This window comes from Labrus bergylta, chromosome 11, assembly GCF_963930695.1.
Source record: "Labrus bergylta chromosome 11, fLabBer1.1, whole genome shotgun sequence".
Classification (NCBI taxonomy): domain Eukaryota; kingdom Metazoa; phylum Chordata; class Actinopteri; order Labriformes; family Labridae; genus Labrus; species Labrus bergylta.
The window spans coordinates 10,262,718-10,834,485 of record NC_089205.1 but is presented as its reverse complement, the minus strand read 5'-3'; the positions used below and the strand labels follow the sequence as shown (position 1 = coordinate 10,834,485).

At 41.9% G+C, this 571,768-nt stretch overlaps 28 protein-coding genes, 3 long non-coding RNA genes and 2 pseudogenes across 75 annotated transcripts in view; 22 read left to right on the top strand and 11 right to left on the bottom strand.

Annotated features, from left to right (window-relative positions):
• The window catches only part of LOC109990689 (cell adhesion molecule DSCAM-like), a 107,444-nt gene extending 90,221 nt beyond the window's left edge, over positions 1 to 17,223 (top strand). The window contains exons 16-34 of one of the 2 annotated variants that reach the window (XM_065960244.1): positions 322 to 392; positions 928 to 1,171; positions 1,938 to 2,084; positions 2,840 to 2,995; positions 3,220 to 3,353; positions 3,614 to 3,767; positions 4,174 to 4,291; positions 4,481 to 4,647; positions 4,938 to 5,036; positions 6,120 to 6,308; positions 6,731 to 7,021; positions 8,417 to 8,593; positions 8,748 to 8,778; positions 9,018 to 9,133; positions 9,288 to 9,452; positions 10,711 to 10,911; positions 11,260 to 11,562; positions 15,838 to 15,981; positions 16,021 to 17,223. In XM_065960244.1, the coding sequence (XP_065816316.1) occupies positions 322 to 392; positions 928 to 1,171; positions 1,938 to 2,084; positions 2,840 to 2,995; positions 3,220 to 3,353; positions 3,614 to 3,767; positions 4,174 to 4,291; positions 4,481 to 4,647; positions 4,938 to 5,036; positions 6,120 to 6,308; positions 6,731 to 7,021; positions 8,417 to 8,593; positions 8,748 to 8,778; positions 9,018 to 9,133; positions 9,288 to 9,452; positions 10,711 to 10,911; positions 11,260 to 11,562; positions 15,838 to 15,981; positions 16,021 to 16,379 (3,266 nt within the window). In that variant the 3' untranslated portion in view covers positions 16,380 to 17,223. Of the gene's footprint in view, positions 1 to 321; positions 393 to 927; positions 1,172 to 1,937; positions 2,085 to 2,839; positions 2,996 to 3,219; positions 3,354 to 3,613; positions 3,768 to 4,173; positions 4,292 to 4,480; positions 4,648 to 4,937; positions 5,037 to 6,119; positions 6,309 to 6,730; positions 7,022 to 8,416; positions 8,594 to 8,747; positions 8,779 to 9,017; positions 9,134 to 9,287; positions 9,453 to 10,710; positions 10,912 to 11,259; positions 11,563 to 15,837 lie in introns of both variants that reach the window. The other variant, XM_020642872.3, reaches the window with a different exon arrangement.
• A 9,302-nt stretch (positions 17,224 to 26,525) lies between these two features.
• Positions 26,526 to 50,273, bottom strand: LOC109990710 (calmodulin regulator protein PCP4). Its single transcript, XM_020642896.3, has 3 exons — positions 50,083 to 50,273; positions 35,133 to 35,184; positions 26,526 to 27,217 (listed from the first exon to the last, which is right to left on the bottom strand). Exons 1-3 carry the CDS (start codon positions 50,089 to 50,091, stop codon positions 27,087 to 27,089), a joined length of 192 nt encoding a protein of 63 aa, XP_020498552.1. The 5' UTR covers positions 50,092 to 50,273; the 3' UTR covers positions 26,526 to 27,086.
• A 5,139-nt stretch (positions 50,274 to 55,412) lies between these two features.
• On the bottom strand, positions 55,413 to 68,827 carry igsf5b (immunoglobulin superfamily, member 5b). 3 transcript variants are annotated; one of them, XM_065960617.1, is made up of 10 exons: positions 68,691 to 68,826; positions 67,587 to 67,665; positions 66,477 to 66,791; positions 63,164 to 63,288; positions 61,093 to 61,258; positions 60,451 to 60,582; positions 58,081 to 58,105; positions 57,004 to 57,120; positions 56,807 to 56,871; positions 55,413 to 56,297 (listed from the first exon to the last, which is right to left on the bottom strand). In XM_065960617.1, the coding sequence occupies exons 2-9, from the start codon at positions 67,633 to 67,635 to the stop codon at positions 56,856 to 56,858; spliced, it is 945 nt and encodes a 314-aa protein (XP_065816689.1). In that variant the 5' UTR covers positions 67,636 to 67,665; positions 68,691 to 68,826; the 3' UTR covers positions 55,413 to 56,297; positions 56,807 to 56,855. The 3 variants fall into 3 exon arrangements, with proteins under 3 accessions (XP_065816689.1, XP_020498554.2, XP_020498555.2); XM_020642898.3 differs by having other exon boundaries at positions 57,032 to 57,120; positions 68,691 to 68,824; XM_020642899.3 differs by lacking the exon at positions 67,587 to 67,665 and having other exon boundaries at positions 57,032 to 57,120; positions 68,691 to 68,827.
• A 2,729-nt stretch (positions 68,828 to 71,556) lies between these two features.
• On the bottom strand, positions 71,557 to 88,986 carry sh3bgr (SH3 domain binding glutamate-rich protein). Of its 6 annotated transcripts, XM_065960145.1 has the most exons (14): positions 88,829 to 88,986; positions 87,277 to 87,442; positions 86,791 to 86,858; positions 81,430 to 81,615; positions 81,245 to 81,325; positions 79,769 to 79,858; positions 79,036 to 79,242; positions 77,775 to 77,804; positions 76,455 to 76,478; positions 76,006 to 76,032; positions 74,782 to 74,808; positions 73,680 to 73,709; positions 73,095 to 73,156; positions 71,557 to 72,186 (listed from the first exon to the last, which is right to left on the bottom strand). In XM_065960145.1, the coding sequence occupies exons 1-13, from the start codon at positions 88,916 to 88,918 to the stop codon at positions 73,139 to 73,141; spliced, it is 1,044 nt and encodes a 347-aa protein (XP_065816217.1). In that variant the 5' UTR covers positions 88,919 to 88,986; the 3' UTR covers positions 71,557 to 72,186; positions 73,095 to 73,138. The 6 variants fall into 6 exon arrangements, with proteins under 6 accessions (XP_065816217.1, XP_065816212.1, XP_065816213.1 ...); XM_065960140.1 differs by lacking the exons at positions 86,791 to 86,858; positions 87,277 to 87,442; positions 88,829 to 88,986 and adding an exon at positions 83,903 to 84,077; XM_065960141.1 differs by lacking the exons at positions 86,791 to 86,858; positions 87,277 to 87,442; positions 88,829 to 88,986 and adding an exon at positions 83,903 to 84,077 and having other exon boundaries at positions 77,775 to 77,801.
• A 498-nt stretch (positions 88,987 to 89,484) lies between these two features.
• Positions 89,485 to 92,744, top strand: LOC136180462 (phosphatidylglycerol--prolipoprotein diacylglyceryl transferase-like). Of its 2 annotated transcripts, none has more exons than XM_065960148.1 (5): positions 89,485 to 89,661; positions 90,643 to 90,672; positions 91,320 to 91,349; positions 91,731 to 91,880; positions 91,979 to 92,744. In XM_065960148.1, exons 1-5 carry the CDS (start codon positions 89,647 to 89,649, stop codon positions 92,051 to 92,053), a joined length of 300 nt encoding a protein of 99 aa, XP_065816220.1. In that variant the 5' UTR covers positions 89,485 to 89,646; the 3' UTR covers positions 92,054 to 92,744. The 2 variants fall into 2 exon arrangements, with proteins under 2 accessions (XP_065816220.1, XP_065816219.1); XM_065960147.1 differs by lacking the exon at positions 89,485 to 89,661 and adding an exon at positions 89,784 to 90,440.
• Positions 92,745 to 93,532: 788 nt separating this feature from the next.
• On the top strand, positions 93,533 to 120,803 carry brwd1 (bromodomain and WD repeat domain containing 1). 5 transcript variants are annotated; one of them, XM_065960369.1, is made up of 44 exons: positions 93,533 to 93,718; positions 93,830 to 93,888; positions 94,000 to 94,029; positions 94,227 to 94,286; positions 95,537 to 95,687; positions 95,869 to 95,967; positions 97,302 to 97,462; positions 97,590 to 97,811; positions 98,582 to 98,682; positions 99,438 to 99,508; positions 99,636 to 99,736; positions 99,876 to 99,916; positions 100,008 to 100,109; positions 101,811 to 101,964; positions 102,073 to 102,207; positions 103,201 to 103,329; positions 103,596 to 103,744; positions 104,017 to 104,093; positions 104,656 to 104,886; positions 105,316 to 105,499; positions 106,883 to 106,970; positions 107,292 to 107,414; positions 107,523 to 107,593; positions 108,271 to 108,499; positions 108,697 to 108,816; positions 109,063 to 109,170; positions 109,476 to 109,600; positions 109,962 to 110,044; positions 110,210 to 110,321; positions 112,773 to 112,834; positions 112,948 to 113,103; positions 113,271 to 113,391; positions 113,566 to 113,691; positions 113,793 to 113,856; positions 114,146 to 114,196; positions 114,383 to 114,508; positions 114,636 to 114,788; positions 115,003 to 115,163; positions 115,786 to 115,949; positions 116,713 to 116,838; positions 117,380 to 117,544; positions 117,628 to 117,909; positions 118,027 to 118,149; positions 118,248 to 120,803. In XM_065960369.1, exons 1-44 carry the CDS (start codon positions 93,682 to 93,684, stop codon positions 119,642 to 119,644), a joined length of 6,630 nt encoding a protein of 2,209 aa, XP_065816441.1. In that variant the 5' UTR covers positions 93,533 to 93,681; the 3' UTR covers positions 119,645 to 120,803. The 5 variants fall into 5 exon arrangements, with proteins under 5 accessions (XP_065816441.1, XP_065816443.1, XP_065816442.1 ...); XM_065960371.1 differs by having other exon boundaries at positions 93,534 to 93,718; positions 107,292 to 107,402; positions 108,700 to 108,816; positions 117,374 to 117,544; XM_065960370.1 differs by having other exon boundaries at positions 93,534 to 93,718; positions 107,292 to 107,402; positions 117,374 to 117,544.
• Positions 120,804 to 121,606: 803 nt separating this feature from the next.
• LOC109990668 (mitochondrial intermediate peptidase) lies at positions 121,607 to 138,800 on the top strand. Its single transcript, XM_020642846.2, has 19 exons — positions 121,607 to 122,152; positions 122,263 to 122,436; positions 122,901 to 122,989; positions 123,188 to 123,274; positions 123,370 to 123,433; positions 123,577 to 123,759; positions 124,604 to 124,760; positions 124,969 to 125,017; positions 125,500 to 125,560; positions 126,122 to 126,174; positions 127,585 to 127,738; positions 127,967 to 128,044; positions 129,114 to 129,321; positions 131,782 to 131,891; positions 132,161 to 132,235; positions 132,551 to 132,667; positions 133,127 to 133,248; positions 134,573 to 134,646; positions 137,925 to 138,800. Exons 1-19 carry the CDS (start codon positions 122,006 to 122,008, stop codon positions 138,023 to 138,025), a joined length of 2,103 nt encoding a protein of 700 aa, XP_020498502.2. The 5' UTR covers positions 121,607 to 122,005; the 3' UTR covers positions 138,026 to 138,800.
• A 2,622-nt stretch (positions 138,801 to 141,422) lies between these two features.
• Positions 141,423 to 174,681, top strand: sacs (sacsin molecular chaperone). Of its 4 annotated transcripts, none has more exons than XM_065960367.1 (11): positions 141,423 to 141,932; positions 146,776 to 146,899; positions 147,044 to 147,150; positions 149,022 to 149,172; positions 151,279 to 151,369; positions 151,448 to 151,533; positions 151,877 to 151,988; positions 152,256 to 152,402; positions 153,102 to 154,587; positions 154,720 to 154,811; positions 161,128 to 174,681. In XM_065960367.1, the coding sequence occupies exons 3-11, from the start codon at positions 147,128 to 147,130 to the stop codon at positions 172,677 to 172,679; spliced, it is 13,740 nt and encodes a 4,579-aa protein (XP_065816439.1). In that variant the 5' UTR covers positions 141,423 to 141,932; positions 146,776 to 146,899; positions 147,044 to 147,127; the 3' UTR covers positions 172,680 to 174,681. The 4 variants fall into 4 exon arrangements, with proteins under 4 accessions (XP_065816439.1, XP_065816437.1, XP_065816438.1 ...); XM_065960365.1 differs by lacking the exon at positions 141,423 to 141,932 and adding an exon at positions 146,452 to 146,668; XM_065960366.1 differs by lacking the exon at positions 141,423 to 141,932 and adding an exon at positions 146,452 to 146,668 and having other exon boundaries at positions 147,004 to 147,150.
• Positions 174,682 to 175,049: 368 nt separating this feature from the next.
• sgcg (sarcoglycan, gamma) lies at positions 175,050 to 191,633 on the bottom strand. The gene is made up of 8 exons (XM_020642854.3): positions 191,475 to 191,633; positions 185,437 to 185,645; positions 184,608 to 184,712; positions 183,548 to 183,635; positions 182,265 to 182,384; positions 177,354 to 177,426; positions 176,904 to 177,027; positions 175,050 to 176,227 (listed from the first exon to the last, which is right to left on the bottom strand). Exons 2-8 carry the CDS (start codon positions 185,629 to 185,631, stop codon positions 176,060 to 176,062), a joined length of 873 nt encoding a protein of 290 aa, XP_020498510.2. The 5' UTR covers positions 185,632 to 185,645; positions 191,475 to 191,633; the 3' UTR covers positions 175,050 to 176,059.
• A 3,967-nt stretch (positions 191,634 to 195,600) lies between these two features.
• On the top strand, positions 195,601 to 198,191 carry rps25 (ribosomal protein S25). The gene is made up of 5 exons (XM_020642851.3): positions 195,601 to 195,662; positions 196,488 to 196,577; positions 196,663 to 196,846; positions 197,937 to 198,038; positions 198,125 to 198,191. Exons 1-4 carry the CDS (start codon positions 195,660 to 195,662, stop codon positions 198,032 to 198,034), a joined length of 375 nt encoding a protein of 124 aa, XP_020498507.1. The 5' UTR covers positions 195,601 to 195,659; the 3' UTR covers positions 198,035 to 198,038; positions 198,125 to 198,191.
• A 2,488-nt stretch (positions 198,192 to 200,679) lies between these two features.
• Positions 200,680 to 203,232, top strand: trappc4 (trafficking protein particle complex subunit 4). Its single transcript, XM_020642867.3, has 5 exons — positions 200,680 to 200,879; positions 201,140 to 201,314; positions 202,318 to 202,421; positions 202,675 to 202,801; positions 202,969 to 203,232. The coding sequence occupies exons 1-5, from the start codon at positions 200,705 to 200,707 to the stop codon at positions 203,045 to 203,047; spliced, it is 660 nt and encodes a 219-aa protein (XP_020498523.1). The 5' UTR covers positions 200,680 to 200,704; the 3' UTR covers positions 203,048 to 203,232.
• On the bottom strand, positions 203,065 to 208,324 carry LOC109990683 (glucose-6-phosphate exchanger SLC37A4). Of its 3 annotated transcripts, none has more exons than XM_020642866.3 (8): positions 208,185 to 208,324; positions 206,446 to 206,678; positions 205,749 to 205,992; positions 205,120 to 205,278; positions 204,942 to 205,027; positions 204,366 to 204,479; positions 204,118 to 204,256; positions 203,065 to 203,865 (listed from the first exon to the last, which is right to left on the bottom strand). In XM_020642866.3, the coding sequence occupies exons 2-8, from the start codon at positions 206,674 to 206,676 to the stop codon at positions 203,699 to 203,701; spliced, it is 1,140 nt and encodes a 379-aa protein (XP_020498522.2). In that variant the 5' UTR covers positions 206,677 to 206,678; positions 208,185 to 208,324; the 3' UTR covers positions 203,065 to 203,698. The 3 variants fall into 3 exon arrangements, with proteins under 3 accessions (XP_020498522.2, XP_065816184.1, XP_020498521.2); XM_020642865.3 differs by lacking the exon at positions 208,185 to 208,324 and adding an exon at positions 206,850 to 207,790 and having other exon boundaries at positions 203,558 to 203,865; XM_065960112.1 differs by lacking the exons at positions 205,120 to 205,278; positions 208,185 to 208,324 and adding an exon at positions 206,850 to 207,790.
• Positions 208,191 to 213,374, bottom strand: LOC109990682 (glucose-6-phosphate exchanger SLC37A4). The gene is made up of 8 exons (XM_020642864.3): positions 213,114 to 213,374; positions 212,710 to 212,942; positions 210,289 to 210,532; positions 209,658 to 209,816; positions 209,480 to 209,565; positions 208,903 to 209,016; positions 208,655 to 208,793; positions 208,191 to 208,402 (listed from the first exon to the last, which is right to left on the bottom strand). The coding sequence occupies exons 1-8, from the start codon at positions 213,259 to 213,261 to the stop codon at positions 208,236 to 208,238; spliced, it is 1,290 nt and encodes a 429-aa protein (XP_020498520.1). The 5' UTR covers positions 213,262 to 213,374; the 3' UTR covers positions 208,191 to 208,235.
• A 22,427-nt stretch (positions 213,375 to 235,801) lies between these two features.
• LOC109990698 (tubulin beta-1 chain-like) lies at positions 235,802 to 239,142 on the top strand (annotated as a pseudogene).
• Positions 239,143 to 242,245: 3,103 nt separating this feature from the next.
• Positions 242,246 to 250,268, bottom strand: LOC109990693 (uncharacterized). 14 transcript variants are annotated; one of them, XM_065960349.1, is made up of 11 exons: positions 250,025 to 250,267; positions 249,891 to 249,925; positions 249,575 to 249,646; positions 249,193 to 249,472; positions 248,889 to 248,982; positions 248,171 to 248,296; positions 247,796 to 247,951; positions 245,181 to 245,268; positions 244,925 to 245,109; positions 244,809 to 244,840; positions 242,246 to 244,481 (listed from the first exon to the last, which is right to left on the bottom strand). In XM_065960349.1, the coding sequence occupies exons 4-11, from the start codon at positions 249,220 to 249,222 to the stop codon at positions 242,379 to 242,381; spliced, it is 2,814 nt and encodes a 937-aa protein (XP_065816421.1). In that variant the 5' UTR covers positions 249,223 to 249,472; positions 249,575 to 249,646; positions 249,891 to 249,925; positions 250,025 to 250,267; the 3' UTR covers positions 242,246 to 242,378. The 14 variants fall into 14 exon arrangements, with proteins under 14 accessions (XP_065816421.1, XP_065816420.1, XP_065816422.1 ...); XM_065960348.1 differs by having other exon boundaries at positions 249,193 to 249,350; XM_065960350.1 differs by having other exon boundaries at positions 242,246 to 243,600; positions 243,634 to 244,481; positions 249,193 to 249,646; positions 249,891 to 250,267.
• Positions 250,269 to 257,080: 6,812 nt separating this feature from the next.
• LOC114919354 (cilia- and flagella-associated protein 206-like) lies at positions 257,081 to 258,659 on the top strand. Its single transcript, XM_029276309.2, has 2 exons — positions 257,081 to 257,502; positions 258,414 to 258,659. The coding sequence occupies exons 1-2, from the start codon at positions 257,359 to 257,361 to the stop codon at positions 258,657 to 258,659; spliced, it is 390 nt and encodes a 129-aa protein (XP_029132142.1). The 5' UTR covers positions 257,081 to 257,358.
• Positions 258,660 to 259,539: 880 nt separating this feature from the next.
• Positions 259,540 to 264,248, top strand: LOC114920748 (uncharacterized). Its single transcript, XR_010667177.1, has 3 exons — positions 259,540 to 259,835; positions 260,854 to 260,987; positions 262,224 to 264,248. It is a non-coding gene; the product is annotated as an uncharacterized lncRNA (long non-coding RNA).
• Positions 264,249 to 265,072: 824 nt separating this feature from the next.
• Positions 265,073 to 268,381, top strand: LOC109990699 (tubulin beta-1 chain-like; annotated as a pseudogene).
• A 2,496-nt stretch (positions 268,382 to 270,877) lies between these two features.
• LOC136180513 (uncharacterized) lies at positions 270,878 to 274,379 on the top strand. Its single transcript, XR_010667140.1, has 4 exons — positions 270,878 to 271,045; positions 271,391 to 271,467; positions 272,407 to 272,464; positions 272,894 to 274,379. It is a non-coding gene; the product is annotated as an uncharacterized lncRNA (long non-coding RNA).
• Positions 274,380 to 287,248: 12,869 nt separating this feature from the next.
• gal3st2 (galactose-3-O-sulfotransferase 2) lies at positions 287,249 to 300,955 on the top strand. Of its 2 annotated transcripts, XM_020642900.3 has the most exons (4): positions 287,251 to 287,411; positions 292,629 to 292,733; positions 297,066 to 297,720; positions 298,677 to 300,955. In XM_020642900.3, the coding sequence occupies exons 1-4, from the start codon at positions 287,356 to 287,358 to the stop codon at positions 299,475 to 299,477; spliced, it is 1,617 nt and encodes a 538-aa protein (XP_020498556.1). In that variant the 5' UTR covers positions 287,251 to 287,355; the 3' UTR covers positions 299,478 to 300,955. The 2 variants fall into 2 exon arrangements, with proteins under 2 accessions (XP_065816770.1, XP_020498556.1); XM_065960698.1 differs by lacking the exon at positions 292,629 to 292,733 and having other exon boundaries at positions 287,249 to 287,411.
• A 4,369-nt stretch (positions 300,956 to 305,324) lies between these two features.
• kcnj13 (potassium inwardly rectifying channel subfamily J member 13) lies at positions 305,325 to 316,064 on the top strand. Its single transcript, XM_020661127.2, has 3 exons — positions 305,325 to 305,856; positions 309,882 to 310,444; positions 312,668 to 316,064. Exons 2-3 carry the CDS (start codon positions 309,928 to 309,930, stop codon positions 313,240 to 313,242), a joined length of 1,092 nt encoding a protein of 363 aa, XP_020516783.2. The 5' UTR covers positions 305,325 to 305,856; positions 309,882 to 309,927; the 3' UTR covers positions 313,243 to 316,064.
• Positions 316,065 to 318,246: 2,182 nt separating this feature from the next.
• efhd1 (EF-hand domain family, member D1) lies at positions 318,247 to 332,024 on the bottom strand. The gene is made up of 4 exons (XM_020642902.3): positions 331,551 to 332,024; positions 324,272 to 324,419; positions 321,942 to 322,076; positions 318,247 to 321,303 (listed from the first exon to the last, which is right to left on the bottom strand). Exons 1-4 carry the CDS (start codon positions 331,835 to 331,837, stop codon positions 321,169 to 321,171), a joined length of 705 nt encoding a protein of 234 aa, XP_020498558.1. The 5' UTR covers positions 331,838 to 332,024; the 3' UTR covers positions 318,247 to 321,168.
• Positions 332,025 to 336,790: 4,766 nt separating this feature from the next.
• Positions 336,791 to 347,880, top strand: nlrx1 (NLR family member X1). 2 transcript variants are annotated; one of them, XM_020642881.3, is made up of 12 exons: positions 336,792 to 336,993; positions 338,060 to 338,110; positions 339,106 to 339,221; positions 340,252 to 340,645; positions 340,815 to 341,046; positions 342,491 to 343,658; positions 344,039 to 344,222; positions 344,472 to 344,567; positions 345,094 to 345,180; positions 346,272 to 346,523; positions 346,622 to 346,832; positions 347,522 to 347,880. In XM_020642881.3, exons 2-12 carry the CDS (start codon positions 338,094 to 338,096, stop codon positions 347,660 to 347,662), a joined length of 2,898 nt encoding a protein of 965 aa, XP_020498537.2. In that variant the 5' UTR covers positions 336,792 to 336,993; positions 338,060 to 338,093; the 3' UTR covers positions 347,663 to 347,880. The 2 variants fall into 2 exon arrangements, with proteins under 2 accessions (XP_065816119.1, XP_020498537.2); XM_065960047.1 differs by lacking the exon at positions 345,094 to 345,180 and having other exon boundaries at positions 336,791 to 336,993.
• Positions 347,881 to 356,406: 8,526 nt separating this feature from the next.
• On the top strand, positions 356,407 to 363,383 carry LOC109990712 (Na(+)/H(+) exchange regulatory cofactor NHE-RF4-like). Of its 5 annotated transcripts, none has more exons than XM_065959908.1 (11): positions 356,412 to 356,564; positions 357,631 to 357,691; positions 358,212 to 358,273; positions 358,348 to 358,577; positions 359,144 to 359,215; positions 359,392 to 359,524; positions 359,818 to 359,954; positions 360,041 to 360,248; positions 360,687 to 360,883; positions 360,963 to 361,102; positions 361,309 to 363,383. In XM_065959908.1, exons 2-11 carry the CDS (start codon positions 357,678 to 357,680, stop codon positions 361,379 to 361,381), a joined length of 1,266 nt encoding a protein of 421 aa, XP_065815980.1. In that variant the 5' UTR covers positions 356,412 to 356,564; positions 357,631 to 357,677; the 3' UTR covers positions 361,382 to 363,383. The 5 variants fall into 5 exon arrangements, 4 of the variants coding, with proteins under 4 accessions (XP_065815980.1, XP_065815983.1, XP_065815982.1 ...); XM_065959911.1 differs by having other exon boundaries at positions 356,414 to 356,564; positions 358,348 to 358,559; XM_065959910.1 differs by having other exon boundaries at positions 356,414 to 356,564; positions 360,963 to 361,133.
• Positions 363,384 to 367,548: 4,165 nt separating this feature from the next.
• On the bottom strand, positions 367,549 to 376,962 carry nlk2 (nemo-like kinase, type 2). Its single transcript, XM_020642897.3, has 11 exons — positions 375,331 to 376,962; positions 372,955 to 373,084; positions 372,411 to 372,466; positions 372,022 to 372,128; positions 371,810 to 371,895; positions 371,348 to 371,557; positions 371,061 to 371,162; positions 370,740 to 370,826; positions 369,921 to 370,119; positions 369,431 to 369,524; positions 367,549 to 368,850 (listed from the first exon to the last, which is right to left on the bottom strand). The coding sequence occupies exons 1-11, from the start codon at positions 375,792 to 375,794 to the stop codon at positions 368,796 to 368,798; spliced, it is 1,590 nt and encodes a 529-aa protein (XP_020498553.1). The 5' UTR covers positions 375,795 to 376,962; the 3' UTR covers positions 367,549 to 368,795.
• A 6,413-nt stretch (positions 376,963 to 383,375) lies between these two features.
• nf1a (neurofibromin 1a) lies at positions 383,376 to 457,456 on the top strand. 3 transcript variants are annotated; one of them, XM_065959906.1, is made up of 57 exons: positions 383,376 to 384,987; positions 391,932 to 392,075; positions 405,223 to 405,306; positions 405,683 to 405,873; positions 405,956 to 406,062; positions 406,191 to 406,258; positions 406,382 to 406,457; positions 407,107 to 407,264; positions 407,347 to 407,520; positions 407,698 to 407,826; positions 407,920 to 407,994; positions 408,101 to 408,232; positions 408,342 to 408,479; positions 408,750 to 408,863; positions 409,019 to 409,098; positions 409,267 to 409,390; positions 409,613 to 409,859; positions 409,941 to 410,014; positions 410,816 to 410,899; positions 411,104 to 411,484; positions 411,673 to 411,812; positions 412,398 to 412,520; positions 412,619 to 412,702; positions 412,836 to 412,952; positions 414,856 to 415,037; positions 415,636 to 415,847; positions 416,603 to 416,764; positions 416,875 to 416,972; positions 417,286 to 417,421; positions 420,591 to 420,653; positions 424,777 to 424,935; positions 427,168 to 427,265; positions 427,341 to 427,487; positions 427,578 to 427,724; positions 428,821 to 428,931; positions 441,438 to 441,870; positions 442,384 to 442,724; positions 443,044 to 443,246; positions 443,453 to 443,646; positions 443,718 to 443,858; positions 445,261 to 445,540; positions 446,185 to 446,399; positions 447,018 to 447,079; positions 447,208 to 447,349; positions 447,648 to 447,749; positions 447,860 to 448,000; positions 448,874 to 449,000; positions 449,163 to 449,294; positions 449,514 to 449,649; positions 449,982 to 450,142; positions 450,223 to 450,345; positions 450,430 to 450,548; positions 450,624 to 450,724; positions 451,968 to 452,110; positions 452,274 to 452,320; positions 452,883 to 453,099; positions 453,537 to 457,456. In XM_065959906.1, the coding sequence occupies exons 1-57, from the start codon at positions 384,928 to 384,930 to the stop codon at positions 453,677 to 453,679; spliced, it is 8,322 nt and encodes a 2,773-aa protein (XP_065815978.1). In that variant the 5' UTR covers positions 383,376 to 384,927; the 3' UTR covers positions 453,680 to 457,456. The 3 variants fall into 3 exon arrangements, with proteins under 3 accessions (XP_065815978.1, XP_065815977.1, XP_065815979.1); XM_065959905.1 differs by having other exon boundaries at positions 411,101 to 411,484; XM_065959907.1 differs by lacking the exon at positions 420,591 to 420,653 and having other exon boundaries at positions 411,101 to 411,484.
• omgb (oligodendrocyte myelin glycoprotein b) lies at positions 429,893 to 434,790 on the bottom strand. The gene is made up of 3 exons (XM_020658791.3): positions 434,448 to 434,790; positions 432,880 to 433,092; positions 429,893 to 431,807 (listed from the first exon to the last, which is right to left on the bottom strand). The coding sequence occupies exons 1-3, from the start codon at positions 434,450 to 434,452 to the stop codon at positions 430,829 to 430,831; spliced, it is 1,197 nt and encodes a 398-aa protein (XP_020514447.1). The 5' UTR covers positions 434,453 to 434,790; the 3' UTR covers positions 429,893 to 430,828.
• Positions 437,379 to 444,743, bottom strand: LOC110003099 (uncharacterized). Its single transcript, XR_002278883.3, has 4 exons — positions 444,364 to 444,743; positions 441,083 to 441,247; positions 438,798 to 440,849; positions 437,379 to 437,905 (listed from the first exon to the last, which is right to left on the bottom strand). It is a non-coding gene; the product is annotated as an uncharacterized lncRNA (long non-coding RNA).
• Positions 457,457 to 484,703: 27,247 nt separating the features above from the next.
• Positions 484,704 to 501,810, top strand: akap1b (A kinase (PRKA) anchor protein 1b). Of its 2 annotated transcripts, none has more exons than XM_020636844.3 (11): positions 484,704 to 484,861; positions 490,815 to 492,220; positions 493,255 to 493,379; positions 493,922 to 494,048; positions 494,131 to 494,258; positions 494,844 to 495,021; positions 495,209 to 495,359; positions 495,920 to 495,987; positions 496,070 to 496,143; positions 497,203 to 497,268; positions 497,725 to 501,810. In XM_020636844.3, the coding sequence occupies exons 2-11, from the start codon at positions 490,840 to 490,842 to the stop codon at positions 497,785 to 497,787; spliced, it is 2,361 nt and encodes a 786-aa protein (XP_020492500.1). In that variant the 5' UTR covers positions 484,704 to 484,861; positions 490,815 to 490,839; the 3' UTR covers positions 497,788 to 501,810. The 2 variants fall into 2 exon arrangements, with proteins under 2 accessions (XP_020492500.1, XP_065816799.1); XM_065960727.1 differs by lacking the exon at positions 484,704 to 484,861 and adding an exon at positions 486,746 to 486,938.
• Positions 501,811 to 502,699: 889 nt separating this feature from the next.
• On the top strand, positions 502,700 to 516,079 carry cuedc1b (CUE domain containing 1b). 2 transcript variants are annotated; one of them, XM_020636863.3, is made up of 11 exons: positions 502,700 to 502,856; positions 507,165 to 507,767; positions 508,010 to 508,137; positions 508,401 to 508,527; positions 509,180 to 509,441; positions 510,711 to 510,776; positions 510,901 to 510,981; positions 511,486 to 511,579; positions 512,260 to 512,318; positions 512,465 to 512,531; positions 513,648 to 516,079. In XM_020636863.3, coding segments are annotated over exons 2-11 (1,182 nt in total). In that variant the 5' UTR covers positions 502,700 to 502,856; positions 507,165 to 507,470; the 3' UTR covers positions 513,649 to 516,079. The 2 variants fall into 2 exon arrangements, with proteins under 2 accessions (XP_020492519.1, XP_020492518.1); XM_020636862.3 differs by having other exon boundaries at positions 512,462 to 512,531.
• Positions 516,080 to 518,887: 2,808 nt separating this feature from the next.
• On the top strand, positions 518,888 to 532,533 carry wsb1 (WD repeat and SOCS box containing 1). The gene is made up of 9 exons (XM_020636838.3): positions 518,888 to 519,244; positions 521,308 to 521,476; positions 523,524 to 523,807; positions 523,894 to 524,025; positions 525,048 to 525,148; positions 526,923 to 527,095; positions 528,271 to 528,384; positions 529,747 to 529,854; positions 530,030 to 532,533. Exons 1-9 carry the CDS (start codon positions 519,205 to 519,207, stop codon positions 530,190 to 530,192), a joined length of 1,284 nt encoding a protein of 427 aa, XP_020492494.2. The 5' UTR covers positions 518,888 to 519,204; the 3' UTR covers positions 530,193 to 532,533.
• A 7,794-nt stretch (positions 532,534 to 540,327) lies between these two features.
• On the top strand, positions 540,328 to 567,904 carry LOC109986281 (kinase suppressor of Ras 1). Of its 4 annotated transcripts, none has more exons than XM_065960160.1 (19): positions 540,328 to 540,568; positions 557,748 to 557,892; positions 558,275 to 558,647; positions 559,794 to 559,957; positions 560,044 to 560,110; positions 560,418 to 560,501; positions 560,582 to 560,643; positions 561,676 to 561,788; positions 561,895 to 562,069; positions 562,782 to 562,839; positions 563,356 to 563,410; positions 563,843 to 564,076; positions 564,165 to 564,361; positions 564,456 to 564,552; positions 564,716 to 564,849; positions 564,939 to 565,070; positions 565,883 to 566,018; positions 566,433 to 566,566; positions 567,126 to 567,904. In XM_065960160.1, the coding sequence occupies exons 2-19, from the start codon at positions 557,784 to 557,786 to the stop codon at positions 567,211 to 567,213; spliced, it is 2,412 nt and encodes an 803-aa protein (XP_065816232.1). In that variant the 5' UTR covers positions 540,328 to 540,568; positions 557,748 to 557,783; the 3' UTR covers positions 567,214 to 567,904. The 4 variants fall into 4 exon arrangements, with proteins under 4 accessions (XP_065816232.1, XP_065816231.1, XP_065816229.1 ...); XM_065960159.1 differs by lacking the exon at positions 540,328 to 540,568 and adding an exon at positions 545,007 to 545,248; XM_065960157.1 differs by lacking the exon at positions 540,328 to 540,568 and adding an exon at positions 550,762 to 551,404.
• A 2,231-nt stretch (positions 567,905 to 570,135) lies between these two features.
• Positions 570,136 to 571,768, top strand: part of lgals9l3 (lectin, galactoside-binding, soluble, 9 (galectin 9)-like 3) — a 6,340-nt gene continuing 4,707 nt past the window's right edge. The window contains exons 1-2 of the mRNA XM_020636811.3: positions 570,136 to 570,294; positions 571,699 to 571,768. The exon at positions 571,699 to 571,768 is cut by the window's right edge and continues 19 nt beyond it. Coding sequence (XP_020492467.2) covers positions 570,259 to 570,294; positions 571,699 to 571,768 — 106 coding nt within the window. The 5' untranslated portion in view covers positions 570,136 to 570,258. The remainder of the gene's footprint in view (positions 570,295 to 571,698) is intronic.

The following is a 571,768-nucleotide window of genomic DNA, read 5'->3' as shown; positions in this document are numbered from 1 at the left end:
TAATGTCCCCCCAAAGGCATACCCACTCATTAAAATTGACCATTTTTCTGGATTCATTGCTAAAATAAAGCCATAAACTTCCTAATTAAAGAAACCTGTATCAATTCTCACATTATTTCAAAGGTTAGAGTTGTTAATGTCTCAAGTCATTTTCTTTTTATTATTGAGTTCAAGAAACTGCAGGGTACTTAAATCAGAGACAGTATGAACCTTACTCAGTATCTCCATCTAGTGATATTAAATGGTATGAATAGTGATTTGCTTTCTAAATGGATTATCATCTCTTTCCTACAGTTATAAAACAATATGCTTTATTTACAGCTCCAGATGGCCCGCCCCAGGATGTCACTCTGGAACCAACTTCCCCACAGAGCATCAAAGTTTCCTGGAAGGTAAAGTCCAAATTGTATGCGTATCAGTGTGAGCCGCGGCACTGACATGGACACCAGCGTGTAGAATGTTCTGCATTTGTAACAGTGGCTACCAAGTAAACATTGAAGAGTCAGAGAAGTCAACTTTTTTCTGATGCCACTGAGGTACATTTAAAGGTACAATCTGTAAATGTAAATGGAACTCAAAGAAACTTGGCATACTTTGTATAGACATATTGATCTAAATAAAGAATTTTAAAAAAGTATATTTCATTAAAGGTTTAGATATAGTTAAAGAAAATGGATTGCATTAGTGACTTGAAGTATTTGTAACTAGTTAGAACTTATTTTATAGTCTGTGGTAGTCTGAAGAATGATTTGGTCCTGAATATCTATAAATACATGCAACTGATAGAAGTGAAGCAATATAAGCAAGAAATAAGTTAAGTAATATTTCACATGTAACACATTTATTCAAGAGACATTGCCTTGCCTTTGTAGTTTAATGTGATATGTATTACATGTTAAAATGGTTCTTCTTATCCTTATCTTGCAGCCTCCCCAGAAGCATCTGCAAAATGGTGTAATACGCGGCTACCAGGTGGGCTACAGGGAGTACAGCCCCGGTGGGAGCCATCAGTTCACCATCATCAGCCTGGACACCACAGGGGACACCACGGAGAGCATCACGCTGGACAACCTAAAGAAATTTACCCAGTACAGTGTTGTGGTGCAGGCTGCTAACAGGGCAGGAACTGGGCCATCATCACAGCAGGTGGTCACCAAAACCTTGGAGGACGGTAAGGCGAACTTGAGTGGACATCTTACATGTTATATATTTTTCTGTAAATGTCATATAAAGGATTATAGAGCTTTACTACACATAAATATAACCTTAAACTGATAAACCAAACTTGATAAAAACATGCCTTTTACCCAGTCATTTTAGATGCAATATCTCTCAAAACAGCTCCGACATTTTCTATTATTGAGAAAAGCCCCCCCTCTACTGGACATTTGTTGCATAACATCAGACAGACAAACGTTCTATAATCAGCACAGTTTTGTGTCTGATTAACAAGTCCTCTTACTGAAGATTTTTTTCATCATTTAATAAAACACTGCCTGTATTTAAAATAAATTAATAGATTTTAATATGTACTAATGTTTTAGTACTAGTAATGTACTAATCAGTTTGCACATAGTATAGTTGTTGTGTTATGTAGTCAATTTGCGACTACCTGCATTTCTGTCAATAATATACCTCTACTTGTAATATCTTTTTCACTTTAAATAACTGAAAGAGTTCAATGCTACTTATAAGTTTGTATCATAATAAATGTCAGTAAAGAGAAAAAAATATACATATGCTGTGTCATTGTTACCATGTATTTAATGGTTCAGATCTCACCTAAGGTGTCATCTGTTTTTTAAATTCATGTTAAGTATAATTTAATTGCAAGTGTGAAATGTGTTGCAAAGACATTTGCTGATGCTGCCAGGATGCTTTTTAAAGTTCTATTTTCTTCCTCTCCCTCACTTTTTCTCACCTTCTGTCCCTGGTAGTACCATCTCGGTCTCCTGAAAATGTTCTGGCTGTGGCAAAGTCCCCTGAAGTCATCTCTCTGTCCTGGATGCCTTTGCCCCGAGAGGCTCTCAATGGAAACCTACAGGGATACAGAGTCATCTACTGGGCCAACCTGCCTGACGGAGGTATTTCAACCAACACATCTAAAAACAGACTTATCATTGTCAACACTTTTGTTCCAAAATGAACCATCTGTTCAAGGTTTTTTTTTTTTCCATTGCTCTTGCGTCTTGTCATGGTTTTTCCACCAGGGGAAGCTGTGGTATCATTATACTATTACTGAGTAAGCTGGTTTGAGTTGAAGGGGTGTCATTTGTGTGTGATATTTTTAATAAAGTTGTGCTCAAAGAAAGATAATCATTCAGTAATGTATCTACATAATTATTTTTGTAATGTAGACCAACATTACACTGACTGCATTACATAGACCACTGTGCAGTCTGCACTGCTCAGTATTAGCCATCTTTATGTGTTTCTGTTGAACGTAAACCAGCTGTATCCATCCTGCAGTCTGGCTGGTCTACATCAATAATTCACAATGCAATAACTTAGTCAGAACAATTGACTCAGCTATGAGTGATGGGACATAAGGGGATGAGAGGAGTAAAGAGAGGTATAAGAAAAGTCAAACTCCTTTACAGCCGTTATTTAGTGTGATATGAAGTCATTATTCAAAGGATTTTATTTCCACACATAATTCTTACTGGACTGTGTTGTTGTAAATAAATATATAAATAAATGACTGGATTAATGTTGCAGCTTTTATTACAGGTAACTAATATTTTTACATTTTAATTGTCAACAAAATGGTCAGCAGAACTGTCCCTCTGTATTGTGTAACACTTTTTAACCCAGGTTTTTATATCATTTGTCTTGTTAGAACTTGGAGAAATCAGAAATGTGACCACCAATCAGCCATCTCTCGAGCTCGACAGTTTGGAGAAGTACACTAACTACAGCATCCAGGTGTTAGCCTTCACCAACGCTGGAGATGGCGTCCGCAGTGAACAGATCTATGTCCGCACCAAAGAGGATGGTATGACACCTTACCACTAATGCTTACTTTTTACCAAACATTTTCAGAGCCTTTCTGAGATTATAAAGTTGTTGTTTTTTTCTGTTTGTGTCAACATCAATATAATATATTGCATACAATGCTTCAGTCTTATTCAAAAGGATAGCAATACATCAAAAAAAGTTTTATATCATGCTGATCAGTATGTTAATCCTGGCCCATCTCTCTCCTATCCTCCTCCACAGTTCCTGGTCCACCAGCGGGTGTTAAGGCTGCAGGCTCCATTAGCTCTGTGGTGTTTGTCTCCTGGCTGCCTCCGCTCAAACTCAATGGCATCATCAGGAAATACATTGTTTTCTGCTCTAACCTTCATCCGATGGTAATAGCATTTGTATGCCAAAAAATGTGGGATATTCATTTAAAACTTGCCACTCGGTTTGTCTCTTTGAACCCAGGGATTTATGGTCTTGAGTAACTCACTGATCACAAGTACGACAGTAAAGATACAATCTACTTGTACTCACACTGAGCAAGGGCACATCTTTGCAGATTTGTTTTAGTAAAACAAACTCTCTGGCTTTACAGTAACTGCTACTGCACAGTTATACATAATCGTCCCCTTCTTTCTTTATTTTACAGGTGATGAGCGAATTTGAAGCATCTCCAGATGACTATTTTTACAGGATCCCAAATCTGGCTCGAAACAGACAGTACAGTATCTGGGTGGTCGCTGTGACAGCTGCTGGTCATGGCAACAACAGCGAGAAGATAACTGTTGAACCTCTGGTTAAAGGTACTCGATCATTACTAAATGTGCAAACAATTAGATTTGATATAGTTGTGATTTGTACAGCATTTTGATCTCAAGCCTAATAAGAGCACTAATAGGAGCACTGTTGAAGATTAATTTGGTTTTGGTTAAATTAATTCATACAACAAAAACTAATTAAAAGTGTGTTGTTGAATTTTTTTCTTTTTTTTCTATATATATGTATATATAAAAAAACATATACACATCTTTCAAAAGTGAAGTTTAATGTGTTAGGAAAATATAATTGATGACAGAGAGCAGTCTGTTGGGTCATGGACACATCAAGAACTTTTTAAATCAGAGGAGACTGTTAAACTGTTTATTGACAGATGATGAATAAGTGTCACCCACACCAACACATTTGTGTATCTGTTTTTGTTGCTTTCAGCACCAGCCAGAATTCTGACATTTAATGGCACAGTAACCACCCCTTGGATGAAAGATATTGTTTTACCATGCAAGGCTGTTGGAGACCCTCCTCCGACCATCAAGTGGCTCAAGGGAAAGTACGTCTCGTATAAAATTAATTATTGTTTACTACAGATATTTTATGCATGTCATTAGAGTACTTGGGTCCCTTGAAGGGCACTGTTTAAATTCAATCTATCGTTATTATGATTATTATAATCATGTAGGCATTGGTCATCACTGCCTACAGAATTCATTTGCCCAGCCTTGTTTCTCTCTTTGTCCAGCACAAATGGAACCCCTACACCTGTCCTTGTGGATGGTCGTCGTAGTGTTCATGGCAATGGCAGCTTTATTATCCGCACAGTGAAGGCAGAGGATTCTGGGAACTACAGCTGTGTAGCCAGCAACAACTGGGGGTCAGATGAGATCACACTCAACCTGCAGGTCCAAGGTGAGCGGAAACCGAAATCACAGTAATGTTCATACTGTTTCAATGGTTTATTTCTTTATCAGGATGAACATAGCAAGTTTGAAAGAAATTAAAGGGTACATGGGCTTAGGGCTTGAACAGCTGCTAGGTTATATAACTTTTCTCATCCCCTCAGATCTCAAAGTACAACACTGTCTGCTCTCTCCTCAATCTTGGCCAGTGGAATCTCCAATAGGGGGCACCATATGTTTATAAGCAGAGACAAAGCTGTTGTAGACACTAACCATGCAATTATTATTTATTGCCCTCAGTCCCTCCTGACCAGCCACGCCTCACAGTAACCAAGACAACCACCACATCAATCACATTGTCATGGATACCTGGGGACAATGGAGGGAGCTCCATAAGAGGTGAGAGCACTGCAATGGCAGAAGCACTTACAACAAATGTATTTGAATCAGAACAGCTTAAAGTGTCATGATGACTAAATGTAATGTGCACAAACACAAAAAGACTTTCACTACATCCGTTATCCTTTGTATAAAAACACTTTTTTTTTTTTTTAAATGTGCTCCTACAATAACCAGTGTCACCTCCTCCTTTTACCAGGTAGAACTCCTTTTTTGCTCCTTTTTCTCCTTATCTGGTTATCAGGCAGAATACTCACGTCCATAAAGGTAGATTTAAGAATCAGTAAGGAAGATTAGGTCTGTTTAAGTAGAAGATTAAAGCCCTCCATCTTTGAGAAAGCAAAATCACAGTGAGATTATTTTTGGTGATTCATCATTGCTCCTGATCATTGGGCTACTGTCTTTGGAGTTGTGTTTACTATAAAAGCTTTCCCCGGGCCCCCCTTTCTTTGGTATTTGTTTTGCTTCTTTGCTCACAGTGTCATCCATCACCAAAATAAACATACCTAAGCTTACAGTCATCTATTTTTAGCCTGGCTTGCAGTGAAGTCAATGTTGACTCCCTCGTCCCTTTGTGACTTTAACCACAACACTCTCCTCCCAATAACTGTAACTTAATAATTTGACAAAAATGGCGAAAAATACAACATTCAAAGCGAACAAACATGCCTGTAGTCCTGTGGAAGGCTGACTACAGTTACAGTTGTGAGATAAGCACACTTTTTGTGTTAAAGCACTTATTCATTTTTATTATATTTATGAATTGGCACTGATCATTTTCCTTTCAAGCAAAAAGAAGAAAAATAATTAAGATTATTTAATGCATTTATTTCTGAATCAGTTGAAAAGGTAATTCATAATTTGAAGTATGCATCTCTCCATTAGGAAAATGAAGAAAATGATTTTTGCACAAACTTGTACAAAGGAACTGAATTTGAATTTTGATTTACAACCTCAGGGTTATACTGTAGATTTTAAATAAGGCTTTCTGTTTCGACTAATTAACTATGGTAATTGCTTTAAAAAATATTTTGTTGCCCATATTTTTCCCTCTCTCATCCTTTCATCGTTGGCTTTCCGCAGGTTACATCCTGCAACACTCAGAGGACAACAGCGAACAATGGGGCAGCTTTCCCATCAGCCCCAGTGAACGTTCATACCGTCTAGAGAACCTGAAATGTGGCACATGGTACAAATTCACTCTAACAGCCCAGAATGCAGTGGGACCTGGGCGCATCAGTGAGATCATTGAAGCTAAGACCCATGGAAAAGGTATCGGGTGCTGCCTGAATGAGCCCTGTTCTCAGATCATTTAAAGCAACAGCTTTTAGTCGTCATGTTGTCCTATATTTATTTACATTCTCCACATATATCTATGGAGGTAGAATAGAAGTACAGAAGGAAATATTTTAATTCCTACAGCTGACATTTGAAGACATGGGATTTTGTTTTTCATTGATTTTAAAAACTCAGAACTCAGAACTCCTGTAATACACAAAAAAATCTATTCAATTACAGGTGCAAAAAGTTCATTTTTGAAACTTTAATTACCTGGTGCTTTCTGACAATAATTCGATATTAACTGACACTTTGTTTGTCCCCATAATTCTTACTTTTGTTTAACTGTCACATTTTTTTTCCTAAAAATGATCTTGAATTGGTATTATCAATGATTTTTTTCTCTTTCTTTTCAGAACCACAATTTGCCAAAGAACATGAACTCTTCACCAGCATTAACTCAACCAGGGCTAGGCTCAACCTGGTTGGCTGGAACAACGGAGGCTGTCCAATCACCTCCTTCATACTTGAGTACAGAGCTGTTGACTCAGCCACCTGGACCACTGCCCAACGCACATCGCTGACCAAGAGCTACATCCTGTATGACTTGCAGGAGGCGACCTGGTATGAACTGCAGATGAAGGTCACCAACAGCGCCGGCTCAGCAGAAAAAAGGGTCACTTTTGCTACTCTCAATGCTGATGGAAGTGAGTTTGGATTATACTGAGTGTCACAGAGTTGCACAAATATAGAGGTTCAATGGATGAGAATGGATTGGAAGCAATGCTAGCAACCCATTGATCCTGTAATAATTTACAGTTTATACTTACAACAAATATGGCCAAATGTATCATTATAATTACCAAACAGACAACATTAACAATGTTGGAGGGAAAAACATGTAAAACAATCAAAAAAGAAATAAGAAGTGTTTCTTCTTTTGTATTGTTTGATGATAGATTCCATCAAGTTAAAGGTATAACTACGCAGTTAAGGTAGCTGAGCACCCAAGCTTGAAAAGGGCATCTTTTTCTGTCACCTCAACATCAACACTGTCAGTACAAGAAGTGTTTAGCACAAAGGGAAGAAGACTTTTTTTAGAATTTCAACATCCAAAACAATGTTTCACCCTTTATTGTGACTGTTAATTGACAGCAGTGTCATTACGGCCCACTCAGGTCTGCCTAATATACAGTACAGTATGTCCTTTAAGAGCATACATGAAAAGACAGTTTTGTCATCCTTTTGAGCAAACTGATATGTATTCTGACGGATAAGCTCAGTGATGACAGTATTCACAAGCTCCACAGACCATTTTGTAGCTTTGTTCGCCTTGTGCCAGAGATTGTGTTGGTATTAAGAATGTATTAGCTGTAAAAAGGGGATAGGAGGTAGTGACAGCTCTGTAAGCACTCAAAACTATTTATTAATTTATGTTTTTGCTGGGATGTGTAAGCTGCCTGTCAGTATGTTTTTGTGTGACAGCTTGTGCATATTGATTTATGCAGTTAGGGAACCATTTCATATGAACACCAAAATATCAAGCAATGTAAACAAAAGTGTTTGAATTCATTACAAATTAGTCTTTTAATTATTTTTTTCTGCCTTTGGCTGTGTGGCATTACCGTACATGTATTACAGCCTTTGCTTTACAGGGAACTTTTTTTTTACATTTTTACTTTGGTGTTGCACAGTAGGGATTTTTTAAAAACAAAGGTATCATGAATAAAAACGTTTTTTAATACCTTAACTTTAAAGGTCACATATTATGACAAATCCACCTCACCATGTTTTTCTACCACTAGTATGTGTGCTCAAACAGGTCATTTGGAGATTTTCCCTTCATGACATCACAAAGGGCAGTTACTCCTCCTCCAGGAGGGTGACAGTTAGGTGTTTGGTATGGTCAGACATAGCTCATTTACATTTAAAGCTACAGACACAGAAACAGTCTGTTTTGAGAGGGGCTGAAAGAGAGAGGTTTATAGACATGATCAAATACAGGATCAGAGTGGATTTAGAACAAGAAACTTCACACACATGTAAGATACAGCTCTTGATGTCTGAACCTCAGTAAATGTTTTTTCATAATTATTTTCAAGGTACCATTCCTCCATTGCTGAAGACAGGGGATCCTGTCTCGGACAACATGTCAGGCAGTGGAGGTCTGAAGATGGTGGTGACCATCACCTCTGTTCTGGTGGTAGCTGTACTGGTCTTTATAATGCTTATGGTGCTAAAGAGGAGAAGGAGGGAGCAGAGGCTCAAGAGACTCAGAGGTATGTTGAAGATCACATAATCATTTGTTTTTTATTTGTAGCAGCTCATACACATCCAATAATCAAGCATAGTGTCAACACATTTCTGCTGTTGTAGTTAATCAACTCTGAAAGTATTATTCTGGTTTTAACTACCCCTTTGCTGACTTCACAGATGCCAAAAGCCTGGCAGAAATGCTGATGAGGTATGTAAGCATAAATTTCATTTACACTTCTCACAAACATAAATCACAGCGATATGCTAGAGTTACAATTCCTATAAACAAAAATCTAATAAAGTGCTCAAAGGATAGGCAATCCGTTTTGCGTTCTTGCGTTCTTACAGCTACTTTTCAACTTTAATAGAATTGGATAAGCATTTATGCAATACAGTGCAAAATCAGGCAGCTGAAAAGTAATGAATATTTCTCATTTATGACCTCAGTAAGAATACTCGGACTCCAGACACAGTGAACAAGCAGCAGCAGACATTGAGAATGCACATCGACATCCCCAGAGCACAGCTCCTTATCGAGGAGAGAGACACCATGGAGACAATCGGTAAGACTTGAAGTTAGGCTTTGTTTTCATCAGTCACCATATCCATGATGTTGATGATTGACTGTCCCCGCATTTTTTCCTCCTGTTTTATTTCCCTTGTCTTCCTTCCTGCTCTTCTGTTATTACCTTTCTCTGTGATGTTTTTTTTCTCTAGATGACAGGTCCACTGTGCTGTTGACAGACAACGACTTTGGGGAGACAAATAAGCAAAAATCATCAACCGTGACCCACACAGTCCACTATCAGTCTCTGTCTCAGGCCACTGGACCACTGGTGGACGTGTCTGATGCCAGGCCAGGAACCAGTGAGTCCCACCACCGTCAGTGCTCAACATTTATTTCCTTTACTACTAATTTTACTGCTGCTTTTCTTGTGTTACTAATCAAACCACAATGTTGAAAAAATGTGTGCTTTTAATAGTTTACTCATCAGCAATGAATCTTTCTCTTCTTAGATTTATTTTGAAACTGCATAGTAATATTTTTGGAGGCTTGTGTCACTTTAAAGGAAATTGTCCTCAGCACCATAAAGTGTAAACACTGCTCATGGCATTTCATTGGACATTAAAGACTAAATGTGCAACATTTTACACATAAATATAGAAGAAATCAAGTATATGCTCTGAAAATAAGTCTGTGAGTCATGACTGTCTACAATGAGTGTGACAATCGAGTCCCGCTGTCTGCATCTACACCGTGTTTACATGGACAAGACGGCCGGCCGGCTCGTCCCCTTGCTTATAAAAGTTGTTTGATTGAGGGACTAGAGAAAAGAAGAATAACATACTGTACTCACTGCTTATTTGAATGTCATGTAAGCGTTTTTAGATCACGGTCATTTCGTGTAAGTTTACATGCGGTGTGAAGCCACGAGCAAACTAAAGAGCGCTAGCATTAGCATGCTAAAGCAAAAGTGCGGCTGGAGTTGTTTTGGTTTCATGCTTGTGCACAAGTGCGACATCTACTGGATCAAAAAGTTGCATAAAAAGTTGCATCCTTTAAGCTAAATTAAATGCAAGGCAAAACATTTTTCATCATGTCTTAGCTTTACTGTAAACTGCCATGAACAACATGTTTAGCCACCTTAAAGAAGTTATAACAAAGCTGTAGAGCAACCTCCAGGCTTCTGCTGTTTGAACTCCGCTGAAGCAGTACTGATGAGGATCAGCAATCTCCCTGCATCTTCTTGACATGTGCTTACCTGATCGCCCTGCTTGAACTGTCCAGTTTGACCTAAGTGCTGACCTGAATACAGGGACAGGCACATTCAGATTAGAGGTGAAATAATTTGATACTGCTGCTCATTCGTTTGTTGACAACATAATAAAGAAGTACAATTTATTTTCAATAGCGAGGTTAAATTATGGAAGGTACGCTTGAAAGAATGCATTTTGCAATTAAGTAATATCCATTTTAAGGCATTCATTGAATTCTTGATTGAACATTTTCTTGGTTTTAACTGGAAAATGATCCAGTTAGAATTAAGTTTTAGTCGATGGTAATTCAAAGCAATCGGCCTAAGTAGATTATTCTTCAAGAATGTAGCAGCTGTTTAACGCTCTATTCTTTTCTCACCAGATCCCACTGCCAGACGCACTGCCAAAGCTGGACCTGCCGCAGCAAGAAGCCGCTATGCTAGCCAGTGGACCCTGAACCGGCCACACCCCACCAGCTCCTCGCACACCCTGACCACTGACTGGAGACTCCCAACACCACGCGCCACTGGATCTGTAGACAAGGAGAGTGACAGCTACAGCGTCAGCCCCTCCCAGGATACAGGTTGAGTACAGCAGCATGGAAAGTTTTACTGTCACACTTTTCCAGGGAGCTTCGTGTAATCGCAATTTGGAGATTGTTACAGAATTCATGTTGCTGATGTGAGAGTGTTAAGACAATCTGTATGGCTTTTACATTGGCATCTTTGAAATCTAAAATATACTGACGGCAGTTTTTCTATTTGAAAACGATGGCACATATTGGCCCGGTTTTAAGAAATACTTATGATATACTATACTATATGAATCTACCCTTTCTTTATCCAGACATTTACTGTAATAAAACAGCGTGCTTAACTGTCTATTTTATTCTTATAACAACACTTCAACTTGTGTAACGGTTATTTGTCAGATCGTGCACGGAGCAGCATGGTATCAACAGAGAGTGCGTCCTCCACCTATGAGGAACTGGCCAGAGCCTACGAGCATGCCAAGATGGAGGAACAGCTTCGCCACGCCAAGTTCACCATCACTGAATGCTTCATCTCCGACACTTCATCAGAACAGATGACAGCAGGGACCAATGACTACACTGACAGCCTGACCTCCAGCACACCGTCTGAGTCAGGCATCTGCCGCTTTACCGCTTCGCCGCCCAAACCTCAGGATGTCAGTCGGGTCATGAACATGGCCGTGCCCAAGGCGCACAGACCTGGTAAGGAAGTGGATCCCACGAAGCCTTTTACCTTGTGTTGCCCTTACAATCACTGAGCCGCCCCTTTGCCTTTCAAAAATCATGATCTACTTCTCTAATTTACCCAGCAAAACCAATTTATGATTCCTGCAGCTATAGTTGTAAAAGATGTTTCTTTAGTTTTCAGAACATTCTGTGGAATATAATTGTCAAAAGAAAAGAGAAACACCATAAAGTTACAGTGAGGCGGTGGTCTTATGTCCTGTTTATTTGAAGGTTTCATTTGACTTTTCTAGAATTGAAGCAGATAGAAATCAAATCTTTTGTTTAAATGTAACCATAGTTCAGTTTGTTTGCAGTCATTTACAACTCTCTCACCTTTGTTTTTACATCAGCAGGTAAAGGATAAAGTTTTTTCATAGTTTTTCGCCTCTTGCTTTTTTATTCTGCCTTTGTAGCAACATCAACATGAACTCAACCGATACATTTCAGTTTTATTCAATTGGTTCCATTAGCGTAATCCAATTGGACTGAATACAGTTTTGTATAACATTACATTTCAGTGAAAGGGGAGAAGTACATGTATTGTAATCATTTGAAAACACTTTTAGTTTAAGCATTTTTATCAAAGAAACAGGATAACAACTCTTTAGATCCTTTTTCTGTAATCCATTAGCAGACTTTAACCTTCTTATCTGTTTTCTCATGGGAATCAAAATGGCAAAGATGAAGTCTATTAATTTGAGTATTTATTTTATAATTAGGTTGCAACTAAGTACCTGACAGATTCATTCATTTGATGGCTGTGGAAGAACTTCAGTTAACTGTTTTCGAAAAAGAAATGTCTATTGTCACCATGAACATTTTCTCTTTTAATTTTGATCATCTCTAACTCAATCTTGACTGCTGTAACATACTGTTAATTCTTGTTACAGCATTTCACAACACATTGTGTTTAAGAGTCAGAAATTCTGTGGCAGTAGACTCTTGTTTTCCTCCATTTTTTCAGCCTTAAATAAATAGTTCAGTCCTTCATTCATCATAATGAAGATATTTGAATGCAATTCTTTCAATTGCAATTGAAAATACCTTTAACGTAATAAAACAGTTTTTGTGTTTTATTTTTAAAAAAAAGAGAATAATTCAAGAATGTAAATAACATGAAGGTTCTTTCTTGATGACTTTACAACATCTACAATTTGAGAAAAGCTGTGCTTCCCTCTGCTTTGCTCTCAGATTGTGTTCTTGCCTTACTTGACCCTCTGCACCTCCACAGCGCTCTGCAGATCGATTACGAGTTCTGGCAGGGTGTGGGATGTGCTGCTGCTCACAGAGAAGCACAGACACTCAAACAGACGCCCTCTTCCTGACTTCTGTACAGTGATCATCCATCATCCCATGAGCTGTCCTGTTAGAGGTGTATGGGAAAGCTGATAATTAGCATTGCTGGAGGTGTGTGTGTGTGTGTGTGTGTGTGTGTGTGTGTGTGTGTGTGTGTGTGTGTGTGTGTGTGTGTGTGTGTGTGTGTGTGTGTGTGTGTGTGTGTGTGTGTGTGTGTGTGTGTTCGTGTGACAGAAGAGTGTAGGCCATCTGATCCACTTCTAAAGTTTCAGCCACTGGATAGCAGACTCATTTTGGTAGTACAGCAGGGGAGAGGGCAACTAAAGGCTATCCGTTAACCTCATCTAGGCCGATGATCACTTATTATAAAACAACACTTCACCTCCACAGTGGAGATTGCTCAGTGAAACACCAGACTCTTAACCTTTAAGGCTGGTGCAGCACCGCTGTGTGCTAGTATCTGGTGTAGTGTGAAGCCTCTAGCTACTTCTACAGTTCACTGACATCGACAATTTGTTACAGTTATTGTATGATATTGCACAATGCAATAATTGTACAACCCTATGAATATTTATTTAAAATCTCTACTGGAGGTTTTATGTTCTTTTTTTTAGATGCGTTCAAATTCTATGTATTCAAATCAATGAACAGATAGGGATACATTAGGGCTGCTCAAACCAATGTTTGTCCTTCATTTAAAAATGTGTTTCTTAAATTGTTTTTCTGTGGTGACAGTACATGGCTGTAACTTCACTTTAGCAGAGAGACATCTGTATGTCAATTTGGCAATATGGCAATTTGGATTGCTGTCCTAGTAGTTTTTCTTCCTTTTTGACACTGATTGGGGATTTGGCATCCAGTTGTTATGGCCTTTGCTGTTAGGTAGCTGAGCTTGTTTTTCTTTACAATAGCTTAGACTTCACATAAACATTTGTGTATAGAGAGTGCTTGGGACTGGGCAAGTAGTGTACTAAAACAGCAGGCTGGTTGCAAGGTCAATGCAAGTGCTGTAACCTAAAGTTGATGCTGTGTATCACAGTGTTCGTTTTTGAAACCCAGACTCAGTGCAGAGGCAACTTTGACTGGCAGCTGGAGAAAGCTATACCCCAACTCTGTCTCTATTTCCCACTGACCTTGACTGACCTCACCTGTCCGTCACAAAAAGGGACAGCTTCTAATGCATCTCTTTCTTTTTACATCATATCTTTTTATGTGACAACCACTAACTGATAAATAGTCATAATAGTAACAGTTTATGTTTTTGAGCTATTCCTCTTTAGCGTCTCATAAAAAGAAATTCAAATGCTCCTATCCAATCAAAGGTTGTTTAACAACACTTTGCTCATAAACTTCTACAGCAGTGTTGATAATTAAAGCACTACAGGGAGCATCAGCTTATTCACACACTGAATTCACATACAGGTCACATAATGTTAAGACATCTCCCTTCACATCTGTGCAGAGTGGAAGATGAAACAGACACTTCATAGACTAATGGGGCAGAATAGTTGCTGTTGTGTTGTGGTTGCAAATTTGGTCACATCACTGTATGTCTGCAATTATTGTCTGATGGGTTCTCAAAATACAATTAGCTCTCATGGAAACAATTGTATCTATATTTAATTCAATTAATACTCTACATCATTTATCATCTCTACTGGCACTAACAGAGCGTATTAATAAACAGTAAATTATTCATTCTCCCTGTGAACACAGAAATCCATTTCCAAAGTTGCATTCTAAACTGAAAGTGCAAGGAGATGTGCGTTCAACCTTTTTTGTGCACATTATCGCTATGAACTTCTGTGTCTGGAGTGTGTGGGAGAGTGTGTTTTTTAGTTATTTTAGCAATGCATTGTACACTTGTTTGTAGATCTCTGGTCCTCTGAAATGTGTGTTCTTTTTTATTGCATTCATCGCATGCCATTTGTCTCTTTAGGCAAAAAATACAAAACTGTGAGATGCCGCGAATCAAGGCATTATATTAATGTTATTACAGACATAAACTAAATAATAACATGTTTTTGATAGAATAGAAATATACATTTACATTTCTTTGATTAAAGCTGGGGAAAAAAGGCAAAGTATGTAAACAAAATTGAACCTATGGATATGAAATTGGCATAAAGGCAGGATAAGATTTTTATTGCCTCTCTCAATTATTTTTTTTCATATTTAAGAGAAAACTTATTATGGATTTCAAAAATAATTTCATGATTACAGTCCTTCCAAAAAATGTACAGACGTAAAGAGCGAACAGATTTCAGCAGAAATAGCATCAAATTAAATGTCATATTCTTTAGGTAAAACAGCAAGGTTACAGTTTTAAATAAACTCTTCCTATTTTAATAAAGGACCCTCTCTGGAAGAGCTGACCCACCAGCAGTATTTATATTGTCAAACCAATTCTGAAAACAAACGATCTCTGTCAACACTCAATCCAATGAGGATTTTAAAACTTGAATATTACAGAAACCCTGGACCTAACAGTGAACAGGAGAAGTTGGGGGTGCTGGTGAACATAGTGAAATATTTAGCAACTAAAAACACAAGTTGGAAGAAAACAGAACTAGAAGGAGGCATGGCAATATTTGAAAGGGAGACCAAGTCTCCGAGTTTATCTTCATGTATGCCAGGTTAATAAATATGCAACTGTCAAAAAAATGTTCACCATCATACCATTATGTAAACATAGAACGACCACAGTAAACTAGTGGTTATTTTTTTCTACTTTCTTCAATAACCATATCATTGAGTTTAATATCACTGTTTTTTAATCTGACAAAATTTCCATGAGGTCATTTTGTGTCATTGCTTTCTTTACAGCCTGTTGTATCGCCATAAAGTGGACAAAAAAATCAGCCAAAATGTATATTTTCCAAGAACATGTCAGATTATCACTGCTCTATAAAACAACCCTAAACACCTGTTTCTCTTCTGTGTGTTACCTCTTAGGAGGAGAGCTGGTTCATCTACCACCCTACCTCCGTATGGATTTCCTGTTGAATCGTGGTGTGCCACTGGCAGCCCGAGGTGGAGGGGTCAGCAGCAGCAGTGGCAGCAGCAACACTGCAGGAGGAGGAGGAGGAGGAGGAGGAGGTGGTGGAGCTGCAGGAGGAGGAGGAGGAGCAAGCGGAGTTAGTGCTGGTGCCACAGGGGAAACAAGAGGAGGGGGAGCAATGGGCCAGACCTGTCTGGAACCCCAGAGGAGCCGTACCCTGAAGAGGCCACCTCCCATGGAGCCCACCCCAATGGAAGTGCCATCACCCAGGGAGGTGCAGCAGTGGCAGCCAGGAACTGCCTCCACCCTGCCCCACAGAGAGGTCCGAGAGAGGGGAGAGGCTCGGGGTGAGGTCCGGGCAGAAGCCCCCTCCTCTGGAGACCTAGCTCAAGCACAGGCTGCCAAGCTCAGCACATCCCAGGAGTCTCTGCTGGACTCAAGAGGACACCTGAAACAGAGCAACAACCCCTATGCCAAGTCTTACACTCTTGTATAACATTGGGACACACAGCAATCTGCTTCAGACAACAGGACTACTGCAGAAACACTGGAGGAAGAAGGACAAGAGACAGATGGACAGTTTCCACAACAGACATTGTTGTATATAGAGCCGTTTCCGACATGCGTCTGAGGTGGATGCTTTTCTTTGAGCCTGTCTTTCTTTCTTTCACTCTTTTCTTTCTTTCCTCTCTCACTGTTCTCTATTGTTTTCACAATTTTCATTCTCTCAAACCTTGCTTCTGTTCTAATAACTTTTGTCTCACAGTTTTTATTTTCTACTTAAGTATTATTTTATTTTAAAGTGACAACATATGAGGATTGCCAAAATGATTTATTTAAAATTTGAGAAAGAAAAACAAACTATTAAATTTATATCATGGACAATTATAGTCCTTATTATTATTACTTTTATTATTATAAAAAAACAGAAAATATCTTTAAAAAAAACAAGAAGGAAAGAGAGAAAGACTTTGGAGCACTCTACAGGAGAACAATGCTTTCTTAATTTATTTTTTATTTTATTGTCGCAGTGTGATGAAATTTGTGATTGGGTAACTGAGGGGGGGTAAGCACTACAAAGAGTATATTGAGAAGAAGATGAAGAGTGACGTTGGACCCGACCGCCAATGCTGACCAATCTCAAAGTTTTTCAACCTTTCTGACTGCATGGCGACTGATCAAATGACAATTAATAGGAATGGCTGGAAAATCCAAAAAAGAGAATTTTGTCTCACTATGAAATTATACAATGTGAATATATATAAAGAGATCACTTTTATTTGTGGATATTATGGGGAAATTGATTTGGTTAATAAAGTCCTTAGTCATGTTTGCACACATCTGACTTTGATTTTTGTTGCTCAAGCCCATTATCCATCCCTGTTCCTGACTGGCCCTCTCTTTCTCCCTCCATCAAAATTTCTATGAACATATATTCCTGTAACATGTCCATTGAGGCGTGTATTTTATAGAAAACTGTACATCTTTTTGAAAAGACTTGAAATGGATGCCTCAAGTACAAAATAGTTGATTAACTGTTTACTTTACTACCAGGAATCAAAATAAAATAAATGCATGTGGTTGATATCACATAATGGTAATGTGATACAATGTAAGTCAGTGGTTTCAAAACATTTAGTCTAAATTCGGCCCATTGCAACAGATTGAGTGCAGTGTATTTGTAGTATCTCACTTCCCACAATGTAAGACATGAGGCAAAACATGTCTACATTGTATATTATATATAAAGTCGTATTAAAAAAGAGAATAAAGACTCAAGATAAGGTGAAATTATTCAATATTTAAGAAAAGGTAAGAACATACACAAAACAGATTTTTGTAGCACAGTCAATTTTATTCCACGCCATGAATCATGTTGTGATAATTCAGACTTGTGTTTGGACTGCTTTATTTGGGAACCTCTTCACAGATTGATCTGAAAAATAACATAACCAAGGCCCAATCTATCTGTTTCCAATTATGAGGGTTATAGCTGAAATAATCCAAAATATGAACTGACATATAATGAAGGCAACTTTTCACTACAATGCCAAGTGTCAAGATTTAAAAAATGTACAACTTCCGATTCAAGAACTACATTAAGTCACGAGGAAGAAGTCTTACCCTTCCTGGGTAGTTTATGATGAAATGTTTTATTTACTGGCAATTGTGAATAGTTAAAAAGTTACTCATCAGATAATGTACTATGTGGGATATAGAGGGACGTGAGGGTTTTATCAGCCTCAGCTTGAAACCCATAAAGTACACATTAGCAACAGACAATAACAAACTAGGCAGGATATACTGGGTGTAAATGGTAAATTGGTAAAAGGACTTGAACTTGTATACTGTAGCGCTTAGCTTTCTGCCTACTCAAAGCGCTTTTCATCCCGAGGCTATACTTACCGATTCGCACCACATTTTCACAACGATGGCTGCGAAGGGAAGTTTCTAATCTTCATACACATTGACGCAGCAGCGGGAGAAATTTAGGGTTCCGTGTCTTGCCCAAGGAAACTTTGACAAGTTACTGCAGGAGCTGGGGATTGAACCCCTCTTCCAGTTGAGAGATCACCAACTCTACCACTGACCCACAGCAAGCACTGAAGACATAATTGGGAAACAGTAGTTAAACTGTTGCATCCAATGTTTGACGTAGAGGGACCAAAATAAGGATTTGGTTCATGAAGTCAGACTACTTGTTTAACAGTATCTCATAAGAGCTGCAACACAATGGACAGTAACTTTACACTTACTAGTAAATACTTGGGAGAAAAGGTTAAGTCAATGAACTTCTAAGATGATAGGTCTTTTTTGTGGTGAGGCTTTTTGCCTTTATTTGATTGGACAGCAGATAGAGTAGGAAACCGGGGAGAGAGAGTGGGGAATGGCACACGGCAATCTATCTGCACCCGAGAAAAGACTATACTTTTTTATTCCTTTACTCAAAGTAAGAAGGGAAATTATTTTCATATCAAAATGAAACTAAAACTGATCTTAAACTCACAGGATTATGTATTTGTTTAATTTGTCTTGCACAACAAAACTTTTTTTAAAGAAAAAGAAAAGTTTCACTGGTTAATATGAACTCTGCTGTGCTCTGTTTTTTTTATCAGCAGATGGCGCTGTGTAGTTATGGTTTGAGTCAATTCACTGTCAACAAGGGTCGAGTTTGTGGATTTTGAACTGGAATAGATGTTTTGGCACAAAACCTTTTAAGACAACCTGAAGAGAGAGACATCAAGGGCAACCCAACAGTCTGTTCAAATGTGTCTGCCATTTGCAGGAGCACACCACCCAGAGCACAAGTGAATTATTCATGAGTACTGATACTATAACCTGGATCTGGATTACACTGTCATGCTGATACAGAAAGTGCTGAAAATGTGAGGGAGAGGCAGGCAATTGTTTGGTATATAAGTTGCATAAGGCTAAACATCCATATGCATTATAATAGTCTTTATGGTCATCCATGCAGCTGATGTAGAATTAAGTATTTCTTTATTTTCCTTATTTGTTCTGTATATGCTGAGTGTCAACGAGGAAGAAACAGCATACACCAGAAAAATATTATTTCATGAAAATGTTCTTTAAGTGACACTTTACTATAGGTGAATAACAATAATTCTATTTTTGTTATCTGATCTATGCACTCTCCTCTAGTGAGTGATAGTATAATTAAGAAAGATGGCACATCTGCACAGGGAGAAGACATTCTGATTGTGCAGTTGGCCTCTTGTGTTGAGAGAAAGCAGAACTGGGTACACCACTCACCCAAACATTAACGAGAAGGAGAGCAACATCTAAGATAGTAAAGTGTCTCGTGATCTTGTTTTGCCAATTAAATTTACTCAGAATTATAATTATTACTATCAACTCAATTAACTAGTGCTATCTGCAACTGATGATAATGTTTTATAAGGTCAAACATTCCATTTGAAACATTTAAACTGAAGAATCAGGCTCTTCCCCTGGGAGTCACTGAGGGATTTGGATTGAAATTTTGGTGACAAGTGTTCCTTGTCTGCAGTATAATATTTTTTATAAGGATCTCTCCTTTAACAGTGCACAGAGGATACCATAGTTTGACGTCCAATGTCAGGGAGAAGGGTAGGAATAGACCAATACCTTCCCAACTGGGTTTTATAATGAGGTGCCTGAGGAGTTGGCAGGAGACAAGGGGTTAATTTAGAAAGCATGAAAAGGAAGGACTTTCCCCCCGTGTTCAGACAACAGTCTCCCTCGCTTCGCTCTGTTGCCTCACATGAACAAACCTGCTATGTTTGTTTCTATTTCAAACCCATTATTTTTCCTCTTCACCCTTGTTTTGACCTCCATCTCTCTCTTATTTCTCAGTGTCTCAGATTACTCTATTGATCCAGGAGCTTAGTCGTCCTTGTCTTCAATGAAGGACTTGTAAAGCACAGGATGTTTCTGACAAGAAAGCATTATTCACCCCCCCCCCCCCCCCCCCCCCCCCAACAATTGATTGTGCTTTGAAATGGATTGTTAAAAAAAACATTCATCTAATTTGTTTGTTGTTATATTCTGACTCAGTGTTAAGAGACAGTCATTATCATTATTTCTGTCTCCTGTCACATTTGTCAGGTGTTTATCTACTCTTCTGCCTCCCAATGTAGTTTTTATCTGCGGCTATGGAAGCAAGGCTTCTTGTTTTGGAAATGCATATCCACACCAAGGAAACAAAAGTATTAGATGCTGTTGCAAGCCTGTCCCCATTAGTCGGTGTGGGACTGTTTAGCTAACTGTGACTATCTACTGGCAGATTCAGATTTGTCCTGCAGGTCAGGTGCAGCACTGCATCCAGCATGAGCGCAAAACGTGTTGACAAACTGAAAATGCTAGATGAAGGAGGCGTAACCTAGCCGATGGTGGACAGCAAGGATCAATCTGAGTAGCATGATACAATGTATGTCACATGCAAGCAATGTTCAGTCACTGCAAAACAAATTTGGACAGAAACTTACAGTATTTGCTGTATTGAATCAGATACCCCTTAAAGGCACCTGACCTCATTTATTTTAATCACCAAATTAGATTTTCAACCCATATTTGTTGAGTGGCGGGTGCTAAGTTTGGACTCTGCTTCCCGGACAGTAAAGGGTAAGTAGTTTATTCCTATCTTCTACCCTTCTTGACATTTCAGGTAATAAGAAATACTCTTTTTCTTATAGAGCCACAGTGATTGCATTGTTTGGACATTATTGATATTTGAAGCACAGACATTCATTGACTATGAAGAAGAACTTTTTCTTAATTTGCCGTCTGCTAATAGCCATAATTAAATCATACAAGGTATTTTTAGGAGAAGGATCATGTCAACTATCCGGTTTATTATACTTGTAATTGGTCATAAATAATTTGACTCAAAGTACAAGAAAATAGAATGCATTGTAACACAGAAGGATCATGCTACATTATCAGTTAATCACTTTTTTAAAAAGGAGTTGTGTTTGGGGCTATGAATCAACACATCCAACCATAAGGGGTTTGAATTTCCCTTTAACTGCTGTTTTTACTCTTGCTTTACTGTGCTTATGATAAGCTTCAACCAATGGGCCTCGCATGTTCTTTTCAGTATGTGATAAGATCCAGTGGTCATTAGTGAGACATGGAGAGTTACATCCTTCATGAAGCTAGTTTCTCAAAGTAAACATCTTTCAATTCAAACACTAAATTCTGAGGTGAATTTTGATTGTTATATGCCAACCAGAAACTAAGCTGCCAACCCACAGAGTTTTGAGAAAGATCTAAACTAGGAAAATATGATTTTTTTTACGAGGATTCTTATAGTTGTGAATGTCCTTATCACTCAGATTTTTGTAGATTCTGAAATAATACATTTTGAAAACCCAATGGAATTTTTAATATCTTAAGTCAATTTTCAAGAGACTTTAAATGATAAATGATGTAACTGGGGTATACAGTATGTCGTGCTTAGATGTGCACCATACCTATAGATGCCATCTATGTGGGATCACTGCAGGAGCCCAAGAAACACATTATTCACTATTATTCAGAATTTTGAATTTTATGACACCATTTGCCCAACAGTGAATCCTTTTACACCTCGCATTGCCATGACGAAGAACTGTGAAATTATACAATATGACACAATATGAAACGATATGATGAGATACAATACACTTGTCTTGGACTTCCAGTGCTGCACACATTTGGTTGCCTCGCAGAAGTTTAAAAAAATGCATTTTAAAAAAGCAAACAACAATCAATTTAAACAAAAAAGGCCGTAACAAAAAGAGGTGAACAAGACAGCACTTGATCACGCATGCTGTTGAACATCACCAGAAAGTGAATAATAATTAGGGCTTCATGAAAATAACAATTTATAAGTAAATATGTCAGAGTCCTCCTATCCATCTTCCAATTCTAAATGTAATAAATGCTCAAGTCTAAATCCAAGTCTTCTCTGCTAAAGTCCAATTTCTGGAATTGAGTACAACACAGCATGATAAAGGAGAGATACAAATCTTAGCTAAATAGTTTAAGGCTGCAGACGTCAAACTATCTTGTGAAAGTTATTTTAGAGGCTAAATTCAGCTTGTACACCACAGAATGAAGAGATCTTTTGCTAAAGTTATAGGCATGAATAAGCTCAACATGTATTGGAGAGCTTTTACAGTAAACATTGGATGAAGTGAAAGTATTTCATCAAGTTTTAGTGCAGTCTTTTTGTACAAACAGTAAGTGGTTTCTTTGTTTTTAATTACTCACAACATGCTTGCATGGTTGATGCACACTAACAAGATTATCAGATAAAATACTGCTTACGCTCAATGTGTCTGGCTACTTATGAATTATATAAATTGAATGAGAGGAAGGCATGTGGAATCATCCATTTCCCCTGTAACATGGACAGGTGAATATACAGTATTACAGAGGGTACTACAAAATAATGCCAATAAACCATCTAAGGAGGGAGATTATTTCATAACACTGTAAAAGTTACTCCATAAAAGATCGATATGATTAGATTTTTTTCAATGTTCAACTCTAAAACGTTTCCATAACCACATTACTGAAATAGAAAGCAAAAATTAGGCTATAAAAACGAAATAGTTCCTTAATTGCATCAGAAGTTTTGCAATGCATTTCATAATCTGATTCTTGGTGCATGTTAAAATGTCTCTTTCTTTTTAATATACAATTATCCCCAGAATTTATGAGCTCTGCCCCAAAAAGTGTATCCCTGCAAAAGTGCCATAGTATGTATGAGTGAAGGTACCTCTGTTTATTCTGCCTTCAAACTTCACTCGTTATTAATCTCAAAATTCTGAAATATATCTCAAATTTTAAGGTGAAAGAACCACACCTTCCGCAATGTTTCAGGGATGATGTGAACACAAAGAAGTGATGACATAAAAAATGCAGCCGCCCCCAGCCCCAGCCCCATCACCATCGGCGACTCCAGGGTGTCTACTGTGTGGGAGCTGAACATCACCTCCCTCATCAAGAAAGGACAGCAGAGGATGTACTTCCTGCGTCAGCTGAAGAAGTTCAACCTGTCAAAGACCATGATGGTTCACTTCTACACTGCCATCATCGAGTCCATCCTCTCCTCTTCCATCACAGTCTGGTATGCTGCAGCCACAGCAAAGGACAAGTGCAGGCTGCAGTGTGTCATCTGCTCTGCAGAGAAGGTGATTGGCTGCAACCTGCCATCTCTCCACGACCTGTACACCTCCAGGACCCTGAGGCGTGCAGGTAAGATTGTGGCCGACCCCTCTCACCCAGCACATGGACTGTTTGAGACTCTCCCCTCTGGTAAGAGACTGCGGTCCATCAAGACCAAAACCTCTCGCCACAAGAACAGTGTCTTCCCCTCTGCTGTCAGCCTCATGAACAATGTCCCTGCCCTCCCCCCTCCTCCCACATAACCCAGACTCTCATCAGCCCCACAGTCAGTTAAACATCAAAGTAATGTGAATGCTGAACTGTTCTTTATGCGTTACATTAACGGCCACTGGACTTTAAATGTATTTTCTTTACATGCACTCTTTGAGTAGGTTACATTCACTGTAAGATTTGTTTTTCTTCTCATAGTCTACTGCACAGCTCCTACATTGCACCTTTTGAACATTTTTTTATTTTTTGTTTACTATTATTATTATTATTATTATTATTTTTTATATTTTATATTTTACATTTTTAAATTCTATTTTATATATTGTAATAGCTTCTTATATTGTATTATTTAAGTTGTTGCTAGTTCTGCGTTATTTCCTTGTTAATTGTTTAGCACCAATACACCAAGTCAAATTCCTTGTATGTGTAAATTTACTTGGCAATAAAATGGTTATTTTGAAGGATCAGAAGAAAATCTCCATATAGAAATATATTATTTAAATTATTTTACCACAGACACACAGACGCACACAGATGCACACACAAACACAGGGAAGAGACTGTGCCTTGGGAGGACGGTTATTCTCTATGGGCCTCTGGATGACTCGCATGGATCCTTTTTAGATGTCATCTGGGTGGAAAATAAAACAAGCTGCCAAACAAACAAGGAACTGCTCTGAGACTCTGTCGCCTTATAGCTAAAGGGTAGGTCACCAACCTTCTTTGCATTTCTTTGTAAACAGGACAATCCGATGTAAGAATTTCACAGTGCTGTCGATAAATGTAACTGTTTTTTATGATGATTTTTGGGGCCTGTCTGCCTGAATTAATAAGAGAGAGAGACAGGGTATAATGGGAGGAGAGAGTGGAGTAGACAGGCATTACAGTAAAGGATCAAATCCATCTGGGATTTAAACCTTCAGCAGGCTTGTCAAGGACTGTAGTCTCTGTATATATAGGGTAGCTGCTCTACCAACTGAGCTAAAACGGCACTTCAGATTCAACAGTTTTAAATAAAAATTGCACTATTAAAATGAAGAGAATGCACCCATTTGACTATGACTATTTCACAATAATGGGTGCGCTTTTCATGGCAGTATAATCCTCTCAGGCTTACAAAGCTTATCTGTTTTGTAGATTAATTCCCTGTGGTGTAAAGGTCATCACAGCCCTTGATATAATACAGTTTAGGGGCCCACCCTTGTGCAGTGCCATGGACCTGATTTTAAGAAAAAAACTGCATGTATTCTACTGGACAGTTTGAATTCCTGACATTCTTGACACTCTTCTGTGGCTTTTTAAGTGTAAAACAAACCTCAATATTTTGTATTGGAGCAGGATTGTTACTAAGAGGGATACTGTGAGAAAACCTTAACCACATGTTTAATTTTAGAAAGGTCCAAGCCAAGTAAAATGTATATGCAAAGCGGGATCCATTATTATTCATGCTTTTGAAGACCACTGGAGCCCACATTGTTATCTATAAGAAATACACTTAATTTTCTTCTTCATTCAGCCAACAACAATGTGAGAACAATATGTGTCTTTCTCTGGCTGTACTTCATCAGATTGCTAAAATCCAGATGTTCATCATCTCCAGCATGTTAAAGTGATTTTTTCTAATCTGCAGTCACAAGATACTGCTGAGGCTGATGAGGGTAACATGAGTGTCGCAAATTTCTAGATAAGCTAGATAGCTTTCCGGGACATTTAACGCAACACCAAAAATGAAAATTTCATGACATAACAAGAGTAATAGATCACCAAAGCCATTAGGGTTCATCATCTTTGATTCATGACGACATAAAAGATTGTGCCACCCTATTTATATTTATGTTGACATATTCCATACTGCTTGTAGTGCTACAATAGATGGACAGTCAACTAACCAGATACAATGTCAAACTTATCCTCTCTCGAACATGATTGTCTGTATGACATTTTACTGCAACACATCGAGTAATGGTGACAATTCTGTCTGGACCACATTGTTGGATGCCTAGTTCAAAAACTAACATGAATGATGGACAGATCTCTTGCTTCAAAACTACCAAACAATGTATTTCCATTTTAAATAGAAAGATTATTTTTTGCCATTCCTTGGAAGTAAATCTTTAGACTATAGCACAACAGTCTCGTTTGTACTTTCAGATATTTTCTTATGCAGACTTATGAGGGACACCACATAATGTGTCTCGACAGTATTCCCTGTAATGAAGGAAGTTTTGTTCTGTTCTATGATGGCAAAGCCAAACTCTTTGCTGCCTAGTCGTTAACACAGAGCAGAAGGAAAGTCAAAGACAGTATTGAGCAGCAGCTGGCTTACTAGTGCCAGAATCAGATGAATCAATGCTCCCTTAAATCATTTTTTTTCCACACATACATGTCCAACTTAAGGAACACAGAAAGAGAACATTCATTCTGAGATTCATGATGAAAAATAAATCTATAAGCAGGAACTGAAACACAGAGTATTTAAAAGGTGTGTTCAATGTGTGTCTTTATCTGCCTAAGGCTATGAACAGCTCAGTGGGAATCAGTCAGTTAGCCTAGCTCTACATGGAAAAGGTCATCAAGCTGGGAAGGGAATATATTCAGCTGGGCTCACTCTGAAGAGGTTTCTATTTATAGTTTGTCAGAGTTTAGGTCCTCCAGCTATTCATCTAGTTTGTGTATAAATGTAAATAATAGACGTACTGTAGCAATATAGCAGCTGAAAGTGTTTGTCAAACTTAGCTACTACAAGCACTCTAGACAAGATTCAAACAGAGTCTTTATTTATTCAATGTAAAATGATACAAGGATGATAGTACCATGCGGGTAAGAAAAAATGCCTTAGGTAAAATGTTCTGTTGAAGATGCTCCAGGCCAAGTTTCCTGAAAACAACCTTCAGTCCAACAACAGTTTTTGCTCTGTCTACTCCCACATATACAGGTTTTTTTGGAGGGATGCATAGTCCTGAGCTATAGAGAAAGAAATGATGCAGGTGTAACTATACAAAACAGAAGCTAGACTGTATGATATAAGGAAATGAACACACAACAGACAATTCTGACAACTCTTCCTTTTAGTTATATATTGATATCATGGTTAAATAATAAATAATGATAACAAAAATAATAATAATAGGATAATGATCATTTACAAGCTTGTCATATGATAAACAGGCTACTGCATTCTTTCCCCTCACACCCCATCACAAACCTTTATAGTTCCAACAGGAATTTGTTTACATGCAAAAGTCACACCATTGTCACTGTGCTGTTTCTTCCACCAGTCGTCTCTACACACAGTGGCAAAGCAACATGGTGCACACTAAGACTTCTCATGATGTTTCTTCTTCTGGAACTTCCTGAACTGAGACTGAATGGCAACGGCTGCCTTTTCAGTCTCAGGGTCATCCATGTCGATGTCAATGTCTTCTGGAACGTCCGTCTTGGAAGCATCTAAAAAAAGAAATGACGAATGTGACTCAAGCGCTTTACAGACTGAACCGTATCACAGGTCACCAACCATAACAATGTAGATCTGTTCAAGATGTATCCAATTCACTCTTTGGACTTCACCAAATGCAGAGTTTGCATTGTGTTTTCAAAGCCATAAACACAACAGCAAATGATTATGAATTCTAATATTAAAGCTGCAATTGCTAGCATGTCAAGCTAACATGCTTCCCCCCTCTTAAATTAAAGAGCAAAATAAATAGTGTTGAAGGTCATAACACTGCATTTTATTTTTCAGTGCAATGTGTCATACTTAGAGGTTTGCCAAATATGTTTTCTGGCCCTCTTGCTTAAAAACATTACACTTAACTCGTAAGCATTTAAGAATGCAAACTTAATACCCAAATAGGGTAAGCTTATACAAAATAGAGTTTCATTTTGACTTTGCCTGGTGACTTTGTGTGTGAAACATAGAGCCTTAGCATCATTTAGCATGCCATTATTTAGCCATATATTACATATTCAGGGCTGCTTTAAAGTGTTTCTTCAAGACAATTCTAAAGTGACAAAATTCAAAAATCTGCCAGACACTTTGGGCCCTATTTTGCAGCGCAGCACAAAGTCATTTGGGTCTTGCCCAACTAGATTTTGCTTGTTACGTGGCAACACAATCTGATGAGCAAAGCACAAAGCGGCTTGATTGGGCAACTTGATTTTACATATATGTGTTTTTTGCGTAACCTGAATCATACATCAGAGTGTCAGCTCTCATTGCCTTTAAGAGCGTTGCCATTTCGCCACGATTTCAGTCTTTATTCTTATAAACACCAATCTCCAACAGTTATATTTTTGCTGAATTATTCCCACAACTTCCAAAAGGATCAGAAAGACACAGTGAATGTTTCGGCATGAGGAAGTGTATCCTCATTAATTATTAAAATCTCAAGAACCCCTGACAGGATCAGCCATGCCAGGACATGTGTTAGGTAGGCTGTAAACACTCATTACTTACTTTGTCTGCAGGAATTCTTGGCTATATTCTGTAATGCGTACATAATTGACACTGGACAGTCTGTATTATAATGTGAGCTATATTGTTGGTGGCACTCAAGAATTAGCCTATTATAAATCCAACTCTCTGTTGCATGAGGGCATGAGTGTGCTTCTGCATGTATTTCTGCGTGTATTATACAGAACACACTGGAGCGAGCACGCACAGAGGAGAGGCTATTCACGACTTTGAGAAGTAGCTACAAGCTAACATTTACCGAAGCAAGTTTACCAAGACTGCAGCGGCTGTCTGAGACTGCTCTTGTCACAAAGAATAAAGATCAAGACAAACATTTATGTGGCCCAGTGAACACTGTGATCCTAGCATCCCTTTTGTAATATACAAGGACAATACAACAGACTTGATCAGAAAACTGAGTCGATAACACACTGTAGGGTTTAAAACATCTTTCTCCATTTACAATGTTCCACTTTCAATGAGTTACCTCATGTTCAGTAAGCTCTTTTTAACCTTTTTATTTTTACTTGTCGTTTTCCTGTGAAGCTCATCATCACAGTTTTTCAATTCACTGCCTTGCAAAACTCCTGCGACAGATTAATCAGCTTGGGTGTAAACGGCAGAACCTACAAAAGCGACACACATTTGACAGCAAGCGAGGGCAGGGTGGGTTGTGCAGAGAACAGTATAGAGGGCTGTAAAGCAGAGGCGACTTATCTTGACTGCTCTTAGGTTCCCATGGGGCTGAGCACCTATATTTTGCTGTTCAAGGAGAAACCACTAACCCCTGTGTGAAGCCGAGCATTGAATCCTACATGAATTGATATTAAACTTCCCATTGCTCTAATGCTTTCTGCTTTCACCCTGGAAAAAATAGCTACTGACATGGGCACTCCACTATGTCCACTTCCTACATGTTCATTATCCTGTAATACAAGGTGTTGACTTTTAAAAAAAAATCTGTCTATATTTTCAGAGTAATGAGGTACAGCATTGTATGAACTGGTGCTGCTTACAAATGCTTAAATAAACTTTGTAATTGTGACAGCTGATAACATGTGAAACTTAATGAAGTAGTAAAAAAGTCAACTTTCCTTTATTTTTGTTGAAGACCCATATGGGAAAGAGTTCACTTTTTTTAACAAATGGTGAATTTGGGGTCAGTATGCTTAAAATACACAACTTGCAACTTATTTTTGAGGGCTGTCAAAAGATAATATACTTTTAATCGCAATTAAATGCTGAAATTCAATAGTTAATTGTGATTAATTGAATTTATGCACATTAATTTTGATTAACGCTGAAAACCCTAGTATTTTTTTCCGAAAATATTCTTACCTTCTAATTTCTTACTTCTATCACCCAATACAGCATATTAAATGTTTTAGTGCAAACACCATTTAATTTATGGTAAATGGTTTAGTCTTCTGACTACTGAAAGAGCTTTTTACACAGCAGGTCATATTCACCAACTCACCCAACATTCACACACTGATGGTAAAGGTTGCTATGTAAAGTGTCCATCAGTATAAGTCATGATTTGGTCTTTAGTTTTGAATTTTCATAGTTTGTATTTTCTTGTTTTAGGTTTTCTTATTCTAACCTTGTGCTGCCTGTTTGTGTACTGTGTACTTTTATTGTGTCCTTAGATTAGTTCTTTATGTTTTATGTTGAAGTTCTTGCCTCTGTGTATCATGTTTATAGTCTTTCTAACTGCCTCTTTGTGTTTCCCTCCAGTTCTGATTGCCCCTATTGTCATCACCTGTGTCTTGTTGATCAACTGTGTTTGATTACCCTGGCACTTTCCGAAAAGCAACAGTTCAGTATGCAGTGCAGACTTTTCAGTAGGGGGTTTCAGTAGACTGAACCCTCGTGGTCATTCAGTTGGCATTTTTTGGGTCCATCTCAGTAGACTGAACATTTTAGCATCGATACTAACTTACAGTATGGTTTGGATGCATCCTTTCAGGAAATTAATTGTATTTTAACACCCACAATGCTGTGTGAAAAATGAAATGTAAAACGTGACTTCACGTGCGCCTCAAAAAAAAAAAAAACAAGGATGAAAAAAAGTGAGGATAGGTGAGGCCGGTTCGGGTAACGCGCCTTTCAAATGTTAAGTTGTTACATTTTTTTCATGCAATGTGAACCTTAGTATTATTTATTGAGCCATCGGGCAGATCACATCTAAGTTGGAGTGTCAATAACATGAAGCGGGCTAATGACACCACTCCCACACTGAATGAATCAGACGAAGTAGGAACAAATATCTGCCTTCTGTGTGCGCCTACTGAACAGTAGGTACTAAAATTATACAGCAGGGACTGTCTGTCAGATTGTGTTGGCACTTGTAGATGCACCCCCTGTCTATTGATATACATTGTTATTATAACATGTATTCAATTATACACAATATATGCAATATCTGGGTTGAATGTGGTCCAATGGTAGATGGCACGTCTGGGGTTCAATCCCCAGCTCCTGCAGTTACATGAAGTGTCCCTGGGCAAGACACTAAACCACAAATTGCTCCCACTGCTGTGTCAGCGAAGTGGGTATGTGTGAATAAATGGCATTAGTTAATACTGATGGACACTTTACATCGCACCCTTTTCATCAATGTGTGAATGTAGTGTGAATGGGTAAGTGTGAACTACAATTCATTAAGCAGAAACTTTCGTCATAAGTGAAAGTGACAGCTGTAATGACTCTCTGCATATGAAGGTTTACACAAAAAGGAAAAACATCTCATCTCATGGACAATACATAGAAATAAGAATTCCTCAACATTTAAATTTAATACATTTGTGGGTGTGAGAGAAAACTGTTTCTGCCAGTGTTTTTGTGTCTAGTTGTAAGTCATTGTGTGCAATTCATAAATGATCACAGCCTTGAGACCTGTAACACTAGAGTGGCAGCAAAGTGTGAGATACAACAGCAATCAGATCAGTACATTAAAACACATAAAGCACTGCTGCTGTGTGCATGGATCTTTTTTAGTGTCACCTTAGTGTTTGCCTTTGGGGGGAGATATATTAGAAGTATGTGCCATGTTTAAATTAAAGCATTAGATGTTTATGTGTTTTTGAGCTCTTTCAGCACTGAAGGCTTGTGAAAAAGAGATCTGATGATAATTTATAAACAATATCTGACAGAATAAGACACAATCATTACAGTTATAATTGAGTACTGTGGAGCTAATTAAAATGTGTTTGGAAGTGGGTCATGTTCACTTTGAGGTTTAATTCAAGCTAATTATAAAAGGATGACTTTGATCTCTAAGGTGAGCCAGTTTGAAATGACGCCTGTGCTGGTTTAAACCAAGCAGGGAAGTGCTATAGCTTAACAGTTTCCACATTGTTCTTTGAATTCCCTGCAAAAGAAATGGTGCAGACTCTGTGGTGTCATGCATGAATAAGCAGATTATTATTTCACATATGATAGCGCCATACAAAAAGGATCACCATGTGCTGCGCTTTATTGTTTCTGTCTGTGTGGTTTGTGTGTACAGTACAGCATCATGTAGAGCCAGTGTCGACCCAGCTGTTCTAACAGGGACAGTTTGTATTGCGCCTGGACTCATAAGGTCACTGAACATATGGAGCATATGGCCCAAGTATGCCACATCTGGACTCCAACTGTGTGGACAATGTCACAGGAGACGAAAATAAACCTTTTTAGGGGCAAAAAACTGAGCCAGTGTAGACTTTTAATCAGTGACATGATGAACACAAGAAAAGGCTACAGAATTTTCTACAAACCCTTGTTTAAATTTATAGAGAAATATTGCACTTAACTGCATTTATTATGGTATTCAGGGTATATGAGCAGATTATCGCTAGTATGCAGGTAATTATGTTGAATACAATTTACCCTAACTGCACCATCAAAACAATTAAAACAAAATGATGTCGATTTTTTAACAAAAGCTGGTATTCAAAAGGTGGCAGGTTCCATAAATCCTATCATAGCAGAATCAAAACATACTGTTCTTCTACTACGATAGCTTGAAAAAAAAGCATTCATTTTACATACTGTATAAGAAACTTGTGATAACTGAGTTGTTGCACTTACAGACCAAGTATTGTGGAATGTACGATTAAAAATAATTTATCAGGTGAACACAAGGTTTTAAGACAGCAGATTATCAAACATATGATCCTTTAACCCAGAAAACCAAAATCTAAGGCCTTTCTCGTAAATGTTTAAAGTAAAGGCCTGCTTGTCTGCGCTATAAAAATAAAGACTACACTTAGGGATGTAAATGATTAATCGATAACCGATTCAAAATGTATTAACCGACAATCTGTTTAAATTTTTACTGGCTGACACATGGCAGTGTTTCTCCTAGGTTTACAGCGTTGGGGGGGTGGGGACAAGCCGACATGCCGACATGCCGACACGGCGACACGACGACACAAACACTTGAAGGAATCTTGGTGTTCATGTGTTATTTTTAATGACAGCTGTCCTTTTCTATCGGAAAGGTATCCTTAAATGACTTCTTTCCCTGATTTCCGACTCTATCCACTATCCTATCCCTACAATAAAGGCACAAAAAGCCCAAAAATAAATCTTTAAAAAAAATGTTTTTAAAAACAAGACCCCCCCCCCCCAATATAATGGTAGGGGAAACACTGACATGTAATACCATTTTATACCAAAAGAGGACATCTGTCACCTTTTCAAGTCAGAAAAACTACTGTTATTACGACTAAAGTAAGAAGCTGTACTGAGAAAAGTGAGGCAAAATTGAAGCGGAGCAGAAGGAGTGTTTCCTGCAGCTGGACTTATAGAGAACAAACCACATGACGTATTTTTGTAGGCCAACCTGGAAGTAGCATCGCCATGGGGTCTAACGAGAATTCGCCCTATGGGATTTTCGCATTGGACTTTAGATGATTGCAGAAAATAAGCTCTGTGGCAAGCGCACGTTTCTGAAGCGTAGGCGTTTTGTTCAGCAGGATAATCTTCACAGATGAACAGCATTTTTATGATGTTTGAAGCGGTAATGCGGCCGACAGAAGTTAAAAAAAAAAAAACTTACGTTACGCTACAAGCTAACTACACCACGGTCGGATGATTTTGACGTCACTACAGTTATGCTTCAGACGATCTCCGATAAACTAATCCACGTAGCTTAATAAATTGTTTACTAACCTAATATTTGTGAGAGAGTTCCCGGCCCCTGTGTCCAGCGTGATGACGTTTAATGTCCCACTTGTTAGCAACCGCCTTTTTAAAGATGCGTAAAAACTTCAAAATTCACAAGTGGGGGTATTACCTAACGTAGTTTATGTGGTCTAACAAAACGCCAACATCTCATTCCTGTGGCGCTCTATTGTGAATGGCCTGTGCACACGACTCAGCCCTGATCACGTAGTTGTGCTCATCTTTCACCACAAGGCCTGACTTGTTTTATAGCAAGTAGAATATTTTATGAGCTCACAACTCACTCCTGAACGTGTAGATATGTTAATTTGCCAACAAAATAGAAGAAAGAAAATGCATTGTGAAGAGGTTCAAATGGTTTTATTTCACTTTTATACAGAACTTTATGCTGATTTTAAAAAGGAGTTTCATGTGGTCAACCCTTGGTAGTCTAGAAATGGCGGTAGAAAGTAGATGTTGTAACAACAACAACAGACAGCGTTGATGCTACAAAGACAATGTGTGTATTGTCTCTGTTACAAGTTATATTTGAGCAAAACATGTGACATACGTGAATTAGCCTATTAAAAAGTATCTTAACATTAACAAAACACATTTTGCCCCCCATGTTGATAACGAATATGTCGGCAACTAGGGCACTTAATTATTTTCTCAATTCTTGTCTTGTTGTTCGGACTTGAGCAGGTGTTTCTGTACATTTTCCAACTCGGAAACTCGTTTTTTTAGATGTGACCGACACCACGTGAATGCAGCTACAGCCCCAACTAGTGACGCGTGGCTACGGTACCCAACATTTGACAGGCTTTGGTGTGCTTGACAGAGTGCAGTCTGAAAGCGAACAGAACCAAATGAAAATGTGTTGTCTCTTAAGACTGTGCTCTGCTCTGTGTGCAGGGTATGCAGAGTGGGCGAGAGTCAATACTGTAGAAGCGTTACACTCTCCCTCCATCCTGATCTTGCGCTACATTAAGAGGCATGCTTCAGACAAGCTGGGAAGGCATTTTTTCAGACATTAAATTAAATTTCAAGGTCAGACAACAATGGAGTCAGTCCTTTGTATGTGTGTGTGTGTGTGTGTGTGTGTGTGTGTGTGTAATTTCTCTACTTTCTCTTTTCGATCAGTGAAAAGAAAGGTAGGCCTGAGTAATGCCAATGCTGAAGTTAAAAAAATGAAACAGTAAACCCTCAACACATGCCTCAAAACTTTTAGCAGATATTATTTGCTTTAAGGCATGATGCTACGTTGGACTGTTCAATATTTTAGTTTTGAAGAGCTCATGCAGTAATGACTTGTGGTTATCACATATGACGGAGGAAGGAAAGTGAATTTAAAAAAATGACAGATTAATTCTGATGCCTGTTATGAAAGATCTTGCGTGTCATGAACTCTAGTGATCATGATGAGCACTGGCACATAGCCCTTAAATCAAATTGTCCTTTGTGTGTGTGTGTGTGTGTGTGTGTGTGTGTATATGTGTAGACTGATGGCTAATTCTCATTTTAGGTACATGTTCTGTAATAAACATGTGGTTCGTTCAAACTTACAGTTATTTTTTTTACTGGACAATTTATTCAACAAAAGTCCAAATATAGAAAGCTTCATTCAAATTTGTCTTGAACCTTTAAATTAACACATCTAAAGTAAGTATTACATTTAAAAAAGGCTAGAGCCTATGACTGTTGAAGGACAAACATAATCTATCTAATAATAAACATACTACAGTATTTCCTTTTTACCTTGTGCTCCAGATGTCTTGTTATTACCAGCAACTGCTCCAGATCCTTGTCTCTGCAATGTAAGAACAACAAAACAGAAAACAGTTAAGTTTAATAATACATTTTTAGTATTCCTAAAATTATTGAATTTGTTCTACTGCTCTGAGTCCTTAGTTTATTAAAACCTTGGCCTGATGATTGTTATCTAATCTACATGTGGGCTTAACAGCCACCTATTCTGCTAGAATGCTCTCCCTGAAGACACTTTACAGTAGGAGGAGGAATCATTAAAGAAAGAGTTGTAACTATATCTACTACGGCATTTTATGAAATGAAAAACATGTGGCGCAGTGTTATACTGTCTAATGCATCACAACATAATTACATTAAAAAAAAGCTTTCCCCTGAAGATATACACAAGACATACACTGCTTGACACATACTGGACCTGTTCACTGATGAAAGCTCAAATTATAGAAGATAAGATTGTTATAATAAGATTAAGGTCAAGAAGTATAAACCATGTCTTTTATGTCATGAAATAAATCCTACAGTGATATGCAGTGAGTATCAATACCAAAATATGTTTCACAAGTGAATATCTGTACATTTGGTCTTAATGAATGGATTAATGTGAACACAATTATGCTAAAAAAAAAACATGTAACTACCAAGCTGTGAGAATTCAAACTGCTTATACAATGTTTAATGTGTGATAAATTGTCTGACTGATGAATGACGATTACCAAAAATCTCTCTACACTGCCAACAGCACAGTCTCAACAGGTACTGTGCACGCTCTTACTAAACATGTCTTGACACATTATTTTCTAGATGTGGCATTAGGGTTAATGGCAAAACTTAGCGGATATGACACAATTAAATACATTTTGACCCACTAATGCAGCTCAATTTTTCTAAATGTCAACTTTCATTATCCTTTACCCATCTACCTGTCACACCTTATTACTGAATGTGTTAAACTCATTAAGTTGCAAATAGGCAGCCGTTTCCAGAGAAGAAACACATACAGTGACTGTTATATTGTTTGTCCAACTCATTTCCTCAAGATTCAGCTTCCGACATGACGCAAGTCTAAAACTGAGTCAATGAAGACATTTGCTGAGTCGATTATTCATCATTTATTCATAGATTTTGACTGTATGTCTGATAAATAAAGAAGTTTAAAATGAATGTATGATGTGCCTCAGAACCTAAAACAGTGAACAATGTTAATAATGATTATTTGCTGGCAGTTAACACTAAAATAATGTAACTGCAGCTTAATGCCCACACATAATATACTGTATACTCAGGTGGCATCATCCACCCATTGAACTCTTCTTATATATTTCTTTAGATACTAAAACATTTTTTTGCAAACTCAATTCCAACTTTACTTTTTTCAAGAAACTAATATTTAAGTGTTTTATAGCGCCTGAGCCCACTTGTTTATTGCTCATCTATATCAGATCATGCTAATTAATTCTGCATTTGTGTCTGAACAGTACCATAACAGTTGGGGAAGTCAAAAATGAGGCAGCGGGAGCAATTTGGTTTCAGTATTTTGAGGACACTGTACACTTCATATATGTCATAAGAGATGTTGGCAAACCACATGATCACACTATGTCTTTCAACTTTGAAAAAAAATCGTGGGGAAGGAAGCTCATCCCCTTTTTACTGTGTTTCTAGGAAGATTTAAACAACTCACTCTACCTGGGGGATTAAGCTCTTTCCATTTTTAATTTTCCTATTTATTCGTAACCCTTTTGCTATGTTTCCTGTTTTTTCAAAGGTTTCCCATTAGGTCATGTCAGAAGGTTTTCCATGCTTTAATAGCTGAGGAATTGAGAAGGCATCGTGCAATGTGTCCTCTTTTCTGAGCTTCTCTTCATTATTTATCCAATGCTTTCAATGAATTTTAAACAGTGTGTGCTGTGCTTTGATGTTGAGGAGAGGCAAGCATGGTGTTGGAGGAAAGGCAGAGGGCTCAGAGCACAACACACTTCTGTCTTTTGAGGGAGGAATCTCTTACTGGAGGCAAGCCTTTGGTACAGTTTCAGGAGGAAAAAAATGTGTGTGTGTGTGTACGAGATATTTGGTATTTGCAGTTTATGTTTATTGTTTACCTGTCAGGCTAATCAAAAAAGTACCTGCTCTCTTTTTTTACTTTACTGACAGGGAAAAAAAATAGTAAAACGCATTATCAAATTTCTTTGTGGTGTGTCAATAGTAATCAAACATTTGAGCTCTCTCAACACCCTGCAGCTCCTTACAAATATTAGATAAGAGCGTATTTTTGTTCTTTACTTAAACTAATCCCAGTTCAAACAAAAGAGTCAAGTCTCTCCATCAGCCTACTGTAATGGCCATGAAATTAATTGTTGCATTGTGTAGAAGCAAAATAGCTGCTCATTTCAAAACGCAAATGTGGCTCAAAAAAAACAAGTATAGCAACAGCTGGTTGGGAAAGAAGAGACCAGTCAGTCCACACTGCATTAGCACTCTGTAAACAAGACTGCCCTCAAGCTCATCTGGTTGAGTTACTCCTGTTTGTGGTTAGTCATACAATGTTGATGTGTCATTCCAACATAGTATTTATATTGAACTACATGATGCAAGAATCAATGGTTGTGTATAAAGATGAATCAAAGGCATGAGAAATCAGCTGGATCCAGATTTGCTAGGCTGACCTTCATTCATTTTTGTTGCCAAATTCCACGTCACATATGTTGTTTAGTGAAAATATCTTTATCTGCCGTATTTATAACAAACATTTTTGCTTATTTTATAGCTTGATATGAGTAATAGAAACTGAACATTTGCCCAAAAATGTTCTTTTATTTATTAAAATAATATGCATACTGATTAAAATAGAGATCATGTGTTGACATTAAGTCAGTAACTAAAGATGTTGATAACATCAGTTGTTTTTAACATAATAATCTCAATTCTCCATTTAGTCATTATTTATATAGTTTAGTCATTTCACAATAAATCAGATCACATCTGGTTTAACTAGATGGCAATTTCATTAAGCCCAAAATTATTTAGTAAAATAACAGTTCAAAGCCTGCGCTATTGTTCATATTCTGATGTATGAAAATTAAAATAGCAAGTTCTTAAAATATAAAAGCTTGAACTAGAATGCTAAAGTTATTTGTTCAAAACATTATTTCAATAATGTTTTTTGTGATGAATGGAATACTCAAGTAAATGTTGTTTAGTTTTAGTGTAAAAATACTTCTTCCAACAATATGTTGTTTACGAGGTAAACTCAATGGCAGTGCTGTTCAGAACCAACAGAAACCTCGCCATGATGATTTAAATGTTACTGTCGGGGAACAGGATATGACTAGGCTTAATGTACGATGTGACTTGAGGTCATTTTGTTTATAGTAACATTGCTCAGTTCAGTGCAGAGGTGATGAGAAACTCTAACACTCCCATGGGTCGAGGAGCATAAAGGCTGAGTGGCTCTGGGGCTGAGCCAAGTGTAAATTGCAAGAACAGCAGTTCAATGAGTGAGATTACTGAGGGGTGAAGGGACAATCCTCACTCTGCAGATACTGTACAGGGTGAGGAGTGTTTGCCAAATAAAAACACATTGGCAAATAAATAAGCACTGTGGACATATTCAAGAAATACAAAAGCACACACACTGTGAGGAGGGAAAACAATAACATAAACAACTATGATGATGTGACATTGACAAGTGAGATAGAGAGCAAATTATTACTCATTGTACATCTCATTATTCATTAACAGACTCAGAGGGATATAAGGTCAACAAATAGTGTTTTGATGTGTGTATTTCTGTGTGCCTTGACGTGAAAATACACCCACACAAGAAGCAGAATCACAGTAGCATACTGCGTGCAAACTCCACAGTGGCTGCATCAGAGTTTGTGCCCCCAGGCTTTCAATTTGGATACTTCAAGGGGAAAATATAAACACACACACAAACATGCAGGCCAGAAAGGCATACACACACTTTCATTACTATAGTATGATTCAAGTGGAATATCGAGCTTCAGTGAGCTTATACTGTAAGCACATTGCAAATTCCGAGAGATGTAAATATGCTGCATCTCTGATAAGGCATTCATCACGAGACGGAGTGAGGATATTTTCACACAGAATCCTTTGAAACATCCATCTCTTTTCATTCTTTCTCAAAGCAAAATTTCCTTTTCTGCCCCGCAGAAGAAAAGGCTGGAGGCATATTTTGGACTCTTTAATGTTTTGGGGATTTTTCAACTTGTTTTAAGTTTGTGTTGTAAAAATGAGCTAGAATGAGGTGATGAATGATGAATTCAAGAAACTCATAAGGTCTGCAATATTTCTATTACCACCTCTTCATCAAATTTGATCTTTGTGTAGTTATGCCTTCATAAAGGAGACGAATGCCACAGTCAGTGGTTCAATCCCTAGCTCCTAAAGTCTACATTTCGTGTCCTTGTGCAGGAGTTGCCCAGAGGCATTGAATTGTGAATTATCAATATTGTTGTCAGGAGACTAGAAAAACACATAAAAGTGAACATTTATCATTTAACATTGATGACACAGCCTTTTACTATTCTTTTGGGGCTTGTAATAATGCTGCAATGGACGACCAAAGTAAGGAATTCATAATTTAACAAGGACAAATGCTTTGACTTATTCTCACGCATGAAAAACCAGTACAACTCCACATGTCTAAATAATGAACATCAAAACACAGCCAGCTGCAAGCTCATTAAGCGAAACTTGAGGACTTTCCTTCCTCTGTTCATAAATTTGAATAACTGTATTTGTCCTGTTAAGACCACAAATACACTCATTCATCTTGATTTTAATTCTTTATTCGCAAACTCTAAGACAATGAGCAATTCTTCTAAAGGGCTTGGTTTGTGTGCAGATAAATGGAAAGAAATATGGTTGAGTTGAGTTGTCCACCAGTTTGCTGTTTGGCAAGTTATGTTACCATCTGCTTTTATTCATTATGCTAAGCTAACCCGCTGCTTGCAAAGCAGACAAATAGGAACACAAGGAAAAGTACATAGTCCTATATATGCTGTACTGACCTTGTGCATCACTGTCGGATGCACTGCACTAGCAACAGGACATTGATTTATCACTGATATGGAGGGATATACTGTAGTATGGGCCAGATTTATGTAAATAGTGACATGTTAGTGTCATTAATAAAAGTGTGTCTGCTTCATTTTATGGAGGACGTTGCTCTGCTGAAAACTCTCTCAGTAAATCACAGTTTGCCTTTTGATCCTCTAACCTCACTCTTCTCCTGCCTCTTCAGCTCCTCACATCTCAGCCTGCTCATCCCCTCGATGAAGCGGTGCAGGCAGTAGGAGTGGAGCAAGTGTGGGTCTGTGTGTGCTCTTAAATACGTGTGTGTGTACGCGCGCATTACAGACCACTCATCTGTATGAGCTCCATTGGCAGTTACATAAACCATACTGTCATGAAGGCTTCAGGGCATACTGAAACATTGCCAAATCAGTGCTGGGTCAATAACTCCCTTCTGCACATTTTTGGATTTTCTTTCCTGTGTCGGGCAGCCAGTACATGTCTGGTTTTAAGAGGAAGAGGGTGGTTTTTCTTACTGTTGCCGTGCAGAACAGAGGTCAGTAATTACCAAGCAGCACAACTGACTTTCCCTCGCCTGCTTTCTTGGTTTGACCACACAAATTAAAACATGGGAAAGTAACAAAAAAGTTTTAACATATCTAAACTGCCAAAATTTACCTCTGCAGCCTTGACACCAAGAAAATTGAGGACTACTTAATCATGAACCACATGTAAAGCACCTGCGGTAGACCTCCCAGTCCAGCTGGGGGCGAGTGTGCATAATTAATTAGTAATTGTTTTCTTCTGTAGGCTTTCTGACCTCACGTGCAAGACATCATTGTCTAGCCAGTGTTGCAAAGATGGCGACTTTAGAGATATATATATATATATATATATATATATATATATATTCCAATCTATAAAGTGCATTGCAGTTTGCTAATCAGTCATCACTTTTTTAGCCATCTGATGCATATTTTTTTCCCCACTCCCATTGTGGAGGGCCCGTACGTTCTCAGGTGCCCCTAGGCACGTGCCTGGATCGCCCATATGGTAGATCCGGGGTTGTCTAAGTTACAGTAGAACAGATTATCAATGTAGGTTCTTCTTTCTTGACCCTCCAACGCTGTACGTATTGCTCTGACCATCCCCTTGCCAGTCAGTATGTCTCTCTCCCTCTCATGATGGTGCAGACCCACTTCCCCATTTGTTTGTCTCTTCCCTTCTCTCTTCCCAAGCCCAACACAGTTTCGGTAGATGGCTGTTCAACTTGAGTCTGGTTGCTCAAGGTTTCTGCCTGTTAAAATAAGTTTTTCCTTGCCACTGTAACTCTGAAAAATGTTACTTAGTGTTCTGCTTATGATCAATGTTGGGTCTTTGTAAATAATATAGACAAAGAGTAAGGTCTAAACATCCTCTTTTGCAAAGTGTCTGCAGATAACATTTGTAAAGGATTAGCTCTATAAAAATAAAGATTTATTCATAGTGTACAAAAGTTTCAATTGTTTTTGCCTTTGAGGTTTTGGCTGGGGGCTTTTGGTAGAATTATTAGCCAAGGCAAAAAGGCAGGCAAGTTGTCATGAAAAGCAAGGAGCTGCTAACATAAAAGATTTGATGAAACCACTCACATTGACACAACCCTTTGTCTTTTCAAATTAAACAATATTTGGAGGATTTTGGCAATGCAGCAGTAAAACTCTCTGCCCAAACAAGGCAGTCAACGCCAAGAATTCAATGGCCTTCTGCTCCACAGAAGTGTGATATCACAGACCACAAATAACCTCTAAAATAAAATAAAAATAAAAAAGGATCGGTTTCATCTTCATCCAGCTGGTTTTTGGCATAGAAAATAAACTTTGACTTACAGCCATTTCCACTAAGAAAAGCATAAAGAGAAGCAGTGCAAGGCGGGGAGAGGGAAGAAAGATAGCTCCTCTAAATTATTCTCTGAAACTGCCGTCTCTTATACAACTTCATGAGCCTTGAATAGGAGAGATTACATTTTTCTCTTTCATTTGTTAGTGTGGGTGTCAACAGTTTAAGAAAATTGGTTTCCTTACTTTGGGATTGTATAGTGGCCTGTCACAGAGCATGCTGCAGAGTAAACATGCTGCAGAGCACTGTGTGGCTGCATATTCCTGAAAAAAGTAGTAATTTCCAGTAAAACCAGTGACACTCTTTCGTCCATGTCACAAAGAGAGCGCTTGCTTTGTAACCAGGCGTCCCAGATAGCTTTCGCGTCTCCCTTTGTGGGCCATGCAGCAGGAGAGCAGATTTGCAAATAAACTGAAAGGAGCAAGGTGGTCAGATTAAGAACCTAATTACGGGGAATGATGTATCTGTCCTGTGCTTGCGCAGATCCACCTGCTACAGACTCATCTCAAAAAACAACTTCCTAGTAGACAGGTTTTTGATGCATTAATATTTTGAGACTTTGGTCTACTTTACAATACAGAGCATAGAATCCATACTAAAAGTGTGCGTTCGCCCAAAACCCGGAAATGGCTTGCGCCCAAAACAATTCAGATTCATAAAAAAACATACGCATGCATACAAACATACGCATTGTTCCACTCCATATTATGCCCTCTGCTCTACGAGCATAATAAAAATCGCTAGCATTAGCATGCTAACACAAGAATGCAGCTAGTTGTTTTGGTTTCATGCTGGTGCTCAAGGGCGACATCTACTGGATCAAAAAAATTGCATATAAAGCCTTTAAAAAAATACCAGTACAATAATTTCTTTCCTTGCATTGAATTTCATGCATACTACTTGAAGTAATGTCAGTCAGCAGCTCTTTCTTCTCTCGTTCAGTGTGTATCAGGCAGTGAGTAACCGTGGTGACTATCTGTCAATCAACATTGTCCTGCCACCTCTATGAATAAAACTCTACTTTCAGTAAAACTTGACCATGTGTCAAAGTATTAACACATTCTGGATTATGTTTGATTAAATATATGTTTGCTAGTCAATAAACAAAACTAAAGTTCAGTCAGGATCACTTTGTCAAGTAAATTCCTTTATTGCAATTATTTATATTTGGCGGTATGGCTGTCTGGGATCTCCCTGCCCTTGCACGCGCTTACGTTGAAAGCTGTAAGATAAGCAGTAAACCCCCTACAGAGTATGCATCAATGACAAGCACGACATTGATTAAGTCAGAAGAGCATAAAAGGAGGAGGTGGGGAGGAGGAGGGACGCAAATACGCTTGCAAATGCAGCTTGCAAAGGGAGCAGCAAAAGTAGGAAGGCTAGCTCAGTTTAAATAAGACGGCCATAAGTACTATTTGGCCAATAGGACGCTTTGAAGCAAATCAACTGGCCATCAGCTGATGTGGCTTGCGTGAGATGAGCTGTTACCAAAACTCTGGCATGATAGTAGTGTGACACCGTGACCTGCCTAAACAAACACTACGCTCCATTTAGTCCAGTAATATCCTAAAAAACAACATTTTAACAAAGGCTTCTTGGTATGAAGCTACAATTGAATTCTGCAGGGCTAAAATAGAACAGAAACACAAGAACTTGAAGTCAATATGTAGTCAAGTTATTGCCTAAAATTGTAACTAATGAACACATAAATAGATTTAAAGACACAGAAGAGGACACAAAACTAATTCATAATTTTTAAGTGGTGCATAAAATGCTCAAATTGCACATAAAGATTGATCAGAATGTAGGGGAAGATATTTTTGGTGCTAAAAATGTTCTGGGGGAGACCTCAAGACCCCCCCCAAGGCATTTTTTTCTAATAGACTACACTTATCAGCATAGTTTTTGTGCATTTAAAACAATATACAGGGAAATAATTATGGTTGAACTGTTTAGTAACTTGCAAATGAGTCTTTAAGATCAGAATTAGAATTCAATTTAGCTAGAATCGTGATATTTTTTTTACTTAGGATGCGCCGAGTAACAAGCAGATAAAATGTGTGCAACACCCATCGTTACTTTGAGCGCTCAGAGCATCGTACAACTCAGTAATATTTATTTATCTAAAATCAGACTTGATGATAAATACACAATATTGGAATGTATTAATAAAAACTGGCGGCGCTAGTTTTTGTATTAATCCACTTCAGATCTCTACATCAGCGATCACTTTTAACAGTTTGGTCCTCTGCGCTCAGGGATAATGAAGTTGAGACAATGCTGATGAAATATGTGGCAGCCTTTTTTTATATATATAATTGTAACAAGTTACATACTGAAAATGGCTTACACATGCGTTCATATTTGAAACTGCTGGTTTGAGTGATTATGATGTCGTGGATCTGAGGTGGAAAGTTTGATATTAAGTGGAATAAAATGTGTGAGGGACATCAATGTACATTCTGGCTTTAATTAACCACCTCGCCATCTGTGTCACCAATTTCCCCTGCCTCCAAACTGTCTGGGGTCAGCGTTTGCGCACATTCGTTCACAAATTACCTGGTGTCTTATTTACAACTGATGTGTACGCACAAAACGGGGCCTCAGACTGGCATAGAAAAGTGTTGTAATAACAAAGCGGAGTAGTTTGGATGAAGATTATTGTTAAATTGGGAAAATAATTTAATAAACCTGTTTTTGAGGTTATTTTAAAACTCAGCAGCTTGCAGAGTCCAAGAGTTCTCTGCCACTTCCAATGGCTATGAAGAACTTAAAAAAGCAGAACTAGGCCACCGACAGTTCAAGCAGAAAGAACATACGGCCTAATCCGTTTCTTCTTTTGCAGCACATAGATAAATGAGACGTTGGTCTACCAGTGTGAGGAAAAACTGTTGGAACTATTGGAGAAACTTATCACTGCTGTGATCTGTTAGGAACGATAGAAAAAGGTCATCATCATGGTGTAAAACAATTGTACTGCTTCTAAATTATTTAGCCCTCTCAGTGAAAAGAATGAAGTGTAAGTGCTTGTATGCACCATGGAAATCCGCTGTAGAAATAGAAAGACAATACAGTCTTTTAAAATGTATTTTTACACAAGTTCATGCTTATTTCAGTGTGCACAGATTCAAACACTGCTTTAAATGTTCTCTGTTTAATCTTATCGTGTCTGTATTAACCATTCAGGTATCAGCTGGTGGCTGCGTATAACATCAACCAGAAAATTAACGTTAATAACATTACATCCAATTTAGACCAAACTCTGTTACATAAAAAAACATGGCTACCGATAATGTTGCTAGGCATGGGCACTTCGGATCACCAGGACATTGAACTCTTCAAGCTTGGGGAAGGGGCTTCTTGGTGGGGATAGTGTCATTGTTTGATGAAAGGGAGTGATATTAAAACTATTTAGCCTAAAGATTAACCAGACCCTGAAGAGGCAGCCCCCCACCGACGTAGCACAGAAAGTTCTTGTGAAACCAACCAAACAATTTTCATTTGTTATTTTCATATTTTTGTTGTACCTTTTTTGTATTGTTATAAGATACTGCCCCTCCCTACTAAACATCCTTGTGTACAAATATTTGCTCTCGGGTAGATCCAGTGTGGTTGGTGGGTATGTCTTTGCATGTGTCTCTATGTGTGTGTGTGTGTGTGTGTGTGCATGCGTGCAGTGAAAATGTGTGTGAATAAAAAATAAAAGTGATCCAGTGATTAGAGAATCACCATTCATTACATCCAATAGACATTTCTGTTTTACAGCATGTAGTTTTTGTTACTTTTGTTACTAACACCTTGAAGATGAGGAGGCGAGCTACGGAGTGTTTTCTTTTACTATCTCACCACTGGATTCACTTGTGGATTTTTTTGAGGTGAGAAGTTGATGTTTGAGAATCAACATATTTACAGTTTTACAGAAAACAAAACATCAAATCAAAAATGTTTTCCGTTTTGGTGGAATTAGAGGAGCTCCATAACTTCTGCTCGGAGCAGCCAGCCAGCAGGCCGGGCAATCACACTCCTTTCCTGCAGTGAGACACAGACCACAGCAGCTCAAACATTTGTGTGACACTTATACTGTTGAAGCGACTGTTTTAACTGAATGTGAAAAGTAGAACTATAAAGGGACACAGTTAGCCTACAGAAATAGTAGTTCATGTGGAATGGTGGCCTGGCTGGAATTAAGTCAAACCCAGACTGAATTATTTTCCCAGTCCATCCATGTCGCAGGTCTCACTTACCCATTCACACTACATTCACACACTGATGGCAGAGGCTACTTTTTTAGGTGTCTTAGGTGTCTAAGTATTCACTTATCCACTTGTACAAATTCACACACACCTTGAGCCAAGACGTGTGTATTTTTTTCACAGAATGATGCTGTTGAATGATTTATAATAAATTCACACATTTTATGGTTGTCAAAAAGTCTCTCATATCCCAATTTGTTATGTTGAAATTTGAACACTGATGCAGAAAATGAATGCTCAACAAAATTGTTTGTATTTAAAATGTGTAATCGTGTGGAATAGAGTTTTTTTTAATACATGTAGTTAAAGCTGAAAGAAACTCATTCATCAGTGGCAGGATGAAAAGAGCTGAGTAAACAGCTTGCAAAGCACTTCACCAAAGCAACAGACTTAATGAAGACGTCTATTTACTTCATTGATTTATTTTTCATTGCAATCCAGTTAAATTATAGAACTAAGGCCCTGGTAACGCAGCTAGTGAATTTATGGCCATTGCATTACAAAAAGGTTTCTATGTCCCAGTCACTTAGTCGCCGGGTCTGTAAAAGTGTCTCTGTTTGTTCAGCTCTAATTCAAGTGATTTATAATGCTAGGGTTGAGTAAATTGCCACTCACACTGTTTATTTGCTGTAACTTAAGATTGTGTTGGTTGATGTAGTGTTTATTGATTCGCCTCAAGAGGGAACCTTGAATCAACGTGACGATATAGAACAGATGAAAGTATTCATTCTGGATGTGGTGATTTACTATGACATTATCAAAATGATCAAACATGTTTAAAGGGGCTGTAAGACATTGGTTCCCAACCTGGGGTCCCATCCATCCAGGCTGTGAGGTTGTCAAAGTTAGAGTTGCACATAATAACTCAAATCAAAAGTCTCATGGTAAGAACTCATGTGTAGGAGTGTGTTAAGTGTTTGGACTATGCATCATTTCACAATATTAAATGGCAATTCATCAAATAGTTGTATAGAAATTGTTGTCTGAACCACAGTAATAGAATAGCAGAAGAGGAAAAAAAACATAATTCCAATACCATCCATAGTGCCATGTAACAAACGACCTTTTTTCTAACGTCCTGTCTTACCTCAGGAGAACCCAAGCCCCCTCCCCACTTGGAGTGCTATAGCTTTCAAACATAGGACACGACCAACTGATAGGCTGTCAGGGCCCCTATGCTGACTATTAATGTGTTCACCTCATAGTCACATTGTCAGGGTTAGTTCAATCCAAGTACAAAGAGAAGTTCCAGACTCTACTATAAGTCGATTGAACTGCTTCTGCTGTCAAATGTATGTTTCCTTTCCATTGGCTGTTGTATTCAGCTCAAATACTAATTAAGAGTATCCTGAATACTCTATATGATTACCCACTGCAGTTGCACATTACCAAAGGTATTTTTAAATCATTAAGAATGCAGAATATCCAAAGAGGTAGGAATTATTGAAGATCACATTAATACATTGATGGCAAATGCTGCTTTGCAAAGTATGCAAAAACCCAACATTACTTTTCTCCTTCCCCCTCCTCATGTCCCACTCTCCCTTGTTTCCTACTGTGTCCACAGTCCTGTCAAATAAAAGGCACAAAGCCGAAAAGAAATCTCTAAAAAAAAAAAAAAAAAAGAAGTTGCCATGCCTATAGAAACAAACTGACCATCTACAGGCAACTGTGAAAACTTAAACTGACTTATGTAAGTCCGTGTTACTGTAACTGGAAATTTTGATCCTGCTGATCCAGCGCCTTTTTGCTGCTTTTTGGGTCCGAGGCCAGTAGGGGGCCCCAAAAGTCTGAAACTTTTAACCACAGCATAGGCTAAAAATGTCAAAGTTCGCAATGACAGTAGGAAACCTATAGCCCCATCTGAAAGCACTCACTTGATGCTGTTTTAAACAGCCCTTACTCCCACACACCCCACACTCGCAGACAAGACAGCTACCACCTTAACTGGAGAATTTCCTGCGGGAAACACTGTATCACTGTTAAGTATTGTTCTTATTCTATGCAGTTTAGAGAAGATAAGGTAGAGAGAAAGGGAGGTGGAGAGAAAAGGCAGTGCGGTGGGGATGAGGGAGGGAGCACTGCAGTGCTGACCACTGCAAGACTCATCCATCCAGAACGTGATGTGCTGCTCTGCCTCACTTACTGGCCAAAAGACAGCGGATAAATTGATGACTTTGATTAAGAACAACTCCACTCTGAATAATCAACTCAGCAGGAAATTCATTACATCCTCTACTGCCACCTTCTCTTCATTACATTCACATTGCGGAAAGGTTTTCCTAAAATTATAACTCTTTAAATAAACAGTAGAGGTTTAGTTTGCACATGATTAACAAGCAAAAAGGCTCAAATGATTTCACTGACGAGATTCAATTATTCAAAGCTGTTAATCTGTGATCACTCTAAATTCATCTTCAATTGAGGCAGCCATGTGTTCATAATGTTATATGTGGTACATCTATTTGGTGGACTGTGTTTGCAGTCTTTTTTCTTTTTTTTTTTTTAACCTGAGCGAGATTTACTGCCCTTTTTACACCTTCTGGAGAGTCAAATAAAACTTAATTGCTCAGGCTTCTTACTTATCCTCTGTGGGCACTTGTATTCCCATGTTTCCCTCGGTTAACATATGAACTGGAATTAAAAGACACACATTTGAGTGTAAGCCCATAAAGATTTAGTCAATGTATACACACATACCTAAATTATGAACAAATAAGAATACCCCTAGAGCTTCGACTTCACGCTCAGGCTTAATATATTCTCTCTGTACTACTGTGCTATGCAGCAGAACATTTTTCACATTGCCTTTTACATTTATTTTTTATTTATGTAAAAGAAGAATTTTGAGGCAGAAAAGAAAGCTCAAAGTAATTCATGTCTGTTAGTTGGTTTTATTAAGGTGATAAAGCTGTAACTTAAATTAATCATTCCACTTATAAGCATTAGAAAAACATTCATGTTGTCGAGAAGTAATAAAGATCAGACATGATTGTCATTCATGAACACTACATAGTCTCTGTCACTATCATTTAAAAAATGCAAATGCATACATTTGATGACATATTTCTCCAATGAGTGAATAAATGTACTGGACTTTAATGTGTTATTTAAACAGAATAGTCCAATGAAATTTAGCTAGAGAGTGAACCTTCACTAAAAAGATTCCATTAAAAAATAATGAGTAAGTGAGAGTGTGACATCAACCTGCACTTGCACAGCTACTTCTCAACCAATCACATTCAATACTCTTCAAAACAAACAATATATTGAGCTTTAAACTACTTTTATCATAATAAGGCATCAAAGACTAAGATAGATCACTTGAGGAATGAAATACTATGGCTACTTTTCCTTTTCATTGACACATTGCATTACTTAAGAGTTTTGTCAAACCGCGCAGACAACTTCAAATTATGACTTGTATGTGAAGTATGTCTGAACCATTGAAGTGAAACCCAAATAACATACTGTCATCAGTCGTAAATCTACTATTCCGCCGCGTCAGGGGGTTGTCCACAGCGCATTGTGCGTCCTGGTGTTTCCTACACTGATCCTGTTCAGCGCTATGATCTAGTAGTTTTGACTACAGACTCTTAAACGATTATGAATCAAATTAGTAAATGTCGGATGAGAAATCTCATCAGATGAAAGGACACCACAAACGGTTCTTAAGTCTCTCATGTGGATATCTGCGCCTTAGAGCGCGGTACGTGCGCTCTTAGGTTAATGCAGACGTTTTTGTATTTGAAAACATAAAACAATCCTACCTCGCTCATGATGGACGGTAATGTTTCGGTTTCTCGGCGGCCTCAGTTCGAAAATTTCGGAACGATAAGTTTCAGCAACAGTAGTGTTGAAGAGAGTGGCTCGCCGCGGACAGAGGCTCTTTATAAAGCGTGAAGCCGAACTCCTCCGTCTCATCACGTCACAAATAAACCAATAGGAATGCCTTGGGCAAATGGGTCTCCTAAGTCACCATGCAGCTCCTTCAAATATTCATACGCCATGATCAGCCATAGATTCTCTCCCTTTTGATGAACATCCGGCCGTACAAATGTCAGCGTTGGAAGGCATTTCAAGCAATACGAATGATGTCATCTATAGGAATGGTTATTTCACTACCACCATTGTGTTATAAAGAGCAAGATGAGATTCCTAGAACTTTAAGCGTTGTTTAAACAGTAAACATGGCATAGGCTACATTTTACTATGATAGGCCGTTTAAGAAATTAATATATTGAATGAAACTTTGAATATATTGAATGAAACTTTGAATATATTGAATGAAATCTGAATATATGGAATGAAACTAATTGAACCCCTGACCTTCTGGTTAAAAGAAGACCGTCTATACGAACTGAGCCACAGCTGCCCAAATATAAATAAGAGCAAGATTTGGAGAATCTGTGTAATAAAATAATATAACTTCACAATTTCCGATAAACCACAAACAGAACTGTGGTTCATCTGGATGCCCTACGAACAATACAAAGCATAATCATTAATAAATAGATGTCACAATTACAAAAATAAAGTATGATCACAAAGAAATAAAATGATATTACAATAACACAAATAAATCACACACTTTGTTTATCTTTCCATCTCAAATAAGTAATGTTAATGTAGTTTTTTGTATTACATAAAACATAATTCTTATAGAGCACATATTATACCCCTTTTCCACCTTTTAAAACAGTCCCCTGTGCTCTAAATGAAACATCTGTGCTGTGCTTTGGTCAAAATATAACATGATTCAAACACCAGAGGAGGTTTGTGACCCTGTATAAACCAGCTCTCTCAGAACGCTCCGTTTTGGTGTGTGTGTCTCTTTAAATGCAATGAGCCCCCCATGAGTTTTCCAGGTAGACATCACTCCTTCGCTAGCGAGAATAAAAATGGCGGACCTGCGCAAAAGCTTTTTTCTAGGCTGGAGGTGGAGTCCATGGGTGGTGATACCAGGGGAGGGGAGGGTTGTTGTTGTTGTTTTTTTACCAGAATCCCACTGTGACATCACAAACTGAGAAAATGTGAAACTGAGCACTTTTCTCTTTGTTGTAAGACTTATGCAGACCACAAACAAAGGACTGGATGGATTTATTTCACATTTTGTGGGTTATTACAAACACACTCAGGTTACCCAAATATATGTTCAAAAACACTGTAAAAAAAGTTTTTTTCATAATATGTCCCCTTTAAGGTCTTTCCAAAATGGGCAACTAAACTAAAAATATATATATGGTTTTCAACTTTACAAAAAGGTAGATTGACTACCACCGTTTACAGAACTTGAGATGAACAATAGGTCTGCTATGTTGCAGCTGGTAGAGTCGGTCATTTGTCAACTGGAAGGTCAGGGGTTCAATCCCCAGCTTTTTGTGTAATCGGAAGACAATAGCAAAATATTTATAGGGAGAGATATTATGGGCAAGTTACGATTTTAATGTGATAAGAGGATGGAGTGATAACTTCCAAGTAAAATACAGCCTGGCACCATGTGTGTACATGTGTGCACAGAGGATTGCTTTAGCCTATATGGCAGTGCAAAATATTGAATTTCTTAAAATTACAGAAAAAACAGATTTCTGTGCTGCAAAAAAGCATCATGACTAAAAGGTTAGGTTCTCTTGATTGGATATATCATGCTTACTTTTGTTGTAGTTGCTTTTAGGTATGCATCCACTAATACTTTCCAGAGTGTGGAAAGATTTGATTTTGTTCTGTTATATTTAAATCATGCATTTGACATTTTCTCAAGTTTAACCTTTTTTCTGTTTTGTTGGGTTGCAGATCCTCTTTACATCCTTACATTGAGGATTGAGAGAGTTGGATACAAACCATTTTTGAACTATGCTTTGTGTGTGTATGTTCATGGAGTATGATGATGTGGTCCCTTTCTATATGTACATAGATGTTTGCTGACCTGGCCTTTAGCAGACATTTACATTTCCAAGATTTAAATTATTTTGTAGTTTGGCCACATACGGCTTTTGCTTTATCTCTGTCTGTCTAAAGAAGTAAACCCTTGCAAGTAGGTTCACAGGCTGACAACATTCTCTATTTATTTATTTATTGTCAAAAAAACCTTGAAAAGCCAGAAAAAGGCAATATGCATTTTTATATGTGTTTTCTTATTTATTGTATTATTTTGTGGCCAGAGTCTGGTTTCACTTATTCCTCAGTGTTAAGCATCTCATCAGTTGTAAAAAGAAAAAAAATGAATTTCTCACAAGCAGGAATTATATTCCATTTCTATTAACTGAATAAGGAAGTTTATTTTGAACTAATCACAACTTCTGCTATAAATACTCCCTTGAGCATCAATATATACTTTTTCATCTCAGTATATTCCCCAGTTTATAAACAATTTACGCCTTTCTGAGTTATAGGCCAGAACTGTAGTGCTCAGCTGTTTAAGGATGTTTTTAACCTTTTGCAGTATACGAGTACAAATATGTGATCTGCTTTTAAAAGATATACTGTTTCAAACTGTTTATTATAAAATACTAAATATGAATACAATTTTGATAACGTTTTTACTGAGTTATAACCATAGTTGTGTGATCAGTTAATTTATGTAATCTGCAAGCACAAGTGAACTACAGTAGAAGAATAATATTTAAGAAAGAAGATGTTCTCTAAAGTGTTAAAAAGAATACAGATGAGATCCATCTTTATACCAATTTCTAATCCTAAGTATAGATAAAAAATAGACTGTAGCACTGCTTCTGATCTGCCCGATTATACGTCATGAGTTTATACTGGACCATGTTATTCCAAATATGTTTTTGAAAAAGTAGGTGTAGGTTTCAGACCTCTTTCCCTTTTATTTGTATGCATTTGGTTTTACATTGAGTAGAACACAGATATTTGTCTGGACAGCTTACAGAGTTTCACAGTAAACACAGTCTGAACATCAGGATCTAAGAGCAAAGTATAATTCACAGTCACTCTGTACTGCAGGGGACATCAGCAATACTATGCAAAGTCACGTACACGGCACAAATCAGTCCAGGCATGCGCATTTGCCCTGCAGTATATGTGAGCTACAATGTGATTGTAACTGCAGAGGTGAGTGATTTATCTTAAGTGTTGTGCTCTTTCAGAATCAACTTAAGAAGGCTGAGCTGCAATTGCAGACTGCTGCTGCCCTACCCCAGCTGTGTGTAACCAATACATAAACAAAAAGAAAACAGTTAGCACAGCTTTCCATGACAAACATGTAGTTAGTAGATTGACCCCTGTATTCTTCATCTACACTTCAGCTGGTCATAATAAATAGTAGTATTTTTAATCTGGTTTTTCATGTTATCATTTACCCCTTTTAAACAGAGAAAAAAAATCTTGTTTTTCTGGTTTGTTAATATAGCTTTAAGGAATGGAACTTGGCATAACCTATTAAGTCACGGATACGCATGTGATTTCAGGCCGATCTAAACAGATTTTTGAGTCGCACAACTGATTTTGATGTTGTGCCAAATGTCACACGTCGTTTGTCTTGCAGTGTACATGACTGATTACATTTTACTTAAATGTCATGCACACAAAGTGCTCAACCCTCATGGGTTTATAAGACACCAGAAATACTGTTGCAGTGGTCCAACAGTTCATACCAAGTCATTAGAAAGTTGCATGCTGCTTTTACAGCTCAGTCTTAAAATGTGTATTCTGCCTTTTCTGTATGTACAGCCTTTATTTAAAACACATTTTAAAATAGTATTCAGGGAAGGTCTATCATTCTCCTTATGGGGATTGGGTGGGCAGCACCCTGGCGCCCTCTATTGACCGGCTTTCACTGCTTAAAAGACAAACTACACTCTTAACAGAAACAGCTCCTATAAGTTCCTTTCCCGTGTTATTTATTAACTGTCATGTATCACTGTTTGAACTACCTTTAGCCGTGCGTTTGTTTTAATACATATCTTTTATTGTCCCTTTCACACATTTGCCACATTTATTAAATTTTTTAAAACTGGATTTGGATTTGGATTTGAGCCTCTGTCCCTCTGAAATCTTCTGCACGACCCTGATCAACTTTAACTCAATGTCAGAGGCTTCACAACACATTGTTTGGGAAACCATCCAGTTGTGTATTCATGAACCTGAACACAGGCAACAGGTGCTTGATAAAGAGCCTTAATAATAGACAAATAAAACTTCCCATAAACCCAAGCATTTAACAACCTACTGTATATTGCAGAAGTTCTGTATTTATCCAGTCAAACATTTCTTCTCCTTAATTCTAGTGCGTATGATTAAGGTGACTACAGATACATGATCAATACATCCTGTGGCTTTTCTGAATCTGTTTTGCTCATCCAAAAGCAAACCCCCAATTTAAAAGCTAAGAATACAATTTAAACATACAACTAATGAGACTAATCAGTGTCCAGAAAACGTATTTCATCCTCACCTGTGATGCTTTTGTTTAGATTTTGTTGGAGGTGTTTTGTGTTTTCCTCTCTCTTTCTCCTGCAGGTATGTGTATGGAATGGGGTGTGGCTGGCTTCTCCTACAGCAGCAGACGAGGCACACCTGTTTCTACTCTGCTTAGCAACCTACTACTCTGCCAGATAATTGGACTCATTCGGTCATGTATTCTTTCCGTAAGTGGTTTTTGAAGTGACTTTGCCTTACCTGTGTTTCTCCGTTTAGATCTGTGTGCCTCACTGCTCCTATGTCTCTGGTGCCTGAGCTTTTCTCTGTGCTCTTAGCCCTAATGTCATCTCAGAGGCCTCCTCCTCTCTTCTCCAGCGATGGCTCTACAGGCCAGTTTGCTCCTGTGTTCACTGCCTGATCTTTTTGTTTGTCAGTGAACTCTTTTTGTGACTTATCTACCAGTGTCAGTTTGACGCCAGCATATATACTATCAAATACAGTAGTAAATACAGACAATACCGCTACAACAGTTGACATCTCGTTATCTTTTATGCCCTGCTTTTTTATAAATGATCTAGCTGCATCACAGATGTCAGCCATGAACTTTTCTGATAATATCCCAACCATTAAAAATTGAACCCAAAGCTGCAAAAACAGGACCCCAGTGGTTATGACTTGTTCACACTGCATTTTTGAGTAGTGTGTCAGAAAAAAAAAATAATACTTTTTTTTTTATTGATCCAATTTTCATGAATATCAACAACAAAAAATTACAATTCCAGCTCTGCAGCTGCATGCTGCCTTTGCAGATTCCACATCAGTGCAGGAATCTCACCAAGGCAGCTTTCATGGTGATGGCTGCAGAGTGGAACTTACGGGCAGTGTGTCTTTCTCCCAACTCTACATCCAAATTTCTAATTCCACAGGCGCCTTCACGTGCGTGTTCATTCTATCCACCTGTTGCCCTCAGACTTTCTTGGCTGCTACATTCTCATTTTCACCTGTTCTCTCTTATCCCATCTCCTTTTTAGTCACCTGCCCACCTCCTCACTTGCATTTTGTGATTTTCTCATGCTTTTGCCCCTCCGAGTCTTAACTAGTCCATTCCTACTCAAACTGTGGTTGTTTAAAATGTGTACTATTGTTTTTTGTTTTTTTTTACATTTTCTAGAGATCTTCTGTTCCATGAATGTTAATCTCTATCTGCACCTGCACTGACATGAATCCTGACTTTCAACGATCTGCATTTTCCTTCCCTCTACAGCCCTTTGACAATCTTCAAAATGCCAAGAACAAAAAATACATTTTTTTCATGTTTTTGTATTGTTGTACAAACACATTCAGTCTAACTTGACATATAGTATGCTTCAAGCTTTAAAAAATCCAATACACAGTGCACACATTATGAGTAGTTTACCTATAAGAACTGTACTGTGTGGCACTTTACATGGTTAACATCTATTTTATATGAATACAGTCTCAACAAATGTAATTAAACTGTGGTTAGCCTCCTGACATTCATTGAGCTTTCTTCTGATAGACACACCTGGGCTTGGCTATCAGTGTGCAGGGCCAAGGTGCTTGAGGACACAACATCAGGGACCTGGGGTAAAGCATGGAATTGGGTTTTAATGGCAGGTAATTTTCTGCAACACTGAACAATCCAAATTCTGAAACCCTGTTCCTTGGAACAACATGTTGAGGGTATAATCACAGGCAGACATGGGAGACAACTGCTGGCCTAAAATGACTGTCTTCCACCTTTAGCACCTATAGATAAAGACCTCATTGTTATAGATTAAAGTACAAATGTAATACTTCAAAGAAAGAGAATCGGAGCTTAACTGATGCGAGAGCTGCATTATTATATCCATAATAAATAATTTATATAACAATCAATTGTTCAATTGAAGGTCAGGCCTGGTGTAGAGGACTTTCTCAGTGTAGCTGTTATGTAGATATACAGATTAAAAGTATTTCCACATCCCTTGTTCCCATCAAAATGGGAGGAGGTGACAGAAACTAATAAAGGTTGCATTGCTTAACCTCCGTCATTTTCTCCTTCTCTCTTTCGGTTTCCCTGCCCCAGTATCTGCTGCTTCTCTGTCTTACCTTGTGTAAGCTATTAACATTCATGTTGCTATGAGTTTCCATGGTGATCTTAGTGTGCTCTGCACCTGGGGGGTAAAAAACAACAGTTTAGCCTGATCTATCCTTCAACCGTTTGTAAGATTATTGTGAAAAAATGAAGTAAAAAGAGTTTCTCTGTCAAGAGTCCTGTTGTGATGATGAAGATATAGGACGATTACCTTAGTAAACTCAAAGTCACTCCCTCACCTGTGGGGCCCTCACTCGAGAAGCCCAGGTTGTCCTTGCCCCCAGTCACCTCAGCAACAAAGCCTCTCTTGTTCCCTGATTGGTCAAACCTGCAAATGACCAAATGAATCACTAAATGATAAAGAAAAACCTCTGGCTAAGATAGGGCAAAGCCACTTTTTTCGAGGCTAGGCTGTCAAATTCAGTCAAAATTATTTTCACACAAAAGCAGTATAGCAGGGGCCTATGTTTTCATCGTGATGGGCTTTGACAGATACAAAAATGAACATTATTTTTCACTAATTTTTTTAGCTAAACCAATGTGTTCAGCTTTCTCTTCAGTGTGTTTATTAGAAAAGTGAGGAAAATCTAACAACAAAAAAATCTCTGACAAATATAATGTTTATATTTATGCTTCTAAAATGAGTTATGATCACATTGAATCTTAATTAAGTTGTCATTAAATGCTAGGAGTTTTTAATGCACTTAACTTCATATGCCGCCCTTCAATTTACTTATGTCAATGATAAACAATAAAACCCAGTCATTTCCATAATTAAGTTGTATGCATGACATTCATGCTGAACCATTGAACGATTATGTGAAGTATAAGAGGAGCTAAATATATGACACGACATTTCTGCTTTCATTGGTAACTGCCAGTCACTTATGGGGCAGCTGTGGCTCAGTTGATAGGGTCGGTTGTCTCTCAACCTGAAGGTCAGGGGTTCAATCCCCAGCTACTGTAGCAACATGTCCCATGTGTGCTTTGGCAATACACTTAACTCACTTAACTTCACTCCTGTTAGTTGGTTGGCAGTGTATGAATGGGATTAGTTACTTTACATAGCAACCTCTACCATCCGAGTGTGAATGTGTGAATGTGACGTGGTGTAAAAGCACTTAGTAGTATTGAATTGTGCGCTAGAAATGCACAATACAAGTTTAAGTCCATTTACCATTTACTTTCACTTAAGACTGCCCAGTTAATGTTGAAGTTGTTTTTGTTTAAAAAGTGAGGATGATCAGGGATTTTGGCAATGTCTAGGAAAAGAGCTCCTAAATCTTACCTTATTCCCTCCTGTTGGCATGGTTCTGAAAAATACAAAATACAAAAAAAAAGCCATTTACTTCACAGAGCTATTATGATCAACCAGCATCTTACCAAAGAAACACTTTCTAACTTTATGATTTCATCACTTCCTGTTGGTTTGCAATTTAACAGTAAAAGCTGAAGCTGAGTGTTAAGTTTTGTTAAATAGCTTCAAGGTTGGTTTTGCAAACTGTATTTCTGACTATGGTGATAACACAAAAAAGAAATATCAGTGGTGCAGATGGTTCTTGCCACAGGAGAGATATAAACTGAATTTGTCTTGGTCATCATGTTTCTGGTTAAAGTCTTTATGTACTATATTTGATGCCTTCTCTTTCTTGATTAATTACAAAGGATACATTTCTACCTATGAGAGTGATTTTCTAAAAAGGGGCTTACAGACTTGAGAGCAGGGCACATTTGCCAACATGTACAACATCCCAACAAAGTTAATTCACTAAACAAAGGAATATTACAATAAAGCTGTAAGACTCAAACAAGGAAAATGGTAAGCGAGTTATCAGAAATTTCAGGTACAGAAACAGTCAACAGGTTATAAAGTGGTAACACTTGACTTGCACTCGCCCCTCAAAGATTTCCCAGTAGTCTTTGATGACAAAATAATCCCAGAATATATGGCAATGGTTTGCATTTTGTTTTCCAGAGATTTGGGTACCTTTCTCATCATATTACCGTCATTTTGCATATGGAGCTATCCATAAAAGTATTGTTTCTCTAACATATGCTTTTCTTTAAGCATCTTAAAACAGAGCTGTTTTCCATCTTCCTTTCCGTGCATAGAGCTGTTGTTCCTGCAGCTGTCAAGTCTCAGTTTATTCAGTGTATAGTCTGAGTCACATGCACACAATTTAAGCATTACAATATCTTTCTTTAGTTTCAGCTCAAAGATTGAATCCACAAAATGTGTATATTACCTAGATTATTTGATCTATATCAGACAAAACCTTCAGAAGTAAACCAAAATCTACCTTCTCAGACTATTATTTAACAAAACAGATGAGAGATATATGTTGGGGCAACCCATCATATAATGCTCAATGGAAAAGTATTGAAGAGAGATTTTTCTCCCGTCCACATACAGACAATCATAGCTGATAACAATTTACATAAATACTCTTAAAGGAAGAATGTGCAACTTTCTTATCCAGTAGATGTCTACCACTGCTGGGTAAGGCAGACCACAACGTGGTGCACCTGCCTCCAACATTTCGAGCTATGGTGAAGTGAGAGAAACCTATGAGCAAGGACATTGAACTGTGGACTGAGTACTATAGTGCCTGTACCTAAGAAACCAAGGGCAAGCCTTTTAAATGACTTTAGACCAATAGCATTTAGTTCTGTTACAGCAAAATATGGAAAGGGTTGTATCCAAGCACCTAACATCAGCTGTGACCTGCCATCTTGATACCCCCCCCAATTTGCATATATAAGGGTGCGGTCACACTGGCAATCCTTTGCGTGCCTAGGCACGCTTCACCTCTAGAGTCCAGTACGTTTGACCAGTGTTACCGCTCCGTACCATGCTCAAGCATGATGCACTTTCTCGCCCTAGCACGCATTTGGAGAGGTGAGCTTCGGCACGGTTCAGTTCATGCACAAGCACAAGCACACAGGTACACAACGTTGACAGCCTTTGTTATGGAGAAATCTGGAGTGTTCTAGCAGTATCTGACTAAAATGACTCAAAATAAAGACAATAATTGCTGTCAAAAAATGTACATTTAAGAAGTAGGCCAGTAAAAGATAACTTTGTTGCTGTTAGGAACAATTTGTTGAAATGGCACTTTCTGTGTAGCAAATGAAGCTGCTGTGATGCAAGACAAATTTCAGGCTTTGTCTAACTATAAAATCCTATCAATCAGTAAATCAATCAAGTGTGATACAATTTAATACATTTATTGTTATTGCAAGACTCAAAGCATATTTACCCATTTACACTTAAATTGTTAAAATGTCATTGTGAAGGGTACATACTGTAGTAGTTGCTTAGAGTAGGTATTACAGTCAGTACTTTCTCCTGCTCAAATTTCTCAAGATGTTCTCGGATTTAAACCATTAACCTCTCTGTAACAATACATACAGTATGATTCGATAACCTTTATGCTGCTGATTTTACAGAGAAGAGAAAGTTTCTGCTGACGACAACTGTTCTTTTGAAACGATTTTGCTTGCCCTTGGTGGAGGCCAGCATGGGGTAGTACAGAGTCACACAGCATGCAACCGCCCATATTCTTAATTATACTTTAATCACACTCTCTGCTGTGGAAAATGTAGGGGGGGTGGTATTTTTCACCTAGGGCAATTTAAGAAAAAGAAAAGTGCTAACTTGCTTGTCTCCTTTGTCTGAACCAGAGGACAATGCAGATGCAGAGCAGGAGAAGCAGCAGAAAAGCAGAGAGGGAGGCTGTCACCGCCAGCGGGACACTGCAGTCATCTCCTTCTTCCACCACCTCGGCAACTGATCAAAGAAGTTCATATCAGGGTTTTTGGTGGAGAAAGAATTTAGCAATATTTTGACTTTGTAAGTCATTTATAGATTAACAGTTTTAAGGTGCAGTTTGTTTGTTTTTTTTGGTGAGGGAAGCTGCTCTGGACTTTTAAAAATGTTAGGAATACAAGTCAAATATAACAAAGATAAAAAGCCAGTATTCATATTTGGAATGTGTGAAAGGGAAGCAATCTCAGTTACTATGATGTAAACTTTTAGAGGGTTCATCTAACAGCTCTGATCCACTCTCTTCTTCAACAATACGGCTCATGAATGATTTGTAGGCTTCCAAAATGACAAAGGGACAAGAAAATATGCTGAACAAATATTTACTGAGAAAACCAGATGGAGAAAAGAGAGAAACAAACAGAAATACAGAGAACTTAACTTGAACATAGCAAAGAGAGGCTCTCACTGTGCATTATGTATGAATATAGTCATATGACATTTTGTGTTTAAATAGATGGTTGCATCTCTCACCCACTGTTAGACGTATTCTGCTCCTTAGTGGTGTGGGCAGGGCCGACACTGAGGCCAGACAATCCACATAAGAGCTCTTTGCTGCAGTCACGCTGAGGTTGCTGTTCACTGTAAAGAGGCTCCTTCCTGACTCTTCACTACTAATGTTGTATTCGGCCTGGCTCACCTCCATGCCAACAACCAGAGAAAAGGAATCAGAATTATTATGTTGTGCTGATAAATTGTGCTGATAAATGTGGTTTATAATCTCAAAAAAAAGGAATGGCTGACCAAAACTCATGTTAGTTTTAACTGAGTAACACTATTCCCTGCTGGGAATGCAATAATGTCAAGGGGCACATAACAACCAGCTAATTGTTCTCCCTTTTAATGGTTGAATGCACAGTTAAGAGGAAAGGGGCAGGGTAACTATATTGTTAGCAGTAGAACAAAGAAGCAGGTACAGTCTGGTTGACACTTACAATCATGTGAAAATCTCCCTTCCCTTGTTAAAATCAGTTTACGACTCTGTGTAGGAATGGCCTAGACTTTCATGTTATGCTGATGCCTGTTAAAACCTGGCACCACTGATCTTTCTTGTGTCATGTCCTGTTTGTCTGAAATAACAACTTTTCTGGAAAAACATGTCAAAACAATCTTGATAACACTGAACAAAAAACACAATTCTAAGCAGGCGTTCAAATAAGGTAAATGTGCACATTAAAAGGTAAACTAACAGAGCATTTCCTTAATTAAAGTTCTAGTGTGTAACAACCTCCAACTTGTGGTAATCATGGCTACTGTTAACATGTAGAATGGATGATGTGCTGTGGTGTTTATTTTGAGAGGGTGGAGATTGAGAATGATGATAAGGAGGGATGAAAGGTTGCAGGACATCATTTTATGTGTTGGCTGATGCAGCTGTGGCAAGGACCAGGAATTAAGGGTGGGTCCGATGGGGGTGTTGTGTTCCAGCGTGGTAAATGGTGAGGAATGAGCTTGGCCAGGAGTGTCCATTATTTGCAGAACCACCTGGTTGGTGGCCTGTTGCTGTGCTTTCATAGACTGAAATCTTCTCTCCTCAGCCTCCTGCTTGAAGTATCTTTTCAAATGCTGCAGCGCCTTGTGCTAACTGTATCTTTTTGACTCTATGTATTTTCTCCAGCATGTTTACTGGCAGTTATATATGCATGGAATTCATCATCAAGTCAGCAGGATTTCACTTTTCTTTTTCAGGCTTGTGCTCCAGGAATGGGCAGACTCCCGTCTCGGGTGCACGCTTCACTGCTACTGGTCTCAGTGGCCCGAGGATTAATCAGTCTGCAACAGCAAAGTTGTTTCTGTCCTCAGTATTATGCATGCACTGCTTAAATCTCCTGTTGATTTGAAATATACAATCTCTGTGTAACTCAGATAATTGCAGAAAAAAACATCTCAAAGCACAATGCTGTGTAAATTGTGTGTGAGAGAGAGAGAAAAGAGAGAGAGGGAGAAAAGAGAGAGAGAGAGAGAGAGAGAAATGTAACTGCAAAAAGTTGAATAAACTTACCATCTCCCTCCGTGTCAGAAGCCAGGTCAGGCGTGTTAGGTTAGTTGGCATCAGTCTCTCCACAACATCCACTGGCTCAAGATCGGATTTTGTCCCCAGTATTCTGTCAAGCTCGTCAAACCACAGCCATGCCAGGGCTTCCAGTTTTATTTTATGCATCACACACTTGATAACTGCTGAAACAGCTTTTTTGCATTAATGATTTTCCCTGAGCCGTTTACTGAATGGCAAGTCGATTTCTTGTGTGTTGTCGAAAGTTGTAAACATTGTTAACTAAAAGTTGTAAACGTCAAACAAACCACAGTGAAATTGACAAATGGACTAGAGTTCATTTTAACTGAGTAAAAAAAGGTTAGGTGTGAAAACGCCCTAACAACCTGGACATGTTGTAAACAGCTTAATATATCATTATATGGGACCTTTAAAGCATTATAAAAATATTTTATCTCACAAAAGGTTATTGTGGATACCTCTTTTCTAATATGAATTGCTTTGCTATGATGTAAACTTGCTTTAGATGCAACTGGTGATGTATGGACTTACCTTTTTGTCATTCACCCACCATTGTAAAGTAGGTTGAGGGTACCATCCTTCAGCATGGCATTCAAACAAGGCCAACTGTCCCATAAAAGCCAACTTATCCCCAGAGACTTTCACACTGCCCTTTTCTGCAATCAGATGAAAGTCCATTAACAAACTTTTTTTTTCAATATTATCTGCATGCTGAAACTTCTGTAGAATCCTGTAATCATCAAGGGTTTGTACGTTTGTAAATATAAATGAATCAGGGTAGGAATCCATGACTTTCATTAACCGACCCCTTTTTTAATTGTATTCAAAAAGCAGAACACGACTGTTAGCATTAAGTCTTTAGTTGGCCTCTTCAAAAGACAGTTTTGATTCTTTATGTCTATAAGCCTTAATTGCCAAACAACTTCATGCTTCTCTTAACCCCCTCATCTCCTTCCATTCAGCCATATCAACGACTTGGTTGGGAGGTTAAGTTTATATGTGAAGTCTATGCCTGGGAGAATGAAAAGTGGCCAATAAAACAGACAATTGCTATAGACAGGAAGATTATTACAGAACCTTTGGTTCATGTCTGAAAAATGACATGTTTAACAAGGCTCCAATCCTCATTTTATCCACAGCTTAGGTTCTCACTTTTTGAGTGGGACTTTTATTTGATGCCTGATGTGGTGTTATTAACATTAAATCATAAATCATAAAAGCAACTGCCTCTGAAAGTGGTTTCCAGCTGCTGTGGGAGTATATAATAGTTAGGGAGAAACCAGTTGCCTCACTTGCACTAACTAATGAGGGGCTCAAGGCGATCATGGAAGATTAATATATCTTAAGAGGGGAGGGCAAAAAGCACTACCTTCAAAAGCTCCAATCTCAGTTATCTCTGAAATTTGGTTTAATAGGTTATTAGACACTGTAGGGAAAAAAAGGATATGGGCTGATTTGGCAGATCTTGTAAGACTTCATTTAATTCAGGGTAGCTGTGCTCAGAAGCAGAGAATGTCAATCCCAAAAAATGGAAGATCAGAGTTTCAATCCACGCTGTCTATGTGTCAAAGTGTCCTTAGGAAAGACACCCCAAATTGCTCCTTAAGGTGTTTGCACAGTCACATACATGTGTGAACATGTGTGATTGGTATCGGCTCCTGATGATCATGCAGCCTGGCCCTCTGTATGGCTGTATGGCTGTAGTTTCTGTTTTTATTTACATTCTGGATTGGCGGGATTGCTCTTGCATGAACAATGTATAAGACATAAACTTTATTTGTGAGTGTAAATGTATTCTAGTAAAAAGTGAACATTATCTCTACAGGCCAGACATCACAGGCATGTTTTCTAGGATTGATTTTTACCTCCTTTTTAGCAGCTCAAACCTTTAATGCTGGGCCCTTTCCTGCTCAAGAGTGCATTACAACCATTTATCTAATGTTAAATGTTTGTTTTGTTGAGAATTTGCTGTATTTGTGTATCAAAACAATACAGAAATAAGCAGAATAGAATAATAGCGAGCAGAATTGTGTGGTCATATTTTCATTGCCGTCATATTGGACGATTAAAGCACAGGGCATGTGTGATAGCATAGAGTTAACAAGCTAGCTGTGGATTTGTGGCTCCGTTCCAGCAACACATTTGGAGCTGCAGTACACAAATCACAGTCAGAGTTGCTGACGGTTAACTGGGCTTGACAGGATGCACATTTCATTTGGAGGCTGTGTCAGGCTTTGGTGTTGCTGTGCATCCAGATCGGGAGGCTTGATTCCCCATACACTACTGATAATGGCTGCATATGTCAGTGGGTATTTATGGCATTAGCAATAATGGAGGCTCTTTTCATAACATATTGGAAGGGATGGGTCTTTTTCTTTTTGCAGTGGTTATTTTTGCACATGTTTTGTTACATATTTCAATCAAGCTCTTAGTCTAGTTTATACAAGCTGTAGACACAAAGCTGAATGATAAGGTCAACAAAAGCATAGGCCCAATCTAAAATTGTCATCTATGTTGAGGTACACTTCATAGCTCAATATTAATCATTCCTTCTTGTCTTATGACATGAAAATAGGAATCACATTTTCTTCTCTTATCTTTGTTTATTGTCTCATTTTTATCTTAGTTATCACTCTTACTCATACTCTGAACATCTAATAAATTCTGATTGTGGGTCAGTGTTGTTAACCACTACTGCAGGCTCCAAACCTATTTTAACCTCTACACTGATATGGGGCTGAAATCATATCTTTTTTATCATTTCTGCTTAAAAAGTAAATCAAACTAATTAAATTTGGGGAAAACAAACCAATGCCTTTCTGTTGTTTAAGTGGTGAAACTGACCAATCGTAATCTTCTATAGGGATGTTTTTTAAGAATGTGAATTGTGTGTGAAATAATCTAAAGTTCTGTGAGCTTCACAGACTCCATGTAAATAAAAAATGTAATCTATGTGTTAATCTTCTCAGTATTATTATGGCAAAGATTGGATACGATTTACAGTATATGACAGGACAAATGTAAAACATAACATAGGTGTTTCCTGTTGTTTAAATTATATTGTGACTCATTCTAAATCTGGCACTAGTCTCATTTTTCTTTAAAAGAAAAATGAGACTCAAAGAACTTGGACTTTGAAACTGAACCTTCATTTTAAGACACATTTGAAAACTCACTGTAGTCGCATTTCTTTTTTAGCTAAGATCTTGGAATGGGACAACTGTAAGACGTATAAGAGATCTCACTCAGTGCTCACACAGGGCTCAGGATTGTCTTTGAGACTAATGAGAAAATGCACAATATCTTCTTTTTGGCCTTAACTAGTGCTCATTTTTGTACAGGAGATATAGATGAGACATTAGATCAGACATACGATCTGACACATAAGATCTTATCCTAAATTAAATTTGACTTTGAGATGACCATTTTTACAGTTTTTTAATAACTTTGCTGCATTAGTAGCACATTTCTTAAAATATATTTTTACAGTTATACATGAAATGTTACTTTCTCTTTAGCTAAAAGGGGAAATTGTATGTCTCCATTTGGTCCTTTTCTCAACCATCTCTAATCAATTTTTCTTTATTCACAGTGACAATTATATATAATTAAATTAAAAAGTATTTCTTGTGTGTGTGTGTTGAGTTTCTTGCCCATCGTCATATCGACATTTTGATGCAGGAGCTGGGGATCGAACCTTCCGGTTCAGAGATGACTGACTCTACCACTGAGCCATAACCGTCCCCATAGATTAGTGAATGAAGATAGCACACACACAAGCACATAGTATCCACTCCAAATCTAACTGACACTCAAAATCATTCTCACATATAAACATACGCACCTTGTACAAACAAGCTTGCTGTTTTCCTATCAATGTCCTGAAGGTCACAAGTCACTTGTCCCTGATTGTACCTCTCTGTGTGTTTCAGGATTAACACCCAGCTGTCTCCCGTAGAGACAAGGCTTTTCTCTGCTGTCACATTAGAGTTGATGGAGGGCAGAACACCATTCTTCTTGGAGATGGTGAGAACAGCTGCACCATTTAGAAGCCAAATCATAACAGTCCATCTGGTGTTGGAGGTGCTGCATGTAAGCCGGGCCTCCTCTCCTCGAAGGATAGTTAGTTTTTCAGGAAACAGCTTCAACTGTGCCCCAACTGTCAAATGTCCAAAGGGAGACGGACATTAAACACATAACAGTAATTCAAACATTCATTAAGTCTGAGATATCTAGGGACATATCTGAAATCAAATCAAAACAAAAGGTACTGCTTTTTTCATGAATGACTGTATAAATTGATTGATAAAGCTGCAAGGATTACATTTTAAGGGACAAATGTAAAGAAAAGCCTTGTGAAGAATCATTCATAACCCTAGAAACTGTAGGGACCCATACTTCAGATACTCTCTAAACATAATTCAGACACATACATAAACACAGATACACATAAACACATAACTAATTATGCATTTCAATGCATACATTCCTACTTCAGGTAATGCATGTCTTTGTGGTATCCTATCAAATTAAAAAAAAAGAGAAAAGGTATTAAGAAACATGAAATAAAAGGTTCACCACAGTACTCTTGGTGGTGTGTGTCTTATTTGTGATTAATTAACTTTACTAACTTCTCCAACCAGCATGCAGTCATAAATAATGCATCCATAAGAGATTAGGTCTCAATAACATCTAGGCCAGTCTATACTGCTATTTCTTTTTTATTGCACTCGGATATAGACAGAGACCACTGACAACATCTTATAGTTACCTAGATAGGCAGACAGGCCCCTTTAATTAGATTGTCTATAATCTGAAGGTTGCTGACATTGAGCACATTTTTTAGACTCTAAATGTGACCACACAACAAAAAATGTTTTAAAAAAAACATTACAGGCTCTATGAAAGATATCCCATCACATAAGGCAATATTAATATTGATCTAAACTCTCACCATGAATACAATAGAAAAGTAGATACACCAACAGAGAAAAGAAGTCCATGTTCAATCCACTGTTCAATAATGAATGGACCTAAAACAAAATAAAAATAATTATTTTTTACATGGATTAAGGTTTTAGCCATAGTAGAAACATGGCCCAAAAGAGGGCTACTTTGGACTGTAGGTCTGATTGAAATATTACGAAGACTATTAGGTAGATCCGCCAACAGCCACAGCCTCCTCAGAATGATTTGTCTTCAGTTTGGTAACCGTTTGGCATTTCATCTTAATCTTCATCTCAGGTTGGATTAAAATGTTCACATTCTCTTGATGTAGAACAAAACTGATGACTTTCCAAACTGACTTTGACTTGACTGACAGTTGTGGTTTCTGTTTAGTTCTTAACAACAAATATTAGCAAACTTACATGCTAGCTATCCTTATTAGGTGAAAATGGTAAACATACTGTATATGCTTACCATCAACATTTAAGTATTGTTACTATAAGAATGTTAACATGATGGAGCCTTAGATGGCTTCACAGAGCTGCTAGCATGACCTCATTCTAATATGAAAAATAAGGGCATTAATATAAATATTTTAAAAAAATATATATATGAATGCCTGACCTCTTCTAAAAAAAGACAGTTAAGCTTGTTGAATTAACAGATAAGAAAACATGTCAGAAGAAATAGCTTATTTAATTAGATTTTGAAATCAAGCTGTCAGAAAAACTAACAGAGCTCATTTCAGTAGAGTTAAGTTAATTTCTATTCTATCTAATCATAGCTTTGTCCATCCTTGTGCAATCATATCCTGCATGTCATTCACGTTAAGGCAGATTTGAGTTCCTTGCTGACACTTATGAGTTGACTCATGCAATGACACAAATTAAATTAAGTTAAATTGTAATAGTTTGTTATATATTATTTAGTTCATAAAATGATTACTTGTTTATAGATACACCATTACCTTGTAAATTCACAGAGATATTATGTGCAACATTGCACCTGTCTGTCAACCGCACACAGCAAGAGGCAGTATAAAGCAGAAGTCAAAATTAGCATACATTGAAAAATCAAAATATTATCAAACATTTTTTTTGGTCTGACTTACCTCAATTGTGTGTCCCTGTGGATCAGTGGAACACAACGTGGGTCAAAGATGCTCCTTCCACTTCATGCTCGTTTCTAAGCTATGTCAACCAAAACTGTCCTGTTAAACATTACCAAGTTTAAACTTTGACCTGTGCAAATGTAAATACAGGCGGCAGAGTGACTCAGACCACAAAAATGCCTCATGCTCCAGTTCCCAGGGGCCATAAAATTGACACAGTGGAAGAAGTCTGGTAAACATGGTACAGCATGTTTCACACAAGGATGGCATGCTTTGATACCAAGCTGTCTGTCCGTTGTAAAAACTTTTGGTTGAAGTGCCATAAAATGTATATCAAAGGGATAGTTTGGTCTTTTTTGAAGTGGAGCTGTATGAGGTACTTGTCAATAATACTTGTATTAGCCACACAAGATGCCAGTCAGCTCAGTTCTTTATTGAGACACTGCTTGGAGTGCCAGCACAGAGACTGGGCTACATTCAGCTGCAGACCTGGCCATTTGTACCACCTAATTTTGATAATTTTAAGAAAAAGCATCAAAAAAGATCAATTACCATGTAGGCTAAGTGTACACTATATTGAGAAATTTTGCAGCTCTATACTTGACCGTCAGCAAGCTAATTTATTTAAGCACTATTTCGTAGCACCTCAGATGTATTTATCAGCCAGGTCATTTTGATTTTTTAGGTGTTTATTTTCTTCAAATCAGCTGTATTATGTGTTAGAAATGGCCCCATCTGCAGCTGTGTTTGGCCTAGCCTCTGTGCTAGCACTCTCTTAACAAGTACCTCATTATTGTGAATAACTGTCATAAACCTCTTGTTCTTTTTAGTACTATGAACAGTATTCTTAATACCCCCCCAATCCTCCTGTCTTGAAGCTTCCCCTGAAACCTGTGAATCATTCTTTCACTTTTTTGTAGACTGCTACTATAAGAGCACACATCTCACCCCCTTCATTGGACCCATCGATTATTGTCACCTGCTCTGCTGTTTTTACTCAGTTTGAACCTGTGTCACTTTCTTTCTTGAAGCAAAAGATTGATCATATGAAACCCTCAGGTTCCCCTGCTGATGTTGTCCCCCCTCACCTTTTTAAAGAAATATGGGGCACCATTGGACCAATTATTCTAATGATAATCAACAGCAGTCTTGCTTTGGGTGTTGTACCATCTTCTTTTAAAGCAGGTAGTGGTGCAGCCGTTGATCAAGAAGCCTAATCTAGATACCTCTGTTTTCTCTAATTTTAGACCTATCTCAAAACTCCCTTTTATTTCAGAAATCTTGGAGGAAGCTGCACAACTACAACCCTACTTAGATGTACACGGTATTCTTGAGGTCTTACAGTCTGGTTTTAAAGCCCTACACAACACAGAATCTACACTTTCAAATGATCTTTTTTTAACAACTGACTTGGGAGATTCTGCCATCCTTATGCTTTTAGACCTTACAGCTACTTTTGACACAATAGACCATGATGCTCTTATCCCCCGCCTGGAGCATTGTGTGGGCATCAATGGTACTGCTCTTGTGTGGTTTAGGTCCTACCTGTCTGATAGAACCTTTTCTGTCAGCCTTGGTGGTTCCTTTCCCTCCCATGCACCTCTCCCATACGGAGTCCCCCAAGGTTCCATTCTTGGGCCTATTCTTTTTTCCCTTTATCTGCTCCCCCTATGTGCTATTATTAAAAAATATGGCATCTCGTTGCACTTTTATGCAAAGCAGCACAAACTCTCTAGAACCACTGTCAGAGTGTCTTAAGGACATCAAAGCCTGGATGGCTTTAAACTTTATAAATTTTAATGACAGTAAAACAGATGTCATAATATTTCGACCCAGTGGTGCCAGTCATGCCACACCAGACCTTGGCCCCCTTGATCCTCTTTTCAAACCCACAATAACCAACCTGGGTGTGAAAATGGACAGTTATTTTAAAATGGACAAACAGATTCATTCTATTGTAAAATCTAGCTTCTTCCAGCTGAAGCAACTGTCTAAGATCAAGCCTTGTCTTTCTTTTAATGACTTCGAGAGTTTTATACATGCTTGTATTTCAACTCGCCTCGACTATTGTGATGCTCTTTAAGTTGGTGTTAACCAGGCCTCCTTGTCTCATCTGCAACTTGTTCAAAAGGCTGCTGCTCAGCTCCTCACAGGGACACGCAAGCGAGAGCACATCACTCCTGTTCTCGCCTCCCTTCATTGGCTCACTGTCAATTTTAGGAGCCATTTTAAGATCATGCTGTTTGCTTACAAAGCATTGACCGGGCTGGCCCCAGCCTACCTCTCTGACCTTTTACAGCCATGCGGCCCATCACAGTCATTGATGTGTGTTGGTCTGGTTGCACCCTAATGCTAGGCTGAAGCATAGGGGAGACCGGGCCTTCTCAGTTATAGCTCCTAAGCTGTGGACCAGTAGGCATCTACATTTTAGTTTTGTTGTGTTCTTTACAGCTGAATTTTGCTCGGAGACTAATGTGCTTTAAATGGCCATGCCAAAATGCTGCTAGCATGGCTGGACACTCTTCAGAACTTTATTGTGTAACACAACATATTGCACATTTTCAGTTAAGGAAAGGAGAACAACAATATCAAAAAGCATCAGTTCAGATTATATATTTTCCATGACCTAACTATCCATTTGAACATGATTTGAAGGTTTAATTCTTTGAATTGTAAATGTATAGCATTGGTCCTTTGTCAATGTCGACCGCTTTTGTATATTTTAAAATATATATCAAAAGATTAGATCTTACATGCTGCTCCACTTTTCACGGGATCAAGGCTGCTGTGACTGAACAGTGGACTTTCTGTCTATTGATGCACCAACCTATTGCTGTTTTACATTAATCAAACTACAACAGCTGAGTTCTTTTTAACCTGTCTACTTTATTGCACGTGTGAGTCCATCTAACACTTAGTAGCTCTACTCATTCAACAAAATGCATTGATAAGCAGGAGTAGTCAGAACAGAGGTGGACCATTTTGCAGCCTTTCAATATTTGCATACTTTTTTTCTCACGTGGCCTTTAGAAGTCTTAATTCCATTTTTACATTAAGTTGATAGCATTAAAGGAACAACATTAGCGAAAGACTACTGTAATAAAACCACAGAGTGGGATATAAAACTTTGAGATATGAACCTCTGAAATACTGACACGCTGAGGTATTTAAAGGTAATATTTTCCTAAAAGGTCACTGTCTCTTGTGTAAGAATACTAAAATATCTTCTACTTAAAACATGAGAAATATGTTTTGATTTTAACAAAATAACTGCACATTTTTATTAAAGCAAGTCTCTACAGGCAAAATATAAAAATTAAGTCAATATAGCAGTCACAAGGGATAGGGGCAGATGTGGGTTAGGAATTTTCAGTCTTTTCAGCAGTTTCCAGTGAAGTCCAGTGTGGCCAAGGGGAGGGTAGAGGGGCTGTTTGACAGGACAGAGGGAGGTCAAGCTTCAGGGGTCAAGGAGAGACAAACAGGAGGCTTCTTCCACCTGAAACACAAGGCCAACATATGAAACAAATGAAAATAGTCACACATTTCCCATTGTCTGTGGTGGTCTAGGCAGCCACCAATCACATGCTATGTGATGGTGCCACCCAGCTTGCCCACTCCTCCAGAGGCACATTTGAAGCTCACTTTGCAGCTTCCTTTAATAAGGCTTGACAGGGGCTTGCAGGGTTTGGGAAACAGCTAAGGGAGAAGAGCATTGCCACCCATCAAGGCCTTCACTGTGGCTTTTCTTATTGGGTCATAGCTGCCTAACATTCAGAGAAGGACTCAAATTTTGGCTTTGAGGATTAGAACCGCTATTATCATCATCACAGTCACCATTAATGCTACTGACTCAGAAAATAAAGAAATTGTGGGACAGTTTTGTTATGGCTCTGAATTATTCCCATGGCATTCTACATGCTCACCATAGCTTTTTGCTAACAGAGGTACATGTAGCAGAGGAGTTCCTTTATAGATAAGCTAATGTTTTATTTTGTAGCCACTAAGTGAAAACCTCAGAGTTCAAGTCAACTTAAAACAAATTATAGGTCCGTACAAACAGGGCTAAAGCCGAGAGGGTATAAGACTTGGTGTCTGAGAGATGTATCTTATACATAAAGAAGTGAACAATTTTAACTTTTTCAAATTACAGTTTACAATGTAGATTCAGAAGGGAGTTTGGGTAATTCATTCATTCTTTAGTCGTAAATTCATAGCAGGGTAAAAGAGACACACACAAAAAACTGTTCTCTGAAATACGTTTTCTTTTTAATTTATCTGGTAAAATACATTAAATATAATGCAACACCTAGGAAGCCTACTCATGTTTTGTTAATGATTTACCGCCCTCTAGTGGCAGGGCAAAAGCACAGAATCTTAGCAGTAGAAAAAAATATAGTGATTTACCTTGACAGAAGTAAGTCAACATCAGGGACGACACCTGCCTTTAACTACTCAGCCTCTTCCTCCTGTTAAAAGAGACTATCATGTGTAAGTAACATATGACAAAGGACAGGGGTAAAAGAAATATAATGAAATATGTGTTAAATGACTGGGTTGCTCTATGTAGGCAATGTTATGTCATCATAAAAAAATAGGCTAGTTCAGTAAAATTTGTTGCAGTCCATACATCTTGCTGTCTGGGCCCCTTCATTTAGGGAACCCGGATAGTTCTAGGGTTAGGAGCTTTGAAAGTGTTTAATCTGCTTAGTTTGGATCTGCTTAGTTTGTTCTGTTGATTAAAAGCAAGGATGTTCCCTCTTACAGATGGGGTATAAAAAATAAAGAGTTTAAAAAAGAATTGCCTTGTCTATTATTTCCCTGAATTAAGACTCATTATTCCAACACAGTTAGTGATTGATAGGTCTAAAATATCAAGACATCCTTATAGATCTATCTTCTTAATAACAAAAGTGGGACACGATTTTCTGCTGGCGTGTCGGGCACAAGCAGCAGATCAGATATCACAAATAGTTTTTTTTTTATTGCTACCTGTGTTTCTTCCAAGTCTTCTTCTTCATCCTTTAAGGTGTTGGGGAAAAAAAGATAGCAAGGGGTCATGTGAAGCCATGGTCCAAATAACAGGTAGATAAGATGAAGACTTCACATGTTAGTGTGAAGATATTAGTGTTTGGAGTGAAAGGGCAAGTTAAAAATGGAAAGTGGTTATTCGAGAGAAGTGCAGTCGTTGGCAATGATGGCAGGGACAAGGAAACCAAGGGGCACTTCCTGGTATTCTGAATTTTCTGATTTGACCTTGTGAGACAGAGTGAAATACAAATTTTCACTCATTTAAGATGTTTTAAAAGAGGGCACTTGTGGCGCAATGGTTAGTGCGCGCGCCCCACGTATGGAGGCTGTAGTCTTCCAAGCAGCCCAGGTTCAAATCCAACCTGTGGCTCCTTTCCTGCATGTCGTTCCCCACTCCTCTCTCCCCCATTTCTGACTCTATCCACTGTCCTATCTGTCAAATAAAAGCCCAAAAAATAAGTCTTTAAAAAAAAGATGTTTTAAAAGTAAAACTACATGTCATTATAAGATTTGTGTTAGCACTATGCATCTGCAGAGACTTATGACTGTTCCTTCTTGGTAAAGTTTTGTGACTGCTCACTTGACAAAATGCATGACTTCTTAAAAAAAGAAAGAAAAAGACACCCCAGAATCACCTCTCCATGCAAACATAACATAGTGAAATCATGTTCAAGCTACGTTCCTTTGGATCAAGGGAAGTTGGAGTTGAACAACAAAAAGACTCCCAGCCATTATTGAGGCATCAAAACAAACAAGTAAAAATGTCCTGACAGACTCACAGGAACTATCTGAATGGTTATTGTTCACTTAACACAGCAAACAAGAAACAAATATTATGCTGCCATCTGTAAAGTAATTATTATCAGTAAAAGTCAGACAGGAGGAAACATTTTCAAACTTGTGCATTGGATCGCATGACACAACTGCCTTTGGGAAGAAACAGCAAACCTGCTTTCATATTCATATACATACAGTCTTTGAATGCAACCAGATCATGCATAAAAATAGCAGAATGATTCACACCATGCTAAAAATGTATCAAACCTCTACAATTTAAATCTACCTCTTGAACTTCAGCCTCTTCTTCTTCCTATGGATGATGAAATCAGAAGAGTAAGTGAAAGAATACTGATGTATGGACTAAGTCGTTATTACAACACTATATATACCAAAGTACAAGTAAAATATTGTCATATTTATCATGCTATCTGGACTCATGGAAAGAATCAATGCAGCATACAGAGGGAGAAAAGGGAAAGAGAAAGGACAGTGAAAGCATAGTTTGAAATACAAGAAACCACAAACAAACCACAGGGACTACCTCACTGCCCTGTTTGTCTTGCTCCTGCAAGAGAGGTGGGCAAACCACAAAATAGATGGAAAGGTAAAGAGGAAAAAGGCAAAGCAAAGCGTAGCAGTGAAGAATACTTGTTTTTATCTACCAAACAACTGTTGTGATTTCTCAAAGCTACAGAGTCCTTATCACAAAGCATTTAGCACAGTAACATTTTTCAGTAGGATTTTGTAGGACTTTAAGCTTCAGTGTGTTGCTTTCTTAAGCAGGAAAATACTGATTTGAGATCATGTTGGGTCTGAACGTGTTGTTGAGGTAACTCTGATTAAAATTGTTGTGAGAAAAGATGCTTAATTGATCACAAACTGGGTCTTGTTGAATTCACCTGCAGCCCTGTCCACAAAGCTTCAGGAGATGTGTAAGAAAGTTGTGAGAGCAAGTGTGTAGGATTGGATTCAGAGGGTGTCTTGGCATAATAAAGTCACAGGTCTATTATATGTATTTTGACAGGTAACCCCAATGTGAAAAAGCACTGCCCAGTAAAACAAGAGTATGTTCTGACAGGGGTATGAAAACATTGTTGAGAGAGATTTTGTGTGTAAATCTAAATTAAATGAGAAATTAGTGGAAAAAAATGAAGTGAAGTAGACATGTTTCCCCTTGTCCCCTGGACAATTACATTCCTATGTGTGACTGGAGACCAAACACTTATTATCAATGTATATGTGAGCCAATAGAAATAATGCACACTGTTAAAAGCAAAACATTTTTGTAAGATCAACATTGCTTTCCTAAATCTTGCACTTTATTTTCACTCATTACTGTGTTCACAGAGACACCAGTCTTCAAAATCTACTAAGTGAGAGGGAAAACTTAGGGAGTGATTCATACATTTTCAAGTGGGAAAAAAATAACTTAGAACACTTGTTTAAAAAACACAAGATGAAATTAGGATGGTTGGGGCAAGTAAAAAAAAAAATCATTTGAATCTACCTCAAGCTGTAGTAGCTCTTCTTCCTCCTAGAGGGAATAACAAATAGCAGGTGAGCAGGCTGTGAGCGGAGAAAAATAGTGCCTTAGGCATGCACAAGGTGAGAACTTTGCAGATTTAAAAAAATGAAACTATATGGATACTTGAGGTTGTCAGGAAGCAGCTACTGAACTAGGAAGAAATGAGGAATAGGATGTTAGCACACAGACGAAAAATGGTTAATAAAGGAAAAAACGTGATGGAGACAGGAGACAAAGAGGGAGAGAGAGGGGTACATTTTTGAAGGGAGCAAATAAAAGAGTATAAAGATGAGTGGGAAAGGCAGACCTTCACCCATCCCAACCCAATATAAACACAGTTGATAACGCTGATCTCTACACCATCAAACCCACATATTTCTGATGGCTATTTGAAGAACCATAGAAAGAGACGATCAGCGACGCACAGTTACCTCTGACTGCAAATCCTCTTCCTCCTGGAGGGAGCAAACCGAGAGATGGACAAAAGATGGGCAAAGAAGGGATCAAATGCCATTAAGTGCACGAGGACCAAAATGAGAATATTCACCAGCAGAAGGATCTCTGAAACTGATTCATCTTAGTCAGCGGTTTCTAACCAGTTTTTCTTTAAGGCCCCCCCACCAGACCCCAAACTCTTAACACTTTTATCTTAGAAAAGCTGAGGACCCACATGGAAAATAAGTAAAACATTATTGATAAAAGGTAACATCAATGTTTTAGTTTTGACAGAAAAGGCATACACACTTATTGTTACCAATATACCTTTGCATAAACTATCCAGTAAGTGTGTATCATGATTTAAGTTGAAATGCGCAAATCTAATTTGAGCTCCCCCAGATCCCCCCCTCCCAAAAAAATATTTGGCACAACCCCAAAGATAAACCAATGACCTAAGTAATGTGAAGTGAGTCAGATGATTTAAATGACTGCAACACAGGATAAAGAAACATACCAATTGTTAAATACATCTACCTGAAGTTGAAGGTGGAGATAGTAATTGAGTGTGACATCAACTAACTATTTTGAAATACATTTTAGCATATGATGCATCATAGCAAATACATTGCTAATATTTCCTCTTATATACTACCTCTCAGCCATGTAAGGCTGATAAATATCTGACAATCACAACATTCATTCTCACCCAAAGAGTAGCTAACAGGGGATGAACAGAAGATGCTAGTTTTGATAAGGTACAAAATAGGAGGACAAGGGTTTCAAGCATTTACATGCGTATGCAAGGTTCAGGATGCAAAAATTGTAATAGTCGTGACTGACTCACTATACTTATCAGAAAATAGCAGACACTTTAAAAAAAATCCACATTATTTAAAGGCTCTTAAAACCAACAGTGAACAAGAACAAATAAGCCCAAGTCCCTTTTTTACAATATATGCCATTTTATAGCATTAACACCAATCCAGCTTTCAAATTAATTTGGCCACACTTATTGGTCAGCACACATATTCTTAACCAGAATGACCAGAAAAATAGAAAGGGCCAATGAACTTCAACTTCATGTATTTCACATGCATTTCATTTTATGCAATTTGTCTGATATTTGCAAGGACCAATGGAAATGAAACATTTTTGATTCTATGAAATGCCATCCTGTCTTAATTTCAGTTCAGCTGACACGTACTGCAATATTTTACCTGACATGTTAACATATGAATATTTTTCATATTAATTGAAACACGTGGCCTTTAAGTGTAGTGCGTGTAATGAGTGTGTTTTTTTGAGAAACGTACCTGTCCTTCTTCCTCCTCTGCATGAGCCTGCTAACAGAAGAAATAAATATTGTTAGACTTGTCAGACTGTGTATTTGGAAAAATTCCCACACGTACTACATACTTTATATTTTTTTAACTGAAACACATCGGCATCCACAGACCAGGCTTATTGAACAAGACAAAGTGTGGTGTGCATGACACACCTTGATTAGGAAAGTTAATGGATATGCAGTGAAATGTGGGGAGGATCATCAAGAACAGTGGTAGCAATTTCATGGGGTCTGCAAAGGCATGAGGAGGTAAGAAAAACAGACAAGAAACCAAAGGCCTAAATGAGGCCCCAACTTGTGTAGGGATGGCCTGAAGTGTGAAGTGTGCAAACACACACACACACACACACACACACACACACACACACACACACACACACACACACACACACACACACACACACACACACACACACACAAACAAACAAACACAATAAATAACTTTTATTTGTCCCTTATAATCCACTAATCACATATTAGGCACCAGTGGCCTAGCTGTTAGTTTGTGTGCGCTATGTGCATAAGTTGTGGTCTTCGAGGCGGGAGAAAATCTCCCTAATTTTTGATGCTATTCATCAACCTGTCTCTCTAATAAAGGCATAAAAAGCCCCAAAAGAAATCTAGAAAATTAAGTAACACAATAGATGAGCAAATTCTTTGAAGACTCAAAACAAATATTTACAGTATGTCCAAAGTACTCATTTAAAGTACGAATAAAAAGAAATGCTGCAAATTTAAATGTAAAGCGAGCCAGCCTGATTCAACAAAGCCCTTATAATTAATTTTAACATAATGCCTGCCTCTTACAGGGCAAACAGCCAAAGTTAAGGATTTTGAGCCAGGGGTTGGCCAGGGCAACCCTAGATTGGCTATCCCCTGACTCAGTCCCTGAAACCCATCAAAAATGTTGCAGAAATACAAAAGTTAGGGGTTATATGTCTAAAATGTGTTGAATAAATGGCGAACAGGAAGAGTTAACAGGAATGTAACGTTTTTGTTAATAGAAGATGCAGTATGAGGGCAACGGGAACTTAAAAAGGAGGCAGAGCCCTTAATATGGGAGAGAAGGAAAACATTAAAGGGCAAGTTTAGATGCTGAGGGGAGAAAAACAGGACATTCCAGGAATGATGGGAAGGTGAAGGAGGAAAACATTAAATTCACAAACATCCAAAGAAGAGAATAGAGAGGAAAAACCATGGGACTTTGGTTCTAGTTAGGAGGCAATTACTATATCTTCTGTGACCTCGTCTGCTTCTTCCACTGCCTCCTCTTCCTCCATAGGGGTTTCGTCTCCTGCTGTTTCTTTATCTGCAGTCTCTCCTTCTGTTATTTCCTCCTCCTCGCCATCCTGAGCTTCCTCCTCCTCATCAGCTGCCTGTTGCAGCTTCTCCTCCTCTCTGTGTGTATTTCCATTACGCTCCTCCACAGGAACCTCCTTTTTGTGAGGTGAAACAACAACTTTTGGTCAGAGCAAACAGATGATGTAATTCAGGAAACCTATTCATATGTATTAAAGGTACTGCTTCAACAGCACTAGAACAGTCGGTTCAGCATTCATAGAGTTGTGAAAAATTAGTAGCAAGGTGATTCTCAATCCTGGCAATAACTTGGAGAAGGAATGTAGTAGAAGTGAAAATGTAGACACAAGAGTTTTAGTAATGTGAATAAAAAATGATGTGGTTTATGAACATGAAGCTTCACAACCCTGAGGCAGGCTGAACCCAGCAATGCAACATCCCACTGTTATGATGAGAACTCAGTATACTTTGCTAAATGTCTTCTTCATGCAAAACACAAAAATATGAGTTAGTGTGATGAATGGGAGACGGCAGCCCAGAGAAGATTCACCAGGTGTGGACAGAAGAAAAAGGGTTCAATCATATTGGATGGAAAGGAAAAGGTTATATAGTGACAACAAAAAGCAAAAAATGAGGAGAAAATGAAAGTAACGACGGCATTACTATTAAGTCATCAAGTTTGCCCACTGTATTAGTTTCTTCGGCGTGGGTCCCATTCTCCACAATGTCTGCCTTGTCAGCCTTTTCTGCTTCCTGTATCAATGAAATGAAATAACAAACACCATGGTCTATACCTGCTCGTTTTGTGAAGTGTCTTGAGATAACATTTGTAATGAACTGGCACTGTAATGATACAAGTGCATACATGGATTGATATACCTGGTAAATGGAATAATTGATTGATTGATTTACCTGTTAAATGGACAGTACTTATAAAGCACTTTTTAGTCTTCTGACCACTCAAAGCACTTTAACAGTACATGTTCCATTCACCTATCACACCACATGTTGCTATGGAAAGTGCTCATCAGTATAAACTAATCCCATTCATACACGTTCACATGTCAATGTTGATGTAATTGGGAGCAACTTGGGGTTCAGTATCTTGCCCAAGTGTCTTGACACTTGCTGGGGATGGAAAACAACAACATTCAAATTTAGAGACGACAGCCTGAACCACAGCCACCCCTGTGCACATGAGTGTATTATACAGACTTAGGGCTTCAAATTAACCTTTTGGGTGGCCAGTCAGTATGTCCTCGGATTATTTTAGTTACAATCACTCTTTATGTTGTCAAAACAAAGTTTCAGTCTATTAAAACCTATTAAATAGTCGAAAGTTGAATAAATTAAAGAAATGGAGAGAATCACGTTTTGGCTAAGAAACAGAGGATTAATTCATGAGCAACTGGAGTAAATGGGTAAAGGAAACAGATGGAGTGGAATAACATGTATATGAATTAAATTAAAGTAAGAGAGTACTGAAGGTATCTCGTCATTCTGTAGGAAACACTGTAATCATCATATAGAAATAAAATGTAATTAAACAGATACATGTCAAGATATACTATATTGACATGTATCAGATTTATTCAGCCTATGGAATTCAATATACAAAAAAGATAGCGTGGTAGTTTGTATTTACAAAATGTTTTATAATCATAATTCTTAGCATTTTCTCAGCATGATCATCTGCTACATTTGCAGACAGTATTAAAAGTATTGTAACCTGTGGAGTCAGAGCAGACTCTGCTGGACAAGCTATATGATTACGTCATCCCTAAATCTTCACAGGCGTTGTTTTCCACGTTTTACATTCTGTAATTATATTTGGTAGATATCTATGTCTTGCCCTGTGTAGGGCTTTAAAGTTTATTCTGCTGATAGCTTAGGTTTAATGATTCCGCTGTGACATTTGCCAAATCTTCTGTAACAGGTGTTGTATTAGTTTATTGTTCAAATCTGTAAGAAATGTCTTTACTGGTAACATATTTCATAAAAAAACAGAGGTATGATATATTTTGAATTTGTCTAAAACAACAGAAATAGTCTGGCATATAGGCGGATAACAAATAGGATTATCTCATTTTAGGGTTTTTAATAGAGAGGAGAGAAGAAAAAAACAGGAAAAGATCTAACCTTTGACCCAGGAGGAGGGGGCAGTCCCAGGAAGGCATAAACTGAGTTGTCCTCCTTGGCATCAAAGAATGTGTCGTAGTCCTGCATCAAAATGAGATAACCCATTCTTTTATCTAGGGCTGCTCCTTTACAGATACATTTAGAATGATTAATGATTTTATGCAGCTTTTTGTGTGTGTATTTACCCCACAGTAGCTCGCTTCATTAAAGATTTGAGGGGGTAGGGGGATGCCGTTCGTAGGCTTCCTATCCTCTGGGACATTCTGCCTCATCCACATGCGATTCTCCTCGTTGCAGGCAATGTCCAGCTGAGTGTAGTCCACTTTGAGAGCCTCCAGAAAGCCCACAACATCTTGCTGCTTTTTTTTTATCTGGGAAGAAGAAAAATACATTAGTACACAAATATGTAACAAAAATCAATGTTGTTTATATTTTTCTAACCCCTCATCTAACCCTTGTTGTGGGGTGTTCATGTTTTTGTTACTCAGCCTATGTTCGAGGGTCTGGTGAACCCACTGCATTATTAGATTCATATATCAATACAGCCATAACAATTTATGTAAAATACTTTACCCCTGTCAAACATGTGAATAAAAGTGCTTGTTTTGTGTGACAAAATGCAATAAATAATAAACATCAATACAATCAAGATATGGTTGGGAAAAACAAAAACAAAGCTGAAACAAGTTGTTTCATCACTGTTGATGTTAATTTCTATGAACTTATTTAGAAACTGAACACAGTCTTCACAGTATGAGTCCCAGTAAACAGATAATATCCACATCTGTTACTATGGTCTGTTCTTGTGGATGGCTGTGGACGGCCTGGTCCTGTAGCTGGATGTGGACAGCATGCTGTGGCTGGCTATGGACAGCTTGTGCGTGTGGCTGGCAGCTGCAGGGATGGATCTGTGTTTCGCTATGGGCGACCTGTTTCGGTGGCTTGCTGTGGGCAGACTGCTGTGGCTGTCTGTGAACGGCCTGGTCTTGTGTCTGGCTGCTGCGGGGCTGGTCCTGACACTAGTGTTGAACGGCCTGGTCCTGTGGCTGTGGCGACTGTGGCTCAGTTGGCAGAGTCATCGTATCTCCACCTGAAGTTTCAGAGTTCGAGCCCAAGCTCCTGCAGCAACATGTCCAATGTGTCCTTGGGCAAGACACTTAACCTTGAATTGCTTCCACTGCTTTGTCTGCTGTGTATGAATGTGTATGAATGGGATGAGTTACTTCTGATGGTCTCACTACATAGCAACCAATGCCATCAGTGTGTGAATGGGCAGGTGTGATTTGTGGTGTAAAAATGCTTTGAGTAGTCAGATGACTAGAAAAGCGCTATACAGTACAAGCTCAAGTCCATATACCATTTACCATTTTGCTGCGACTGGTTATAGACGGTCTTCTGTGGCTTGGATGGCCTGGTCCTGTGACTGACTTCTCCTGACGCTGGCTGTTGACAGGCTTTTTTTTTTTTTTTTTTTAGAGCTAGCTGATGGTCAGTCTCATCTTAATCTTCAAAATCACAAATCTTTGAGTTGACATAGTGAAAACTCTTCTCTTTATCATCTTCCAAAGCTCCTCTCTCTTCAAAAATCATTTCCAAGGCCTTCTGATCAGAGAATCTTTTCACCATCTGCATTGAAGGGTAATATTTCTGCACCATTTAAATTCAAAACTGGTACATGAGACTCACCTCTTATCCTGATGTCTTGTCGAATGACATAAACATACGAAGTGTAAAAACAATTAATTGTCACAATTTCATCACATATGAAGCCATCTTTCTGTTAGTTTGTGGAGTATAAAGTTATTTGTGTTTTTGTTTGGCTCTCCTTTTTGACCAGTTATGGTCAAAACAAATATATTTTTAATCACATAAAAATAATCAGGTAAACTCATAATGAGAATGGAGGTTATTTTCACTAGTTATTTATTCCCTGATACCAAATCAAAAAAAGAAAAAGAAAAGAAAGATAGATTAAGAGTTGAAATACTAGGACTAGTTCAAGATTCTCAGTAAACTAGACTAGTACATTCTGTCAGTTGTTGCAATAATCTAATTTCTGAATACAGTAGGAGTACATGGACTTGCCTCTATCTACATGTATTATAGATAGACACATTTGGAATAGGCTAAATATGCAAAACAGGTCCTTCAGTAATCTTCCTGCTTAGAGTTACCACTGCTGACCAACTGGCCCACCATGGACTGGTCCAAACTACTTATTTAACTGGGCCGACAGTTGATCAGGAGGATTGATTCACCCCTCCCGTTGAAATCACACATTAAACCAGATGAAGAAACATAAAGAAAACGCTTCCTTGGAAGAAAAAGCTCTTGCAACCGCAGTAGGGAGGTGTAGATGTTAAAGACGGCATATAGCCTACTACATGAATAGCATTAGGAGCCCCTTTTCTAGAAAGCTCTGTCTATCACTAAGACTTGTGAGATCAAATAAACACTAGCCTACCTAAAGCATAGGGTAGACTACATCTCAGCGTTGATCTAGTCCTAAAAACATGCAAATATGGTTTGAGGTTTGCAAATGAAAGACACATGATATAACTGTTAAGTGAGTGTGAGAAAGTCCTGTTCGGTAAAAAACAAACAAACAAAAAAACAGTAGACCACAACAAGGAGAAGTGGCTCGGGATGATTGCTTACCGCAGTGGATCCTGATGAAGAGGCGAGGAATACTTTGATAACCATTTTGTTACTTTATTCTTTGAGGACTATATGCTACAAGTGGGCTCTTAAAGGAGCAGACGGCCTCCTCTATTATTAGTTCACACTCGGGACGAAGACATAGCACTGAGATGACTCTCTCTCTCTCTCTCTCTCTCTCTCTCTCTCTCACACACACACACACACACACACACACACGGGGCTATTTTTGTCCAGGCACCACTGGTACGGGATTGGTGGGTTGCCCCAGGGGCGCACAACTTCATAGACTGATTGGTAACTTCAGCTGTCTGTCCACGCAGCTAAGTAAGCTTCCAGACCCTTGCTGAGTGCATATATGGACAGAAATAGTACTGACAAGTAGGCTACCATGGGCTGCAAGTCTTGTTTCAAAACGGCCTACTGAGCTCCAGAAGGCTCAAAACCGCACGGATTTGCAATCTGTAGCCTACACAAAGTTTCGTAAACTGTGCGCACAGTTACGCAAACTGTTGGAACAGGTCTATAATCCCCTATACCTGTAATCCATCTGAAGTCAGCATTTTTAATTAGGGATACAAATATTAGTGTACTATCATCAAAAGCAAGATAATTTAGCCTGTAAGATTATCAAGTTATCATGGTTTTATGTTTATGGTACAGGTGAGGTAGCCTACTGGAAAACTTCCAGGTCAATTTCCAGTTTACAACAAAACGTTAACTGCAGATCTCCCTTCAAGCCCCACTGTTATTTTCATATACTCTTGTTATTTTCATATACTCTTGTTATTTTCATATACTCCAGAGTGTATAAAATGTTAGTTTATTTTCAACATTTCGCAGGGTTGACATAAATGTTACAGTTCCTTTCATTTCAAGTTTGCTCGGCAAAGATACAGTTAACAATAGAGTATGGACAGGCGCTGGGGTTTTTACAACATGATATGTTGATATGTTGACATGATATACCCTTAACCTCAAGGGTTGAAAATTTAAGCCAATGCGTAAGTGCAAATTCCTGCAGTTCGTCGAGGGTCCGCTTGAGTCTGGCTCCAGGAGCCTCGGAAGTCACATACACACCACCCTTAAAAATGCCGGGTTTTACATTAGAAATTAAAATGTTTACAGCCTAGTACAAAGAAACATAATGGTCTGATATATTTACTGTGTATCCTCACGGCCACACACTGTACGGGGAGTGAATCTTTTAATAATGCATCCATTTTTTATTTCTTTAAAAACCATGTGTTATCCATATAGTTAGGAAATACATATATATAGGCTTTGACATATATATATATATATATATATTTCCATGTCACCTCCCACGCTCCATAAGTGTGAGTTAGTTGGCTAATATGTTTAAACATTCAGATCTTTTCATTTTCACATATTGGATAGTCCTCATTATCCTGGTGAGCTTTTGTTCCTCTTCTGTAAAACGAGAAGCCTACGGCAGAATACAAACTACAAACCACCTACACTTTACAGAAATTTGACAGAAACGTGTCTTACATCCAATGCAACAGCACCTTTAAATAATCTATAGACAACCTGCACAGGGGAAGATCCTTGTGAGTATGATTTTTTGTGTCACCTGAGGTATCTGGGAGCGATTTAGTAAAGTGAGAGTAAAGGGAAGTTCACAACAGGAAGAGCAGAATAATGAGAAGCCATTCTCTTGAGTCACATATTTAGTAACTGGACTGAAGGACAAGCTCTTACACTTCTGTGCTTTGCATACACAGAAAGAAAGTAGACAAAGGATATTTGATAGTAGTCACAGGATAGTTATTTTCTCTGAATAAATGCCATTTTGACCAAAGAGCTGTACACAATCTATTGGAATCTCTTAACTTGATTTTATTCAACATGTTTCCTTCAATACATCTGCATGACTTGTTATTGTTACTGAATTATTGAGAATACAACAACAAAAAAACACATTTAATTTGACGATGTTTTCTTTAAAAAGCATTTTGATCCCCCCCCTTCACATAATAAATGTGAAGCACAAACATAACCCCCCAGCAAAACAAAGTTGCAATATGAAACAGCCAATGCCAAAATGCACTGCATTTAAAAACATTTTTTAACTTAAGCAGCTCACAAAAATAGATACAAGACAAAAAAACATTCCTCTCTTTTACAAAATGTTGAGCAAAGATTTCCAAGTCCACCAGATGTTACTCAGTCTCTAACTGAAAGCATGGAGACCCAGTGTAACTACTTTGTTGCAAACCACCAACCAGCATGTTATTCCCACTCCACCTGAAAGAAAGAATATATGTCAATGAATTAAACAGCCAAAGCTTTTTCACAAGCTTCAATACAGGACAGACCACCAAGCGTCCAAAGTCTGTTTAGCCTAATGTCAGTTTCAGTGTAATAAAGCTTTGATGAAATGAAAACAAATATAATCCATCTACATGACAGGAGTAAGGGTTCATTATGAATATGAACCCATTTTCAAAAATGTACAAAAAACACTTAAAACTGTATCCTATAAGAAGAACATTGTTACAGGTAAGTTTTAATGCAGGTGTTGTTTACATTTAATATGAAACAAAGATGAATTACCAGCCACTCCTGTTGGAAAGGCCACAAGGCGTTCCACAGGGGCAATCCATCTACTTGGCACCACAGTAACTGGATCAGTGTAATACTTCCATATCAAGGAGATCATCAGGGCAGCCTGGTAAATATATAAAATATGGCATTTGTATTTTAAAGCAATATTTATTAAAGTGTGAAAAAAAAAAAGTTCAGACATAGCATTAACTGGATGTTTAGTAACAAAGAAATGGTTAACACTTGTGGTACTAAAATAGATAACACTCAATCATATCTACCATCGAATGCCTTTGTGCTTCGAGCTCTACACTTACCTGCAGTATATAAAAGACAATGTTCACAATCCATTTCATCTTGGCTTGCTGTGCTGTTCTGGATTTTACTGTAAAGGTGAGGAAACACAGAATTGTTACAATTATGATGCTATTCAGTGTTAAAGCCTTCTTAAGTAAAACCCCTGTGACTTTTTGCCTGTTTATCAGATTAATTGCAAAAAATACATGATATAATAAACACAAGGTTAATCTTTGATCAGTGTTCTCACCAATATTTTGTGGGGTTCAGGGTTAAAGCACAAAGGCAAAGCATGACTTAAAAATAGCGATGTGGAAGTGGCGGACAAAGCAACAGTCTCCTACATGCCGGCATAATGAGAATATTTGCCTTTTAATCAATGCTATGTGTAGTTTGACAGAATCACATTATCAACAAGTTTAAGAACAGATTTGTGCGTACGCACTGTTTGTGAATGAGGGCCATTGTCTTTCCCATCAGTCACAATCTCTGCTTGTGTCTCTTACCATGGGTTTTCAGCTTGTCTGTCATCTTGTTGAGTTTGCGCTCCAATCTGGCATATCTAGCAAACTCATCCATCATGCTAATTGATGACTGCTCCTTCTTCATCTCTTGGATTTCAATCCTCATCCCACTCTCCTGCTCAGCATCTTTCTGCATCATCTTTGTCAGCTTGAAAAAAAGAAAATACCGGAAAAACATTTTATTATGAAAATCTTGAGACACATTTGGACAACTTTCAAATTAAAACACAGTATTAAATAACCAAACACAACAGCTGATATCAGCGTTGATCTTCTCCCCATCTAACATTATGAAAACGAGGAAGTAAATCCGCATTCCTATCCCACCACAGCGGTGGCTATAAATGTACGACTTTCTATTTTATGTGCTGAATTACAAAACCGTAATTTAAGCTTATTGCCACTCACATGCTAACGGTAAGGAGTGACAGATACAAGAAATCTTTCTTACCGAAGTCCATAACTCTGTACAACAGCTCACCTCATGTGAGCAGAGAACTGTCATCATGATAATATCTGTCTCTCCATACTGTAATCTGTTCTGCACATGTTAAATTTACAAATTATCCCTGCACTTATGTTCACTTCATTTGTCTGTCTACTCGCCGTTATATTGTATAGTTTCTGCTTATAATAAGTCTACACACATGCACTTTAACTTATGTCAATACTGTCCATTTACAACTCTGTTTTTGCACATTTACATTTAATCTTTCATATTTAATTTACAAACATTTACGACTCTGTTCTTGCACATTTACATTTACTCTTCCATATTTAATCTTCCTATTTAAGACTAGTAATGCTTAGTTAAATCCTGGTTGTATATATTCACATTCTTATTTTTGATATTTTTTTAGTACTTATTTACTTTGTATTTAATATTATATTGTGTTTAGATTATTGTGTTTTTTACTCATATTGTGTGTTTGGATAACCTGCTGCTGTATGGCCACAATTTCCCAGTTTGGGATCAATAAAGTAATTATATTATATTCTAATGCTAAAATCAGCTGAATTCAACGAAAGGGTAATCAGATGTACTGCTTAACATGAAATATGGACCGATTTCCCTCTGGATTTCCTTGTGCATTGTTTTCTGTAGCTTATCTTGCAGGAAGTTTTGACATGACAATGGTTTGTCAGATCCTGTAAATGAATATTTAATACCCTGCCCCAAAGCAGAAGACACATAACAGCACCCATGCTGTTCAACCCAGAGCCTCACGTCTCCTGTCGAGTCAGTGATGCAGATACTCAGTCAAACACATGCACAGTAAAATACACTATCAGCTAGCAGCCTAAAATGTAAACATTAAAGATTATGTTTTTGGTACGCATAAGCGGAAACGCTACGTAGAGACAGTGTGTTGATTAACCGTGCAGCACACACACATTTCCCCCTGTGTAAAGGTACGTTGTTTCAAGCTAGCTGGCTACCGTGACAAACAACAAGCTGTTCGTCAGACAAAGGCGACACAACAATGAAACTTAAAGCAGGACCCGTAAGTAAATACAACGCGTCTCTACTTACGAATGACGATATAGACGGAAGAAGTGTTTTCATTAAATTGCAAAGAAAGACCGAGCCCAGGACGAGGAGCCACGCATAGCCAGTCGCCATGTTTGTTCATCACCCGCTGAAGCTGCTCGTTGCGTAGCAGCTGATTCACTGAGGTCCCAGTGACGTCACCCCTTCAATACACAGAAATACTCTGTTTGTTTGAGTCGTCGTGGTATAAAATATCAAAGCTATTTGTTTAATCTTCTTGTTGATTGTGACTTTTAAAGATACATTTTTGCAGGCTTTGATAAAATAGGTGTGCATGGGGAAATTAATGAACAAAAAGTGAAGACCACATTGTCTGAATAAACTATTTTTCTTGATATTTATGTTTATATGATTGCTTTGAGCATAACCTTATTAAATAGGCCTACTTTACTAAATTACATAAATGTCTTGCATTTTTCCAAATCTGACTAGGGAGTCGGGACAGCTTGTGTTTATAAAAACTATGATTCTTGTGTTGACTGATTGGCAAACACACTGCCCATACAGGTGAGATGTTTCCTTCAAAAAATCTGTCGCTTCGACCTCAACGCCAATCACATGAAGAAAGGGGCGGGTAGAAACTCCTCCTGGTAGGTGGGATAGGATAAGGATAAAATATTCTGAACTAATGGATCCAATCCGGTTGGCGCTGGTTATTGTAATGTTCGGACAGTAGCCTAATGTTTAATAACACACAGCTGTGAAGGAGAAGGCAGAGGTGCACTACTGACTCCTTGACTTTTCTACATTGTGAAATTTGTTTCAAGCGGTTTTTCTCTGCTGAATAATTCACTGCAGCAATGGGAAAGAAAAAGGTAAGTGGAAATACATGCACTCTGTGGAATGCATAGGCTACAAATACTTATTCTCCATTATGGTGATGTTATCTCTTTGGTGTGGACGCACACAATAGGGTTGTATGTGTATTCTTAATAAATGCATTGTGCACGGCGTCCATGTGCATTAATTCAGCCCACCTTTGCTGTGCTCAGGCTTGTTTAACCAGTTAATACAGCGATGTGGCGCCAAATACTTTATATCCCACAGTGCACATTCATAGAACCAGTTTTGATGTTTCATGGTCTGGTCTTATGTTGACCTAGTGTTTGGTTTGATATTAATTTGTTAATCCTTCGCTGTGTGCTGACAACATTTAAAAGGGGTGTAACCATCGTCGAGTCACAGGTTGCTTTTTCGAGGGAAAGTCGTTATTGCCTCAGGATGTGTGTACAGTGTGAAGGCATTAGTATTCAGTCATTGCTGTCCACGCAAAAGGATTTGAGATGTATCACTCTGGCTGTATGAGAAAACTCCTGAGCATCCCTTAGAGAAGAGTTTGTTTTTTTTTAGGAGGAGAGGTGGCTGACATACTCCAATAAAGTTAAAGCCGTGGCATTTCATCTGGTATCTTACGATTCCGCCGCCCAGATTTATTAAATAAGCCTGGGCTTTTGATACGTTTCAACACGTTTCAGATTCACCTTTGTGATGATGGAAAAAACATGTGCACGGAAGCGACACCTCCCTCCGACTTAAGAGTCTACATGCGCCTTTAAAACACTCCTGACTCATGCACGATGCTCGACGGTACTTGGTACGATACAACTTACAGCTTGCAGATTGTTTTTGTCTATTTAGATACATGATGGACTCTACTACTTTAAGGTTGTATAATTTCTCTGTGACTTAAGGAGGGAGAAATGCCCATCCCCCCTTTGCATTACACACCCACTTCAGCTCACTCATGAACTAATGTTTATCCTGGTTTTTTCATTTGTTCTCTCTTTCTTGCACAGTCTACCAGTGCTGCAGATGCAAGTACAGAGGTCAGTACTCAGGTCTCGTCTCTAAACTGACAATACACATTCTGTCACCAAAATGAACATTGTGTTCTTCTTTGGGTAAAGACAAAGAAACTATCTTGGTTCATATAAGATGACATTTGCAGAGTCAGTTATCTCCCGGTGTAATTATGCAAGTGAGAAACTGGACCAGGATAAACGGGTCAATAACTTTTTCTGAATGTACAGGTTATTATAAAATTGTTGTTCTGTTTGCTTTGAGGATCTGCACGGCCTCTAGGGGGAGCTGGAATACAGGCATCCCAAATTACTACATTATTTATTCCAAACGAATCTCAAATTTACGTTTTTAAGCTTAACTTGTTATTCAAAATGCGAATTATTTAAAGGAGTTGTGAGAAACGCAACATAAAAAACAAGGAGCCAGATGTTCACAGGAGAGAGCTTGTGTACTTTGTAACAACTTACACATTATTCTGCAATGAGGAAACAATCAGACATGAACTGGTGTCTTGAGTGCTCATAGCAATCTCCTACTGGGTTTACATTTTCTCTATTATCACTTTTATGGATAAGACGGTGTTTTGGGGGACTCTTAAGAATTCTGCATTATTAAAAAAAATGCTCAAATGACTTTACTATTTATACATTTTGTATGTTTTCTTTTTCAGCCTTTAAGAAAGTCTCCACGGTTTCGAAATGTAAGTAGCTAAGTAAAGATACTGACATTCAAGGGGCGGCAGTAGCTCTGTGTAGGGACTCAGGCCGGGAACTGGAGGGTGGTCGGTTCAAGTCCCGGCACTGCTGAGGTGCCCTTGAGCAAGGCGCCCCAAAGAATCTGCTCTGGAGCGCTCGCTGTGGGCAGCCCATTCACTCTGACACCTCTCCATTAATGCATGTCCATAGGATCTTGTTTGTATGTATTCCGGCCAATGTGTGTGTAGCATGTTCATTAAAACCAAATTTCCCCTTGCGGGATTAATAAAGTAAAAATTAATTTTATAAAGACTGGAGTATTTTCTAATATTCTTGTAGAATGTTGTTAGTTGTATGGCTAACATAATTTACTGTATGTGTTGCAGGTACCACAGCTGGAGAAGACACAGGTAAAAGGAGAGGAAACTCCTGCAAGCAAAAAGGGGATAGAACCCAAAATAGAGGACAAGCATGAAGAACCTCATGCAGAGGAAGTAGAGACCCCAACAGAAAACAGGGAGGCTAACATTCAGGAGGTATAACAAGTGTCATCTTCATTATTATCATGTGACATTTGCACTTAGACAATTTTTAGAATAAACTAATGATGAAGCATGTTTTCTCTATTTTCTAGCCAGCTGCAGCAGAAACAGATGACGCCCCAAAAGCGGAGGAGGAGGCTGAAGAGGAGAATGGAGGAGCGGAGTAGTTGTGACATCTTGAAACGTACTCACCACAGTTCTGAGTACCTCTTTTGTTTGATGCAGAGATTATTTTGATCAACGATTGTCCTAGGGCAGTGATGTATTTTGCAAAGTGAAAAATACACCAAAAAAAACATTACAATTTCCACTCAATTTTAAGGCTTCCCTGAAGGGAAAATGTCAGTAACTGTCCTATTTTTGTATTTTTAAGTTTTTTTAAGTTTTTTTCAATTTCCTTCATTTAGGTGGTGGTCTGCAGCATGCTGTGTAGTCATGCCCATATTATGAATTTCCTGATGATCTCAAGGAGTTGACCTGAGATATTCACATTTTGTATCCTGAACAGTTCTGAAATTGAATACAATGTATTTGATAGGTAACAGGATAACCAAATTTTCAAGAGGTGTTTTCTGTGCTTAGTTTTGCTTAGTTAACTTGAACAATGTTCACTACAACTACAATTTGTTGCGACAGCTTACTGCAGTCAGAGACATTATATTTTACACAAGAAAATGATTTGTCATTATCTGTCATTCAAAGGTTACCCTAAAATTCCACAAAATGGTTATGAAACACATGTTGGTTAACGGTATATCCAGTGTGGTTTGAATAATGTTTCTACCAATGTACAGTTTATTTTCTTTTTCTTTTTTTATACATGTTTTAAATGCTGATTAAAGCAGATATTCTCTTAAATGTGTTATTTGTGATCACTTATATATTCTACTCCGCTGTGCATACAGATAATTATCTAAAGCACTGATTTTGGATGATTGCCTCTTACCTAAAATCATTACTTCTTGCTATAAGCCCTTAAGTGAAAACTTTATGAATAAAACGCAGAAACTTCCTACCCCCAAATGTCTAAGATACTAAAATGTCCATTTTATTTGATAGTAATTTATTTGATGATTATTTGATATGGCAATAAAGCGGGGGCACTCTTACCGCTCAGCTTACATTATTTTTTTTGTCTTTTTGTGGCCTGTTATCCAGAGGCAGTTTGTGCTGCTAAACTTTTGATCATCTTTTAAAAATCTTTAAAAGTCCCGAATAAAATGTAAGTTAAAAGTGGTAAAAATTTGGACACTAAAGGGAAACATCCCTTCATTAAACCAAAGCACTCCATCACAACCAAAAATCAAAGCAGTCTGTAAGTGGAACAAAGAATTAGGCGATAAATAAGTAACCGCCCTTTCCTCAGGGAGGAGTTGTCCGAAATACTCATAAAACTATTAAACCTAGAGATATAGTGTAATGGATTTATCTGCTGCACTGTGCAATTAAAACTATTTTAATAAACACATTTTTTACAAATAGTGTTTTGGTATTAACATGTTTGGATATACATGGTTAGGATATAATGTAAATGTTGTCATGAAGCAGACTTGTGTCTTTTGTTGAAGGAGCTCCTCCCCCCCTTTCCTGTGTTACGCCGCTGTGGCGGAAGTAAGTAGTATCGCTGAGGCCTCATCCTTCCAATGGCGACTGCAAACAGGCTGAACAGAAAGCGGGAGCAACTCGGAGGTGCACATATACCGTTGTAATCTGATTCAGTAGAACAAATCATTTCTCTTTTAGTCTTAAAGTAAGACTTACATTTGTTTAATCTCTCAATATCACGGTCGATTCAATGGCCAAAAATCGGAACATTTCGCTCCTCGAGTCGGGTAAGCCGCAAAAGTAAACACATTTGAAAGCTTTAATTCACACCGTATAATTCATCCTAATTGGTGTACTAACTCATTTTCCCGGCGTGTCGCCTCAATGTTTATTTTCAGAGCTCTATTACTTGATTACTCGTTTTTTGACAACGGGTCCATGTCGTAAAGCAGCTGAGGTAAGCTGGTGTGATTTCACTGCCACGGAGGGTTATATTCTCAACTAGCGCGTTAATAATAATGTTATAGAGCCAATCTGATTTAAACTTGACTCTTTTCATCCTCTGAAGGTCCTGGTGAGCGAACTAGAGGAATATCAGGTGGGTTTCGTCTTTCAATATGCTACTTGTAAACTGCTAGGTGCTAACAGTGTGTCTGGACTTAGACCGGGCTTACAACTTCAAATCACTCTTTTAAAAAAAAAAAAAAGCTGCTGCTCGTCTGACTCGTTTTCATGATAACTATACACACTAATGCTTTGTGTGGTGACTCCGCTACACCTCACTGTGTTGTGCAGCTCCTGCCCGGGAGATTGGACTGGCTGGGAAACGAGCACCCGAGAACATATGAAGACATGGTGAGACTGAAACATCTTCTCTCAGTTTTAATGTCAGCTCTTGTTTTCATCCTGTGACAGTGGAACAGTGTGCATGCTGTGGATTTGTTTACGTCCTTTGTTCTTTTTTGTTGTTGTTTGTTTCGTAATGACTTCAACATTTCATTGAGCTGGGATCATCCGCAAGATTAACACTGAAGCCGCCTGTCTTGATGTTACACAAAGTTGTGTTATAGTCGCTTATAAGACAATTTTTGTTACGAACGCTTTCGTGTTATTTAGCCCTGACTGTTGTATTGCAGTATCAAGGGTGGGTTTTTTCGACTTTTTCCTACGTCCGGATAGATCTGTTGGCCAACCAGAGACTGAAATGCGCTGTCTCTGCGCTACTTTGCATGTGACCCGTGCTGTGATTGGACAAAATGAAAAGGAAAAGGTTTGCGTAGGAGATGTCCCGCCTCTCAGGATAGGAGGAGTTGAGAAGCACATGAAACACTAAATACCCTGCCACACTATTATTTTACCCTTATGTTAAAGCAGGTTGTACATAATAAATAGGGTTTGAATATACTTACATATATAAATATATTAAATGTAATAAATATATTACATATAACTAAATATCAATCCCATGATTGATCAAAAGTTTAGACTGCTGTTGTTTACATAACTGGAAACTTTTGCTCACACATCATTTTAATTCATCCCTGGTCGCTTTAACTTGCCATTCACTGCACATAACTTTTATTTGTCCTGTACAGTTCACCTCACTATTTATACTCTCTGTATATACCTCATTGTTATTTTATATTTGTTTTTATCTGATCTATTCTGTGTTTTGTATTACCTACTTCTCTGTCTTGCTGCTGCAACGCCCAAATCCCCCCCCTGGGGATCAATAATGTATTATCCTGTCCTGTCCTAAATGTGTGGGCATGTCTTAATCAAGCAATAGACATGAAGAATGTATTTGTGTCATGGCTGCTAGTTTTAGTAATTTAAATCAACGTCAACATTTGCAATCTTAACAAAAGTAAGAGCTGTTTCCTTAACGATTGTTTCATTAACTTAAATAAGTAAGTGATAAGTCTGTAAAATATCAGAACATCAAAGTATGAAATAAACAACTACAATATTCAACAATCCTGTTAAAAAAATAAGTACAGCAAATCCTTATAGTTAAGAAGGTATGTTTAAGACTTACGATAATTATGGGAACTTTGCTAAGTCGATCAATCTCTCTTTCTTTTTTTTCTTTTTTTATCTATCAGGTTGCAGCCACCAGACATATTGCACCAGATCATTTGCTACAAATTTGTAAGCAGATTGGACCAGTTCTTGATAAAGAGGTGCCATCATGTGTCCCAGGGGTGCACTCTCTCCTTGGGTCTGGAAAGCAGTCAATGCTTCGGACAGCAAAAGGTACACATTTGTGTGGGAATTAAATTTATCAGCTTTCCTCTCTGACAATAAACAAACATGCCCCTGCACTTTTATATCATTGTTTAAATATATTAATCCTTTGTTTACTCACCAGAATTTGTATTATGCTTCAGCTGGTTATCAGCCAAATCTCCTGTTAATTTTTGTTTTTGTTTTTCAGACTGTGTTGACGTAAGGTTGAGAGCTTCGTCATTTGCAGCCCTTCACCGGGGTAGACCACCAGAGAAGCCTTTTAACCATAAAAAACCTCCCCATCTTGGTATGTTTGGTTTGAAACAATAGTTTTCTTCTGTTATGCATTGTAAAGAATGAATAGTGATCGTTAGTTGTCACATGTGCTTGGTACTGTAAGAAGTTATTTTTTCCATTTACCATTTTTTTTAATTATTGCTGCTGGTAGTGAACCACCAATGTATCGATTGAACATCAGTATCAGCTGTTATCAGCCCTGGTGACGGACATGGACCCATCAGCAAATAATGTGGCATGCACCAATGTCAGTAGCTGATGTGTATCTGTAATGCTACATCAATTTATTGCTGGCAAGCTAAAATACATAACTATTGATTTTGAGAAGAGATTTGTTTAAGGTAAAGAAGAAGGAATATGTTGGAGAAACAAATTGGTCAAATGTGAAAGAAAATGTTGGCTGTATGTATCTCCTGGAAAGATCAGTTACACATGCATTTTCCAAGACATGTTCAATGACATTTCAAGAGGATAAACTACTAGCAACAAATCACTATCGGAATCGTCGCTCATTTGTAAATTTAAACGTTGTTGGCCCTGATTTTTACATTCACTGCATCTCTAGTTGCTGCAGATTCAAAAATATAGAAGAATGAAAATGATCCCGGAATTCTTAATGATTGTTGGTGTAAACACGGCAAACTGTGTAATTCACTTTTATTTTAATAATATTTTTCCTGAGTTTAAGATTTTCATTTTGGCATGGCTTTGTTGAGGAAATAACAGTTTGTTGCACTGCAAAGGCTTAGACAGATTTTATCCTCCGTTGCAAAGTAGTTAAAGTGAAATTGCTTATGGTTTCTAATTTCATTGGAATTTTCCATCACGTCATGTAAAAAAATAAAAAATGAATCTCTTTGATTCCTAAATGTTTACAGATATTTGTGTTTGCTGCTAATGTTGATAATTATCTCCAGAAAATATATTATATTTGATATTTTACTGTTTGCTATGGAAAAAGTTACAAACCTGGATTTATTCAACCTTAGAGCACTTTTGATATTGTTATTGTCTACAGATCATTGTTTGATTGGGGATGGGGTTTGTGTCCATAAAGTTTATGTCCAAATCAACTGAATATGTCTGACAGCATTAGACTGAAAAGACGTATAAAGAAAATGATGTGCACGGACCGGCTTTAATGAAACTTAAGTGTGTAGTTGTTGCTGTGGTTAAGGTTTATAAGAAGACACTCCACTTGCATGCTCCATTTAGCACAAGCATAACAACGTTTTGGTATATGTGTTTTATCTGAAGCCCACTGTTTTTCTTTAGATTCTAGTGTTGCTTCAGCCCTATAAATGAATCTCTTAATTCTAATGATTTTAATTATGTCATCAACAGTGAAGGTCCATCGAGGCAGAGAGCTGACAGGAGTGCAACGTTACAGCTCCATCAACCCTGTCAGCAATTATGAGCACATGCGGCTGCACAGGCGCATCCTGGGGCATCTCTCTGCAGTATACTGTATTGCATTTGATCGCACCGGTCTCAGGATCTTCACAGTAAGATAGAACTATTAATATATGTTCCTACCTGAAAATAAACCCCTGTTTGTTTTGCTGTGTAACATATCTTGGGCCACAGACGAGTCTTGTAACTAAAATAACTCAAGTTTTTTTTCTTTTTCAGGGCTCAGATGACTGTTTGGTGAAGATTTGGTCTTCTTTTGATGGAAGTCTTCATTCAACACTGCGAGGACACTCTGCAGAGATCACAGACTTGGCTGTTAATAACGAAAACACACTGATTGCAGCCGGAAGCTGTGACAAGACCATCCGTGTATGGTGCCTTCGTACTTGTGCTCCTGTGGCAGTGCTGCAGGGGCACAGTGGATCTATTACCTCCTTACAGGTAACACAATCTTTACATGATTTGAAAAATGGGCTATCCTGTTATGTTTTCCTTAAAAAAGAGACAGAATTGAGCTGGTTTCTTTTTCTTTTTTTTCTTTTTCCCTTTATTTTGAGAGGAAAGTGGATAGAGTAGGAAATTGGGAGAATGACGTGCGGGAAAGGAGCTGCGGGTCAGACTTTAACCGTTTGTTCTACTGCTCAGAAGTGGTATTAGTTATAATAGGTCTGGGTCTTTCTCGGGCGCCGTAGCTCAGCTGTAGGGGCTTGAGTTGGGAACCGGAGGGTCACCAGTTCCCAAGCCCCAGTAAGGACCATAATATGGTAGTTGGTCTGGTCACTGGAGAGGTGCCAGGACACTTTAGGAGCATTTTCGAGGTGCCCTTGAGCAAAGCACCTATCCCCCAACCGTGTGTAGCAGCCTCACTCTGACATCTCTCCACTGATACATGTCCCCAGGTCCTGTTTTTGCATGTGTGTGATTCGGACCTATGTGTGTGAGAAGCATGTCCCTAAATAACAGTGTAAACCTGAATTTCCCCTCGGGGATAAATAAAGTATATCAAAATCACACAAAAAAAAACAAAGGTATGTCGTATATTGGATGTTTAGGAAGTGTGCAGCAACCCTGACGCTAATCCTAGTACTGTATGTTTTCAGCAAGTTTTGTTAATTTAGTCTTCAATGTAGAATAAATGTCTAGATTTGATTGAGCTATTCAGGTTCTTGATCTGTGAACCTCTTCTTTTTTTTTTTTTCTTTTTTTTTTAGTTCTCACCTTTTGCTAAGGGCTCAAAACGTTTTATGCTGTCTACTGGAACTGATGCTACAGTCTGCTTCTGGCAGTGGGACGTCAACAACATCAACTTTACGTGAGTGCTGCTTTTAACAAACATTAAAAATGTGTTTGAAATGCTGGCAATCACCTATAGAAGATCAAATTATAAAATATTATAAGTGGATAACTTTAAGGAAATGTTGAGTGTTTTACAGTGTATTACGGATTATAACCAAATATACAAGTATTTGAACAAAACACAATTTGTTTTGTGTATGAGTTGAAGGCTATTAGTAAAAAATTGAAGCTGATAACTGTCATGTAAATAGCTGTTCTCCTTCAGCTTGAGACCTACAAGAAAGGAAAACCAGCCAGACTTGGGGGGGGGGGGGGGGGAATAGTTTCTTGTTGCTAATCTGGCTGCTTTATACATCATACTGAAATAGAGCTCCTTTTTAAATACCTGTACTTGCAAGAATCTAGTTGTTAGCAAGAAACCGGGTACAAATATTAAAAAGCCATTTCAGTTACACAGACAGATTTAAACTAAATTTGGTCTGTTTTCCGTTTGTGGAAGAATCTAACCTGAATGCTTTCGCTCGCATCTAAAGTTGAACTCCTGTTTTCTTTTTATTTAACTTAAAACGTTTTGTTAAAGGATGGGTTAACTACTATGTAAGGAAAAAACTGGTACTAAATGTTATACTTTTTGATGAAAGGTGCATGTGCTGGTAAGGAAAATTTGGTACAATTCCTATGCTTTACTTTTTGTATAGTGTAAGCGAATATGATTTAGTGGTCCTATTATGCGGTCCTTCATTAACCTCTCTTCCTCTATTATCTCTCAAGTGATCGGCCACACAAATTTATCGAGAGGCCGAGGCCAGGAGTTCAGACTGTGTGCTCCTCTTTCAGTCCAGGTAATGAGTTCTTTAAGGTAGACTGTTATATGGATACTCGTGCTTTTGCGTGGAATGAAGCTGAATGTATCATCAAGTAACAGCCATAAAATAATAAAAGTTAACTGTCCTGAATTTCGTTTTTCAGGTGGGATTTTCTTAGCAACAGGAAGTACTGATGATGTCATAAGAATTTATTACTTGGGCAGTGGGAGCCCAGAAAAGGTATCAGAGCTTCATGAGCACACGGTGAGAGCATTCTCCAATTCCAAACTTTTTGCATATGCAGGAAAAATATTGAGTCAAACCTTCAGCTGCATGTCTGGTTTAACCCACCCACCAGTGGATGAGCAAATAATGATTAAGATTCATATTGCTGTCTGTTTAGGACAAAGTGGATAGCATCCAATTCTGTCACTCAGGGGAAAGGTAAAGTGACGTCAATCTATGTACTATCATTTTTTAACTATTTATACAGACTTCAGTATTACAGCTCATAACGTGTTACTTTCTATCTAAGGTTTGTGAGTGGAAGTCGAGATGGAACTGCACGTATCTGGAAGCTCCATCAGCGGCAGCAGTGGAGGTGCCTCTTGCTCAACATGTCTGCCACTCTTCCAGGGTAAGGAACACTTTGATAAAATCAGTAGTGTGGATTTGGCCACATTTTCTTCAAGTTCAAACTTGTAATTGCTCTTAACATTCAAGAAGTTTCTATAATTGGCTCAACTGGCCAGGGCCATTTCAAATTCTCACAACACCACTAACACATTTCATTTTCATAGGTATGGGGTTGTATAATTTCAACTATGTGTTTATGTATTAAATGTTAAACTGTGCGTTAATATAGCATCACCTGTGTGGCGACTGTATGAATGCTTCATTTTTATTTTGGCTTGCATGTTCACAGGCTAAAGCTTTCACAAACCAGGGTGGGACAGGTGCGACATGCAGAAAATGCAAGAATAAAAGTCTCACCTGACCACCAGCCGCACACAGTTTTTGGCCAAAATGATCATATGTATTGTATTTATTTAAAAAAAATATATATATATATATATACACACACACACACACACACACACACACACACACACACACACACACACACACACAGGGCCAGTTTGATCTTACATCACCAAATATTTACGTCGTCATTTGTAGTAACTCTGTCATGACATGATAAATAAAGCATGGCCATCCTTCCAGTGAGCTTTTAAATTTAAAAGGCCAGTCTGGCGAGAATCTTCACTGGTTTGTACAGAACGCTTTTATTATGAAATTGTCTCTCTCAAGGCAACCGAGCAGCTCCCCTGCCAAAATAATTTTTGATTTTATAAAATGAGTAGTCATAAAACACACAGAATACACTATGTTCTTTTTTGAAATGCTTTGTCTAACGTTCCAATCAAATGTATCCCAACTTTATGTCAAGCCTTCTCCTTGATTTGATCTCAGTAGGAAATATGTCACGGCACTGCATATAGATACTCTCGAAGTTCTGTTTTATGCGGACTTTCACAGTCGATATTTCTGGTGTGATCCCTCTTTCTCCCCTTTTTTGTCTTCCACCCTCTCTCTCACTCTCTACTTTTACTGATTTGTTTCGTTTTTCTGATAAACCCAGCACCTTAAACTCGTGAAAAGAGACTTGAAACCACCTGTTTATGTGGCACATGGCTTGGAAATGTTAAAAGTGATGAAAAGCGTGTTTACTTGGTCTAAGTGTATTGACTATAATTCCCAGTCGAGCACGCCTATTTGTCCTTTAATGTATGAATGTTAGACATGTATACAGGAAGGCAAGGAACTGAAAGATATATGTAGTTTATTGATTTGATTAAGGCAATATGTATGAAGAAAGACAGTGCTGGCAGCAGGGAGACCCAGACAAGTTGCAGCCTGTATAAATACCATAATGGTGAAATCTGGAGCTATCATGGGCCATAGTAGTCACCACGCAGCCAGTCTGAGAGGGATGTTAGATCACACCAAGATGCACTCTTTCTGTTTGATGTTTAAGACTTCGATTTTGCAGTGCTGCTTTTTTGTGTATACACAAGGCTAGCAACTAAATGATGAACAAAGTGAAAGAGATAATATTATTACAGCAATGGAAGGACAACATAGTAAACAGGAAAAATCATTTTTTGAAGGTATAAAATTGATGAATAGACAACTCAATATACAAGCTTACAGTTATGTTATTGCTATTTGGGCCAGTAATGAATTATCTAAATGATCATTAGACAATGAGTTACAACGTGAATTGTTTTTCTATCTTTTGTAGTTTTTTTTAATTAAATTTGTATTTTCTTTCCAGTGCCGAACATGCGAGTGATGAGGAAACCTACTTCAAACCCAAAGTCACCATGGTAGCGTGGGATCGCCATGATAATACAGTCATCACAGCTGTCAACAACCATCTTCTCAAAGTGTGGAACTCCTACACAGGACAACTGCTACATATCCTGAAAGTAATGTTGCATGTGTTTTCACTTCCTAAATCATAGTGTAATATTGAGATGACAACCCCTATGTATTTTATTTTGAAAACCGATGACTTATCTGAAAATTGTTTTCAGGGCCATGAGGCTGAGGTATTTGTCCTTGAGCCACATCCTTTTGACCCCAGGATCATCCTGTCTGCTGGTCATGATGGGAACATCTTCATATGGGATCTGCTGCGAGGAGAGAACACACAGCATTACTTTAACATGGTACAGTATCACTCTTTGAATATACAGGGATGTGATTCTTCTGGATTAATTAAGAATTACATATTCTCAGACTTGAAAGAGATGTCTTATGTCAGTAAAACAGATTTCTTTTAATTTCAAATGAATTGTTTTGTCAAATAAGTAGAATTTCAGGGCATCTAAAGGCTTGTGTGTGTAATATGTTTCATTGCCAAATATTTATGCTAATGTTTGTGTTAACATGGCTCACCACTGTCTGTTTAAAACAAGTTGAAGCCAAGACTGTTCATTCAACAATACAGCCTCTTGACTCATTTTGAGTTTGTATTTTACCTTTTTTGAAAGTGCACAAAACAAAACTTTGTAATCTCGTTCATGTTATGAAAAACTACATATACTTGTATTCAGCCTACAGCGTAAGAAATATTTGTGCATTTAAAGTGGTTTAAAGCAGAGATCATATTTTCATTGACAGTACCTTTATCAGTAGCCTAGATGTAATTTAAAACATAATATACCGGTACTTGCATGGGTATTTTTCCTGCTTTTTTGTCCAATGCCAGTCACATCCCTGAATATAGCATTAATATAATGGTAGGCACACAATTGTTATTGAATGTTTTTTAAGGTACACCATAATAGAATTAAGCAACATGGTGGAAAGCGATACTTAGTTTAGTATGTATTTGTGTGGAATGCTAACATCAGTTTCCAGGCCTCCCATTGTGTATCTTTCAGTGTTTTTCATCTTGTACCTGTTTCTTATTTCTCCTCAATGTTCTTCTTCAGTCTGTAAAGTCTTTTCTTTCAGAAGTTTAATATCACCTTACGTACATTTCAAAAAGTCTTCCTACTTATTGAAGATATCTTTGTTTTTGGGCACAAGGTCCTGCATTAACCTAAAAGAAATCATGGACACCCATTTTTCTTTTTAAAAGTGAATATATTGTTGCTGTCTCACATGCTAACAACTTTCTGTGCATTGTATGTTTTTCTGTTTTGTTTCTTATTCAGATTGAGGGCCAGGGTCATGGAGCAGTTTTTGACTGCAAATTCACCCCTGATGGTCAGCGGTTTGCCTGCACAGACTCTCATGGCCATCTACTCATCTTTGGTTTTGGCAGTTCCAAGCCGTATGATAAGGCAAGTATTAACATCACATGCAGAGCATATTGTTCATATTTGTTATTGTTGCTATTTTAGGACATCACCTAAAAATGGCATAATTGTTTTAACTTAACAAATACACCTAAGGCCATGTTAATGATTGTGAAAATTAAAGTTCATTGCCTGTATGGATAGACTGTATTTATGGTCTTATTATATAACTGGGCGTCATGAAACGAGTGTATGTCTCAATAATCCCACTTGATATGAATTTAACCCCTCTTCCTGTGAATACTACACAGCTTCCAGATCAGGTGTTCTTCCACACAGACTACCGACCTCTGATCAGGGACTCAAACGGCTTTGTGCTGGATGAACAGACACAGCAGGCACCCCATCTCATGCCCCCACCCTTCCTAGTGGACGTGGATGGAAACCCTCATCCTCCAAGGTCTACATTATAAAACTTCAAATTTATGTTGGAATGTTTTGTAAATCCAGGTTCTCGATGCCTACAGCCATTATGAGAAACAATACTGAGTAAATAAATTAAGTTTTGATGTAGAGTTTGAGTTAACTTACAGTCATACTGTCCCTGTTTCGTATTTCTTATGTGTATAATTCATAGCAAGGCCAGTGTTTGATGACCACAAATTACTAACAGGCTTGATAAACTTTGTTTGTTGATGTTAATTTTCTTCAAATTTCTCACACCATTTTCAGGTACCAGCGTCTTGTCCCAGGGCGGGAAAACATTGCTGCTGAACACCTGGTTCCTCAGCTAGGATACGTAGCCACAAGTAAGAATGGGGCGGCTGTGGGGCAGTTGTAAAGTCAGTAGTCTCTTAAACTGAAGGGGTGGGGTTTGATCCCCAGCTACATGCAGCCCAAGTTGATGTGTCCTTGGTCAAGACACTTTACCCAAAGTTGCTCCGAGTGTATGAATTGGATTAATAAATACAAATGGACATACCTCTTGGATGGCGCTGCCATGAAAAAAAGCTAGAGATGAAGTTTGATTAACAGCAAAGTTAACCCTGGATACAACATCACATGTCAACAGATGGCAAGTCGCCGTTTACACAACCTCGCGAATGGGTCGGAGTGACCTACAGTATAAAAGCGCAATACACAAGTTCAAGTCCATTTACCAACTAACTTACCCCAAACAGGCCTTAAATTAACCAAAACAAGCCTTTTTAAAAATGATACGCTTAGACATCTAAATCACCTTAGTACACCTGAACACTGTCTTTTCTGCTACTATGATTTGTCAAGCGTGTTATTTATTTAAGAAGTCCACTCTTAAGTGTTGATCTAGTTGTCCTCTGATACCATCCTAATAGTGCTCTTTGATTACAGGTGATGGAGAGGTGGTGGAGCAGGTGATCAGCCAACAGACTGCAGAGCATGATGAGGTCGCATTAAGACGTATCAGCCTCCTTGATGAGGCTATACGACATCTCCAGGAGCAACAGGACCGGCAGAATCCGCCTGTGACTGAGGCAGCACCAGGGGCTGGAACAGGGCCAGAAGAGCAGGCTGATGCACAGGGCCCAGCTTTGGTAGCAGCTCCAACCACACCACACAGAGGTATGAATTCATCACTTGTGTTGTTACTGGATGGCTCCAGCGACCTATTTAACCCAGTTAAATGTTGGAGGCTGGCTATATGATATTTACACGATATCCTGAAAATACACCTTAAAGTCCCCATTTAACTGAACTTTGAGAGTATCTAACTGCTGTGTTGTGACTTATTTCCTACTGAAATGGAATAGAACCAATAACAAGATAGGAAATGCGAAAATTTAGTTGAATTTGATTGGATAGTTGGCTTCCACAGGAATGCAGTTATTATGATGTAAAAAAAAAAATAAATAAACCTCAGATAATGCTTTTTAAATCTATTTGGCAGATAATCGCAGATGAATGAACCATTAACCATAGGAATGCTGGATTTACACCAGGACAATGAATTTTTCATTTCATTGGATATTTTTCTTCTTTGCTTCTTGAAAGTGTCTGTGAACGAACGAGCCGATGTGCAGTCACCTCCTAATGTGGGTCTTCGCCGCAGTGGACAGGTGGAGGGTGTTAGGCAGATGCACCAGAATGCCCCTCGGAGCCAAATGGCCACAGAAAGAGACCTGCAGGCCTGGAGGCACAGGGTGGTGGTGCCTGAACTGGCAACCAGCAACTACAGGTAAACACTGGAGATGGAAAATGAGCTCTTTAAATCAAAGCTGGAGACATGTAATGTGTGCCTGGGTGACTGTACCCATTGATAATCTTTAAATTGGATAATTAACACTCTTTACACAATTGATTATATACTTAAATTAGACCATCATCATTATTTCTTTTAAATTTCCCTCTGGATCAATAAAGTATCTATCTATCTATCTATCTATCTCTATCATTTGTCGTAGTATCATTTATCATAGATCAGATAAATATTGGGAAAATATAGCCAAAACACAGGCTTGTGTTTTTTAGAAAATGCCTCATATGGAAAGTATGTTAGGGGAATATGAATGTAACCTGGTTTTCTCAATGATAAAATAAATCTATGTTACTAAAGGTCGTATGTCTAAGGATTCAGTCCATATAAGGCATGGTATCTGCAGAAAAGTGACAGTTGCTTGTGATTCAACATGCCCAAGAAGAGTTTTATTCATGCACCAGGTGTAGTTTTATGAGTACTGTCAGGTGTTTACAAAATAATTAAGTTAATGGCAGATTTTATGATTAATCAATCAATGAATGACATATACATGTTTGTTTGTTTGAGAAGCATTGCATCATAGGTAAACTTCAGTACTCTGCATTACCTGATTGCTAGTTGGTTATTTCCTACTTAATTTACTCTAGTCTTTAAAGTACAAAGTAATCTGAACACATTGCCTACCTTCGTCTCCCCACAAACACAGGCTCGGCTCTCTGTTCACACCTGATTGATTCTCCCCTTACATCTGTTCTTCTCTCCCTGTGCTTTGTTGACTTTCACCACCAGTATGTTTTTGCAACTGTATGAAGTTGCAAAAGTTCATTTTTATTCCCTTCCTGGTTAATTTTCCAAACCATCGGGTGAGCCACATGGAGAAGGCTAGTTGTTCATGACATAAGCCGTTTTCACTTATGCACTCCTGAAAATATCTAGATAATTTCAGGAGGACTGCTCCAGATATTCTCCTGACCTGGCTGTTCACATATGCACCTCACAACGGGAGACTATTCCTGTCAGACAGGAGGGGGGGAGGGGGGGTCTCCTGAGGTAAGACGTGACTTAAAAAGAACAATGGGAGAGTAGCTGACGAAGCAACAGAGTTTGCTATACCACGCTATAATGAGAATATTTGCCTTTATATCAATGCTACGTGTAGTTCAACGGAATCACGCTATCACAAAAGAGCGGAAAACAACATACTGACAAAGAAAAAACCTAATGCAGCCATTTAATTACATGCACAGAGATTGTATTGGTCGGGTGCATACACTCTATGCACTGACTCCAATATTAGCATTATAGAATCTAAGTTCTCCTCTGTTCCTAATGACTTGTTTAACAATAAGATTTTTTTTTCAGGGAGCAGGAGGACAGACGAATAGCCAAAGGAGAAGAGGAGGTTGCTCTGTACAGTGCAAAGAAAAGACGCATTATGTACAGCTGTCGAGTAAGGTTCTTTTCCACTGTTCATGCAAGAAATACTTAATGACAATTTGAAAATAGATTGTGTACCCATTTTATATGAATCTGTAGATAAACCTGTTTACACTTTACACGTGACAGTATCGTCATTAAAGGGATACTTCACTCATTTGCATTAAGCTTTCTACCTTTAGAAAGCTGGTAGTATTTTTGAATGGTCGTGCATACTGCTTTGCCCATGTCAGGATTGTGTTTTTATAATAATAAGCAAGAATAAAAACTCTGTTCACAGCTATTCAGTACAAGGTGTTGCCCTGGTGTTGAAATGGTGCATATGTTCTTTCAGGATGATTCAGATGATGAACTTCCGAACACGAAGAAATCACACAGCCGTGGTGACATGCTGGACTACATTGACTTGTCATGTGAAGAGGGAGAGGAGACCGCAAGCTCAGAGGTACATTCTGAGGTATCCCCTTTCTCCGGAGACTGTTTGGTAAAATTGTCATTTAAAATAATCTCAGGGGTCCTGTTTGGGATTTTAAGCTTTTCCTGTTTATGTTTTTAACCTTTATAGGACAATGAATTGGAAGGCAGTGATTTGGATTCCTCCAATGATGAGGAAGAGTGGAATAGTGACAGCTCAAGGTATAAAGTCTAGAAGGGTGACATACTACTTTTTTGTCATCCTTCAAATTTGTTTGTTCAGTCGTTCCCATGTGTTTTCACATATGCACTCCTGAAAGGGATGTAGGAAATGATGTTATAATAACGAAGCAGAAATGTCTGATGAGGCAACAGAGTCCGATGCTATGATGACAACTTTTGCCTTTTTATCAATGCTTCGTGTAGTTTGACATACTTGCAATATCAACAATAGAGCAGAGAAGAACAACACAGTCCATACACCAGTAACAGGATATATACAGTATGTCATCATCCCCTCTACTCAGTTGCAGAATATTTCTCGACATTTTCTCACATTGGTGCACCTTGACTTTATGCCAATTATTTCCAGGGAGGCTGGCAGGGAAAATTGAAGATAAACTTTAGGTGAAAAATGTGTTCATTTTCATTCTTACATACAGTCCATTGAGAATTATTTCTTGGACATTTTCAGAAATTTGAAAAAGTATAGTGCTTTCACATATACACAGAGTACCAGATGAATGGGTTTCTCCTTTGTGTTGTCTTAAGTGGCAATCCCCTCCAGCCTGTAACCAAAGCAGGATGAGACAAGTAATTGTATTTAGGTTTTATAGGGCCTTTTGTCATATACTGTGCGTAACTTAAAGTTGAAACAATGACTGATTCTAATTGTACAGCCACACATCCAGTGAGTATTCCGACTGGACAGCAGACGCTGGTATCAACCTACAGCCATCCACCCCTCTGTCATCAAGGAAAAGGGGGCAGCGCAGACTCAGCAGTTCTGAAGAGGATGAAGATGACAAGAATGAGGGAGAAGAGGAGAAAACACAGAGTGATGAGGAGGAAAAACCTCTGAAGAAAAACAAAGAGAAGACCAAGAGAGCAAAGAACAATGCAAACAGGGTGAGATATAAATGAAAGTCCAATTAGTCTATCCTACTGCACTCAGGAGATACTGGCCCTGAATCTTAACTGGTGCATCTTTACCCAATAGAGCTTTAAGATCTCTTTCTAAAGAAATAGTGATTCATTGTGTTACAAATATTTTAAAAACAAGTTCACATTTATTAACTTAAATGTTTCTATCATGGTGTTCAAAGCAGCGTCCAAAGGCCCGACCATCAGTCAACAGAGAAGTGTCCAACGAATTTAGACCCTCACCTTGGATCACTGATGTCACTCCCAGGAAGTCTCCTTTTGTTCCTCAAATGGGTGATGAGGTATGCATTTCCTATGTTACAGGAACAAGAGCAGAGTTGGTTGGTTTAGTTAAAGATTTATTGACTAACCTTTAAGGGAAAAATTAAATAGCATTTAAAAAATATACATTAGAAATTGTGTTTAACCATTACAGGCTGCAACGCTGGTACGATTGCTCCTCGATTTAAATCTGCTGCACAGATGTTTTCAAAATATTTTGTTGCCAAATTTTCTGTGATTTAATCATTTTGGATTCTATTTGCCAGGTGATCTACTTTCGGCAGGGACATGAAGCTTATGCAGAAGCAGTGAGTCGTAGTGAACTGTACCCCATCAATTTAGACAAGCTGCCCTGGAAGAAAATGGACCTGCGGGTAAGACCAGACAAATAAGAAGATTGACACATTTTCTTTGTAGAGAACTTTCTAAAATGATACAGTTTTTTAAAGAACAAATAACATTTACACAATCCTTCTGAAGCCATGAAAAACTGAAAATAAAATGATGTACAATATCAAGAAGAACCAGGGATACAAAAGCCATGTGTTTATTTTGTATTTAAACATGGGTAGTTTTGCTTAAACTTTGCAAATATTTATTTTTATTTTGGTGTGACTGTTTTTAAAATGTGGAACTCAACATTTCAGATTAATTAGAAATGTCGTTTTATATTTACAAGGACCAAGAGTTTGTGAAGATAACAGGGATCAAATATGAAGTCATCCCTCCAACTCTTTGCTGTCTGAAGCTGACTCTTATTGACCACGGCACTAAGAAAATCACGGACAAGTCGTTTTCTATCAAGTAAGCATGTTGGTTTCATTAAACGGCTTCCTATTCAGGAACATATTCAATATTGTTGTCATTATTACTTCCATCAGCAACCCACAAAGCTGATAGATTATCTAGTCTACCTCGAACTGCATGTACTTAAATGAAGTTAAGTTCGGATTAAAATGAAGAAATGGTAGTCTCGTTTGAGTGTTTGGTTAATATTATGATAAGGATTGACTCTGCTAGGCTTCATCCTGAGCTTTGACATACTGGCTCAGTTTCTGTTTCTCCAATTTGTTAATGATGTATATGACATATATATATATATTAATATAATTCACTCAATCAATATTGTTCTTCACCAATGAAGTGTTGCTAATTTCTTCTACAGGTATCACGACATGCCTGATGTGATAGATTTTCTCGTGTTGAGGCAGAGTTATGACGAGGCGCTCCGTAGAAACTGGCAACCAAGTAAGTAACTTCTCCATGGAATTCACAGATTACTTTTACCTCTTTTTAGACCAAGTTTGTACTGTAGATGAAACATACTCCACTTAAAATATTCTGGTTTAAACAACTCTCACACAAAATACATACTCCTTTTTAAAAATCTTTTAAACATCTTTAACTGTACAGATGACAGGTTCCGCTCAGTGATTGATGACGCCTGGTGGTTTGGGACTATTGTCTGTCAGGAGCCCTACCAGCCGGAATATCCCGATAGTCTCTTCCAGTGCTTCAAAGTCAGGTGGGAAAGAAATGTTTTCGGGTTACTCAAGTGTGCATGTGCTGACTGTGCAAGCTGACTGTCAAGTTTCTTACCTTCTACGTGTTTGTGTCTTTTTTTTACTAGGTTGGGTTATATTTTAATATTTTGTTTGTGTATATATATTAATTTTGCTTTAATGTCTAACTTATTTTAGTTTGTTTGTTGTTATACCTGGGCAGGCCAATTATATATATGTCTATGTGTGGGAAACACTGGCTCCCCCCCAGGGTGATTCACCTAACCTCCTGCTTTGTGCCTCTTGCAAAAAGGCAGCTTGGGACTTAAAGCACATTCACACAAGGCAATACCTACCATACCCAAGCACAAACTCAGTAAATTTGCAATCAATGTTTCTGTGATATTCTCCGTTGTTAGATCAGAGAAAATCCACCATGCCGTATCTGCTATCATACAGTCTTTAGCCACTGTTCCACGCTACCAGAAATATCAAGGTGGAGTGGACAGTCGTGCTTCATCACGGAACATGGCAACCGGGCCTAGTGTAAGTGCGCATTAAGAAGACTGAGGAGGTGGTCGAAAGAGGCCTATGGCAAACTGCAGGGCTGTTTTGACGGACAATATGAATGTACAATGACGTTATGAAGGCTGAGCTTAGTTACAGCACTTTTTGCGAAGACAGCAGTCTGAAGAGGGCTACCGTGGACCATGTGAGAAGATAGCTGATGAGACTCCACGCAAACAAGGCTGCAGAGTTACCCTTCAGCATGAGTCTGAGTCTTCAGAGGGTCCATGTGCTGTCCAACATCATTCCTGTACTGAATTCGGCGCGCCCCAGCAACCAAGGACTACAGACCTGTGGCACTCCAGTTTGCCTATCAGCCCGACGTTCCTGCTCAACTACGCTCACCATGACAAGCCCGGCAGCACTGTGAGGGTCATGTTTTTTTGACTTCTCCAGTTCTTTGGACACCATCTGGCTGGCAGTACTGGGTGAGAAGATGGCAATGATGGAGATTAATGCTCCTCTTCTGTCCTGGGCTGTTGACTATCTGACTGGCAGACAACAGTATGTGTGAATATCACACTGTGTCTGACAGAGTGGTCAGCAACACTCTGGGGCACCACAGGGGACGGTCTTATCTCAGTTCCTCTTCACCCTCTACACCACGGACTTCAGCTACCACAACGAGTCCTGCCACCTTCGGAAGTTTTCTGACGACTCGGCTCTTGTTGGATGCGCCAACAAGGGTGAGGAGGCTGAGTACAGGGCTGTGGTGGGGGACTTTGTCGCATGTGAGTGGAACCATCTCCAGCTCAACGTGACTAAGATAAAAGTACTGGGAGTGGATCGGAGTAGGAAAAAGGCATCGTTGACCCCTGTTTCTATCCACAGGGTCAGTGTGGACGTTGTAGAGGACTACTACTATTTGTAAATATTGTTCAAATATTGAATTCCCTGTGGTTTGTACGTAACTTATTATTTCTTCAGATACTCTCCGCTTTGGTTCTTATTGATTTATTCTTTATTCTATACATATTTCTATATTTCCTACAAGCCATATTGTGTTAAAGAGCAACTTTAGCAACTGAGTTTTCCCCCCCTGGATTTATAAAGTATTTCTGATTCTGATACACTATGGCTGTGGAGCCAGCTATTTTCTAGGTTTAAGCGAAGCAGGGTCAACATATGAATTATTATAAAGCAGTAATACAAGTGAAAGGGATCTACCTCTCATTCTTTCCACACTGGCAACAAAGTAGTAAATACAAATAGAAAGCTGACTATCTTCCCAAAGCTGGATTTGCTTCCTTTCTTCAGTGTATTAACTAGATCAGGAAGATGATTCTGTGGATACATTTTTCAATCAAGAAAGTGGTGAATGAGCTTTTTTGTGAATGAAGGAGTTTCAATTTCCCTTGGGATCAATAAGACCATGAAGTGTGATGATGCTTTTCATTTCTTGTTATTGATGCTTGTGTTTGAGTAGTTTGATTTAAACCTGTTTTAAAGTTTGTTGTTTGTATTTGCTGGATGTGCGTGTACTCAGTAGGTGGCTAACAGCGTATTGCACTACAAAGAGTGCAGCACACAATGTTGTGTTTATAAAGTATGATGCTGTGTCCTTAAGCACTTTGCAAAGAAGGCTGTAACCAACTTTGATGTCGCCAAGATCCACAAATCTGAGCTGTCTAGCTGTTTAAAAAGAATACTGAGATTGTTTTCCTGGGAGTGATTTGATTTCTTCTTGGATGCCAATCCAATTAAGTTTACAATTTATAGTATGTGCAATTTATGTGTCTGTTTTTTAGTGGCCATTGAGAAGCATGACAGCAATATATAATGTATGCATTTACATTTATAAATTTAACCAAATCAAACTTTTTAAATTACTGTATTTAATGAGCTAGTGAAACTGATAAATGCAAGTGTCAAAATTGACTGTGCAAAATTGTTTGTGTTTTTATCAGTTGGGACAATGGAGAACAAGAGAAATTGAGTCCTTGGGATGTGGAACCCATTTCAGATGATGGTAAATCAAACGTTTAACTGTCTTACTACTGTCAGTTCACGAATAGACTCTTGATCAGTTCACAAAACAGTGTTAAATGAGTTTCAATATATGTGGTTGTCTCTGCTCTGCAGCCCTGCAGCCAGATACAGAAGGAGGTTGTATACCCGTGACACCAGATGAGATGAGTGAGCTGATGTACAAGCCTCAGCAAGGGGAATGGGAGGAGAGGAGCAGGGACGAGGAATGTGAGCGAATCATTGCTGGCATAGATCAGCTCATCACTGTTGGTAAATGTGTAAAAAAAATATACATTTTTTTTAACTCTCTTGTTTGTCCACACTTCAACATTTACTTGTTTCATTGATTCACTTTGGTGAATGATAGGCTCTTTTAACAAGAGATCATTTATTTCCAGATGTACTAATCCAACTCCCCTCTTGTTTTTTTGCTACAGAGATTGCAGCGCCCTTCTCTGGTCCTGTCGACTTAATACAGTATCCTAGTTACTGCACTCTGATCGCCTATCCTACCGACCTGGGAACCATCAGACTCCGTCTCCTCCACAGATTCTACAGGTCAGTCACACCATTCTCCCCCCCCCCCTTTTAACCACCAATTTAGTATTTGTACTTTTTCCCCATTGATCTGGCTCTGTCATTGAATGTCGTCAGCAGTTGAAATTCAAATAACTGATGTGTTACACAGGTTGTTGAGACACTGTGTAATTGTTTCCCTCTTGTAATCCACAGACGCCTCTCAGCATTAATTTGGGACGCAAGGTATATTGCACACAATGCCCGCACATTCAATGAGCCAAGCAGCAAGATTGCCCACTCTGCAAAAATCATCACAAATGTCCTCCAGAAGTTCATCAAGTATGTTGTACTTTGTATTTATTGTCATTAATCAGAGCAACATAAAGTTCAAATAATTTTTTTCTGCGCATTAAATTGACACATATGTCTTACTTTGACAGTAATCAAAGCTGCACTGATATCATGGAGATATACAATGCTGTGGAAGACATGGATGAAGATGAGGTAAATCTGGCTAAACTGAAACTTAAATCATCAGGGTATTTTTTGTTTGAATTACAAGGCACTGCTATCAGCTAACTACATGTATAATTGACTGGCAAATAGAGTAGATCATTACAAAAAAACAGGAATGAGAGGAAACGTTACTTGCCCAAACGCAGTTACAATCGATAGTTTGGGTGTTTGTCTTTTTTTTCAGTTTTGATTGCCTACACCTTTAGAGGAAACGCTATCCAGTTTATGTTTGTATTCAAATAATCCTGTTCATAATAATTATTTTCTATGCCCACAGGAAGAAGAAACAGAAGCACCAGGTACATCTTCTGGACACAGACTACGCCAGGTAAGGCAGTAAATTAAATATTTATCATCAAATGAGGAGCTTTTGTATGCCATGATTTAGGTCATCCATACTGTCACATTAACAGATTGGTATATTTTGGATGTGATGGTAGAGACTATTTATGATTAAAAGTGGTAGCGGAAGTCTGTCTGCAATGATATATTTTTTTCTTCACTATGTTTACAGCGTTCTGTAGAGGTAGCGCCTGACAGGGAAGGCTGGAAGGAACAGTGCAAGAAACTGCTCAACTACATATTCGATTGCGAGGACTCAGAACCATTCAGACAGCCTGTTGATCCTGTTAACTATCCAGTAGGTTAAAATAAACACACACCAGGAGCATGCTGTTAATTACATCAAATCAGCAGGTTATCTTTGAAGATGTGCGCTCCAGTGCTTCAACCGAGATAAAGTGTTGTCAATTTTTGTGTCTGTTTAGGACTACCTTGAAATCATTGATACACCAATGGACTTGTGCACAGTGAAAAGGGCCTTGGAAGTAGATGGCTATGAAAACCCTATAGAGCTGTGCAAAGACACCAGGCTTATATTTGCCAATGCTAAAGCCTACACACCCAATAAACGCTCGAAGGTAAGGGGTTTATTAAAGTTTGTGGAAAAAATGTCAAATGAACTGCTCCCCAGGACAGGATTAAAGAATTTACAGTACATATGTATAATGGTCAGAGTTAATCTAATAACACTCACTTAGGTTCAGGTTTTGGATTGAAATATGTCACGTTATGTATATTTAGGCTTTAGTCTTTGTTATTAAACTCTTGTGACTCATCTTTTTCTCTCTCTAGATTTATAGTATGACTCTGCGGCTCTCTGCGTTCTTTGAGGAGCAAATAAGAACAATCATATCAGAGTACAAAAGTGTCGTCAAGAGCAGTGATAGACTTCGCCGCAGTCAGCGGTTCCGCAAGAAAATGCCGCAGCAGGATCAGGCCTCCACAACAACAAGGTCTGTTTGAGCCACACACCTGCTGTTAAAACGAGTCTTTGGGTGATTTACCACAAGTGGACAGCTTTATGTACATCTTTTGACACATGGCATTAGAATGTTGTCCAGCAGGGCTCTCAAAGAATATTCAAAATGTTGAATATATAATTGCATTTAATAATTAAAAGAACATTCAATGTGGAAATTTATATTTGGGAGAGAGCGTGCACGCATGCGACAGAGTTCTGTGGTATTTCATTTAGGTTTTATGCTGTGATACAGTTTATTTTGTTTTGTGTAAAACAATTTGAAATAAATATACCCTTACCTGTAAGTACTTGCTTGGTTGTGCCCTCCTAAAAAAAAATGGAAAATTGAACGGTTCAAACTGTGTGTTATGTTTTTTTTAAGAATGAACATTCGAAAGACATTTTTGGCCATTTTTGAAAGCACTATTGTCTAGTATCTTTAATGAGGCTGGCAGTAGAGGGTAAGAAGCTGTTGTTTGTGGCTCGAGGTTTAGATCCTGATAGACTGCAGCCTCTTACCAGAGGAGAGGGACTCAAACATGGCAAGTTCTCAAGTTTTACATGTGACAATAACCATTAATATCTGTTAAAATTATTATTGTGTTTTTTTTAAGTCAAAGGAGAGCTGCTTTAAAAACTCAGGAAAAAGTGGAGTTGATGTCGGTGACCAAATCTACCTCAGCCAAAGTGATAGTTTCTGAGAGGACCAGGAGGCGTGAAAGCAGCAGCTCAGGTCACAGCTCCTCAGATGACTCCAAAGGTGCTTTATCAACTCCAGGTAAAAAAAAAAAAAAAGTCATCCTAATTTTGGTTTGCCAAAAAGCGTTCACTTCAACTGTTGTTCTATCATGGCTTCTATAATAGATTTCCATTGTATATTTATATTCAGTGAGTTCATGATGAAGATGGAGACATAGCTGTTAACGTGCAAAGGATGTACAGTTTAATTTTTTTTTTAACATATCACAGATGTTCAGATTGTAAAACTTTGCTCTCCACTCTGGTCAGAGTCACTTTCCTGCATTTCTTTTCAGAGCAGGCTACAAATAAAACTTTTTTAAAGTGGTGGGTGAATTTGCTCAAAACATCTTCTAAAAATCCCATTTTGAAGTAGTAATCTTTATGATTGGGATTACTCTTCAGGTAATCTCACAGACATTTAAAACAATAAATTGATTATCTTGCCTCTCAGTCAAGGTTTATGTTGCAGCTAAATCAGCCTTTGAGGACATGGCTGCAACGGAAACTCTAACAGCCTCAAAATTATAAACTGAAATAACAAAAATGTAGGGAGCATGTCAATATTTGTTCTCATGTGTACGGGCTACTCCACACCAAGTAGGTGTAGGTAGGCAAAGTTCATTTTCAACCCTGGTCTGAACACCATCTGGAACACATCTGGCATCCATCGCATCATTTGCAGTGTAGGCCAATAGTTGTTTTGGGATGTCAAAATTATAATGATGTATTATTTGGTGGCTTGCACTTCTTTCTCTGAGTTAGATTGCTCTTTTTAAATGTAATGTTTAATTTGATTTCAGAATCTGAATGTGAGAGCGAGCTGACTGGATCAGAAGGGTTGAAAAGTCTGGGTTCCTTAAGGTATCATCAAGTCAGACAGAATGCTAGAGTTACAAGAAGCAACCGTGGCAAGCAAGGGAAAAAGGGTGAGTAGTATAATATCAGTTTATTGTTACCTAAACAGACTCATTGAATGTAGATTTTTTTCTCAATGAACTTTATTTATCCGTTAGGAACTTCAGTTGTGTAAAAGAGCATCAGTGCGCACACATCTCAGCACAAAACAAAAACACATACAAGTGGCTGTATTAAAATCGTGATTAATTGGTCATAAGTAATTGTTATGAAATAACATATTAAAAATATATAAACAAATAGATCAGCCATTTTGAGTGGAATGATAATTTGATATACTTTATTTATCAACTTTACACTGTGTTATCGAGACATGCTACTCACACACACAGGCCCGGAATAAACGCATGCACAAACCGGTACTATGGACATGCAATAATGGATGTGCTCCTTAGTTGGTGCGGGTAAGGATTAAGCCCTTAGTTGCTCAAGGGCACCTTGGCAAGTCCTTATAGACTGAGCTACTGCCACCTCTAAAAAAAAAAAAACACTGACATTATATTCTCCAAAAAGGGTTTCTAACTAGACATGTGTAATTGCTGTCAGTTGCAGAGAGTGATAGTGAAGAAGAGGAGGCAGAGGAAGAGGAAGAGTTTGACAGTGAAAGTGAAGATGGAGAGATGTCCTCCCAGTCTTCAGGTCCTCGTTACCACAGTAAAAACAGCAGAAACACACGGCAGACCAGAAACGGCACTGACACAGACAGGAAACATAAAGGTAACCCTACTGACAATTGTCATCAACTAAACCAGTTAATAAAGACCAGAAGCTAAATGTCTTATCCCCCCTCTTGTTTCTAGAAGGCAGAGCCAAGGTGAATGGTTACAGCAGCAGGTCGCCTGGCAGGAAGAGACGTCACTGCCGGGACTTTAAGGAAGATCAAAATGTTAGGAAGTCACTAACGAGAAAAACAGCAAGGGCAGCCGTGAACAAAATCAAACTCCTTGAGGCGTCTGATGAAGACTACGAGGAAGAGGAGAAGCCAAAAAGGAGCAGCCGTGTGCAACACACAGCCCGGGCTAGCAAACGCATGGCGGTGATTCAGAGCACTTCTGATTCTGATGAAGAGACACCATCAAGGGGTGGGCAGATGCTTTTCTTTAAACTTCTTTTACAAAATCCAAAATGTTATTTCATTACATTTTAGAAATATTGTGGAATATACAGTCGTTCATTGTAGCACTCCTTTCACTCTTTAGCTTCGCAAAAAACAAAGCCATCACGAGGCGAATCCAAGGATGAGGAAGATGGCAATCACAACGGAGACACAATGTCCACCAAACACAGAGCATTAAAAGATCATGTCAAGACGAAGGGAAAACGTGAGAAACACTTTCATCTTGATTTCTAGTTGCTACTTGAATTGTCATGAGACGTCTTAATAATTTGGATTTTTTTTTTTCTTCTGTCTATTCCGCAGATACATTGTCTCATGTGAACGGGCACATGGCAAAGCACCGCAAGTCTGACAACAACTCAGTACAACAGGAAGCCACTGACAATAGCTCTGAAGAGGCTGAAGAGGAGGGGGAACAAGAGGCAGTGTCTCAGAAATCCTTTGAAAACAGGAAGAAGAGGATGACAAGTGAGGAGGAAGAGGAGTCAAAGGACACTGAAATCAAGACCGCACGTCAAAAACCCGTAAGCTCAGGCAAAGAGGACAAAGACCACAGGTCTCAAAAACATCCATCCCAAAATGGAAGAAATGTGGAGGATGCCATCATCAAAGACTCTAAGAAAAAGAGAAGAAATTTATTGTCAAAACGCCAAGATGAGCAAAAATCTGCCTCAACTAATAAAATGCATTGTGCAGACTCAGAGGAGCTTAGTGATCGTCAACAGAGACGTACCCCACACAAGAAACGACTGACACAAAATGAAGGATGTGAAGTACTGAGTAATGACTCTTGTGAGGAATCTGAGGCTGAAGCTAAGTTTAAGAGGCCTACAAGAAGAAAAAGTGAGTCAAAACGTCCCCATCATGACAACTCAGTGTCCGATAGCTCTGAGCAGGAATACAAGCCCAAGAGGAAGGTAAGGAAGAAATGCTCTTCTGGCTCATCAGACGAACAGTCGGATAAATCAGACAACACATCAAATAGAAGATGTAGTCTCCGAGCCCTGCCAAAGAAGAAATACATCAGTGAGAACTCTCTTTCTGAGGAGGATTCTGCTTCTTTAAACCAAGGTAAACGGAGAAGCCGCAACAAAGCAACAGCATCTTGGGAAGACAGGAATAATAAAAGAGAGCTTCATAGAACCTCCCCCAATAAACCCAGGTATCCGCTGTCTTCCAAGAGAAAACGTATTTACACCTCAGACTCTGACGATGCAGCTGTGTCCAAGAACAATGAAACTAGCCGGTCAGGCACCTCAACGTGCGTCAAAAAGGAATCCAAACAAGAGGAAAGTAACAGCAACGAGGAGGACACATCTTCCCAATCTGACCCCAGCGATGAGGAAGAGGAGGATGTTAGTAGCTCAAGAAGAATGAAGAAGAACACGAGTAAACAAAAACACAAACAAAAGGAAAGCTTCAGCAGCAGCAATCACAGCTCTGACTCTGAAAGCAAGGAGTCCTCTTCAGCCTCAGAAAACTCATTTGCCTCAGGGTCCAACAGCAGTCCAAAGAGGAGAAGTCACAGACTGTCTGTAATTGGTGAAAGAACTGCCAGCCGCCAGCTGAGGCAGCACCGCAGACATTCTGCCTCAAAGGAGGTAGATACTGATGAGTCCAACAGCAAACCTCATCGAAAGAGACGCGTGAACACCCGAAATAGAGGGAAGCGAACAGTAACTTATCATGACAGTGAATAAAGGAGCGACTAGAACTAAATGCTGTAGAGTAAATAGAGAGGGATTAACTGGAGACCTTGAAGACACTTGATGGCCACGTTATGGTAGTTGCACTGGAGTCCTCGAGAGAAAATGCTGTGAATCCGTTTCATTCAGGGATATTTATATTTTCTATGAAAACATGTTTATAGATGTAAAACCAATTCAAGCATTTGGACTGCTGGTTTTCACAAGAATACAGAGCAAAAACAGCTTCCATACTGCTCATTGTTGTTTTTCCAGCAGATAAACCATTCTGGGGGATCTTATCAGCTTGGGTGCTATCTAATATACCTCTGTTAAATCAAGCATATTGCTGGCTTGCACTATGATACACTGTAACGAGGTATTTCATACGCTAGTTTTGCATTAGAAACTCAGGGGTCAACTAAGTTTACTGTCAGACATGCAGGATTTTTTTTTTTTTTTTTTTTTTTTTTTTATAAAGCTAAGGTAAGGTCAAGAAACAATTCAGGTTGGAAGATGTCCAAGCACACTCACTGGGACAAAATACACCTATGTTCAGACTTTTGCCTTGAGCACTCCTTTGTGAACCCACAGTTTAATGTTTTACTTTGTTTTGAGTTGATGTCAAATGAACAAATATGAATTCTTTTCCTGTGCCATTTCATTTTTAGAAGTAGTTTTTTTTTGTATTCTAATAAATACATGTAAATATATGATTGACAATAGCAATGTCTGAAAGCTTCGGACATCAGTGGGTAGTAAAAAAATATTTAAATTTGAGCTTTTTATTTGTATTCTTTTGTTGTACATTTAAATGCATTGTCTTGCCATATGTCACAAACTGGTACCTTTTTGCCAAGTACAAGTGACCAAAAGTACTTATTGCAAAATGCTGTGATTTCTCATATTGGGAAGACCTTTAATTCTTGTCCGGTATTACCTGCTTTCAGTATTAAATTCTTTTTCAGAGTTGACTTAGAGCATTTAGCCAGTCATATGGTTTCATTTGGTGATGGGGAGTTTTTTTGAATACAGTAATTTGATGACATTTTGCCCAATGTTTTTCGTATACTTAAGTAACAGATTTCACAGAAAACTTTGAAGACAATGTTGTTGTGGAGTGCAATTTATTAGTTAATCCTCCTATTAATAAAGACATCTTTTCAAGCTGTAATCTGTGTTTCAGTTACTCTCGTCCATTGATAGCATCAGCTTTTTGTCACCCTGAAGCAAATAATTATATTTTGCAAAAGATTTCTACTAACTGGGCTTCTGCGAGCACCATAGTTGTTGTGCAGCTGATCCATCACTCAGAATGTGAACAGTGTTTCCTAATGCTTCATCTTAAACCCAACAATGACTCACAGGTCACTGAACCTTTCTAAGTTTATTTGCAGCCACAAATTTGACAGGTCAATTAAAACTTATTTGTGAAGGGGATGTCAAAGATGTTGACCTTTTGAGAAATAGTCAGTTTGGTAAAATGCTGTAAGGGCAAAGGTTGTGTTGACTCCTATTAAAACAAAATGTGTGGATCAATCATGAAAATGAAACAGGATTTATCTGCACCATGTCCAGGGTGTTATCTTCAATACTCACATTTACCTTGAAATGGAAATTGAACATTAAGATATAAAGTTCACATTATGGGACTTCTTTATTAATAGGTTTTGAGTTCATGACTTAAAACTGGGAGAAAGAAAATGGACTCATTAAATTCGTTCGTCTTGATAAAAAGTGTATTCCCTTTAAGGCAACATCTAAAACCGATTACCCTTATACTTTCCGTTATCTTTGATCATCACTTTATTATTTTCACACAGAATTCATTTTTTAAAGCACGCTCAATCTGAGATAAGATTTATCTGCTTTTATTGTGAAGGAATATCAAGTGTCCCGCGTCGCGTGCTTGTGACGACATCATTTGACGTGTGCTCGCACTTTCGAAACATTTGATTTGTACAATTTCTAACTATTGTTACAATTTCAAATGTATATGCTGTTTCAGAGCTCTATACTTTGGTATGCTTTATTTGCTTTGGTGATTACTTTCATGAATACGTAATGATATATATATATATATATATTTGTTTGTCACGAAACAGCCACCTCGCTCAGAATGGACTGATGATAGAGCACCTCTTCACGTGAGTCCAAACCATTATATTTACAGGTGGTAAAAACACTGGCATGCACGCAGCATGGAGAGAAAACAAGATATATAGACCTACTAATGATCTTTACAGAAGGGTTTCTTGTTTTATCTTTTGCAGACAGGCTGTTGTTGAATCTTAAATTGTCATGTCCTCTGTCAGTCACAGAGATCTGCTCTAGCCTCAGTTACATTAGAAGGACAAACTTCAGATTCAGGACAAAATGTCTGCGTTTAAAAGACTGCTTAACATTGTAAAGCACAAAAGACCATGGCATCATGGACGGAAGGGTTTGACAACATGGGCCCCTGTTGGAGCTGCTTTCAATACCAAAACACAGAAGAAGTTCAACCCCTTGGAGAAAAACGGGGTTTGTATACATCACCCTAATATTACAATGGATAAAATGTTTAGTCATTATTAATTTAATCCATTTATTGTGTGTGTGTGTGTGTGTGTGTGTGTGTGTGTGTGTTTCAGGGTTTGTTTGGAGTACCAGAGCTGAGCTGTCCTGCTGGCTTTCAGGTGGCGACTCAAACAGCTCTCATCAACACAGACCGCCTGCTGGAGAGAGTCTGTTCCCTTAGTCCTGGTGTGAAGACTGTCCAGGCTTTTGACCAGCTATCAGATGGTTTGTGTAAAGTGGCTGATCTGGTGGGTTGAAATGCACTTAATAATATATGTTATTCATATATATATCATTGTTATGATTCTAAAAGCAATGCAGATATTTATGCAGTAGATACAACTTAATCACATGCTATCTTACAAAATGATTTTTAAGTGTTCTATTGATGATACGTGAAACTAAATATGCCTTTAACACCGCCTTACACAGAAGACATTGACTTAAGTTCGGAGGAAACAGGAGTTCATAAATAATGTATCAAATTTTCATTCTGGTGGTTTAAAAAAAAAAAAGATTAAAAAAAAAACAAGGCTGCAAATAGGAAATGGTTGGATGTCTGTGTTTTGACATTATATTTCTCTACATTTACATCCTCACTCCTCCATTTACTGTTTCTTAAACTTTGCTGGTACCTTCTGTACGTAATGTGCTTTGCTTGCTCTTCGTGTTCAGTGTAGTAAGTAAACTGTCATCTTTCATTTTACAACAGGCAGACTTTGTAAAAGTGGCCCACCCCGATCCAGCTTTTCGAGAGGCTGCTGAGAAGGCCTGCATGGAGATTGGCACAGTTGTGGAGAAGTAGGAAGCACATTCACAAAAGTCTTTTCAACCACACAGTACAAAAAAAAAAACACACCCGTGTAAATTGAGCAAAAACAAAACATGTTGCATTCATCTCCTTACATCATGATAACACTTGTCATGAAAATGCATTTTGTATGCTTTTGTTAAGAAGGACTTAAGCATAATTTGTTGTTTGTTACTTGCATGTTTCAGGCTGAACACAAATGTAGAGCTATGCAAGAGCCTAAAAACATTGCTGTATAACCCGGACATGGTGTCTCAGCTGGACGCTGATACCAGGTAATTTCAGTATCATCTTATTTAGGAGGGGACCCTTAAGTAGATATTTAGAGTGTTTGGAATATGATTCATTTGGTTTATTTTTTCCGTTCTAGACGAGTTGCAGAGTTGTTCATGTTCGACTTTGAAATAAGTGGAATTCATCTGGATGACAAAGTGGTGAGATAGTCGTCATGAGATACATAAATGTGAACAGAAGTTTTATTGAAAGTATAATGACTCCAGTATCTGGAATGTCATACGTTCTTATACACCTCTTACCAGTGCAGTGTATTGTAATTGTTGTGTTGTTCTCTCTGCAGAGGAAAGAAGCAGTTTCTCTTCACGTCAAGCTGTTGGATCTCAGCAATGAGTTTCTTGTTGGCTCTCACCTTCCAAACAAAATAGCAAGGTCTGCGATTCCTGAGAATTTACACCTGCACTTTGCAAGTGAAGGAAGCTTTGTCCAAGTTGGGGGATTACATGCAGATTCCCCTGATGACTTGGTATGTACTTTATTAAGTAAATGAAGCATTTCTCCCTTCCTAAACATTTTGCAAAATATATAACTTGACTTTAAGGATTTTGAAAATGATTGTATCATATTCAGTACTGATTAGAAATGTAAATTGAATTGAGCTTGTATAGAGCTTTTCTAGTCTCCTGACTACTCAAAGAGCTTTTACACTGCATGTCACACCTACACATTCACACACTGATGGCATTGGTTGCTATGTATTGCACATGTGGCTGCAGAAGCTGGGGATCGAACCCCAAAAAATGTTTGGTTGAGAGGCGACAGACTCCACCAACCGAGCCGCAGTCGCCCTAAAAGTTGACTTCTCTTTTAAAACATTTTTTTTAAATTCTTAGAGCATTTGTGTTATTGAAATTTTAGTTTGAGCCTCATGTCTGCACCTTGAAAGCGGGCAGCACTTTAGTTCTAAATATACACAGTCTTTAAAATGCATACTTTAAAATGTATTATTTCAATATAAATGCAAATTTTCTATTTTTTTATAATACAATTAAAGTGACAGTCACTATTCATTCACAAGAGCATTTCTGTCATACGAATAATACCAATGTTACTATGAATGTGCTCTCATAAGAAGAGATAAGTATAATATGACAGAACATGTTAGCAATGTTAGAGTTCAGTCTAAGTCATATAAAAAAAAACATTTTATACATGTTTATCAAAGCACAAAAATCTTTCAATACAGGTAAGGGTTAAGTAATAACAATTCTCCAATATAGTATTTTCCCAGTTACAACATTGTTGATATGTTGCCCTTCAAATGTAATGTTTTATCTTGTATTTTGCTCTGTCCTCACTTCCCATCATAGGTACGAGAAATTGCATACCGGATTTTTCTCTATCCAAATGCAGATCTAATGGAGTGTCTGGAAGAGCTGCTGAAATGTAGACACAAGCTGGCCAAACTTCTGGGCTATGAGACATATGGGCACAGAGCTCTAAAAGGAACGATGGCCAAAACGCCAGGTAAATGGTAGCACGTCAGCATGGCTAGCTGTTTAAGTTTATACTTTTCATGAAGTAGAAGCAGTTTTAAAAGTCAGTGCGTCTTTCTTTTAGACTTTTAATACATGCTTTAAAAAGTATCTCAAAGCTTCTCACTCTGGGACTTTTGTCAAACACATACACTCAGAAAGTTGACATGTTTCACCTGAATGAAATTGTCCTTTTACAGAGACGGTGATGAGCTTTCTTAAGTTGTTGACAGAGAAGCTGTCAGACAGGTAAAGAAAGAAAGAAAACAATCCAATACTTTGTTTGGTAATTAAGAGTGTAACTGATTTTTTGTTGTAAATTGTCTTTAAAGACTAAATTGGTGTTTTTAACAGCTTGAGGCCGGGGTACCCTACGTATCTTTTGAAATAAGTGACACACAAATGTATTTACTCTCATGGGGAAATATGATATGCTTAGTTCTTATCACATCATATTTTCTACAACTGATTTACAAACAGGAGACTTGTGACTCCCTGTGTTTTCTGCATGTGTGGGATTCATTCAAATTCCAAAGTTGTGCAAATATGACAGACCTTAGACCCAAAATCCTCCTCAGGCATATTTGAGCATGGCGGCCTGTCAAGGTTGTTTGCCAGCTTACAGCCTTATGCATGCTCGATAGGCTCTTGACCCTGAGTAGAATGAGGTGTAAAATCTTGAAGTCCTTTCATAAAATAACAGTTTTTATGTTTTACTTCTAATCTCACAGAACAGCCAAAGACTTTCAGATGATGAGGGACATGAAGAAGAAACTCAACCCTCGTAATTCTGTGAGTGATTTTTTTTTTTTTCCTTGTCCTCAAATTTTTATTCAAATGTATTTTTGTTGCCTGTATCATGACACCTGCAAATATTACTATAGACTGTATAATTAATGGACGTAGTCATCGTGATGTAACCCGTTGGTTTGTCGACTGCCATTTTGACCAATCACATTCTGCCATGCACAGACTTGCTAACTTGAGGTGCATTCCTTCCAAAAGTAAGGGGGGTTTAGGGCTGTCCCACTGTCAAATTGACATGTGCATGTGGACCCTTACTGAATTACTGAATCCCCAGTTTTCATACTTACCCAGAGTTCAAAGTAGGGACATGTGAAATATGGTTGTTCATTTCTTTATGTACCACACTATAAACATGTCCAATGGCTCTGTTTTTGAGCCATCCTGAAGAAACCACTTCAAAAACTGCAGCTTTAGCTTTGGTTTGATTTCCCAGTCCCTGATGTTGGCGCTAGAGTATTTTGAGTAATCTCCTCAATCAGTATTAAGCAATAAATGCTAGAAAGTTGTATTTGTTTGAAGTTTAAGGTGAAATTTATAAATTTATAGGAGCTCATGCCATGGGACCATCCGTTCCTGAGTGGTGTCTTGCGTGCAGAAAGGTGAGCAGTTACTATCTTAAAGACTATATTTTTCAGCCAAGGATTGTTTGAGAAAATCACATTGATTTGTATGTTTGGGTAAGGTTTAGATATGTGTAGATAATATGATTTCATATTCCAGAAAGTTGTAAGTTGCTTTGAGAACCTGAAAAACCTTAGGTTGCAACTTCTTTGATCTTATTTGAAACTTTTGAGTAGAATTTGAATGCTTTTGATCCTGATCCTAGCTGAAGAGGGGATTCATGGAGGCTCTCAGGAAATGGAAAAAAAAAAAGATAAAATATTTTTTAGTAGGCTGAACAATTCAAACACAATAATGTAGTTCATACTTAAGACATTTTTAAATGTTCTTCACACAAATTCCAAATCATGATATTACCGTAACAGAGGCGTTGTAGATTAAGTAGAGGACCTTTAACATTGTGTGAAATATCAAAATGTATTTCCATATAAAGAAGCGTTAATCCAGATGTGTTCATTTTTGAATAGTCTGTAGCCAGATGAGGTGGATCCAGTCAATGAAAACCAGAACAGTAAGATAGGCTTTTTGAAGATGGATAGCAAGGATTTCCAAAACCAGAGCATTCTGATCCAGATTATTCTTTTTAAACTAGTGGGCCCTTGAGTCACATAATGAGCTGTGCAGCCTGTCGTTTTTACTTCTTTCTGTTTCAGAACTATATTATTATCTTCCCTCTCTGACACTCCTTCAACAGTGGACATTTCTAATCTTCTATTTGTGGTTTCTGGCTCTGCAAGCTGGCATGAGATCCCCAAAGAAACCAAAGATTCAATCTTATTTCTATAAAAAGCCACCCCTCAGAGATGCTACTGTTTAATGCTAAATTGTACACAACCATATGGGCCCACAATCTGTTAATCCCTCATGAAAAAACACTAGTTATTTATTAATATTTTATACTTAACATTTATGTGACCTAAAATATTCCTGTTAATATACCCTGATCTGACCAAAAAGCTAGACACTGTTACTTGGCAGCTTTCAGCACAAATAACCGGGTAGGTAGTCATTAATCAGTTTTTTTTATAGCATCCAATGCTAATAAAATGATGACGATGACCAAGATGAAAGCAAAAACAAGATTTTTTTTATAATCAGTCACTCTCACTCAACCTCTTTATGTCTGCATTATCCATTAGTAACCAATTTAAATGGGAAATATTAAGTCAGTATATGGGGATTTTAGTCATATTGCTCACCAGCTCTCAACAAAGCATTTACTAACATATTGTGCCAAATAAAAAACACTTCTTAGTGGTTATCTTGAGTCACTTGATGTTTTAATTTTAATCAAGATGGAGACTCGATAACCTGCTCTCAAGGACTTATCAGTTCAAATGGATTCCCTTTTAATTCCTTTGTTCTTGTCTATGTTTTGCACATGTCAGGTACAACATAGAACCTAGCCTGTACAGTCCCTATTTCTCTTTGGGCGCCTGTATGGAGGGTTTGAACAACCTGTTCTCTCAGCTGTACGGTGTGTCCTTCATGTCCGAGCAACCCACTGCTGGAGAGGTTTGGAGTGATGATGTCCACAAACTGGTAAATGATTAAAATGAAATACCCAGGTTTGTGTTCTTGGCCTTTAAAAAAAAAAAAAAAAAAAAAAAAAAAAAAGGATGAATGATTTTCTGATTGCTTTATGTCGTAGTCTGTTTTCAGAGGTATGTTTCCCACCATGTTATCGCTGTAGTTTATATTTTAAAGCAAAAAGTTTTTAAAAATGAGTGTGTGTTTTATTGTATGTTTATGTCTGTGTGTCCTTCACAGGCTGTTGTGCATGACACAGAAGGATTATTAGGTTACATCTACTGTGACTTTTTCCACCGGCCAGATAAACCTCATCAGGTGAACATACCCACTCTCATCTTCCAAGTTTTTACACCTTCATGTTAGCTTTTTTTCTGAATATTTATTATTATTTAGTGATGCAGAACAATATAGGCAGATGAGAGACATGACAGGAGCATTACTACAAGGGAGATGAGACAATATGTGAATATGTGATTGCTCCACTAAAATTGTGGATCCCCATATTTTATTCAGAAAGATTGTTTTCTTTGTATCATCTCTTTCTATCTGAAAAACACTTTTAATGATTCTTGTCTGCGCATATCGTTAACTCGCGTAACCGCACGTGAAGTCACCTGACCCCACTTAATTCTTCAGAAATACACAAAGGCAACAGCACTAGTAACTAAACCAAATGTAATTTGGATAATTTCCATACTATGACCTGCTGCATTCACACTTCAGGTCAATCCGATTTTGTGTGTGTTTGACAACTGTTGTTATAATTAGAGTAATGATGGGCACTGCTATAATACAATAACAAGTCATAGACATAGAGGAGTAGTGTGTGTGTTCCTTTGTGCTAAATTTGATTCCTGCATCAGTAAATACAATTACAGCCTGACCGATTGATCGGCCGGTATTAGCATATGAAGTGGCTACCAGTATTGGCGAAGTTTATCACAGCTACAATAGTTCTCTTTTACCAGCAGAGTATGCTATACGGATTACAAAAAGTATTATCACTCTCAATGTGTCAAACAGTGACGCTTGTACATGTGCAGTTACTTGCCAGTTGAGTGACTGCGTTATACTTCCACAAATGTTTGAACTGAATAACTGAATCTAAGGGGTCAACGCAATAAATGTGTTTTTCTACATCCATCTATCTCTACAGTATGAACATAGATCTTAGAAAGACATTGGCCGATATATCGGAATCATTTTTCTTTCTCCCCAATATCATTATGTGCATCGGCCCCAAAATCTCATACCGGTCGGGAACTAATAACATTAGCTGACTGCTCAGAAGTTAGGGCTTGATATAATGGTGCTCTAAAGGTTTATTCTTCCAATATTAACTTACCCACTCATTTCTGTTACCACCACCTCCTCTTTCTGCCAGGACTGTCACTTTACCATCCGTGGTGGCCGCTGGTGCGAGGATATGGGTCAGTACCAGCTTCCAGTTGTGGTTCTGATGCTGAGTCTTCCCCATCCAACAAAGAGGGCCCCCACCCTTCTCACCCCTGGCATGATGGAGAACCTCTTCCATGAAATGGGACACGCCATGCACTCCATGCTGGGACGCACTCGCTACCAGCACGTCACAGGTAAGCTTAACTCAGATTGACATCAATAAACAACCAGAAGGTGCCACTTAATAGAGTCTGGATTGTATCATTCAGAAGGTGCTATTTAGACTTTTTATGAGGGACAAACTGGTTACAAGCAATCTACCAATGTTTTGTGAAGTGATGTATGTTGAAATGTAATATGCTCTGTATCTTTAAAAGATGAAGATGCATGTTTTTCATTACAGTGGGGCAAATTTATTGAGCTTACATCCGAAAGCTGTCATTCCCATTTTCTTTTTCACTTTCAAAATAAAAAAATGATGGATAATCTTCTTCAGTATTATGAGATCCCCAAAGTATTTTTACAACCACAATGATGTCCATTTACTCAACATGAGGCTCTTTCTTTATTGAACACTGTTAACATCGGTTTAGATGTGCCATACTAGAAACTTATTGCTACATTTTTTCCATCTCTCTTTTTTATATCAGATGTTATGCTAGAGGATTAAATTAAAAGTTTAAAACGTCATTGCATTTTTAAAATGACATCCTGTTTTCCCTGATCCTTTGCCTTGATGGCATAGGACAGCTGAAGAGAGACAGGTGTTGAAGAGAGAAATTAGGGGCACTAAATGATCAGGAGTTGATCTAACAACCAGCACATAGAGGACTTTTCTTCATATATATATATATATATATATATATATATATATATCCTCCTCAATTGTAGAGCTGAAACAATTTCTAAAATCAATTGAGTAACTTGATTTATAAAATACGCCACTCCCTCTCCTCCCAACATTTGTGTTTCTGTGTCTCTTCATCTCTCCTATCTAATGAAGGCAAAAATGGCCCAAAAAAATACATCTTTAAAAATAACTTTGTGGATGGTGTTGACTAATATGTCCATTTTCCAGCTAGCATCAAGTTAGAGCAACCTAAATATAATTCCCACACATACAGTAGACGATACCTGGGTGAGCCGCCCAAGTATATTTATTTCCGCTGAAGTATTTTTCGGACCTGTTTTTATTTATTTGTTGTTGTTTTTTTTCATAAAATTGCTGCGGCCACGAGACAGAGGGTAAGAGAGAGAGAGAGAGAGAGAGAGAGTGCAGGTGCGCGCAAGGACCTCACTGAGCGTATGAAATTTTAAACTGTGACTGAGCCCTCTGCGCAACATAAAAACAAAATCCCTCTCGGCTCCTGCATAGAGATAAGACGCAGCAAAACCAAGAGACCAGAATCACATCAGCTTCAGAGAGAGAGGGAGAGAGAAGGTCAACTGTCTATACATCCTTCTTGTAAACGCACTGATTGAGATGCCTTGCTTCTATCAAAACTGTAGCTTCTCTGGCTTTGTTTTAATAATGTTAATGTACAGCTACTGGCTGCTCCAATAAATAACGGAATATCAAGTGGAATAATTCTGGCTGATCTAGTATACTGTACATCCGGGTATACCTCCCATACACACAATTGCATACTATGATTTTGGATCATGCTACATACTGAAGCTGATGTTGCATTGAGTATGAATAGTATGAAAGTATTGGTGTAAGCCTTTTATTTACACTGAAGGGAGGGAGAGAGAGAGCGAGAGAGAGATAGAGAGAGCGGTTCATTGTTGATTAGCGTGCCAACAGAAACAGTTTGTGCTTTCAATACAATATACGGGCGATCAGAGTAGGCTGGAACTTTCAGCACTGTCTTGATTGTGATTGTTAGGATTTGTCACTCCCAATAGAAAAAGTTTAACAGCAATGAAATCAGACATGACTCACTCAGCAGACGCATTCACTGCAGAGATCAATGAAGAAAGATAGTAATCCTTGACAAGTTGTCTGACTTTTACCTGATTAAAGTTGAGTCCCTGTCCTGCACTTGGTGCCCCTCTGTCCCATAAACAGAGCCCTTTGCCCTCCTGCTTCTGGAAAAAGTAACATGAAGTTTTTTTACAGCAGTAAAAGCAAAAATACAGCAACAATTGAGATAAGCATGAATAAAAACAATAATAATTATTTAAAAATGTAAAGAAGCTTGAAAACAAGTTGTTTTAAAAAAAAAGAGAAATAAGTTAGCTGTTCTTACTTTTTCTTTTATATAATATTGGTTGAATAAAGCAAGCGATGGTTTCATGGTCAGGTTACTCCATTAATCGCCAGAGTAACTGATAGATAATAAAGAAATATCTCGTTTACTGCAGCCCTATGCTATTGACCGAGCTAAACCAACACCCCAAGAATGACAAACATTTGAGTATCATGAGGTTGTTTTTTGACAGGTGAATTAGCAATTATAGCATGGCTGATGTTTTCCTTTAGGGGAATTTGAAATCCTAATGTTATTGTTGCACTTTTCTCATGAGAATAATTACCAGCATGAATAAGGAGGGAGCATAATGTCTGCACTGAATAAGAATGAGCTCTGCTTACCTTCTTTTACATTATTTATTTTTTATTTGGATGTCAAACTTTTACATTTCTCCTTTAGGAACCAGATGTGCGACTGACTTTGCTGAAGTCCCATCCATCCTCATGGAGTACTTTGCTACTGACTATAGAGTCATCAGTCAGTTTGCACGGCATTATGAAACTGGACAGGTACAAATAAACCCTAGGAATTGAATCCATTGTGATGTCTTTGCTCTTAAAAACATTGATAAGAAATTATAGGTATTCCATTACAATATCAATACATGATTGTAAAATATAACTATTTGCTGTCTATTGTATGATGACAGCAGTTATAATTCATTACTAAACAAATTGTAAAAAAAAAAAACACAATTTAAGAGAATTTGGCTGATTGGATGAGATGATAACAATGTTAAACTGACATGTTTATTTTATTTGTGTGTGCCTTTTCCTAGCCTCTGCCTCAGAGTATGGTGGCTCGCTTGTGTGAGTCAAAGAAGGTTTGTGGGGCCGCAGACACCCAGCTGCAGGTACTGTGACCAACCTTACATCCATCACTTACAATAGTGTCTTAAAGTGTACTTCCCCTTTTTAGGATAATAACAACTGCAGAGGTTTATCATTTTAGGATTTAACTTTTGGTATTAGACTGTTAAAATTTAACAGCATCTGATGATTGAAGTGACTGCACAACCTTTTATTAACCGGGAAGCCAATACTGAGTTTGTCTGCTGTTGAAAGTTAAATAATGCAGCAGATGTTATTTAATAACAATTTACAATTCTTTAGATGTGTAATGGATTAATTCAGTAGAAAATGTGTTAATATTATTTTTGTCTGGGCAGATTTTCTATGCTGTCTTGGACCAGATCTACCACAGCACACCACAGAACCGCTCAACCACGGACCTACTGAAGGAGATGCAGCAGAAATTCTACGGCTTGCCTTATACGCCAAATACAGTAAATCTCTTACTTTCTGTGTAGATACATCTCTTTCACTAATCTACCTTTATAGTATCTCATAATACTGTATTTGTAGATAGGAAAATATTTAAGGTTGAGCATAATAAGTTTAACGCTTGACTCACCTCAGCTGATTACAGCACAGAAAAAACAAATTCTCAAATGAGTCCTTTAGCTTCTCCTTTCATTTTCTCCTCACCCTTAAGCCAAGATAGTCATTTCAAATAAATGGCAAAAAGCAAGACATTCTGCTACCTGAGTTGACATTTATTTTATATGTGACTATTGTCTTGAATACTTTTGGAGAAAGTGGTTGCTTCTCTTTTTAATTAACAATTCAATGAAACTTAACTCATACATTTAGTCTTAAAAAAATGTTTGTTGTAGAAGATTGTTTTAATTTAAGGTTGCCCATGCTCTTTTTGGTGATAATGCTGTATTTTTTATTTTATGAAGGCATGGCAACTGAGATTTAGCCACCTTATTGGCTATGGGGCCAAGTACTACTCATACCTTATGTCCCGAGCTGTCGCCTCAATGGTGTGGAATCAGTGCTTCATTCAGGATCCTTTAAACAGGTAAGAGTCAGTTATTTGTATTAATTTAAGTACATTTTGATTTTTTGATTTTGTTTTGCAATTTAAAAATTTACTGCCAAGAAACCAAATAAATTAGATTAGATAATTCCCAGACGGTTTATTCCTCTTAATTTTTCTTTGGTGACTTTGACAAACTAAGGTTTTCACAGGGATAATGCATGCTAGCTTAACAGGGCAACAAGAGTGATTGTTGTCAGATGGGGCCCTCTTAAGGCCCTGACACACCAAGGAGAGTTGGTGAGCGGTCACCCCCCTTGTTTTTGCTTCGTGTCCAGCTCCGTCGCTACCCGTTGGCCCCGGTTGGCCTTTTTTTGGCCGATTCCACATGTTGAATCGGAGTGGTTGGGGATAGGAATCTCTCAGATTGGCTGTTCAACTAAGCGAAACAGGAGAGCCAGTGCACAAGAAGAAATACGGAAGCGCCTCTTAGATTCTTGTACCACTAATAAAAGACCAAGGGCTGACAACGCCTGCCTTGCCTGTTGACAAGCAGCGCCTCTGTGTGTCACTGAGACCTCCACTATGATGCGGTGTACAGCAGGGTTCAGTCATGGGTCCCTTGTTTCTCTCCCTTTATCTGCTTGCCCTAGGACAAATTATAAACAATTTTATTAGGACATCAACTATAAGCATATGACTTACAAGTTCTCTTCAGAATTAAACCTAGTAAGGCCTCAAGGTTGTCTAAGCTCCTTGACTGCATAAATATAATAAAGCACTTGATGACTGACAAGTATCTACAGCTTAATGCTGATAAAATAGAGGTTTTAGTTGTTGCAAAGGATAAGTTTGGGCCTTCAATCCTACAGAAAATTTGGTCCCTCTCCCATGCTTCCAACGCAAGTCTGCGCAAAATAGGAGTTATATTCTATCAAAGCATCTTTTTAATGCAACGAGTACTTTACTGTTTATTGTATCTGAAAACTGTGTTTTAAATTTGATACACTCTTATGTGGGCTTCATTTTACAGTCTTGCCTTGTCTTTATTGTTGCTGTTGTTATTTCTGTTTTTGTTGTTATATCTATTGTGGATATTGCATTATATATGTTTTTCTGTATGTTTTGTCCTTGTAAAGTAACTTACGTCTGTGAAAAGTGCTATATACATTAACTTACTTGCGTGAATCAAGAATTTAAGGATATCTATTCCCTTTTACCTGACCGCAGTTTAGGAGGCTTGGAGTGGCAGCTATGGTGAGGGAGGGGTTGGCGGAGTATGTTGAGCTTGCAGGGGAGAATATTTTCTGAATCCAAGTATCTAACGGCTCTCCCTTTTCTCTTTCCCTTGCTCTCTTTCTGTTAGAGACATGGGTGAACGTTACCGTCGGGAGATGCTTGCCCATGGAGGAGCCAAGGAGCCAATGCTGATGGTGGAAGGTAGGGTACCATGAATCGCACTTCTCTAGACTTCTGACTTCTCAAAGCCCTTTTTTACACTACATGTCACATTCACCCTTTCTCATACTGATGGCAGAGGCCACTACTTTAAGTGCCAAATCATTTAACAGTACTTCTTAATTCACACGCCACTGGCATAGCTGTTTATGCAATTTGTTGATCAGTGTATAGCCCAAGGACACTTCCAGATGTGACTGTAGCAGCTGGGGATCAAAATTCCAGTTGAAAGACGGCCAACTTTACTAGTGAGAAACAGCTTAGCAACAGGCCTAGAGGCAAACTAAGTAGAAATATCAGGTGACTCTCCCTAAGGATCAGGTCCTACCTTCTCCATGGGATTGTCATTTTGACTGCTGCAACCAGCCCTGCACCCAGCCTCTGAAATTAAAGTCACCAACAGATCAGTGCATTGTCATTATATCTACGTATCATCTAACTGTTATCAATCAGAAATGTTTGTTTTTGTTATTTGTTATTTCCCTTTTTAAGTCCTCTTTTGTGTCCATTATGAATCTCTTTCAGTTCTGTTCATCAGACATCTGATCAGACAAGAATGCATTGATTACTTTAATAAACATGTGGACTGGATAGTTGAAGTAATGGAGTATTAGGGCCATGTTAAAGAACAGAAAATATACAATTTTGAGATCAAAGTCGTACATTTACGACGAACTTCCAAACTCCATTCGATCTGCAGAGTCCATCTGCACCTTTTAAGAAAAAGCTAAAGACCCAGCTCCTTCATTAATACCTACTAACTTAATGATGATGGTCTCCATATTATTGATAATGATGATGATGGTTGTGACGATTGTTTTTGTTTGATAACAATGATTTATAAGATGGTTTCTATACTGATTAGAGCTCTCAAGAACTGCCCTCAATGTTGTGCTTTGCCTCTGTGCAATGCCTGTCAGCACCTGTGTGTCCAATCGGACATACTGACATTGTTTCCTTTTTTCTAGATCCTTGCTTGTGTTGTACTTACTCTCTGATGTACGTCGCTTTGGATAAAGGCATCTGCTAAGTGAATTGTAGAATTTACGAGATTAAAGACGTCAATTTACAAGAATAGAGATGTAAATTTAAGATATTAAAATGAATCCCATTAAATAAGCTATGGTTAGTGTGTCAGAAGAGTAGCTATCCGCCTTCGTGAAAATGATGATAATGTAAACAATTTCCTCCAAGTCAATGTGGTTCTTTCTCTGTAAAAGCACCAGTTTCTTGCAGTATCTTTTCAGGGTTCTGATACTCATGACAATGTGATGCTGATGTGCCAAAAGGATCTGTAGGTTCATATCTACAATCGTAAAGCACCAACACAACTAATCAGATATTTTGTGACCTTAGCAAACTGTTTTTTAAGCAGTTAACAAAACAACAAGCTGCAACCTCCGGCTGGCTGAAGGAACACCGGAAGTCACATACACACAACCGACAAAAAAGCTGTTTTCACAGCATAAATTAACATGTTTACAGCCTGGTACAAAAAACAATTAGGTCTGATTAGTTATTGTCATCACTGGCTCACACTGTACAAGGCTTCCTCCATTAATATTTACAGTCTATGGCTAAGACACAAAAAAAAAACCAAGAGAGTGAAAATCACATCTGCAGCAAGCAGCTGCACAAAAAAAAAGAAACCAAAGTTTTTTGTTTTACCTTCAAAGTATTTGAATCACAGATCTAGCAGTCAGACATGCAACATGTATGGAGGGATACAGAGTGAGGGAGATCAATCACTTACTAGTGCGTTGGTCGGGCGGAGAGTTTACATAGAAGGCGCGCCTAGCATATAGAAATCCCACACGTCCCTCGTGTTGCCCAAACCCGCCCTACTCTGTTTCTGATTAGGTAGTAACTTTGCTTTGGTTAAGAGTGAGAGCTTTGTTACTCACATACCATTGGTAGTATCATTTTGTTGACTCAGACTTAATAAGCCACATCCACCAAAAATTCCCAGCATGTTATGCTAGGTGCACCATCTAGGTACTTTTTCTGCCAATATGATTGGCATTTAAGACCAATGAACTAAGTGATCGATCTCCCTCACTTCTATTTCCATGCAGCATACTGTATCAGCACTCAGTGTACAGGCAGGCAGGTGCCAGTGTGTCTGTCATTGACATTTTCGACCCTTCTTTCAATAACAAACAAATAAAGAACCCAGAAAAGAAAAAATAAGATCACGTCTTCACTGCATAACAGAAATTAATTAAATTCTGGATAATGTTTAAAAATGTTCATGATGAATGTTTTGCCATTCGTACAAGTTCATAAACAAACCAAAATGAAGTCATACTAAATTATATATCAGCTATACATAGACCTTTGTATAAAAAAATGGTATTGTGCAGAAACACTACAACTCTCCAGTCCACATGTTTATTTAGTAGTCAAATGAATGCATTCTTTATTGTCTAAACATGTGTCTAGTGAACACTTAAGATTTGAAAAAGAACAAGAACACTAGATCATAACTATAAAGTTGTGCAGAAAAGACAAGAATTGGTGCATAAAAACAAATCAGAATGCAGGAAAAAAAATGTATTCAAAATTTTCTGCTGAAGACCCCCAGAACCCCATTACCTGATGCTTTCAACAAATAAACAGCAAAAATGACTTTTTAATGGGTTTTTACCAATATACCAAGTCAAACATTGCCTATGTATTCACTATTTTGTTCAGGTGAGGGTGGGAGCTTAGAACCACTGTGTTATAGAGAAGTGAATCTGTGCAGTGTTCCACCAGATACTTGTGTTTGCATGTCAGATCTGCTCCAGTACGGCTTAGTAAATGATTATAAAAATAAACAATTAAATTGTGTTTTAATGTCAAAACAAACAAAAACATACCAATCTGCATGTTAATTGAAACTTAAAAGTTGGATTTAATATCCCTTTCCCTCATTCCCCACTCTCTCTCTCCCTGATTTACAACTCTATCCACTGTCCTGTCTCTAAAATGAAGGCACAAAAGCCCAAAAATAGATTTTAATTTTTTTTTAAATTACATTGGCTTTAAACACATTTTTAAAGATCTGTATCTTAAAATAAAAGTCTTACAATTATTGATACTAGAGATAATCACAATGCTGAGGATTTTGAATTAAAACAGAATAATCAAGAATAGCATGCTTTTTTCTTTATTGCCAATCTCTGTTTTGAATGCACTTTATTGAATTTAGCTTAACGATTTTTCCTCAATAGACACATTTAACCTTCAAGCTGTTGCTTTGTGTTTTTCATTGACAGGAATGCTGCAGAGGCAGCCCACCATTGAGGACTTTGTGGATGCGCTGGTGTCTGAGCTCAACCCAAACTTTGAGACATTCATCATGGACTCTGAAAGTTAAAATATGCAATTTCCAGCACTGAAATGGACTTGAACCTGTCCGAGGCAAAGAAAACAGTAACTGTGCACAATTTGATACTGATTTTGCCTTCAGTAATAAGTTATATTAACAGAATAAAAGCCTCGCTACCAAATCCTGAAAACAAATCGGATTGTTTCCTAGTCTGTGGAAATCGACTTGATTTAAAAGAAAAATACCTCTAACAGTAATTGATTGACTAAAAAACACTCTTGATGACCTGTTAAAAGCCAATGTGATCGCACAGGAAACTGAACCTACTCCGTGGGTAAATAGCCTTGTTTTCACAGCAAATCAAATAAAAGGACTAGATGAAACTACAGGTTTGCTTGGACCCTGCTGATTTAAGTGAAGCAATTACTGAGGCATCACTACTCCATCCCAGCAACAAAGGAAGTGTTGTGTACACTAGCTTGCAAGAAAATATTCACAGTACTGGATGAAAAGGATGAATATTGGGAAGCAAAGCGTGACCTGTGAACGCATCTCAGGGACAACAAACTGGTTTTGGCGGACAACTGACAGGAATGGCAGCATTTTGATTTGCATCCATTACTTAAGTTCAGTGTCCAAAGTAACCAGGACATAGATAGAATAGGAGACAGCTCCACAGAAGACTTTTAATCAATGTGTTTGAAATTAAAAAAATAAATGTAGACTTTTCTTTGTTGAAGTCAAACCACCACATTTTTATTGTCATGAATGAGTTAATAAACTTCAAAAACATCAACTATAAAGGTTTTGATTCCAGAATAGACCTCTGACTGTTTTTGTTTTTTGTTTTTAATACTTTTATTCCTCTGGGGAAAAAAAGCAGTCTTGCAGCTTCACTCTTTTAAACAGAGATTTTCAGCACTGCAGGGGATAAAGGCCCTGCTCCCACAAGGTTCCTGGACCTTTAGAAAGTACTACCCCCCCCCCCCCAGGGTCTTTTTTAGAGGTAGATCTTTTACCCCAGAACTAGATTCTGCTGGTTCCTGTGGTTGAAATGCACATAGATCCTCAAAAAGTCCCTAGTTCCGTGGGGGAAGTTCCTGCAGTCGAAAAGGGGCTATACATGAGCCCCTTTTCGACCAGAGGAACTATCCCGTACTCATGACAGGCAACAGTCTCGGCAGCTTGGCAGCCAACTTTACAGCCAACTCCCTGTCAACCAGACCTCATTTCTCAAAGTTGTGTGAACATGTTATAGAGTCCTGCTTTGCACAATATACAGTGGGGCATCAGAGAAACGCTGCTCCGGTGGTGTTTATCGGTAAGCGATGTGTTTTGAAAGTAAATCCACTTCTCTGTCTCCATCCCGAATCTGTGAAAGTCCATCTGTAGAGACCTAAGCAAGGATTTGGTGAGAGCAGCCCTGATATGTCTGAAGCCAAGCCCGGCACCTCGCTACCGTCCTCCTCACACGTTAGCAGCGTGTTTCCACAGTTGCATTTGTTTCAGGAGTTTGCATTTGCTCTTGAATGTGCAGCGTTTATGAATATGTTACTGAGCTTTCGGCCTTTACCAGCCACCGTAGAAGTTTCTTTTGACAACAAAATACAATATTAAACCATTTAATTAATAGCAGACACAGACCAGCCAAAGTGAATCAAGACACAGCTTTAGGATCATTTGAAAGGTAAAAATAAATGTTTTAATTTGTTCGTACCTTTCAAATGATTCCTAACAAATTAGAACATTTAACTGTTCACCAGTTAGGCTAATACATTCCTTTTTCCTTTTACAAAGCAGACAAACAATAAAAACAACAACAACACAATCACAATAACACCTCTCTTTGATTGTTTTAGGTATCCTGGTCCCATTAGTTGTTTATGTGCTATTATTTTAGTTATACCCATTTGCTGTTTTAGGCTCCGTTTAAAGGAAGAATGTGCGACTTTTTGATCCAGTAGATGTCGCCCTTGAGCCCCAGCATTACACCAAAACAAACTGCTGTTTGGGGACACCTCCTCTATTCTGAAGCCTTCTGCTCCTCCAGCTGCACACCTCCAACCCCTCTCCACTCACGTTCGCCCAAAGGAGTTAACAATTAGAACTCACCATAAAAGCACCATTAAGCACAAGCGGCGGATAAAATTGTCCTGTGCTTGAACTGCAACTTCCTGTGGCCTGCACTGTTGTGTTAGCAGGCTATAGCAAACTTTGGTTAACTCGTAACATCACATTGCACATAAATTGACAAGGAATGACCGGGATCTGAACACACTTATGTGACATCCAAATAACCAGTGAGTAGGCTATGTTATAGACCTTGAGTACAACAGTTTTATACATGATGTAAACACGACTCAGACAACAGTAGAGTTGGTCGAACTCGCGCTTCTCACTCATTGTGGACAGCATGAGAAAGAAAGACATTTACTTGATTTATGTGTAAAATGTTGCACAATCTTCCTTTAAGTTTAAAGCAGTTTACTTTATCTCTGTATATTTAAGTGGATAAAGGGTTTTAAATATTTAAATTTAGTGGGTTAATTAATTAACTATTTTAGGTCTTTTATTTTGGAACCAGGACTTTTGTTTTGAAACCTAACCCTAGATCCTCAAATCACAAAGTGTTCAACAACCATTCAAGACGAAAAGATATATACTTTAAATAAAATAAAATAAAGTCCTTATGCTTGTATAAAAATAAAAATAAATCAAAGTCAATTGTCCTACCACTGCGTAGATATGATAAATAAAATCTTTCCTTTACCTATTTGTGCCCCCAGAGCAGATTCCACTTTTAAATAATTTAGAGCCCTAAATCCTCCTCCCTCTTTTTGGCTTTTTACTTTGTACAATACTACATAAAAAATATAAGGTAAAAACAAAGAAGACTAAGGTTCAGCATAGCAAAAGTTTACATGTCTGGGCATGTGTAATATGATTTAGGAAGATCAGTGTCGATTTAGCTAATTGTGTTGCCTGTTGCTTATTGTATGGCTATTTATATTTCAATACCCTTGTGTTTGTGATGCATGCATAATCATGTAGCCATAATCATTAGAAATATATCTTCTCTCAGCTTTTGTTCTAGTCTATATGTAAAAGTCAGTTCTGCTGGGAACAAACCTGTAGACTGGTTAAGTGTTTCACTACAGAGCTTCTCCCTCACACACAGATTCAAGCTTTGTCCCCATCTACTTGAAGGTCGGTGTCATGGCTTATGGCTGCTGGGATTCTGGTGTTGTATTTGTTTAGTCAGCTGCGGATGTGTCAATATAGCAATTTAGTTATTAAAAAACATACAGGCATTATATATTATAAAGTCACATGTATTATGTGATTCCCTACTCTATCCTGTTCTTTTGTATTAAATTATTATTAACCTATAATATGTTGGCCGTGTTTCTTACAAAGTGGCAAATTGACATGAATTCTATATTATTTTAATTAAAGTGCAGTCTTACCTTTATCTACACTTCTGTAAAATATTTTGAGGACATTAAACCATATGTACATACTTTTCAACAAAAATAGTAAGTCTTCACTCTTGTCTTTTCCCTTTCATTGTATCTTATTCATCAACTGTGCAGTCGTACTCTTAAGTCTATACTTGCTATATCAAAAATGCATACTTCTCATCCTAAAGTCAACTTCATCTGTATTCTAGTCCATTTAATTCTATTGACTTTTGTACTCTTTGCCCATCCCATTTTTGTGATTGTATGTACCCCATTGGATCTTAGTGTATACGGCAGCTGTCGCTTTAAGAGACCGTATGAAACTGTCCGGAGCTCATCACATTGCATAGTTCATCCTAAGGCATATTGTTGCCAAACTGTCACCTCTATAGTCGGTTATTCTGCTACTCATGGATGTAACCTATTTAAAGGAGCCTTCCTGGATAGAAAAGATGCTGCACTGACGCTGCATGCCCTCTTTTTTTTTTTTCAAAGTGAGTATCATCCTCTCTCTCTCTCTCTCGCCAATGCGGCACTAAGAGAAAGGCTACAGCGCACAATTGCATTTTGGCCATACGGTCATTTTAAGATCCCAAGAAAACACATTTTATTTTTAAATTCAAATGAGCCTTATATACAAACCTATTGCATAGCTAAGGATAGCTGATATCATTTTACTCTGGTAAGTTTGGCGTATTTCTGCATACAGTATTCTAGAGCTGAATGTTTTTCACTGCATGGTTGCCGTGATGTTATGATGTGAAGGACGGAGTGAAGTATTCGCTAATCCAACAGGACCCTTCGGAGACCAGTTTATACTTTGAAGTAGGCCCTCCTAGGCCCAGGCTACTTGACTTTGAGTTGATAATTGCACTTTCACGAGTCATGTTGATTTTTGTCAAAAGGCACACTGACAGATTCTTTCAAACAATAATACAGATTTGTTGGTCTATGGTAGTTTATCCAGCAGATAGGTAGAGGTAGACCTGTGCCCATCAAGAGTCGCATTAGCCTGAATCCTCCAAATCAGCCCTAAGCCTACGTATGTAAATAAATGGGATTAATCGGCCGGGTAGGCTATGTCGATCATGTTGACTATAGCAGCATGCAAAGTTTCAATCTTGACGACATGTCCAGTGTGGCGGATCAGGATGGAGGGGGAATACGCCCCTACTTCACTTCCTCCAGTAGTCTACGTGTGCATTGCGTTTCAGCTCCGTGCTCCCTTGTCCCGTCAACACCGTGTTTACAGTCAGCCACACGCTGCGCAGTCTGCAGGCTGCCACAGCTGCTGTCACCTGCAGCGCGGAGCAGCGCGGAGGTCCGCCGGAGTCCCGACAACTGAAGGAGTTCCCACAGTGATTACTTATAAACACAACAACAAACACACATAATGTAGGCTAATTGTTTTCAAACGTCAAAACGGATTGTTTATCCTGGAAATAAACTGGATGTTTAATGTTGTTTCGGTAGGGTAAGGCCCTATATGATTTCCTGTCCCGCTTGGTGTATCCAGTGTCCGTCATAAATAGAAGCCTATCTGAAGCAGATGGCTCCGGAAGTGCAAAATCCTGCAGTTCCTCCAGTGTCAGCTTGGGACTGGCTCCAGGAACACCGGAAGTCTCACATCCATGACTGGCAAAAAAAATCAGTTTTTACAGCATTAATAAACATGTTTACAGCCAGTTACAAAAAAGAAGTTGTGAAGTTACAAACAAGAAATAGTTCTGATTAGATTGTCATCACACATTGTACAGGGGGGGATTTATTATTTATTTATTTATTTTTAAACCGCTCTGTTTTGATTTTGAAAACAATATGTGTTATCCATAGTTAGTTGGATTATAGCTGACATGATTGACAGGTGGCCGCGATGTAACAGTTCGTCAAGAGGCTTTAACCCCGCCTCAACTTTGGCTCTAAGCCTGTCGTTAGGTTGACTAAAAGTTAGGCTGAGATTTCCAGCATGGCGGCGGCTGACGATGAGCCTCCGGAGCCCCCTGCTGTAACAGATGGCTGACGTTACTCAGACTTCATCCATTAATATTTACAGTCTATGAAACACACACATATTGAATAAATTAAAAACCTAGCTCCCCTGCCATGGCGGAGTGGAGACGGACTGAACATGCGTCTGCTGGAATAGGATCTGACTCTTCACAACACAAAAATAAGAAGCCAATACAGGCGTAGTGTTCCTAGCTCTGTAGTCAGTACATGAGCTGCATTTTGAACCAACCAAAGAGTCTTTAGAGATGTACTAAGGGCAGTCTGATAAAAGAGAATTACAAAAATCCAACCTGTAGGTAACAAATGCAGGGACTAGTTTTTCCTCAATGTTCTGTGACAGGATGTCTGGGGCGGCTGTGGCTCAGTTGGTAGAGTTGTCGCCTATCAACCAGAAGGTCAAGGGTTCAATCCCCTTCTGGGCAACGTGTCCTTGGGCAAGACACTGAACCCCAAATTGCTCCCGCTGCTTCGGTGACGGTGTATGAATGGGATTAGTTACTTCTGATGGATGATACTTCATAGTGACCTCTACCACCAGTGTGTGAATGTGTAGGTGTGACATGCAGTGTAAAAGCACTTTGAGTAGTCGGAAGACTAGAAAAGCGCCATATAAGCTCGAGTCCATTTACCATGTCGCCTACTTTAGAGATGTGATGAAGGTTTAGTAATTACAGGACCAAGTAGAACTCCCAGATTTCTAACCGGCTGGATGCCAGGCTGATAATATCTAGTTATGTTATTTAAAAAGGGTTGTTCAGGGCCAACTACAATAACTTCAGTCTTGTCAGAGTTCAGCAGCAAAAAAATGACTGGTCATTCAGATCCTAATGTCCTTAAAGTATGCTTCTAGTTTACATAACTGATTGGTGTCATCCAGCTTAATTGAAATATTTGGGTATCATCTGCCTAAAAATGTAAATATATGGAGAATTTTTCATAATATTACCCAGAGGAAAAATATATATAAAGTGAAGAGAATCAGTCTAAGAACTGAACCTTTGTTGAACTCCATGGCTAACCTTGGTGTGTGTAGAGGATTTGTAAATAATTGTTCTAGTCTCTGCAATAGGATGTGATGGACAATCGTGTCAAATGCAGCACTAAGATCTAACAGGACAAGCACAGAGAGAAGTCCCCTGGTCGAAGCCAGATGTAGATAAGTTGTAACTTCAACCAGTGCAGTCTCAGTACTATCTGAATATCCTGACTGAACATTTTCAAATAAACTGTTGCGATGGAGAAAGTCACACAAAAATTAGCCACCAACCAAAGTGTGAGGAGGAATCTGCACCAGGTAGGGCATGATGTGACTAATTCTATGTCTAATGTTTGGAATCTTATTATCAAAAAAGCTCATGAAATATTTTCTGCTGAGGGTTAAAGGAGTACATGGCTAAATGGAGCTACGACTCTCTGTCAGCCTGGCTCCTGTGCTGAAAAGGTATCTTATTTGGAAATGATCTGTTAAAAGAGGATTTTCTGGCAAAATTGTTAAATTATTGATTTCAAGGCCTTATTCTAGTACAAGGTCCAGGGTGTGGTAAGAATGATGAGTAGGTTTGTTATTCCTGGGTGAAGTCAATAAAGTCTAATAATGACATGAAATCTGTGCTAATAACAACAATTTATCAATTGTATTATGCTAATTTTATTAAGCTCCATATTTCCCTCAAGAGTTGTCTAAAGAACAGTCCAAATAAAAAACTATCTACTACAACTTTAAATGTAGTCAACTAATCTGACCTTGTCAGCATAGTGCTCAATTTAGTAAAATAAATAGATAAATACGCATATACTGTTTATATCCGAATGTTATTTGTATTTGCAGAACAACAAGCCCCCTCCTGCAAGGTGTATTTATTAAAGCATTGACCTTAGATCTATCTTTAAACTCTTATTGCAAACCTTAAGCTGATCCATTTCACATTGACAACTGGCAACCAATCTGCCTCCTTAATAATGCTTATTATATTGGAGAAAAAAAATTTCCAAAAAAATTAGAAACCTGTTGGAGTCCATGTCATCTATTGAACTCAAACTGGTTACATAATAGCATAAGACTTATGCTAGACCTTATTGATTATGCTGGTCTCTTCGTTGAAGATAGTTTCATTTAATTTATAGACATCCACAAGGCATGTGGCCCCCATTGAACTTAACTTCATATTATAGGCATTAGATAAGCTTTGGTAATTACTTTTGTTCAGCTATTGAACCATGAATAAGAATGCAGACAGGCACCTCTCCAAGATTTGATTTAAATTGTGAAGTCAGACAGGACTATTATTTCCCCCAGACGTATTCCTTTTATCCGCTCAGTTGCTATGTCATTTTGTTAAACTCAGTCCCTTGAAAGGCATCACAATAAGTGAAAAATAAATTGTTATTAGTCAACTGGCAGACGATACCACAGACAATATTATAATGAAAATATTAGCTCAGATATATTTGGTTAACCCTAAAATTAACTTATGGTCACCAAAATGCACAGAAATGACAACTTTAATCAACTGATGTTTATTGATATTAGTTGTAAAATAAATTTAACAAACACATTTCAAATCATTATTTATTACTTTATTATCTATTTATTAGAGAATCCTCCAGACCCACCTCAGCTGGTCTCAGCCTAGAAAAAAAACATGTTAAATATCTTAACTCATTGTACTCAGCTAGATATATATTAAACATATAATCAGATCTCTGTTGCATTATGGCATGTCATATAATATGAAAAAATCAAATGCTTTGAACCACCCTTATCTTGGGTTTGTTTTAAATATCTATAATAAAATGTTCCTAATTATCATCATAATCATACGTAAATGTATATAAACCTTTCCCTTGACAATGTCAAAACTATCATCCCATGCCTGTTTGTAAATGTGGGCCCCTGCCCCTCTAAGATCCTCATTACGTCCCTGATATGAACCTCAGCTGGTAGATGGCTGGCTAGCTCCAAATTGTTTGATCCCATAAGTACGCAACAACGCATGCGCGAAATATGATCGGTCCTTGGTAGCCCATATGGTAGAAGTAGTGAAGGCTTGCCAAATATGAAAAAGGGCTCTCTAAGAAATTGAATATCACTTAGTTTCGCGAATAAACACTGACGGCCTAAAGAACATTTAAGACCTGAGTGGATTTAAGACGACGCGGAAGTGGCCGGGAGGGGGAGATAACAAGACTTGTCTCCAGAGTTTTTGATCTGACATGCAGTGTAATCCATTATAGTTACAACATCGCATTTCGCCTTTGCAGTTCTGAGCGTGTTGATCAAAGGGGGGGTATCACGTAACCCTCTATTTCTGCTGATTTTATTTCCAGGAATCACAATCTGTGGTGAAGCGAATCGGCTTTTAGAGATGACTGTTGTCGGTGCGCACTGGACAGAGTCACAACAGGATCATGATACTAAGGAGGTTTAAACCAAACCCCGAGCACTGGCACGGTAAGAGAAAGCCCCCTTTTAAAGTCAATATATAAGCTATCATATTGACTTTGTCTGCTTGTATATTGTGAATGTTATAGATACTGTAGCACCCCGCTGTGCAGGTCTGACAGGTGAGGAAACTAACGGGCTTGTTGTTGACAGCCGTCTTCGGGGTGGAGTTTTCTTCTGCAGAGGATCGTATCAAACTATCAATGTGTGTGTGCCTGGGCACATAGCAGCAACGAGATGGCCAACTGTCCACAATCAAGGTTAGTGTAATATAATGCAAAACATTTCTGGCCACATTAAAAGTATGTTGTTGTAAAGCAACAGATAGATACACAGCATTGTGTCCTCCATACTGTTGTTTACCAATCTGTGTCATTCTACTGTAAGGTCCTACCAGGCCCAGCAAGTAGGCTACTTGTGCTGCTCTAGGCAAAAAGCAAGTTTTGCCCCAGTCATAAAAAATTGCTTAAATTGTCAGCATTACTATTGAGTCAACATGCACTCATTTTGAAACTCTATCAAGAATGGAAGTAAAAAAAAAAAAAAGAAGCAAGAATAGACTACAGCACGATCAGGACAACACATAGGCTCCAGATACTTTTCAAACAACCGTATTTCAAAAACCTCGAAATAAACAATTCCAAAGCACATCTCTCCCATACAACACTTTCTCATCTTGGTCACACACTCACTCACACACACAAAACAATTGAGTTTTATAAAGAGTTTTAACGCCTACCTTTCAGAGGTATACGTGATGAGCTTTCATCGCAGCAAAGATGTGACTTTATGTTGTGTGGAGGTCCTTAACAGTCCATGAAGTCTCTCTTGTTTTGTTGTAGCCTAGCTTAAGACGACTTATCAGAGGAAAAAAAAAGAGGCATTCTTGTGAGGCTGATGAACCGGTGTTACGGCTTAAAGAGTGGCCGTGTTAACTGGTGACATTCAGCTGAATGCGTTTGTGGCTGTCGTAGTGTCGGAAATATTCATCAGAATGCCATGTCTTTAGTGAAAACTGAACAAAGACATACTCGTTAGGATGTTTTCTGTAGACCTAAACAGTGGACTTTGTGCCATCTACATCCTTGTTTAGCTTAGTTGTATTTGCTAACACTCAGGATCTATGTATCTTAAAATTTAAACTCTTTGTTTTCTTATTCCTTTTTTCTAGTCTTTTTGGATCATTTTGGCTGTTAAATCATGCAGCATTATTTACGTATCCTCACATGGCATTTGTTTACACTCTGAGACGTATGTCTTGGAGACTTTAAATCAGTGTCAGTAGAATTTGCTGCCATTTCCTCTTATAGCTTTGAGGGGGAGTTGGGGGTAGGATGCAGCTGTAGGAGCAAATTGATCCACATATTTCTCAACAATTCATTTAGCCTACCGTACTGCCTACAGGATGAACTGCAATTTGTTACTTCACATTTTTTTTCCACCCTCTTTATAGTTAGTATTCCAACCCACTTCGAGAACCACTGCTCTAAAGTATAGGAGGTGGTGTGCTCATGCTCAGGTTGTCTGTGATCCATCTTGGCATGTAGGAGCAGGCTTTGGATGATGGACGATGGAGTATTAAGGGGGAGAGGAAATATGACTTTATTTACGATTATACAGTTTTAAATTTGCGAGAATAAAGTAATAGATTTACGATAATAAAGTCGTTGTTTTAATCTATTGTAAGCCTGTACCAGGAGAGCAGCATCTCCCTATAAGTAAATGAGAAAGTTAGAGCATCTTGTGAAGTTATATATTTACGACAACAAAGATAAATAACGATTAGTAGATTAACAGACGTGTGCCCAGCTCTGTTCATCAATAATGACTGTAAGTAATTCTCTAATGTCCTCTGGTGTCTAGATGCATTTTGAAACTATTGACAATGGTGCCTGGACGGTGTCCTAAGTTATGAATGTGCATAATTATTATTTATTTTTAAATAAATGAACAACAGTGTTCAATAACCATTGTTCTCTGATAGCCTGGTTAGCATGCCATTTGTGTCTGCTGACATGATCAAAATAGGCACAAATGAAAAATACACACGAAATACACTGAAATTCTTCACACTGTATACAATGAAAATGCTTTCAATAATAATTTTTCTACTACTACTTTTTTTTACAAGGTTTCCACGGGTAACAGTTCGTCATGACTACATTGGCCTGAGGTCCTATGAGGTCTCTCCCTTCACATCTGTTCAAGATGTCAAACAGTTGCTCTACGAGGAGACAAACCTGCCTGTCATTGAGCAACGCCTCACTCACAATGGGAGAGTGGTACGTTTTTTTTTAAATAAATACTTTAAATACTTCACAACGTAAAAAAATAGGAAATTGGTAATTTTGCCATTGAGAAAATAGCAAGCCTAATCTGCACCATTAATCAAAAACCTGTAAATTATTCAGAAAATTGTTATTGGTATGTTGTATTTACAAAAGATGTCTGTCCATAGTCTTAAATATTTAGGTTCTTGGTCATTGTTTGTTATCCAGCAGATGCATTTGCCAAACTATTATCAGACACCGGACTTTAAGAGTACATAAAGGTTGCTCAAAGATTTTAGAAAAAAAAGTAGGAAAAGTAGCAATTTTGTCTTTATCTAATTTTGAAATTGGCCTTAAAGAAGTTTGTAGTTTAGTAGAATTCATATCCTAGTCATAATCATAAACCCTTTATTTGGCTCAGTTTCAGTATGTAGTATATTATATTGCATAGATCACATTATTTGTCATTTTACAAAGTAAACTAATTATGTATGGAGTGATGTATTTTTAAAATGATATAGCTTTATTGGTACATTTAACAAATCCATGTTTATAATCTTATAATAATATTATTTAATATTAATCTAATAGTATTAAGTTACCATATTAACAGTGATTACTATAATTTTTATTGCTGACAATGGTCTCTGCTAGATAAATTGTATTTTGGACCAAACAGATGTATCTGTGATGTTTATTTAAGACCTTTCTTTTGGAAGGTAAAATACTAAAGGCCATAGATAGTTTGCAGAGTTCCTGTGAGTGCCTTATATAACTAGAGGTAATCCTATGGTTTTTGGCTTGGCTGATGGAAAACACCAGGTGGTGGTCAGTTCTAGAAGCCCCCCTCTGATCTCATGAGCAAAAATTAGCTGCAAGCCACAGTGCCACACCTACAAACTCAAGTCACATACACTGCATCAAGTACAAAGGGCGTACAAATCAGGACAAAACTCAAGATAAAAAATATTAGTGATGAATTTTGTCCTGAGTATATTATACTGTATGAATATTATCATGGTGCCTTTAGAGTTACATTGTTCTACTGCCTGATTCCATTTAAATTAGAAACAAAGGAGGAGGCACTGTGCAAAACATTATGTAGCTGAGTTGTAGGCTTTTTAGAGGAAACTTAAAGGCAAGTTTTGCCTCTTGTATGTGATTTTTATTTTATTTCTTTATACTAAATGCGTGTGTGTCTGTTCTGTTAGTGCTTTCAATAATATATTATATTGTCATACCGTATATCCAAATATTTTATACTTAAGCACACTAAGCAAAAGGTATGCATTTTAATAATCAATTCATTTATATATGGGCAGTATCAACATTATTTTTTACATGAAATTCAACATGAATTTAATTTAATTTATCTTTAATTCTACAAATAACTATTGCACAGGGCAGTGACTGCAATGAGGATGACTAAGAGTTTTTCATTAAGCAGAGCTCAGTTTGCTGGACAGCGTGTTAATGTACAAAGACTGCAGAGTGGGTCACCTTAAAAAGCCTTACTGTAAGAGCAAGGGCAGCAGTTTCAGGCATAGTACAAATGCTGTCTCCCTGCTGCATCAAAAGATGAAACCTCAAAATAATTTTGAACACACTTATGTCAGCACGTATAGTTGATCAGTCTGATGAGATACTTATTGTATATTTACTTTGATATTTACTTAATAGTTTGCATCAAAATGATTGTCAGTTATTGGCTTTCAAGTTGTTCAATGAGTGTAAAGTAACATTTAAATTAAAGGCAGATGTAGAAGTTTTCATTTTTTGAGATTTGTTCCTCAATGACAATGCAGTTAGTTTCTCACAAACCACTTAATTGGCTATAAAAAAGGCTATAAAAAAAGATATAACTGTGTTGGTTGTATTAAAAGAAAACACAAGCTGTATTGGAGTAGCAGTACAATATCTTATGTAATTCAAAAGTTTCAAGTGACAACTGTGCAGGTTTACAAAAATACAAAATCCATAAGAGAGGCAAACGCTGCGGCTAAACGCATGCAATTGAACATTCCATAAGACAATATCCTCGCATAACATACTAGCATGTTTTTATTCATTTATTTTCCTCATTAATAATATTATTGTCTCCACATCCTTCACTTCTAGCTGGATGACAGTGTGCTGATCAGAACATTGGTGCCTGCCGGAAGCCCAGAAGTATCTGTAATACTGGAGGGAAGAGGCCTTAAAGGGGGAGGTAGGATTTAAACAACCACTTCTCTGTGAAAATACCAATTTTGAATTTGATTAGTCTTACTCAACACTGCTTTTACAGGGAGGTTTGGACAGACTACACCCCCACTTGTTGAGTTTTTGAAAGATATTTTGAGGAGGTACCCTGAGGGTGGACAGATTCTGAAAGTAAGTGTCATGCTACATTATTTTTTTGATTTTTTTTGTGGATCTTGGACCTAAAAACAACAAAAAAATAGTTTTTATTCTTAGAACAATAGATTCTATTTTCTTTGTTGTGTGCTTTTAATGTTAAGATTTCATCCCAGGCAAAGGTTATAGTCTAAAGACTAAAGACTATAGTCAGTAACACGTGACATTTTGACTGCTGCCTTTTGTTTTAATATTATCAGACTTTTGGGATGAAAGCATTCTCTGTACCAGCTAATGTCATCATGTACATTACCTGTCCTAAAACCACAACAAAGGGATTTTCTTTCTAAATGAATGTACTGCTGTGTTTTATTTCAAGGAGTTGATTCAAAATGCAGAAGATGCTGGAGCCACAGAAGTCAAGTTTATGTACGATGAGAGGGAGTATGGAGTGGAGTCACTGTGGTCAGCTGACATGGCTCAGTATCAAGGTCAGTTGTTACGGTACACATATGCACATCAGGATAGACCAATGACAATGCATACTATCCTTCATATGGAGAGAATAGGGTTCAAGCCCTTGTGATGGCAGCAGTTTCCTTAAGCATCATTAAGCAGTTTCTCTGTTGACCTCCCTGTGAACAGAAAATAATTGATAATGGGAGTATTAGCATAATACATAAGTGCACTTTACCTTACTGAATATGTATAATTAGGTTTTCCTAACTTGTTTTTGGTTTTAACTCACTATATTGCAGGTACCGCATTGTATGTCTACAATGATGCCGAGTTCACTTCGGAAGACTGGAAAGGCATTCAGGAAATTGCAAGGAGCAGGAAGCGAGATGACCCTTTGAAAGTTGGAAGATTTGGGATTGGCTTTAATTCCGTTTACCATGTTACAGGTGTGATGTGTATTGAAGAAAGCTATGATTTCTGATATCGAGTGCCAATACATGTTTTTTTTCCTTCATGAATAATCAATCTTGAAAATCTGATAGTATCCTTCGTGAAGAATTATCTTGGCAAAATATTATCTGGGAAACTCTGTTAGTGTTTGCCTATACTTTTTTTTTTCGCCAAGCCTGTAAAAAGATGACAATTTTTAATTGATAATTTGAGCTTTACATCAGAATCAAATCACAGGAGAAAAAATTGCAAATGCAATACCAGGTCTTAACCCCTGGTAATAAATAAGTTATTTGAAAGTCCTTATTGAAAGAAAGTTATTTAATGTATTCATGTGGGGCTGCATTTACCATTATCAACCAATCTGCTGTTGATTTTCTCAATTCATGCATGGTTCATAGTCTATAAGATGTGAAAAAATAATTGTGGCCCTTACTTTTTATGAAAGTCTAGGATTACACCTTCAAATGTCTGTTTTTGTCTCAAAGACAGCCCAAGATATTTTGTTTACAATAACACACAAATGTTCAACTTGGAAAAACTGAAGAAAATGCTTTAATTTATAAATCATGACTTTAATAATAACAAATGTTTCTTTTAATCTCACATTTAAACTTTATTTTAGTACCACTCTGAAATTGACAACAGATTAACGTTTGAATATATAGTGACTGTGTTTTCTTCTCAATAATTAGATGTTCCTGGAATATTCAGTGGAGACCAGATAGCCATGTTGGACCCTCATCAGACCCTATTTGGAGTGCATGAGTCTGGACATTGTTGGAACGTGAAAACAGACCATAAGGAGATCGCAGAAATGGCTGACCAGTTTGCTCCATTCATTGGGATTTTTGGAAGCACTGAGAAAACCATTAAGGATAGCAGTTTTCCTGGAACGTTGTTTCGCTTCCCGCTCCGCATGAAACCCTCCCAGCTAAGCTGCAACATTTACAACAAAGAAAAGGTTTTGGAGCTCTTTGAGTCTTTCAAAGCAGATGCAGACACAGTTCTCCTCTTTCTTACGAGCATTCAAAAGATTTCCTTACATGTACGTGAGTCTGATGGTACAGAGCACATGATGTTTCAGGTTACATCAACCGGGAATACTGATGATAAATTAGAAAGACCTAACGCACTGAAGACAGTGAGTCAGGCTGTAAACAGCTATAGCGATGGTGCTCTCACTTCGAAAATAACATGCGTCACTTATAAGGTCAACATAGAGACACAGGATGAAATGGCCAAAGAGACTCAGAGGATGACATGGCTGGTTTGTAATGGTGTTGGGGGCAGAGGACTGTGTGCAGAGTTAGACTCTCTGGCAGATGAACTGAAGTTCATGCCTACCATTGGCATTGCTCTACCTCTTACTTTGATGAACAAAGAAGACAAAGGTGCCACATCTGGTTTCTCAGGACAAGCTTTTTGCTTCCTTCCTCTTCCTCCCGGAGAAGAGAGTGAGACAGGGCTTCCAGTTCATGTAAGTGGCTTTTTTGGACTCACAGACAACCGTAGGAGTATCAAATGGCGGGAGGTGGACCAGTGGAGGGATCCAGCAGCCTTGTGGAATGAGCTGCTGATAATCACTGTCACCCCTAGAGTTTATTTCACACTCATAACTGACACTATAAAAAGGGTGCAGACAGAAAAGGACCAAGACTTTCCACTATCCCCTACAGGGACGTATAGGGCCTGGCCAGACCCTAAGCAGGTCAAATCTCGCTGGAAACCTATCCTCAAGCCACTTTATGAAAGCTTACTGCAGCAACCAGTAATCTATTCACTCAATATGAGCTGGGTACAGGTAGAGCAGGCTGTGTTTTCAGACCTTGACACAGATAAGGACATTTCAGCGACTGTGATCAACTACCTCCAAGGCACAGGAATGCAGGTGGCAAAAGTATCTATGGTTGTGGACGCTGTCTTAGCTGCCTACATAGCCGAGTCCTCTGAGGTGAAGAAAGTGACTGCATCTTTGTTGCGGCAGGTGATCAGGAAGAACAAACCCAAAGGGTCCTCACAGGAGAAGCTGCTGCTGCTTGAGTTTGCACTAAGTGATGCTAATTACAGTGACCTCATAGGACTGGAGCTCCTTCCACTGCAGGATGGGACATTTACAACCTTTACATCTCCTGTCAGTGAAAAGGATGCCATTTACATTGCATCTGAAGAATACCCCAGGTAGAAAAAAACGGAATTTTATTTATTTATTTACACCTCATTAGGAGGCAAATTGCAGTCTGTATTACAACTGAGTTGATTTTCATGTCAAAATAACACTAAGTTGCCTATTTTCTCTTGCATTTACATTAGGTCTCTGTATCCAGGTCTTCAGGGTCGGTTCATGTTGGAAAACCTCAAACCTTCAGTAATGGGCAGTTTAAAGAAAGCAGTAAAAACGAGAGGTAATGTAACATGACTTATTTATAACAAATAATTACTTACACATAAATGCATGTATGTAAATGTCATTTTTACCTTGCATTCACATAGTGTCATTCAGGGCTGGGTATCACCACTGATTGTCTGAATCGATTAAATTTTCCGATTCATAAGGTCCCGATTCGATTCGATTCGATTCCCGATTTGATTCGATAGCAATTAATTAAGGGATATTTAAGTTACAACACCAATTCTGTTTCAATATGATTAGGATTCTCAAAGAAAACATATTAAAAAGGTTCAGGTTTACATAAAAAAAATGTACTCCAAAGCAGTTACATGAATGTACTTATTAAGTCACCTTAGAAAACAATTAATCTAGATGAATTGCCTTGAGGCTTGCTTGAATTTGCCTTGCCTGAAAAACATGTGACTGAGTCTCCAGTCATTGTCGCTATAATGAGAACAGGGTCCGAAATTAACTTTTTGACTCACCGACCAAGGTGGCTAGATGAAAAAATTCAAGCATATATTTTTTTACCAGCCGAAATAACAAATTTAGTTTTTGTCTCACTTACACATTTGTTACATTACATTTAATTGAGTTAGTAAAGTCATATGTTCTGTTGAATCAAGAGATGTAAATCACGGATTGAATCATTTTACCAGATTAGGAAATTGAGAAATTCAAAAAAATATATTTATACCTTTATTTTCTAAATCCACAAAAACAAGCTTTTCTCTCTATTTTACTTCGATAATGTAAAACACCTAATCTAAGCAGACTGTTTATTGTCGGAGGTGTGTGTTTCTCTGACTGCTCCTGCTGCGCGTGTTGGAAGACAAAAGTGGAGTCTAGTGATGGGAAAAGCAGAAGGTACTGAATCATTAGAATCAGTTCATTAAAAATATTTGTTCAAAAGATTCGTTCACCGAATCTTTCGGTGCTTAACCTGAGCTCTGACTGCGAATCAGATCAGAACGTGCGAATCACCAACACCAGGCCCACAGACTCTGTACTGAAACATGATCAGATTGAGACTGTCGTTAGTGGATGATAAAACAGTCAGGTGAGTTAAATTAAGTTGGATAAATAAGCCGTTTGCAAACTGACAGCAGCTATAAAAAAGCACATACATTTTCACGACACATAATTGTCAAATAAAATATTTGCTACTTCCTCGATTTTCGAGACATGAGAGGGAGATGGAGGGGCGGGCTTGAACAACACAGGGCTCTCGTCCTGTTCCCGTACTGTTCAGTACACAAATCAAATCACTAACTGACCAATGCCTCGGAGGCACCAGTATGAGACATGAAATGGAGAGCGACTCACTCTACTTGGCACGCCACTTGCGATCTAGAGAGAGAGACATGGGACGGGAGAGAGGAGAGTTGAACTGAAGTTGAGAAATGAACGACTCTTTTCAGTAAGTTATTCGGTTCAGTTCGTTCACCCATAAAATTCTGTCTTTTTGAACAAATAGTTCGCGAACGACACATCACTAGTTGAGCCTGCATTTACAAGCTCTACATCTAAAGAGTTTATAACGCAGCGCTGTTTCACAGAGTCTGTGTGGATGACGTTGCTTTTGTTAAGATAGCTACAGACACGGTGAACAGAGAAAAGTCGAACCGACCGTTTGACCGGATCACGTGTTTTCCCGACTCAGTCCTTACGGATCGACTCTGTTCTGTTGAATTTAAAGTAAACAGGAGCGCATGGTGGCTGGTACTCCAGTGTGTGTGTGCCTTTGTGAAGCACGTAGGGGTGTCTGCCCCCTCGATGCACCGTCATGTAGACAGCAGGGAAAAGTTGCTGCAGCTACATCAAACGCGCTTACACATATACTATGTGTATATTCAGTGACTGTCCTAATCCAATCCTCATAAAAATAAATGTAATCCATCCTGCTCACTGTACAGAAATACGTTCGAATTGTCCCTCCTCTTTTCACTATCCTCTTCACCTTAACCCCAGAAGCATTTAAGTGGCGGCCATGATAAGAGCCGATCGAATGATCTAAAAGCTAAGGAAAGGTGGGTCAATGCTTCCTTTATAACCTCCTTTAGCATAGGATACACTGGACTATCCTTTACGAAAGGAGATGAGATTTTGCCGCCCCACAATTCGTTGCAGCCGCAACATTTAAAGCGACTCGCACACCCGACCGTTCATGGAAACTAATGATGACCATAAAGGGACGCAGATCATGTAAGGGACATTTTTAGCCAGATGATGTTTTATTCAGCATATTTAATTCACGTAAGAATGCTTTGTGCAGTTTTAAATGTGTATGCCTAAAACATTATGTGTCTCTTGCATAAATGTAACAATTAATTTCATACAATCATACTTATTTTGGATGAATGTTGGTTTATGAGTGGACAGGAAGGTGCCATGAGCAAACTCTCCCCTTTTGTTACTCTTGCCTAGTATTCTATATTCCTTTTATTTCACTTCCTCGTGGTAATTAGGATTATTTCACCGGTATGAAGGCACAGAAGAAGTTTTTTAGATGCGTTTCACCACAGCAGACCCGACGTCATTCACCTCCGCCATCGCATAATTACGTAGCCTAGTGGCAATGCGGTTGGATTGTCAGAGCAACGAGATCGCCTTTCCCTAAGTCCTTTATGAATTCTCCTAACATCTTTCCTTAACCTCATGACGTTTTCCCCGGGGTTAAGGTAAAGTGGATAGTGAAAGGGGATAGGAGGAACTATTCACCCAAACTGATTCCAATGGATGAGGGGAAATGGAATGGCCTATTAAAGATTGAGCTTTGATTTTATGAATCGATATCAGATCTTTCATATGAGAATCGATTTAAATCAGAAAATCTGATCTAATTTTTCATCTTAACTAAAGTATTTGTATTAAAACCTTCACAGAAATGTGAAGGGGCAACTGAAGGCAGTGTAAAAAAAAAAAGTAAGGTGAGAGATCTCAAACTGCAACTTAAAAATTCATTAATTTCTGTCAAAACTAAGGTTGGGAATTGCAGGGTAATTCCCCGTACAATACCATGGCCTACAATAACAACAATGACATCGTGATACAGTGATTATGCAATTGATGTTATATTGTAAAACAATAATGTAATGTTCTATCAAGATTTAAGATTTACTTAAAAAATATAAAAGGACCAAAATAATCTAAATTCTGTCACTTTCAACTCTTATCACGCTTCATCTATTAATAAATTACTTTTCAGCCAAGTTTTACATTATTTCAAAGGCTTCATCGCCTGTGGCCAGTTAATTTATGTGCACGTTACCCTCATTCATGTCATAAACACCACCATTAGGAGACGGAAGTAGTGATATAGTGTGCCCAAGCAATTTCAATAACTGTATCAAATGAGTCAAGACAATATTTTGCTGTATCGAAATGTTGTTCCACCCCAGTCCCAGCAAGGTGTTAAATTTGTTAGGCTGATAGAAAATTTAGTCGCTAAGGAAATTGATTTAAAGTATGAGTGTTTTCTTTTATAACTGCATTAAACATATTAATAAGGTGATATTCATACCAAGATAGGCTATGAGCAATACATTATTTGGAGTAAACAAGCAAATCTATGTAAAAATAGACCTTAAACACCCCCATGTAGCTTGAACGGGATGATCATTGTGCTCAACTGTGAGACTGTAAGTCAGCTGAGGCTCATGAACGAAATATTGAGTATTCGACTATATGGGGTCACCCATAAAATGTTGCGATTAATTGGGATTCAAATTTGTAACTGTTAGACAACCCTTACAGGTATAGAAATGTTTAGACAGATCCACAAATCTGTACGCAGATCTACAAATGCACACACAAATCTGTACACAGATCATCAAATTCTTACACATATCAATTAATTCATCCTCAGATCCACAAATGCATACAAAGATCAACAAATGCATACACAGATTCACAAATGTGTACAAATTGACTTCAATGAAAAAATTGACCTGAGCTTGTATAACGCTTGTCTAGTCTTTTTCTTTGCAATCCTACTCAAAGCACTTTGCATGTCACATTAACCCATTCACACTACATTCACAAACTGATGGCAGAGGCTGCTATGTAAAGTGTCCATCAGTGTTAACTCATCCCATTGATACACACCCACACATCATTAATGCGGGAACAATTTGGGGTTCAGTGGCTTGCCCAAGGACACTTTGCCATATGACTGAAGGAGCTTGGGATCTATCCTGACCTTCCAGTTAAGGGGGAAGCTGACTCTGTCACTGACCCACGGCCACTTACCCGATCTGCATCTGTACAGAAATTCACAAATGCTGTCACAGATCCAAAAATGCAAACACAGCTCTGTACAGATCCACAAATGTGTACACAGATTTGCAACTTTGCAGAGCAATTTATTTATGGGCACATAATTATCAATGGCTTAAAAGCCAGCATCCCTGCATCCTTGTAAATTAATGACTTCGAGACCAGCCTGTGCGAAAATGATGAAAGGCGGTTTAATTAGCAAAAGGTAGTTTACACACCCTATATCACTTTGTGCAGTGGCTTTAGACAACGCACTTTAAGCCGTCAAAATAGGGACCTGAGTCTTTTTACTCTGGGAAATAAAAATACACACAAGGCATATCTCTTTTTAGATGTTAATAAATATATGCCCATTTACAAGTTCCATATTTTCAGATCTGGTTACACATATGTGGACCTTTGTATGCATATTTGGATCTGTGTACACATTTCTGGATTTGTGAACAGATATGTTGAGGCACTTGTGGATATGTGTATACATTTACTGATCCGTGTATAAATTTGTTAATGCATTTGTGTGTCTGTGAAACCATTTGTGGATTTGTGAAAAGATTTGTGTATGCATTTGTGTGCCTGTGTACAAAATTTGTGAATCTCTGGATGCATTTGTGGATTCTTTTACAGTTCGTGTTTGCATGTGTGGATTTGTTTTTGCAACTACACATACAATATTGCAACACTAATAGCTCCATACAAATACCTAAGCTATTTCTGGACTGATGGGCCAGTTTTTAAAATTTTTCAAAAAGTCAAATCTTCATGAAAGTGAAAACAAGTAGACTTGAAAGTGTCTAAAAGAATTGTCTTTTATTTTAGATGCAAGAGAGAGGCAGCCATGGAGTGCATCATTCATAATGGAAATGTTGAGATTGTAAGATCTCTGCTGGTTTTACAGCCTCTCAGTTAAGGACAGAAACAGTCTGAACAGCATTGTTAAACCTGATTATTGGCGTTAAACAAAGAGATTTGAATTCCTTTTGTAACCAGCAGATCCTCAGAAAGGCTGAAAGTATTTTAGCTTCTTCTGGACATGTGATGTTAAATGCACAGTATGTCAAATCCGCCGCCAGGGGGCTCTCAATCAAAATATTTGAGGTAATGTAAGTACTCAACAAAAAAATATATATAACATAGGCTTAGTCAATTATTAATTAATTTTGATATTTGAATGTAAACATTAGTCATACAATTCTACATACTATACCTTTAAGTGAATTGTCTCTGTTGCCATTAGGACATTGTTATGTTTTGCTAGTAAAACTAATCGTTTTACTAAATCACTCATCCCCTCTGCAATTAGATTACTTAATGCTCCTTAGGTTTTATGTTTTTACTCAACAGACTGATCCTTTTAATTTATTCATTCTAGTTGTTTTAAAAACAGTCTGTTTAATATTGAGTTCTCTTTTAAGGTCATATTAGATATATTTAGCTCTTTTGTATTTTTTTCTGTACATCACTGTTTGTTTTTTAAATTTATTGTGCTTTACTAGTAAAGCACAATAAATTAAGGTCTGAAATTAATGCATACAATTTTTTAACCGTGATTCATCACATGCTGTTTTGTCCCTTTGGATGCACCTTGGATAAGCCTCTGCAGTGTCTCAATGTAGTCACAGTGATGGAAAAGAACGACACAGCTGTGTCTGCTGCAAATTCTAGACAGCTCAGCGTTTTACTTTTCCATTTAGCTGTTTTCATTTATTTTTGTTCTGTAACAAGTTTGTTTTTATGTGGTTAAGTTAATGTTATAACCTTCCATCTGCCAGAAGGTCTTTACTTTATTTCAAAATAAAAGCATGATTGAATTAAATTAAAGTAATCTCAGTTTAAGACCATCAGAACTTCAAATTAAAAGCCTAACAATTTTTATTTACAAAATGAGAATTCATGGAATTTCAAACATGGTATTAAAAATGCGATTGCAATTTCGCAATTAATAAACATTTAATTGTTTGACAGCTATGTTTTTTTAATATACAAGCTGCTCCAAACCAATTGCCCAACTTGTCTAATACTGAATAATAAAATATTCCTTGTGTTTTAAACAGGCCGACCCTGCACTCAACTACAATTACTGAACCCTGAACGATCAGCTCGACTAATCAAGGAGATCCTTTCAACAGCATGGCCAACTAGAGACTTCATTGTCCAATGGGAACCTAGAAATGTACAGATGAAGCAGCCTACAGTTTCCTGGCTTAAGATGATATGGAAGCATCTCTATATACATTTTTCTGATGACCTAAGCACTTTTGAAGACATGCCTTTGATTCCACTTGTGCCACTTGAGGAAAGTATGGACAAGGTAAAGCTTCTTCGCCTCAAAACTCCATCCCCAATAATTGTTGCTGATGAGGAAGAGACACTGCTTTCTGGAAGTCTAATTGATATCATGGAAAAGCTGGGAGTAGTTGTGATAAAAAAGCTTGATTCATGTTTGCAGCATCCTTTGCTTAAAAACTACATTCACCCTTCCTCTCCTGGTATCCTTCTGAAAATTATGGATAGATGGTCAATACAGCGGTTATCCAGCCAAGTCTCTTCTTTGTCTGTCAAAGAGAAGATTGTGCTCAGAGGTTTTCTTGCAGGACTGTCTGATATTTCTGAGAGGGAAAAGCATACCCTGCTTGAGCTTTCCATCTTTGAGAAAGTTGGGACCTGCTCTGAAGGTACCACAACATTTACATCGTTGAGAGGAGCTAGGGCTTTACATCATAGAGCCAAATATCCACCAGATGTGAAATTATCTCTGAATCTTGTCTCTTGCTGTGATGAGGAATCAATTCGCCTTGTCAAGATTCTCAATGTGGAACAAATGAAAACAACGGAATTTTTGAAGATTATCATTCAAGATATTGATAAGGGGTTTTACACAACAGATGAAATAACCCAAATCATGCTTTGGGCACTTGCACATCTAGCTTTTCTAAAAAATGAAAACGTGTCTGTTGTTGGATGGCTTTCTTCACTTAAATTCATTCAGTTGCCTTGTGGAAAGCTAGTCAAAGCCTCAGATCTTTTTGATCCTGAGCTGGAGATTCTGCAAAATCTGTTCTACATGGAAGAGAAAACCAGGTTTCCCACAAGTACATTCAGGTCTTCACCTGATATTCTTTATTCACTTAGACAACTGGGACTTCGAAATGAAGTACAGCTTAGTGAAAAAGATGTGCTCAAAGTGGGATTGAAAATAGAGGAGTTACAAAGTTGCAAGGAACCTGAATGGGACTTGATAATCAAAAAAGCAAAAACACTCCTCCAAATTCTTAACAGACAAACCAAGCTGGTAAAATCAGCAGGTGCACAGGCATCATTGTTTAAACTTAAATGGGTACCTGTCTGCAGAGAAAGACCTCTAACATACCCTAAATCCCTTGCCTGGGTTGGAGATACTGTCAAAATCAGCTCTTTGTCTGAAATGTGTGACATATCCCATGCAGTGCTTGTGGGTTCATCAGTAGCTTTGGTTGAACACACATCTACAGGCATGAAAAAGGCGCTGAAACTATCTGCAGAGCCACAGGTGGATCAAGTTTTACAGCACCTGAAAGCAGTGATTGATTGGCATAAATCTCAAGCATTCACCACTGAGGATTGGTATCAATTCCAGCAGATCTTGTTTGACATTTATGGTTTCATGCAGGCTCATCTTGAGGATGCTAGAGAAGCAATGAAATCATTGCCTTTTGATTGGGTTTGGACAGGAAAGACATTCTCATCACCTGGCAAGACGGTCCTAAAACCCCTCACTGATCTTGACTTGCAGCCCTATCTCTACTCCCTGCCAAAGACAATAAGAAAGTTTCACAAACTTTTCAAGTTTTGTGGTTCAGTTGAAGAGGTTGTCCCAAGCCATGTGTTTGAAGTCATTAGCACAATACAGAAAATATGTGAAGTAGGGATCACCAACCAGGGAAGCAAGCATGATATCCTCCTTTTAATCAACATATTAAGATGGCTATACAACAGTCAGATACCTGTAGACATTAACATGTATGTGCCGATTCTTTCTTACAAAGACACAAGCAAACTAGTGATGAAGCCTATCCATGAATGCACCTACTGTGACATCAAGGTTGATGATTTGAATGACTTACTTGAAGATGCATCAGAGCCCATTATATTAGTCCATGATGACATCCCAATGAAAACTGCAGAGTGGTTGAATGTGCCATGTTTGAGCACCAGGTTAATAAACCCAGAGAATCTTGGTTTTGAACAGTCAGGCCAAAGAGAACCACTAACAGTCAGAATAAAGAACATATTGGAAGAATATCCATCTGTAGCAGACATTTTTAAAGAGCTACTCCAGAATTCTGATGATGCATGTGCAACAGAGTGTAGCTTTCTCATTGACATGAGAAAAAACACTGGAATCAGAGAGAATCTTCTTGATCCTGGTATGGTTATTTGTCATGGGCCCTGCTTATGGTCTTATAACAACTCTGTATTCTCAGACAATGACTTTCTGAACATTACACGGTTGGGTGGATCAGTAAAGAGATGTGAAGCAGACAAGGTTGGCAAGTTTGGATTGGGGTTTAACTCAGTCTATCACATCACTGATATTCCCATCATAATGAGCAGAGAGTTTATGATAATGTTTGATCCAAACATCAATCACATCAGCAAGCACATCAGAGATAAATCTAATCCAGGGATCAAAATCAACTGGAGCAAACAACAGAAGAGGCTGAGGAAATTCCCTAACCAGTTCAAACCTTTCATTAATGTATTTAACTGTCAGCTTCCTCTAGCTCAGGACTCCCCATACAAATACAATGGAACGCTGTTCAGACTTCCATTTAGAACAGAGCAGGAAGCATCAGTGAGTGAAATCAGTTGTCTGTACTACAACACCACAGACATCTATTCCCTGGTTGATGAGTTCAGCATATGTGGCCATAGGTTCATTCTGTTTACACAGCATGTGGGCAGTATGGTCTTAAAATACCTGAAATGTGAGGAACAAAATCCAGCAGGAGCACAAGATGTGGTCACCATCAACAAAAGTGTGTGGTCATCCAAGGCCTCATATGGACCTCTGAGTATCCTTAAATCAGCTGCAAAGGTTATGAAAAAAGTTTCAAGCACCAATAAGGTACCTGCAGATGTTCCCAAGTCTGGCTGTATCATACGCGTGTTGGTGGAGGAGTTTCACAATGTGTTCAAACGTATTGTTGATCTTCACTCTCCACTGTTCAGAGGTTCAGAGGAAGATCCTAACCAGTACTTTGAGATGGCTGCAAAAGGTGTTCAGACAAGAAGACTTACAGATGAAATGCCCCAAAAGGCAGTAGATGTTACCAACTGGCTCATTTGCTCATGCATGGATGTAACTGAGGCCCTAAAGTTTTCCCTCAGTGACAGTGGCGTAAGACTTGGACTTGTGCCTTGTGGAGGAGTTGCTGTTCTGCTTGCAGAGGAAGAGGATCATAAATGGACAGTAAAGACCAGTGCAACACCAATCGGAGAGGTTTTTTGTTACTTACCTCTTAGAATCAAAACAGGTCTTCCAGTCCACATCAATGGCTGTTTTGCAGTGACATCAAACCGAAAAGAAATCTGGAAGACTGACACTAAAGGACAATGGAATTCTGTGTTCATGAGACATGTCATTGTCCAAGCATATTTAGCAGCACTCACAATGCTACGTTCAATGGCTGAAAGTGGAGAACTGCTCAACTACAGTTATTATGCAGCATGGCCAGATCCAAGTCAAGTGCATGATGATTTCACACTGATCAGCCAGGGTGTCTACCAAGAAATAGCAAAAGGGGGTGACAGTGAGCATGCAAAGGTTTTCTCAGACAGCAAACTCTGGGTGTCCATCAAATACGTCAGATTCCTTGATGATGCCTTACTATGTAGGGCAGATATTGGGCCTGCTGCTTTCAAGATATTCTTGAAATACCTCAAGAAGAGTGGCTCACAAAAGCTTTGTGCTGTTGAGCTGCCTGACTGGGTGAAGGATGGGTTTGACGATGCTGGATGTAAAGGGAAGTTAATGGAAAACACTCTCACAGAGAAGCAGTTCTTTTCAGATGTATTTTTCCCTCACATCCAAGAAATAGAGAAAGAGCTCCGTGATCCCCTGATGCATTATGTCTTGAATGAGAAACTTGAAGATTTTGCATCAATTCTCAGGGATACTCCTTGTATCCCATGCTCTGGTCCCACTAAAGATCTGGTTTTGCCTTCCCGGCTCATTCATCCAGAGGGGAGAGTTGCTAAACTCTACAACACTGATGATGGAAGATTTCCTGAAGGGACTTCTAAGGACTATGTCAACCCTGTTTGTTTAGTGAAGCTTGTGGAGTTGGGCATGGTAAAAGATGATCTGTCATGGGAGGACCTTATTGAACGTGCTCAATCTGTTATTGATCTTAATGATAGCGACCACACAGCTGCATGCTTTCGTAGCAGTTTAATACTGAGTCTAATTGATGAGAAACTGAAAATGAGAGATTTAGGAGCAGCTAAACTTTCAGAGAAGCTAAAGGACATCAAGTTCCTTCCTTTCCTGACAAGACCTGCAGGCTTCTCACTGCCATGGCATGGGAATAACTTTTCTCCAACAACATTGTTCTCCTCTGGAGAACTCTTCACAACGGAACACCAGGACACAGTGTGTCTGATGAAGCCAATCTTGAATGAAAATTCCCCATCTTTCAAAGGTTGTGGTTCAATGTCACTGGCTGTGAAAGAATGTCTTGGTCTAATAAGGAAGCCATCAGTTGGACTGGTTATCAGTCAACTTAAGAAACTGTCTAAATCATTTGACGGTATCACACTGTATCAGGAGAACATAACAAATGCCTGTTACAAGTTTCTTCATGAGGAAATGCTACAGGATGAGAAGGCAAAAGGACAAATATCTGAGGAACTAAAAGCGTTCAATTCCATCTTGGTGGAAAACACATATGTCAATCCTCCCAAAGTTGCTTTCCACCTGAATTTTGATGCAGCTCCACATCTTTATCAACTCCCTAACAAATACAGAAACAGCTGCCGTGAACTCTTTGAAAATGTTGGGGTACAGCCAAAGTACACCGTTGAGGATTTCTCTGCAGTTCTTGAGACTGTGAAGCAAGAATGTGGCCAAAACTCACTAAAAGAGGAGAGTTTTCAGTTGTGCCGCAGAATTATAAGTGAAGGAATATGGAGTTTAATACGAGAAAGGAACCAAGAATACTGCAAAGAAAATTATGGTGGGATTCTTTTACCGGACTCCAAACTGACATTGCAGCCATCAAAATCACTATGCTACAATGACTGTCCTTGGATCAAAGTCAAAGACTCGTCTGTTAAATACTGCCATGGAGACATTCCAAGAGAGGTAGCTGTGAAATTAGGAGCTGTCCCAAAACGCCACAAAGCCTTGGAGAGATACGCCTCAAATGTCTGCTTCACTCCGCTTGGGAGTGAGTTTGGACAGAAAGAAAAACTCACGAGCAGGATAAAAAGCATTTTGAATGCTTATCCATCAGAAAAAGAAATGCTAAAAGAGCTGCTGCAAAATGCAGATGATGCAAAAGCAACTGAAATCTACTTTGTTTTTGATTCAAGGACACACCCAACTGACAGAATATTCGATGACAAATGGATCCCAATGCAAGGCCCTGCCCTCTGTGTATACAACAACCAGCCTTTCACAGAGGATGATGTCAGAGGTATACAAAACCTTGGAAGAGGAACAAAAGAGGCCAATCCTGGAAAAACAGGTCAGTATGGCATAGGATTCAACTCTGTTTATCACATCACTGATTGCCCTTCCTTCATTTCAAACAATGACATTCTATGCATCTTTGACCCACATGCACAGTATGCACCTGGAGCTACATCTGTGAGTCCTGGGAGAATGTTTAAAGACTTAGACTCTGACTTCAGATCTCAGTTTTCAGATGTACTAAATCTTTACTTGGGCAGTCATTTCAAGTTAGAACACAGCACAATGTTCCGCTTTCCCATCCGCTCCACAGAGATGGCAAAGACATCAGAGATCAATTCTGTCCCTGCATCAGACAGAATGGTGCAAAACCTTCTGGATAAGTTAAAAAATGATGGGGCAGAGCTTTTAATGTTCCTCAACCACATGGAGAAAATATCAATCTGTGAAATTGATAATGTATCTGGAGAACTAAAAGTACTCTATTCTGTAACAGCCAAAATTACAGATGGTGATCGGCTTAAACGTAAACAGTTTCATGCATCAGTTGTTGATAGTGTGACTAAAAAGAAGCAGCTCACTGCAATCCCAGTCCAACAGATAACCTACACAATGGATATGGAAGACACTGATGGAAATATGACAACATGGATGGTGTGTAACCGATCCGGCTTCCCGAACATTGAAAGCGTCTCAAAAAGTGTGATATCAGCTCACAAAAATTTAGACATAACTCTTTTTCCACGTGGAGGCGTAGCTGCATGTGTAAGCCAAAACTACAAAAAAGCACACAGAGCTTTCTGCTTTTTGCCCCTCTCACTGGAGACGGGTTTACCATTTCACGTAAATGGCCATTTTGCATTAGACTCTGCTAGAAGAAACCTATGGAGAGATGACAATGGAGTGGGAGTCAGGAGTGACTGGAATAACAATTTGATGACATCATTGATAGCCCCTGCCTGTGTGGAATTGCTGATACAGCTTAAGCATAGATACTTCCCAGGTCCTGATTCCACTCTAACCATTCTACAAGGAACACCACTACATGTGGTTAAAGATACATTGCGAAAGTATCTGTTTTTCTTCCCAGTCAACAGACTTGATATACAACCTGATTGGTACTGTCTGGTTAAAGCAGTTTACTACTGTATCCATGCTGACCTGAAGCGCTTACTCCCTGTAGTCAAAGCAGTGCAGTATGACAACTCTGAAATGCACTCTGTTGTTTACATTTCATGGGTGACTACATCGACTGCAAACAAGGACAGAGCCTTTTTTGACAACCTGCTACAAGATGAGCTTCAGCACTTGAAAAACACAGAGTACAACATCACCTCAAGAAAGTCTGTGGCTGAAAATGTTTACAGATTGAAAACCCTGCTTCTGGACATTGGTTTCAACCTGGTTTACAGCTGTGATGAGACAGCAAATCTCTATTTCTGTTTGAAAGATGCAGGGATACCTGTTTGTTTTGTGACACCAGAGGATGTCCGCATCTTTATACAAACCTTCTCATCACCAGACACATCTTGCAATATTGGAAAACTCCCCTGCCGTCTCCAACAGTCAAGCTACAAGCTTGTTCATAACTTGAAACTTCTAGTTGACTATTGCTTTAAAGAAATAGAAGTGGATGAAGTCAAAATTGAGGGGTTGCCTCTGTTGATAACAATGGACAATATGATTCAGGTGTTTGATTCCAAGAGACCAAAGTTCCTGACAATACATCATGAGCTTATCTCATCAAGGAAAGAATTGTTCATGAATACGTTGTACATTAAGTACAGCAACATCCTTTTAAAGGAAGGAATTGCAAAGAACTTTGACATCGGTTGCTTTGGTGATTTACTGGGGTCAGTTCTTCCAAGAGAGTATCGAACAAAGATCCCTGTAAAATGGAGAGACTCCTTTGCAAGTGAATCTTGGTTGAAGAATGTGTGGAACTTCATCAGTGAAAATATTGATGTAAAGGAAGATCAGGCGGACAGCAAGCCCAGTTTTGACACAGTACTTGATATTCTGAAAGACTGGGCTTTGCTACCAGGAATTAAATTCATGACAAGGGAAAGGATAGTTGTCCCTGAGCAAGATGTACTTTTACCTCTGAGTTTGATAAACATAGCCCTTTTTCCTCATGGCCAAAATGACAAAGTTTTTCACACTCTAATGAAAGCAGGGTGCATCCAGCTTGCAGTAAACAAAGTATGTGTCAAAGATAACCCCATTATTCCCTTTCTAGCGCAACGAACTGCAAACATTGAAAATCCATCAAGTGTTCTAAATGCTTTAGACTACATGATTCAAACATCTGCATTCAAAACAGCAAACTTGACTGACAAAGACTTTGAGGCTCTAATGTTGTATTTCAACTGCAATCTAGCTAACCTCACACAAAAGGATACACAGAGGCTGAAACTCCTACCATGCTTTAAATCAGTAAGTGGTAGATACATCAGCATTGCAAACAACGGAGCAAACTATGTCCTCACAAAAAGCATTCCGACTGCAGACATTGAAAAATGGGCTCATACAGTCTCCTCTTCCTTTCTTGCTGACAATCAGCAGCTGAAAGATCTATACACCTTCCTTGGCTGCATTCCAATTGATGACTTGGAAATCTACCTTCGACATCTCCTGCCAAAGTTTGAGAGTTTTTCCTATGATGCTAAAGTTGAACATATTATCTACTTGAAAGAGAGATTTTTGTCAATGGAAGAGTCATGGGAGATGAAGGATCAGCTTTTTGATAAGTTGGAGGGACTGTGTTTCATCTATGACTACTCTAACAGACTCCGGTCAGCCAAGTTTTTCTATGATGAAACAGTGAAGGTGTTTGAAGTAATGCTACCTGCAAAATCATTCATACCAAGTGACTTCTTTAAGAAAGTTGAGCAAGTGTCAAAACCCAAAAATGGGGCATTTTTTCTGACCTCATGGACAACCTTTCTGAGAAGTATTGGTCTTAAGAATGTAGTTTCACAGCAGCAAGTTCTACAGTTTGCAAAAGAGGTCAGCATCAAATCCCAAACAGAGGGCTGGAACAAAGAAAAAGTGCAAACCATTGTAGATGTTCTCTTAAACCACATCTTCAAAGAGAGGTCAGATCTGTTTCAGGGTACTTTTCTTAAAGAGCTCTCAATGATACCATTCCTGTATCCAGAGAGAGCTCCAAAGGAGCTTATAAAGCTTCATTCGCAGTACCAAGACATGAGTGGCACACTTTCTCTGATTCGTTTTAGTGGGTCTCAGGTAAATCCAAAGTTCAAGCAAACAGATGTCATTCATCTCCTTTGGACATCTTGCTCAATTCTACCTGAAAAAGCTACACCATTATGCATTAAGGACCAGGAGGGAAGTGCACTGACAGGACAGGAACAACTTGACCAAGTACTAAACATATTAGGCGTCAACTTGGACCCAATGTTGGAAAAAGTCATAAGCAACTGCAAGAATATCTGCAACATATCAAGTCCAGATGATGAAATGGTGAAAACCAGAAACAAAGTTTTAAGGTCCACCTACGAGTTTCTCAGTGCAGATAAAAGAGATTTCCGTTACCAGCTCCATGGGGTGTCTTTTGTCATGGTGGAAGATGGCTGGAAACTGCTAAAACCTGAGGAGGTTGTCATTAATTTAGACAATGAATCTGACTTCAAACCCTACCTGTATAAATTACCTCTAGAACTTGGTACTTTTCATCAGCTGTTCAAACTTCTTGGTACAGAAGATGTTGTGTCAACTAAACAATATGTCGAAGTACTCTGGAGAATTTACAGAAGTTCAGAGGGCAAGCAGCTGGACCCAAATGAAATGAGAACAGTAAAAAGGGTTGTTTCAGGGTTGTTTAAGTCTCTCCATAATGATCCAGTGGAGATTCGCAAAGATCTCGAAAATGTAAGAGATTTAACATTTTATATGCCAAGTCATGATGGTAGGTTAGCAAAATCTAGTAGCTTGGTATTTGATGATGCCCCACACTACAAGAGTAGAATTCATGGTAACATTGGAGTTCAGATGCTTGTGGATATGAGCCAGTGCTATCTTGGCAAAGATCACTCCTTTCACACAAAGCTAATCATGCTACTTCCACAAAAACTTAGGCCAAGACTGTTAAGTAGCATTCTTGAAGAGCAACTTGATGAGGATTCTCCGAAAATGTGCCAGTTTGGAGCTCTTTGTTCACTTCAAGGACGCCTTCAGCTGTTGCTGTCATCAGAGCAGTTTATCACAGGACTGATCAGAATAATGAAACATGAGAATGACAATGCATACCTTGTGAACGAGGAAAAAGCCATACGTCTCTGTAAAGCACTCTGTGAAGGTTTAAAAGTATCTTGTTTTGAAAAACTCCAAACAACTTTAAGAGTGAAAGGATTTAGTCCAATCCCACACAGCCGCAGTGAAACGCTTGCTTTCTTGAAGAGATATGGGACAGCTGTGATTCACCTTTACATTCAGCATTCAGACAGCAAAGACATTAATTTTCTTTTAGCGCTGGCAATGACACTGAAATCTGCCACAGACAATTTGATATCTGATACATCCTATCTGATTGCCATGCTTGGCTGTAATGACATTTACAGAATCTCTGAGAAGTTGGACAATCTTGGGGTAAAGTACGACTCAACAGAGCCTTCAAAACTTGAGCTTCCCCTCCCTGGAACCCCAATACCAGCTGAGATACATCACACACTCCTCATGGATCCTATGAATGTATTTTATCCAGGAGAATATGTAGGTTACCTTGTGGACTCTGAGGGTGGAGAAATGTATGGGTCCTACCAGCCTACATATACATATGCCATCATTGTTCAAGAAGTAGATAGAGAAGAGGAGGAAAGCACAAGTTTCCTCGGAAAATGCTTCCAGATTGACATTGGTTACAGTGAGTACAAAATAGTCAGTTCCCTTGACTTGTACAAATTCTCCCGACAAGATGACGGTAGCCAAGTCCGTGACTCCAGTGCCCCATCAACTCCTTCAAGTCCAAACAGTTGTTCCTCAAGTCTACAAATGACCCCTCCCCCTTTTACTGGTAAGGAAAATCTGAGACCTCCCCCTCAAAAACAGTCACCAAGAAAGATCAAGCTTCTTGCAGTGCCTGAGATTTTGAAGGAAGTGACCTTAGTGGTTGAACAAGCTTGGAAACTTCCTGAGTTGGAGAGAAAGAAAATAATCCGACGATTGTATCTCAAGTGGCATCCAGACAAAAATGCAGAAAATCTGGACATTGCCACTGAAGTCTTCAAGCACTTACAGATTGAGATCAATAGGATGGAGAAACAATCTGTGGCTGATCAGCAAACTACAGACAGGGCTTCAAGGAGATCCTACTCAACACCATCATCACGCTTCCAGTCAGAGAAGTTTTCATTTCAAAGGTTTTATTCATCATGGAACCAGGAAGCAACGAACCACAAGTCTGAAAGACAGCAGTTTAGGGAACATTATACAGGCTATGCAGGTTCCTCGCACTCTCACCGTTTCTTTGTGCCTCCTACTTTCAGGACAGTTGGTAACCCTGTGGAAGCCCGGAGGTGGCTTAGACAAGCAAGAGCCAACTACTCTGCTGCTCGGAATGATCTTCATAAAAATGCCAATGAGTGGGTTTGTTTTAAATGCTACCTGGCAACAAAGCTTGCCCTGATAGCTGCTGACTATGCAGTCAGAGGAAAGTCAGATAAAGATGTGAAACCAACTGCCCTGGCTCAAAAAGTTGAAGAGTATAACTCCCAGTTAAAAGGCCTTGCCAAAGATGTTCAAATCCTGGAAGGATATGGTGTGGACAGCCTAAGAACTCGCTATCCAGATCTCTTGCCATTTCCACAGATTCCCAATGACAGATACACATCTGAGGTGGCAATGAGAGTGATGGAATGTACCGCACGGATTATCATAAAGCTTGAAACATTTGTGCAGCAAAAAATATAATAATGTCTTGAATCTACAGTATGAATAAATCCTCTGTGTAACAGATGATAATAGAGGATATTCCTTGCTGTGTGCGATACGACAAAAAATTATTTTTTTTAGCTGGCTGCATATGGCATATATGCAGTTTCTACCAGTAATGGTGATTTTGTGGCCAATGTTAATTTATTAATGTATGGCTCACTATATATATATATATATATATATATATATATATATATATATATATATATAATATATATTTTGTTTGTCAAAGTTCAAACACTGATTTTATATTAGCTAAATGTTTTGCCACACAAACACACAGACCCAGTTAAAACAACGTCTAATCAATGTTTAATGTCAAATACTTCAACAGCTGTCATTTTTTAAAATAAAAACTTTTGTCTCTTTTTTTAAGGGGTTATTTCATTTCTGCAAAGACTGTACATTTTCTGTAACGTGAAGTCAATCACTTCTTCATGAAGTGCCATACAGCCTTTTTTAAGTGCTTCAGTCACACCAGCAACTTGGGCCAATCTTTTAGTGATTGAAATGTTTTTTTTTTTTACTTTCAAAACATTTTTTTTCCTCAGGATTTATTTTATATTGTAACTGCTGCATTATAGCATTATAGAGTCATGTGAACACATTTGATTCCTACAGAAATCATTAGGGGTGTATTCAGGTTGTCATGGTTCTGTGCATGCAGGCATACAACAAATGCGTCTGAATTGAGATGAAGGGCTATAACACATGGCAGTATCCACATCCAGGTGGCAATAATGCTTGTAATTGTTTTCTAACCGCTATTTAACAACAACCGCAGAAGAAGAAGCAGATGCGATAAAACCAAAGGGGAAGAAAAGTAATATATCAAAAGAACACAGCATAGCTAGAAGACCTGCTTGTTTTCTGCAAATCAATTGTGTGGGGAAACCTCAGATTCCCATTGCCATATGTCATTGGACACATGTTGAATATACAGATGAATATTAAGACAGCATTACCCATGGGCACCTAACACAGGAGTAAAGCAAAATAAAACATGTCTGCCAATATGTGAATTTACCCAAACCTCGTTAGTATGTCCCATCTTGTGTGCACACAAAAAAATCTGTGGTCCTTGCCATTTACTGGCATATACGAGTGGTGATTGACCACGAGGGGTTCCCTGCACCTTCTGTTGCACTAACTACAGATTGATGGACCCCATGTGTGACTTGAAGCTATCTCAGTCACAGCACACTTGCCTTGTTCTTAAAGGCATTGTTGTTGCATTATTTAGGCTTTAGGCTTTAGGCTTATATTTTTGTGACGATTTATTATTATTTGTCCTATGCCCTGGCTCAAATTCCTGTGAGATGAAAATGAAAAAATGAAAACATTAACACAATAGCATCAGCTTCCCAAGAAATAGGAAAATAATTGGCCAGATAATGGCACTGTAGTTAAGGAAACAAAATAACATGAAAGACCATGCCCCTCACACTGTAAGTCATATTGACACAAGTCCAGCTAATTTTGCTTTACAAAAAAGCCTCTTGGACTCTCGAAGTCAGCCATGATGGATTTTTGGCAACAACATTCTTTTTTCCTGAGTTTCATTCAATCTGTGGACGGGTGGATAAATGGGGGATCATTACGTCAGCAAACACTGAAATGCTGCAGGATTTGTGATGATGAAATGACTGATGGTTCTCACTCTTTTTTTAAACAAATTTAAACCAGCTGAAAGTGACATTTTTCAACATGTTGAGGTTTGAAACCTGCCAGTTGCAGTTAGTGGCATAAAAAGGGCTGGAACTCGTTACGTTTGGCAAGCAACTTCTTTTTTTTGTTTTTTGTTTCATGTTTATTACACCAACCAGGACAACACAGAATCTTGTATATCAAACATGTTGATTTACACTGTGCCATTGTAAGGCCTAATAAATTCCCCTAAAATAAATTGTGTGTTTTTATTGTTTAAAAATGTCTCTTTATAAAGGTTTTAACAGAGTGTAATAAAAATTTAAGTTACTTTTTGGTTGTTATTTTGCATGAGTCTTTAAATATCTTATTTCAAGTGTCTTAAGCAATGCAGTGTCTTGCAATGAAAAAAATACTTTCGGAAAGAACTTAAGAAAAAGTATATTGAATTAAAAATGTGTATTATTGTAATTGACAGCAGTGGCTCTAATGTTTTATTTAAGGGATAAGGTTCATTTTGGTACAGGGACACTTATATCCTCACCACATGGGATCAGGCTTCAATTTAAACCCTGGATTATTCTGTTCATTTCAACAATCTCTGCCCTATTTTAACTGTCACTCTTCAGTCCTATCAAATAAATACACTGGCAAAAAAAAGTGAAATTATATGTAAATAAATACCTAGACACAGAGAAGAACAATGCATAGTTTATTCAACAAATTTATTGATTAATATGTAGTTATGTACTATTGTTTGGCATATTGAAAATGACAGTACAGCATCATGAGATGGTTATTATGCCTAACTTACATACAGAAAGGCCAGAAAATTGTGCTTAACACAAAGTCGGTAGAACCAACACATAACCCTTTGTAATACAGGTCAACTGTGAACATCGATTTTAAAAAGAGGCTAATATAAGTTACTTGTCATGCATATTGTGTTAAATGCACATAGACTCTTGGCCATCAATAAAGATACTAAGCAAACACCGGCCTTTCAAGATTACTTGCAAGAAAAAGCGTCTGTCTTGTTATTTATACATCATTACATGCTTATGCAGTGCAAACTTAATAATCTTACAAACTGAAAAAACAGTCACACACATGATATCACAATAGTAACATGAGGAAATAGTATCTTTGTCCCAAAAAACAAATTAACAAAACAACAAATAAGTCTAGTGTTTTGTCTAAATAAATTGAATCTTTTAACCCTGAATAAACTTTGACACTACAAAGAATATTTGTAAGATTTTCTCTCATTTTTACCCCTAATAATTCTAATAACAAATATGTTAAACAACACTATACCAAAATAACTCTTGAATATTCAAGGGTTATCTTTTACTACATTATTCTTACAAGCCCTTGATATGTGTCAGATTATATACAGCACCGGAGGGTAAAACTGCATTATGTAAACTCTTAAGAGCTCATCATTGCCCATATATGATACTATTTGTGGAAAAATAATTCTCCATAAAGCTTTGAGATGAATTTGGAAGAGATTGCAAATTGGGTCTTGCATGTGACTAAACATCTCTAAAAATGTATACCAGCTGCCTTTTTTTAAGGGATCAGTTGGAGTTAAACACTGAGACCATCACAGATTGTCTGTTGTATTAAAAAAAATACTCATGTATGACGGTATACAGTTGTGCATGTTTCCTTTCAGATGATGGAGCAAGAGAGATTGTCATGTCCTAGCACTGCTGATTCTCGCTGCAGGTGGAAGTGACCCCAGCTTTTGAAAGGAAGAGCTTACCACTCGGACAGACACAGACCTCGTAGAGACCCTGTGTATTTCCAGAAACCCCTCCTTCGCTCAGGGGCAGACTTGGCAAGCGCACAGTTTCAGCATCCAGCACCAGCTGCATAACACAGTGTGGAGAGGAAATACAATTCAACCAGAAATATATCCCTATACACTTCATGGTAAACAGTGTGGCAGGAGATAAACAAAGATGTCCCACATTGCCTAACGTAGTGCCCTGTGAAGAAGACATATTGAATAGAACGTGATATATGAACCAACATTTCTTTGGAAGAATACGAATAAAATCAGATCAGAATATGATCATTAAAATAATCTGCGTAGAATTAACACAGAGTTTTTATTTTATAACGATAACAGCAAATTGCCGGTGACTTTTACCCTGTATCTACCATTTCATAAAAACAGAATAACTGATTAAAAAAAATTATTTTATCAGAATCAACCACTTAACGCTTTTGAAACAGTAACATTTCCCGCCAAAAACTCAGAAGTTTCTTTTACCTGGACAATGAACATATATACATAATTACAACAGTATAAAGCAGAATTGGAGAACTAAAGTAGTAATGAGCCCATGCAATGAAATCTGAGAGCTAATTTTGGAAAAAAAAAACTTAATATATGGAAGCTCCTGAATTTCCCGGATGTAACAGACAGAAGTATAAAGTAGCATGTTGCTAAAAAGCAGCTTTATGCATTCCCTTGGTAATCAAAAGGGAAAAAATCATGAAGAAGTTCAGACTTCTTAAAGTTGTGAGCGGTTTTCTTACCAGTCCTTCACTTGACTGCAGAAACACATCCATGTTAGAAGCAACTTCTATGTTGCCAGCCAGTGCTTTGATATGAACTCCTTTTGGTGCAGCCATACTGAGAGAGCGAGTAGGAGACTCCAACCTAAAGCAAATCAGCTCATTATTACACAAAAACTGCTTTCAACCATTATGGAGCCCATACTGTCAAAGTTTTACCAACAATTCTAATCTTAAACTCTTAAACAAATCTGAGAAATAAGAAGTAGGGTAAAGTTTAAGATGGGAAAATAAATATAGATAGACTTTATATGGCATGGACATCATATTTACATTGGACAAACCAGATGCATTGTTTAAGTGTTTTAGCATATATGCTAGTTCTCAACACCTGGAGGCTTGTGAAAGAAAACAATTAAAGATAGGAAGAAAAGCAATAAGACACCCTCATAAGACAGTTGAAATACTAACCTCAGGTCTTTCAAAGGTTCTGATTTCAGCTGGGGTACCTCCACCGAATTCTGGAACAGCCCACCTTCAGGACCTAACAGAGAGAGGAACACACATTGGTATACTTGACCTTTGGTTACATAAAATCTGTGTGTAATAGAATCTGCTGCTGCCTTAGGGTCTGATTCACATATTATGTCAGAGTGTGTAAAATGTAGTGTTGTACTTGATCGTACCAATTGCAATGCTTGCAGCATATTCCAAGGATTTCTTGTCTATTGTACTACATCAAACTTGCATCAAGTGTTGTCGAGTTGTGACATGCATTATTCCCAGAGTATAAGTACTGACTTTGGGGATCATCTACATAATCTACATTATTTTTTGCATAATTGTAAAGATGACATTTTTGGCTTTTTGGGAAACTTCCTGGCTTTTATTTGACAAAGGTTTCACAAAGGTTCTTCACAATTCGAGAGAGCAAATATGATTTAAGAGGTGTTTGTAAGTTTGTTGTACAAAATGCAAAAAAGTTATTAAAAGCAGATGTGTTTCAGTTGTTGGGGTTAAATTATGGAATGATGCCGACATACATATAAGATTCAAGATAATGAAAAGAACGGGGCTGTGGCTCTGACTTATGGGCAGAGGAGCAGCTGTGAATGCTGTTTCTCCTGACAGTGTTATCGAGAATTACCGCTCAGTGCAGCTCCGCTAATGCTCAGAGTGATTAATACAGTCAATTATGGAAAGTGCTTTACAATCAATGTCCCTTATTGCCATCTATTTGAGGTGCTTTTATTTTGAAGCAGTCCCTCTCATGGGACCTGAACATCAGGATCTTCCTGCTCTTTTGCATTACAACCACCTTTATGTCCAACAGCTGTGTTGGGCTTTGTATGCAAAGCCCAACAGAGACTCTACTTTCTCAGTCAGCTGAGGAAATTTGGGGTTAGCCAGAAAGGTATGACTCATTTCTATCGAGCAGTCATAGAAAGCGTGCTGACCTTCTCTATCCTGTCCTAGTATGGTAACACGACCAGCCAGGATAAACAACAGCTAGAGAAAGTAGTGCCCAGAGCCTCCAAGATCATTGGCTGCAGCCTGCCTACCATAGCCTCAAACTATGACACCAGAAGGGAAAGCTAGAAACATCACCACTGACTCCTCCCACCCAGCACATCACCTGTTCACTCTTTTGCCATCAGGGAAGAGGTTCAGAAGCTTCACCAGCAGAACATCACGCTTCAGAGATAGCACCTACCTCCAAGCCATACGACACTTAAATATGGCTTATCGTTTTCATCTTTTTTTTCTTTCTTTTTTCCCCTGTTACCTACATTATGTGCTGCATTTCTTGTACAGTATGGACTGGACAGACAGTCTGTCACCATTATTATGGTACTATGTACTTTTGGACTGCCTCACTCTGCACTATGGACTGTCCGCCCATGCACTAATGCCCCCCTACACTAGGGACATCCATTCGCCATTTGCACTATGGGCTCCGTAGTTAAGATTAAATAATTCTGATGTTAATGAGATATTGATCTAAATCTGGATTCAAACGGATGCATTTTGTCGCCATTTCCCCAGAACTCACTCCAAACTTTTGGTGAAACTTTATGCCGTTGCGTGTAGCACCATCTGCTGGCGTAACCTGGTAAGAGCACTATTGTGAGGATGTATTGTTTTTTCTTTAATCAGACAAACGGGTGAGTGAGCAGGACACGAAAGTAGTAGATCTTTCTGCCGAAAAACTAACCTAGCCACCCATAAGAGCAGGCTCGGTTCTTGAACAAAATGACTAAGAGTGCATCTGAGATTAAAGGGGGTGCAGCTCTAGTGACCTGCAACAACAATGAAAAATAGCATGGGTGTTACAGGTCCCTCATGTGGTCAGACAGGTCTCGTGAACCAGTCATCATGGATGTGATAAACACGATCTGAATCACTATTGTCATTTTAAAGTCATGATTACATATTTAAAAAAACAATCGTTATTTTTTGCGTTTATTCAAGTGAGTGTGCACAAATGTAAAATGAGGGCGCAATGCAACCTTTTGCACCCACGTAGACATGGATTAAAGACCGAAAAAGATATATAGAGACTTGTAAAAGATTATAATAGCCTAAGCCTAGCCTAAATAAAGATGAGACCGACTGGAATTCATCGCCATCACTGCTGATGAGTTAGCTATTAGTGAAATTTGCATTTTAGCACTGATAGGTTGTTTGCATTTCAGCTAATTAATTTTAGCTTGAATATTGTTTAAAAAAAAAGTTGGGAATAGCGAAAACATGATTCAACTTGGAATGATGTTAAATTAACCTGGTAAAACTTAATGTGGTTAAGTTTTAGTGGGGGCCTAAGGGCAAGATCAAACAGACCCTGGGTGCATCTGCTCCAAAAACGCCTTGGTGCATCTGGGGAAAAGCAGCTGGACGTGCCATTGGAGCAGGTCTGCTTGTGCATATGGGCGACCAGATAAAATAAGTGGTAAAAATTGATTTTAGCAAACGTTGAGATCTCCGTATTGCTTTGCTCACTAGGAGGGAGAAGGAGCGGATTGGGATCTACTGTAACTGTATAATTCTACCAGTGATGTGTTCAGTCTGCCTGTGCTCCGCCATGGCAGCAGAGCTGATAGGTTTCACTTTATGTGTGAGCTTCAACTGGCTTCGCTGAGTCTCAGTTCTGCAGCAGATATGCAATGATTCAATTTTAGCCGGATGCCAGAGCACAACATTAAATACGGTAAATGAATAAAAATAAAACACTGTTTTGACGCTATAGAACATACAGTATTTTACTGTAGGCCTACTACATCAACCAAACGTCATGATACTTATTCATGGTAGTAACTCAACCCAAAAAAAAGTGACAAATCCAAGCAAGTCCACGCTTCTTTAACTCCCTTAGATGGGAACAACTACCTTATGTGTGTTTTTGTTGTGTTTGTACTGGTTTTATACATTCAAGTATCTCGCATTGTCGCACGTGGTTCTGTAATTACTCCTTGGTCTCGCGAGTCCAGATGTACAGCGGTGCTGCTCGTGCTGCAATCTGAAAACCCAACTGTGGGTGTTGATGGATGAGGGAGCACGGAGTCGTACCCGAGCGGAGATGACACTTTACTCAACGCACATGTATCTGGTGGAAGTTCAGGGTAAGCGTGCTAATAGTTGTAAGTTAACTGAGCTTGCAGGTAATATTTCATGATGTTTACTGATATTTGTAGTTGTTTCTGTTAAATTTGAGCTCAACTGTTAAAAAACTGAAATGTTAAATCAAGTTTATATTTCACTGTGTATGGAATTTATGTGAAGTAAGCTATTTAAAAAAATCATGCAGTTAAAAAATTGTACTTTGATCTCTTTAATGTTGAAAACAGTCAACAGTCAATAATTGACATTTAAGTGACTTTTTTTCCACATCTTGTGTAGGCTGTTTTTTTGTTTGAGCTGCTCAGAACCCAGCAGTTGAACCCCCTAAGTCCCCCTCTAATCTACTGCCCCTGGTACCTTTATCCTTCTCCTCCACTGATCCTGCATCAGATTTCGATCCTCATAAACAACCCTAATCTTCATTCCCACGTCACTTGTAAAACATGGATGGACTTTATTTTTTTTCTGATTAATCTTTGTTTAAAAGGTATGTTGCTTAAGGTATGTTGTTATGAATGTGAAAAAAACATAACTTTGGGTAATGATTTAGATAACTAAACACAAAAAAATAATAATAATGAAACAATATTACAGAAAGATAATGTGAAGGAAATCAGTGTTGGTATGAATTAAGAAAGGGAGGCTTAAAGTATAATTAATTACTTCACTACTACATAAGATCTTAGCTCCGCCCACATAAAACTCAGGCAGAGCACCTGAGAGTGTTACATAGTAGTGAAATGGGACATTTCTGTCATCAAACCAAACTACTAATTTCGAGTTCACATCTTTTAATATTGTGTTTTTCAAATAAAATAAAAGATATAAACAGTTTTGATATGTTTCTAATGAAATAGCCGATGACCATGACTGTGTCCGGAACTCAGCACTAACATACTGCCTTCTGCACCATACCAATGTACATTCTGCACTCTCTCCTCCTGCCTCAAACAGGTCGCACCAATTAAAACAAAAACAATCTCCTTCACCCACTCTTCTCCGTGGTTCAATCCAGACATCTGTCATTTTGCTGTTTTTGTTTTGTTTTTCTTGTATTCTTTGTTTACGCGTCTTAATTTAGAAAAGCACTATAAAAGTCTAATTTATTATTATTATTATTATTATTCTCTCCGCATCAAATATAGAATATGGATAATAGGGGTTAGTTTACACACCCAATGAACACAGGCTGTTGTCCACAAAGCGGGCGGCCCAGGTTCAAACAGACCTGTGGCTCCTTTCCCACATGTCATGTCATCCAATTACCCACTCTCCCTGATTTCTGATTATATCAACTGTCCTGTCACTCTAATAAAGCCATTAAAGCATATTATGATGTTAAATCACAAGTCTCCGCCCAATTTGCATTACCATACCAGACTTCCTTGCCACGCCTGTTCAAGCCACACTCCCAACATTAAGACATAAAGGCCTGCCCTCACGCCTCCTACTCCCTCTTTCCCTCCAAACCAAGCCTGACCTGCTAGAGAACAAAGAACACTGCAATATTACCCTTGTATTCACCTTTGTTGAGAGAGTGAAGTAGAACAGAATTGGAAGCATTAATGATGTAAAATCATCCATGTGGTCAAAAAAACATGTTTAAACTCATCGGCATCGGATCCTGTGTTTAAATGTGCACTCAACATGTAATGTTCTATGGACTGGCAGCAATTGTTTTTTCAATGATTTTGGAATATCCTACCAACTCAATGTGGTTTTTAAAGTATGTGTTTTATGACACGCCCATTGACCTTGTTATACCTGTGACTCGTAGTTTGTCTGGTCCAATTACAGTCTGGTTGCCATTTGCGGTGAACAGCATGTTGTCATTATGGGAGTTAATGAGCAGGTTTTCAGCATGTCCATGAGCCTCTTTTGCACCTGCAACCACAAAGACAATGACAGCTGTTTGGCAGGTAATGTACTGACAGAATAAAATATTTTTCACATCTGCAAATACAGATATATTAAACCATAATTCTGAAAATTCCCACCTTTTAAACTTTACAGATGAAGCAATAAACTGAATAAACCACCAACCACTGAAAATTTATTAATTAATTTAGTCATTTAAAATGTGTAAATGGCTAAGACAATTACTGCTCAAACTGAAAAGTAATATAGGTTATTTCCCCATCACTCTGCTACATCAATGCCTACAATCAATGCTGAGGAGTATAGTAGCTAAAGCAGGTAGATCAGCCAGTGAGATATTTAACATACTCACTGTGGAAAGAAGACACAAAAACAAATGATTAAATCTTCTTTAGCAAGAATTTACTTCTATTTACAGAGGATCAATAGGATGCAAGCTTTTTATGTTGAAACACCTATGACACATAGTAGGGCTGTGGCTTTGTTGGCCTTTAAATTATGACAAAATACCCCTACACAGCTGTTGAATTACATACTGTAGCTGTATTGGCAGAGAGATGAAATGTAAACTCGGTGGACTTAAACTGGAAATCTAAGCAATCATACAATTTTTTAATTGTTTCTTGATACTAATAAAGGTAGAATCAGAATAAATGTGTGTTGTAGTTTGTAAACATAACAGTCAAAATGGGGGGGTTGGGTGGGCTGCAGTTGAACAAGCTTTGACCGTGTGGCGTTTCACCTCACTATATTATATGTTCCTTTTTTGCCACTACAACCAGATTCGCAATATTTTGCCGGTTTGAATGGTGTCCAATCACTGAATTGAATCCTCTCCCATACTCACCTGTGTGCTGTCACTGTCTGGGGGACACACAGCGCCCAGTTCTTCCCAAGTAAACCAAAATGTCAAAATACAGGCAGGGGACAGGGTCTCTGCAGACACAGTCCCCACCACACATGTATAGGGGCCCCTAAAATGACGACTGAGTGCCATTACTTTTTTACAAGTTTATATTTTATCTTTAAAGGAAAAGCTACTGATTCTATCTTTAATGTTAGAAAATGCTGCAGGACAATGGCTTTACTGCCTACATCAATGGGATACTTTGCCATGCATGAGTGCTATACGTGTCTGTGTGTGCAAGTGTAATTTTTTAGGCTCTTACCCACAGATATCCTGCCTTTGACATCACCATTTTCACTGCGAGCATTGAGGTAAACTTTTTCCGATGAGTTTGTGAGAAGTATAGAGTCCTGTAAAAATAAAAGAAGCCCTAAATTAGTGCTGTGAAATTCAGAATTCTGCTTGAGTATGTAAGATAGTATGTGTATACACATGATAAACCAAAATCATTTATCTCAGTGGCTTATAACTAACCTATAAACCATTACTAAATGGATAATTAAGCATCTATTAAACCATTATAAACCGTGTCTAAGTCATCGTGGTGCTTTTACAGACACATTTTGGCTGAATTTCTATATTTTTATTTTCAATACATGTCATGCTGTCATAAGATGAATTTTGGCACAGTAATTTAAGGTATATACAGAAAGAAAGTGCTTCTGTTAAAATTTTCTATGGCAAAGTCACAGAGAGAAACAGCCAAACGGGAGGCAGGAGAGTCTTCTTGAGAATGCAATGCAAGCATTTACAGGACCAAATAAACAAGGACATAAGATATATAGCTTTTTCCACAAGTACTGGCAAAGTTGACATAAATTGAAGGTTACTTATACTGCTTTCAATCCCTTAATCCTCAATTTTATTGGCGATCCATATGGTACATTAGAGAACGTGTCTGTCAAACAACACTCAACCCTTTTAAGAGGTCCATAAAGAAGAAAGAATGGTTAAAAAATGTCTGCCATGAGCAAGAAAACCCATAAAATAACAACTTCAGAAAAGTATACCTTCTAGTTCTTGCAGTTCAGCGCCATAAACTAGTTTACACCACTAATATCCTTGTGGCATTAAACAACACTACTAAGAATGCCATATGCTCTATGAAGTTTGCTTTGACAGGTCTCCCAAAAACAATTCTGTCAGAAAATGCATTTCAGAGCTTCATAACACTGCTACAAAATAATTTTGAAAACACAACATTTAATCTGATCTCAATAAATTTTAGCTTGATTTACAATACAATAAATAATTGCCATGCAGGCAAGTAGAGAAAATTTGGTAAGAGATGCAAGAATAATGTATGTTTCTGATTATGTTACTTCTCTTGAGTGGATCTCCATAGCATAGAAGGGGAAAAGAAACTCGGACTCGCCATTCTCCAGCTTGACCCCATCAGAGTGTACTTCTAGTTGTCCCATCCCTTCCTACAAACAAATGAGGAAAATTATTTTTTCATTAAAAAAAAAAAAACAGCAAGAAAAGGTAAATCACAATCTTTGAATGAACAGAAAGGCTCTATCTGAAATGTTAGAATCCAAAATATAGCAGGTTATGTTTTTTTCCCCCTTGTAGGTATTACAGTGAACTGCATGAGAAAGGAGCTTGGGCTTTATTTGAAGGAAAGATGGTGGGAGGAAGCACACAACAGGGTTAATGCTGCCATCCTTGCTCCCATAGTTGGTAGTGGTAGAAGCTAGGAATTTCACACTTGCACAAAACTCCTAAAAAAACTCTGCTATTTTCAGGAGGAGCTTTATGTGTGAATGCAAACAGCCGCAATCCAGCGGAAACTCCTGTGGGCAGGATTTGTTTTTTGTCTATACCAAAAATAATTACAAAGCTATATGTCATTTATTTCAAAGTGTTGAAAAAGTTTAAATAGCATATGAACTCTACCTTAAAATATATTTTCACAAACAAAGTTAGATAAGTATCCTTTAAGGTCCTACATAGATCATTCTTTGATGTGTTCCCAGAAAGACTTCTTTATCTATTCTGGCACTGATACCATACCAAAACTTATGGAAGGACTTGAGCAGATCCATTATTGATGATATTGCTGCTATACTTATTTATTTAATATAAGACAAGCATGGAAAGGAGGTGATCCATCTGAAAATATAAACATCCATGGTGAGAGATGCGTACCGTATTGAACCACATAACCCTGAAGATCCAGATAGTGAGGGCAAAGTTTACTACCAAAATGATGAGAAGCAGAAGGACAAACAAATAGAGGCAACGCTTCCTCCAGCCGTAGATGCCAATTTTGTGGAAGTCGTCGAGCACCAGCCCTGGGGTACTGCTGCCCTGGGTGGTGGTGACATACTGCTCCCTCACCATCTGCTGGCCGGGACCTATACACGGTCAAAAAGGAATACAGAAAAATAAATAATAGTAAATAAATACACACAGAATCAGAAATCAAATTATACTATTCTGTGAAGAGATGAAATATGAAATATAGAATCAGTGGAAACTTTTTCTAATACAAATACACAGAGAGAACTCTTTTGACACATTCAAACATATTATAACTATTTTGAGGGGGCGGTTTGAGGTCATCAAACCCAGCTATGACTGAAACACTGTTGTCATTTTACTTCTGTGCGTTACAACATAGCTCACATAGGAGTAACAACCTCATCTTAAGGCCCTGACACACCAAGGAAATCGTCGGCTGTTGGTCCTAGTTGGACCATCGGTGAGCAGTGATCGCCCTAGTTTTTGCAGCGAGGGGGAACTCTCTGACTGGCTGTTCAGAGGTTTCAGTTATCTCCAGCTCTCGACACAGGTTCAGGAAAGCCCTGTAAGAGCCCGAAATGTAACAACGACCTGAACTGTAACAACGACCCAAAATGTAACAACGACCCGAAATGTAACAACGACCCGAAATGTAACAACAACCTGAAATGTAACAACGACCCAAAATGTAACAACAACCTGAAATGTAACAACAATCCGAAATGTAACAACAACCTGAAATGTAACAACGACCCAAAATGTAACAACGACCCGAAATGTAACAACGACCCGAAATGTAACAACAACCTGAAATGTAACAACAATCCGAAATGTTATTAAAGCATTTTTAATAAAACCTAAAATGTAATAACTGGTCGATAATTCAACAAGATGCTGAGCCCAAAACGTAATAACTTTTTGCCTAAATATTACGGGGGGCATTTGCATATGATACTACACTCTACATTGAAGCAATATGCCCTTTCATCCATAATTTATTGACTCACTCTATGATTTAATAAAATTATTATACTATTAGGAGAAAAATATTTATGCAAAAAGTTGTCAAACAATGTTTCCCTCCCCTCGGCGCAGTATGCAAGCACATATGCTGTGTACCAGTTGATCTTGGAAGTTGGAAATTACGAGTTCCCTGACGGAAGTGTCAACTGGAACGCCCCTTGAAGTTGTAATTACGACTTGGAAACTCGGATAATCTTCAGTAACCTGAGTTCAGATCCAATATAAGACTTAAAAAAGCCCTTTCCTCTCTTTTTTCCAAAGACCAGTGTCTGATGGGAGGGTGGTGAACAGAGTGTCCAGGATGTAATGCGTCCTTCATAATATTTAATACTCTGCAGGGTCATAATACAATTGAATAGAACTTTTTTATCATTTTTTCTGTTTGTGTGTTTTTCCTGTTTTTAAATGAATCACTTAATAATTCACTTTGAGAACAAACAGAGATGAGTTTGAACACATACTGGACTTAATGTATTTTGAAATGCTGCCTCACTGACACAGGTAGATGGTCCCACTGCACAAGGTAAATGGATTTGAGCTTGTATAGCCCTGTATAGCCCTTTTCTAGTCATCTTACTACTCAAAGTGCTTTTACACAGCATGTTACACCTACCCATTCACACACTGATGGCAGATGATTCTAAGTCGTGAGACCATCAGAAGTAACTAATTAATTCATACAGATTCATATGCTGCCGACGAAGAAGCAGGAGCAATTTGGGGTTATTTATGTCTTGCCCAGGGACAAGTTTCTGCAGAAGCTAGGGATTGAACCCTCGAGCTTCCGGTTAAGAGACAATGACTCTACCAACTGAGCCACAGCGGCACACCTCAGGTAAGAAACTCCCTCAATAAGACAAATAGAGCAAAAATACTGAATGATGGTGAGGAATAAAAACATCAAATTAAAATGCACAAGGTAAGCTAATACTATGATAAAAAATATTAAAATAAGACTGATTGCATTTACTGTATATGCTTCACTATAATATTTCAAGAAGGAATTTTGTATGAGATGTGTTTTTCTAAGAAGAGAGTCTTAACTGCAGACTCGGTAAGCATTTTTCTCTGCATTAAATTCACTCTCTTGTTCATCTCTCATCTTAACTGATTAAATTAGCGATTTTAAAAATTATAGGATGTTGAGGAATGAGTTCAATTTATTTATATTCATTAAATGTATTTATGTACATATAAATACATGACTAAAATGTTTATTTTTATATTGAAGTATTTTGCGTGCTGACAGTGGAGGTCTGCAGAGATATGAGCTGACAGTGGAGGTCTGTAGAGGTAGGGGCTGACAGTGGAGGTCTGCAGAGGTAGGAGCTGACAGTGGAGGTCTGTAGCGGTATGAGCTGACAGTGGAGGTCTGTAGAGGTAGGGGCTGACAGTGGAGGTCTGCAGAGGTAGGGGCTGACAGTGGAGGTCTGCAGAGGTAGGAGCTGACAGTGGAGGTCTGTAGCGGTATGAGCTGACAGTGGAGGTCTGTAGAGGTAGGGGCTGACAGTGGAGGTCTGCAGAGGTAGGGGCTGACAGTGGAGGTCTGTAAAGGTATGGGCTGACAGTGGTGGTCTGTAAAGGTAGGGGCTGACAGTGGAGGTCTGTAGAGGTAGGAGCTGACAGTGGAGGTCTGCAGAGGTAGGAGCTGACAGTGGAGGTCTGTAGAGGTAGGGGCTGACAGTGGAGGTCTGCAGAGGTAGGGGCTGACAGTGGAGGTCTGTAGAGGTAGGGGCTGACAGTGGAGGTCTGCAGAGGTAGGGGCTGACAGTGGTGGTCTGTAAAGGTAGGGGCTGACAGTGGAGGTCTGCAGAGGTAGGGGCTGACAGTGGAGGTCTGCAGCGGTAGGGGCTGACAGTGGAGGTCTGCAGCGGTAGGAGCTGACAGTGGAGGTCTGTAGAGGTAGGGGCTGACAGTGGAGGTCTGTAGAGGTTTGAGCTGACAGTGGAGGTCTGCAGAGGTAGGGGCTGACAGTGGAGGTCTGCAGAGGTAGGGGCTGACAGTGGAGGTCTGCAGCCAGACTGTCTTGCAAATAGTTTCTAACATTCTATATGGCTGAGGAGAAATACAATAGTTTTTTCCATTATAGGTACAATTGACTCTTTTCACTCTTGATATCAAAATATTCACTCTGGCAATCAAAGTCCTTACTTTAAAGTAAACTTACTCCAATTGTATTTCCTGCATAGAGTTGCTGCCAGTTCAAAAGGGGTTTATTTTCCCAGTTCATGTTTTTCTTCCTGGATCTTAAAACGATAACTTTTCCATACATTTGTAGCTTTAGGTACACTCTTAAATGCAGGTTTAACAAGTTTGGTAAACTTAAATGAACTAAATATCCTGAATCATGATGAAAAGGTAATGTAAACTATAACTGTTATTGTTAAGTATTCAAGATATTTTATAAGCCATTAGATTTAATTGTGTACATAATCGCTACCCAATTGCACCTCAATTGTTCGAGGTGCAATTGTGCCTTGTTGACAGTGCAAACAGTGAAAAGTTTATGATAAATAGACTGAGCTTGTATAGCGCTTTTCTTGTCTTCAGACTTCTCAAATCACTTTTTACACCCTAAATCAGTCACAGATTTACCCATTAACCCACTGATGGAGGAGGCACTGTTATGTTGGTGAGTCAGGCAAGAGAAACGACGGACTGTTACGGTTGTTTATTCACTGGTTGTCTCTACATGGGTGTCACACTCGAACCTGCATACAACTATTCTTCTTTCCTTTACCTTAATTGTCTCACCTATCCTCCACGGTGTCTCACTGCGCCCCCTAGTAGACTGAAGGTGTAACTACACTCAAAGTATGCAGAAGGAACATTAAAAGCATTGCATTTGTAAACACAACAGGCAGTTAATCCCATCCATAAACATTCCCACACCGCTGATGCAGCAGTAGGAGGAATTTGGGGTTCAGTGTCTTGTCCAAAGATATTTCGCCATGTGACTGCAGGAGCAGGGGATCAAAATCCCTGACCTTCCAGTTGAGAGACAACCAACTCTACGACTGAGCCACAGCTGTCCCATTTATGATGCCTCATAGTACAAAATGTATAATTGAGCCAAGAGCTCCTGCCCAACGCAGTGGATATCTGACTGACTGTGCTCATGGAAAACTTTTTTTCCAGAAGTTGTTGAAGTAGCCAAAGGCAAAGGAAAATACCACTCATTGTGGAGCAGAGGCAGTAATTTCTGGTTACACATCAGCGGCCTATCAGTGGCTAAAACCAAAGGAATGAAGATTTTTAGCTCAGCAAGTACTTATAAGTTGTAAGACCAAGAGTAGTTTTCTGTGTTTCTGCATGAGGGTAGACAGAACTCCAACTACAGGACTGCAGAACCTGCCGATGCCCCCAGAAAGCCCAGTTGGATGATCTGACACACTGACAACAGAGATCAGGTCCAAATTTCACAGCATGGATGGTGTATTTGAGTAGAGCCAAGGACTGCAAAGCCTCATGGGGCTGCAAAGAGAACAGTGCTTTCACATAAAGACTATAATATGAATAATAACTAAACACAGCCCATCATGTTTACATGAACAGTTTTTTTTTTTTAGTCGAGGACTAGAGAAAAGAAGAATAACATAGCCTGCTCGCTGCTTATTTGGATATGATGTGTTTAGATCCCGATCAGCTATGAATTAACCAAAGTGTACTAATATTAGCCTGCTAACAAAACAATGCAGACCACAGGCAATTGCAGCTCGAGCAAAGGACAATTTTTTCCACCGCTTGCGCTTAATAATGCTTTTATGGTTCGTTCTAATTGTTAACTCCTTTGGGCAAACGTGAGTGGAGAGGGGTTGGAGGCGTGCAGCTGGAGGAGCGGAAGGCTTCAGAATAGCGGAGGTGTCACCAAACAGCAGTTTGTTTTGGTTTAATGCTGGTGCTTAAGGGCGACATCTAATGGGTCAAAAAGTTGCACATTCTTCTTTTACAATGTTTTTATAAGGGGGTTCTTCATTGAGACTCAAAAAAGGACTACGAGAACTGCTATAGTGTTAAATTGATCTGTTCCCATATCATCAAACTATATCTTTTAAAGCCATAGGCATAGATAATTTGTTTGTTATCATGTTGAGCAGCATAATCTTCTTTCTTTCTTGAGACTTGAGGATGAAATAACTCTTGATTTGTTTATATTTTTGTCAACCGATTTTTTCCAATGCAATCTAATTCATTTAAATAAGAGCACGAAGAAAGCTCTGTATAGCCGTTTTCACGTATGCAAATATCTAGATAATTTCAGGAGGACTGCTCCGGAGAGTCTCCCGACCTGGCTGTTCAATGAAACGTTAAGGATGGGAACGACTGGTGATGCAAACTAAATCCTCTGGTCAGACTGTCTAATTTAAGTCTTGCCTGAGCAGTTTATGCAGGCTACAAAGGCTGGGTACTTGGTAAGCTGGATCCTTTGTAAGATGCAACCCCTGAATATGGACACAGCTAGGGTCTCTGTAGTAAGTGGCTGGCGTCATGTGTCCAATCTGCTGTGATGCCTTAACTTCTAAAAATAGGACACAACACTGTGAACAAAGTTTGAATACACAGGATACAATCTACAAATGTATAAACAAACAAACACATTTTTTTAAAGATACAGAAGTAGTCCTCATAACAAACAAGAAATGCTATGGAGGACATATTTTAAAAGTTAATCTTGTACTCCATTATTGTTAGCCATGTATGATTAAATGTCTGGCAGCCAAAAATACTTTCTCCAAATACCAAACTACCTATTTTAGGAATTTATGAACATGGAACATGACTCACTAAGACCGAAAACCTATTGAAAAAAATGGAACCGTAGGTCAGCTTGCCACAATGAAACTACTTAAACATTACCTTTAAACAAAGTTGAAAAGAAAACAGATCTGTTTTTGTTCTGAAAGAAAATGTCTACTCACCGTTGTTTGTTGTTTGTGTCTTTTATTATAAACAGAAAGTAGAGCTCAAGCTTGTACGCACAGCTTGTGAAGCAGCACTGTTTGAGCTTCTGACACGTCTGTCAGCCACTCAACAGCTGCGTTCCATAAATCCAACTCTGATTGTGCCATTTGATCACCAGGAGATGGTGCTACAACTCACCATGCATAACCACTAAGGCTTCCTCTGCATATTAGGACTTCTTGCAGATATTTAAAAACCCTAAGAATGCATCTGACAAACAAACAAAAGAAAGAGGGAAGCGGGAAGATAACTAATCTTCATTAAAGAATTGTGTTCTCTCTTTCTTTCTTACACAGAAACTGTCAATAGAAATCAAAGGTAGTTTGTCATGCATACCAGAGTTACTTTCATGGCCCAACCTTAGGACCCACGCAGTCCGATCTAATTTGAGCCTTAAGTCACACTGAGTGTAATAACCTACACTGAGTCTATCTAATGGCTCCAACCAGATATAGTCAGCAGGGCCTTGAAGAGGGCTGTTAGTATGACATGTAGTCAGAGTTTAGAGAAGCCAGGTAACAAACAGAAAGTTTAATAGGCATGAGGGTTGTAGATGTTGAAACTAAACTGTTTGTGTCATAGTTGTTGAATTAAAACAGTTAAACGCTTATTCTAATAACTTAATATATGTATGTTATGTAAACAAATAAATAAACAGTGGTCATCCTTCAATATAACTTGAATATAAGTGATTACTACTGTTAATAAGAGTAATCATACTTCTAAACTTTTTCATGTGTTGATATGAAAGTTGTCAAATTATGGGTCTTTAACTTTTTTGAAAAAAAAAGTGCATAGTTTATGTGTTGACAAATTAAAAAAATCTTACTAGAAAGGAGCCCTATAAGATTTTAGCAAGGCAACTATAATTAAGTGACCTACCTGACAAGAGCTAGCTGCCTGGTTGATACACCTGTCAACAATGAATGCAATTCAGAATCAATACTCAAACTTATTAGTCCCTTTTTCAGCTGCAGGAACTAGGGACCTTTTGAGGAACTCATGTGTATTTCTAATGTAGGATGAACCAGGGTATAAATTTAGTTCGGGGGTGAAAGATCTATCCCTACGAAGGACCCTTCTATGGGTACTTTCTAAAGGTCCAGGAACTTTGGGGGGCAGGGCATGCAGCCCCTGCAGTGCTGAAAGTCTCCAATTGGTCAGGCACAGCAGGGTTTTAAAACAAACACAGTGTTTAAAAGACTGAGGGCGTGGTCACACTGGCCATCCGTACCGTTCCCAACCCTAAAGTCCAGTTCGTTTGGCCAGTGTGACCGCTCCATGTGGAGCCAAACGACAAAAAATAAGATGCAAAGTCAGTAAAGTAGCTGTCATGGGGTGCGTTCAAATTGTCATTTTAGTTTAGGAAGGTTCCTAACTGAGTGAAATGACCCGGAAGCATTTAAGTGGCAGCCATGATAAGGGCGTTTGAATTCTCTAAAAGCTAAGGAAAGGTGGGTCAATGCTTCCTTTATAACCTCCTTTAGCATAGGATACACTGGACCATCCTTTACCAAAGGAGATGAGATATGCCGCCCCACAATTCCTTTCAGCCACAACATTTAAAGCGAGGCCCTTTCCAAATAGCCACAGTTCAGTATGCAGTACGTACTATTCAGTAGGGAGTTTCAGTATACTGAACTTTTGTGGTCCTGCAGTATGCATTTTTTGGGTCCACCTCAGTATACTGAACATTTCAGTATGGATACGGGTTTTATGCAGTATGGATCGGATGCGTGCTTTCAGGAAATGAATTGTATTTTACCCACAATACTGTGCGAAATTACACGTAAATCGTTGCGTCCGCCTCCAAATCAAAACAAACGAGCGTGGATTAATTCAATCAATTTTTAATCTAGAGTTAAAGTCCCGACTGAAATCACTACTTTAAATTAACAACAGAAAATAAAACAAATGTCTGCATTATTATAAAACCTTTCCCCCTCTATTTAAATAATGATTTCACTATTTAAATGCGTCTTTATTGGTTTATTTTATATTCTGTATATTACTGTCTTTCATTTGTACTTTTCTTTATGTACTGTATGTTATTTAGTTATTTAATCTTTTACTTGATTTACATTGTGATATTGTTTTGTTTACCTGACTGTATATGAGCATTACTCTTCTTGAATAAAGCTAAACAAAAGAAAAACAAAAAAAACGGGTGAATGCGGCCGGTTCAGGAAACGTAAATGACGTCACTTCCATACTGAATGAATCAGAAGAAGTAGGAACAAATATCTGCCTACTGAATAGTAGGTACCAGCAGTATACAGCACGGATAGTAGGTACTGCCTACCAGTGGCGGTTCTAGACCATTTTTACTGAGGGGGCCAAACTGGGGCCAGTTGTTTTGTCAGAGGGGAACATTAAACCCAGGTGAAAAATAGACAAAGATGATCGCTTTAAAAAAGATATTATGCCAAATAATAACGCACATCATAAAATACCTCAACATAAAATACCATGATTTATATTTGTTTCAGTAACAGTATTTAAAACCAGATTGTGAGTCCAGTTGTTGAGTCAAATACTGTGTATGTGTTGTAAGGGGGGGGCTCTTCCCTTTGGAGGGGTGGCCACAGGGGGGACCAAGTTCAGAGTTACAGGGGCACTGGCCCCTGTTGGCCCCTGTTGGCCCCTGCCTAGAACCGCCCATGCTGCCTACTGCCTACTGACAGATTGAGTAGGTACTTCGCAATTCGGATACAGCCCGAGTCACACATACGACCGTTGACGGATATGAACGATGATCGTAAAGTGACACAGATCAAGGGATAAAAAGATAAGAGACATTTTTATCCAGATGATGTTTTATGCAACATATTTAATTCACTTAAGAATGCTTTGTGCAGTTGTACATTTGTATGCTTAAAACATTTTGTGTAGGTTATATCTTACATAAATGTAGCAATTAATTTCATACATTAATATTTATTTTGATGTTGATTTCTGAGTGGACAGGAAGCTGATGGTTTCACTGTTTTTACTTGTAGCCTGGTAGTCTATATTTATTTTATTTCAACCCAACCTTGTGGTGATTAGGATTATTTCACCGGTAAGAAGGCACAGGGGAAAGTTTTTTAGATGATCTTTTTGTAGTCCATTTTCGGAAAATTGTAGTTTCACCACGGCAGACTCACGTCATTCACCACCGCCATCGCATAATGACGTAGCCTAGTGGAAATGTGGATTGTCAGAGTAACGAGATCGCCTTTCCCTAAGTCCTTTATGAATTCTCCTAACATCTTTCCTTGACCTCATGACGTTTTCCCCGGGGTTAAGGTAAAGTGGATAGTGAAAGGAGATAGGAGGGACAATTTGAACGCACCCTTCGGAAAGGGCCGGCCCATTCCTTCGTGGAGGAAATGTGCAACAATTAAAAGTTTCCGTCACACAACACGAACCAAAAACATAGTTCCTACATAGCATTAATACAAAATCAGACCGTTACCATATAGACTGTAAATATTACGGCCGTTACACCGAAAATAAATTAAAAATAATATGAACAACAAATAGCCTACAATAAATGACATAGCATTATTTTTTTTATTCCTCTACATGGCACTTTAGGCTGTACATAGTAAAGGTGTACCAAATGTTCTGCCATTCTTTCCTTTTTGATAATTACTTTATCTTGCGATTTACTGACTGAAGTTCCATAATGTTGGAACTCCGGTTTAAAGACCTTTGCTACTTGATCTGCATGTTCGTTTCCTTTAATCCCTCATTAATGTGCTGTTATACATATGAGTGTTAATGATATATGCCTCAGTCTATTTGTTATCTATAGCTATTATTACATTTCATAAATAATATATGTCTACTATCTGATTTCTGATTTTCATTAAAACTGAACGTGAAACCGAATTACAATGTTTGTAAACATTTAAATGACAGAGGATCAAAAGATAAATGTAATCGTGCTCATATCACTTTTGGTTTTGTTAGATCTAGTTGTAAAAGGTGTGGAGCAATGTGCTGGGTGAATAAAATGGTCAAAACCTAGTTTAACGTCGAAATGTGTAAAAACTCAATTTCCCATGAACCCCTATTGCATTTCCGGATAAACGGGTTTTCTAAGGGGCAGTTGCACGGGAGAACTTCCTTTTGCTCCGACATCTTAACGAGGAAACATGGTGAGCTTTCTCATTACACGTTTTGTCCAAACAAAATGTATAAATACCATATCGTAGTCACTTTTATCAAGTCCAAATTATTCAGTTCATATGACACGAGCTATTTGATTCCTCACGATGTGATAAAATGTGAGGATTAATCAAACTCCTTGTTTTTATTACCTGTTACCGACTGGCCGGCTAGCTAGCCATCTTGCTAATATCACCATGCTTGTGTGCTACATTGTTGTTAAAGTGAATAATCCCGTGTTTACTGCTATAATACAATTACTTATGACACGTACGCCTGAGGTATTACTGTTTGCTCTTCACAACGAAGAGAACAATGAATTTTGCCTGTGCATAATAGTAGCACTCTCTTCTGAGGCAAATTAGCATTGAATTACAAGTCAAGCCCGAGTCGGCCCGTCGACTTCAGCTCAGACCGCCGACTCTTTACTTAAGCCTGGACCCCCACCCCCCAACAATCATCTTGTATAACTATCCCTGTAAAATAAGGTTTGTGTCGGTGCCACATGACCTTAACACAATAGTTCTGAAGTGTGAAAGGGGCGATCCCCTTTCTCCCTTCAGAAAAACCAATGTCAAATTTTTTGAAATTTATTTTTCCCACTTATGTAAACGTATGTACAAAAGTACTTACTCAGTGTGTATATTACAGCAACAATGCAGGTGTCTGCCAGTCTTTTACACTTACAGATGTTCACCTGAGTCTGTGATTTCTAATCTCTGGCACCTTAATTTTGGGGTCACAAGCTGAGAAGTTTGGGAGCCTTAACCCGTTCTGGATAAGACAGTGAGAAATTGTTACTTGTTTGTTTCCAGCCTCCTAAGCAAGACAAGAAGAAGGACACTGGGAAGTCCAAAAAGGATAAGGACCCAGTCAACAAGTCCGGAGGCAAGGCCAAGAAGAAGGTACATGTTTCCTAATCACCCAGAATCTGCATTGATCTTTGTGTTGTGGGCCTTTCATGACTAATGTTTTTGTGATTCTGAGCAGAAGTGGTCCAAGGGAAAAGTGAGGGATAAGCTCAACAACCTGGTGCTCTTCGACAAGGCGACCTATGAAAAGCTGTACAAAGAAGTTCCCAACTATAAACTTATCACGCCTGCTGTTGTGTCAGAGAGGCTGAAGATCCGTGGTTCCTTGGCAAGGAATGCCCTCCAGGAATTGCTTGCAAAAGGTGAATAATTCTGCTTGGCAACCCAAAAGACTGCATATAAGATCAATTCAATCAGATATATTTTATTGTAGATTACTGACTAATGTGTTAAAGCTTGAGTATTGTACTCTACTAGACTACTTTCATGCTGCAATAATGTTCAGTTTTGATTTAGATATAATTGGGACGGAGGGCTGAGGTCATGTTTGCAGTAAACTTCAGCGTGAGGCTGTGAGGGGAAAAAAACATAGGAATTTGTTATGGATGCCCTTAATGAATAGAGTCAATGGAGTTCACCTACCAATGTGCAGCGAGTAACAAAGCTCTCAACCTGATGCATGTTCATAGCCAATCAGAATTGGCGATGCAGCGTGATGTGCTAGGTGTGCAGTCTAGGTACATTTTCTGCCCATATGTTTGGCATTTAAGACTAAAGAACTAGCAAGTGATTGATCTCCCTCACTCTGTACCCATCATGCATGTTGCAGTACACTACACTGCAGGTGACCAGAGAGGAGAGATTGCAGCTGTGAGGTCTTTAAAGGAAAAATGTGAAGTGAAACTTTTTAAACCCCTTGTTTTGTTGTTTCACAAACTTGACAAATACATTTAGTTTGATCATAATTATAAAGTTTGCAGAAAAGACACAAATTGGTGCAAGAAAAATAGATTAGAATGCAGGAAAAATAAATCCAAGAAATCTTTTTTGGGGAAAACCCCCAGACCCCCCTCTTACCTGATGGTTCCAGCTGTTAGACAGCAAATAATTACTTTTAAAGTCATCAACCAAGAGGGCAAGTGATACTTGGCCCCTTAAATTACTATTTAGTTTGGATGGGGGTCTCACAAAATTTGAATCCTCTAGGCATGACACAAATAGTTTGACAGCCACTGTGTGGAGTGAATCTGTGCAGTTGTGTTGAAAATTCTTTAAAGTTGCTACACTCTTAATCATCACATACTGCTTAGGATGCTAAACTCTGGACTTGTAACACTTTAAATGGCATGAATACCTACAGGACCACTAAGTTGTGGGACTGATTAACTGAATCATTTTAGTTTAGTGGTTATACTAAGCTGACAGAAAACATTGTCCTGTTATATCTTCAAGGCATGATCAAACTGGTGTCCAAACACCGAGCACAGCTGATTTATACCCGGAACACCAAGGGTGGAGATGAGGAGGCAGCAGCACCAGAGAAAGCATAATCAGGTACAGCATTGTTATTTTTTTATAAATGCATGCATCTTAAATATATTTTTAACTGTATCCACTGACCCTTTGCTTTTGTGTTGCAGGTTCTCCTGTTTCCTTCCTTTTTAATACGCTGTAAGGAAAGGTGAATAAAAAATTGTAGACAAAACACTTGCATTTGTTTTCATGTTAATACTGTTCTGACCAGGTTATGTTCCTAGTTTTGGTTCAAAGGTGCTGTTACAACTGCAAGGATGTTAATGAACTATTGTAGTTAATGTGGTATATCATTTAAGCATTCTTTCAAAGCACCAGGTTAGGGGCCACTCCCACTAGGCAATACTGTGCCTAAGCATGCTGCATGCACCTTCAAAGTCCAGTTCATCTGACTAGTGTGAGCGCTCCAGTTAATGCTTAAGCACGGTACAGTTCATGCACAAGCAAGGACATTAAATGTGGCTCGTCAGACTTGCATTGTCTAGAAATCCTGTAGTGTTGTGGTTGTTTCTTACTAAAATAACGAAAGGCCTCAAGGGGAATTATGAAGTGCTTTTCATTCCACAGCCTTAGCACTACTTTTTAAATTCATTTTTGCATAGACAATTCTCATATTGGCTTAGTGTTCAAAGTTAGTAAAATTAAACATGCATGGTAAATTTGATAAAAACACTGATGTTTACTACATCAAAGTTCTCAGACTAATTGGGCAAAGAAGGAAAGGAAGCACACCAAGGACAAAGATGGCTGAAGGGGAGACACTACAGGTGAATAGGGTAAAATGTTAACTGAAAGATGTTACCCACTTCCCCAGTTGTTTCTTTGCTAATTGTTTCCCCCCACAAATTTCTGAAATACTAATTTAAAATATGCACTATTTTGCATAGATTTCAACCACATAATTTTAAGTGTTGAATAAAGCCACTTTATTTAAAATCCTGTTTAAGTCAAAGGTTCCTGAATCTCAGTTGGGAGAGCAGAGCACTAATAAAGCTGAGGTTTTGGGTTTGATTGTGGTGAAACAAGTAAATGTATTGACTGCTTCACAAAAGAATTGGCAGGGTCCTCTGAGTTCATGGATCCAGAAATCGGAGTACTAGCCAGGATTTCTCAGTCACTATTTTAACTAACCCTTAACCGGGACCACAAGGGTAGACCTGGTCTACAAGATAGACCTGATCAAACAAGGAAACATAATGCTAACATTAAATGTTTAGAATTTAAAATACTTACTGACAGGAACATGTAACCAAGTCATTCACCTTCTACTTAGAAGCTCTAAAAGTTAATAGAACAACCAATTTCCTTACAGTTGAGAAACTATTAATATTACTATTGATGTAAGATGTAGCCTGGCTCTCAACTTGTCTGCTTACATTGTCTCAACAAAAACCACATCACATTGCGATTGTTAGAGTGAAATACTAGCTGGGGAAAATCACAGCTCAGCCTCCTATTCAATTGATCCTGCCTACAACAAAATGATTATCACAAAGTAAATATTCACAGTGAACACACTTGAACCTCTGGACTCTATGCTGGTCATTTGGGGACACTTTCTTTTTGTGACCTCTTTAGCTGTGTTAATGCACACATAGACACAAGGGTCTGATTTCTTTTTTCTGATTTTAAAATTTTCAACTTCAGCTCTTTAAATATATGAATAAACGGTACTGCAGGGTACACTCCTGGCCAATTGAAACCCATGAAAACTATTTTAATAGTTCCTTCATATTTACAGTATAAAATCATACAATTTATGTAAAATAGCTTTCATTCTAGAGTCAACACTAGTTTTGAAGGTTTTCTACCAGGTTGTGTCATTTATTCATTTTTGGCCATGGGAGCAATTACATGTAATATTCTTAGTTATTTTGTATGGTAAATAATTTATTCACAAATATAAATGGAACCAGAAAATACCAAAAATACAACAATTTAAAATAGAAATGGAACACTATCTACAAACACTACATGGACTGAAAGACAAAAAAGAAAAGAAAAGTCTGGATATTTGTGAAAAATTGTTAATGTAACCCTGTTTTTCAGTTCATCAGACGTCCTTTCCTCCACAGTGTGACGTCAAGTGACGTTGACACTCAGCTGTCTGTCGGCCTTAAGAGCTGTTTGTGTCCGCACAAATATGCACTGTATTATTTCCAATAAAATACATACAGTAACAGTGTATCGTTTGTGTACTTTACCTGATAACAAACATCATGAAGAACAACCTGCAGTCTGCTAATAAAGAAAACAAACAGACAATTTCTACCGGCCAAAAGCTTAAATAATAATAATTTATTAATGTTTTGTTTTTACTGATAATCTGATAGTGAACTGAGTATTTTATTTTTTTTTAAATAAGGATGTCTCAGGATTATTGTAAATGTTTTATTACGATGAAAATTTCATCAAAACAGTGGCCTGTACATCACATTTTCAAACCTTGCGATCATTAACGATCATGAGGAATGTAAAACGTGTTAGTGACTGACAGAAAATAGAAAATGCTGAATAAAGAGAGAGGAAAAAAAAGTTAAAGTTATCTGTGGTCGACTCCACATCCCCACACAGTAGGTGGCGGTAATGCACCTGAGAGCTGAGTGTCAAAAAGAAGAAGAAGAAGAAGAAGAAGAAGAAGAAGAAGGTCATATGACACTTTTATCAGCTGACACGATACTGCAAAGATGGTGATCTTCAGTGTGTATGTTGTGAACAAGGCTGGAGGTTTAATTTACCAATATGACAATTATACCCCGAGAGCCGAGGCTGAGAAAACATTCAGCTATCCTTTAGATATAGTACTTAAGCATCACGATGAAAAGGTAGTCGTTTCATTTGGACAGCGAGACGGAATAAGAGGTAATGTTTGAAAGCGTAACACAAGCTAATGGAGCTACTTCAGCTGACGACGTTTCCTACGATATTCAACAACTATAAGTAGACACATATACGCTTTATTGTACCTTTCAGTATAGATAATTATAGAGTTGCTTAGCCCGACTTTTGCTGTCTTAACTAGTTTCGCATGAAGTCGGCCTTGTTGTGCTCTGTATTCACTGCGTCATGTTTCAAAGCTTTCGGATTTGTTGACTTGTTTTTGTTTTTGTGTCCCTCTCCAGTGGGCCATGCAGTGCTGTCTATAAATGGAGCTGATGTGATTGGCAAGAACACGGCAGAAGGAAAAGACATCCTTGAATACTTAAAGGATCCCTCTAATTATCCAGTGTCTATTCGTTTTGGACGAGCACGCCTGAGCTCCAATGAAAAACTGATGCTGGCATCTATGTTCCACTCGTAAGACATACAAATATTTATACATTCACACTTACTTCACCTTGGGGTTGTTGAGCCAAGTACAAGCCATAGTTTTCCCGTGGGGATTAATAAAGTATGTTTAAAAAAATAATAATAATTAACAACCGCACTTTGAGATGTTGTGTGCTCTGTGTGTCAACATGGTAGACTAAGGGAAAAGGTTTCACTTGATTTTAATGACATGCTTTTGCAACAATTTGACTGTGCTAAGCTCCAGGTTTAAAGCTACTTCCTCATCTCGCAGGCTGTTTTCAAAACCGCATACTATACTACTGGTACATACTGATTTGGCCAAAATGCAGTACGCAGTATGTGAACAACTGCGAGACGTGCAGTATGCCAAAAATACCAGGATGTCATACTGATTCGGGAAAATTGTACAGTATGCATCGGAACAGTCTACTTCGCGTACTGTTTCCCACAATGCAAAGTGCCAGGTCAGAGATCAAAATGCCGGAGCGCAGCTGTTTGAACTCGTCAGTGGCGGTGACTGAATATTTTGCCACATTATGAACCAATAACAAGTATGACATGTTCATATATTTATAAGTCTTACCACCTCGGATTTTCCTGCTTTGTAGACTGTACAAGTGCATGTGCCACAGCTGGACAAGCAGCTGCAATTACAGGGTCCTTGGCTCGCTCTATTACTACAAATTATTCACAGCTGAGTAAAACCAGTTTAACCGGGGCCAAGCATACTGCAAAATAACTGACGACTGGCAGTCATACTACATACTACTGTTGAACTCAGTATACAGTATACAGTATATACTGCATACTGATTTAGATAGTAGTATGCGGTTTCAAAAACAGCCACAGTGAAGGACAGACATTTTTTGCAATGCTTTATAAATCAGTCAGGTCTGACCAACGTGGAATCATTTACCCGTTAAAGTTTTGCATATAGTTTTTAAGTTTTATAGATATAAGTGCAGCCCTGATGTAAGAATTATAGTTCCTGTTTTGTGTATGTCTCCAGGCTGTTTGCTATTGGTTCACAGCTGTCTCCTGAAGTTGGCAGTTCAGGGATTGAGATGCTAGAAACTGATGTCTTCAAGCTCCACTGCTTCCAGACTCTAACAGGTCAGTGGTGTGACTGAGGGCGACTATAGGTGACATAAAGACTGGGTGCCATGATGTTGTCAGTCATGAGTTATATTGAGAGAAAAAGTAGAGACAGTAATATTTAGCCCAACTGGCCCATGGCAAATCCCCTTGTGTTTCATCCTTATAAAACACCCCCCTTAAGAATGTCTGCCCTAGTCACTTATCGTGTGTCTGAGTGAAACATTTTTAAACAGGTTACTCTTTAATGGATGATTTCTTGATATTTCAGGGATAAAGTTCATTGTGCTGGCGGACCCTCGACAATCTGGCATTGATGCGCTGTTGAGGAAAATTTACGAAATATATTCCGATTTCGCCCTCAAGAACCCATTCTATTCTCTGGAAATGCCAATAAGGTAGTAGAAAGTATCATGATGATTTGTCCTTCATTCTATTGTTCTTATGTGTTTTAACTTTAGAACCTTAACCTTACATTTTATACATCTCAAGTGTCTAACACACACACACACACACACACATGTAATTGCTTGTCTTTTAAGCCACTTGAATGTTTGATTTTTAGGTGTGAACTCTTTGATCAGAATCTGAAGAGTGCACTGGAGATTGCAGAGAAAGCTGGCAACTTCGGAGCTGGATCTTGAACCAGGGAAGACCAGAGTACATTTTCTATCATTTTAATTTCACAGCAGGTTCAGAGGCATTTTAAGACTGGGATTGCAGTTGGTTAAAACAAATATGACATTTTTATTTCATTTTCCTAGACTGGGATTTCATGCTATGTAAATAACTTTTTTGTAAATATGTGAGAATTAAATTACAACCTGCATTTAAATGTTTTGGCTCCATTTATATAGAATTATGTCTGATCTAACTTCAGTCAGCTGGGCGAGGTACATAACTATGAAAGTAACTGAAAAAGAAAAATCGAAGTATTCAAGGTTCATTCAATCCACTGGCCACACATTTAATTTCAACAAGACAGTAATGTGTTGTATTCTCTCTTTATGAGGTATAGTTTATTTTAATGCACAATTTATAATGTGCAGTAGTTTACATTCCCTTGTTGAGTCTTGATGCCATGTTTACATAATGTAAAAAAAATGTGTAGACAGATTTTTTAAGAAAAGAGATCAACTTCTCAGAACCTCCACTTATGTTTGTCTGGTGTAAGACTGACTGAGAAATTCTTTATTTAAAAAAAAAAACATTGAAGTAATGGAAAATTAAAATACACTGTTCACCCAAAGTATTCGGTTTCCTCTGGGGGATCGAGGATGAGGTGTAGTGACGGTTTATTCAGTCTTCTTTGACACATGACCCATCTTTGTTCGAATGTTGCGCAGCAAAAAAAATCCAATAGTGACAGCAGCACATGTGATCTCTGCTATCCAGAAGGCCATTTCCCAGCCATGGTACTTGGCAATGGTGCTGAACGGCAGGCCAGACAATAATCCCCCAACTGAGAAGATGATAGGGGTCATGGATTGAGTTATTCCAATGATTAGGGATATTAAGTTATTTAAAACCAATCTACTCCAGGAATGTCTTTAGGCATAGAATCTTACAATATATAAACTGAATAAAGACAAAACATGTGACAAATATAGAAACTTTGCCTTGGCATTGCATTATCAAAACAACAGAAGAAAATACTGATGTGTTATTGATGCACAATATGCTTAATCTCAAAAAAGAAAGCCAACAAACTTACTGTTAGCCATCAGGGCAGCAATTGCATGGGATGTTCCACAGTAGTTGGCTGGGGCACTCTCATGGGCTATAACTCCAAACAATGCTATTGGTCCATAGGAAAAGAAACCAAAGGCAGCACCCAGGCTGAGTATCCAGACCTGATGTACAAAAATCCACGAGAAATACAAAGTCTGACATGCAGTATGCTCTGTTCAAGATAATCTAAGTCATTCATTTTGGTCCAATCGGATGTCAGTGTTCAAATACCGTTGAGCTGTGTGGAGTTACTGCGACTCTGAATAGGTACATGGACACATACATTCCAGCCATCATGAAGATCAGGATGAAGTGGCGAGGATTGCCGTAGATTCTCTTGCCTTGCTGTTCAAAATCAGTAAATATATGAAGTAATTAAGAGATTTTTTTTTGCTCTCTATAGGCAGAATTGTATTGGTCTTTAATGTATAAGTTACAAAATGACTAATGTCATGTAATCTTTAGCCTACAACATTTTTCTGCAACATATTTAACATTCGTACCAGGATACTCCCACTGAGATACAACATCTCATTTACAAACAAGTCTTGACAAATTTTCTTATCAAAGAACAAACAGTGAATTACACAAGCAAAAAACAAACAATAAATAAGTAGTTTCCAGCAGCAGGTCATTGACTGGCCTGACAATACAAAAATGATATCCCAATATTATGACATAATCTAGTTAAAGACATGTTAACCCTCTTCTTTCTGAGTAATAGTGAACATGTCAACCTTTTTGCTGCTCCTCTTTCCCTCATCTATACGATTTAAATCATACAAGTGTGTTTAATATATAACTCACTGTGGCCACAGCTTTATCAGAGATGTATCCTGCTGCAAGAGTGCCCAAAAGGCCTCCAACCTCCAGGGCACTCATGTATGAGCTACCTATAAAGAAGAATATAGTGATTACAAAGAATAACTAGCCAATTAACTCTCTCAAATTAATAGAAGGTGTTTTCTGTGCCCCTCCTGTGCACCCATAAGTGTAGATTGCCCCTTGTCTTGAATGAGGAACAGCTGGCCCCAGTCAGTGCAGGCTGTCTTCACCCCAAACACCACCAAGTAGGGGACAGATAGCAGCCACAGGTAAGGTGACAGAAGGAATTCTGACATAGTGCTTTTATCACTGAAGGATCCTGAACGGGAAGCAGGCATAACAATCAGTATTTTTCCCAATTCATTGTTCTGCCCTTTTTGTATATATCTGGAGCATTACTGTCCACATGAAAAAGTTAATTTAACATATCCAAGGTAGGGTCTGAAGGAATGTCATCTTCTAACATACAACTTTAAAATATGATAAATGGTCTTGAGCTTATAAAGCACTTTTCTAGTCTTCTGACTACCCAAAGTGCTTTTACACTGCAAAACACTTTACTTGTGTCTAAACAAGGTGTAGCAGCACACACAGTGGCATGTGAAGGGCACACTGGGTAAAAAAGTCCACTGAGTCACTGACCTTTCGTAACAACACATGAGCACATGCTGTCTGAACACACACACACACACACACATTGGCAAAGCATGTACAATAAACTGTAAATAACCTATAACAAATGCCCTGTGCCTAATGACATTAAAACCGTATAGTAATAAACAATCGCACCTTCTTTGCTATGTATTGCTGCTGCCTCTATGTTGGGCAGCCCCACCTCCTTAGGCTCATTCTTGATGAGCAGCAGACAGACAAAGGAGAATGCCACACAAATCATTCCAGATACAGACAGTATTGTCCTCCAACTGTAACTCTCGGCCAGAACTGTGGCAATAATGGGGCCAAAGCTGCCTGCCAGATTCTTGCTGCAGGAGAGAACTGCCCAATATGTTCCAAACTGAGAAGGTTCAAACCACTGAAAGGAGAGAAGAGGACACAAAGACATGACACCATGATAGAGTTAACAGTTATCTTACACAGAGGTGTAAAATAATCAAATCAGTGTTAAAAACTAAAAGCAGATCATATCCCACTAATGGTCATTTAACAGGTTTCATTTTGTATGATTTGACAGGCTACAAAACAGTCATGTCAAGAAAGAGTGACTTACAGTGCCATCATCAACAAGGTTTTCTCATGATATGTGTTTTCCACAATTAAACATTTTTAACATTCCAATAAGCTGGTGGATAAAATGTTTCCTAATTTTAGGGGGTGTTGCAACACCCTCAGTTGACTGTAACCTATAGTTCACAGGTTCACCTTCGCAGCTTGGTAATGCAGCTGCTTAACTTTATTTGTTGCCTGCCTGCCTGCCTGCCTATATATATATAGAGAGAGATGATATAGTGGTACGTGGTTCAGCTACCTTTCGCAGCACCCTGCCGCAGGGAGGCCAGCCAAGGCCCTGACCCAGGCCGTTGAGAAACCACAAGGCAGAGAAGACAGTGACAGTTGATGACCAGGAGAAAACCACGTTGATACCTCCCACCATGCAGAGGCCAATGGAGAAGAGCCAACGGGCACTGATCTGGTCTGAGAGCACGCCACTGATGAACTTACTGATAGCATAGGACAAAGACTGACTGCTGGTGATCATGCCTAGAAACAGGGAAGGTATGAGAATCTGTGCATTTTATCAAAGCACTTAAAATGTATTGCAAAACATGGTCGGGTCCTTTATATCTCCAGCATACAGCACTGTTCTCTGTATAGTACACTAATAATTAAAGAATGAAAGATAAGGATAGTAAATAAAATACAGTGTCATACCCAGGTCATCCTTATCCAACTCAATTTCTTTCATCAGAGAGGGCATCACAAAAGAGAAAGTCTTTCTGTTGAAGTAGTACAGTGTGTATCCTACAAACATGGCCAGAAATATGGTGCCTCGGTAGTATCCATAACTTTTCGTAGCCATGACTGCAGATGCATACAAAAATGTAAAAGCTGAAAGAATGTCTTGACTCCTGACAGACCTCTGCTGCCTGTGAACTTTGCTTCAGGATCCACCGACCAGAAGCAACTGCTAACATGGGGAGTATCCAACCGGTAAGGATGGTTAATGTTCAACATCTCTTCCCCAAAACTGATTAAATCTATGTTGTCACAAGGTGCTGCAAATGGGTGGAAAATAATCAGTTATTTGGCATCAATGTTGTATGGGATCTTTTGTTTTCTTCAGGCAGCTATTCGCATTCCTTAACTTGAACAACTGCCTTATGGTAACATTCATCTATTTATGCATGTCAATCTGAGGCTGTTATGGATGAAGTCCTCTGATTACTGCAGTTAATGATTAACTGGGGAATCCAATATTGTAGACCAGGAGGAGTCTCCTTACCAAGCTAAGGGATGTGTGACCTGTGTTGAGAGCTGAGTGTCAAAAAGAAGAAGAAGAAGAAGGTCATATGACACTTTTATCAGCTGACACGATACTGCAAAGATGGTGATCTTCAGTGTGTATGTTGTGAACAAGGCTGGAGGTTTAATTTACCAATATGACAATTATACCCCGAGAGCCGAGGCTGTGAAAACATTCAGCTATCCTTTAGATATAGTACTTAAGCATCACGATGAAAAGGTAGTCGTTTCATTTGGACAGCGAGACGGAATAAGAGGTAATGTTTGAAAGCGTAACACAAGCTAATGGAGCTACTTCAGCTGACGACGTTTCCTACGATATTCAACAACTATAAGTAGACACATATACGCTTTATTGTACCTTTCAGTATAGATAATTATAGAGTTGCTTAGCCCGACTTTTGCTGTCTTAACTAGTTTTGCATTAAGTCGGCCTTGTTGTGCTCTGTATTCACTGCGTTTAATTTAATTTCAACAAGACAGCAATGTGTTGTATTCTCTATTTATGAGGTATAGTTTATTTTAATGTACAATTTATAATGTGCAGTAGTTTACATTCCCTTGTTGAGTCTTGATGCCATGTTTACATAATGTAAAAAAGATGTGTAGACAGATTTTTTAAGAAAAGAGATCAACTTCTCAGAACCTCCACTTATGTTTGTCTGGTGTAAGACTGACTGAGAAGTTCTTTATTTAAAAAAAAAAAAACATTCAAGTAATGGAAAATTAAAATACACTGTTCACCCAAAGTATTCGGTTTCCTCTGGGGGATCGAGGATGAGGTGTAGTGATGGTTTATTCAGTCTTCTTTGACACATGACCCATCTTTGTTCGAATGTTGCGCAGCAAAAAAAATCCAATAGTGGCAGCAGCACATGTGATCTCTGCTATCCAGAAGGCCATTTCCCAGCCATGGTACTTGGCAATGGTGCTGAACGGCAGGCCAGACAATAATCCCCCAACTGAGAAGATGATAGGGGTCATGGATTGAGTTATTCCAATGATTAGGGATATTAAGTTATTTAAAACCAATCTACTCCAGGAATGTCTTTAGGCATAGAATCTTACAATATATAAACTGAATAAAGACAAAACATGTGACAAATATAGAAACTTTGCCTTGGCATTGCATTATCAAAACAACAGAAGAAAATACTGATGTGTTATTGATGCACAATATGCTTAATCTCAAAAAAGAAAGCCAACAAACTTACTGTTAGCCATCAGGGCAACAATTGCATGGGATGTTCCACAGTAGTTGGCTGGGGCACTCTCATTGGCTATAACTCCAAACAATGCTATTGGTCCATAGGAAAAGAAACCAAAGGCAGCACCCAGGCTGAGTATCCAGACCTGATGTACAAAAATCCACGAGAAATACAAAGTCTGACATGCAGTATGCTCTGTTCAAGATAATCTAAGTCATTCATTTTGGTCCAATCGGATGTCAGTGTTCAAATACCGTTGAGCTGTGTGGAGTTACTGCGACTCTGAATAGGTACATGGACACATACATTCCAGCCATCATGCAGATCAGGATGAAGTGGCGAGGATTGCCGTAGATTCTCTTGCCTTGCTGTTCAAAATCAGTAAATATATGAAGTAATTAAGAGATTTTTTTTTTGCTCTCTATAGGCAGAATTGTATTGGTCTTTAATGTATAAGTTACAAAATGACTAATGTCATGTAATCTTTAGCCTACAACATTTTTCTGCAACATATTTAACATTCGTACCAGGATACTCCCACTGAGATACAACATCTCATTTACAAACAAGTCTTGACAAAGTTTCTCATCAAAGAACAAACAGTCACTTACACAAGCAAAAAACAAACAATAAATAAGTAGTGTCCAGCAGCAGGTCATTGACTGGCCTGACAATACAAAAATGATATCCCAATATTATGACATAATCTAGTTAAAGACATGTTAACCCTCTTCTTTCTGATTAATAGTGAACATGTCAACCTTTTTGCTGCTCCTCTTTCCCTCATCTATACGATTTAAATCATACAAGTGTGTTTAATATATAACTCACTGTGGCCACAGCTTTATCAGAGATGTATCCTGCTGCAAGACTGCCCATAAGGCCTCCAACCTCCAGGGCACTCATGTATGAGCTACCTATAAAGAAGAATATAGTGATTACAAAGAATAACTAGCCAATTAACTCTCTCAAATTAATAGAAGGTGTTTTCTGTGCCCCTCCTGTGTACCCATAAGTGTAGATTGCCCCTTGTCTTGAACGAGGAACAGCTGGCCCCAGTCAGTGCAGGCTGTCTTCACCCCAAACACCACCAAGTAGGAGACAGATAGCAGCCACAGGTAAGGTGACAGAAGGAATTCTGACATAGTGCTTTTATCACTGAAGGATCCTGAACGGGAAGCAGGCATAACAATCAGTATTTTTCCCAATTCATTGTTCTGCCCTTTTTGTATATATCTGGAGCATTACTGTCCACATGAAAAAGTTAATTTAACATATCCAAGGTAGGGTCTGAAGGAATGTCATCTTCTAACATACAACTTTAAAATATGATAAATGGTCTTGAGCTTATAAAGCACTTTTCTAGTCTTCTGACTACCCAAAGTGCTTTTACACTGCAAAACACTTTACTTGTGTCTAAACAAGGTGTAGCAGCACACATAGTGGCATGTGAAGGGCACACTGGGTACAAAGTCCACTGAGTCACTGACCTTTCGTAACAACACATGAGCACATGCTGTCTGAACACACACACACACACACACACACATTTGCAAAGCATGTACAATAAACTGTAAATAACCTATAACAAATGTCCATTTGACATGACATTAAAACCGTATAGTAATAAACAATCTCACCTTCTTTGCTATGTATTGCTGCTGCCTCTATGTTGGGCAGCCCCACCTCCTTAGGCTCATTCTTGATGAGCAGCAGACAGACAAAGGAGAATGCCACACAAATCATTCCAGATACAGACAGTATTGTCCTCCAACTGTAACTCTCGGCCAGAACTGTGGCAATAATGGGGCCAAAGCTGCCTGCCAGATTCATGCTGCAGGAGAGAACTGCCCAATATGTTCCAAACTGAGAAGGTTCAAACCACTGAAAGGAGAGAAGAGGACACAAAGACATGACACCATGATAGAGTTAACAGTTATCTTACACAGAGGTGTAAAATAATCAAATCAGTGTTAAAAACTAAAAGCAGATCATATCCCACTAATGGTCATTTAACAGGTTTCATTTTGTATGATTTGACAGGCTACAAAACAGTCATGTCAAGAAAGAGTGACTTACAGTGCCATCATCAACAAGGTTTTCTCATGATATGTGTTTTCCACAATTAAACATTTTTAACATTCCAATAAGCTGGTGGATAAAATGTTGCCTGATTTTAGGGGGTGTTGCAACACCCTCAGTTGACTGTAACCTATAGTTCACAGGTTCACCTTCGCAGCTTGGTAATGCAGCTGCTTAACTTTATTTGTTGCCTGCCTGCCTGCCTATATATATATATATATATATATATATATATATATATACACACACACACACACACACACACACACACACACACACACACACACACACACACACACACACACACACACACACATACATACAGTTGCAGGAAAAAGTATGTGAACCCTTTGGAATTTCCTAGTTTTCTGATTAAATTGGTCATTAAATGTGTTCTGATCTTTATCTAAGTCTCAACAATAGACAAACACAGTCTGCTTAAACTAATACCACACAAACAATTATATGTTTTCATGTTTTTGTTGAACAGAACATGTAAACATTCACAGTGCAGGGTTGAAAAAGTATGTGAACCCCTAGGCAAATTACTTCTTCAAGAGCTAATTGGAGTCAGGAGTCAGCCAACCTGGAGTCCAATCAATGAGACGAGATTGGAAGTGTTGGTTAAAGCTGCCCTGCCCTATAAAAAACACACTCCAGTTTTGAGTTTGCTATTCTCAAGAAGCATTGCCTGATGTGAACCATGCCTTGACAAAAGAGCTTGCAGAAGATCTACGATTAAGAATTGTTGGCTTGCATAAAGCTGGAAAGGGTTACAAAAGAATCTCTAAAAGCCTCGATGTTCATCAGTCCACAGTAAGACAAATTGTCTATAAATGGAGAAAGTTCAGCACTGTTGCTACTCTCCCTAGAAGTGGCCGTCCTGTAAAGATGACTGCAAGAGCACAGTGCAGAATGCTCAATGAGGTGAAGAAGAATCCTACAGTGTCAGCTAAAGACTTACACAAATCTCTGGCACATGCTAACATCTCTGTTGACGAATCTACGATACGTAAAACACTAAACAAGAATGGAGTTCATGGGAGGACACCACGGGGAAAGCCACTGCTGTCCAAAAAGACATTGCTGCACGTTTGAAGTTTGCTAACGAGCACCTGGATGTTCCACATCACTACTGGCAAAACATCCTGTGGACAGATGAAACCAAAGTTGAGTTGTTTGGAAGGAACACACAACACTATGTGGAGAAAAAAAGGCACAGCACACCAACATCAAAACCTCATCCCAACTGTGAAGTATGGTAGAGGGGGCATCATGGTTTGGGGCTGCTTTGCTGCATCAGGGCCTGGACAGATTGCTATCATCGACGGAAAAATTAATTCAGACATTTTGCAGGAAAACTTTAGGCCATTTGTCCACCAATTGAAGCTCAACAGAAGATGGGTGATGCAACAGGACAACGACCTGAAGCACAGAAGTAAATCAACAACAGAAGAAAATAAGCCTTCTGGAGTGGCCCAGTCAGAGTCCTAACCTCAACCTGATAGAGATGCTGTGGCATGACCTCACGAGAGCGATTCACACCAGACATCCCAAGACTATTGCTGAACTGAAAAAGTTTTGTAAAGAGGAATGGTCCAAAATTCCTCCTGACCTTTGTGCAGGTCTGATCTGCAACTACAGGAAACGATTGGTTGAGGTTATTGCTGCCAAAGGAGGGTCAACCAGTTATTAAATCCAAGGGTTCACATACTTTTTCCACCCTGCTCTGTGAATGTTTGCATGTTGTGTGCAATAAAAACATGAAAACATATAATTGTTTGTGTGGTATTAGTTTAAGCAGACTGTGTTTTTCTATTGTTGTGACTTACATGAAGATCAGAACACATTTAATCAGAAAACTAGAAAATTCCAAAGGGTTCACATACTTTTTCTTGCAACTGTATGTATGTATGTATGTATATATATATATATATATATAAAGAGAGAGATGATATAGTGGTATGTGGTACAGCTACCTTTCGCAGCACCCTGCCGCAGGGAGGCCAGCCAAGGCCCTGACCCAGGCCGTTGAGAAACCACAAGGCAGAGAAGACAATGACAGTTGATGACCAGGAGAAGACCACGTTGATACCTCCCACCATGCAGAGGCCAATGGAGAAGAGCCAACGGGCACTGATCTGGTCTGAGAGCACGCCACTGATGAACTTACTGATAGCATAGGACAAAGACTGACTGCTGGTGATCATGCCTAGAAACAGGGAAGGTATGAGAATCTGTGCATTTTATCAAAGCACTTAAAATGTATTGCAAAACATGGTCGGGTCCTTTATATCTCCAGCATACAGCACTGTTCTCTGTATAGCACACTAATAATTAAAGAATGAAAGATAAGGATAGTCAAGAAAATACAGTGTCATACCCAGGTCATCCTTATCCAACTCAATTTCTTTCATCAGAGAGGGCATCACAAAAGAGAAAGTCTTTCTGTTGAAGTAGTACAGTGTGTATCCTACAAACATGGCCAGAAATATGGTGCCTCGGTAGTATCCATAACTTTTCGTAGCCATGACTGCAGATGCATACAAAAATGTAAAAGCTGAAAGAATGTCTTGACTCCTGACAGACCTCTGCTGCCTGTGAACCTTGCTTCAGGATCCACCGACCAGAAGCAACTGCTAACATGGGGCGTATCCAACCGGTAAGGATGGTCAATGTTCAACTTCTCTTCCCCAAAACTGATTAAATCTATGTTGTCACAAGGTGCTGCAAATGGGTGGAAAATAATCAGTTATTTGGCATCAATGTTGTATGGGATCTTTTGTTTTCTTCAGGCAGCTATTCGCATTCCTTAACTTGAACAACTGCCTTATGGTAACATTCATCTATTTATGCATGTCAATCTGAGGCTGTTATGGATGAAGTCCTCTGATTACTGCAGTTAATGATTAACTGGGGAATCCAATATTGTAGACCAGGAGGAGTCTCCTTACCAAGCTAAGGGATGTGTGACCTGTGTTGATCATTATAGGAATGTATATAGGACAGAGGTATAGGTGCATATAGCTGCAAATAACCATTTAATGGCATTATGTACCTCGTTCCTGAGTGATCAATGGGCAATTTTGAGCACAAAAACATATATTTTGAAAGAGCTTTAAAAACCTCTTAGTATAAAAGTTCAATGCGAGAAAAATTAATTGGTTTGAGCAAACTAAAATCAATACTGTATTAATTAGCCTAAGTCAGTTATAATGCTTGCAACAAATAAGGGTGCATTAACAACCTCTCAAAGTCTCAGTGTGCAGGTAGGTTACCGCCTTACCACCCACTTGCTCGCATTATTTTCAAAAGTATTAAAATGCATGTTAGGGGGGCTTGCTGGTGGCGCAATGGTTAGGGCGTGCGTCCCATGTGTTGAGGCTCTCATCTCAAGCAGTAGGCCCGGGTTTGCCTCCACCCGTGGCCTCCCTCCATATGTCATCCCCCACTCCCTCCCTGGCTTCCGACTCTATCCACTGTCCTGTCTCTGCATTAAAAAGGTACAAAAATCCCCCCAAAAAAATCTTTAAAAAAAAAAAATGCATGTTAGGTAAGTATTTTAATTTAACTTTGCCATTTTATGTTGGCATTTCCATGTTTTGTTTTGTGCTTGTATTATGGCTATATTATGGCGATATTTCATGGCACTATTAGTGGGAGTGGTCGACGATTAGATTTAAAGAGCCCATATTATGCCCTTTTTGGGGTTCGTATATTTAATCTATGTACCTACTTTTGTACATTCACAATAGCTAAAGTTATAAAAAAGTGTCTGTTTTCATGTACTGCTCCTCCTTGCTCCCTCTCCGCTCTGAGTCCGTCAGCTACACTCTGTTGAGCCCACACTGTTAGACCCCACGTGGGCCAAGTCTGCTCTGATTGGTCTGCTGATCCGCTCTGTCATTATTGGTCAGTTGCTCAGCACGCTTCTCGGAAATTTCAACATGAGCTGCAGGGCTTGACACAACGAGCCAATGGACTTAGATCAGTGATCTCACACTGACAATGACGCTGCACTGACAAATTTTTATCGCAGGGGGCTAGAACCGAGCATTACATGCGGCTAATGCTACAGCTAACGGGAGGACGTAGGAGAAGCCACGTTTCCGCGGACTTTGAATTTTTGCACATAGATGTGCCTAAACATGCACAGGACACTTAGAAAACACACTAAAGAGCATATAAAACCAGAAAAAGCATTATATGGGACCTTTAATATTTTAGATTAAAGGATAAGGTGAACATTTCATAGTTATTTAATACATTTAGTCAATGCCCTAGTTAATTAACATTTTTAATGCTTGTCTTTTCAACATTTTTTAAATATATATATTTATATAGCCTATGTCGTTTTTTTTTTTACTGAATGTATTTTAATATGTCATGCATTTAGTTAAAAGAGTGTGTGTTAACATTTTCTGAGAAAGCTGGTCAATCATTTGTGCGTACACATGGTCTGAGGAAGTTCGATTTTTGTTCGCAGAGAATAAATTCAAGTAAGAAAATATTGATGAATCCCAGATTTGTGCATCAAACGTTCGTACGCACGATTTAAGCACATATTTGTGTGTACGCGCTGTTAGTGAATGAGGCCCAATGTGTGGATTGTTGTTAGCCCCATAGGGCTGCCTTATGGTGGGGCGTAACACTTGTTTAGTTTAACATTACAGAGACTCTGACACATTTGTGTTTTTTTTTTTTACTATTTTGCCTTATCCTTCTCTAGCAGTCCTTGCTTACACAATGTCGGACTCAGACAATGTCATCTGACCGACAAAACAAAAATACCACAAAAATACAGCCACATGTAAGTAGTTTGAATTGCATTATAGTTACATGTTTCTATGTATTTCTGTTTGTACTTACATTTATAGCCTACAGTTTAGGCCTGGGAAATAATACAAATAATAATAATTTATTTTGATAGACCGCTAATTAGCTAACTAGCTACTTCCAAGATATCATTAGATTAGCTTGACAAACCCAAAATAGTGAATCAAAGATATCTCACTCACATATTTTGATAACCTTACTTGCATATACCCAGTCAAAGACACCAATTATCTTAAATAGATTAAAACGATAATAATACATGGACTGAGGAAGATTGCGCTTGTTAAAGCTAATTATTTTTCTAACTTAATTAAACTGTAAATGGCTAATTATGTGCCTGCTGTCTTTACTTATCTGAACCTTGTTTGTTTAACAGGACCTGCTGAGACAGTAGTTGCTAGAGAGACTTCTCAACAAACTGCAGTCTGCCTTAAATCAACAACCTCTGAATTTGGATTATTTGGAATTCCTGACTGGTAATGAGCTTATTGTGTTTTCTGTGCTGGATCCTAAATTGTGTAGAACTTGCTGAAGGTGATATGTAAGAATCACACATCTTTAATTCCACTTTGTTTATTTGTTACCACCACCACAGCCACATTAACTTTGTTGATGAATCAGTGGTTCTGTATAAAGACTTTAGACTTTATTGTCCCCATGGGGAAATTCTTTTTCACAGCACCGTTACTGTCCAAACAGACTATTACCACCAAATAACATACATACACAAAACACAAACAGAATGGACTCAAACAGAGTACGGTCTGTGCTGTCGCAGCGGAGCGTGCGCCATATTGGATCAGTCTAGTATTCACAAGTATAAACAGGTAAGTTACACAAACATCAATCAGAAAGGAAAGCAGTCTGCATCACTCAGGACCCTTCACACCCCCTTCACCACTCGTTTCAGCTGCAGTCGTTTTAGAGTACCACTGGCAAAAAATAAAACTTACAGAAACTCTTTTATTCCCACTGTAATACGCAAGGCTAAATAAGCAATGTTTTTTAAATGCTGTGCATATGTGTTTTTACCTCGTGTACTTTTAGCTATTTATGACCTAATGTGAGTGTTAGTGTGAATATTTGTATGTTTTCATGTTGAGCCTCAACAAAAGTTAATTTTCTGTCACAATGTGATAGACAATAAAGTTTTTTGAATCTTGAATCTTGAATCCAAAATCAATGAAACTCAATCAAACAAATATTATCAAGCAAGACTTGTGAATGAGGAGTAAGAGTGTAGTTGTGTGTGTGTGTGTGTGTGTGTGTGTGTGTGTGTGTGTGTGTGTGTGTGTGTGTGTGTGTGTGTGTGTGTGTGTCTGTCTGTCTGTCTGTCTGTCTGTCTGTGTGTGGATAGGAAGATGGTGGTGTAACCCCGTGTTGTGCACACTTAACAATGACTTGGCGTGGTCTGTTGTCTAAAGAGGCTGAGTTAAGCTCGGACTCTGCACGGTCTGTATCTCTGAGGCGTTTGAATGGCAGCGAGTGTACAGATCTATGTGTGAATTTACGTGGTGGTGGAGTTGTGCTCCTATGCGGGAAGGCGTGTGCGTTAGTTAGCAAGAGAGAGTTGAGGCTGAATCACAGTTCAAACTCCGCGCCACAACTCAGGAGGAATTCTCTTCATTCACAGAAAGAACCCAATGGCCGAATTCAAGTTTAGATGGTGTATACACTGGTCTTTCTGATCATGAGAGTATTACCCCAGTTATAATACTATTTACAGAGAACACACACAGGATGCGGCGGCCCGAACACAGAGACAAACAAGAGTTTTCAACAGGCAAAACGCGGTGGTCCAATAAAGAAGCAAACATTTTTACAGTTTTTAAATGAATAAAGCAATTATTAAACACACTCTCTAAAGTTAATTCTGCCCAGACCTATTTAAGACACATCTTCGGCCCGTTTCAGTGCAGATGAGTTTTGATGGCGGCGAGTATTCCTTACAGCAAGAGCAGCGTCGATGTGTTCTCTGTCGAGTGGGAAGATGTCCGTGGAAGTCCTTTTCGTTGCAGGACGGAATAGGACCGTTATCTTTTCAGTCTATTACTGAGAAGCTCGGACAGGATGCATTCAATGGACGATCTACAGGTGAATAGGGTAAAACATTTTTAATAATAGATATCACCATGAAACTTACTCAGTTGATTACGTTAAGATGAGAAAAAAATTTATTACAAGCTTTTTGTATTTTAATGTTTAAATATGCAAATTTGGGATTATCTAATTAAATATGTACTAATTTGCATACATTTTAAAAAACAAAATTGATCATGTGATAAAGCCAGGTTCAAAATATTATTTTCATTTTGTTGACATACTAGATGGGAAAAAAAATACAGAGGGATTTATGGATATCTACTTTTGTTATCCTAAATCAGGCTAGGAATAATATATTTACAAATCCCTCTGTAAAAGTCTTCATAATGTAGCTAGTGTAAGATGGAGATGAGATTTATTTTTGTGAAGTTTTATTTTATAGATCTTTATTTTTCTTAGGTTGAGATAATATACATTATTTGATTTAATGCTCATTTCATTTATATTTACAATTTGTACTGTACAAGAGTATCTGTTTGATATGATGCACTATGCCTTTAAGGTTACCCATGGTTACGGTTTGAGGAGTGATATTGCTTTAAAACAAGTGAGGTGTCGATGTCGTTGTTGGGCAGTCTTGATATGTTATGCTTTGTTACGGACGGACATTAAAAAGTATGAGACGCACAGCAGAAGTTGTTCCCGTGCTTTTACTTACCCACACCCGAATATATATATTCAATTAAGTATGTTTAGTATTACAGTTAACGGCAAGACAACCGAGGATAATCAACATCATCCAAGAAGCGCCGTTACACTAGGTCCAAGACTGGAAAGATTGGTGTGTATAGGTGCAACTGAAGTGGAGATTTCTGACTTTTTTTGAGAAAAGGGCATTTAAAGGTTTTTTTGTAAAATTCCACACATTTCGAAAGGAAAGCATTGCTAAGATGCAAAACAACTGCTCAGTTCATTGGTTATAACAATTTAGACCATGTCTAGAACATGGACATTAACAATTGAATAGAACAACATTGCCATATAAGAACACAAAATGTCCAAACAGAACACAAAGTTCACCCATGAGTTTTTACAGGCTAGATGTCCATGCCTGCACCATATGTAGGCCCCTCTTGCTGATGATACCTTATCACTTTTTTAGATGTGCTCTGATTCTTTCTGCAACGTTTTGCAGACTCAGGCTGGATGGTGTCAGCTTTTGTGATTCTCAGCATGTCGGTTTCTCTGATGGTGGTGATGGTGATGACAGTGCTTTAAAGCCATAGCTTATCCATAACAGCAAGCATGGAAGAGGCCCCCTCATTAAAAGTTGCAATGGCCATACTTGCTGCTGCCTCAACCCTACTCTTCCCAACAAACACAGTTTTCGGATAGCGGGCCCATATCACCGAGTTGAGGCACTCATTAGCATTTTGAGTGCCACCATGCTGCATGCGCTGCAGCAGGCTGTCACTAGACATGCGGTGGTACACAGGGAGAAGCTTCTGGCCCACCTCCCCGAGATAAAAAGTTCATGTTCATGTGCATGTGTCTCTCCGGAGTTTCTCCATTTTCCTCCGCTCTCCTGTACCAGCACTAGGACGGGTTGCACCTGGTGTGCAAGGGTACTTCGTCACAGGACATGCTGTGGAGGAGACCAGCCCATATTTCGTTCTTCATCCTGTCTAGGGAACCCTGGTTATTTAAAATTGCCCCCCTGTAATACTTTTGCAATGTTTTACATTTATTGGCTGTTAATTTTCCCAGACCTTTCCCCCCCCCAATTTGCGTTCAGCACTTAATTTGCGAAGGGCTGTTCCCATGTGCTTATGGGCATGGTTAATACATTCTAACTTGACTACCTCATGCTCAGAGTATGGGTTGAGGTATGCCACCTCCTTGAATACAGCACTGTCCCCATCTGACAGCATCTGAGTGTATCTAAGCTGCTGATGACTCATAGACCTAGCCCACATCCTCTTTGCTACTTCCGGCTCCATAGCCTTGCTTGATATCCACACTGATGTTAATCACTGACTGATTGACTGCCTGACCCATAGACTGTCTGACCAATAGACTGTCTGACCCATAGACTGTCTGACCATAGACTGTCTAACCCATAGAATGTCTGACCATAGACTGTCTGATCATAGACTGTCTGACCATAGACTGTAAGGTCTGACCCATAGACTGTAGGGTCTGATCCATAGACTGTCTGACCCATAGACCGTCTGACCATAGACTGTCTGACCCATAGACTGTCTGACCATAGACTGTCTGATCATAGACTATCTGACCCATAGACTGTCTGATCATAAACTGTCTGACCATAGACTGTCTGACCCATAGACTGTAAGGTGTGACCCATAGACTGTCTGACCCATAGACTGTAAGGTCTGACCATAGACTGTCTGACCTATGGACTGTCTGACCATAGACTGTCTGACCATAGACTGTAAGGTGTGACCCATAGACTGTCTGACCCAGAGACTGTAAGGTCTGACCATAGACTGTCTGAACCATAGACTGTCTGACCATAGACTGTCTGACCCATAGACTGTAAAGTCTGACCATAGACTGTCTGACCCATGGACTGTCTGACCATAGACTGTCTGACCATAGACTGTCTGACCATAGACTGTAAGGTCTGACCATAGAGTGTCTGACCCATAGACTGTCTGGCCATAGACTGTCTGACCATAGACTCTCTGACCATAGACTGTCTGACCCATCGACTGTCTGACCATAGACTGTCTGACCCATAGACTATCTGACCCATAGACTGTCTGACCATAGACTGTCTGACCCATAGACTGTAAGGTCTGACCCATAGACTGTAAGGTCTGACCCATAGACTGTCTGACCATTGACTGAAAGGTCTGATCCATAGACTGTAAGGTCTGATTCATAGACAGTCTGACCCATAGACTGTCTGACCATAAACTGTCTGACCCATAGACTGTCTGACCATAAACTGTCTGACCCATAGACTGTCTGACCCATAGACTGTCTGACCATAGACTGTAAGGTCTGACCCATAGACTGTCTGACCATAAACTGTCTGACCCATAGACTGTCTGACCATAGACTGTCTGACCATAGACTGTAAGGTCTGACCCATAGACTGTAAGGTCTGACCCATAGACTGTCTGACCATAGACTGTCTGACCCATAGACTGTCTGACCATAGACTGTCTGACCCATAGACTGTCTGACCATTGACTGTAAGGTCTGATCCATAGACTGTCTGACACATAGACTGCCTGACCATAGACTGTCTGACCCATAGACTGTAAGGTCTGACCCATAGACTGTCTGATCATAGACTGTCTGACCCATAGACTGTCTGACCATTGACTGTAAGGTCTGATCCATAGACTGTAAGGTCTGGTTCATAGACTGTCTGACCCATACACTGTCTGACCATAAACTGTCTGACCCATAGATTGTCTGACCCATAGACTGTCTGACCATAGACTGTCTGACCCATAGACTGTAAGGTCTGACCCATAGACTGTAAGGTCTGACCCATAGACTGTCTGACCATAGACTGTCTGACCCATAGACTGTAAGGTCTGACCCATAGACTGTCTGACCATTGACTGTAAGGTCTGACCCATAGACTGTAAGGTCTGACCCATAGACTGTCTGACCATAAACTGTCTGACCCATAGACTGTCCGACCCATAGACTGTCTGACCATAGACTGTAAGGTCTGACCCATAGACTGTCTGACCATAGACTGTCTGACCCATAGACTGTCTGACCCATAGACTGTCTGACCATAGACTGTAAGGTCTGACCCATAGACTGTAAGGTCTGACCCATAGACTGTCTGACCATAGACTGTCTGACCCATAGACTGTCTGACTATAGACTGTCTGACCCATAGACTGTTTGACCATTGACTGTAAGGTCTGATCCATAGACTGTAAGGTCTGATTCATAGCCTGTCTGACCCATAGACTGTCTGACCATAGACTGTCTGACCCATAGACTGTCTGACCATAGACTGTCTGACCATTGACTGTAAGGTCTGATCCATAGACTGTAAGGTCTGATTCATAGACTGTCTGACTATAGACTGTCTGACCCATAGACTGTTTGACCATTGACTGTAAGGTCTGATCCATAGACTGTAAGGTCTGATTCATAGACTGTCTGACCCATAGACTGTCTGACCATAGACTGTCTGACCCATAGACTGTAAGGTCTGACCCATAGACTGTCTGACCATAGACTGTCTGACCCATAGACTGTAAGGTCTGACCCATAGACTGTCTGACCATAAACTGTCTGACCCATAGACTGTCCGACCCATAGACTGTCTGACCATAGACTGTAAGGTCTGACCCATAGACTGTCTGACCATAAACTGTCTGACCCATAGACTGTCTGACCCATAGACTGTCTGACCCATAGACTGTCTGACCATAGACTGTGAGGTCTGACCCATAGACTGTCTGACCATAGACTGTCTGACCCATAGACTGTCTGACTATAGACTGTCTGACCCATAGACTGTTTGACCATTGACTGTAAGGTCTGATCCATAGACTGTAAGGTCTGATTCATAGACTGTCTGACCCATAGACTGTCTGACCATAGACTGTCTGACCCATAGACTGTAAGGTCTGACCCATAGACTGTCTGATCATAGACTGTTTGACCCATAGACTGTCTGACCATTGACTGTAAGGTCTGATCCATAGACTGTAAGGTCTGATTCACAGACTGTCAGACCCATAGACTGTCTGACCATAGACTGTCTGACCCATAGACTGTAAGGTTTGACCCATAGACTGTCTGATCATAGACTGTCTGACCATAGACTATCTGACCCATAGACTGTCTGATCATAGACTGTCTGACCATAGACTGTCTGACCCATAGACTGTAAGGTGTGACCCATAGACTGTCTGACCCACAGACTGTAAGGTCTGACCATAGACTGTCTGACCATAGACTGTCTGACCATAGACTGTCTGACCCATAGACTGTCTGACCATTGACTGTCTGACCCATAGACTGTAAGGTCTGACCCATAGACCGCAAAGGTCTGATTCATAGACTGTCTGACCCATAGACTGTCTGACCATTTACTGTAAGGTCTGATCCATAGACTGTAAGGTCTGATTCATAGACTGTCTGACCCATAGACTGTCTGACCATAGACTGTCTGACCCATAGACTGTAAGGTCTGACCCATAGACTGCAAAGGTCTGATTCATAGACTGTCTGACCCATAGACTGTCTGACCATAGACTGTCTGACCCATAGACTGTAAGGTCTGACCCATGGACTGTCTGATCATAGACTGTCTGACCCATAGACTGTCTGACCATTGACTGTAAGGTCTGATCCATAGACTGTAAGGTCTAATTCATAGACTGTCTGACCCATAGACTGTCTGACCCATAGACTGTCTGACCATTGACTGTCTGACCATAGACTATCTGACCCATAGACTGTCTGATCATAGACTGTCTGACCATAGACTGTCTGACCCATAGACTGTAAGGTGTGACCCATAGACTGTCTGACCCACAGACTGTAAGGTCTGACCATAGACTGTCTGACCATAGACTGTCTGACCATAGACTGTCTGACCCATTGACTGTCTGACCCATAGACTGTAAGGTCTGACCCATAGACCGCAAAGGTCTGATTCATAGACTGTCTGACCCATAGACTGTCTGACCATTTACTGTAAGGTCTGATCCATAGACTGTAAGGTCTGATTCATAGACTGTCTGACCCATAGACTGTCTGACCATAGACTGTCTGACCCATAGACTGTAAGGTCTGACCCATAGACTGCAAAGGTCTGATTCATAGACTGTCTGACCCATAGACTGTCTGACCATAGACTGTCTGACCCATAGACTGTAAGGTCTGACCCATAGACTGTCTGATCATAGACTGTCTGACCCATAGACTGTCTGACCATTGACTGTAAGGTCTGATCCATAGACTGTAAGGTCTAATTCATAGACTGTCTGACCCATAGACTGTCTGACCCATAGACTGTCTGACCATTGACTGTAAGGTCTGATCCATAGACTGTAAGGTCTAATTCATAGACTGTCTGACCCATAGACTGTCTGATCATAGACTGTCTGACCCATAGACTGTCTGACCATTGACTGTAAGGTCTGATCCATAGACTGTAAGGTCTAATTCATAGACTGTCTGACCATAGACTGTCTGACCCATAGACTGTAAGGTCTGACCCATAGACTGTCTGACCATTGACTGTAAGGTCTGATCCATAGACTGTAAGGTCTGATTCATAGACTGTCTGACCATAGACTGTCTGACCCATAGACTCTAAGGTCTGACCCATAGACTGTCTGACCATAAACTGTCTGACCCATAGACTGTCTGACCCATAGACTGTAAGGTCTGACCCATAGACTGTCTGATCATAGACTGTCTGACCCATAGACTGTCTGACCATAGACTGTCTGACCCATAGACTGTAAGGTCTGACCCATAGACTGTCTGATCATAGACTGTCTGACCATAGACTCTCTGACCCATAGACTGTTTGATCATAGACTTTCTGACCCATAGACTGTCTGACCCAGAGACTGTCTGACCATAGACTGTCTGACCCATCGACTGTCTGACCATAGACTGTAAGGTCTGACCCATAGACTGTCTGACCATAAACTGTCTGACCCATAGACTGTCTGACCCATAGACTGTCTGACCATAGCTGTAAGGTCTGACCCATAGACTGTCTGACCATAAACTGTCTGACCCATAGACTGTCTGACCCATAGACTGTCTGACAATAGACTGTAAGGTCTGACCCATAGACTGTCTGACCATAAACTGTCTGACCCAGAGACTGTCTGACCCATAGACTGTCTGACCATAGACTGTCTGACCCATAGACTGTTTGACCATTGACTGTAAGGTCTGATCCATAGACTGTAAGGTCTGATTCATAGACTGTCTGACCCATAGACTGTCTGACCATAGACTGTCTGACCCATAGACTGTCTGACCCATAGACTGTCCGACCCATAGACTGTCTGACCATAGACTGTAAGGTCTGACCCATAGACTGTCTGACCATAAACTGTCTGACCCATAGACTGTCTGACCCATAGACTGTCTGACCCATAGACTGTAAGGTCTGACCCATAGACTGTCTGATCATAGACTGTCTGACCCATAGACTGTCTGACCATAGACTGTCTGACCCATAGACTGTAAGGTCTGACCCATAGACTGTCTGATCATAGACTGTCTGACCATAGACTCTCTGACCCATAGACTGTTTGATCATAGACTTTCTGACCCATAGACTGTCTGACCCAGAGACTGTCTGACCATAGACTGTCTGACCCATCGACTGTCTGACCATAGACTGTAAGGTCTGACCCATAGACTGTCTGACCATAAACTGTCTGACCCATAGACTGTCTGACCCATAGACTGTCTGACCATAGCTGTAAGGTCTGACCCATAGACTGTCTGACCATAAACTGTCTGACCCATAGACTGTCTGACCCATAGACTGTCTGACAATAGACTGTAAGGTCTGACCCATAGACTGTCTGACCATAAACTGTCTGACCCATAGACTGTCTGACCCATAGACTGTCTGACCATAGACTGTCTGACCCATAGACTGTTTGACCATTGACTGTAAGGTCTGATCCATAGACTGTAAGGTCTGATTCATAGACTGTCTGACCCATAGACTGTCTGACCATAGACTGTCTGACCCATAGACTGTCTGACCCATAGACTGTCCGACCCATAGACTGTCTGACCATAGACTGTAAGGTCTGACCCATAGACTGTCTGACCATAAACTGTCTGACCCATTGACTGTCTGACCCATAGACTGTCTGACCCATAGACTGTCTGACCATAGACTGTAAGGTCTGACCCATAGACTGTAAGGTCTGACCCATAGACTGTCTGACCATAGACTGTCTGACCCATAGACTGTCTGACTATAGACTGTCTGACCCATAGACTGTTTGACCATTGACTGTAAGGTCTGATCCATAGACTGTAAGGTCTGATTCATAGACTGTCTGACCCATAGACTGTCTGACCATAGACTGTCTGACCCATAGACTGTAAGGTCTGACCCATAGACTGTCTGATCATAGACTGTCTGACCATAGACTATCTGACCCATAGACTGTCTGATCATAGACTGTCTGATCATAGACTGTCTGATCATAGACTGTCTGACCCATAGACTGTAAGGTGTGACCCATAGACTGTCTGACCCACAGACTGTAAGGTCTGACCATAGACTGTCTGACCATAGACTGTCTGACCATAGACTGTCTGACCCATAGACTGTCTGACCATTGACTGTCTGACCCATAGACTGTAAGGTCTGACCCATAGACTGTCTGATCATAGACTGTCTGACCATAGACTATCTGACCCATAGACTGTCTGACTATAGACTGTCTGACCCATAGACTGTTTGACCATTGACTGTAAGGTCTGATCCATAGACTGTAAGGTCTGATTCATAGACTGTCTGACCCATAGACTGTCTAACCATAGACTGTCTGACCCATAGACTGTAAGGTCTGACCCATAGACTGTCTGATCATAGACTGTCTGACCCATAGACTGTCTGACCATAGACTGTCTGACCCATAGACTGTAAGGTCTGATTCATAGACTGTCTGACCCATAGACTGTCTGACCATAGACTGTCTGACCCATAGACTGTAAGGTCTGACCCATAGACTGTCTGATCATAGACTGTCTGACCATAGACTATCTGACCCATAGACTGTCTGATCATAGACTGTCTGATCATAGACTGTCTGACCCATAGACTGTAAGGTGTGACCCATAGACTGTCTGACCCACAGACTGTAAGGTCTGACCATAGACTGTCTGACCATAGACTGTCTGACCATAGACTGTCTGACCCATAGACTGTCTGACCATTGACTGTCTGACCCATAGACTGTAAGGTCTGACCCATAGACTGTCTGATCATAGACTGTCTGACCATAGACTATCTGACCCATAGACTGTCTGATCATAGACTGTCTGACCATAGACTGTCTGACCCATAGACTGTAAGGTGTGACCCATAGACTGTCTGACCCACAGACTGTAAGGTCTGACCATAGACTGTCTGACCATAGACTGTCTGACCATAGACTGTCTGACCATAGACTGTCTGACCCATAGACTGTCTGACCCATCGACTGTCTGACCCATAGACTGTAAGGTCTGACCCATAGACCGCAAAGGTCTGATTCATAGACTGTCTGACCCATAGACTGTAAGGTCTGACCCATAGACCGCAAAGGTCTGCCCATAAACTGTCTGACCCATAGACTGTCCGACCCATAGACTGTCTGACCATAGACTGTAAGGTCTGACCCATAGACTGTCTGACCCATAGACTGTCTGACCATAGACTGTAAGGTCTGACCCATAGACTGTAAGGTCTGACCCATAGACTGTCTGACCCATAGACTGTCTGACTATAGACTGTCTGACCCATAGACTGTTTGACCATTGACTGTCTGACCCATAGACTGTAAGGTCTGACCCATAGACTGTCTGATCATAGACTGTCTGACCATAGACTATCTGACCCATAGACTGTCTGATCATAGACTGTCTGACCATAGACTGTCTGACCCATAGACTGTAAGGTGTGACCCATAGACTGTCTGACCCACAGACTGTAAGGTCTGACCATAGACTGTCTGACCATAGACTGTCTGACCATAGACTGTCTGACCCATAGACTGTCTGACCATTGACTGTCTGACCCATAGACTGTAAGGTCTGACCCATAGACCGCAAAGGTCTGATTCATAGACTGTCTGACCCATAGACTGTCTGACCATTTACTGTAAGGTCTGATCCATAGACTGTAAGGTCTGATTCATAGACTGTCTGACCCATAGACTGTCTGACCATAGACTGTCTGACCCATAGACTGTAAGGTCTGACCCATAGACTGCAAAGGTCTGATTCATAGACTGTCTGACCATAGACTGTCTGACCCATAGACTGTAAGGTCTGACCCATAGACTGTCTGATCATAGACTGTCTGACCCATAGACTGTCTGACCATTGACTGTAAGGTCTGATCCATAGACTGTAAGGTCTAATTCATAGACTGTCTAACCCATAGACTGTCTGACCCATAGACTGTCTGACCCATAGACTGTCTGACCATTGACTGTAAGGTCTGATCCATAGACTGTAAGGTCTAATTCATAGACTGTCTGACCCATAGACTGTCTGATCATAGACTGTCTGACCCATAGACTGTCTGACCATTGACTGTAAGGTCTGATCCATAGACTGTAAGGTCTAATTCATAGACTTTCTGACCATAGACTGTCTGACCCATAGACTGTAAGGTCTGACCCATAGACTGTCTGACCATTGACTGTAAGGTCTGATCCATAGACTGTAAGGTCTGATTCATAGACTGTCTGACCATAGACTGTCTGACCCATAGACTCTAAGGTCTGACCCATAGACTGGCTGACCATCGACTGTCTGACCATAGACTGTCTGACCATAGACTCTCTGACCATTGACTGTCTGACCATAGACTGTCTGACCATAGACTGTCTGATCATAGACTCTCTGACCCATAAACTGTAAGGTCTGACCATAGACTGTCTGACCCATAGACTGTCTGACCCATAGACTGTCTGGCCATAGACTGTCTGACCATAGACTCTCTGACCCATAGACTGTCTGACCATAGACAGTAAGGTCTGACCATAGACTGTCTGACCATAGACTCTCTGACCATCGACTGTCTGACCATAGACTGTCTGATCATAGACTGTCTGACCCATAGACTGTAAGGTATGACCATAGACTGTCTGATCATAGACTGTCTGACCATAAACTGTAAGGTCTGACCATAGACTGTCTGACCCATAGACTGTCTGACCATAGACTGTAAGGTCTGACCCATAGACTGTCTGACCATAAACTGTCTGACCCATAGACTGTCTGACCCATAGACTGTCTGACCCATAGACTGTCTGACCATAGACTGTAAGGTCTGACCCATAGACTGTCTGACCATAAACTGTCTGACCCATAGACTGTCTGACCCATAGACTGTCTGACCCATAGACTGTCTGACCATAGACTGTCTGACCCATAGACTGTTTGACCATTGACTGTAAGGTCTGATCCATAGACTGTAAGGTCTGATTCATAGACTGTCTGACCCATAGACTGTCTGACCATAGACTGTCTGACCCATAGACTGTAAGGTCTGACCCATAGACTGCAAAGGTCTGATTCATAGACTGTCTGACCCATAGACTGTCTGACCATAGACTGTCTGACCCATAGACTGTAAGGTCTGACCCATAGACTGTCTGATCATAGACTGTCTGACCCATAGACTGTCTGACCATTGACTGTAAGGTCTGATCCATAGACTGTAAGGTCTGATTCATAGACTGTCTGACCCATAGACTGTCTGACCATAGACTGTCTGACCCATAGACTGTAAGGTCTGACCCATAGACTGTCTGATCATAGACTGTCTGACCATAGACTCTCTGACCCATAGACTGTTTGATCATAGACTGTCTGACCCATAGACTGTCTGATCATAGACTGTCTGACCATAGACTCTCTGACCCATAGACTGTTTGATCATAGACTGTCTGACCATAGACTGTCTGACCCATAGACTGTAAAGTCTGACCATAGTCTGTCTGACCCATGGACTGTCTGACCATAGACTGTCTGACCCATAGACTGTCTGACCATAGACTGTCTGATCATAGACTGTCTGACCCATAGACTGTAAGGTATGACCATAGACTGTCTGACCCATAGACTGTCTGATCATAGACTGTCAGACCATAGACTGTAAGGTCTGACCATAGACTGTCTGACCCATGGACTGTCTGACCCATAGACTGTCTGGCCATAGACTGTCTGACCATAGACTGTCTGACCCATAGACTGTCTGACCATAGACTGTCTGACCATAGACTGTAAGGTCTGACCATAGACTATCTGACCATAGACAGTCTGACCATAGACTTTCTGACCCATAGACTGTCTGACCCAGAGACTGTCTGACCATAAACTGTCTGACCCATCGACTGTCTGACCATAGACTGTCTGACCCATCGACTCTCTGACCATAGACTGTCTGACCATAGACTGTCTGACCCATAGACTGTCTGAACATAGACTGTCTGACCCATAGACTGTCTGACCATTGACTGTAAGGTCTGATCCATAGACTGTAAGGTCTGATTCACAGACTGTCAGACCCATAGACTGTCTGACCATAGACTGTCTGACCCATAGACTGTAAGGTCTGACCCATAGACTGTCTGACCATAGACTGTCTGACCCATAGACTGTAAGGTCTGACCCATAGACTGCAAAGGTCTGATTCATAGACTGTCTGACCTATAGACTGTCTGACCATAGACTGTCTGACCCATAGACTGTAAGGTCTGACCCATAGACTGTCTGATCATAGACTGTCTGACCCATAGACTGTCTGACCATTGACTGTAAGGTCTGATCCATAGACTGTAAGGTCTGATTCATAGACTGTCTGACCCATAGACTGTCTGACCATAGACTGTCTGACCCATAGACTGTAAGGTCTGACCCATAGACTGTCTGATCATAGACTGTCTGACCATAGACTCTCTGACCCATAGACTGTTTGATCATAGACTGTCTGACCCATAGACTGTCTGACCATAGACTGTCTGACCCATAGACTGTAAGGTCTGACCCATAGACTGTCTGACCCATAGACTGTCAGACCATAGACTGTAAGGTCTGACCATAGACTGTCTGACCCATGGACTGTCTGACCCATAGACTGTCTGGCCATAGACTGTCTGACCATAGACCGTCTGACCCATAGACTGTCTGACCATAGACTGTCTGACCATAGACTGTAAGGTCTGACCATAGACTATCTGACCATAGACAGTCTGACTATAGACTTTCTGACCCATAGACTGTCTGACCCAGAGACTGTCTGACCATAGACTGTCTGACCCATCGACTGTCTGACCATAGACTGTCTGACCCATCGACTCTCTGACCATAGACTGTCTGACCATAGACTGTCTGACCCATAGACTGTCTGAACATAGACTGTCTGACCCATCGACTTTCTGACCATTGACTGTCTGGCCATAGACTGTCTGACCATAGACTGTCTGACCCATAGACTGTCTGACCATAGACTGTAAGGTCTGACCATAGACTGTCTGACCATAGACTGTCTGACCCATCGACTGTCTGACCATAGACTGTCTGACCATAGACTGTCTGACCCATAGACTGTCTGACCCATAGACTGTCTGACCCATCGACTGTCTGACCATAGACTGTCTGACCCATCGACTGTCTGACCATAGACTGTCTGACCCATCGACTCTCTGACCATAGACTGTCTGACCATAGACTGTCTGACCATCGACTGTCTGACCATAGATTGTCTGACCATAGACTGTCTGACCCATAGACTGTCTGACCATAGACTGTAAGGTCTGTCCTCTGTTGGAGAGGACAGACCAAACAAGTTTCAGGTTACATAATTTACATATTAAGCAATACTACAGGTCTGTTGGGCAGTGGGCCCACCAGAGAATAAACCTTCATAGAGCTCATGTGCTCGGTCAACACGCTTCCGTACCTCTGCAGCTTGTCGACCATCCTCCGATACAAGTGAACATCATCTCTGTGAAGTCAAAGGCAGCTGTACCCACTGCAACAGTGTTTGTAAGTTCTGATACCTTATCGTTCCAGAGGTTGGGGGGGGGGGTTGCCACACTGAAGGGCTCTGCCTCCCAAAGTCTGCTCGATGGTGTGGGGAGTGGAGAGCAGAGCAGTGTCTGAGGACTGGAGGTTCTGGGTCAGAGTGTAGGGGTGGAGGAGGTCTGTGCATCAAACAAACACATAATGCTCATCTTACAGTATAATTCACAGTTTGTGGGTACCTGCTGTGCTGGATTGTCAAGAAAAAGTCTTGAAATAAAAATGAAATAATCTCAATCATGTCTTCTCATCAGTTGAAGAAGAAATCAAAAAGTGTGCCTTTATGAAAACAGATGTTTACCATTACAAAATGTTGCTTTGGTTTATCTTCCTTTGTTTTTTCACTGCACCTTTTACTACACCTTCTCTCATTTTTGTCTTTCAGCCACTGTTTAAGGCTCTGTCTAAGCTGTGGTTGGGACTCCAGGACGAGGCTGAGCTGCTGAACATCCTCAATAACATCAGCATCAACCTGCAGCCCTTCATCGCCTCGCAGGCCAAGATCTTCTCTGAAGCTCATTTAGACGGCCTGTTGGAGTCCTCAGAGGTGAAGGCAGATGAGCAGAGGGTAACGACTTCTTTTGAAATCAAATACAGAGTAAAGTCCATATTCCACAAGACTTCAAGAACTGAACTGAACTGAACTGGGCGGCTGTGGCTCAGTTGGTAGAGTCGGTCATCTCTCAACTGGAAGGTCGGGGTTCAATCCCCAGCTCCTGCAGCCACATGTTCAATGTGTCCTTCGGCAGGACACATAACCCAAAGTTGCTCCCTCTGCGTGTGAATGTCTATGAAAGGGATTAACTACTTGTGATGGTCACTTCACATAGCAGCCTCTGCCATCAGTGTGTGAATGTGTAAGTGTGTGTACCTGCTGTGAAGATTTAAAACATTTGCTATTTATTTTAGCAGTTAGAGGAAAGCGGGTAAGGTAGAATGATTACCCGTTAGCTTCATGAGGTGCCCCTTCAGTAACTCTGTTTATTTAGTTCCATCATGTGAAGAACCCAGAGAACCTGCTATGAGGAGAGTACCTATAAAAATAAAAATAAGTCACTGTACACCAAAATACAAAAATGAAAATGATGGTTTATAGCAGTGAGTACACGCCCTTTTGGTAGCACTGCTTTGGTCATGTTTTGAGTTTCCTTTCTATCTGCTCCTGTAGGAGGGAACACCCTGCTGGACGGCCTGCCTGAGCAGCTCCAGGCTGGAATCAAAGGACTGGTTCCCCCTGACACAGGGGAGAGTGTTCATGTCACCAGCCCGAAGGACAGAGACTTTTCAGTGTGGAGGGGAGGAGCAGTGCTTGCCAACCTGCCCACCTTCAGCTCCGCATGGATCAGTCAGGAAGAATACGAGGAGTACGGACCGCAGATCATCTTCAGGAAATGCTTCTGAGATGAACTCTGAGTAATGTACTGATTAACTTTTTACTACACAAAGTGCAATATACAAACAGCCCGAAAACAGTGCCATGGACCGGTCCTCCTTGAATATTTATCTGTCTTGTATGTATTTACGGCTTTAAACCTGCAGTCGGTGTGGATCCTGACTAGTGTGCTCTTACCTATCACCTGAGCTGCTACTGACCCGCTGCACACTCTTAAGCTATTTGCTCGAGGTTCCAGGCTCTTTGCTCCAAGTCCTGTTGCTAAGAGCCACAAACATGGCATGGATGAAATTTATATTTATGCCCTTAAAATGTTGTCCGTCAATGTTACTGTTCATTAAGTGCCTTAAACTGTGTCTAAACCTTCCCAAGTTGGGTTCTATTTTTGTGTCCCATCAATTAATAAGCGAGAGTTTAAAGTATAGAAATGTTTGTGTTTAAGAGACAAGAATTAAAGCTGGCCTTTAATTGATGTCTGCCAATTATTTTTTTCCAAAATAGGCGATTGAGGGACAAAGATAAATCACTCAACGTGCTGACTATATAATCAAATATCAAATATATATTTATACAAAGATGTAAACACAGTTAGTGTAACAGTTTGCTCTTAATGTGTGCGACATGGTGCAAGTTGGATTTTGAATGATTTGGATCAGTGCAGCTGTGCAGTGTTCACAATCTAAAATATTCGATAGAAACGCCATTAAATGATCTTAAGATGGATTATTAAGACCACTTTTCTCAAACTTTTTTCTGGATTTTATGTTCCATTTATTTCCCCTTAAATGTCAAGAAAATGTTTGCTTGTAATGTTATGTCTTTTTTCCCCTCACACGTATCATAAAATTACAGCTTTAGAAGATGTTTGCACATTATAGGAACATATTTAATTTCTTGCAGATGAGATAAAGTGGTTCCCTCTTTTGGTTAAAGATCATAATACATGCAAGTTTGTCGTTTCTGCAGGAGTGTGAACCGGTGGGGAGAGACGTGTTGATTTGTGGGATATGAAGTTTGTTTACTAGTAAACATGCAGCTGAGTCATGGTAAATATAATGGTTATTTTCCAGCTGAAGAGCCCTTTGGTCAGCATGTCTTTTGTTGTGTTCATGGTGTAAGATGTGAAGTGCGGTATTTAAGTGCTAATACCTCTCATGTCTGTAGAATAAGCAAATGAAGTTAATGCTACTGCTGCAGGAACAGTTTGTGTTTGATGTGTCATTTTTTTTCTATTTGAGTGATGTGTCTTATAAATGATTTCCTGAGTTTTGTTTAGAATTGTTAAAAGTTGTGTGCATGTTTTTTTTTCTCTTTCACAGTAGTGGTCATTACTTGTGAAGGGTGTTGCCAAATCTGCTGTATTTATCTCTTTACCATGAAACCTTGAGGAACCTTTAAACCAACCTGTATATAAATATTAAGTTTACTTTTTGAATGTGGAGTTTTTGCATTGAATTATTTTGTTTGCATGTAATTAAGTTGCTCTTTTTCTGCATGTTTCCTCTGTGTGCTTGCTTGTCTTTGTATTTTGCTTTTTAAAAGGCAAAGGGGGGTTGTCATGTGACCTAAAGCTCAGCTCTGAAGTGGGAATCACCATTAAATGTGACTGTAGTGTTTTCTGTCAGAGCCTCGTGTAAAGGCCAGGATGAACAGCTCTGTCTGCCTCTTTTCCTGGCTTCATTTGAAAACAAACATCTTCTTTGTCTCCTAAATGTACTGCAACAGTCTGGACTGAGTCTTGCAACTTTTCACCCAAACCATGCTATGTATGTGATGTCTGTTTTCCATGTTGGAATGGAATTCCATGTGTTGTAGTCTTAACAGGAAATAAAAGGTGAATACTCCAGAAACTGGGGAATTTCTACTCTCCTGTTACATGCTTTTTATAGATTGGTACAATAAAGCATCAAACACAATTTTATAGTCTGCTCTCCAAATTAAATACATAGTCCTGTTTTCAAAACCCCATATTTTTTCTTAAAAAATCATTAATTCTGCTTACAAGATTAGTGTTTTGATGATAATCAGTTTCATTTTACGAGGTTAAGTTATGGTCTTAATCTTCGATACACCAGAAGGTCTTTACTTTATTTCAAATTAAAAGCAGTCAAACAGCAAATGAAGATCTCTCAGTTTAAGACAATGTATAATAATGTGTCTAATTTTATTTTAGAATATATAGATTTACATATATATGGTACATACACTGTATATATATTATAGCACTTAATTAAAACCCAAGTTATAAGTAGGCTACATAAAAACTATAAAATCGTCATGAATCAAAAAAAGTTATTGCATTCAAGTCAAAGTGAAAAATGTATTAATACAGTTTAAGATATAAAGATATATTTTCCCTATAGATGTACATTTTTTATGTAAAAAATGGTTCTGTTCTTTCTAGCTGTTAAATATTTTTTAATATTTCGTAGACCAACAGTGTATTTTTGTTTTAAATATTTAAAATTGATTCGACGTTTTATAACTAGATACAATCAAAATAGTTTATTGAGATTAGCTGATTGATGAGTTTCATTTTCTTTTAACACGCTTGCATGTAAAATAATATATAATAATATAATATAATATCATATAATATCATATATATATATATATATATATATATATATATATATACAATAATATTTACAGTCTATGGCTTGCATGCGGCTGTGAAATGAATTAAATCTGTTGTCGGTGTCGCATTTCTTTTCCGCCATCATGAGGGACGTAGGACAACGTCATGACCAACGTCGACAGATTAGACGGTAGTCATACGGTTGGCACAAACGTGATTGACAGACAGACTGGACCAATAGTGGTGAAGACAGGGACGATTTAATTGGTCTAAATCTGTTCGTGTACATCAAGCGCAAAGAAATGAGCCAACCAACGTTCGAGCTGAGGGGTAGAGGGCGGGGCTCAGCTGTAGTATAAAACAGATGGTTGCCGTTAGTACACGCTAATAAACGCTTTAATTCGTTCATCGAAGTTGTAAACCAATGTACCAAAACTAAAGACAAAATGAGGGAAATTGTGCCTCTTCAGGTCGGCCAATGCGGGAACCAAATTGGTGCCAAGGTTAGTACAGCTTTTTATGTTTTTTGTGCAGTTGAAATCGATGTATTTTAGAAAAGATAGGCTGGGTTCTCTGTGCTTTTGTGAACGTGTAATCCAAACCTAAACTCCCAAGAGCTGCCCTTATGGGGTTGTGATGCGTCGAATTGTAACGAATATAAATCGATTTAATTTGTACGCCAAACCGTTAGTTAGTTAGTTAGTTAGTTAACCGCTGCGGGTGGGATTGACCGTTGAGTGGTTAAAATCATTATTTTCGTTTTATTCGGTGACGTAATTGTTCCCGCAATGCGAAATATATGAAGTGATTGTTTTCTCTCGTCTTGGGCTGTACTGTAACTTGAACAAAGTTCTGCGTGTTTATGATTAAAACAAAAAGTCCGCAGTCGTGACCGTGTTGGCGGTTAATGACGTATGAGCGACGAGGCCGCGCGCGGACTGCTGAACGGCGGGAACTTGAGAGCAACCCATCCGGGTACTTTGCCCAAACGATGCCGGCCCCGCCCCTTTCTGGGTGAAATCATTCCATCTGAATGACTGGCGGTTAATGGACAAGCTGGGGTCATTACCGATTTAAAGTCTTAAAAAATGAAAACGGCAAGTATGAGCCTAAATCTGATGACCGGGGATGTAAACATTTAAAATATGACATTTCTGAACAGAGATCGGCATCATAACGGTATAAAATTAACAATGTGAGTGTTCAGTCTCTCTCCGTCAAACTGCTCAAACTCATCCACATCAGAGGAAACTGACTTTAAACACCTGATGAGTAATTATTAACCGTGTTACCCGAGAGGGATCTTTATTTTTAAATAATATTTGTAATAGTTTCTAACAGTGTTCATAACTGTAATGGAGTGGTTACAGATGTTTATTTTAGAGAAAAGGGGACATAGACTCTGAGTTATCAGCTGGCTTAGAAAAGAATAACACATGTAAAATCACCTGGATGATATTAAAACATTTTGTATTCATAGTGAGTGTAAATAATGATGAGTGGGGTGAAACAAGGTGTTATATTGAGCTAGCAAACTTTTAAATTTGGAGGAGGAGGGTTTGGTGTAGTGTTCCTTCATTTAGAGACATTTTCACCAACATATTTATGTGACGTGACAGTTGAAACGTTGTTAATGTTAGTGAATGAATGTGTGAAGAATCTGTTAACAGACTTCTTCTGTCACAGAGCGATCGCTGCTTTAAAGCAGGAACATGACAGCGGTCCCACAATTTAGCACTTTAATCCTCTCTAGTTTCAGTCCAAACACACACAGCTCTTCTTTTACCCTCCGGTGTCCTTTTGTAAATCAAAACCTGATACTAAATTGTGTTTTTAAAATAGTTTGAAGTACAAAAAGTACAAATTGCATTTAATTGCACGGCTTCCAGTGTTTTCTAATCTTCCGCTGAAACATTCTCAGGGCTTGTTTTCACCCAAACGGGGGCGTGGTCACTCTGGCGAGCCGGAAGTGATGTTCAACTGCTCTTATGAATCAACCTCTATAGAACTGCTGTGTCAGCTTGAAAGAAATGAAAGAAACCGATACATAATGACCTGCATCCACTTCAACATTACTGCCTACTCATTCCCCTGTCACTTGTTTATGTTTTATCAGCCAACAATGTCTTAAAATGTTTTATTATATTTCAGTTTTGGGAGGTGATCAGTGATGAGCACGGCATTGACCCAACTGGCACATACCACGGTGACCGTGACCTGCAGCTTGACAGGATCAATGTCTACTACAATGAAGCCACAGGTAAGGTTGAATTAGATGTTTTAATAGGCATAAACTTTTTGGCTTTTTTTTTTGTGAACATTACCCTCACGTCCTATATGCTTCTTGAAGGTGGTAAATATGTTCCCCGTGCTGTGCTGGTGGATCTGGAGCCAGGAACCATGAACTCTGTGAAATCCGGACCCTACGGCCAGATCTTCAGGCCAGACAACTTTGTTCACGGTAATTGTTCATTTGTCCTTACATTCCTTCTTTACTAGCTACTTGTCATTTTGCATTTAAGTACTGTTAAGCTTAATTCCCCCCGTTTTTTTTTTTCTTTGCTTTTCTAGGCCAGAGTGGTGCTGGCAACAACTGGGCCAAAGGTCACTACACAGAGGGTGCAGAGCTGGTGGACACTGTCCTGGATGTAGTGAGGAAGGAGGCAGAGAACTGTGACTGCCTGCAGGGCTTCCAGCTCGCACACTCTCTTGGTGTACTGGCTCTGGGATGGGCACACTGCTCATCAGCAAAATCCGTGAAGAGTACCCTGACCGTATTATGAAAACCTACAGCGTGGTACCCTCACCCAAAGTATCAGACGCAGTTGTTGAGCCCAACAACGCCACACTGTCAGTCCACCAGCTTGTCGAAAACACAGACGAAACCTTCTGTATTGACAACGAGGCACTGTATGACATCTGTTTCCGCACCCTTAAATTTACAACCCCCTCATATGGTGACCTCAACCACCTCGTCTCTGCCACCATGAGCGGCGTTACCACCTGCCTCAGATTCCCCGGACAGCTCAATGCTGACCTGAGGAAGCTGGCTGTAAACATGGTGCCATTCCCTCGTCTGCACTTTTTCATTCCAGGCTTCGCTCCCCTCACAAGCCGAGGCAGCCAGCAGTACAGGTCCCTCACTGTACCAGAGCTCACCCAGCAGATGTTTGACGCAAAGAACATGATGGCTGCCTGCGACCCACGTCATGGCCGCTACCTGACAGTGGCTGCTATCTTCCGTGGCCGCATGTCCATGAAGGAGGTGGATGAACAGATGCTGAACGTGCAGAATAAAAACAGCAGCTACTTCGTTGAATGGATCCCCAACAACGTGAAGACCGCTGTCTGTGACATCCCTCCACGTGGCCTCAAGATGGCTGCCACATTCATCGGCAACAGCACAGCCATCCAGGAGCTGTTCAAGCGCATCTCTGAGCAGTTCACAGCCATGTTCAGGCGCAAAGCTTTCCTCCATTGGTACACCGGCGAGGGTATGGATGAGATGGAGTTCACCGAGGCTGAGAGCAACATGAACGACCTGGTGTCCGAGTACCAGCAGTACCAGGACGCCACCGCAGAGGAGGAGGGAGAGTTTGAGGAGGAAGGCGAGGAGGAGCTTGCCTAAACCTTAAATTGTCCAAAGGTTTGCTGGCAAATCTGCCATGAAAATGTAACGTTCTAACCAAGTGTTTTCCTGTTTTCCAGTTTTCAGTGTTCTGTCTGCTGTTCATGTGAATAAAAGTTTCTAATGCATTTTTCAAGTCTAAATGTCTTTAATGCACAGGCTACTTTCAAATTAATGAGAACTATGAAGTCAAAGTATTTATTAGAGTAGAGGCTCTACACTGTAGATAAGGTGTAGTTGCATGGCTGGTGTTTTGCCAGAAATACAGAAGTAAACAAACATTTAAAATCTCTTATAATGTGACTTAAATGAAAAGTAGTAAGATCATGGTGGAGATTCTGGATATAAATATGGTTCATTCAATGTTTTGTTATTTTTATTCATTGTAGATAAAGGTGCTGCTAAAATTTAGACAAACAGCACATACATAATTACACAAAAAATTTAAAATGATTAAATTACAAGCTGAAAGGAAAATGTTCATCAGATATCACATGCAGTGTTTGGCGTTTGAATTCTACTGATAGTTAGAAGGTAACATACTGATTATCCAGCTCACTAATAAAATGATGCATCTTAAACCACCTCTGCAGACATTTCCATACTGGCGCTCAGTCTCTGACAGTTCCTGGTTGTGGTCGGTAGGTGGCAGTGTTGGCTAAACCACCCTCTTCCAAACGCAGTAGGTCAGGATGCTCCCAGCCAAGGCCAGCAGAGTCCAACAGCACACCTTCTTCACCTGGCTCTCCAAGCCCTGCTTCGCTCCAAAGCGGGACACAAAGCCGCTCTGTCAACAACAAACAACTAGATTGAACTCTCAATGAACACAGACATGTACTGTAATCATTCAGATTTCTAAGGAACACATTTTAACCTGAATTCTTAGTTGAAATCAGAAAGATTGTTGATACAACTCGGATTAAAAAGTCTCAAGAAACCTGTATTTTACAGTTATGATTTTACCCAATTAGTTTGTAGATCTCTAAACACAATTAGGACAGCTGTTCGTGTTGTTACTGAATATACTAAACACTTAATAAAATAATCTGAATGTTCTCTACATGTTTGTGTGCTCCTGCAGCAGCAGCTCAACAGATATGACTGATTAACATTTTTATCAAAAATAGATCATTGTGGGAAAAAGCAGATTCAAGTTACATGAAAAAAACATGCAGACATCTGAGGCCGCATTAAACCTTCGAGCTAAAGCTAATGTTCCTGTACCTATACACAACATCCTTGCCTTTTGGGTTATACTTTCTTTTTTACAAAGGTTTATTTCTTTATGTCTTTATTTGAGAGACAGGGCATGTGGGAGATAGAGTAAGAAATCAGGGCGAGAGAGTGGGGAACAACACGCCGCAGGTCGGATTCAAGCCTAGGACTGTAGACTCTGTACATGGGGCGTGTTGATGAACCACTGTGCTACCGGTGCCCCTCTTTTGGTTATTCATAGACCTCTACTCTTCTTTATGAGACAGTAAGCTTGTGTTTTTGTTTTACACCCTATAACAACAGACAATTTTCTCTGTATATGAGAATCATTTTACTCCTAATCTCCTGAAAATCCCAGTGTAGCCTATTCTGAAAAAGTTTATGGTCAGACAGTCTATGATCAGACAGTCTATGGGTCCGACAGTCTATGGTCAGACTGTCTATGGTCAGACAGTCTATGTTCAGACAGTCTATGTTCAGACAGTCTATGGTCAGACAGTTTATGTTCAGACAGTCTATGTTCAGACAATCTATGGTCAGACAGTCTACGGGTCAGACTTTACAGTCTATGGTCAGACAGTCTATGGTCAGACAGTCTATGATCAGACAGTCTATGATCAGACAGTCTATGCTGCCAATGTTGTGCTAAAGACGTGCTAATCGCGAAAAAAACCCAAACTAAAATACTTCTTCCAGTTCTCCTTATAATACCGGTAATAATACAGATATCCCTGCATTTTTGCATTTTGGATCAAAATAGATTGGATTCTTTGTGTTTATCTGGGAATATAAAAATCCATAATAGGAAAACAACACAAAGTCCAATTTATGGCTATATTTTAATGAAAAACGGCTCTTGTTTGTTTGTTTTAAAATCTGCTACATATATTGAAAAAAGAAAAATGCCTGTTTTTTTGTTTTCTGATTTGCGTTTCAGAATTGGAAATAGAATGAGCGGAAGGTACACAGACCTCAAACCCAGTCATGTGGTCGATATGAGTATGACATAAATGATCGATGCTGTCTTATGTGTCCAGCTGGTAAGATCACGCCCTGAATGTTTTCATTTAGCCTGGAATATAATATGAAATGTAAATCTACTGTCAACATCCACGCTAATTTCTCTATCTCTCTCTCTCTCTTTTCTCTCTGTCTCTCTGTCTCTCTCTCTCTTTTCTCTCTCTCTCGGTGCCGCTTCTCAAGTCTGTAAGGGCCCGGTCATAAATTCACAGGGGGCCCCTCCAACCAGCAATAATCCCCATTATGTCCAACTGTCCACCGTCTTCTTGTTCCTCCTTTTTTCTCTGAGACGGATAATTCTTCTTCATTTTTAAAAAATGTCTTCTTGTGGTTTCAAACAGGAGGTTGGGTTTATGCAGACTGCACAGAGTCCAGAAGTACTGACTGTCTGCCCTGCACTGATGGAACCTTTATGGACCATCCGACTTACCGTCCAGTCTGCTACAAGTGTAAAAGCTGTGATGAAGGTAGATCTCTGACATTATTATAAAACTTTGGCGTAAAAAATAAAACGACAAACTGTCACAACTAAACAAATGCAAGACATACTTTATTGTCCCCCAGGGGGAAATTTGTTATCACAGCTTTGCACAGTTCACTACAGGTATATATGATAACACATAGACAACGAAATAGGCCAGTCAGCGTGGAAGCTTATTTAGAGCTGAAATCGCAGATGGAACAAAGCTCTTCTTAAAGCGTGCCCTCTCCCTGCTCAGAGTCCTGGATCTCTGACCTGATGAAAGATTGGGTTGAGTGGGTGAGAGGGGTCCTTGGCTGTGGTGAGTGGGTGAGAGGGGTCCTGAGCTATGATGAGTGGGTGAGAGGGGTCCTGGGCTGTGATGAGTGGGTGAGAGGGGTCCTGGGCTGCAGTGAGTGGGTGAGAGGGGTCCTGGGCTGTGATGAGTGGGTGAGAGGGGTCCTTGGCTGCGATGAGTGGGTGAGAGGGGTCCTGAGCTGTGATGAGTGGGTGAGAGGGGTCCTGGGCTGCGGTGAGAGGGGTCCTGAGCTGTGGTGAGTGGATGAGAGGGGTCCTGAGCTGTGGTGAGTGGGTGGGAGGGGTCCTGGGCTGCAGTGAGTGGGTGAGAGGGGTCCTGGGCTGTGATGAGTGGGTGAGAGGGGTCCTTGGCTACGATGAGTGGGTGAGAGGGGTCCTGAGCTGTGATGAGTGGGTGAGAGGGGTCCTGGGCTGCGGTGAGAGGGGTCCTGAGCTGTGGTGAGTGGATGAGAGGGGTCCTGAGCTGTGGTGAGTGGGTGGGAGGGGTCCTGAGCTGTGGTGAATGGGTGAGTGGGGTCCTGTCGTGGGCTGTGGTGAGTGGGTGAGAGGGGTCCTGGGCTGTGATGAGTGGGTGAGAGGGGTCCTGGGCTGCGGTGAGTGGTTGAGAGGGGACCTGGGCTGCGGTGAGTGGGTGAGAGGGGACCTGGGCTGCGGTGAGTGGGTGAGAGGGGTCCTGGGCTGTGGTGAGTGGGTGAGAGGGGTCCTGGGCTGTGGTGAGTGGGTGAGAGGGGACCTGGGCTGTGGTGAGTGGGTGAGAGGGGTCCTGGGCTGTGATGAGTGGGTGAGAGGGGTCCTGGGCTGTGGTGAGTGGGTGAGAGGGGTCCTGGGCTGTGGTGAGTGGGTGAGAGGGGTCCTGGGCTGTGGTGAGTGGGTGAGAGGGGACCTGGGCTGTGGTGAGTTGGTGAGAGGGGTCCTGGGCTGTGGTGAGTGGGTGAGAGGGGACCTGGGCTGTGGTGAGTTGGTGAGAGGGGTCCTGGGCTGTGGTGAGTGGGTGAGAGGGGACCTGGGCTGTGGTGAGTGGGTGAGAGGGGACCTGGGCTGTGGTGAGTGGGTGAGAGGGGTCCTGGGCTGTGGTGAGTGGGTGAGAGGGGTCCTGGGCTGTGATGAGTGGGTGAGAGGGGTCCTGGGCTGTGGTGAGTGGGTGAGAGGGGACCTGGGCTGTGGTGAGTTGGTGAGAGGGGTCCTGGGCTGTGGTGAGTGGGTGAGAGGGGACCTGGGCTGTGGTGAGTGGGTGAGAGGGGTCCTGGGCTGTGGTGAGTGGGTGAGAGGGGTCCTGGGCTGTGGTGAGTGGGTGAGAGGGGTCCTGGGCTGTGGTGAGTGGGTGAGAGGGGACCTGGGCTGTGGTGAGTGGGTGAGAGGGGTCCTGGGCGGTGATGAGTGGGTGAGAGGGGACCTGGGCTGTGGTGAGTGGGTGAGAGGGGTCCTGGGCGGTGATGAGTGGGTGAGAGGGGACCTGGGCTGCGGTGAGTGGGTGAGAGGGGTCCTGGGCTGCGGTGAGTGGGTGAGAGGGGTCCTGGGCTGCGGTGAGTGGGTGAGAGGGGTCCTGGGCTGTGGTGAGTGGGTGAGAGGGGACCTGGGCTGTGGTGATGAGTGGGTGAGAGGGGACCTGGGCTGTGGTGAGTGGGTGAGAGGGGACCTAGGCGGTGATGAGTGGGTGAGAGGGGTCCTGGGCGGTGATGAGTGGGTGAGAGGGGACCTGGGCTGTGGTGAGTGGGTGAGAGGGGTCCTGGGCGGTGATGAGTGGGTGAGAGGGGACCTGGGCTGTGGTGAGTGGGTGAGAGGGGTCCTGGGCTGCGGTGAGTGGGTGAGTGGGGTCCTGTCATGGGCTGTGGTGAGTGGGTGAGTGGGGTCCTGTCGTGGGCTGTGGTGAGTGGGTGAGAGAGGTCCTGGGCTGTGATGAGTGGGTGAGAGGGGTCCTGGGCTGTGATGAGTGGGTGAGAGGGGTCCTGGGCTGCGGTGAGTGGGGGAGTGGGGTCCTGTCGTGGGCTGTGGTGAGTGGGTGAGAGGGGTCCTGGGCTGTGATGAGTGGGTGAGAGGGGTCCTGGGCTGCGGTGAGTTGGTGAGAGGGGTCCTGGGCTGCAGTGAGTTGGTGAGAGGGGTCCTGGGCTGCGGTGAGTGGTTGAGAGGGGTCCTGGGCTGCGGTGAGTGGGTGAGTGGGGTCCTGTCGTGGGCTGTGGTGAGTGGGTGAGTGGGGTCCTGTCGTGGGCTGTGGTGAGTGGGTGAGAGAGGTCCTGGGCTGTGATGAGTGGGTGAGAGGGGTCCTGGGCTGTGATGAGTGGGTGAGAGGGGTCCTGGGCTGTGATGAGTGGGTGAGAGGGGTCCTGGGCTGCGGTGAGTGGGTGAGTGGGGTCCTGTCGTGGGCTGTGGTGAGTGGGTGAGAGGGGTCCTGGGCTGTGATGAGTGTGTGAGAGGGGTCCTGGGCTGTGGGATCCGTCTTCCTGCGGTATCTAGCTCCTTGTTCATGATAACATTTCAATCAGAAGGCGTTGTTGCTGATGTATATACTGTACTATCATCTGCGTGCATAATTAATTTAGCATTTGTTTGAGCGGTAAATCATTAGTAAAGATGGAAAATAGGAGGGGGCCGAGACAGCTTCCCTGAGGAACACCACATCCCACAGACACACAGTCTGAGTAGCTTCCATTAAAGGAGACTCTGTGATCTATTTGATAGCTTCTCAATCCATAACACTCCAGCTTTTTAAGAAGAAGCTGGTGATTGATGACATCAGTCTAACAGGCTATAGGTAGATTGAGAGTAAAGAGATGTAAAACATACCTCGTCAGGAGTTCCTGCTGAGCTTTTTTTTTCTGTAAGACAACATGAAACAAATCATTGATGGTTTCTATAATGAAACATGATCATGTTTTTATTGTCACATTATAAATTCTTACTTCTGTTTAGAAAACTTGTTATCTTCTCTCTGCAAAACCATGCTGTTAATGCCACAAGCACGACAGCTAAATGCCCCAAAACACCACCAACTATCAGTCCAGTCCAGTCTGATGGTATATCTCCACACTGAGCGTCCTCTGTCTTGGTTCCTGCTCTCAGCAGCAGCAGACCCTCTGATTCACATCTGTAATGATAGAGGGACAGTGATTACAGGAACATCTGGAGAGTCCATGTGTAATGTGAAGCTTCACTCACTGTTTGTGTTTCTGACAAAATGTAAACGTCCCGTCTAAAAATGTTCCATCAGAGCAGGTCGAGCACACGGTGTCTGTGGAGGAAGTTCCTGCAGGAAATACAGAACACATGAGACTATTTCACAGAGGTTGTTTTAGACATGAACACAGTCCCTCTATCACCATATATACAAAATGATGTCATGTAATTATCTTATCAGTTGGTCAAACACACAACTAGGGACACGAGTGGAAATTAGCAATAGCTATAAGCTCTCTGTGCAACACATCAGTTTCATGCTTTGTATTCAAACCATGTTAAATTGCATCATCCCTATTAAATAAATAAATTCAAATTCAACAGGACAAGCGACGGATCCTGAGAAATTTGCTTTAATTACTGGAAACTCAACGCTATGCCTATCTCTCTGTCTATTTAAACTGACATAATACACCCACAGCCTGCGGGATGAGAGTTATTAATTAAGGCAGCGTTCACAAAAAAGGTGAAATGCTGGCTGAAAGCAAACCAGAGCTGTACCCACTTTTAAATAGCATCTTAAAACTATATTTTAAACTGATTTATAGCATGTGTAGTGTTATATTGTTGTACCCTCATATAGTGTTGGGGGGGGGGGTTATGTAACAGAATGTTGTATATTTTTACTCTGTTTACCCAAAGGCTCAACTAGGGACAAAAGTTGTAAATTCACTATATCACTATGTACACTTTATGGAGCACATCAGTTTCATCGTCCCTATTAAATAAATCAATTCAAATTCAAAAAGCGTGTTCAGAATGTCATTGGCTACAAGAAACGTCAGTCGTCAGCATAGTGGCGTGCAATTGGCCGGGTATAGATTCATCAGAATACAGGGCACGCACCTCCTTTCATCTCATTGGCTGTAATAGACTGGGAACTGAATGGAAGGTCCTAATTTGCCAAATGGTGCCAATCGAAAGGTTAGAGTTTTGAGTATCCTAATTTTAGAAAATCATTCACAAAAATGAATCATCACAGAAAATACAGCAGGAAATCTGGAACAGTGGTGGACAATTTGAATCAATCTGTAGATCTTTATTTATGTGATGTGTTTGGATTCAATCTTTCTCTAGATTTGGATGGTTGGGACTCGTTCTGATGCAGCAGGACTGTTTTTGTTGGAATATTACGATCCAGAGAGTTCTGAAAATCTTCAGATGGTGACTCAAGACAGAAGAAATTATTTCTTTGTCAGTGGTCTGTAAATAATCGTGATTATGACAGAACAGACTTCCAACTAGAATGGGAAATTCCTGAAGAAATTTCAGTGTGAGAGCGTGCAGGGCTGGGAGTGGAAGCAACTATATGAGCAAAACCATGGCCTTTGCAGCCATTGCTACCACAGTCTGTTTGGCGGCTTTTTCCACTTCCAAGCAGCAGCTAAAGCTTTTGAAGCCCTTAAGCACCACCTGTAGATCAACTGTTGGTGACTGTTGTCACCACAGGAACAAGTTTCCATAATAGATGAGCTAGTCTGGAACTCTCGGGAATCTAACCCATAATCATCAGATTATCAGAGTAGCGGTTTTACCCACTGGGCTACAGAGGAGACAAGACACCATCAAACAATGCTACACTATAGGGCAGTGACAAAACAGTGGAAAAACTTTTGTTTTTAGACCTTAGACTTTAAACACTTTTGTTTTCAAAATGTTAAACATAAATGTAAAAAATATAGAGAAGTGAACTTACAAATGAAATACAACTATTCACTATATGAGGCAATGACATCACATGGGGAGTACTCATTTTAAATTTTAACGCTTCAAATTTCAAAATTCGATCGTAAAATTCTACAAAAAATCATACAACATCCTGATGCCTTCCTGAGGGCCGTCGACAAATTTGGTGAAGTTTGATCAAACATTAAGCGAAACAGAAAATGTTTTTCCTACAGTACTGAGTACAGTAAATAATTTACTGTCTTCACAGGCACACCGTTTAACTGATCTTTACCTAAATCTGTGGGCTGTGGAGTGTCTGACCAATGGCTGTACCAATTTTGGTTTGATTTGGGTAAAAGCTTGATGAGTTACAGTAGTTAATTGATTATTCATATTTTGAAAAATATAGAGTCATGAACTTCTGAATTGACCATAGGTTGCTGCTCAGGAAACGATCAGTACCATCCAAGGAACACTCCGAGCAAATATTATTTTCCGTACGGGTAACTGTTAGCAACTTATTAGCATTGATAGCATAACGCTAAATATCTCACCACATGGTGGCGCTGTGAGTATCATCTTTTAGTATGGTACGCATGTTACCATTATGAACCATATTCGTAAGTTTGAATACTATAGTACTATTGGTTTTTGAGTTATGAGCTTATAAAATTGTGTCCCATAGGGTTCCATTAACTTTTTTTACAGTTTAAAATATTAATATTAAATCACTGGAACATTGTAGCATCATTAAAAGTAATAGCATAATTCTCCTCACCAAGCTTTACCATTTCCAGTTTGAACCATGTTTCTAGCACAATTAGTATAGGAGGAGATACCAGCCAAAAAACAGAGGAATAATAATAATAAGATATAAAAATAAAGCTGCCAGCTCTCACACTAATAAAAGTGAAATGTGTTTAACTAACCGTGTTCTCTGATGTATTCTCCTGGTTCACAGTGTCTGTGTTTCCTTGCTTCCACACAGTCGTCCTTTCTAGAGTCTGAGCAGTAAAATCCTTCCAGAGGTTCACAAACTGTGTCTGATACTTTTGTACACGACGTCTTCATCTTCAGACCAGAACCTGTCGACACAAACACAGAGGTTATTTATGAACTACTGTACTTCTGCTCTACTAAAGAACAGTTTGGTGTAAGGAAATAACAAGTACTCAGATGATCATCTCTGTGTTTGAGGCTCAAACTGAAACTAACTGAAGGTTACAAAGCTGGTTTTAGAGTGATGACTGTTTAGTAACATGTTCTGATCTTTATTTAGTTTTATAATAATGTCAGAGATCTACCTTCATCACAGCTTTTAGAGATGTAGCAGACTGGATGGTAAGTCGGATGGTCCATGAAGGTTCCATCAGGGCAGGGCTTACAGAGAGTACTTCTGAAGTCTGTGCAGTCTGCAGAAACCCAACCTCCTGTTTGAAACAACAACAAGACATTTTTCCGCAAGAACATGAATGCTAAAACAACATGAAGAGAGAGAGAGCACAAGAGGCGCTGTTTGTCAACTGGCAAGGCAGTACTCTGCTTGTTGCCCCAGACGACCAGCAGGGGGCCCTGGAGGTCTGAAAAACTTTAAAACACAGCAGAGGCTCAAAATGTGCAAATTTTGCAATGACAGTAGGAAACCTCCCTAAGGGGGCCCCACCCGACAGAACTCAATCTTGTTGCGCTTTCAAGTGTAAATGCATTGTTCCTGTGAAATCTTAAACTTGCCAATAAAGTCACCAAGGGAAAATGAAGGAGAATAATCTGTCTGGGTGAGAAAAGGAGGAACAAGAAGACGGTAAGTGGAACAGAGGACGATAATATATAATGAATATGTTTAAAGGTAATTGTAAAGGTAAATGTTCTTTAAATGTATATGTTGAAAATAATACAAATATAAAACAGCTTTTGCAAGTTTTTAGTTAGTGTCTGTTTATTTATTTAGAATTGGGACAGTGAAACTAACCTGATAAACTTAAAGATTAATTAAAGATTCTTTAACATTTATGAGGATCTTACCAGCTGGACACATAGTACAGCATCTATCATGTATCTCATAATGATATGGACCACATGTCAGAGTTTGACCTGTGGAGACGTTCATCAGGAGAATCTGTGAAGAGTAAGAGAAATGTTCTCACTGAAGACAAAGTGTACAGGAATACAGAGAGAAATCTAAAATCATCATCCAGACCATGAAGAGAGAAGAGGGAAAGAGTTCAAATCTTCACATCTGAAGTTTGTCTGTTTTTGTGAAGAAGAATCATTCAGAACAAATATTTACACCGAATCAGTGCTCAGATAATTCAATAAGATCATCTACCAGAAACACTGCAGCTGATCCAGGTCTCATTCTCTCTGTAACAGAAGACCAGCACAGATTCCTCGTCTGTTTGAACCAACGCAGATTTAAGACCAAGAGGAATGTAACTCCAAACCAGGACAGGTAACACCTTCCCAGAGAAAAGTGTTTTCAGCTTCCTGCAGTCAGAGAGATCATCACCATCTTCATCTTTTTCATCATCAGGACAGACGCAGATTGTTCACCAGGTGTAAAATGTCTCAGATATGAACAGGTGAGGGAATGAAGACTGAATGTTGAACTATTAGTGTTTGAGAGAGAACACCTCTAAACTCAGTAACCAGTAAAGATGTTTTGGCTGCAATGAAAGATGAATTAAAGTTAATTATTAACAGGATCTTACCAGGACAACTTATCTCATACTGATATCACCACATGTCAGAGTTTGACCTGTGGAGATGTTCATCAGGAGAATCTGTGAAGAGAATGAGAAATGTTCTCACTGAAGACAAAGTGTACAGGAATACAGAGAGAAATCTAAAATCATCATCCAGACCATGAAGAGAGAAGAGGGAAAGAGTTCAAATCTTCACATCTGAAGTTTGTCTGTTTGTGTGAAGAAGAATCATTCAGAACAAATATTTACACAGATAGAAATGTTGAAGAGCAGAAATATAAAACCTGAATCAGTGCTTAGATAATTCAATAAGATCATTTACCAGAAACACTGCAGCTGATCCAGGTCTCATTCTCTCTGTAACAGAAGACCAGCACAGATTCCCCGCTGTTTGAACCAACGCAGATTTAAGACCAAGAGAAATGTAACTCCAAACCAGGACAGATAACACATTACCAGAGAAAGTGTTTTCAGCTTCCTGCAGTCAGAGAGATCATCACCATCTTCATCTTTTTCATCATCAGGACAGACGCAGATTGTTCACCAGGTGTAAAATGTCTCAGATATGAACAGGTGAGGGAATGAAGACTGAATGTTGAACTGTTAGTGTTTGAGAGAGAACACCTCTAAACTCAGTAACCAGTAAAGATGTTTTGGCTGCAATGAAAGATTAATTAAAGTTAATTATTAACAGGATCTTACCAGGAGCTTATCTCATACTGATATCACCACATGTCAGAGTTTGACCTGTGGAGATGTTCATCAGGAGAATCTGTGAAGAGAAAGAGAAATGTTCTCACTGAAGACAAAGTGTGACTGAATACTATCTGATGATGATAAATCTGTTTAATATCTGACAGAAACCGTTTGAGCAGAGAGGAATACAGAGTTTGAAATAATGAATCATAAATGTACTCTCAAGTGTTTAACCTTCAACCAATCAGCCAGTCACACAGACATTATTAAATATGGGATCGTAGTGCACTGTAGTGAATCCGCCATTTTAGAGTCTGGATTCTGAGTCAGTATGATCACACCCTTTATAGTCCACTACATAAAACACACTACAACCCGGGATCATGCTGAACGTTGGTCTATCACATGTTTTGGACTGATCCCGGGACGCAGTCATGGTGTCATTTAACTGAAAGAATGATGATAACCAAGAAGATCTTTAAAGGTTCTGACAGTCAAGTCCAAAAGATGAATACAGATGTAAATATATTATTATGTCACATTACGCCTTCATATTTTTATAAAACACAAGAGTTCAGAAATATTATTTAGAAAAACCTTCGGACCGTTTATCATCAGTTTAGTTCTCTGTACTTTGACACAAAAAGATAAGTCACAACAAGTCCATAAGCAACATGTTTTTATTACCCAATCAGACTGGAGCTTTATGGCAGTGAGTTATTGTAATGTAATGTTTGTAAAGTCAACATCTATAAATAATCTGGTTTGAACTTCATCCTAACTCTGTCATTTTGTATGTGAGGAACAGACCAATAAGGAAACTATGTTTTAAGATATTTATATTTCTCTATTAATTTCTCTATCTAATCAAGGTGGCATGGAAGAAGCAAAACATCCCAAAAGCATGGAGAAGAGCAGGGGGTGTATTAATCCCCAAAGAAAAGGATGCTTCAAGCCTCGACCAGTTCCGGCAAATCAACCTTCTGAATGTTGAAGGGAAAATCTTCTGTAGCATCATTGCACAAAGGATGACAGCCTACCTGAAACTGAACAGCTTAATTGATACATCAGTACAGAAAGCTGGTATACCAGGCTTCTCGGGATGCTTATAACACACATCCATGATATGGCATCAGATTCAAGCTGTGAAAAAGGAAGGAAGAGATCTTCATGTCTTATTCCTGGACCTAGCCAACGCCTTTGGATCTGTCCCTCATACTCTCCTCTGGACAGCCTTTGAGTTCTTCCATGTTCCAGAGACCATCACCAAACTGGTCAGAAACTATTTCCAAGATTTGCAGTTCTGCCTCATAACATCAGAGTTCACTACATCCTGACAATCTTTGGAAATAGGAATAATGGCAGGGTGCACCATCTCCCCATTAGCCTTCACCATGGCAATGGAGCTGATCATCAGAGCATCTAAGTGGGTGGTGGGAGGAGAACGTCTGAAGTCGGGACAGCAGCTACCTCCTATCCGTGCCTATATGGATGGCATGACCACCCTGACATCATGCATTGCATGCACGAAACGGCTGCTAAAAAAGCTTCATTCAACCATAACATGGGCACGGATGAAGTTCAAACCCAGCAAATCCAGGAGTATCTCCATTGTGAAGGGAAAACTCACAGACCAGAGATTCCATATCGACGGAGAACCCATTCCAATGGCGTCAGAGAAGCCAGTTAAAAGCTGAGGGCGTTGGTACAACTCAAGCCTCAAGGACTCGGACTAAAGCGAAAAACTGAGGGAAGAAACCATCAATGGCCTTGTAAACATAGACAAGACCCTCCTTCCTGGCAGGTTGAAACTGTGGTGCCTCCAGTTTGGATTGCTCCCCCGTCTAATGTGGCCTCTGACAGTCTATGAGGTTCCTGTGAAGTTAGAGAGAACAGTCAGTTCATACATCAAGAAATGGCTTGGACTCCCGCGTTGTCTCAGCAATATCGACTTGTATGGAATTGGCGCGCTGGAACTGCCGGTCACAAGCCTGGCTGAGGAGTACAAATGCACCAAGGTAAGACTGGACATGACCCTGAGCGAATCCCAAGACTCCACAATACGAACAGCTGCTCCCAGGCTGGCAACAGGGAAGAAGTGGACCCCAACTCAGGCTGTACAACAGGCAAAGTCAGCTCTCAGGCATGGGGATATTGTAGGCCAGGTGCAGCATGGAAGAGGTGGTCTTGGTCTCGGAACAAGCGGACCTACATGGCACAAAGCAACACTCGGCCAGAGAAGAAAGCTTGTAGTAGCAGAGGTGCGTCACCAGGAAGAGGCAAAAAGATGTGCAATGGCCGTCTCACAGGGCCAATGGACAAGATGGGAAAATCTGGAGAATCGAAAAATCACATGGAGGGATGTTTGGGAGATGGAAGGAAGCAGACTTAGTTTCATCATTAGAGCCACCTATGATCTCCTTCCCACTCCTAAGAATCTAAGCCAGTTGGTTGGAGAAGACCCAGCATGTCCACTCTGCCAAACACCAGCAACCCTAAGACATATCCTCACTGGCTGCAGAACAAGCCTCACCCAAGGACGGTATACCTGGAGGCAACACCAGGTCCTCCGGCAACTGGCTCTAATCCTAGAAGGGAGAAGGGCTACCACCAATACACTCTCTCCCCCAACCACTGGCTTCAATTACACTACTACCTTCGCACCAGCAGGACAAGACCGAAGGAATCCAACTGTGAGAAGGGAAGCATGCCAATTGGATGCATCCAGGGATTGGAAAATGCAAGTCGATCTTGACCTGAAGCTTGTTTTTCCACCAGAAATTGTTGCAACCAATCTCAGGCCGGATTTGATTATGTGGTCAGCCTAAAGTCCCTATATATTGTGGAACTAACTGTGCCATGGGAGGCTGTAGTTGGGGAAGCATATGAACGCAAGAGGCTGAAATATTCAGATCTGGCAGACGAGGCAGTACAACAGGGCTGGAGAACGCAAGTACTCCCTGTGGAGATTGGCTGCAGAGGCTTTGTTGCAACATCTTCCACCAGGCTACTGAAAGAGATGGGAGTCCGTGGACAGGCCCTCCGATGAGCCATCAAGTTGCTGTCAGAGGCTGCAGAACGAAGCAGCAATTGGATTCCTCCCACAGAAACAAATCATTTGAAAAATAATCACAATGAAAAATTACAATACATTTGAAAAAAGAATCATCTCTGTTTTAATACATTTCTTCAGATTATTTCTAATATGTATTTGTGTCTCACATTTTATTTCTATTCTGACTCTGTCCATGGTTCTGATGTCTGCTCTCTATCACTTGCATTGTTTCTGTTTTTTATCATCACTTTATAAAGTAAACGCTGGTAAATGTCATGATATTTTATGGTCCAAACAACAAATGAATTAAAGATAACAATAAAACAGGAAGATTAATGAATATCATTGAAGGGGACAAACAAACACTTTTAATGTTGGAAAATCCCTGAAACACAAACTCCAGTCTCTTGTAAGGTCTGACCCATAGACTGTCTGAAACATAGACTGTAAGGTCTGACCCATAGACTGTCTGACCCATAGACTGTAAGGTGTGACCCATAGACTGTAAGGTCTGACCCATAGACTGTAAGGTCTGATCCATAGACTGTCTGACCCATAGACTGTCTGACCATAGACTGTCTGACCATAGACTGTAAGGTCTGATCCATAGACTGTAAGGTCTGACCCATAGACTGTACGGTCTGATCCATAGACTGTCTGATCATAGACTGTCTGACCATTGACTGTCTGACCCATAGACTGTAAGGTCTGACCCATAGACTGTCTGATCATAGACTGTCTGACCAAAGACTGTCTGACCCATAGACTGTAAGGTTTGACCCATAGACTGTACGGTCTGATCCATAGACTGTCTGACCATAGACTGTCTGACCCATAGACTGTCTGAAACATAGACTGTAAGGTCTGACCCATAGACTGTCTGACCATAGACTGTCTGATCATAGACTGTCTGACCATAGACTGTAAAGTCTGACCCATAGACTGTCTGACCATAGACTGTCTGACCATAGACTGTAAGGTCTGACCCATAGACTGTACGGTCTGATCCATAGACAGTCTGACCATAGACTGTCTGACCATAGACTGTCTGATCATAGACTGTCTGACCATAGACTGTAAGGTCTGACCCATAGACTGTCTGACCCATAGACTATCTGATTATAGACTGTCTGACCATAGACTGTAAGGTCTGACCCATAGAATGTAAGGTCTGATCCATAGACTGTCTGACCCATAGACTGTCTGACCATAGACTGTCTGACCCATAGACTGTCTGACCCATAGACTGTCTGACCCATAGACTGTAAGGTCTGACCCATAGACTGTACGGTCTGATCCATAGACTGTCTGATCACAGACTGTTTGACCATAGACTGTGTGACCATAGACTGTCTGACCCATAGGCTGTAAGGTCTGACCCATAGACTGTCTGATCATAGACTGTTTGACCATAGACTGTGTGACCATTGATTGTCTGACCCATAGACTGTCTGACCATAGACTGTCTGACCCATAGAATGTCTGACCATAGACTGTCTGACCCATAGACTGTCTGACCATAGACTGTCTGACCCATAGACTGTAAGGTCTGACCGAGAGATTGTCTGACCATAGACTTTCTGACCATAGACTGTCTGACCCATAGACTGTACGGTCTGATCCATAGACTGTCTGATCATAGACTGTCTGACCATAGACTGTCTGACCCATAGACTGTAAGGTCTGACCCATAGACTGTCTGATCATAGACTGCCTGAGCATAGACTGTCTGACCATAGACTGTCTGATCCATAGACTGTCTGACCATAGACTCTCTGATCCATAGACTGTAAGGTCTGACCCATAGAATGTCTGATCATAGACTGTCTGACCATAGACTGCGTGACCATTGATTGTCTAACCCATAGACTGTCTGACCATAGACAGTCTGACCCATAGACTGTCTGACCATAGACTGTCTGACCCATAGACTGTCTGACCATAGACTGTCTGACCCATAGACTGTCTGACCATAGACTGTCTGACCCATAGACTGTCTGAAACATAGACTGTAATGTCTGACCCATAGACTGTCTGACCATAGACTGTCTGACCCATAGACTGTCTGACCATAGACTGTCTGACCATAGACTGTAAGGTCTGACCCATAGACTGTCTGACCATAGACTGTCTGACCATAGACTGTAAGGTCTGACCCATAGACTGTACGGTCTGATCCATAGACAGTCTGACCATAGACTGTCTGACCATAGACTGTCTGATCATAGACTGTCTGACCATAGACTGTAAGGTCTGACCCATAGACTGTAAGGTCTGATCCATAGACTGTCTGACCCATAGACTATCTGATTATAGACTGTCTGACCATAGACTGTAAGGTCTGACCCATAGAATGTAAGGTCTGATCCATAGACTGTCTGACCCATAGACTGTCTGACCCATAGACTGTCTGACCCATAGACTGTCTGACCCATAGACTGTAAGGTCTGACCCATAGACTGTACGGTCTGATCCATAGACTGTCTGATCATAGACTGTTTGACCATAGACTGTGTGACCATAGACTGTCTGACCCATAGGCTGTAAGGTCTGACCCATAGACTGTCTGATCATAGACTGTTTGACCATAGACTGTGTGACCATTGATTGTCTGACCCATAGACTGTCTGACCATAGACTGTCTGACCCATAGAATGTCTGACCATAGACTGTCTGACCCATAGACTGTCTGACCATAGACTGTCTGACCATATACTGTCTGACCCATAGACTGTAAGGTCTGACCGAGAGATTGTCTGACCATAGACTTTCTGACCATAGACTGTCTGACCCATAGACTGTACGGTCTGATCCATAGACTGTCTGATCATAGACTGTCTGACCATAGACTGTCTGACCCATAGACTGTAAGGTCTGACCCATAGACTGTCTGATCATAGACTGCCTGAGCATAGACTGTCTGACCATAGACTGTCTGATCCATAGACTGTCTGACCATAGACTGTCTGATCCATAGACTGTAAGGTCTGACCCATAGAATGTCTGATCATAGACTGTCTGACCATAGACTGCGTGACCATTGATTGTCTAACCCATAGACTGTCTGACCATAGACAGTCTGACCCATAGACTGTCTGACCATAGACTGTCTGACCATATACTGTCTGACCCATAGACTGTCTGACCATAAACTGTCTGACCATATACTGTCTGACCATAAACTGTCTGATCCATAGACTGTCTGACCATAGACTGTCTGACCCATAGACTGTCTGACCCATGGACTGTCTGACCCATAGACTGTCTGATCATAGACTGTCTGACCATAGACTGTCTGACCATAGACTGTCTGACCATATACTGTCTGACCCATAGACTGTCTGACCATAAACTGTCTGACCATATACTGTCTGACCATAAACTGTCTGATCCATAGACTGTCTGACCATAGACTGTCTGACCCATAGACTGTCTGACCCATGGACTGTCTGACCCATAGACTGTCTGATCATAGACTGTCTGACCATAGACTCTCTGACCATAGACTGTCTGACCATAAACTGTCTGACCATATACTGTCTGACCATAAACTGTCTGATCCATAAACTGTCTGACCATAGACTGTCTGACCCACAGACTGTCTGACCCATGGACTGTCTGACCCATAGACTGTGTGACCATGGACTGTCTGACCATAGACTGTCTGACCATAGACTGTGTGACCATTGATTGTCTAACCCATAGACTGTCTGACCATAGACTGTCTGACCCATAGACTGTCTGACCCATAGACTGTAAGGTCTGACCCATAGACTGTCTGACCATAGACTGTCTGAACACAGACTGTCTGAACATAGACTGTCTGACCCATAGACTGTCTGACCATAAACTGTCTGACCCATAGACTGTCCTACCCATAGACTGTCTGACCATAGACTGTAAGGTCTTACCCATAGACTGTACGGTCTGATCCATAAACTATCTGACCATAGACTGTCTGACTATAGACTGTCTGACCATAGACTGTCTGACCATAGACTGTCTGACCCATAGACTGTCTGAACATAGACTGTAAGGTATGTCCTCTGTTGGAGAGCTCGCTGCTGCTCACGTGCTCGGTCAACACGGTTCCGTAGCTCTGCAGCTCTTCGACCATCCTCCGATACAAGTGAACGTCATCTCTGTGAAGTCAAAGGCAGCTGTACCCACTGCAACAGTGTTTGTAAGTTCTGATACCTTATCGTTCCAGAGGTTGGGGGGGGGGGGGGGGGGCTGCCACACTGAAGGGCTCTGCCCCCCAAAGTCTGCTCGATGGTGTGGGGAGTGGAGAGCAGAGCAGTGTCTGAGGACTGGAGGTTCTGGGTCACACTGTAGGGGTGGAGGAGGTCTGAAAGGTACTCAGGGGTAATGTCGTGCAGGGGAGTTGTAGTAAGAAAAGTTAATTTGGTAGAGTATAGCATCAATAGCAAAGTGCTTTACAAAATATTACCATAACAGTCTTAAGATAAGCAATAAGTGAGAGTAATACTAAGAAGCGATTTACAAAGGGCAGGGAATTGAAAAGATATAAAAAATGTTTACGAATATGAATATAAATATAATGTGTGTACTGTGTTAATAGAGTAGATATTGCACAGTGTTTGTATTACGCGCAATATGAACAAAATATAAACAAATTGTTGACCAGTTTGCGGACAGATTTGCACGGTTGCCATGTTAACTAAATTCAGGTTTATAGTCCAGTAAATTTCAGACTAACTGACTGTCAAACGGAGGAGTTATAAAGTCTGAAGGCCACAGGCAGGAATGACCTTCTGACCTTCTGTGCATCAAACACTCAATAAAATATCACATAATGCTCATCTTACAGTATAAATCACAGTTTGTGGGTACCTGCTGTGCTGGATTGTCAAGAAAAAGTCTTGTAAAAATGTCCTGGAGAGAAGCTGGAATATTTATGATTAAAAAAAATGGAATAATCTCAATCATGTCTTCTCATCAGTTGAAGACGAAATCAAAAAGTGTGCCTTCATGAAAACAGACGTTTACCATTACAAAATGTTGCTTTGTTTTTTATTCCTTTGTTTTTTCACTGCACCTTTTATTACATCTTCTCTCATTTTTGTCTTTCAGCCACTGTTTAAGGCTCTGTCTAAGCTGTGGTCGGGACTCCAGGACGAGGCCGAGCTGCTGAACATCCTCAATAACATCAGCATCAACCTGCAGCCCTTCATCGCCTCGCAGGCCAAGATCTTCTCTGAAGCTCATTTAGACGGCCTGTTGGAGTCCTCAGAGGTGAAGGCAGATGAGCAGAGGGTAACGACTTCTCGAAATCAAATACAGAGTAAAGTCCATATTCCACAAGACTTCAAGAACTGAACTATATCTGAACCCAACAGACTCTTAATGCTGCTGTTTCTCTAATGCTGTGTAGGTGAGCGAATCGATCCAGGTGAGATGAAGTCACATGATTGGCTCCTCCCTGAAACTACAGCCAGCTTTAATGAGCTGCCACTGCAGTATAACGGAGTCTGTGGATACACTGTGGTGACCAGAGACGGACTCCTATTACCAGGTACTGTCGTCATGAAACACCAGGAAGTCATCCACACTTATTGGAGCTTTTATGCCTTTATTTGAGAGACAGGGTAGAGACAGGGGATTGGGTCAAAAATTAGGGACAGAGAGAGTGGGTGCAAATGAACCACAGGCCAGATTTGAACCCGGGCTTCCTGCTTTGAGGACTGTAGCCTCTGTACATGGGGCACGCGAACTAACCACTAGGCCACTGGTTGTGGGGTGATCTTACAACCATTTTATCTGGTGCATGCTAAGACCTTTAGAAAATGATGCTTTTATATCTTTCTGTCGTACCTAAAAACTAGGGCTGGGCAACGATTCAAAGTTTTAATCGCGTTAATCGCATGAGTTCCTGTGATTAATCACGATTAATCGCATTGTTATATGCAAAATCCAATAATGAATTAAAAAGTAGTGTATAGCGCACTTTTATTGTAAATGTACTTCTCAACTTAAACAATGTAATCAAAGCAAATAAATACAAAACTAAAGCTTATTGCCACTGCAAGGGCATAATGTCATCCTGTTTGTTATATTAAAAAAAAACTGCCCAGAAAGGTTTTAGGCTAAGCGGTATAATGAAAATGTCGGGACGCCATTTTTAAAGTGGGGGAGAGTGTGACAGGTCAATTGAGAACATTGATGTTTATTGTTTAGTTATCGGGGACCCCACAAACACATTTTTGTTGTACTTGTCATTTTAAAATTCTTTAGTTTATAATCTTTTTGAATTCATCTTCAAAGTTGCTAATATTAATGTATTTTTCTGAACTGCAACATTATTCAAGCAGTTGATGTTGACGTGTTATTAATTAAATGCGCTGCATAATCTACACCACTAGGTGGAGTCTGTGAGTGACAGTGACATGCAGGAGTTCAGAGAAGAGTTGTTGTTGTTGTGATGCTCCGGAGTTAGCAAGAAAGCTGTAGTTATTATTCAGCAGCTGAAGAGACTCGTAGGCAGAGTGAATGAAGGTACTGGGTCTTTGTTAAACGCTTAAATAAAGTGAAGACTAGTGAAGCTGCAACATATTTTGGAGTACTTATCAAGTACTCCGGTGATAAGAAAATTCAACTTCGCAGTGGTTACAAATAATTTTGGCTCTGTGGACTGCGCCGTCTGGAAGAACTTTAAAATGAAAACGGCCATGTAAAAGTTCTGTACCCTTCTCCATGCTTTATTTATTATTATGCTTTATTACTTTCTGACTGTTTCCTCTTTCCTGTGAGCGCCGCTTCACTAATTTCTGTCAGTGAATTTTCTGTCAAATAATGACTCTTGAGGGTGATGTTAAAGCTGCCTCTTGTCTGAATTGTTAACCAAAAGTGAAATATTTCAGTCTTGAACAAAGAGGTCTTTCTCTGTGGGGAGCCTTTCTGTGATGTTTCCAAACACTTAAAGTAACAATCTGAGCCTGTCAGAGACAAAAACTTAAAGAGGGCTAACTTTGATCGCGCTCCTATGCAGATAAGGATTGCAACAATAGACTATGTTGCATCTGCAGGAAGGAACAATCTACTGAGGCAATTCTAAAACTTTGTCCCCCAAAATAAATAGCAGATTACCCCATGAAAAACAGAGCTGCTTTTGGATTAATCCGGTTTTAATTGTGGTCAGTTTCTGCGTCTACACAGACCTCAGCAGCTTTATCTTTGGGAGAACAGCTTAAACTGCAACCAAAATGTTCAGGTATCCAACCCCACCAATCTCTGCCAGAGAATGTAGATGATTGGAACTGAAGCGACCGACTGAAACCGATTTTAACATGAGTAGAGGAACACAAGTCTGGGGCTCATCCTGACTTCAGTCTTGGTGGATAAAACCAAATGTAAAAGAGAGAGACACATGTGCAGCACCTGAAGGATAAGGCAAACCCTTCAGACTGGCTACCTGCCTCTTTTTAGAGCACATTCCTAAAAAAGTGTAACTGCCTTTTTATGTTCTTAAACTCTCAAAATATCCTCCTCTATCTGCCCCTCTCTCTTCATGCAGGGCCCCTGAGATTCTCTTTAAACCCGAGCTCATTGGACGGGACCATTACGGGATACACGAGAGCGTCTTCAAGTCAATCCTCAGCTCGGACATCGACCTGCGGCGCTGCTTCCTGGGAAACATCGTGCTGTCAGGTAACAGCTGATGTTTGTTATGGTGTTACACAACAGTCTAAAGGTGCGCTCCAGCTCCAGAGGGTCCAGAGCTTGAAGTGGATAATAAAACAAGTGCAAGTACTTTCCTTCAACAATAGTGTGGTATGTGTTTGCAAAAGTTTCATTGAACATTTGAAAATAAAATAGACTTATACCAAAGTGATGTTGCTCAGTCATCACTCCTAGGCCTCCATACATGTGTGGTGGTGACTGTGTCTGCAGAGACTCTGTCTGGATTTTGATGTTTTGGCTGAGTCAGGACTTTTCTGGGCGAGGAGCTGGTGTGCTTCTCCCAGCCAATGACGGCTCCAATGAGTTTACAAGTTGAAACAATTCAGCGATTGGACGCCATTCAAACCAGCGAATATGACTGGCAGAAAACCTCAAACAGAACCAGACTTTTTCAGCCATACTGTACGTCTAACATGATTCCTGCGATTCCTTGTTTTTTCTATCATCTTTTCACATGATACAGTGTGTAATTCCAAGTGTCCCATTACGACTACAGATGTCAGGGCACTGCATTTTAAATCATCAATATTTCTAAAGACCGTACTGCCCTGGACAAAAAGAGAGCACACAGTCTAAAGTTATTTGATCCTAAAACCTTTATATCTATGAACTTCATGAATTAAACTTCAGTGCTCAAAGTAGCAGTCTTACTGTTGACTGGATGCATGTCAAGTGGATTTTGGGCGGCTGTGGCTCAGTTGGTAGAGTCGGTCATCTCTCAACTGGAAGGTCGGGGTTCAATCCCCAGCTCCTGCAGCCACATGTTCAATGTGTCCTTCGGCAGGACACATAACCCAAAGTTGCTCCCTCTGCGTGTGAATGTCTATGAAAGGGATTAACTACTTGTGATGGTCACTTCACATAGCAGCCTCTGCCACCAGTGTGTGAATGTGTAAGTGTGTGTACCTGCTGTGAAGATTTAAAACATTTGCTATTTATTTTAGCAGTTATAGGAAAGCGGGTAAGGTAGAATGATTGCCCGTTAGCTTCATGAGGTGCCCCTTCAGTAACTCTGTTTATTTAGTTCCATCATGTGAAGAACCCAGAGAACCTGCTATGAGGAGAGTACCTATAAAAATAAAAATAAGTCACTGTACACCAAAATACAAAAATGAAAATGATGGTTTATAGCAGTGAGTACACGCCCTTTTGGTAGCACTGCTTTGGTCATGTTTTGAGTTTCCTTTCTATCTGCTCCTGTAGGAGGGAACACCCTGCTGGACGGCCTGCCTGAGCAGCTCCAGGCTGGAATCAAAGGACTGGTTCCCCCTGACACAGGGGAGAGTGTTCATGTCACCAGCCCGAAGGACAGAGACTTTTCAGTGTGGAGGGGAGGAGCAGTGCTTGCCAACCTGCCCACCTTCAGCTCTGCATGGATCAGTCAGGAAGAATACGAGGAGTACGGACCGCAGATCATCTTCAGGAAATGCTTCTGAGATGAACTCTGAGCAATGTACTGATTAACTTTTTACTACACAAAGTGCAATATACAAACAGCCCGAAAACAGTGCCATGGACCGGTCCTCCTTGAATATTTATCTGTCTTGTATGTATTTACGGCTTTAAACCTGCAGTCGGTGTGGATCCTGACTAGTGTGCTCTTACCTATCACCTGAGCTGCTACTGACCCGCTGCACACTCTTAAGCTATTTGCTCGAGGTTCCAGGCTCTTTGCTCCAAGTCCTGTTGCTAAGAGCCACAAATATGGCATGGATGAAATTTATATTTATGCCCTTAAAATGTTGTCCGTCAATGTTACTGTTCATGAAGCGCCTTAAACTGTGTCTAAACCTTCCCAAGTTGGGTTCTATTTTTAATCAATTAATAAGCGAGAGTTTAAAGTATAGAAATGTTTGTGTTTAAGAGATAAGAATTAAAGCTGGCCTTTAATTGATGTCTGCCAATTATTTTTTCCCAAAATAAGCGATTGAGGGACAAAGATAAATCACTCAACGTGCTGACTATATAATCAAATATCAAATATATATTTATACAAAGATGTAAACACAGTTAGTGTAACAGTTTGATCTTAATGTGTGCGGCATGGTGCAAGTTGGATTTTGAATGATTTGGATCAGTGCAGCTGTGCAGTGTTCACAATCTAAAATATTCGATAGAAACGCCATTAAATGATCTTAAGATGGATTATTAAGACCACTTTTCTCAAACTTTTTTCTGGATTTTATGTTCCATTTATTTCCCCTTAAATGTCAAGAAAATGTTTGCTTGTAATGTTATGTCTTTTTTCCCCTCACACGTATCATAAAATTACAGCTTTAGAAGATGTTTGCACATTATAGGAACATTTTTAATTTCTTGCAGATGAGATAAAGTGGTTCCCTCTTTTGGTTAAAGATCATAATACATGCAAGTTTGTCGTTTCTGCAGGAGTGTGAACCGGTGGGGAGAGACGTGTTGATTTGTGGGATATGAAGTTTGTTTACTAGTAAACATGCAGCTGAGTCATGGTAAATGTAATGGTTATTTTCCAGCTGAAGAGCCCTTTGGTCAGCATGTCTTTTGTTGTGTTCATGGTGTAAGATGTGAAGTGCGGTATTTAAGTGCTAATACCTCTCATGTCTGTAGAATAAGCAAATGAAGTTAATGCTACTGCTGCAGGAACAGTTTTTGTTTGATGTGTCATTTTTTTCTATTTGAGTGATGTGTCTTATAAATGATTTCCCGAGTTTTGTTTAGAATTGTTAAAAGTTGTGTGCATGTTTTTTTTTCTCTTTCACAGTAGTGGTCATTACTTGTGAAGGGTGTTGCCAAATCTGCTGTATTTATCTCTATACCATGAAACCTTGAGGAACCTTTAAGCCAACCTGTATATAAATATTAAGTTTACTTTTTGAATGTGGATTTTTTGCATTGAATTATTTTGTTTGCATATAATTAAGTTGCTCTTTTTCTGCATGTTTCCTCTGTGTGCTTGCTTGTCTTTGTATTTTGCTTTTTAAAAGGCAAAGGGGGGTTGTCATGTGACCTAAAGCTCAGCTCTGAAGTGGGAATCACCATTAAATGTGACTGTAGTGTTTTCAGTCAGAGCCTCGTGTAAAGGCCAGGATGAACAGCTCTGTCTGCCTCTTTTCCTGGCTTCATTTGAAAAAAAACATCTTCTTTGTCCCCTAAATGTACTGCAACAGTCTGGACTGAGTCTTGCAACTTTTCACCCAAACCATGCTATGTATGTGATGTCTGTTTTTATAATAAATATTTTAATCATCACTCTTTTGTGTTGTCACTCATTCTTGAAAGACATCAAAAATAGTGGGGTTAATACAGACAATTATTTTCTGAGTAATTCCATGTGTTGTAGTCTTAGCAGGAAATAAAAGGTGAATACTCCAGAAACTGGGGAATTTCTACTCTCCTGTTACATGCTTTTTATAGATTGGTACAATAAAGCATCAAACACATTTTTATAGTCTGCTCTCCAAATTAAATACATAGTCCTGTTTTCAAAACCCCATATTTTTTTCTTAAAAAAATCATTAATTCTGCTTACAATATTAGTGTCTTGATGATAATTAGTTTCGTTTTACGAGGTTAAGTTATGGTCTTAATCTTCGATACACCAGAAGGTCTTTACTTTATTTCAAAATAAAAGCAGTCAAACAGCAAGTGAAGATCTCTCAGTTTAAGACAATGTATAATAATGTGTCTAATTTTATTTTAGAATATATAGATTTACATATATATGGTACATACACTGTATATATATTATAGCACTTAATTAAAACCCAAGTTATAAGTAGGCTACATAAAAACTATAAAATTGTCATGAATCAAAAAAAGTTATCACAGTCAAGTCAAACGTCGACAGATTAGACGGTAGTCATACGTTTGGCACGAACGTGATTGACAGACAGACTGGACCAATAGTGGAGAAGACAGGGACGATTTAATTGGTCTAAATCTGTTCGTGTACATCAAGCGGAAAGAAATGAACCAACCAACGTTCGAGCTGAGGGATAGAGGGCGGGGCTCAGCTGTAGTATAAAACAGATGGTTGCCGTTGGTACACGCTAATAGACGCTTTAATTCGTTCATCGAAGTTGTAAACCAATCTACCAAAACCAAAGACAAAATGAGGGAAATTGTGCCTCTTCAGGTCGGCCAGTGCGGGAACCAAATTGGTGCCAAGGTTAGTACAGCTTTTTATGTTTTTTGTGCGGTTGAAATCGATGTATTTTAGAAAAGATGGGTTATGATGCGTCGAATTGTAACGAATATAAATCGATTTTACCTCATTTATAAATCTGATAAATTGTGTTAATTTGTACGCCAAACCGTTAGTTAGTTAGTTAGTTAGTTAACCGCTGCGGGTGGGATTGACCGTTGAGTGGTTAAAATCATTATTTTCGTTTTATTCGGTGACGTAATTGTTCCCGCAATGCAAAATATATGAAGTGATTGTTTTCTCTCGTCTTGGGCTGTACTGTAACTTGAACAAAGTTCTGCGTGTTTATGATTAAAACAAAAAGTCCGCAGTCGTGACCGTGTTGGCGGTTAATGACGTATGAGCGACGAGGCCGCGCGCGGACTGCTGAACGGCGGGAACTTGAGAGCAACCCATCCGGGTACTTTGCCCAAACGATGCCGGCCCCGCCCCTTTCTGGGTGAAATCATTCCATCTGAATGACTGGCGGTTAATGGACAAGCTGGGGTCATTACCGATTTAAAGTCTTAAAAAATGAAAACGGCAAGTATGAGCCTAAATCTGATGACCGGGGATGTAAACATTTAAAATATGACATTTCTGAACAGAGATCGGCATCATAACGGTATAAAATTAACAATGTGAGTGTTCAGTCTCTCTCCGTCAAACTGCTCAAACTCATCCACATCAGAGGAAACTGACTTTAAACACCTGATGAGTAATTATTAACCGTGTTACCCGAGAGGGATCTTTATTTTTAAATAATATTTGTAATAGTTTCTAACAGTGTTCATAACTGTAATGGAGTGGTTACAGATGTTTATTTTAGAGAAAAGGGGACATAGACTCTGAGTTATCAGCTGGCTTAGAAAAGAATAACACATGTAAAATCACCTGGATGATATTAAAACATTTTGTATTCATAGTGAGTGTAAATAATGATGAGTGGGGTGAAACAAGGTGTTATATTGAGCTAGCAAACTTTTAAATTTGGAGGAGGAGGATTTGGTGTAGTGTTCCTTCATTTAGAGACATTTTCACCAACATATTTATGTGACGTGACAGTTGAAACGTTGTTAATGTTAGTGAATGAATGTGTGAAGAATCTGTTAACAGACTTCTTCTGTCACAGAGCGATCGCTGCTTTAAAGCAGGAACATGACAGCGGTCCCACAATTTAGCACTTTAATCCTCTCTAGTTTCAGTCCAAACACACACAGCTCTTCTTTTACCCTCCGGTGTCCTTTTGTAAATCAAAACCTGATACTAAATTGTGTTTTTAAAATAGTTTGAAGTACAAAAAGTACAAATTGCATTTAATTGCACGGCTTCCAGTGTTTTCTAATCTTCCGCTGAAACATTCTCAGGGCTTGTTTTCACCCAAACGGGGGCGTGGTCACTCTGGCGAGCCGGAAGTGATGTTCAACTGCTCTTATGAATCAACCTCTATAGAACTGCTGTGTCAGCTTGAAAGAAATGAAAGAAACCGATACATAATGACCTGCATCCACTTCAACATTACTGCCTACTCATTCCCCTGTCACTTGTTTATGTTTTATCAGCCAACAATGTCTTAAAATGTTTTATTATATTTCAGTTTTGGGAGGTGATCAGTGATGAGCACGGCATTGACCCAACTGGCACATACCACGGTGACCGTGACCTGCAGCTTGACAGGATCAATGTCTACTACAATGAAGCCACAGGTAAGGTTGAATTAAATGTTTTAATAGGCATAAACTTTTTGGCTTTTCTTTTTTTTTTGTGAACATTACCCTCACGTCCTATATGCTTCTTGAAGGTGGTAAATATGTTCCCCGTGCTGTGCTGGTGGATCTGGAGCCAGGAACCATGAACTCTGTGAAATCCGGACCCTACGGCCAGATCTTCAGGCCAGACAACTTTGTTCACGGTAATTGTTCATTTGTCCTTACATTCCTTCTTTACTAGCTACTTGTCATTTTGCATTTAAGTACTGTTAAGCTTAATTCCCCCCGTTTTTTTTTTTCTTTGCTTTTCTAGGCCAGAGTGGTGCTGGCAACAACTGGGCCAAAGGTCACTACACAGAGGGTGCAGAGCTGGTGGACACTGTCCTGGATGTAGTGAGGAAGGAGGCAGAGAACTGTGACTGCCTGCAGGGCTTCCAGCTCGCACACTCTCTTGGTGTACTGGCTCTGGGATGGGCACACTGCTCATCAGCAAAATCCGTGAAGAGTACCCTGACCGTATTATGAAAACCTACAGCGTGGTACCCTCACCCAAAGTATCAGACGCAGTTGTTGAGCCCAACAACGCCACACTGTCAGTCCACCAGCTTGTCGAAAACACAGACGAAACCTTCTGTATTGACAACGAGGCACTGTATGACATCTGTTTCCGCACCCTTAAATTTACAACCCCCTCATATGGTGACCTCAACCACCTCGTCTCTGCCACCATGAGCGGCGTTACCACCTGCCTCAGATTCCCCGGACAGCTCAATGCTGACCTGAGGAAGCTGGCTGTAAACATGGTGCCATTCCCTCGTCTGCACTTTTTCATTCCAGGCTTCGCTCCCCTCACAAGCCGAGGCAGCCAGCAGTACAGGTCCCTCACTGTACCAGAGCTCACCCAGCAGATGTTTGACGCAAAGAACATGATGGCTGCCTGCGACCCACGTCATGGCCGCTACCTGACAGTGGCTGCTATCTTCCGTGGCCGCATGTCCATGAAGGAGGTGGATGAACAGATGCTGAACGTGCAGAATAAAAACAGCAGCTACTTCGTTGAATGGATCCCCAACAACGTGAAGACCGCTGTCTGTGACATCCCTCCCCGTGGCCTCAAGATGGCTGCCACATTCATCGGCAACAGCACAGCCATCCAGGAGCTGTTCAAGCGCATCTCTGAGCAGTTCACAGCCATGTTCAGGCGCAAAGCTTTCCTCCATTGGTACACCGGCGAGGGTATGGATGAGATGGAGTTCACCGAGGCTGAGAGCAACATGAACGACCTGGTGTCCGAGTACCAGCAGTACCAGGACGCCACCGCAGAGGAGGAGGGAGAGTTTGAGGAGGAAGGCGAGGAGGAGCTTGCCTAAACCTTAAATTGTCCAAAGGTTTGCTGGCAAATCTGCCATGAAAATGTAACGTTCTAACCAAGTGTTTTCCAGTTTTCAGTGTTCTGTCTGCTGTTCATGTGAATAAAAGTTTCTAATGCATTTTTCAAGTCTAAATGTCTTTAATAGTATTCACAGGCTACTTTCAAATTAATGAGAACTATGAAGTCAAAGTATTTATTAGAGTAGAGGCTCTACACTGTAGATAAGGTGTAGTTGCATGGCTGGTGTTTTGCCAGAAATACAGAAGTAAACAAACATTTCAAATCTCTTATAATGTGACTTAAGTGAAAAGTAGCAAGATCATGATGGAGATTCTGGATATAAATATGGTTCATTCAATGTTTTGTTATTTTTATTCATTGTCTAAATTTTAGCAGCACCTTTATCTACAAAGAGCACTTACACTAAAAATTTAAAATGATTAAATTACAAGCTGAAAGGAAAATGTTTATCAGATATCACATGCAGTGTTTGGCGTTTGAATTCTACTGATAGTTAGAAGGTAACATACTGATTATCCAGCTCACTAATAAAATGATGCATCTTAAACCACCTCTGCAGACATTTCCATACTGTCGCTCAGTCTCTGACAGTTCCTGGTTGTGGTCGGTAGGTGGCAGTGTTGGCTAAACCACCCTCTTCCAAACGCAGTAGGTCAGGATGCTCCCAGCCAAGGCCAGCAGAGTCCAACAGCACACCTTCTTCACCTGGCTCTCCAAGCCCTGCTTCGCTCCAAAGCGGGACACAAAGCCGCTCTGTCAACAACAAACAACTAGATTGAACTCTCAATGAACACAGACATGTACTGTAATCATTCAGATTTCTAAGGAACACATTTTAACCTGAATTCTTAGTTGAAATCAGAAAGATTGTTGATACAACTCGGATTAAAAAGTCTCAAGAAACCTGTATTTTACAGTTATGATTTTACCCAATTAGTTTGTAGATCTCTAAACACAATTAGGACAGCTGTTCGTGTTGTTACTGAATATACTAAACACTTAATAAAATAATCTGAATGTTCTCTACATGTTTGTGTGCTCCTGCAGCAGCAGCTCAACAGATATGACTGATTAACATTTTTATCAAAAATAGATCATTGTGGGAAAAAGCAGATTCAAGATTCAAATGAAAAAAACATGCAGACATTCTCTGAGGCCGCATTAAACCTTCAAGCTAAAGCTAATGTTCCTGTACCTATACACAACATCCTTGCCTTTTGGGTTATACTTTCTTTTTTACAAAGGTTTATTTCTTTATGTCTTTATTTGAGAGACAGGGCATGTGGGAGATCGAGTAAGAAATCAGGGCGAGAGAGTGGGGAACAACACGCCGCAGGTCGGATTCAAGCCTAGGACTGTAGACTCTGTACATGGGGCGTGTTGATGAACCACTGTGATACCGGCGCTCCTCTTTTGGTTATTCATAGACCTCTACTCTTCTTTATGAGACAGTAAGCTTGTGTTTTTGTTTTACACCTTATAACAACAGACAATTTTCTCTGTATATGAGAATCATTTTACTCCTAATCTCCTGAAAATCCCAGTGTAGCATATTTTGAAAAATGAATGACAGACGATTAAAATAAAAAAATAAACTCATGGATGGCTCAGGGATGACAATGAAAAGTATCCCAAGTAAATATATTTCTAGTAAGCCTCTAGTATGCTCTGAAGGCCCGGAGATAACAATAAGCCATGTCATCATTTCTTAACTGAGTTTTTTTAATTGTATCATTTAAAAATATATAAAATGAGTAGCTCTCATGCAGCCATCTATCCGATCTTTAATGGGACCCAATGTCTCATCAAGTGAATAAGTGACATGATTATTCTATGTAGGATGTAGTGATACATAGTAGGTCTGAACTTTCAGCCTGTGCTGCTTTGATTGAAAAAGGTGTTTTTAAAATAGCCTCTTATATGTCACCAATGTTTATGAAAGTGCACTGCAGTATAGGTTCTCTCCTTGTTTGACAAACTGCATTTCAAATTTGAGCTTATTTATTTTCTTAGTGTTATTTCTTTATTCCTTTAAGATCTTATTTGTCATTCTATTTTCATATTTAATCTTCTCCTCTGATTGTTGTTTTGTTGGTTGTTTCAGTGAATTTCAAACAGTCTATTTTAGTCTCTCCTTTTCCCTTTGTCCTGATGCTTTTGATGTCTTGTGTGAATCGCCTTGTTGCTGAAATGTGCTCAATAAATAATCTTCACTTGCAGCATGTCGCAGGGATTTGAGTGAGTTTTATACAAATGAAAGTGGTTTTGTATTAAATGGAGAATCAGGTTGTTTGATCTCCTCTGTAGATGTAAATATTCACTCATGAACACTCACCCATCCTCCCTTCTCCCGTATGTCAGGGCAATCTTCTTTCATTTTTTTAAATAACTTTTTTTTATTTTTCGGATGTCTTTTTTAGCCAGGTCACTGTCACACTAATCCTCATAAAACTTCGCAAAATAAAGATAAAAAATAAATAAATAAATTACGAACAAATGACGGAAGCGTACAGCTGGATTATACCGCCCTCTGGAGGAGAGACTGACGTAATGCATCCGAGACTGGCCCTGTTACTGTGGTAACCAATTATCAACAGGTTGCTCTCGGCTTTGCCAGCTGTTTTGGCACATTTAACCCAGTCTGTGTGATTAACAACAGACATTGACGGCAAAAAGCCTCATTAAAAACATTATTGGTGACATAGTGCGGGAGTGTGCGGTGAGAGGACATGCGGTGTCTGAAACTCTGGTGGCTTTCATGGTCAGTAACCAGGACTAACCTGCTAACTACGTTGTAGCTTAAAGTTAGCTGGTTACTACCACTAGTTCAACATGTTTAATGCTTGATATAAATTAAGTTAAGACAGTCATCAATCTTTTTCATGTGTTAACAGGTTAAAACCCTTCAAATAACAGTTAAAAATGTCATTTTATATTTATTTAAACCTAAATATAGGCTACATCTCCCCTTCTACTAACCAGTCTGGCGTGTGTGGAGGACATTAAAACTCCATTTATAAACTGTTTATTTATATTTATCATATATACTAATGATATACTGTATTTAATACATGCATTGTTTTGTCCTGTTTGCATTTTGTGAAAGCTGTGGTGCTGGACCCTAGAAATGGCTTTAATGTGGACCGGATACTGACCAAACAAGATGTGCAGAAACTCAAAGAGGTGAGTTTACTACAGTGTTCAATTATTTTTTCTCCTTATAACACTTCTCATTGCATTAAAGAAAAAAAAATCATTTTTGTTGATGACTATTAGTAAATTCATTTTGATGTAATTAGATGTATCTCGAAATTACCATATGAAAATATATTCTTAAAGTTAATACATTTTCAGCTCACAACCCCCAAAATAAGGGTGCCAGACTACCGTCCCTGGAGGTGGTTAAGGCATTCACAGCCAAGCACACGCACTAATAGGCCTATCCAAACACTGGTAACACTGAAAAACAACACAAAAGATTACAACAGAATTAAAAACCATACAGTTATAGTAATTGTTTTCCGTTTTCCATGAACAATGAAGTCCTATACTTTCATGAGTATTTTCAAAATCTGTGTAAAAACCCTCTCTATACAGTACGTCAGTCACATCATGAAGAAATGCCTGAGCACATTCTGGCTGGGTGGGTGGGAGGGACTTGTCATTAAATGTGCCTTGTAATTCATGTAATTAGATTTTTTTAACCAGAGATAATAATAATAATTATTATTATTATTATTATAATGATAATAATAATAATAATACATTTTATTTGTAATGCACTTTATATTTTTGGAAAAAATCTCAAAGTGCTACAGAGATTAAAAATAAAATAATAAATCATCAGAATAAACCATTGGAATAAAAACAAGAAAGATTAGACAAATACACTTCCTGAGATTTATGTTGTTACAGGAATTTCTAAATACTGATGTCATGAGGTGAAGCCGCAACATTTATATTTTGAATTGACATAGAAAAAATACATCTTTTAAAGGCTATAAAATATTTATTATTCATTTTGAAGGATTTATTCATTGATTTAAACGGCTATTTAACTGGAAATGAGTTCAACTTATTTGTGTAAAAACCTTGGACTAGTCACTGATTTGCTCTTCACAGCTGTGTCTGGATAAACTGATGGAGAAGTGCAGCCCGTCCCGCAACAATCAAGATGCAGGTGTGTTTTGATTTGAATTACACCTCCAGACGTAAGTGTCTCTGTTTGAAATGAAAACCAATATCCTGTGTGTCTTAACCCAGGAGTAAACATAATTTTCTTTAGTGTATCATAGAAACTGGTATTATTTTGTCGTCATAAATAAAGTTTTTACTGCATCGTTGTAATGATGCCTGACCTGTGTCTAAGGATGCATCATATCATATCTTTATATTATTTTTACGATCATCCAGTCAACTCGCCTGAATCAGTAAGATTATGCTGCAGGAAAGATTTTAGAATAATTGAAAGGCAAATCCAACATGTTTTCGACTAAAAACCTGAAAAGTTGTTTATGGAAACCTTCTTTTAAATTGTGGCCTTTTTAAGGATTGCATATGAGCGTTGTAAGTTGAACATCTTAACAGAGACCTGAATGTGTTTGTGCAGGAGAGTTCCTGGAGGATATCCACCAGGTGATGGAGTCCAAGCTGAGCTCAGTGAGCAGAGAGATCACAGACAGCAGGGTGAAAACACGGGAAGAGTTAGAAGCATTGTACCGCAAAGTCAATTTTGTCTTTGGTGAGAATGAAATGTCTTGTAACTTGGGTTGATGACATTCCCATAGTGTGATAGCTGAAAGTCATTTTCCACAGCTCAGCTTTCAATATATTCAAAACAGAATACCAGTTATTTGTGTGATGGAGTCATATTTCCAATAGAATCAGATCCAGGAAGTGTTGACTCTACAGCTGTGATTAATCTCTGTATTTGCATGTCACACAGGCCAGAGCGGAGCAGGTAATAACTGGGCTAAAGGTCACTACACCGAGGGAGCGGAGCTGGTGGACTCGGTCCTCCAAGCCTATAGTTCCCCAGATTTTATGACATACTTACACAAAAACAAACAAACAAACAAACAAAATAAAAAAATAAAAACATTTTATGTACTTTCATAGGCAAGACCCCTTGCCTATGAAATGACAATATTTAAGTTTTTGGCTTAGAGCTGAACGACATACATCATTGGAAAGGTCTCATCCTGGAGAGTAACATATGTGAAGATGAGGTTTCAACATGACCCCTGTTTTGAAATAATGCCCTTTGAACCTTGGCCTAGGAATAACTGTTTTAGAGAGGTCTTGGAACAAAGTATCAGGTGAGGATAGTCAGCTCACCAAAACAACAGGTGGAGCTGCTATACATGGTTAAAATACATTTTAACAAATGTATCAATTATTTTTTAAATATCTGATAACATAAATGTGTTAACCATCCAATTAAACTCCCCTGTGTACCCTCAATTAAATATATATTACTTCTTAGGTAAGGGAAACACTGAGATTTGTCTAAAAGACTACAATTTTTCAGAGTCAAGTCATACAGCTTGATACTGAATGGCGCCATAATTGTAGCCTTTACGTTTCCTAAAAAAGGTTGTAACTAGGATTATAAAAGGCTTACAAAAGATATATTCACTGAATATGTCACGGATCTTGTGTGGCCGAAGTATTTATTGCATAGTACATATATGATATATGTTAAAATAAAGTACATATATCAGTTAATTTCGGATATTTTGACTGTTATTCTAGAAACGGGAATTTTGGTAGTTATGTCTGGCGTTATGCACAGAGGGAACATAATTAGGGCTGTAAAAAATGTAAATCTACCCACTATATCAAATATTTACTAAAGCCGAATGGGTTTTGTAAAATAATCTAGACTATATATATTGTAAAAAAGTGGTCAAAACAAACCTGTTTTAAAAGATAGTATTAATCTGTCAGGATTATTTAGTTAAATAAAATCATATAAATCACACAAACAGTATTGTCTTTATGTATCAAAGATTGTTACATGTTATAGTTTATAATGTTGCTAATATGCATTGATCTGTTCCAATCGTTTTATTAAATTTGGTTGTAATGAAAGACATCCATAAAAATGTAACATAAATCATTATTTATTGCATAGGAGCTTAGTTTGATGTCTAGGGTCTGATGTAACCGGATGTAACCCGTTTTAAGAGCCGCGAACCGAATGTCCACTTCCTTCCGGTTCGTTGTTGATAGCGTCCATAGCAACCACCATAGCAACAGTAGAAAACGTAAAAGACTGACTAAAGATATCATTCGCAATGGATTGTGGGATGGGTAGTTCCTTGACTCCGGACGAAAATGATGTACACAGTCTTGAACCTACACCTTTGTTTCCGTTTTGGTGCCGAATTGAATGTACTATAGTCACAAGTGTTGGGGTAGCTTGTTGTCTTGGTCCCAGGCGCCAATCTCTTGATATAAGGATTTTGTGAAAAATCAATGGAGGATTTGAATAGGAAAATTTAATTCCGGAACCAGAGCAGCCGAAAAAAGAGCCGCGAACCAAGTGTCCACTTCCTTCCGGTTCGTTGTTGATAGCGTCCATAGCAACCACCATAGCAACAGTAGAAACAGTTCAACGTTTCTCTATCGAGACCTGAAAGAATCTTCGTAGAAACGAACAAACTAAAGATCAAAACCGAACGAAGATTATGAAGATACAAAGTACATTTGTCGCCAGAAAGGTTATCAAAACGACACTTAAGCCTCAAACTATCTTAAAATATTGCATTTTCCGCCGAAAATAGAAGAGATGTCCGCCATGTTTTTTTTTTCGCCAGGGGAAAACTGGGCAGTCACGTGACCTGAGGTATACCTATACAAAAGAATAAAAAAAGGAAACGTAGACATGTCACAATTTTAGAGCCCTTATTGTGAAACTACTACGTTTTGCGCTGTGGACCAACGTAGGTATTACACATTTTGACATGAGACTGGGTTGGTTATAACATTTAAAGGGTCAAACTTCAAAACATCGGGACGATTGGACTTCAAGGTCTATTTCAAAGAAACAAACACACACGCCCTACTGTGGAAAAACAGCTTTCATCCGAGACATACATACAGAGGATTAATCAAATCGCAGTTACTTCATTTCCACAGAATTTTGTAGTCAAAAGCAGGACTTTGAGGAGGCTAGGTTAACCTTATTTGGAGCTTTAAGACAAGAGGCTACTCTGTCCTTTCTACAGAGCATCTTTAAGACCTTTTTGGTTCCTAGGTTTGAAAAAGAGGACAATCAAAAACATATGATCCCTCTCATTACGACGTACTCCAAGCAAAGTCTGGCTTTGACTCATCTTCTGAGAAAAAATTACAGAGTTATTGCAGCATATTGCAGAAACAGTTACCTGCAGCATCTTTTAGAGCACAGTAAACTGAAACCAATCAGACCAAAAATACAGAGAGCATGTCCAGAATATAAACATGTAAGATTTGTGACTAATTTACAATCCCGACTGGTGGTTAAACTTGGGCCTCCTATTCCTGCAGAAACACAAAATTGTGTTTACTTGATCTTTTGTTCCAAGTTTAATAACAAATATGTTGGAGAGACCAAAAATAAAATCAAGATGAGGCTGATCCAACGCAGATATAACATCAGACATCAAAAAAGAACAGACACCCATATTGTTCAGCACTTCTTAGCACACAACATAGAGTCACTTAGGGTCATTGGGCTAGGAAACCAGCCCTTTGTGGACAGACTCTATGCGCAAGAAGTGTGAGCGACAATGGATTCAAACACTTGGAACGAAACATCCATTTGGATTGAATGAGCAGTGAGGAACACCCTACACCTCTCCCAGGATGGCCCGTGCGTCACGGAAACCTGACATCGTTCGGGCTTCCGGATATTCAATTTCCCCTAACCTAACCCACCCCTAACCCAAACCCTACCCTAGCCCACCCACCCTCTAACCCTAACCCCCTAACCCTACGACCTTCCGTTCCTGAGATATGGCCAAAAACACTTCGACCAATCACCGTTTGACCACTTCCTGATGTGATACATACTCAAGAGTGCTACCAATGGAAAGCCAGGGCCTCTAAATGGGGGTGTGCATCTTGGTTCCAAGTCTGTGCAACCTTCCCATCAAGAGTTATTCAAATTTCAAACATGAGCGGGGCGCTCATCTTGGTTAAAAACCCCTTTCCCTTACCCTAACCCTAACCCTGGAAAGCCTGTGGCCGCAAATGGGGGGATAGGACCTAGTGCTGCGGCGATGCTGCACTCCTATCAAAAGTTATTCAACAATCAGACATCCACATTTCTGAATTTGACTTTTCACCCACTTCCCAATGTGCGTCACGCAACAAACTAGTACCGTTGGAAAGCCCGTAGCCACAAATGGTGGGGGTAGACACTAGTGCTGCGGCGATGCTGCACTCCTATCAAAAGTTATTCAACAATCAGACATCACGGAAATCTCGACATAGCTGCTTCCGGTACTTCCCGATACTGTTGGAAAGCCTGTGGCCGCAAATGGGGGGATGCATCTTGGTTTCGAGTCGATACAACCTTCCAATCAAAAGTTATTAAACAACTAGACATAGCCAGGTGGTAGTACTTTTTACCCTTTCCACCGCCCCATTCATTTCTATGGTGGTCATTCAAAAGCCTATAGCTCAGCAACGCAACGTCCCACACACTCGTGAGTGGTACCGTTGGAAAGCCCGTTGCCACATTTGAGGGGGTAGGACCTAGTGCTGCCCTCCTATCAAAAGTTATTTAAGAATCAGACATCCACATTTCACATGTCTGAATTTGACTTTTCACCCACTTCCCGATGTACGTCACGCAACAAACTGGTACCGTTGGAAAGCCTGTAGCCACAAATGGGGGGTGGGGGGGGGTAGACACTAGTGCTACGGCGATGCTGTGCTCCTATCAAACGTTATTCAACAATCAGACATCACGGAAACCTCGACATAGCTGCTTCCGGTACTTCCCGATACTGTTGGAAAGCCTGTGGCCGCAAATGGGGGGATGCATCTTGGTTTCGAGTCGATACAACCTTCCAATCAAAAGTTATTAAACAACTAGACATAGCCAGGTGGTAGTCATCCCTTATCTTAACCCTCTAAATCAGTCCTGGGCGATAGGTAGTAATCATCCCCGTAACCTAACCCTAACCCTACCCTAATCCCTAACCCACATCCCCTCTCTGCTGTAGCCATGCAAACACTCCAGGTCCTGTCCAAGATGGAAAGGCAAGGTCTCTCTTATGCCAGGAACATGGAGGTCTACAGGGACCACGGCATGCCTTGGATGTCTGTGGTGTTGTAGCGGCTGCCACAGCAGATGAAGGGAGTCTTGCTGCTACACACACTTACCTTCATTTTGTGTGTCGGGGTCCTCATGAACTGTGGCTTTGTCGACTATTTAAAGCTCCTCGAGGTTCTCCAAAAGATGTCCTTGGGAGGCATGTCTCAGTCTGGACTGCAAAAGCTCTAGATTCAGCGCAAATTCACCTTGGACAAGGTGAAGAATGCCCTGATCTGGAGGCTGCACCCACAAGTCCCGTGCAAGATTGTGCAGCAGGCTGTGCGTATTCCTTCCTTGAGAGCCCCACCCACCGACAATGAATGTGTCCAGCCACTGGAGGACGTCCAGGCTGTGGAGAAGCAGGAACAAGACGACATCAGACCTCCTGTCAGATCCGTTGCCTGGTGTCTTCCAGCTAACACAAAGAAGGCCTGGTCGGATTTGGAGGTGTCTATCATAGATAGGGACAAGGCAAAGACACAAAAAGAGGCATATGCCTTGTACATGGAAAAGTGCAAAGACAAATCTCTGACAAATCTCTCAATTCAGACCCTTGCTGCATTCAAAACAAAGAGATTGCGCTACATGCGTTAGTGGACTTCAGTGTGTACATAGTTCTTTGTGTATTTTAGTAATAAGTAATACTGTTCTTTTGTTGCTATGATTGTAAAAGTTTTTAGTTCTATATTCATGTTGTTTACTTAGTCTAGTATAGTTCAATTGTTCATTATTAAAAAAAAACCTCACATGGACTCTGCCTTGACATTGGCGCCTCCTGAATACTTGGGATTCTCCAGAATAGCGCTTATAACTCGAGAACGGAAGGTCGTACGGACTCGGAACTTTGATTCGTCTAGCATAATAACTGAACCAGTGGTCATATCCCTGAGCCTCTACGACCTTCCGTTCCTGAGATATGGCCAAAAACACTTTGATCAATCACCGTTCGACCACTTCCTGTGATACATACTTGAGAGTGCAACAAATGCAAAGCCAGAGCCTGCAAATGGGGGTGCGCATCTTGGTTCCAAGTCTTGTTATTAAAATTTCAAACATTCGAACATGCAACCCCCTTGCATCTTGGTTAAAACCTCCTTTCCTATCATTAACCCTAACCCTCTTTGCTCACAATTCAATATTCTAACCTCTCTCAAACCCTTTTACTAAACCTAACCAGTCGGGATGTGTTGCAAGTCTCACTAAGTACACAAGTCCACTCACAAAAATGACACTTAAAAGTATGTTCCAATAGACTCCAAATGCTCTGAATTGTGCTCCTAAACACTTTCTGAATCAACCCTTTGACCAAAACACTTTTTTCACATTCATATCAGATGGGCCCATGTTTAGGCATATAACTCCACAATGGAACGTCACATCCACTCCAAACCACCATCCATCCAACATATTTCGACCACGCTGAACACGCTGGTCTTGTCCCTGAGTCTCTACGACCTTTGAAAGATCCCGTTTCAAACATCCCTTTCCCCTTTCCCTATAACCCTAATCCAGAGAAAAAGCTAACAAGCTGGACAAAGGATCCCGCTCCTTCAGGATAGGGTGACTCACAACACTCCTGTCTGGATTCCTACTTAAGAGACTTTGTTTGGACACTTTGGGCCTCAATTTAAGACAGTAACCTGTGTTATATATGTGTAATCTGTGCTTGCTTGATGAATAAAATTATTTGGTTGGTTCCACAGGCCAGGATTAGCTAACCAAACCTTGGTTACAGCCATTTTAGAGCATGTAATTGCCTCGTTTGTCCACTAGATGGTGGTAGAGCTCCAGAGACTGCCACCTGAGGCATTTTTTTTACATTGTTCAACTCCTAAGTATATAGACATAGGAGAGCTTCTCTAAAGTTATCCCTCCCTCCTCGTTATCCCTTCCTCCTCCTTCCCCTTTCAACCTTTTGATTTAGCCTAATTGTTTCATAAAATTAGTCCCTTTTGATTAACTTATAATTGGATTTGTTTGATTTATTTTCCATTTTTAAGCATTTGATAGGAAATTAATTAGAATGTAATTAATCAATTAACTTATTGCCTTTCTTTTTTTTCTTAACAAACACCATTTAATAATGTTTCTCTCTAATTTGAATCTGAGGTCGAGCTTCCTGTTGTCTAAACGTGCTGTCAGCAGTCTATTGTGACACAGATCTTAAGGGTAACACTGGAGAGAACGTATATATACATATATATATATATACATATATATATATATATATATACATATATATATATATATATTAAAGGCAGCTTGTAGGGCCTGCCTTGGGGACTTCTCCTGCTCTGAAGGTTTTTATTCAGGGAACAGACATGGATTAAAATAACTAGCTCCCTGTTCTGCATGCTGAATATAAAGGATTCCTTCTCTTCCGTCATGACCTTCTTCTGCTCTCAGCTGCAGAGCGAGAAGTATAAAAACTAAATTCTTTCAAAGTTACTTCACTTTCTAAGCTGCCAAACAATCAAAGACGATCATAAGATTTAGTGAGGACGGAATAATCCTCCTCATGACTCAGGATTGAAATAAATTCTTCTTTGTGTGTTTGAGCTATAGATCCCTAACCCCTTAAACCTGTGTGTGTGTGTGTGTGTGTGTGTGTGTGTGTGTGTGTGTTTTTGCTTCAGATGAAACATTCAGAAAACCAAAGTGTCGCGAAAACATCTGTTTCTAATCCCGCAAATAAATGAGTGGAAACCTATCAGTGTGTGTGTGTGTGTGTGTGTGTGTGTGTGTCTATGCGTGTTTGTGTTTGTGTTTGTTTGTGTGTGTGTGTGTGTGTGTGTGTGTGTGTGTGTGTGTGTGTGTGTGTGTGTGTGTGTGTGTGTGTGTGTGTGTGTGTGTGTGTGTGTGTGTGTGTGTGTTGGTGAAACCGCGCGAGTGGAAAACACAGGAATGATGTGGTTTTACTCCTGAATCCACAGAGAGAGCAGAAACTTGGGTTTCTCTTTTCATCCCCCCCCCGTCTGTTTGTGTGAAGTCAAAGAGACGAAACACATTCCATAGTCTGAACCACAGCAGCCATATTAGTTTACTTTTAGAGGAATTCAGGTATTTTTTAAACCAGGGCCCTACAAACTTTGGTGTCTTAACAATTTAAAGCATCAACCTGTAACTCCTCCCCCTTCAGTTGTTTCAAAGTCGATCTAATAGAACAATAACCTCCAACAGGGAGGATGGCGTCTCTCTCGGGTCCACAGAGCGCCCCGATCGCCTGTTTTCAGCACTATGTAACTTTGTCAGCGGGCCGAGGTCATCTGGTGAGAAGTGCGTACGTCTTTACGGCGCTAGTTCACACAGCAGCCTTCAGATACAAAGCAGCCAGTTAGCCCGTCTCTGTACTGTTTGATACGGCGGCTGAGGCTAAGAGGAAGAGAGACGGATGAAGATAAGAAGGTAAAGAGAGAGAGTGAGCGAGTGTACATCCTGCAGATATTATTCACAACAGATCAGCTAGCATGTAATTAATGAGTCTCTCCAATGGAAACACTTAGCCACGGCCTATAGTCATAGCAACAGGTGAATACACAAACACATAGTCCACATGCTAACAGTGTTATAACAACGGGCTGTAGACGCTGTCAGTTGTTTGGCTTCTCTTCTCTTTTCTGCCCTCTGATTGTTAACAGATGCACGTTGTCGACAAGAGGAAGGAGATAACAGCACGATGTGTGTTTTACAATAGTGTAGCTGTACTCACAGACCTTTAGGGGCGCTAAAGCACCAAAACAAAGTCTTACATAGTTGGTTTAAAAGGTACAAACACTTTCTGAATGTCTCCAGTAGGTTTGTTCATCCTGCAGCAGTGAAACAGGCTGTAACATCTGCACACATTCAAACCGCAAACATTTTGGAAAAAGCTCAGGTGGTTAAAAAATGTGGAAGTCTAAAAAAGCCTCAACAGCGAGTTAACCATATCCAAACATGCATTGAAAAATTTCAACTTTTAAAAATGTAAGGCTTCTACATACTACTTAAGTTGTCAACATGCCACTGGGTTAAAAAAAGGCTTGTGGTGTTTAAAACATACAGAACTTGTTGTTGAGCTGACATGTCAACCCAGCAGGTTGGTGAAATATTAAGGAGGATTTACCATGAACGATTGATTCTGGTATGATCTTTTAATGAAGCAGCTTCACAGTCTTCTTGTCAGCATGCTGGGAACACATACAGTAATATTTAGCATTGATGTAAAGGGTGCATTCGAATTGTCATTTTAGTTTAGGAAGGTTCCTAACTGAGTGAAATGACCCGGAAGCATTTAAGTGGCGGCCATGATAAGAACCGTTTGAATTCTCTAAAAGTTAAGGAAAGGTGGGTCAATGCTTCCTTTATAACCTCCTATAGCATAGGATACACTGGACCATCCTTCACGAAAGGAGATGAGATATGCCGCCCCACAATTCCTTGCGGCCGCAACATTTAAAATGAGTCGCGCATCCGACTGTTCACGAACATTAACAATGACCGTAAAGTGACACAGATGATGTTTTATTCAACATATTGCATTCACTTAAGAATGCTTTGTGCAGTTGTACATTTGTATGCTTAAATCATTATATGTCGGTTATATCTTGCATGAAAGGCTTTATATGCAATTTTTCCCACTTATACATATACAATATAATAGAAATCAAGTATATCCTCTGAAAATAACTCTGTGAGTCATGACTGTCTACAATGGGTGTAACACTCGAGTCCCACTGTCTGTGATGTTTTCAGAGCTTTTTTTCTGTTTGTTGACATAGCCGGCCCAGCCGGCCGGCTCCTCCCCTCGCGAATAAAAGTTGTTTAATTGAGGGACTAGAGAAAAGAAGAATAACATAATGTACTCACTGCTTAACTGTGTTTCTAGCTCCCGCTTATTTCAGGTAAATTTACATGCAGTGTGAAGATACGAGCATAATAAAGATCACTAGCATTAGCATGCTAACACAACAATGCACCGCGAGTTGTTTTGGTTTCATGCTGTGCTCAAGGGCGACATCTGCTGGATTTTACTTGTAGCCTGGTAGCCTATATTTCTTTTATTTCAATCCCAACCTTGTGGTGATTTGGATTATTTCACCGGCAAGAAGGCACAGGGGAAAGTTTTTTAGATGCGTTTTTTGTAGTCCATTTTCTGAACATTGTAGTTTCAACACGGCAGACCCACATCATTAACCTCCGCCGGCCCGTCGCATTTAATTACGTAGCCTAGTGGAAATGTGGTCGGATTGTCAGAGTAATGAGATCGCCTTTCCCTAAGTCCTTTATGAGCTCTCCTGACATCTTTCCTTGACCTCATGACGTTTTCCCCAGGGTTAATGTAAAGTGGATAGTGAAAGGAGATAGGAGGGACAATTCGAACGCACCCAAAAATTGTTATCAGAGTGTGAGGGAGATCACTCTGGTCCCTAACTGAGTGTGGGGAGGTAATCATCTCTGTGCAGTATCAGGTGTGTGTGTGTGTGTGACTGATTGGCCCTGATTTGGACCAGCTGTGTTAAATTTATGTATTCCCCTGAGTTGCAACACCATGTGCCTACTCATTGTCTCACCTTCAGAGATAGTGAGTGGTTTTCTCTGTGTTTCTTGTGTCTTTTAGACGTGTGTGATTCTTAATAAGCACAACCGGCCTTGCTTACTATTTCCAGCAGCTCTATAAAACCCTTTTCACACATATGGAAATCTCCTAGAGGGGATGTGTGAACGCAAACAGCCGCATTTTTCGCGCTGACTTTTATCCACAGAAAATCCGAGTTAGCTGATGTCTGAACGCGGCCGCATATACTCTGGAGATTTCAACTCGAGCTCACCTCGAGCCAATGGGAAGAGAATGACGTTTATGTACAGTGCCCGGCTAAAGTGTCTGCACCCGACCACTACGATCTCTGTGCACGTAATTAAACGGCTGCATTATGTTTTCTCTTTTGTGGATGTTGTCATTCCATTGGATTACACATAGCATTGATATAAAGGCGAACATTCTCATTATAACGTTGTGTAGCGGACTCTGTTGCTACGGCAACTACTGCGCATTTTTGACCCAGCCTTTTTGGTTTCTTTATAAACATGGCCTGGTGGCCTTTGTGTCACAGCTTTAGTGAGTTTCTTTTTTCTGCCCTTTAATCTATGTTTTTATCAGCTGCTCGGCAGGGTTATGGTTTAGTTTCACTTTGTCCGTAGGCTATCTGAAACCCACTAGACATTTTCATGAGTGCATGTGTGAAACTGCTTTTGTTACTTCTTTTAGTCCATTTGCAGGGCAGAAAAAACAATGTAACTTGGAGGAAAGACTCGTTTGCATCTGGCAGGGTTAAATACAAAGTCGGTGCCTAAAAGCATCATATATATAAAGAAGTAATGCATCACAGTGAGTGCAGGCTGTAGAATTGATTAGTGGAAAGCTGAAGTCAACACATTCTGGACTTTCAAAAGCTTTATTGATTGGCTGATAAGTGTGCTGCTGTCTGCATGAAGCAGACAGTCACTGCTGTTGCTGAGAGGACGCCCACACACAAAAATTCAGGCTGAGACAGAACAAGTGAAAAGAACAATTGAACAATTAGCCATTTCAGAATATACTTTTCTGTCACATACAGAGAAAAAACTTCAAACAACTATTACAGGAACAGGAATACTCACAAGGGTCTTTATCAACAAACGTGCCTTTAAGTCCTAACATTTCATCTAGACTCCATACAATTCATTGCTGTGGAAGAATTATTGTTCTCTCACAGTAACAATTTTCACTGCTGGCCTCCGATTCAAATGTCTATGTGAAGTTGGGTTAGTCAAAGTGTGAATGCAACAGTTCATGTGCAGAAAGATTCACTGTGGGCGAAGCTGCCGGGATTACGTTGTTTATCACACAACTGGTTTGCGACAGGTTTGATATTTGTGCACGTAATGAAGCAGTTCGATGATGTACGTCGCTTTGGATAAAAGCGTCTGCTAAGTGAATTGTAGAATTGTAGTTCTATATTCTTTACTGCTCACCATGACGTTCCACTGATTCGTTTGTACTGTGAATATGTTCAATTTAAATACAGCTGATGTTTAACTTTGTTAACTGCTGATCAGAAAACAGAAACTAGAGATAAATACTAATTCTCCTCCTCATAGCTCCTGTTTCTCTGCTCAGCACCTCGTTAACTTTTTATTGGACTGTTTCATGAGCGTGTTCAGGTGATTTACTGTACTACGACTTCCAGCCTGACAGTTTTACTCAACCCTTGTCTACCACAGAGACATAAACTGCATCCAAACGTCACTCCATTTTTTTACTGGGGTCTATTTTTCACACTTCATAAAGTTTATTTTTGATTCTGCAAGACCTTTCTCTCTTTCTTTCTTTTTATTGGACCTCTGTGTGATTTGTGCCCTACAGGTCTTTTCCTAGCCAGTGAATTGCTCCCATAAATACCACCCAAACTCTAAAGTCCTCCGTCCCGCACACTTCAGGAATTCTAACGGAAAGAGTTCCAGTGATGATATTCGCTTCTGTCCAGCATCAAAGTTAGGGTTGTCCAAATGATCAATACTTCAATACTTTTTGGACACCCACCATGGCCCTTTTCCTTTAATTAAGTTTGACCCTTTAGGGCCTTTGTCCACTAATAGCGTTCTTTGCGCTGGCAGCACTCAGCGCCGCTCACCAGCAGGCTCACTGCGCGTCCTGCTCCCTTGGCTTTGGCTTTGCTCTATGTTTAACACTTTTAATCAAGGACATGTACCTAAGACACTGGTGGTGGTGGTGATTCCCTCTGATAAAGTCTTGATCCTGGTGGTGGTGGATCATTTGTTGAGAGAGGATGTGGCAGAATCTAGTTACATTATAGTGAAAAAGCCAAAAATTAGCTGATCACCAGAGCAGGGTGGCGAAGGGAGAGGAAGAGACGGAGTGGCCAAGTTGAATGAAGAATAATGAATGAATGTGTCAGAGACTGTAACCAGTCTTCCTGCTTGAACTTACTGAGCTCCATTTGATCCTGTAGGTAATAGTCTTCTTTAACAGCTTTCCAGATACAATTTAATCCAGGGGTTCTGGATGTCGTCTAGTTTTTCCTAAATCATTATCAGCTACAACTGCATGGATTGGACGGTTCTTAGCCAATAAAAGTTCTATATCTTTCGTCTTGGAGTGGTAGTCTTTATTGCATAGATTCAACAATGGTCTTAGTTGAGTGAAATCATCTTGTGGTACTGCCAGACCTCCATTTTGTATTTTTCCTTTCCAGATGAATCTGGAGATACATTTTGTATATCTGATTTCATTTTAGTCAGCAGGGGGTCATAATTAATCTTCCCGTAATAGTACTCCGAAATATTTCAAAGTAGTCTGATCCATTTCAAATTTAAAGTCAGGATCTGTTTTTTTAGAACAAGAAAGTTTATAGACTGGAGGAATCTAAAAGCTTAATCAGTTGTTCAGGACCGATATGGATGCCCTTGATACTCTCAGCTTGTCTGATCCTCTGAGGGTCTCTAAGAAGCTAAAGAGCAGAGGTGACTCTCTGCAGCATTGTCTTGGCCCACATTCTTATTTAATTCTGGCTGATAGATATCGTTTATTTTAATAATAATTTTATTAATATGATAAATTAATAATTGGATTTGTGTATCACATACGTATTCCCTGATGAACTCACTTATATCTATTATTTTATTATAATATTATATCATGTGTTTGTCTCTGTGAGATGAAACCGGTCTGGTATGTGGAGAAGTTTGGGGAGTAGCCTCCTCAACCAGAATTAAAAATTTGAATTTATAATCAACATTAAAAACTGAAACAACATTTGTATCTTTTCTTTAAATTCTTAAAATGAAAATGAATGACTGATGTAGATATGAGTTTAACCCTGGACAGTAAATCTTTGGGTCTGTTCAGCATCATTACCTCCCGTCCAATCACAGTGTGTGTGTCTGTGTGTTCTTGTGTGTGTGTGTCAGTTAGGATGTGTGTGGGGGTTCTTGTGTGTGTACACAATGCCATGTTTACCCCTGTGAGAGTTACTGCTGCAGGCTCGGGTTTAGTCTGGGTACATGGAGACAAAGGAGTCTTTATAGGTCCTCCCCACCCACACACACACTCACAAAGGGGGAGGGGGGGTCATTTCGTCCCCCCATTACACCTCCACAACAGTAAAGTCAGAGCTGTCACAGAGACGTTAATATCACGGCTTGAATGGCAGTCTGAACAGGGTCACACATACAGACACACAGAGGAATTACAGACAGACCACAGATTATAGAGTCTGGACTGGTACTCTGAAACAGGAAGTGGCTGCAGTGTTCTGCAAGTGTGTGAGTGTAGGGGGGGACTCATGCTGCTTTCTTGAGCGCTGTGAGCATATGAACAGAGGATTATTACCATTCATTATTACTTTTGTAACAAGCTGGATTAAAGGACCTAAAGCTCTGCAGTCTGACTCTCTCTTAGACCCTGAAGGCAACACAACACTAACCTATTTTACCTTTAATTAACAGAAACAGAAACATGACACTGAGACAAATTAATTCTACATTAAAGATCACTCTGCGCTCTCTCTGTATCTCTCTGTCTCTCTCTCTCTGTCTCTCTCTCTCTCTCTCTCTCAGCTTCAGACTGAGTGAGGGGGGTTAAACAGGAAGAGGTGGGTGAGCTAGACAGAGAGCGAGAGAGTGAGAGAGAGAGAGAGACTCACTCATACGGATAGAGTCTGAGCGGACGAAGACGGACGGAGGTCTCTGTGTCGGTGGGATCAGGAGTTACAGGGTTTTAGGAGATGCTGCCTCCTCAGAGGAGATGGATCAGAGAACAGCCAGTCAGCTCTGTTACCTCGTAAGTCCCTTTGTGTCATTTCTCTGTTCTCTGACCGACTCAAGCTTTTCTGTCCGGTTCTGTCTCAGTTATTCGTTATCTCTTTTTCTAACACTCACCCAGAGTGTGTGACTGAGTCTGCTATAAAAGTTGGATCCATTTGAAAGACAGAGACTTATATATTTGTTGTATTGTGTTGTTATTGTTGTATTGAATCATTCTCATGGTTTTAATTTCCCAACATGGACAACTTTGTCACACACACAAAAACATTGGCAAAGTTTATTTATTCAGGACTGGTTTTTTTTTTTTAAATAACTAATCATTAAAATAACTGTTACTGATAGTCTCAAAAGCCTGAGTCTAAATGTGTTTCACCGGCTTCAAAAGGGCAGAATTGATGACGAGTCCGAAGAGTGAGTAAAAGAGGAAACTGGTTTTATGAAGCAGGGTTTGAGTGTATGATTGTGAGATCTTCTACAGAGCAAGGGGAAGAACAGTTCTAGAACCTGGTTAGAGGGTGAGATTTAGACCCTGTAGTGGAGTTTAGGGTTAGACCTTGATTGGAGACAGACGACTCTCTGTAAGAAACAAGCTGCAGCTGTCACCTCCCTCCGACGTGGTTTTGAAGGTCTGATTTCCCCTGACGCTTCATACCAATTCCATTAAATTAATTAGGGTCATTTCCTGAGAAACTAGATCACCGTCTGAACGTTGTTACAGTGAAGAGTTTGTCACAGTGAAGATCAGTGTATGTGCACACAATCTGCTGCTGACCATTAAAACAAACGTTCATGAATCCATCGTCTGGTCAGAAAATGAATCAAATCCAAACCTCAGACGTCTCAGTGCAGATCTTTGATCACAGCAGGTTCTGTTGAAACATGAGCTCATCAGCATCAGGTTTCTGTCTGCTGATGGAGGTGAAGCTGTAACTCCACACTTGACTGCATGTGGGTCAGTCACTGTGGACGTTGGAACAACATATCTAGATAATGTGGTTGGGGGTCAGTTTACTAAAGTCTTTGAGCAGGAAGTAGAATAGCATAAATGCGATGAAGGAAGCTGGGAAGAAAGCAAGATGAAGGTATCAACATGGCGAATGCTACATCCATAACCATGCGTTTGTGGACGGACGAGGAGACAGCTGAAGTAGTTCAACAAATTGAGATCCAATAATTAAAAGAAAACCAGTAATGGCCAATCACTGAGTTGGTAAAGCCCAGCGTACACTGTGCCATTTCAGCTCGATTAAGACCTGATGTTGGTTGATCATGTTTGATATTTTTGTCGTAAAACTGCACGTTTTACGACACTGGGAGACAGCGTCTGAAATCACCATGGCAACAACAGCAGATATGTCTGTTTAATCTGTCTCCCCACTCTTATCATGAAGCTATATCTGCAGACCTCCAGTTCACAGGAAAAACATGCTTTAGCTGCTAGTGTGTTTGAGAGAGAGACAGAGAGAGAGCACTTTTATGCCGGCTGGTGTAGCCCAGTTCAGTCGTGCATGTGAGAAAACAGATATTATCCTCTGTCTGGGAAAGTTTTCTGTTGACAGCTGTGAACTCTCAAGTCGTACACCGTGAGCTAATTTTACGTCATAATGGATTCAGTCATTCAGTGTGAGCTGACGTTCCAACACAACTTCTCTACAATTGTACAGAGTATGTTGGGATTATACAATAATAATAATATACTTTAATAGGTCAACCAGAAGAAGGTCTGTGGCGGAGTCATGCTAACACACTTCTGTCCATTAAGCAATCCTCCCTGGGAACTAGTAAAAATACATTTTCTAATTTAAGAAGTTATAATTTCTCACTCCGTTCAGGGAAGAAGCTTTGTTTGAAACGGTGAAACTCATCTCACATGTTTAGAGTGTGTCCTCTCGATAAATTGACAAAAGTTTCTCACCTTCTGTATGTAGACAGAACTGAGCTTGATCAGTGTGAGAGTACAACTCCTTCAAGGTGAGAGTACAGCTCCGTTAGGGTGAGAGTGCAGCTCAGTTAGCGTGAGAGCGCAGCTCCTTGCAGAGTAAAGGTGCAGATAGCTTCTCTCCATATTCCCAGACTAAACAAGAGCTATCAGTGTTTGTGTCTGAAGATCATCAGAGCTTTATACTTTGAGAGTTAGACTCAGAGACGAAGACGATAGAAGGAGAATATGATGAACCATTTATGGAGATATTAGCAGCCTTAGTGAATCTGGGTCTTAGTGTTTTATATTTAGTCTGCTGAAAAGTGAAATCCTGAAAAGTGGCTTCCAGCTTATCATTGAAGATCTCGGATTCAACGCTGAAGAAACCTTAGCATTGTACAGTGAACATTTACAATTACAGTTAATAATGAAGTGACTCTACTATTTGTAGACAGACTGAGTTTATTATGCTATCTGTAGGAGAACAGGTTATTCCTCCCCTGTGTTTGTTATCATGTGTTTAACAGATCGCAGCGGTTTTCTATATTTTACATTCAACAATGGATAATTTGTATATCAGTAAACGTCCCTGAGCTCATGTTACCGTAGCTGCATACACACTGAGCCCAGTGTGAAAATGATTCATGTGACCTGGCTGTGAGGATACATCAGTGTGTGAACACAGTATGAGCTGTGCAAAGAGCACACATTGATCTGCACTCACTCTGCTCTGCATCACACAGAGCTGCTGGCACTGACATGACTGGAATTCTTCAAAAAGACAAAGTGCTACCTCTGCACTTAAGACTGAGGTTAAAAGTTTATGTTTGAGGGCTGCAGAAGGCCTGGAGGAGGAGAAGCCTACAGATGTGACTCTAGCCCCTAGCTCTCCTTCCCTCTTCATCAAGTCCTCATTTCTGCTAACAGCCCCTGACCCCTGACCTCTGACCGTAATAACACACTGCCAGATCGCATTGTAAATGTTTTCAATAGAGTTTTTAGGGTCCGTTAGTTTTCCTGTCTGCAGACAGTGAGTGGTTTTTGTTCATATCTGTAAAGTATTGAAATCAATTGAGATGAACATTGGACTTTGTGAACATGCAGATCATAAACTGTATAAATGGTGGTAGCCTCTGTGACGTCCCCCAGCACCCCTAACCCTTGGTATTATGACGCCACCGTGTCTGTTTTCTGGAGCCAGAAATGAACATATTTGTGGAAAATTTCGAGTTACCAAAAGTAGAAGTCCCATATACATATTGGGTAACTTCTTATTTTCAAAGCAAACACCTGCACACTCCTTAAATTGCACAAATACATTGGCAACTCATATTGGTCAGTTGCCTTTATACCAACGCTACATGATAATACAGGTATCGACAGTACAAACCAACGAGTGGTAAAGAACTGGTGAGCAGAATAATATTAATGACAATACATTAGACTTTTAGAGAGAATGTTTTAGTACTCTAAGTTGCTGAAAACAGAACAAAAAGAAAAGAAAGCAGGAGGATGACAGAGTTTCTCAAGCGATGTAGAAGAGGGGAGTTTTTAGGGATTTCATGAAAAGAGTATGAAGATCACACTGCTCAGGATATTAACATCCTTGCCACTGCCTGCTCGCCAGCAATGAATTATCCTGCTGCCTTTGCACATCAGCTCATCGTGACCTCACAAGGACGTTTTACCAGAGGGCTCACAAGAACATGTTGTTGTAAAGTCAGAGAGAAAACTTTGTTCCAAAACGCAGCTCACAAGGAAAGTTTGGTTCATGAGTGAAAACACCAACAGGTTTTTGTTTTTTTATATCATGAGCCAGGCCGCATAGTGATGAAAAAATTATTTATACCATGTTGGATTAGAAAATGAAGGAGAAGCCACAGATTGATGTTAAAGATCGGTGGAGGATCTGAGGACATATAGGATTTGTTGTTTTATATATGTATGATATTTTTATATGTATCTGTGATGATGAGTGTCCCTACAGGTCTTTAAAAACAGTTGAATCCAAACATTGTTTTCACGGTTTGTTGGAGGAGTTTGTGTGCTGTTCCTTTTCCATGAGGTCGGTATTTAAAGCTGTGGCTGGATACTGAGATCTTTTTATAGAAACTCAAACCATCAGACCAACAGCACATACATCAGCAGTTGGAAACAGACATGAATGAAAAAAAAAGTATTTGTATACGTGGACTCTCTGTTGTTAACATGGATATAAGAAGTAGAATGAAACCTCAATGGGAAGACACTAATCCATTTCAATCCTAACAACAGAGTTGGTTTATACTATTTGTTGTCCGAGTCAATATGAATGTAAAAATTTGATCCAATTGTTTCTCCTTAAGGTTTCTTTATGCTCTAAATATGATACGATACGGAGCATCCAAGATGTACATGCATTCATATAGTTCATATTTCTGCATATTTTCTGGAAGCTTAAAGCTCCCATCTCCTCCTCATGTTCAACTTTCATGTTGTCAATTTGTGAAACCTATGGAGCTTCACATGATCTCATTTATCTGATACTGGCGTCAGTAAAAACCCTCATTTCAGCTGACTTGATTGACAGGCGGGCCCAGTGGGGTTTAAAACCCCCCTCAGCTCCAGCTCTCAGCCTGTCGTTACGTTTACTGAAAGTTAGGAGACAGCATTTCCAGCATGGAGACCGGTATCAATGGGACTCCAGCGCCCCCTGCAGGAACAGACAGATGACGTCATTCAGGCTTCGTACTTTTAGTATTTCCTTTTTAAGGTCTTCACTTGATTCTGCTGGTCTGTCATCTGCCAGGAAGCCAAACTCAGTAAGGCTGTATGTGTGGGTTTCCCGGCACTCTCATCTTCCTCATGTTGAATGAACAGATGCAGAATAAAAACTCATGAATATTTGACGCTTGTGTTTGTTGTGGAGACTCGTAACTGAGCCATGTTCTCTGTGAGTGGGTTTTAAAATGGAAAAATCGTTTCATGGTAGCTTGATATATTGTTCAGACCGCCTGACTTCTGAAATACTTTTGATGGTGAAACGTTACAGTGTGTTCATTAGCTCCGCTCTGCCAAGTCTGCTGACAGAGCTGCTGTCAAAATCTCTGCAACCACTGGAACAAGTTCACTCTGAAATACCTCGGCTCATGTTCAGTTTGAGGAATGATCCCTGCATGCTGCATTTCACACGACCTGAAAGTTATTAACTTCTGAGTCTAGATTTTATTAAAAGAAAATATTCCTTAAAATGTTCCTAAAAAACAATCCTCACAAGATCAGGATTTATTTAAGAAGCTTTATAAAAGAATGTGTGTGTGGTGCCCCCTGCAGGTGTGTAAGGAGAAGGCTGTGCATCAGGCGTCCTTCTCTGTGGACGTTACTCATCATACTCATCGTGTGCATCGCCATTCAGACCTTCGTTGCCTACCGGACGGGGTACAGTCACACACACTCACACACACACACACACACACACACACACACACACACACACACACACACACACACACACAGTTTTGTAACAAATGGGGGAATATTGTTTTACAGTAACTAAGTGTGGATTTGGTTTTCTGGTTATTTTGAAAATACAGAAATACACTGCAATGGTACTTCCTGTTTCCAGTCTTTCACCATGTTTAATTGCACACACATGCAACAGACTGTCAAAGATCTAGATAAACCAACACTATAAACCTTTAAGTCATTTTGAATAAATCATTTGGATATAGTTGTTTTCATCATGTTTCAAATCCAAAACTGTACATTTCCCCTCCCCTCATTTTTGTGCAGTCATGATCAAATCTGGTCGTCGAATGATCTACAAACATAAAATGTAATGAAACAGAGCAGGTCTAGAGCTGACTCTATGTTGTATTATTTAAAAAGACCCAACATCAATCCACCACGAGCACTAAGCAACATATAGCAAAGTTACATGGGAGAGGAAACCTTTAAAAGGCAGAAACCTGGAGCAGAACCAGACTCATGTTATACACCTATAGTGTTTCCAGAAGCACGAGTCCAATTAGATTTGTGTACTTTAATTAAGCCAACAAATAGAGATTTGAAAGACACTGCCTCCAAAAATACTAGTCCGATTGACTTGACTTTACTACACATAGTTTCTACAGGATGTGTGTGTGTCCTGTCAGCACACTACAGAGCGGATTGTGTCCTCTGTAGTCAATGCTTCTGTTTCTACAGCATGCACTGTCATCTGTCTCTGGAATGTTCCAGCAGCGCCATCCGACTCTGCTCCATGAAAATACACAACAGGTCCATTTAAATCAGGAGAGACAATTTAATGCATCAAAACAATATATATTTTATTAATTTTACACATGTGATGTTGAATGATTGTCAGAGAATCTTTGGCTCTCTCTGAAAACTCTGTAGGGAGATAGGGTGATCGAAGGTGTCTGCCCTGAGCTGCAGCAAGATCTATACCCCTGTGGAGTCCAAGGTGGAGGCGTGAGCTGATGATGTGGTCTGGGTGTATGGTTTGAAGAAGCTGATTTATTTGTGAAGACTGCCGTTGATGAGAAGATGGCTGATGATGTCATCTGGGGCTGATGGGATGAAAGAAAATCTAACTGAAGACTGGGGTTGACTGGAAAAGCTAAGGATGTCGTCTGAGGCTGAAGAGATGAAGAGGCTGACCAAACAGTGAAGACTGAGGTTGACTGGAAGAAGGTTGATTCTGTGATCTGAGGCTTATGCGATGAAGAAGGTAAATGGTTAATGGAATTGAGCTTGTATACCGCTTTTCCAGTCTTCTGACTACTCACTTTTACGCGGAATGGGTAAAAGCAATACACACACTGATGGCAGAGGCTGCTATGTAAAGTGATCATCAGAAGAACATTCAAACATATTCACATGTTAAATGAAGGCTGACTAAGCAGCAGGAGCAACTCGGGGTTAGGTGTCTTTCCCAAGAACACATCGGACATGTGGCTGCAGGAGCTGGGGATCGAACCCGACCCTCTGTTTAAGAGACGACCAACTCTACCACTGAACCACAGCTGCTCCAATGATGGTGAAGAAACTGCGAAGGCTTGGTGGTGACAGGGAGGTGGAGGGTCGTACCCAACGATAGTATGTATAAACTAGTGGAAGAGAAAGCCAGCTGCAATATGATAGGCTAATGATGAAGGAGTGGCGCATAGCTATTGGATAGATATGACCAGGTGATGTGACCAGGGGATGTGACCAGGGGATGTGACCAGGTGATGTGACCAGGTGATGTGACCAGGTGATGTGACCAGGTGATGTGACCAGGTGATGTGACCAGGGGATGTGACCAGGGGATGTGACCAGGGGATGATTACAAGAAACTGAGTCAGCATGCCTGGAGGAGCAATGTGACTGAGAATTAACAATAAAACCAACATGTAGAATATAGTCTTCCTTACTGAACTTGCTAGAGCAACATTTTTGACAGTTTCGCTTCAAGCATACGCTAGCTGAGCAGAGATTGACCTGCACAAGAAGTCCTGAATGAGCATGAACGAATGGAAAACATGTTGCCCATGAATCTTTGCAAAGAGATTTGAATGAACTGACAACTTAAATTGGAGAAGAATTTGACCTTTTAAACTTATTTTCATGATGTGAACAACGATACATTAACTTTTGGATTTTAACTGTACGAGAGATTTTTACCAAATTTGGTTAAAACAAGTTTAGCACAGATGAATACAGTTCTTTTTTTCTTTTTTTTTTAATTCAGATGTTTTTATTGAATTTCTCAAAGGCATGGTACATGGCATGAACACACTTATGTTTCAAGGATACAGTAACCCTCAGTTTACACATCGTGGAGGCAGAAGTCAGTACACATATCCAGTGAACATAAACAGCTACAGCAGCAGGCTAGAAAAGAAAAACTAGAAAAAAGTAAATACATCAGGTGTAAATATAATTATTATAATTTTAACAAATAATATATGTCACAGCAGAGACAAATCAAATCAAAAATACCTCAAAATGGTGATCCTTTCAGGGATGAGACTGAAAATGATTTGGGCATGTCATCCACCTTCATGTAGTCCCAGAACCTGTCCCAGGGAGACCCCGCCTCCACCATACTGTCACTGAGTCTGTTCAGCATACACTCATAAGATGCTGTTTCAGTCATTGCACTGACCCATTCTTTTACATATGGGGCCTCTGATGTTTTCTAGTGTGTTCAGATAACTCGACAGGCTGTTATAGTACCGACCATGATCACACAGAATTCACACTTGGATATGTTAGGTATCTGAGATCGCTCTCCTAGTACACACAGCTCTGGATTAAAAGGAATGTCTGACTTAAACCAACTACGTAAGATATGAATGGCCTGAGTCCAGAGAGGTCTGACCAATCTACACTCCCACGTACAATGCAGGAAAGTCCCTGTTTCAGTTCGACATTTTCAGCACAAGTTATCATTCAACAGTTTCATTCTGTAAAGTCTAGATGGTGTGTGATAAAATCGATTTAGTACCTTATACTGTGTGAGCTTATGAATACAGATCTTAGAAAAATCTGCAAAAAAGTGGTCACTATCAATCAAACATTTTCCAAAGGGCTGGGCTTTGCAGAAAATGAATAACAAACAGAGTGTTAAGTATTTTAGGGTGTGGTCTGATATCATTATTGTCTTATGTTCAAGTTTCCCATAAGCTGGAAAGAACTACAACCAACAAACATTGCACTGTAACTTGGCGTAATGTGATAGAGCTTTCACAAAAATGTCATTCTAATTGGCCTGATGGTGGTTCTATAAATACAATGAACAGTGGAGACTTTGTACCAATGCAAGATCTGTCCTGTCTACAAATGTTGCATACAAAAAATGTGTTGCACTTTACACAAAAACTTTGCAAGGACTGGCGCTAAGAACAAAAAAAAAGTATAGATTTTCTGTTAATGAGCAATTACAAGCAAAAGTAGGACAGATCATACACAGACGGGAGTCTTAGTTCTTTTTGTGCCGCAAAAGACAACAAGCAGGTTTCAAGTCTCAAGTAGGAAAATGTCACTTTCAGCTGGTTTAATTCTGTTTGAAATCAGAGACAGACCAATCACACAGTAGCCTCATGTGTGTGTTTGCTGAGCTGCAGAGAGTCTGTGAACAGGTGCTATGAGTTTATTAATCAGCTGCTGTTTCACTGAGAGCTGCTTTGTGATTCTCCCTTGAGCCATAATTGCATTGGCAGCACAGCCTTCTGAATCGCTGGTGCCCCTGCTGGATGCAAAGTTACAGCCTGTCTTTCCTTTCTTTCTCCTTAATCTAAATTTATCCCCAGAACAGTTGGTTTTCCTTAATTTGACAAAATAGTTTGTATGTTCAGGAAAAAGCCAAAGGTGTTTCTCGGTGGTTTCATCAGGATTTCATTAGGATATTTGAGCAGTTGCATAAGACAAATAACAATTAAAATAATGGGGGCTGTAATCCTTATTATTAATAATAAGTTATTAATTCTATACCCCCATAATAAATATAAAAATGTGATCAGGAAATCAGAAATGATTTCAAGGTGAGTTATGCTCAGGGTTGTGTGTCCTATTATCTTTCGTCAATGGTTTGATATTTGAAGAAAGGTGATCATAATACAATTTTAAACCCTGACCTCACATTTAAGGTAGATCATCTTCTTTTAAGGTAGATCATCTTTTTTGGTCAACAAGATAATGTTGTGAAAGCATGAAAGTAGTAAGAATATATTTCAGTGTTGTATATGATATTCTCTAATTTATTGTGTTTATGACTTATTTCAGGCATGACAAACTGAAAGGACTCCAACATCTCACTGTCAACAAACAGAACCTGTTTACTTCTCTACAGAACTTTTTAGAAGGCCTCAACTCTGGGTCTCTCCTGGCAGAAAAACAGGACCTGAAGTCACTACAAAAAAACAGAACTTCAAAGCTACATCATAGAAAGTCACCAGATGATATTCTGTCGAGTCAGGTGGATGGAAATATCCACCCTTACACAGGCCCTCAGATGGAGGCAAGAACAGTTTTTCATGGAGAGCTGCTTTTACCAGAACCTGAAAACAGGCCGAGCCTTGGACCTTCACGTTTCTTTGTTTCTCAAAGTACAAGGACAAGTTCATCTGCAGAAACTAATCAAAGGCTCATTAACACTCCCACTCCATCCAGTCATCTACAGGCTGGCACTGAAACCACCTGCCAGCCCAAGTCTCACATAGTTTTCCTAAAGACTCACAAAACAGCAAGCAGCACCATCTTAAACATCCTGTATCGTTACGGGGAAAGCAGGAACTTGACCTTCGCTCTCCCTGTGAAAAAACACATGCAGCTGTTTTATCCAAACTTCTTCGCAGAGCATTTTGTGGAAGGTGTTCAGAGCCAACGTGTGAGGGAGTTCCACATTATGTGCAACCACATGAGGTTCAGAAAGTCTGAGGTGAGCGTCATCTACTGTTCCACTTCCAGGTTGTTTGGATATATGTAGAAACTTGTGGTTGGTGGAGCTATGCAGGAGCAGGAGGGTAGAAAGTGGCGGTCAGAGATTTTTGACACAACAAACGTATAAATAACATTAAACTGCAAAGAAACATTCACTTATCAAAAATAGAGCATTGACTGCAGGTCATAATAAAATGAAATCCATTAATCAACAAAACAAATAAAAAGCACACAACCATGAACAACAAAAATAGAAATCAGAGCAAAACTCCTCTTTTGACTTTTCAGATTACTTTTCCATAATTGGATAAGCAAATTCATAAACAATAAAAAATGTTATTACAAATAACTATGCATTTCATTTTATCTAAGCACAGGAAAACTGTCTTGGCTAACACATAACTTAAACTAGTAAGCAGCTGCCTTCCAGTCGTAGCTAATGTTAGCCAGATAGTCCTCCTCTTCCTCCTCCTCCTCTTCAAGATGTTTTATTTCTGATGTATGGGACTTATTTTGTAGATACAGACATTCAAACTTGTATTGAAGGAGTATTGTTCTGTTAATATCACTTTCATGGATCCAATTCACTTATCTTACTAAAAGGGTTCAGCCATTTTGAATCTGGTCATTGTGGACAGTAGTGATCGCTTTAAGCTACTTTGACAAATTTAGATTTTGCGTGGATTTTTGTGCCCTCTGTGGGGAAGCACTGCATCCTGTCTCATTTCTGATCCTGTCCAATTCATGTGTGAAGTATTCTTTAAAGAAAAAATGCCATCCTGCTGTTCCACTTACTGGATCTTTTGCACATAGTCAGTTTCATAACAAGTTTAAACTTCCTCACAGTCGGTTTGAGGATTTATTAAATAAAATGTATAGTCTTGATAAGTTAGAGATGAAACATCTAGAGAAACTTGACCCTCTTTCTCTAAAATAATTGTCCTTCTGTCCAAGGTGGCCAAAGTTATGCCTGAGGATACATTCTACTTTTCTATCCTGAGACATCCTGTGGCCATGATGGAGTCCCTCTACACTTACTACAAGAGCATTGCAGTTTTTCGCAAGACTTTCAACCTGGACAACTTTCTGGACAACAGCTTGACAAACTACATGTCTGCTGTGTCTAGAAACCACTATGCTCACAATACTCTGGCCTTTGACTTTGGCCTCAACAACAACATTACATCTTATGCTGATGACCTGGAGGAGAGAGCTAGCATGGCTATTGCAGCCATCAAACAGGACTTCCATCTTATTCTTATTTCTGAATACTTTGATGAATCCTTAATCTTGCTCAAGCATGCCCTCTGCTGGTCCCTGGAAGATGTGGTTTCCTTTAAGCTCAACAGTCGCTCTGACAGATCTCGCCAACCACTTTTGCAGAGCACTGCAGAGAAAATCAAGAGGTGGAACGCTTTGGACTGGAGGATCTACCTGCACTTTAACAACACCTTCTGGTATACAGTGAAGAGCCTGATAGGGGAAGAGCAGCTGAAAAGGGAAGTGAATACCCTCAGGGCGCTGCGGGCCAAGCTAGCAAACGTCTGCCTGAAAGGTGGTGGGGCTGTTGACCCGTCTCAGCTAAAAGATCATAAGCTAAAGCCATATCAGAGCGGGAAAGCCATTATTCAGGGCTATAATTTAAACCCACTGACAGACATCCAAACCAAACATAAATGTATGAGACTCATAACTCCAGAACTGCAGTACACAAAGCTCCTGTACAACAAGCAGTTTCCAGATCTACATGATTAAGGACAATCGACTGGGAAAGTTTAACAATGGCTCTTGGACAGAACTTGTGTGGTGGGAACGGCCTGTCACAGAAACGTCATCAGACGCACACTCTCTAATCTCAAAAAGAAAGAGCCTGCAACAGTTTTCATTTAACACCCACAAAAGAGAAGGTTACCAAGACATGTGTAAGTCCATTTGAAACCACTTGTGTAAAGTCTTGAGATGTAATAAGAAATATGTGGTTTCCTGCTCTAACAGCCTCACCAGTAATTAATCTATGAGGATCATGCTGCTGCAGATAACAGGGTCCAGAAGGGGATTCTAGAGTCTGTGTAATGTACAGAGGGGCCCTAAAACTAGCATTCATCAACATTGTCTTTAAATGTCAACATATTTTGTTTCCAAGTTCATTCCAAAACATTAAATTCTGAAATCATTAAATAACATGAAGTCCTTTGAAAGTTGTGCTCTACTGGAAAAGAGCAGGCTTTCGTGTTAGTAGGATAAAACAAAGAAATATAACATTAATAATAAAATGTACAAACAAATACCTAGCTACAAATTAAAAAGTTCAACATAAATGTAGTCCTAAATCTGTGATTATCTTGAAAACTCTGTAGTTTCCTTTAGGATATAAACTCACACTCGGAATCCCCTGCTTCAGGTTATCATAGGAATAAAGCAAGCCACGCTTAGCGGTGCAACAATGATGCTGTCAGATGGGGCCCCTAAGGGAGGTTTTCTATTGTCATTGCAAACTTTGTACATTTTGAGCCACTGCTGTTATTTGAAGTTTGTCAGCCTTTGTCGGCCCCCTTCAGGCCCCAAACAGTTGGCTGCCTTGCCTAATGACAAGCAGTGCGTCTGGTTGCATCTGATCTATACACTCTTTATTTGTGCAGCAGAATTGTGCTTTCCTCCTCTCTGGTCAGGTTCACTTACATGTTGGACTGTAAGTTGAAAAATATATTTTCCGTGGAAAGAGCGACATTCTTAATAAAGTTGTATTTTTGCTTCCTTAATGTAAAACATGATACACTCAGAAACGAACCAGCTGCACAGCCTTCCTGACTGTGCTATCTTACAGTAAGTTTGTCACACTTGACCTCATCTATTGTAAAAACTCACATTTAAATTTGATAAGATGGAAACAGTGTGTTCTTATATGGTTTGAAAACAAATGTCAATAGCACTTCTTAACTGTTGTTGAGAGAACCCAAATGTTCACTTCGACTCAAAAAGGCATTGCAGCTGGTTGTTTACTTTTAAGTTCAGGTTTTAACCCTTCAGTTAACTTTTTAAGTACCAGTTACTTGATTTGAGATACATAGCATTGGATTATTAAAAAACAAACATCTAATTAAGTCAAGTGGTGTCATCTCTTGTTCTATGTCTGTCAGAGGACAGAACATGATTGGTCCAAAGTCTGAATCATAAAAATCAAATGTAACTGATCATGATGGGTCATGATGGGAAATAAAATAAGTTGGAAATGAGTCAGAATGCATCTTCAGGTTTGTTGTTCAGACTTTAGTCAACTCAATTATAACAGAGCTGTGTTTAGTGTCAAATACATTCCTTTAGATTTAGACTTCGGGCAAATGAAATCTGTTAATTTTTTTTTCCGATTTAAATTTTTACATTTAAGTTTTTCTGAATTGCTGGGGGTTTTGACTTGGAACTTCAGAGAAAGGGGTTTTAACCCAGATTATACTCCCACTCATTTTTGAAATTTGAATAACTCTTGATAGGAAGGTCGGAATGTCTTATGAGCTTGGCCTTATTACCAAGCTCTGCCCCCCACCACCACCACCTCCATTTACAGGCCCCAGCTTTTGGAAACATGTGAAATAATTCAACTGATGGAGTAGGGTTACATGAGGTGAATCTACAAGCTCTGAGCTCTTGTTACAGATACACAGACGATCATGTTTCCCAGCTCTGCACTTTATGAAGGTCAATACACTGATTTCAGATTATAAAGTTACAGAAGGGAAAAATAATCTGCCTTCTGAAACAGCTCTATAAACTCTTCTTTAGAAATGGGTTAGGGTTTAGGCTTAGGGTATTTCTCTATGAAATGTATAACTGGTTCAAATCCCACACAGGGAAACTGTTTTTTCCTGTCCTGGAGCAGACGATGCATTGATATAAGTATTCAATAGTTTATGAGTTTCTATCTGGCTGTCAGCATGATTAGAAAACTTGAGCCTTACTTGTCTGTCTGTCTGTTTTTTTTCCAGCAGATGTTTGTTCTCCAATGAGTGGTGCATGTAGGACGTTGGTTGGCGCTGTACAGCAAAGACTGATGAGGTTCAGGAATATTACATAATGATGATCAAATTTGACTCTGCTAGCATCTACAGCTCGTTGTTAGCTAACCGTTAGCTTGTGGAGTAGATGAATGGATGGATGGATAGATAAACTATTTACGATTCGAAATCGTTGCGTTCACAAAGTTCTTCTGAGCAGTGCAGATCATTCTTTCAACTAACATTATCGTTAGAACCTTAAAAACATCGGGATGTTTCTTACTTTGGTCAGAAGTGAGGAGGAGGACGTGGTCAAAAAGACGATTATTTACAGTAAACTGAAGGAAATCTGTTTCCAGAGACAAAAACATGTTTCTACTTCCTGAACATGAAAACGGCACGAGGCCTCACACACGTCCATGTTTTCTTTTTGTGCAGAGAATACACACACACACACACACACACACACACACACACACACACACACACACACACACACACACACACACACACACACACAGAGGGCTTTAACTAAATATTCTGAATCAGGAACATGGAGCTCCCAGCTTTGAGCGTAGATTTAGTCCAAGTCAGATGTTTTCTCTTAGTGAAGATATTTTCTTTCTGTTATTCATTGTTTTGTCTTTCATCTCAACAGTTAGCTTCTTCCTCTTCTGCAGAAATCAATAACCTCCATCTGCTCGTCTCTCAGCTGGTTCAGGGAGCTCAGGATGGAGGTGAGGCCGTCCCTGAAGCCAGCTTTAAAGGAGTACAAATCCTTCTTTGATATAAAGTTGGAGGACTGTAAAGAGGCTCACACTCAGTGAGATGAGGAGAAACTAGGACAAAACAGAAGAAAGCTGCAGTTTTCTTTGCAGGAAAGTTTTCTATCGATTCATTTTGACCGATTGAAACACAGTGGAGTTCCTGAGTCAGACGACAAGGCGCAAAGTGTCCATTTTAACACATCTGAGTTCAACTGTTCAGCTGTAGGAAATCAAAGTTTGAAGAATGTAAATAATTAAAAGACTTTATGAATCACTGATCTGGGAAAAATATCTAACTGTACATAAAACATTACAGAGCGTACAACACTAGCTAGCATTAGCTTAGAAGAGGCTAGATTCTTGTTGATCACACTGAGTGTATAAAACATGGACGAAGTCTCAATGACATAAAGCATTTTGAAGCACAACCATTGCTGTGGCCATTTTGGAAATGGTCACTCTAGATCAATCTAGAAAGAGACAAAGAGTTGAAGCTGAGACTTTAACATGCCCACCTGTCAGTCAACTCAGCCACGCCGCTAATTATTCAAATTTAGAAATAAATGTCAGGCCTAAAATAACAAATTCACTCCTACAGTGTAAACCAATAAGGAATGAGCTGTTTATTATATATTTTTTAACAAGATGTTGACTTCTTGATTTCTGCTGTTAAAAATAATATAATAATACAGATTTTAACGGCGGTTTCTTTGTTCTTGCAAACAACCTCAAGTGGAAACTCCAGGAACTGCAGCTGTTTTCCCTTGCACTTGATTTTGTTACTTTGATTATCTGTTATCTGTTCAGTTGTATTTCTGGTTTACAAAAAGCAGATGTGAGCCTTATTAACTGGGCAACTTGAAGCTCATCACAACAGAGACTCATCTTCTTTAAGGTTAAAGGGTCATACATCAGATTTGTAATTCATTCCTCCGGCTTGGTGAATTATTATGTGTGTTTTAAAGAAACCGTTAGTGTGACAAAATTACACATTTATTTCTCATATTTCAGTTGGAGACTTTTACACTAGACGAGTATTGACACCAGCTAATGAATTCTCCCATCAAACATTTTTTGTTTCCCAGTTGTTACAAATGATGGTAAAAATTATTCAACACTTTTCATTCTTTGTGTTTAGATACCAGTCATTATTTTATGTACAATGGTATGGAAAAGAACCAAAGCTTAAAGGCTTTATATGCGATTTTTTGATCCAGCAGATGTTGCCCTTGAGCACCAGCAAGAAACCAAAACAACTCACGGTGCATTGTTGTGTTAGCATGCTAATGCTAGCGATCTTTATTATGCTTGTATCTTCACACTGCATGTAAATTTACCCGAAATAAGCGTGATCTAGAAACACAGTTAAGCAGTGAGTACAGTATGTTATTCTTCTTTTCTCTAGTCCCTCAATTAAACAGCTTTTATTCGCGAGGGGAGGAGTCAGCCGCCGTCCCAACGATGTAAACAAAGTGAAGATAGGACTCTGAAAACATCACAGACAGTGGGACTCGGGTGTTACACCCATTGTAGACAGTCATTACTCACAGAGTTATTTTCAGAGGATATATTTGATTTCTATCATATTTAAGTGTGAAAAATCGCATATAAAGCCTTGAAAGAAAACTGCATAGTCATATTTTAAACCGACAGCGCCCCGAGCCAGAGAGAGAGAGAGAGAGAGAGAGAGTGGGACTGGCATGATGGAAAGGAGCCACAGGTCAGATTGGAACCCGGGCCGCCTGTTTGGGGGACTTTAGTTTACATATCTAGGGTTGTGCACACGAACCATGATGCTTCAGGCGCCCTGGTTTTAGGTTTTATTTGATTATCGCAAGAATCGTATGATTTAAATTCTGTGACAAATTCATTATGATGTTTTTACCACTGTGCAAAGGACTCTGTATAATAAAATCTAAAAATGAAACGTGTAAAGGTGAAAGCTTCATGGCCCACAGCTGCCTGCAGCTTCTCAAAGAGGAGGTCATGGAATCAGAGGCAAAGCTGAACAGGAACTGTTATGGTATTTAAAATAAAACAGCTCCACTTGCTGGTAATAACAATCATGACAGATAAAACAACAACTGCACATCAGATCCAATCATCTGTGGGAGAACTTCCTGTTCATGTGTGTGATGATTTTTTTACATTTACCCGTCTTTACCCATCTTTACCCATCTTTACCCATCATTACATGTCTTATCCTACTGTTGTTTTTTCCGTCCTGTGTCATGTGACCGGGTGGACACATCAGCTTTATTTTGAGTTATTTTTTAAACATTAAGGCTGAAATGATCCGTCTTCATGTAATGTAAATCCAAACTGAGTTTCATATCAGTCCTGTTCCTGTGTGTGTGTGTGACCTTTGACCTCCAGTCATGTGGCTCTATCATCACTCTGTCCCCAGAGAATAGTCTCTCTGTGACTCCTGCTCAATATGTTAACTATTGTCAGATCCCACACTGATTGACGTCGAGTCAGCTGTTTCTGAGTGAAGCTGATGTGAGAAATGAAACCAGGACGGGTTAGAGTTAGATTTTATTAGAAAGACACACACACACACACACACACACACAGACACACAGACACAGACACACTCACACACACATATACAAACAAACACACACACACACGATTATTATAATGTAAAATACTTTGTACTTGTGATAACAGCTCCGTTTTCAAAAGTTAACTCTCATAATTGTTTAATTGGGGGGGGGTTGGGTTAGGGGTCATGGGTCAGAGGTCAGGGGTCAGTGGAGTTTAAACTTTGCAGAAACCTCAAGTTGTATCTTTAGGGTCAGTGTTAACCCAGAGACTCCTAAAGTTACTGAGAGGTCACAAACGTTTGTGATTAAATGATCAGTTATTGGGTGCATGGCCATGGTTTTCAAACAAGAATTGATATTGTGTTATTTTTAATTGTATCGTATCGAAGTGTACATTTATGATATCGTGACAACCTGAACACACAAGCAGCATGTTGTGAGCAGAGCAGAAGCTGCGGGACACCAACCAGCAACAAGCAGCTCTTTGAATGAGCTGTGACAAGGTGTTGTTCTTTCCCCCTCCCTCCCTCTGTCTTCTGTCTTCCGGGAACACTAATAGGCTCCATGCAGAGTAATGTGACCAACTGAATCATCCTCGCCGGAGCTGGAGGCTGCAGAGCGGAGACACAGAGAGCCGAGCGCGCTCAGTCCGGCTCCCACACCGAGGAAACTCTCCGGGGTGACGTATCCTCACTGGACTCCTCTTGGACTATACAGGGACACTAGCTGCTCTCTTCCATCCACCAGGACCCCCTTTTCTCCAGCTCCACAGACCTCAGATCAGCTCTCAGGTCACTGGGCCCCTGGTTAGGCCTGACTGCAGCTCTTGGTAAGTGTCATGCTGGGCACACTGATGCCCTCAAACCACAGAGACAAAGACACACTGATCTGATCAGTGCTGATAAACCTGTTTAACATTTTCAGGTGCCATCCATTTGTTAAACTAAATATTGAGAGGAGATTAAAGGTTTCATGGGCACACAAGGGCATTTGAAAGTCAAAACCACAAACTCTCTGTCTGCAATTAAGCAGATATTTTACTTTTTGAGACATTTTCATTGTGTAGAATAAGTTAAATCTGCAAACTAAAAGGTACATACACTTTCTGAGTTTGCTATAAGGACTCTTTTCCATTGACTACTTTTCTTGAGTTAGCACAATTAGCTTAGCACCTGAAAAATGTCTGACTATAAGTGAGGCGAAGAGACGACTTCAATCAGTCTCTGTCTCCAGCAGCCTGAAGGGACCGAACACAAAGTGTTGTTTGTTTCCTTACATCACAAGTTCAACTTATTCAGGGGATAAACTTAAAGCGGTGGATCCAAAGTTTAGTGAATGAAGCCGATCAGAAGTTTGTAAGGATGAAGCGTCCCGGGATCTTTAAGTTTGAAATATTCTGTTTGTAAAATCACAATCTTTGTCATCACTCACTTGCAGCGTTAAAATGAACTCATAGACATAGATGATTAGACATAGCTTTAAAGTTCACACACACACACACACACACACACACACACACACACACACACACACACACACACACACACACACACACACACTCTTAGCCCCACAGATCAAACTCTGTTCAAAATAAATAATAAATGTAGTCTATAAAAATTAAATAACTTCTGTAACATTGTTAGAACATTTATTTTGATCATTGGGTCAGGACTCTCGTCAGTTTGTTTTAATCTAACGTGAGTTTTATGTGACAGTGAAAGTGTTTGACTTGTTCATAAAAACATTTTCCAAAAAGCAACTAAAACAAACTTTTATGAAAACCAGGTTGTTTGTTTTCTTACGTTTAATAAACTGGTTAGGAACCTCCATCTCTTAGTAACCATCACGTTTTCACAGCCTTACCTGAACCAATCACCTGTAACAACTCTTCACTTTGACTTCTGAACACTGATATGAAACCAGCTGCCAGTGAACACAACACAGAGGGCAACAGTCAGAACAAACTCTGCTAACCGATCAAATGATGTTTGAAAGAGATTCCTCCCTTGGTGACATTAAGAGTTAAACTATCAGCAGCTCAGAGAGTTTAGAGGTGCAAGTGGATGATTGTTTAAACCTATGAAAGAACCACGTGGACTTTTCCTCCTGCTTCCTGTCTCCTATGTTAAGATAGGATAACCATGACTCTTAGCATGAACTGGCTGAGAGAGCAGAAGAAACATAAAGACACACATACAAACGAATGTAACCAGGCGTGGCATTAACCACATACTTTTTTAACAATGATGGAAAAATCTATAGGCTGTCATTTTGACAGATTAGATACCAAAGGCACCAGAATCCCTTTTAGCAAGTTCCTTTGTCTGACCAGAGGAACTTGAACCAGACTCACATTGAACAGACAGAAACCTGGATCAGAACCAGACTCATGTTGAACAGACAAAAACCTGGATCAGGACCAGACTCATGATGAACAGACAGAAACCTGGATCAGAACCAGACTCATGTTGACGAGACAGATACCTGGATCAGAACCAGACTCATGTTGAACAGACAGAAACCTGGATCAGAACCAGACTCATTTTGAACAGACAGATACCTGGATCAGAACCAGACTCATGATGAACAGGCAGAAACTTGGATCAGAACCAGACTCATGTGGGACAGCCATCAGCTGAGACTGAGTTGGGTTGAGAGTGGATAGACTGATAGAGAGAACTAAAATAGTCAATATGTTAATTCCCGGTTCCTTATCAATAGAAGAGCCAAGACAGAAATGTCACAATGACCGCTGTGACAGACCACGGAGGTCATGTGATCATTTACAGCGTGTTATCAGGTGACAGGTTCCTCATCTTCATCACACAATCAATCAGTCATTGCCCTTCCTGCTGTTTGTCTGTGATGGGGATCTGTTTTCTTAACTCCAGCTCGTGTTGATAATGAATCCTGAACTGACACAAACTGACGAACAAATTCAAAATACTTTTAAAGTTTAAACTTTGTGACACAAACTTGATCAGTTATTTACTTAAGTTCATGTTTTACGGCAAATAGTCACTTTTGAAAAAACAAGGCTAAGCCTAACCTTAAAACAATGAACACTGACACTAAACCAGGACTCTGTAAAGTGTGTCATGTGTTCATGACTAATGTAGTCAGACTAAACACATGAAGAACATGATTATATTCTCAATAAGTAGATGAAGGGGCTTTAATGTAACATTTAAATTATACTGCAGTCATCTAGAAACAAACCTTTACAGCCTGCCTCTGATTCTTGTTGTGAGTCTTTAAAATATAATCCTGACACGGTGTGTACGTGAGATTCATGCTTCAGCTAAGAAATAAAGACTGTGTGTCCTTGTCAGATGAAGTTTGTGTCACTGATATGAAAAGTGTTTTTTCTTTCTATAGAAGATATGAAAAAGAGAAGATGGTTGAAATTCTCTCCTTGGTAAAGTTGTTTTTGTTCTTCCAAACAGACAGAGTTTGATAGAAGGTATGTAGCTCAAGATTCACTGTTTAATTTAAATTATGTGTAAAATGAGAGGGAACGTATGGTGTACTTGTTAAACAGGCCAAGCTGAGCGTTGCAGTGCGGTCGGTTTAAAGCTCCCTGCAGATGAAAGACACATTCCTACTCTGCATGTCGCTGTGTTCCTCAGACTGATCCCAGCTGGGACCAGCTCTAATCTCCTGGCAACAATATTGACATAGAAATAGAAACTCTGACAAAGACAGACTCTGAAGCTGTCCACATGGCCTGCACATACACCTGCTGATAAGTCACTGCACACATATGTATGTCCTGTTTCATACCTCTGCTGAGCACACACTCTATGCACATGTCTTGTTTCAGTTACGAACATGGTGCCTCTGCATGGATTTAGGATGAGGAATCATATTTCAGACCATTGATCGTTTACTTTTTTACAAAGACCTCCAGGACTCGTTAATGTAGCTACACTCAGAGAAACAGTTCGGTGCCTTCTTGTTTAAGACTGCAGAATTAATTTTCTCATCACTTTACTCAAAGTCAAGTCGGACTCAGTCACTGATTTGATGACTTGAGACTTGATTTCATGCAAAAATAGCTTAACCCTTTTAAAACAAGCCTCTGCGGGTGTGCACAGGATTACATGTTTGCACAATGCTAACTATAAATTCCAAAGACATCATTCTTTTTAAAAATAAATATGTAACTTTTGTTTGCATTCTTAAAATGTGCATTCATTGATGATGTTCTGATGTTATTGGGGAGTAGCACTATAAAAAAGAACCTACTGTTGTCTTAACATCTGTTTGTCTGACTTCCTGGTGAAGGTTGATGCTAAGACTTGTCAAATGTGTTTTAAGGTTTCCACCAACATGATGGAAATAGAGGCATTTTAAAGAAAGTGCTCCCTATCCAAAAAACTCCTGTCTACACCAGTGAGTCTGATTCTGCTCAAGGTTTCTGCCTGTGGATAAAATGTGGATTGATGTTGGGTCTCTCTTAGTATAGTATATCACATAAAACAGACCATGATGTTTATGGAAAGTGTCCTTTATAGAAACAAAAGTGACTGATTCCCAGGGTAAATTATTTCATGAAAAAAAAAACATGACAAAAAATTGTTGCAAAGTATTTCTGCCTAGACCAAAGTGACAAAACATTGGTAGGGACTATTTTATGGAAACCAACTCAAAATGCAGCTGTGTTTAGACAACAGTTGCCTATAACTATTCACATCATTAAAAAAGTCCCGACAGGGCCACAGAGTCTGACCAGGGGCATAAAAGCCTACACAAAATCTAGGGGAAAAAGTATTTTCCAGCTGTTTCATATTCTGTTTGTGCTATGAACTTTGCTTGCTCATAAGCTGACAACTATACCTGGCTCTCTTTCAGGATCGTCCTCACCTTGACTCGCTCTGATCGAGATCTATATACAGCCATGACCACCAAATCCACCAGTCTGGTTCTGGGTGGAAAGGCCTCCTCCTCACCTCTCCTGTCCTCTCCGCCCTGTCAGCGCCTCGTCACCAAAGATGGACACTGTGCCCTCCAGCCTACTCTGTGCCCTTCAGGGTCCTGGCGGGGGGCTTTGAGCAGAGCTTGGCGGCTGGCCCTGCAGGATCTGTGGGGACTTTTGGTGGGTCTACGATGGAGGTGGGTCCTTCTGGCTTTCTGTGCGTCCTTTCTGGCACACTGGCTGCTGTTTGCCTGCCTCTGGTACCTGCTGGCCCATCTGAATGGAGACTTGGCGGTGCAGGACCATGATGCCCCCCCACAGGGGCACGTGGTCTGTGTGAAGCACATCACCAGCTTCACTGCAGCCTTCTCTTTCTCCCTGGAGACACAGCTGACCATCGGATACGGCACCATGTTCCCCAGTGGAGACTGTCCGAGTGCCATTGCTCTGCTGGCTGTGCAGATGCTGCTAGGGCTCATGCTGGAGGCTTTCATCACAGGTACGACTCTCCGATTATGAAACTCTCCATCTCCACTATCAGCATAATCTTCAAGGCTATTAGTTTTATAACTGGTGATTTGCTTTTGTCTAAAAATTAATTCAGAGTGCACCACCTCCATTGCTGTCGAACAGAGGAAAGTAATGAGATCTGGCATGAATGGTAAAGGATTTAGGAATGTCTGGAATGTGGAGCACTTGAAACTCTACCAATTATTTTGCCAGGCCAGTTTCTATTAGGGCTTTCACACCTGCAGTAAACTACTGAAGTGTTCATGCTGAGCGTCATGTGTGAACACAAACAGCTGAATGTTTCTCTCTTCACCCGGAGTTTCTCCTCCAGCCTCCTCGTATTTATTCTGCAGAAAGTCAGAGTGAGCTGATGATAGAACAAAGCAGGATATAATCAGGAGAATTCACCTGGAGCGAGTGGGAGGGGGTGGTGACGTTTATTTCCTGTGATCACTGCACGACCATAGACTGTCTGCACGCCACCTCTACGATCTCTGTGCTCTAATGAACCTGCTGCATTATGTTTCCTGTTCTCCAGTATGTTATTCTTCAGATTGAGATTCTGTTCAACTAAACATAGCTTTGATAGAAAGATACATGTTCTCATTATAGCGTCGTATAGAGGACTCGTCCGCTACTTCCGCATCTTTTTTTTATTTTAGTAAAATAAAGTTTAGCAGCTTTAATGTATACAGATAATCGTGTAACCCGAGTTATGTTTTTGCACAAACTGATGTAATATTACTGAACATTGTCATTCCACATGAGCCTTCGGCTTCTCACAACACCTCCGTCTGCTTGACAACAATGAGGGGGAGTAGTGATGGAGACATAACAGCACTGTGTCTCTTACAACAATGCAGTTGCACTCAGAGACCTCCACTTAATCGTTTGAATGTGGGAAAAAAACACTAAAGAACTTAAATATAGGATACAGCAGTCTAAGCAGGAGGGGCAGTATGAAATGCTGTTACTTGTCAAATTAAACACTTTGGTTGATGCATATTGACCCCTGTAGCCTCCATGAGCAATCCATTTGTATCAACCATTAGCCCAAAATTTTAATTACATTTTCACTTGAATTCCTTCCAAATGTTGATCGTACACTGACCCATGAGAATCTGCAGGAACACATTACCTGGGGCTGCTGATTCAGTCCTTAACAGTCCATTAAATGGCTGGAATAAGTTGTCATCAGAAGCTTGGAGTAGAGTTGCTACTTCATATTGAAAGAGGAGTAAGGATCCCTCCTGGGAGGGAGGAGGCCTGGTGATATAAAAATGTATGCCTGATGGAAACACAAGAACAACACAGGGGAAATGGGAAAGACCTGTAGCTAAGACCAAGGCCATGACACTAAGAGCATCAATGCATCCATTTTCTTCCGACTTCCATTAATGGGTCACAACAGCAGCCAGGTATTCCAGATGTTCCTTTATCTATCAACTTTTAGAAGCTTTTCCTAGGTGATTCTGAGGCCATATGGGATGCCTTATTCCTCAAGTGTGCCTGGAAAACCTCCACAGACACTTTTGGGGACCCTGATGGGATACCCAAACCACCATAACTGGCTCTGATCCAAGCAATACAAAAAACCGTCTTTGTCTTTAAACTCAGTCTCGTGGTAACTGTAATTCAATGGAGTTGCAAAGATGAATGAATAAATCAAACCAACATGAGACTTTTACCCAGACGACCAGGGTTTGTTTTTGCTTAAATGAGAAATCAGGGAGAGAGCGTGGGGAATGACATGTGGGAAAGGAGCCACAGGTTGGATTTGAATCTGGGCTGCCTCCATACATGGGGCACGCGCACTAACCACTTCGCCACTAGCGCCCCAGAGGTGTAGTTTTAAATGAAGAGCTGGGAAAGTATTGCCTTTCACTTCAGTTGGGTTGGTACCATTTTCTTTGAAATACTTTAGACAGAGGTGAAAATATATCAGGCATAATCATTCATTATTATCAACTGATCTTTGGCCTTAAAATGGTCTCAAATATCCAAAACATCAGAAGAGTGGGTTATTAAACAATGAAAATTACCAAAAAAACAAATCAGAAAAGGCTGAACAATATTATGAATGAAACATCTGTTCTTAGTTACATTTGACACCCCCCCTCATATGACTATTTTATTTTATTTCTTAATGATTATACACAAAAAAAAATCTCCCAATCATATGATTTTGATATCTCATTTTCTTACCCTTCAGGTGCCTTCGTAGCAAAGATTGCTCGTCCCCAGAAGCGAGCAGGAGCTATCCAGTTCAGCCCCCAGGCGGTGGTGGGCAAACACCAAGGCCAGACGTGCCTCATGATAAGAGCCACCAATCTGCTGCAGCGACCCCTGGTGGACGTGAAGGTGAGTGCTGTGCTCTATGAGGAGCATGAAGGGCAGGCCCTCCACCAGACCTCTCTTGACTTCTACCTGGATCATCTGGGCCAACAACCTTGTCCCTTCTTCATATTCCCGCTCACCTTTTACCATCCCCTGGACCGTCGGAGTCCCCTGTATCCTGCCCTGTGTGAGGGCATGTCCAACCACTTTGAGCTGGTGATCTTCCTGTCCGCCTTACAGGAGGGAACTGGAGACTCTTGCCAGAAGAGGACCTCCTACCTGCGGCAGGAAATCCAGTTTGACCGTCGCTTTGTGCCGGCCTTGGGGCTGGATGCTCGGGGAAGATACATAGTGAGCACTCAGCACTTTGAAACGGCCCACTCAAAGGAACCTTTGAGTAAGGACTGTGTGGTGCAGGTTAACGGGGATGGTAGTGACAGAATGGAGTAAGGGTGTAGAAGGGCAGCCTAATATGGAGGGCATGGAACAGTGGGGCAGATAGCTTCATCGTGAGGTTCTTGATTTAATTTGGGAATTAATTTTAAAAAATGCTTAATTTGAAATATACCGGGGATGGGGGCTGCTTCAGACTCCCTTATTACCCCTACCCAACCATTCCTTCTAAAGTAATAAAAATGATAACCCCCTACTGGCTTCCATACCCACCCCCCCCCCCCCAATATCCTGTTGTTTTGAATTTAATGTTTTGTAAATCGAACAAATAGTTTTATTACAAGTTTTGTTTTGTCATTAGCTCTGTTGGTTAAGCTATCAAAATAGTAAAGCCTGATTTATACTACGCCCTTGAAGCCATGGACCCTATGGGATGAAATGTAATTCGCTTTTGCGCTGTTTCTAATTGCAGCATCTCTAGCTATTCTTCCTGATCGAATCACACTAAAATCCAAGATGACTGGGCTTTAAAATACCATGTAGCTGCTTCCTGTTGTCGGCTTCCAGGTGTATTGTGTTTGAATATTTTCTGCGTTGCAGTAATTTCTATAAAAGTAAATGTATTTTTTCTATCTAGCTACTACTCTAACTTGATTCACTTCGTTTCTCTTTGTTTAAATTACCTGACAATGCCAGGAAAACATAAACACAACGGATGTGAAATTCCACCACTAACTAGCTTTTCGTGGGAGTCAATGCTAAGTGGCACAGACACACAAGCACACCAGTATAAATGCTAACATCGATGTGAACAAACGGCATCCTGAAGCACAAACCACAACTACAAACTCTCTTAGTTTCTTCAGTCCAATAAATAAACGACTCCAGCTTATAAACCAGTGTATGTAAACAATCTCTCTTTGAGAGTACAGTGTGTGCCGATAAAGACGTGAACTAAGTGTAGGGGGTTACCCTACCCTACCAAAGAGGGTTTTGGTAGCAGGCTATAAACATGCTTATTTCTGTCGCTTAAATGAACATTTAGAAAAACAAGCAACATTTTTTTTTCTTTGAACCAGGAAGTCACATGGACATTGAAGGCCTTGTTTTACTAGTAGTATAAATCAGGCTTGAAAGAAGTGAATACATCTACATCTATAATTTACTTACAGACGTAACACTCAGCCAAGCTATAAAGACTATGACACATTTACCGTGACAGTTTAGCTTGTTAGCATGCTAACATTTTAGGTACACAAGCAAAACAGAACAGGATATCTAATGGACCTATTGTAGAAAAGTCACAGTCAAATATTTAAACCCTGCAGAGTGCTTTGGGAAATGGCCACCATTGATGTAAAGTAAATTAAATTTGTAGTGAAAATCAAACCTGAAATTCACCTCCAAACATCAGCTATTTTATAAATCTGAGGGGAAGGTTGAACACAAGTGTGGTGATAAATTGTTTGAAAGAGCAATAAGGAATGGACTAAATACAATGATTCGTCATCTCAAAGGGCATTCATGTTTGTTTGTGGACAAGCAACACAACTGAAGAATCGAACTGTAAACGATCAACATGAGCTGTCAATCACAGAGTCTGATTCTGTCAGGTTGAAGCTGCTACAGTTGTTCATTTGAACATGAGACATTAATATATGACATTAGACTAAGCTGCTTAAAATTGATCAGTAGTGACTGATAGATTGATTTTATTAATGTATATCTTTTTTATTAATCATTACTTGAATCAGTATGCGAAGCAGAAATTCAAGTTTCATGTCCAAACAGTACCATAATAAATATCTCTAGATGATCAGAGGAGGCAGTTGTAGTCAGATGTTTTTATTTCGTATATAATAACAATGCTGTTGATATGAATCACTGTAATCTTTAAACAAATTATGTTTCTTCAGAGGAGAAGATTTTAAATGGTGAGGTGTTGAAGTGTCTCACATGTTTAGAGCCTTTGTACAGTGTACATGACATTAAATAAATATTTTCTAAACAAGCTGGAAACATGGACTCCATATTCTATTATTTATTTTGTTATTTCTGCACTGCCTCGAGAAGGGGTGCTGCTCCCTGTTGGTGAAAAGTGGTACTACATATGTGAGCTTTAAAGGTGTAGGTCATGCACATTTCATTAAAGCTCTTTAGTACTCAATAGATTTTACGATTCACCATCATGTTTAAGTCATATCACTTTTAATCTGTGTCTTTTGCCGATCTGTTTTTCATTTCACTGTTCACTACGATTACTAAAATCCGTCAGCTTCTGGACAACACATACTGACCTGGCAGAAGCTAAACCCTGAAATATCAGAACACACAAAGGTTTCAACATTTTCAACATTTCAATACCACCTGTTTTTAAGCTATACAAGCTCCCTTATGCAAATTATTAAAAGTATCGTTGCTGTACTGAAACATGGCCAATATATTTGTGTTTTTTAGACACTGTGAAAGAGTTTGGCTGCAGTTTTAGGCATAAAAAATAGATATCCTTGTCACTGGGTGCCTTGACTTATTTTTTTTGCCGTGGTTTCCAAACAGAAATCAGTATAATGTCTGGTATTGTGACAACTCAGGAACTCACACATATCTGGATTAACTTCAATATCATCATCCTTAGTTTGCCTGTACAAAAGAAAATGATGGTTCTGCTCCAGGTTTCTACCTGTTCAACATGAGTCTGGTTCTGCTCCAGGTTTCTGCCTGTTCATCAAGAGTCTGGTTCTACTCCAGGTTTGTGCCTGTTCATCATGAGTCTGGTTCTGCTCCAGGTTTGTGCCTGTTCATCATGAGTCTGGTTCTACTCCAGGTTTGTGCCTGTTCAACGTGAGTCTTGTTCTGCTCTAGGTTTGTGCCTGTTTATCATGAGTCTGGTTCTGTCTGTTCTACATGAGTCTGGTTCTGCTCCAAGTTTCTGTCTGTTCATCATGAGTCTGGTTCCGATCCAGTTTTCTGTCTTTTCATCATGAGTCTGGTTCTTCTCCAGGTTTCTGTCTGTTCACCATTAGTCTGGTTCTGCTCCAGGTTTCTGCCTGTTCAACATGAGTCTGATTCTTCTCAAGGTTTCTGTCTGTTCAACATGAGTCTGGTCCTGCTCCAGGTTTCTGTCTGTTCAACATGAGTCTGGTTCTGCCTGTTCAACATGAGTCTGGTTCTGCTCCAGGTTTCTGTCTGTACAACATGAGTCTGGTTATGCTCCAGGTTTGTGCCTGTTCTACATGAGTCTGGTTTTGCTCTAGGTTTGTGCATGTTCAACATGAGTCTGGTTCTGTTCCAGGTTTCTGTCTGTTCAACATGAGTCTGGTCCTGCTCCAGGTTTCTGCCTGTTCAACATGAGTCTGGTTCTGATCCAGGTTTCTGCCTGTTCATCATGAGTCTGGTTCTACTCAAGGTTTGTGCCTGTTCAACATGAGTCTGGTTCTGCTCCAGGTTTCTGTCTGTTCACCATGAGTCTGGTTCTGCTCCAGGTTTCTGCCTGTTCAACATGAGTCTAGTTCTGTTCCAGATTTCTGTCTGTTCATCATGAGTCTGGTTCTGCTCTAGGTTTCTGTCTGTTCAACATGAGTCTGGTTCTGCTCCAGGTTTGTGGATGTTCAACATGAGTCTGGTTCTTCTCCAGGTTTCTGCCTGTTCATCATGAGTCTGGTTCTGTTCCAGGTTTCTGCCTGTTCAACATGAGTCTGGTTCTGTTCCAGGTTTCTGCCTGTTCATCATGAGCCTGGTTCTGCTCCAGGTTTGTGGATGTTCAACATGAGTCTGGTTCTGCTCCAGTTTTCTGCCTGTTCATCATGAGTCTGGTTTTGCCTGTTCAACATGAGTATGGTTCTGCTCCAGGTTTCTGTCTGTTCAATATGAGTCTGGTTCTGCTCCAGGTTTGTCTGTTCATCATGAGTCTGGTTCTGCCTATTCTACATGAGTCTGGTTCTGCTCCACATTTCTGCCTGTTCAACATGAGTCTGGTTCTGTTCCAGGTTTCTATCTGTTCATCATGAGTCTGGTTCTGATCCAGTTTTCTGTCTGTTCAACATGAGTCTGGTTCTATTCCAGGTTTCTATCTGTTCATCATGAGTCTGGTTCTGATCCAGGTTTCTGTCTGTTCATCATGAGTCTGGTTCTGATCCAGGTGTCTGTCCATCATGAGTCTGGTTCTGCTCCAGGTTTCTGTCTGTTCATCATGAGTCTGGTTCTGCTAATCGGATGAAACATTGTTGAAGGGAGGTTCCCAATTGAAATCCCCAGTGAAGTCCGAGCTTTTGCTGACTGTCAGTCTACACACTTCAGTTGTGGGCGGCCAGATGCGACTATCTAATAGGGCAGGTAGTATCGACGTTGGCATCAACTATTAACTCACATGAACCTGGTCTGGGTCTATTGAAGGTGGCGATGCTGGTTTGGTTGTGTTGGTAACTAAGGCCATAGAGTAGGATATGTAACTTATCAGTTGAGCCAAGGGGCATAATTGGGAAGATGGATTTCTACACTGAGCCCTTATCCTTATTAGCGCACAAGTACACCTTGTGTTTATTTCAAATAAATAAACTTACCTGGACACAAATCACCGCCAATGTCAAGGTAAAATTTATCATCCCAACAGGGCAATTTGCTTTATAGCCAGCAGTGAATAACACAAGAAAAAGTGAGTCTCATTCACACAATAACACTGAAAACCATCAAGGGGGAAAAGAAACCAACGGCACTTGGAGTCAACATTATGATGATCAGTTTACCTGAAGAAAACTAAAGGCTGTCATATGTCAACAACATATATATCTGTCACTCTCACCCATCCCAAGCTGCCATTGTCCACCCTAATAAAGTAAGGTCAGACTAATGTTATGTGTATTTTGTGCTTTGAGACTCTGGGGTAAAAGAAAATAAGTCCAGATTTTGAGAAACAACCAGAAAAAAACTTTCTTTCAGTGAAAAACAAAGTAAATCAAATGTATGAATGCATGTCTACTTTGGGCTTCCATAGTTAAATATTATGGGTTGTGTTAAGACAAAAATTACACATTTTTCTTTTCATAAGAAAAAAGAGATTCTGTATATTTTTTTAACATCATTTTAATTTGTTCATTATTGCAATCAAGTCAAACGTTTCCATCCTGACGGGGTTTATAACAACACAACATCTTTACAAGTGCCCAAAAATATATCTCAATGACTTTGTCTTTATATTTGGCAACTTATAAATCTCTGCTAAAACAAATAACAATATATATACTATTTTATTCATGAAAAAATACATTGTCCATTTCCACAACAAATAGTTACGTGTTATACGTACAGTAGATTTCTTATATGACACCTGGAACATGCTACAACTGAAAAACATGAAGATACAGAGTAAATAATGAGCCGGATACTGAAAATACAGAGTAAATAATGGTAAAGGGACGGACACTGAAGATACAGAGTAAATAATGGGCTGGATACATCAGATACAGAGTAAATAATGGGCCGGGTAATGAAGATACAGAGTCAATAATGATAATGGGACGGACACTGACGATACAAAGAAAATAATGGGCCAGGTAATGAAGATACAGAGTAAATAATGGGCCGGATACTGAAGATACAGAGTAAATAATGATAATGGGACAGACACTAAGATACAAAGAAAATAATGGGCCAGGTAATGAAGATACAGAGTAAATAATGGGCCGGATACTGAAGATACAGAGTAAATAATGATAATGGGACGGACACTGAAGATACAGAGTAAATAATGGGCCTGATACTGAAGATACAGAGTAAATAATTGGCTGGATACTGAATATACTGAGTAAATAAAGGGCCGAAGATACAGAGAAATTAAGTGCTGGAGGACTCTCCTGTCAGGCTCTGACCCTGGACGCAATCAGATGAATGATTGAGCAGATTCTGGTCATATTTAAACATTTATTTCAGCCTTTATGAAAAAGTGGATGTGTGTATATTTGTGGTACTGTTCCTCTAACATCCAGTAACATTGACCAATAATAAAACTAGCACTCACAGTGACGAGAATGTTTTCTAACTGAGGAGAGAGGACTACATCCCTGTCTCAACTCCTTCAGAGCTGTCTGTCTGTCTGTCTGTCTGTCTGTCTACCTCTCTGTCTGTCTGTCTGTTTGTCTGTCTGCCTGCCTGCCTGTCTCTCTACCTCTCTGTGTGTCTGCCTGCCTGTCTGTCTGTCTGTCTGTCTGTCCGTCGTGTTTCACTAAAACAAAATGCTACATGTATCGTGGTAATCAGGGTTATCGTTCTTAGTTTTGGTTGGTCCTGGATGTTGACCCTGCAGATGTCATTCATAGTGACATTATAGACCAAGTAGAGTTATACATTATATAACCCCTAATGTAGTTTCCCCCGAAAATATTCCAACAAATAATTTTAATATCAAACATGAAATAATCTCAAATAAGGAACCCGCTGTTCAGTAGAATCTATCAGTAATTGTGGATTATGGCACCCCCTGTGGTCAAAGTATGTAGTGTCCACGTCACACTAAGTCCTAAATCCAAAGACACTTAAAGAAGCCAAACATCCGGCTGTAGGTTGTAAGTTCTTATGTGTTCACAGTGTTAAAATAAAGTTTCTATAAAAAATAAAGATTAGAACAGAGTTCAGCATGTAGTGTTGATCTTTACAAAGATTTAGGATCAATATCAGACCTGTAGTCCTCACCACCAACAACAAGACAACAAAGCGGACAAGGTGGACACTGATGACCTGTTTCTGCTGAGGGTCTGATTCACATAAGGATTGATTCAGACCCTTAGCTCAACCTGTGATAAGGAGTTTAAATGACACTGTCAAATTCACCACATGCAAAGAGTTAAATGTTCCCCTAACTGCGCTGCAGAGCAAACAGTGTGTCTGTGTTTATTATTCAGTCATTTGAGAAACAATTGTCTCTTTCTCTGTAGATCAGCCTCATTGTAAAAAGAGTCTAACTCACAAACAGAGGGCGCTACCAGCCACATACAGTTAGAGTGAAAAAATTAACGTCTGCTGAGAGTTGGTGGTAACAGCGCCATAGGATTTATAAGAGATGTGACACTCAAAAATTCCAGTGATCAGTAAAACAATTACATCTCTGTATGCCTTCAAAATAACATATATTAAAACGCAAACTGAAGTTCACTTCTTAAAATCTAAAGCAGCTGCAGACTCTTTAAATCTGAGGCTGCTGCAGACTCTTTAAATCTGAAGCTCCTGCAGACTGTTTAAATCTGAAGCTCCTGCAGACTCTTTAAATCTGAGGCTGCAGCAGACTCTTTAGATCTGAAGCTGCTACAGACTCTATACATCTGAGGCTGCTGCAGAATCTTAAAATCTGAATGTGCTGCAGACTGTTTAAATCTGAAGCTGCTGCAGACTCTTTAAATCTGAGGCTGCAGCAGACTCTTTAAATCTGAAGCTGCTGAACTACATGAGGCTTGAACATCGAGTCATATAAGTACTTTATATTGTAAATATTACAACAGCTCTTCATGCTGTTTTCTTATTTTACAATATCTCATCACATTGCAGGTAGCAGAGAAGACGCTCATGTTGAGATCACTGTAACGAGGTGAGAATCAAACAAAGCGACACAGAATGTTCAAAAAGCTTCACAAATATCCGACTAAAAGTTCACGTCACGAGACGTTTCCCTTGTGCTGAAAACTCTTTTAGAGAAACAAAAAGAATAGAACAGAATAAATCGATGATACTTTTATGAATTTGAAACACTGCATATTTAAAGGTGTGTTTTGTTTTCTGTGCAGCAGCTGCAGAACATCTGGAATGAATGAACCGTACATGTGCTGTATTCTATAATCTCTGGTTATAAAGTGCTGCACTGGGAGTGATTTCAGGGGTTAAAAAAAGTGAAGCTAAACCTCTCTAACACTGACTGTGCAGGTCAGGGCGGGACTTGAGTTCTGGTCTCTCTAACACTGACTGTGCAGGTCAGGGCAGGACTTGGACTCTGGTGTCAGGTCACGAGCAGAAGGTTGACTGCAGCTGCTTGAATGCAGCTTGTCTTTGTTTCTTCTCCACTTCCTGTCTCTTTTGTTCTTCTTTCTCCTCTCGGATCTCCGCCTCAAACATACTGCCTGCAGCTGCAACCTTCATCTGTGCAAACACAAGAAGGACGATGTCACTCTCACCCAGCATCATTCATCCTGAAATCTCATGTCGCCTGGAATTTAAAGGGCTATTGTCCTTTGACAGCAGCTCTGGGTTCATGGGGAGAAAGAATGCAGATCAAGAAACTCAAACTTCACCCTAAAAATAACCAAGTTAGAAATGTAGTTTTGTTACATTGATGATGTAGTACTGTACCCCAACCACCAGGGGGCAGCCAAGCAGCATTTTCTACAGGCACATAAAAACATTTCATTGAAACGCTGCGGGCAGGTGACTAATAAAAGTTTCAGAGTTTTATTTCCAGATATACACTTTTTTTTTTATAAATAAGACTTTAGTAAAACTTTTATTCTGGTGTTCAAGTTCTTGTGATGCCCTCGGCTTGTCTGTTTTTATCTCAGATGAACTCTTTCATGGTTTTATTTCCCAGCAAGGTGTATGATTCAGGTAATGCCCGATCTGCACTGCAGCTGGAATCGTTACCTGAGTTCATATTTCATGAATGAAAGGACTAAAAGGACTAAAAGGACTCAGCTGGTCAGAAACAAATATGATGAACACCAAGAACAAGTAAAACAGCCGTCATGATAAAGACGTGGTTAAAGGATTAAACAAAGGAGTACCTTTGCTTCAAAGAAGTCTTTGGCTCCCATCACTCCCTCTGTGGAGACGTTGATCTCTGACAGACGAGCCAGAGCCATCAGGCCACTCTCCTCCTGCAGCTCTCCGGCCGCCGCTCGCCTGAAGATCAGCAGGAACTGCCGGAGACAAAGTTTGAACACAATGAGTAAAGATGGAAACATGACATGTGCGTGTCATCGATGGAGAAACACTGAAGCCTTAAAAGGGCGGTAACATCCGCAGCAGAATGGTCACATGACTTTCGAACTCCATTCATAAAAACATAGATTTAGGGCACACTCACACGAGGCAAATCTGTCCCGTATCATGCTTAAAGGCTTTATATGTGATTTTTTTGATCCAGCAGATGTCGCCCTTGAGCACCAGCATGAAACCAAAACAACTTGCGGTGTATTGTTGTGTTAGCATGCTAATGCTAGCGATCTTTATCATGCTCGTATCTTCACACTGCATGTAAATTTACCTGAAATGAGCGTGATCTAGAAACGAAGTTAAGCAGTGAGTACAGTATGTTATTCTTCTTTTCTCTAGTCCCTCAATTAAAAAACTTTTATACACGAGGGGAGGAGTCAGCCGCCATCCCAACGATGTAAACAAGGACTCTTGACACCTCTGAAAACATCACAGACAGTGGGACTCGGGTGTTACACCCATTGTAGACGGTCATGACTCACAGAGTTATTTTCAGAGGATATACTTGATTTCTATTCCATTTAAGTGTGAAAAATCGCATATAAAGCCTTTAAGAACGATTGTCCTCGCCCCCCCATTCCCCCGCTGGCCTGCGCTCACACTGCTCCAGGACTAACCGGGTCTGAGCACGTTACCTCTGTACATAACGTCGTAAAACAACACATGCACGCCGTTATGTTATTATGAAGCATGCTCAGTTTACAAGACGGACTCAAACCCTAAACCAGCCATCGGAGAACAACACAGAGAACATGACGGCTACTTTACTAACTTTGTGGTTTATTTTTATTTTATTTTTTTTAAAGATTTATTTTGGGCTTTTCGTGCCTTTAATGAGGAGAGAGGACAGTGGATAGAGTCGGAAACCAGGGAGAGAGAGCGGGGAATGACATGCGGAAAGGGGCCACGGGTGGAAGCGAACCCGGGCCTACCGCTCGAGATGAGAGTCTCAATACATGGCACGCGCGCCCCAACCATTGCGCCACCAGCGCAACTGCTTCCATAATGAAGAATTTCCACGTTGCGTTCCCGCGTGTTGTACTCGTTCATGAAGTGTGCCGTGCTTGAACACGAATCGGAGCACACACACTAGACAAACGAACCGGACTTTAGGGGTGAAGTGTGCTTTGGCACGGCCTCCATCAGTTTGTTAAGATTAAGATTTACTTTTATTGATCCCCGCAAGGTGAAGAGAGTTTTTACACACTCGGTAAGTCATGCAACACACACATAGGCTGAAATATACACACACATGCACAAACAGGATCCTACGGATGTCAGAGTGACGGAGCTGCCCACAGTGGACGCTCCTGAGCTGGTGGTGGGGAGGGGGTTTAGTGCCTTGCCCTTGCTCAAGGGCACCTCTGCAAACTTACATATTTGGTCCACACCAGGACTTGAGCCGGCGACCCTCCGGTTCCCAACCCAAGTCCCTACAGATTGAGCTACTGCCCACCAGTATGTCAGAATATGACACCACCTGGTAAGTATTTAAAACTCTAACACAGAGGTAGTGAAGGAGGGTGGAGCAGCTGATAAACAGTCCTTCACAGTAAAATGAGTCTTTTTGTAAAAATCTAACATTTTATTATTTATTCTGTTGAAGTATTTAATCTATGATTAAACTGTTTAATGACTTTTCAAAATAAATAACACAAAAATATTTCGGGTCTAGACTTTGGATAAACGAAAGAAAACAACAGACTGTTTGATCTGAATCCAATATGAAGACAAATACATGTTATTATTTTATGATTATGCATCATTATGTCCAAGAATACTTAAGTATAAACTTTTAATTTGAAGAGATTTATTGACAAATAACTGAATCACATCCAGAAAACATTCGTAAAGCTTCTTTGAGACGACAAATAGTTTTTCTTAGTTTGATTTCTTCTCTTCACAAAGGAGGATAATTTCAGTATGAATGACACACCTACACACAAACACACACACACACACACACACACACACACACACACACACACACACACACACACACACACACACACACACACACACACACACACACACACACACAAACGCACACACACATACACACACACCCAGCTCAGTGTGGGGTTTATAAAATAAATCAGAGTTATTCTCTCGGTCTTACCTCCCTGAAGCTCAGCTTCCCGTCGAAGTCTTCGTCGACCTCTTTGATCATGTTCTTCAGACCCAGGTGAGTCTGAGGAGCTCCGAGTTTCTCCATCATCAGCTTCAGCTCCATCAGGTCGATGAAGCCGTCTTTACCTGTGTCGTACCTGCACAACACAAAACATGCACACACTTTAAGTATGACAGCCATAATTCTGTTTAGGCTGCATTCAAAGAGGGTGCAGCTCCACAAAACCTGATGCACATTTAGTAGATGATGTTTTACTATAAGACAATGACTTTATGTACACATGCTTAAGCAGCAACATGTGATCTTACCTCTAACCCCTAACACATGGACATAGTTGTAAGGTTGGACAAAATGTATTTGAACAGTTTAGACCGTGTCACCAAGTCTGCTCTGTCTGTTTCTAAGAGACATGAATGTAACTGTTTTTATCTTTGAGACTTTAAACATGTCAGTATTTACCGACCTGTGAATTTAAACGGACCCACGCTGCTCTCTCTTTCACTGGCTTTGGAAACTATTGATCAGTAAAATATCAGATATTATATTATTTGAAATGATGTAGTATCAAAACTGAACCTAAGCCTGTAGTGGAAAAATAACACTCAAAATCATCTTCATATGTCATGTGCCCTCTTTACATTGGTTTCTCCGTCTTATCCGACAGCTGATGCTAGCTATGCTGATGCTAAGGTAAGAATGATAGCATTCATCTCATATCTGTCAGACTTTTTCTCCAGAGCTATCTGAATGTAAAAACGTGATCACAGCTCTAGTTTATACTCAAACTTTATTTGTGATTTGAAGAAATTAGTTTATCTTCTCAGTATCTCAGTTCAATTCAGCTTCTTTACAAGTCCTCTCACCTCCATCACGTCTGCATGTGAGACTCTGTTATCATCCACTGAGAGCCTTACAGGCTTATGTCTGATTGGAGCAGTATTTATAGAAGCTTTCAGCAGCTGTGCATGTGTGTGTGTGTGTGTGTGTGTGTGTGTGTGTGTGTGTGTGTGTGTCTGTGTGTGTGTGTGTGTGTGTGTGTGTGTGTGTGTGTGTACATATACATAGACTTATCTTTCAGGCGGAGAACCAAGTCATTGTTTTGGAAAAGGCCACGAAATCTACCTCAGACTTGCAGTCTCCGGAGAGGAAACAAAAAAAATCTACTGCTAAGCAAAACCTGTGATTGTTAGCATCATGTGATTCATTCTGGCTCATTAGATCCTAACCCTGTCACACTATGGTGGCATCATAAAAACACACCTGGAATCTAAATCCATCCAATTCAGTCCGACCCCTGGATCCATGTTGGCCCTGATACAGACTTTAAAAGCCAGATATGATTGTTCAGATATCTGTTTATTTATCCGGAATCTAAATCTGTTTGGTCTCAGAAACGCCATCCATCCATCCATCCATCAGACCGTCCAACCATCCATCCCTCATCATCCATCCATCCCCTCGCCCATCCATCCATCCCTTTGCCCATCCATCCCTTTGTCAGTCAATCCATCCATCCCTTTGCCCATCCATCCCTTTGTCAGTCAATCCATCCATCCCTTTGTCCATCCATCCATCCATATGGCGTCAGGTCTTGGTGGCAGCAGGCTGAGCAAGTTAGTCCAGACTTCCCTTTCCTCAACAGTTTTTCCTCCTGGGGGACCTTGAGGCATTCCCAGTGCAGATGGGTAAAGGCTCCTTCACCTCAAAGACTCCTCCCAGTTGGACACACCCAGAAATCCTCCAAAGGGTGACGCCAAAGAGGCTTCCGACTCAAGGCGAGAATAGAAGAACTTCTCATCAAGTGCAGAATGATATCAAGTAGAGGTTCAGTGTTTCCCCTAGGTTTACAGCGTTGGGGGGTGGGGACAAGCCGACACACTTGAAGGAATCTTGGTGTTCATGTGTTACTTTTAATGACAGCTGTCCCTTTCGATCGGAAAGGTATCCTTAAATGACTTCTTTCCCTGATTTCCGACTCTATCCACTATCCTATCTCTACAATAAAGGCCCAAAAAGCCCCCAAAAATATATTTTTTTACTTGACCTTCAAGGGGGGTGGGGGGGGGGGCGTTGGGGGGCGGGCCAAACCCCTAATATAATGGTAGGGGTAACACTGAGGTTTATTACTCACTTATTTAAACAGAGAGGCTCTTGGAGGAGTGTTTTCTGACCCTCCTCTGTTCCTGTCCCTCCTCTGTTCCTGACCCTCCTCTGTCCCTCCTCTGTTCCTGTCCCTCCTCTGTTCCTGTCCCTCCTCTGTTCCTGTCCCTCCTCTGTTCCTGTCCCTCCTCTGTTCCTGTCCCTCTTCTGAGGCTCACAAAAGCCCCATGTCCACCAAGAGGTAAAGTTTGGTAGGTAAACCCTGATCTAGCTTGTGTTTCCACAACCAACTGTACCCTTACTTGTTAAGCAGAGTTTAAGCTTGATGGCGATAGCCATGTCAGTTACGTAAAAGTGTGACATCATAGTAGTGTGACATAGCGTAGCCTGCCATTGAATGAAGAAGAACCTGACACAGTAAACAAAGGGCAACAATGGAAGGACGTCCAGCAGAGGTCAGCACCTCCAAAGTTATCCATGGGACTAAGTTACAGGCAAAACAGACAAACCTTAAAACAAGCTCAAATTCTGCGTACCTAGCTGTGTTTACAACGTCACTTATTGCTAAATAAATCTTTTAACGGAAGCTCTGGTGTGCAGATCTTTTTGCTTCTATCTGTTATGGTTATCTGTTTGTTTTATCAAACTGGTGATACTGGTACTCAGATTGAACATCAAGTCAAAGATAATATTTTTGATCAGTATCTTTGAAGTCTTGAAAGTCTACATCCCGGGAAATACATTTGTTTATTTGTACACACATACACACACACACACACACATATATATATATATATATATATACATATATATATATATATACACACACACACACACACACACACACACACACACACACACACACACACACACACACACACACAACACACATGGCCCCATGAGGCTATGTTCATGGATTCGACTGTCCAATGGGAAAAGACTTCTCGTCTACTTTCTGCAGCTGAGCTTTGAACTCATTTGAATTCTTTTCATTGTGACAATTTGTAGCCAGGCTGGAAGTGATCAGAATTAGGCCTCATTTGCATTACGGGCTGATTAAATGTGGAGGAGGGGGGGCTTCCTCTCCTGGCACAGCGTCTCTGTCAGGAACACAAAGGCAGCCTGGACCAGTTTGGCTCACTTGGTGGGAGCACAGGAATGCCAGAGGCTGCAGCAGGGCGTATTTCCTTCGGACCACGAGCCCCGCACGCAGCACTTACACAACACTTGTGGTATGTTCACAATCCAGCCACATTATCTTTTTCATTTATTCATGACAGTTTATTCATTTCCTTTTTGTTCTCTTTTTATTTTTGTAAGACCTGGTGCAACCCAAATGAAGCTCTGAGATGAAGACACACAAAGACACTCGGTGCTGAACTTTGTCCTTCTTGTGTCTTTTAAGATGTTTCTTATATTTACTGCATTCAAAGAAAATATTTTAACCATAACCATAACCAACATTTCAGCATGCTAGCTATGCTATCTTTAAATATCTGTATGTTTGACTTTTACAGCCCAGGGTTCCTATGTCGCCCATGCCCTCTGTAGCGTTCCTTCAGTAGCACCACGCTCTTACCTTATGCTCGTGAAATGTTCTTTTCTCTTGTCACATCAAATCGAATCGTTACTATTTTAATTAAATGAATGAATGTGATCGTAGCCGTAGAATCAGATCGACAGGACGGATTGAATTTAAGGGCGCGGTCACACTGGCGATTGCCCCCCCTCCTTCACAGAGAACATGACAGCTACTTTACTGACTATGAGGCTTAATTATGAGTCAGGATTTCTTCTGAATGAAGATCATCAGCGTTGTGTACCTGCGTGCTTGTGCTTGTGCATGACATATACCGTGATGAAGAACACCTCTTCGAAGTGTGCCAGAGCTGAGGAAGTGTACAGCGGTCACACTGGTCAAACAAACTGGACTTTAGGGATGAAGCGTGCTTAGGCACGGTACAGATTGCCCCCGTGTGTGTGTGTGTGTGTGTGTGTGTGTGTGTGTGTGTGTGTGTGTGTGTGTGTGTGTGTGTGTGTGTGTGTGTGTGTGTGTGTGTGGTAGATGGAGAGTGTGAAGTCTGTGTGTGTATCCTGACATAACTACAACTTGAATGTTGAGGTCGGCAGTATTTGGAAACTTGTAATTAGTGGAAAAGCCACATGACATGTTTACTACATGAACAGCTGAGGAAAAGAGGCTGAGTCTGTTTGAGATGCGTGGTGGATAAAATCGTTTCAATACTTTTCAAAACCTGATCTAAAACCATACAAACTATTTTAATGACCACCAGTTTTAAAAAAGCCAAAAGAGAACGAGCAATGTCTACAATGCTCAAATACGTTGGCAACCTTTTGGTACTAGGACTTCTCTTTGAGTTTTGTGTCTGAGCCTAATCACTCCTGAAAGTTTACTCAGGTGTGAAAGAAACAAAAGTTTTCTTTCTGGATTGAAGGAAACCATCAGAACATTGATCGCACACAGAAACAAAGGGTTTGAGAGGACAGGACTGATACTAAACTGCTGCTCAAATCCAAAAGCTCAAACAATTAAGAGATTTGCTGCTTCATTTGCGAGTGACCTGATGCCACGTCGCCTGAAAAAGTCCGGACTGAGCCGCATTGTTCTGCAGCTTCCTTGTTAATTATAGATGCCTGAACTTCTGGCACGAGGGAACTCACTTTCTCTGCTCGTATTCTTCTCCATCTCCCCCCATTACGACCCATTCAGCTCAGCTCAGCCAGAAGAGCTCTCTAATGTGTTTTAGTACGCCAAATGTAGAGAAAAAGACTGTGCTATTCCTGACAGAACTCAAGTTACTCTCTAACATTAGGCAGGACACAAGACCAAATCTAACAGGACTCCAAACCTGCTTTTTCTGATTAAAATTCTCAGTCGATTAGAGCTTGACGAAATGTTGTAATTTGAAATATGCCTCAAAGCCCACAGCTCTGAGTGGAGGGAAAGTGGGTCAGCAGGCGGTGGATGCCCCCCGGGAATGTGGACTGAGTGAATGAAATCAGTGCAGCCACAGAAATAAGACTGAAGAGATTTGAGAAAGACGTAACTGAACCTCCTGAAGGACAAACAAGTTTGGAGATTAGAAACCGGGCTGTGTCGAAATGCAGCGAGAGAATCCAGCCTATCCACAGCCACTGTTTAAATCAAATCCACACAATGAGCATAGTGTCAGGAAAGGGCAGCAATCATCATCTGACTAACCACCAGCCCACAGCTAACGGGGAAGAGGTCAAGAAGACAAGAGGTGTTTGACTTTACTCAAGGGTTCAACTTCAATAACCAGCTGACCGGAGAAGCAAACAGAAACCTCACACAACACTTTGATCCTCTGCATGAAAACAAAAACAAGATATTCTGAACAAGCAGCAACCAGGAAAATCAATGCAGAAGTGTCACAAGCTGCAGTACCACCAGTGGGCACTAGAGTCTGTCTCCTGTAGTGAGTCAGTCCCCATAGAACCCCATGTTAAAATGTCCAACATTACAGCTGCAGTTCCTCCAGTGTCCACTAGAGTCTGTCTCCTGCAGTGAGTCAGTCCCCATAGAACCCCATGTTAAAATGTCCAACATTACAGCTGCAGTTCCTCCAGTGTCCACTCGAGTCTGTCTCCTGTAGTGAGTCAGTCCCCATAGAACCCCATGTTAAAATGTCCAACATTACAGCTGCAGTTCCTCCAGTGTCCACTAGAGTCTGTCTCCTGTAGTGAGTCAGTCCCCATAGAACCCCATGTTAAAATGTCCAACTTCACAGCTGCAGTTCCTCCATTGTCCAAAACAGTTGTTCATAGTTTTCGTGTTTTGGTCCATATATGGTGACTTTATATCAGCAGTTTGTTTGTGTCCGGGGGTCTTTATTGTTCAGCTGGTTTAATGTCACTCAATAATTTCCTGCTGCAGGAAGACGAGCGCTCGGGGAATATTCACGACGACAGAAAATGTTTTTATTTCATTACGGACTGACTGACAGGAAATGAACACAAAAATGTTTTATTTTGAAGTCCAGTGACAGGAGTTGAAAGGTCAGTCAGAGTCGTGTGTGTGTGTGTGAATATTGAAATATCATTAATGGCTCATCGTTTACTCCTCTTACAATTGAATATAATATAATAATATAAACATTTAAATAACATGGAGAATATTTTTTCTTTAAAATCATAATAAACTGAGAACTGTGGAGAGGAATGTGCGTGATCACGACACACCACATGGAGGCCCCTGCAGTGAGTCACACATCCACACACACACACACACACAAACACACACACACACACACACACACACACACACACACACACACACACAAACACACAAACACGCACACACACACACACTTTGGTTACAGAGGTGAACAAACAGACACTCAGTGACCTGAAGGTGGCGCTGTAAGAGTCAAGTGAATGTTTCATGTCGTCGATGACATCACTGAAATATATTTGATTTGAAATGTCATAAACTGAATCTTTAGTCCAGATGTCACAGATGTTACTTTACTCAATTATTAATTATAGATTGGAATGATTTAATGTCTAAACTTCACAGCTGCAGCTGATGGAGAATAAACTAATTTTTATAACAAGTTCTAAAATAAACTTAAAATAATTCAAAATAACAGATCATGACTAATTTAAATATGATATAATAATATATCTTACATTTAAATATAATAATATATCTTACATTTAAATATAATATAATAATATATCTTACATTTAAATATAATAATATCTTACATTTAAATATAAACATATTTTCTTTAAAATCATAATAAACTGAACTGTGAAGAGGAATGATCGTGATCACGACACACCGCAGCACAGTCACCGCACAGAGGCCCTGCCGTTGCAGTGAGTCACACACACGCACACGCGCACACACACACACACACACACACACACACACACACACACACACACACACACACACACACACACACACACACACACACACACACACACACACACACACACAGCTTTCACCTGCAGGCTTCACGTCAGCAGCAGCAGCTTAATCTCATCAGGAGCTTCTGACCCTGCTTGTTCAGAGTAAATCCGCCCCGGGTCCGGGTCACGGTTTATTACAGGTGTGTATTACAGGTGTGTGTTATCAAAGGGGTTATAACGCACAAACAGACACGCACAGTCTTACCGCTTGAACATCGCCTCCATGTCCTTGATCTGTTTGCGGGAGAACTCCTTGAATTCGGTGTACGGGTTGAACACTCGGCTCGGTCGTGGAGCGGCGTTTCCCTGGTTGATGTCCAGCCTGCGGTTCAGTATGGCGGACAGCTCGGAGGCGGATTCCCCGCAGGCAGCATCGGGCTCCTGCGGTCTGGATCGTTGCGGGCTGAGTGCGGGCTCCGGCCTCGGCTCCGCATCCTCCTGCGTGACCACCAGCCGCGACTGCAGCTTGTGTGCGAGCTCCTCCGCTGCCATGCTGAGGGTCCTGCTTCTGCTGCTGACGATCTTGCGCTTCTACTGAGGGTCCTGCTGCTGCTGCTGATGATGATGATCTTGCGCTGCTGCTGAGGCTGTCCGCGGGAATGGAGGCTGACAGCAGCTTCAAGCACCACTGACAACCCGCCTGCGTGACGTCAGCCGGGCTGCGTCACGCGTCACAGCGCCTTCGTGATGTCAGCCAGCCTCTGCGTGACCCGTCACACCCCCTGCGTGCTGCTGACAAGCGACAAGAGTTTGTTTCCGGCCACATTCAGAATAAGACATAGCCTAGAGAGTTATGTTAAGTTTCCACATCTGTGATTATGTTTGTGCCAATAATAAGTTATATTACCTTCTAAAATAAGGTGACATGTTGAGGAAATACAGTTTTGTAAAACCTTTTGATTATTTACAAGTTTAAAAATGATAAATTATCCTGTTAAACTCGAGAGGAACAGTAATGCTTTTAACAGATGATTCAAGCTCATGCTCACATGAATTGAAAGTTCACCTGCATATTTGACTCTGGATATATTACTGTTCTTATTAATGTAATATTTCACATTTTATTATATTAGTCATTTTCTCTTCATTGTTTCTCCCTGTCTTATTGCTTTTCTTCATATCTTTAATTGTTTCCTTTCAAAAGCCTCTGAGATCTCACTGTAGCGGTCAGATGTTCAATGGAAAGCTGCCACCAGGTGGAGACGGAGAGCGTACTGTAGCGGTCATATGTCCAAAAGCTGCCACCAGGGGGAGACGCTTGCGCAATGTCAGCACGGCCCCCTGCTTGCTGCTGACAAGCGACAATAATGTGTTTTCGGCCACATGTTTAACCAAATTTTATTTCTGTATTAAAATATAAAATTTAATTTTCAAGCAATATGCTAATTTTCAAAATAAAGTCAGTATAAAATTGAAGATACAGTTTTTATGCCCTTACCCTTATTATTAAAAGTGTGGAAAACAACCTGCAGTGTCCCTGTTCCCAAAAAGAGACACCCAACTAACTTCAATGACTACCGGCCAGTTGCTCTCATGTAATGAAGTCCCTGGAGAGGCTGGTCCTCAGCTCCATCAGGTCCATGGTGACTCCATACATCGATCCTCTTCAGTTTACATGTCAGCCTAACATCGGTGTGGATGATGCCCTCATCTACATGCTGCAGAGAGCCCATGCACATCTGACGCAATTGTAAGGATCATGTTTTTGACTTTTCGAGTGCCTTCAATACGATACAGCCAAGGCTTCTTGGTGAAAAGACGAGGAAGATGCAGGTGAGGTCAGAAATCATCTCCTGGGTTATAGATTATATTTCCTGCCGACCACAGTATATGCATCATCAAAACTGTGTCTCTGGAAGAGTCCTGTGTAGTACAGGGGCCCCACAAGGCACCGGGTTGTCTCCGTTCCTGTTTGCTCTTTACACGTCCGACTTCCAATACAGCTGTACAAGAAGGGACAAAGCCGGCTTTATTTTTTGAGACACTGAGGTCTTTTAACATCAGTAGGCCTCTCCTGTGCACCTTTTATCAGACAGTTGTTGCTAGTGCTTTGTTCTTTGGTGTGCTGGGGAGAGGGAGCTCGCACAGCAGACAAAAACAGAAACAACAAGCTGATTAGGAAGGCCACCTCCATCACTGGGACTGAAATGGAAACCCTTCAGAAGGTCACAGAGGCAAGAGTGCTCTCAAAACTCAAGTCCATTCTTGGAAATCCTGCACACCCACTACTCGATGTGATTCCACAGAGCACGTTCAGTCACAGGCTGATCACCCTGAGGTGCAGAACTGAACGCTACAGGAAGTCATTTTTCTTAACTGCCATCAGACTGTTTAATGGAGAATAACGCACGATGAATACATGTACCCATATTTACTCATATTTATTTATATTTATTAATGTATGAATACACTTACTCAGATTTCTGCACACTGGATACTTTTGTACACTAGAGGTTAATTACATTTGTAGGATATATTTTATTTATAACTCAGAAGTTTTAGTCTAGTTTTTTTTAAATAACTGATCTTGTGATTTCAGTTGCTGCTGTGACAATGTAATTTCCTGCAAAGGGTTAATAAAGTACCTACCTATTTATTAAAACTGCACTCAAACTGAAATTAACTCTTCTCATTAAAACTTTTTAGATCTACAAATAAAATCCTCCTTGATGTCTCAGCTCGTTATTCTTCTAGTTTTATTGTCACTCTAAAGACGAGAGTTATTTATTTTGATCCACTTCTGTAGAATAAATGTTAATCTTTTCCTCATCCAGCAGATGGTGCTAACACTCCATATTTAATAAACTTTATTTATTTATCACTGTTAAAAATATAAACACCAGAAAAAATGGAAGAATATGACACATAATTCAAAAGATAATTTTATTATTCATTAAAAATAACATTTACCAATATTCCCATTTGTCTTTAATATTATATAAACTTATTTTATCCTCATTTAAAGTTAAACTTTATTTTTATTATAAAACAGAATTTAAACATATATAAAGACAAAGTGAAGAAACATGATGATTTCATTACAGTTTTTTGTGATTACTATGGCACTTTTCAATACTTTTTGCTAAACTCTTTACACAGTTAGCACAACATCCGTCCCTGAAGGCTTTGCAATAAACACATTTCTTGTTGCTTTGACACAAAATGCATACATTTAACACATATTTAAATTGCTTGAATTTCTTTTACACACAAGCTCAACCAAGACCAAAACAATGGATTTTTACAGCCAAATTTACCAATGATTTCACACTATATGTCATAACAGATAACATCATGTTCTAAACCTAACCTATAGGCTAAAGTCTAAGTGAACAGCTGTTCATGTTGTAGATTGAAACACATATATATCCTCTGTATTTTTTTCCATTGCTACTGAGAAACAGCTGATTGAAGTTATGCAAAAAGATCAATCCCAGCTGATTCCCATAGGAACACACTCAGGGGTTGAAGTTCTTTCATTCGCATGCCCATATGTTATACAGTAAAAAAGGACATCTTTGGACTGACCTTGTGTGGAAAAGAAACAATATAGAGCAACACAAAGAAAGTAAATACAATGCCTGCACGAGAGAGAGGAAGACGAGTACCAGGACAAGGGAGAGCTAGACGAGTACCAGGACAAGAGAGAGGAAGACGAGTACCAGGACAAGGGAGAGGAAGATTCAAGATTTGTCACATGCTCAACAGATGTGCAGTGAAATGTAAAGACTGTTCCGCAAGGCCATAAAAGAAACACTCAAAAATTACTACAGTAATACACATACAGGAAATGTAAAAATATACTGTAAGATAAGCTCAAAAAAGAAAAGTATAAATATTCAAAATGTGGAAAATGCAAACATTGTAATGAGTAAAGTATCAGCGTATAAAGTGTCCAGGGTGTCAAAGTGCAGACGAGTACCAGGACATGGGAGAGGAATGGATGAGGACATGGTAGAGGGAGACGATTTAGAAAGCCTGGTGGCGCTCAAAGAAGGACCAGAGATAGGGTAACTGATTAAATAAGAGCTACTATCATAGACCATGTCATAAACCAGGTTATCATACAGAATGACTGGTGAACGAGTACAGCCAAATCTCAGCCGGGACACAGTGGCAGCCATTGTCTGGATTTTTCAAGAAACCAACTGGTAGGATATTATATAATGTCTTATCCTACTGCAAGTGTAAATCATTTTTACCTTGTATAACAGTTACTGTAAGCCTCCGGTTTCTAATATGTAACTGTATTTTGTCTCTCTAAGGATTCAACATCTACTTCCCTCAGAGGGCAGAGGAAAGCACCTACTGTTCTGTAAATGAAGAACAGGAACTTGCCAATTTCAACATAGTGATTGCTGACAATGAAATACAACCTTTACTGCAGCAATTCTGTCTCTTTCTTCTTCTTTTCATAAACCATGCATTCTATAAAGCTACTCTGATATATTTATTTACCATTTTGTACCTTTTGCACAATTTAGAATTTATTACTGTAAATATTCTTAATCTTATTTTTACCTCATTTTATTTGATCTATTTTACCTTATTTTGGTTGTATTGCACTGCGGGACGGAGACAAATGAAATTTCGATTCCACTGTATGTCTGGCATATTTTGAAATTGACAGTAAAGTTGACTTTGACTTTGAAAAACAAAAATATGGGTAATTCCTTTTTTGTTTTGAATTCCTGCAGCAAAAGAAACAAAATACATGCATTTACTTAACCCAACAAAACAGAAATGTAGAGAGGCTTCAAAGAAAATGCAGCGCTAAACACAATCTATGATCAGTACATTATACTGTCTATTGTATAAGGGCAGACCTGACACATGATAATGCAGTTTCTGTTATTCCATCTGATGTTAGTGTTTTTTATGACATTGTGCTATGATTGACTAAATGTTCCTGTTGAAAGTCAACATGTGTTAGTGTTTTGGAAGATTTTTTGATTTTAAGACATGCTTACAGTGTTTTAGTGGGTATAGTGTAATGTGTTTGTGTATTATTGTATTTTGAAAATGAGTGTTAGAGTTTAGTTTACAATGGGTGGTTTTGAGCATGAAATTAACTGTTTTGCCAATTTTGTGTTTAGAAAAATTGTTTTTGAAAAAATCTTCATAGCAATCGAAAAAAAATGTAATTATAATATATTAAATTATCATTATATCATTAAAGTTAAAGTTTTTATTTAAGTGGAAGAAAAAAGATAATTTAATGTGTATTTTCTGTAAATAGACAAAATAATTTAGATTGAATAATTTTAAATGTTTTTTATTTCAGTCTTTATTATTTAATATATATATTTTATAAATAATGTTTAACTAAATGGGGGCTTTAGAGAGCTTCTTACTCCGGCACGGCAAGGGGCGAAAGTCTTTCAACACGAGCTGACTACTTTTAAAGTAAACGAAGAAGAAGAAAGAGGTGACTTTTATTGTGAAGCGGTATTTCCGGGGTACAGTTTCTCAGCATCGACCAACCTCAGCATAACATCTGACACAAATCTAACAGCTGATCAGATCAGATTTATTTTACCGACAGAAACCGTTAATAATTCAAACTACAGACGGAAGTAAAGTAAACGTTAATGACCGGAAACAGAGACCTACAGGAGACAGGACGCAGCGCGACAACACGTTAGTGTGTAAGTTTATGACTCTTTATTTTACTCTTATTTCTTACTTTAATAATCACCTGTTTGCACCTCTCCGCTCTTAGCTGGCAGGCTAACAGCTGTAGCATAGTTAGCTCATTCATACATTCTGTTCTGTTTATATATATAGCTCGAGGTCACTTGCTGTGACGTCATAATCAACATAATAAAATACTGTAAATAATATGTTTTTATTATAAATAATAACAAGCATAATAAAATACTGTAAATAATATGTTTTTATTATAAATAATAACAATCATAATAAAATACTGTAAATAATATGTTTTTATTATAAATAATAACAAGCATAATAAAATACTGTAAATAATAATATGTTTTATTATAAATGATAAAATAATAATAAAATACTGTAAATAATAATATGTTTTATTATAAATAATAACAATCATAATAAAATACTGTAAATAATAATATGTTTTTGTTATAAATAATACAAATAATAATAAAATACTGTAAATAATAATATGTTTTATTATAAATTATAAAAATAATAATAAAATACTGTAAATAATATTAATGTTTTTATTATAAATAATAACAATCATAAAATCAGGCTGTAACTGTGAATCATATTTTTTTATATTCTGTCTATTTGAAAACATTCAAAGTTTAATTATGATGTCAAAAGGGTGTCTGTCGGACTTTCTGTACCTTTAAATTGAGGGGAAACTCTTGAGGCTGGAAATGAAGTGTCACAAACTGCAGTTCCTTCAGTGTCCACTTGAGGCTGGCTTCAGCAGTGAGTCCATGTTAAAGCTTCACTGTATGAAACACGTTTCTGTTTTTTGACGTGATGTCTCCGGGGGTAGAGCAGTTACCACCACTACGACCCTCATCTCTTCACATTGTTCACCTTGCACCTTTTCAAGGCGCGATGTTTAGGGAGTAAAGAAAAACGAGCTGGTTAGAGTCAAATCTAATGAGGATGCACGAGGTGAACATGCACACATCCAAACATCTCTCCTCAGAGCGCACTCTCTCCACAAGCCGCCTTTAAGGGCCTTTAAGTTTGTATGCTAACTGTTTTCCACAGAGCGCCCCCTGACATCAAGAGACAGAACTGCAGGATGAGCTCACTGCAAAGGTAAGTTACCTGTTCCTGATGATCCTGAGACTCAGAGATCAGCTGACTAACAGATCTGTATGAACCTCACCTGAGCATGTTAACACTACACACATCTGGGACTCTAGATTATAGACGAGGTGACATCAAAGCTGTGACTCTAGTTTATAGACAAGGTGATATAGAAGCTGTGACTTTAGATTATAGACAAGGTGACATAGAAGCTGTGACTCTAGTTTATAGACAAGGTGACAGAAGCTGTGACTCTAGATTATAGACATGGTGACAGAAGCTGTAACTCTAGTTTATAGACGAGGTGACATAGAAGCTGTAACTCTAGTTTATAGACAAGGTGACATAGAAGCTGTAACTCTAGTTTATAGACAAGGTGACATAGAAGCTGTTACTCTAGTTTATAGACAAGGTGACATAGAAGCTGTAACTCTAGTTTATAGACAAGGTGACATAGAAGCTGTAACTCTAGATTATAGACGAGGTGACATAGAAGCTGTGACTCTAGATTATAGACAATGTGACAGAAGCTGTGACTCTAGTTTATAGACAAGGTGACAGAAGCTGTGACTCTAGTTTATAGACGAGGTTACTTAAAAGGTGTGACTAGTTTATAGACAAAGCTGTGACTCTAGTTTATAGATGAAGCTGTGACTCTAGTTTATAGATGAAGCTGTGACTCTAGTTTATAGATGAAGCTGTGACTCTAGTTTGTAGATGAAGCTGTGACTCTAGGTTAAAGATGGGCAAACAGGAAGAAACACGTCTTAGACAAGCTGCTGCTGCTGGGTTTAATCTTTTATGCTGCATAAATGTCAGTGCCTTGGAGGTATGTCACTTTACCTGCTGCAACCTGCACACAGCCTTAAAGCAGCCGTTATCTCTGCCAGGTGAGTTCTCTGTCTCTGTGATTGTAGTGACCTTTACAGCTTGTCTCTGCAGATCTGCTTCATATAAAAACTGTGAAAAACAGGTCACACCTGTGTCTTTGTTGTGTTTTGTAGGCGTCAGCTGAGTCAGCTGCTGGCAGTATGGAGGCTGAAGAGCAGGGTGGAGGTTTCACTGTGGCCGGCTGCTACCCATCACTGCAGGACCCTCTGCAGCACCACCACACAACCAGGTAAGGGTTAGGAGGTGTGTGACTGTAACGTCTGCAGCAGGTAAACAGACTGTAACGTCTGCAGCAGGTAAACAGACTAACGTCTGCAGCAGGTAAACAGACTGTAACGTCTGCAGCAGGTAAACAGACTGTAACGTCTGCAGCAGGTAAACAGACTGTAACGTCTGCAGCAGGTAAACAGACTAACGTCTGCAGCAGGTAAACAGACTGTAACGTCTGAAGCAGGTAAACAGACTAAAGTCTGCAGCAGGTAAACAGACTGTAACATCTGCAGCAGGTAAACAGACTGTAACGTCTGCAGCAGGTAAACAGACTGTAACGTCTGAAGCAGGTAAACAGACTGTAACGTCTGCAGCAGGTAAACAGACTAACGTCTGCAGCAGGTAAACAGACTGTAACGTCTGCAGTAGGTAAACAGGCTGTAACGTCTGCAGTAGGTAAACAGCTTGTAACGTCTGCAGCATGTAAACAGACTGTAACGTCTGCAGCAGGTAAACAGACTGTAATGTCTGCAGCAGGTAAACAGGCTGTAACGTCTGCAGCAGGTAAACAGACTAACGTCTGCAGCAGGTAACAGACTGTAACGTCTGCAGCAGGTAACAGACTGTAACGTCTGCAGCAGGAAAACAGGCTGTAACGTCTGCAGCAGGTAAACAGACTAACGTCTGCAGCAGGTAACAGACTGTAACGTCTGCAGCAGGTAAACAGGCTGTAACATCTGCAGCAGGTAAACAGACTGTAACGTCTGCAGCAGGTAAACAGGCTGTAACGTCTGCAGCAGGTAAACAGGCTGTAACATGTGTTTAACATAACAGCACGTAGAATAGACGGAGGCAGCAGGTTCTGTGTTCTGTGTCTTTAAATGTCTCTTTTCATCAGGGTCGGCGTCTGTGATGTTACCTTTGTTTCTGCCTCTTTTATTCTAAGAAAAGTATATAAGTAAATAAGTATTGGTACATTTAGTGAAACATTAACAAGTCAGCAGGTGTGAATCCACTTAAAGATCCCCACCCCTGTTTTTGTACCCCAGGAGACCCCATAGAGGTCCACAGGAGGAAACTGTTCCTGTGGTTCAGTCACCTACCCCAGGAGGAGAAACAGTTTGGGGGTTACTTTAGTCCAGAGACCATGCACGTGGACCCCCTGATCCTGGAGAGAAAGACCGAGGACAGAGCAGGTCTGCACTGCTCCCCACTCCAAACACAAGGTCCCTCCACACCCTCGATCACCGTGGAGCAGCTGTTTGACCCCGCCGCCTCCTGCTGCGAGGGCCGGGGCCTCAACGTGCTCCTGTACGGGGCTGTGGGGACAGGGAAGAGCACGATGGTCAGGAAACTGGTCCTGGACTGGTGCAGAGGGACCACCCTGACCCAGTTCAAGCTGCTGGTTCCTTTCTCCTGTGAGGACCTGGGACAGCTGGCAAAGTGAGAGAGGAGGTTATACGGTTTAAATAATGCAAATTACATAGAGTTAGATATTATAACTGAAAGATATTCAATATAATATAAGATAAATAATCATATTATATATCAGTAATATAAGAAGATCACTTACTGCATCGTAGGGTTCATCTGTAGCCCCTCCCCCCCACAGGGCCAGCTCCTTACGGGACCTGGTGAGCAGGAAGTACCTCCACCTAAGGAAGCACCCCCTGCTGAGCGGCGAGGGGGAACAGGCCAAGGACGTGCTCTTCCTCTTCAACGGGATGGAGAAAATGAAGCTGGACTTCAGGATCGGAGCCTCAGAGCTCTGCAGTGATCCCAACGAACCGCTGCCTCCAGGTGTGCTTGTGGTCAACCTGCTCAGGAAGTACCTGCTGCCTGAGGTGAGTCCCGAACCCAGAGTCATTCTGAGAGCTGATTGGATGGCCACATATGATCAGGTGTCTGTCATTGTGTAAAAAGCAGCCATGAGCGCCTCTAGTGGAGGTTTGCCCAAAGTGACTTTTTGTTTTTAATGTTGCAGCTCATCATACAAACAATTAATTCTCCTCAACTGGAGCGGTCACACAATATTTAATTTAACATCCAGAAAACATCCTTTAGCAGGGAGATACTGCTGCGTGTGTGTGTGTGTGTGTGTGTGTGTGTGTGTGTGTGTGTGTGTGTGTGTGTGTGTGTGTGTGTGTGTGTGTGTGTGTGTGTGTGTGTGTGTGGTGGCATGTTAAAACATATTTGGCAGCAGGATATGCCCTGTCTCCTTCTCCCAGGAGTATTTGTTTTTTGGAGAGCTCACTGAGCTCTTTTAAATCTGTGATGACAGAGTTCAACTTGTTAAAATAAAAGTTCCTTGTTTCATTAAACGTTTTACAATGTAGGAGAAAGTGCATCTCTGTCTCCACCTCACCTGTCCAACAGTGACCACATATTCTGTTTTCTTTTGGTTGCCATGGTTTTTGTGTCTTCCTGTCTGCTCATTCATCATCTTTGTTTAGGGCCAGATAACATTCCAATCTACTTTGGCTTTTAGTTTCTTCTTTCCAATGTTCCAGATTCTTTACATGTTGTTATGTGTTTGACTCTGATTGGTGTTTGAAGAGCAGTGTTGGTGTGAGGCTTCTCAGACTGGGTATGACAGGGGGCCGTTAGCCTCAGACTGGGTCTGACGGGGGTCCATTAGTCTCAGACTGGGTCTGACGGGGGACAGTTAGCCTCAGACTGGGTCTGACGGGGGACAGTTAGCCTCAGACTGGGTATGACGGGGGTCCATTAGTCTCAGACTGGGTATGACGGGGAACAGTTAGCCTCAGACTGGGTATGACGGGGGTCCATTAGTCTCAGACTGGGTCTGACGGGGGACAGTTAGTCTCAGACTGGGTCTGACGGGGGGCCGTTAGCCTCAGACTGGGTCTGACGGGGGACAATTAGCCTCAGACTGGGTCTGACGGGGGTCCATTAGTCTCAGACTGGGTCTGACGGGGGTCCATTAGCCTCAGACTGGGTCTGACGGGGGACAGTTAGCCTCAGTACTAACTGACATAGGGGACTCTTTTCTGGGCTCAGCTCTTGAGTCTGAAGGGCTTTGGAGTGGAGGGTGTCTGTGGGGCTGGATGTCAGGTGGTTCTAAAAGTTGAGTGTTCTCTTGTGAATGTTAATGATCAGAGGGTATCTGCCTAATTCTGCTCTGCATGCATGTGTTGGTGTGTTTCTGTGTACATGTAAAATGTGTCTGCAGAATTCAGCATGTAAAGATTCTGTCCCAACGTGTAAAGGTCTGATGACTGAGTGGACCCCATACTTAACTTATATTGGTCATCCTGTCTGTCACAGGCGAGCGTCGTGGTGACCACCAGGCTGTCCGCTCTGGACCGGATCCCTCAGAAATACGTGAGTCGTTATGCTCAGATCTGCGGCTTTAATGACCCGGACCGTCAGCGTGCGTACTTCACCAGCCGCCTCCTGCAGCAGACGGGTGAGACGGCACGAAACCACGAGGCTCAGGCGCTCATCGAGCTGCTGTACCTAAACCTGCAGAGAGAGAGCCAGCTGGGCGCCGCCTGCTTCCTGCCCTCCTACTGCTGGCTCACCTGTGCCACCTTACACTTCCTGCACTTCACCGACACTCAGGCGCCCATCCGCACGCTCACTGGCATCTACACCAGCTTCCTCAGACTCAACTTTGGGGGGGAGGTGCTTGGATCAAAGACAGGGACCAATGTTCAACTCCAGGAGAACCACAGTTCTCTGATGCTGTTCGTCGTCCGAACGCTTGGGAAACTGGCGTTTGACTGCGTGACGTACAAACGCACGTCGTTCTCAGAGAAGGAGCTGGAGCAGTGGATCGGAGGGGAAACCAAGACGGACGAGGAGCTGCGTCAGCTCACCATGTTCCGTACAGACGTGCTGGACTTCTTCCTGGCACCCTGCTTGGACAGCAGGAAACATTTACCCAAGGGTGACGGTGAGAACGACGAGCAGCGCTACGTCTTCGCTGTCCCAGCCATGCAGGAGTACCTCGCTGCGCTCTACGTGGTTCTGGGAGAGAACAAATCTGCTCTGGAGAAGCTGACCCGGCAGGTGTCTGTGGCCATCGGTCAGGCGAGCGAAGAGGTCAGCGCCGTTGTCAACATCTTCTCCAAGTTCATCCCTCTGAGGATCTTCGCCGTTTTCAACCTCCTGAAGCTGTTCCCGAAGCTCTACAACAAAATCAGCGGCTACAACAAAGGAAGCATAGCCAGGACGATGGCGTCCGAGATGTTCCGCACTGAGGACAGTCAGAACGAGGACGTCTTGGACCAGGTGGAGCAAAGCCTGCTGGGAGTCCATGGGCCGCAGCTGCAGCAGTACAGTGAGGGTCAGCCCTTTGAGCTCTACCCCATCTTTATGGGAGGACTGTTGCATTATGAGAACCGTGTCCTCCTTCAGCAGCTGGGCTGCAGCATTCAGAGCACCACTGTGGTCCAGATCACCCGAGTGCTCAGGAAGTACCTGGTCAGAGGTAAATGCTGTTATTCTGAGTCCTGTTCGTGCCGCGTGCTTTGATTTTAAAAGGCGTGAACACAGTTTAAAAGACATATCAAATTTAAAGATGGTTAACGCCACAACTATCTCACAACATAAAACACTAACAGTGCATTAACCAAACAGGCGTGATACCCTGAGTGAGACGCTACTGTGACATCAGAACGAACAGACAAACCAAAAAAGACAGAAACAGAGGCTGCACAAAGATTGTCTATGAAGTTGATTCAACATCTTTGTTTTGAATGTGCTGAGCCTTGAATGTAGAAAACAAAAACAAAGATATTTAATCTAATTTTGTTCTAGAGATGAATGGAGAAAACAAAAACAAAGATATTTAATCTAATTTTGTTCTAGAGATGAGTAAACCTCAGCCCCCGGAGGAGCTCATGGACCTGCTGGTTCTCCTGTACGAGTTTCAGAACCCCAGACTGACCGCTGAGGTTCTGGCCTCTATCAGGACCATCCGCCTCACCAACATCCGAATGACGTCTCTCAAGTGTTTCATCCTGAGCTCCGTGCTCTCATGCACACCTGCCAGGTACACTGTGGGCTCACACCTGTACAGCTGGGTGGTAATTAGTGGTTCTGAAGTGTCTGTGTCATCTGCTGATTGGTTAAAATTAGTCATCAGCTGATTGGTTCATAACAATGGTTTATTACATTTTTATTAACCAATCAGCTGTATGGGTGTGGCCCTGTTCGTTCCTTTAAAGGTGCTTTATATAAATAAAGTAATTATTATAACTCATGCGACACATCCTTAGGTGTGTTTTCTGTCTCTCTGTAGTTATCACCTGGACCAGATGGACCTGTCCTCGTGTCTCCTCACTCACGACCATCTGCAGACGCTGCGACCCGCCTTTAGACACGTGACCGACCTCAAGTGAGACTCTGACCCTGTGTGTGTGTGTGTGGGGGTCTATGTCTATGTGTGAATGTGTGTGTGTTTGTGAGTCTGTGTTATTGTGTGTGTGTGTTTGTTTGTGTGCGTGTGTGTTTATGTGTGTGTGATGAAATATTTGTAACTTCAGTCTCAGATTGTTAATCTTCTGCAGTATGAGCCTTGAGGTTCGATGACCCCCTGCTGATGCAGCGTGTGTGTGTATGTGTTTGGATGTGTGTGTGTGTTTGTGTTTGGATGTGTGTGTGTGTTTATGTGTGTGTGTGTTTGCGTGTGCGTGTGCGTGTGTGTGTGTGTGTGTGTGTGTGTGTGTGTGTGTGTGTGTGTTTGCATGTGTGTGTGTTTGCATGTGTGTGTGTGTGTGTGTGTGTGTGTGTGTGTTTGCATGTGTGTGTGTGTTTGCATGTGTATGTGTGTTTGCATGTGTGTGTGTGTGTGTGTGTGTTTGCATGTGTGTGTGTGTGTGTGTGTGTGTGTGTGTGTTTGCGTGTGTGTGTCTGGTCCTCAGCCTGCAGTTTAACAGCCTTGGTCCTGAGTCCTGCATCCTGCTGAGAGATCTGCTGCTCGACCCAAAGACCTCCATCAGATTTCTACAGTAAGACTTTTTCAACCAATCCTCTCTGTTAGCGTACCAGAGGACTCGTTTCCTTTCTCCGCTTCCTGAAACCCGCCCCTCCACCTGTCAGTCTCCTGTCTCCAGACTGTCCTTACCTTCTCAAACAGGTTCAGGTCAGGTTTTTTCTGATAAATCTACTAAGAGATAAAGTGACGTATTTGACCCGTGTCTTTAAGGTCACTCAGCGTTTGGGTCATGTGATCGTGAATCAGGTGTTCACACTCACAGGGACTCTAAAGGTTTTTTAGGAATCTGAAGGTCTCTGTTACTTTGTGTTGGAAGACTAGACGATGCACGATGATGAACTGATGGAGGTCGTATTTTTTCTGTTTGTCGTCATGGAAACAGGAAGTGCATGATGACAGCTGTCGAGCTGACCGTAATAACTTGACCTTTAACTGACCTTTAACCTTTAACATTTCATTAAATCACTGCAACGTCCCCAAAAAAGAGTTTAAAGTGAATCAGTCAACTCTGAGCTGTCAAACGATTCACTCGTTAAAGCTGACTGATGATAATATCAGATATCTCTGTCTCTAAATGTTATTATTATACTCTACATGATGTTATTATACTCTAAATGTTATTATTATACTCTACATGATGTTATTATACTCTACATGTTATTAGACTCTACATGATATTATATAGTATGTCTCTGCATGATACATGATGTTATTCCTCTAATCTGCATGCTGCAGCATGTTTCTTGTTGCAGGAGAACTTTTAGGAGCTATGAACAGAAATCCTTGATTCTTTATTATGACTTTGAACGTTGAAGGTGTCATCCCATGAGGCCTGTTTTAATTTAAATATCAAACATGACGAGTAAACCAAAACTAAACATAAGCCATGAATCAGTGAACTGTCACCTGGCAGAGGGTTTTTATTGTGAAGCAGCTGCAGGAAGTACATAAATCACAGAAACTAATTTCATAGAGACTCATGAAAAAACCTCAGACAGAACTTCACTTTCGGTTCAGACAGACTGAAGGTTTTTCTAGATCCAGCGGCCTCTTTGTGCTGTCGTCTGTTTGGTGTCTCATTACCCCCGTGTGATATTTCTGCAGACTGTGTGACAATCCTCTGCTGGAGTCGGGGGCCCGCACCCTGCTGGAGGCCCTGCCAGAGAACCAGAGCCTGACCCACCTGTCACTGATGCACACGGGACTGGGGGACGCGGGGGCCCTGGAGCTGGCTGACCGGCTGCAGAAACATGCAGGGCTGCAGGAGCTGAACGTGGCATACAACAATATCGGGGACAACGCCGCCCTCGCTCTGGTGGACGCCTGCAGGGAACATCCCAGCATCCACACCTTGCAGTGAGCAGACCTGCGAGAATCGCATTTTCTAACCGGATAATTCTGAAATGTATTTTTATGAGCTCAGAGAGACTGACTGATCTGGTGTCTGTGTGCAGTTTGTACCTGAACCCTCTCAGCAATGTGGGGAAGCAGTCCCTTTATGTACGAGGCGTTCCAGAGAGTCAGGGGGGCAGCGGGCGGCGGGTCCGAGTCCTGGCCTCAGTCACCGAAGGTTCTGACCTGTCAGAGGACTGGCACCCGATCCTCAGCGTGATCCGAGAGAACGCGTCCTCCTGGGACCGAGAGCGGGTCGAACAGCAGCTCAAGGTAAAATCAGGGAGAGGGGGGTGAAGGGGATTTATGAAGGAGAGAGGATTGAAGTACGTCTACAAGCTGGTGAGGGTCACTGTCTCTGAAGGACTTGTCAACATGTTCAAGGTTTTTAGCTGCAAACAAACAGGTTTGTGCTGCAAGACAAACAGAATGAGTCAGGGATGTAAAGATGAATCGTATATATACATGATGATGATAAATCAATTCAAAGGAGTCAAGGTTCACATCGGTACTCTGAAAAATGAAACAATAATATGGTTAGCGTCAGCAGATGCAGAGCAAGATTTAGAAATTGAGGACGCACCACCATCTTTTAAATTGGAGGTGTGGAAGCATTTTGGCTTCCCCGAGACAGAAAAGAAAAGGTGAGAAGATAACAGACGAGACAAAAACTGTGAGCAAAAGAAGACAGGGAAGTACACAAAGAGCACAACCAACATGATGCAGCATTTAATCATCAATCACCTCCCCTTGTTGAGAGAAAAAAAACGATCAAACCACTCTGACGATCAGGTTAGAGCCCCTAAAGGAATCTGTTTCAGTCATCCTCTGTCTACTGTCTCATTTTGTAAAATAAGAGAGAATGGTATCGTGAATCGTGTCTTGAGTTGTGTGAATGGTTACATCCCTAGTATGGCTGCATTTTGCCCCTAAAAGTCTCAGGCTCCACCTCCTCTGTGCAGGTGTTCCTCAGGGACCTGGAGTGGGGCCGGCAGCAGCAGCAGAGTCTCTGGAAGAGGCTTCACTTCCGTCGGGTGGAGAAAGGAGTCCGACAGACGTTACGGATGCTGGAGAAGGACAAACTACCTCCAGCCAGAAAGTAACCAGGAGAAAATTAATCAGCAGAGAGACTTTCAGACCTCCACAGTCTCTAAACTGGTCCAGGTCCATGGCCACGTCAGTTTCAGACTTCAGACCCAGAACATTAGCTGACCTCTGATCAGCTGATTATCAGCTGAGTGTAATAAAAGTGAGACTGTGTGATAATAAAAACGTTTCTCATTTAAAGCATCATCAATAAAAGTCTCTGAGATAAATCACAGCTCCTGACTCTTTTCTTCTTCTCCAGCTCATAGGGAAAGATTTTATTTTTTATTTGAATGAAAGACCAACGTTAGAGCTTTTTATGACCGACATGTCACTTAGAGGAGGACCCTAATCAGAGTAGGACCCTAATCAGAGTAGGATCCTAATCAGAGGAGGACCCCAACTCAGAGGAGGACCCTAATCAGAGTAGGACCCCAACTGAGAGGAGAAGCCTAACTCAGAGGAGGACCCAAACTCAAAGGAGGACCCTAACTCAGAGGAGGACCCTAACTCAAAGGAGGACCCTAACTCAGAGGAGGACCCTAACTCAGAGGAGGACCCTAATCAGAGGAGGACCCTAACGGAGAGGAGTACTGTTAGTACGAATTTTCATGAAATTCATTAATCTTGTAACTTCGTGAAATGTATTAATCAAGTCTGCCTACCACCTGTTAACACTCCTACCTTTAGGTGTCTGAAGCTGTAACCTTATATGAGCGAAGCACCTAAGTAGTAGCAGATCTATGTTTGGATAGGAGCCAAGCATATGTTGTCAGCAACTGTTTGCTAGACAGAGAGTCTACAGTTGTTACGTATACAAATCAGTGTCATGTCATCTTTATTGTTTTATGGTGATGTACCCAAATGGAAAGGAATTTGGGGGTTGCACCTTTTTGACAGAATATAAGCAGCACTGTGAACACTGTTACTTTGTCAGCACTTTGTCAGTCAAGTGATTTGGAAGCATGCTTGTTTGATGAAGTTGTCTGACCTCGGCCGATTAAAGGGTGTTATAATCTCCAGTCTGTTTCACGATTTCTTCATTGGATTTATACAAACAGAAACAACCCTCACCTAACAAGCTCCCAGTTACTGCTCGCATCAAATTTAAAACTCTGCTGCTCGCTTACAAAACAGCAACAAAAACGGCTCCTCCTTACTTTAACTCTTTCATCCAGGTCTACTCTCCCTCCCGCCCACTACGCTCTGCCAATGAAAGGCGTCTGATCCAATGAAAGTACCCTAATCAGAGGAGGACCCTAACGGAGAGGAGTACCCTAATCAGAGGAGGACCCCAACTCAGAGGAGGACCCTAATCAGAGTAGGACCCCAACTGAGAGGAGAAGCCTAACTCAGAGGAGGACCCTAAAGGCCTTTTCACATTGAGTCCGGTTTTTCCGGATGCGTTTCCAAAGAAACGTTACGCACAGACAGCTTGCACACTGAGTCGCTGCGTTTATTTTTCTACTACTTCCGAAAATTTGCAGTATGAGACACAATGCCTCGTACGCAAGGCTTTGATATTTCCTCCCACATATCCCAGACTGTTGGATATTTCCTCCCTCATATCCCAGACTGTTGGATATTTCCTCCTGATATTCAGATTTATTAAGGGAGTCGGTTTGGGACACACTTTTGATAATCTTGAATATTCCATTTATTGCCTCTTTCCTAGCAATCTTAAATTACCCAGCAATCGGTATCCTTCTTTTGTGTTTATACTCGTTCTCATTACGCACAGAGATCAAGTGTTGAATATGATGATCCAGTTCTTTCACTCCTTGAAAAAAAAACAACGGGCTCCGTTCACATGACAACAAGACAAGAGCGAGGAAAGTTTCACGTGTCGATAAAGGAGCTGCAGAATTATCCCGCTCACTTCCAGATGTGTTTCAGGATGTCAGTGATCCAGTTTGATACGCTGCTCTCTCCCAACTGAAACCGCACAATAAGAAGAACACCAACTTCAGAGAAGCATACGATCCTGAACAACAGCTGTATGTTTGAGGTCAGGAAACAGACACACACAGACAGTGTGAATCAGAAGTCTTAAAGGAGTTTGAAGAAGTCAGATTAAAATGAACTCAAGAAAAAACTTGTCTGTAACAGATTCTGTTCAGGAGCATTTAAAAAGAGGGGACTGACCTCCTTGGACAGGCCGGTCCAGTTTGACCTCCTCTGTGGAGGATCTGGATGTTCCAGTTGGCTCATGTAAAGGTCAGATATGAAATAAAGTTATGAAGCTGGAATCAGTCTTCAGATCAATCCTGAAACACACGGGGAGCCGCAGAGACGCTAAAACAGGAGTGATGTGGTCATGCTTTCCTGTTCTGCAGCTGAGTTCTGACCTGAGTCGATCTGTAGACTTCTGCTCGAGGCAGAAAAGAAGTCGAGACGTGATGAGATGGAGGCGTTGAAGCGTGGAAGTTTTTAAATATTTCTGAGATGAAAAAAAAATGTCGTGTGAAGTTCAAAATCCAACCACTCAGATTTTCTACAAGTCTGATGTAGTTCAAAGAGGAACCAGCAGATGGCAGTATGACTCTGACAGTTTTTTTACGATTGCTATGACACTTCATTCAATACTTTGAACAATTTTCCTAAACTCTTTACACAGTTAGCACAACATCCGTCCCTGAAGGCTTTGCAATAAACACATTTCTTGTTGCTTTGACACAAAATACAAACATTTAACACAAATTTAAAATGCTTTAACTTCTTTTACACACAAGTTCAACCAAGACCAAAACAATGGATTGTCAGAACAGATAACATCATGTTCAAAACCTAACCTATAGGCTAAAGTCTAAGTGAACAGCTGTTGAATGTTGTAGATTCATGTCGATTTGCCCTGTACAACATCAGGAAGATCAGACCTTACCTGTCAGAACACGCTACACAGCTCCTGGTACAGGCTCTTGTGATATCACGCATCAATTATTGCAACTCTCTACTTGCAGGTCTTCCTACATGCACTATCAAACCTCTGCAAATGATACAAAATGCAACAGCACGACTGGTCTTCAACCTTCCTGAAAGAGCACATGTCACTCCACTGTTCATCTCCTTACACTGGCTCCCAGTTACTGCTCGCATCAAATTTAAAACTCTGCTGCTCGCTTACAAAACAGCAACAAAAACGGCTCCTCCTTACTTTAACTCTTTCATCCAGGTCTACTCTCCCTCCCGCCCACTACGCTCTGCCAATGAAAGGCGTCTGATCCAACCTTCACAACAGGGTCCTAAGACGCTGACTAGACTCTTCTCCTCTGTCCCCCCCCGGTGATGGAATGAACTTCCAAACTCCATTCGATCTGCAGAGTCCCTCTGCACCTTTAAGAAAACGCTAAAGACCCAGCTCTTTCATGAATACCTACTAACTTAATGATGATGGTCTCCATATTATTGATGATGATGATGGTTGTCACGATTGTTTTTGTTTGATAACGATGACTTATAAGATGGTTTCTATACTGATTAGAGCTCTCAAGAACTGCCGTCAATGTTGTGCTTTGCCTCTGTGCAATGCCTGTCAGCACCTGTGTGTCCAATCGGACTCAAAGCTGATTGTTTGCTCTTACTGACATTGTTCCCTTTTTTCTAGATCCTTGCTTGGGTTGTACTTACTCTCTGATGTATGTCGCTTTGGATAAAAGCGTCTGCTAAGTGAATTGTAGAATTGTAGAATTGTAGAAAGACGAGTACCAGGACAAGGAAGAGCAAGATGAGTACCAGGACAAGGGAGAGGAAGACGAGTACCAGGACAAGGGAGAGGAAGACGAGTACCAGGACGAGGGAGAGGAAGATTTGTCTCATGCTCAACAGATGTGCAGTGAAATGTAAAGACTGTTCCGCAAGGTCATAAAATAAACACTCAAAAATTACTACAGTAATACACATACAGGAAATGTAAAAATATACTGTAAGATAAGATCAAAAATGAAAAGTATAAATATTCAAAATGTGGAAAATGTAAACATTGTAATGAGTAGAGTATCAGCGTATAAAGTGTCCAGGGTGTCAAAGTGCAGAAGAGTACTAGGACATGGGAGAGGAGGGGGACAACAGCGAGGCAGGGGAATAGGGAGGAGGTACAGTACCTAGCAGATCTCTTCTGGCAGAGATGGATTAGAGAATATCTTCCAATCATACAACAGCAAAACAAGTGGCTCCACCCCAAAAGGAGCCTTTGCCTGAACAACCTTCTCGTCATAGTGGACAACACAGCACCCAGGAGCTCTCTGTGTTGTAAAGACATTCCAGGGGTCCAAAGGGTTTGTCCAGAGCGTCTTTGTGAAAACCAAGAGCAGCATCTTTCAGAGACCTATTGACAAGCTCTGCCTGCTCTTGGAGGCAGTTCATTAATTACAAAGGGGGCTTTGTGCTTTTGTTTGAAGCCATAACAGCCTAGACGAGGAGAAGGTAGAGGGAGAGGAGTTAGTTTGTTGTGGATTTTTCTGTTGGTAGTGAAAGATCTCAAGTCAAAGTCTTTTGTCTTTGTGTATTTTATTTCATATAGTAAAGTGTTCTTTTGCAAAAGGGGTAATCAGCTATAAAAGTAACATCAGTCACAAGTGCATTAAAGATTCCCGGGGCAGTCCCGGTTGCATGAGTGTGTAGGTATATTACATATACATGAGTAATACATCGTCATTGGTTTCAGCTTGCCCTAGTGACTACGCCTTCTACTAGTTTGCCTGATGATTTATCAATGCAAGTTTTTTTCTATAAGGTACCTGGTACGGAAGAACACCAACAGAAACTCCTTTTTCCGGAGGGCACTGATTTAGGATCATGCTGTACTCAGATAATGAGGAGAGTTCAAAGGCCATACAGAGAAACAGTTTTTAATTGCTAAATGACGCACAAACATCTAAATCTTTTAAGTTCAAACGAAGACGACAGACAGATAGTATTTTTCCACTACAAGAATGTGAGGTGGCGCTCAAAGAAGGACCAGAGATAGGGTAACTGATTGAAGAGCTACTATCATAGACCATGTCATAAACCGGGTTATCATACAGAGAGGCTGGTGAAGGAGTTCAGCCAAATCTCAGCCGGGACACAGTGGCATCCATTTTCCAGGGTTAATGGATTGGTGGGTCACCTCAGGATTCAGGCTACGTGCTACGTACTATGGGTGAACGTATTGCATAATTTCCTGTTCTGTTCTGTGTTGTTCTGTGTTGTTCTGTGTTCTGTGTTGTTCTGTGTTGTTCTGTGTTGTACTGTGTTGTACTGTGTTGTTCTGTGTTGTTCTGTGTTGTACTGTGTTGTTCTGTGTTGTTCTGTGTTGTTCTGTGTTGTTCTGTGTTGTACTGTGTTGTTCTGTGTTGTTCTGTGTTCTGTGTTGTTCTGTGTTGTACTGTGTTGTTCTGTGTTGTTCTGTGTTGTTCTGTGTTGTACTGTGTTGTTCTGTGTTGTTCTGTGATGTTCTGTGTTCTGTGTTCTGTGTTGTTCTGTGTTCTGTGTTGTTCTGTGTTGTTCTGTGTTGTACTGTGTTGTTCTGTGTTCTGTGTTGTTCTGTGTTGTTCTGTGTTGTACTGTGTTGTACTGTGTTGTTCTGTGTTGTTCTGTGTTGTTCTGTGTTGTTCTGTGTTGTACTGTGTTGTTCTGTGTTGTTCTGTGTTGTTCTGTGTTGTACTGTGTTGTACTGTGTTGTTCTGTGATGTTCTGTGTTCTGTGTTCTGTGTTGTTCTGTGTTCTGTGTTGTTCTGTGTTGTTCTGTGTTGTACTGTGTTGTTCTGTGTTGTTCTGTGTTCTGTGTTCTTCTGTGTTCTTCTGTGTTGTTCTGTGTTCTGTGTTCTTCTGTGTTGTTCTGTGTTGTTCTGTGTTGTTCTGTGTTCTGTGTTGTTCTGTGTTCTGTGTTGTTCTGTGTTCTGTGTTGTTCTGTGTTCTTCTGTGTTCTGTGTTGTTCTGTGTTGTTCTGTGTTGTACTGTGTTGTTCTGTGTTGTTCTGTGTTCTGTGTTGTTCTGTGTTGTACTGTGTTGTTCTGTGTTGTTCTGTGTTGTATTGTGTTGTACTGTGTTGTTCTGTGTTGTTCTGTGTTGTTCTGTGTTGTTCTGTGTTGTACTGTGTTGTTCTGTGTTGTACTGTGTTGTACTGTGTTGTAGTGACTTCAATATCCATGTGGATGTTGATAATGACAGCCTTAGCACAGCTTTCATGTCATTATTAGACTCTAATGGTTTCACCCAGGGTGTAAACAAACCTACTCATCAGTTTAACCACACCCTGGATCTTGTTTTAGCTTATGGCATTGAAATCCAAGACCTTACAGTTTTCCTAGAAAATCCTCTTTTATCAGACCATTTCCTTGTAACTTTTCACTTTGTCTTACCAGAATTATCTCTGCTTAATAGCAATGTGCTCTCTAGAAGTTTATCTGATAGTGCTGTTGCTAAAGGAAGCTATTTCAGCTGCTTTTGATTCAGTATCGTGTTTCAACCCAGTTGGAAACTCTTATGATAGCTTTAGTCCCTCTCAGCTGGATCAGTTTGTTGATAGTGCAGTGGATTCGCTAAGAGTTACTCTTCATTCAATTGCTCCCCTAAAACAGAAGGTTATCAAACGGCAGAGACTAGCTCCATGGTTCAACTCAGAAACCTGTACTCTAAAACAAACGTCACAAAATTTTGAAAGAATGTGGCGCTCTACCAAAACGGTAGAATCTTGTTTATTTTGGCAGGATAGTCATAATAATTATATGAAGGCTCTACGTCACGCTCGAGCTGCCTACTACTCCGCTCTAATCGAGAAAAACAAAAGCAATCCTAGATTCCTTTTCAGCACTGTAGCCAGGCTGACAGAGAGTCATAGCTCCATTGAGCCTTGTATTCCTTTAGCCCTCAGCCGTAATGATTTCCTGAGCTTTTTTAACAACAAAATTCTAGACATCAGGGACAAAATTAGTAACCTCCTGCCCTTACCTGGTGCAGATACCTCTGATATGGCAGAAACAGTTCCAGGATCTGATATTAACCTCTACTGTTTTTCTCCAATCAACCTTTCAAAACTAAATTCAATTATTTCTGCGTCCAAACCATCAACCTGTCTTTTAGACCCAATCCCAACCAAGCTGTTTGAGGAAGTCTTTCCCTTAGTTAGCAACTCTATATTAGATATGATCAATATGTCTTTACTGGCAGGCTATGTACCACAGTCATTTAAAGTAGCCGTAATCAAACCTCTACTCAAAAAACCTACTCTAGATTCAGGAACTCTAGCTAACTATAGGCCTATATCTAACCTTCCCTTTATCTCAAAGATCCTGGAGAAAGTGGTAGCTAATCAGCTGTGTGACTTTCTCCATGACATCAGTTTATTTGAGGAGTTTCAGTCAGGATTTAGAGTCCACCATAGCACTGAGACTGCACTAGTTAAAGTTACAAATGATCTACTTCTAGCTTCAGACATGGGACTTCTCTCTGTGCTCGCCTTGTTAGATCTTAGTGCTGCTTTTGACACTATTGACCATCAAATCCTATTATACAGATTAGAACATTAACTTGGAATTACAGGGACTGCTTTAAGTTGGTTTAAATCCTACTTATCAGACCGATCTCAGTTTGTACATGTTAATGATAAGTCCTCTATGCACACCAAAGTTAGCCATGGAGTGCCACAAGGTTCAGTGCTTGGACCGATTCCCTTTACATTATATATACTTCCTCTGGGTAATATTATGAGGAAACACTCCATAAATTGTCATTGTAAGGCAGATGATACTCAGCTTTACGTATTAATGAAGCCGATGGCACCAATCAGTTATATAAACTAGAAACATGCCTTAAGGACATTGGGACCTGTATGACCAGACATTTTTTGCTACTTAACTCAGACAAGACTGAAGTTGTTGTGCTAGGCCCTAAAAACCTCAGAGAGACTTTTTCTAATGATATGACTGTCCTTAATGACATCAGCCTGGCATCTAGCACCACTGTTAGGAATCTAGGAGTTCTATTTGATCAAGACATGTCCTTTAACTCTCACATCAAGCAAATTTCAAGAACAGCCTATTTTCACCTTCGTAATATATCTAAGATCAGGAATATCCTGTAACAAAACGATGCAGGAAAACTAGTTCATGCATTTGTTTCCTCCAGGTTGGATTATTGTAATTCTCTTTTATCAGGGTCCTTGGTAAGTCTCTAAAGACTTTTCAACTAGTCCAGAATGCTGCAGCTCGTGTACTGACTAGAACTAGGAAAAGGGCCCACATTACTCTTGTGATGGCTTCTCTGCACTGGCTTCCTATAAAATCTAAAATAGAATTTAAAATCCTTCTTCTCACTTGCAAATTTCTAAATGGCCAGGCACCATCTTAGAGCTAATAGTGCTAATAGTGTCGTACTACCCTTTGAGAACATTACGCTCTCAGAATGCGGGCCTGCTCTTGATACCTACAGTCTCTAAATGTACTATGGGAGGTAAAGCCTTCAGTTATCAGGCCTGCTCTTGATACCTACAGTCTCTAAATGTACTATGGGAGGTAGAGCCTTCAGTTATCAGGCCTGCTCTTTGTACCTACAGTCTCTAAATGTACTATGGGAGGTGGAGCCTTCAGTTATCAGGCCTGCTTGTGGTACCTACAGTCTCTAAATGTCCGTGTTCAGAGGAACGTCAGTGTCTTTCCTCAACCTCGTCTGAACATCAGTGATGTTAAACCTTGGGGTTTATAATGTGGAGCTGTAGTTCCTCCAGTGGCCACATGAGGCTTTCTCCAGAGATGATCAGCTGCTCTCTAATGTTTAGCTCTCCTCTCTGACAGAGTCAATGTTTAACCCACCTGCAGGCAGAATCTCACCTGCTGCACATTATTTATTACCTGAGTGAACCTTTGTCCCGTCACAGCGTCTCTGTGTGAGCAGGAACACACACACACACGCATGCTCAGGACTCCAGGAGTTCCTCAACAGGTAAGCTCTCCCTCTCTGATCCTTCGCATCATTTCAATATTTAAATTTAAACTGCAACGCTGCTAAATGTAAATACAGATCTTCATAGCTCCACCGGTGAGTCATTCTCACCTGTGGACTCAAAGTCTCTCTGTTTGATCGTCTGCGTCACATTTATCTCGTCACGGTGAGTCTGTGCAGCTTCATGCTTCTTACCTCAAAAACACTCAAGCCTTGCTACATGACCTCACCAATGTGAAATGGTCCAGAGTCAGCCTGAGCCCCTCTGTAAATGATGCATGGAGTCTGTTTTATCAAATTCAGAGACGCACAAATCGTTTTAGTGTGTTCAGCCCAAATATGATTCAAAAATATTCTTCATGTCGTGTTTGGAGAACATTTCTCTGTTTCCTCCTCAGCTTGAGAAACTCTTCATCCTGTTAAAAGTCATCCTCACTCCTCCTCACAGTTTGACCCCTGAGGAGCTCTCTGAAGGGCTAAGACACTTTGTGAATAACTTTCATCTTTACAACGATCTAGTCCTAAATTTAAGGGAAAATTCTTAAAAAATTACCTGGTTCAGAAAGAATTCTATGAGGTCGTTATAGTTAGGTGATGAGGTCATTGTAGTTAGGTGATGATGTCATTATAGTTAGGTGATGAGGTTGTTATTGTTAGGTGATGAGGTCATTATAGTTAGGTGATGAGGTCGTTGTAATCAGGTCGTTATAGTTAGGTGATGAGGTCATTATAGTTGGTGATGAGGCCATTATAGTTAGGTGATGAGGTCATTATAGTTAGGTGATGAGGTCATTATAGTTAGGTGATGAGGTCATTATAGTAAGGTGATGAGGTCATTATAGTTAAGTGATGAGGTCATTGTAATCAGGTCGTTAAAGTTAGGTGACGAGGTCGTTATAGTTAGGTGATGAGGTCGTTATAGTTAGATGATGAGGGCGTTATAGTTAGATGATGTATGTATGATGGACTATTTTATAAATATTTGATCATATTTGATCATTAGTAACATTTATGTATCTGTTCTTGTCTTTCTGGGTCGACAGTAAAACCTCTTTCCTCTCCTCAGATGGCTTGCTGTTCATCGTGACGACTCTTTCATTCTGTCAGGACGCCATGGAGGTCACACGGTGAGTCTGAATACTTGTTGCCTCTGTGAGTCCTGTTGTCAGGGGTTAGGGTTAGGGTTAAGGTTAGGGTTAACATCAGCATGAAGCCTCTCTATTTCCACAAGTCAGAGTCGTTTTATTGTGAAGTTCATCGACGCAGGAAGTATGTGACTCCGGTATAAAAAAAGGGTAGGGGGGGTGAGGCGATCATAAAAAGCGTCGCTCCGACTGCTGGAGAACGCTGATCCGTCATGTTCACATACATGTTTGATCTATAAATATATCTACAGGTTAACGCTGAGGTCAACCCCAGGATTCAACGTAAAGATATCAGGACTTTGTTTTTCAGGTTTCATTTAAATCAAGTGTTTATTATTTAGAGTTTAAATATTTGATGATTTGGCAGATTGTAAATCGTTCTTTAAGGTTCACATTAAGAAATTAAAATATTTAAAATATCCAACAAAACAGAGTTTCACAATAAAAGCATAAATGTTTAATATGTTCATCAGCGTGTCCCTTTTCTTTCTCCTTTCGTCAGCTTCACCTTCAATCCAAAGGAGGGCATTGATAATCCAGCTCTAGTGATCTCTGATGACCCAGGTGAGGTCTGAGTCCTTGTGGACCTCCTGTCTTAAAATCCTTGTCCGTGTTTTTGAACTTCACGCTGTCTGCAGAGCCTGATTGGACTCTGGTGCCCAGACTGTGTCAGCTGAAGCGTGTTGACGAGCAGAGCTTCGGCTTCTACCTGAGAACAGACCTGAGCGGCGGGGCATTAGAGGTCAGAAATGTGCAGCCTTGGAGTCCTGCAGAACACGGCGGCCTTAGAGACGGAGACCGGGTGCTGGAAGTGAACGAGGAACATGTGGAAAACAGAGACTTCAGCAGGGTGAGGGTCCAGAATCAGGTAGATCCAGTTCAGCCTCTTTGACGTCTCCAGTGAATTATTCCAACATCACAAACACGCCATTTAATTAAAGAGTAGACAGACCTGTCACTCAAAGAGGCCACGCCCCCTAATCCCACATCACTTTAAGCCTTAATATAATGTAAACATGTGAGTCATATTTAAGGCTGCGCCCCCTTATTCTAAAGGTACAAAGATTCAGGTACGATGACTGAGCACAGAAGAGACTTATTTAAAAATCATGTGAGAGAATAATTTGAAATTTAAAATGTCTTTTAAAAAGACTTTCAATCATCTACACTCCACCGGTCCTCCCTGAAAGAATCCACTCTATTGTGTGTATTGATCTGAGACACAGTCAGAGGGTTAAAGGTCAGAGGGTCAAAGTGTGCAGGCCTTTGTCCTCTTTAGCAGTGTGATCCTTCAGATCTTTTCTTCTTCTCTGCTTTATTTACAGTTGAATGAAATGTAAACACTCTGAAGTGTTGTTCACCTGGCCATGTCCTTTCCTTATCTTTACCTGAGTCCAAGTTCACACTTGTTGTCTCTCTGTGTGCACCTGACAGGTGGTGAGGAAGATCCAGACATGTGGCCTCCACCTGTTCCTCCTGGTGTTAGGGGGCAACGAGTATGAACAGGTAAAGTTTGAGCAATTTCCAGAACCTTAAACCCTAACAGATTTAAATCTACAATGACAGTAAAACAGTGAAGCAGCAGCCGGCCATCGATCCAAAGGAAGCTACGAGACGAGGGAGCTCAGGAACACAATACTTTGTTTTCAATGACCTGAACCTGCTGCTGTCTCTGTCTGCAGGTGCGGTCTCTCAGTGTGGACATGCAGACATTGGTTAAAGCCTCAAAGGGGGACGGCTGGTCCAGACCCAGATTGTGTCACATCAACAGACACCCTGAGCTGGGTCTGGGGATGTCTGTGGTGTCAGTGGAAGGTACCAACACTCTGCTGTCGCTGTTGAACCGTCCTGTGTTAGCTTCATAGACTGATACTCATTTACAGCTGCTCCGTCTCAGGCTGAAGGATTTCATCATGATGTTCTGTTAATCATTCACCTCCATGCCCTCCTTTCTTCCAGGTCAAGGCTTTAATAATGTTTTCAATTCCTCGATATGTGTGTGCAAATGACACGTTGATTGTTGGGCTTTTTTGGACTTTCTATATTTATAATAGATGCAGAATAGATGTAGACGACATGTCATGGATGTATCATTAACGTGTCCTCAGGGCAGAAGGGGCGGTTCTCTGTTAGCACCGTGTCCCACGGGCCGGCAGAGAAAGCCGGGGTCAGGACCACAGACAGATTGATCTGGATCAACGGGCTGAAGACTTCAATGCTCACACACTCGTCTCTGAGCAGAACCGTACGCACACACACTCCTCAGTCGAATGTGTGTCTGTGTGTTAGACTGACACTCTGAATGACCCCTGCCTTGTGATTGGTTGTCAGGTGAATAAGGGCGGCGACTCCGTGACGGTGCTGGTCATCGACAGTGTGAGTGAGAGCTGTTACATCAGGAAGAAAGTGCCCGTCCTGCCGGTGCTGTCGGAGCGCTGCAGCCTCCCTCACACCGCCAAAACCATGAGTCTGCAGAAAGGACCGGATGGATACGGCTTCCTGCTGCGGCAAGAGAGGCTGGCAGGAAGTCGACGCATCGGTGAGAAACACACGCACACGCACACACACACACAGAAACACACACACAGAAACAGACACGCAGACACTCTCTCTCTCTCTCTCTGTCTCTCTCTCTCTGTCTCTCTGTCTCTCTCTCTCTCTCTCCCTCTCTCTCTCTGTCTCTCTCTCTCTCTCTCTCTCTCTCTGTCTCTCTCTCTCTCTCTCTCTGTCTCTCTCTCTGTCTCTCTCTCTCTCTGTCTCTCTCTCTTTCTCGCTCTCAATTAAAAATAAGATGAAGATCTGTCGTTTTTTTCAAGCTCTTTTAAATATGGATTATTAAGTTAACAGAGATTTGTTTGATTTGAAACATGTGATATCCATCTAATATGTTGACATCTTTACTTTGGACTCCAGCCTTACTAACCGGTGATTTAAAGTCTCTAAACGTGTCTTCCTGTCTGATCTGGCGCTGGTCCAGTCCACGTGCTCAGAGAGGTGGATGCTGGGAGTCCAGCAGAGGGGGAGGGGATGGAGGATGGAGACCTGCTCCTGGCTGTGAACGGAGAACCTGTGGAGTCTGTGGAGCATGAGGAGATTGTGAAAAAGATCCGATGGAGCGGTGATAAAGTGGTCCTCACGTCTGTCTCCATACCTGGCAGAGAGTTCTACAGACAGGTGAGAACAGGTGATGTGACAGGACTCACACAAATCCTGGATCAGGACTTGATCTGCTCTGTGATGTGTCCCCCTGCAGCTCGGCGTCTCGCCTCTCTTCTTCCATCCTGAGTTCTTAGACTGGGACGACAAACAGCGGCCGGCGTCTCACTGTGCTGAGGACCACAGAGACCCTCAGAGAGATCAGAGTGTGGGGCCAGGCTCAGGTGTCCCCCTCAGGTGTGTCTTTGATCCCACGTTAAGGGCACAGGTATGATACTATTCTCTATCCTGTCCTGGTCCAGATACATGCAGATTCATAGAGCTGTGACTGACATGTGTACAGAGTGATCATCATTCTAACCTGTAACAGGTGTATGTGGGCGTGGTCTGCATGACCTTTCTATTCATATTAAACTGAGTGCTGTTCTTGTTTTGTGTTTCAGACGTCACAGAGATCAGCTGATGCTTTCTTGTGATCAAAAGATGAAGGAGCAGAGATTTCCACAGAGTGATTAAAGCAGAGTTTTATTGTTTTTATGAATATAATAAAAGTATCATGTCAGATGTAAGCTGTGAAATATGTTTTAAAGATGTTACCATATCAAATCCTGTTTCTTCTTCTTCTTCTTCTTCTTCTCTAAATGATATAAACTCCTCGTGACCCTGAACTACGACAGGACCTGAAGGTAGTTCATCCGGAGCTCTGAGGTGATCCTCAGGGTCAAAACAGGACCTGCTCCCTTACTTTGACTAAAACCACTTGGTGGGAACGAGGTTTGGTTTAGTTTGATTTGGTTTAGTCCGGTTTGGTTTAGTCCAGTTTGGTACGACTAACTCTGATCTTGTTTGTGTCTCCGCAGCCAATCGTACCCTTACTTGGTAGGCAGAGTTTAAGCCGGATAGCGATAGTGGCGTCATTACGTAATAGTGTGACATCATAGCAGTCCAACACGGTGCAGCCCGCCATAAATTCAAAGAAGAAGAATGTGACACAGTAAACAAAGGGCAACAATGGAGGACGTCCAGCAGAAGTCAGCACATCCAGAGTCGTCCATGGGGGCGGAGCTACACGCTGATATTAGTCACAAAAACAAAACCGCCTTGATACTACTCTGTAAATCCAGAGGAAATTTAAAAACGCATGTTTTGTGGTTGTTATTACCGCTGTCACACAGAAAATGCACACAGATCATGATCAATCAGCTGACTGCAGTGTGTCTAGCTCCACCCTTTAGGGTTGGATCAGGACTCTTTGCATTTTAACAGAAGGTCAGCAAAAAGTCGGACGGTACAGATTGGTTATTTGGTACCATTCAAAACTTTTGACAGAGGAAATGCCAATAAATGTGAATTGAACCGAGCCAGACTGAACCAGACCGGACTGAACAAGACCAGACTGAACCAGACCTGACTGAGCCACACCGGACTGAACCAGATCAGACTGAACCAGACCGGACTGAACCACATCGGACTGAACCAGACCAGACTGAACCAGACCAGACTGAACCACACCAGACTGAACCAGATCAGACTGAACCAGACCAGACTGAACCAGATCAGATTGAACCAGACCAGACTGAACCTGATCAGACTGAACCAGACCAGACTGAACCACACCAGACTGAAATAGATCAGACTGAACCAGACCAGACTGAACCACACCAGACTGAACCACACCAGACTGAAATAGATCAGACTGAACCAGATCAGACTGAACCACACCAGACTGAACCAGACCAGACTGAACCAGATCAGACTGAACCACACCAGACTGAACCACACCGCACTGAACCAGATCAGGCTGAACCAGATCAGACTGAACCAGACCAGACTGAACCAGACCGGACTGAACCAGATTGAAGCGGACTGCTAGGTGGAAACGGCGTTATACAGCGCTCCAGAGTTTAAAAGAACACATCTGTGTACAGTTTGTGTTTATATAAGTTTTATTCAAATTACAGTTCATCTGATGAAAACATCAAATATACAAACATGGTTTAGGACAGCAGATCAAATGAATCCAGAGAGTTCAGTCGTTGCTGCGTGGGCGTTCGTCTCCCAAAGTTTGTCAGGTATGATAAGAACTTGAAAGTTCTCCAGAAAAAAAGAATCATTTGATTCAAGTAACTTCATCCAACACAAAATCAACCACACCAGAAGTATCTACAAAGAGTTCAAACAGGCGACTTGGAGGGAAAGCGACGACTTCAACCACTGCTGGCTGCGTTCATTCCTGAGAAAAGGCCCGTTAAACATCTGCCTGCACGCGTTCAAGAACTATGAATGGCTGAGGAATTCTTTCATCTATAACCCTGTGCAGTTATTCATCCGAACAATTGGACTGCCGTGTGTCACATGATAGAAATATAAATAATACAATTCTGAATGTGAAGCTCGTACTCAGAGAGCCGGAGACACATTAGAGTAATTCTAGGTACGGTGGCCTAAGAGAAGCTAAATACACTAACACAAATGGGAAACCAATCGAAAAAGAAATAAATCAAGCTGTTTAAAAGTGCATGTTTTTAGTCGATTCATTGTGCGGCCATGAACAGATTAAATAAAAGGTCACCTGCATTCTTTCTAGTGTCCAGCAGGGGGCAGAATCAGTTTGATTGTTCAGAAGTCGCTGATTAAAGGTTGAAGTATTCAACGAGTTCATGATCTCTGGACTTGAGTCTTGTTCAACACTGCGTGATGTCCATTTAGTTAATCATGGTCCAATCAGAGTAACAGAGACCACAAAGAGGGGAGGAGTTAGGGGGCGGGGCTACCTGTGACTCTCAGGTCACTACCATGGTAACTTTAAATATTTTGTTTGTTTGATTGGACTGAAAGAAGCTCCGAGGAGATGACTGTTCATGTTTTCATTAGTGACCATTTTTGGAGGAGTGAGGCCCACGTACGAGGCCGTAGGTCCAAATTCAGCCAATAGGGGGCGATCAAATTCTAGAGAGGAAGGCCAAAGAGGGGGTCCAAGATTCTGAGTCAGCGTCAACATTGGATGAAATGTTCCTCTAATCAGTAGAGGGATCTGAAGGAGCAGCCAATCAGGGACGAGGAAAAACAACTTAACTTTATCTCTTTTCACACTTTTGAATATTTGATATTTTAGGAAGACAAACATCGTCTTCCTGTTTGTAGATTCAGTTTCCTGCAGGTGTCCATTCAGTTTTTATTCTGTTGATTAAAATTATTTAAAATCTGAACGTGCACGAATGAAATGCAGCACGTACGATCAGAAAATAAGGAGATTTTAAAAGCGTTTCAATCGAGTGATCTTTGAACACAGCCGCTCAGTGAGCGCTGAGACTCTCCCTCCACGCCACCTGTGTTTATCAAAGACTAACAGTCAGGGAACACTTGGCAGAGGACAAGAATACAAACATCTGATTGAAGTCTCAGGTGAAGAGAAAAGATTTGTAGGGAGACTACGGAGTCCCAGGAGGGCCAAAAAACTCAACTGTACTCTGAGAAGAGAGACTGATGAAAAAAGACAAATTCATAACAGAAGTAAGTATCATTAAAATTTGATTTAGTAAGCATTAAGTCCGATTGGATATTTTCACTTTATCCAGTTTTTATGTTTGTTTTCTGGGGAGGAAGACCCGCCCACGTCAGTTGATTGACAGCTCAGCCCTTTAACGAATAAACAAAAGTAATTACATTATTTTAAAATACATTTTACGACAATTTTTAAATGCCAAAAAAAACCCAACTAAGTAATTTAACAGTTATAAACATATAATGAAAATAAGTCACACGGTACAGAAGCCTGAAGAGGACAAACATCTGTTTAGTTTCCCTAGGATGATCGCTGACTCACCACGGGACTAGAGCGTTGTTATCCGGAGATAACGAGCCGAGACTGAAAATAACTGATAGGTGAATATTTATTACTGAAGCAGAATTTAACACGTTCAGATGTTTGTCCCTCTAAGGCCTCCTTACACTTTAATACTTTTAACTTATTTATTCATCATTCGTCTCTTTTCACAAAGCCACATTCATCTTCTCGTTCTTTTGACAGATTACTTGTCCCTCCTGTGACTCCGTACAGGAAGTATGATGAATCCTTTCAGTATAAAAGCGTGAATTGACATTCTTCTCTCTTTAAGTGGATCCCCACAGGAGGTGAGGAACATGTGGGGGGTAAACAAAGCTCCGGAGGTAGAGACCAACACACTGAGTCCTTTATATACATATTCACACAGTGCTCCTGTGATCCAGTCATCACCGACTACAACAATAACCCCTGACCCCTTACAACAAGGCTGCTGCTCACACTGATCTGTAACCGTGCTGGACGTCCTGCTGACGCCAAGGTATGCTCTGCTGCCCTCTACAGACGGTACAAATCATAAAGTACCGGTATATACATTTCTTTTGAAAAATAAAATGAACTTCACAGCCTTATTAGTGTGCAACTAAAGTGTTTACAGTATTTCTGTGGTGTAGCTCTGCTTCTCTATGTAACATATACACACTGTGAGGAGAACACATGCCAGGGCGGACACCAGGACCCCTAACATATAAGAAATCATTGACTTCAAAGCTTTTGTTGTCCAGAGACAGACAGCGAACATGTGAGGAGCAGACATTAGCAATGAGCTAGCATCAGTTAAATCAGGGTTAATGCAGCGTAAATGTGTGAGAAGCAGACATTAGCAATGAGCTAGCATCAGTTAAATCAGGGTTAATACAGCGTATGCTACTAGTTTCCTTGTGTGCTGAGCCGCGTCAAAGCATCTAAGATTGAGTGGCTCGACAGCTTTACAGAAGATCTGCTGGTTCTCAGTTTGGTTTCTTCTTCTACTGAAGTATTTTGTTCAGAACACTTGTTGAATCCAAAGAAGAAGAAACCTGGAGACGTGGGTTCTTTACAATCTGGGTCTGATTCTTGTCGTTCTCCTTTACCTGTCTGTTAAACAACTAAAACAACAAAAACATGACGAGAAGAATGCACACATTTTCAGAAACTCTAAAAACTTGATTTACACAACAAAACGACCTGATTGGATAACCACTAATGGTCTTTCTGTGCTTAAATCTTAATTTACATTAAAAATCATTAATAATTGCCAAGGACTCCTCTGTCTCCTTGTGAGGATCCACTTTGACTTAACACTACATGCAGATTTAAAGTTTTAATTAATAATAAACAAATAATTAACCTATAGATATCAAAGCGGAGACTTGTGAAGGAGCCGCAAACATCTGAGAGGAAGCCAGTCTCAGTAATGGCTGTCTTTCTGTTCGTCAGACCTTCAAAATAAAGTTAGACTGTAATTTAGGTTTCTCTGAGAGAAGCTTTTTCTTTGAAAGGGTCAGACTCAGACATGAAGGAAGGCTCTGTAACCAAAATAAGACCCAGATTGTAAATGTTTCTTTAAGACTCAATGCTCCAACAAGCTCGAACAGATTAACCTTCAAGTCCAACAGGAAGTCCAACAGGTGAACCTTAATTAAATAAATGATGAAAACAGGCAGCAGGAAGCTCCTCAGGGCCGAACCTAGCTCCCAGCTTGAAGTGTCATGGCCACCCACGGGAAGCATCAGAGGAGCTCTTCTTCTCTTTGTCGTTTGAACAGAATCCGAGACTGATTAAATTAAATTAATCTTTGTGTCTCAGGTTAGTGGAAATCCAAATCAGGGTCACAAACTAAAAACAGTTTGTTTTCTCTTCAGGAGACCTTTCACCTTTTCCACGTTAGCTGAGCGACAAAGGTTAAAATATGACGACACGAGTAACTTGAATACTGGTATAGAGAAGCCTCATGTATAAACAAAGGTTGAATCTCCTAGTCCAAGTCCTAGACATCAATACTGGATTGTTTTAATTCATGAAGGTAAACTGCAGCAAACCGTCTGAATTGCACAAACACATTGGCAACGTGTCAGTACTGAAAAGTTACCAATATCTGTGTACAATATCTCGCTCTAACACTCTCTCTCTCTTTGGCTCTAAAATATGACTGAATTTGAAAGCTTCTGTTCTTTTCGAACAATCGAGATTTTACCGTTTTAAAACATGTGGAATCAAAGTTCAAACATTTTGACATGAAGCATTTGGACATAAGGGGTTGGGTTTGGGTCAGGACATGAAGGGTCTGGGTCAGGACATGAAGGGTCTGGGTCAGGACATGAAGGGTCTGGGTCAAGACATGAAGGGTCTGGGTCAGGACATGAAGGGTCTGGGTCAGGACATGAAGGGTCTGGGTCAAAATATGAAGGGTCTGGGTCAGGACATGAAGGGTCTGGGTCAAAATATGAAGGGTCTGGGTCAGGACATGAAGGGTCTGGGTCCAAGTGGAAGGAAACCTCCAGGAAGAGTTTTCTTTAACAAATCTTCATATGTTTGTGTTGTTTATACACGGGGCTCCTCCTCTTTGGCAAATATTCGTATACAATTAAAAACAATGACCACAGGAGGTCATGCACAGGGACACAGGAGGATGTGCATGAGGACACAGGAGGCCATGGGCTAGGACACAGGAGGATGTGCATGAGGACACAGGAGGCCATGGGCTAGGACACAGGAGGATGTGCATGAGGACACAGGAGGTCATGGGCTAGAACAAAGGAGGAGGGACACAGGAGGTCATGCATGGGGACACAGGAGGTCATGGGCTAGGACACAGGAAGTCGTGCACGGAGACACAGGAGGTTGTGAACATAATAACTTCATTTTATAAATTAAGTTTTAATGTGCTCAAGTGCAAAATCTTACCAGAGGGAATTTCTCAATTGCCTTAAGCCTTCAAACACATTTACAATCGATTGTCTGAAGAAGAATTTGGATTTGATTCACCTGTGCAGGTGAGGGTGGGCGAGATAACACAAACATAGCCCGATTGTGATCAGAGATGTTCCAATACCCAGATTGACTTAAAATCCGGCTCTGAACCTAGAAAGAAACTGTAGGACACTTTTATTTATCATCTCTTTGAGATCACTAATGAATAAACGTGTGCAGAGGATCAGTTAGACACAGCTTGCTCGCTCGCTCTCTATGCCTAGCCCGCCCTCTCTCTCTCTCTCCCGCTCAGTTTTAGAGAGCCTCTACAAAAGCAGCAGCAGCTCAGCTTGCAGCCCCTCAGACCTGCTGTGTCCTGTGGGTCGAACAATGAAACCTTTTAAAAAAGTGTCTGTTTCTTTTGTTTCCTGTAAGCACTGCTCTCTTGTTTGTTCACATCAGGTGAACGCTGACCTGACGACAGTTTCCGGTCTGTTACTCTGACTCTAGTTGAAACTGTAGTTGCAGAAAGCTGGAGGCAGCACAGAGCAGCTCATTGTGTGCAAGAAGAACTGAATTCCAGAGAAGCCAGTCGATTAAACTCTGTGTTAATAAATGATCTCTGATTGGTGCATAGACTCTTGTTCTCTCTGATCTTTGACCCAGAGGTTCAGGCTCCAGGCTGGTTTTGGTGTTGGAACATCTCTTACAAGTGGTCATTTTTAAATAAATATCTTTTTAAATTTGTATTAATATATATTTATATCAACAGAAACATACTTCATTAAGATGCACTAACAGTAAAACCTCTAAGTGATCAGATGGGTTCGTTTAAAACATTCTGATTTGGTCTACAGAGTTTAAGTCCCACCCTCCGCCAAAGACCTGCAGATGAGTCTCGGCAGACCTGCAGGTGAGTCTCGACAGACCTGCAGGTGAGTCTCGACAGACCTGCAGGTGAGTTGAGTTGTTTCAGTAGATGTGCAGGTGAGTCGTGTTGTTTCAGTAAACCTGCAGGTGAGTCTCGGCAGACCTGCAGGTCAGTCGAGTTGTTTCAGTAGACCTGCAGGTGAGTCTCAGAAGACCTGCAGGCGAGTCCTGCTCTCCAGTGAAATGCTACGCAGACGCCACCAGACGCTCTTGATCCCAGTTTAGCAGCCTGTCAGGAGAGACGCTGATGGCGCACAGCAGAGGTTATTCCCACACCAGGGGAGACGGAGGCATCTCAGATGGCTGAGCCACTGTGGAGCTGTGGGCGGAGACATCCGAGGGGGCGGAGTTAATACAAGTCTATCACATAACCATGTTCAGTAAAGGCCGGGCATATACTGTTGATTTTTAAAAAGGTCCTGGATGACTGTCAGCTCAGAGGGTGAAATGTACACAGTGTCGCACAACCACAGCTCGCGAATGATTGGCTCACACTGTAAAACTGTGGATGTTAAAGTATACTCATTAAATAAAGTATATCGTGTATATCGATAAAGTTTCCTTTACAAACTACTGCAGACTGAAGGTGTATGTGTGTGTGTATGTCTGTTTTCCTATTTGCAGGCAGAATCAGGAAAAGATCATCTGAATCAGGTGATTGGCCTGTGGCTCTGCTCTCCATGTGAAGGTGTGTGCTGTTGTCCGACCAAAACTCAAACATTACAGAAATTATTCCAACAAGTTTGGAGCTTGTCAGACCATGATTAGTTTCTGTGCCTCCCTAACCCTACACTCCACAACAACAACTAACCCTAACCCTTTCATTGGTCTGTGTCTGCCCGGCCTGTAGGTGGAGCTGTTGTGTGGTGCATGGCTGCATGCTGCATGGTGATCAGTACCTGATGAAGCTTTTGAAAGCAGCTGACTGAGGGTTGATGCAGAGAGGCACTCGACTCCCCTTCTGCTGCTCCAGAATGAACTGATGGATGATCTCTGTTAAAACACATAGAGCAACAACAGACTAAGAGAAACGTCTGGTTAAACAGTCCAATGTTCAGATGAACGGCCTCAATCACATTCATTAACAACTAAAACAGATGAGAACTCATGTTTAAGGCAACAGCCTGTTTTAAATCAGATATTCTAGATTGTATTTAGACAGACTGAAAAGGGGCACAGGAACCCCCTGGAGCAGGACTGCACAGCTCATCATGTGAAGTGGATCAGGTCCAAAATTACATTTATGTCATAAAACATGAATGTCATGTTAGTATGTGACGCTAGTCTCCAGAGGGAGATTGTAATGTCTAGTTATCCCCTGAGCTCTGTGCTGATCTGACCGCTCTGTGACCACTCTGTGCTGATCTGACCACTCTAATGTGAACTGACCTTTGACCTGCCTCACAGAGCTCAGGTTCTTCTCGAAGCCGTCATCAAACTTGGGGTTGGTCACGGGCTCGAAGTCACTGGTATAAACGCGGCCGGATGCCGTGGTGTAGCAGCATTTGCACATGCAGGTGTGGTATCTCAGGCGACCTTCGTCCAGGTACGGGTGAGCCAGGGCATCCTTCGCTGAAATCCGCTTCGACTGGACAACAAATAGGACAGATCAAGATTTACATCTAATACTGTGTTCATATCTTCAGAGGAGGAGTCTCCTGAGGTAAGACGTAACTTTAAAAAAATTTGCGGAGGAAGCATATGAAGCAGCAGAGTCCTTTACACGACTCTATAATGAGAATATTTGTCTATCTATCAATGCTACGTGTAGTTGAACAGAATCTCAATCTGAACTAAAGAGTGGAGAAGAACATACTGGAGAACAGGAAACATAATGCAGCAGGTTCATTAGAGCACGGAGATCGTAGAGGTGGCGTGCAGACAGTCTATGATCGTGCAACGATCACAGGGAATAAACGTCACCACCCCCTCCCACTCGCTCCAGGTGAATTCTCCTGATTATATCCTGCTTTGTTCTATCATCAGCTCACTCTGACTTTCTGCAGAATAAATACGAGGAGGCTGGAGGAGAAACTCCGGGTGAAGAGAGAAACATTCAGCTGTTTGTGTTCACACATGACGCTCAAAGAAAATAAAGAAAACTTCAGGAGGTTTGTGTGAACAAGGCCAACAGAGAGTGAGAGAGTCAGTGAGTGAGTGGGCGTCATTCATTACAGAAACAGGTCTATGTTTAGCAGGATGACTCACCGGATCAAACACCAGCATCCTGCAGAGGAGGTGGACCGCTTCATGGGTCGCCTGGCTCGACAGAGTGTAGAGAACAGGAAGTGACGGCTGCAGATGAGACAGATCAGACTGACATCAAATCTCTCTCAGACTAACCCTTCCCCCCCATCACTGACATTACAAATGTTCTGAATACATCTTCATCCTTGAAAAACTGAAGGAGAACCTAGGACTGTGTGTTGGTTATTTCTGCTTGCACTGGCTGAATCCTCCTGCTGCTGTTTCTGCTCCTTCATTACAGAATGATCTGAGCTCACCTGCAGACAGGTGCACACTGCTCACCTGTTTGTGAGGCCCTCTGAGGATGTGAGTGCGAGCTCCTTCACACGCCGTCCTCATTGCCTCCAGAGACGGCGTCCCTAATAGGTCTGTGATTAAATCCAGCTGCAGATACACACAGATACACACACACACAGACAGACACAAAAATGGTGGTCACAAAGTTGGAATCCTGAACTCTGATACTCTCACTTCCTGTTTGACATGAAAGACATTGATGCCTCGGGCATCTTTAACTGGTAAATTGCTGTTTTCCAAAAGTTGCAGGTAACTCTGCACTCGGAGGATACCTGCTGGATCGGGCTCTGGGCCTGGAAGAGGATCCGTCGGCCCAGCAGCTCAGCGAAGATGCAGCCCACAGACCAGATGTCAATGGAGTTGGAGTAGTGTCGGCTCCCCATGAGGATCTCCGGCGCGCGGTAGTACTGTGTCACCACTTCCTGAGTCATGTGGCGTGACTCGTCTGTCTCCTCCACCCGGGCCAGGCCGAAGTCACAGATCTGGAGGAGGGTCAGGTGTTAGAGGAGCAGCTTCATTCAGTCTCTCCCACCTGTTTGTTACTCATCAGTAACATGAGATGGTTCCCACACTGAGACCAGGACTGGGAAATCCACGTCCGTCTGTCTGCCTGTCTGCCTGCCTGTCTGTCTGTCTGTCTGTCTGTCTGTCTGTCTGTCTCATGTGGCATGTCATCCTGTTGCATGTTGCCCTGTTGGTCTGTTGCATGTTGCCCTGATTCACGTTGCACATACCTTGAGCACACAGTTGCTGTTGACCAGGAGGTTGCCAGGTTTGATGTCACGGTGAAGGATGCCAGCAGAGTGAAGATATTTCAGCCCTGGTGGAGGAAGATGACAGACTGTTACACAATCCTGTCTACAGGTCTCACTAGTGTCCAGCAGGGGGCGACCTCAAAGCTTTTATCATCAGTCTGATTGTAAACATGAGGAGGAGACGCTCAAACCTCGTAGGATCTGGTAGAGGAAAACTTTGGCGTGGTCTGCGCTCAGAGGCTGCGGTGAGACGATGATCTTATGGAGGTCACTTTGCATCAGTTCAGTTACCACATAGCTGACGGTCGCAGAGTTAAGGGTCAAAACAAACAAACAGAAAGTAATGGTTTCATCTGAGACCCCGATTGGCTAGAAATAAACTACAAACATTAATTAGAATTAAGAGGAAGATCTGATGAACATCTCATCTTCAGTCTCTGTTCAGAGACTGAATTCCCCCCCCGTTCTATAGAGGACTGTGTGTGGATTCTGTCCATCTTTTGTAGTTTCATATCTGGATCTTGTTCTATTCACAGGAAGTCCAGAGTCCTCCTAGGATCCTTTCAAAGTAAAAGGATACATTTCTTCAAAGTAGTCGATGTGTGGAGGCTGCAGCATGTCCAGAGCAGAGAGCACCTGAGGAGACAGTTACCAGCAGGTGTCACCTCACCTGTTCAATCACACACAACCTCTATATGCACACATGAACATGTATCACTCCCTCGCCGCCCGTCGACAGTGACGCCATCACTACTTACAGGATCAATAATAATAACAGCATGACATTCAGTGATCAATGCATGATGGGATATCTAGGCGGGATAGTGACTATTGGTCCTACACTATTTCTCACAATGCATGATGGGACTATAGAGGACACCTTTACTACATGGCGTGTTGACTGTAAAGAACTTAACAACTGATACAAGCAGGGAGTGTGTGTTGTAACCCTGCAGGCCTCCAGCAGGGCAGCAGGGGGAGCTTCAACATCCTGCTGGATGTCAAACAAGAAGGTAAAACCGTAATCTGACCCACAATCCTTTGCTCTCTAAAGATCTGTCTCAGACGTCCTGGATCCATATCCCTGGTCTAGGTTGGTCAGTTAGGTATTTCTGAGTACTTACATTTTCATGTTTGAAGAAGCACAGCATCTTCAGCTCCCGGAAAACCCTCTTACAGGAAACGAGGTTCTGGAAGACATTGGGCATCTTTTTGAGGGCGACTCGCTTCCCGTCCCTGGGATCCGTCACGGACCTGGCGAGGAGGAAACGCAGAAGACGAATTATGGAAGAGACAGACGCCCAGTCCAGCTTCTGCGTATCCACCTGTGTGTGCTAAACATCGCGTTACAGATGTTCAAAGTTTACCCAGTCACCACGGTTAGCTCCGCCCCTTCATGCAGCTCGCGCTCAGCTGCTGCTCGTCACATGAACACCGTTAGCAGAAGAAGAGGCAAGATAAGCATACTGAAGCTTCTTCTATAACAAACACCTTTATTTACATCCAGACTCTTCTCCACTGTTGCCATGACACCATGAATACGTTGAAACATGGCGAACATGGATGACCAGGTGAAAAGTGTCATCAGAGTGTGGACCACCACTCGCCCCACTGAGTTTATGACCCTCCTCACATGAAGCGTCAAAGACTGAAGAATGATCTGAACGACATCTCCATCACTATCATCTCAGTCTTAATAGACTCCATTTATATTGAATGTGTCTAACAAAGTCAGACCCCCCCCCCCCCCCCCCCACGTGAGGTCACATGTGAACAAACATCTCAGAGGATTTCATTGGCCGGCTGGCTGTCTTTGCAATAATAAACGTCGGTCGTTTCTCTTTTGATGTTAGTTCATGACATGGTTGTTATCACTGACGTATGCTAATGCGCTCTGTCACCGGAACGCCGGCCTCCATCCGCGTTACCAGCTACTTAACCCTTTTATTGAGGACACCAGGTCAAAGGTCATGAAGCATTCAGACAGCTGTGAGCTCACATATCAGTTCAAATCAACAACAAACTAAAAAGTGGTTCAAAGTGAGACTGGTGATCTTTTCAGCGCTCAGTGGAAGAAGGATCCGGTCCTGGTGAGGAACACAGCAGGTGGAGGTAAGACGCTTCAGCTCTGCACACAGCAGCCCCGACCTGTAACCTCCAGTGAACCTTTCAATTGGATCAGAGCAGGAAACAGATGGCAGCGGACTAAGATCCAAGCTTCAAGACGACAACACGCTCCAAACAGGGCTAATAAGCTCAGGCTCTCCAACAGGAGGAACGCTGAAGTCTTAGTCCTCCAGCATCAGGAGGGTCAGCCACATCTGCTTCTCAACAGTTTGACAACTCTCTATAGAAAGGTTGTGGTGTTGTACCCTGACATGTACAATGGGTACCCTCTTTCTCTTCTTAGGGTGAGAGCAGGTCTGAGATCGTCTTTGACTGACGATAACTGATCTGGAGTCTGTTCATCGATTCACTGACACTTCCCATCATCCCTGGCTGTGAGCTGTGTCAAAGCAACACTTCTGTTTTCAGATTTCAGACACATCAGGAAGGTTTGACAGATTCTGGACTTAACCAGGACTAAAACCCGCTTCAGAGACTCCAGAGTAAAGGGGGACCTGCAGCACCGCCATCTTGTCCTACAGTTTGAAATGAAACATCAAACCTTTGTAGGGTTCAAATGATTTCTTTCTTTTATGGGACGTGATGACGTTATGCTTTAATGAATAACTTTGCAGAGCAATGAGTGAAAAAGAAATACTTATTCTACTCCACTAATGCATGTCCACAGGTCCTGTTTGTGTGTGATTCGGACCTATGTGTGTTTCATTAATAAAGTATATCAATAAAAGAAATAAACATGGTTACAGCAGGTGATATGGTTTCATCACAAAAAAGGGAATGCACCTCACTGCTTGGAGCTGAGTTTATAAGAGTCAAAGCCGTCATGAGGGGACACATCTAGACTCCTGAGAGACTCTGAACTAAGGATGGACTGCTGCCAGAACTTGATCCTACATTTCCCATAATTCAACTTGCTCTAGCAGCTTTCATCACACATTTCCCGCCTCATGTTTGACACCACAGGAAACTGTTTCTATACAGATTGGTCGCCACAACATTTAATCTGCTCCCCTTTTTAACACGTGCTGCCACAATGCCTGCAAGCTTTCAGCCATGTTTCACAGCTACTGCTTGTCTGAACGTTTTGCACAATATAGAAGTAGTAAAGTTGAAAGTTGAGCTTGCAGAAAACTTAAATACAGACTAACCAACAGATAAGATTCACTGTGTTCTGCAGAAGCTTCTTCAATGTTTACACAAGAGGATAATCACACACATTATCTACCAGACAAAAAGTCGGAGTTGATTCAGGTGTCAACACTCTAACAGGTCCCTTTACATATCCGAACATGTTAACTGGGATTAAACACCACAGGGTTAGGACTGAGCACGGCCCAATGGGCTGAAACACCAATGGAGGGCAGTGAACCTACCAGACGACCCCAAACGCTCCATATCCGATGGGTCTGTCGGGCTCTATGTCGAGCTGCTGCTGGAGGTGCTGCTGCTGCTGGTGCTGCTGATGGTGCTGATGGTGCTGATGAGCTTTGACAACAGCAGCCGCTTGAACCTGTGCGGGAGCCGCAGCCGCCGCCGGCCCTGGGGCTTGACCGGGGGCCGGAGAGGGGAAGTAGGGCTGCTGCTGGCCGGGGTTGAGCATCACCGCCGCCGCAGCAGCCGCCGTGGAGCCGTGCTGTTGGACCGTGTGGACGGCGGCGGCGGAACCAGGATGCTGCAGGTGATGCTGGCCCGCGTGGTGGTGGTGCATGTGGGGGGGCGGGAGGTGCTGCAGCTGGTGGTGGTGATGCGGATGATGGGCAGCCACTGCTGAGGAGCCTCCGTTGTAAGCAGCCATCATTTTTGTAACATTTGTAGCTGCTGTGCTGCAAAGAGCCATAAAATGATGCAGAAAGCGTCCAAAGTGATGATAATGGCTACCAGGCTGCAACACGACCACTACAGGAACATGTAGGAATCAGGTCTGGCCTTTAAATGCTCCAACAACAGCTCCTGTGGGCCTGCGGGGAGTCCCTCCTTATCATAATACCAACAAGGATCTGACCCACTTCCTCTAAATTAATGTCCCTGCCTGCTCACCATCAGACTGCTGCAGCCCGGGGCTCGTATCATGAAACAGAGCATCGAGGAACCCTGACGAATCAAGATAGTGAGCAGGAAACAACCCGCGCCCCCCTCTGTGAATGAACAGTGTTTGGCCCTAGAAGTCCCTCATGATGGAGGGGGCGCCCCCGTCCTCCTGATGAGCCTCAGTCAGATCTGTCACATGAGGGGCAGTGCATTCATCCATACACTTCGCTCCGGCTCTGGGGCTCCACACGGCATCTATCCCCCCCCCCGACCCGAGTCCACAGAGCCTCCCTGTAATCTCCGGGCCGTGATTAACGCTGATGATCCGGTGCAGAGGAAGTGTTTCCCTGCCCAGGCCACAAAACAACAGAAGGCCCCGGCCTCGGCTGTCCACCGCACTCACATATTATTACACCGAGACTCCGAGCCGAGCGCCCGCCGCACACTCACCCCCATCAGCCGGACACACACGGAGCTTCCAGCATGACCCACAACACGGGAGAGATACTCGAGGAGACTACTTCTATCCCCCATCGACAGCAGCCCGGTGTTCGGTGTGTGTCCTCCCCCGGGATGGAAACACCTCCAGAGAGGCTTAAACAGTGCGGGGAAAAGTGAATCCTGTTAATGCGGGATCAGTTCTCCTGCTGCTGCCAGGAGCTGGACCGGAGACGGCGGTGCTCAGCTGACAGCTTGGAGCTAATCTGTGTCCGTGTTATCCTCAAATCAAAACACCAGTCCGTCTCTCCGTCCGTGTCCGTGTCTCCGAGTGTCGGTGAGCCTGCTGCAGGGAGGAGGACGCTCCCCCGGCTGACGCGCTACTCTCGGGGCCCTCGCTGCTCCGGTGGAGCCGCTGACATGATTAAAGTGTCGGTCACACGGTAACTACGCCGAACAGTTGCTCCAACATGGTGAACAAAACCTCAGCTGCTTGGTGGTGAGAGTCTTACAGAGGTCTGATCCCGGACGACCCGGCTCTTAGAACCGACTCCTTGAAACGAACACGAAGGACCGGATATCACGTGATATCACTTCATTATTTTTAAAGAATAAAGGACGTAATGGAAGCTTTTAATACATTAAAAACAACTAATTCATATTTTAAGAACAAATAGGTGGTTTGATCTATGTCAGCTCTTTTGTAGTTTTTCTTTGCCACAGAACTACAAAAGTTACTGGTGACGACACGACTCACCTCTTATTCGTCTTTATGAGAACATTGATATCGCGCTATAAATAATCAAAAATTCAGGGAAATTATGAACTAGGCTATATTCTTAATTCAGTTTTTTTATGCATAGAAAATATATATAAACAGTTTAAATTGTATTTTTTTGATATAAGCCTATTTATATTAAATAATATTTATTCAAGTGTCATAAATATCCTAAATCTGATGAATTATTAAATCTAAAAGTTGTAAGTAAATACAGAACCGTGTCGGAGCTGAGAGAGCCAAATGAACCGATCTCTGAAAAGAGCCGAGACTCCCATCACAGGATTATACAGCAAGCCAATCAGATACAGCAACGCGATGACGTCACAGTAATCTCCCTGACTGTCAGCGCGTGCAGCCAGTGACGGCGCGGACTGCACAGAGAGCCCGGTGACGAGGTTTACCTTTAAATACCGTAATAACCTTGAAATAACAGCATAAAACCCCAGCAGACACCGCGATTACCGTAAATACTCGAATATGCGTCTCTGGTAACTTTACAAGCAGAAGAATCAAAGTGAAAGTAAGTTTTGTCAGGACCGGAAGTGCTGCCTCAGCACCCTCAGTCATAGTTAGAGAAGATGTGTGACGTCATTTAAAGCGTCTTATACACCTGTAAACTGCGAGAGATTTTAATATAACCAAATATTTGAAGGGAACTCAGAGTTGAAAAACTAACAATATACTCATACAATATGTATGAGGGACACCTGTAGTAAAGCTGCATGTTTGAACACTGATACTGACAGGAAGAAAAACAGGTGTAAGAAATGTCTGAAGTTTTTGTTAAATAAAGGCTAAACATTGACCCTCCTCACATTCTGACACGCTGCAGATTAAACCATAACTCAGCTTTTCATCTTTTACTCAGACCTTCTGATCTCAAACTGCTTTTGAATCACAATCTACACAAATTATAGATGCTAAGATGTATTTGGGGACTTTTTGAGGTTAGAATACCTCCCCAATAAAAGGACTTTATTAATCTTGTTCTTTCATCAGAGTAAGGGTTAACCCCCACCCACATTATTAAAAAATAAGCCCAGCCTTGTTGGGTCAGGGTCCGAACTGCTTCTCCTTTAATGCATGTCATACCTCTCTCTCACTCTGTCTGTCTGTCTCTCCTTCTCTGTCCTACCAACCAGCCAGTCAGTCCACCAGCCAGCCAGTCAGCCAGCCCACCAACCAACCAACCAGCCCACCAACCAACCAACCAGCCAGCCAGTCAGCCAGTCAGCCAGCCCACCAACCAACCAGCCAGTCAGCCAGCCCACCAACCAACCAACCAACCAACCAACCAACCAGCCCACCAAACAACCAACCAACCAACCAACCAGCCAGCCAGTCAGCCAGCCCACCAACCAACCAACCCACCAACCCACCAACCCACCAACCAACCAGCCAGTCAGCCAGCCCAACCAACCAACCAACCAACCAACCAGCCCACCAAACAACCAACCAGCCAGCCAGCCCACCAACCAACCCACCAACCAGCCCACCAACCAACCCACCAGCCAGCCAGTCAGCCAGCCCACCAACCAACCAACCCACCAACCAACCAACCAACCAACCAGCCAGTCAGCCAGCCCACCAACCAACCAACCAACCAACCAACCAGCCAGTCAGCCAGCCCACCAACCAACCAATCATCCAGCCAGCACAACCAACCAACCAGCCAGTCAGCCAGCCCACCAACCAACCAACCAACCAACCAACCAGCCAGTCAGCCAGCCCACCAACCAACCAATCATCCAGCCAGCACAACCAACCAACCAACCAGCACAACCAGCCAGCACAACCAACCAACCAACCAACCAACCAACCAGCCAGCACAACCAACCAACCAACCAACCAGCCAGCCAGCCCACCAACCAACCAACCAGCCCACCAAACAACCAACCAACCAGCCAGTCAGCCAGCCCACCAACAAACCAGCCAGCACAACCAACCAACCAGCCAGCACAACCAACCAACCAATCAGCCAGCCAGCCAGCCACTCAATCAGCCAGCCAACCAACCAGCCAGCGAGCCAGCCAGCCAGCCAGCCAGCCAGCCAGCCAACCAACCAACCAACCAGCCAGCCAGCCACTCAACCAGCCAGCCAGCCAACCAACCAACCAATTGTTTCATAAAAGAGGTTCTTAGGATGAGTCCATGTAAATAAACAGTGTCTAACAGTTTGCAGGTCATTTTCTAACCTTGACTCTGTGCATCTTCTCTTTGAGTCCTCAAAGCATTAGGCCCAGAAGATTTAGATGTTGCAGAATGGTGTTACTTACAAGTACAGATCATTAATGGGGATAGAAAGGATAAAACAAATACATTCATGTACAGTACCAGAGGTAGGCCGCCCCAGTCGAAAGAGTCTGGACCCACTACTGCCTGTAATGTGTTTTTTTTTTTAATTGATATGTTACATTATTTGTTTCCTTCCAAGACTTAAGTCAGCGTGTAGGACCTCAATGTGTTACTGCATGTGTAGAGGTTTGTGCGAGAGGTTTATTTTGAAAGGTCCGGCCGGTTGTCTTCCTGTTTTCATGCTATCTGAGTTGACAGATTCTACTCCTGAATAGTCTGTCCACTGATTGCCACGTCGAGCTCAGAGGAGGACCAGCGGAGTTTTAACTTGCTTTACTTAGTTCTGTGTAACCGGTCCGGGTCCAGGACTCCGGGAGAACACCTGCAGAACCTTCCAGAACAGATCCCAGCTCAGCTCTGCCTGTAAGTTTAACTCTGTGTCGGCTTTAAAGTAGCGTCAGCAGTTTTCAGTCCTCGCTGCAGCTCACGTTTCAGAAAGTTAACCAGCTTCAAGTGCTGTCGGGAAAATGACCGAGGGAGGCAAAGTTCACCTGACGGCAGCTTGAGGCACCTGAAGGCCACAGGTGGTACTTAAACTCTCAGAAATAAAGCCACAGGTTGGACCTTTAACTGTGCAGAAATAAAACGACCAACGTAAGCAGTATCCTGATGGTCGTAAAGTTTGTCATGAATATCGTGTTTAATAAAAACATTCTGCTGGTTGGTAACAAGTTATTACTTTACAAACCAAGTCTACAGATCAGCTCACAGCGGTGACATCATGATTTATTAAGTTTATTTTGTCCCTGATGATTCTAAAGATCGTGAACAAACCTGAGAACTACTTACAAACTTCGTTAGTCCGAGCATCCAAGGAGCCCGTGAACGCATCACCAGTACGTGCTATCTGACCATCGACAGGAGGAAGTTGTGTTTACTAACCTGGGGGGGAAAGTGGCTCTTTTCAGTGAATAGTGGCACTGGTGGCACTGGTTTTGGTAGAATACTCTATTATTGCAGATTTCCGAGGCAGTGTGTTTCGTTAAATAGGATAAACTTTAAGATGCTCCGAGTACAGACGCACTTAATATGACATCATTCGCTGCGTTTGCACTGTAAGGAAAGGTGAACCATGTTTAGTCCACATGAAGCCAAGGCAGAAGTGTGAAGTCCTGCAGTTCCTTCAGGGTCGCCCCGATTGACAGGCGGGCTCACATCGTGAAAGAGGCGTCTGTAAATCAGTGAATACTTTTTTAAAGGAACATCAAACACTGGATAACCCTGTTAACGTCATCAGGTCCTGAAAGTCAGAAAATACAGTTGAATCAGAATAAAGAGACCAAGACTCGCAGTGATCACGCTCTGTGGACCCAGTAACGCTGAAGGTACGGGTACTTTATAGTAGAGGAACTTGGGCCCCTAAAAGTTGAGATACCCCTACCCGAGGTAGGACAGACAAAGGGGATTCCCAGGGGATGTTTAGTGTGACACAAAGGTTTTTAGTTGCAAGGTGTTAAGCTCTCAGGTTCGCAATCATTTTGTCTAATAGTGGAAATCATGCTTTGTAATTAGCATTTAAAATCAAATGTCATTATATATATAATGAGGTAAAATAAATGTATAAAGAAGTTTCTTATAAACATGTTTGCATGATTGTTATCCTAATTCACCTCACACACATTTAAACCATCATAAGAATTGTTTTGTATCCCAGCTCCATTGGTTGCCTGATAAATCATTCAACAAAAATAGCTATTGTAGCTTTTTTTTAACACTTTATCATACTTAGGGTATTATAAAAACTATCCCTTCATCCAGTGTATCCTTTGGAGTAACTAGGGTTCTTCTTAAAAGCAGGAGATATGGTGACTACACACCATCTTTATATGACTGAAATACATTTAAAAAAAAACTACAACAGGCTGTATGGGCGATATACAAATAGACTATATGAAGTATGTTTAATTTCTATGAACTCAAGGTTATATATATCAATACTATTTTTTAGTTCATTAATATTTCACAGCTGATGGCAAGACAATTCTTTAATTTTTTAGAATGAAATAGAAACTATGTCGTAGGTGACAATATTGTTGAAAGCAGAGGGTTAACTCTGAGTGTCATCATATAAATCATATGTAAGATAGAAAGTATTAGGAATAACTATAAAATGTTTAATTATATATATATATATATATATATATATATATTACGGAATACAGTTATATTGTGTCTTGTTGTTAAGTCTTAATCTATTGTTTGTGGCCACCTCCTCCCACATATCCATAGGGCCCCATTGTACCAGGTCGCCCTGAAATCCTGGCTGCACTAGTTTCCTGTTAGGGGCTGGTGACAGCATAGGGTCAAGTGAAAAGTCAAATAATTTGCTTTTATGTTGAGATAACAGTTTAAAGAAGATAAAAATGACATATTTTAATGTTTGGTGTCCTTACTTAAAAAATGACAGACTTTGATATACATACCTTTTTGAATTTTTGTTTCAATTTCCGCCTAAACTACTGTGTGTTTAAGTGTGAAAAATTCAAAAATTGATAAAACTTTGCATAATTGAAACTAATAACTATCTGTGAACATCCTGTCCAAATTTGGTGAAATTCTGATTCCCAGAGATACATGTGATAAGGCTAGAGCTGTCCCATTTGGAGAAGCCCTAATTTGACCTATTTTCGTTTTTTGGTAAGATGCATAAAACATCCCAAAAAGTTATTTTGCAGTAAAATACAACCATACAACCATCCGTTTCATAAACTAGACATGTTCAAGTTCTGAAAAAATATGGTGATGCTTTGTTCTACCTCGGGTAGGGGTATCTCGAAAAGTAAAGCCTTTTTGGGGGGTTTGTTCCTCTACTGTTACACACAGACTGGTTTTATTCTATCGCAGGACAACGGTCGGGTTGAAGTCGGGGATGAATCAGTCCGTTTAAGTATTCACATGAAACTAGGCTACATTTTATACAGGAAGTTTTATACAAGCAGAAAATCATGCGTGTGCGTGCGTGCTTCAAACAGCTGCTAGTCTCCGTGAAGCCACTAGATGGAGCTGTAACCACACAGCAGACCAGTTAAAACTGATGACGTCTTTTTTACATGATGAGATGTAAACGCCAGTGACATCAAACCTCAGGAAGACTTCACCAGTTAACGTCAGAGCAGTGAACCTAAATCATGATTTTAGGATCGGGACTGAAAAATGAAGCTGCTATGACACATTCTGCACGTGTTACCTTGATGTGTTCAGGTGTCTCTTCTTAACCCAACACTCCGCACGTGTTACTGTGATGTGTTCAGGGGTCTGTTATTAACCCAACAATCCGCACGTGTTACTGTGATGTGTTCAGGGGTCTGTTATTAACCCAACAATCCGCACGTGTTACTGTGATGTGTTCAGGGGTCTGTTATTAACCCAACAATCTGCACCTGTTACTGTGATGTGTTAGAGGTCAGGGTTAGGACAGGGTTAGCACTCACCCTCATGTACAACAGTCTTCCTAACTGAGGGGTTTCTGTTTCGCCTTCAGGAGTTTGGATGAGGGGTCGTGATTGGTGTTTTGAGTGGGGGGGTCAGGGTTTGGATGGGGGGTACAACAGTCAGTCTAACTGAAGGGTTTCTTTGACTCCTTCAGGCTCCTGTGAGCGCAGTGAAGACTCAGCGAGCCATCTTGGAGACATCATGAGGCAGCTGAAAGGAAAAGCCAAGAAGGAAACATCGAAGGACAAGAAGGAGCGTAAGGCGGCCATGCAGGAGGCCCGGCAGCAGGTGGCCACCGTCGTCTTGCCCACGCTGGCCGTGGTCGTGCTGCTCATCGTCCTGTTTGTCTATGTGGCCACGAGACCCGACGCCATGGAGTAAAGAGCTACTCAAATAAAGATGATAACTGTCCAGCTGAGTGGTGTGTGACAAAGGATATGAACCCTCCAAAGTGTGTTTCTTTGCTTTAAGTAGCTGCAGAAGAAGAAATGCGATGGAGCAGAGAGACAGCTGCTCGGCCGGGCTGTCAGGTGAAGAAGACGTCCAGATTCCTCCTGATCACGTCAAAGCAGCCGTCGATACACGGTGACGTATTTAATAAAGACGCAATATTATAAAAACCAAAGACTCGAGCACCACCGCCACAAGTGACCAGAGAGGAGAAAGAAACCTGTGTGTGTGTGTGTGTGTGTGTGTGTGTGTGTGTGTGTGTGTGTGTGTGTGTGTGTGTGTGTGTGTGTGTGTGTGTGTGTGTGTGTGTGTGTGTGTGTGTGTGTGTGTGTGTGTGTGTGTGTGTGTGTGTGTGTGTGTGTGTGTGTGTGTGTGTGTGTGTGTGTGTGTGTGTGTGTGTGTGTGTCTCTCTCTCTCTCTCTCTCTCTCTCTCTCTCTCTCTCTCTCTCTCTCTCTCTCTCTCTCTCTCTCTCTCTCTCTCTCTCTCTCTCTCTCTCTCTCTCTCTCTCTCTCTCTCTCTCTCTCTCTCTCTCTGTGTGTGTAACTCGCGGTGTTCACTCTCGATGATGTTGATGTGTGATCGTGTTATAAACTGTGCCTTCACTCAAACTGTACCCGAGTTGTTTCAGCTCAATAAATTAATTTTGAATGTTTGTTTGTGTCATTCATACTTTTACTCGTCTCTAGAAAACAATGTGATCCGTGCTCGCTGTATTGTAAACTGCGGTGCCCCTGAAGTCCCAAAAAGGAGGACAATGTTTTGTTTGTGTGCAGAAGATCTTAACTTTGTAGGACTTCAGGGGCCGTGTTGTGTAGGGGTGAAATGTGAAGAAGTTCTAAGGGCCCATGATTGATGAAGGCCCAAAAATCTTAAATGTTGTATTTTTTTTACTTTTAATTTATATATCAGTTTATTTATCAGGCATAACATATACAGGCATCGTCACTTCTCATTAAAGTGTTACCTTTGTGTTCAGAACAGGTCTGATCTGCAGGCCTCACCCCTGGTTTGACTTTTAGACTCCTTATGTTTAAAACCCTGCAGCTCTGCTGTCCGTCACAAACATGTTTTTATTTCAAGTTGAACCTCAGTCCAAAGACATCTCATCCCCTAATAAACCAGCAGCAGGCGGAAAAGCCACAGAAGAAGGAGCTGGAGCAGCAGGAGGAGGAGGAGCAGGAGGAGGAGGAGGAGGAGGTGTGTTTGTGTGTGTGTGTGTGTGTGTGTGTGTGTGTGTGTGTGTGTGTGTGTGTGTCACTGCAGCGAGCAGAGCTCTCCAACACCTCCCATCACTTTCTGTGAACAAGACTTCCGGTGGTGTGTCATGGCGGTGGCATGGTGAATCCTGCAGAAAGGGAAAAATACTTGCCCCTCTTGTCCTCTGCCACCCACCCCGGACACACGTTCATGCGGAAATAAGCCCTCCAGCTGCGGCCTCGTACCTCGGATCTGCCGGCGCAGCTCTGCGGTTCCCCCCGCGCCGACATGGCGGCTCACAAGCCCGTGGAGTGGGTCCAGGCCGTGATCACCAGGTTTGATGAGCAGGTAAGAGGGGCTGAGTCCGGGGATGGAAGGGTGTAGCAGGTTTCGGGGGTCTCCGGGCCCCGGTACCGGCGCTGAATTTACAGTAACCCAAGTTTGGTGTTTAATCCCCGGGTTCGCTGTGGATCATCCCGAGCAGGAAAGAACTTTGTCCGCTTTTTATTCGCTAATAACGAACACTGAAGATGGCTCTGTCTGTAAGCTAGCGCCGTCTGTACGATCAATTAGCTGATTTATCCCCCCTCTGTCCCTGGATTTAAACACAAACACGCGAGGATTTCTACAATAAAACACAATAAAGCATCTCAGCAGAGACATTTAAATATAAAACATATAAAAACTGTGAGTGTGTGTCCGTTAAAGCTCCTAAGACAGCGCTTTGGATCATGTCAGCTAGCATGCTAACATTAGCATCAGGCCTAGCCTTCTAATGTAAACAAATAAGAAGTGACTGTGTCAGCACCGAGGCTGTGATCATGCTGGGTTTACCTCTCACTAATCCTGCTCCAAATGACGTAATGTCTTTACCTGTTTCAATACCACGGACACTAAATGTTATATACAGTCACCTAATGTTGGTTAATGTGGTGTTTTTACACTGTGTACAGGTGTGTCCTCTCAGACTCACCTGTCCTTTTAGACTGTATGTAGGTGTCTTCTTTGGCTCACCTGTCCTTTTAGACTGTGTGTAGGTGTGTCATATCAGAGTCACCTGTCCTTTTAGACTGTGTGTAGGTGTGTCCTGTCAGACTCACCTGTCCTTTTAGACTGTGTGTAGGTGTGTCCTGTCCTCTCAGACTCACCTGTCCTTTTAGACTGTGTGTAGGTGTGTCCTGTCCTCTCAGACTCACCTGTCCTTTTAGACTGTGTGTAGGTCTGTCCTTTTAGACTCACCTGTCCTTTTAGACTGTGTGTAGGTCTGTCCTTTTAGACTCACCTGTCCTTTTAGACTGTGTGTAGGTGTGTCCTCTGAGACTCACCTGTCCTTTTAGACTGTGTGTAGGTCTGTCCTTTTAGACTCACCTGTCCTTTTAGACTGTGTGTAGGTGTGTCCTGTCCTCTCAGATTCACCTGTCCTTTTAGACTGTGTGTAGGTGTGTCCTCTGAGACTCACCTGTCCTTTTAGACTGTGTGTAGTTGTGTCCTGTCCTCTCAGATTCACCTGTCCTTTTAGACTGTGTGTAGGTGTGTCCTGTCCTCTTAGACTCACCTGTCCTTTTAGACTGTTTGTAGGTGTGTCCTGTCCTCTTAGACTCACCTGTGCTTTTAGACTGTGTGTAGGTGTGTCCTGTCCTCTAAGACTCACCTGTCCTTTTAGACTGTGTGTAGGTGTGTCCTGTCCTCTTAGACTCACCTGTCCTTTTAGACTGTGTGTAGGTCTGTCCTTTTAGACTGTGTGTAGGTGTGTCCTCTCAGACTCACCTGTCCTTTTAGACTGTGTGTAGGTGTGTCCTGTCCTCTTAGACTCACCTGTCCTTTTAGACTGTGTGTAGGTGTGTCCTCTCAGACTCACCTGTCCTTTAAGAATGTGTACAGGTATGTCCTCTCAGCTGAACTGAAGTCTTTCTTTAACACAACACTGCAAAAAGTTAAAAGGACTTTTAAAACCAACATGGACAGTCAACAGAAAATATTCTATCCCTCTTAGTTTTACACCTGAACCACAGCCAGGAGCAAATGACCACAGGTGATCTAACAAAGGTGTCAAACAAGTAAAGTTCAGGTTGTGCGTCAGATGCTTCGGATGTATTAATGAACCAAACACTGGAGAAGGAGAGTCGTAGTATCGGGCTGCGCCCAGAGAGAGAGGCTTAATGCAGTAAATAAGCTCCAGCAGCACTCGTAGCAGAAAGATCAACTTGATTAACTTTATTAGACCGACACGCTTCAGGCTTTCATGACCCTAATAAAGGTCACAACCCTCACACTGGGGGATTTACCTGAACCTTGGTTTGCTTCTCCTGTGCTCATGGCCACCATAAGCCACGCCTACTTACTGAAGGACGTAGTGTTTATGTTTACTGCTTGTACCTTTACTGAAAGCCCACCTTCCTGTCAAACAGGAAGCAGACCAACTCCATGGGTCTCTGGAGGAGCTTGGGTCTTTGGAGGTGTTTTGTCTGTCTGGAGGTGTTTGGTTCTCTGGACATTTTTGGGTCTCTTGGGGTGTTTGGGTCTCTGCTCTGGAGGGGTTTTGGTCTCTGGGGGGAGTTTGGTTCTCTAGAGGTGTTTGAGCACTTGGGTCCCGGGTAAGTCTCTGAGGATCATGGACTTCAGATGGGTTTAGTGGATTAGTTGGATTACTACCACTGGTTTAAGGTTTTAAATCTACTTCCTGGTTATGATTAGCCTAATCCTACGATAAATCCCTCACAGTCACTTTACAGTTAACGTCCAGGTTCTCTTTTCAGGGTCACTCAGTCAGAGGGTTCTGGTACACAGAGTTAGTAGGGGGCTGGTTGAGGCCGCGGTGTTTGGCTGAAAGCTTCAAGTAGAGCTGCACAGATGTCTGACACCAAACCAAGTCATGAAACAAACATTGCTATCAGCCCTGATCAGTGCGTCTCTACTTGGCGTCCAACATTTGGTCATTCTGTTGGTTTCATTCATGATCAGTTATAAATGAGGACTCCTGCGTTGGTATAATGTACACTACAGCCGGACAGCTGGAGTGCCAAGACCAAGGAGTTTCTGCGGTAATTTTCCACATTCACTCATGACAGCGTGACATAATCCGCTGTAAGTGGTATAAAAGAGTATAAAACACATAAACAAACACACTTAGGTCGTTGTTCTGAACCGTCTAAACAGAGTCTTTTATTCTGAAAAGAAACAGGATGTTTTGATGTTGTTTCGGTGTCTGACTTCCCGTCCCGCTTCCCTCTTTTCTCTGCTAAATTGATGCGCCGTGCTCCAGTTAAAATAGAAGCCTCCCAGCTCCGGACTGCAGCCTGGCGGAGCCAGTGGAAGCACACACATTGCAGTATTTCCCACAGAATGACACAATATCTGGGTGGTGGAGTTCGGGGGGGGGAGTAATTTATAATGTTAATATTACATTTGTATTTATATCAAATACGTTTCTTTCCTCTACATTAATTTAGCAGCATGTGAGATGACAGATAGATAGATAGATAGATAGATAGATACTTTATTGATCCCGAGGGAAATTCAAAGCATCCAGTAGCAGGTTACAAAGACGTACATGACATGAAACATTTGTTACCAATTAAACCCGCAAAACCGACTTCCCCCTCCCATACATATATTTTAACCTGAAAAAAGATTTAAAGAATACCCCTAGATGAAAAAAACTTAAACTGTGCAATTAAAAATAGACGTATACAAGAAATGTACATAAAATATATGTGCAATTAAAACAAGAACCTATAAACAGTTGAGGAAAAAATCTGTAATTAGACCTGAATATAAAAAATAAAAAAGTGTTGACCTTCTGAAGTTGTGTTGTTTATATACAGACGTTGCTATTGTTAAGTCCGTACCTAATATGTAGCCTACAGTCTGTTATCCGTACGGATCAACTTTTTGCTGTTGACTAAAAGTAAAAAGATACGCGTGGTGGCTGGCGCTCCAGTGTGTGTATGTGCGTGCGCGTTAAGCAATGTACTGTATGTTGGTGTAGCTCAGCGTGCCCTGCGATGCTCGCAGAGAGAGGAGCAGGTAAAGTAGCTGCAGCTACATCTAACACGCTTCATACTCATAGCGTGCCTGCACTCTCACACGCTCCCTCTCTCTCTCTCTCTCCCACTCTCCCACTCTCGCTCTAGTGCCCGCAGCAATTTTATGAATACAACAAATGAATCCGTGGCGGTCCTTGTCGAGAATCGGATGAATCAATGTATGGGAAACACTGCATTGAAAATGAAGCTCTGCTGCCGTAACGGAGCGGAGACGGACTGAACACGCAGAATTTGGACGTTAGTGTTAAAATGTGATGAAGATGTTTTAAAGCTTCAGTTCTTCTGACTCTGCCGATCATTGATGAACTGAGGTTGTGTCGGGTTATTCAAACACATGGTGTCAAACGGTCAGTTTGCCATCTTATGGTAGACTCGGTGGTCCAAGCAGATTTTCATGAAGTGGCTCAAAGGTCCAATGAGGACTTGTGGACGGGCACAAAGATTCAGAGACAGCAGAGCGGCGTGCTGGTCCATTTCCTGTTTACATTCTGGCTGCCAGCTCTGTCCGAGCCGGATCATCTGCCATAAATGACATGAGTGTTCCTGACAACGCGAGGAATGTGAGCCACGCAGTCCGACCCTTGAAGACACACTGACGTTTCTGTTCAGCTGTGCATTGATGCTCAACAAAAAGTCAGTTTCTATAAATGTTCAGGGCGTCCAAGACCACTCCACAGGACCAGGATCAGGGTCCTTAGAAGTCCACTTCCAACAACAGGGTTAGTCTTGTTTTAAATCACCTGACATTGTCAATGAATTGAGTATGAGTTCCTCTGAATCACAAACCAACTCAGTTTTTAAAGCCTCAGACGTTTAACTGTGAACTCTGATAAAGAAAACATGGAGCCCCGAGGAAAGAGGCTGAAGGTTATCTTCAAAATGAATATGAAATACAGGGGTCATAGGTCTTTAGTCAATCACAGCACAGGGGTCAAAGGTCATCAGAAGGATCACAGTACAGGGGTCATAGGTCTTTAGTCAATCACAGCACAGGGGTCAAAGGTCATCAGAAGGATCACAGTACAGGGGTCATAGGTCTTCAGTCAATCACAACACAGGGGTCAAAGGTCATCAGAAGGTCACACTACAGTGGTCATAGGTCTTCAGTCAATCACAGCACAGGGGTCAAAGGTCATCAGAAGGATCACAGTACAGGGGTCATAGGTCTTCAGTCAATCACAACACAAGGGTCAAAGGTCATCAGAAGGTCACACTACAGTGGTCATAGGTCTTCAGTCAATCACAGCACAGGGGTCAAAGGTCATCAGAAGGTCACACTACAGGGGTCATAGGTCTTCAGTCAATCACAGCACATGGGTCAAAGGTCATCAGAAGGTCACACTACAGTGGTCATAGGTCTTCAGTCAATCACAGCACATGGGTCAGAGGTCATCAAAAGCATCACAGCACAGGGGTCAAAGGTCATCAAACGCATCACAGCACAGGGGTCAAAGGTCATCAAAAGCGTCACAGCACAGGGGTCAAAGGTCATCAGAAGTATCATAACACAGGGGTCATAGGTCATCAGAAGTATCATAGCACAGGGGTCATAGGTCATCAAAAATATCACCACAGGGATTATAGGTCATCAGAAAGATCAAATCACAGGGGTCATAGGTCATCAAAAATATCACCACAGGGATAATAGTTCATCAGAAGGCTCACAGCACAGGGGTGATAGGTCATCAGAAAGTTCACATCACAGGGGTCATTAGGGATGTAAAGGTACACGTACTCGTACCGGATCGTTTCGGTACAGGGTTTTCGGCACGCAGACCGATCCGAGTACGCACGGAACAGAAGTTCTTTAATCTGTGTTCCCACACGGACCGCAAAGCGGAAGCACACCGTAACTTGTAAAAAGTTCAAACATAAACTGTAAACTCTGCAGATTAGTAGTTCCTCGAGCCCTGTCGGTTTGGACAGTTGCATATAACTGGGATGGAGTTCATTTACGGACTTACTGAAAACTTTCGTTTTCATTTTCAGCGATGATCCCGCTCCAGCAGCGCTGCTGCGTGAAAGGGGAGACACGTCTGTGTGGGAGAATAACCTGCAGCTTGATAGAATGAACACCCTCCCTCCCCAACAGACAGCCTTTTGCTAGTAATTCTGAACGGGCCAAAGCCACAACAAATGCCCTTGAAGTTTTTATATCAATAGAGGGAAATATTAATAGTTCTGCGATGAAACTGTCCCAGATGTGATTAGGTTTATTATGTGCTCAAAGGGCATTCAAAAAAGTGTTGCCTTCATAAACTAAAAGGTGTCAGTGTAATTTAAAAGAAATAATTTTACATTAGGCTATATTAATTACTTAATTTCATTCTAAAATACTTTATTTCATTCATATCTTTTATTTATTGGAGACTCTTTTGGTTGAAGGATGCAGCATAAGTTCATTTTATGTTTTTTTTTGTGCAATGTTTAATGTAAAATGTTATTAAAAAGTAACCTGAGCAGGTGTACAAGTCTGAACTGTCGATGCTGCTAACTTAGCCCAATGTGTAAAAGGGAAATTCTAAGTGTTCCTAGTAAATAAATAAAAAAGTGTTGCATCAGGTCCCTTTACGAAAATGTACCGAACCGAAGCTTCGATACTGAGACTCGTACCGAACCAAAATGTTTGTCTACCGTTACACCCCTAGGGGTCATAGGTCATCAGAAGTACAGGGGTCATAGGTCATCAAAAATATCACATCACAGGGATAATAGGTCATCAGAAGGCTCACTGCACAGGGGTCATAGGTCAGTATATCCTGCTATATCATGGGAGCAACGTGGGGTTAAGTGTCTTGTCAAAGGAAACATCCACATGTAGCTGCGGGATCTGGAGATCGATCCCCTGACCTTTCAGTCAAGACGTCTGACACCACTGATCCACAGCTGTCCCTGATAAATTTACTAGCTTTGATTGGAGCATTGACTGGCGTACTGGTTTGTATCCGATACCTAACATCAGAGGTGTTTCCAGAAACATCTGGAGTTGTTAAGCGTTTGCTTGTTCTCAGCATCAGAACACACTCAGCGGACCATTTATCTAAGGAGTAGATGTTTGGAGTGTGGGATCAATTCTGTGAGGCAGAGCTGATCTGTTAGCTTGTAGCCGAGGAAAAAGGCTGAGCAGAGTCACTCAAACGTTCACTCTGTTACTGCTGGAGAACTGGAGCTTCAGATGAAGGTCGTTTCTGATGTGAGGTCGAACTCGGTATCACAGCCTGACCGTCCTCTCTTTGTTTCCTCCAGCTTCCCATCAAAGTGGGACACCAGAACACTCACACCAAAGTCAGCACCGAGCACAACAAGGAGTGTCTGATCAACATCTCCAAGTACAAGTTCTCCCTCGTCATCAGCGGCCTCACCACCATCCTCAAAAATGTCAACAACATGGTGAGTGTGCGAGCAGGACACCCTGCAGCTCTACCCGGGTTGCATGACCTCAGGGTCACACTGGTGTGTAGACGACTCTGCTCGTTTACATACAGAAATCATGTTGAGATAATGTAAACAAATGCTTTCATGTTATTTATTGTAATGATCACGTTGCACAGTCTCTCAGCTCTTGTTTCTCAACCCTCGTTTCTAAGCTCAGCTCTCGTCTCTCGACCCTCGTCTCCCAGGTCTCGTCTCTCAGCTCTCTCGTCTCTCAGCTCACTCGTCTCTCAGCTCTCTTGTCTCTCAGCTCTCTTGTCTCTCAGCTCTCGTCTCTCAGCTCTCTCGTCTCTTTCAGCTCTGTCTCTCAGCTCTCTCGTCTCTCTCAGGTCTGTCTCTCAGCTCTCTCGTCTCTTGTCTCCCGTCTCTCGTCTCTCAGCTCTCTCATCTCTTGTCTCTCAGCTCTGTCTCTCAGCTCTCGTCTCTCATCTCTTGTCTCTCAGCTCTGTCTCTCAGCTCGCTCGTCTCTCAGCTCGCTTCTCTTGTCTCTCAGCTCTTGTCACTCAGCTCTCTCGTCTCTCGTCTCTCAGCTCTCGTCTCTCGTCCCTTGTCTCTCGTCTCTCATCTCTCAGCTCTCATCTCTCAGCTCTCATCTCTCAGCTGTCTCGTCCCTCAGCTCTCTCATCTCTCATCTCTCTCGTCTCTCAGCTCTCGTCTCTCAGCTCTCAGCTCTCATCTCTCATCTCTCAGCTCTCTCGTCTCTCAGCTCTCTCGTCTCTCAGCTCTCGTCTCTCAGTTTTTTCGTCTCTCAGCTCAGAGCTCTCGTCTCTCAGCTCTCTCGTCTCTCAGCTCTCTCGTCTCTCAGCTCTTGTCTCTCAGTTTTTTCGTCTCTCAGCTCAGAGCTCTTGTCTCTCAGCTCTCATCTCTCGTCTCTCAGCTCTCTCGTCTCTCAGCTCTCTCGTCTCTCAGCTCTCTCGTCTCTCAGCTCTCGTCTCTCAGCTCTCTCGTCTCTCAGCTCTCGTCTCTCAGCTCTCAGCTCTCTCGTCTCTCAGCTCTCAGCTCTCTCGTCTCTCAGCTCTCTCATCTCTCAGCTCTCTTGTCTCTCAGCTCTCGTCTCTCAGCTCTCTCGTCTCTTTCAGCTCTGTCTCTCAGCTCTCTCGTCTCTCTCAGCTCTGTCTCTCAGCTCTCTCGTCTCTTGTCTCTCGTCTCTCGTCTCTCAGCTCTCTCATCTCTTGTCTCTCATCTCTTGTCTCTCAGCTCTGTCTCTCAGCTCTCTCGTCTCTCTCAGCTCTGTCTCTCAGCTCTCTCGTCTCTTGTCTCTCGTCTCTCGTCTCTCGTCTCTCAGCTCTCTCATCTCTTGTCTCTCAGCTCTTGTCTCTCAGCTGTCTCATCTCTCAGCTCCCTCGTCTCTCAGCTCTCTTGTCACTCAGCTCTCTCATCTCTCAGCTCTCTCGTCTCTCAGCTCTCTCGTCTCTCGTCTCTCAGCTCTCAGCTCTCGTCTCTCGTCCCTTGTCTCTCGCCTCTCAGCTCTCAGCTCTCATCTCTCAGCTCTCATCTCTCAGCTGTCTCGTCTCTTTCAGCTCTGTCTCTCAGCTCTCTCGTCTCTCTCAGCTCTGTCTCTCAGCTCTCTCGTCTCTTGTCTCTCGTCTCTCGTCTCTCAGCTCTCTCATCTCTTGTCTCTCAGCTCTCGTCTCTCATCTCTTGTCTCTCAGCTCTGTCTCTCAGCTCTCTCGTCTCTCAGCTCGCTTCTCTTGTCTCTCAGCTCTTGTCTCTCAGCTGTCTCATCTCTCAGCTCCCTCGTCTCTCAGCTCTCTTGTCACTCAGCTCTCTCATCTCTCAGCTCTCTCGTCTCTCAGCTCTCTCGTCTCTCAGCTCTCGTCTCTCGTCCCTTGTCTCTCGCCTCTCAGCTCTCAGCTCTCATCTCTCAGCTCTCATCTCTCAGCTGTCTCGTCCCTCAGCTCTCTCATCTCTCATCTCTCTCGTCTCTCAGCTCTCGTCTCTCAGCTTTCGTCTCTCAGCTCTCTCGTCTCTCAGCTCTCTCGTCTCTCAGCTCTCGTCTCTCAGCTCTCTCGTCTCTCAGCTCTCTCGTCTCTCAGCTCTCTCGTCTCTCGTCTCTCAGCTCTCGTCTCTCAGCTCTCTCGTTTCTCAGCTCTCTCGTCTCTCAGCTCTCTCGTCTCTCAGTTTTCTCGTCTCTCAGCTCTCGTCTCTCAGCTCTCAGCTCTCGTCTCTCAGCTCTCGTCTCTCAGCTCTCGTCTCTCAGCTCTCGTCTCTCATCTCTTGTCTGTCAGCTCTCGTCTCTCAGCTCTATTGTCTCTCATCTCTCGTCTCTCAGCTCTCTTGTCTCTCAGCTCTCGTCCCTTGTCTCTCGTCTTTCATCTCTCAGCTCTCATCTCTCTCAGCTCTCAGCTCTCTCGTCTCTCAGCTCTCGTCTCTCAGCTCTCTTGTCTCTCAGCTCTCAGCTCTCGTCCCTTGTCTCTCGTCTCTCAGCTCTCAACTCTCATCTCTCATCTCTCTCGTCTCTCAGCTCTCGTCTCTCAGCTCTCTCGTCTCTCAGCTCTCGTCTCTCAGTTTTTTCGTCTCTCAGCTCTGAGCTCTTGTCTCTCAGCTCTCGTCTCTCGTCTCTCAGCTTTCTCGTCTCTCAGCTGTCTCGTCTCTCAGCTCTCGTCTCTCAGTTTTCTCGTCTCTCAGCTCTCGTCTCTCAGCTCTCGTCTCCCAGCTCTCGTCTCTCGTCTCTCGTCTCTCATCTCTCGTCTCTCAGCTCTCTCGTCTCTCAGTTTTCTCGTCTCTCAGCTCTCGTCTCTCAGCTCTCGTCTCTCAGCTCTCAGCTCTCTCGTCTCTCAGCTCTCTCATCTCTCAGCTCTCTCGTCTCTCAGCTCTCTCGTCACTCAGCTCTCTCGTCTCTCAGCTCTATCATCTCTCAGCTCTCTCGTCTTTCAGCTCTATCGTCTCTCAGTTCTCTCGTCTCTCAGCTCTCTCGTCTCTCAGCTCTCGTCTCTCGTCCCTTGTCTCTCGCCTCTCAGCTCTCAGCTCTCATCTCTCAGCTCTCATCTCTCAGCTGTCTCGTCTCTTTCAGCTCTGTCTCTCAGCTCTCTCGTCTCTCTCAGCTCTGTCTCTCAGCTCTCTCGTCTCTTGTCTCTCGTCTCTCGTCTCTCAGCTCTCTCATCTCTTGTCTCTCAGCTCTCGTCTCTCATCTCTTGTCTCTCAGCTCTGTCTCTCAGCTCTCTCGTCTCTCAGCTCGCTTCTCTTGTCTCTCAGCTCTTGTCTCTCAGCTGTCTCATCTCTCAGCTCCCTCGTCTCTCAGCTCTCTTGTCACTCAGCTCTCTCATCTCTCAGCTCTCTCGTCTCTCAGCTCTCTCGTCTCTCAGCTCTCGTCTCTCGTCCCTTGTCTCTCGCCTCTCAGCTCTCAGCTCTCATCTCTCAGCTCTCATCTCTCAGCTGTCTCGTCCCTCAGCTCTCTCATCTCTCATCTCTCTCGTCTCTCAGCTCTCGTCTCTCAGCTTTCGTCTCTCAGCTCTCTCGTCTCTCAGCTCTCTCGTCTCTCAGCTCTCGTCTCTCAGCTCTCTCGTCTCTCAGCTCTCTCGTCTCTCAGCTCTCTCGTCTCTCAGCTCTCGTCTCTCAGCTCTCTCGTTTCTCAGCTCTCTCGTCTCTCAGCTCTCTCGTCTCTCAGTTTTCTCGTCTCTCAGCTCTCGTCTCTCAGCTCTCAGCTCTCGTCTCTCAGCTCTCGTCTCTCAGCTCTCGTCTCTCAGCTCTCGTCTCTCATCTCTTGTCTGTCAGCTCTCGTCTCTCAGCTCTATTGTCTCTCATCTCTCGTCTCTCAGCTCTCTTGTCTCTCAGCTCTCGTCCCTTGTCTCTCGTCTTTCATCTCTCAGCTCTCATCTCTCTCAGCTCTCAGCTCTCTCGTCTCTCAGCTCTCGTCTCTCAGCTCTCTTGTCTCTCAGCTCTCAGCTCTCGTCCCTTGTCTCTCGTCTCTCAGCTCTCAACTCTCATCTCTCATCTCTCTCGTCTCTCAGCTCTCGTCTCTCAGCTCTCTCGTCTCTCAGCTCTCGTCTCTCAGTTTTTTCGTCTCTCAGCTCTGAGCTCTTGTCTCTCAGCTCTCGTCTCTCGTCTCTCAGCTTTCTCGTCTCTCAGCTGTTTCGTCTCTCAGCTCTCGTCTCTCAGTTTTCTCGTCTCTCAGCTCTCGTCTCTCAGCTCTCGTCTCCCAGCTCTCGTCTCTCGTCTCTCGTCTCTCATCTCTCGTCTCTCAGCTCTCTCGTCTCTCAGTTTTCTCGTCTCTCAGCTCTCGTCTCTCAGCTCTCGTCTCTCAGCTCTCAGCTCTCTCGTCTCTCAGCTCTCTCATCTCTCAGCTCTCTCGTCTCTCAGCTCTCTCGTCACTCAGCTCTCTCGTCTCTCAGCTCTATCATCTCTCAGCTCTCTCGTCTTTCAGCTCTATCGTCTCTCAGTTCTCTCGTCTCTCAGCTCTCTCGTCTCTCAGCTCTCGTCTCTCGTCTCTCGTCCCTTGTCTCTCATCTCTCAGCTCTCATCTCTCAGCTGTCTCGTCCCTCAGCTCTCTCGTCTCTCAGCTGTCATCTCTCAGCTCTCGCGTCTCTCAGCTCTCGTCTCTCAGCTCTCATCTCTCAGCTCTCGTCTCTCAGCTCTCAGCTCTCGTCTCACAGTTTTCTCGTCTCTCAGCTCTCTCATCTCTCAGCTCTCGTCTCTCGTCTCTCAGTTTTCTCGTCTCTCAGCTCTCATCTCTCAGCTGTCATCTCTCAGCTCTCGCGTCTCTCAGCTCTCGTCTCTCAGCTCTCTCGTCTCTCAGCTCTCGTCTCTCAGTTTTTTCGTCTCTCAGCTCTCGTCTCTCAGCTCTCGCCTCTCAGCTCTCTCTTCTCTCAGCTCTCGTCTCACAGTTTTCTCGTCTCTCAGCTCTCTCGTCTCTCAGCTCTCGTCTCTCGTCTCTCAGTTTTCTCGTCTCTCAGCTCTCGTCTCTCAGCTCTCGTCTTCCAGCTCTCAGCTCTCGTCTCTCGTCTCTCAGCTCTCTCGTCTCTCAGTTTTCTCGTCTCTCAGCTCTCGTCTCTCAGCTCTCGTCTCTCAGCTCTCTTGTCTCTCGTCTCTCATCTCTCGTCTCTCAGCTCTCTCGTCTCTCAGTGCTCTCGTCTCTCAGTTTTCTCGTCTCTCGTCTCTCAGCTCTCGTCTCTCAGCTCTCTTGTCTCTCTCAGCTCTCGTCTCTCAGTTTTTTCGTCTCTCGTCTCTCAGTTTTCTCGTCTCTCAGCTCTCTCGTCTTTCAGCTCTCGTCTCTCAGTTTTCTCAGCTCTCGTCTCTCAGCTCTCAGCTCTCAGCTTTCTCATCTCTCATCTCTCTCGTCTCTCAGCTCTCGTCTCTCAGCTCTCGTCTCTCATCTCTCGTCTCTCATCTCTGTCTCTCAGCTCTCGTCTCTCAGCTCTATTGTCTCTCATCTCTCGTCTCTCAGCTCTCTTGTCTCTCATCTCTCGTCTCTCGTCTCTCGTCCCTTGTCTCTCGTCTCTCATCTCTCATCTCTCATCTCCCTCAGCTCTGAGCTCTTGTCTCTCAGCTCTCGTCTCTCAGCTTTCTCGTCTCTCAGCTCTCGTCTCTCAGCTTTCTCGTCTCTCAGCTCTCAGCTCTCTCGTCTCTCAGCTCTCTCGTCTCTCAGCTCTCTCATCTCTCAGCTCTCTCGTCACTCAGCTCTCTCGTCTCTCAGCTCTATCATCTCTCAGCTCTCTCGTCTCTCAGCTCTATCGTCTCTCGTCTCTCGTCCCTTGTCTCTCGTCTCTCATCTCTCAGCTCTCATCTCTCAGCTGTCTCGTCCCTCAGCTCTCTCGTCTCTCATCTCTCTCGTCTCTGAGCTCTCGTCTCTCAGCTCTCGTCTCTCGTCTCTCAGTTTTCTCGTCTCTCAGCTCTCTCGTCTCTCAGCTCTCGTCTCTCAGTTTTCTCGTCTCTCAGCTCTCGTCTCCCAGCTCTTAGCTCTCATCTCTCGTCTCTCTCGTCTCTCAGTTTTCTCGTCTCTCAGCTCTCGTCTCCCAGCTCTTAGCTCTCATCTCTCGTCTCTCTCGTCTCTCAGTTTTCTCGTCTCTCATCTCTCATCTCTCATCTCTCAGCTGTCTCGTCCCTCAGCTCTCTCGTCTCTCATCTCTCTCGTCTCTCAGCTCTGAGCTCTCGTCTCTCAGCTCTCGTCTCTCAGCTCTCGTCTCTCGTCTCTCAGTTTTCTCGTCTCTCAGCTCTCTCGTCTCTCAGCACTCAGCTCTCGTCTCTCAGCTCTCAGCTCTCGTCTCTCAGCTCTCAGCTCTCGTCTCTCAGCTCTTGTCTTTCAGCTCTCAGCTCTCTCGTCTCTCAGCACTCAGCTCTCGTCTCTCAGCTCTCAGCTCTCTCAGCTCGCTACTCTCATCTCTCAGCTCTCATCTCTCAGCTGTCTCGTCCCTCAGCTCTCTCGTCTCTCATCTCTCTCGTCTCTCAGCTCTGAGCTCTCGTCTCTCGTCTCTCGTCTCTCAGTTTTCTCGTCTCTCAGCTCTCTCGTCTCTCAGCACTCAGCTCTCGTCTCTCAGCTCTCAGCTCTCTCAGCTCGCTACTCTCATCTCTCAGCTCTCATCTCTCAGCTGTCTCGTCCCTCAGCTCTCTCGTCTCTCAGCTCTGAGCTCTCGTCTCTCGTCTCTCAGTTTTCTCGTCTCTCAGCTCTCTCGTCTCTCAGCACTCAGCTCTCATCTCTCAGCTCTCTCAGCTCGCTACTCTTGTCTCTCAGCTCTTGTCTCTCAGCTGTCTCGTCCTTCAGCTCTCTCATCTCTCAGCTCTCTCGTCTCTCGTCCCTTGTCTCTCAGCTCTCATCTCTCATCTCTCAGCTCTCTCGTCACTCAGCTCTCTCGTCTCTCAGCTCTCTCGTCACTCAGCTCTCTCGTCTCTCAGCTCTATCATCTCTCAGCTCTCTCGTCTCTCAGCTCTATCGTCTCTCAGTTCTCTCGTCTCTCAGCTCTCTCAGCTCTCGTCTCTCGTCCCTTGTCTCTCGTCTCTCATCTCTCAGCTCTCATCTCTCAGCTGTCTCGTCCCTCAGCTCTCTCGTCTCTCATCTCTCTCGTCTCTCAGCTCTGAGCTCTCGTCTCTCAGCTCTCGTCTCTCAGCTCTCGTCTCTCGTCTCTCAGTTTTCTCGTCTCTCAGCTCTCTCGTCTCTCAGCTCTCGTCTCTCAGCTCTCGTCTCCCAGCTCTTAGCTCTCATCTCTCGTCTCTCTCGTCTCTCAGTTTTCTCGTCTCTCAGCTCTCGTCCCCCAGCTCTTAGCTCTCATCTCTCGTCTCTCTCGTCTCTCAGTTTTCTCGTCTCTCATCTCTCATCTCTCATCTCTCAGCTGTCTCGTCCCTCAGCTCTCTCGTCTCTCATCTCTCTCGTCTCTCAGCTCTGAGCTCTCGTCTCTCGTCTCTCAGTTTTCTCGTCTCTCAGCTCTCTCGTCTCTCAGCACTCAGCTCTCGTCTCTCAGCTCTCAGCTCTCTCAGCTCGCTACTCTTGTCTCTCAGCTCTTGTCTCTCAGCTGTCTCGTCCTTCAGCTCTCTCATCTCTCAGCTCTCTCGTCTCTCGTCCCTTGTCTCTCAGCTCTCATCTCTCATCTCTCAGCTCTCTCGTCACTCAGCTCTCTCGTCTCTCAGCTCTCTCGTCACTCAGCTCTCTCGTCTCTCAGCTCTATCATCTCTCAGCTCTCTCGTCTCTCAGCTCTATCGTCTCTCAGTTCTCTCGTCTCTCAGCTCTCTCAGCTCTCGTCTCTCGTCCCTTGTCTCTCGTCTCTCATCTCTCAGCTCTCATCTCTCAGCTGTCTCGTCCCTCAGCTCTCTCGTCTCTCATCTCTCTCGTCTCTCAGCTCTGAGCTCTCATCTCTCAGCTCTCGTCTCTCAGCTCTCGTCTCTCGTCTCTCAGTTTTCTCGTCTCTCAGCTCTCTCGTCTCTCAGCTCTCGTCTCTCAGCTCTCGTCTCCCAGCTCTTAGCTCTCATCTCTCGTCTCTCTCGTCTCTCAGTTTTCTCGTCTCTCAGCTCTCGTCCCCCAGCTCTTAGCTCTCATCTCTCGTCTCTCTCGTCTCTCAGTTTTCTCGTCTCTCATCTCTCATCTCTCATCTCTCAGCTGTCTCGTCCCTCAGCTCTCTCGTCTCTCATCTCTCTCGTCTCTCAGCTCTGAGCTCTCGTCTCTCAGCTCTCGTCTCTCAGTTTTCTCGTCTCTCAGCTCTCTCGTCTCTCAGCACTCAGCTCTCGTCTCTCAGCTCTCAGCTCTCTCAGCTCGCTACTCTTGTCTCTCAGCTCTTGTCTCTCAGCTGTCTCGTCCTTCAGCTCTCTCATCTCTCAGCTCTCTCGTCTCTCGTCCCTTGTCTCTCAGCTCTCATCTCTCATCTCTCATCTCTCTCGTCTCTCAGCTCTGAGCTCTTGTCTCTCAGCTCTCGTCCCTCAGCTTTCTCGTCTCTCAGCTCTCGTCTCTCGTCTCTCAGCTCTCAGCTCTCTCGTCTCTCAGCTCTCTTGTCTCTCAGCTCTCTCGTCTCTCAGCTCTCTCGTCTCTAAGCTCTCTCATCTCTCAGCTCTCTTGTCTCTCAGCTCTATCATCTCTCAGCTCTCTCGTCTCTCAGCTCTATCGTCTCTCAGTTCTCTCGTCTCTCGTCCCTTGTCTCTCATCTCTCATCTCTCATTTCTCATCTCTCAGCTCTCTCGTCTCTCAGCTCTCTTGTCACTCAGCTGTCTCGTCTCTCAGCTCTCTCGTCTCTCAGCTCTCTCATCTCTCAGCTCTCTCGTCTCTCAGCTCTCTCGTCTCTCAGCTCTCTCGTCACTCAGCTCTCTCGTCTCTCTGCTCTATCATCTCTCAGCTCTCTCGTCTCTCAGCTCTATCGTCTCTCAGTTCTCTCGTCTCTCAGCTCTCTCGTCTCTCAGCTCTCTCGTCACTCAGCTCTCTCGTCTCTCAGCTCTATCATCTCTCAGCTCTCTCGTCTCTCAGCTCTCTCGTCTCTCAGTTCTCTCGTCTCTCAGCTCTATCATCTCTCAGCTCTCTCGTCTCTCAGCTCTCTCGTCTCTCAGCTCTCGTCTCTCGTACCTTGTCTCTCGTCTCTCATCTCTCAGCTCTCTCGTCTCTCAGCTCTATCGTCTCTCAGTTCTCTCGTCTCTCAGCTCTCTCAGCTCTCGTCTCTCGTCCCTCGTCTCTCGTCTCTCGTCTCTCATCTCTCATCTCTCAGCTCTCTCGTCTCTCAGCTCTCTTGTCACTCAGCTCTCTCGTCTCTCAGCTCTCTCGTCTCTCAGCTCTCGTCTCTCAGCTCTCGTCTCCCAGCTCTTAGCTCTCATCTCTCGTCTCTCTCGTCTCTCAGTTTTCTCGTCTCTCAGCTCTCGTCCCCCAGCTCTTAGCTCTCATCTCTCGTCTCTCTCGTCTCTCAGTTTTCTCGTCTCTCATCTCTCATCTCTCATCTCTCAGCTGTCTCGTCCCTCAGCTCTCTCGTCTCTCATCTCTCTCGTCTCTCAGCTCTGAGCTCTCGTCTCTCAGCTCTCGTCTCTCAGTTTTCTCGTCTCTCAGCTCTCTCGTCTCTCAGCACTCAGCTCTCGTCTCTCAGCTCTCAGCTCTCTCAGCTCGCTACTCTTGTCTCTCAGCTCTTGTCTCTCAGCTGTCTCGTCCTTCAGCTCTCTCATCTCTCAGCTCTCTCGTCTCTCGTCCCTTGTCTCTCAGCTCTCATCTCTCATCTCTCATCTCTCTCGTCTCTCAGCTCTGAGCTCTCGTCTCTCAGCTCTCGTCTCTCGGCTCTCAGCTCTCTCGTCTCTCAGCTCTCTTGTCTCTCAGCTCTCTCGTCTCTCAGCTCTCTCGTCTCTAAGCTCTCTCATCTCTCAGCTCTCTTGTCTCTCAGCTCTATCATCTCTCAGCTCTCTCGTCTCTCAGCTCTATCGTCTCTCAGTTCTCTCGTCTCTCGTCCCTTGTCTCTCATCTCTCATCTCTCATTTCTCATCTCTCAGCTCTATCATCTCTCAGCTCTCTCGTCTCTCAGCTCTCTCGTCTCTCAGTTCTCTCGTCTCTCAGCTCTATCATCTCTCAGCTCTCTCGTCTCTCAGCTCTCTCGTCTCTCGTCTCTCATACCTTGTCTCTCGTCTCTCATCTCTCAGCTCTCTCATCTCTCAGTTCTCTCGTCTCTCAGCTCTCTCAGCTCTCGTCTCTCGTCCTTCGTCTCTCGTCTCTCGTCTCTCATCTCTCATCTCTCAGCTCTCAGCTCTCTCGTCTCTCAGCTCTCTTGTCACTCAGCTCTCTCGTCTCTCAGCTCTCTCGTCTCTAAGCTCTCTCAGCTCTCTCGTCTCTCAGCTCTCTCGTCTCTCAGCTCTCTCGTCACTCAGCTCTCTCGTCTCTCAGCTCTATCATCTCTCAGCTCTCTCGTCTCTCAGCTCTATCGTCTCTCAGTTCTCTCGTCTCTCAGCTCTCTCGTCTCTCAGCTCTCGTTTCTCGTCCCTTGTCTCTCGTCTCTCATCTCTCAGCTCTCGTCTCTCAGCTCTATCATCTCTCAGCTCTCTCGTCTCTCAGCTCTCTCGTCTCTCAGCTCTCTCGTCACTCAGCTCTCTCGTCTCTCAGCTCTATCATCTCTCAGCTCTCTCGTCTCTCAGCTCTATCGTCTCTCAGTTCTCTCGTCTCTCAGCTCTCTCAGCTCTCGTCTCTCGTCCCTTGTCTCTCGTCTCTCATCTCTCATCTCTCATCTCTCATCTCTCATCTCTCATCTCTCAGCTCTCTCGTCTCTCAGCTCTCTTGTCACTCAGCTCTCTCGTCTCTCAGCTCTCTCGTCTCTCAGCTCTCTCATCTCTCAGCTCTCTCGTCTCTCAGCTCTCTCGTCTCTCAGCTCTCTCGTCACTCAGCTCTCTCGTCACTCAGCTCTCTCGTCACTCAGCTCTCTCGTCTCTCAGCTCTATCATCTCTCAGCTCTCTCGTCTCTCAGCTCTATCGTCTCTCAGTTCTCTCGTCTCTCAGCTCTCTCGTCTCTCAGCTCTCGTCTCTCGTCCCTTGTCTCTCGTCTCTCATCTCTCAGCTCTCATCTCTCAGCTGTCTCGTCCCTCAGCTCTCTCGTCTCTCATCTCTCTCGTCTCTCAGCTCTGAGCTCTCGTCACTCAGCTCTCTCGTCTCTCAGCTCTATCATCTCTCAGCTCTCTCGTCTCTCAGCTCTATCGTCTCTCAGTTCTCTCGTCTCTCAGCTCTCTCGTCTCTCAGCTCTCGTCTCTCGTCCCTTGTCTCTCGTCTCTCATCTCTCAGCTCTCATCTCTCAGCTGTCTCGTCCCTCAGCTCTCTCGTCTCTCATCTCTCTCGTCTCTCAGCTCTGAGCTCTCGTCTCTCAGCTCTCGTCTCTCAGCTCTATCATCTCTCAGCTCTCTCGTCTCTCAGCTCTCTCGTCACTCAGCTCTCTCGTCTCTCAGCTCTATCATCTCTCAGCTCTCTCGTCTCTCAGCTCTATCGTCTCTCAGTTCTCTCGTCTCTCAGCTCTCTCAGCTCTCGTCTCTCGTCCCTTGTCTCTCGTCTCTCATCTCTCATCTCTCATCTCTCATCTCTCATCTCTCATCTCTCAGCTCTCTCGTCTCTCAGCTCTCTTGTCACTCAGCTCTCTCGTCTCTCAGCTCTCTCGTCTCTCAGCTCTCTCATCTCTCAGCTCTCTCGTCTCTCAGCTCTCTCGTCTCTCAGCTCTCTCGTCACTCAGCTCTCTCGTCACTCAGCTCTCTCGTCACTCAGCTCTCTCGTCTCTCAGCTCTATCATCTCTCAGCTCTCTCGTCTCTCAGCTCTATCGTCTCTCAGTTCTCTCGTCTCTCAGCTCTCTCGTCTCTCAGCTCTCGTCTCTCGTCCCTTGTCTCTCGTCTCTCATCTCTCAGCTCTCATCTCTCAGCTGTCTCGTCCCTCAGCTCTCTCGTCTCTCATCTCTCTCGTCTCTCAGCTCTGAGCTCTCGTCACTCAGCTCTCTCGTCTCTCAGCTCTATCATCTCTCAGCTCTCTCGTCTCTCAGCTCTATCGTCTCTCAGTTCTCTCGTCTCTCAGCTCTCTCGTCTCTCAGCTCTCGTCTCTCGTCCCTTGTCTCTCGTCTCTCATCTCTCAGCTCTCATCTCTCAGCTGTCTCGTCCCTCAGCTCTCTCGTCTCTCATCTCTCTCGTCTCTCAGCTCTGAGCTCTCGTCTCTCAGCTCTCGTCTCTCAGCTCTCGTCTCTCGTCTCTCAGTTTTCTCGTCTCTCAGCTCTCTCGTCTCTCAGCTCTCGTCTCTCAGTTTTCTCGTCTCTCAGCTCTCGTCTCTCAGCTCTCGTCTCCCAGCTCTTAGCTCTCATCTCTCGTCTCTCTCGTTTTCTCATCTCTCAGCTCTCTCGTCTCTCAGTTTTCTCATCTCTCAGCTCTCTCGTCTCTCAGCTCTCTTGTCTCTCAGCTCTCTTGTCTCTCAGCTCTCTCGTCTCTCAGAGAGGTGTTCTTCATCACGGTACACTTCATGCACGAGCACAAGCATGCGGGTACACAACGCTGACAGCCTTCATTCAGAAGAAATCCAGAGTGTTCAGTCTGTATCTGTAACATGACTCAGAGTAAAGACATGAAGTAGCTGTCATGTTCTCTGATGTACGGACTCAGACTCCACCGCGCGTCTCTTTTATTCTTTTAATTTATTTATGACTGTATCTGATTAACATGACTTAAAATAAGCCTCATAGTCAGTAAAGTAGCTGTCATGTTCTCTGATGTGCAGACGCTGACTCGATCGTGAATCCCTTTTTAAAAAAAATGTCTCGAGTCCGTCTGTTTGTAAACACGCTTCATAATCACATTAAGCCATGGATGTGTTGTTTTACGACGTTATGTACAGAGGTAACCATGCTCAGACCCCGTTAGTCCATGAGCAGTGTGAGGCCAGCAGTGTGAGGCCAGCGAGGGAACGGGGAGGGGAGGGGCAATCGTGCTTAAGCACGATACGGCATACCAATGTGACCGCGTCCGAAGTCTTTCTAACCTCTGCTGTGTTTGAGTTTTATATGAGAATAATTAAAGGTGTGTCTCTCATAAAGGCGGCGTGAAGAGGACTATTAAAGTTTTACTGTAACTGACTGACTTCCACTCGTATCCATGGTTACTACACATCCCTGTTGAATTAACCCTGTTGAAATTGAGCCTTTAATGAGTGTGGTGTTAGCTTACACGTGTTCATTTAGTGTTGCCATAGAAACCTGATGTTTGTCTCCACAGCGGATATTTGGAGAAGCTTCGGAGAAGAACCTCTACCTCTCTCAGCTCATCATCCTGGACACGCTGGAGAAGTGTTTGGCTGGGGTGAGTATGCACCCCCCATCGTCCTGCACCCCCCCATCATCCTCTCTAATGATATGTGTATATAATGAAGACTAGCCTAAGCCTCTCAAAAAAACACTTCTAAACAACGTGTCCACGGCGTTTCAGCTTGAAAAGGTCTTAGGAGGGTCCACCCTCCATATGAGTGAGCAATAATTAATCATAAATCTAAATAGAAGACATCACGTCACGTGTTTTAACATATTTCTGACTCTTTCCAAGTCATCAGAGACAGTCTTCTTTGTTGGTGTCTGATCCTGCTTAAAGCTGTGTGGTTCTTCTTCATGGTTCATTCATTGGTTCTTTCTGAACAGACCTTTAGCGCTCAGAGAGTTAACGTCCCGGTCTTTTTCCTCAGCAATCAAAGGACTGTCTGCGTTTGGACGAGACCATGTTGGTCAAACAGCTGCTGCCGGAGATCTGTCATTTCATCCACACGTACCGGGAAGGCCACCAGCACGCCGCCGAGCTCCGTGTCTCCGCCTCAGCTGTCCTCTTCTCTCTGAGCTGCAACAACTTCAATGCTGTCTTCAGTCGGATCTCCACCAGGTAAAGGCCCGGGATGGTTCTGGTTTTGGGTTGGGGGTTCTGGATCTGCTGCAGCCTTGATGTGTTTGTGTCTTTTCTGCAGGCTGCAGGAGCTCACCGTCTGCTCTGAGGACAACGTGGACGTTCACGACATCGAGCTGATGCAGTACATCAACGTGGACTGTTCCAAGCTGAAGAGGCTGCTGCAAGGTGAGAGGTCGCAGGTCAACTCTGTCGTGCTGAATGTGGCCTTCTGATTGGTGTTAATGAGTAACAGATCAGAGCGATCATAAAAAGGAAGCGGTCACGGTAACCTTTTTGATCTGTTGTTGTTCCAGAAACTGCGCTGAAGTTCCGAGCTTTAAAGAAACCTGCACAGCTGTCGGTCATCAACAGTTTAGAGAAGGTAGGTCTGACCCCTGAACCCTGACCCCTGAATCTGCAGCATGCAGGATGCTATGAACATGTGTAGAGTCATGGCTGGTCGGAGTTCAGGATTGTCTCCAGCTCATCCTTCTTCTCCCTGTAGGCGTTCTGGAACTGGGTGGAGAATTACCCCGACGAGTTCACGATGCTATACCAGAGGCCGCAGGCGGACATGGCAGGTAAGGGCGCTAACCCTCAGCCTCCACCTGAGTCTGTCACATTCAGCCCTCCAAGTTTCTCCAAACCTGCTCAGAGCTGGACTCTCTGTACACAGGGTTAGAGATTCTTTAGAGTCTTTGTGTTCAGTCTCTGATGGTCTTTGTGTTCCATCAGAGTCTCTGACTCTGATGGAACACTGAAGGTCTTATTTTCATTACTTCTTGAAGTGAGCGACACGCGAGACTATCTTTAAATCTAAAGCCGTTTGAATGACGGCCGCATCCGGAATTTTTAAACCATTAATATAACCAATCACACGTCATCTACACAATCTGGTGTGTGTGTGTGTGTGTGTGTGTGTGTGTGTGTGTGTGTGTGTGTGTGTGTGTGTGTGTGTGTGTGTGTGTGTGTGTGTGTGTGTGTGTGTGTGTGTGTGTGTGTGTGTGTGTGTGTGTGTGTGTGTGTGTGTGTGTGTGTGTGTGTGTGTGTGTGTGTGTGTGTGTGTGTGTGTGTGTGTGTGTGTGTGTGTGTGTGTGTGTGTGTGTGTGTGTGTGTGTCTGTGTCTGTGTCTGTGTCTGTGTGTGTGTGTGTCTGTCTCCGTATGTGTGTGTCTGTGTTTGTCTCCGTATGTGTGTGTGTGTGTCTCTGTGTGTGTGTGTGTGTGTTCAGAAGCAGCAGAGAAGCTGTTCGACCTGGTCGACAGCTTTGCAGAGAGCGCAAAGAGGAAGGCCGCCGTTTGGCCGCTGCAGATCATCCTCCTCATCCTCTGTCCGGAGATCTTACACACCATCTCCAAAGACACGGTCGAGGACAGCAAGGCCAACAAGGTGGAGACACAAACAGACACACACACACACACACACACACACACACACAGAGACACAAAAACTGTCTCTCTCTCTCCTGCAGAAGCTGTTCTTGGACAGTCTCCGTAAGGCTCTATCTGGTCAGGGAAGCAGCAAACAGCTGATGGAAAGCGCCGCCATCGCCTGTGTCAAACTGTGCAAAGCTTCCACCTACATCAACTGGGAGGATCACTCCACCATCTTCCTGCTGGTGCAGTCCATCGTCATTGATCTCAAGGTCTCCTCACTCCGACTCTATCTCTTTCAAAGACTATTGTAAAGATATAGTAGTTGTACTGATCGCACATTTGAACGGCCTCACTTCGGACACTTTCATAAAAACAGGAAACTGTTTCCAATCATGAGTTACTTTTTATTGACCTGAAGTGACCTTTGACCCCTTCTGTCCCATCAGGCTCTGCTGTTCAACCCGGCCAAACCGTTCTGGAGGGGGACAGGCAGCCAGAACGCCGACGTGGAGCTCATGATGGACTGCTTCGTGTCCTGTTTCCGCATCAATCCTCACAACAACCAGCACTTGAAGGTGGGCTGTGACCACCATGCTCCCACTCCATGTCTCTGTTGTCATGGTGATGCAGGTGTTTCATACTCACCTGAGCTTTCTGTCTGTGTTCAGGTCTGTTTGGCCACCTCCTCGCCTTCTACTTTCCACTTCGTCCTGGTTAACTCTCTGCACAGAATAATCACCAACGTAAGTTTGACATTTTTCTGCTTTCTGATGAACACAGAAATGATTGTCATAGAAAAGGTCCACAGTTTGAAATCTCGCCTCATCAATTTCTGTGTCGTCTCCTCAGTCTCACCTGGACTGGTGGCCCAAGATTGACGCCGTGTACGGCTACTCTGGAGATCTGCGCTCCATGTTCTCCGAAACCCTGAACCGAGTTATCCAGGGCGCCGGGACCCACGCGCCGCTACGTATGACGCCGGTGAGTCCTAAGATACACTCTGAACACATCAGGTTTATACTAAAGGGTTAAAGTAGGGGGCGCCACTGAGACCTCACATACACTCTGACCGCGGTCCTCTCTCCTGCAGAGTCTGACGTTTAAAGGTAAGATGAGCACGAGTCTGAAGTTCAAAGAGAAAGCCACAGACCTCGACATTCGGAGCTACAAGTGCCTTCTACTCGCTCTCGTCAAACTCATCCACGCCGACCCCAAACTCATGCTGCACGTGAGTCCTGCCCTTCATCACGACATGTTCACGTTCTTAAAAGGTAGAGAGATATTCATCCGTGTGTGTGTGTGTGTGTGTGTGTGTGTGTGTGTGTGTGTGTGTGTGTGTGTGTGTGTGTGTGTGTGTGTGTGTGTGTGTGTGTGTGTGTGTGTGTGTGTGTGTGTGTGTGTGTGTGTGTGTGTGTGTGTGTGTGTGTGTGTGTGTGTGTGTGTGTGTGTGTGTGTGTGTGTGTGTGTGTGTGTGTGTGTGTGTGTGTGTGTGTGTTAGAACCCAGTAAAGCAGGCTCCAGAGATGCCGAGCAGCACGGCCGAGCTCATCACCGGCCTCGTGCAGCTCGTCCCGCTGACCAACACCACCCAGCTCTCCCAGGAGGCGATGGAGGTTGGAATTGTTCAGTTTATAAAAAGAAGTTTAAATAAAATATTCTTCTCTTGTAGTCATGACAACGATGAATTAAAGTCTTCTTGAACACTTGAGTTGCTCATGTCTCTCTCTGTCTATTCTGGTTCTCTCTGTACTGTCCTGTCTGGGTCCAGGCTCTGCTAGTCTTGCACCAGCCCGAGACCATCGAGCTGTGGAACCCTGAAGCCCCCATTGAGACGTTCTGGGACATCAGGTAGGACATAATCCTCTCACCTGTCGTCCCCCCTCAGTCTCATGGAGCTACAGCTGTTCGCTCAATCCGCCGTGACCTCACCACAATGACGCACGTTAGCCCTGTTGGCTCTGCAGCGTCTTCACAGCGACGCCCACAGGATCATAACTTCCTTCTTCTCCTCTGCAGCTCTCAGGTTCTCTTCCTCATCTGCCGTAAACTGATCGGTCAGCAGATGGTGAACGGAACAGAAGTCCTCAAGTGGCTGCGAGAGATTCTCATCTGCAGGAACAAGTTTCTGCTCAAGAACAAGGTGACGTACGGAGATCACATGACTATTAGAGGACTTTAGACCCTAACCCTGCACTGTTAGAGGACTTTAGACCCTAACCCTGGACTGTTAGAGGACTTTAGACCCTAACCCTGGACTGTTAGAGGACTTTAGACCCTAACCCTGGACTGTTAGAGGACTTTAGACCCTCACCGTGGACTGTTAGAGGACTTTAGACCCTAACTCTGGACTGTTTGTTTTCAGGAGTGTGCGACGATGGGCGGAGGGATCCCAATCTGCCGGCAGGCTCAGACAAAGCTTGAGGTGAGTCTCTACATGTTCCTGTGGAGTCCGGACACCGAGGCCGTGCTGGTGGCAATGTCGTGTTTCCGTCACCTCTGCGAGGAGGCCGACATCCGCAGTGCTGCCGACGAGGTGTCGGTCCAGACCATGCTGCCTAACTACGCCACCTTCAGCGAGCTGGCGTCGGTCAGCAACATGATGGGGACAGGTCAGTGCTTCTGGAGACCATGAGTAAAGCTGTGTTAACCAGGCGTCGACCAGTTCATCATGAGAACTGTTGTTTCCACAGGACGCTCCACCCTGCAGAAGAGAGTGATGGCGTTACTGAGGAGGATTGAGCACCCGACCCCGGGAAACATTGAGGTCAGACACGCTCCCTTTGAAGATATTCTGACTTACATGCTAACAGAGTCTTCTCATCATTTCACACTCGGTTTGATTCTGAGACTGAGACTTTAAGTCTGTTTGTAAGAAGGCAGATTATTAAACACACTTTGTGTATCAGACACATATTTAATACCTGGCTGCGTCCTGTACACCGGAGCGACCAACATACCAGTAAAATATACTGACACCTGATACACAGGTGAGACTGATACGCAGGTGAGACTGATACACAGGTGAGACTGATATACAGGTGAGACTGATACACAGGTGCGACCGATACACAGGTGAGACCGATACACAGGTGAGACCGATACACAGGTGAGACCGATACACAGGTGAGACCGATACACAGGTGAGACTGATATAGGTGAGACTGATATAGGTGAGACTGATACACAGGTGAGACTGATACACAGGTGAGACTGATACACAGGTGAGACTGATACACAGGTGAGACTGATATAGGTGAGACTGATACAGGTGAGACTGATACACAGGTGAGACTGATACAGGTGAGACTGATACACAGGTGTGACTGATACACAGGTGAGACTGATATACAGGTGAGACTGATACACAGGTGAGACTGATACACAGGTGAGACTGATACACAGGTGAGACTTATATTAAGTCTGTATGCTAGTCGAGCTCTCAGCCTACGAAGTGAAGTGTAGACCCACAGCAGACATGATGTATGATGTCATGCACGATATGGTCGTTTCTTCTCTTCCTCCTCTTCTTACATAAACTCTTGATCACCTGTCGTTCTTCCGTCAGGCCTGGGAGGACACACACGCTAAGTGGGACCAGGTCACCAAACAGATCCTCAACTTCCCCAAAAACAAAGCAGAAGACGGACAGGTGAGCTCGCATTTTAAGGCCAGACGATGAGTGAATATGAACGACAGATTCAGAAATGGTCCTCCTCGTGTGACTTGTTGTGTATTTTATTGGTCGAGCTTCTGATTGGCTCGTTCATGAAGAGAAACGGTTGGCTTCTACCTGCAGCTCTGTCGTGACACCGTGTCTGCCTTCCCTCCCCCTCCTCCCCCCTCACGGCAGCAGGAGTGGATTAACATGACGGGCTTCCTGTGTGCTCTGGGCGGCGTCTGTCTCCAGCAGCGCAGCACCCCTGGCCCCGCGACCTACAGCCCCCCCATGGGCCCGATGAGCGAGCGTAAACACTCGATGATCTCCATGGGTCCGTGCGACGTGAACAACCCTGTCGCCTCCTCTTGCTCCTCCTCGGCCTCCAGCGAGACACCCGTCAGCCGCTTCCTGGACAGGCTGCTTGCCCTGCTGGTCTGCGGCCACGACCGGGTCGGCCACCACATCCGCACCAATGTCAAAGACCTACTGGGTCTGGAGCTAAGCCCCGCCCTCTACCCCATGCTGTTTAACAAGCTGAGGAACAGCATCGGAAAGTTCTTCGACACACAGGGACCGGTGAGTCGGACGACGACTCTTCACTGGACGGATGAATGTGTTTTGAACATTCATCAGTCCAGATCTCAGATGGTCAATGTGATTTTACTTTGTAAACAGCCAATCACTATGAGCTATATCATCATAAAGACCTGCAGTTAATCATATGGTCTCAGAGGGTGTCTAACGCTTGCTTCTCGTGTTCCCAGGTTCCTATCAACGACACCAACACTCAGTTTGTGGAGCAGACCATCGCCATCATGAAAAACCTTCTGGATAACCACACAGAGGGCAGCTCGGAGCACCTGGGACAGGCCAGCATCGAGACCATGATGCTAAACCTGGTCAGGTGAGTCCTCCACCTTTGGACCATCATCATCGTTTAGTTAGTTCATAGCTCGTCACACGACCAAGACATCTGAGTGGAGAAAATAAATGCATCACACATGGCACTTCTCACACCCAAACCCAGGTGGCACTAATTCTCATAGCCCTTTGCTAACAGCTATTGAAGAACAAATACAGAAGAGTGAGAAGCAGAGAGGCTTACTGAAGTATATGCAGCAGTAGAGGACCCCCACTTCAGGTGTGAACCTGTCCCGTATCAAGAGTGCTCAGACCCTCGTTAAAAAGTCCCATCCCGTGTGCACATAAACCAGCTCGTGGTCACTGCCTCTTACTGGAGTTCAGGAGCAGTGAGAACCACCACATCACTGATCATTAATAACAGAGGGAGGGAGCTCCAGAGACCCTTTAGCCCTCACAGTGACTGGACACACATTATTGCACACTGTTATTATACACCTTTAGCAGGTGTATAATAACCTCTGAGACTCGCACATGGCTCCTAAAGGCCGAGTCTTAGATTGTGCTTTAGATTGATTTTATATTATCCAACCAGGAGATGTAAGTCATGCCTGTGTTGCACCATCAGGTATGTGCGCATCCTGGGAAATACGGTCCACGCCATCCAGATCAAGACCAAACTGTGTCAGCTGGTGGAGGTGATGATGGAGCGACGAGACGACCTGTCCTTCTGTCAGGAGATGAAGTTCAGGTGAGTGTCAGACGCTCTGTGTCATTAGGTGAGGTAGTGTAAACCTGCAGAGGCCGTAGCTTATTGGTCAAGATGTAAACGTCTGCTGTTCTCTGAAGGAACAAGATGGTGGAGTATCTAACCGACTGGGTGATGGGAACCTCCAACCAGGCGGCTGACGACGACATTAAGTGTCTGACCAGGTGCAGGTTGTTTACATTTACTAAATAAAAGTAATGCGAAGAACCCAGAGGCTCACTGTATTTTGTCTGTGTGTGTGTGTGTTTCTGTGTGTGTGTGTGTCTGTCTGTCTGTATACTGTATGTGTGCATGCAGGGACCTGGACCAGGCCAGCATGGAGGCCGTGGTGTCCCTGTTAGCCGGTCTTCCACTGCAGCCAGAGGAGGGGGATGGAGTGGAACTGATGGAGGCCAAATCTCAGCTTTTCCTCAAGTAAGAAAAAAACCTGCACTCTACCTCAAGCAAGTTTCAGCTTCAGGCCACCAGGTGGCGTCCTCTGCAGTTCTTAACAACTGCATTTATCCATATGGTGCATATGGATTGTCCCTCCTATCCCCTTTCACTATCGTCTTCACCTTAACCCCGGGGAAAAGGTCATGAGCTTAAGGAAAGATGTTAGGATTTAGGGAAAGTCGATGGTGTTGCTCTGACAATCCGACCACATTTCCACTAGGTGATGTAATTAAATACGACGGGCCGGCGGAGGTTTATGATGTGGGTCTGCCGTGGTGAAACTACAATGTTCCTAAAATGGACTACAAAACGATCATCTAAAAAAACTTTCCCCTGTGCCTTCTTACCGGTGAAGTAATCCTAATTACCACGGGGAAGTGAAATAAAAGGAATATAGACTACCAGGCTACGAGTAAGAAAAGAGAAACAATCAGCTTCCTGTCCACTCATAAATCAACATCAAAATAAATATTAATTATTACATTTATGAAAGTTATACAGAATGTTTTATACAAATGTAAAACAGCACAAAGCGTTCTGAAGTGAATGAAATATGTTGAATAAAACATCATCTGGGTAAAGATGTCTCTTACATGCTCTGTGTCACTTTACGATCATCGTTAGTGATCGTAAAGTGTATGGTTATATGGGCTGCTTGCTTTAAACGTTGCGGGCGCAAGGAATTGTGGGTCAGCATATCTCATCTCCTTTGGTAAAGGATGGTCCCGTGTATCCTATGCTAAAGGAGGTTATAAAGGAAGCATTGACCCACCTTTCCTTAGCTTTTAGAGAATTCAAACAGCTCTTATCACTTAAATGCATCGGGGTCATTTCACTCATTGAGGAACCTTCCTAAACAATTCAGACGCACCCACAGACTGCATCCTGGATTTAGACTGCACCCTGGATTTAGACTGCACCCTGGATTAGACTGCATCCTGGATTAGACTGCACCCTGGATTAGACTGCACCCTGGATTAGACTTCACCCTTGATTTAGACTGTATTCTGGATTTAGACTGCACCCTGGATTTAGACTGCACCCTGGATTTAGACTGCACCCTGGATTAGACTGCATCCTGGATTTAGACTGCACCCTGGATTAGACTGCACCCTGGATTTAGACTGCACCCTGGATTAGACTGCACCCTGGATTAGACTGCACCCTTGATTAGACTGCACCCTGGATTTAGACTGCATCCTGGATTAGACTGCATCCTGGATTAGACTGTATCCTGGATTTAGACTGCATCCTGGATTAGACTGCACCCTGGATTTAGACTGCACCCTGGATTAGACTGCACCCTGGATTAGACTGCACCCTGGATTTAGACTGCACCCTGGATTAGACTACACCCTGGATTTAGACTGCACCCTGGATTAGACTGCACCCTGGATTTAGACTGCACCCTGGATTAGACTACACCCTGGATTAGACTGCACCCTGGATTTAGACTGCACCCTGGATTTAGACTGCACCCTGGATTTAGACTGATTTAGGTTTAAGATCATGTATCTCAGAATGAAGTAACGTTTTAGAGCTGGATCCGCTCGTGTCCTTGGGTGGTCAATGCCGAGTCAGGTTTATGTTTAAAGCTCATTTAATACATCATCATTCTTTCAGAAATATGAAACCGCTGCCGCTGTATAGACCAGGTCACAGAATTTAATATCAATGAACGTTGTGGTTGAAGTTTAACGAGCTGCTCTTTTCCTCATCGTCTTTAAACAGGAAGTGGAGAATAGAGCTGAGCACTTTTAATCAAATGCAGTGTCCTCATAAAATCGTGTTGGAGGAGAGACTGAGACTCGTGGACCATGGCGTTAAGCGTCCTGCTCGGAGGGGATGTGTCTTTAATCTCTGTTTTGTGTGTTTTTGGCAGGTACTTCACCCTCTTCATGAACCTGCTGAACGACTGCAGCGAGGTAGAGGATGAGGGTCAGGCTGTGGGAGGACGTAAGAGAGGGATGTCCCGCCGCCTGGCCTCGCTCCGTCACTGCACCGTCCTCGCCATGTCCAACCTGCTCAACGCCAACGTTGACAGCGGCCTCATGCACTCTATCGGTAAGTCAGCAGCGATCACCTAGTGCAGAATCTCAGAGGGTTTTTTTTTTTCAATGAGTACTTGAATTTCTCTCCTCCTCCTCTTCCTCCACCATCTTCTCCTCCTCCTTCTCCTCACCCTCCATCTCCTCCTCTCTCTCCTACTCCTCTCTCCTCTTCCTCTTCCTCCACCATCTTCTCCTCCTCCTCCTCCTGCTCTTCCTCCTCCTTTCTCCTCTCTCCTCCTCCTCTTCCTCCTCTTCCTCCTCTGCCTCCTTTCTCCTCTCTCCTCCTCCTCTTCCTTTCTCCTCCTCCTCTTCCTCTTCCTTTCTCCTCCTCCTCCTCCTCCTCCTCCTCCTTCTTTCTTCTCTCTCCTCTTCCTCTTCCTTTTCCTCTTCTTCTTCCTCCTCCTCTTCCTTTCTCCTCCTCCTCCTCCTCCTCCTCCTTCTTTCTTCTCTCTCCTCCTCATCTCCCTCTTCCTCCTCCTCCTTCCTCCTCCTCTTCCTTTCTCCTCCTCCTCCTCTTCCTTTCTTCTCCTCCTCCTCTTGCTCCTCCTCCTCTTCCTCCTCCTCCTCCTCCTCCTTCCTCCTCCTCCTCCTTTCTCCTCCTCCTCCTCCAGGTCTGGGCTACCACAAAGACCTGCAGACTCGAGCCACCTTCATGGAGGTGCTGACTAAGATCCTGCAGCAGGGGACTGAGTTTGACACGCTGGCGGAGACGGTGCTCGCCGACCGCTTTGAGAGGCTGGTGGAGCTGGTCACCATGATGGGGGACCAGGGGGAGCTACCCATTGCCATGGCGCTGGCTAATGTTGTGCCTGGGTCTCAGTGGGTAGGTACTTGATCTGGATCCAAAACCAGCAAAAGTTCCTGTACAGTTTGTGCTCAGACTTTTAGCATTTTATTTACTGAAAGAGCTCCAGATGCATCAGAACACACGTGGCGTTTGCATCAGAACACATGTGACGTGCAGAAAAAGAACCAAAGCCTGACTTAACCTTTTGAACCCTCAGCTCAGTCCCATCACCCTTACAAAAGGAGGAAGAGATGCAGTAAAGTAAAGCAAGTCTCTTATTAAACTCCTCCTCTTATTCTGATTATTAAAAAACGTCTTTGAGACGCAGTTAGGTTCAAACGTTTAGAAATGACCTCCTGACCCTTTTAAAGCCTGCTGTGTCACAGGTCAGAGAAAACATGAACGTCTAACTTCTTTACTGGAAAGTTTACCTTAAACAGCGATGACTTTATTCTTCGCTTCTTTTGGAAGGTTTTTTAATTTGTTCTCTCGGCTGCTGCAGCATCCAACAACCCACTTTTAACTCAGACCTCTGCAGAATGTGCACAGCAGAGTTCCTGAGTTTTTCACAATAAAAGTTATTTGTGTGTGTGTGTGTGTGTGTGTGTGTGTGTGTGTGTGTGTGTGTGTGTGTGTGTGTGTGTGTGTGTGTGTGTGTGTGTGTGTGTGTGTGTGTGTGTGTGTGTGTGTGTGTGTGTGTGTGTGTGTGTGTGTGTGTGTGTGTGTGTGTGTGTCTGCGTCTGCGTGCGTCTGTGTCTGTGTCTGTGTGTTTGTGCGTGTTGTGTCTCCAGGACGAGCTGGCCCGGGTCCTGGTCACACTGTTCGATTCCCGTCACCTGCTCTACCAGCTGCTGTGGAACATGTTCTCTAAAGAGGTGGAGCTCGCCGACTCCATGCAGACTCTGTTCAGAGGAAACAGCCTGGCCAGCAAGATCATGACCTTCTGTTTTAAGGTAGATGACACACCTGACATCACTTACCTGCAAACAGGACGTGTCGATTTCCAACATGTAAACATAGAAATCATCATACTGTGTGTTACTGACTGTGTTAATGCTGTCAGGTGTACGGGGCAGCATACCTGCAGAAGCTGCTGGAGCCCCTATTACGAGGAGTCATTACCACACCTGATCACATCAGCTTTGAGGTGGACCCCACCAGGTACTGTATCATGATCACTTGGTGTCCTACCGTATAATGTCGTATAGTAATGTGTCCTATCATATTGTATGGTACCATACGTTAAGGTATTGTATCACCCAACCTGTTTTTGTACCAGGCTGTAAACATGTTTAATTCTGCTGTAAAGACGGATATTTTAACATGGGGCTCTATGGGGACTGACTCGCTGCAGGAGACAGACTCTAGTGGACACTGGAGGAACTGCAGTTTATTTTAAGGAGGTCATATATTGAAACACCCTTGCCCTGTTAGCATTGCTAACTCTCCCTAACCTTCCTGTTTGTGTCCTCAGGCTGGAGCAGGGAGAAAACCTGGAGGAGAACCAGAGGAACCTGCTGCAGATCACGGAGCGTTTCTTTCAGGCCATTATCGGCTCTTCCAGCGAGTTTCCCCCTCAGCTACGCAGCGTCTGCCACTGTCTCTACCAGGTACACCCCCCCATCATCCCCCACACCCTCAGCTGCTCACCCACCAGCCTCTTTGCCCTCACCTGTGTGTGTGTGTGTGTGTGTGTGTGTGTGTGTGTGTGTGTGTGTGTGTGTGTGTGTGTGTGTGTGTGTGTGTGTGTGTGTGTGTGTGTGTGTGTGTGTGTGTGTGTGTGTGTGTGTGTGTGTGTGTGTCACTCACACATTCCTCCACTCTGAGGCTTCTGATGCTGCTTATCCCCCCTTCATCACACACCTTAACCAGAACACACTCTGCTTAGCCAATCAACATCCAGAGATCACGTTAAGTCACATATAAGGAGCTGGTCTAGGTCTTCCATGTTTAGCACAGTTTTGGAACAGGACTCTCAGCCTTGAAAGTACTTGAGATTTAAAAGTGTGTTTGTTATTTGAAGGCCATATGAGCTCCCCGATGTGGAAAACACGGACAGAATCGTGGAGTCTGTCATTGAAAATGGAATCAACAGCAAAACAGGGAATATTGTGCAATGCGCCTAAACCTGGGTGATTTATAAAAAAGAATCAATGTTTTCAAACCAATGTATCTCACTGACACACACACACCTGTTTACTTTTAGTGCAGCAGCACCACAGTCCTTCGATCCATATGGACCAAGTCTTTATAGTCGTGAACTTAACAATGGTTATCTCACAGCCTGCTGTAGTCTGGGAACTTCTCCACACAGACTGCTAAACTGTGATATGGTGCAGCTAAATGCACGCTACCCTTTCACTTATATGCGGGGGCGGCCAGAGGAGTTCTACATTTCTTGAAGTACTTACTGTTCATAGCTACACCCTAAATGACTTGTGCTTAGTTTCCCCTTCAGTGCTTTTTGTGTGATAAAGTTCAGACTTTATCAGATATTTTATTTGAAGAACAACATAAAAACACATTTTCATGATTCATATAAATATAATAGTTTATTACTCTGTTCATTTGGTGAAGAGAGCTAATTACTTGTTTAGGACTTGTAATTCAAAGGGCTTAAGGACTTGACTTGGGCCTTGCCTGTCTTTACTTGGGACTTGACTCTGGACTTCGATCCATCCATTTTCTTCCGCCTATCCGAGGTCGGGTCGTGGTTGCAGCAAGCTTAGTAAGTCAACCCCGACTTTCTTCTTCCCAGCTCCTCCTGGGGGATTCTGAGGCGCTCCCAGGCCAGGCAGGATTTATAATCCCTCCAGAAAGCTCTGGGTCTACCCCCAGGTCTTTGCCCATTTGGTCATGCCCGGAAAACCTCCAAAGGGAGGCGTCCAGGAGGATCCTGATCAGATGCCCACACCATCTCAACTGGCTAGTTTCATTGCAAATTAGTAGCGGCTCCTCCCACTCTCTCTAACGCTGAGCCCAGACCCCCTCCAGAGGAAACTCATTTTGACCGCTTGTATCCTCGATCTTATTCTTTCAGTCTCTACCCAAAGTTCATGACAGGTGAGGGTTGGTACGAAGCTCCCTCCCCACCACAACGGTCGGGTACAACGCCTACATTACTGCCACCGCTGACACGATCTGCCTATCAATCTCACGGTCCAAGATACTTAAACTCCTTAACTTGGGGCAAGGACTCACTCCTCACCCGGAGGGGGCAATCCACTGATTCCCGGCAGAAAACCATGGCCCCAGACTTAGAGGTGCTGCCCCTCATCCCAGCCTGTTCACACTCGGCTGATAACCGCCCACATGTCTACTGGAGGTCCCAGCATGAGGAAGAAAAATGAAAGCACATCTGCAAAAAGCAGAGATGAGATTTTGAGACCCCCAAACCGGAAACCCTCCTCCCCTAAGCTGCACCTTTTAGATCCTGGCCAGGAAAATCACTAACAGGTCCCATGTTGATCATACAGGGACCCATAACCCGTGGAACATGGACCACTTGCACTCCATGTCCCCAACCTCCCCAGGGATGAAAGAGAAATACTTCCGGAGGTGGGAGTTGAAGACCCTACGGACAGGAACCTCTGGCAGATGTTCCCAGTTCACCTGCACTACACGTTTGGGTGTACCAGGAGTCCTGCCCCTCTCCAGATGTTTGGTTCCAGAACCAGGGCTGTACGCTGATAGCTAGCTGGTATCGCTCCACCTTGCACACCAGCTCCGGCTCCTTCCCTGCCAGAGAGGTGACAATCCAGGTCTGGAGAACCAGTCTGCGCGTCCCAGGGTCTGCACGCCCAGAAACCCCACGTCTGCGTTGTCGGTCCTTACACATAAAGTCAGTGTAGCACTGTTGTGCACCGGCTGGTATGCAGATAAGAAAACTCAAAAAGGACATGAATCGAAATCCAAGTGAGATTTATGGATAGAAAATAAGACACGTTACAAGTGATCTGCTGGATAGAATAGGTTTAACTGTTTAGTGCTGGACTGAGGACCAAGCTGCTGCTTCCATCAGCTTACTCTCAGACATCTCTTAGACAAACAGACCAGTTATTAAATGCAGTAAAAACACTGTATGAAGCCATTTATTCAAATGAACGGACGTTTGAGGGTCTGCTAGATGAGCTACCAGAACAGGTCGAGTATCTCCCATGATTCACTCTGTCGATTAACATAAACAAATCAAACCTGGCATTGTTGAAATGTTCAACGTTTTGTTTTCAGACACACATCATAGCTGTGATCACAGCCGGCCGGCCTGCAACACCAAAAACATCCACCTGATGCTGCTATAGTCTAACTTCAGCACACACACATAATGTTCACAGTCTGATTAAATTTCACACCTTCTGCTGCCGCCTGGTGCACGCTCCAAACAACAGAAGCTCTGTCTGCTCGCAGTCGATCCCTGAACAACCTCATGTGACTGTGAACATGTTTAAATGTTGATCTGCATATAGAAGCATTCAGACCTTTAAAAAGAGCTCTGTGTTTGTGACCTGCATTTTTTGTGTACATCTATGATTTGTTATTCTCCATCCTTTTTACACATAAACACCCCCAAAGCAACTGCAGTCCAATCACGCCAGCACATGCATGGACACGCTTCATGTCCCCTGAGCAGCAATAAAAACGTCTCTAACAGCAGTTGTTTGATTTTCTGTGTTACTGGATGTGAACGGTCAGGGCTGTGCAGAATGTGTGTGTGCAGTGTGTGTGTTAGTGTATGTAGCCGGTGCTGTGACCATGATTGTGCTCATCTCTGTTCTGTAGGCTACTTGCCACTCTCTACTGAATAAAGCAACAGTAAAAGAAAAAAAGGAAAACAAAAAAGCAGTAAGTTTGGAGAATCTACTTTCCCTCAGACACTCTCCCCCCCTGAAGCAAAAAAAGCCTTTTTTGCATTTTATTCTTTTATTTCTTCATTTGGTTTTTGATTTGGTGGAAATGTTTTATTCTTTTCTCCATATTCAACTTTGTGTCCAACCCCCCTCTGAAAATCATTGTACTAATATCAGCCTCATTTTAATGTATCTTCAATTAACCGTTTGTAGGAACTGTGGCATTCTGTCTGAACTCTTTCTTTCTGTTTGCACTTCTGGAGACGTTTTCTCAGAACATTTCATCTGCAACATATATATACGTGTACACAAACACACACACACAACACACACACAGACACACATGCACACACACACACACACACACACACACACACAGACACACAGACACCCTCACACACATGCCCTCTCAGATACACACACACACACACACACACACTCACACATAGACACAAACACAGACACACACACACGCCTGCCTGACAGGATGGTGTTTGGATGAAATATTCTGATAAACTGGCCTCCCTCTGTCATGGGTTGGTTTCTTTTTTCTGCCATGTTGAAGAGGAAAGTGTTTCACTTACGCTCAAACACAAGTGATCGGCATATTGATCAAGCTTTTACTCTTTTGCTTGCTTCTTAGCGCTCACAAGACTAAAGTGGACTCCAATGTTCTCTCTTACTCACATCCTTATTGGTCCTTAAGTTGTGTGCAGTTTGGCGAGGTCAGACTACACAACATTAGCATGATTAAAGCCTGAGCTGGCAGACGTAGGATTCCGGGACCTGCAGCCCTGAAAGTAGATTTTTGTATCTTGTGTAGTGTGTCATAGTGAACCTAAATCAAGGCCACATCTGGCCTCACAACAGAAAGTCTAGCATGTTTGATTTTTCTTTCTGCCTTGTACGATGTCTTCTCTCACATCAGTGACTTTGACCAATGAGAGTGTTCTGCACGTGCAGAAGCCACGAGCACGAGCGTAAAAACAAACAAAATGGCGAAATGAAAAAAGGATGAAGTTGGTTCTGTGAGATGAAAATATGAGACAGGAGAAGTTTGTTGAGATCCGGCAACAACAGTTTTTTGTGTACAGTCTTCTGTCAGGGTGTCTTCTAGCACCGCCCCTCTTCTAAAGATGATTGGTTGGTAACCACCGTGCAGCCTGTCATGCCTGTCAGTCAAATCACGGTATGAATTTATGGTTCTGTCATCGTCTAATCTGACAAAGTAACAGATTTGGTAGTCTGACCTCATTCAGCATAATGTGAAGAAGCCAAATAATATATAACCTGTTGACAGATGTTTATAAGTTTGTATTTTGAATCAAGGGAAACAGGAGTCAAAGCTGGCTCAGTGAAAAACCTGCAAACGTTACTTAAATGAAAAAACTGAAGAGCACGAGGAAAGCACTCGACTTCTCAAAGGCCAAAACTCCTGTCTTCCTAATTGTGTTTGTTCCTAGCTACATGCTGTTTATATTCACCGTGACTCGCTTATGAGACTAGCTGTGACTAGCTGTGACTTGTTCTAACTTGAGACTGGCTAAGACTGGCTAAGACTTGTTGTGACTCGCTGCTGTGACTCTCTTTGACTGACTATGACTTGTTGTGACTCGCTGCTGTGACTCTCTTAGACTGACTATGACTTGTTGTGACTCGCTGTGATTTGTTGTGATTGCTTAGACTGCCAGGGAATGGCTAAGACTTGTTGTGACTTTCTGTGACTTTCTGTGACTCTCTTAGACTCGCTTTGACTTGTTGTGACTCGCTGTAACTCGCTGTGACTTGCTTTGACTTGCTACGACTGGCTGAGACTGGCTGAGACTAGCTGTGACTTGCTATGACTGGCTATTACTCTCTGAGACTCGCTGTGACTTATTGAGACTCGCTGTGACTCGCTGTAACTCACTGTGACTTGCTTTGACTCGCGGTGACTGGCTGAGACTCGCTGTGACTAGCTATTACTCTCTGAGACTCGCTGTGTCTTACTGAGACTTGCTGTGACTCGCTGTAACTCACTGTGACTTGCTTTGACTCGCGGTGACTCGCTGTGACTTGCTGTGACTGGCTGAGACTTGCTGAGACTTCCTGTGACTTGCTGTGACTTGCTGTGACTGGCTATTACTCTCTGAGACTCGCTGTGACTTATTGAGACTCGCTGTGACTCGCTGTAACTCACTACGACTTGCTGAGACTGGCTGAGACTTGCTGTGACTCGCTGTGACTGGCTATTACTCTGAGACTCGCTGTGACTTATTGAGACTTGCTGTGACTCGCTGTAACTCACTACGACTTGTTGTGACTCGCTGTAACTCGCTGTGACTTGCTGAGACTGGCTGAGACTTGCTGTGACTCGCTGTGACTGGCTATTACTCTGTGACTCGCTGTAACTCACTGTGACTTGCTTTGGCTCGCGGTGACTTGCTTTGACTCGTTCTGACTTGCTGTGACTCTACATATAGTTCAGGCTTTAACAGCTACCAGCTGTTGTCAGAGGGAAGTGAAACTCTTCTTTTTAACTCTTCATGTTCCTTACAGACGTTTGTTCTTCTGGTATTTTGACTAACAAAGTGAAAACCACGTGTTCATGTTGGCCATCTTGTCTTTTGAGTCATCCTCGCCCTCTCACCAGCAGGAAGTGATGTCACGTTTTCTGTGTTAGAAACAGAAGAAAGAGAAACGTGCTCAGCAAAGTTTTTAAGAATACGTAAACAGTGCTGCAGATTTCAGTCTCTGCAGTTGGGAGTAACTATAAAGGTTCCTGAGGGACAGGAAGTGAAGCCCATAAGTCTGTGTTCTCAGTTCACTGCTGAACGTGTTTACAGAGGAAAAGGATCAGTCAGCCAATCAGTGCAGACTTTACAAACAGCACTTTATCCTGATGGCTGATTAGTTTAATTAAGGGCAGAAATGTTTGTGACAGAGGTATGGAAGCCGACCTCCTAACGGGGAGTCAGGACCCGGTTGATGTGGTCACTGATAGAATATTTTTGTCTTATTTCAGTAAACCTGTTGCGTCTCTAACACTTTAAGACTGCGTGCTGTAACTGAGCTCAGCTGTCATCCCTTCTTTGTACGTTCATATTGATTCTGTGACGGCGTAATATTGGTGTCCCAGTCTGTGAGGTCACAGCGGGAGCTCCACATACACACACACACAGTTACACCGAACTTCCACCAGATACGTGTGCATTGCGTGTCCGCTCCGGTCTGTTTTGGCTCCGTGCACCCTCGTCCGTCAACACCCTCCAGCTGGAGTGCCGAGACAAAGGAATTCCTGCGGTAATTAAACAAACTAACTGGCGACAGTGGGAGATAATACGATGATGACGATTATAAACACATAAACAAACATGATACTACTATAGGTAGAGAGAAGTAATCCAGGGAGGCCTCTGTGTCTGCTCCATGCTGTGATTCTTTTGTCTGATCCGAGAGGTCTGATTGTGTCAGCTCTGCTTTAAACCGCCACCAGATGCTCATTCGCCGCTCCTCACCACACCTCATGGCTCATCTGTCCTCCGCTGCCTGCTTTATTTGACTTCCAGTTTCCATCCTCCACCTTCAGAGAGAAAGCGTTTGGGTTCCTTGCTCTTCCTCTCTGCTCTCTCTCTCTCTTGGGCTTTAACTGGAGTGAGAAGCTTTCTGGCTCACGTTACCGCCCAAAATGAAATGTCTCACTTCATACGTCTTCCTCCTCCTGAACCTGACATCTCTACTGTCATGACCGCCCTTCTCTGCTCTCTCACGCACATTGTTTGTTTTGTTTCCATCATCCCCTCCTTTGCTCTTTAAAGTACTGAAATACATTCAATATTTCCTCCTTCCCTCTCCTCACTCCTGCTCAAACCTCTCTTTCTGTTTCCCTTTGTTTGCCCTGCCTCCTTCCTCCCATTCTTCCCCCCCTCTCCTCCGTCCTCCCCCTTTCCCTCATTCTCCCCCTCTCCTTCCCCCTCTCCCCTCTCCCTTGTCCTCTCCCTTGCCCTCACCCTCTCCTCCGTCCTCCCCCTCTCCCTCATTCTCCCCCTTTCCCTTTCCCTTTTCCTCCCCCTCCCCCCTTTCCCTTGCCTTCCCCCTTACCTCCATCCTCCCCCTCAACCCTCCCCCTCCTCACACAGGTGGTGAGTCAGCGGTTCCCTCAGAACAGCATCGGCGCCGTGGGCAGCGCCATGTTCCTGCGATTCGTCAACCCAGCCATCGTGTCTCCGTATGAGGCCGGCATCCTGGATAAGAAGCCCCTCCCCCGGATAGAACGGGGTCTCAAACTCATGTCAAAGGTAAGCAGAGATTCAGCTGAGTGAAGGGAAGCAAAGCCAGGAAACTAAAGAAGTCTTCAGGGTGACTTTGAGTCCAACGCTTTTAGACTCAACCTGTGATCGTTTACCCAAACAAAACAACGTGAGGACACTTAAACCCTCTGCAAGTCAAGTTCCCTCTACAGGACCTTTGCCTGAGAGACCTGGGGTCTCATTTATAACTGTTGCGTACGCACAGAACGGGTTCTGAAGCTGGCGTACCCAGGTGTACGTTCATTTTGGAGGCATGGGAAATTGGCGACACAGACGGCGAAGTGGTGAATTGAAGCCTGCAGAACATATTGATGTCTCTAACACATTTTATTTCACTAAATATTAAACTTTACTGACAGATCCACGTCATTATAAATCATTCAAACCGATGGTTTTATTTAGGCTATAACTGAGTGAGCATGTAGTGAGCCGTTTCTGATAAGTGACTTTCATTATGACAATATATAAACATAAAAAATATAAAAGTCTGCCTCATACACATTTCATCAGCGCCGTCTCGCCTTCATTAACCCGGACGGACCTCAGAGGAACAAACTGTACACTAATGTAATCACTGATGTAGAGTTAAACATTAGACTAACACCAGTCTAACCATAGAGCCACCAGTTTTCATTAATATCTTTCAATATTGTGCATTTATCATCAAGTGTGGCTTTTAGTTTTAATAAAGATGACGCACAGAGCGCACAGAGACACGGCGGTGGCTTCATACATTTCACCTTCTCGGTACTCAGCACATCTTCATCAGCTGCACGTATTTAATCTGTAAATAATTCAAGTGTGGACATTAAGTCGGGGCATCTCTGACACGATCATTAGGTCTATATTTCCTCATAATTAGTCACAGAGCAGATGGAGTTTCCCACAAAAAAATGTGGCCAACAATCAACCTTTTTTGTTCGTTGAGCAAACCTTTGATTAATAATATGATAGAATGAGGGAGACTGCTGACTGACGTGAGCACTCTGACAATATGAAGAAGTCAGTGTGGGTTCCGTAAACATGTAAACATTGCAGATATACTTGTGTGTGATGATGAACGGCGTATGTTTTGGCACATAGGACAGGGTGAATGCAGCAGCGACGTGGTGTCATTCTCTGATTTTTGTTAAGTTTGTGATCCTCCTGCTGCAGTAAACTACTGACATTTTATCCTTCACTTCATTCACAAACTCCTCTGTTTCTGGGTCAGAAAGTTTAGTTTCTCTGTCTAAACTTCCTGTTTTCACAGCGATACAGCGCTGGAAACCTTTGATCTGCCCCCTCCTTTGTATCGAATTTCATTCACAAGCTGCTTTGCATTGACCGTTTATGGTTGAATGTGGGCGTGTAGAGGGCGGAACATGGGACTAATCTACGTGCGCACATTTCCAGGTGGATCTGATCTGATTTATAAAGGGAACATGGCGTGCAGGTGTGCGTACAAACAGTTTTATAAATCTGAATCATTTTGTGTGCACGCCTTTTCCGGGTTTTTGGCACACGTACATTTTTAGTATGGATTCTACGCACTCTTTTATAAATGAGACCCCAAGATCTTTTCCTAAGAGACCAGGGTCCTGCTTTATAAACAGTGTGTAAGAACATTCCATCGCAAAGAGTGGGATTTATCAACTTGTGTAAATGTGTGTAAATATAAGCACAGCTCTGAGCACGCTTACGCACACAATCTAGCAGTTGAACATTGAAACTACAAATAAAAGAACTACAAGTGTCACAGCACGCGTTGGTCAATCTCAACGCAGATGCATGTTCCGAGCTTTCTTTCATTAAAAACCTCAAATAAGTGATTTTGTCCAGTTTGAAACAGTCGTTGTTGCCTTCATTTGATCCAAAACCTTCAAAAGAGCGTTGTGACAACATGGCTTGTTTTGCATCAGTAGATGATTTGCGGTTCACTTGCCGCCCGAGAAGTTCTGATTCTGCAGCCATGAAGCGATGTTTCAGTTTGTTGTTCTCTTTTTTTCAACACGTCAATGCAGCTGTAACGCTCAAAGATGTCCACAGTGACCCTGATATCAGAATTCATCCACTTCCTGCAGAGGGCGGGGTTTCTTCTGTTTTTTATTGGAGTATATGATAACCTGCAGCACTTCAGACCTACAGACTACTACTGTTGGTAGATCACAGTGACGCGTCCTGTCCGTCAGAGGGCGGGGCTTCAGGGCTCATAATCTCTGTGTTTTGTTGTTGCTTCAGATTCTGCAGAGCATCGCAAACCACGTCCTGTTCACCAAAGAAGAACACATGAGGCCGTTTAACGACTTTGTGAAGAGTAACTTTGACGCAGCACGAAGGTGAGCGATGGACTAAAGCTGTGACTGGACTGTTTTCTGTCTGTAAGTTATTCACCACTTTATTGTCCTCTTCAGGTTTTTCTTGGACATCGCCTCCGACTCTCCGCCCAGCGACTCAGTCAACCACAGTCTGTCGTTCATCAGCGACGGAAACGTGCTCGCTCTGCATCGCCTGCTGTGGAACAACCAGGAGAGGATTGGACAGTATCTGTCCAGTAACCGGTGCGCACTCAGCGTCTCATCAGACACAGAAAACACGTCTCCGTCATTGTTTTTCACTTCATTTACTCTCCTTTGACCTTTGACCTCTAGTGACCACAAGGCCGTGGGCAGGAGACCGTTCGACAAGATGGCGACCCTGCTGGCCTACCTGGGACCTCCTGAACACAAACCTGTGGCTGACACACACTGGTCCAGTCTGAACCTGACCAGCTCCAAGTTTGAGGAGTTCATGACCAGGTAGGCTCCTACACACCTGTGACGTCATGTTCCACAGCAGTCCAGTCATGAAGTCCAGAACCAACAGAAACCCATGTGACCTGTCTGAACCTGAAGGTGGTGAACAGAGGGTTTGACCTTTAATTCAAGCTCATCGGTCTCAGCAGAGACTCCTCCTCTCCTCTTTTGATTTTTTCTTAGCTCCTCCCACTTTCTGAACGTTTTTTTCAGTGACAGATTTGATCGACAGTTCAGGAACCGTCTGCCGTGAGGAAGGTGTGTTTTTATAATCTGTTCATTCTCTTTCAGGTCGTTTCGCTTCAGTGGTCGACTCTCAGATTTTAAAATGTAACTTCAGATCGTGACGAGCGGCCATCTTTGTTCCTGTATCCAGGCCTTAAACCAAACACTAACCACCATCGCTAAGGTGTCACGACTGTTTCCTCCTCTAAGCAGGAAACGACCATACACACTCCGTCCGTCCTGCTGGTAATCTGAACGTCACCCCAAAGTTTTCCGTTCATCTCTCAGCTAAATGATTGTCTACAACTTAAAATATATATATAAATAAATCTTCTCTTAAAAAAAAAAAACGAATCAGCTGATGGCGTTTTCTTCTTGTAGACGGACGCTAATGAACGTGGTTAACGGAGGTTTGAGGTCCGCCTTGTCTCTCAGAGAGACATTGTGTTTGTGTCGCTGCAAACAGGAAACTAATCAACGTCTACTTTGACCTGAAAAACAGGAACACTGCAGCCTGTGTCCTTCTCGGCAGACATGTTTGTAGTTTTCAGACGCTGTAACGCTGTTTTGACGACACTGACATGATGCTGCTCAATACGCTGAAACTGTTCTGATTGGTGAAATATACGGACTTCCTGTCTCTCCGTGTGTTGGATGATATATCCCGCTTAATCTTAAAACCAATGAAAATGAAACCTTCCTCCTCCGAGGGATTCTCTAAATGTGGCGTGCAGCTGGTTGTTGGTCCCTCTTTAAACATGGAGGATCATTGAAACACTAAATGTAATAAAGGAGAATAAAGTATCATGTCCCTCTAATAAAGACCACATCACGTCATAAACCCTGATCCTGATCCCTAAGTTGTGTCTTGCAGGCATCAGGTCCACGAGAAGGAGGAGTTCAAAGCCTTAAAAACCCTCAACATCTTCTACCAGGCCGGAACGTCCAAGACCGGGAACCCCGTTTTCTACTATGTAGCCCGAAGGTAAGAACTGGACTTGGACCTGGACCCTGTTAGCTTGGTGGTTTTATTGTGAAAATACTGTTTGATTTAATTAGAACAGAAAGAGGCTGATAGGTAAAGATGATAATTTTTTTAAGACGTTAGGGGGAGGAGTCTCTACTGGTCGCATTATTGGTGCATTTTTCATCACTTTTTGAAGCGCACCAAAACCTGTTAAATATTGTATAATGTAACCTCCCACCACTAGTTGGGGCTGCAGCTGCATTCATATGGTGTCGGACAAATCTGAAAAAGGAGTTTCCGAGTTAGAAAGTGTTCAAGTCGGAAACTCAGGAAATAATTATGTTATGTTCAGATACTTTTGATTAATTCACTTATTGCTCAGGTCTAACTTTACATTACACACGCTGTTTGTTGTTGTTGTTGTTACAATATTCAGACTTTAGGAACTGAAAACACCTGAATGTAGCATGTCGCTCCGGTCAGCAGCTGCTGCGCTACGACCTGAAAGTAAACAATGGCGCCCTGTAGCGCGGCACAGTTTGTCAGTATTTAGATAATTAAAATGGAGATAAAGTGATGTCAGCTGTGGAGGGTTAACTGGGATACGGACCGGAGTGATGTGTAGTCATATTTAGCACAGGTATGTCGACGATCACCTGCAGGAAGGCTGCTGCTTATAGTTTAAATGTGACGTGAACTCTTCTTGAACGTTCATCTGAGCCAAAGCATTTCTGAAGATCCAGAAATCAGTGGATTTTAACTTTCATGAAATAATCTTTAAAAGTTTTAGATGACATTTAAGGGACAGAGAATATCTAATGTCTTAAAGCCAGATATAAAGCGTGTGAACGGTAAAACCTGAGTCAGGAACCATCTTAGTCCAGTTTAAGGTCTGAAATCCAGGACTGATTTATTTATCATGTATCATGATTAACAGTCAAGTTGAATAGATGCAAACAGAAACCAGATCACCGTCATCATCTGTGTGATTCACCTTTATTCTTATTGAAGCTCACACACGTCTGCTCCGCTTTAACCCCTCGTATACATCAAATTAAAAGACTGTAGCCTGACCTCTGACCCTCGGCCGCCTTCACATGTCTCAGTCCAGATATTCAGGACTAACTTTGTCTTGACTTGGTAAACTAAATGAATGAATCTGGTTGGTTTGAAGGGAAGTTTCTTTTTTCTTCACACTAACAAAGGTAGGACTTAGAAACGCTCCTCTCTCTGGACAGAGCTCTTCTTCTTCTGTCCTCTTTTTTAAGGTAGACTGAATACCAGTTTGTTTAGTTAATTGTCTAACAGTTAAAGAGACCAGCACCAATATTATGATTAGAAAACGTCCTTAATATAACTGACAAATGAAAGGTTGTTGTTGTGATGGACATTCACCTCTTTGAGACGTATAAAACCGTTCCTTAAGTTTGACTTCACTCTGCTCTTCAGTTTCTCCACTTTGTTGTGCTTTGATTTCTCTGATTAGTTTGCTGCTAACTAAACTCAACACGTTGAACTGTTACACTCAGTTACAGTACATTTCAACTGCAGACAACAACACATACAGCTAATCATTAGAGTTCTTTTTTTCCATTGAACTAGCCCTTTATTGGTTCTTTTCCTAACGGGCTTTGGAATGTAATGCATATTTTCAGTCCTAGCAGGACGACTTGTAGCACAAGCATTACTATTACTATCAGAAAGCATGGAGCAAAGCGGTCTGTCACTGTGCAGGCATTTGACTGAGAGTTGAACCATATATTCAGATATTTGAGAAGTCTTGCAGGTTTATAAAGTGTGAGGGACTCTGAGAGATTTGAGAAACTTGATGACGACATAAGGCAGTAACAGTCATGGAGATGCTAGGTGGACTTGCATTCATTGTCAACAATAATCAGGTACGTTCTGTTATCAGTCAGAAGGTGTTAAACAAGACAAATACAGTCAGGATGACCGTTTGAGTCTGGAGGAGAACTGCGGATCCTTTATTCCGTGAGTTCTCTACTTTGGGCTTTTTCGTTGAAGACCGTGGTCGGGCTGTTGTGCTTGTACGTGTAGACAGACTGTCCAAACTGGTGGAAGGCGTCCAGACAAACATCATGTGGTCACTGGAATCACTCACCCCTCCCGTGCCCTGAAATATTCCAGTCTCGAAGAGCGCAGACTTCGCCTGGTAACTCGATGTCACCTCTGCAGTCCGTGCAGGTGATTGACTATCATGCCCTTCACCTCTGCTGTCCACCCAGAGCGGGGGCTCTGTGAACAGCGCAGAGTGCCACTCCCTCCCCGGAGTAGCCACATGGGTTTGCCCACAGATTGGTCTGGTGTAACAAGGGCAGCCTAAGATGGTTGCACGAGTCTGCTCGGCCCATCTCAGGAGCCTCGTTATGTTTTCTTCTTCTTCACAAGCCCAGGGGTTATCCCCAAGGGTCATCACCTGTAGCCCCGTCAGCTTATCAAAGATCGCTTCAGACAGCCAGGAAAAGCGGTTTGCATGCAGATAGAACTGAGACAGCCTCGGCAGTCGATCCAAAGATCCAGGCAAGATCTGTGTCAGAAAGTTGTGGGACAAATCGATGCTCTCCAGGTTGTGCGGCATGTTGGTGGGCACAGTCCAGAACCGGTTGTGACTGAGATTGAGAGTTTGGAGGGTCGGCAGCGTGTTGTTGATGAAGACGACCCTCTCCAGCTCGTTGTCCGACAGGTCCAACACTTTCAGGTTCCAGTGGTATGCTGTGTCATTTTTGTCCAGAGAGCGTAAATGGTTTCCTGCTGCTCTGATGTCCCACAAAGACTTGGGTAAGGAGGGGGGCAAGCTCTCCAGGCGGTTGTAGGACAGGTCCAGGGTTCGCAGATGGACATAGTGGCTCAGCTCGCTGTCCAGATCTTGTAGGCTAAAAAATACATTAATGTATTTAATGCTTTCAAAAAACACTTCTGATGTTTCATTTATAAAGCTCCAACACAATGACACAACAGGCAGGTAAACAGTTATGTAAGTTTCAGTGAACAGTAGCAATTCATCAATTTGACTGAGACCCAATCACAAACCCTGCTCAGTCTTTCCATACTCTCCATGAACTGATATCAGCATGGAATGCTGAAGAACTGAAGAGGCAGACCCCATTGACCAAACTATAATCCCATAATGCAACCAGTCTTAGATGTCTCAAGAATCTACCGATAGTTGGATTTCAATGACCAGGGAGTTTTAGCCTGGGTATTCCTTTTCAATTATCTGAATATTATAATATTAAACCTGAAGTCCAGGAATATCCTCCATTGCCCTTACAGTAAGACGAAAGCGCATGTGCTGTGAGCGGGGCCAAAGATCTACTTTTAGGTCCAGAAAAGAGCTACAAGTAGAAGCGGTTGAAAGTGGACACCACCCATTTTGTTCTGATTTCAAGCCTTCATACAGTCGGCTTGGAGAAAGCTGAACTAAAAGTCATTTTAGTAAAGCTTTCTCTAAGCCCCCTAATGGGGGGTTAGGGATTTGGGCTATGGTCTCCTTTTTGTACCAAAAACCAGGTATGTCCCGGTATTTATACTTATGAGATCAACATTTTGATGTGAAAGAAAGAGACTATTTCAGTTCTTCCATAGATGCCCTTGAAGTGCTTCCCTTCTTGAATCTATTTACTGTTATCCTCACCATCCACACTTTGCAAGCTGGAAGCTTCTGATGTGATGACGAGTCGCTCACGTGTGAGGCTCAGACTGATCTGTATCTGGGACAGCTACATATTTTTAGCAGCTTTGGCTACAACCTTCAAAGTATCACAGTATTATTGGAGGGAACAAAGCTTGCATGCAAACAGTCACTTGGAAGTATTGCCTAAGAATCTGATTGGATCCTTATAGTTTGCCTTACAGAGTCCAACGTTTGTGCCATCCTCACATCGGCCAAACATCTCCTTTTCTTTACCTTTGCTGCTGTAAGAAGACATTCAGCCTGATAGTTACCTGTTGAAAGAGAGGTTGAGGAAGCGGATGTTATGCTGCAGACCAGGTGGCAGCTTGGTTAGGCCTCTAGAGGAGCAGTCCACCACACGGTGTCCCCGGCTGCAGATGCACACAGCAGGGCAGATGGACAGCACCAAACCTCCCAGCAGCCCCCACAGCAGCAGGAGGAGCAGGCAGAGCAGAGAGGCAGAGCAGGCAGGCATGGTACAGACTCTAGATGATCAGAAATAAGAGAGGAACAGCAGGTAATCCAGTAATAAACCAAAATGAAGCTCATTGAAGTCATATGTTTGTGCACAGGGCTGCAGGTTTGGCAGAATTGGATGGTTGACCACGTTGGGCTAGTTCAAGGTTTCTAAACTGTCTTTCATGGTCCCCATCTGATGAAACCCTGACAACCTTTTTTTGTTTAGAACCCTCTTCAGGTTGTAGTTTTCAGTTCTGTAATCTAATCTGTCAACCTACACACAACGGGCTCAAAAGAACAAGCTTCCTGAGGGAAGTGCCTCCAGCACTGCTTCTCATATGAATGAATTGACTTCAATATGTTTGACTCATGTTTAAATGAAGAAAGCTTAAGGTGGTTGGTGTTAGCAAAGCCTCATAAATAGCCTTTTTGTATCTGTTGACTCGACTTGTTTTGATACTACGTTACACTTCCAATTGATTTCAGGAGATATCCTAAAGGTATCATATAGGCAAGCCCAAAGTTTACAGTTTGTCTTATGAAGTTAAACCTATGCTGCTGTTTCAACTCCTGCTCTTGTGTTTTTCACATCCCAACTGTGTCCTGACCATCACCCTTTGCAGCTTTATTTGTGCATTGCACATGCTTAGAATAAAGATCTGGGTGCGCTCATACAGTAGGAACTTTAATTGCCCTCCCTCTGGGACGTTGCTTTCATTGCTGCATCTCGGACAAATACTGATAATGGAGTGATCGTGTTTACAAGTGAAGAAGAAGTTAAAGATCAAGGGGCCTTGATGCATGTGTGAGTTGCAGCAGAAAAGGGAGAACATCTGAATGTCAATACATCCCTTCAATCCTCTCATCCAGTACAGTCCTGCTGTAAAGTGGGCCAGTTAGCTTAGCTTGGCTGCTCCTGGTGCATTTGAAAACGATGCTTGTCATCCCGAGTGCCAACCGGCTTGAAGCTCTGCCAGAGGGATGGAGCTCAGAGTGCTGCAGTGGATCTCAGTGCATTTAGGACGATACTGTGTGTCTGCATCTGCAGCTGTGCTGAGCTAAAGAGTGAAGCTCCATGTGTGTTTGTGTTTCCAAACACAGGACTTCAGGAGCCTTTAACATGTCCCAGAAATGTCCTCCCTCCGCAAGTGGAGGTTGCAGCTCTGCTGTGATTGTGACTAAAATCACTTCACTTAAATTTGTAATGTGACATTTGTCTCTGTGGATATCAGAAATCTGCATAGTAACAGCAAGGAGACTTTTCTTTCTTCTTTTAGTGGACTGCAATGTCTACATCTACATTTAAACATATCCCTGCCTTTCTCACCATACGTGTCGAGGTCGTACATTCTTTTCTCATTTTCAGTTTCTAAGCACTCACCTCATCCTCACAAGTGTCGCTCGGTCATCTCTCCTTGTGTCCGGTCGTCTCCTCCTGCAGCCCCGGCTGATTTCCTCCTTTGTCGTTTTTTATTCTCTGCTGTTGGAAAGGGTTTGCTCTCAGGCTTTATTTTGTAGCTGTGTTGGAAGTTGTGGCTTGTTACTGAACATGCTGCCCGAGAAAGAGAGCCCCCGTCCTGCTCGCTGCTCTGCAGGCTCCCGATGCAGCTCGACGTTTGGTTTAGGAGAGAGGAGAGAGCTGCAGCAGAGCGCCAGCCCACTCTGCTGCTGATGAAGCAAGCTGAAGCTGGTGTGTGTGTGTGTGTGTGTGTGTGTGTGTGTGTGTGTGTGTGTGTGTGTGTGTGCTGACTACAGCATGCCTATAAGGAGCTCTCTATCTCTCTCTCTCTTGCTAATGCATTCTTATACACCCTTAAAAACACTTGATTTTAGGAAAAGATAAAATATCTGTTCGAGGTGAAAGGTGTCACTTAAACCATTCGATATTTTTAAGACGCTTTCAGCTCATTATTTTGGTTCACAGCAAATAGAAATAACTCAAGGCTAACTTCTTCACTTAAATGGTTGCGTAAGATTTGGTTGTTGTGATTTATGCAGTGCTGCAGAGTCTTAGATATGATGAAACTACAAAAAAGCATTAGCACACCAAAAACTGCATTTCCTCCAGTGTCCACTAGAGTGTGTTCCTGCAGTGTGTTAGTCCCCATAGAGCCCCATGTTAAAATGTCCAACTTTACAGCTGCAGTTCTTCCAGTGTCCACTAGAGTCTGTCTCCTGCACCTCTCTTTGAGAGACAGGTGAGGTGAGTTTTTTGTTAAAAGGAGTCTCACATGTTTCATATGAACAGGATGGATCAGAGTGTGAAACAGTTGTAGCTCGTGTTGCTGTGAGGTAAGCCTTAGGGGGGTGCATTGACTCAGGCTGTGATTGGCTGAATAAGCTTTAGGAGGATACTGTCATTAATGAGCCACATTTTAATATTTAAGTATTAAAATCTATTCCAGGGGTTCTCAGCTGATGGGGTTGTGTGGAAATAGTTTGGTTTTAAAAGTGACATCCAAAAACCACGAGCTCAGCTGCCCCGGAAACATGCAGCGGAAACCAAACTCACACAGTTTCCTGCTCTTCAACTGTCAAAGAGAAGTGAACAAATATAGATTCACAGAAAATCTTTATTATTACCAACTCTTAAGGCAACAAGGCGAGCAGCGAAATCCACATTTCTCCTTCTCTGTCATGACTCAACGGCACATCACTAATCATGTTTCATCTGTGGAAGAATAACGTGTTTCTCATATGTGGCATGTTGGGATGAGTTTTTACTTCAGAATGACACCTGACTAAGCTTATTGTGAAGATTGTTGCCATGGTTACAGGAAGCATAAGGGTCATCTCAAAGATGTAAGCTTAAGTGGAAGAACGAGAGTGAGAAAGTTTGAGTCTAAAGTAATTTAAAGCCGATTTAAGAAACTCGGCGATACACAACAAACGAGCCCCCCCCATTTAAATGTTTAAATCACTGGAATCAGAATTACACTCGATGGCAGTTTTAAAAGAAATGCTTCACAAGCTGCTTGAACATTTTCACAATATTTAATCTAACTTTTTACATGTTTGTTACAGCTGATTTACTTCAGGTTGTTCCAGATATTTAGACCAGCAATCCAGAGTGAATCCATCATGGAAACAATCACTCTGTTAAAGTGTGTTTCACTGTCTTCCAAAGACACATACAAGTCTTCCATTTCTGTCAGCTGGAAGCTAACAAAGTGCTGAGTCTGAGGAAGATGGGGGGGGTGGCTGACAGTCCAGTGCCAGTGGTTTTTGTTCAATAATGGCGGTGCCTACACTTCTAGTACAACAGAGGAAGTGTGTGCACCAACAGTCTGTGATGTTGTTTCTAAGTGTAACTCTAGCTATATATATATATGAGAGAGAGTACTAGCTATATAAAAATAGCTGGACACGCCGCATTACCGAGTTTCAGAGAGACTCACGTGTACAGAGTAGGACGTGGGGCACCAGAACAGTACATATACAGGTTTATTTACTGCAGTGAAAGCCAAGATAAACATCACTTCTTGAAGTGACTCATCTTCCTGTGTTATCTGTCACAGTTGTTGCTTCTTGAAAACAGTGAAATTGATTAATTGTGGGGGTTGGGGATTCAGTTCAGTGAAGGTTGCCCATTATTCGGGGGGGGGTTCTGGAAGATTTTCCCCAGCACCAGATAGAGCAGTTGGACTTGCAGGAGGGTCTTGACTGACTTTGGCATCTCCTGAATTGTCGTTTGTGGTCAGTGGGTCTTGGGTTTGTGAAGAGGACTCTGAGTTTTCAACAGTGTCTTGAGTAGTCTCTTCGTCACCTCCAGCCATCCCGTTAGTTTCTTTATCATTTCCATTCACCTCTCGACCAAAGGTACTCCCTTCATTCTTGTTTCCAAACGTTGAGCCCGGCACCATGTCCTCCATCTCCTCATCTGTTTCTGGGAGCAAGGACAACCTTTTGGACAACCTCTGAGGCAGGAAGCTGGACAGAGAAATCCGGTTGGATGACCTCTGTGTCACCTGACCATTGTCAGCTCCCCCCTCTAGAAATGGTGATGGTCCGGCCCAGTCTTTGGTTGTTATCTGATGCCTCTGAAGCTTCCGTTTCTTAATGTAGATGACCAGGAATCCTACCATCATCAGTACCAGCGCCCCGCCAATTATCCCTGCAACAGCTTTACTGTTGTCTGATTGCTTTATGGGGGGGTCTTGTCTTGTCTTTGTCTTTGTGTGGATCAATGGGGTCTTTGTTGTTGCTTTTGAAGTTTTGAACACAACTGTAGACTCTGTAGCACCAGGGACTGTGCTTTGATACTCATTGGATACGGTTGTAGAAATAAGATTTGTAGACTGTGCGGGGGGTGAAGATGATTCGGTGGTTTTCTCCCTGGTGAATTTGGAGGTTGTCGTATTTCCTGTGTCACTAAGCGTTGGAGGTACCCTTGTGGTCATGGTTGGGTTGCTGGCTTCACTGGTCACTGCTGTTGTTGCTGACGTCGTGGACTCCATGCCCATTGTGGAGCTTTCGGGCTGAAATGATTGGGAATGGGTTGCTGTTGTTGGAGTGTTTGGTGAAAGAGGTGTGGTTGGAGTTGTTTGCAGTAAAGGTGTATCACTGGGTTTTGTAGTCGTTTCATTAATCATGGTAGCCTGTGTGATGAGACCTAAAATCACTGAAGGTGGATTTGAGTTGGATGCCTCCTCTTTGGTTGACTGGTTGTGAATCATCACATCGGTGGCGTTAGGATTCTGGCTGGAGGGCCTGCTCGCCGTCAGTGACAACAGCAATACAAAGATAAACCTTAAGACATCCATGGTCATCATGGTCCTCATTTCCCCTCGTCCTCGGCTGGTTTGTTGACTCTTTGTTGCCAAAACAACGGAAATGATTCTGTAAGAAATGAAGAGCATAGAATGTGAGGCAATGTCCTTTTCAGAGGGTTTGATGGTTCGATTGTGACGCTGTTGTGAAATGTAACTTCTGCTGCATCACTTCCTCTAAATGTCACTTTGAAGTTTCAAAAGATTCAAGACGATCTTATCTGCAGATTATGTTCTTCACAAATGAATAAGTGTGTTAATAATGAGTAAAAGAGTAAAATGGCACCCGAGTCAGACTGATACCCGGTGATAATGAGTCTCTTCGTCTTGATTGGCTTTTTACACATCTATGTTGTTAATACCAGACGCAGCATTTCCATGTTCTTCATAGAATGTGTCATTTCTAAAACAATACTTCAAGTGATTTAGAGATGGCGTTTGGTAAAATCCTTACCAAACTGTCCTTATCCTTATCATTATGTGCTCTCTCCTACCTTTCTTTGTTTACGTGTTTTTTTCAGGATAGACATCAAAGTTAGATTTCAGAACAGTATTTTACAGCAGCTGTTAAAGACGACACAATAAACCTGAGGGCGGCCAAATATTATAATGTGTAATGAAGCTGTTTGAGATTTCAGAGCAGAAAAACACTTCAAAGACATTTCCTGTCTGTTAAAAATCCACCTTCCATCAGTGGAGCTTTTAAAAAACGTCTTCCACTTTAAAGCAGGAACCAGTCAAAGTTTTGAAAGTTGTGTTTCGGTAACTACTAAATCCATGGTTGGATAGTTTCTTTCTGCAGCAACATGTCAGAGTTGAAGCATGCTGTACTCTCAGGTGACAAAATAAATAAACTAAACTAAATGAAAGGAATACAGTATTAAAGTCCATTCATAGATCCTCGGCTATTTAACACAGTGTACGGGGACACTAGAGCCCTCCATGTATGAAATGTGACTCACCGTTGACTTGAACCAGACGGCCTCTTGTTCGGTATGTCGTTTAAAAATGGATGTATCAAAGAAAAAAACCTTTGATACTTTGCCGTCGTTTCTCTGTTGAGACGTACCTCGAATAAAAGAAGGAACTAAAGTCTTGGAAGGTTTCTCTGAGGAAATGTTGAGCCTTGCTTCACTTACAGGAAATGTGATGACAACCCGAGAGAGAGAGAGAGGGAGAGAGAGAGAGAGGGAAAGAGTGTACATCCCTGCTATGGAGGACGAGATCTGACAAAAGTATAAATAAATAAATAAATAAATACTGGAATAAATAAATAAAAGAATGAATGAATGAATAAATAAATAAATGCGTGAAATAAATAAATAAAAACTGGTAAATAAATGGGACATGAATAATTAAATGTCTTAAATTTATTTCTACATTTGTTTATTTCCACATTTATTTATTTCTACATTTATTTATTTATTTGCGGGGTCGTCGCTCACACCTGGTCGATTATTTTTTATTATTTTACTGCACACAAACATGTGAGAGAAGCCGATAGAAATGTAGGATGTGACGTGAATAATGAACAGATATTGACAAAAAGCAAATCAGTTTATTAAAAGCAGGCTTCTTTTCTTTTGCACAATAGTTATGTAATAACAGAAATATTAAGAAGGTATGGCCTTACACTGTGAAAACTCAGAAGCAGAATTCAACAAGGATTTATTTGAACAGTTAGTAGAACATGTACCAAACTTAACGAGCGTCATCTGAACGTGGCTTCAGCAGCTGCTGGAGGTCTCCCATCACTCTGTCTAATAAATCATTAGCTTCACTAAATTAAAGATTTATGAAGTAAGTGGGATCAAATATGTAGAGAATCATGTACAGTCAATGAACCTCTTTAATTCTGTCCTCTTGACTTTAGACCTCTCTGCTGCGTCGTCTTTTACAGCCCAGTTTAGAGATTTGAATAAATTCCACATTAAGCTACACACATGGGAAATGTACAAAAGACTGGGACTGGCTCTTTACCCCAACACGTTCTCTAGTATCATCAGAATGATAAACTTGTTTAAGTCGCATTTCCACTACAAAAACACCCCGAGAAAAAAACAACTTTAAAATGGCTTTTCATATGACAAATATTTATGGGTCTTTAGCTAGTCACACGTTTTTTCAAAAAAAAATTATATTTCTCAAAGGAAAGGATTCAAAAACGGTCCTGATGGGTTATGTGTTGGCACCAATCATCTAACTTGAGATCGATGCCCAGGCAGTGAGATATCTTACTGACATTAAAGTTAACTTTTGTGAGTTGTCATAAACTGGAAAGAAGAAGAACCTGCTACCACAACACATCAGCTGAATTGGCTGCTTTTTGTCTCGATGGAAGATTTTGGGTGCGCTGGTCTCTCCGAGTTGGGGTTACCTCCTCACACAACAAGGGGCATGTCCTCAAGATCTCTGGGAATCTCCAGACAGGAGTCCCTGGAGCTGGAGCTTTGCATCTGACCGGCCTTATCTTCAAGATTGAAAGCCATTGCTGCGGCTCCGCCTTCTTCTCGTATTTCAGCCTGACTGTCTTCCTCCTCCTTGCTGTCTGTTCTCACCTCCTCGAGCATTACGCTGGCATCACACGGACCGATCAGTCCTTGAGCCTCAGGACGGTCGTCGCCCCAGTAGCTCGCACTGCCCACTAAGTCCAGGTTGGACCTTGAGGTTCTTGGGACATGCACCCGGTGCTGAAGGTGCCAGACCTGACATGCCAGTACCACTGTGGTTACCAGCAGACAGAAAATCAGCCCCCCTGCACAACCCAAAGCAATAAGACCCATCTCAGTGTCGATTAGGCAGTCAGCTCGGGTGCCGTTTGTGTCTGTATCAAGATAGTTTGAGTGGTCGATGGTGGTGAAGTTGGGACCCGAAGCAGGGGTTGAAGTCCCACCTTGATCTTTTGTTGCCGAGGAGTACAGCAGTGTGGTTGAATGGTCTGCATGGGTAGGACAGAGTGTCAGCTGGTTGATCAGCAGAAACAGACAAAAGGTTCTTGTGCTTTCCATCATGACCTGAAATAAAGAAACAGTAAGTAGTATTCAAATCCTCCATCCATCACTTCAAGCCTGTAACTTCACATTAAAATAAACCTGATTGCTCTAACTAAGATGATGCAGCTCAGGTACTTCCATCTGTGCCAACACAAGAAGAGAGTTGATCTTCCAATGAAGTTCAGTACTTAGGAACATGATTATTTTCTAATGTGCTCATAAACAGTATTTTCTACATTTCTTCAGCGACTTACCTGAAGTAGTCTAGTTCTTTGGTCTTTGTTGGAGGATGCCGTGAGACAACTGTTGTAGTTGACCTCTTGATACGCTTTGAGCTTACTTCCTGACCCCTTTATGGGTCTATCTCTGGTCTGGTTATTTCAGGGCTTATGGTCTGATACCACAGACACCGAGGAGCTCTAACAAGAAAAGAGAGAAAAGAAAGAAAGTTTCTCAGAATCACACACAGCTATAACTCCTTAACTCGTGACATAAATTATGTTTTAACGAACCCCAACCCAAATAATGGATCATAATTGCAGAAAGATAATGACATCATTAAGGCTGAACACAAGTTTGAACTGTTTCTGATTTGTCTCCTCTCTTTAGGTTCAAAACCGGCCAGATTAATGGAGACCTGCTCATCTACCATGTTCTGCTCACCCTCAAACCCTACTATGCCAAACCCTACGAGATAGTGGTCGACCTAACCCACGTGGGACCCAGCAATCGCTTCAAGACGGACTTCCTGTCCAAATGGTTTGTGGTGTTTCCCGGTTTTGCCTATGAAAATGTTGCAGCTGTGTATGTGTACAACTGCAACACGTGGGTGAGGGAGTACACTAAGTACCATGAGAGGCTGCTGACGGGGCTGAAGGGCAGCAAACGGCTCCAGTTCATCGACTTTCCAGCTAAACTGGCCGAGCACATCGAGCCAGACCAACAGAAGCTGCCTGCAGCCACGCTGACCCTGGAGGAAGACCTCAAGGTGTTCCACAATGCCCTCAAGCTGGCCCACAAAGACACCAAGGTCTCCATAAAGGTGAGGATGTAGCCGTTACTCTTGGTTCTCAAAGGTTTAAATTGAATCTAAAGTGAACTTTGTTTAAGTTTTTGAAGATGTTTCATCTCTCCAGCGACCAGTTGTGTGTGGGATTGAACCTTGAACTACCATAACCTGGATGACTGATAACTTTCCCTGACATGTGACTAAGAAGTGCTGGACCCTTAACTTGTGTTCAGACTATAACCTCTGCACATGTAGGGCAACCTAACCGATAGGCCACCTAGCGCCCCCATTGCCGGCCTGTTTCTGATGCAACATCGGGGCTTCTAGATATTCCCGACACTGATCACAGATGACACCGATTCATGTTTTCCTGTTCTTTGAATCCACCAGAAAATATTTGTTTCCATTTTCCGTGAATCCATGAATCGCTGCTCAACGCTCCTGCTGTCCTTCTGGAAAGGATGAGTTAGATAGAGGTCAAGAGTATCATAAAAACAAAATGAACCTTTGGTTTCCTGTCACACTGTTTATTTTCTTGCTGCTCAGGTGGGCTCGACGGCAGTTCAGGTGACCTCAGCCGAGCGGACCCGCGTCCTCGGCCAGCCCGTCTTCCTTAACGATGTCTACTATGCCTCAGAGATCGAAGAGATTTGCCTGGTGGATGAGAGCCAGTTCACCCTCACCATGGCCAATCAGGGCACGCCGCTCACATTCATGCACCAGGAGTGCGACGCCATTGTCCAGTCTATCATCCACATCCGGACACGCTGGGAGTTGTCGCAGCCAGACTCCATCCCACAGCACACCAAGATCCGACCCAAAGACGTACCCGGGACTCTGCTCAACATCGCTCTGCTGAACCTGGGCAGCTCGGACCCCAGCCTCAGGTCAGTGCTTTCTCTATCCCAGTATGACGGAACAGGTGGGGCTCCTTTTGACACACGTGTTAAATAAAATCACATCCATGTTGTTGTCTGATTTTTTTGTATCAGGAGTTTTAGGTTCCAACTTTTGAAATGTTTTCTGTTTTTTTCATAAACTAAAAATGTCAAAAGAACTGTGTTTGGTTAAACAGTGCAGACCCGTGCACAGGCAGAGGGAGATGATGAAACACAAGCTCTAAAAGATATTTGAGGAATCCTTCAACTCCCTTGCTGCACTTCTCTTTCTCTAATTCCTCTTATTCATCATCCCTCACACGTCCAGGTCTGCAGCGTACAACCTGCTCTGTGCTCTGACTTGCACCTTCAACCTAAAGATCGAGGGTCAGCTGTTGGAGACGTCCGGCCTCTGCATCCCGGCCAACAACACCCTCTTCATCGTCTCCATCAGTAAGACTCTGGCTGCCAACGAGCCCCACCTGACCCTGGAGTTTCTGGAGGAGTGCATCTCAGGCTTCAGCAAATCCAGTAAGTTCTTGTGGACAGAGCGCCTGGTAGACATGATCTCACTTATATAAAACATTTTTAAAACCACATTTAAAAACTGAGGTCTGTGTTCATTTAGAGAGATAAAACATGTTAAAAATGTGCAGTTAGGGTATACAGAATATTTCAAAGTGAACCACCTCTAAACAGCCCTGCTTTAGGTTTGTTAAAGCTACTTCCTGTTGCAGGTATCGAGCTCAAGCACCTCTGTCTGGAGTACATGACGCCGTGGCTGCTCAACCTGGTCCGTTTCTGCAAACACAACGACGACGCCAAGCGCCAGCGTGTCACCGCTATTTTGGACAAACTCATCACCATGACAATCAATGAGAAGCAGATGTACCCCTCCATCCAGGCTAAGATCTGGGGCAGCCTGGGCCAGGTGAGTCCATTACACCTCCAGGTTTCAAACTTAAAAACCCTGATGTGTATTTAACCCCTGTGTGTCCTCAGATAACGGACCTGCTGGACGTGGTGCTTGACAGCTTCATAAAAACCAGCGCCACCGGAGGACTGGGCTCCATTAAAGCCGAGGTCATGGCCGACACTGCAGTGGCTCTGGCTTCAGGGAATGTCAAACTGGTCTCCAGTAAGGTGAGACTGAGTTTATACTGGTCTCCAGTAAGGTCAGACTGAGTTTATACTGGTCTACAGTAAGGTCAGACTGGGTCTATACTGGTCTCCAGTCTATGGATGCTGGACATTTGTGTTAAAAAGTAAATCAAATAAATAAGGAAGCAGCACACACTCTGATTTCCTGGTTTTTGTCCCGATCAGAGAAAAGCTCTCTGAGTCTGACCTCCCGCTGTGAACTAAAAGGTCACATTTAGTCTGTAAAACTCTGCTGCTTCATGAGGGTTCAGGGTTTGTAGTTATGAAGGCAGCACACAGTGCCTTCAGTGTGAAACATACTCGTAGGACTTTGTTATACCTTTACACTTGATGTGAGTTTGAGTTATTGACAAAGATGATTGTGTATATTTTACATAGAAAACGTTTATAGAAGAAGATTTTGAGCTTATTATAGATTCTAAAGGATCAGAGCGTCCTGACAGGATGAACAGAAGCAGATATAAAGGTATATTTTTGATTGACTTACTTTGAAATGGTTGAGAATAAATCCGAAGCTTAAAGTCGGTCCTGACTCAGAGTATCCAAAGAGACAAAGTCATCCTGACACCATCCATCATCTGTGAGCTCTGGACCGTCACAAACACAAACTCATCATACATAGAGACGGACGGACAGACACAATAGAAAAGCCAAGCCCTGGCTCCTATTATGGCAGACAGCAGCTCGCCTCTGAATGGGGACCATTGTGAAGGTTGTTGATGAAGAAGACACAGTCTGAGTCTAAAGTTGGAGTGCTGAACCATCTGTGATCCTAAGGTGTTCAAAGTGGATCATATTTAAGATATCACAGGAACAAGAGGTGACCATGTCTGTGTGAGCATACTTGACTCTTGTTCTCTCTGTGTTGTTATCGTCATAGTTACATCATAGTCTGATGTCATGGCAGGACAGCCTGCTGAAAACAAAGCAGCCTTGTCCGAGCCTCTTGAACTCTGTGTCACCCAGAGCAGAATAAACGTCTGTAAGCACAAACATATTATGGTCTGTATGAGCTCCATATCTGACCAGAAACCAACAGTCAGACGCTCTGTGGAGCCGTGCATTGTGCTTAGATTTCCTCTTTAAGGTTAACATTTTCAATACTTCAACACTTTTTCAGTTAAAATGAAACGGTCTCAAAGGTCCAATCAGTGAGATATGTAGTGAGTGAGAATATAAAGTGAGCTTACGATCTGATCAGACATTAAGGAATCATGCTATGTTGAAGTCTGGTCCCAACAATCTGGACCCTGTGAAGTTCCAGAAAGTGTTCTTCACTCACAGATGACTTCATGAGATGGACGAGAGCCTCCTTCACAGCCACTTATCTTAAACTTCACCATAACAGTTTCCTGTCTGACCTTTCTTTAACTCTCCGTGGCAGGTGATTGGTCGGATGTGTAAGATCATAGACAAGACGTGTCTGTCCCCCACGCCCACGCTGGAGCAGCACCTGATGTGGGACGACATCGCCATCTTGGCCCGCTACATGCTCATGCTGTCCTTCAACAACTCGCTGGACGTGGCTGCTCACCTGCCGTACCTGTTCCACGTGGTGACCTTGCTGGTGGCCACCGGGCCGCTCTCCCTCAGGGCCTCCACCCATGGTTTGGTCATCAACATCATTCACTCCCTGTGCACCTGCTCGCAGCTCAACTTCAGCGGTGAGGACTTCTTTCAGTCTGTTACCAATCTGATTTTTACCAGTTCACATTTCTTTTTCCTAATGAGTGAAGCTAAAGGGTTGAACTGTTTCCAACTTTGAATCTGTGACCTTACCGAACTATCTCTTTGGTTTATCAGTTTCTCTAAAGCTCCTGGAGTTTAAGTAACATAGGAAGTAAAGGAGCCTTTTGCTGCATATGAAGAGACGCGAATGAATATTCACGCCTCGTTTTGGCCGATAAAGTAAAAGAGAACATCGCAGTAAGATGGACTATTTCAAAAAACACATCTCAAATGTCTAAAACCTGAGAGAGTGAAAGAGACAAGAAACTTTGAATGATGTCCTCCATGAGGGAGAAATGTTCAAAGTAGAAGGAAGCTCTAATGCTCTCCACAGATGGAGGTGGGTGCTCTTACAGGAAGTTGTCCTATGCTAAGCTAGTTTGCATAACAGCAGGAAAAACACACACACACACACACACACACACACACACACACACACACACACACACACACACACACACACACACACACACACACACACACAAGGAATGCACACACACACCACAGTGAATGGACACACGGGTTAGGACGTTTGTAAAGGTGTGTGTTTATTGACAGTAAATGTTGATGTTGTTTTCAGAGGAGACTAAGCAGGTCCTGAGGCTGAGTCTGACCGAGTTCTCTCTGCCGAAGTTTTACCTTCTGTTCGGCATCAGCAAAGTCAAGTCGGCCGCTGTCATCGCCTTCCGCTCCAGCTACAGAGACCGCTCCTTCTCTCCAGGCTCGTACGAGAGGGAGACATTCGCCCTGTCGTCCCTGGAGACCGTCACCGAGGCCTTACTGGAGATCATGGAGGTCAGCAGACTAACTCTTATTACACACAAAGACTTCTCAATGACTAACATCACCGCCATCGAGCGTTTGTAGGGGGAGCATTAAGCCCTGTGTATACCCGCTTTTAACCACGCCAACGCATGACATCAGCCCCGCATATCCCGTGGAGGTTTGGAGTGTTATTTGTATACGTACTCAGAAATCAACGCTAAGCCTCTGCCTGACGCAATATGCCTATAACCACTAGGGGCAGTGTAGGGTCGGTGATGAGACCAGACGTTGCAACATCGGAGACACCAGAGAACCGTTACAACAACAGCGAGAACGTGACAGAAAAGTGAATCGATTGAGTCTCAAACTACGGTCGTTATCGGAGAATAAACATCTTTGTTCACATCACAGAATCTCTGATTTATGTGGTACTCCCTCTAGAGGAATCCTCCAGTAACATGCGTTGTACGGGCAAGTATGGGAACATCTCCGTTCTGACCATCTGGGGGTCTACGCATACGCCTCATTCAAAGTAGCTGACTGCTCTGACTTCTGCTCCCACATGGTTAAATCCAGCGATGTGTCCCTCATTTCAGCACCAGCTGAATATTAATGTATTTATTATTTACCTGTGTTTCTCTCCTCCAGGCGTGTATGAGGGACATCCCAGCCTGCAAGTGGTTAGACCAGTGGACCGAGCTGGCACAGAAGTATGAACCCCCCCCCCTTCTCCGTCTATGATCTTCATATGTTCATGATGTCAACGTTAACGTGCACTTTGTGTGTGTGTGTGTGTGTGTGTGTGTGTGTGTCTGTCTGTCTGTCTGTCTGTCTGTAGGTTTGCGTTCCAGTACAACCCGTCCCTGCAGCCCAGAGCTCTGGTGGTGTTCGGCTGCATCAGTAAGAGAGTGAGTCACGGTCAGATCAAACAGATCATCAGGATCCTCAGCAAGGCCAGCCCTCTGCTCAGCATCGACCGGGTGAGGATAACACCTCAAGATCATCCCCTCTACAGCCTGTGGGCTCACGGACGACATCTTTGAGTTACAATGATGTCGTCTGTGAGATCAGCTGATCTCTGAGTTAACATCAGAGCAGAACAAACCTAAATGAACAGTTAACTAGTCAGACTCTGACCCTCTCTCTCTCCTCCTCCTCCTCTTCTCTCTCTTCTTCTCCTCCTCTCTCTCTTCTTCTCCTCCTCTCTCTCTTCTCTCTCCTCCTCGCTCTCGTCTTCTCTCTCCCTCCTCCTCCCTCCTCCTCCTCTCTCCTCCTCAGGGTCTGGAGAGCTGTCTGAAGGGTCCTGATAATTATAACAGCCAGGTCTTGATCGAGGCCACGGTCATCGCTCTGACCAAACTGCAGCCTTTACTCAGCAAGGTAAAAAAAACAGTCAAACATGACGTCACACCTATGCACATTACAAACCTTGTGATGATGTATGTACACAACAACAACATCGCTTAATCTGTGTGTGTGTATGTGTGCAGGAGTCTCCCATGCACAAAGCTCTGTTCTGGGTTGCGGTGGCCGTGCTGCAGCTGGACGAGGTGAACCTCTATTCTGCAGGTACCGCCCTGCTGGAGCAGAACCTCCACACTCTGGACACCATGAGAGTGTTTAATGACAAGGTACCACACATACACACACACGTTTATACTTTCCTAACAAACTTTCCATCACTGAGACTACAGAGAGTATTATCAACAGTCCTTATGGAGGGACAAAAAAGCATGAGATTAAACTAATAATCATTCATTTCAGAATCAGCGAAACGTTGTGGAGATTAAATGTTTTTATTTTTCCAGCATCACATGCACGCCTATGGATGTTTATAAACGCAGTTTTAAAATGTAATAAAAATCATCTAATTATATATAGTATATGTAAATGAATGTAGTAAATCCACATGATGTAAGAACTGATCTGTAAACACATACGAGCGTTATTTTAGAAACATGTTTATTTAAACTCTAACTATCAAAGTTCTGCTGTGTACGAGGAGTAACCGTTCTCTTTCTTCCTCCTCCTCTGTCCTTCTCTCTCTCCTCCTCTCCCCTCCTACCCTCCTGCTCTCTCCCCCTCCTCTCTCTCCTCCTCCTCTCTCTCCTCCTCTCTCTCCTCTCCCCCCTCCTCCTCTTCCTCCTCCTCTCTCTGATCCTCCTCAACCTCCTCCTATCTCTCCCCTCCTCCTCCTCCTCTCCCCCCTCCTCCTCCTCCTCCTCTGATCCTCCCCAACATCCTCCTATCTCTCCCCTTCTCCTCCTCTCCTCTCCTCCTCCTCTCTCTCCTCCTCCTCCTCTCTCTCCCCTCCTCCTCTCCCCTCCTCCTCCTCTTCTCCCCTCTTCCTCTCTCCCCCCTCCTCTCTCCCCTCCTCCTCCTCCTCTCTCCCCTCCTCTTGTCCCCTCCTCCTCCTCTCTCCCCTCCTCCTCTGTCCTCTTCTCCCCTCCTCCTCTCCCCCCCCTCCTCTCTCTCCTCCCATCTCCCCTCCTGCTGCTCCTCAGAGTCCAGAGGAGGTGTTCATGGAGATCAGGCGTCCTTTAGAGTGGCACTGTAAACAGATGGATCACTTTGTGGGCCTCAACTTCAACACTAACTTTAACTTTGCCCTGGTGGGACACCTGCTCAAAGGTGAGACATGTGAAAGTGTGTTCACTCAGCTGTTTGGTTCATGATGTAAAGTCTCACTCACATCCTCCTCCTCTCTCTGATCCTCCTCAACCTCCTCCTATCTCTCCCCTCCTCCTCCTCCTTTCTCTCCTCCTCTCCCCCCTCCTCATCGTGCCTCTGCAGGTTACAGACACCCGTCAGCCACCACTGTAGCCAGGACGGTGAGGATCCTGCACACTCTGCTGGCTCTCATCAGCAAACATCTCAAGTGTGACAAGTTTGAGGTCAACATCCACAGTGTGGCTTACCTGGCAGGTAAGAAAGACCCGTAGAGACACCTAGCATCTTCTCTTTTATTGATATGATCACTTGTTCATTCAGGGGATCCCTTTAAAGAGTAACCAGAGCGTAATATTAAAGAGAGCGTAATGAAGCTGTTCCAGATCCATGTCATGTCTTTGTGGGGGGGTTCTTAGTTCTGGATTGTCGGGGCCTTGATGACCTTCCTCTTCTTCTCCTTCTTTTTGGTTTCAGCTCTGCTAACTGTCTCTGAGGAGGTCCGGAGTCGCTGCAGCCTCAAACACAGAAAGTCTCTGCTGATCTCTGACCTCTCCATGGACCCAGTACCAATGGACACTTACTCCAGTCACGTCTCAGACCCCAGCTGCAGGTGAGCCCACCAACACTGTGGACCTGATTATTAAGGACCATATTCTGAGAGAGTCTTTGTAATGATACATAATCCACCTGACTTTGGAATGGGTCAGGGTTAGAATCTCAGGACTCTTTATTTCTCTCTATGAACAGATCTCACAATCTCCTTCAGCTCGAACTTTTCTACTCCAGTGAAAAATCAGTTTGAAGCTTTTTTCAGAAACAATCGACCAGACCCCCGTTCAACAAACACAAATTTAAAAAGTCTAATACCCGACCCTGTACGGATGCTGTAATACCCAACCTTGTACGGATCCTGTAATTCCTGACCTTTGCCCCTCCTATCAGGACCCTGCGAGAGACTCAGCCCTGGGCGTCTCCTCAGGCTTCAGAGCGCTACCTGTCCGCTCATCACTACCCCACGGTGGGTCAGATCAGCCCTCGAACACGCAAGTCCATGAGCCTGGACATGGGTCAGCCGTCCCAGGCGAACACTAAGAAGCTGCTGGGTACGACTTTGTGACATTTGATGGAGAGCATGATTTCTTATTAAATCCACATTTTATGAATATGATTATTTGTTCCTCAGGCACCAGGAAGAGCTTCGACCACCTAATTTCAGACTCTAAAGCACCAAAGAGACCGGAGATGGAGTCCGGTATGACCACACCTCCAAAGATGAGGCGGGTCGCTGAGAACGACTACGAGATCGGTGAGAGAGGAAGAAGAAATCCACCTTTCCTCTTCAGAACTTCTCACATGATACAGATATTTAATGATTATGTTTGACTCACAGAGACTCAAAGAATGGGAAACTCTCACCTCCGTAAAGTATCTGTGTCTGAGTCCAATGTGCTGCTGGACGAGGAGGTTCTGACCGACCCCAGGATCCAGGCTCTGCTGCTCACTGTGCTGGTGAGTCACATGACTGGTTCAAAAACAATCAGAGGCTTTTATTTTGACATTCCCACTGACGGACTGTGCTCTTAGGCCACGCAGGTCAAATATACCACGGACGACTTCGACCAGAGGATCCTGTACGAGTACCTGGCTGAAGCCAGTGTCGTCTTCCCTAAGGTTTTCCCCGTTGTGTAAGTTCACACATATGAATATGTTTGTAACCTTTGATGAATGTTCAGTCACTGGTTCTCTGCTGGTCATGCATGAAGAGTCTTCGTGTTCAGAACGGTTCGGTAATGTCAAATGTTGACGATCGATCACATCCGTCACGAGATTTCAAAGTGAATGTTCCTGAATGTTTCCTGCTGCGTTTCCTCACTCCACAGGAAATGTAATCAGGAGGGAAGGTCCGGCTGAAACGCCAGGAAACATGAAAAATAATATTCAGTCTCTGACTCCATCCATTCGTCATCTAAACTGCTTTTCCTATTTGGGGGCGAAGGTGGCTGGAGCTGATCCCCAGTGGGTTAGAGGCGGGGTTACACCCTGGACTGTTCACCAGCCAATCACAGAGCTGACATATAGAGACAGCCAACCAGCCACACTCACATTCACACCTACAGGGAATTTAGAGTAACCAGTTAACCTAGTTTAAGTTGAAAGTGAGTAAAAATATAATGTAAGCTGAAAGTGTCGACTCGAACCTGTGACCGCTGTGCTGAGGACTGCAGCCTCTAAATGTCTGGCGTCTGCTCCAACCAGCGCCCCCTATTGTTTTGAAATGGAATGACTGGATTGGAGGAAGGTGTGTCTCTTCTTGAAGTTTTTTATCTTTGTCTAAAAAGAGTTGATGCTCCAAAAGAAATCTGGAAATGTAATCGCCTCCCTTCATTGATCAGCTGACTTCCTGCATTCTAATTAATGCATGAGTTTATCTCCGGGTAGGATAAGACACGATGATGCATACAAACTGGAAGAGAACAAGAAATATATCTTTTTTGAATATTTGTTCAGTGGAATCATTAGGTTAGTTCACAGCTGATTACAGCCACGTGGAAGTTGAATTCCCTTGTCCACTGAATGGAAACATGTTGAGTGATTGAGCGTCGATGTGAGTCTGCAGATCTTAAATTAAATACAGACGAGCTCATGAACACGCTGAGCTTATTAAGTCTGAGGCTTCTCTCGTCGCTGCATCGACTCGTATCATGAACCACAGGCTGCGAGCCAGAGTGTAACTTTATCCAACCATAGCCTCTGTGTGTGTGTGTGTGTGTGTGTGTGTGTGTGTGTGTGTGTGTGTGTGTGTGTGTGTGTGTGTGTGTGTGTGTGTGTGTGTGTGTGTGTGTGTGTGTGTGTGTGTGTGTGTGTGTGTGTGTGTGTGTGTGTGTGTGTGTGTGTGTGTGTGTGTGTGTGTGTGTGTGTCCTCCACAGACACAACCTGCTGGACTCAAAGATCAACACTGTGCTGTCCATGTGTCAGGACACCAACCTGCTGAACCCGGTGCACGGCATCGTGCAGAGCGTGGTATACCACGAGGAGTCGCCCCCGCCATACCAGCCCTCCTACCTGCAGAGTAAAACCCCCACCTGCACATTCAATTAACAACTTTATTTAAAGAACACTTTGAACACCTTTGTGCTGTTCTCTGTAAGCATTTCCTCCCAATCTCCCCTCCCTCCCTTGTCTCCCTCCATCATCCGCTGCCCCCCCTCATCTACCCCCTCTTCACTTCACAGGCTTTGGCTTTAATGGACTCTGGAGGTTTGCTGGACCCTTCTCTAAGGTATGACTGATCTCTGCCCCCGCCCCCCCCCCCTCATTTTTTCATTCTGTACCTTGGGGAGGATTCAGCCGACTCAGCGATCACAGCACTGATTCACAACCAGCCTGCCAATTAAAGTAGTGATGTATAGAGCATATAAACACACACACACACACACACACACACACACACACACACACACACACACACACACACACACACACACACACACACACACACACACACACACACACACACACACACACACACACACACACACACACACACACACACAAAGAGAGAGAGAGACACACACACACACACAAACACATAGAGAGAGTCACACACACACACAGACACACACACACATAAAGAGAGAGAGACAGACACAGAAACACATAGAGAGACACACACAGATACACACACGGATACATAGCTGTAAAGAACTTTAAATATAAAACAGTCTCTGACTATCTCTGATTGTTAAAACTTTATTTAAACTTTATTTCAAGATTGAATAATTCAAGTCAAAGCTTCTGATAGAGCGTTAAGTGTTGATCATCCTCCTCCCCCTCCCCCGCAGCAAACCCAGATCCCCGACTATGCCGAGCTCATCGTCAAGTTCCTGGAGGCGTTGATTGACAGCTACCTACCTGCGGCGGACGAGGAGCGAGGGGAGGAGCAGCTGAGGACCCCCACCTCCCCCTACCCCCCCACCAGCCAGAGCCAGCTCAGCATTACTGCCAACCTCAACCTGTCCAACTCCATGACCTCACTGGCTACCTCGCAGCACTCTCCAGGTCACACACAGACGCACCTGAAAATACACACACACACACACACACACACACACACACACACACACACACACACACACACACACACACACACACACACACACACACACACACACACACACACACACACACACACACACACACACAGTAGTGAATCTGTATTCTTATTGTTTGAGCTCCCCCTGTCTTCAGAGGGATGTTACTGCAGTCAGTGCATACCCTGCCTGTCCTGCAGCGCCCCCTGCTGCCTGTTAAATAACACGCAGGAGATGAAATTAGTGCTTGAACTGGAGATACAATATATTTAAATCCTACAAAAATGACTGAAAGCAGCTGTTATTCAGTCTAAATCTCCTGTTTCAGTGCAAAAAGAAGCAAAATGTCTTTAAACATATCATTCTCAAATGCTGGAGCTCACCTACCTCTTTGTGTCCCTGAAGGTGTGGACAAGGAGAACGTCCAGCTCTCCCCCAGCTCTGCTCTGTCCACCGGGGGGCGCACTCGCCACGGCTCAGCCAGTCAGGTTCAAAAGCAGCGCAGCGCCGGCAGCTTCAAGAGACCGAGCATTAAGAAGATCGTCTGAACGGGCGGAGACAACATGCAGCGCCCACCTCCTCCTCTTAAGCCCCGCCCCCAGCCTGCCAGGCCTCATGCTGCACTCCATCGTCGTCTTCTTCTTCTCCTCCTTCTTCACGGATGTTGCTCTGGCAGGAGTGATTTTGCATTGAGGAGGAATATCGGAGAGGGCGAACTTGAATTTAATGCTGCTGTCCTTTGAGGAGGCACGTGGTCGAGGAGTTCTTCTTCTTCTGTGGAATCGTGTCCGGAGGTCGTGTGCGAGCTCGTATGCAGACGCTGGACGGTTACACTGACGGACACAAACAGTCCGGATACGGAGGTTTTGTGGCTGAAAAACTGTCTTTACGTCCCTCGGCCTTCCTTAAACACTCCTGTGAGTCTGATGGCCAATGACAGCAGCAGCTGAGTGAGGGCGGGGCCTCTATGACACTTAAGCCCCTCCCCTCAGCCCTGTACATATTTTACATAGACAGATAATGTATAACTAGTCCTTAGTGCTGAATAGATGTTGCCGTTCTCTCCATGGTGTGCCTTTGTCAGGGTTTTTAATGTGTACAATTTATAAAGGTAAACCTTGCTGGGACAAAGAACAGGTACTAATTATGGAGGCGGAGCCGTTCATATCACCATGAGACCGACACGAGCTGCCTCGCCGGCACCCTCCAATGATCGTCAGATATACAATCATCCATATACCCTGATGCCTGAGAGTATTTATCCTGTACAGCTAGATAGAGCCACACTTCTTCTACTCCTGCTCCTTCTTTTCAAAGACGAGGGCAAAAGCAGCCGTGTAAATATCTCCACGCTGTCTCTCTCTCCTCTCAGCTCCGTCACCTCCTCTGTCAGAGCTGTGCTTTCTCTCCTGTAGGTCTCTGTCTCTCCTCTCAGTCCTGGGTAAGGGTTACTCCCCCTAACCCTCTCTCTCTCTCTCTCTCTCTCTCTCTCTCTCTCTCTCTCTCTCTCTCTCTCTCTCTTTCGCTCTGATCAGTTTTTATTTACATTTTTAATCTGCAGCGTTTTTAATTTGATTACTCAGTGACAACGAAAACTGTCAAATGGGCAATAATATTCAACTCTCCACCTCCTCCTCTTCCTCCTCCTTCAGCTCCTCCTGCTCTTCCTCCTCCTCCAGCTCCTCCTCCTCCTCCTCTTCCTCCTGCTCTTCCTCCTCCTCTTCCTCCTGCTCATCCTCCAGCCCCTCCTTTTCCTCCTGCTCTTCCTCCAGCCCCTCCTTTTCCTCCTGCTCTTCCTCCAGCTCCTCCTCTTCCTTCTCCTCCTCCTGTCCACCACGAGGTTTTTCCTCGTACAGGTGACATGGCCCTCTCTCTGCTCGCTGCATTGCAATGAGGCAGACATTTCGGATGATGATGTACAGAGAAAGAGGATCAGACCAGCTTTAGTTTCTGAGCTGCAGCGATGACATCACAGAATGCCATTAAAGGAGAACGTGTTTGTAATTTGCAGCTTAGAAACACATTTATATATTCACTTTTAAATCATTCAAACTGATCCGTCCCTCATTCATGTTCTGGATGCTGAAAGATGAACAGGAAATAATAAAAGTTCTTATGTGGCAGATTATTAATTAATAAATGTTTTTTTTATCTTTGTCCAATCAAAATGAGGCTTTAGTTTTTTTAATTATTTGAAATGATCGACAAGAACTCAACGTTCAAACGTTAGTCTACAGTGAGGTCTGAAAGTAACTTGCAGTTACAGCTGATGACCACAGGAGTCATCAGAGAGACACTTTGAAACAGCATCAACAGAGATGTTTCAACCTTTTATTCTTTTACAAACTCTGAACAAATGTTAAGCTTCATAAAACAGTCGGCTTTAAATCAACCTTGAGAGTCTGAAAAGATCCACAGGAGAATGTTTCAGGTCATAAAAACACAGAAGAAGAAATAGTCAGAGGTCTCTGAGGATACAACAGGAGCTTTTAGGAGACGTCACCGAGCTAGCTGTCTCACGCCGTCACATCTGTGTAAACAAACGTTAACATCTGACCTCTGACCTCCGAGTTCGTCGTACTCTCAGGTCATCATACTGACCCTCCATCTCGTCAGAGTAAGACTGTGACATGGTGGATCTTTCCTTTAATCTACAGCTCGTCATTGATGCAAACACAAACTTAGTCCTTTCAAATTCAGCTCGAGTTCACAGCAGAATGTCTGCAGCTCATCCTGCTCTACATGTCGAGTCTTAGAATGCTGCATGAGGAGAGGAGGCGACGGGTTAGGAGGAGAGGTGACGACTGGGGTTAGGAGGAGAGGAGATGACGGGTTAGGAGGAGAGGAGGCGACGGGTTAGGAGGAGACGTGACGACTGGGGTTAGGAGGAGACTGTTGAGGAGACTGTGGTCTTTGGAGGAGGAGGGGACCAGGAGGAAGCATCATCACAGGGTTTGATTCCTGGAGGATGTGAAACGTCAGACGTTGATTGTAATCAGTCAAGATGTGTCGGGTTTCAGAGGTGGTGTTTCTGTGAGGATATGTAAAGCAGACACTTCAGTATTACTGATCGATCACTTCAAGCTGCCTGCAGGTCAGAAACACAGAATCTGATCACAGAGTCAAAAGGACTCTGCAGGATGATTTCTCCTCCAGAAGAGTCTTACCTGCCATCTATGCACGCCACGCCATGAGTTGAGTATTGTTGTCCAACTCTGACTTCCTGTTTGTTCACGGTGTCACACCTGGAAGTGTTTATGTCACCATCTAGTTTATTCACTGACTACCTGATGAGAAGTTCAGTTACACCCAACCTGACTTCATGACTTCTTTCCCCGGCTGAGTCAACGTATCTCTCTCCTTGTTTCACTCCAATGTCTCATCTCATGAAGCGTGTATATAAACCCTGAGGTCGCGGTCCTGCATGAAGTCTTCACCTCTTAGTGGTTCAGATCACCTCCTGTGACGACCACGACGGATGTTTGGGTCGGTACAAAGCGACTGTGATGTCATCGTCTCCGTCTTCAACCTTTCACTGTAACTGTTCCTGAAGCTGCACTCCCTTTCATGAGACACCTGTTTGGAATCCATGGCAACCAACATGGAGTCGCTTCTTGTTTGCAATCATGCAAGACTAGCAGGTGAGCTCCTGGTCACGTTCTGACAAACACGTGGCCAATGTTTCAGCGTGTTTGTGTGATGCTGACAGTAGGAGGAGGAGTCGGTATGATAGTTTTCATGGATTCTTTCGTCTCGTCTTCTGAAACATTTAACGATCATGAATTTTCGTTACTATCAATCGTTAAAATCACAGACAATGTCTCGCTTTCAAAAACACGGTATCTCACAGTATTGATCATGTTGATAACGTCACCTCGTCACTTCCTGATCGCCGTCGTCGTCACAGAATCACAAACGAACCTGCTACAGAAACCCAGCAGGGTCAAAAAGCATAGCAGGTGTTTGATGTGTGTGTGAATGGAGGAATAAGGATTGTGTGACCTCTGAAACACGTGGTTAACTTGCACTAATGAAAAAGCAGTGTTGGGTTTGTAAAGATGAAGATGGTCATCATGTGGCATGTTTTCTTTGGTGTTATGCAAACCCCCACGTCTGTAGAGTATAATAGTCCTGAGTTAGGTTTTTAATGCAGTATGTGTGACCACTGTAAATACTTTGTGTACAATCTGAGATGGTATATTTACTACACTGTACATACATGTGATACTGTATCATTTTCTTTTTGTAAAGCAGTTAGTTGCTGTATAATAATATACAAATGAACTATTCCAGTGTTAGTAATAAAATGTTTTGCTCTCCACAAAGACTTTCTCTTTCATTTACTCATGATTATTTTAGCATTTATATTTAAAAAGAACAAGACGAGTGAGGATCTCTCATTTCTCTTTTGTTTGTCCATCACCTCGATAGAACGTGTTGGGGTAAAGGGGGTCTATGTTCCTAACGCCATCTTTCTGGAACCCCCGGCCCACGTTTGGTCCTTTCCTTTTTGTGCCAGTCTAAAGTTATTACAACATGCTACAAACGCTGAAGTCATTCTCTCTTTGTTACCATTGAATGCCAAACCATCATTAGAATAATGAATGATAATAGTAACTCTGTGGGTGTGTCCTGTGTCACTGTTTAACACACTGACCTGGATTTCTGCATGCAAATATTTGTTTGTGTTCACACCTGTCCTAACTTACCTTCAACTACACAAGCTTCTTTTTTTTTTCTTTTTTCAGGTCAGGACAACGACTCCAAAATACAGAAAAAAATAAATAAGACAAATAAAGACAGCAAAATACTAAGACATCAATAGACACACATCATACTACGAACAGAAAAACTACAAAACTATATGAAATACCTAAGAAAGGATACAAAAAGTGAAAGAAGCGATAGAGAGAGAGAGAGAGAAGGGGAGGGAGAGAAGGTGCTTAGTAAAGGGGACTTGAGAGGTGGAAGAGAGTTGAAGAGTTGAGCAGTGGTGCGCAAATGAGAGGGAAGAGCAAAAAAAATCAATCAATAAGTAATGATGTAAAATGACAAGAAAATAAAAATACTATGTTTCGTATCTAATAATGATTATAATAAAATTAAGTAAAATAATAATAATAATAATAGTATGTCGCAGTTCAAGAAAGATGAAATATAACAGGGTATTAAATAAAATAAGGCAGAAGTGTTGAGAGAGACCATTGATGTATTATCCATGGAAGTCACACAAATAAAAATAAATGAAAATAAAATAATGAACACTTTATACAAAAATCATGAGAACAGATTTACAGACTTAAAATGTACACAGTTGTAGAAGCGATGCATTATGGTTTTTTTTTTACATGATTGGTATGATTTGACAAAACCATCTGTTATCTATGCCACTTTTCTATTCAGCTGTCATTGGGTGAGAGGCGGGGTTACACCCTGTTCACCAGCTAATCACAGGGCTGACATAGAGACAGACAACCAGCCACACTCCAGTTAACACCAGTTGACCTAACGAGCATGTCTGTGTGACTGTGGGAGGAAGCCGGAGTACCCAGAGAGAACCCACACATGCACAGGGAGAACATGCAAACTACACAGAGAGGCTCCTGTAAGACAGGGATTCAAACCAGGAACCTCCTCGCTGTGAGGGGACAGCACAAACCACTGCAGCACTGTGCAGGCTGCAGCCCATGATAAGACAAATAAATATTAAAATATTTTACAAAATGTAAAAGTAGCCTATTTCACACTTTGTAAATGTGTTTTTCTCTTTCCAGCCACAGCAGTTATTAACTTAAGTGATTTTATTTAACCAGGTCGGTCCCATTGAGATTAAGAACCTCTTTTTTCAGGGAGACCCGGCCAAGGCAGTTTAACTCTGTAGAACAGGCAAAACAATACATATTTAGGAAGTGTGTGTGTGTGTGTGTGTGTGTGTGTGTGTGTCTGTGAATAATCTTGTATTGTATGAGTTGTAGGTTTGTATTGTTTGATATGGAGAATATGTTTCTGCAGATTTGGGTCCAGAAGTCGGCATTGGGGGCTATCTGGAGGTCAGTTTCCCATTTTGTGGAGGGTACGGATACTGTTTGGTCAGATTTCGAGATTATTTTGTAGATTTTAGATAATATTTTTTTCCTTGTTTTGATATTGATTATGTCTGTGGTTAGTGGTGGAAGTTCAAAGTTGGATGTGATAATATTGATTTTGCTTTTTATAGAAGAATGGATTTGATGATATTCTAGAAAGTGCTGTTCCCCAATGCCGAACTTCTGAATCAAATGAGGGAATGAGGCAAGAGTGTTGTTATGAAAAATGTGCTCGAGGTGTGTGATGCCTTTAGTGATCCATGCTGAGAGGTGGAGTGGTTTCTTGTTTATTGTAAAGTCCGGGTTGTTCCAGATTGGCGTTTGTTTGGTGTAAGAAATAGTGGTGTTAGTACACAAGCTTCTTTAACATCACAGAAGACCTTAAAGGGAAACAGAACAAATCCCCAAGACAGCGCCCACCCTCAGAGATGACCTCCAATCCTTACCCTCCTCCTACGACAGGTTGAACCCTCCTCCCAGACCCCCGTCATTAGTCTCTGTGTTTGGCTGACAGAGAGAAATGTCCGTACTGTGGGGATCCATGAACATTAAATTAAATCAGACCCACAGAGATTTAAATTTCTCACTCCGATCACCAGTCCGTTTAGAAGTGAAGAAGCCTTTCAGAGGAGGAGAGGTCTTCAACCAAGTCCGGTAACTTTGAATCAAGCTTCAATTAACATGACCTGAGATAACTGAGAACGTTCACAGACATCATTAATGTTCATTTCCTCATCGATCAGTTTGTAATAAATATTTTTATATTTATATTTATCTCGGTCACCTGCAGGTCACCAGCAGGTGTTTCACGTTGTTATTTTTGTTTGTGTTTTTCTATGAACAGGTGGACAGGGCCCTGATCGAGCTACACTCTGATGTCCTACTTTATATATTAATAGCAGCTGTCCATGACAATTGACTGGTGACTCAATAATTACAACTCTCGGAAAAGTCCTGAAACGGTTCATTCCAGCTGTTGGTGTGAACACAACTTCAATGGATTAATAACTGACTGTAATAACACAAACACTCATGAGTCAACATCCAAGGGCACTAATTACAGAGGCCTTTCTGCTAAAGTGGTGTCGAGCCAACAGATGAAGCCATTTCATTTCATTTATTCAGATCTCCATTAGCTGTGGCCTAAGCCTTTCTGCCTTGAGTCCACCAAAACATTTTGAACTATAGGCTGCATAATCATATTACATCAATAACCACAACATCAGTAACAAAAACATTACAACATTCAGACTCTACACAACACAGGACCTAGATACCGTTAATAATACTAATATGCCCAGGATTTAAAGGTGGAATACAACACATTAAAGGTTAGATCATAGGGTAGATCAGCATTGTCTAAAAGTCATCAGAGAGTTGATCAGCAAGGAGATACTTTTTCAATGAGACTTTAAATCGATTTCTAATATTTTCATGACTAATATGCCCAGAGTGTTCCATGTAGCCATGGCTCTGTACACTACAGTACATTTCATCATGCTTGTTCTCACCTTAGGAAGTGTGAATCTGCCTTCAGTGGCATGCCTGGTGCTTTAATCATGTTCACCAGACCTGAAACACAAGTTTTTATACAATACCCTTGGCACTTTAGTTAGTGAAACATTTCTCATAAAACAAAGCAATGAAAGTACATCTTTCTTTTACCTTCAACCATGCTAGCCTTTTGTGCATTTCGTTCACATTCGTTCTGTTTGAACAGCGAAGTAACCAATGTGCTGCCTTATTCTGAGCAACTTTAATTCTTTATGTGTGACATGGCAGCGCTTGACCAAACCTCTGAGCAATTGTCCAACCGAGACAATAGATAAGACAATTGTTTTAATAACTTGTTCCATGACATTTGGAGGTAAAATATTAGAACATCTTCTTAAAACTGAAAGACCCCCACCCATGTGCTTAGACCAGGATAACTTTTTATCAACTATTATACCAAGAAGTTTGGTTTCTTGAACTTGTTCGACTGCCACATCATTTACATCCAGCTTTAGTTTGGCTCGTTCCTTAAGAACTATTTTGTCCCAAATACAATGCTTTTAGTTTTAGAGACATTAAGACCCAATTTGTTATTTGCTATCCATTTAACTACTGACTGTTATGACTGTTCAATGCACCTGAGAGTTCATCAGTTGTAGATTCTGCAGTGTATATCGTTGAGTCATCAGCATACATGGCTATTTTTTGCATTGTTTAGGATTAGAGGTTATTCATTTGTAAATACAGAATATAACAATGGACCCAAGCAGCTACCCTGCGGAATCCCACATTTGATCAATTTCACCTCATAAAGACATCCATTAAAGAATACTGTCTGTAGTGTACCGGTCTTATCATTGAGCAAGAATTACCTGGAATATTTTAATTCTCTGATGTGTTGGTAATTCTGATAATTGACTTAATAAAATAATGATGTGTTTGAGTCATCTGTACAAAGCTGTAATTTAAAAAAAGGACAGGTGTGGTGCGTATGATGCAAGGTGCGCAAAGATCAGTCTAGGAATGTGGATCTGGATTTGGATTTTATTTTTGTGTTTTATTTCATAGGGACAGATAAGATATAGACCGACTGAAAACAGCCGTCCAATCAAAGCATCAGAGTGTTTATAGGACGCTGATACTCACCGGTAGAAGATCTTTATTGAGAATAAAAGTTTAAAATCATTAAAAATGAAGAAGAGTAAAGTGGGGACAGGGAGGTTTAATCAGACACATTTAGCTGTGAGCTTGGAACAAACACTGAACTAACCCAGGTCTGGTGGCTCTCTTAAAGACATGAGGTTAAGAGAGTAAGTTAAAGGGATCGGGTCCAGGATTTGAATCTCACTTCACACCTGGTTCAGCTTCACTGGTCGGCCGTCTCACTCAGATGCCTTACAGAGCCCCATTTGGTCTTTGCACCCGAATATTTAGATGAGCTCTTAACCCCTTACTGCCCAAGAGGGCGAGAGAGAGATAGAGAGGGGTGTCTCTGATTGATTAAATGACCATCACATGTCAGGACTGTGACAACGACTGACCTTCAAAATAAAACTCAAACATTGTTAGAAACAAATCAGTCATGTGATCGTGTATAAAATCTATCCTCCCTTTCTGGTGCCCACTCCCTGGGCGTCCTGTGTTTTTAATCATCTGAATGTAAGTTTGTCTGTTTGTGTTTGTTTAATTTTTAAAACTGTGTGATCTTCTGTGAGCAGTGATAATAAATTAGTTTAATGGTTGAAGTCAGAATCCAAAATATTTACATCGAGGTTTTCCTGATATGTCTATTAATGTGCACCTTCCTCAATTTATAAAAAATATCCTTCATGAGAAATGTTGTAACGGGCGTCTTATTCAGACTCGTAGTTTTATTAGGTAGAATGTTTTTTCAATCATTGGTCCTAATATCTCACTCACCTGCAGGTCACCAGCAGGTGTTTCGCGTATTTGAAAAGGGACAGTGTGCATTAATCAACATTCAGACTGATGTAAATGTACCTGAATTGGCCGAAAGGCTAATTTTCATTGGCAGTCCCTTTGACAAATGTTATTTGTGATCATAGAATTCAATCTAGACAATTAACATATATTCATTAGTAAAGGAACAAAACAAGACAACAAACACAGATATATGCAATACAACTTGGGTAACAAGAACGAATAACCTCCAACATAGGACATGATACAGTTAAAGTTACCAAGCGAAGGTGCAGCATCATTGTTGATAATCTCTCATTAATAACCAGCAGAGGAATGAAACAGAGCGTGTAAAGCCAATCAGAGGAAGGGACAGTTTATTTGCATGTTTTCACATCATTAAAGTCATTCTCTCTTGGTTGCCATTAAATGTTACACAAGACCAATAATTGGTGAAAATAATAATATCAAGGGTGTGGACACAGTCACTGTCATTGTCTCTGTTTGAGGTCTTAATAACAAGCAGAAGATAAAACACACCAGACCTTAGTACACCAACCAAACCAATCTGACGTAGACAGTGTCATGTGATGAGTAAACTCAGGATGCATCGGTTCAACATCGGTACTCGTCGGTATCGGCGGTGTTGGCAGACATCGGCGAATAAATGTGGCATGAGCCAATGTCAGTACCCAATATTTATCCGTGGTGTCAAATCATTTTAATGCTGACATCTAGTTCACCTGATGTCTTATTCAGAGAAGAGGTTTTTCATTGGGCAGAAACTGGTTTTAATGTCAAACATGAGAGAACATAGTGTATTGTGGGAGTCTGACACCAAAACAAGCAGTAAAAAACAAATATCCTTAGTGGCTGTGGTTTATACAATCTCTGCATCCCATTGATAAAACCAATCAGAGGAAGGGACGGTCCAGTGATGAGTAAAAAAAGTTTATTTGCATGTTTCCACATCATTAAAGTCATTCTCTCTTTGTTGCTATTAAACACCACAAAAGACTAATAATTAGTGATAATACTGATATCACGGGCGTGGACACAGTCACTGTTTAAACGTTGTCTCTTTTTGAGTTTAAGGTTTAAGTTTTGGTGAAAGACAAGAAAAAAACTGGTTTCCTCTAAAGAAAGCTAAAAATGTTGTTGTAGTACCTGCAGGTCACCAGCAGGTGTTTCAAGTAATTAATAACCAGCAGAGGAATGAAACGGAGCGTGTAAAGCCAATCAGAGAGAGGGACTGTCCAGTGATGAGTAAACAGTTTATTTGCATGCTTCCACATCATTAAAGTCATTCTCTCTTTGTTGCCATTAAACGCCACACAATTATCATACTAATTAGTTATAAACATGATAACAGGGGCGTGGACATGTCACCATTTAAAACATTCTGACTGTGTGTTCCTACAATAGTCTTTGGAATTCACACCTGGTTTATTCTTTGCAGCGAGACGATTCCTCTTCCAGCAGCTCCTTTTGGTGAGTCTCTTTGATTTCTCTCTTACATTATAATCTGATTATTCTCTTTTTTTTAAATTTTTTTATTTATCCTTTGTTTTAGCAGGGAGGACCCACTGAGACTTGGGTCCTGAGATTTTTCCAGTTAGACAAGAAATGTGAGGCCTATACGACAAATCATGATTTAGAGATTTAGAGATTTTTTATCTCTCGAATTATATTAAAACCTATATGTAAAATGAGCAACGTAAAGGTTGATATCATGATACGAATATTAATTAAACGGGGCACTTTGAACTATCTTCTCAGCCGGGAGTAATCATAAAAAAGACGAGTGGCCGGGCGCACGAGCTGCTCCTGCATTACGCTAATCAGCAAACAGGCTGAACACCTGAGAGAGGTGACACAGAATGCAAGTTTTCAAAAGAGATCGTATGGGCGATATCTCTTTAGTTTTATTTGCTCACAAGTTGCCAGAATTGTATCAAAGCCACAGGACTTAACGACAGGCACACCGCTACAACGCGCGCACATCATGACGGTCTTCAGTTCTGTCCACACTTCTTACCGGCTTCTCCTGGCTTAACTGATGTAAAACAAAAGTTTTACTAATGATAGCAAAGCTTCCTATGGAGTGAGCCACAAAGAGCAGCTCATGCAAATAAAAGAATAGAATACAGGTAGAATAACCTGTGTCAAAGACCCAATAGAACTTTGAGACCCCTGCTTTAAAACTTGATTACATGCAGTTTGTGTAGTTAGAGCCTTCTGGAAACAAGAAGGAGTTTGACCTCTCAGCTGTTAGAAATGATACCAATATACCATGTTTGAAAAATGTAGGAAAGAAACTGTGTCACATCATTTAATTCAATTCAATCATACTACCAGAACTGCCCCAGAACTGGTCCGTCAAATGATTCAAAACTACACCTGTAAAGGAGCCCCGACAAGAGAAAAAAAGACCATAGACAAGCATGTCATCCTTTCCAGTGAAAGGCCCACAGAAGTTGAACACCCTCCCATCAGAAATAAAAACATTCTAGACATTTAAACTTAAAAGTTTGTTTTTTTCTAATAAACATTGAATGTAAAGTCCTGACGGTGTCAAATACCAAAACGCATTGTGTAGTGAACTCATGAAAAAAAATTACATTTTGTCTTGTAGGTTGAATGGTTCAACTCAAGCTGCAGCAATGATGAAATTGGTATTGTATTTGAATTTAACTTATTCCTTCATTCAATGCTGATTTTGTGCTGAGTAGACATTTTATAACTAAAAAATTTTCCCCAACAGGTGAGTATTGCTTTGGTTTCGGTTCTGCTTGTAGGTAAGTTCTTTTAAAAACACCTCAGTGATCATCGTCAACATTTTCTTTAATGTTCACACTTAAATACTGATTATTCATTTTAATCAACAGGAAGCTACCAGGAAGAATGCAAAAAAGGAAGCATCCACATGATAGCAGACAACACTCCAATAAACCAACAACATGCCAACTCAGGAAACAATGAACAGCCAACAGACCCCAAAACCAACACTCAAAACGACACAAGGACTGAAGAGAATCAAAGTAACCCGCCAAATAAGCAACAAAAAACAAAACAAATCAATGTCCCAAAGATTTCTAATAATACCAACAACAAAAAGGACAAGCATCAGACCTCCAACCAAGGACAGGACATGAAAACAGCTAACCCACAAAACAGTGTCCCGATGATTCCGACTAATACCAACTCACCAAACAACAAAAAGGACAAGCAGCAGACCTCCAACAAAGGACAGGATATGAAAACAACTAACCCACAAAACAATGACCCAAAGATTCCTGATCATACCAACTCACCAAACAACAAAAAGGACAAGCAGCTGCACTCCAACCAAGGAAAGACAGCTAACCCACAAAACAATGACCCAAAGATTCCTGATCATACCAACTCACCAAACAACAAAAAGGACAAGCAGCAGCCCTCCAACCAAGGACAGGACATGAAAACAGCTAACCCACAAAACAATGACCCAAAGATTCCTGATCATACCAACTCACCAAACAACAAAAAGGACAAGCAGCAGCCCTCCAACCAAGGACAAGACATGAAAACAGCTAACCCACAAAACAATGACCCAAAGATTCCTGATCATACCAACTCACCAAACAACAAAAAGGACAAGCAGCAGCCCTCCAACCAAGGACAGGACATGAAAACAGCTAACCCACAAAACAATGACCCAAAGATTCCTGATCATACCAACTCACCAAACAACAAAAAGGACAAGCAGCAGCCCTCCAACCAAGGACAGGACATGAAAACAGCTAACCCACAAAACAATGACCCAAAGATTCCTGATCATACCAACTCACCAAACAACAAAAAGGACAAGCAGCAGACCTCCAACCAAGGACAGGACATGAAAACAGCTAACCCACAAAACAATGTCCCAATGATTCCCACTAATACCAACTCACCAAACAACAAAAAGGACAAGCAGCAGACCTCCAACCAAGGACAGGACATGAAAACAGCTAACCCACAAAACAATGTCCCAATGATTCCCACTAATACCAACTCACCTAACAACAAAAAGGACAAGCAGCAGCCCTCCAACCAAGGACAGGACATGAAAACAGCTAACCCACAAAACAATGACCCAAAGATTCCTGATCATACCAACTCACCAAACAACAAAAAGGACAAGCAGCAGACCTCCAACCAAGGACAGGACATGAAAACAGCTAACCCACAAAACAATGTCCCAATGATTCCCACTAATACCAACTCACCAAACAACAAAAAGGACAAGCAGCAGACCTCCAACCAAGGACAGGACATGAAAACAGCTAACCCACAAAACAATGTCCCAATGATTCCCACTAATACCAACTCACCTAACAACAAAAAGGACAAGCAGCAGCCCTCCAACCAAGGACAGGACATGAAAACAGCTAACCCACAAAACAATGACCCAAAGATTCCTGATCATACCAACTCACCAAACAACAAAAAGGACAAGCAGCAGACCTCCAACCAAGGACAGGACATGAAAACAGCTAACCCACAAAACAATGTCCCAATGATTCCCACTAATACCAACTCACCAAACAACAAAAAGGACAAGCAGCAGACCTCCAACCAAGGACAGGACATGAAAACAGCTAACCCACAAAACAATGACCCAAAGATTCCTGATCATACCAACTCACCAAACAACAAAAAGGACAAGCAGCAGCCCTCCAACCAAGGACAGGACATGAAAACAGCTAACCCACAAAACAATGACCCAAAGATTCCTGATCATACCAACTCACCAAACAACAAAAAGGACAAGCAGCAGCCCTCCAACCAAGGACAGGACATGAAAACAGCTAACCCACAAAACAATGACCCAAAGATTCCTGATCATACCAACTCACCAAACAACAAAAAGGACAAGCAGCAGCCCTCCAACCAAGGACAGGACATGAAAACAGCTAACCCACAAAACAATGACCCAAAGATTCCTGATCATACCAACTCACCAAACAACAAAAAGGACAAGCAGCAGCCCTCCAACCAAGGACAGGACATGAAAACAGCTAACCCACAAAACAATGACCCAAAGATTCCTGATCATACCAACTCACCAAACAACAAAAAGGACAAGCAGCAGACCTCCAACCAAGGACAGGACATGAAAACAGCTAACCCACAAAACAATGTCCCAATGATTCCCACTAATACCAACTCACCAAACAACAAAAAGGACAAGCAGCAGACCTCCAACCAAGGACAGGACATGAAAACAGCTAACCCACAAAACAATGTCCCAATGATTCCCACTAATACCAACTCACCTAACAACAAAAAGGACAAGCAGCAGCCCTCCAACCAAGGACAGGACATGAAAACAGCTAACCCACAAAACAATGACCCAAAGATTCCTGATCATACCAACTCACCAAACAACAAAAAGGACAAGCAGCAGACCTCCAACCAAGGACAGGACATGAAAACAGCTAACCCACAAAACAATGTCCCAATGATTCCCACTAATACCAACTCACCAAACAACAAAAAGGACAAGCAGCAGACCTCCAACCAAGGACAGGACATGAAAACAGCTAACCCACAAAACAATGACCCAAAGATTCCTGATCATACCAACTCACCAAACAACAAAAAGGACAAGCAGCAGCCCTCCAACCAAGGACAGGACATGAAAACAGCTAACCCACAAAACAATGACCCAAAGATTCCTGATCATACCAACTCACCAAACAACAAAAAGGACAAGCAGCAGCCCTCCAACCAAGGACAGGACATGAAAACAGCTAACCCACAAAACAATGACCCAAAGATTCCTGATCATACCAACTCACCAAACAACAAAAAGGACAAGCAGCAGCCCTCCAACCAAGGACAGGACATGAAAACAGCTAACCCACAAAACAATGACCCAAAGATTCCTGATCATACCAACTCACCAAACAACAAAAAGGACAAGCAGCAGCCCTCCAACCAAGGACAGGACATGAAAACAGCTAACCCACAAAACAATGACCCAAAGATTCCTGATCATACCAACTCACCAAACAACAAAAAGGACAAGCAGCAGACCTCCAACCAAGGACAGGACATGAAAACAGCTAACCCACAAAACAATGTCCCAATGATTCCCACTAATACCAACTCACCAAACAACAAAAAGGACAAGCAGCAGACCTCCAACCAAGGACAGGACATGAAAACAGCTAACCCACAAAACAATGTCCCAATGATTCCCACTAATACCAACTCACCAAACAACAAAAAGGACAAGCAGCAGCCCTCCAACCAAGGACAGGACATGAAAACAGCTAACCCACAAAACAATGACCCAAAGATTCCTGATCATACCAACTCACCAAACAACAAAAAGGACAAGCAGCAGACCTCCAACCAAGGACAGGACATGAAAACAGCTAACCCACAAAACAATGTCCCAATGATTCCCACTAATACCAACTCACCAAACAACAAAAAGGACAAGCAGCAGACCTCCAACCAAGGACAGGACATGAAAACAGCTAACCCACAAAACAATGTCCCAATGATTCCCACTAATACCAACTCACCTAACAACAAAAAGGACAAGCAGCAGCCCTCCAACCAAGGACAGGACATGAAAACAGCTAACCCAAAAAACAATGACCCAAAGATTCCTGATCATACCAACTCACCAAACAACAAAAAGGACAAGCAGCAGACCTCCAACCAAGGACAGGACATGAAAACAGCTAACCCACAAAACAATGTCCCAATGATTCCCACTAATACCAACTCACCAAACAACAAAAAGGACAAGCAGCAGACCTCCAACCAAGGACAGGACATGAAAACAGCTAACCCACAAAACAATGACCCAAAGATTCCTGATCATACCAACTCACCTAACAACAAAAAGGACAAGCAGCAGCCCTCCAACCAAGGACAGGACATGAAAACAGCTGACCCACAAAACAATGACCCAAAGATTCCTGATCATACCAACTCACCAAACAACAAAAAGGACAAGCAGCAGCCCTCCAACCAAGGACAGCACATGAAAACAGCTAACCCACAAAACAATGACCCAAAGATTCCTGATCATACCAACTCACCAAACAACAAAAAGGACAAGCAGCAGCCCTCCAACCAAGGACAGGACATGAAAACAGCTAACCCACAAAACAATGACCCAAAGATTCCTGATCATACCAACTCACCAAACAACAAAAAGGACAAGCAGCAGACCTCCAACCAAGGACAGGACATGAAAACAGCTAACCCACAAAACAATGTCCCAATGATTCCCACTAATACCAACTCACCAAACAACAAAAAGGACAAGCAGCAGACCTCCAACCAAGGACAGGACATGAAAACAGCTAACCCACAAAACAATGTCCCAATGATTCCCACTAATACCAACTCACCAAACAACAAAAAGGACAAGCAGCAGCCCTCCAACCAAGGACAGGACATGAAAACAGCTAACCCACAAAACAATGACCCAAAGATTCCTGATCATACCAACTCACCAAACAACAAAAAGGACAAGCAGCAGCCCTCCAACCAAGGACAGGACATGAAAACAGCTAACCCACAAAACAATGACCCAAAGATTCCTGATCATACCAACTCACCAAACAACAAAAAGGACAAGCAGCAGACCTCCAACCAAGGACACGATATGAAAACAACTAACCCACAAAACAATGACCCAAAGATTCCTGATCATACCAACTCACCAAACAACAAAAAGGACAAGCAGCAGACCTCCAACCAAGGACAGGACATGAAAACAGCTAACCCACAAAACAATGTCCCAATGATTCCCACTAATACCAACTCACCTAACAACAAAAAGGACAAGCAGCAGCCCTCCAACCAAGGACAGGACATGAAAACAGCTAACCCAAAAAACAATGACCCAAAGATTCCTGATCATACCAACTCACCAAACAACAAAAAGGACAAGCAGCAGACCTCCAACCAAGGACAGGACATGAAAACAGCTAACCCACAAAACAATGTCCCAATGATTCCCACTAATACCAACTCACCAAACAACAAAAAGGACAAGCAGCAGCCCTCCAACCAAGGACAGGACATGAAAACAGCTAACCCACAAAACAATGACCCAAAGATTCCTGATCATACCAACTCACCAAACAACAAAAAGGACAAGCAGCAGCCCTCCAACCAAGGACAGGACATGAAAACAGCTAACCCACAAAACAATGACCCAAAGATTCCTGATCATACCAACTCACCAAACAACAAAAAGGACAAGCAGCAGACCTCCAACCAAGGACAGGACATGAAAACAGCTAACCCACAAAACAATGTCCCAATGATTCCCACTAATACCAACTCACCAAACAACAAAAAGGACAAGCAGCAGACCTCCAACCAAGGACAGGACATGAAAACAGCTAACCCACAAAACAATGTCCCAATGATTCCCACTAATACCAACTCACCTAACAACAAAAAGGACAAGCAGCAGCCCTCCAACCAAGGACAGGACATGAAAACAGCTGACCCACAAAACAATGACCCAAAGATTCCTGATCATACCAACTCACCAAACAACAAAAAGGACAAGCAGCAGCCCTCCAACCAAGGACAGGACATGAAAACAGCTGACCCACAAAACAATGACCCAAAGATTCCTGATCATACCAACTCACCAAACAACAAAAAGGACAAGCAGCAGCCCTCCAACCAAGGACAGGACATGAAAACAGCTAACCCACAAAACAATGACCCAAAGATTCCTGATCATACCAACTCACCAAACAACAAAAAGGACAAGCAGCAGCCCTCCAACCAAGGACAGGACATGAAAACAACTAACCCACAAAACAATGACCCAAAGATTCCTGATCATACCAACTCACCAAACAACAAAAAGGACAAGCAGCAGACCTCCAACCAAGGACAGGACATGAAAACAGCTAACCCACAAAACAATGTCCCAATGATTCCCAGTAATACCAACTCGCCAAACAACAAAAAGGACAAGCAGCAGCCCTCCAACCAAGGACAGGACATGAAAACAGCTAACCCACAAAACAATGTCCCAATGATTCCCACTAATACCAACTCACCTAACAACAAAAAGGACAAGCAGCAGCCCTCCAACCAAGGACAGGACATGAAAACAGCTAACCCACAAAACAATGACCCAAAGATTCCTGATCATACCAACTCACCAAACAACAAAAAGGACAAGCAGCAGCCCTCCAACCAAGGACAGGACATGAAAACAGCTAACCCACAAAACAATGACCCAAAGATTCCTGATCATACCAACTCACCAAACAACAAAAAGGACAAGCAGCAGACCTCCAACCAAGGACACGATATGAAAACAACTAACCCACAAAACAATGACCCAAAGATTCCTGATCATACCAACTCACCAAACAACAAAAAGGACAAGCAGCAGACCTCCAACCAAGGACAGGACATGAAAACAGCTAACCCACAAAACAATGTCCCAATGATTCCCACTAATACCAACTCACCAAACAACAAAAAGGACAAGCAGCAGACCTCCAACCAAGGACAGGACATGAAAACAGCTAACCCACAAAACAATGACCCAAAGATTCCTGATCATACCAACTCACCAAACAACGAAAAGGACAAGCAGCAGCCCTCCAACCAAGGACAGGACATGAAAACAGCTAACCCACAAAACAATGACCCAAAGATTCCTGATCATACCAACTCACCAAACAACGAAAAGGACAAGCAGCAGACCTCCAACCAAGGACAGGACATGAAAACAACTAACCCACAAAACAATGACCCAAAGATTCCTGATCATACCAACTCACAAAACAACGAAAAGGACAAGCAGCAGCCCTCCAACCAAGGACAGGACATGAAAACAGCTAACCCACAAAACAATGACCCAAAGATTCCTGATCATACCAACTCACCAAACAACGAAAAGGACAAGCAGCAGCCCTCCAACCAAGGACAGGACATGAAAACAGCTAACCCACAAAACAATGACCCAAAGATTCCTGATCATACCAACTCACCAAACAATAAAAAGGACAAGCAGCAGACCTCCAACAATGGACAGGATATGAAGACAGCTAATCCAAGTGAAAGCCAGACTATAACATTTAGTAACCAACAGACACTCAAACCAACCAGTTGGCCAACAGCTGAGGAAACAACCAGCAACACACCAACCACAGCATCAGAAAACAACCAGCAGACTGACGGCTTTACCTCAGTTACTGGTAAGAAACCAACACCGTTATTCCTAAAATACAGTAAAGCCCTGGTTTGAAAACATTTATTTCTAATGTTGCTGTAACGTATGAACTAAAGTTCTATATATCCTTGCTTGATGATGGTTCAGGATGCTGGACACACTGGTTTGACCGGGACAATCCCAGTGGCTCTGGAGACTGGGAGACCCTTCCCTACCTGAAGAGAGAAAACCCAGGAAATATCTGTGATAATCCACTTCAGATTGAGGTCCAGACTACAACTGGACTCAGTTTAGCCTCAACAGGGGATGTGATCACTGTGTAAGTTTTCAACAGTATTTGGCTGAGAGACCATTTTTAATTGTATTCTGTATCTAGTCGGCTGTATGAGCCTGGTGAAGCTTACTTGAATTTTCTTGAGTTGGGTCTGTCAGTTTCCCACGGAGGTTGTTAAAAATACTTGTGATGGGTGTTTGCTGCTTAGTTGTTTAGTTTAGTCAAGTCGACATCTTCTGTTGAATCTGTTTCCCAAACCTAAATGTAATCTTGGCTGGTACTTTTTACAGTCATAGAGAATTCCACTCCTCTGCTTTTGTATAAATAAAGGTAATCAGACCCAGTCACAGTATTTGACCTGAATTACATTTACTATTGAATTTGTTTCTGCAGAGCTGACGCTGCCACAGGATTCATCTGCAAGAACTCAGAGCAGACACATGGCATGTGTCATGACTATCGTGTTCGTTTCTTGTGTGCGCCTGAATTCTGCAGTCAAGAAGGAAGCCCTACAACGACAACAACATCAACCAGCAACACACCAACCACAGCATCAGAAAACAACCAGCAGACTGACGGCTTTACCTCAGTTACTGGTAAGAAACCAACACCGTTATTCCTAAAATACAGTAAAGCCCTGGTTTGAAAACATTTATTTCTAATGTTGCTGTAACGTATGAACTAAAGTTCTATATATCCTTGCTTGATGATGGTTCAGGATGCTGGACACACTGGTTTGACCGGGACAATCCCAGTGGCTCTGGAGACTGGGAGACCCTTCCCTACCTGAAGAGAGAAAACCCAGGAAATATCTGTGATAATCCACTTCAGATTGAGGTCCAGACTACAACTGGACTCAGTTTAGCCTCAACAGGGGATGTGATCACTGTGTAAGTCTTCAACAGTATTTGGCTGAGAGACCATTTTTAATTGTATTCTGTATCTAGTCGGCTGTATGAGCCTGGTGAAGCTTACTTGAATTTTCTTGAGTTGGGTCTGTCAGTTTCCCACGGAGGTTGTTAAAAATACTTGTGATGGGTGTTTGCTGCTTAGTTGTTTAGTTTAGTCAAGTCGACATCTTCTGTTGAATCTGTTTCCCAAACCTAAATGTAATCTTGGCTGGTACTTTTTACAGTCATAGAGAATTCCACTCCTCTGCTTTTGTATAAATAAAGGTAATCAGACCCAGTCACAGTATTTGACCTGAATTACATTTACTATTGAATTTGTTTCTGCAGAGCTGACGCTGCCACAGGATTCATCTGCAAGAACTCAGAGCAGACACATGGCATGTGTCATGACTATCGTGTTCGTTTCTTGTGTGCGCCTGAATTCTGCAGTCAAGAAGGAAGCCCTACAACGACAACAACATCAACCAGCAACACACCAACCACAGCATCAGAAAACAACCAGCAGACTGACGGCTTTACCTCAGTTACTGGTAAGAAACCAACACCGTTATTCCTAAAATACAGTAAAGCCCTGGTTTGAAAACATTTATTTCTAATGTTGCTGTAACGTATGAACTAAAGTTCTATATATCCTTGCTTGATGATGGTTCAGGATGCTGGACACACTGGTTTGACCGGGACAATCCCAGTGGCTCTGGAGACTGGGAGACCCTTCCCTACCTGAAGAGAGAAAACCCAGGAAATATCTGTGATAATCCACTTCAGATTGAGGTCCAGACTACAACTGGACTCAGTTTAGCCTCAACAGGGGATGTGATCACTGTGTAAGTTTTCAACAGTATTTGGCTGAGAGACCATTTTTAATTGTATTCTGTATCTAGTCGGCTGTATGAGCCTGGTGAAGCTTACTTGAATTTTCTTGAGTTGGGTCTGTCAGTTTCCCACGGAGGTTGTTAAAAATACTTGTGATGGGTGTTTGCTGCTTAGTTGTTTAGTTTAGTCAAGTCGACATCTTCTGTTGAATCTGTTTCCCAAACCTAAATGTAATCTTGGCTGGTACTTTTTACAGTCATAAAGAATTCCACTCCTCTGCTTTTGTATAAATAAAGGTAATCAGACCCAGTCACAGTATTTGACCTGAATTACATTTACTATTGAATTTGTTTCTGCAGAGCTGACGCTGCCACAGGATTCATCTGCAAGAACTCAGAGCAGACACATGGCATGTGTCATGACTATCGTGTTCGTTTCTTGTGTGCGCCTGAATTCTGCAGTCAAGAAGGAAGCCCTACAACGACAACAACATCAACCAGCAACACACCAACCACAGCATCAGAAAACAACCAGCAGACTGACGGCTTTACCTCAGTTACTGGTAAGAAACCAACACCGTTATTCCTAAAATACAGTAAAGCCCTGGTTTGAAAACATTTATTTCTAATGTTGCTGTAACGTATGAACTAAAGTTCTATATATCCTTGCTTGATGATGGTTCAGGATGCTGGACACACTGGTTTGACCGGGACAATCCCAGTGGCTCTGGAGACTGGGAGACCCTTCCCTACCTGAAGAGAGAAAACCCAGGAAATATCTGTGATAATCCACTTCAGATTGAGGTCCAGACTACAACTGGACTCAGTTTAGCCTCAACAGGGGATGTGATCACTGTGTAAGTCTTCAACAGTATTTGGCTGAGAGACCATTTTTAATTGTATTCTGTATCTAGTCGGCTGTATGAGCCTGGTGAAGCTTACTTGAATTTTCTTGAGTTGGGTCTGTCAGTTTCCCACGGAGGTTGTTAAAAATACTTGTGATGGGTGTTTGCTGCTTAGTTGTTTAGTTTAGTCAAGTCGACATCTTCTGTTGAATCTGTTTCCCAAACCTAAATGTAATCTTGGCTGGTACTTTTTACAGTCATAGAGAATTCCACTCCTCTGCTTTTGTATAAATAAAGGTAATCAGACCCAGTCACAGTATTTGACCTGAATTACATTTACTATTGAATTTGTTTCTGCAGAGCTGACGCTGCCACAGGATTCATCTGCAAGAACTCAGAGCAGACACATGGCATGTGTCATGACTATCGTGTTCGTTTCTTGTGTGCGCCTGAATTCTGCAGTCAAGAAGGAAGCCCTACAACGACAACAACATCAACCAGCAACACACCAACCACAGCATCAGAAAACAACCAGCAGACTGACGGCTTTACCTCAGTTACTGGTAAGAAACCAACACCGTTATTCCTAAAATACAGTAAAGCCCTGGTTTGAAAACATTTATTTCTAATGTTGCTGTAACGTATGAACTAAAGTTCTATATATCCTTGCTTGATGATGGTTCAGGATGCTGGACACACTGGTTTGACCGGGACAATCCCAGTGGCTCTGGAGACTGGGAGACCCTTCCCTACCTGAAGAGAGAAAACCCAGGAAATATCTGTGATAATCCACTTCAGATTGAGGTCCAGACTACAACTGGACTCAGTTTAGCCTCAACAGGGGATGTGATCACTGTGTAAGTTTTCAACAGTATTTGGCTGAGAGACCATTTTTAATTGTATTCTGTATCTAGTCGGCTGTATGAGCCTGGTGAAGCTTACTTGAATTTTCTTGAGTTGGGTCTGTCAGTTTCCCACGGAGGTTGTTAAAAATACTTGTGATGGGTGTTTGCTGCTTAGTTGTTTAGTTTAGTCAAGTCGACATCTTCTGTTGAATCTGTTTCCCAAACCTAAATGTAATCTTGGCTGGTACTTTTTACAGTCATAAAGAATTCCACTCCTCTGCTTTTGTATAAATAAAGGTAATCAGACCCAGTCACAGTATTTGACCTGAATTACATTTACTATTGAATTTGTTTCTGCAGAGCTGACGCTGCCACAGGATTCATCTGCAAGAACTCAGAGCAGACACATGGCATGTGTCATGACTATCGTGTTCGTTTCTTGTGTGCGCCTGAATTCTGCAGTCAAGAAGGAAGCCCTACAACGACAACAACATCAACCAGCAACACACCAACCACAGCATCAGAAAACAACCAGCAGACTGACGGCTTTACCTCAGTTACTGGTAAGAAACCAACACCGTTATTCCTAAAATACAGTAAAGCCCTGGTTTGAAAACATTTATTTCTAATGTTGCTGTAACGTATGAACTAAAGTTCTATATATCCTTGCTTGATGATGGTTCAGGATGCTGGACACACTGGTTTGACCGGGACAATCCCAGTGGCTCTGGAGACTGGGAGACCCTTCCCTACCTGAAGAGAGAAAACCCAGGAAATATCTGTGATAATCCACTTCAGATTGAGGTCCAGACTACAACTGGACTCAGTTTAGCCTCAACAGGGGATGTGATCACTGTGTAAGTCTTCAACAGTATTTGGCTGAGAGACCATTTTTAATTGTATTCTGTATCTAGTCGGCTGTATGAGCCTGGTGAAGCTTACTTGAATTTTCTTGAGTTGGGTCTGTCAGTTTCCCACGGAGGTTGTTAAAAATACTTGTGATGGGTGTTTGCTGCTTAGTTGTTTAGTTTAGTCAAGTCGACATCTTCTGTTGAATCTGTTTCCCAAACCTAAATGTAATCTTGGCTGGTACTTTTTACAGTCATAGAGAATTCCACTCCTTTGCTTTTGTATAAATAAAGGTAATCAGACCCAGTCACAGTATTTGACCTGAATTACATTTACTATTGAATTTGTTTCTGCAGAGCTGACGCTGCCACAGGATTCATCTGCAAGAACTCAGAGCAGACACATGGCATGTGTCATGACTATCGTGTTCGTTTCTTGTGTGCGCCTGAATTCTGCAGTCAAGAAGGAAGCCCTCCAACTCCAACAAAAATGTTGACAACAACAACAACTAGCAGCAGCAGTAGCATGCAAACCACCATAATAACTCCTAAAATAACGAGCTGGCGACAGACCCTCAAACCAACCAAGTGCCCAACAGCTCAGGACACAACCAGCAGCACGCCAACCACCACAACAACTCCTAAAATAACGAGCTGGCGACAGACCCTCAAACCAACCAAGTGCCCAACAGCTCAGGGCACAACCAGCACGCCAACCACCACAACAACTCCTAAAATAACGAGCTGGCGACAGACCCTCAAACCCACCAAGTGCCCATCAGCTCAGGACACAACCAGCAGCACGCCAACCACCACAACAACTACTAAAATAACGAGCTGGCGACAGACTCTCAAACCCACCAAGTGCCCAACAGCTCAAGACACAACCAGCAGCACACCAACCACCACAACAACTCCTAAAATAACGAGCTGGCGACAGACTCTCAAACCCACCAAGTGCCCATCAGCTCAGGACACAACCAGCACGCCAACCACTACAATAACTCCTAAAATAACGAGCTACCGACAGACCCTCAAACCCACCAAGTGCCCATCGGCTCAAGACACAACCAGCACGCCAACCACTACAATGACTCCTAAAATAACGAGCTGGCGACAGACCCTCAAACCAACCAAGTGCCCAACAGCTCAGGGCACAACCAGCACGCCAACCACCACAACAACTCCTAAAATAACGAGCTGGCGACAGACCCTCAAACCCACCAAGTGCCCATCAGCTCAGGACACAACCAGCAGCACGCCAACCACCACAACAACTACTAAAATAACGAGCTGGCGACAGACCCTCAAACCCACCAAGTGCCCATCAGCTCAGGACACAACCAGCACGCCAACCACTACAATGACTCCTAAAATAACGAGCTGGCGACAGACCCTCAAACCCACCAAGTGCCCATCAGCTCAGGACACAACCAGCAGCACACCAACCACCACAACAACTACTAAAATAACAAGCTGGCGACAGACCCTCAAACCAACCAAGTGCCCATCAGCTCAGGACACAACCAGCAGCACGCCAACCACCACAACAACAACTAAAATAACGAGCTGGCGACAGACTCTCAAACCCACCAAGTGCCCAACAGCTCAAGACACAACCAGCAGCACGCCAACCACCACAACAACTCCTAAAATAACGAGCTGGCGACAGACCCTCAAACCCACCAAGTGCCCATCAGCTCAGGACACAACCAGCAGCACACCAACCACCACAACAACTCCTAAAATAACGAGCTGGCGACAAACCCTCAAACCAACCAAGTGCCCATCGGCTCAGGACACAACCAGCACGCCAACCACTACAATGACTCCTAAAATAACGAGCTGGCGACAGACCCTCAAACCCACCAAGTGCCCATCAGCTCAGGACACAACCAGCACACCAACCACCACAACAACTCCTAAAATAACGAGCTGGCGACAAACCCTCAAACCAACCAAGTGCCCATCGGCTCAGGACACAACCAGCACGCCAACCACTACAATGACTCCTAAAATAACGAGCTGGCGACAGACCCTCAAACCCACCAAGTGCCCATCAGCTCAGGACACAACCAGCAGCACACCAACCACCACAACAACTCCTAAAATAACGAGCTGGCGACAGACCCTCAAACCAACCAAGTGCCCATCGGCTCAGGACACAACCAGCACGCCAACCACTACAATGACTCCTAAAATAACGAGCTGGCGACAGACCCTCAAACCAACCAAGTGCCCAACAGCTCAGGACACAACCAGCACGCCAACCACTACAGTAACTCCTACAACAACCAGCAGCACACTAACCAAAACAACAGAAATCAACCTACAGATTGACGGCTATCCCTCAGATAGCGGTAAGCATCTAACTATACTCAACTACTACGATTAAACAATGTTTAATAAACTGCTGCATTAAGAGTCAGTGGAGTTTCTGAAATATGATCAATCAAATGTTGGTTTTATTTAATAGAGTTTTCAGTCCAATTTGAAGCTCAGTTTTTTTATTCCTTACTTTATGACTTCTTCAGGATGCTGGACGGACTGGTTTGACAGAGATGACCCTTGTGGAACTGGAGACTTCGAGAGCCTTAGTGTTCTGAAGTATGAAAACCCAGGAAAGATCTGTGATAATCCACTTCAGATCGAGGTCCAAACTACAGCTGGACTCGGAGTAGCTGACACAGGGGATGCCATTTTTGTGTAAGTGCAGAGTCGACCATCTTAGCTCCTTGAATTTGTTAAATAAACCATGATAATGTGTTGTATGCATTCTGCATGAGGAGGTTTATGTCGATGTTGTGTATTCAATGTGCGCCCTTTTCAAACATGCACAGTACTCCCGAAAAACTCCAGACATTAGCATGGCTGACTCAATGTGAGAATACACATTTTCAAAGTTACCTTAGCTTAAAGGAGACTTTTTTCCTGCAGCCTCCTGTAAAAAGTCTTTGTGAAGTCAGGGTGAGTCCATTTGTGGACACAGCAGGTAATCGTCTGGAACATTGATGCTGAATGAGTGGGCGGAGCGATGGCGTTGTTCTTCTTGAGCTGAGCTGCTTGCCTCAGTTGTCTGTATTATAATGACACTGTTGTGTTTGTATTTTGGAAACGTTCGACATGTCTTAGCGATATGAAAAAACAAACAAACAGGAGACAGTACTGAACACACCTCCCACCTCTCCTGAGGCCCAGCCCCCACTGACGTAAACAGAACCTTTCAAGAGTGGGTCTGACACCAACAATCTCCTAGTGTGGGCCACGTGTGTGAGTGCTAGTCTGGAAAATGCCAGGACCTATATGTCTGAAATTTGTCAGGAGTTCAACAGTGAAAGGGACTCTGGATTATACTTTGGTCCCTGCACCTGATCTGGTGTTATGTTGTAGGAGAAGTGATGGTGCCAAATGTCATGCAGATAAAAACAATTTCGAACAGCTGTTTTGCTTTCTTATGAGGCTTTTTCTGTAGTAAAGTTGTCCTGACTGATTCTCCTTTGTTTCTTTCTGCAGAGCTGACACAACCTCCGGCTTCATGTGTAAAAACTCAGAGCAGACCAACGGCACGTGTCAAGATTATCGTGTTCGTTTCATGTGTCCGTCTAACTTCTGCAGTCAAGAAGGTAACTTTTCCTCAAAATCAGGCAGTTAGGATGGTTTTTGATTCTTGTGACTAAACAATTACGCTGTCTCTTTTATCCTGACCAGTGTGCTGGACAACGTGGTTTAACCGGGACAATCCGGGTGGATCTGGGGACAGGGAACTTCTGAGAAACCTGAGAAAAGATCATCCAGGAGAAATCTGTGAAAGTCCTCTCTACATCGATGTCTTCACCAGGGACACCAACAAAACGGCCATCTCCACGGGGCAGGCCTTCTATATGTAAGAGCCACACTCAACAAGCTGTATTTCAATCTCCTGACTTTATGAACGTTTGAGCTCATCACACAAAATACAACAAATCCAATAGACTCATTTATCCATGTACTGTTCATTTATTCACTTTTTCTTTACATGTGACATCTTTTGTTCGTAAGAACTGAATCTGAAGTGATGAAAAATTTAGTCTCTGATCTTCAGATGAAATCAAATCTTCAAATCAGGTCATTCAGAAAAAACAAAGGTGACAGATCAGACTTAATCAATGATCCAGTCTTTGATTTGATCTGGATCAAACTTCTCATTTGAGTTGTTGAAATTATTTGAGATGACTTTGACCCTGATCCCTGGAGAGGGCGGAGTCAGGCTCCTGACAGGAAGTAAATAAACACATGAGGATGTAGACTTGCTGTTAAATGACTGTTTGCTTCAGTCACAGAGATAAAGAAGACGTCAGGGTGGAAAAGGAAGCATGTTCACCAAATATCTCTGAATATCATCAAATAAGATCTTTGGTTTTAAATCAGCTGTCAGGATCTCTCAATGGCCCACGACAGACTACTGTCCAATGCAGTCGGTGGTTACTCTGCAGTACACCAGGCCTGGCTAAGCTGGTTTCTGGTCTTGGAATGAGGAAGTAAACAACAGCCCAGCTGGCGTTAAACGCTGTTACAATGTGGCGTCCACTTACAGTCTGAGAAAAGATGACCAGAGATTCATTTAGATTTTCATGATTTAGAGAATCAACAAAGATAACTGGTGGTCTCGTTGTGTGGATTGATCTGATTGGGATTACTTCCTATGTTATGATGGGCGCTGCTGTCCATCATGTCGACCTCTGACCTGCCGCTTTGCATTGTGGGAAACAGACTGGTCTGATGCAGACTGTAGATTTTTACTGAATCAGAACGACATCCGGGTACTATGACAAATTGAGGATTTCATATTTGTTCACATACTTCATGTTGGACCAGTCAGAATGGACTATAGGACAGAAGGAGGTTTAGAGAACAGCCAGGATGGATTGATTCTGATCCTGGACAGAAAAAAGTAGATCTGGATCATTTTAATCATAATGAACAATCCGATCCAGGTTTCCTAACCGAGGACTCCTTGATTCATCAGCTTTATTCTCGTGACATCTTTCAGAGGACTAAGACTGGGTCAGGGTCAGGATTGAAACGTTAGGACTCATGTTATGGGTCAGGGTCATGATTTAGACTTTAAGACTCATGTTCTGGGTCAGGGTCAGGATTTAAACTTTAGGACTCATGTTCTGGGTCAGGGTCAGGATTTAAACTTTAGGACTCATGTTCTGGGTCAGGGTCAGGGTCAGGATTTAAACTTTAGGACTCATGTTCAATCAGAAACCTTCACTTATTAATATTGTGTCAACAGTTTTCATAGAAATGTGAATCTTCACTAACTGCTTCAACATGTTTCACTTTCAGCTACAGTCCAGATAAAGGATTTGTCTGTCGGAACCGAGACCAGAAGAGAAGACGCTGCCGGGACTACAAAGTGCGCTTCGGGTGTCTGTGTAATGTAATCGAGTCCTGAGGAGAACGATCTTCTTCACGAAGATTTCAACGTAATTTAACAATCAAAACTAAATGTCTGAAGTTATTCTTGTGATTAATCTTTCAGACAAGCGTCTTCCTCTCACACTCTCGTTTGGTCCATAAACTTTCTCCATGCGTTACAATCATTGTGAGCGTTTCTGTGTAAATCATTTATTTATTGAGTTCATTTCTTTCTTGAATACATTAAATCTGTAAAACTTTCTTCTTGAATTATTAAAGTATTCACGAAATAAATCTTGTGTATTTTTTTTTCCTTCTGATGAAATTAAACGACTCAAACCGTCACAGTCAGATTATAATTCATAATCCTAAACCCCCATAAAGGGGCTTGGCCAGACTTCTCTGACTGCGGGGGGCTGAACCTGATCACTGACCATGCAGGGGGGGCCGGAGGTGTTATGAACACATTCATTAACCCTTTCTATCTCAGTAATAATGTATTAACATTTAGATAAGTGATCCTAAAAAACAGCCTCAGCACAGACTCTTCATGAAAACTCACCAAAAAACCTCTGATATTTTTCAACCAATCAGATGGTGAATTCTTCAGGTTGGACATCAGACAGGAAATTTAAAATGAGCTTCAAAGACTTTTCTCTCAAGGTTCACATTAACAACCCTCTGAAAACGTCTCCGTGTGTCACTGTTTAAATACGAACCACATGAAATATAAAGGAAGCGCCCAGCAGCCTGAAGATGCAACAGCTGATTTGAGCAAAAGTCCCGCCTTCGACAGGGCAAACAGCCAATCACAGTTCAGGAATGTCCTCCTAACTTCATGAGAAACACTGAAGGGGGGCGGGATCAAACACTCAGAGGTCATGTGACTTCTTCACAACCTTCAAATACAAACAAATCATTTACATCCAAAATGACAGCGTACAGGGACGACACCTACCAGGTGTTGTTCGTTGATTCGTTCGTTCATGTTTGTTAGCGTTCGGATTTTGTTTGTGAAAACATTTTTAAATAAACTTTTTTAAAGTTCTTGTGTTCCTAAAGGTCATCACGGGGTAACGTGTTCCTGAAGGTCACCACGGGGTAACGTGTTCCTGAAGGTCACCACGGGGTAACGTGTTCCTAAAGGTCACCACGGTGTAACGTGTTCCTGAAGGTCACCACGGGGTAACGTGTTCCTGAAGGTCACCACGGGGTAACGTGTTCCTAAAGGTCACCACGGTGTAACGTGTTCCTGAAGGTCACCACGGGGTAACGTGTTCCTGAAGGTCACCACGGGGTAATGTGTTCCTAAAGGTCACCACGGTGTAACGTGTTCCTGAAGGTCACCACGGGGTAACGTGTTCCTGAAGGTCACCACGGGGTCAACATGATTTAATTCATCTTCATCGTTTAAAACATTGTTAATTAACTGTTGTTCAGTTTCTTCACTTTTTTAAACTTAACATGTAAATCACGATTTTAAAGAAGCTGATTAAATGTTTTAAAAAAGTTTAAAAGTTGGAATTTGAACTTTTAAAAGAAGGGGGTAAATTATAGCCTAAAGGAGCAATGCATCATGGGAGACAGAGGCTGTTCATACATTTTTTTATTAACTCATAGCTCATATTTTAATAAAATCATGAAACTGTTATTTTTATCCCAAATACAACAAAGAACAGCAAATAATTAATTTACCAACATTTTAATTTGAAATGTAAACATGTCTGCCCATGTAAGCATAAGAACTCACAACTAACATTCTAGGAATATAATATATTCTATTATATATATAAATTATTCTATTATATATATAAATATCATATATTATAATAGTTATTATTGATGAACATTTTATTTTATTTGTTAAAAAAGTGTTCCTTTACCGCATTCTGAGATGTCGCGAGACTGGAAGTATCGCGAGATTTAACCAGCTGTTTAGCCTGTGTGTTTTTTTTAGACTGGTGCTAGTCGGTGAACACGTGGGGAGGAGAGGCTGACTTTCCACACAGGGACACGTTTGAAGACTCTCTACAATTATCAGCAGTATCGCTCTCATAGTGGCGGCACCGAGGACCGTGAAATACTGTAAGTAACGTGAAGGAGAGGAAGGAGCGCGTTTCACACACCTGAGGGGGGCACGCCGATAGCATCTACATCATGTCCCTCACACACACACACACACACACACACACACACACACTCACACTCACACTCACACACAGAGCATGACTGGGTTCAGATCCACGCACAGTGTAAAAAACCCGCACAGACATGATCCCGCGTGTGTGCGGTCAGTGTAGTGACAGACTGAGAGCAGTAATCCCGTCATGTCATTGAACAACGAGCCTGCTCCTCTTCACACACTGCTGCTAGCTCCTGTTGTGTAAATTAGATTAGCCTCGTTCCTCCTCTCTGTGTAACACCAATCTGATGCTCGCATGCGTTATTATAACTCTTTAATAATGGTGCACATGTGCTGTGTTGGTGCACAGGCCACGGACATGCTATCATGCTAACATGAAGGTCTGCGGCCCGTATAGGACAGCAGCTCTCTCTCTGTCCCTCTGTGGGTCTGAATGTCCTTTAACCCTGCGTCAGTCCGACACAGGCCCCCATTGGTCCGTGTTGGTGCGTTCACAGTGCTCTGTGAGCCGGCCTAACATCATAGAAAGTGTCCTTAAACACAAAGCTTTCATTAATTCACAGTGTGTGGGGCCGGGAGTGATGTAGGAGGGTTACTGTACGATGAGCTGCCTTTACATGACGGTGTTTGTCGACATTATTTAACGTGTTAGCAGTATAACCACTGAGGTTGGCTAGCCTGCTAACTTCATATCATACACCGCGGCCTCCTTACGAGCCATGCTGTGTGATGCATTCACGTGCTCCTCGGATTTTCCCCATTCCGCGAGTTTGAAACTTCCAGCACGGACGCAACAACTTTAATGTGTTGTGTTTTTTATCAACTAATTTATATTTCCCCATGTGCACGGCAACTAAATGCTACAGCATATACGTGTAAATTGGTAGATTACATTTTTTAATAAGTGAATCGGTGTAGAAAAAGTCGGCAGATAACAAACTTTAGAGCAACAGCAAGGTTAAACTCCTAATCGTGGGTAACATAACTTTCTCTTGCTTTACAAGTGGTTGTGTAGCCTACACGCAGTTTTCTCCCAGTGATAACTATGTAGTCCGATTATTTCGTCAACACGTGAAGACTGGGATGTCATAAAACACCTCTGCGCCGGTGTTACGTCGAGAAATGCGTTCATGCAGAGATTTGCATCCACCTCGCTGAAGTGTCAGAAAACGGTTTAAATCTTATTTCTGGGTGATCTGTGGTGACAAATTATGTATATTGTTGAAGTTTATACTTAATACATTTTAAGTGTCCTTATAGTTCTGCAGACTCGGTAGAAGTCGCATTTTCATTAACCTGCGTAAATATAACCTGCTATATATAAAACCTATGTTTGTAGAGTAAATTTAAGTGTGGAATTAAAATTCGGCAGAGTAGAAATGATGTTTGCCATTAGATTACATTGTCCTGCGAGGTGAATGTGATTCTTGGTAGGGATGCATTTCTCGACATAACACCAGTCGGATGTCGCTCCTGATCGTGCTACGCCAAACCCCACGTTATATTTGATCAATCATGTGTTTCTGGTGTATTCACCGAGCTTTGTGTCTGTGTATACCGAACATACGGTCTCACATGGACGGTCAAGGTGTTCGGATGAATTCGGCGTTTAAACAAGACACATTCATAAAGTTTATTTTACTCTGTCATTGCTAAGTTAGGGCTTCATGGTCTTTAATCTCTATTGTAGCAGACGGGTTTGACGAATTAAAATGAATGAAAAAAACAGTGAATACTTTAATTAGTTTAGTTTTAGTCTGTCTAGATGCTGTAACATTATACGACTGGCTAATGCAGTCTCCCGTTCAGCTGTTTGATAGCCACATAGCATGCTAGTTAGCCTGTGTGTGTTGTAGTTGAATGCTCGGCGAGTTTTTAGCCGAGGACACCGGGATTATTTATCATGAGCCACAAGGACCCACAGGGGAGATATTATTAGCACGATGCTAGCGGGGATGGTCGGGCTTAGGCTACGTTAAGTCCTCGCTAAAAGTTGACATTATGACCCTCAACAACCCGGTGAGTCCCCCAGACAGCCTGTCGTGTTTGTGTAAAGCAGAATACTACAGTTTCCATCAGGCTGGTTTTATTTTAAGTTAATGATTAGCATGCTGTTGTAGCTAACATAAATCCCAGCTAGCTTGAGTTTAAACATAAGGGATGCTGCAGTCCCGTCATACATGTCAGCCGGACTGCTTGCAAAAAAAAAAGACAATTTAAGCTACCTATGAACACATGATTGCAGAGTACCTGCTAGTGATATTTTGCGGTAACATTGCTCTACGAGTCGAGCTACAGATCGGCATGTATGAACATCTCACACCTGTGACATGTCACATGTAATGCTGCAGTGTGTCAGGTTAGTGGGCTGTGCCATTATGCTGCCTGTAGTAAGCACACCGACAGGTTTGTAACACGCTGCCTGGCCACTCCCAGGATATCTGAACACCAAGGTCACCGTCTGAATCCGGACTTTGAGGTCAATATAACAGCGGCATGCTTCAGTCTAACCTGTGAGGAGTGATCCACATTTGTTCACAGCTTCTGTTGTAACCTTGTCCAAGGTGAATGTACTCCTGGTGTGTGTGCCACGATTTCTTAGAACTGTATGTGCAGGCTGGCTGTGTTCTAGTTCACCTGCAGAGGTTTCTGGGGTGGACTTGATCTTTACATCTGTACATAGACAGAGGAGCTGAGACCCCAGATTTTAGTTTTTCATGGTGAGACTGGGGGGGGGGTTAACCCTTAACCTGTCAACCAGGTGTAGTCTACACAAAAGCAGACACATCTTGATAAGGAAGTGTTGTTGTTTTTGGTTGTAAGCCTTTGTTTTGGTGTTCAAAACTTAGTTTTTTTTACAGTATTTGTTGTTTCTGTAGGCGGTGGCTTTACGGTCAAACCTCCATCCGCCACTTCCACGCCTTTCTTTTTACATCATGTCTCCCCTCAGGGACCCTTTAAAGACTTAAAGACTTCTTTAAGATGAAGTCTGCAGCATTAATATCTAAAGACTGAAAAGTTTATGATAATTTTAAAATATGGATGAAGTTTTCAAGAGTTGTTAAATAATTCTCTTCAGAACCTGAAGCCACTCCTAACACTCAAAGACTCGCTTACTCTCCTCACGTGAGAAGAAGTTTTAACATCCTGACAAACTGAAGCGTTTATGTGACTAGTTGGTGATAATGTCCTTAAGACCAGTGGTTCTCAACTGGGGGGTCACATAGCCATTTTCAGTGGGTCGCGAATGTCTGCCTGGAAAGAAAACTGTAAAAAAAAAAAAAAGTCTGTGAAGCACTTTTTAAAAATGTTTGTTTTGTTCAGTTTCTTGCTCACATGTTTTGCACCAACTGAGGTCCAAACTACACAATTTTTCAGTAAATGAATCTGATCTGGTTGAAAAATATCCTGAATTTGGGTTGTGATTATTTTCCTGGAGGAGTTGGTGCTGGGTCCACACACCCTCTAACAGTCTGTCACATTAGTTACTCAGTATTATCATATAAAGTCAGCTAGTGTATCAACACACTTCAGTTAGACTTCTGTTGGTTTGTAAGAAAGTCTGATCCTCGTGTTAGAGGGCCGCGTGGGCCAGTGTTCTCTTCCTCCCCTTTCTGTCACAGTCTGCGCGTCGTTGCATTATTAAAGACGAGAGCTCAACATGTTTGTGTGTTTGCTCGCTCGAGCTGCTCAGCTGTAGAATCACATTTTTATATTCAACAGCTTTAGCTGGAGAGTATTAAAGTCCACCAATGAGAGGCTCTTATATCTGTAATCAGTGAGACACACATTAATGATGATGTCATGTTTCTGCTGCAGCTCATTTCATGTTCTGCATTGACTGAGTGTTTGAGCCATCACTTCTTAATCATTCAAACTAAGTAGGATGTTCACATTTAAACTGTAACGAGGTGTTCATATTCTAAATAATCACACCGTCTGAAGTAGTTTACAGTTTGATCCAGCAGAGGGCACTCTCAGCATAACTTGTACATTGCATGACCTCTTGACCTCAGTAAATGAAGACAGTAATGTTGTGGGGGGGTGATTCAGGAGATGCAGACTGACACGAGGGAGACTTGTCTCTCTGCAGACAGCAGCCCCACTGATTGGAGGAGAGACACAGGGTCACTACAAACCTGCAACTCTCCAAGCTGGCTCACCAATATCTGTGTACAGGAACGTGTGTGCGCTCTGACGGGTGTTCTCGTCAGCAGGTAATATTGAATAAAAAGAGAGCTGATCCCGATCAAGTTAAGACTTTAGTTTCTGGAGAATGATGTAAAAAATAAATTATTCTTTTAGGATTGTCAGCAGGCTGTTCTTGAATCTGTAGTTTTAATGATCGGATGGAGAAGAACAAAACAAAAGGGATGTATGCAATTAGCCAGTAAATTCAGCACCCTCTACAGTCGGCACCAGAATCACTGATCGTTTAAACTGAGTATTTTGATCAGTTCAGGCCCGCTATGCTGGTCATGCTGTTTGTAAACTGTAACTGCCGGCCACTAGATGGGGCTGTAGTTCTGAGGAATACCCTACCACCCTGATGGAAACAAGCACACTGAACAGATAGCCTCTCGAATGACTAGCTGCTAGCACTGCTAATGTTAGCCACACTTGTCAAACGCTGATGCTGTGAGCCTGTGTTTAGCCCACGCATCAATCTTGGGGGTTGAAATATTTTCTTCTTTCTTCAACCAGTGGCGTCGCCCCCTTCTGGACACTAAAATGATTGCAGGTTTAATTAATTTTAACAGTCTCTGGTTGTTACTTAATGTTGACAGTTATCCCCAGCCTGTGCTGCCTGCAGAGAGACAGTTGACTACGTCGAGCAGGTGGACAGTTGCCAGAGAGGTCAAAAGTCCCCCATTTGCTCTTACACACACACACACACACACACACACACGTACATGTATGAAGCTTGCAGCAGCTGTCAGAGCGAGACGTGTCGGGCAGCATGGCTGGTTGTGATTGAGACGGGTCTTGTGACTCGTTCCTGTGCAGGTCTGTTAAGGAAAGGCATGTGCAATCGTCCTTTTTTAACAGTCACACACACACACACACACACACACAGCTCGAGCTGGTTTGCTTCGACTCCATCGATCCTGTTTGTTTGTTTTTCTGCTCTTTGAGTTTTTTCAGGATTTATTTCAAACTTTATTTAAATGAAACACGCAGCCGTTTAACCCTTGAAGTATTGACTTCTTGAAGGTTACTTCCAGAGATCTGAGAAATCTTGAGTTCTTGTTTCAGACTGGAGGGAGGTCATATTTAGCTGTTAATCTAGGAAGTATACGCCCCCTATTTTATGTTTATCCATTAATGAACAAAGTTTGAAACATTTGTTTTATTATCTCAGCTGACCTTCATTGCAAAGAGTTAATCTTCAGGATCAAGTTTTGGAGGGGTCTGGTCGTGTGTTTTTAGTGGGTTAGGTATCAGATAAAGAATGCCAAATCTCTTTTTTGACCCTTTGTTTGCAAAGCATTAAATAAACAGGAATAGGGGACACCAGTGGGTTGGAATCCGACCTGTTGCTCGCTTCCTTCATGTTGTTCCCCCTTGGCTCTCTCTCTCACTCACTCACTCACACATTTCTGACTCTACCCACTGTCCTGACTTTCAAAATAAAGGCATAAAAAGCTCCAAAAGAAAGACAGCCGTGGTCCTCATGGTTCAGGTCAGATGTTTGTAGTCTTTTAAGATCATGTTCAGAGTTTTCTTTGGTTTGCAGAGTGTCTAAAAGCTTGGATGTGTTTTTGTTCAGAGCTCATTAATGAGAAAAACAAATAAAGATGTCACTTATAACACTGAATCTTAGACCGGCATGCAGATCCAGACCTGTTGTCCTTTCAGTGGATCTAATATTGAATGTCTGTTTCTACCTTCCAGGTGTAGCTGTTAGCGTCCTGAGGAAATGCCGCTGAGGTTTCGCTCTGTCGTTCCCTACACGCTGCCCGGAGTCCTCGCACTGATCGGCTGGTGGTGGTACATCTCACGGAAGAAAGACCGCCTTATAGGCCATGATGGTCCCGAGGGGGCCCCCGCCGCGATGGGCCTGAGAACGGCTTCGACAGAAGGGAGCAATGGATTGGTGGAGAAAGGCACAGAGAGCCCTACAAATGATACAGTTAGCTCCGCCCACATACCTACACAGGGCGGGAACCCGAGAACACATGTTTCCTCGGAAGTAGCGCCGATATGTGAGGATGCTGCTCCTCACCTGGACAGAGTCCCACCCCTCTCCGCTCAGACTTCACCTGGGAAAGAAGAAGAGCTACAGCTGTCACTGAAGGAACAGAAAGAGCCGGAGAGAAGCTCGCTATCAGAGCCAGAGCCAGCAGCAGAGGAGGCCATCGTGTCCTCACAGTCTACCAAAGTGTCAAGCTCCTCCTCCCTCTCTGACGCAGAGCGGCCAGAGCCCGAGGGGGAGGTCTCAAAGCACCACAGCACTGTAAATGCACAGGAAGAAATGCTAGTCTGTACCCTGACCCCCGCCAGAGTCCAGAGAGTGACCCCATCAGAGGCTGACTCTCTGGAGACCCCGCCTTCAGCGCAGGATTTCCACCAACACGTCCTGACCAGCACGCCGGCCTTCCCCTCCACGTCTCTGGCCTCCACATCCCTTAATGCCATCCAGGACTCCTCGGCTCACTTGTCAGAGACCACCCAGGATGACCAGGAGCCGGATCTGGAGCTTCTGGCAGCTGGACTTATAACTGAGGTCATCTCGGCAGCCACCCAGGAGGTCCTTGGTGTCACCAGCAGCCAGGTAGACAGCGGCAGACTCTGCTCCCAACATGAGCCAATCAAAGCGGAGCAGCTCCACCTGCTGACCAGCCCGTCACAGAGCAATAAGGAGGGGATGTCTAATGGCATCTCCTCGGCTGCAGGATGGGAGCCTGCAGAGCTCCGAAGTCATCAGACACTCGGTGCACAGAGAGGACACTGGCCGGCTGCTCAGAGCTCGTCTCTACTCAACAAGCTGAGAGGAGACGAGGCGGTGGCGCTCGCCGAGGACTCAGCCTGCAGCACATGTCACTCCGAGGACGGTGTCAGCAGCGAGGACCTGCACAACAGCATGTTTGACAACCACACGGACATCATCCAGGTGACAGACCTGTCGGTGAGAGAAACCTCCCAGACTCCGTCGCTGGTGGAGTCGGCGGCAGAGGAAACGATTCAGGCTGAAGGAGACGACATCTCAGTGGACGCTGCAGGAGACATAAAGAGGCTGAACGGGATGGGACTGAGGAACGGAGCGCATGGGGCGTGTGAGGAGACGGATCAGTCCGGAGGTTAGACAGCTCTCTGTTTATTCCTGATATTAGTCTCAGTAAGTCAGTGATGTTTAGAGAGTTATTCATTTAATATTAAGAAGCATGCAAAATAATGAGGTGGCTGTCAGTCCATTTCAGTGTTTATTTGTGACTTGTCAGAAGTAAATAAACTGCTTCTTTATTACACGTGACCTTGTGACTCAGAGATCAGGTCTACAGGTCAAGTTGATTTCAGAGTGTGCTCGTATTAAAGGATCAGTTCAGAGTTTTAAAGCTGAGCTTCTGTTTGAAAATGTGAAGAGGTCAAAGGGTAAACCGTCAGGTCCTCAGCTCTGCTGGTTTCGACCCCCTGCTCTGCATTTGTCCTCTCTTGTAGGTTGGACATGTTTGAGTCTGTTGACTGCAGAAGGTTAAGAAATGTTTGTCTCAGCGGTCTGTAGAAGTTTGTAACCACGGGAACATTCTGGATAAATTTAGGGCGCACTCACATTAGGCTATCCGTACCCTGCGCGAGCATGCTTGACCCCCTAAAGTCCAGTTTGTGTGTAATGGAGGCGTTAGGGGTACACTTCTTTGGCCCTGGCATGATTATAAGAGGTGTGCATAGGCTCAAACACGGGTATGCATTGTGGCCGTGGTGTATAACCTAATCGATGTGAGCGTCGTTGAGTGTTGTCTAGCATTGTGCGTCGTCATTGGTAACATTGTGTGCTGCAGGAATTGGGAGAAAACTCCTGATGGCGCCCCACTGGGTCATGAGACTAACAGCCGGTGCTGCCCAGATACGACTGTTTTGAAGCGTCAGGAGACGTTTCGAATAACGCCATATAGCTGTCCACTTCCTTGTTTGTAGCACAGTCGTGTTTACATCTCCCACAGACCGTACTCTCGTACACATAGTCAGGTGGCCCTGGTAATGAACTGGTCTTTGGGGTCAAGGGTACTCCGATCTGGGCTAGGGTCCCTAATGTGAAAACACCCTTAGGTGATGTTGCATTAGGTCGTGCAGGTAAAGGTCGTGCAGGTAAAGGTGTGTATTCTTGTCTCTGCAGGCTCTGATGTGAACAGTATGGACTCTGTGGACAGCGGTTGCACGATGGGCCTCAGCGACAGTCAGAGTAACCACACGGCGTCCGCCAGCTCGGAGCTCATCATCTGGGAAATCGAGGTGCCAAAGGTGAGTCTGAACACACCTGAACTGGGCCACCTGTGATAAATACAGCAGCTCAAACCCTAGGTCATTTCAGTGTCACGGAATAAGCGAGTTAATAATTAACAGGTGTGTTGAGCAGATCAGAGTCCACCGTGACGGAGTTTAGACTCAAACAGCTGATCGTTTTATGATGCTGCCAGGCTGCATGCATTGACACTGTTTGACCTCAAGGAGGAGCTGCATCATCTCTTCAGTTTAAGATTTCATCTCAGCGAGTGAATATGTATTTATGTGTCAGTGTGTGTTTACTTCCTCCTCATTGGCTCAGTCTGGACTTCTCCTGTGCTTCATTATGTAAATTCCCTTGACCACTAATACTTATTTTGGACGTGTAGCGTGTCGTTAGTCAGACTTCAGCTGACGTGTGTCTTCATTAGAAACACAGAAACTGTCAGAGTGGAGACGGCTGGATGGACGGGAGCTCCTCGCTGAGTGAGATGTTCTGATGTGTGAAACGTTATCAGTTTAACGGGTTGTTGTCTCTGCTGCTTGTATTTGTCTTCCAGCATCTGGTCGGCCGGTTAATCGGGAAACAAGGGAGATACGTCAGCTTCCTGAAGCAGAACTCGGGCGCCAAGATCTACATCTCCACTCTGCCTTACACACAGGAGTTCCAGATCTGTCACGTGGAGGGTGAGTCTGAGAAACAGCGAGTTCTCACATCGAGTCTTCTCATGAACGCACACATCTCATGACTTGTGTTTGGTCTGTGTAGGCACGCAGCAGCAGGTCGACAAAGCTCTGTCTCTCATCGGGAAGAAGTTCAAAGATCTGGACCTGACCAACCTTTATGCACCGCCTCCGCCCCCCCTCACGTTACCATCACTTCCTATGACCTCGTGGGTAAGACGCCCCTTAGTCGACTAGTTCTCATTATGAATATAAACATGCTGGTTATTATGGGATGTTTGCTGTGGGAGAACGTGCATCACGTTGCAGAAGACAGCAGCAGTCAGTCACATTCAAAAACGATGATCTTAAAGCTCTCACCCGCATGGTGAGATGTCGTCCTCGCCGGTGGATGTTCAGAAAGGAACGGCTCACACGAGCACGGAGGCTAAGTGGGAGGAGCTCAGTAGTTTATATGCACGTGATTGGGCGGGACAGACATGTGTGTTTTATTATTGGTTTGAAGCTATTACGTGATCAAGCTCAGAGTTAACCCTGCCCACTTCACACCCGACGACCTTAAAGTTCAGAACGTGAAGATGTCGTGTGGCCCTCTCAGAGTCGACGTGACAAACATGAGTTCAGTTTCCAGAGGCTTTAATCTCTGAGTCATGTTTACATCTAGATATTTATTTAAAGTCCAAACTGAAACACGTGAACTTCAGGTCCCTTCTGGGTGAGTCTGATTCTTCATCAGAGCAGCAGACCGAGACCTGGATCTGAAGTAACTGACCCCCCTTCTGTCACTCTCCTCTACAGCTCCTGCTCCCCAGTGGAGTGACGGTCGAGGTGATCGTGGTGAACATCGTGTCGGCGGGTCATGTCTTCGTGCAGCAGCACACACACCCCACGTACCATGCCCTGCGGAGCCTCGACCAGCAGATGTTCCTGTGCTACTCGCAGCCGGGCACACCGGCGCTGCCCTCACCTGCTGAAGGTAAAAACACTCTAAGAGCTCCTCAAAACTCAAAGAAGTCTAAACGTATTACCAGCCTTTTGTTTTGGGGGGGGGGGGGGTCAGAGTTAGGAAAAGCCTGAACTTACTGGGACGGTTTGAGTCCAGCAGAGAGAGTTGAGAGGCAGGTGGTCCATGAAGCTAAAGGGAATGATGTCCCTGTGTGTAGTTGGCGTGATCTGTGCAGCTCCGGCAGTGGAAGGAGCGTGGTGGCGAGCTCAGGTGATCACCTTCTACAAAGAAACGAACGAGGTGGAAATCAGATACGTTGACTACGGAGGCTACGACCGAGTCAAGATCGACTCGCTACGACAGATCAGGTGAGGGTCAAAGGTCACACGCAGTCGTACCACATCATCTGTGCAAGCAGTGTCTGCTCCATCACTCAGTTTCACTGAACACTGACCTCTAGTGGAGGTTTCTATAACTGCAAAGACGACTGCAGAGCTTTGAAACATGTCCGCGTTTGATCCCCTCATGAATAGTTTCAAATAATAGATTTGTTGATCTATAAAAACAAAGTGTTTTCTAAGTTAAAGGTTTCAGTTGCTCTCTCCATTAGTGTGTGTGTTTGAGGTCTGTGTGTGTGTTTTTATATCAGGCTCATGTTGAAACATGAGATGATCTTTCCTGCACCAAAATAAATAAATCTTTGACATTTTAATATTTAAGTAAAAAAACTAAAGAAATAATTTGGTCGATGACACAGAGTGTGTTTCTGTTGCCTTGGAGACGAACAGCTGTTTCACTACGTATAAACACTCGGTTCATAATAGGACAACAAACAGTTAATGATGAAACAAAGAGGAAGTGGTCGCTCCTCTTCAGAGTGAAAGAAGCTGCTCTAATGAAATGATGTTTCACCACTTTTATTTTGCAGGTCTGATTTCGTGACACTTCCGTTTCAAGGTGCTGAGGTTTTACTCGACAACATCGCTCCTCTTCCAGGTACGACACGAGAAGTAGAGAAAGGTGTTGATGTCTGAGCCTGTGCAGCTTCTTACTCTTTGTTTCAAACGTGTCTGATCAGGAGAGGATCGCTTCTCAGCCGACGCCACGTCAGCGCTGGAGGAGATGACCAGAGGAGCGGCGCTGCTGGCCCAGGTGAGGAGACCGTGTCAGGGACTAAGGGGGGTTTCACAGGTGAGAAGACCGTGTCAGGGAGTAAGTGGGGTTTCACAGGTGAGAAGACCGTGTCAGGGACTAAGGGGGGTTTCACAGGTGAAGTCCGATGGTTCTGATCAGGGCTGGAGCTCCTTCATTTGGTTCAGTTTGCTTTCATGCTGCACTCAGTCAAACTCCAAAACTTGTCGCCATGGGCGGTTCTAGGCAGGGGCCAACATTGGCCAGTGCCCCTGTAACACTGAGCTTGATCCCCCCCTGTGGCCGCCCCTCCAAAAGGAAGAGCCCCCCCTAATAGCACATTCACAATATTTGACTCAACAACCGGACTCAAAATACCACACAACATAAAATACCATGATTTTTTTATATATATATATATATATATATATATATATATATATTTTTTTTTTTTTTAAAGCGATCATCTTTTCACATGGGTTTAATCATCCTCTCTGGCAAAACAACTGGACCCAGTTTGGCCCCTTAAGTAAAAGTGGTCTAGAACCGCCACTGCCTGTCGCATGTTCTGTAATGTAGCCTCCCGCCACTAGTTAGCGCTGTAACTCAGTGGCTGCTGCCACCCGGCCTTGTGCTGCACAATGACCCCGAGGTAAACAAAAGGACAGTGGAAGAAAGTTCTAAGTCTGCTGGTTCACATTAAACGGGCCTTTCAATCGGAGAGATGTGTAACCACATTTAGCTCAGATGTGAACGTTACCCTGCATAGAGGACTGAAGGCTGCTGTTATAGCAATGCTAATGTTAGCCACGCTCTGACGGCCAAATTCAACCCACAATGCACAGCTGTTTGATTCACTTCCCTTGTTTGGTTCGGATTGCGATGTCACTTAAGGTGAACTGAACTCTGGTGCACTTGGAAGCGAAAACCCCTGTTTTGAAGAGGACCGGAGTTCAGTTCGTTGGTCTACCCCACCACAAACAATCCAACTATCAGACAAAGGTCACTGGAGTTCAGTTCAAAGGGCTCAGGTGTGCACGCTCTCTAAATGAACATTGTTGTCCATTGTCTCCTCTGCAGGTCTCGAACTACGACAACAACACGGGCCTCCCTCTGGTGCACCTGTGGAACATGGTGGGAGAAGAGGTATGCAGCTGTCCACATCTGCTCTGAGACTTTCATGTCCGGATAACTGACATGTAGTAAACTCGTTTTCAGGCCGTGAACATTAAAAGAGAAACAGCGGGGATTCAAATATGACAAGTCTCTTGTTCTGTGTCGATGCTGAAATGTGGAACTGTATTTAGAATAATTCTGTTGACACTTTTTAATGAACAAAGACATATTCCATGCGGATGTTAACATTTATTTTATTTCATTTCATGTTGATTTACAAAACGTCACGCATTCAGCTCACATACTGCAGGTGCTAGCCAAGTTAGCCACACAATTCTAACATTAGCCACGCTCAGTTTGGACTGTTTGCTTACCTGGTCTGTTTCATCCACTCTGAAAACCGTCGTCTAGAATAACTAAAATAATTCAAGTAAGAATGAGCCTTCTCTTGTGAATGATCTGAATCCTTCCTTTCTCGCCCTGCAGGTGATTTCAGTGAACCGCACGCTGGCAGAGCGAGGTCTGGGGGTTTGGGTGGACGCTTTCTGAACTCCTCACATCCTCTGAGCTCCATCTTCATCCTCCACCCTCATCAGGGACCTGGGTCACCCACCACTGGATTGAAAAAGTTTTCTTTTGTTTGTTTTTGGTTGCCCCCCCCCCCCCCCCCCCCCCCTCAAATTCTTATTGAGAAGAAATTTAAAAAATAGTTTCCAGGCATGGATCCTCGGAGAACAGGCCGTGCTTCACAACAATACGACTTCCTGTCCTGATCATGAACGTTCAAAGAATTTCAACAAGGACGGGAATACTTGTAAATGTTTTCTTTTTAAAAAAAAAAAAAAAAAATCTATATTGTAACTCAATAAAGGTTCAACCGGCATCACGTTCTGCTCCCCGACCATCCTGCGTTCACTGACTGGATCGTCACTCGCTCCTTGGCTGTAGGTCGCACGTTTTGGGTGTTTTTGGATAAAAAGGGGGTCAGTATTGCTGCAGAGACTCCTCAGGGTCTCTATCCAGCTCCAACTGAGGGACTAATTTTTCTCGTCCTTGCAGTGCGTCACAGACGAACAGCTGAGCGCACAGAAAGCAACTCCTCTCCTCTGAACATTTCTCAGACTAAGGATTAATCTCACCGCAGCGCCACAAGGAGATCATCATCAGATTTTTTTTTCACGTCTCAGACCACTGAGCTCCTCGTCTTTAAAGTCCAGAAACAATAATTAACATTTCACCGACATGAATCTCAGCCGTTCACCCTGCTTGGATTCCCACATCGTTAGAGTTCAGACTAATTTCAACTTCTGATCAGGCGTCTTCGTCCTGGAGGTGCCTTGTTGGACCGGATAGGACTTTAAGGTTTCACATCGACCAATCAGAATCTCTAACTATGATGTCATTTCCTTCCTCCCATTCATGTGGGGTGTTTCTCATGAACTTAAATTCATCGTTCAAACATAAAGACATGGAAAAGGTCTAGTGTGGTGAACGTGGCGAGTATTTCTGCTGCTGACGGTTTAAACAGCTGAAAGTGGAGACACGATGTGTGCACTGATTTACAATCATTAATGATTCTGTTGATTAAACGTGTTAAAATCAGGAGATGAGGTGTCCTAACATGAGGACCAGGGGCGTGTCCAGAGGCGGGCCTCCTTTGAAATCTAATTGCCATGAAGAACTGCGAGCAAACTCCAGCAGGAAAAACAAATGTATTCTAAACCTTCCTGTTCTTTAAATGGCTAAAGAATGTCTTTTTGACTTTTGGATAGTTGCAGTTATTTACTGCTTTGAGTTGTAAATTTAGACCAAAAGCACATCATCTTTTTGAGTTACTAAAAAAAAATAAGTTAAGCGAAACGTTAGTCACTCTGGACGTTCAGATATCAGACAGGAAATGCTATTCATTCGTTTGTTTGTGAACAAACTTCAGGCCCCCCCCGCCCGAATAAGTCAGGACCCCAGCTGGGCCCCCCAGCCATGAAAGTCTGGACACGCCCCATATAAGGACAAATGATGCGCTCCATTAACCTCGTAAGTCAGAGCTGGTGATGACGTCACGACTGAGTTAATGGAGTTCCACTAACTGGTTAGTAACATGGACGCCTCCAAGAGAACGTTTGTTAGCTTAAAGCTAACGACATGCTACGTGACGGTTTGAGAGAGTACTGACGCTGTGATGGATTTAATGACACTAAAACAAAACTAAATTTCTAATGAACACTTCAATGTGCAGCTTCAACTGTACTGTGGATGCTCAAAGCAGCCATGTTGGATTTTCACTCAGACTACTGAAGTTCTCGAGTTTCGACTTCCGGAGGTGTTAGTGATGACGTATCAGACCAGCAACTTGATATTTCTGACTTCTGAGATCAAATTGAACGCACCAAAACACGTCACAGGTGAAGTTTAGAATAGAGCACTTGATCTCATATTGAACTTCTTCCACATTGTCACATTATCGCCACACGGAGGTCAGTTTCCTCTGAAGCGACGCCCTGATTGAAAAGCTGAATGTAATGTCGAGCGGCTGATAAACTAAAAACAACCTGAGGCATAATAAACTCACCACTTCTTGATTTATGAGCAATAAAGAAGAAACTGACACTATATATTTATTTAAAGTTAAAACATCATCTCTGTAACCCATTAGCAACTTTGGTAAAAAAGCAAATGTTAGCATTCTGCTACAACTAAGCTAACCTGCAAGGAGTGGCTTAATACTAACCCCACCAGTCAATGGGAAAGGGCTAGTTCACAGCTAATGATGTCAGCTAGCAAAGTGTTTTGTCAGCTGGAATAAATATTAGCTTTCGGTAACTAAAACAAAGTTAGCTAGCTGATATCATTAGCTTAAAAGTGCATCTTTCCTTTTCTATTCATCTAAGAGCAGGAAGTGGTAGAATGCTAACATGAGCTGTCTGTCTGATAGCATGCTAACATGAGCTGTCTATCTGATAGCATGCTAACATGTGCTGTCTATCTGATAGCATGCTAACATGAGCGGTCTGTCTGATAGCATGCTAACATGAGCGGTCTGTCTGATAGCATGCTAACATGAGCTGTCTATCTGATAGCATGCTAACATGAGCTGTCTGTCTGATAGCATGCTAACATGAGCTGTCTATCTGATAGCATGCTAACATGAGCTGTCTATCTGATAGCATGCTAACATGAGCTGTCTGTCTGATAGCATGCTAACATGAGCTGTCTGTCTGATAGCATGCTAACATGAGCTGTCTATCTGATGGCATGCTAACATGAGCTGTCTATCTGATGGTATCTAAGGGGTTAAAAACATGGTGTAACGCTTAAAAAGCGATTCATTTATGTCGCCGGGGTGGATTTATCCGCTTAAACTACGTACGAACTTGAACTCCGGATTACGACTTTATTACTGTTTTAGCTCCGTCTGTCGTGATCGTTTTAGTCCTCATTCTGGTTTTAAGTTAGTTTGGCTCTGAGGCCTTAAATCTGAGAAACGTGAAGTCATTCTGGGTTTGAGGCCTAAACCAGGAAACCAGTTCAACTTGGTCTTGCTCGCTGTGGGGTCATGGTTGGGGTCGCTGGTGGCCCGGATTAATTAGAACATGAACTCTGTAATAATATCAAAAGGGATGACATTTAAAATCAGTGGGCGGTTCATTTGATTAGTTTGTCCTCGTTGCTGAAGAAACTCGACTCGTCTCAATCTCTCTTTGATTTTATGTCGATCGAGCGTCACAAAGACGTCTTGTCTTTCTCCGTCAGCCTGAACAAACGCCATGTGGTTCATGTGTGAGCAATAGTCAAACGTCCAAACCAAACATCAAGTAAAGCCTCGATTTCTGAACCCTTCATCGTTTAAAATGATTGTCGAGAGGAGCGTGGCGTCGGTAGGATTTGTCTCTAGGTCAGTTCCATGTTACGTAGCTGTGCATGACTCACTGGTCAGATGGACTTTGAGGGTCAAAGGTGATCGCTACAGATTGCCTCCGCGCCCTCAGATGGCTCCGCCTCTCTTTCACTCAGAGCAGCTTTTTGTTAGAACTTGACCGAAGAGCCGTCATTTTTTTATTTCACGCATTTCAACGTGAGGGTGCAGCTGATGGAGATAAACGGGTCATTGACCTTCACGGATTTAGACTTGAATGAACTCAGCACAGGTCGTCCACATGGTGGTGCTGACTGGGAGCAGTAGCCATATTGTCTACGGTCAGCGTGTGTTCACCTGGTCCCTCCCCCCACCCCGATCAAACTCCAGATGTTGGTTTGTCTGTAAATAAGATGTCTGACTGTAATTTTCTATAACACTGGACAGAAAGAGATATAAAGGGAACATGATCGTGTTTGGTTTCTGTTTGTTTTGTTCTGGTCCTCCTCCTCGCCCTCGCCCTCCGTCACTCACTCACGGCGTGCGGCTGGTCTCTACGTGTTTGCATAGTTAGACGACGAGTCGACCTTTGCATTATTTTTGAAGGGTGTGAAGTTCTTGTGCCCAGAAGCTTTTAACATGTACAGGTTTTTGCTAGGCTCCTCTTCAGTTGATTGTACAGATCTGTTAGGAGAAAAGAATAAAAGTTATTCAAAGTGTTTTGTGGTTACTCTCTTCTTCTATGTCTTCTGGCGTCAACATGTTGTCTCATCACTTCCTCATGACATCACTGAGATCCAATCACAACTAACGAAATGAACACTTTATACAAAAATCATGAGAACAGATTTACAGACTTAAAATGTACACAGTTGTAGAAGCGATGCATTATGTTTTTTTTTTTACATGATTGGTATGATTTGACAAAACCATCTGTTATCTATACTGCTTTTCTATTCAGCTGTCATTGGGTGAGAGGCGGGGTTACACCCTGTTCACCAGCTAATCACAGGGCTGACATAGAGACAGACAACCAGCCACACTCCAGTTAACACCAGTTGACCTAACGAGCATGTCTGTGTGACTGTGGGAGGAAGCCGGAGTACCCAGAGAGAACCCACACATGCACAGGGAGAACATGCAAACTACACAGAGAGGCTCCTGTAAGACAGGGATTCAAACCAGGAACCTCCTCGCTGTGAGGGGACAGCACAAACCACTGCAGCACTGTGCAGGCTGCAGCCCATGACAAGACAAATAAATATTAAAATATTTTACAAAATGTAAAAGTAGCCTATTTCACACTTTGTAAATGTGTTTTTCTCTTTCCAGCCACAGCAGTTATTAACTTAAGTGATTTTATTTAACCAGGTCGGTCCCATTGAGATTAAGAACCTCTTTTTTAAGGGAGACCCGGCCAAGGCAGTTGTGCGTGTGTGTGTGTGTGTGTGTGTGTGTGTGTGTGTGTGTGTGTGTGTGTGTGTGTGTGTGTGTGTGTGTGTGTGTGTGTGTGTGTGTGTGTGTGTGTGTGTGTGTGTGTGTGTGTGTGTGTGTGGTCGGCCGGCGTGGGGGGGGGTGTTTGTTGTGTCCTCGCTCTGTTTTACGACAGGCCGTTTGTGTTTACGGCAGACAGTCTGCTGTCGGACAGTATCCTTCTGTTTCACATTACAATGATAAAAGGCTCCTCTCTGCTGCACAGCTGCTCTCTACATCTACTCTTCAGCTCCGTGTTGTTGTTTCCTGTCCGTGTCTATCGGCGAGTAAAGTGAGTAACGTGATTAACGTGAACATTTTCCGCCTTTTTAATAAAAACACACATTAATCTGCTGTAATCTTCGATATTTATCCTCGTTTATTTCCTCTCTGCTGATTGTAAACAGCAGAGCTGACACAGAGAAAGCGTCGCTCTTCATTAACATGCTGAAATTAGATTTAAAAAACCACTCATATTCTTGACTTTAGTGTTTTTATTAAATAATAAACCGAGCTGTGGTCGGTGTGTGTTTGTGTCTGTGAGCAGAGGGTCAGAGACTGCGGCCTGTAAATCTGCCTGACACTGATTCTTCTTCAGCGAGCTAACATTTAGATAGTTTAATTTAAGATGGCTGTCGTGTTCATATCTTCGTTTATTACACAAAGTCACCGTATCATTATTATTTTAAGTTAACTGTTTGGGTCACCAAACATGATATTTAGAGCAGTATTGACTGCTGAAGAAAACCGTTAGCCAGCTTGCTAGCAGCGACCCGATTACGGCACATGCGCAGAACCTCTTTTAAAGAAAAATAAAATCTTCAATTAGTCGAGAACTCAATGTAATAATGAATACCTTTTGATATTTAAAGATCTCTTATTCTCCACTCTTTAATTCGGCATATATCCGGCTCTTCTGGGACTAACTATTTAAAGTTAGATCGTCTTTTATGGCCTCAGTTACTCTTTAAATAATCTGTTCTGGGACCTGTGTGTGAATATCTGAATATATTTAAATAGGAATGACTGGTGTTGTGATAGAATCAGACTTTAACAGAGGAGATGAGCCTCTGAGGAAAATGTTACAATAAATAACACAGGTAACAATGACCTTTTGGGTGTTATGTGTTGTTTTCCCCTGGTGGCTGTTTGGTGAACTGCAGTCTGAATTCTGTCCTATATTTTCTGAGTCTGAATACTCGAGTCTGATTGGCTGAAGGGGGTCAATTCACTCATTAAAATTTGACTAAGCTCCTAATAGAGTTCAACAGGGACCACCCACTTTGTCAGCAGCTCTAGTTCCTGAAGTAAACTTTCCTGTTGTCCTCCGTTGATAATTCACTAACTCCTTATAGGATAGTACTTTATTGATCCCCAGAGGGGAAATTCGGGCGTTGCAGCAGCACAGACAAGTAAGTTATATCAGGAGATCGAAGCCTGTCACCATGACAACCAGCTACCCCAATACTCGTGACTATAAAACATTTTATTTGAACTGCTTTGAAAAACGAAGAAGGCAAAGGTTGAAGACTGTGTACCTATTTTTCTTCTGGAGTCAAGAAACTACACATCCCACAATCCATTGCGAATGATTCCTCTTCTTCATAAATGTAACCTAAGTCGTTATCATGTTGTTAATACATGTGTTGTAATATCTTGTAGTTTGTGTTGTGTGTGTCTATCTGTTCGCGTTTTACTCCAAGCGTCTCTGAGTATTTAGAAAAAAAAGCGAAAATGTATTATTATTATTAAGGGGTTGGAAACATTGCCATGGTAACAGCATCCACAAATCAGAGCTGCACTGTGACACTTTATGGTCGTGGGTAGTGTAGTTCTTTTCCCCGATATTGTGAATAAACCATGTTGTTCTGCAAACAAGGTTGATGAGAGGAACTTGTGTCTCCTACAGGAACATAAACCATGGTTCTCGATCTAAAGATGAATGAAATGTTCAATGTTATGTCGTTGAAGGCTCATGTGGTGCGTCATCAGACCAGCTTGCAGACTTTACTGGTTTAAAACCAGCGCAGCCAATCAGTACGGACAAATCCCATCTTTATTTGAATATCTTCAGCTGGCTATCGGCCCCTTCCTGTATGCTGATACAGACTCTTTGAGGAGCCACAGTCCTGGATTGTGTGCTAAATTTAGCCTGGTTGTCAGGTGCAGAATAAATATGATGATGTTGGGAGGATATGTTTGTAAGAGTACAACGTTTGCGTGGTATGACGTTTACTCTGGTACCCTTATATTCTGTGGTTCAGGCTCAAAGCATCTCCAGCTCGTTTTACTACAAGTGAGATTTTAAAGGTTTTACAAACTCTAGAAAAGTGGACAAAGGTATACTTAAAATGTGTGTTATATGTTCCAATACATAACTGAAAACACTTCATAGTCTCATTCTACTTTATTCAGTTAAAATGTAATGCAGCTAAAACACGGTCTTTGTTTTGCTTTAATTCTCCGGTCAGCATTACTCAAGCTGAAACCTCCAGGGTTAAACATGAAGCCAAGTGGAAGTGCAAAAGCCTGCAGTTTATTGAGTATCCACTAGAGGCTGTTTGCATTAGAGCTCATATTAACATGTTTATTTATAGAGCAGAATCATGTTTACAGCCTGGTCTCTGCAACTCATTTATTCTAAACTAATCAGTGAGATGTGTAGTGAGTGAAATGATAAAGTGATCTTACTCTATGATCAGACATTAAGGAAACATGCTATGTTGAAGTGCTGGCTTCTCTGACAACAATGCAGCAGCCAGTATGTCCTCCTTCTAACTTTAGATTCTGGTCCTGAATGCTCTGGATTTGCTTGGACCAGAGAAGGTAGGCGGTTTTAAGACACCCCCACAGGGCCGTTTTGGACCCCCTTGGTTTGCCAGACATGAGAGCAGTTATCAGGTCAAACCAACAGGTGTTGCAGCGATGGAAGCGGGCAAGAGAACTGTTTTAGATAGAAGTGGGGGCGGCAGTAACTCAGTCTGCAGGGACGTGGGTTGGGAACCTGAGGGTCGCCAGTTCTAGTCCTGGTGCGTACCAAATCTGGAAGTTGGTCTGGTAGCTGGAGAGGTGCCAGGGCACTTCCTGAGCACTGCCGAGGTGCCCTTGAGCAAGGCACCTAGCCCCCAGCAGCTCTGGTGCGCTCTCTGCTTAGCAGCTTGTAGCAGCCCCACTCTGACATCTCTCCATCAATGCATGTCCACAGGTCCTGTTTGTGCATGCGTGTGATTCGGACCTGTGTGTGTGAGAAGCATGTCTCTATAAAATAAGAGTGTACACCGAATTTCCCTCGGGATTAATAAAGGATATTAAAAAAATATATACATGTGATTGTACCCGACCTAAAAAGCCTCTGCATGTTTCTAATAAGCTCCACGAGCAGAAACGTGCTCAAACTAGGATCAATGTTGGAGATGATTTTGAAAAATGGAGAGAGGTTAGAACACAGAAAGGTTTACAGACCGATGCAGAGCTGGATAAACACTGAAGCTTCAGTGTCCACCACATGGCAACCTGCGTGAGCATGGACTCTAGAGAGGAGGGGACGGGGGGAGGCAGCTCTCTAAAATGTTTTAATTTGGACTGCAGTACCCATTTTAAACACTAGATGTCAGAGGAACATATTGCTGCTTAAAGGAAAATAACTATGCATTTGCTTAATTATGGGCGTGGCTGATTTGACTTATGGGTGGGCGTGTTGTAGCTATTTTCAAGAAGGTGTAAGGCCACAGCTCCATCTCTGTTTCTAGATTGATATTCAGTCAGGTTGAGTCAATATGTCAAAACACCTCTTCAGAAACCAATGGATGACGTCACTGAAACTACGTCCATGTTTTATACAGTCAACGCCATCTGACATGCTTTGAGGAGGAAGGGAGCCTTTTAAATTCCTCTTATCAAATATGTTGTTCAGCATTAAAGATCTCTGACTGTTAACTGGATCAGCTGTAAATATAGAAGTCTATGCAGAAACATCTGGTGTGTATCTGGAGTCCTTAAAACAGGAAACAGATCAGAAGCGTCAGTCTCATGTGCATGTCTGATCCGGTAATAATAATAATGTCTCGGTTTGTATCTCACTCAGTAGGTCTGTCAGGGCCGTTCTTTGTCCCTCGCACACACTCGGCTTCAGTGTGACACAAGGGCCACACTATCAGAGCAGACATCTTGTTTACATCAAAGGCAGACTCTTGATGAGAGAGAGGATGTCTGTATAGGCTGTGGACGGGGCCTGGCACCGCCATGTGGCACTGGGCGGCTGCCAGCTACAATCATCCCCCCTCCACCACCACCCCCCCCCCCCCCCTCCTGTGAGGCAGTAAGGAAAATAGAGGCAGGGATTAATTAAGAGCAGCTACAGCCAGCATCTGCAGGTCTTCACTTTCACTATTCAGTTCACCATATGTCCCAGGATGCTCCAGCCTTTTTCACATGCACCACCCTGTTACAACCTGAACCTAATCATGCAGTCTCACCATTTGGCCAATCACATGAAGCCTCTGTTAACTATTTGCCTCACATTTGAGATCCTTATTTGGTTCAGGTCTGGTTGTTAGGCAGATTTCTGATTTTAGACACTCTGTCCGTCTTCTCGCTGCAGGTGCTGATGACGCTGACGTAGCCATGAACTCTCCCTGGTGGACTCTAACTTGTACCTGTTGACAGAACCCTGAAACACACCCTGAAACACCGTCAGCCATGTTGGATGCACCTGAATAACAAGTAGCTGTGGAGGGGGCGGGTCTCCAGCTGTTCTGAGCTCCCATCGACTACCTGCCATGTTTGTGTTAGAATGAGAAAGTGAGCAGGAGACGGCGAACAGAAGAGAGAGTGACGGGGGCCGCAGCGCTTGTGTTGGTTACAGAGAAGAAGAGCCGTCCAATCAGGAGGCAGCCCGGCCCAGAGGATGACCAGCCTGTTTAGGCGCAGCAGCAGCAATGGCGGCTCCAGAGGTGGCGGCGGCGGAGGGCAGGGGCAGCTCAACAACAGTCGGTCCAATAGGCAGGTCCGACGCCTGGAGTTCAACCAGGCCATGGAGGACTTCAAGACCATGTTCCCCACCATGGACTACGAGGTCATCGAGTGTGTGCTGCGCTCCAACAACGGAGCCGTGGACGCCACCATTGACCAGCTGCTGCAGATGAGCATCGATGGACAGGGCTCCGATGACAGCTCTGACTCGGATGACAGCATTCCAGCAGAGGTCAGAGGGCAGGTCCAAGAGCTCCCAAACAACTGGGAGTAGTAATGTAGACCTGAGGGGCTGGAGTTTCACCCCCCTTTTTTTTATAACAATGATGTTTGTCTGTGCGGTGTAATCTTCTATTCAAACATCTACAGTGACAGGAAGTTATCAGGCTTTATACCAAAATAAAAGCAGATCAAAGGAGCCTATATGAGTTTGGGTCCTTAGAAACCAAACTGTGTTTCTCTGTTTGATTTCAGATTCTGGATCGGACACTGGAACCTGACAGTTCAGACGAGGAACCGCCGCCCGTCTACTCTCCGCCAACGTATGACATGCACATTTATGACAGGAAGTACCCAGAAGCCCCGCCCACACCCCCACCCAGGTAAGGTGCAGAAACAGAGATGGGGTTTTTTATGGAGAAGTCTGCTCCCTGAGAGATTTTCAATTCACCTCAAAATCACTGTTTTGTTTAAAGGTCCAATCAGTGAGATGTGTAGTGACTGAACTGATGAAGTGACCTTACTGTATCATCAGACATTAGGGAAACATGTGTGCTGTTTATGTACCTCTAATATAATGGACCTAATGCAGTCTGGTTGTTTCCTGTGACCCTAACCCTAACCCTAACCCCTGGTCCTCTCTCAGATTTGAAGCTGAACCTCCTTCAGGTCACCAGCAGGTCAGAAGCTACAGGAACTGGAACCCTCCTTTGCTTGGAAACCTCCCAGATGATTTCCTGAGGATCCTGCCCCAACAGCTCGACAGTATTAAGGTGAGTTAATAATATTTAATTTGTTGTTTTTTTCTATTTTAACATGATTAGCAGGGGTTGAGAACTTTTTATCAGAGAAAACCTGCGCTAAAATCTGTGTGCGAGTGTACAACTCGAGAGTAGCGAGCACGCTCCCGGGAGGGACAGCAGTGAAGCTGTTGGCTGCCTTTCAACTGTGACACACATGCATGCGCACGAGCGCTTAAGATACATTGATGCTGTAGCAGTTATTAGCTGGACGTTTAAAAAAAAAAAAATACTGACAAAACACCGGTAGAAGAGGATAGCGCTGTGAAATTGAGAACATGTTACTGTCTTTTTTTTTTTTCAGGCAGTATGATTGGTTTACATTGGTCTCCTCTTGTCTCCATTGGTTTTGATTGGTCTTCTCTGGTCTCCATGTGTTAGAGAAACCAGTTAGACTTAAGTTGGGGGATTTGTGTGGGTGCTGTTAGAGGGATTTAGTCACTTTAGAAAGAGCTTGGCTAGCTGACCATGTTGACGATCTTATCGTCTAAGGAAAGAAATATTCTTCAACATGTTGGGAGTGTGAAGCACCATGCTGCAGTAGATGATGGAGACGTGGAGCACGCAGATGTAGATATTTGATCAAACCTCATGTATTGACCTTAAACTCTTGTTCCCTCCACAGAGCTCTCAGAGTAGCCTCTCTCAGCCTTCATCATCCTCCTCCTCTTCAGTGTCTTCAGTAAGCCAATGGACAGCCGGCTCTGGGTCACTGTCTGGAGCTGCAGGGACCACAGGAGGTTCAGGTCTGAACTCAGGAGCAACAGAACAAGACAAGAAGCTGAAGCAGTATTTAGAAGACGAGCGGATCGCACTGTTTCTCCAGAACGAGGAGTTTATGAGAGAGCTGCAACGCAACCGCGAGTTCCTCGTTGCCTTGGAGCGAGGTACGACTGTGTGCACGATTCTACAAAGAGACCTGCTGCTCTTTGAGTCGACAGCTGAACTCTGTTTGGTATTTCATAGGTTCTACACTAAACCATAATTATTGAGCTCCTGATGAGTAAAAGGTTCCCTGTGGAGTTTCAGAGAATCACTTTGTGATGGTGAAAATATTTAAACACGACCTTAAAGAAACAGACGGGGCATTAGTCTTCATAAACTGTGGCCACCATAGAAAACTCCTCAGCCTACCTTTTTATTATCATAATCTGCCTTGATGCTCAAGTCCTTTGCTTGTCTCTTTGGAATGACTTCAGTCCAAGTCATGAATCTTAAATGTGATTTTAAACCAAACAGTAAAAATAAGCAACCCAAAGCTACGAACACAAAAGAGTCGACGATCTCAAATGTTCGAAAGCAGAATCCAAATGTATTCCAGCTGTGTTTGGTGTAATGATTCATCCAAATGTTACGCAACATGGTGGACACAGCAAAAACCTGAGGGGCCACAATGACCAAAGCTGCAGTTATTCTTGTGTCCACTAGAGGCTGACTCCTGTGGTGACTCCAAAAAAAGGATAACATAGTTAAATTAATTAAATACATTTATCGTGCATCTTTGTTCTGCTTGACTTGGACAGAATTATTTCCTCTTGTCTCCATTTTCTAAAGTCTAACCCGCAATTTCCACTAAGTCTGTACGCACCGCTATCCATCAGCGCCATTCACTCCCTCTCTAGTCAATGCTCCTGTTTCCACAGCGAGCACCGCGGTCCGCCTCAGGAGCATGCCAGCAGTGCCACTCCACTCTGTTTTAAAAACACTTCGTCTATTTTTGACGGAGCTCGCTGCAAGCTCGCATCAAGCTGGACAGAGTAAATTGTCAGACAAGGAAACGCTCAGAGCGTCTGGTTAATTTCAAAATAAAACGCAACATACAGACTCCTGATCGTATATTCCATCACTTTATCAACATGATGTCGAAACAGGCACTGAATGAACAACAAATGTGTGTACAGCTGCTCATGGCTGCAGTCACACTCCAGAAACTGACCCAGTGGGGCTGGGCACACACCGTCGGACGGAGCGAACCCGTGGAGCTGAAAGAACGCAACCTGCACGGACTATGTGGAAATTGTGGCATACATCCCTCAGCTTATGATCGAGTGCTTCCATTGTTTTTCTAAATCCCAGCTCAGTTGAAGCTTGCGGTGATTTTTATATTTGATGTCATCATGTCATCAGTGTTCATAACATCTGCTCTCTGTTTTTAGATCGCTTGAAGTATGAGTCAAAGAAATCAAAGTCCAATCATTCATCTAGCATGGAGAGTTCCTCAGGTAGATATCACTCATCAAGCTTCCTCTGCTCAGCTCACACACTATAAATACCTGCACAGGTGCTTTGTGTGTTCTCATGTACTGTAAGTGTGCATCGTGCTAGTGCTGCTGTGTCTGTGTGCAGGAGAACAGTACTCTGCAGCTGCAATGGAGGCCGTCTCCGACGACGCCATGTTCAGGGACAAACTCAAACACATGGGCAAATGTAAGTCTGCTCATTTCTACATCCCTGCATCAGCTGTGAGGGCCATGACCCTCCACGCTTTCTTGTTATATGTCGGGTCAAATGACTAATATGTGTCCAGTGGATGAGTTCATCCTGCAGCAGGTAAACAGGCTGTAATGTCTGAGGTAAGACGTGACGTAAAAAGAACGACGTGGAAGTGGCGTACTAAGTAGCAGAGTCCTCCATAGGACGCTATAATGAGAATATGTGTCCTTCTATCAATGCTACGTGTAGTTGAACAGAATCTCAATCTGAACTAAAGAGTGGAGAAGAACATACTGGAGAACAGGAAACATAATGCAGCAGGTTCATTAGAGCACAGAGATCGTAGAGGTGGTGTGCAGTCTACCTGCTGCAGGATGAACTCATCTACTGGAGACACTCATAAACATGTTTGCACCAATTTAAAATAAATGTCCCCTCGTCTAGAAATATCAGAATTAAACACTGACTGACGTAGTGAAAATGTTCTCTTGCCTTCAGCTACCAGGAAGAAGCTGTTTGAAATCGCCAGAACGTTCTCGGAGAAGACGAAGAGGAGAAAGTCCAAACGGAAGATGCTCCTGAAGCACCACTCGTATCCTTTGCTTGACGTTATCTGACAAACATGGGTGTGTGTAAGTCGGTAAAGAAGAGAACGGGAAGGAAATGATTCATGTGGACACGTTCAGGATGATTTCTTTTCGAATCTGTAAAACTTCTATTAACAGCTCAGCTTTGAGTTACTGCTGTGTTGAAGCAGATTTAAAAAAAAAAAACTTGTCATCAGGTATAAATGTCTCTTCTGTGACATTTGACTTCCCTTTGTGACCTCCTTCTGTGACCTACCTCTGTGACCTACCTCTGTGGTCTCCCTCTGTGACCTACCTCCTTGACCTCCCTCTGTGACCTACCTCCTTGACCTCCCTCTGTGACCTACCTCTGTGACCTCCCTCTGTGACCTACCTCTGTGACCTACCTCTGTGACCTACCTCTGTGACCTACCTCCTTGACCTCCCTCTGTGACCTACCTCTGTGACCTCCCTCTGTGACCTACCTCTGTGACCTACCTCTGTGGTCTCCCTCTGTGACCTACCTCCTTGACCTCCCTCTGTGACCTACCTCCTTGACCTCCCTCTGTGACCTACCTCTGTGACCTCCCTCTGTGACCTACCTCCTTGACCTCCCTCTGTGACCTCCCTCTGTGACCTCCTACTGTGACCTACCTCCTTGACCTCTGACACAAACGTTTCAGTTCTTAACAGAACTCTTTCTCAGATTGGGTACAGCCAACTCTACAGCCAACCTCCTGGATGATGTGGAGGGAAACCCCTGTGGTAAGAGAAAGTTACACGTTGGAACTTGTGAAGGTTTTGAAATCACCATGGCAACAACAGACATGCCATGAAACATGGATGTGCATGCAAACAAAGCTGAGTGAGTTTTGTTCATCCTAACCAATGATTTCATGTTTTGTCAGAAGAAGACGGTCGGCCAAGAAGAGCTAACACTCAGGGAGAGAACGAAGAACGTAACGAGTCCTTATCATGGTAAGATAGTCCTCAGGGCGATGTCATATGTCTTCTCTGTTTTCACACCAGTGTGACGCTCTGCCCCTGAAATCTTCCTGAGTTCAGAGTTCACATCTCTCTGTTTCAGGAGTCAAGTTTGACGCAAGTCAGAGTTAAACTTCTGCATCGTAGGTTCTCATAGCCCTGTACGTACGCAGCCTGACATGCACCTCCTATAAATATAACTATCGAAGGGACGCCGTGTCCGAGCCCTGTGATTCGCAACATTTCTGGTATCACCCCCGTTTTCAAAATTCTGCAGAAGGAGGAACGTTAGAATGTTTAAATTATCAGCTCCAACATAACATGCTCGGGTTCAGTCGTCATGGTTTTCCTGAATACAAACAATCAGAGTGTTGTGAAACCGCTGTCCATGTAACTAGCTTGGTAATCACACCGCCGACGAGCATTAGTTCCAGGAAAACCCTTCACATGAGCTCACCCTGAGAGTCTCGATGAAGGCCACAAGCCGGAACGTGTTGGTCTGATAAAGTAACTGAAGTAGACCTCTGTACCTAAAGTCTTTGTGACCTCACTTTGTGTGAAGTTCTGACTCAGACTCTGAACGTCGGGCTGCAGAATATATAAGTGAAGGTTATTAAAGGTCAACAGAACAAAGGTAGGACATCAGGACACATCAGGACACATCAGAACATTTCCACCGCCCGCTCTTAGTTCCCTAAATTGTCTTATAACTTCCTCTTACATCATCTTCATCCTGTCCAATCAGCAGTGAGAACAGGAGACTTCAGCCCGTCTGAACTGTCTGTCAAGAACCGTACTGAGTAATGACGGTACATCAAAGGAAGTCGGTGAAGCTGATAGACTGAACATTCCTGCAGGTTAGGGTTCCTCCTCTTAAGCGCCACTCTCTGGTCCAAATATGGTTACTTCTGGCTCCTGTGAAACAAGATGGCAGACTGAGGAATCAGAAAGACACCAATGGGCGCCCCTCAGGGTGTCCTGTTCTTGTCGACACTCTTTAAAGTAAACGTGCACCTCCTGTCAGACTTGCGCTGACTTCTTCGTCTGAAAAATAAAAATGTGTGAGTATCAAACGCCCCCCGATCACACCGTCTCTCTTCTGAATTTCAGATCCTCCCGGGCTTAACCATATCAGGGTCACCATGGCGATGGCAGCATGACCTATGGGCGGCGGCCTTGCAGCTCATCCTGTCCCCTCCCTCTCTTTCCCCTGAGTGAGAGCAGCCGTGGTGGGCTCCCCTCCCCCTCCCTGGGAGAGGACTGTTTCCAGTACTGTAAATGTATAACCTCTGTATGATAACTCTGTTCATATGTACCTGTAAATGCTTTAGTCCTGAACACTCTTTCTTATAACGGCTTCCTTTAGACGGGCAGGAGCCCTAGGGTAGTGGGGAACCTGGTGACCCTCTCAGTAGCAGATTGTGAGGCTCTGATTGGCTCCCTCAGGCTGGGCAGCTCCCAGTGCACACGCCCCTTTATATACACTAAACCATGTAGAGCTTTTATACCATGTTTTCTTAAAACCCGACTCTAATATTTTTGTCTTTTTCAGCGTCGGGGGTTGTGTAACTGAATTTCTTCTAATGTGTCCGAACTCTGTGGCCGTTAAAGTCGTGGCTGCACACAAATGATAACCAGCTGATCACGTTTACAGGAGCGATGATTCCACGATCGTTTGGTTTGTCTGGACAGGAGGAGACGAAGCAGAACACGGGTAGAGACTCCACCAGAGTGCGCCATATGATTAAACAGTGACTCCACCACGTCAGATCTTGTGTAAATATGTTGCAGGAATATTTTTAATTTTTTACACAAACGGATGAAAAGGTCAAAGGTTAAACTTTAAACCTTCATATAGATTTTCCAACGCAGCCTTCATAATTGTAGTCCAACAAAAAAGACGCAGTAGAACAGCGTGTCCTAACAGTGAGCGAGGGTCAGTGTCAATCGGCTTGATTTGAGTGTCTTAACAGCTCTGTCGCCCGTAGACGGACGAGGAACGGGGGAGTACTCTCTACACGGTGCTGACACTCTCTCTCCTCCCTCAGCAGAGCTTGTTAGCTTGTTGTACAAAGTGAAGATAGAGGAGCATTTATAAATTCCACATCATGATGAAATGTTGACCTTTGACCTGTGTCAACACCAGAGAAAAGCTTTATTCAGCTCACGGCAACCCATTTATTGATGAGCCTCTGAGTGTTGAGATTTGAGTCAACAGCTCATCAACACAAAGCACCACACTTCAGTTTCGCCACCTTCAAAATAAAAGCACCACTGTAGTTTGTCCCCTTCAAAATAAAAGCACCACAGTTCCATTTGCCCACCTTTACAATAAAAGCACAACACTTTAATTTGTCCACCTTCACAATAAAAGCACAACACTTTAATTTGTCCACCTTTTAAAGGTCCCATATTACGCTTTTTCTGGTTTTATATGCTCTTTAGTGTGTTTTCCAAGTGTCCTGTGCATCTTTAGGCACATCTATGTGCAAAAATTCAAAGTCCGCGGAAACGCGGCTTCTCCTACATCCTCCTGTTAGCTGTAGCGTTAGCCGCATGTAACGCTCGGTTCTAGCCCCCCTCAATAAAGATTTGTCAGTCCGACGTCATTGTCAGTGTGAGATCACTGATCTAAGCCCATTGGCTCGTTGTCTCAAGCCCTGCAGCTCATGTTGAAATTTCCGAGACGCGTGCTGAGCAACTGACCAATAACGACAGGGCGCATCAGCAGACCAATCAGAGCAGACTTGGACCACGTGGGGCTCTGCAGTGGGGGCTCAGCCGCCATAGCTGACGGACTCAGAGCGTAGAGGGAGCAAGGAGGAGCAGTACATGAAAACAGACACTTTTTTCGGACTTTAGCTATTGTGAACGTACAAAAGTAGGAACATAGATTAAATATATGAACCCCAAAAAGGGCTTAATATGGGCTCTTTAAAATAAGAGCACCACACTTCAATTTGTCCACCTTCAAAATAAAAGCACCACATGCTGTAATGTTTGTAAGGTGTTCCCCTCACCTGGCCTTACAAACCAAACTTGTGTGAATCAGCTGCTCTGTAACGCTTCCTTCACAGCGTCACTTCTCACTCTGCTGATAATCTGCCAGCTCGCCAAACGTCTGTTCAAACTTTGACAAGTTTGTGCAGAACGTTCTGGAAGTCATAAATATCGCTCAATCTACATCGCCATATCTCAGCTCATCACGCCGTACTGTTAACGCCATCAACCTTTCCACATGAACCATGGATGTGTCTTTGTGTGAGGATTAAGTAGCCTCCGATTGGACACGATTCGCCAGGCGAAGAATCGATCTGATTGGATGAAAGTGAAGACGTTAAAAAAAAAAAAAGCAAGGTTTTTTCATGGACCCTTTGTAGCGCTCTTCCTGTTTGTGTCGATGTGAAACTAGCATGGAGTCCAGATGTAGTAGAGTCTGCTGTAGCCTGAGTGAACAACAACGAGAGAAAACAAACCGAAAGACGGTTAGATGAGTTCACTTCTCCTTTTGTCAATAAAGTGTTTTTTATCACTTAACAGAATCTTTCTTCTTTCATTTGTGTTTTAAGCTCGTTGAAGATGTCTGATTATTTTTAAATCCAGGTCATTCTCGTAACGATGCAGATTTTAAAGATTAAAGCCTGGCTCACACTGCAGGATAATCGGGCCGATTTGAGCTTCGATTCTTCCTTCACGACAATCGCAGGGTTTCTCCCAACTCAAGGCTGCTCGGACCTGATTATCTGTTCACATTATCTTGTAGTGTGAGTGGTACAAAGATCCAATCTTAACGTCCCCGATCTGCCCGGGGACTCCCCGATTTATTTCAAACAAGTTTAATATTTAGAATTTTAAATCTTGAAAAGGTCCGGCAGAAGTTGTGTGTGACTACAATATAATCATGAGAGACAAGGGAGGAATGTAGTCATGGCGACCAGCGACAGAACGCAACCCGGCGTTTTTTATTATTATTATTTTTAATATTTAAAAAGAAAATACATAATTTATGAGATTGACTCAGACACCTTCATGTTACATATGAAGTCTGTTTATTTAAGAGTGCGAGGAAACTTTAAGTGATCCCAGAAGTGTCGACAGTCTATGGTTGACAGGCGGCTGAAATTTGAGAAAAATGTTTAAATAGATGAAAAAAGTTTTGAGTTAATCAGTTTGATCAACAGATTTATTAATTCCCTTTAAGATCTTTATTTATGGTTCAAATAATGATCGAAAGCAACAGTTCACTCTTCAAACGGCAACAACGAAAAAGACGAATAAAAACTTGCTGTTGGTTTTTAGGTTTAGTGTCTCTGAGAATAAGAAGCTCAGCGAGTAAAATGAAAATTTGACAGGCAGGAAGTGATTCAAAATAAATAAACTTACATAAAAAAAGTTTACTAACCCTAAAGCAGAGAGATAGACAGAGAGAGAGAGAGACTTTGATCCCAAACAGAAATAGTTGTTACAGGAGCAGGTAATCAATGCAGATAAAGCAACAGAAGAAAAATACAGTAAATAAACACTAACAAATATAGAGACAGAATTATAAACATATATACATCCAGATTATAGCCTAACATTATTTATGTTTCAAATAAAGTAAATTAAATATAAACAATAACATATGCTACATTAGTGTAATTGTGTGTAACATATTCATGATATACTCAACCAATATTTTTTGCAATGTATTAATGATAATTATTAATTAATACATATTTTTTTGTAATTCAACTTCTTATTTTAACTTAACATTGAACAAACAAAATAGACAGCGTTGTTGTTGTTGTACAATAGTATGCCCAAAGTCCCATAACAACTGAGTACATAATTGGAACCAAAATAACAATTCAGTAACCACAGTATACACAGTACCACATCTTTATCATTACAATGCACCAATAGTACTACATGTATAAGCAAAAAAGTGGCCCCATAACCTCTGGAAGTTCTCACCTTCATCATTGATTCTGGCTAACACTTGTTCATAAGAGACAGTTTCTGACATAAGTTCCATCCATTGCTTGAATTGTGGGGTGACGTACTTTTCCATAATCTAAGGATCAATCGTGCGGCCGTTACACCCCAACGTTTATCACAACGTTCGATACTTCAATTCAATTCAGTTTGATCCCCTAACAGGCAAATCCTTGGTGATTTAGGTATTGTCGTACCCAACCCCTTACCTATGTGTTCCATGACTTTGTCCCAAAATGGGTTTACAAGTTTGCATTCCCAGAGTGCATGTAAAAATGTTCCTGGTTCTATCTGACACGTCCAACATAAATTATTAGCCAGTATGCCCATCCTATGGAGTTTAGAAGGAGTAAAATAAACCTATGTATTATTTTATATTGAGTAAATTTCGCCCTAGCCTCCTTTATATACCTCCCCGTATTTGATAGGATTTTTGACCACTCGCATTCTAAGTCTTTCTGCCAAATCATTCTCAAACTTTTACATGTATCTTTTTGTAAGCCATTAAAGTGTTTATAGAACCCAGCTGCTCTGTGTGCCATAGAGGGTAACTCCAAAAATTCAATCACAGGATTCTTATTCTGAGTGAATTTGCCCTTAGTGATACCGTCTCTGATTTGTAAGTATTTCCAAAAGTTTCCTTTATACTCCAAATCGTATTTCTGCAGATGTTCAGAAAAAGACATAAACCTTCCATCTACATATAGGTCACGTATATCTTGTGAATCCCTTTCATAAGCCATTGATTCCAATAGACAGACCTTTTCCCAATCCGTATGTCCGGGTTGTACCATAAAGAAGCATATGATTGTCTTAAATGTGATGCTCCACATATCGTGAACTTCTTTCCAGACTGATTTTGAATGAGCCAGCACTGGGTTTGAAGAATAATCACGTCCGCTAGTCCTTGATCCATGTGAGAGAACGTCCAAAGGTGTGAAAGGGCTGACCAGCTCCTGTGCTATTTTGATCCAGCACAACTCAGAGTTCGTTCCTCTGCAGTGTTCCCCCAATCTGGACATTTCAAATGCTAGATTGTATAGCCTTATATTGGGGAGGCCTAAACCTCCTATGTCCCTTGATGACCACATTTTCTTAATGTTAATTCTTGGCCTTTTTTTACCCCAAAGAAAATCTTTGATCATATTATCAAATTTCTTGAACAACAGTGGTGATATATCAACAGGCAACATCAAAATTAATATTATTTTTATAATTGTAATCATTATTTTCACTCAGCTGATGGCGGTAAAGCGCTTTTTCCACACGAAAAGTGTGGAGAAAAAGGTGGGCGGTGTTAATAGTATCACCATGACAACGGTACTGACGTTCAGCAAGCCCCCGCCCATTGTGTGACGCCACAGCCCTCCTTTAGTAGAAAACAGATCCCTCTCGGTGTGAAACCATTATCTTCACGGTCGTCCTTCTATCTGCAACAATTAACCGCTTCATCAAACGTGTTAGACATTCGTAAAAACACAGCGGATCATCTTCATCACAGATTAACAAAGTTAAATATATTCCGAAATCGAAGAAGTTAAAGAAAAGATCAGTTTACGGATCGGACGTTCAGCTCGGCGGAGGGATATCAGCGGTGGTAGAAGAGGAAGCAGGCTCCGCTCTTTTATTTCCTTTTATAATTCAATACGTGCTCGGATTATTTTCTCTCAGCTCTGTAGTCTTTATTTAGATGGCAAGCTTCCCAGAATCTGTACACGAAAATGATATAGGTAAGTAGACTAATTTATTTATATTTTCTATGACAATGTATCCGTGGGTAGGTAGCTCCTCCTCCTGTGAGTGTTACGGTAACGTTTACCTCACCGTTAAAAAGTTAACCTCTGATTAACGGTCCTCTGATATTTATATTTATAATAATCTATAATAATAATCTCACGTTGAAAAATACAAACATAAAACATGACGCTGTGTGTTGAGAGGGGCTGTGGCCGAGCATCCTCACGTGTTTATGGTTCCGTTCAGTAACTAATTATATCTCTTTGAACGTGTTTGAAACGTGTTTATTTTGGGCCTGGTATGTGTGTTACGGTGTTGTGTTTTATGTTTGGTAGGGAGTGAAACTTTAACCAAAACTCCGTGTTCAGATCAGTCTGGTGTTAGCTGGCACTTGCTGCCTTGAGGTGCTCCGTGGAAACATCGTATGTCCCAGTTGTCAAGCCGTAATAACTACATGCATGCATTCAAGAGCTATGGTCTATTTACAGCCTGTGGCTCTGGTTTAAAAAAACAAACAAACAAAAAAAAAAAAACTATCCGTCACCTGTCATGATTTATAGTCAAAAGTTTGCTCCCTTGCCACATCTAATAGTTGTATGTTCTTAAATGGTTAACGACTAAAAATTAATGAGAGCAATTAACAAAATAACTAACTAAATAAATGTATTTATTCTTCCGTCCATTGCTGACACATTTTCCAAGCTTTACGCTTTTTTTTTGGCTGCTCTGAATCGTCACGCAAAAGTCACAACTCGGGTATTTCTCCACTCAAAAATGCCACTCAATGTGCTTATAATAACTCTCAAATATGGTAAATACAATATTTCCGAGGAGTACATGAAGGCAGCAAGTGATACTGCACTCGCTGCTAACCCTAACCCACCGGCAGCATGACTGAACGGTTCACTGTAATTTATGAAGTTAGTTTGTTATTTTGCTTTTAATGATGATTAAAGATGGAGGCGGTCCTAAAGAATGCGGCTCAGACTCATCCATCCCCCACAGCTTCATTCAGGAGACGGAGCTACGTGCTGAACGCCACGCAGTACTGACTATACTTAATATTAATATTTACCTGTATATTATAAACTTAAACACTGAGGAGTCATATAATGAGTCTAAATACTGCTCAGGTCCAATCTGTACATGTAAAGAAAATGTTGTTTTTTTTCACATTTCAAGATTTAAAAAACTAGTTCACGAGACAATGACAGACAATGACCTTAGGTTAGAGATTTAAACAGCATAAAACATTCACAGCCACTCGACTCGAATCCAACCTAAAGTTCATTAATTAGGTGAAAACATGTATTATTGAAAGGTCGTGTTTATCATTTCAGTGACAATTAAAGATTTTTCTTTGGCCCAATGATTCTGTGAAAGTCCGCCTTCAGAGCAACATCATCATTATTTATTAAAAAAAACAATAAATAAAGTCCAACTGTGTTTTAATGATTAATAATGACCTTAGACAACTCGTGTTAAAACAAAGACTGACTTAGGATATCTTTGTTTCTGTGTCTTATCCAAACGGAGGAGGTCATCTTCTTCTCTTATTGAGCCGACGTTACTAACATTAACTATATAACCGTGAGGAGCAGGAAGGTCTAAGGCTGGATTAATTAATCACAATTTTATCATTATGGCGAGAAACACACCTTCATAAATAACAAAACAGAATACCCTCCGTTAGAGGAAGCTAAGGCTAACTATCAGTTCCATCTTTAATAATTATAATAAAATCAAACGTGTTTGTTGTTGTTTTTAAGACAGACGTGTTGCAAACAGGAGTTTTATGAAACATGGAAGACAGCAGAATGCTCATATTAGCTCTTTTTTTTCTGTTTGTTTATCACATGTCTTATCCTTATTGCACAATGTTATCGTGTTTCACTCCCATTGCTGGTTGTCCAATCAGGTGCCAGCGTCGGTGACAGGCCCTCTTGTGTATGGCGAGTCACAGAGGACGCCTCTTTGCTATGATTTGATACTCTGTGGGTGTGTACCTGTTAATAATTGCTCTGAAGTCACCGACCGTGTTTGTGTTGTTGTCCAGGTAAGGCTAAGTTCATCGGTGAACTCCTCGTACCTGTTGCTCCCTTTGACCAGAAGTCCGGGCGCGAGGCTTGGACTGTCGCCTTTGCACCTAATGGCTCCTACTTGGCGTGGTCTCAGGGGCATCGCATTGTGAGGCTTATTCCCTGGACACAATGCCTGAAGAACTTGTGAGTATCTAAAATACGCTCTGTTACAAGTCCAGGAATCCTGCACATAATAACTCGCATCAAATACATTAAAGGGTAACTAAACCCCATATTTTCAGCTCTACTGCTCGACCCTGGAATTTAAAAAAATGCATTTAGAACGTCAATGTATCAACTTCGAGAAGGAGGGGGGCGGGGCGGGGGGTAAGACACGCCCACTCACTGCTCCGCGTCGTTATCAGCCGCAACATGATACAATGTTTGCCCCACACACACAAATACACACATATACACACACACTTGACTCCCCACAGTTCGCCGAGTCGGGTGATGAGGCTTTTATAGGTTTGGTGACGTGGGGCTGTACTCCTACGTCATACTGTACTCCACACAGCCGTTAGAGTTTTTCAAAGGGAAGGGCAGACACTATGCACACTTCTAACACAATATTTCAAATTTCAATACTTTGTACTCAAATGTCGAGATTGGGACTTGGATTGATCCATAACACTACTTAATACTCAAATACAGAGGTTTATAGTTGGAAAAAAAGTGGTTTTATGGTTTAGTTACTCTTTAATTCTCAGTCTCTCACCTGCAAACACACGTTTCTGTGTTAGAACACCATCAGACAGACTGCCAGATGGAGTGCAGAAGTTTACCTTTAAGAAACAATGGACACAGACACACCTGTCTTGTGAGAAGTGTCGACGTGTCTGAAACTGAACGATTCACAGAAACTCCCTCCAAACTTGTCTGACTGCAAAAACAACATTTACACAACTTTGTGGTTGTTTTTCAAAACCTTCATGTTTTTCTTGTGAAGTCACCTTTGAAACAAACGAACTAGAAAAACTCCAAAAGTTCCGTATTTGAAACGGTCTGAATCTTCACCAAATAAAACATTTCTACCCTAACCCTGGGAGACATGAGACTGCAGCACCAACCTCATGTGTTTGTTATTAATGATTCCTAACCCTCTGTGAAGAAGCTGTGTTCAGAGGTGAACAGCTCATTTATGGTTTCATGAGAGGGGGAGTGGTGAATGAGTCTCGTTGTTAGGACTTGAGTCCAGGTCGCCCCACCCACCCTAGAAAACAAGTTCGAACCCTGACAGATCCACAGCTCGATGATTAATGCAGACTAACATCCAGAATCTTCCCTGCTCCCTCGCCTGCTCTGTGTTGAATTCCTCTCTGACTGAATTACAGACTGTCTCACTCAGAGACCCCGCCTGCTCGTTGGTGATATATCACTGAGTTATGCAAACCAAGAATTTCCCCTGAAGGGAACAGGAATTTGAACTTAAAATCTCTTGGTCTTATGTTACCGACTGACCTGTTTTTTCTACAACAACACGTTACCCTCACCACAGTTAACGCTTCTATTTCCTTCATATTAAGTGTTAGAGATAACTCGCTGTGGACCTAAGCGTATGTCGCTGGAGAAGGTCACGTCTGAGCCGTGATGGAGTCGTTGATTTTCAGAGTCACAGAAAGCAGCTTCAGAGCTGTTGATGATGTTCAAAGTGTTTTCAGGTCCCTGAAACTCAAACAGAGAGGTTCTCCTCAGAGCTGGCGACATGTCTTATATATTCAGCCACCTTTCTGCTTAAACGGTTCCTCTTCCCGTCTCCAAGCGGCCTTGTGACTCTCAGAGCCGCCGTTTGAGTCAGTCTTAAGAACAAGAGCTGTTTGTTTCTAACGTCAGGCTGCTGAGCTGCTGTTTCCCTGCAGAGCCAACAGATACTTAACTCTGCAGCTGGGGGGGGGGGGGGGGGGGGTTCTCTAGTCCAGGGTTGGCTAGTCCAGGGTTGGCTGAACCAGATATACTGTGTTGCTTTGTTGTCATAGGATCAGCAGGAGCAGAATCCAGCGTCTGTGTGCTTAGTGAGCAGCCGGGCTGTAACACACAAGTAACCACACAACATCAGTCAAACGCGCAGGACTTCAGCGGTATCACAACATAGACTTCTTTAGATTTTTACTAGAATGGTGTCAAAGTTTAAAGTTCTGGTTTCATGACGATCGTCACCGTCATCTTCTGTCTTTGCTCTCTGTCGCTGCAGCTCACTGGGTCACAGTGGGGAGGTCACCAATGCTTCCAGCCTCGAACATCTCTCCCGTCGGGGCAGCGATGGAGGACAGGTCGTCCCAGTGGGCGGAGAGCCCCGTGAACACACCATCGACTGCGGTGACACCGTGTGGGGAATGGCGTTCGGCTCGTCCGTGCCAGAGAAGCAGAGCCGCTGTGTGAACATCGAGTGGCACCGCTTCAAGTTCGGCCAAGACCAGCTGCTGCTCGCAACGGGCCTCAACAACGGACGCATCAAGATCTGGGATGTATACACTGGTGAGGACACGCCCCTTTTACCTTTGTGACTTAGCTGCCACGTGTTGCTAAAACTCTTTGATTAATCATGTGACGCATGTTTGCAGGAAAACTGTTGCTGAATCTGATGGACCACACTGATGTGGTGCGGGACTTGACTTTTGCCCCCGACGGCAGCCTCATGCTGGTCTCTGCATCCCGAGATAAAACCCTGAGAGTGTGGGACCTCAAGGACGATGGTATGCACATCAACTTCCTGTTTACATTGTTTATTTGAAAAAAGAGAAAATATACATTTAGAAACATCTTGAAGGACAACAGATGAGAGACTCTTTCATGTGTCTGTTTCTGGTAACCATAAATATCCCGATATGTTTACGGTACATCCTGTCCTATCAAAATAAAGCTTGTATATACAGTATAAACCAATGAATTCATAAGAACATGAGTAAAGATGATCAGATTTTAAAGCTGGACAATTAAAACAAATGTGACCTGATGAGATGGTGAAATGTAAAAAGGAAAGTGAAACACAGATGTATGAATAGTAAGCAGCAGTGTTCAAGAGAGGTGTCAACAGAATCATGTGACCTCTTTGTTTTTGTTCTGATGTTGACAGTTTAAATTCAGCCCGGGGACTCGAAGCACCATTTACAGCTAGAGAGTTCTTATACACAACACATACAGAAGATATGAGGGGCCCTGATCTGATTTTTCTTTCAAAACAAAAACTATCAGAAACACAGATCATTTGACCTCTGACCTCTGCAGGGTGAGTGAGCAAGGAGCTCCTCTGCAAGGTGAGGGAGCAAGGGAGGGTGGAGCTCCTCTGCTCTGCTTCCTGTCGGAGTCCCTCACTCCTTGTCTCCTGTCTCCCTCTCGTGTTCCTCACTCCTCTCTCGTGTTCCTCACTCCTCTCCTCTTGTGTTCCTCACTCCTCTCCTCTTGTGTTCCTCACTCCTCTCCTCTTGTGTTCCTCACTCCTCTCCTCTTGTGTTCCTCACTCCTCTCTTGTGTTCCTCACCCCTCTCCCTCTCGTGTTCCTCACTCCTCTCCTCTCCCTCTCTGCTTCCTTCTCTCGTCTCCCTCTCTGCTTCCTTACTCCTCTCTCTCTTTGCTTCCTCATCTCTCGTCTCCCCCTCTGCTTGCCATTACTTTTCTCTCTTCACAGATCCGATGACTCACCCTGTAGGTGTTGTGGCAGCTGTGTAGCTCTGACAGTGGTAAACATCCTTCCACTGATGTATTTTGTGTTCTGCAGGGAACATGGTGAAGGTTCTGCGCGGGCATCAGAACTGGGTGTACTGCACGGCCTTCTCACCAAACTCCTCCATCCTATGCTCCGTCGGCGCAGGAAAAGCAGTACGTACACAAGTTCTTATTTCCCTACGTATGTGTGAATCTGCTTGTTGTGCTCAATCAACCTCCAAATGAAAACCCTCCCAGTCTGCTGCGCCCTTCATTTACAGCTCAGAACTAATGTGCCTGGTGTTGTGATTAGTTGAGCTTCGTCCTTTTTTTTTTTTGCTCTTGGTGTTCTGAAGTCTGCATGCAGAGCACAGATCTTAAAGATGATAAAGGTTAAACTGTTTAACTCCACATGATCAGGCTGTAATGATACTCTTTAGAAGTCCTCATGTTAACTCTGTATATACCTAAAGGTTAGCAGACATGTTTGAGGAGTAGCTTCCACTGTTAGCTTAAACTATGTCAACATGGAGGTTCAGGTAGTCATGGTTGTTAGGCTGTGTGTGTCCCTACAAAGTGTGTCTTGCTCTTCCTGTCACAGGTGGTGGCAGAGCTCAGTGTGTGATTGGTTTTGAACGGAGCGCCGCGCTGACATTTTGAGCAGCCGGTGTAAACCGGGGACGCACAGTACGCAATGCCCAAAGGCCTCGCCAGGCCGCCTGGCACCTGACCCGCAAGGTCAATCTGTACGTAGGTGCTGCTCCGTGTCTGTCTACCTCTGCTGTTGCAGTTCCTCTTATTTAATTTCAGTTTACAATTGGTTGTTAAACATCCCCCCCCTCACCTCTCTCCTAAACCCATCTCTACCCCCCTCCCCATCTTGAAATAGCTCCGCCCTCTTTCTGCACACACTAGCTTCTGTGTAACCAGGATCTTTACTGTCAGTGTAAATGTTTCTCTCACAGCATCATCCACATTCATAGAGAAGATTTAGTTTAACAACGAGCATGCCCACCCTCACTGTCACTGTTCTCCAGCAGCTGCTTCTTCTTCATCTAATGACCTATCACAGGCACAGCTACTGTGCAGGTTTAGACACCTTTGAATTACTGCATGCACTTATTCAGACCTGTGACTTTAAAAAGTTTCATAAAGAGCTCCACACAGTCTCTGCTGTGGGCAGTGGAACAACAATAAATGGTCTGCAGATGAGTTATATAACACACAGTTAGGAAATCCCTGAGAGAAAAGCTGCTTCTGTTTCTAACTTCTCTTCTGAAAGTAGAAAATGAGGAAATAAGTGAGTCAGTAAACAGTCGGCTGCATGTGAGTGATTTTATATAATCATTAACTTCATCTGTCAACAAACAGTTTCTCCTGTTTCCCCACAAAGTGCACATGTTACATAACACCTACCTGACGACTGATTTACAGCAGCACAGATATCAACACACACAACCATGAGGACTGTGTGTGTGTGTGTGTGTGTGTGTGACTGTAATGAGTGTGTGTGTGACTGTAATGAGTGTGTGTGACTGTAATGTGTATGTGTGTGTGTACTTTGGCGGAGGTGTCTGTCCTTTGGCCATAAATTCTTCTTCTCTCTTGCAGTCTCTCTTCGTAGTCCTGGAGCTGCGAGCCTTTTGTAAAGAGACCCGTGCAGTAACATAATGTAACCTTAAGTTACTTCCTGTTTGATTATTTCCTTTCTTCACGTTAACTCAGCTGAACTTTTAGTCTAAGATGCACATGTTTAAAGTTAACATAGTGTTGCATTGTGACGCAGCCTTGCTGCTTTTGTAGCATGAGCTTGTGTGTTTGGTGTTCCTGGTTAAATTGATTAATTCTCTTTAATTCATGCTGTTAATTCAATCTGTTTATAATTCAGACATCTATGACTCGAACCAACCACTGCTCCCGCTGTAACAGGCCCCTCTTCACCTTACAGGTGTTCCTATGGAACATGGATCAGTACGCGTTGATCCGGAAGCTGGAGGGCCACCACCATGACGTAGTGTCATGTGACTTCTCACCAGATGGGGCGCTGTTAGCGACCGCCTCTTATGACACGCGGGTCATCCTGTGGGACCACGACAAGGGCACCAACCTGCTGGAGCTGGGGTAAGAATACAAACACCAGATCATCTCGACTTTGGTGTTTTACGGCGTCTGATTTATGTGGTGCTCCCTCTAGAGCAGTGGTTCCCAAAGTGGGGGTCGCGAGATTCCTTTCAAAAACATATAAAAATGGAAAATGGTTTAAAATTGGATATTTCACCCATTAATTTGAAAATACAGTAGGTAAAAAAAGTAATTTCTTACAATAAATTACAAAAATAATATGATGGTGTTTGGGCTATTGTTTTCTGTTTTAATGCCAGTGTTTTGACCTAGTGCATCAAATGTCGGGTCCCAAGTATCTATCACCGTCATAATGGGGGTCGCAAGATGAAAAGTTTGGGAACCCCTGCTCTAGAGGACTCTTCCAGAAACACACTTTGTACATCCGAGCCTTTGTTGTTGTTGTTGTTGTTGTTGTCTCCACATTGCACGTCTGGTTAAAGGAAGAATATGTGACTTTTTGATCCAGTAGATGTCGCCCATGAGCATCAGCATTCAAACAAAAACAACTCCTGCTGCATTGTTGTGTTAGCATGCTAATGCTAGCGATCTTTAGTTTGCTCGTATCTTCACACTGCATGTACATTTACAGTAAATGACCGTGATCGAGACACGCTTACGTGACATTCAAATAATCAGAGAGTACAGTATGTTATTCTTCTTTTCTCTAGTCCCTCAATTAAACAACTTTTATACACAAGGGGAGGAGCCGGCTGGCCGTCCAGGGAACGTAAATAAAGTGTAGCTACGGCTCAGAAACAGACAGCGGGACTCGGGTGTCACACTCATTGTAGACAGTCATGACTCACAGTGTTATTTTCAGAGGATAAATTTGATTTCTGCTACATTTAAGTGTGAAAAATCACATATTCTTCCTTTAAGGTTAATCAGCTGGTGGAGTAAACTGTGAGGACTTTAGGCTTCCTGATGGTGAAACAGGAAATGGTAAAGGGCTCAAGGAGACGTTGATTACACAATAATTAATATCAACATGTGACCTCAGCTGGTTATGTAACCTGTGTACTGAAGAGAGCGAATATTTGTCCTCTGATCGCACAGTTCTTTTAATTCCTGATAATAAATGTGCTCAAAGTTCGATACGTATTAACTCAAACAGTCCGTGTTTATCTTGAAGCCGAGAATGTGTCCTGACGCTGTGTCTCCTCACTCTGCAGACACCTCTTCCCTCCTCCATCTCCCATCTTCGCTGGAGGATCAAACGACCGCTGGGTTCGCTCTGTGAGCTTCTGCCCCGATGGACGTCACATCGCCAGCATCACAGACGACAGGTGAGACACTGAAAGGAGATCTCAGGTAACATCTGCAGTCTCTCTTCATCCACAGATTATTTAATGAGACGTTTCTGTGTCTTTGTTTGTGATCAAATACGTTTGCAGTCTTTGAATCTTCATCGTTATTTCAACTCATCACACCAACGTGTTCTTTAAAAACCTTCAAACTTTAGTCCGACTAAACGCCACACTAAAGAAAAGTAAACAGTGTCCACTCAAACGTCTTTGTGTTGTGGCGTCTCTGATGACGTCGTCTCATAACGGTGACTTGAGCTTCTCACTCATTGTAGATAGTCATGACTCAGAGAGACGTTTACACAGGATATACCTTATTCCTGATTTATTTATGTGAAACATGTCGCACATTCTTCCTTTTTAAGGAGCGAAAGACAAACAATCAACAGAGGTCGAATACACGTCCTGGCTCCTCCTCCAGTTTGTTCTACACGTTGTTAGTTTCTGAAAATGATGATCTGCACGGGTCTGAAGATATAACACGTTCAATGTGCTGTTCTCTCAGTGTGGGTTACATGTTCACTCAAAGGAACATCTTTCCTTTCTTTGTCGACCTTTAGTCAAAACCTTCAAACCAATCCATTATTTGAAGCTCTGGGATCATAACGTCATGTGGCGTGTCAGTCGGTCACATCAGTCTGAATGACCGTCTGCAACACTTTCATTCAAGTCCTAAAGCAGCAGCAGGAGGCTGTACCGAGCCGTGTGTGTGTGTGGAGCCGTGTGTGTGGAGCCCTGTGTGTGTTTAGAGCCCTGTGTGTGTGTGTGTGTGTGTGTGTGTGTGTGTGTGTGTGAAGCCATGTGTGTGTTTGGAGCCCTGTGTGTGTGTGTGGAGCCGTGTGTGTCCTGAGCTGATGTTTGTTCACGTCTGACGTGTCGTGCACACGCTGATGGAGAATAACAGCAGCAGTTTGTTTTCCTCGCTCAGAGTTATGAAGTCTTAATGGAGCCGCTGTATGCTGCTGTGTTTGGACAGATCACATGACCGTCACAAGATGGCCATTAATCACTGTGACCGCTGGCTGACCAAGCTCTGAAGAGCTGGTGGAAAAAAGTGAGGAAGGAAGCGGCGTGGAAAAAGAAACGGGAGCAGACTTCCGCTGAAACATCAGGAAGACAGTTTTTATCTGCAGGCACACGACAAACACGCAGAACTCTGACGTTAGTAAAGACTCTTCCAGTCTGCCATGGTCACTCGCCTTGTGTGTAAAGACGCTCGTGGTCACTCGCCTTGTGTGTAAAGACACTCGTGGTCACTCGCCTTGTGTGTAAAGACGCTCGTGCTCACTCTAATGTCACAGTGTGAAGACGCTCGTGGTCACTCCAACGTCTCTCTGCTCTCAGGTTGGTTCGTTTCTGGAGCATCGAGGAGAGAGCTCCTCAGGCCATCGCCTCGCTGTCCAACGGCCTCTGCTGTGCCTTCTCTGCTGAAGGAAATGTCCTAGCTGCTGGGTGAGACACTCACACACACAGCCTCACATTGTATCAGGAAACCAGTCCTCCAGGTTTTCTCCGTCTGAGTGTAGATTTTGTTTGACTTTGGTGTGTGATGTTCCTGTGTTGGAACACCCTCCTCTTGTTTGCTCTCTCTCTCTCTCTCTCTCTCTCTTTTCTTCTTCTTCTGCAGAACTCGTGACGGCAGCATGCACTTCTGGGAGAGCCCTCTTAGTGTCTCCAGTCTGCAGCACATGTGCAGGATGGCGCTGCGTCGGGTGATGACCACGCAGCAGGTGGAGACCCTCGCCATCCCCACACCTCTCCGAGACTACCTGACCTACAAAGTCATCTAAACCTGCATCCCCCAGAACCGGAACCAGAACCGCCCACCTGCAGCAGCAGGAAACTGGAAATGAACCCTTACAAAACAGTTTTCATGAAACTTTCAGGACAGGAGAGAAGTTACACAAATCCCCCCAACCCCCCCAACCCCACCTGCTCACAGCTGGACATTGTTTTGTACATATTTATTTTTTATACAGGAAGTGCTTTAGTAAACATGTGCTGGGGTCAGCACACAATCAAACCTATGTGGTCAACCCCCCCTCCGTCATATCAGTGTGATGCCTGTGTTCGACTGTTTAACCGTCTCCTGCTCACGGGGCTCTCTCACCACGTCAGGTGTGTCCAGGTGGGCGAGCTAAAGGGAAGAGTCTCATGTCTGCTCTGTGGACGTTACAACCCCGACATTTCTTTAGAAAGAAGACAATGTCACAATATTTATCTACTCTCTGTTTGTAGGAAAATCATCGACCGATGCACAAACATGCCTTAAACAAAGATCATCTATTCAAACACTGATGCATGAATCCTCTGCAGTGTGAGACGCAGGCAGAGGTCATTCAGAGGCGGTTCTCAGAGACGAGTCCGAGTCAGTGACGAGTGTTAGAAAGACGCTTGCATGATAAGGATTCAGATCAGTGTCTCTTTGATTGGTGATGAGTTCTACATCACTGTATGACACACACAAACAGTTAGTTAGTTAGTTAAAACGCTGCTGTGACCAAACTTTTTATTTTTGCTTTAAAACTCCCCAAAGATTATTTTAAACCTTAAACCTGTTTTTACATGTCATCAAAAATTACACCTGAGTGCTCGTCTTCTCTCATTTCTATTAGAAACATGGAGGAGAGTAGCACCACATGCTACAAGCAGACGGATGATGCATACCCAGCATGTCCCTGTTAACGTACCACAAATAAAAACAACAGAATATGATTACCTTCATGATCACCAGATATCACACACGATCACCTGAAAGGCTGCTGATGTTTTCACTCACAGACCAAACTGCCCTGCCCACCTCAGAGCTCCACCCCCCAACTTCAGCCCACCTCAAACATGTTGCAGAGTGAAGACAAAAATGGCAAACGTGCTGTTTGGTCTCTGTGTGCACGTGTGAGTGTGCACATCTGACAGTGGTTGAGTATGTGTGTTTACGTGTACGTGCGTGTGAGTGCCCTGTGGGGCAGAAGAAGCCTTTGACACCCGAGTGTCGTTTGATCACTTCTCACCTCTGCCGCTAGCCTTCTTTATTTGAACTTGTACAGAAACCAGTCAACAGTCTCGTGTGACATGTATATGCGTGTGTGTGTGTATATATATAAAAATGTAACATGTGTATAAACATATGGAGGGTTTCAAACCTTATTTTTTCCACTTCATTTTCTCTTCTTAATGTTCCTTTTAATGTGAAAGCGTCCACATGTCTCACCGCTCAGAGTAAGACGTGTGTCTGACCCTCTGAAGCCAATCACACGTGTTTGAATGTTTCAAAATGGTTTTTAGATTTCAGTTTGTGGTGAGGACATGTGAAAGTTAGAGCAGCCGTGTTCTGGACGGCTTCCCGACTGTCTGTGCTGAAGCCAAAGGTTTTCTCTGTCTGCCAGAGCTTGGCTGGCTTTCAAACGTTCTTGTTGACTCATGGAAGACGTGTCTCTCGTTAGTGAACCTTATCCGGGGTTTGCAGAACACATTGGTCAGCCGCGTGATGAGAAACACTCGCCACATGAAGCTTTAAAAATATGTTAAAAGTAAGGCTGTCACCATGAATAACCTGCTGCTACATCTTTGAATGTTTCACTTTAACAAACTCTCAGACAGCTCAGCTGATGAGCCCAAAGTCATATCCATGTTATGACATCACACATTGACCTTTGTTACCGTTCCTTTGAGCTGGTTGACATCACTTTTGGATCCCTAACCACTTCCTGTTTCTGGGCTTAACTTTATTGCCGCGTTCCATTTGCCTCGGCTCTCGGAACTGGGAATGACGTCACACCCGAGTAAACTGCGTTCAAGTTGCAAGTCGGAAAAGCAACATGGCCGCCTCCAGGAGTACCTTTGTTTTGTTAGCTAACACCAGATGATAACACTGCGTGATAGTTTAATGTAAACACCTCCACAGAGAGAACTTGCACGAAACCATCGGTCTGATTGATTTAATTACACAAAATAAAAGCCTGACAACTTTTATTTTGAAATGTGAAATAATGGAATTCAAATGATGCGATTCATCGTGATTTAATCGTTGACAGCTCTACTTTTGAATGTATAAAGTTTCTATAGTTCTCTTGTCTTTGAATGTGTGTGAGTGTGTTTGTAGTTTGAAATAAAGATTTTTTTTAAGTAAAAGTTGTTTGTTTTATTGTTTAGAGGAAGTGGACACACCTTCAAATTGTCTGCTCCTCCAACAGCAACATGCTGCTTTGAAGAAATGACATGACTTTTTTAGTTCATTAATGTAGAGAATATTTGTCTCCATAGAGACGAGAACGCAACGCCGTGACATTACTACACGAACACGTCAGTCATTTAAACATTAGACTTTCAAATGTGTCAAAAACAACAAGAAAAACACAGAAATAGACCCCTAGCACCTAACTCATCAAGCGCCGCCCACTTGCCCAAATATGGTCACTTCCAGCTCCTGCAAACCAACATAGGCTGTGTCCGAAACGTCACAAGGAGTATGTGGGCAGGGCATGATCCGAAATCGCAATTTTCCCGGATGTTTACTAGATCAGAACGGAATTGGGTATAATTTTAAGATTTATTTTTCGAAACGGAAGCAACTGGTGATCAACTGAGTCGCCCCACAATGCACTGCGGCTCTCAGACTGTCCAATCACTGAGCTCTCCAGCCAGCCAACTAGCGGCTGAAAACAAAAGTTCTGTTCTGAAATACATTTTACATGTTGCTAAATAATATTAAAATGGCCGTTTGTATATTATTGAATTATATTTACGGACCGACGGTCGAGCTAGCTTGATGCTAGCTTGATTCTAGCTCAGAACGGAGCTCAGACCGGAAGTGCGTCGCGTGACCCGTATGTTGCTAACTTAATATTTACAGTCTATGGTTGCTAATGGTCGGGTTAGTATGCAGTGGATACATTGGGAATAGTTGGTAGTTAGTAAAGGTTGAAGGTTCTTAAAGGTCCCATATTATGCTTTTTCTGGTTTTATATGCTTCTTTAGTGTGTTTTCCAAGTGTCCTGTGCATGTTTAGGCACATCTATGTGCAAAAATTCAAAGTCCGTGGAAACGCAACTTCTCCTACGTCCTCCTGTTAGCTGTAGCATTAGCCGCATGTAACGCTCGGTTCTAGCCCCCCGCGATAAAAATGTGTCAGTGCAGCGTCATTGTCAGTGTGAGATCACTGATCTAAGTCCATTGGCTCGTTGTGGCAAGCCCTGCAGCTCATGTTGAAATTTCCGAGAAGCGTGCTGAGCAACTGACCAATAATGACAGAGCGGATCGGCAGACCAATCAGAGCAGACTTGGCCCACGTGGGGCTCTGCAGTGGGGGCTCAGCAGAGTGTAGCTGACGGACTCAAAGCGGAGAGGGAGCAAGGAGGAGCAGCACATGAAAACAGACACTTTTTTCAGACTTTAGCTATTGTGAACGTACAAAAGTAGGTACATAGATTAAATATACAAACCCCAAAAAGGGCTTAATATGGCCTCTTTAAATAACCCCGCAGTTGATTTCTATCCATAAATCAGTCTACAGTGTCCAACCACTTGGATAGCACACATCCTGACCCCGCCCCCTCTGACCCTGGTCGTAAAGGTCGCCACGTGGGACGGCATCTGTGTGACCACGGTAAAGAATGACAACAACCTGGTATAAGCTGACAGAGGACACCTTTGGCCCTGAAAGTCAGAGGAGGCGCCAAGAACCCAGCTGCCCTGAACTGACCTCCGCACAGACAGTTCGTCCAGATTCACTACTTTATGCTGACAGCACTACTCTACATTATTATTATTTTTAAAGAAAATCATGGTGGTTAGTGGGCACGCCCCATGTAGGGAGGCTGTGGTCCTCAAGGCTCATATTGGTTATTCCCCACTCTGTCTCTCTGCCCCGTGTGCTCCATGTGCTCCTCTATGGGCGTGGTCCTTGTGCTCCGTGTGCTCCATGTGCTCCTCTATGGGCGTGGTCCTTGTGCTCCGTGTGCTCCATGTGCTCCGTGTTCCTCCGTGTGCTCCATGTGCTCATCTGTGGGTGTGGTCCTTGTGCTCCGTGTGCTCCTTGTGCACATTTTATTATTGACTCAGACAGTTAATATGCTGTTAAAGCAATAAAGTCAAAGCAAGAAGAGGAATGGAGAATAATCATGACAAACAGAAATGAAAAGATGAAATAAGAAGTGAAAAGTAGAACATATGAAATCTAATGAGTTAGAAGAAGACGACCTCAAGTAACACTTCTATAAAATTATTATTTCAATAAAGGAAGTGACTGATTCTGTGAGTGATCTCCTCAGGGAGCTAAATGTCAATAAGAGGGTCAGAAGTTTACATTTAAACATCAATAAGAGGGTGAGAAGTTTTAAAGTTTCACACTGAGCTTTCTGCAGATTTCAGGATATTTGGAACAAGTTCTCGTTCAATTCCTCCAAAACACCACGAAGAGCCACACACGAGTGCAGGAATGTGTGACGTGTCAGCACACACACACACGACGTGTCAGAACACACACACACGACGTGCCAGCACACACACACACACACACACAACGTCTCAGCACACACACACACACACACGTCGTGTCAGCACGCACACACACACACACACACACACACACACACAGACAGAAGAATTGAGGAAGTTGCAGACGCTTGGGTAAAACAACATCAAAACAAAAACTGCTGTTCCTGATGTTGTTATCTGTGATATCGTGTTTGAGGGCGTTCAAACATGTGACAAATTGTTTTGGAATGATCCGTATCTCTGATGTTACATAACTTTGTCCTCGCCTGATCTTCTGGTTGGGATTCAAACAGGCGTGAGAGGTGTTCAGTCACGTTTTAAAAGAGAGAGAGCAACATCTAAATTGTATAATTTTGTTGGCAACATTTCACTACCAAAAAGTTGCCAACGTACTTGTAAAATGTAGACAGTGTCCACAGGGGTGGAGCCAGGCGGTGCAGCTCAGAGCCCACCCCAAAAACATGAACTGTGATTGGCTGTTTGCCTCGCCAGAGGCAGGACTTTACAACCGGCTGCTGGGAGCTTCCTTTACTGACGAACCGCTGCATTCATGGGGTATGTGGAAAATGGGATTCAATGTTGACACGTTATTGTGGAGACAGAAAGGGTTTATTAAAGCTTCACATTCATGTGAATGTGTTCATAACGCCTCCGACCCCCCGCAGACATCAATGAGGACACCCAGCCCCACCAGTGTGCAGGAAGTTACCTGCAACTTTTGGTAAATAAAAAATGTTTACACAAAAATGGGTGTTCAGGACGTCTTTTTGGTTGCCATGGTATCGTAAACAGCTCGTTTAATTTTTACTGGTATCTTAAGAATCTTTACCTAAACTTAAGCTTCTTTAAAAACACGTTCATCATAACCCACACTGTTACATAAAGATGTGTGTCACCAGCGTACAGATTGACCACGGCTGTGTGTGTGTGTGTGTGTGTGTGTGTGTGTGTGTGTGTGTGTGTGTGTGTGTGTGTGTGTGTGTGTGTGTGTGTGGGGGTGTGGGTGTCTGTGTGTGTCTGTGTGTGTGTGCGACCTCAACCCTGATCGGGGCACACTGATAGATAAACATTTGAAGAACACCTGTCAAATGTTTTGACTATCCACAGCAGATTATCCAAACAGTCCGAGACGTTCAGGTCACGGAGTCAGCCCAAGTGTATGCAAGGTTCAGTGGTTTGGGGCTCGCCATCCAACACGCCAGAGAGCTAACAAACGTTACAACACAGTGAGTGCTCGCTGTCCTCGGACAGAAATTAATGAATAATAGAGAAGTTGATAACGATTAAGTGTGAGCATTGTTCACTCTTTAACTTCTGCTGCAGAGTTCAGTCTCTTTAAATACTTAATTAATAAGTATTCAACCTGTGGTGGTAACGGCCCTCTACGTGGGACTCTTCACTGCTCCAGGTCACCGGGGCTTCAGGGGATCATCAGGATGAAACTCACCTGGCTCAGTGAGCTCTTTAATCAGAGGAGCAGCCGCTCTTCTAGCAGACCTCATCAGACCTTCGTTCACCACAAACTTCTAAACGGTTCAGTTTCTTGTTTCTTTTCTGAGCCTGTCCTATAGTCCGTCCTGATTGGTCCAAAGTATGTGAACAATGTGAGATCCTCAGTTTGTCAAAAGTACCCGGATGTGGTTCTGATTCAGTAAAAATCTACAGTCTGCATCAGACCAGTCTGTTTCCCACAATGAAAAGCGACAGGTCAGAGGTCGACATGCAGTACACCAGCCGTGCCTGGCTTACTGCAGGGTAACCACCGACTGGAGGTCAACGGTCAGACTACTGTCCAACACAGTATTCAGTATTCAGTACATGTATACTAAGCTTCACGCTTCACCCCTAAACTCCAGTTCATTTGACCAGTGTGACGCTCCGTAACGTGCTCAGGCTCTGTACACTTCCTCAGCTCTGGCACGCTTCAGAGAGGTGTTCTTCATCACGGTACACTTGCACAAGCACAAGCACGCGGGTACACAACGCTGACAGCCTTCATTCAGGAGAAATCCAAAGTGTTCAGTCTGTATTTGACTAACATGACTCAAAGTAAAGACATGAAGTTGCTGTCATGTTCTCTGATGTCTGGACGCGGACTCCACCGCGCGTCTCTTTATTAATTTTTTTCTCAAGTCCATCTGTTTGTAAACCACTAGAGGCTTGCTACAGAAGCACAGGAAGTCACATACCCACCCATTCTAAAAAACCTGTTTTTACAGCCTGGTTCAAAAAACCAAACAGGTCTGATTAGCTCATGTCTCGATCAGCACACACTGTACCGGGGGGTGAATGTTTTGATGATTCATCAGTTTTGATTTGATGAAGGATAAGAGTTATTCACAATAAGCCGTGTAGCTGACATGATTGACAGGCGGGCGCGGTGTAACAGTTTGTCAGGAAGCTGTCGCCTCTCAACTGGAAGGTCAAGGGTTCGATCCCCAGCTGGGCAACATGTCCGATGTGTCCTTGGGCAAGACACTTAACCCTGATACTGGTGATATGTTGACCAAAATTAAATATTTTGGTCAACATATATTATATTAGACTAATACTGTAAAATGAAACAGTCAGGAGGTTAGAGAAGTCTGAGTTTGAGGAGGCTGCATCATTCAGTGATTTTCCACAGTGTCTAGAAAGCAAGCTCAGTGAGTGACACGGTCTGAAAGAATGCTAGTGTGTGTGTGTGTGTGTGTGCGAGTGTGTGTGTGTGTGTGTGTGTGTGTGTGTGTGTGTGTGTGTGTGTGTGTGTGTGTGTGTGTATCTGTGTGTGTGTTTTTGTGTGTGTGTGTTTGTGTGTGTTTGTGTGTGTGTGTGTGTGTGTTTGTGTGTGTGTGTTTTTGTGTGTGTGTGTGTGTGTGTGAGTCATCACATTGTAACTGTCAAAGAGTGAGCAGAGGATGTGAGCTGTGTGAGGACAGGAGGGCGGGGGGGTCACCAGGCAGGAAACACCATACAGAGATGTTTTTATTTTGCTCTCTTAAATCACAGATTTGAACCCGCAGCGCCTCATGAGCAGGACGCATGAACGACACAGGAGGAAGTGTTGATCCCACGTGGATCAGAGGACGCAGACGGGAGGCGTGGATGTGGAGGAATGTGTCGCACTGAGGCTGCACACGATCTCAGAGAAGAATCTACAAGTTTCTCTAGTTCCTCCTTCCAAACAATGCATGCCCCTGTGCATCATGGGAGTTCAGACGTGTGACGATACAGATGGTTTTTAATGATTCTGACCTCCAAAACACGTTGACCTACATGCCTGAGTGTGTGTGTGTGTTTCTGTGTGTGTGTGTGAGTGTGTTTGTGTGTATATGTTTTTGTGTGTGTGTATGTGTGTGTGTGTGTGTGGAATTTCTGTAGTTATTTAGATTATAATGTACAGATGTAATTAGGGTTATTCACTGTTCTCTAATGTCAGTCAGACCTGACAGAGTTTAGCTGTTATTAGAAAACCATGTACAGCTTGGAGAGTGTCAACTGTTCTTCCTGATATCTGCAAGGATGTTTGGTAGACTTGTTGTCTGCTCCAGACGTCACAGTTTAGTCTAGGTGGGTCAATATGACACGATACTAATAATGGTAATGTCTTTTGGGATATAGGCGATGCATTTCGAAAAGTTCTGGAGATGTGATTGAGCACGAGTACATGTCTCCTCATGAGTATTCTTCTTATGTATAAACTTTCATCAACGTAAGCCATCTGAGTCAACTAAGTCTTATTGTGTGAAGTCAAATCTTAATAATTTCCTCTACAAGTGTGTGTTTGTGTTTTGTGTGTGTTTGTGTGTGTGTGTGTGTGTGTGTGTGCATATGTGTGAGTGTTTGTGTGTGTGTGTGTGTGTGTGTGTGTGTGTGTGTGTGTGTGTGTGTGTGTGTGTGTGTGTGTGTGTGTGTGTGTGTGTGTGTGCATATGTGTGAGTGTTTGTGTGTGTATTTGTGTCTTGGACATTTTGTCCCGAATAAATAAAACTGAAATATTTAAAATAATTATCCAATCAGGACGTCTGCAGCTTTTATCCTCCCACTTTATGTCAGAGCTCCAGTAAAGTTCCACGACACGCCTTTATTTACTCTGAGATAAGATCAACTTAAAGTTTCCCTGAGGGGAGATCTACCTGCTGGAGCTTCACCTGCTGGAGCTTCACCTGCTGGAGCCGAGTTTGCTTCAGACTCAAAGAAGGAGGCCTGAAGGAGCAGACGGAGGACACTGACATGAACAGTTAAAAAGAAAATGATGTAAAGCTGAGATCAAATGTTGACATGCACATTAATCCATGCCTCCTTTAAAAACAGCTCTAACTCAGTTTAAGATGAAAGAAAACAACAACAAAGATGTTTAAAGGTGGAAAGGCAACTCAAAAGGTTTTCAATTTAAATAAAAATAAAAAGACAGGAGTGATTTTATTTTAATCAGAGCAGACTCTCCAATAGATCCATACTAATAAACTGCTCTGTAACCTCCACATGTGTCCAACAGATCTTAAAAAAACAAGTTCAGGTTCAAGCTGAGAGTCATTAAATACCGTCTCCAAAGGTCAAAATGACTTCATCGTGTTTTTCTTGGAGGTCAGGTGCTCTATATTCTAAAAGACAGATCTAATAATCTTCTGATAAAATAATCAGATTCTAAATAAATAAGTCGGTTTGAGCTGCAGGTTATTTTAAGATCTTTATGTTCAGAAGAAAAGACGAGCAGCACATCGAGCTGATGGTTAAGAGAAGATCTTTGGATTCAGACTCACTGATATCATACTTTAATAATCACTCAGAGGAAAGCATGTGTGTGTGTGTGTGTGAGCTCAGTGTGTGTGTGTGTGTGTGAGAGTGAGCTCAGTGTGTGTGTGTGTGTGTGTGTGTGTGTGTGTGTGTGTGTGTGTGTGTGTGTGTGTGTGAGACGTTTGAAGAAGTCTTAGGGCGCCACCTGCTGTTTGACTCCTGCAGGTCGATGTTCAGGAGGTCAGACTCTTTAACTCCTCCATCTGAGTCTGTCTGCAAACTATCAACAGCTTCATATTGAGCCAGAAATATCTACACATTTGAACTCAGCAGTTTATTTATATCTTTGTACAAAGCTTGTTATTGTTCTCACTCTCACTCGGTACTTATTGCTTATTATATTATCTCTAATTCATTTTATATTGTAAATGTATTTCAATATTTCTGATGATATGTAATGACCGAGTTTCCTTTCATGTAGAGTGACTTTATCCTAAAAACTCTGCTGATGTCATTATTATTATTATTATTATTATTATTGTTGTTGTTTGAGTTAAAGAGAAACTTCTTAAGAGTCTGCACTGACGCGTCTCTGCCAGCAGGGGGCGCTGTGTTCTCGTTCATCACAGAATGACTTTCACACCTGTCAGCTTCCTTTCATCCCTTCTTCGTTTGTTTTTTTCTGGCAGCTTGTTGAAGAAGACTCGCTGCGTCCTCATGAGACTTCAAACACGGAAACTCGTCGAGGAAGTGTCTCTCTCTCTCTCTCTCTCTCTCTCTATTTCTTCAGTTTTGGACTCACGCCGCTCCGATGAGGAGCACCTGGACCAGGAGACGTACCGGTCCACATCAGACCTGAACCAGCTAGTTTGACCAGGAGGACCCCGGTGGACTTCTGAGGACCTGATGACCCGCAGACACCGACCTGAGCCGGCAGGAGATCCGACATTTCCAGGTACAGGTCCGCTGCACTGATCTCTGTTTGTAACAGGTGTAACGGTGAATTCTGTCACCAGATTATCCAGAGACCTGTCGAACCGTTCTTACCTTTATTTACAAAAAACCTAAAAAAATCAAAATGATCAGGATTATGCCTCTCTCACTGAAGCTTCAGTGTTTATCCAGCTCTGCATCGGTCTGTAAACCTTTCTGTGTTCTAACCTCTCTCTATTTTTCAAAATCATCTCCAATATTGATCCTAGTTTGAGCACGTTTCTGCTCCTGGAGCTTATTAGAAACATGCAGAGGCTTTTTAGGTCAGATACAATCACTTCTATCTGAACCACTTCTCTTGCCCGCTTCCATCTCTGCAACACCTGTTGGTTTGACCTGATAACTGCTCTCATATCTGGCAAACTGAGGGACGTCCAAAACGGCCGTGTGGGGGTGCCTTAAAACCGTCTACCTTCTCTGGTCCAAACAAATCCAGAGCATTCAGGACCAGAATCTAGAGTTAGAAGGAGGACATACTGGCTGCTGCATTGTTGTCAGAGAAGCCAGCACTTCAACATAGCATGTTTCTTTAATGTCTGATCATATAGTAAAGTCACTTTATCATTTCACTCACATCTCACTGATTGGACCTTTGAGACACATGAGGATGAACAAAAATCATGTCAATGATCTGAGGCAGTTGAAGCTTCAGAGTCTGGTGATCAGTTTGTATAAAATGAAAACTCTGAACTTTGACCTCTGAAAAGGATCAAACCGCATGACGTCATCTGATGAACACTGAGTTCTCTGTTCAGACTCATACGACCACAGATGATAAATAAGTGACGACCTGCTTTAAGAAAGTACCGTACACTGGTTGTGATGTTTGTTGTTGTTGCTAAGCAGTGAAGGTGAAGGTGAGACCAGTCTCCTTCTGCAGAGGGACCCTCACAGACGACTGGAGCAGACTGATACTGAGTCTGATTTTAGGTGATGCTGCTCTTCAGTGTCCTAAACTTCATGGGCGTCTCTTCGTCACTGTGTTAACAAGTCTGTGACACAGCGGGCTATTTTCAGCTGCGGCTCCCTCCCACGCTTTCTGAGCATTTCCTGTTTGGCGAGAAACTGAGAGCTAACGTGAAGGACGGTGGGAGGAGGAGACATGTTGCTCCTTTGAGCAGGAGACATGTTGCTCCTTTGAGCAGGAGACATGTTGCTCCTTTGAGCAGGAGACATGTTGCTCCTGTGAGCTGGAGACATGTTGCTCCTTTGAGCTGGAGCTGGAGACATGTTGCTCCTTTGAGCTGGAGGAGGAGACATGTTGCTCCTTTGAGCTGGAGGAGGAGACATGTTGCTCCTGTGAGCTGGAGGAGGAGACATGTTGCTCCTTTGAGCTGGAGCTGGAGACATGTTGCTCCTTTGAGCTGGAGCTGGAGACATGTTGCTCCTTTGAGCTGGAGGAGGAGACATGTTGCTCCTGTGAGCTGGAGGAGGAGACATGTTGCTCCTGTGAGCTGGAGACATGTTGCTCCTGTGTGCTGGAGACATGTTGCTCCTGTGAGCTGGAGACATGTTGCTCCTGTGAGCTGGAGGAGGAGACATGTTGCTCCTGTGAGCTGGAGGAGCTGGAGACATGTTGCTCCTGTGTGCTGGAGACATGTTGCTCCTGTGTGCTGGAGACATGTTGCTCCTGTGAGCTGGAGACATGTTGCTCCTGTGTGCTGGAGACATGTTGCTCCTGTGAGCAGGAGACATGTTGCTTTATTGAGCTGGAGACATGTTGCCCCTGTGAGCAGGAGACATGTTGCTCCTGTGAGCAGGAGACATGTTGCTCCTGTGAGCTGGAGACATGTTGCCCCTGTGAGCAGGAGACATGTTGCTCCTGTGAGCAGGAGACATGTTGCTCCTGTGAGCAGGAGACATGTTGCTCCTGTGAGCTGGAGACATGTTGCCCCTGTGAGCAGGAGACATGTTGCTCCTGTGAGCTGGAGACATGTTGCTTCATTGAGCTGGAGACATGTTGCTCCTGTGAGCTGGAGACATGTTGCTCCTGTGAGCAGGAGACATGTTGCTTCATTGAGCTGGAGACATGTTGCTCCTGTGAGCAGGAGACATGTTGCTTCATTGAGCTGGAGGAGGAGACATGTTTTCTCCAGCTGATGATGAAACTGTGGGTCAGACACTTCTCGTTTTCTCTTGTCTCTACGTTGACCTGTCACTGTGACCACATGCACGCCATCTTATCACCTCCATGTTGGTCTGAAGGAACACAAAGACTAATTTCATTATAGAATATTATAACAGATCAATCGGTGCACAGCTGGAGCTTTTCTATACATCGTTCAATATTTCAGTGACTGCAGAATGCTGTTTGTAGTTTGAGTAAGTACACAATAGGACATGCGGTGTTAAACAACCTGATAGGACGCGCTGCAGTAAGACACAGTACGACATGATGTCATTCAGAACTATATGAGTCAGCTGGACCTGAGACTGAGGAGATATTCACACATATAACAATCCCAAAGAGGAACAGTCGATGTTAGGTCTGAAATCAGTTTTTATTCAGAACATCAATCATTTCAGTATTTCTTAAAATCATCACCATGTTCCTCTAACTCTAATATATGTCTTTAGTCCGTCTCCAAACCCCCCAATGATGAGAAAAGTCCATCCTCTCCATCTTCTGCCTGCTCCACTTTTCAGAAAATGTGTGCTCAAACAGGCTGTTTGGAGATTTTCCCTTCATAACATCACAAAGGGCAGTAATCCCTCCCCCAGGTGGGTGACACTCCCACAGCTAGGTGTTTGTTCTGCCCCCTGAGTCTGCCTTCTCACCGTAAACAATAGGACATGGAGTGAGATAGCCCGAGACACCCGAGCCCTTCCAGAGAGGGGGCGTGGTCAAACACAGCTCATTTACATTTAAAGGTACGGACACAGAAACAGCCTGTTCTGATCAGGGCTGAAATAGAGGAGTTTATAGACATGATCAAATACAGGATCAGAGTGGATTTAGAACAAGAAACTTTACACATGTTTTGAGGAGCTCTGAGACTTATTTAGACTGGTTGAAGAGGAGGAGAATATGTGACCTTTAAGGCTGCACAGTCATAAAGTCTCTTATTAATATCTTTGAGATGAAATCACTGAGATATGAACATTCAGAAGTGAGCCTACAGAAACTCCCTGAATCTAAACAACACAAGGCTCAAACTTCATGAAGAGTTAAACATGTCGCCGGTGTCCTCTCTTCGTTAAGTTTCCACGTCTTCTCTGTTCTCTCACATTCATAACGACTTTCAGTTTCTGTGGTGAATGTATGAAATTTAGATTCCACCCCCCTCCCCCAACACACACACACTTTGTGTCGTCGTGTTGGGCCCTCACTCTGCTCTCTCTCTCTCTCCTTTTTAATCCAGAAACATCTGCAGCTCCAGATGTTCTGTGAGCTGTCGGGTAAGTTTATCTCAGTATAATGTGATCATGAGTTCAGACTCTACCCTAACCCTAACCCACTCCTACAGGTGGGATGTTTTCAGCAGTAGAACCCGTTCATTGTGAGTCGGTTAGAGTGTTAAAAAAACTTGAATGTATGCAAAGTGTGGCTGGTGGCGAGGAAAACCCCGTGTGGTTTCTAAACTGCCGGCTCTCGTCTGCTCATCATTTTCCTGTGTGTTGTTTTTTTCCTCCACTTTCTGACCTTTTTCTTTTGCTCTGGCTGATCTGCATGAAATATTTCTCTCCCCCCCAGGTTTCACTGAGCTGACGGGGCCGTCAGTAATAAGAGAGAATAAGAGTATCAGACGACAGACGGCTTTTTAGGTCGGGTACAATCACTTCTATCTGAACCACTTCTCTTGCCTCTCTCTCTCACTGAAGCTTCAGTGTTTATCCAGCTGTGCATCGGTCTGTAAACCTTTCTGTGTTCTAACCTCTCTCCATTTTTCAAAATCATCTCCAATATTGATCCTAGTTTGAGCACGTTTCTGCTCGTGGAGCTTATTAGAAACATGCAGAGGCCTTTGAGGTCAGGTACAATCACTTCTATCTGAACCACTTCTCTTGTCCGCTTCCATCACTGCAACACCTGTTGGTTTGACCTGATAACTGCTCTCATATCTGGCAAACTGAGGGGCGTCCAAAACGGCCATTTGGGGGTGCCTTAAAACCGCCTACCTTCTCTGCTCCAAACAAATGCAGTGTGTGTGTGTGCGTGTTGGACTGTCCTGCAGTGTGAGTGTCTGTGTGTGTGTGTTTGTACTGCACTGTGTGTGTTGACTGTGTGTGTGTTTTGGATAGCAGCCCGCAGCTCTGTGTGATGAGCACTCACCCAAACTAGAATGTGTTGAGTCAGCTGCTCTCCAAGCCTCTGTCCCTCCCCACGGGGCTATTTATACACACCCAAACCTGCCCCACACATACCAACAAACACACACACACACACACACACACACACACACGCACATACACGCACACACACACACACACACACACACACAGAGCTGGGCAGACTTGAAAGTGTACCGTAAACAATAGTAAAGAAAAACAGAGGGGGCGGGGCTTCAGGGTGACTCAGTTTGTTCTGACACAGTGAGGAGGAGGTGACAAGCGGACTCAGAGTCTCAGAGACGCTCCGGCTGATGGTCCGAGGGGATCCTGGACTTTAAAGAACTCACAGGATTACATGTAGGACGCTGAGGTAGGACAGCCGGTCTGTGTGGTTTGATTGCTGCTTCATTATTCTGCAGACGCAGAAGGTGATTGAAGTGTCGAGTGAAAGAGACGGAGAGAGTGTCCTGACTGTAGTCTTTGATTAACTACAGTCTGTGCCCCCTTTAAAGACGAGGAGGGTGTTATGCTGTTTGTGAACTCATGTTAGCTTCATGCTAATGTTGTGTTGTTGCTCCACTGGTTCAGAGGGACTGTTTTGCTTTCGGTGACTTTCTGTCAGATTGTAACCGTGCCTCATTGGATGTTTTGATCGTGGCGTTAAAGAAGTCTGAAGTGAACTTGAAGTCTGATGATTGGAGTTTGAACCGGTCGACGTAAAGACTATTACTGAGTTACCAGGCAGAGTCCGATGTTTGAACTCTGACATTTCATTGGCTGAATCCAATATTTATCTGGTGAAGATTGTAACGTCGGCATGTGAGCAGGGTTAACTCGGAGAGATGGTTAAGGTCGTGAATAATGTCAGTCCCTCGATACTTTTCATCATCTGTTACTTCAATGTCGGATTCAATCTAAAAAATCTGAAGCTTTAAACTCAACTTCAGCTCTCGCTCACATGTGAAATAAAACTGTTCTGAGTAAAGGACGGAGAGATCAGGGAGCGCTGATGACCAGGCGGTTATGTTGCCTGCCCCATGTGCGGAGGCTGTGGTTCTTGTCACGGCGGCCGTTGGTTCGAATCTGGCCTCGGCCCTTTGGTGCATGTCGTTCCCCGCTCTCTCCTCTCGCTGTTTCCTGTCTCTCTTCAGCTTTCCTGTCTAATCTGAGTTGTGACAGACTTGTTGGATCGGATCTGGGCACCTAGACAAACCGTCCTGATTGGCTCGTACTTGAAGTCTCTCGAGCTCTCACTGAACTGGTTAAATCTGCAGACTCATGAGCGCTCTCCAGCAGACTCTGCAGACCTGAGACCTGCTCTGCACAGTTCAGGGTTTTGGTTTCAAGCCGCTTTGTTTTTAAATGTTTAAAATCTTCTTGTAGGCTCGACGGCATCACCAAGCTTTAAAGGTTCTTTAAAGGATAAATGAAGGTTTGATGTGATTTAAAATCCTGGCAACATGGCGACTGTGGGTTTGATCCAGGAGAAATAGTTCTGATATATTTTCTTACCTGCAGCTCGTGTGTTTGCACGCTTTGGGTCGCTCTTACTACCCTAACGGTGTGTTTGATTCTTTGTGACCTACACTGAGTGCTGTACCTGAAAAACATTGTGTGCAGATGGATACAGCCTACCACCTCAGCACTACACTGGTCTGCACCTCCATCATGGGTTAGATGCATCCTGAGTGAAGCGAACACGCCGAGTGTTCAGGAGGTAAACACTCCATGATGATCTCACACCAGTTTACCTTGGAGGGTGTTTTGTTGCTTATCGATGACAGAGGAATTCTTCCTCACAGCACATGTGAGGATATCATACAATCTGCTAAAGCGAGTACCAACAACAGCCCCTTGACTTAGTGACCCAGGAGTCAAGAGAGAGAAGATTCATACACAACCTCACACCCAAATGTTTCCCCAACACGCCTCAAGACGTGACGAGGATCTTTATTTACACTTTTAATGACTGTGAGGCTCGTTTGCAAGATCCACGACTATAAACAGCCTGTCTCAAACTGTACTAGTGTTGTGTTGTTGAAAAGGAGTGCTGTGTGTGCGTCCTGGTTGGAGCTGTTGCCGTGCGTCCTGGTTGGAGCTGTTGCCGTGCGTACTGGTTCTGTCCAGCAACAGTGGTCATTCAGTGAACAGTCTGAGTCAGTGTGCAGGAATGTTTGGTCACTGAAACGTTTCCAACAGGTGACACCCGCTGCTGTGAGCTTCTGTGTTTGTCGGCCTTTATAAACATGATGGACTTTAAACACTTTGATACACGTTCAACACATTTCACCTCTGAAGCATGTCAGGAGATTAACCCCCCTGAAAGAATGTTTAACTCCAGCTTCACCAGCAGGACAAAACTTTCATCTACACCACAGACTGTAAATATAATTGTACGAAGCCCGAGTGTCGTCCTCCGTCTGTTCCTACAGGGGGCGCTGGAGTCCCATCGATGGCGGTCTCCATGCTGGAAATGCTGTCTCAGTCTAACTTTCAGTCAACCTAACAACAGGCTGAGAGCTGGAGCTGAGGAGGGTTTTAAACCTCCTGACAAACTGTTACACTGCACCCACCTGTCAATCATGTCAGCTGCAAACCTTATTGTGAATAACATCAAATCAAAACGGATGAGTCATCAAAACATTCACCCCCCCGTACAGTGTGTGTCGATCGAGACATTAGCTAATCAGACCTATTTGGTTTTTTGAACCAGGCTGTAAACATGTTAATCTCTGCTGTAAAAACAGGCTTTTTAGAATGGATGTGTATGTGACTTCCTGTGCTTCTGCAGCCAGCCTCTAGTGGACACTGGAGGTTGCTGCTTGTTCCACACAAACATTTCTTCCATTTTGTCTCTGAGTTTTTATGCTTTTTTTAATTTAAACTTTTCCCACCTGCAGGGGCAGAGCAGATCGGCCCTGCAGGTGACATTAAAGTCTGAGAGTCTGAACATTCAGGCAGAAGGCCCCCCGCCCCCCCCCGACTCTGACCTCGAGGTGTCAGCTTCAGTCTCATGACATGGACTCAAGTGAGACTGGGGTCATAAATCTGTTTGTCTTAACTTTTCTCAAAGCTGATTCATCGATGGAAAGGTGTGTTTGGCAGACTGATGATCACATTTAGATACACTCACACTAGGCGATCTTTACGGAGCCCGTCTGAACCCCAAAGTCCAGTTCCTTTCACCAGTGTAAGTGCTCCGTGTCGGGCTCAGGCACGGTTCACTACCTTGGCCTGGAAGAGGTACAGATATGCAACGTGGACACGACGTAAAGCCTAATCGATGCGACTATTCCTCTGAACAATTATTTTAAATGGTAATGGGTTTGAGTTGGTCCAATGCAGAGGTCGAGGGTTTACTTCATTAGAACTCTGACGTCTTTGGGAAAGTCCTGGGGTCTCATTTATAACCGCTGCGTACGCACAAAGGTCTGAAACTGGTGTACGCCTTATCCCACGCAAAGTCTGTGATCAATAAAAACAAACCTGACGGTAAAATGTGCGCACCGGTAAGCAAACTCTGACCCAGGCGTACGTTCATTTTGGAGGCATGGGAAATTGGCGACACAGACGGCGAAGTGGTGAATTGAAGCCTGCAGAACATATTGATGTCTCTAACACATTTTATTTCACTAAATATTAAACTTTACTGACAGATCCACGTCATTATAAATCATTCAAACCGATGGTTTTATTTAGGCTATAACTGAGTGAGCATGTAGTGAGCCGTTTCCGATAAGTAACTTTCATTATGACAATATATAAACATAAAATAAAAATAAAAGTCTCCCTTATACACATTTCATCAGCGCCGTCTCGCCTCATTATTCCGGACGGACCTCAGAGGAACAAACTGTACACTAATGTAATCACTGATGTAGAGTTAAACATTAGACTGACACAGAGACCATAGAGCCACCATTTTTCATTTATGTCTTTCAATAACGTGCATTTATCATCAAGTGTGGCTTTTAGTTTTAATAAAGATGACTGCTTCAAGATGCACAGAGCGCACAGAGACACAGCGGTGGCTTCACACAGTTAGGAGGAGGCGAGAAAGGAATCTCCTCCAGCGACGTGGTGTCATTCTCTGATTTTTCTTCAGTTTGTGATCCTCCTGCTGCAGTAAACTACTGACATTTTATCCTTCACTTCATTCACAAACTCCTCTGTTTCTGGGTCAGAAAGTTTAGTTTCTTCGTCTAAACTTCCTGTTTTCACAGCGATCCAGCGCTGGAAACCTTTGATCTGCCTCCTCCTTTGTATCGAATTTCATTCACGAGCTGCTTTGCGTTGACCGTTTATGGTTGAATGTGGGCGTGTAGAGGGCGGAACATGGAACTAATCTATGTGTGCACATTTCCAGGTGGATCTGATCTGATTTATAAACTGAACATTGCGTGCAGGTGTGCGTACGAAAGGTTTTATAAATCGGAATCATTTTGTGCACACGCCATTTCCGGGTTTTTGGCGCACGTAAATTTTTAGTATGGATTCTACACACTCTTTTATAAATGAGACCCCAGGACAGTATGATGACGTGATGACGTACAAGAGGTAGGGGCCAGTTGGGCCTGGAGCAGTGTGAGTGCAGGCCAGCGGCGGCATCAAAAGTGTGTTTCAGAAACCAATGGGTGATGTCACTGAGGCGCTACGTCCATGTTTTATACAGTCTGTGCCCACAAAACCCAGTAAGACAGTAAGTCTGGTAAGTGGCTGTAACGGACATTGCTGCCTGTAGAGGGCAGCAGTCGGGATCTGCGGCTTTAAGAGGATACCTTTTAATAGTTGTAGAACCTTATTTCTGTGGAATCGAGCTCCAGGAGCAAAGACGGCGCCCGTCTGCTGAGTGAATATTTTAAATTCACGAGTGTGCACTCGTCTCTGCTTTCAGTCTGCATGTGTGTTCCTGCCCTGCGTTACAGCGGGAGGGCTGGATAATGCCCCCAGGGGCAGATCTGAGATCAGACGTGTTGCCACAGTATTTAGCTGACCTCAATGTTCAGTCGAATGCATGAAGAGGCACAGATGAAGAGATAATGGCGTTCAACGAGACTCCGCCTTCTTCTGATGAACTTCAGGAGAGAAATGTTTGAATCCACAGACCTGCACATAGCTTCATTTTAAATACATGGGGGGCATGGCCTAGTGGTTATGTTCTACATTCCATGTACAGAAACTAAATAGCCTCCTTATCACAGTGGCTGTGGGTTCGAATCCCACCTCAGCCTTTCACTGCACGTCTTCGTCTGCTCTCTGCTCCCCGCTCTGTTGCTGATGTCTTTATGTCAACAATTCTTTTAATTGGATGTTTAATAATCAAAATATCACAAACAAGTAGACACAAATCATACCGGCGAGCAGAAAATAAGTTTCTCTATGCGTGCACCAAGATGGCAGCGGGCGTAAGATGAACGACGTCACTCCTGTCCAGACTGCACACAGACCCCTAACCCCCCCCAGGAGGGGAATGTCCGAACTTCAGGTAAAGTGAGTGTGAAAAATGTGCATCAACACACGCAGCCTGAAATGTCCAGGTTTGAAAAACAGCATAAGTTTATTTTCCTCAACATCTCGACTCTTCATTCTTCAGGCGATCTTTAGAACACGACAAACAGTGAAACACAAACGTCAAAGATTGAAGACTGACCCCAAACTCTCGAGTCAAATCTTCCCAACCATCTGTGAAGAGTTAAGGCTGGTATTAAAGGCGTGATTGGAGGTCGTCTTAGCGGTGAGGAGGTGCAAACTGAAGTGTTCCAAACACGTACTTGTTTCTTACTGAGGTGATCAGAGTGGAACCTGCAGGCTGCCCCAGTTATTAGAAATCAAGTCACAGGAAACAGGTGAACTGAGAGTTTCTAACATTGTGTACGACGTCACCAGTTCCTCTTCCTCCCCCTTCCTTGAACTCTCTCTACCGTCTCATGTCTTCCGTCTTTGCACTCTGAAGGAGAAGGGTAAAGTCAAGAGAGAAAAAAGGTATGCAAGTGTGCAGAGGAAGTGGAGGATTTGTTGAGCGGCAGGGCGGGGTGCAGAGCTGATTAGACACAAGGACGTGAAACATTAGCTCTGAGACACGACGGGAGGGAAACTACACAGACTGCCTCGCTCTTTATCACAGCAATAAAAAGTCCTGAGCAGAGAGGGCAGGAAACATTCATAAACACTTGTTGTGTTAGAGACTGAAGAAGCTAAAACATGCTGCTCTGTAAAAAAAGAATCTGTTGAGAGGGTGCCGTCGTGTTTTTGGGCTCCAGCGGTCACTGATGCACAACTTTGGCACGTCAGGAAGACCAACTGACTCACTATCTGAAAGAGAGGGAGGGAGAGGAGGGAGGGGAGGAGGGAGGGAGGAGAGGAGGAGGGAAATGTAAGGAGGGAGGAGAAAAACAGGGAGTGTGTAAGAGGCGCTGTGAAGATTTGCTGGCTCTCTGTCAGTGAGTGTTCTCAGGATTCTATTCTTTTCCAGAACGTGGATTATGGGAGTCCGATGTGCAGCAGATTGAGTCCAACACATGGTGAGGTAGAGAAACACGCCTCTGCTGAGTGTCTTTACAAGCCTTCATTGTGTCTAACCTGTCACAGAAAGGTGCTTCCTTCATTTCCTTGTTTGACAGGAGCTCAGATCAGACGTGTGACGTTTGTCTTCGGGCTGCGTGTCGTCTTTTGTGTCCACATATCTCTGCTGGTTTGGCCTCCTGTATTTAAACCCATGTGTGCGTTGGCGTGGACTCGTTTGTTTCTGTGTCTTCTCATTAGTGTGTCACAAAGCGCTAATCAATGTCAGAGGAGACGTTTTAGAAGCTGTGATTTACGTCCATGACGTTGTTTGTTGCCTTTGTTGTTGGTTTCTCTTTCCTCTCTTTTCTGCCTCTCGTCACCTGAACGCACGCCGCTGAGACATGCCCAGGCACCGCCGGGTATCGGTATGCATCAAAGAGTGAAGGCTTCTTCTCCAGCCGTCACTTATCTTCCTTCATTCTTTTTTTTTAAAGAGGAGTTCTCTTTTGCCGTTCCTGTGCAGAGAAGATCACTCGTTCATGCAGCCGTACGTTCTGACCAGTGCACGCTTTAAAACGCTTTCAGCCTTAGGTACTGCTGTTGGACAATCTTTAGAAAAGACTCAGGAAGTGATGTCACTTGAGTCAAACTGAAAATGTCTAAAAATGTGACGCCCTCACTTCAGACGGAGAGTGTGCTCACCTGAGCAGCTGGCTAGCTCCTCGTAGCGACATTAGCTTCTAGGGGCCACAACAAACCTGTGACATAACTGTTGTGTGTACCGGTGCATTGTGGGTAATGTAGGCAAATGGGAAAAGTGCTTTATTGCTGCTGCATTGTTATGAAGTGAATCTGAAACATTACAAACTTTAAAAAAGGTTACCATAGTAACAACTCTTCTTCTTGGTCCATGCAAACAGAACCAGATGAACTTCACAACATTAGTGAAGATGAAACCCAATCATAGACGAGCACAAAGTTCGGATTTGGATTCAAACCCACATCTGCTGTGATGAGGACTTTAGACTCTGTTCTTGGGGCGCACGACATGACCACCAGGCCATCTGCGCTCCCAAAACAGCAGTTTATCTCAGACGTGTGAAAACGTGACGTTTTCTTCATGTTTCTATACGAGATGTTCGAGCAGAAACATAAACCATCGTTTCAGGTAGCTCGTGGTCAGTTTACCTGTGATGGTTATGACATCATGGCTCATAGTCAAATCAGCTGTGGAGAACATGAACATTTTACTTCACTGTTGAGCTCTGATTAAATTTTAAACAGAAGATCAGACAAATACAAAGTTTCACATTTCCTGTGAAATCCCCTCTCCCATTTCTAAATGTGTTCCATCTGGAGACGTTTCTAGGTTTGGATGTTAGTTGGTGAAAAATAATTCTCGGCCGTGGTTTCTGGTTCGACTTGGAGACCTCTGGAGAGGTCACGGAGGGACGACGTGTTTGTCGGGAAAGTCAGAGTTTCAGAAACTCGCTGAGTCAGCTGGTTAAAACAAGCTCTGATGTCCTTTAAACTGTTACTTTACACACGTGTGGAAACGTGCAGCACTGCGGGATGGTTACACACCAGACGATTTTTTAAAAACACGACCACAAACACGAGGACAGATTTGAACTTTACAGTCCTCACGCACATCTCACAGAATCTCACGTGATCAAACGTGACTTCAGGAGAAAAACAAACATGGAGGACGACAGTCGTGGTCAGCTGGCTGCGTGGTTTCGTCGGCTTCATGAGATGTCTTAAAGACACTTGTGTTGTTGCCATGGTTACACAAATTGCTCTTCGTCTTCAGTATTCCACTGGGCTCAGGGGTCAGGTGTGTTTGTGTTCGCCGCCATGTTTGTGATCTGTTAAAGTGGTCGCTTGGTGACGCTTCCCGGTCTGCTCGCTCTCATTGGCTGCTTCATATTATATATTATATTTAAGATTCCAGATCGAGGAGGCTGCGACTCGATGAGGAGCAGTAAAGTAATCGTAGTCACATCACACACTGGAGGATTACTTTGGGTAGAACATGGTCGTGACAAGTCGTGACAAGTCGTGAATCGTTGACGACCTCACGACCATATTCTGAAATAATCTTTAATGCCACGGTGCATGTAGTGAACTCAGATCTGTTCAGAAGCTTCTCCTCCCTGATGACATCAGAAGAGAGAAAATCAAACTTTAGATTCTGTCCCTCTCCTGCTCGTCCTGACCTCCTGACCTCCTACTCGTCATGGGCCCGCTCTCTCTCTCTCTTGCTCTCTCGCTCTCTCTCTCATGCTCTCTCTCTCTCTCGCTCTCTCTCTATCATGCTCTCTCTCCCGCTCTCTCTCTCTCTTGCTCTCTCTCTCTCATGCTCTCTCTCGCTCTCTCTCTATCATGCTCTCTCTCCCGCTCTCTCTCTCTCTTGCTCTCTCTCTCTCTCTCTCTGCTCTCTCTCTCTCTGCTCTCTCAAATTCAAATTCAAATTCAAATGGCTTTATTGGCATGATGTTTGGGTTAAACATTTTGCCAAAGCAAAATATACAATACACATTATAATAATTTACATATGAAATTAAATAATGAAGAAAAATACAATTACGTAAAAGTGTAATGAAAATGATTTACACATGAGTAAACATGTCTTATATTGTGACCAGCCATGTATTGTGACATGAAGAACCTTGAATATAAATAACCTACATAGAACCCTCTCTCACTCGATGACATGCAAACACATATTCCGCTGATATCTCTACAGCTCTCTTCTCCCAGAGTGATTCTCATCTGTTCCTCTTTAGGGAGGGAAAGAAAGCCCGGGATTCGATCATTAAATCTGTATTGTCTTTATGTTTGGGGCAGCTAGTGAGGAAATGAAGTTCAGTTTCCACCTGTCCTGTTCCACAGTGCACTCACACTCTCTGAGATCTCTCTAACCACTGTCTTCTATGTCGACCAGTTTCTACAGCCAGTGTGTGATCTCTGAGCCTGTATTTACTCACTGTTTGTCTTTTAAGAGGTTCTTTTATTTATCTTAAATATTGGGCTAATTTGAATTCCCTGTCCAGTAAACTATATCATTCTAATCTATGTATTGTTTGGGTTTCTAATTTCCACTGATTTGTATATTTCTGTTTATTATCTTTGTCTGTTTGTTGAATTTGTGAGTTGGGGATCAGGGCATTGCTTTGATATGTGGATCTATGTGTGGTGTTTCTATCAGTGATCAGAGAGTGTGTGTGTGTTCTAAATAAGCTCTGTGTTATGTTAGGACAGGATTCTTGAATTTTATATACTACAGAACAGTTTCCCCAGATTGGAACTGACACAGACTCCTCTATAAATATTGTGGCATAAAATAATAATTATATAATAATTATTATTCCTCTATAGATTATTATTATAATCTATATAATTATTATACTCTCTCTCTCATGCTCTCTCTCTCATGCTCTCTGTCTGCTCTCTGTCTGCTCTCTCTCTTCTCTCTCTCATGCTCTCTCTCTCTCTTCTCTCTCTCATGCTCTCTCTCTCTCTTCTCTCTCTCATGCTCTCTCGCTCATGCTCTCTCTGCTCTCTGTCTGCTCTCTCTCTCTCTCTCTCTTCTCTCTCTCATGCTCTCTCTCTCTCTCTGCTCTCTGTCTGCTCTCTCTGTCTCTCCTCTCTCTCATGCTCTCTCTCTCTCCCTCTGCTCTCTCTTTCTCATGCTCTCTCTCCTCTCTCATGCTCTCTCTCTCATGCTCTCTGTCTGCTCTCTGTCTGCTCTCTCTCTTCTCTCTCTCATGCTCTCTCTCTCTCTTCTCTCTCTCATGCTCTCTCGCTCATGCTCTCTCTGCTCTCTGTCTGCTCTCTCTCTCTCTTCTCTCTCTCATGCTCTCTCTCTCTCTCATGCTCTCTCTCCCTCTGCTCTCTCTCTCTCTGCTCTCTCTCTCTCTCATGCTCTCTCTCTGCTCTCTGTCTGCTCTCTCTCTCTCTGCTCTCTTCTCTCTCTCATGCTCTCTCTCTCTCTCTCTCTCATGCTCTCTCTCTCTCCCTCTGCTCTCTCTCTCATGCTCTCCCTCCTCTCATGCTCTTTCTCTCTCTCCTCTCTCTCTGTCTGCTCTCTCTCTTCTCTGTCTCATGCTCTCTCTCTGCTCTCTCGCTTTCTCTCTGCTCTCTCTCTCTCATGCTCCCTCTCTGCTCTCTCTCTCTTCTGTCTCTCCTCTCTCTCATGCTCTCTCTCTCTACTCTCTCTCTCTGCTCTCTTTCTCTCTCTCTCTCTTTCTCTCTCTCTCATATCTGATCGTTTGTTATCTCAGAGGAAATCCCTGCAGCCTCTCTCTGAACTTGTGATTCTCTCCTTTCTCTCCGACTGGGCCGTGTTGAACTCTTTATGGGAATCGATATCAAAGACAGATTAACTCGTATGAACTCCGTCCTGACGTGTCACCTGCTGCTTTAAAATGATCCTCGCGCTCAAACATGGGAAAGTAACGCTTTGGTGATGCAGTATGCATATAACCACTAGGGGCAGTGTAGAGTTGTATGTTCATGAGACCGGATGTGATGACATCAGAGACACCAGAGAGCCGCTACAGCGACGGAGGAAAGTTCACAGATCAAGTCCGTAACCACCCGCACTACGATGTGTCATTGCTGCTGCTTAGCAACAATCATGCGTGCCAAAATGGCTGGCCACAGATCATCTCTACTTCAGTGTTTTAAGCGGTCTGATTTATGTGGTGCTCCCTCTAGAGGAATCCTCCTGTAACACGCGTTGTACATCGCGTTCATGACGTAGCCGTCTACGCGAGGTTCAAGAGCACGAGCATTTGAGCCTGAAGAAGAAGGATTTGATGACGCAGTGCTCATTTTAGTTTGGAAATATGCTGAGTACTAGGTCTGCGGTGTCTCTGCAAAGACGATCTAAAGATGCCTGTGGGACATTTAAATCCACACTGAGCCTGAAAGAAGTTTCAGCTGAACCTAAAGTTAGAGGTCATGATTCAGACGTTTCCTTAAATTCATTCTGACTGATTCATGTTTCCCAGATTGATCCCATCGTAACCCTGAGCCGCCATTATCCCGCCTGTCCTGTTCACTTAGCACGGACACAATGCAGGAAACAGCCAGCTGCACGGAGATTAAGCCCATCCCACACACACACACACACACACACACACAGTCACACAGACAGACAGACTGACACTCACACACAGTCACACAGACAGACAGACTGACACTCACACACAGTCACACAGACAGACAGACTGACACTCACACACAGTCACACAGACAGACAGACTGACACTCACACACAGTCACACACACAGAAGGAAACTCACACACACACACACACACACACACACACAGACTGACACACACACACACACACACACACACACAGACTGACACACACACACACACACACACACACACACACACACACACAGACTGACACAGTCACACACACACACACACACACACACACACACACACACAAACAGGCCTGAGAAAACACATTCCTGGGAGGTGGAGGCGGTGCAGACTAAACCCTGTTTTCACAGTTTGCTGTCAGATTCCAGGAATCATTTCACTGCAGCTCAGAAACAAACGCTGACACTGAATGCAGTGTTTTGATTGGAAGCTTTATGTCTGTGTTATCCAGCTGACAGCAGACTCAATCTTTCACTGGATGTTAGAGCTCAACTCACAGCGTGCACCGTCTGAGGTCTTCATCCGAACCTTCAGCTCCAGCTCTGTTCTTACGAGTGATTTTAAAGTCACGTCATTCCTTCTCCTCAGACTCTGAGCACACAGCCTTCATATGTTTGGAACATGTATCCACATAAAAGGTCTCAAACACTTACAGTGAAGCTCGGCAACAATGGGATCGTTTAAATGTAACAGCCAATCAACAGTGAAGCCTGGGCGCCGCTGACGCGTTCAGAGACGAGAGCAGGACGAGGGTCTCTGGTTGAGCTTTTCAAAAAAGTCCTGATTTAGAGTTTGAAACATTACAGATTCTAAATGTTGACAGAAAGACTGAAAAAAGAATAAAGAAGAGATCCCAGATAAAACTCTCACTTACTGGCTGCATGTCCTGTAGATTCTGAAGGTATCAGATTGTTTGTTTGCAGTTTGTGTCACATCCTCTGTGTCCTCTCTGTTCTCTGTGTCCTCTCTCTGATCTCTCTATCCACTGTGTCCTCTCTGTGTGTCCTCTCTCTTTCCTCTCTGTTCTCTGTGTCCTCTCTGTGTGTCCTCTCTCTCTGTGTCCTCTCTCTTTCCTCTCTGTTCTGTGTCCTCTCTCTGTGTGTCTTCTGTGTCCTCTCTCTGACCTCTCTGTCCTCTCTGTGTCCTCTCTTTGACCTCTGTGTCCTCTGTCTCTCCGGCAGGCTGCAGCGGGAAAGCTCTCAGTGGACGGCGTGCAGATGTCCAGCTGTGAGCTGCAGGACACGATGAGACGTCTGGGCTCAAACTCAGAGGAGCAATCGCGCCTCACTGCTGCCCTCTCCTGTCTGAAGAGTGATAATGAAACAGGTGATACAGGTGTACTGGCTGTGCAGATATATATAGATATATAAATATATAATACTTAAAAAATATGTGGTGAGTATATGTGAAGACTTTAAAAAACAACCCCAACTTCACGTCCACAGAACAACATCTCTGCGACCTTTGACCTGTGTCAGTGAATGTCAACCTTAAAAACCTGAATTATAAGAACCTATACTGTAAGTTTAAATGTGAGCTTCAGCTGGCTACACTACTTGAAATGTAGGTATTTATTCCTGCAGGTTCAGGTTCTAAGTCAAAGGATGACTCGTTCTGGAGGGTCAAACATTTCTAACACGTTGTGTCTCCGACAGGATGTCTAACATGTTTCTGGCTGCTCATTTGAGGCGTTTCCTGTTCTCCTCAGGTTCCTGCAGCTCGGAGCGCTCACAGGACAGAGATGCCTTCTCTCCCATCAGCCCCGCCTCCAGCGTCTTCAGCCCCACCCTCCCCCTGCAGCCCACCACCAACCACGGCCGCTCCATCTCCATCTCAGTGGTGCCTTGCTCAGAGGAGCACCGGACGTACTTATCAGCTGAGGAAATGACGGACGCCTTCGCTCCTGAGCCGAGCACGCCTCCGCCCGGACGAGCCTCAAAGTCACGCACTGCCAAGTCCTCCCAGACACCCCCACCGCCTTCACGCAAACTGCTGCAGCTTTTCCCCAACATCAACCTGACTTGGAGTAAGAGTCACGAGTCACAGCTGGCCAACCGCATTGAGGAGCCCGCGGCTCACAAGTGAGTGTAAAAACAAACCCTGACGTAATGAGGGGTCGGGTCACAACCAAACCGTCAGTTCTTAAAAGTTATGTTTTCAGACAGCAGAAAGAGGAGGAGAGAGTGTAGGAAGTCAGAATCGAACCCGGGCCACTGTACATGGGGTGTGTGATATAACCGCTAGGCCACAATACACAACAAAGATCAGCAACCACGTGGTGCAAATGACCAGTCAGAAATATTTGATGCAGCAATACGCAGGATTTCAGTTTGGTGCTCTTTGGCGCCCACTGAAGGTCTCTGAGTGTACTGTCATAAAACACACAGTGCTGTCACTCTGAAAACAGGCGAGCGGGGCGCTCTGTGGACACGAGAGAGACACCATTCTTCCTTTTGGAGGTTATTGTTCTATTAGATCGACTTTGAAACGACTGAAGGGGGAGGAGTTACAGAGTGTTGCTTTAACTGTATCGAATCAAAAATAATTTATTTAGTCACAAAGTTCAGCCTGATCTCTTTTCAGATTATGAGAAACAATCCCCAGGTGTCACTAGAGCAGTGGTTCTCAAACTTTTTAGACTGAGTAACACCTCCGAAAATATTTGGCTCTCCAAGTACCACCATTATGGTAGACGTTAAAATACACTGTAGGCCTATTTCTACACACATGCTGAACTCCAATAAATAACAGAATATTTGTTAATGTAGGCCTACAGCTGCTTTCTGTTGATTCAGTACTGAACTCCTATAAATAAGGGAATATCGAGTGGAACTTTTCAAAACGGCGTACTCCTGTGCACGTGCACGAGCATAAATTGAGAAGATTAAAGTTGTTTGTTGCAAAAACTAGATTAATTTAGAGGGGAAAACACATTTGATATAAATACAAACCAATAGATACAAGCCAAATAAGATAAGAGTACGTCTGCTGAACGTTTTTTTTTTTTTTTTATATTGTGGAAAGTCCTTTGCGTACCACCATGGTTTGAGAACCACTGCACTAGAGGATGCGAATTCACTCTCACAGGTACAAGTCTGTGCATGCACCTGTTTCTGATGAGCTGACACCTGATTGGACCGTGCAGGTTGGGTTGGAGCAGACTCCAATGGACTGACTGACCTATCAGAGAACCTGCTGTACATATCTGTCCCTCTGTGTTCTCTCAGGGTCGGGAGGAAGAACAAGGTTTTGGCTGCGATTCACATCAACGGCTCAGGAAACCCTCCTGAAGACTCGGCCCTGCGCTCGCCTCCGCTGTCTGCACGGACAGTTGGCCCTGTCCCCTCGTCCGCCCCATACATGATGACTGCACACCCCCCACTGCTGGACGGTGAGCCCACACATCAAACCTCTGCTCAGTCTGCGCCGCAGTGCTTTGTGATACCGTTAAAGTGAACAGTTTAATGTTGTCTGCAGGTGTGAGCGTGCACAGGAGCTCGCCGCAGACTCTGAGGAGAGACATCGGCCTCGCCGTCACTCACAGGTTTGTAACCACCGTGGTCATTCAGCTGGGTTCAGAGGGTTTTAGTGACTGTTGGCAGCAGCGACCCTCTGTCCTGAGATCTAGCTTAAGGTCCTCATTGACTTGTGCACGTCCTGATGATTGTAATGCACTTCCTGTTGTTCAAAACACCGCAGCTTGTCTTTTACCTGACAAACACACAAACATTGTAAAGTGGAATCATTGAAATGGATGAAAATGGAGCACAAGAAGTTTTGTATTGCCTCACATTGTCCCCGTTTAATTCCTCATTTCTTTTAAAAACATGAAGGTTGAATCTGTTTCGTAGGTTTTCCACAAAGTCGTGGCTCTCTCAGACGTGTCAGGTGTGTCGAAGGAGCATGATGTTTGGGGTCAAATGCAAACACTGCAAGTAAGACAGTTTAAATATGAAAGTACAAGAACAATGTGTCCAATGATTCCAGCCTCAGATGTTCTGTTCTGTGTTTGCAGGTTAAAGTGTCACAACAAATGTACCAAAGACGCTCCCTCGTGTCGGATCTCATTCCTCACATGTAAGAAACACGAATACAGAGTCCGTGCAGAGAACTTATATGATTCATCTCTAAATATAAATGTAAATAAGGTCCAATCAGTAAGATGATAAAGTGATCTTACTATATGATCAGACATTAAGGAAACATGCTATGTTGAAGTGCTGGCTTCTCTGACAACAATGCAGCAGCCAGTATGTCCTCCTTCTAACTTTAGATTCTGGTCCTGAATGCTCTGGATTTGTTTGGACCGGAGAAGGTAGGCGGTTTTAAGACACCCCCACAGGGCCGTTTTGGACGCCCCTCGGTTTGTCAGATATGAGAGCAGTTATCAGGTCAAACCAACAGGTGTTGCAGCGATGGAAGCAGTCAAGAGAAGTGGTTCAGATAGAAGTGATTGTACCCGACCTAAAAAGCCTCTGCATGTTTCTAATAAGCTCCACGAGCAGAAACGTGCTCAAACTAGGATCAATATTGGAGATGATTTTGAAAAATGGAGAGAGGTTAGAACGCAGAAAGTTTTTTGTTTTTTAAGATTTATTTTTGGGCTTTTTGTGCCTTTATTTGAGAGATAGGACAGTGGATAGAGCTGGAAATCAGGGAGAGAGAGAGTGGGGAATGACATGCAGGAAAGGAGCCACAGGTGGGATTTGAACCTGGGCTGCCCGCTTGGAAGATTACAGCTTTCATACATGGGGCGCGCACACTAGCCACTGCGCCACCAGCGCCCCAAAACAGAAAATTTTACAGACAGATGCAGAGCTGGCTAAGCACTGAAGCTGAGGAGGGGGCGGGGAGACAGCTCTCTATGATGTTTAGAATCTGGACTGCAGTACCCATTTTAAAAACTAGGGGCCAGAGTTACATACCGCTCCCTTAATGAATGAAAGAGGGGCAGGTTCTAGATGCTTCTTCTTTCTGCTCCTTTTTCAGATTTGATGTTTGTATTAAATTGTTTTGTTTGGAACTTACAAAGTAAAATCAGAGATCGGAAGCTTTGTGTTGTTTAAAGACGTGAAACATGTTGAACTGTTCCTTTAATCTGTCCTGCAGTGCCGAGGATGCGGAGAGCAGAATCGGTTCCATCAGACATTAATAATCGAATCGATCACTCAGCAGTGATGCCGGTGCAGTTTGGCACTTTACCGAAAGCAATCACAAAGAGGGTACGTACAGATTTACAGATCTAAATTTAATGTCAGTATCTTTATTGAACTGTTCATCTGATCTGTTCATTATACTGGGTGTGTGTGTGCGTGTTCGTGTTCACAGGAGCCCCCTCCTAGTTTAAACCAGTTGGACTCCAGCAGTAACCCGTCCTCAGCCACCTCCTCCACCCCCTCCTCCCCCGCACACTTCCAGCAGAGTAACCCCCCCAGCGTGAGCGCCACCCCCCCTCCCCATTCGTCACCGCAGGGCTGCCGTGACGACAGCTTTCATTTCCCAGGTACATGCACCTCCATCCATTATCTATACCACTTTTCTGTTCAGCTGTCATTGGGCGAGAGGCGGGTTACACCCTGGACTGAACACCAGCCAATCACAGGGCTGACATCTAGAGAGAGACAACCAGCCACACTCACATTCACACCTACGGACAATTTAGAGTCAGCAGTTAACCGAACGAGCATGTCTTTGGACTGTGGGAGGAAGCCGGAGTACCAGGAGAGAACCCACACATGCACAGGGAGAACATGTAAACTCCACACTGAGAGGCTGCTGTTTCAAACCAGGAACCTCCTCGTTGTGGGGGGACAGAGCTAACCACTGCAGCACCCTGCAGCCCTGTCTCACTTTCATCACATACACGGCACAGTCACAGACAATCAGCAACAAAGAACGATAATGATTGCATCATGGGAAATGTAGGATCTGGGTGTGTTCTCTAACACTGCTTCATTAGCATTCATTACGAGGAAACTTTCCAACCTAAGTAGGTCCCAACTCGCCATGTGAAGTCAGGCATTATAATCCTACCTCAGCGCTTTGTATTTGACATTTTTGATTAAACTTTATAAAAGATGGTGCTCGCCTGTTCTTAGTTATCATGGAACAAAGGCCCCCCTTCCATTTTCTACGTAACATCCTGAATATGCAGATATGTGAAGTATTCATGTTGAACGTCTCCTGCAGTATTCTGAAGTTTGATTTCCCCACAGATGTTCCTGCTTCTTTACATCCAGCTGTTCCACACGTCGGCAGCTGCTACGAGCCGGGGTAAGAGACTGAAACACACTGAATACACAAACTAAGGGAGTCAGGAGCTCGACCTGTCGGAGCTCGGGTTGGGAACCAGAGGGTCGCCGGTCAGAGTCCGGTACGACCCGGTCAGAGTCCGGTACGACCCGGTCAGGACATCGCTCCATCAGTGCATGCCCAATGATCCTGTGTGTGCAGCATGTCTCAAAACTTGAATTTCCTTTGGAGGAATAATAAAGTACATCTTTTGAAATATGTTAATGGAGTTGGTTAAGAAACAGTTACATAGTCTGTCCAACAGAGGGCGCCAGACATACTTTAGTTTATATGTTTGTTTTTCATTTCAGCCAATAGCATCTTTGTATGTTTGTTATCAAGTGTCAAAATCAACCGTCAGATTACAGACACAAATTGAAAAAGATATCTGAAACATAATTTCACTAAATGTAAATGATGTAGTTACTCGTGAAGGAGGCAGAGAGACGGTGTGATTAATAACACAAATTGAATTGTTTTTTTTGTTTTTCCTGTCAGAGGGTCACAGGAGGTCATCACCGAGAGTCAGCTCACCACAGCAGATAGAGGAGGGGTGAGAGACACACACACACACACACACACACACACACACACCGATGCAGAAGTGTAAAATCCTGCAGTTCCTCGAGTGTCCACTAGAGGCTGGCTGCAGAAGAACAGGAAGTCACATACAAACCCATTCAGAATTAACATGTTTACAACCTGGTTCAAAAAACCCAGTAGGTCTGATTAGCTCATGTCTCGATCGACACACACTGTACGGGGGGTGAATGTTTTGATGATGCTGTGATCGTAGCTGCTGTGAAGAAGAACATATTCTGTAAAGAATGAATTAAATATCCTTTTCTGTTCGGCCCTCTGAGCCCACGCAGTGACATAACACTGTTCAATGTTTCTTACTTTGTCACGTCACTTTCATAAAATCTTTTCAACTGACATTAAATCCATGATTAAATTAAACGTCCGCTGTGTTTTTTCTTTACAGGAGAATGCTGAGGAGGAGGACTCAACCAATCAGAACAGCAGAACAAAGAGCGTCTCTCCTGAGGAGGGGGACGAGGACGGGCTAGAGGATCTGCCTCCGTCATCGATATGTCGCCGTGGGGCCGTCGGCCGCTGTAGGGGTCCGATCTCCCGCAAGGCGAGTCAGACCAGCGTGTACCTGCAGGAGTGGGACATCCCGTACGAGCAGCTGCAGCTGGGGGAGCTCATCGGACAGGTGAGCACAAACCAGTCCCTGAATCTGGGTAAGAAAAACATGATAACCTGAACATCCAGCGTATTCATGTGACCGTGTGGTCGTGCAGGGTCGCTGGGGGAAGGTACACAAAGGACGCTGGCACGGCGAGGTGGCGATTCGCCTGCTGGAGATCGACGGGAACAACCAGGATCACCTGAAAGTTTTCAAGAAGGAGGTGATGAACTACAGGCAGACCAGACACGAGAACGTGGTGCTGTTCATGGGCGCCTGCATGGCCCCGCCTCATCTCGCCATCATCACAAGGTGCAGTCACAGGAAATGCACGTTTCAGACACAAATCCTAAAAGAATTCACCTAATGTTTCCTCTTTATTCACATGATGCTCGTCTGTCTGAAGCTTCTGTAAAGGTCTGACGCTGTACTCTGTCGTAAGAGAGAGAGGTCACATGCTGGACATCAACAAAATCCGACAGATCGCACAAGACATCGTAAAGGTAAGAAACTTATTTTAACTAAACACGTACAAGACATCGTAAAGGTAAGAAACGTATTTTAACTAAACACGTACAAGACATTGTAAAGGTTAGAAACTTGTTTTAACTAAATACGTACAAGACATCGTAAACCAATCCATAAACAAAGACTTGTTTCTTACAGGGGATGGGATACCTGCACGCCAAAGACATCGTTCACAAAGACCTGAAGTCCAAGAACATTTTCTACGACACCAACAAGGTGGTGATCACGGACTTCGGCCTGTTCGGGATGTCGGGAGTGGTTCAGGAGGGCCGGTATGAGGGACTTTATGAAATATACTGTGTCTGTATCTCTGCTCAGATTGGACCGCTGTCTTCATGAACGTGTGTGTGTGTGTTTTTAGGAGGAAGAACGTCGTGCGGATACCTCGCGGCTGGATTTCGTACCTCGCTCCAGAGATCGTTCAAAACATGCGTCCAGAGGAGGGCGAGGATCAGCTGCCGTTCTCCAAAGCTGCAGACATTTACGCCTTTGGGTATTTCACTTTTATCTATATATCTTTTAATTATATTGTCATCTAAATCTTTATTTAAAGGAGCAATGTGTATCTGTTACACCTAGTGTTTCAAATAGGTACTACATGGCCCATGTTTTACTTTAATCAGTTGTAAACTTTTCACAACAAGCTTTTCTCATCCCATGTTTCAAACCTTCTTATTCCTATTCCTCCTCCTCCTCCTCCTCCTCCTCCTCCTCCTCCTCCCCTCTTTGTCTCCTCCTCCTCTCCTCTTCCACCTCCTCTTCCTCATCCTCCTCTTCTCCCTCCTCCTCCTCGTCATCGTCCTCATCGTCCTCCCCCTTCTCCTCTCCTCCTCCTCCTCTTCCTCTCGTCCTCCTCTTCTTCTCCTTCTTTCTTCTTTCTATCAAACTCAGCCGTGTTTGAATACATGTATTCAGCTGTCAGTGTTCTCACACATAAATGTGTGGAGTTACACCTTGACTCTTTTTCTTCTGAAAGTTTTCAGTGACTGTAGCTCACACCGACAGATTGAAAACCTTTTTACTTTAGACTCTCTAAAGAGGAATCTCTCTGCAGCTTTATGTTTTCCTTTGATCTGAGGTGTGAAGGATCTTGTTAACAAAGACGTTCGCTTCAGAGTTCATTCCTGTGGACGTTAACGTGAACAGTTGTTCAACAAAAACAAAACCACAACTTTTTGTCATCAGATCATCAACGCATCAAGAAAACGTCTCTTACTTTGTACACAGGGTTATTGGCCATAAAGGGTCGACCATATGTGTGTGTGTGTGTCTTCACTCTAATTTTTCTTTTCTTGTGTTTTTTAGTACGATCTGGTATGAGCTGCAGGTAGGGGACTGGCCAATCACTGACCTGCCTGTGGAGGCTAAAATCTGGTTGGCGGGCAGCGGGGAAGGCATTAAGAAGGTTCTAGCAGACGCCAATCTAGGGAAAGAGGTCACGGTGAGTTGGTTGGATGTCATTTTGACTCTTGAAAAGCCAATCAGGTCGGAGGAAGGAGAGCTTTGACTTTACATGAAATGCTGCCTCGAGGTTGGCATTTTGACCCTGGCTTTTTTAGGTTAAGTTAGACATTTTAACATGTTGCTCTATGGGGACTGAATCGCTGCAGGAGACAGACTCTAGTGGACACTGGAGGAAATGCAGCAAACTTAAACTCTAGTTAGTTTTTTTAAATTAAATCTGTGCATCATCTGCATACCCTCAAACAGCAAAGCTGTTCTGCAGAATTGTTGCAGGTGGGAGAGTGTACAGGCCCCTTTTAGACCAGGATAGAGAATAAACTACCTCATTTTAAAATCTTGAGTTATTCAAAGCACCCGTCTAACTTTTGAATCCTCCTCTTCGGCCCTACAGGACATCCTCTCTGCCTGCTGGTCCTCCGAGGCCGACGGCAGGCCGACGTTCACTCTGCTGGCCGACATGCTGGAGAGACTCCCCAAACTGAACCGCAGGCTGTCTCACCCCGGACACTTCTGGAAGACTACAGAGTATGTATCATAGGACGAGGAGAAGATTTATTCATCCTCAACGTTCATCCAGCAGGAAGCCGCCTGCAGCAGCGTTCTTACAGACACTGAAAAAGGGAGTCAGGCAAAAGGAACCTGCAAACATCAACGTCACGGAAGTGTTGTAAATAAGATGTGTAAAGAAATGTGAATATTCAGACTTTGTCCTGCTGACTATCTACTTTGATAATGACCTTCTTAAATGTGACCTCTAGATTATATTTTAGGAAAGATCTAGTAAAGATGTTTTCACACATGCACTCCTGAAAAGCTCACCCTGACGAGGGCTTCGGACTAGTGCTTTGTTTTTATCCATTCCTTCTGCTCCTTTATCTTATTCCCTCAGACCTCTTCATCCTGTTTCTCACCCTCCTCTTCTCTCTTTCTCTTCTCTCTGGTTTCTTCTTCTCCTTGGGCTGCCGACTGCTCCCGCCTGGTCCTGATGGTCTGAACATTCTGCTTCCTCTATCTCCTCCGTTTGCTCGTCTCTTTCTGCTCGTCTTCACACACTGCCGGTGTCTGTCTCCTTGTCCTGATAAAGGCTGTGGGATCATCATCATCATCACTGTCTGAGAGACCACCAGGGCCTTCATGCACACTGTCCGTACATGTACAAGTACTGCAGCTGAGAGCCGCACGGCGTCTTCATACTTCATTATTAAACTGCAGCAGCTTCTTAGTACCTGATGTGATCTGGTTCTGCTTTCCCCAGCGGCTCCAGGTTCAGTGTAGACCTGAGTACCAGGTAGAAAGCAGACCTCTCTCATTTAGTCTAACTTCAAGTATTCACAACACTTCCATCAATCAGACATTAATAAACGATCAAAGAGTTTAGGAGAACAAAGGGCTGGAATGTTTGGTCACAGGTACGTGTGTGTGTGTGTGTGTGTGTGTGTGTGTGTGTGTGTCTGTGTGTGTGTGTGTGTGTGTGTGTGTGTGTGTGTGTGTGTGTGTGTGTGTGTGTGTGTGTGTGTGTGTGTGTGTGTGTGTGTGTGTGTGTGTGTGTGTGTGTGTGTGTGTGTGTGTGTGTGTGTGTGTGTGTGTGTGTGTGTGTGTGTGTGTGTGTGTGTGTGTGTGTGTGTGTGTGTGTGTGTGTGTGTGTGATGTACCACACTGAATGTAAAGAGCTGCAGAGCTGCACATTGTATTTAAATTTCTCTGTTTCAGGTTTCTCTCCTTTGTAAAGGGTACTTCAGACTCGTTGATGGACTGATTGTGGGGGGGGTGTGTTATTTTGTTGAGTATTTTTGTACATAGCATGTGGATACTTTTTAAGATTCTGGTCTGAACAGCTGGAGATAATAAAGTTTATCTTCTGAATCTCTGTCTTTCTGTCAGATTGATCAGAAATCATTCCAGCATCTTCAAACCTTCGTCGTCCTCTTCTCCGTGGTCAAAGGTCGGGTTTGGAGCGACAGATATTTGAATATTTGATTGAAGGAGTCTCTTTTTCTGCTCACACTCAGCAGCTGGTAGAAAGGTTTAAACCTCAGCTGGACTCTTTAAACCATGAAAGTCATTAATTAACCGTGAACAACCAAAACGTCACACCGCACACTGCTCGCCACATTGACCTCCTCTGTATCCTTAACCAAACAAGATGGTGGCAGAAGAGAACGCCGTACTGAGGCCTTCAGAAGAGTAGAAACAGTTCAAACTGAATGTCTTTGTTTATCTCGTTATCTTCTATTCATTGTCTTCATCCCTCTGATTGACATTTTACACTTTTAACTTGAAGATGAGAGCGGTGTGAAAGTCTTCCTGTCTGCTGTTGAACCAGTGAGAGGAAATATGAAAGAGGAACAAAGGGGAAGCGGCGTGCAGCAGAAGGGAGGGTCAGCACGCCGACTCTACTCGTCGTTTCCTCTGACGTCTGAGTTTGAAGTCAAGTCAAAGTTTATTAATAGAGCGCATAAAAAAACACTTTATAATAAAACAGCCAACAATAAGAAGAGAATAAAAACCATGATAAAGTAGGAGCATGTAAAGTCATAAAATCTTGAACAGGATCCTGAAGGGGGCAGGATCTCAGGTGATGTTATCACCTTTGACACAGATCTACATTATGACTGCTTCTTATATGCAGCAGGTTTCCATGTGATCTTCAGTAAAAGCAGCACAGACACTCAAGTGAAGCACATGACTGATCATTCATTAACACTTAGTCATTTCCTGAATCACCGAGCGGGGCATCGTCTGGTCACCGTTTGAATACATCAGATCAACTCTAACAAAGTGTCTGTGTGTCTGGTTTCTGTTTGAGTCCAAAGTCCATGCAGAAGTAAATAATCTGTCCAATTTACTCAACACCCAACCAGCGAGCAGTCCAGGTTTGGTTCTCACTGACTCAGCTAGCTGCTAGTTGTTGCTAACGTAAATAATGTGACTGGTTGTAGAAAGTGGAGCGCAGACTTGTTGGAAGGTCTGTTTAGTCCTAGAAAGCTCAAAGAGAGACAGATTAGGCTCCAAAAGCACAAACACGGCCCAGGGGTTAAAGGTCAGGGACTGAATTAAGTGAAACCTAGCAGACATCTAGCAGCTCCCACTTGTCACTCAAAGAGGCCACGCCCCCTAATTCTAAATCACTTTAAGCCTTGATATAATGTCAACAGCTGAGTTATTTAAACATTTAGCACATACAGTTGAAGAGAGAAATGAGCTCTAGAGACCCAAACTGTTTTTGTACCAGGCTGTAAACATGTTTATTTTAACATGGGGCTCTATGGGGACAGACTCACCGAAGGAGACAGACTCTAGTGGACACTGGAGGAACTGCAGCTGTAAAGTTGGACATTTTAACATGGAGCTCTATGGGGACTGACTCACTGCAGGAGACAGACTCTAGTGGTCACTGGAGGAACTGCAGCTGTAAAGTTGGACAAATTTAAAATGGGGATCAATGTTGGTCAGTGTATCTTTTGGTCATTTGATTTTTCCTTTCAGATACAGGTATTATAAAACAAAAAACGAGGGGTTATTTAATTTTCGTTTTAAAATACAGAAATTAAAATTAAAATACAAGGCGTTTTTTCTTTTCAATTTTACCTTTAAATTTTAATTTTGTATTTAAAAACGAAAATCAAATAACCCCTCGTGTTTTGTTTTTTAATACCCGTTTCTGAAAGGAAAATCGAATGACCGAAAGTGGGCTCTGTACTGTTCCTAAAAAAATAAATATATTTCTAGCAGGTGAACTCTGGCTGCAGGTTACTTGAATGAGCTTCCGATGAGTTGATCAAATCCGCCTGAGAGTCACCTGTGAACCTCTTTCAGTGGAGATAGAGACATCTGGCTCTTGGTAATTAAAAGATAAGTTAATAAATAAAACAGCAGCGTCTCTAATATGTGTTTCATTTGCTTAATCTAAATTTGACAGGGCAGATCTTTGTTATATTTTTAAATGATTATGGATCTTCAAACTTTTCAGATTTTTTCGCTGTGGTCTCAAACTGACAAAACAAACAGGGTGTGTTTAAATGGACGTCCTGATATCTTGTGTCTTATTGTGTAAGCTGCAGCCTACTGATAGGGCTGGATCCTTTTAAACACCGCCTACTCTACTAGAGGAATCGAAACCTATTTATGCAATAAAAAAGGACTTCTTCATCTCCATTTTTCACCCTGATCATACTGACCTGCGGACCAGCACGGAATGCACATTTGATTCCTGTACAATGGCTTTTAACCAGCAGATACCTTTTTACAACCCAGTAAGTGATTCAAGGTCTTTATCCTTTTTAATCCTGGAAACAAAGTTACACAGAAGGTGGGGTTCACTGTACCGTTACTTCGAGCCTGTTTAAGTCCGATCACTTCGGGATTCGGTCTGAAAATCAGATAATTTAAGAGTGAAATGCAGATTATGAAAATAAATAGCTGTAAAAATATTTCTAATGAATTGTTTTGTGCTGGTCTCCAGGTCTGCTTAAATTCGCTTAAAATTGCTTAAATTCGGCTCACTTTTAACACTGAAGATTTCACATTCCTGAACTCTTTCTACCCAACAGGACGTTTTTACGCGTCTGCAGCAGAGTCATGATTTTCTGTTTGGGTTTAAGATCAACGAGAAAACACTTAGATCTCTATTTCATACCTTCGGTATTTCCTGAAACTCTGAGCTCAGGACATGAACTCGTTTCCTGAGAACTTACAGCAGGAGGGGGGTGGGGGTGAATCTGGAGGGTCCCTCCTAATTTTTATTTAACATTTAACCATATAAAACGGTGTTCATTTATTTATTGGTTTATTCATTGTGTTTTCCTTTAGTTATGTTAAAGACTTAAATCAGAGATAATTTTACCCCTTGTGTTGTAGTAATGGTTCAGGATAAAACTGAATCAGATCAGAACATTCAATTCAACTCATGTTACCTTTATTTTGTAGTTTGTCTTTAGTTCAACTTCCTTCCTTTAATCACGACTAATCCTTAGATTTTAACTTTAATAGTTAGTCACATTTTAAATCCAAGTTTTTTTCAATTTCACATTTCAAAATAAAAGTTGCTAGGCTTAGTTGCTTTACTTTCAATGTTTGTACTGTACATAAAGAGTACTTTACTTGCTGTTTACATTCAGGCCCTTCTGGTAGATCAGAGAAAGAGAGAGAGAGAGAGAGCGCTGTCTCAATTGCAGAAGTGTGTCAGCAACATTTCAGTTTCGAATCATTGCATATTAATAGACAGCTCTCTGTCACTCTCTCACTCTCTCTCTCTCTCTTTCTCTCTGTAATTATTTAGAAAATGAAAGATAAGCAGGCAGCAAATATCTGGACGTCCATGTTTGCAGTCTTGGTAGGAAACGGTGTCATTAGAGTTTTATTAGTATCATCTATTGTGACGACCCTGATGTGCATATTTAGATATATTTAAGGTTCAGGTGTATTTAAGTACAGTAGGAATTTTATTGATCAGATCAAGTCCTCTAGGTCACTGTTCTCAAACTCATCCACGCTAAGGACCCCCTGATGACCTCCCAGGTGATCTCGACCCCCACTTTGGGAACCACAAAGTTTCCAAGTTGAACCTTCGAGTTTAAATACAGAAAGAGACGCAGTAAAAAAAAAAACCCATTAGAGATAAAAGCAGCTGCTGATGTGAAGTCTCATCATCTTTGTAGAGAATCCCGTTCACCGGGTCGATCCACGGTGGTCTGCAGGAGGGGAAATCCATCAACGTCTCTGGACGAG

What these genes read in the sequence shown, in the direction of transcription:
- LOC109990683 (XM_020642865.3), bottom strand. Translation starts at nt 206,997, where the DNA reads ATGGCTACGAAAAGTTATGGATACTACCGAGGCACCATATTTCTGGCC. An exon ending in GCGGCAGGGTGCTGCGAAAG is followed by an intron (nt 205,993 to 206,445) that starts GTAGCTGAACCA and finishes CTCTCCTTTCAG; the next exon opens with TGGTTTGAACCTTCTCAGTT. An exon ending in TGCTGCCCTGATGGCTAACA is followed by an intron (nt 203,866 to 204,117) that starts GTAAGTTTGTTG and finishes TCATCTTCTCAG; the next exon opens with TTGGGGGATTATTGTCTGGC.
- wsb1 (XM_020636838.3), top strand. Translation starts at nt 519,205, where the DNA reads ATGGCAAGCTTCCCAGAATCTGTACACGAAAATGATATAG. An exon ending in ACACAATGCCTGAAGAACTT is followed by an intron (nt 521,477 to 523,523) that starts GTGAGTATCTAA and finishes CTGTCGCTGCAG; the next exon opens with CTCACTGGGTCACAGTGGGG. An exon ending in GATCTGGGATGTATACACTG is followed by an intron (nt 523,808 to 523,893) that starts GTGAGGACACGC and finishes GCATGTTTGCAG; the next exon opens with GAAAACTGTTGCTGAATCTG.
- omgb (XM_020658791.3), bottom strand. An exon ending in CTCAACCTCTCTTTCAACAG is followed by an intron (nt 431,808 to 432,879) that starts GTAACTATCAGG and finishes TGTATTTTTTAG; the next exon opens with CCTACAAGATCTGGACAGCG.
- LOC136180462 (XM_065960147.1), top strand. Translation starts at nt 90,417, where the DNA reads ATGCACGATGCTCGACGGTACTTG. An exon ending in CTGCAGATGCAAGTACAGAG is followed by an intron (nt 90,673 to 91,319) that starts GTCAGTACTCAG and finishes TTTCTTTTTCAG; the next exon opens with CCTTTAAGAAAGTCTCCACG. An exon ending in AGTCTCCACGGTTTCGAAAT is followed by an intron (nt 91,350 to 91,730) that starts GTAAGTAGCTAA and finishes TATGTGTTGCAG; the next exon opens with GTACCACAGCTGGAGAAGAC.
- brwd1 (XM_065960368.1), top strand. Translation starts at nt 93,682, where the DNA reads ATGGCCAAAAATCGGAACATTTCGCTCCTCGAGTCGG. An exon ending in CTGGACACAGACTACGCCAG is followed by an intron (nt 114,197 to 114,382) that starts GTAAGGCAGTAA and finishes CTATGTTTACAG; the next exon opens with CGTTCTGTAGAGGTAGCGCC. An exon ending in CACCCAATAAACGCTCGAAG is followed by an intron (nt 114,789 to 115,002) that starts GTAAGGGGTTTA and finishes TTCTCTCTCTAG; the next exon opens with ATTTATAGTATGACTCTGCG.
- igsf5b (XM_020642898.3), bottom strand. Translation starts at nt 67,635, where the DNA reads ATGGACTTCTTTTCTCTGTTGGTGTATCTACTTTTCTATTGTATTCAT. An exon ending in CAGACAAAGGAGACAAGCAA is followed by an intron (nt 58,106 to 60,450) that starts GTTAGCACTTTT and finishes TGTATTTTTCAG; the next exon opens with AACCATGCCAACAGGAGGGA. An exon ending in CTCGAGTGAGGGCCCCACAG is followed by an intron (nt 56,872 to 57,031) that starts GTGAGGGAGTGA and finishes TTTACCCCCCAG; the next exon opens with GTGCAGAGCACACTAAGATC.
- LOC109990682 (XM_020642864.3), bottom strand. Translation starts at nt 213,261, where the DNA reads ATGGCTACGAAAAGTTATGGATACTACCGAGGCACCATATTTCTGGCC. An exon ending in GGGGCAATCTACACTTATGG is followed by an intron (nt 209,566 to 209,657) that starts GTACACAGGAGG and finishes TCTTCTTTATAG; the next exon opens with GTAGCTCATACATGAGTGCC. An exon ending in TGTTGCCCTGATGGCTAACA is followed by an intron (nt 208,403 to 208,654) that starts GTAAGTTTGTTG and finishes TCATCTTCTCAG; the next exon opens with TTGGGGGATTATTGTCTGGC.
- LOC114919354 (XM_029276309.2), top strand. Translation starts at nt 257,359, where the DNA reads ATGTCCTCTGTTGGAGAGCTCGCTGCTGCTCACGTGCTCGGTCAACAC. An exon ending in TACCCACTGCAACAGTGTTT is followed by an intron (nt 257,503 to 258,413) that starts GTAAGTTCTGAT and finishes TTTGTCTTTCAG; the next exon opens with CCACTGTTTAAGGCTCTGTC.
- LOC109990710 (XM_020642896.3), bottom strand. An exon ending in CAAGACATCTGGAGCACAAG is followed by an intron (nt 27,218 to 35,132) that starts GTAAAAAGGAAA and finishes TTCTTTTTTTAG; the next exon opens with ATGCTTCCAAGACGGACGTT.
- cuedc1b (XM_020636862.3), top strand. Translation starts at nt 507,471, where the DNA reads ATGACCAGCCTGTTTAGGCGCAGCAGCAGCAATGGCGGCTCCAGAGGT. An exon ending in CCTCGTTGCCTTGGAGCGAG is followed by an intron (nt 509,442 to 510,710) that starts GTACGACTGTGT and finishes CTCTGTTTTTAG; the next exon opens with ATCGCTTGAAGTATGAGTCA. An exon ending in ATGCTCCTGAAGCACCACTC is followed by an intron (nt 511,580 to 512,259) that starts GTATCCTTTGCT and finishes ACTCTTTCTCAG; the next exon opens with ATTGGGTACAGCCAACTCTA.
- gal3st2 (XM_020642900.3), top strand. Translation starts at nt 287,356, where the DNA reads ATGCTGCCTCCTCAGAGGAGATGGATCAGAGAACAGCCAGTCAGCTCT. An exon ending in TTCGTTGCCTACCGGACGGG is followed by an intron (nt 292,734 to 297,065) that starts GTACAGTCACAC and finishes GACTTATTTCAG; the next exon opens with GCATGACAAACTGAAAGGAC. An exon ending in TGAGGTTCAGAAAGTCTGAG is followed by an intron (nt 297,721 to 298,676) that starts GTGAGCGTCATC and finishes CTTCTGTCCAAG; the next exon opens with GTGGCCAAAGTTATGCCTGA.
- akap1b (XM_020636844.3), top strand. Translation starts at nt 490,840, where the DNA reads ATGCCGCTGAGGTTTCGCTCTGTCGTTCCCTACACGCTGCCCGGAGTC. An exon ending in GGGAAATCGAGGTGCCAAAG is followed by an intron (nt 493,380 to 493,921) that starts GTGAGTCTGAAC and finishes TTTGTCTTCCAG; the next exon opens with CATCTGGTCGGCCGGTTAAT. An exon ending in CCAGATCTGTCACGTGGAGG is followed by an intron (nt 494,049 to 494,130) that starts GTGAGTCTGAGA and finishes TGGTCTGTGTAG; the next exon opens with GCACGCAGCAGCAGGTCGAC.
- nf1a (XM_065959905.1), top strand. Translation starts at nt 384,928, where the DNA reads ATGGCGGCTCACAAGCCCGTGGAGTGGGTCCAGGCCGTGATCACCAGG. An exon ending in TTTGAGGTGGACCCCACCAG is followed by an intron (nt 416,973 to 417,285) that starts GTACTGTATCAT and finishes TTGTGTCCTCAG; the next exon opens with GCTGGAGCAGGGAGAAAACC. An exon ending in TTTGAGGAGTTCATGACCAG is followed by an intron (nt 427,725 to 428,820) that starts GTAGGCTCCTAC and finishes TGTGTCTTGCAG; the next exon opens with GCATCAGGTCCACGAGAAGG.
- sacs (XM_065960367.1), top strand. Translation starts at nt 147,128, where the DNA reads ATGGCCAACTGTCCACAATCAAG. An exon ending in TGACATGGCTCAGTATCAAG is followed by an intron (nt 151,989 to 152,255) that starts GTCAGTTGTTAC and finishes ACTATATTGCAG; the next exon opens with GTACCGCATTGTATGTCTAC. An exon ending in GCATCTGAAGAATACCCCAG is followed by an intron (nt 154,588 to 154,719) that starts GTAGAAAAAAAC and finishes CATTTACATTAG; the next exon opens with GTCTCTGTATCCAGGTCTTC.
- LOC109990693 (XM_065960344.1), bottom strand. Translation starts at nt 249,222, where the DNA reads ATGAGACCTGGATCAGCTGCAGTGTTTCTG. An exon ending in CTCTAAAAGCTGTGATGAAG is followed by an intron (nt 247,952 to 248,170) that starts GTAGATCTCTGA and finishes TTGTGTCGACAG; the next exon opens with GTTCTGGTCTGAAGATGAAG. An exon ending in AGAATACATCAGAGAACACG is followed by an intron (nt 245,269 to 247,795) that starts GTTAGTTAAACA and finishes TATTTCCTGCAG; the next exon opens with GAACTTCCTCCACAGACACC.
- sgcg (XM_020642854.3), bottom strand. Translation starts at nt 185,631, where the DNA reads ATGGTGAGGGAGCAGTATGTCACCACCACCCAGGGCAGCAGTACCCCA. An exon ending in CAAAGGCAGGATATCTGTGG is followed by an intron (nt 182,385 to 183,547) that starts GTAAGAGCCTAA and finishes TTGTGGTTGCAG; the next exon opens with GTGCAAAAGAGGCTCATGGA. An exon ending in AGACAAACTACGAGTCACAG is followed by an intron (nt 177,427 to 182,264) that starts GTATAACAAGGT and finishes TCTCTCTGTTAG; the next exon opens with GTCCTGAAGGTGGGCTGTTC.
- trappc4 (XM_020642867.3), top strand. Translation starts at nt 200,705, where the DNA reads ATGGTGATCTTCAGTGTGTATGTTGTGAACAAGGCTGGAGGTTTAATT. An exon ending in CTGGCATCTATGTTCCACTC is followed by an intron (nt 201,315 to 202,317) that starts GTAAGACATACA and finishes GTATGTCTCCAG; the next exon opens with GCTGTTTGCTATTGGTTCAC. An exon ending in CTGCTTCCAGACTCTAACAG is followed by an intron (nt 202,422 to 202,674) that starts GTCAGTGGTGTG and finishes TTGATATTTCAG; the next exon opens with GGATAAAGTTCATTGTGCTG.
- rps25 (XM_020642851.3), top strand. An exon ending in GAGGCAAGGCCAAGAAGAAG is followed by an intron (nt 196,578 to 196,662) that starts GTACATGTTTCC and finishes GATTCTGAGCAG; the next exon opens with AAGTGGTCCAAGGGAAAAGT. An exon ending in CCAGGAATTGCTTGCAAAAG is followed by an intron (nt 196,847 to 197,936) that starts GTGAATAATTCT and finishes TATATCTTCAAG; the next exon opens with GCATGATCAAACTGGTGTCC.
- LOC109990668 (XM_020642846.2), top strand. Translation starts at nt 122,006, where the DNA reads ATGTCTGCGTTTAAAAGACTGCTTAACATTGTAAAGCACAAAAGACCA. An exon ending in CAGATTCCCCTGATGACTTG is followed by an intron (nt 123,760 to 124,603) that starts GTATGTACTTTA and finishes TTCCCATCATAG; the next exon opens with GTACGAGAAATTGCATACCG. An exon ending in GCCAATGCTGATGGTGGAAG is followed by an intron (nt 134,647 to 137,924) that starts GTAGGGTACCAT and finishes TTTCATTGACAG; the next exon opens with GAATGCTGCAGAGGCAGCCC.
- kcnj13 (XM_020661127.2), top strand. Translation starts at nt 309,928, where the DNA reads ATGACCACCAAATCCACCAGTCTGGTTCTGGGTGGAAAGGCCTCCTCC. An exon ending in GCTGGAGGCTTTCATCACAG is followed by an intron (nt 310,445 to 312,667) that starts GTACGACTCTCC and finishes CTTACCCTTCAG; the next exon opens with GTGCCTTCGTAGCAAAGATT.
- LOC109986281 (XM_065960157.1), top strand. Translation starts at nt 551,372, where the DNA reads ATGTGCAGCAGATTGAGTCCAACACATGGTGAG. An exon ending in GGCCTCGCCGTCACTCACAG is followed by an intron (nt 560,111 to 560,417) that starts GTTTGTAACCAC and finishes TCTGTTTCGTAG; the next exon opens with GTTTTCCACAAAGTCGTGGC. An exon ending in CACTTCTGGAAGACTACAGA is followed by an intron (nt 566,567 to 567,125) that starts GTATGTATCATA and finishes GTCCTGATAAAG; the next exon opens with GCTGTGGGATCATCATCATC.
- efhd1 (XM_020642902.3), bottom strand. Translation starts at nt 331,837, where the DNA reads ATGGCAGCGGAGGAGCTCGCACACAAGCTGCAGTCGCGGCTGGTGGTC. An exon ending in GGAAGCTGAGCTTCAGGGAG is followed by an intron (nt 322,077 to 324,271) that starts GTAAGACCGAGA and finishes TGTCTCCGGCAG; the next exon opens with TTCCTGCTGATCTTCAGGCG. An exon ending in AAGACTTCTTTGAAGCAAAG is followed by an intron (nt 321,304 to 321,941) that starts GTACTCCTTTGT and finishes GTGTTTGCACAG; the next exon opens with ATGAAGGTTGCAGCTGCAGG.
- LOC109990712 (XM_065959908.1), top strand. An exon ending in AGTGATCTCTGATGACCCAG is followed by an intron (nt 358,274 to 358,347) that starts GTGAGGTCTGAG and finishes CGCTGTCTGCAG; the next exon opens with AGCCTGATTGGACTCTGGTG. An exon ending in GCAGAGAGTTCTACAGACAG is followed by an intron (nt 360,884 to 360,962) that starts GTGAGAACAGGT and finishes GTCCCCCTGCAG; the next exon opens with CTCGGCGTCTCGCCTCTCTT.
- sh3bgr (XM_065960145.1), bottom strand. Translation starts at nt 88,918, where the DNA reads ATGGCGACTGGCTATGCGTGGCTCCTCGTCCTGGGCTCGGTCTTTCTT. An exon ending in ATGAAGCGAGCTACTGTGGG is followed by an intron (nt 81,326 to 81,429) that starts GTAAATACACAC and finishes ATTTTGATGCAG; the next exon opens with GACTACGACACATTCTTTGA. An exon ending in AAGAGGCTGAAGTTCAAGAG is followed by an intron (nt 73,710 to 74,781) that starts GTAGATTTAAAT and finishes AACACCTTAAAG; the next exon opens with GATGAAGAAGAAGACTTGGA.
- nlk2 (XM_020642897.3), bottom strand. Translation starts at nt 375,794, where the DNA reads ATGGCTCTTTGCAGCACAGCAGCTACAAATGTTACAAAAATGATGGCT. An exon ending in GGAGCGTTTGGGGTCGTCTG is followed by an intron (nt 373,085 to 375,330) that starts GTAGGTTCACTG and finishes CCTCCTCGCCAG; the next exon opens with GTCCGTGACGGATCCCAGGG. An exon ending in ACAGCAACTGTGTGCTCAAG is followed by an intron (nt 371,558 to 371,809) that starts GTATGTGCAACG and finishes ACCCTCCTCCAG; the next exon opens with ATCTGTGACTTCGGCCTGGC.
- nlrx1 (XM_020642881.3), top strand. An exon ending in AGACACGTGACCGACCTCAA is followed by an intron (nt 344,568 to 345,093) that starts GTGAGACTCTGA and finishes TCTGGTCCTCAG; the next exon opens with CCTGCAGTTTAACAGCCTTG. An exon ending in CCCAGCATCCACACCTTGCA is followed by an intron (nt 346,524 to 346,621) that starts GTGAGCAGACCT and finishes GTCTGTGTGCAG; the next exon opens with TTTGTACCTGAACCCTCTCA.